The 481,625-nt window shown below is 33.8% G+C and overlaps 9 protein-coding genes across 22 annotated transcripts; 3 read left to right on the forward strand and 6 right to left on the reverse strand.

Moving 5' to 3' along the window:
• Positions 1–41,106: 41,106 nt before the first annotated feature.
• On the reverse strand, positions 41,107–50,549 carry LOC147068514 (uncharacterized). Its single transcript, XM_085953365.1, has 7 exons — positions 50,000–50,549; positions 48,068–48,268; positions 46,918–47,121; positions 45,909–46,106; positions 44,778–44,963; positions 43,840–44,025; positions 41,107–42,377 (listed from the first exon to the last, which is right to left on the reverse strand). The coding sequence occupies exons 1-7, from the start codon at positions 50,076–50,078 to the stop codon at positions 42,160–42,162; spliced, it is 1,272 nt and encodes a 423-aa protein (XP_085809491.1). The 5' UTR covers positions 50,079–50,549; the 3' UTR covers positions 41,107–42,159.
• Positions 50,550–52,376: 1,827 nt separating this feature from the next.
• On the reverse strand, positions 52,377–75,126 carry LOC147068515 (uncharacterized). 3 transcript variants are annotated; one of them, XM_085953352.1, is made up of 17 exons: positions 75,052–75,126; positions 73,787–74,186; positions 72,327–72,518; positions 71,549–71,743; positions 70,062–70,262; positions 67,459–67,647; positions 65,996–66,199; positions 63,624–63,824; positions 62,847–63,041; positions 62,056–62,259; positions 61,417–61,620; positions 59,723–59,923; positions 56,971–57,168; positions 56,032–56,232; positions 54,355–54,540; positions 53,539–53,610; positions 52,377–52,754 (listed from the first exon to the last, which is right to left on the reverse strand). In XM_085953352.1, exons 10-13 carry the CDS (start codon positions 62,215–62,217, stop codon positions 57,166–57,168), a joined length of 570 nt encoding a protein of 189 aa, XP_085809478.1. In that variant the 5' UTR covers positions 62,218–62,259; positions 62,847–63,041; positions 63,624–63,824; positions 65,996–66,199; positions 67,459–67,647; positions 70,062–70,262; positions 71,549–71,743; positions 72,327–72,518; positions 73,787–74,186; positions 75,052–75,126; the 3' UTR covers positions 52,377–52,754; positions 53,539–53,610; positions 54,355–54,540; positions 56,032–56,232; positions 56,971–57,165. The 3 variants fall into 3 exon arrangements, with proteins under 3 accessions (XP_085809478.1, XP_085809477.1, XP_085809479.1); XM_085953351.1 differs by having other exon boundaries at positions 61,417–61,647; XM_085953353.1 differs by lacking the exon at positions 52,377–52,754 and having other exon boundaries at positions 53,591–53,610; positions 73,787–74,167; positions 75,019–75,126.
• A 6,158-nt stretch (positions 75,127–81,284) lies between these two features.
• Positions 81,285–108,509, reverse strand: LOC147068516 (zonadhesin-like). 2 transcript variants are annotated; one of them, XM_085953363.1, is made up of 17 exons: positions 108,432–108,509; positions 107,925–107,960; positions 105,482–105,667; positions 101,265–101,459; positions 97,684–97,875; positions 96,945–97,139; positions 95,361–95,564; positions 94,191–94,388; positions 92,379–92,573; positions 90,900–91,094; positions 89,347–89,532; positions 86,560–86,754; positions 84,681–84,872; positions 84,115–84,315; positions 82,944–83,129; positions 82,143–82,211; positions 81,306–81,652 (listed from the first exon to the last, which is right to left on the reverse strand). In XM_085953363.1, the coding sequence occupies exons 1-16, from the start codon at positions 108,487–108,489 to the stop codon at positions 82,204–82,206; spliced, it is 2,622 nt and encodes an 873-aa protein (XP_085809489.1). In that variant the 5' UTR covers positions 108,490–108,509; the 3' UTR covers positions 81,306–81,652; positions 82,143–82,203. The 2 variants fall into 2 exon arrangements, with proteins under 2 accessions (XP_085809490.1, XP_085809489.1); XM_085953364.1 differs by lacking the exon at positions 84,681–84,872 and having other exon boundaries at positions 81,285–81,652.
• A 10,626-nt stretch (positions 108,510–119,135) lies between these two features.
• Positions 119,136–375,943, reverse strand: LOC147068517 (uncharacterized). 7 transcript variants are annotated; one of them, XM_085953356.1, is made up of 8 exons: positions 375,782–375,943; positions 373,067–373,315; positions 372,133–372,178; positions 176,495–176,876; positions 126,805–126,944; positions 123,047–123,654; positions 120,768–121,962; positions 119,136–119,834 (listed from the first exon to the last, which is right to left on the reverse strand). In XM_085953356.1, the coding sequence occupies exons 2-8, from the start codon at positions 373,148–373,150 to the stop codon at positions 119,608–119,610; spliced, it is 2,682 nt and encodes an 893-aa protein (XP_085809482.1). In that variant the 5' UTR covers positions 373,151–373,315; positions 375,782–375,943; the 3' UTR covers positions 119,136–119,607. The 7 variants fall into 7 exon arrangements, with proteins under 7 accessions (XP_085809482.1, XP_085809486.1, XP_085809488.1 ...); XM_085953360.1 differs by having other exon boundaries at positions 119,457–119,834; positions 375,788–375,943; XM_085953362.1 differs by having other exon boundaries at positions 119,457–119,834; positions 373,067–373,268.
• A 1,866-nt stretch (positions 375,944–377,809) lies between these two features.
• Positions 377,810–395,078, forward strand: nmd (no mitochondrial derivative). Its single transcript, XM_085953367.1, has 6 exons — positions 377,810–378,123; positions 382,803–382,899; positions 383,004–383,148; positions 390,857–391,153; positions 392,384–392,643; positions 394,392–395,078. The coding sequence occupies exons 1-6, from the start codon at positions 377,951–377,953 to the stop codon at positions 394,542–394,544; spliced, it is 1,125 nt and encodes a 374-aa protein (XP_085809493.1). The 5' UTR covers positions 377,810–377,950; the 3' UTR covers positions 394,545–395,078.
• Positions 395,079–402,349: 7,271 nt separating this feature from the next.
• On the forward strand, positions 402,350–426,782 carry Pten (phosphatase and tensin-like protein). 2 transcript variants are annotated; one of them, XM_085952258.1, is made up of 10 exons: positions 402,350–403,556; positions 407,667–407,839; positions 408,222–408,363; positions 408,731–408,829; positions 409,333–409,598; positions 410,788–411,001; positions 411,087–411,184; positions 412,136–412,307; positions 416,875–417,063; positions 423,464–426,782. In XM_085952258.1, the coding sequence occupies exons 1-9, from the start codon at positions 402,875–402,877 to the stop codon at positions 417,048–417,050; spliced, it is 2,022 nt and encodes a 673-aa protein (XP_085808384.1). In that variant the 5' UTR covers positions 402,350–402,874; the 3' UTR covers positions 417,051–417,063; positions 423,464–426,782. The 2 variants fall into 2 exon arrangements, with proteins under 2 accessions (XP_085808384.1, XP_085808385.1); XM_085952259.1 differs by lacking the exon at positions 416,875–417,063.
• Positions 426,783–434,322: 7,540 nt separating this feature from the next.
• Positions 434,323–447,363, reverse strand: Mettl14 (methyltransferase like 14). The gene is made up of 6 exons (XM_085953366.1): positions 447,021–447,363; positions 446,686–446,859; positions 443,908–444,108; positions 439,826–439,982; positions 438,382–438,691; positions 434,323–435,906 (listed from the first exon to the last, which is right to left on the reverse strand). The coding sequence occupies exons 1-6, from the start codon at positions 447,084–447,086 to the stop codon at positions 435,654–435,656; spliced, it is 1,161 nt and encodes a 386-aa protein (XP_085809492.1). The 5' UTR covers positions 447,087–447,363; the 3' UTR covers positions 434,323–435,653.
• Positions 447,364–447,627: 264 nt separating this feature from the next.
• Tab2 (TAK1-associated binding protein 2) lies at positions 447,628–472,395 on the forward strand. 4 transcript variants are annotated; one of them, XM_085951971.1, is made up of 5 exons: positions 447,628–447,782; positions 448,015–449,355; positions 454,491–454,703; positions 460,511–460,687; positions 472,246–472,395. In XM_085951971.1, the coding sequence occupies exons 2-5, from the start codon at positions 448,038–448,040 to the stop codon at positions 472,269–472,271; spliced, it is 1,734 nt and encodes a 577-aa protein (XP_085808097.1). In that variant the 5' UTR covers positions 447,628–447,782; positions 448,015–448,037; the 3' UTR covers positions 472,272–472,395. The 4 variants fall into 4 exon arrangements, with proteins under 4 accessions (XP_085808097.1, XP_085808098.1, XP_085808095.1 ...); XM_085951972.1 differs by having other exon boundaries at positions 460,529–460,687; XM_085951969.1 differs by lacking the exon at positions 472,246–472,395 and having other exon boundaries at positions 460,511–461,709.
• A 2,560-nt stretch (positions 472,396–474,955) lies between these two features.
• Positions 474,956–476,150, reverse strand: LOC147068522 (pre-mRNA-splicing factor Syf2). Its single transcript, XM_085951973.1, has one exon. It carries the CDS (start codon positions 475,992–475,994, stop codon positions 475,302–475,304), a length of 693 nt encoding a protein of 230 aa, XP_085808099.1. The 5' UTR covers positions 475,995–476,150; the 3' UTR covers positions 474,956–475,301.
• Between the last annotated feature and the right edge of the window lie 5,475 nt (positions 476,151–481,625).

The raw sequence follows: 481,625 nt of genomic DNA on the forward strand, positions 1-481,625 counted from the left end.
AGCACTTAATATTTTTTTATAAAACAACCAACTTTACTTCAACGAAAGCAAATAAGTATGACTGAAAAGGTGTGCAATATTTTGGTTGAATTGCCTTTAGCTTATGGTTGGATTTAAGCGGGGTTTAATTGTTTTTTTAAAACTAACTAACTAACCAAAAATATCTGTAAAATGTAGTCTTAGTTCAATGAAAACAAATACGTATGAATGACAAAGTTTAGTTATTGTGCACTATTTATGTCAGATCTTAAAAGCCTACCTTTCACCGTAACCGGAAAGGGATGGCAATACATCATTGTGATTTTTTAAAAACGTGTTGTTCGTGGAGCATTGCAAACAGTAATGTTCCATTTTTTTAGATTCAATAGGAATTGATTGAATTTCTATCAAAATCGTTGTACTTTTACCCGGGATTGGATTCCCAGTGAGCCGATCACAATATATTTACATTCTAATTTGAATTCTTCAAGCCTTAGAGTTTTTTCCACTGTAATTGGATATCACGGACTGTTGTAGTGTTTAATAAAGAATCAAAAAAAGAATGCCGCTGTCACTATTATCATATATTTGATAGACGACTCGATACATACGAGCATCACCAGAGTTTTAGATGAATATCATATGATATGATTTTATTTCTAATTTACTTACCTATCTATTTTCTTTTGTCTTTCGCTTGTAATCCGATGATTTTATTACGTATATTGAACTATTTTAATTTGACATGAATTTGATCTCAAAACTGTACAACCACCTCTTTCCGATACGACAGCTCATGGTGAACTGTGATACCCACATCTCCATAAGTAAATTTTTCAGACACGCTTTTATTCGTAGTATTTTTTTTCGACCATGTCCGATCCTAATAGGATCATATGGGCCTTCACAGAGTAGAGGTTTGTATTAACAGATTTTGTTTTTTTACGAGAAATGGATGTCAGCCACTTGCTCAACCTATTAGGTCCATACCCTTACTCCCACAAATTGAAAAACAATATGTGTACTTGCCAGACCCAGGATTCGAACCTGAGACCCACGGCGTGATAGTCCAACGCTTAAGCCGCGCGGCCACCGTGGGTGTCGTAGTATACCTAATAATAATATATTATTGTGTTGTTGATTTCAAGATAATAAAATCATAATATTTAGTTATATAGTTAGCTTTTTTTTATAACACCAACCTTCATATTTTACACTGAGACCGATTGTTAGTTAAATATTATTACTTTTTATTTATATCAGATAATATTCCATACTAAAAAAACCTAGTAAACATAATATTATATTCTCTGTTAGATTTACAATATTTCTATTGTGTTGTAGGGAACTATAATAGTCATTAACCAAACATACACCTTTTCTTATACTTAATGCATTTCTGTTGCACATAATGACCACGCTGTGGCATAATAACATGCTACAGTCGTATTTTTTGTAATCAATCATCTAACGTTTGTACTAATATTATAATTAGTTGACTAAGTATATAATATATTAATCTGTGTTTGACCCGGGAATAACTCAATTTAAAACTTTGTACATAAATATTTTTTTTTTTGCTTCAGCTTAATTAATCAAAAATTTAAAACCATTATATTAATATCAATTTATTTTAAGTATTTTATAATTGTCTAAATATGGTATACGCCCACGATGGCCAAGTGGTAACGTGCCGGCTTATAATTTTGTGGGCCCCGGATTCGAATCTCTAGTCTTGAAAATTCATATGATTTTCAATGAGTGTTTGGACCTAGAGTACGGACCTAATAGTTTGAACAAATAGCTAACCATTTCTCGTAAAACAATAAAACTGTACATAAAACCTCCACTGTATGGTATTTTTAGAATAAAATATAGTAATGTAATGAAATGTAAATGTGTTTTTTTTTTTAAATAAATTAGTCCTTTCATAAGCATTTATATTAATGTATTATTTTATAATTTATAATGTATGTTTTTGAGTCATAGTATGGACCTAATTGGTTGAACGAGTGGCTAACATCCATTCTTGTAAAAAAATCTATTAACACAAACCACTAATTTTTTGGAAGCCCATAATTACGATCTTGTTAGGATCGGACATTATCGGCATTAATGTGGCGTTTGACTAACTTCAGGAAACGTCTTCATTGCCACCAGTTTTCTCCGCTACTTTAACATCAGAAATGCTGTGTCTCTTTCAAGACTGCCAACTACCGCAGTGTTAATCTTTATATATTTCTTGTGTATCGAAAATGAATCTTTTGGGTAGTTGAAACAATCCTTGAGAAATGGCCTCTTTAATGGAATCGCACTACTTTCACATTGGAGGCAATGAGAGAGGATCATTGTACAGGGAAAATTGTTTGTTTTGTTTTTTTATAGATGTATACAAAATACTTAAAATGGTTATTTGCATGTATATACAAATAAAATATAATCACCACACTGCGGTGGTAAAGGGTGGTAAAGGGTGGAGGTAGGCTCTTAAGATCCGACATAAATAGTGCACATTAAACTTTGTTAGTCATACATTTTTTTTATTGAACTAAGACTACAACTTACAAATGGTGTTGATTAGTTTTTAAAAATCAATTAAATTCTGCCGAAACCAAACCATAATAGTTTTGGCATATTTTGGGCGATCAGACAAAATTGCGCACATTTATCATACATACTTACTTGTTTTCGTTGAATTAGAAATACATATTACACATATTGTTAGTTATTTTTTTAATTCATTGCCTAAACCAAATTATAATAGATAAAAAATATTATTCTATCTATAAAATATCCAAAATTATGTTTTATTTTATGGCATAGTTTTAAATATTTTATAGATAGACGAGTATTTTTTGACTATTATCTATCATGGTTTCGTTTTTGCAAAGTTTACTTGAATTTTAAAAACTAAACAACACCATTTGTAAATTGTATTCTTAGTTCATGAAAACAAATACGTACCACTGATTCATATAGTGTTCACTATTTGTAGCGGATCTTAACAGCCTACCTCAACCCTTTGCCACTGCCGCACTGTGTATAATATTAGTATGTGCCCATTTTGCCTAATAAGTACTAAAATTAAATATGTTGACAAGTGATATTCAAACCTTAAAACAATTTATATATAATGTACAAATGCACATTCATTAAAAACACATTGAACCATAAATAGATTGATTCACATGGCATCAATGTCTTACCATTATTATTGTTAGTATACATACCTTTTATAAAAAAAAACTGCTCGTTAACAGTAAATAAACTCAAGCTTCCCAATAAAAGTCGAAAGTACAGTAAAATATTTCACTATTTCACGTTATCATCTACAAATATGTTATATCCACAGTTTTATAGTTATAACTAACTAAATGCCATTGATTATTTTAACGGTCATGATTTACAAATACACTGATATAATTTTTAACACAATAATCAGACATCAAGAATTCACATATGGTAAAAATTTTGAATGTTTTATTTCGTTTTTATTTAGTGAGTAAACACGCTAACGTACCTACTGATAAATTTGATACGTATTTAATAACTATTCTTGATTATAAAACGACAAATCACGTTATTACATTTATAATATTTTTAAGTTAACACATGTTCTTCAAGTACACAGATTTTATTTTATGTTTATTGATTATATTTTTTTATACTAAAACTTAGTCACTATAGTGATATGAATATTAAGCAATATTAAAAACACGTACACAATTTTTTTATAGTAATAATATTTCACAATACGGTACGATATGTAACATGTAACAGTAAAATTCTTTTCGTTTTATAAAGTCAAATAAAACTTTGAAAAACTTTTCGGAAAAGTGATAAAAATCACACACGTGATATATCGGAGAAACTTCGCGCTGTAAAAGCCATCCTTCGAAAAACTTATCCCGTTTCAAAGATAGCGATGCGTGAGTTTGTCGGCGTGCGTAATACGAGATAGGGATGCTCGGGGGGTGAAATACTCGCGGCGACGTCCGTCTGTTTTGGCGTCCCGGCGCGCACTGTTCGGGCGCCGCCGCCGTCGCGGTGCATCGCGCCTCGGACGAAGGTTGCAAGTTCACGGCTCGACTGCACGCCGGAGAGGCGCGGAAACGCTATCCGATCCCGTTCGAATTCCGAAAACAATCCGGAAATAGGTAATACACCTTCTCTCACGGGGACAGTGGGTACCGAAAACAAAAACGGCGCCGGAATTTATTTACCCAGTTAATGAACTTTGGTGACATTTTGCGCCGTGTTTTTAGTAACTTAGCATTTTTAAATAGGTGAATTTTACGTGCTTAAAATTTAATTTTGTTAACGAATAAATTTCGTATTCTCGTTTTGTCATTTTTTATTACAATCGAAATACCAATATGGGATTCCATACATATCGCATGAAATTTTTAAAAAATGTAAATAATATCTTCTTCGTTATCCATGTTTAGTTAGACCAGTGTCTGCCAAACTGTGTGCCGTAAGAAGTCTCAGGGTGTGCCGCAAAGGAAAAGCCTCAAAACTCTCCATTCCAAATAATGCAAATTCCTTAAATTTTTTTTCAATTTTAAATAAAATCAACATCATTCAAACTCCTTTCTGCATCATTTACCAAGTATTTCCCATCAATTGCAGTGACGTCCCGTGGGGGTAGGCAGATTGAGCGTCGCTTGGGGGCGGCAGTTACTCGAAGGGCGGCAAATCGAAGAAAATCATTTGGAATATATTATAGAAATAGCTACCTAAACTTAGTAATAACGAAAATATCTTTCCATTAAAAAATTAACTCACTGGTTTTGTCGGGTTCGTGATATCTATTTCACTTCCGTTGCCCTTCGACGTCCTTGGTGACCAGAAACGACACGTGCAGATTTGCGAATAATTAGTCTGATATTTTGTTAGTAATGTATCCTTAGTCCTTATAACACATTTCTTAGATATTGGACTCATGCAAGGATGATAAAAAATGAGGCGGTATTTTGGCGTAGCCTAGGGGCGGCATTTTATCTAGGGACGTCACTGATCACTTGATTATCAAATTTATCAGTGGTTCATCAATCCATTCGCAAGATTCGGCGGTACACACCTGACACTAACAGAGGATGGAATTTTAATTGATCTAAAAAACGACTCTGTGCACAATGCCTCACTTTCTGAGCTAGAGTGTTATCAGTATTTTGGATATCGCTTTCGAGTAAATATCCTCGATTGGCTATAACAGCAATACTACTATAAATCTCTGTTGCCGTTTGGATTGTCATATCTTTGCGAATTTGGTTTTTCAGCGCTCGTGTAAATGAAGTCAAAAACAACGAGAGCGGTTACGTATTTGTTTATCTAATTTAGAGCCGCGTTTTAACAGAATTCTTTCTAAAAATCAATTGCATCCTTCTCACTAATAAAATTATTACCACCTATGTAGACATGTTGATAAAATATTATTATATATTAAAAAAATGTTACCAACACTAGGAATAAATTCCATTTACCAGTGTGCCGTGAAGTAAAATAGTCTGGCAGACACTGAGTTAGATGAATCATATTATGGACACCAAACATCACATCTAAAACTCCTTCTAACTCACCGGTTTTCTTATGTATTCACAAGTTATGACCTATCCCGTAGTTAAATATTATACAGAACAATAATAAAATTTATGTATATTTTTAATTATAACCATTAAATATTTTTTAGAGATCCTGGTTTCATCTTTCGATATTACTTATATTACTCGTATTTACCACAGGTGAAGCTGTATAGTGACTGAATATTGCTAAAACTTTATAAATGTAATACTACTAAACATTTCTCAATAAGACTTTAAATTCCTAATCCATCAAGTGCTCTTAGAGACAATAGTATTAATTTTCTAAATATTGTGTAAGTACTTGATAGTATTCTTTTCAAAGATACACTATTAATCTCTTCTCTCGAAGCCATGATATAATAGATTAAATAGAATAACATGCCATCCAATGCATTTCTACCACTAGGGCGCCTAATGTTCATTATGCCAAAGTATTCGCCCGTATAACTAGTTTAGTGGCATAACAGTTGGTGGAGAAATTGAATATCTGCATTTCTACCCTTTTTAACATTTCGGGCTCGTGACAAAGGCTATTTATTCACATGCTATTATCTTTCAAATTTGTTTTTTACTTCAATTTGCCACCCCTATATTCATATTATACATATCATAAAATGTAATAATTTCCTCTTCTCAAAATAAATGTGACCTAATTGATGATTGTACGCAAAAACATATATTTAATTACCAGACATATAGATGCCTACATCTCAGTGTTAATGACTGTAAAAATGATTAACAAGAATTGGGGCCGTGATGAAATCCTAATGTGTCTACGTATTACATCGAAAGTTTCGTGTTTAAATCTTTATCAACGGAAAATTTTATATTTTACTTAAGGGGGGACATGCTCAGCGTATGTCAAAATGGAGCTTCTATGCTATTTTTAACGCACGATCCTGGACATTCCTTAAACGTTGTAGATAATCTATTTACATAATTTTGAAGCCTTATTATCCTTTATATTTATTTTAAACATTTGATGACTGCATAAAGTATTTTTATTACATAAATAGTAGTCCCATTAATCATCGAATAATGTTTCACAAAAAGCTGAAAAGAGCTTAAAATATATTATTATTTTCTGTCACCTTACTTATCAATCTACCCTCGTAATAGTTTGGGCAAATGGCTAAACATCAATTTTACTCTTATCTAAAGAAACATCTTCGAAATGTGGCCAATATCCACATTAGCTTGTAGAGCAAATGAAATAAAATATGGTGCGTTGAAAACATTCTCAAATGTAATAAAACACTTAATTGTGTGCGTTATATTTTCTTTTATTTTCGTACTTATTTCCACAATTATATTTATAAAGCGACTAATATAATTATAATCGTAGAAAATTTTCAATTGTATTTATATAGACATACCTAATATATATATATATATAATGATATTATATAAATACATATAATATTAGGTGGGTTTATTTTTTATATTTAAAAAATAATGTTATTAAAAAAATAATATTTTTAAAAAAGTAGGTACGAGTATCATGTAAGAATAATATTTAATATTAATTGTTTCACTACGGACCTTTTAATTAATATTTAACTACCACATTTGAATAACATGCTAATTATATCTAATGGCCACTTGATTGGCAAAGCACCAGTTGCGTTGGACGCAGTGAATGGGTAACTAATAACTTTAAGCGTCAATTACATTGACCTTTTTTACGAGCTGATTATTGGCAAATTTATAATCCCTGTGTAATCATCGAACAAGCTAATAAGCAGGTTGTAAACACTCCACCGAGAAAAGTTGAAAGCCGGTCAACTTTATAAGCTACACGCCGGCTTGTGGGCGTATCGCGTCTGCGCAGTAGAGCGTGGTGGTGGAAAAACGAACTACTCATTTTGAAATTTACCTTTTTGACGTTTAATGGAAACATTATAATGGAGCGTAGCGACCTCCCGGCAAAAAAACGAACTACGTTCCGTCAAAATCGCTCGCTGGCTTGTGGCTTATCAGCGAATGGAAAATTTTGTGTGTAATCATGAAATCGCAGTAGCTGAACCGCCCGCTTTTAAATTTGCCAATAATCAGCTCATAAAAAAGCTCAATGTAATTGACGCTTTAAAGACTGATATCATAGATACCTATATCTTATTAGTTAACTCCATTAATTACCAATACGTTACCATTATTGCCAGAATAGACGATTTTACACCTCGTGAGTTTAGTATTTTTATTGATTATATTTTTTTCCGAACATGTTCTATTCAATAAGATCATGGGCCTTCACGGAGTGGAGGTTTGTATTAACAGATTTTATTTTTACGAGAAATGGATTTCAGCCTATTATTCTCCACCTCCAGTATTCGAACCCGAGACCCACGCGGCCATCATGTGTGTTTATAATTACTAATTACAAAACTTAAATCCATTAGAATTTAAATTCAAATTCCATCAAGTACCCTTGGTCGATAGTATTAATAATATAATTATTAAATGCTTGCTATATTTAATACAATGTCTTTTCATTTAGTACTTTGTAATAGTGAAAAAATAGTATCAATTATATTTAGATAAAAAGTGGAGGAAAATCATTACTTTAACTTAATACCTAAAATGTATAATTTATATCCTTGTATGTAAAATACTCAATATATCAAAAAACATATATAAAATTTTGCAAGGCTATCGCATAAAATTATTCCACAACCATGACCTCGGCGGTCTCTGCCCTTTGTTCAAAAACAGCTCTTCCTTTCGCGCGAGCATCGCTTTCAATTTTTGAATCCAATTATTTTCGTTTTCAATTACCAATTTAACAATCTGCCTTTGTTGCCGGTGTAAAAGCTCGCCGGCAGCGAGAGCTTTAAGCTCGGTGTGACATGTTACTTGTATGGCGATCTTTCCGTAATGAATCGTTCGCGTGGCTGGCGTCCATTCATCAACCATCGCTCAAAGAACCCTGCGTATATGATTACACGACTCTTATTACTGTTCGCGTACACATTTTTCATAGGATATCCATAAATTAAAAAGCTTCGAAATACGCGTGTAGGGTACCAGCGCAACGCGATACGCTCGCAAAGAACCAAGCTTTTTCTTCGTGATTTTAATAACACTGTTGATAAAATTAATTACGTAAAAAATTATAGCAATTTATCTTCGGCAATACTTAATTCGTTTTAGTGCCGTATTGTGATAGAACAAGTCTATTTCAAAGTAGTGACAACCGCCTGTTGGATAGGAGTAAATGATTATAACATTTTTTGTATTATTATTTTATATATTCTTTTCTTCTCTCTTGTGAGGGTAATATTTGTTATAATGTAAATCCCATCTTTAGATTTCTTACTTCCACAGTGTTTTGTTTTCTTAAATAAATAATAATATCTATATATCATAATTTACCTGTATGGTAACGCCAAGTAACGCACAACAATTTTTACCAAACTGAATTATTTTAAAATATTGCTTTTACATCATCATCGTTTTTCCGACTTATACGCAGAGAAAATGAGAATTCCGCCATTCTTGGTGGTATTGACCTGTATCCCCCTGATAACTATATTGAAAATCGGGATCTCACCTGCCATTGGTAATGCCGATTGGTAGGGCAATAACTCTGTTCAACCAAATCTCTTCGGATATTGACATATTCCACCTACGTGATGATGAGTATGGGTGAGCATTGTTTTATAAATTCTTAAAATAGGGTCTACTTAGCTCTTTCTGCGTACTTCCTTGTATCTATTTTATAATTTTTGTATTAACACTTTTCTACTGTTTAATAACTTTTTATGCATACTGATTTATTTCTTTTTTTATATAAGACTGTTTTAATAATATTTCTTTGTTTCTAAATGTCATGTTGTGAACGTATTAAATTGTAATTTTCTAATGTTCACTATATGTAAAAATAAATAAAATTTGAATTCGCATTTGAAAATTATTGTCGTCATTAGTAGGGTCGATACACTGTTAAATGCAGACCTCCCCTAGCTGCTATAACTTAGTCCCTAGCTCTTCGCTACTACAACATACGAGTACATTCGCTGTACTCAATGAGTTCGTCAATCAAGTGGGTTTTGGGCCGTCTCTATGGCATGGCAGATTTTTACATCGGCTGTCCACTCACCGAGCAACATGCACGAAGGTTTAATGATAAAATTTTACTATTTAAAAAAACACCCTGAAAATCGTAATATATTAATAATTTCTAATACAAAGTTAATATCAAAATTAATCAATAAAATTATTCCATTTATTTGTACTGCGTTACTGCTTTCAGACGCGATTAATAACGATAATAATTTTAATATTTACAGACAAAAACAAACGACATTTTAAAATACGATAAAAACCAATACCAGTGATTCCCAACGTGGCGCGTACAACCCACCGGACGACAATTTGAATGTTTTGGGGGACAGAAAGGTCATCTTGAAAATCATTTGAAGACGAAGCATAGCACAAGGATCGCTCTTATTTTTGTCCGAGTTGTATATGTAGAATTATATACATATTTACTTAAATTAAAAATAGTATTGCCTATGTGCATTTTTTATTTGAAGGAATTCATTTTTTTTCATAATTAGTTAAGTAACTATTAAATTTTGATTTTGATGGCATGGACATTTTTAAAGCGTTGAAGTCGGGCTTGGTAGAAATAAGGTTGGGAAACACTGACTAATACGTAACTTTAAATATGTTGACTAAAAAAATGATTTTTCACTGTATGAGTTGAATTTTACGCAGCCTAACACACACTTCGTTACATGAGCTCATTATATCCTTATCGTAACGTTACAGTCAGTTAAACTTTAAAGATTTAACTCTACCGACTCGAGCAGTTTTGGACACTGCAGTTTAGTTCCAATATGACCGACCGATTGTTGCCAAGTTGAACCGGGCAACTCGACAAATCTTGGTAACTGAACTTGGGCAGTTGTAGTGGTAAGTAGGTGGTTGTTGAATGTTGATGTGCGGGCGGGAATTTCCCGGAAAGGATTTTCAACATTTCGTTCTATCCGCTAGTGGTGAATTATTTAAAAAAAAAATAAACAGAAATATACTTGACTATTTTTTTTGAAAATATTGAAATGAATTCATTATTTTAATAAAATTAACACTTTTCACTCAAATGATCAATAAATTAATAATACCAATATGTTTTATTAGATTATTTTATTGTTTTCAAAATATATATTATTAAAATAATCTGCTAAGCAGATGAAATGGTAAAAGGCTGGACATATCACTCGGCAATTATGTAAAAGCATTATACAATAAATAACGAATAAGTCATCCAAATGGTCACAACCTTTCAATAAATCTTTTTCATACTTTACAAAATGTTCTCCATTATTATAAGGCACCATCTTATGTAATAAGCACGTATAATTCAATAAATGACTATTTTTCTGAGCGCAATACAAATGACAGTAACGTTATTTTCATTTGTCTTTTTCAGCAATCATCTACTTTTAAAAATATCTGCTCAGAATTTTTACCAAACTGAATTATTTTAAAATATTTCTTTTACATCATAATCGTTTTTTCCGACTTAAACGCGGTGAAAATGAGAATTCTGCCATTCTTGGTAGTATTGACCTCTATTCCCTTGATAAATACCTTAGAAATCGGGGGGCATTCATCGAGCATCTACTTAAAAAAAAAAAATATCTGCTCAGAAGACTCTAGCGTATTTCGGGCTTAATTTTTTGGAAAATGTAGAATTATATAATATATGATCTTGTAAAACGAAATGTTACCAATTAGATTTGAAGAGAAGTCGAAAATCTCTTCAATGTGTCCATTTCTGAATCAATTATTAAAATATACTGAAAAGGCTGGTTTGATTCATTGTTCAACTGTAAAGCATAATGGCGCCTGTCCACGTGCATGGATTTACGTGCATATTTTAAACTATCGTAACAATAACTGTTTACACGTAAAAGTGCTGATTTTCTCTCCAATCTCATTCTTCAAGAGTAAGCGAGACGCGATGTTGTCATTTTATGATACTATTTGACAGGTAGTGAAAATCGGTTAATCTCAAAATGAGTATGGTTCCTTTTTTTGCCGGGAGGTTCGCTACTAACGTTTTACTGCGCAGACGCAGATCGAAAAAATCCCTACTGTCGCATGAAAATTCAGAAGCTTCCAAACTTTTTTGATTGATGCATGCAAGCTTGCAACTGCAGGATAATACATGTTTACCCATAAATTTTCCTGTTATGGCCGCAATAATACTTATTGTTAACAGTAAATCCATGCACGTTTAAACGGGGTACCTATAATTGTTCACTGTTAAATTCCTTTATACTAATAAATTATAAAAACACATTTCCTTCAAAAGCAAGCAATTAAAATTCAAATGAGAATTAAGCGTGAGCCAAATTGAGGTGCATGTCGCGGGACGTCTCAGTAAGCTGCCGCTATAGGAAAAAAATGTGTTATGTCGTTTTTTTTGGTGTTTAAAATGTTATCAGACTGATACTCCCATCCCATAGCACATTTTGAACCTTTAAACGAACATTGCCAGTTGGCAAAATCTGCCGAAATCACTAAAACAACAATGAGGTCACCTCACATTGAACTGCACTGCATCGACACCTACATAATGTTTTGAACGTTTTTATCATATTCCACATGCCCACACTTTTCGAATATCATGTCAAAATCAGGTTTTTTGTTTTTAGCGGTTGGCACTATGTATTTTCGATGTATATTATCATTGGTCTGCAGGTTGAGTTCTGTTAAAAATATTATTTATGGATGTCATGCCGCAAGTATTTTAACGTACGCACACGTACAAACTGTTAAAATTAATTGAAGTTAGCATGAATAATTAATAATAATTCAAATTACTAATACATTATAGTAGGCACTTTTCATCGGTGTTACTCTGCAGTGAATTTGCGGAGATGGGACACGTTCAAAATATTTTGCAAAATGACGAAACCATAGACTAAATTTGCTGCGACGGCGTGACAGTAGGCGACATGCACCTCAATTTGATTCGCGCTTTAGTGTACGAATTTCAAACGTCATTGTCTTAGAACAATTTTTTTTTTTAGTTGCTTATGCTAACTCAATTAAAACCGTAATTATTATTCCTAATAAACTAATATGAACATTCCAATTACTTTTTATTATTTATTGGAAAATATAATTTAAATGTTTTGATATTACAGACCAAATACGGTTCGCAGACCATAGCTTGTGAGAGAGAATGGTCAAGAGACTTGTTTAGCCGGCCCTCTATTGTTGTGCTGCGCTAAACAATGGCAACGAAGGCACTTAGCAGACTACGTGCTCAGCACCGGTTCCTTTAAAACTATCTCCACTCCGCCCGCTAAATCCCCAAGATGTCCAGTTGGCTATTTGTGAGTTTACTGCTTTAGTTAGTGCTAGATATTTCAGTTAAACCTGGTATATTTATCACGAAACAATTGACATGTCTATTACTTAATATAAATGTATTATTATTAATTATTACAATCTTTGTATTATTATAAATAAAATAAACAGCACTTGATTAATTTTAAAATATTTGCTCATTAGTTATTATTTTCGCACTGAATATTGTGCACTATTGTAAGCCGATTATACCTAGTACATGTTAAAAGCATTTATAGCTACAAACATTATTTATCATATATATAATATTATAAGTAGTGCGTTGCACCCCAGGGGCAGCAGGTTATATGAAAGTATGGTGAAGCAGGCAGGTTATATAGAAAAGTATAGTGAGGCAGGCTGGTAATCAATTTGCGGCAAAATTAACGTTACCATTGTTAATTATATGGGTACGTTATAATCAAGGATTCCAATACTGGGATCTCGAGCTATTTTCAATACCTATGAATCCCGGGACTGATAAACATAATCGCGAAACATTCAGAATTGATTTTTTTTATCAATGTTTATGGAAAATAAAATAAATACAAAAATATAACAGAAAAAATACTTTTAATAACAAATAGACTACATTAGAAATAAACTGAGTTTGAATGAAGTTTGATTTATATCCATGTGTAAGTTGCCGATTTATTTTATTTTTCACATAAATTAATAAAAATGAGAAAGATTGGAAAAAACAATGCTTCGCACTATTAACTAAGTAATTCCACCATGATCTCATACGTTTTACGGCAGTTTCATATTTGGCTGACTAATTAGATTTATGAAGCGGAAAGGCCATAAGTACACCATGTTTTGCTTTACTATTTTAAATCTCGCTAACCCATTCATTAAGTCTATACTATCAGGAACAGCAATCTCGTATTAAATTCACATTATTATTTATATTACAATATTATTTACTCCATTAAACTTATGTATTTCCAAGATTGAACGTATACAATATTAACAATAAATATCTTTAATAGTATAAATTAACTAGATTTATTTTTGACCGATTTTATTAATGTTATTTGTAAATATAAAAATTTTATATTAACAATGGAAAAAATGCCCAATATGACCAAAGTAAATCCTCTGTGATGCCCTGCATTTTTTCAGTTGTCGGCTATTGTTGGCCTGCTTCATTCAGTTGAATGAGAAAGCCGATTCCTTGCCCCTCTTTTTATTCAATACCTCTATGGTTGCACCGCTTACTATGTTAACCACGTGGTGCGTATATCACATCAGCAACGAGAGATATGGCTTTCTCGCGTGACATCGTAAAGACGTTAAACCTTATAACTCGGATGAATTTCATAATGACCAAGTATTAATAAATCAACTAAGAAAAAATCTTTTTAAAAGTTTAACAGAGAAGGACTCACATTTTTCGCTTTCCTATCCTTTATGGTTTAAGTTACTAAGGTTCCCACCGCCATCCGTCATGTATATGTACAGCCGTGGATATGCACGGCCGCCTTCCATCATGCTATAAACGTGTCTAAAAGAAGTGATTTTAAGTGCTCATTCCGTCCCGAGACGGAGCCGCATGGGACTGATGTTACAACTATGCACCGTAGTGCTTAAAGAAGGAAGTTAAGAAAGAAGAAAAAAATGGACTGGATCTGCTGTCCGCTGACGTTAAGCGTCATTAAGCGTCATTAAGTGTCACGAGGTGAAATGGATGAGTCTATAGAGGAGTCGGGACTATCCTGCTCCCCATATTATGCTGCAAATTTCTCGAATGCCGCAAAGTTGGCCTTTATTTCTATCAGATCCGCGTGGCCAATCAGGCCCGTGTGAGGATGGACCCTGTCAAATAGCTTCGCTCGTTCACTAAGATACATCAAATTCCGCCAATTGAAAGATCCGCCCCTAACCAAACGTATTTTTGACGTCCTTATTCTTTTTTTTTAAATAATACTGAATATCCACAAGATTTATGAATATTGTATTCTCTCACATGCTCCAAGGCCAAACATAATATGAGCCTCCATATAGTGGAAGATATAACTAGCATACTGATTTTAAGAATACTCCATTACTATGGACCAATCATACATGTGATTTTTACCGGATGCGGGCTTGAATACGCACCTACGGTTTCAGATACGGGCAGATTAAGGCACGCCATTGCCAGGGTCTTGGATAAGTCTTAGGAGATCGTTCCTTCATAATTTTAGAAGAACATTTTTCTTTCGGTCACGGTGTTCGATCTAAAAAGTAAGAAGACGTAGGGGCGTGAGTTATGGAAGAAAACCGTGGCTAGTTTATTACAACGTTTTTGTTAAGTCGTATTCTTGTTCGGTGGTTGTTTATCCAATACAAATCTTGCAATCAATTTTTAACTAGCTTCCCGACTAGCTGGACATTTGAAACTTTTAGAATATATCAAAACACGACGCCAATGCATTCTTTTAATACTTTTAGCCATCTTTAAGTAGAATTGAATTCATTTTCAGTTAATTCTGTTTTGTATGAAAAGTTATTTCGTAAAAAATCCGTAAAAAGTAAAACAATATTATTGGTTGCTAGGGGTCTGGGGTCCTAGCAACTAAATTATTAATATATTATACGTGCGTTACTATGAAAATCAATATGAAATGTCAAAATGACATTTCAGTATTCTATATGTGTTTGTTTGTTTGTTTTTTATTTACTTCATATCAAGTACAAGTTTGAGCATAATAATTTAAAAACAGCATAAAATTAAATTTAAAAACGTTGTATATAAAAAGTTCTTTTTATCTTGTAATTTTTTTAAATTAATATTGTTGGTTCTATTTTTTTGTTTATTTTGGAAATTCGAAGAATACAAAAATTGTATTTTGGTTTCGATTCACCGTCAACTGGTGGTGAGTAGGTAAATATAGAGTATACCCAACCTCTTTGTATAATCATTATTATTTCATCCCTCAGTCATTATCATGTGATTGTCGCACCCTATTTGCTTACAGAACCTTGCGCCTACGATAATAACACAGTGACCGATGTCGTAATCGATAGCTATCCGTATTATTTCAACTCTTGCCGCCTGTCCATACTTTTGTGGGTTCTCGGTAAATATTTGACACGCCGTGATATTTAATATTTCACGATTAATCCACGAAATAAAATATTGTGCCTTTACTACTCGTATTGTTTCTAGAAATAATGCATTCGTTTTCTTTCATAAATATCATCAAAAAGCTACATTTTTGCGTGATGTATTATTTTTCAGACATTGAAAATGTACAATAGTATTTCTTCTTCAATGAGACTAATAATTTTGCCACCCTTATGAAATTCAACAGCCTGTATCGGTAGAAAAGTGGTGGCATTCGTGATTTATAATTTTCACGTGGAGGCAGCTTTTCCACTTCCTATTCAACCTTCAACGTGACCAAATACGTACTTTTTTCTCCAATAGACACTTTTAACTTAAGTTGATATAAATGAATTAAAAACATATTATTGTTGTTTTATTTAATAAAACGCAATTTTTTTGTAGTACTTATTCCACTTTAATAAATAAATTTGGACCGGTTTCGTCCCCCTCAGAGGGACATTTTAAACTGAATACAATTATTTATCGTTGTTTTTATTTTTAAAGTAACAACTGCCACTATGACGTTTAATAGTTTGTTTACGTAAGGAATTGCAAATGGCCGACAATAATAAATCCGCTGCCTAGGCAACGGAACAATTCTAAATTATAATATTATACTGTATAATCGCCACGATTGGAGTATCATACTGTGGCGTAATGGTGGTGCGTTCGGCTGATAAATGAACAATCGGTGGCTCGAATCCATTCGAGTGCGTTTATTTTTGTGTGAAAAAATAAATTATGTGTTACATGTCACACGCCAAAAATACACTCTTCAAAAAGAAAGATGTAAAATGTATGCCTTCAAGATAATATAGTGTTGAAGGTGCATACTAAAGATGCCATAGACCAGTGTTTCTGTTTCAGTGAAGTCACTTTTTCAGCATTAGTAGACCTTATATCAAAAAAAGAACAAGCTTTTGGGTGTCGAACCGCATCTCAGATTAAAATTAACAACCAGGGAACCAGATTATATTGATCTGTCTCAACATAAACAATGTCATCCTTCTCATTGATAATAATGAACGTTATTTATAATATCACTTTTATTTATATTTTATTATGAATGAATTTTATTTTTCGTTCATTATTAATTTGTTTATGTAGGGACTGAAAAAGGAATAAATAAATATATTTTGATTATTAAAGCATACGCAATTTTGTTTGTCAAGGGGTACTCAGTGTTACGAAAATTATTGAAGGGGTACACATATGTCAAAAGTTCGGGAAACACTGCCATATACAATGGGCATGGACGTCAAAACAAATATCTACCTCAGTTTATAAAGAAAGAAACGTGAAAGATAAGTCACTCTTAAATATATCTCCAAATTGCCTTTCAGTAAATATAAAATATAATATGTATGTTATAATTTATTTTTTTGTATTTTTCTACGAATAATTTATAATTTTAAGACAAGATCGATTTCACCTTGATGGATATTTTCAATTGATCCATGTTCAATGTGTACATTGCAGTTCTTTAGCCACATAACCAGAAGGGAATATGATAGTTTAGAAATGCTTATTGTCAGCGGAGACTTAACTAATAATAATTATAACTTGTAGTTTAACGAATTTCTAATTATAATATTATATTAACTATTCATTGTTACTTTTTTATGTTAACTTTTATTGTGTTGGTTGTTAAATAAAAATCAACACTAACAGTAAATCATTTAACGCGACAAAGTTTTAAAGATTTTTCTTAAAGAAAACATAATTATTTTCATGTCAGTCTGATCGCGAAACACTTGCAGGAAAAATCGTGCCCTGCATACTCGTTAACTGCATCTCGAGTGCACTTCTATGCAGCTGCCGGACGTAAAAGAAAACATTTCAATGAAAACACTATACCTACTTAGTTTACTGTGTCAACATTTAGATTTTATTATTTTCTTTCACACAATAATTTGCATATTATGAAACTACATATTATAATATTACTAGCTGACCAGGCAAACGTTGTTCTGCCATATAAATTATTTCTAGTGAATATTTTGGTTGTTAAATAAAAAGTAACGAATATATCGTAAGTGTGTGGGGATGGGATCTATGGCAGAAAGAGGAATAGAGCACTGTAGACGATGACCGCCGATAAAAACAAAACAACATCAACCATTCATTTTCTCAATTCAAAATGAGTAATGATGTTCATAATGAATGAATTACCTGTGACAGGATCTCGTTGTTTAATGTTTATGCAATATCCGTCTTGTCCCTTCAGGAAAATTAGCGGATATTGGAGAGCGTCGTATGAACGGTGTGTGTCAGCGATGAACTCCAGATTATTGTTTCTTCTTCGAATCACGATTTCTCGCGTCGATGTGCGGTCGCCAACCATGATTCCAGCAATGTCGTCAACAACAGTCGCATTGAATCGACGTACGTGCTCTCCAGCTGGTGTTTTATCAGGATCGATGACAATAGCGTGATTGTCACTTTGCAATTCGTGCATGTGTGCTTTGAAGAATTTCAATAATTCATTGTGCTCATTCAACAGGGCGTCCAGTTCGCCGACGATGCGCCTGGCATTAGGCTAATTGAGGCTATTGTAGCCGCAACGTGCATCCACATGATTGATGTCCTCACCGCCGCGCCCATGAAGTAGATTTGTAAAAATGTATGTGGTTCGTTTGGCATTGGCAGCAATGAGCCTACTTTGTGGTATACTTGGCCTTTGATTTTGAACGTAGAATGGAATTGTTGACCATTTGCCGCAGTATTGTGAACTATTTCTGTTGCTCCGGACGAAGTCATTTGGAAGCATGAATTGAATGTGCGAATGGACTTCAGGAACAGGTTTGAATCTGGAACCGTGCCAATGAGCAAGCTGTTCAATGGTTCTGATGGTATCTCAATTTCTGGTAGTTGCACTTTTCCTGATGCGCAACACATCCCGGCTGACTCATGTTTGAATTTGAGCGCATGACAATGGAGACATTCTTTGTCCATAGCACCAATCAGCACTTTCGGATGAGCGGAATATTCAATATCTGGCTCGTACTCGAATGCAAAACGAAGGAACGAAGCGGATGTAAATGTTCGATGTACTTGTTGGCGTTGTCGGTCATTTGCTCTGCGTGTGTTAACTACGAACCGGCGCGCTTGGCTCCGTTCCAATTGTGGTTGTTGATTTCGTTCAGCTCGTGCCTCTTGTGATTGAAATGCACGCAATTGCGACATGCTTACACGCACGTTTTTGTTATCTTGTTGGATTTGTTCGTCTGTTCTTTCTACTCTACTATTTCGCATGTTTGTTGCTTTATTCGTTCGACGGCCCAAATGGCCCCCCTTGCGTCTTGCTGGCATTGTGCACTGTAATACACGCACACAAAAATAGATAAACTAAAATAAATCGTACAAAATTTTGCACGCACTGCGTTGTGATATGCCGAATGAAATGTCAAAATGACGCTTCTCTTGAATTCTTCTCGGACGTAGCGCCATCTGTCATTCAACAATATAAATAATTTCGTTCTGTTTGAAATACGAACGACGGTTAAATTTGTTCATACAAAAATAATAAAATCGCGATTAAAAAATGGGAGGGTGGGGATAGGAAGGTGAAACTTTGGGGTTATAAGTATTTTTTGATGCCAAATAATAAAAAAATACAAAAAAAAATTGTCAAAAAAATAAAAGAAAATTTTTCTGGATAGAGATACCCTAATCACCTAGCGATATGAAATATACTTGTTGACCTATTCTCATACCTAACAAATATATATGAAAAAATTCATAAAAATCGGTCGAGCCATTTCGGAGGAGTTCGACCACAAACATCGTGACACGAGATTTTTATATATATAGAGATATTGCTTGAGATTTTTAAGGTTGACTGCTATCGTATTTGGTTTTTCGACTTTCACCTGGAATTTTCTCTCCCTCTTTCCTCAACATTTTGAACTCAGTGCAAAGGCCATTCTCAAAAGATAATTTAGTTTAAGTATATTGCTAAGTGTATGACTACACTACAGAAATCTTATTTTGTTACTCGAAATATTGAGCCTGGATCAGACAAGACCTGTTTCATTATCCCCAAATTCACTACAATATGGTAATCTTCATATAAAATAAGTTCCAATCGCAGATACGCCCAATTAAAGGTCTGATAGACTTAATTACTTAGCTTTTCTATTTTAATCAGTATAAAGAAACAATATGTGATTTACGCTCAACATTTCGTCACATGGGTAATATTGGGCATGGCCCCCACAAGGGGGGGCTTACAGGGCTCTGGCCTGGGGGCCCGGGCTTAGGAGGGGCCTGCCGTGATGGATCGACCAGATAAGTGAAATAAACGCACTTTAAAAACTCGCTCGAATAGTAAAAAAGTTGACTGCGGCGCTATTTTACTTCAAAGATATTAATATTTTAAAATATGTGGTTATGTGATACAATTTATGATTATTGTGTGTTAATACTCGATAACTCTATAAATCAAGTAGATGTTTTTAAAAATACGAAAATCACTAAATAATTTCATGGGAAGAAGCGAATCGCAGCTCTGCGATGAATGTCATGTTTTAGAGGACATTATACATTTAGCACTACAATGCCCTAAATATGAACTTCACAGAGTACAGCTGCGAATAGCGGATATCTATGAGAATGTCGATGAATTGAAGGGTGTCCTGGCGGTGGGTAAGACGGAAGAGCTAGGCAAAATTGTAAAGTTATTTAACAGAATAGGAGTGAGGACCTGATCGACGTATCCCCTTCTAGAAGAGAAAAGGCGATATGACAGCGAGTCGCAGTCAAAGCCTCAGTAAAATCACAAAAAAAAAAAAAAATACCTCGAACACTTATGCTTATGAATGCTTATAATAGTGTTAAATTGGCTTTAACATTAGCGATAGGTAGGGACGCCCGCCGAAGATTCTAGCCTGGGGGGCCGTTTCAGGATGTGGGGGTCATGATATTGGGCCAGGCCAGAACTTGATGACGAAACTGCCATAACTAGTTACGCAGTGGGAAGTGAAAACTATATGTAATAATTCTGATTTATCTCCATGCGCTTTTTCATATACTATATTGTGTATGCTCTTGGTAGATGTTGCCCATTACCTACATACCAAGTATCACATATATTTTTATATTGTCCTTTTTATTAAATTATTTATATTTATATTCATTCAATACGCCGTATTTAGAGATTTTACATTCTTAAAAATGAAACTAAATATATTTTAAAAAAACTTCAGAAATATATTAGGTAGGTGCCTAGTAGAAAATCATGGAATAATGGTTGGACTGAGTGGGATTTGAATTCAAAGCTTTCACTGTATATCACCGTATATTAATTGTGTGAATAAATTAATACTCCGTTATTCGATAAGAATACTCATCAGGATAGCAAAAATATTAATACAAATCCCATTTGGCCCAATTTTTGGAATAGGTAGGTAGGAATAGGTTTTTTCTGGGTACATATTCCAAAATTAAGTACTTACTACTTCTATAACATGAGGTAGTTCAATTTCCACTAAGTACTTCAAATAAACATAGTAATTTTATAGTGCTACATAACCTACTTAAAAACAACCAAAAACAATCTAGTCATGTTTGAGTTACAGCAGGTTGTGTTAGATTTTGGTTTGGTATTTGGTTACAAAAGACAACAATCACAAAAACGATATAGAGTATTATAAAATTACCAAAAATAGTTATTAGAAATAATTAAATAAATTTCATGAATTGATAGCGTAGAAGATAAATATAATTCATCCAAAAAGAGTCCCATATATACCTACTTATAATAGAGAGTCTGGCATTCTAAAATCGTGTGTAGGTATTTAGTATTGATTTTTTTACAATAACAATTAATTAAACTGTAATAATGCCCGTCGTGAAAAATAATAAAATATTCTAGACAGTCTTGTATTAGTTAAAAAATAATTCTATATTCACTAACTTTTCTATCAGGATATCAGCAATGTCCAGTGGGTAGTCACGCTCGCCCGGCCCTCTTTCTCTGGGCGTAGTCCAATTAACTTGTTATTTCACTTTCCCAACAATTTTCTACAGTTTTCTTTAACCTCTTCCGCGTTCTGTTCTCCTCGGATTTAACACGTAAACTTCTTTTAAAATCAAACCGAAGATATGAAAAATACAACCTCATCTATAAAAATGCTATTATTTTCATAGCAGCGTATATAAATTGAATGTTTGTTGATTTTTAAATAAATACCAAAAACAATGATAAACATAAATAAATATCAATATATATTTTAGAATAAATGCAATCACATTGGCAAATTGTGATGGAATTGACAATTAAATTGACATACACACCATTCACTAAGAATTTGAGGATCTCCACGAAATCTACTTTTAAACAGTGGTGGTTTTACGAGAGTTGTTCAAGAATCAAATACCTTTATTATTTAAAAAATCAAGAAAAAAATATTTTTATGAAAAAACCTATGAAATTTTAGGTAGGTACGTATCCCCACTATTTTACAACGTTTTTCTTAGCTCGTATTCTTATTTGTCAGGTGGTTCTTTGTCCGGTAAAAATCTTGCAATCGATTTTTAACTAACTTCCCGACTAGCTAGACATTTGAAACTTTTAGAATATATCAGAACACGATGCCAATGCATTTTTTTAAATACTTTTAGCCATCTTTAAGTAGAATTGAATTCATTTTCAGTTAATTCTGTTTTGTATGAAAAGTTATTTCGACACCATTATTGGTTGCTAGGGGCCTAGGGTCCTAGCAACTAAATTATTAATAATACATGCGTTACTATGGAAATCAATATGACATGTCAAAATGACATTTCAGTATTATTTCTATCTAAATACAAATTTTTTTGATCGTTTAAGCTAGTCAAGTCAAGTTTGTTTATATGATTCAATAGAAAATTTAGAAACGTTGTATTTAAAAAGATGTTTTTATCTTGTAATTATTTCGATCTAGTCCCCGTTACGATCGATGCACTTGGTGAGCTGTGGCACTAGGTCCTTGATTCCCTTGTCGTAGAACTCCGGCGCCGCCGTCCTCTCGTTCCTCAAATGTTCTCACCTCTTCCTACACGTTCTCGTGGGTCTCAAAGCGTTTTCCGACCAAATGTTGCTTTGATGAAGAAAAAGATGGAAATAACTCGGTGCCAGGTCGGGGGCTATGAGCAGGATGACAGAGGACATACCAGTTGAATGAGTCCAAAAGGTTCAAAAAGGCTTTTCACACGATTTTTTTTTGTGAGCTTCCGTCAGCATTTTGGGCACCCAACGAGCACACATTTGCATACTCCAATTTTCCCCTCAAAATCGTTTGTATGGTAGACTTACTGACATCTGGTATCAAAATTGAGAGCTCACGGATTGTCAGACGGCGATCTTCACGAACCTTATCAATCATTTTCTTCAACAAAACGTCACCAATTGAGGACCTCCTTCCTCTCCCCTCCTCATCATGAATACTTGTTCTACCACTCGAAATTTCCGTACACCGCTTCCTGACATTCCGCTGGTTCATCACATTACCATAATTGGATGTGAGACAACGATGGATTTCAACAGGGTGGACTCCCTCCAGGTTGAGAAACCGAATGACTGAACGCACCTCGCAGGCGGCGGGATTCGACAGTGGAGCGTCCATCTCAAACTGACGCAAAGGTCATATACTGAAGCAGCTACCGAGCCAGCTCACCACTCGTTCTGGAGAGGAAGTCTACGTTACATGCCAGTGCTGCCATCTTTTGAGAAATAACATCCACGTCGCCAAAAATGATTAAAGTTCTTTAATTCTTGGACATCCCTCGTATGTACATGGAAGTCTGTGGCGCTGACGGGTTGAGGGGGACCATTTTTGCCTATGTGATCAACCGCCATAACAATATGTATTATAATCTAATACAGCAATGGTTATGTTGACAGGATCTTGTATGCTTCGAGTATTTGTTTAAACTAAGATGTTGATAATAAAATTCAGTGGCCCATTCAGTGATATAGAAGCCCTCTACGATATAAAATGAACAATTTATTTTTTGTTCACTGTTAGTATGAACCTAATTAATTATTATTTTTTTTTAATTCTAATAAAGAGCTATATTTGAACCCCCACTTTAATGCAGGGATTTGTTATGCTTTGGGAAATACCTATTTTCAACTCAGTTCGTGAAAACTATGCATATTTTTTCAATATAATTTAATAACTTAGTAGCAGGTTCTTACTCTTCGGAGGCACCCTTTTAAATTATGTAATGTAATGTTGTGTTAGAGAACCGCGCCTCTGTACCGCCCCTATGCAACGCATGGCCTGCTTACGGGGGTAGGGGACGTGACTGCTAGTACATCAATTAATATATTAAATTGCTTATGTGTCTTCTGTTTCACGAGTTCAAAATACAATAATAAAATTTATCAAACGCGTTTAACCATGAATTAGATGCTTTATTTAGTGCTTAACACTTGGCCGAGGAACCTTCCCCAAAACAGCGGGATTGACACCGCAACCCTACCCAGGCTGATATAATGAAAAGCCAGCAGCATAAATATAATCGAAATGGAAATGTAACCTGAACACGACACGGTAATTGCTGTTAATACCTAGTCGCAGGCATGCTTGTTCGCGATCATGTACGACCATTATTTTCATTACGGCATAAATGGGACTCATTTATTGAAATGGTTCCATTAAACAAAATAATTATCACTGCTCGGTTGGCTTCATGGCGAGGCGGTTTTGGTGCGATTTCGCGTTTTATGGTGTTTTTATTATGTTAATAACGATAGTGCATTATTGTCGCCTTATCACTTCATCAGAGAAAATAATATATTATTGTGTACGGCATTTTAGGGTTGGTTAAATTTCCGATACAACTTTTTATAAACATCATTCTTTGAAACAGAAAATCGAATATTATCTTTAGCATGATCTTATGATCGTGTAGAGGTGTTTACAAACGACATGTTATTGTCAGTGACGTCTCGTAGGGTAGCTTGATTGAGCGTCGCTTGGGGGCGTCAGTTATTCGAAGGGCGGCAAATCGAGGAAAATCATTCGGTATACCTATAAATAGCTACATAAACTTAGTAATACTGGAAATATCTTTCCATTAAAAAAACAGCTCACTGCTTGAAAACAAAATGTATTAATTAACATACAACGTTTAAAAGGACTGTATTTTTGTCGGGTTTGCGATTTCTAGTTTACTTTCGTTGTCTTTGGAGGTTACGTCATTGATGACCAGCAATGATACGTGCAGATTTTCGAATTATAAGTAGGGACATACTTACATAATTTGAAATTTCATCCAAATATTATTGTATCCAGTCAACCGCGAGTTTTGAAAGTTGTCAGGTGTATTTTTAAATGTATCTGAAACCGTGAACTCGCAATATTGTCAATCGAAGCAGAGATGGCATTTAAATTATATTTAGTGCTATATATTTTGTTAGTAATATATATATACAATACATTTCTTAGATATTTTAGTTATGAAAGGATGATAAAAAATACTGTATAAAAAAAATGGGACTGTATTTTGGCGCTGCCTAGGGGCGGCAATTTGTTAAAGGGCGTCACTGGTTATTGTATAATATACGAACATATTATATTCGAACAAATTATGCTCATTTTTAGAGCATAGACAATAACGAGACGGAAACGATACAGTTGTCCAGAAACCTTCAATATATAGAGGTTACAATGCACTCGGCCTTTCTTTAAGATAATCAATGCAAAAGTATCATTATAAACATGTAGTAGGTACGTGTAAATCATTGATTCATATACTTTCGTATTATCCTGCCATGTAATATAACCAATATAATTGTGCTTTTTACAAAATACAAAACGATATAAATACCTATATAAGCTTCAATTTAAATTTATTTTACTTTAATTTAACATATTGTGGACATTACAAATTATAAGTTTAAGACGTTCACAACATGACATGAAACGTTAATATAAAGAAGAAAGAAAAAGAAAAGTAATAAAAGGGATAAAAATGAAAATATAAAAAGAGAACATAACGTAAACATACAAAAGCAGTGAAAATACAATTATACATAATATATAGAAGTTCAAAGAACTACACCGAGTTTGCTAAAGAGACCCTATTTTAAGAATTCATAAAATAGCGTCCACATAAACTCACCTCACGTAATTGGAATATATCAACACCCGAAGCAATTTGGTTGAACATAGTTATCGCATCACATCACACATCCAAATGTAACCATCTGAATATAATATATTAACGGGGGGTAACACCCCTGCCCTGTGTTCTAATCTTTCGGTATGCAGTAAAACTCAATATATTCATACTAGAAAAAAATACCGGGTGGCAGTTCCACCTGTCAACATTACTGTACTATTATTAGCAATATAGGTTAATAATATTTATAGCTAAAGAACGCGTCGATTTGAATACAGATATAGATTGGTGATTTGCGTGAGTATTCGTCTGAAGGAAATGCATATACGTGACAAATCGATTGAATGATGCGAGGGGTGCTTGAAAGGGGTGCAACGTGGGTGTTATATTTATGCTATCGCGCAACAAAGACGCAAACTATTTCTCATGCAAATGTGCATGCATCAAAGAGATCATCTTCTTGTTAGCTGTGCATACCTTTGGAAGAGTGAGAGAATGTGTTGCGCTGCGTTATATGACGATGCATTATGAAATATCAATATTTATTCATTTTAATTACTTTAATAATATTGTCTGATAAGCTAGTTAAATATATTTGTTTTATTTGTGAATGTTTTTGTCTCTTTTTAAGTTGATTAAGTAATATAAATGTATGTTTGTCGTATATTCTTTACTAGTTGAAAATGTCCTTCTGAAGCGGATGAAACCGGTCCAGTTAATATTTAACAAAAGTGCAAATATTAGTACCTACTATAAAATTGCGATGTATTTATATTAATAATAAATTTAAGTAAAAGATAAATAAAATCAATAAGATAACAATGAATAATTATCTCAAAAATATGTTCAGTATTGAAACAGATACAACATCATTTCGTATAAACTACTAAGATTGAAGATATTATTTTCTTTGTTTTTTTTATCCAAAAGTTCAACTATTTAATATTAATAGGTAATAATTACTTACATATATTGAAAACTAACCACGTTTCATAAATATTCAGCGCTGAGTTTGACACATTGAATTAAATATTACCGATCGAAATTTTAAATTAGTTTTCTCTCACCTGGCGTGGATATTATTATTATTACTATCCAGGTACATACTGCCTTGCTATTTTCATATATGAAATTAATTAAAAACTGACGGTGATTTTCACCGGCAACTTAAAATTCTTCATGCAAGAGCACTAGCATCGTATTTGAAATTTAATATCGTACCTACTTCGAATATCTGTGATAATAAATTAACAATTGCCCTGTCCTGCTCTGCTGTATAAAAAAAAACAAAAGATGTCCTGAATCCCGACCATTCCAAAATATGTTGCAAAATGTCATTAAAATAACTACGCGCTGGGATACCTGTCTGTTATCATGTCTTCCCAGATCATTGCAGGACCATTAACTACACTGGAATTATACTGTTTGCATAATATAATATCGTCTCTGTTCTGGCAGAACACACTAACTGGATAATACTAGTTTTGAGTAATTTGACTGTGAAAATGTTTGAAATGGTCTATCATAATATATGAGTTTATTAAGTAATCGTAAAAAGAATGTCTTTAAAATAAAGACTGTTTATTTATTAAGAAGGTTTCCAGACGGTAAAGTTTGAAATAAGGAACATTTTGGTATAACTAACTCAATATGTCATTTTTTCGAATTAGTGTCTTCTGCCAGAACAGTAACGATATTATAATCATATGGCAATGGCAAGTCAAAAAAAAATAAACAGAAAATAAAATCACAAAACTAGTAATATAATAAGTCACAGTGAAATCGGCAGTGCATCAATCCACGCCAGATGGGCTAGATGTATGGCTAAAATTCCTCTGGGGAAACCATACATAGGTAGTGCAGTACTCCATGATGTGTTTCGTGGTCTGAACCTCATCAGATTTTCAAGCTACACAAGTATGAATGCACACTCCAGATTCGGTTCAGACATATGCTATATTTGCGTGAAAGTCTGAAACCAGGAAACTTGTCCAGTGGATCTGCAATTAAATAGGAACCCGATGCTTACTGTCACATCGCCAGGCATTATCCAGTTCTCCCTCAGATTGAACTAGCCCCTCTCCTGCAATCCGTAAAGGATTCCTCGATCGACGACGCTGAGAAGAAAACTTAGGTTTTGTATATTTTTTAATATTTTTGTTTTATTTTCCTCAGTGTGGCCTATTTCATCGTATCTTTTGTGAAAACATTCTTAACTGGAGCTAGAAGATAGAAAATTATTCACTATGTAGTTCGTCTTAAGTGTATTTATGTAGGACCATACATTACAAATTATTTGTACACTAGTAGCTACTTCAGGTTACACTTGTAAATTGTTCATAAAACATTTCACCGTGGTCCCGTTCGCCGTGAGCTTTTTTATCTGAAAGAGATGACCGTATTACTATACGGTCTCCAATTTTTTAGATTCAATATGAAAATTAATTCAATTTTCATAGCTGATTTTGGCAAAATGAAAACCTAACCTAACCTAACAAATGATCCAGTATATCGGCGATTTTCAAAATTAGTTTGCTGCTCGCTTCCTGTAAAGTGTAAAATGACAAGAACCGTGTTTTATTTAGACATGAATTTTATATCAGTACTATACTATACGACCCAAAGAGGTTGGACGGTCTTTAATATAAGATACAACATTTCACGGTGAAGTGTGATACGGCGAACAGTATACGTACAAGTTTCTGGATACGGCTACTTTGAACAGTACCTACGTAACAATACGGGAATTGTAAAATGATTTCATCAAATACTGTAATATTGTGAATTCGTGATTCGAAATTAAATTTGAATTTCGGCAGCCATCTTAGAACATTTTTGTATGTGCGTATGTACCCAGTGACGTCCCGTGGGGGTAGGCAGATTGAGCGTCGCTTGGGGGTAGCAGTTACTCGAAGGGCGGCAAATCGAGAAGAATCATTTGGTATAATATAGAAATCATGGGCCCCACATCCTGAAGCCCCCCTACCTATCGCTAAGGATAAAGACAGTGTGACGCTCCACAGTAGCGATTTCTAATTGGAATACATGGTAAAATTAATGTGTATATTTAGTGATTTTTTTTATATTTTAATACATTTGAATTATGGAGTTGACGAGTATCGATACACATATAAAAATTGTGTGGTACAAACATATAATTTAAAATAATAACATTATTGAAGCTTTTTTTACTAGATATTAGAGAGAATTTGTGATGTGTATTTATTTATATCATTTATCTGGTCGACTCGCCACGCCGGGCCCTTCCTGAGCCAGGCCCCCAGGCTAGAGCCCTGTCAGCCCTCCTTTTGTGGGGACCATGATAGAAATAGCTACCTGAACTAATGATAATTACTGATGTAACGACGGAAATATCTTTCCATAAAAAAAAATCAGCTCACTGGTTGGAAACAAAATGTAATAGTTAACATATCAGGTTTAACAGGACTGTAATTTTTTGTCGGGTTTGCGATGTCTAGTTAACTTCCGTTTACCTTGTATGTCACGTCCTTGGTGACCAGAAATGAACCAGAAACACGTGCTGATTTGCAAATTATAGGTACATGCCTACTTATGTACCTAATAAATATATCTGAAACTGTGGACTCGTAATATTGTCTATTGAAACAGAGATGGCATTTAAATTAGATTCGGATGACATAGTTACTGATTTGCAAAAAAAAGGCCAGGAAAGTTTTATTTTAATTTTAATATGATTAAGAGTAAGATGTTGGAGTCATAGATAAAAAATACTGTATAAAAAATGGAGCGGCGTTTTGGCGCTGCCCAGTGGCGTCATTTTGTCTAGGGACGTCACTCTATGTACATTCTAGGTACAGTCCTACAAACTTATCTAAAGAACGGTCAAAAATGGAACTACGAACTACCATACGGATGCCATTTTGAAAACGTCATTCGAATGTCAGATTCTGTCCAGTTGCGAGTCTTGATTGGGTAGTTTTCGACAGTGGCTTCCCCATCCATTCTATAGATAAGTTTGTCAGTGACGTCCCGTGGGGGTAGGCAGATTGAGCGTCGCTTGGGGCCGGCAGCTACTCGAAGGGCGGCAAATCGAGGAGAATCATATGGAATATATAGATATAGCTACATAAACTTAGTAATAACGAAAATATCTTTCCATTAAAAAAATCAGCTCACTGGTTTTGTCGGATACGCGATATCTAGTTTACTTCCATTACCCTTCGACGTCATTGGTGACCAGAAACGACACGTGCAGATTTTCGAATAATTACAGCCTAATATTTTCTTAGTATTGTATTATTACAACACATTTCATAAATATTGGACTCGTGAAAGGACGGTAAAAATATTGTATAAAAAAATGGGACGGCATTTTATCTAGGGACGTCACTGAGTTTGTAGCTCTGTACCTATCGATCCTATAAAATAGTAAATACACCAAAATCCTTCACCTGCCACTATCAAGAAACGTGGTTAAAGAGATTCTCCGCGTCGATTTGTCTATTGTCTAAGACCTGACTAATTAACTTTGGCACAATTCAAGTCACGATTAGCATTTTCTCTGATAGAATCGGACTTTTTTAATTTTGTGGCTCGGCAAACATTTTTAACATTCATTAGCCACCACTCCTCGGCTCGGCCCCTCTCCCCACTTGTTTACATCTCTCACAAAAGACACCGAACGAATGTTTTATTAGCCGTAAACAACCCGAAAACTGAAAAGGAATATCGTGCTTTCGAACGGAAGCGTGAATCCGTTTCCCACGTGAAAAATGGCCAAAAAAATACTACACGATTCCCGCTAATGCATCCATATTACATCTTTATGCGCTGCAATATTATTTGGAATATGTACCTTCTCATTTTGTTTTCTTTTTTTATTTAGTTACTTTTTAACTTTGTCATATTATTATATTATATAAATATAGAGATATAGATTTACAAATTAAATATCTTTTTCCGTCGTGTCAAATTATAGCAAACTCGTTAAGGAGCTGACCGTAATAATAAATTCCGCATATCCGTTTTTCACTTAGTCAATAAACGCCAGATAATAGCTGACTCGATTATTTCAATAGAAAGAATATTATTTTGATTGTATAAATAGCGAATTCATCGGAAATGTCACTCGAATATACGTTTGTCTGTTATGCGTCAATCGCATTGAGCTACTTTACGAGCTGTTTGTTGGCGAATTTAAAAGCGGGCGATTCAACTACTGCGATTGTGATGATGACACACAAAACTTTCCATTCGCTGAGAAGCCACAAGCCAGCGACTATTTTGACAGAACGTAGTTCGTTTTTTTACCGGGAAGTTGCTACTGCGCTCTACTGCGCAGACGCAGTAGGCGCACACGCCGGCGTGTAAAGTTGACCGGCTTTCAACTTTTCTCGGTAGATTGTTTACAGTCTGCTTGTTAGCTTGTTCAATGATGACACTGGGCGACTTTACAGGCAGATTGTAAATTCGCCAGCAAGCAGCTCGTAACGTAGCTCAATGTAATTGACGCATTACTATCTCAATCTCCGTATCGTCCCGCACAACATCGCATTGTACCGAGATGCGGTCCTCGGATCCATATCATAAGTTTAGTATTGTAACATAACTACTATATACCGACCGTTACGCCGCAAATAAAACTCGCTCCCCCATCCATCGGCGCAACCACCAAATCTCAACTTCTCATCTCCCCTCCTGACGATTCTCTTATCTACACCTCCTGGTCATCCCCAAACACAGAGATCCAGGTAACAGTGCCACCTGTCAACATTCTTTGATGTGGCGATATACTTACTAGTATCACACTGTATGCATAAAAAAATATTATGAGAGTATCCTATCATTTTCACTACCCCATATCTCCTTGCTGTCTCCACTCTTCTTAGTCCTCAGTCGTTCGCTTCCGACTACTTTCAGCATCAATCCAGATCGAGCCATATCACCTACCCATCTCCACTCCAAGCTCTTTACATTCTACACTATGCCCAATATTTTTGGTTGCTCCCTTACCTATTTATTTCTGATTCGATTCATGTGCGTTATGTCCAACATACATCTCTCCATACCGCATTGTGTTAAGTTTTTTAATCTTTTTTAATTTTAGATCCATGTTTCTTATCCATAGTTTGGTTAAACATTCCACACCAGGCATTATTTTTAATTTTATTTACATACGTCTGAATGTACTTCTCGGAGTTTTGAACTCTGGAAAATATCACTAATACCTCTATATACCTATGTATATCGACTATAGAAAGGAAAAATGACGTAATCCACATAAATCAAATTTTACAGAAGGCACAAAAATGTTTTTGTTATGGTTTTCGATCAAGGTTAAATTACAAAATAGCCACAACCTTGAAGAGCATGCAGTGACGTCCCTTGACAAAATGCCGCCCCATTTTTATTATATAAGTACTTAGTATTTTTATTATCCTTTCATGACTCCAATATCTAATAAATGCGTTGTATGGATACATTACTAACAAAATATTATATGCCACTAAAACATACAAAATTAAATTTATATATAAAAAGCGAATAAATATAATATTTGGTCGATATTTCTGACACCATTTTGTACCATTTAGCAATACACAAGTTAATTATGTTCACACCATTTTTACTATGCTATTGTTGTACAATATGTAAACAAAATAATTTTAGGTATTTCTATATATACACCAAAAGATTCACCTCGATTTGCCGCCCTTTGAGTAATTGCCGCCCCTAAGCGTCGCTCAATCTGCCTACCCCCACGGGACGTCATTGAGAGCATGATAATTATTAATACTTTGGTGTTTATATTCCTAACCTGATATTAATTATTGAGTTGATTAAAGAAAATCCAACAAATATGATCGTTAAGTCACTTTTCCCACTTCACTTCCTTTTTTTTAAATACCAGTTAAATTTAAATAATAAATCGGCTTTTGCAGCTTAAATCCTTTGAATATTACGTGTATTTAGTCATGTACAAAAATATTATCCAATAAAACTTATTTTGATAATACTGAGGGTTACGTCTTTTTTCCTTTTTACAGTCGATATACATTTGCTCTCCGAAATATTACGTTGCATATTATATTATTTCTATTCAATTTTGGTTAACTAAAAATCTCATCGTATGGTACCTAGTTATAATCAGAGCGTTGGAGCGGATCCTTTTTTGAGTTGCCCCGCTCCGGGACCTAATACTTGCTCCAGCTCCGCTCCATGGTCTGCTCCGCTAGTAGCTAAGTAGTTTTAAAATAATCGTCATTTTCATTATTAATTCTATTAAACATTATTTGCCTCTTCAGTCAAAAAAGTGAGGTTATTTATCACTCGGCAGTGTTGCCATATTTCAAATAATTCCAGTGTTGCAAAGTGTCAAAATATATCTATTTTCATTAGATTTTATGACGAAAATTTCATATTAAAAAAAACAACCGGAGCAGTGGAGCACTACAAATTTTTGGTGCTCCGGCTCCGCGCCTGATCCGGGTAAAATCTCATTGCTCCAGTGCTCCGTGCTCCTGCTCCGAGCTCAGCTCCAACGCTAGAACTTGCGAGTGCCAGCTGTCCGGTCGACATGACGTCATATGACATCATTATGACGTACTACTGGAGTGATAATAGCATTCGAGAAAATAACGCTACTCAGACAGCGGCGCTATTCATTGTCACCATACACATATAGGTGTTTCATCGTAATAATATCTACGGTGAGCACTGTGCGCTGGGCGGCATGCCTCGAGCGTGTATTGGCTGACGTCACAATTACGTCATGTCGTCTGGTGCCACACGAGTCGATAGTTAGGAAATCGCGGTGCTGGTTATAATTATTGAGGTGGAGATATACTTACCTAATAATTGTAAATTTGATATTATCGAGATATTTTTGTAAAGTAAAATAACTAATTTTAACTTTTTTTTTTTTAACCTTCACAGTTATTTTGATTATAAGTACTGTGTAAGTTGTTTAATGAGTATTTTGTTTTTTTATGAAACACAGCACTTACAATCTTTGACGTCGGTACATACTTCAAAAGTTTTTTGCGCAGTATACCTACATTAAACTTATTTATAAATTGAGTTGTATTTAGCTTTTTTGTGTAGATATCGGAAAGGTGACGCTAGCAATTGGAACCATAGGTTCGGGAGCGCTAACTACCCTTAGGCATGCGATAGGCAAATTAAGATACAGCCCGCGATAGCCCGCGCGCTCGGCGGCTAGCGACTGCACTCATTCACGCCCTAACGCGCCATACGGAATAGTTGCCACTGCCCCGAGTTTTGATTGCTACTAAATGACTGGGCAATAACTGGGATCCGTTAAGGCCAAACTTAATGCCGTGCTGTGTTAAATCACGGGTTAAGCCTCGTGAAAGGAGTCCAGAATTACGAGCATTTTGACAAAGTGTTGGTCTCGCAAATAATCGTTTAGCATGTATTTTTTAACTGGCAATCATGTTTTGGTTGATTAATTTTTATATTTTTCTAATAACACAGCCTTTGAACGCGTAATCTTGCTATTGGGTCAATTTAATAATGAATAAAATTATTATTATTATCAATGGCAATGTAACCCAGGCCGCCTCCAAAATTACGTTCACAATCCCCTTTCCCTTTCTCTGAGATTAGGTATCCTTCCTGCTTTCTCGATAGTAAGTGCTTCGATAACGGATGTATTTTTGTCTATATTAAGTGCTTCAATGATGATAATATATTGTCCATACCAGTGGCGAAGGCGAAGGCGAATGAATATCACGTGACCATAAGTATAAGTGTGCAATAAACTCTTAAACCACAACAAAATATAATGATTTGCAACAACCCAGAATCTCTGGAGAATATAAGTTTTATTGGTTTAAAAATGACTACAGAAATTAACTTTGTAACTTTGTTTTTGCTCTCCTGGAAAATCGTCTTTTTGGACTTATACTCATAAGTCCACATATCATAGATATACCAATAGCGAAGGGTGGAGGTAGACTGTTAAAATCCGCCATAAATAGTGCGCACTACACTTTGTCAGTCAAACGTAGGTATTTGTTTTCATACATAATTTTGGAAACACTTCTGATAAGATAATAATATCTGTACCTCAGAGGCAGACGGATGCAAATCCAAAATTGTTCAGGAGAGCCAAAAAACAATTTTTATTTTAAATAAATACTCATAACTTCTAAGAAAATATACATAGAATGATCATTATTTTTTTTATTCTAATTCAATTAAAGTACTTCTGGAATATGTAAGAAAGGAATAAATATAATACAATTTTATATCTAAAAAAAATTAAATAAAAAACGTAGTGTGGATTTGCATCCTTCTGCCTCTAAAGATATTTTGTTAATGTGGATTTGTATCTTATTTACCTAGCCAAAATAAAACAATTTGTAAGTTAAAAAAAATATAGGTGTAAATATAACAAAGCAAAACACATTTTTTTTTTAATTTTTATTATGTCATCATCATCATCACCAGCCTGAATCTATTCACTGCTGGATGAAGGCCTCGCTAATCTCCAAGCTGATTCCACTTCTCTCGTTCCTGTGCGTTGCGTTGCCAAGTTTTTCCGCAGAACTTTAACATTTCATCGATCCAGCGGCCACTAGGTCTACCTTACGGATGTTTTTTACCTCTTGGATACCACTGGATGACTAAATTTGTCCAACGATTGTCCTTTCTTCGAGCCATGTTCCAGCCCATTTCCATTTGAAGTTTTTAGCAAACTCTATCACATCATTAATCCTTGTCTGTTCCCTTATCCACTCATTCCTTTTTTTGTCCTTTTGCGTTATGCCCAGCATGCACCTTTCCATACCACGTTGTGCTACTCTACGTTTCTGGATCTCTCTTTTACTTATGATCAATGTTTCACACGCATGTGGTTACGGGAAGTACACACTGGTTGAACACTTTGCACTTTAGGCATTTTCGAAGAAATTATTCAGGCGGCCAAAAGCACTCCAGCCTAGCTTTAATCTGCGAACAATTTCATCAAATATACATCCATCTACAGACACTTATTGTGCCAGATAGATGCTGAATGCCATTGATGAGGATCTCTTTTTGGCCCGCAAAGCAGTTGAACATGATTTTATTTTTTGATACATTTATTTTCAAGCCTACTTTGTTGCTTACTCCAGCGAGTTACTGCATTCTGCTTTGGAGGCCTTCTGAGTCTTGCAAACTACTATTTATTGTTATCGGCAAAGCGTCGATGACTCACGTATTCTCCATTTATGGGGACCCGTGTCATTCCAGTCAAGTTGTCTAAATAAGTCTTCAAATGTAGATGTAAATAGTTTAGGTGAGATTGTATCACCTTGTCGGATTCCTTTGCTGATAGGAAATGCGCGATGGTTTATGGAGATGTTGTTGCGCTACTGTATATATTATTGAAAATATTTATATAGCGCCCGGGGATTCCTTGATTTCTGAGTGCATCGAGTATTGAAAATTTCTTTATGGAATCGAACGCTTTCTCATAGTCTATAAAACCCATGGATAGCGGCAGCTTGTATTCCTGTTACCGCTCTGATTTCTCTGATGACTTGGATAATATGGTCCATAGTGCTGTATGCTCCTCTAAAGCTCGTTCTCCTGGCTGGTTCTCGTCTAGTACATATTGCAGACGGTTTGAGAGAATTTTATCTTAGTGGATTATTAGATTTTTATCCTTCTTCTTCTAAGGTAGGTATCGCATTTGCATCTTCATGCTATGCATATCTTGGACTAGGACTTTCATCTCTCTGCCACTAATAGATCAAGCCTTTAGCATGACGATTCTTAAACGAAAAAAACTCATCATCCCCAAAAACGGAGTTGCATCCGTCTGCCTCTGAGGTACAGATATTATAACCAATATAAAAAATCTTGAAAAAAGTAAGACACCCCGCAGGAATCGAACCTGTATCTCTCGGGTTTCGCGCTCACGCACATAGACCACTATGCTAAAGGTACTATAATACTTAATTACGACAAATTTTAACTAATGGCTAAAAGGAATTAATCATTTGTTTTCATTGAACTAAGACTACAATTTACATAATTATTATAGTGTTGATTAGGTTTTAAAATTCAATTAAACCCAGCCTAAATTAATCATAATAGTCAAAAAATCTATTTATATAATATCTAAAATAATGCCATTGTATGTACAAAATTTTAGATATTTTATAGATAGAAGAATATTTTTTAACCGATTATGGTTTGGTTGGGCATGGCTTAATGAATTTTAAAAAACTCTCCAGCACCATCTGTAATAATATCTATTCTTAATAAAACGAAAACAAATAAGTATCATTGAAAAAGTGTGCATCATTTTTGTCGGATCGCCATAGCATACATAAACTATTTTGGTTTGGTTTAGGCAGGGTTTAATTGAATTTTAAAAACTTACCAGCATTACATGTAAATTATATTCTTAGTTTAATGAAAACAGATAAGTATGACTGACAAAGTTTAGTATCCACTTTTTATGTCGAATCTTAACAACCTACCTCCACCCCTCGCCTCTGGTCCATACCTCCTCCCTTCTGTTCCACCCAGCTCGATTAATTATCAATCTAAATTAGCTTTACATTCTCTTATAGCATTAAAGTAGATACCTAGATTTTTTTTGTGATTTTATCGAGGCTTTGACTGCGACTCGCTGTCATATCGCCTCTTCTCTTCTACAAGGGGATCCGTCGATCAGGTCCTCACTCCTATTCTGTTAAATAACTTTACAAATTTGCCTAGCTCTTCCGTCTTACCCACCGCCAGGACACCCTTCAATTCATCGACATTCTCATAGATATCTGCAATTCGCAGCTGTACTCTGTGAATTTCATATTTGGGGCATTGCAGTGCTATATGTACAATGTCCTCTAAAACATGACATTCATCGCAGAGCTGCGATTCGCTTCTTCCCATGAGGACATCAAATCTTTTGCCCATGGTGTGCCCTGTTCTTAGCCGCAGTATTAACTTAAGCTCATTCCTCGTCAAAGAAGACTCTACAAACCAGGGCACCTCTCGTGGTGATGGTAGAATCGACTTACTCCATTTCACCTTTTCTAATGATGCCCTATGGTGAAAATCTATCCGCATACTATGTCACATTTTCTTTATAGCCTCATTTCAGTCCAGGTTTTCTGGTATCGACTGATATGGTACCCCTGAATGGCCGGCTTCCTTTGCCAGATCATCTGCCCTTTCATTTCCCTCAATGCCCATGTGCGATGGGATCCATTGAAGGCATAGATCTCCTCCTCTATTTTTCTTGGCGTCGATCTGGTCAAGGATGTGGTATGCTATGGTTTTACTGTTATGTGAGCGAGTTTCTGCGGCAAGATGTTGTAAAGCGCTTTTGGAGTCTGTTAAAATGACAGCGGATTGCGCCGAGAAATCATCGCTTAAAGTGTATTTAATTGCTTCGTTTATTGCGATGAGTTCCACCGTCATTATTGGTATTGCTGGGTTTAGCTTTCAGCTCTTGTTTGTACCTACTTCTGGTATGACAAGAGCTGCTCCTGCTCTATTCTGATCTTTGGATCCATCTGTATAAAGGTGGCTCCATCCTGCGTACCTCTCTGTCAGCATTTTTTCGACACGCTCTCTTGCTTTATCGGATACTATGCTCCGTTTTGGTTTGTCTATTCCTTTGACCTCTAGTTTGATAACAGAGCTGAGGTCGTAGGTACCAACTGGCCTCCTTAGCGAATACATACCTAGGCATTTTGTATTTAATACCTCCCAACTTTCTGTGGCTTTAAGGATTCCTACCAGTAGTGGGAGCTTTCTTTTCTCATAGTATGTATTGCTTTCAACGAGCTCATATAGGAGTTTCACCTTTGCCAATATGGGGTTATCTATTATAGATTTCCACTTCATCCATGTCTTGGTAGCCAGTGCCCATCTCCTGACATTCAGTGGAGGTACGCTGAGTTCCGCTTGTAGCACGTGAATGGGCGTTGTCCTGATAAATCCTCCACATATTCTTAATATACCTAGATATTGAGAAGTTATTTTTCTTTTATTAAATATATTAAAATATAATCGTATAATTCACCAATAGCTGCATCAAGGTTAACGGCAGTTTGTGTGGATGCCCCATTATTAAAGGATGTTTATACTTGTTTTGTGAAACATACTCCTTTCTTTAAATTTATAAAATTTCTGACGAACCGACTACTCATCTGCTTCATGTAAAACCGCCACTGATCAAAGAGGTATCCAACATTATAGTTTCAAAATCATAAATGTCGTACAACATTTTACCGTTATTTTAACTCTACAATAACCACTGATATCTAAAAACGACTCATACAAAGATTTGAAAGAGGATCACTGTATTGAATCTAGTATTAATAGTACCTACAGACTACTTTCATACATATTTCTCAGGTAGCTTGTGAAAAACAAATCACGTACCTACCTACATACTTTATTATACGCATTCACTTAGTACAATTTAATAGTATAAAGAATGTAAACTTATATGTCTAATATGATCTGGGCATACTTTCCACTAAACTAAAAGCACTCTTTACAAGACACTTGTAAAGCCAGTGCTCACCTACGCATCGGTAACCTGGACATTAACTCGAAACTGCGAAATGAACGAGCCCTGAACATCTTTGAAAGAAAAATTCTCCGCCGTATATATGGACCGATCAGGGATGGCACCAATTGGAGGAGAAGATATAATGCTGAGCTCTACGGGCTGTACGAAGATTGCAGCGCAGTTCAATCAATTAAGATTGGGAGACTGCGATGGCTAGGTCATGTGCACCGTATGAATGACAATGAACCGGCAAAGAGAGTGATGTCCAGCAATCCAATAGGGCGTAGAAGAAGAGGGAGGCCAAAGATTCGCTGGTTAGATGGAGCTGCCAGTGACTGCCGTATTCTGGGGGTATCAAATTGGAAAGCGGCCACACTGGATAGGGACAGGTGGAGGGAGCTGTTGGAGGAGGCCAAGACCCACACCGGGTTGTCGCGCCCCTGATGATGATGATGATACTTTCCACTAAGCAAAGGTCCATTCAAATCCTACTGACTGCTAATCTTCAGAATAATTTAACTCTGCTCGCTGTGAACCATCGAAGTTAATGGCTTCATCAAACCACACCCGGTTTTAATCGGGCGTATCACGGGACCCTACGTTTGGATGTGAAGTATCATTTTTTATGAATGGAAATGTCTCAGGAGCAGTTACCGAAGACTGACGTTGCCATGCACTCAAATGTGCTTTAACTGAATTTACATGACTATAAGTTAAGAGTACCTATGGGTGAGATGGCCACTTAGAAACTGGCTGTGAACTAACATCAATAAATAGCGGGGAAATTACTAGGTTTTAAATTTAAACGAAAGACGACATACTATCAGAGAGTCGTTATTTTTCGCCGGGTTTGTTTGAATTTCTAAAATAGTTTTGATTTCATAAAATAATTATGTGTAGGTTTTCTATATGCATAGCAGATTTAAATTATAGGAAAAATCTTTTATATTTTTTTAAGACTACAAAATCGTCTTTCTCTCACGGCAAAGAAAAATTTACATCATAAATATGAGTATTTGTGTTATAACCAATTCATTGATCTGACAAAAAAAAAACATTTCACTTGTTTCGAATCTTCTATATTTAAAATTTTGTCTTATTTTTTTCAAATACTGCCCTGCTACATGTTGCCCTGAAACTTTATATTTCTTAGCGAATTTCAGTCTCACAATTATTCATTCCTTCGGGTGATTTTCTCCTACTATGGCTAAAGAAAGTTTTAAGTACTTCAAAATATATTATTATGAGGATAAGATGAATGATACTCGAAAAAATATTAGCGGTCAACCGGTATACTACGATCAATTGCCCAGCCCTAGTCATTGGTGTACGAAACCATTTTCATTACCAAGTACCTATGTTTAAAAAATAAAATAAAAAACACACACGTAGGGGAGCAAGGGGGAATTGGAGCCTACTAAGGAAATTGTTGAAAAAAAGTAACAAAATGTTCTAATCGTTTATTATTAAGACTTGAAATGAGTCCTTTGGTTACATAGTAATAATATTACTGCAATTTCCACTCAAAAATTCTATAACTAAGGTACAAAAAAAACTTTTTCCCAAAAAACACATTTGGCTCCAATTACCCCACATGTAGGGTAATGAGAGCCAAAAATTTACCAAATATGTAATGGGAGCTTCATATTTTAATATGCTTACAAACACTTATACACATTATAACAGACATAGGTACAATAAAATGCTAAATATTTACTAATGTAATTCAACAAAAATGTGCTCTAGTACTAAAAATATCAAAAGAATCAATACGTCATGTTATGGAACTAAGCAAAAAACACAAATATAATCTTTCTGGTTTCGGAGGGCATTTTCCAACGAAGTCACCGTCCAACCAACCTTGAAAGTCGTCAGCTTTCTATTTCTGGGCATATGGAACAATTAAAATTTTGTCTACTAGTAAAAGAGGTGTGAAATTTATATAGGGGTAATGGGAGCCACCTAGGCTCCAATTACCCGAATGTCAACCACTTTGAAGGTTGATAAATAACGTAACCAAACCATTTTAAACCTTGATTCTGAAACTACTTAACAAAAATACATGTATCTGGCTATACAATGGACACAAAATATGATGAAATAAGTAAAATTTTAAGTACTTTCGTTGATGTTTATGTATTGTAAATTGATATAAGCACCTAGCCCAAAACACACTTCCACTCGCCACGTGCGTGCACGTGCCACTAAGCAGCCGACAGCGATCGACGGGCTTAGCCTACGATTGACGAAGATGTTTTGGTTATTTCCGAGTCATTTTAGTGTTAGATGGTACCTGTTTTGCTGTCGCTCCCATTACCCGCAAGCTCCCATTACCCGTTGCTCCCCTACTAATAATAATATGATCAATTTTGAATAATTAAATAGTCACATAATATAATATCAATTAAACTCGTAATAGTCTCAATTTAATAATTACAGCTAACAGAAATAAAAATACAATATTCTACACTTTTGAGAGTGATCAACAGAATATTTTCTTAAAACCGATAAATGAGTGGTAATATACTAGGATTGCTTCTTGGACATCTGTAAGCCGGAATGCACAACCCTCGGTGGTCTCTGGCGTATCCTCGCCGGCAGTAACATTGCTGGACACAACTTTTACTGAACACATTGCAAGGTTTTCCAAGATTTTTACATTTTGCAACACATGGTGACCCGCAGCCTAATATCTCATTATCGCCATAGCAGACAACTGAAAAATAACATATTATTTTTAATAAATCTGGGAATATACAAAACTTTATAAAATCTTACAGCCATGTTCTCAAACTTTCCTTATGAAAGTATTGAACAATATTTCATAAATATATCAGCCAAAAGCTGGGTTGGTGTGCTTTTGGCTGCCTGAATAATGTATTCTAAAAATTACCTCCCACTGTGCCTAAAGCGCAAAGTATTCAACCAGTGTGTGCTTCCCGTAATCATATATGTGTGTGAAACATGGAGACATGGTAAACATGGTAAGAGAGAGATCCAGAAACTTAGCACAGTACAGTATAGAGAGGTGCATGCTGGGCATAACGCGAAAGGACAAAAAGCTGAATGAGTGGATAAGGGAAACAGACGAGGGTTTGCAATGTAATAGAGTTCGTTAATGACCTCAAATGGAAATGGGCTGGACACATAGCTCGAAGAAGGGACAATCTCTGGATAAATCTAGTCATCTAGTGGTACCCAAGAGGTACAAAACGTCCGCAAGGTAGACTCAGAGGCCACTGGATCGATGAAATGGTTAAGTTCTGTGGAAGTACGTGGAGAAGCAATTCACAGTACCGATGGAAGTGTAATCAGCTTGGAGAGGCCTTCATCCAGCAGTGGACAGATTCAGGCTGATGATGATGATTATTATATGATTAACAAATAGGCACTGGTAAGGTAAATGCTTTTTTTATTGGTAGGATATCATTTTTTTTACCTAATAAATGTGGATGACAAAATATGAATGTCTATATTTTAATATTTTTGAAGTGTACTGTAAAAAATAAACTATACAACTTATTGTTTAACCAACCCTAAATTGCATGGTCTTGCCTTTCAGCAACAAACTGTATTATTCTTTATTTGTATGAATGATATATTTTTATTTAAAAACTTGCAGTTTTCTACAGTGGATAAATAATTGTCCTGACAAAATAGTTATTATTTTTATTCACAGATGCCACTGTTAATTTATAGTAATATTAAACATTAGAATAATTATTGATCGATTAGAAAAGTAATATGTACTTGCCTACCTACATTAAGGGTTAATACGTATTAAGTGTCAACAGTCAGCAGACCCGAATCAGAATAAAATTATTTAATTAAATTATTATAATCTTAAGAAAACGATATTCACATTAAATAAAATATATATTTCAAGCAATATTAATTTGTAGCCGAAAATGAAGATAGAGTACGATGATATTATGTTACTACCTCGAAGTCTGTGTAAAATTTGGGACACGCACTCAACATAATCCAAAGCATTCAAATTACCTGTAAGATAGGCTGGTCATGTCCAACGAATAAACTTAAATTGACCAAGCCGGAAAGTCTTTGATTCAAAACAACCAACCACTCCCGTGATGATGTAATGTGATTATTATTTGGTGAAAATTTATTACAATGCTTATAATTTATTATAATACTAGTAAATTAAAATAATTGCCTACCTGGGTTGACAGTCACTTCCGTACAATTTTTACTTTCTTCTTTAATCATATTGGCATCATCTCTTTCGCAATATTCGTTATTTTTCTCTCCATATAAAAATTGAGTTTCACAAAGTTTTTCATCATTCACAATATTTTTGGGTATTTCAGTCACAGAGGCACATCTCATCTTCACTTCTGGAATAACTAATTAAAAGACATCATTTTAATGCAAGTTTATAATTAGTGATCATAATACACAATGACATTAATTAATATGGAAGAAGCATCTGGAAAAAAAAATGACACTCACTTTTTTGTCGGGTCTGCCGAATGGTTCGGTTCGAACGGGTTCGCTCAAATGAACATTGGCACTAGAATCACTGTTCTAACGCCATTACAATATAGGCGATATTGCTATAAATTCCTGATGCGTGATATCGCATAATGGAAATTGCGTGACGTCTACCTGTACATGTGTGAAGGTCGGTATGCGTGAATTTACTTGCTAGGTACTGTATTGAGTGCGTTGTCCATTAATAATGTCATTGATAATACATCATAAAAAATATAACATGATGCCTAGCACTACTTCTTAAATGATTAAATAACAGTGGAGTGTAATCCATAGATGCTGTCGATACGGAGCATGTTTATCGCGCATTTGTATGGCAAATTTTATTTAATTATACCTATAACCCGTTTTACCCAATTTCCCAATTTTCAAGCGACGGTTGTGACATTTGTGGTGAACACCATGATAATACTCGTTTTATAAAATAATTTATCAAAGTGTCGTTATTAGGTAATAGCTAACATAATGTGGCCTTCCAATAAGAAAACGTTAACACTAGTCAGAAATCACAATTTTGCACCACAGTCTTGACGTAGATAGCAATAAATTAATTAATTAAAAATATTTATATTGATAAATTAAAATAATAATATGTATTTACAACCTGGTGGACAGTCTTCTGGTATGATGCAATTCTTTTTATCATCCCTGACAAACCCTTCGATGCAAAAGCAGCCTTCGATCGGATGATTGGGACAGATTTTCGTTGAATTAAGATTCCTGCATGTTAACGGACAACTTCCAAATCCATACTCTTCATTTGGTCTGCGGCACGGGCTAGACACGGAACCTATGATGCAACAAGAACTCGATGAAGGTTCAAGTCATTAGAATATATTACATTCCAGTGACAAATAACTTAGGTGTATTATCAATATTATCATACATAAAACCTTCCAATAAAATTTCAATAAACGGATACAAATACAGGATTTCTTTCACTGTTTATTGTAATATGTATTGTTTTCACTGATATCATTGTTTTAGTTGAATGGCTTATTTTTCTTTATGGTATGTTTGTTGAAATGCTATGCTTGAACTTGTGGAAATGTTCACTCATGATACAAAATAAAGTGAATTGACATACTCCACTGTGAGTGCCATATATTTATCTGACATTAATGGTATGATTTTACTTATGCGATCTGGTGTTTTTGCTTGTGCGACCATTGCACAGCATTTCAGGGCTTTAGAAACCAAAAGGGCAGTACCTAGTTTCATAAAATGTTTGCAAGTGAAGAAAATGTATAATTTCTATTTTAATATATATCTTCTAAGCAAATTCTAAAATGTTGTTTGTATACTAACATTTTAAAATAGTTTTTTTGTTAAAGTTATACCTACTTACTTGTAAAAAAAATCATTTTTATTGACTTGCCAATATTTTACGAGAATGGAAATTGTCGTTCTTGGGTCCAGAGTTCTTATTCAATGTGACTGCTTGAATTAAAATAAATATGTCTCAAAAATAAAAAAAAAATTACAAAATCAAAATGACTTTGATAAGCAGTTGCATTACAATGCATCTACGCTATGCCATCATTGAGTGCATTGGATTCAATTGAAGTTTAAATTTAAATCACTGCCATTTTAATGTACACATTCAATTCAGTTGCAATGATCGCATTAGTAAAATTGCATTTTGAAAAAATTCAAACATAGTCAAACAGTGCTTGTATGATAAGATGATAAGCTAATAAATATTTCATATTCAGTAAAGATTTATAAAACAAACCAGGAATAAAAGAGTTTTCGCAGTGGTGAGGTAAAATACATTTCCAATTGCTGTCCCGTACAAATCCCATTTTACAAAAACATCCGGGTACACACTTTTGGTAACACTCATCTGAGGTACCATAATTTTTACAGGTTAGTGGACAGGCCGTTCCACATTCTTTGTATTCCTCCAACGGGTCATCACAAGATGGCAGCTCTGCAATATTACAAGAAATTCAGTACAATAGTTTATTAAAAAAATACTAATTTTTGTTCCTATGGAGATCAAGTTTAATAGGTAGGTATCAAACCAAAGATGTTGAATCTTCTTCCAGATAGAACATTTCCAGATAGTACGATAACTGGGGGCGCATTTGATTGGACTGTAATTGGAATGGATTCCGGATGCTGGGGGAGAGCGGTTACACAGGGATTCAATCCAGGCACTAACTTTTGATGTGGAGATGGCTGGCACGCTAGAGCTGGTTCCGTGTTCACGCGCTCATCCACTGGTAAACGGATGATTTGGAATGTCACTCTCGTAGTTTCACTTGTGTTTTGGGATGAATGATGATGACAAGTTCAGGATGGACGAAACATTTGCTCAAACCATATTAGATTTAGCCCAACGAAGGTCGAACAGATGTGTTATGGATGAGTCACCCTGTGTTGTTAACGCGGCTTAGGTTGTACTCGATGAATGAGGGTGATGAACAGGTTTGAATCGACGGAGTTCGTAATGTAACTGGTTATTTATTTATTAACGTTCCTAGTATTAAGGTAAGTAGGTAGGAAATAGTTGGTGCGGGTTAGGGATCGGATTAGGATCATAATTGGCCCAACCAATAACTTAATGCACCGGATCATCACCATCAAGACCGGTTTCATCACTTCAATGAAATATTCTCAACTGACGAAACCAGTCTTGGTGGTTATTAAATTATATGAAATATTCGTGTCTTAATTTAATAGGCACCAACATAAGACAGATACTTTTTCAGATAACAGTGTATGAATAAAACTTTTACCTATTACTGGGCAATGCTCCCGTTTGATACAATTCTTTTGGGAGTCTCTTATGTATCCTTCAATACAATAGCATCCGGTGACGCACTGCCTTGTACAGACCCAGGAGTTGTTGGGCTTATCGCAAGTGTCCGGGCAAGCCGTTCCGCACACTTTCAATTCTTCATTTGGTCTTACGCAGTCACGCTTCGGATCGTAATGAGAAACTGAAAACACATAATGCAATTTCATATGTTCTTATTTGGTAGATAGTGATATTATAATATATATATGGGTTTATGTTTGAGGGTTGGTTTCGACTTTAATTAAAACCACGGATTCGGGGCATTTGGATATTAGGTATATAGCGGCTCTCGTGGTGTAGTGCGTAAGGTGCTGGCCTTTCATCCGGAAGGTTCAGACTCGATTCCGGTAAGGTCATAATATATTTATGTGATTTTCTCAAAGCATGGGTGTTTGAGATTGTTTCACTTCTATTACTAAACATGCTACTGTTCACTACACTACTGTCATTAGGCCTCTTGCCCTATTTAGTGTTATAAAGAATAAAGAATATATATTTTACTTTTCACATAATCTTACAAATAGCTGCCCTAAGAATTGATGTTTTTAGACATGTGCCTGAAAATGCCGAAAGATGAAACCCGCGTCACAAAAATGACCCAAATGGAATAGTACAAAACTTAAATCCATTAGAATTTCAATTCAAATTCCATCAAGTACCCTCGGTCGATAGTATTAATATTAGTACTTATAGTTTTTTTTTTAAAATAGTTGTCGTTTTAAATAGTGCCTAAATTATCGATTGTTTTCGTGTAGATCAGAAAATATGTAGGTATTATAACATTATATTCTTCTTCTTCTTCTTTCACTCTGTCACGACCCCGCATTGGGGCATAGGACTAACACCAGTTCGCGCCACTTCCCTCGGTCCATCGCCAACTCTTGCGCCTCCCGCCATGTGCTGCAGTGCCTCCCGCCATGTCAATCGACCTACGTGCTGCAGGCCTGACATAACATTATATACCGGGACAAAATGACAAACCGTATAGTAAACATGACGTAACGCCCAAGCTCCGGATTTTCAAGAGGTATTAAAGTGAATGCCTCCCGCTATCTTGTAATAAATCACCATCGGAAGAAATAATTTACCTTTGACTTCACAATGCATAGGAAGTACACATCGATGATCAGAATTTCTCACATATTCTGGCTTACAGAAGCATCCTGCAATACATTCTCTGTCGCAAGTTCTCGATATCCAATAGTTATCGCAGGTGTCCAGGCAAGGCAGACCGCACGATAAGTATATTTCATTCAAACCAAGGCATTTATGTGGTTCAGTTTTTATTTCTGAAATACAATTCTTATATTATTATGTGGCATTTATCTAGGAATTGAGGGTAACTTTGCCAGGGCTCAAAATGGGCCAGAACGCACCAGAGCGCCATCCGGTTCATAAAATCCCCAAAATTATCTCTCCGTCTCGTGGTAAAATTAATTTAACCGTCTGAGCTACATAGGCCATATACTTAACAAAAAAATCAATCAAATGTCAAATAATAATTGAGATTGTAATAAATGGTGAATATCATTTTTTCCGACCATGTCCGATCCTAATAATATCATAATATGGGCCTCCATACAGTGGAGGTTTGTATTAACAGATTTTGTATTAACGAGAAATGGATGTCAGCCACTTGCTCAACCTATGAGGTCCATACTCTGACTCATACACAAATTGAAAAACAATTTGTGAACTTACCCTACCCATGATTCGAACCTGGGACCCACGGCATTATAGGCCGATGCTTATCGAAATTAGATAACCATGTTAATATTTTTGTAAAATTATTGAGCGCTCCGGTTCGTAAAATGAACTTTGCCCTATTTTAAAATACAAAATTGTTTGTGAGATATTTTTTGCTTCATTCGAAAAATACACTACTTTTAGGTATGTCTTATTCATAGCTTAGGTGAAGAAATAGTAGTTATAATCATTTACCACCATAATGAGGTAATTTATCAATTTTGGTGAAAGGGCATTACTTTAAATTAAATAAAACAATATAATATTATTTAATTGGGTGGGTCACATTGTTACAGGGGATCTAGAGCTCTGCATAAGGTTTATGAAAGAATGACAGTAGGCACTCAGCCCCTGAACCACCCTAGGAGTAGAAGAATGGATAACATTAAGAAGAATACGGAGAAGCTTAGCGTGACCGATTTGAGAGAGATAAAGAGAGAAAAAAGAGATTCCTGGATACAGTTGGCCATGGACCTGAATGAACTGTGAATATTATATAGTGTTATGGAGGATTACATGATGAGGGGTTTGTTTTGACTTTAATTAAAACCACGGATACAAGGCAATTGATATTTTCCTTTTCACACAATATATTATTATGGGAAATAGATGTTTATGGAAGTAACAAAAACATGCGTGAAAGTTTATCTAATAATTGTCAAGATGTCATGAGCACTTTGTTTTTAGGGACAAAACACTATTTATTTACTTTATGCACTAATGTCCGGGTCAGAATTCAAAATATCGAAAAAGAATCGATTATAAAATATCGGCGGGTACATATTATATGTGCACTTTGACGCGAAAGATGGTTTATTTCGGTTTGAAACGTTCGTCGACGACTAATTGTCATCTTTTTCTTCAATTCATGCAGGGGTGACATAGCTGTACTTGTCCCGTCAAGCCAAAATTCAGGGAATCATTTGTTGTGTTGTGGTAGACAAGGATCTACCTACCGGTCCAGCATTTCTCAATCGTATCGCTTCATAATTACAAATATGATTAGGAGTTAAATATTTTTTTCCTCTTATTCTGTCGATTACAAGATTTTTAAAGGGGTATTTAGACATTTAATACGTTGTTTGTGTATTAATAGGTAGTAAGTACTCGTAAACTTGTAATTAATAATGTCTCTCCAGTGGATGAAACTAATACTCTGCATTTTTAAACTATGTAAAATTAAATTCAGTAAGTACTTTTAATAATCAATAAGTATTAACAATGACAAATTATAAAATATCATTAATTGTCATTAAAATTAAAATATTACTTACCAACACTCTGCAGTAGTATGAAAACAAACAACCATAAAAATTTTGAAGAGATTATCGATGCAAACATTTTAAAACTCATGTGTGAAATATGAATTTAATGCACCATGTTAGATAAAAATACGCACTAATAATTAAAACCTCATCAAATTTGTACTCCGAACACTTAACACAATATTAGCTTTGTATACATACAAATTACTTAGTTTATTTTTGTGAAGTAGCACAAAACAACAGTTTTATGTATTTATTGGATTCGTTGGATTGGAAAAGTATTATTATTTTGTCTAAATGTTGTATTTTTAGCAACTAATATTCCCAATATACAGAAGAATTTGATTTTCTTTTTTAATACAATATATTATAAATGTTGCTATAATTGTAATTTGCTTTACTACATGCATACAATTTGACTATTTAATAATACGTATAGATTAGTGTGATAATTTTCTTGTATCGTTATAAATTTGAAGCACCATTTTATTGGAATAACACTAAAAATATTGTATGCACATTTTACAGCCTATGTGCGTGTCTTTATGCATACTAGACTGTGTTAATCACTCCCATTAATTGTAATTTATTTATTTGCGCATTGGTGTTCACCTGAGTAAACATCAAACATTTTTTTGTATGAAAAAGCTGCATAATAATGTACATAAAATAAATGGATTTGATCATGAAGCATTTTAATGTGATGAACAAAAAAATTGTTTGTAGCGGTGACTTAAAATCAGGAATGCTCTTCATTATAAATGGATTTTTATCTGTCAAAACAGCCAATTATTATTTACCTATAATGATTATAGGTTGTTAGAATGGTGTCAGATACTTGTGGCAGTGCAAGCAACTCATTTAGGTGTTGGTATTGTTACTTTCAAATGACACTGTTCCAAAATGATTCCGCCATGGCTGCAATGCCAGAAGAATCCGTCTTTTCTCTACATTCTTATTTATTATTTAACTAGACATATTAATTTATTACAAAAACTTTTACCAACCGCAGTTTAACCGGATTCTGAGGTCCCAGAAGGTTGCTGAATACCATCCAAAACACTAAGGTTTAACACCGTGCTCATAGAGACACCTCCGCAAGTGAACATTGTACAGTTGGGACTCACCTGCGCTTTCACAATATAAAACCTAATTGACTGACCGCTCCTAATACCAATAGGCTGATAAATTTATCATGCATGGTAGGTACTAAAACCCTCAGCCTTCTCCAAAAACTTTTTCCATCATGGACAATTCGGCGCCGACAGTTTCAAGTTGCTTAGGTTGTCGTTACAAAATAATTTTATATTTGGAAGGGGGTGGCAATTTTGGGTTGGCACCCGAATGATAAATGAAGGACATCTTGTCTCCTAATTACGATAGCTACAAATGACTTAGCATCGCAGGGTCATTTAAAGAGAACCTCACACTTGTACCGTGAGATTTATTTCCCAATTTTCAGGGCATATATAAAGACAATTCATGATGAGTAGATAAGCAGCCAATAATAGAACACTTCGACATTATTTAGTTGTAGTAGTAAATATTTATAAATCCACTTACATAAACACAACAACTATCAAAAAGTGACAGCCATTCCTTATGTTAGGAAATCAGAAATGCCAACTTGACGATATTATTACCTGCACAATTTACCAACTTAAACATTCTTCATTCGTTAATTAAATGCCATAATAGAAATAAAGTTATGTTTGAGACTCCTATAAAATTATGGTCCAAACTCTCTGGCTCTAGCTCATTTCCATTTTAGATTTTAAGCAAACTCTATTACATAATGTCACTTATGGAACTTTACGGTTAACGGTAGAAAATTCGAGACAAAGTCAATTTGAGCAGATAGAGTAGTAGTTAATTATTGATAATAGGTAGGTACCTATTTCATTTACAGTTGTATATGACCAAACATATTATTTACTTTCATACTAATTTACACATTCAACATAAATATTAATGATACACGATTATGAAATTGAATTTTTTACTTATTGAAGGAGCTGAAGATTACAACACGCAAAAGGAACAAGAAGTACAGTGTCTGGTAGTGATGGTGAATCAAAATAACTTCTTCTGCAGAATATTTTATAAGTAATTTTTTCTGGTGTAAATATAAGTAAGTAGTATAATAGTGTTTAGCCTTGAACACGCAGAAAAGCGATTTATTTTAGTGCGCCCAAATTACACGGGGCAAATTTGAATATTTGTATAGTTTTTATTCCTAACTTCACTTACATCAAGCCTATTCCATCGCTTTCTCTCACTAGGCATCAAACTATGACTAATTTATTTTTAGTCAAACCTATCGAACTTTAGGCCAATATGGTAGGTATGTTTATGTAGTAGGTATATAAGTGAATAAAAAATATTTGAAAGAAACTTGCTTTATTTTTACAACACTAACATGATTTATAATTTAAAATAAATAAATTCTCAGTAAGTAGTTAGTATTTACAATAATATTTTAGGAATCATGGGCATCTATCTCATTGTAATATGTAATCATTTTTGGATGTTGCTCTTCTTGTAATATACATATTATTTACATGAGTTTACATAGTTTTACACATATAAGATACATCAATTTTTTAAATGTGAATTGCAATAACTAACTGATGAAAACATTTATCGATTAATTCATAAGAATGATCCATATTTTTATTTGCTTTCAATACATATTATTAATTCTATATTATCAATTATTATAATTTACACAAGGAAGACAAATTACACCAAGGAGGATGAAAACCTGAAACAAATATCGACACCGTTCAGGCAAAAGTCACCAACCCTAAAAACATAGTTTTGAGATATCGCAATTTGAAAGTTTGAAAATGCAGGAAAAATCAGATTTTAATGTTTTTAAGGTTTTATCTACATTAAATTATTTTCTCATGTCTTCTTAATAATTTCTTTAAAGTACTTTTACTTTTTGATGCTAATTAAAACATCTGGAACGTTTTAAAGGAGGCAAGGTAGCTCAAATTATGGTTTGGTGACTTTTGCTTGTTAATAATCTGAACAATGTTAGCCAAAAGAAGCATCAGTAAAACTCACCACCCATAGTATAGTCACTTTTGCTTGTATATTTATAACGAAGGATTTTTTTTGTTAGAGTCAATAATGTCTATTCACCTATAATGACTTTTGCTTGTTAAGATTTTATCGAAAGTCATTTAGTGAAAAACAAATAATTCGGATTTAAGCAAAATTTTACTAACTAATGTACCGAGGTGAGTTTTGCATCTTAAAGAACATAATTTTACGCTTCGGGTGACATACTCAACTCAAAACTGCCATTTTCAGGGTTGGTGACTTTTGCCTGAACGGTGACGATATGTAAGATGTTTTTATTTTGTATTTATCAATTTACTTCATTAGAAGCATATTATAAATGTTCTGTATTATAATTTTGCAATAATTAGTGTACAATATAATATTAATCATTTCTATATTATATTTATAGAGGGTTTGAAATATTATTCATATATTTTTTTTTAAATAATATATTACAGAAAAAAGTCATACAATACCTCAAAACTCAATGTAAATGAAACCATTCATGTGTTGGTATTTTTTCCAATTCACTTGCCTTATTTAGGGTCCTGGAAATGACAAAATTATTTATTATTGTTAAGTACATTGGTACCTACATATTACTTATAACTTGTAAATAAAAAAAACTAGTAAACTGCTTATTATTTTTATCCAACGATTCACAATTAATTGAGAATGTAACATTCTTTATTGAACGTAGATAATTTAAAAACACCTCAGTATACCCACTAGAAAAAATCTTTGAAAAGATTAACGCTAATGTGCTTCACCAATTGAGCCAATGGAGTCCTATCTAATTACGACGAAATTAACTAGTAGTATTTACATCTTGAAGCTCTCAACAAAAAACGGCTTTTGTGGCTTATGAATAATGGCAATTAAGAATTGTGAATTATTCATTGAATAAAAAAAATTGTCATATCACGTTATAACTAAAATTTGGAGAGATCCTGACATCGGTTAGTATTTAATGTAATTGCCAAAATTGACACAATTTGTTGAATACAATATTTCCGAAAAAAATGGTTTTTCATTGTCAAGATATTTCAACTGAGGAAACAGACTGGTATGTAATTTCAATTTCAATTTCAATTTCAATTTATTTATTTTTACATATTGTGGACATTACAAATTATAAGTTTAAGACGTTCACAACATGACATAAAAAAGAGATAGATAATATAATCCAACTATACAACATACAACAATTATTATGTAAATCAACATTCATCCTTCAACTTAATTCAATGAACAAGCCCAGTTGCGATCACCGTCTCTTCAAATTTACTTACTTCTGGGGCAGTTTTGTGGACGAATGCATTTGTTTCGGTCATCCCTGACATATCCTTTGCGACAGAAACATCCTGCTACACAGTTTTTGGTGCATCGTCGCGGATGAATCCAGTAATTTTTGCATGTGTCAGGACATGCAGTACCGCACCTTTGATACACTTCCCTGTATCCACATTTCTTATTTACTGGAAATATCAAAGGAATAACGAATAATCATTTTAATGCATAGACAAGTATAAGGACAATTCATACACAAGTATAAGAAACAATGGTACAGTTCGGTTATGAGGAATACAGCGGCAAACACATTTTGAAAATAGCCGATATACTGGATTATTTGTTAGTTTAACCTAACCTAACCTAAACTAACCCAAACTAACAAATAATCCAGTGTATCGGATATTTTCAAAATGTGTTTTCCGCTGTATTCCTCATAACCGAACTGTACCGAAATAATTAATGGAAATATACTATTGTTCCAGCAGAATTTATTGTTTGTTAATGAAAATTGTTAAAGCACTCAAGAAGTGACAGTTTAAAAGCGGATTCCACTATATTTATTTTGTTAAAGGGAGTCATGAAATTTTATTATAAAAACAAATTGATAGCATTTTTGAATTTCATAATCCTGCCAAATATTAACACATTGACTGCTGACTAGATAATTACTTTTTAATTACCACATTTAAATAGCATGCTAATTATATCGAATGGCCACCTAATCATTATGCGCTAGGCGTCTTTAGCATCCAATGTATTAATTCGGTAGTAATCATTGTCCAACTGAATGCTGTATTCGCAAGCTGATTAATTAAAAACTAATTAACGTAAAAATTTGAATCTGACACATATACATGTTCGTCCAGCCCGTTCACATGAAAATACTGCTACTTTATGCTAGAAGATCCCAGCAACTTAACTTCTCATACCTAGCGCTCGAAATGGAAAATTTCACGACGAGCGCTCGATGATTTTACGAAAATATTAACATAGTTATCTAATTCTATGTGTATTTTATAAAATTAAGTGTGTTCGAATTTTTATTATATGGCATATCTAGCTCAGACGGTCAATTTAATATTTCCACGAGACAATGCGGTAATCTTGAGGATTTTATGAACCGGAACGGCACTCCAGTCCATTTCGAACCCTGCTCATACAGTTCTTTATGGCAAATTTCGCATAAAGATCTTCACCTACACTCATATACTCACTACTCAGTTCACATAATAAATAAAACTAACACACCATGGACAGTGTTACAGATACACCGATTCGGTCTTGTAAGAGCAAGCAACCGATGATGATTTTTCAAGGGAAATCATCTTCAGTGATGTGACACATTTCCACCTCAACGGGTACGTTAATAAGTGAAACTGCCGTATTTGAGGTGAGGAAACGCACAATTGAATCAAGAGATGCCGTTACACGCTGCTGTTTGGTGCTGTTTTTGGGCTGGAGGCGTCATCGGACCGTACTTCTTCAAAAATGATGAAAGTGCAACCATTACGGTACGGTTATAGCGTCCGCATGATAACTGACTTTTTATGAAATCGCTCATATTCTACAAAATTTAATGATAGTTGGTGACATTTCTCAACATACTAAAGATATTCAAGATGACCATATAGCCTACCTACCTCAATTATTATATTATAACATAACATTATTTTTACCTGGACATTTTTTAGGCTTTATGCAATTTCCTACAGCGTCTCGTACATATCCTGTTCTGCAGAAGCATCCCTCCACACAATTGGCAGTGCAGGCCTGTGGAGGATTCCCGTAATTATCACAAGTGGCTGGGCAGGCTGTCCCACACTTCAGATACTTTTCATGTTCTTTGTAACATACTTTCGGTCCGATATGACGAATTACTATCAAAATAAAAAAATCCATTGTAAAACATAAAATAATATAATACATATGATTATGTTAAAGGTGTCTGTAGGTGTAACAAATAACTCTTATGGTTCAAATATATTATGATGCACATCGCTACTGTCACAAGATGTCACAGTAAACTGCCGCTACGGGAAAAATATGAGTAATGTCGTTTTTCTTGGTGTTTAAAATGTTGTCAGACTGATGCTCCCATCCTGTAGCACATTTTGAACCTTTAAATAAACATTGTCAGTTAGCAAAATCTGCCGAAATCACCAGAACAACAATGAGGTCACCTCATGTGTACCGCACTGCATCAACACCTGCATGACTCAGTGAACGTTTTTTATCATCATGCCAACACATTTTCGACTCATGTCATAATTGCGCGATTTTTATTTTGAGCGGTCGGCACTATGTATTTTCTACATGAATGTTGTCTATTATCTATGGTCTGCAGGTTGGGTTCTGTTCAAAATATAATCTATGGATGCAATATCGCAAGTAATTTTAACATATTATGCACACGTAGAAACTGTTAAAATTAATTGAAATTAGCATGAATAACGAATAATAATTTTAAATATTATTACATTAGATTTGGCAATCTCCATCTTTGAATTTATAGAAATGGTGATTGTTCAAAATATTCTGCGCAATGACGAAACCATAGACTAAATTTTTCGCGGTGACAGCATGACAGTACGCGACGTGCATTACAGTTTTCTCACCTTCACATTCTTCTGGCAAAATGCAATTGCTTTGACGATCTCTGACATAGCCGGGTTCACAGTCACATCCAGGAAAGCATGGGAGAATGCACGGTCGAATAGTGCCGTAATTGTCACATGTGTCTGGACACATTGATTTGCAGGGCCTGAATACTTCATTGGGTCTTGAACAGATGGTCGGTGCAGTTGGTGGTATCACTGAAATTGCAGCGTAAAAGTTTAATTTTATAGTAATAACACCACCGATAAACATTATTAGTAACGTCGGTATTATCAAGAATTAATTACCAAGCATTATGAATTATTGCCAAACAATAAATCTAAGAAGAATTACCAATGAACTATATAATATGTCAGGAAAATTCCAAATCAAAATAACATGTCATAATACTAATTGAATTGATTCAAATAAATTCTGAAAAAAATGTTTTGACACAAAGTCTAGGTTGGTAGGTTTTAGTTATCTCATGGAAAGTCTAATAAAGTTAGCTGCATTCGTTGTTATTTCTCTGGCAGATATCCTAGCTGATTTTAAAACTGTGTACTAGCAGATGCACTATAATACAGAATGTGGCTATATACTTATAATGAGTTATAATCAGTGGCGGCTCGTCCATATGCACTGCGGTACTGCAGCACCCCCAAGCAAATTGAGACAAATGTAATATTATAATATACATAAATTTATGTATATTGTATGAAAATATCAATATTATTAAGCGTGTAATCAGCTCGCCCACGCATCGATACACCCAATGTCCAATAATATTTTAATTTTGCCCAGTACCGATTTCAATAGAATATTCTCGAGTGGGCGAAGGAGCGGTACTCGCAAATGGAAGCCTAATCGGTACTGCGGGTCAGACAGTCCGATTTCAATATTTCTCCGTTTCTGCGTCGCGCGCCACAGCGAGGAAAGAAATATAGCTATAATGATTTATTCACATTGTTAAAATTTATTTCTGCATCAATTTATGCAAAGTTCTTTATTTGAATTATTAATATAGTTAATTATTTATATTTAATATTGATGTTAATAGTAAAATGTAATGCCGATAAATATTTATTTTTATTTTTAATCAACCACAGCACCCCCAAATATCTTATCCACGAGCTGCCACTGGTTATAATTACGAGGGTGGGTCAATAAGTCCTTAGAAAAGCCGACAGGTGGCGCGACTAGTACTGTAAGCGGTTTGTTTTCATGCAGCGGCACTACCGATTCAGTATGCTGCGAAGTTTCAATCAGATTGGTCGGGTTGTTGTGTGTTTCTCGTACATTTAAAAAAAAATTTGCTTATGGAAAATGGAAAAATGGAAAATGGAGAAAATTGAGTTTAGAGCTGTTATTAAACATTTTAATATAAAAGGGTTAACAGCAAAGGAAATAAAAAATGAGTTGGATTTAGTTCACGGCATATCTGCTCCTTCACTTGCAACTATTTATAACTGGTTAAATGAATTTAAACGTGGTCGTACATCAACAAAGGATGAACCACGCTCAGGACGTCCTGTAGAGGTGACTACACCAGAAATGATCAATAAAATCCACGATATGGTGTTAAGTGACCGAAGATTAAAGTTGAGTGAGATAATTGAGGTTACAGGGATCTCAAAAGGTAGCGTCATTTCTATTTTACATGACAAATTGGGCATGAAAAAAGTTTCTGCAAGATGGGTGCCGCGTTTGCTCACAGTCGACAATAAACGCAATAGGGTGGTGGCCTCTAAAGCCCTGTTGTCGCTCATGCAACGCAATCCGGATGAATTTTTTCGTCGCTTTGTGACTGTAGATGAAACATGGATACACCACTATACTCCCGAGATGAAAGAACAGTCAAAGCAGTGGATTGCGAAAGGCGAACCATGTCCAAAGAAGGCGAAAACCGTAAAATCAGCTGGTAAGGTTATGGCTACTGTATTTTGGGATGCACGTGGAATTATTTTCGTTGACTATTTGGAAAAAGGAAAAACAATAACAGGGGATTATTATGCATTTTTATTGGACCAGCTAAAAAACGAAATTGAAGAAAAACGGCCTCATTTAAACAGGAAAAAAATCCTCTTTCATCAGGACAATGCCCGTGTTCACACATGTTTACGATCAATGGCTAAAATTGAAGAATTGAAGTTCGAATTGGTCGACCACCCACCGTATTCGCCAGATTTAGCCCCCAGTGACTTTTTCCTTTTCCCAAACTTAAAAAAATGGCTAAGTGGACAACGTTTTTTTTCAAATGAAGAAGTCATCGATCGGACAAATGCTTATTTTGAGGACCTTCCGAAAACTTATTTTTCTGACGGTTTAAAAAAAATTGAGAAACGTCTAACCAAGTGTATTGAGCTCCAAGGAGATTATGTTGAGAAATAAAAAAAAAATACAAAAATAAAAACTGTTTTAATGCTTTTTTCTAAGGAATTATTGACCCACCCTCGTATATAATTCAATAATTGAAATTTCCACCATCTTGCGAGCCCATAATACGGTTCGTCCATTCCACATTGTAAATATAATCCATCGGTTTAAAGTGAGTCCAAGCTACATGGCACTCTTTAAAGATCGTGGTGATTGGCCGTACAATAAATGATTCGCTCTTCTCCAAATTTTGGAGCAGTAGTCCCTAGTAAAGTAAAGTCGTTTCCTATAGCCACAAAGTAAAGTTCACATTAAAAAGTTTAAAAACCTTAAATGCATTAACTCTTCTGACTAATGAGATACGAGTGGTTTTATAAAACCATATAAATTTCTTACCATCTTTACATTCTTCAGGCAAAATGCAATTTCCTTGACTATCTCTGACATATCCAGGTTCACAGTCACATCCAGGGAAGCATGGGAGAATGCACGGTCGAATAGTTCCATAATTTTCACATGTGTCGGGACACATTGATTTACAGGACCTGAATACTTCGTTTGGCCTTGAACAGATGGTCGGTGCAGTTGGCGGTATCGCTGAAATTGTAGTAGAAATATTAAACATCATTGTAATAATTACTACAGATAAACATGATATTAACACCCTGAAAATAAAATATTTTCAGCCCACTATTATTATCAAAAACTAATAACCTCCCTTAAAATATTAAATTATTTACAATCAAATTATTAATTGTGATATATGATTATAATATTCCACTTATATGTAATATTAAAACCAAAATTATAATTTACTTTACACTATACCAATTTTATTCTTCTCGACTTATGATATATTTTCATTCAGTTTTTTGCCGAGTATAGATCTAATAATTATTGCTCAATTAACAAACTTGCATGTGGAGTGGGGCAATATGTGTTATTAACTTATTTACAAACAAATTATTAATAGATATAATAAATATTATTCCATTTTTATGTATTAAAACCAATATTTTATTTTATTTTTCACATAATGTAGTTCCGAGCAGTTCTTCTTCTTTCTTTTTGCAGCTATATCCGGCCCTTAGTTGGAGCATATGGATGCCATACGGCGCTAGCCAGTCTTCTTGCATCATTTTAGGTCAAACCAGCATCTCGTAGCTCCGCCGTATACACTCTGTAGATTGTATTCAGCGGCCTTCCAGGACGCCGAAATCCGGTTGACTTGAAGAACAAGTAAGCCAGAGTGAGGTACTCTTCTGCCATCCACAGCACGTGGCCGAGCCAGGTCTAAGGTCGCCTCTTCACTCACAGCGCGATGAGAGGCTGTTTGGTGCGTTCTCACCGCACACCCAGTATTCGTTGCAAACATATGTTTTCGAAGCTCAGTATACGGTTGCTCTGAACAAAATGCTATCTCCCATGATGTGTACCCCCAGGTATTTGAAGCTATCGACACTCTCGATGTTTTGCCCATTGTTAATCAGAGGAAAATCTGGATCAGGACAGTGGTGCTATTGCACAAAACGTTGGTTTTCTTTGCATTGATTTTCAAACCAACGCGAGACAAGTTATCATGCAACCTGACGATTGTCTCTTGAATGCCCTTGATTGACTTGCCGAATAGGACAGCGTTATCAGGTCGTAATAGCTTCATAGTATGAAGTCAAAAAGGATGATGAAGAAAAATGGAACACGGCCACAACCCTGTCCGACTCCGGTTGTGACCCCGAACCATTCAGTGACAATGCCACAGTGGCCAGCTAGTATATTATTATTTCTATATTGTACCTATATATAATTCAATTGCAATTTCAATACATTGGTTTAAAGTGAGTCACAGCACCTATTTCAATGTTCATTAGTTTTTTTTTTTATCAGAGTATGGTGATTAGCCCTACGATGAACCATCTGCTTTTATCCCTAGTATCCTAGGTAAAGTCTTTGCCCACAATCACAGACAATGTTTTCAGATTAAAGAAGTTATAATATTGTAGAGTCTAAGAACTACTGCTTTAAATGAATGAACTCTACCAACTCTAATGAGAATTGAGTGCTTTTATAAAACCATATTATAAATTTCATACCGTTTTCACATTCTTCAGGCAAAATGCAATTTCCTTGATTATCTCTGACATATCCTGGTTCACAGTCACATCCAGGGAAGCATGGGAGAATGCACGGTCGAATAGTTCCATAATTTTCACATGTGTCGGGACACATTGATTTGCAGGGTCTGAATACCTCATTTGGTCTTGAACAAACGGCTGGTGCGGTCGGCACAGGAATCGCTGTACATGTACAAACACGCGCGTTAACTAAAATCAATAAATGTAAAAAATCTTAACACCACTGCACATTTATGTACTGAAATATGACTATATTCTAAAACAATTAGAGCGAGAGGTTTAAAAGTTATGAAATTACAATTTTTCTCCTGTAACTGTTTGTTCAGTAAATTAAGTTTTTCGAATATATCCAACAGATAAGAGATAATATGACATTTAGCACCGGCTATCTCTTTTCCAATCTGCGTGCGAAAGGAAGAAGGCATTAAGTCTAAAATGGCTACTTTCAGAAAGATTTATTTTTGGATCATTTTGTACGGAAACTCAAATGTTTCTGTGTGAAATTTAGTAATTATTCTCAGAAGTTGATTGGACTCATCTTTTTTCTCGTTTGTGCATATTTTGTATTATAGTTAATTTGACATATAAATTTCTTACCATCTTCACATTTTTCAGGCAAAATGCAATTTCCTTGGCTATCTCTGACATATCCAGGTTTACAGTCACATCCAGGGAAGCATGGGAGAATGCACGGTCGAATAGTTCCATAATTTTCACACGTGTCGGGACACATTGATTTGCAGGGCCTGAATACCTCATTTGGTCTTGAACAAACGGCTGGTGCGGTCGGCACAGGAATCGCTGAAATTTAATACACCTCTTATACTTGACTTAATTCGTTTCGAGAGATTTAGCATTTTTACTTTGTGGTTTAATAATAATATAAAAGATCTTTCCAGATGTGACCGTGTAGACACATCCTCAAAATTCCTTCGACTAAGCGGGCGATAAATGTTGACATTCTCAATCGAATGGGAAAGAACTGAGAAGTTCTGCATAGTACCAAAATCAGAAAACCACATCGCCTCGGCCACACTGTGAGTATACAGCAGAAAAGTACAGCATTCCGCTACCTGTCATCCAACGAAAGATCAATAGTAAACGTAGCAAAGTACGATGCCACATTTTGAGGCTTAAGAATCTCCGTGATTGATGATACAATAAGAAGAATAAGTAAATAATGAGAACTATATTATAAATATGTTTACATTCCTTCTACAAACACTCCTCAACATAACCACTAGGTACCACACTACCACAATCATCAACACGGTGAATGGATTTTTCCTTTTATTTTTTATATCTTTTCTGTGCTTGATCTATACATGAATGAGATATTGATTTCTAAAATAATAAGAAAAATCACATTTAGATGATAATCTTCATACCTGGACATTCTTCAGGGTCAATACAGTTTCCAGCGGCGTCTCTCACAAAACCACGTTTGCAGAAGCAACCCTCGCCACATTGCCCACGGCACGGCCGTTTTATATCTTCATAATTATCACACGTGTCCGGACAGGCTGTTCCACATTGCTGGTATTCTTCGCTAGGTTTTTTACATACTATTGGAGGAGGGACACCTAAACCAAGGAAATCATCAAAATATTATATTACTTTTGTTACAGTAAACCGCCCACTTCATTCAACAGGTTCAAGGTTTTCATGAAAAATATTCTAATTAGGTAATGTATATTTTGTACTCTAAATGAATTTTTTCATCAACACAGTTTTCAGCTTTCAACATCTTCGGCAATACATTAAAAAAGTATTCTTTTTTTTATTCTGTGCCATAGATAACTAAACTTATACACAGCATAATTTGTTTACTATGATTGTTCAGTGGCCTGAATAAATTTAATCATACATTGTAATCATTGTCATCATCAGCCTGGATCAAACCACTGCTAGATGAAGGCTTCTCGCAGCTGATTACATTCACGCTTGCGCTTTCAGATTTATATAAAAAAACTACTACTTCCATTAGTATTACAAACCTAAAATAACTTTTGTATACAGTGAAATATAATTATTTAAATGAATAATCACACATTGTTTTATTATCACCAATTTGATCATGATAAAAACATTTTGAAATTGCTAACAAGTGTTGTAATGCAAAAAATTATAATAAATCTGTCTACGATAGACACATTTTTTTTTACCTGGACAATTTGACGGAGGTATACACCATCCGTTCTTAGCTCTGACAAGACCTGCTTGACAGAAACATCCCGCAACACACATCAGCGGACAAAAGACTGGCGGATGTTTAAAATTGTCACAAGTAATAGGACACATTGTTCCGCAATCCTGCCATTCTTCGCCTGCTTTACATCTTCGTGGTGGAAAAGGAGTCGGCTCAACTGCAATCAGCATTTAGTTTAGCATCAGCTTTTTTATCATTTATTCCATAAGATTCAAATAAATATTTCTTACTTTAACCGCTTTCATTTAGTTTATATTATATACTCTCCCCATTGATATATTAATTTGTATATGTGTTACACCGAATGTGTGAAATTGCGTATTACATGAAATAGGCAGAATTTTGCCTTATTCATGAATTAGGCAATTTATCTGCCGAGTGCATGAATTCGGTAGGGTATGGAATTCTTAAACTGTCAACATGACAGTAGAAAAAGTAAATTTAATACGGATGGTTTTATTAGTTATAATTGGACATAATATAATATTATTATTATTAGGTAAGGTTAGGTTTTGTAATTCTGAATTCAACTGAATGTCCATTTTGAGGTTAGCTAACAACTGTCACCAAACTATCAAATCATACTATCACAAACAAACAATCGACCATTGAATGATACCCAAGCATGAATCAAATCGCGAAAATACCTTTTAATAAAATTCTTCCGTTATCATAATATGATTATAGTTCTAGATTTTTTTTGGGCATAGTAAATGGAAATGAACGTCATTGTAGTTATCGATTGGTATATGTTTATATAATCAATGACATTTGACACGGTTAGTTTGATTAGTTGCAAAAAACACCACCGGGGAGCGCCACTATCTATTTTGACCAATGCATGAGCATTTGACACATTTGGTTTAGTTGCAAAAAACACCGCCGGAGCGCCACTATCTAATTTGCCCAATGCATGAACTAGGCAGAAAAATTACTGCCGAATTTACGCACTCAGCAGATATTTTGCCTAATTCATGAATAAGGCAACGGGCTTGCATTTTTCATGAAATAGGCAAAATTTTGCCGATTTCATATAATATGCAATTTCACACATTCAGCGTAACATAATGCATAAAGCAACAATGATTTTTGATTACATTAACACTCAATCAAAATATTATGATAAATGTAGCTAAAGTCAGTGGTGGCTCGCGAGTCTAAAAATGTTGACGGTTTACATTATTTTCGGAATGTTTGAAAAAACCGATTGTGCGAAGCCGATACAGTCAGACAGCGAGATCGGCACCCTGGCATATTCTGCAGAGCACCTACTCCAATTCACTATCTCTCACTTGCAGTCGATTTTACTGGAGATTTGGATTGGAGATTCTAGAAGTGAATTAGTGGAGAAACCGCCAAAACAAAACTGTATTGTCTATAAAGCGCCGGCTAGACACTCATGCTTTACGACAAACTTACCTGCATAAACCGGTTTGTATCGGGAAGCCCGAGTGTATGGACGGGAAAACGGAACCACGCGCAAACCTAAAAGCGCTGTAAAAGTCTATACCGCGCAAGCAAGTCGCTGCCGTCTAGCCGGCGCATTAGAACATGATTCAAAATTAAGACTTCCTTCCCAAGTTTAATGATCAATTTATAATTTTTATACTACACTACGCCACCTCAATCACTTCTCGAACTTTAAACTATTTAGAGAATCGTCGACAATTTGATGCCGCTTGCCCTTCCTAAAAATATTTTATTTTTCATTGTTAGATATTTCTTAAAATCCTCCAAATTTACATATTAATTACACATAATAATAAGTGTTTCAATACCTAACAATTTTTTTTTTAATATTGAAATTAAACAAATAATAAACAGTTTCAGTAAACCGCTGTCAAATTTGCTACAAAATTTAATCTGGCTGTTGGTCGACATTTTTCTCCTTTTAAATCTATCATCAATGGATTAAGGGTACAGGATTTCGAAGATAATCAAATTACGAATTACAAGATGTATACAATTTAAAAAATAAATATTATTTTATTTTTCCTTTTCTCTAGATATGAAAAACTTTTATCTACAACCAATCACATATTATTTTAAGTGAAGAGTTGACCATAAATAATGATGACAATAAAAACAAAACTTAATAATATAAATTGAACACAAGAAAGGCTACTTTCTTCAGTTTTTTTATATTTATTATAATTAATAGAATTCACTTTTAGAATTACGAATTAAGAATTATGTGTGTTTGAATTAGCAGTAATTTACCATAGATATCTTTTTTTTTCCTAAAAAGAATTAAATATTTTCTTACTGCTCAGTTCAGTAGGAAAAGATAGAAATTTTCATGTTTACTACGATAATATTTATTCTTACCGCGACAGTCCTCGGGTAATATGCAGTCTCCTGTTATATCATCTCTTATAAATCCGTTCTTACAGACACATCCCATTATACATCGGTGATTGCAAGGCATCGGGACACCATAATTACTGCAATATTGTGGACAGCGCGACCCGCACTGAGTGAATTCTTCGTTTGGCCGTTTGCATGTCAGTCGTCCTACTGACCTCGAGATCACTACGAAAAAATTATAAATATCCAATATTTTTTAACAGAATAGATGTTGAAATTTTCATTCGACGGATATGACAAAAATTAATAATTAATAGCACCCTTTAATTCATACTCCATAAGTTGGATTTTTCTTTTTTATTGATTCTGTGGATCTAATGTTAAGATAAACTCGTTATACTCTGAAATCAATGATGTTTTCATAAATGGCCTATTTTACATACTTATGTGTCAGTGGCGAAGGTTTTATGACCCGACATAAATAGTGTACTTACACTAAGCTTTGTCAGTGAAACGTATTTGTTTTCACAAACCATTTCTTTTATTCAACGAATAATTCACAAGATTATAACATTCTATATTATATTGAACATACATAACTTGAAAACACAGAAAAATGGTTTTTGGAGGGCCCATTTTGAAGAAATATCCATAATTTTTTTTATTGATTTTTAATGTGGCGTGGTTAAGAAAATGTAGCAGGTGCGACTGACTTTCACATTTACTACACCTACCACTTATAACTTCTCATCGTTTCAACTGTGGAATATCACACTTTTTCAGGTACATTCCCCATACCCAGACACTCCACACTTTAGAAGTGATAAACACCTGCCCTAGAGATTTAACTTAGGGTTTTCACCTGAGTTATTGCGAGCAGTCGCATCCAAAAGTAGTTATCAAATACGCATGGCTTAGTGATCATAATTATTATTAAGATCGTTAGTGTCCGTTTATGTCGTCCACGCTGTCTTGCTTTTTAGATATGCCATATTAGAATATTAAAGCAAAGATTGGATGTCCCAGACATTTTTGTCAATTTAAGAGTACAACGGGTGTTTCAATGGGCATAATATGTCTTACGTGTCGTAGAATTCCGAGAAAAGTGAGGCCAACCCGTTGATAGACGTTCGACAGCCAAATCATCCATGTCACGATCCTCACTCATGAGGTCTTGACAAGCAATAAGAAGTACCTAATAGTCAATTTACCTAAATACTTAATTCGGTTTTGTACACACAGTAGCCTCTGGCACTGCGACCAAATGACAATATTAATTTGTATGTGTATGTGGATTAAATTATTGGTGTGTCAACTAAAATTATTCTTCTATAATTCAAATCACACTGTGTTCAAACTAAGATAGCTTTGCACTAAGAATTGACAGTTGACAACATTAAACTGATAATGCATAGAGTGCCACTATTACATATTATACAAAATGAAGTAATTATTTTAGTATTCATATTTGCAGAATTACTTACGTGGACAGTTCTCAGGCAATATGCAATTTCCTTCTTCATCTCTAACATATCCCGGCTTACAGAAACAACCAACGTTACATAATAGGTCACAACCATCATTTTTCCAATAATTCGAACAATTCCTTGGACAAGATGTTCCGCAAGTGGTAAATTCTTCATTTGGTTTAGGACATATCTGAGGAGGTTCCCCTGCAATGTGCAATCAATTTTAGAATAAGTTTAGTACAAATATGACCAAAGCGACAAGTATTCTGACAAAAAGATATCTGTCAACGCTATTCAAGAGTTTATGGCAGTGTTTTTCAGCATTTTTACTAAAGCAGCTCACTTGACCTTGTACCAAATTCACACGGCACATCAAATATCCACATAATGATAATTAGACATGGCACTTCTTATAAACAAAATGCGAAAATAGGTACAGGAACGAAACAATCACTGAAACATGAAAACGGCCAGTCTGCTGGTTGATTGTCGTACTAAAGTAATACCCCGTTTACATGTGCATGGATTTACTGCTGACAGTATGTATTATCCTGCAGTTGCAAGATTGCATGCATGAAACAAAAAAGTTTGGAAGCTTCTGAATTTTCATGTGACAGTTGGGATTTTTTCGATCTGCACAGTAAGTAGAAAAATAGTGGCGAACCTGCCGACAAAAAATTACAAACTACACCGCGGAGAGACTCATTTTGAGGTTAACCGATTTTTACGACCTGTCAAATAGTATCATAAAATGATAACATCTCTTACTCTTGAAGAATGAGATTGGAGAGACAGTCAGCACTTTTACGTGTAAACAGTTATTGTCGCAATAGTTTAAAATACACACTATTGCTGCCAATCAATTCATGCACGTCTACAGGCGCTATTTACGCTTCTAGAATGACAGTCGAAAGCTTATTTCCTTCTAAAAATGTTTTTCTCCGAATATGACCGATTACCAAGAAGGTATTGATTTAAGTCTTTCTTACTTACGCGATGAAGAAAGGTATGATCCTGAAGGTTTCATATTTTTTTTTCTACTATCTTGAGACATAATTATGGTAAAATCTAGTTCATTCTATTTTCAATTCTATTCATATTTGAAGACACCGAAATTTAGAAAAAAATAAATAAATATTTACTTTTGCAACCCACCCTAAACTAAGTTTCTGTTTTAATTTGAAAAATCATTTTCTTATATTGATTTTCATAAAACAGGCTTGTGAATGGTAGGTATGTATTGCACATTCCAATTGAAGACTGTTTTTGGAATCATTATTATCATGACAAAAAACAACACAAAATAAAAACTTGACACATAATTTAACTTTCTTTTGTTTGATTTTAAAAATATGTTTGCTCCTGTCAAACAATTTTATTTCAAATTAAGAAAATGTGAAAAATTTCGGGTGACGGGTGTGTTTTCTATTAAAACAGGCATTAGCAATAATTATATTAGGTACCTATCTAAAATTACAATTTGTTTAATATTTTTCTTTATAATAAAATCCATAATGGGTATAACAACAAAATCAATCAGTAATTTTTATTTACAATATAATTTATTCCCACATTTTGACAGTCAAGAGTTAAAAGCGCCTGTACACATGCATGGAATTACTGTCCGCAATAGTGCTTATTTTCACTATCATGACAATAACTGTTTCCACGTAAAGGTGCTGAATGTCTCTCCAAGCTCATTCTTCAAGAGTAAGCGAGGCGCGATGTTGTCATTTTATACTACTATCTGACAGGTCGTATTGAAAATCGGTTAAGCTCAAAATGAGTAGTTCATTTTTTTACCGGCATGTTCACTCAACTGCGCAGGCGCAGATCGAAAATAATCCTACTTGCGCGCTGAAATTTGGAACCTTCCAAACTTGCTTGATTTATGCACGCAATCTTGCCAACTGCTGGATAATACATGTTTCCCCATACATTTTCTTACTGTGCGCAGTAAATCTATGCATGTGTAAATGGGGTATAAGTGTAGACCTACAAACTTATCTGGAGAATGGCCAAAAATGGTACTACGAACTACCATAGGACGCCATATTGAAAAACGTCATCCGAATGTCAGATTTTGCCAGTTACGAGTCGTGATTGGGTAGTTTTCAACAGTGGCTCCTCCATCTCATTCTCCAGATAAGTTTGTAGGTCTGTAACTATTGTTTTTATTCCAATTAACAAATTTTAAGATAACACATCAGATGTGTTATTAGGAAATTTAGGCGTGATAAGTATCGCATCAGTTGCTTAATTGGTAAAGTATTGCCCAGAATGTATTGAATAATATATTTTTGTATAAAAATATAGTGACTAAAAAATAATTTTGCTATATCCCAACAACATACATGGTATATTATTTTCTGAACACATTTTATCACATATTTTAAATATAATTTTCTCAGGGGAACATTCAAACCTGTCAGCACCTCCACTGAAGACTTCCAAGATTTAAAAATGAAGCATTCTTTATTAAATTTACCGGTAAAAGGGAAAAGTGGGAATCGAACACACATCTTTCGCTTCAGCAAGCACAATAAGTTGTATCTTCACAACTCACTCATAACAAAGTACCTAAGTTTATAGGGCTTTTTAAGACAAAATTTGCTTACTCGGACAATACTCTGGAGGTATGCAATGGCCAGTAGCGCTTCTGACGAACCCTTCCTTGCAGAAGCATCCAACGACACAGTTGTCTGTACAGAATACTGGTGGACTGATATAATTGTCACAGGTCAGAGGACAAGCAGTTCCGCAGTCCTTAAATTCTTCATTTGGAAGAACACAAACATCTACTTCTGGAGGTTCTATCTCTGTAAAATAATGCAATTAATAGTGTCTAGTAAGTAAAATAAATTACCATATTCCTTCCAAGACTTTTTCATCTATCAATCTCTATATATATAAATATCTCGTGTCACGGTGTTAGTGGTCGCACTCCTCCGAAATGGCTTCACCGATTTTTATGATTTTTTTTATGTATATTTGTTAGGTATGAGAATAGGTCAATTCAATGTGCCTGTTGTTGACGACATTGCTGGAATCATGGTTGGCGACCGCACAATGACGCGAGAAATCGTGATTCGAAGAAGAAACAATAATCTGGAGTTTATCGCTGACACACACCGTTCATACGACGCTCTCCAATATCCGCTAATTTTCTGGAAGGGACAAGACGGATATTGCATAAACATTAAACAACGAGATCCTGTCACAGGTAATTCATTCATTATGAACATCATTACTCATTTTGAATTGAGAAAATGAATGGTTGGTGTTTTTTTGTTTTTATCGGCGGTCATCGTCTACAGTGCTCCATTCCTCTTTCTGTCATAGATCCCATCCCCACACACTTACGATACATTCGTTATTTTTTATTTAACAACCAAAATATTCACTAGAAATAATTTATATGGCAGAACAACGTTTGCCGGGTCAGCTAGTAGTATAATATAAAATAATGCAATAAAATATGTACATGATACTATTATTTTAACAATAATTATCATAACATTTAAGTTCATCGTCTCGATTTAGTTTATTATGCACTCGAGTAATTATAAAGTTGAGCTCTTTAGATGTCATATTTGAAGAAAGTATTACAACATCCACTATATACCAGTGGTGAAGGGTGGAGGTACACTGTTAAAATCCGACATAAATAATGCACACTACATTTTGTCAGTCATACTTATTTGTTTTCATCGAACTAAGACTACAATCTGTAGATAGTGTTTGTTAGTTTTTATAATTAAATTAAACCCTGGCTAATCCGATTCATAGTATATAATAGTCAAAAAATATTCATTCATCTATAAAATATCCAAAATTTTGCCATTAAACCATACATAATTTTAGATATTTTATAGGTAGAAGAATATTTTTTATTGATTACGGTTTGGCTCGGCAGGGCCTAATGAATTTAAAAAACAAACCAACACCATCTGTAATATGTATTCTCAATTCAACGAAAACAAATAAGTAAGACTGAAAAAGTGAACTGAAAACAGATCGTAACAGCCTACCTCCACTTTTCGCCACTGATACATATCCATATACTCATACAAATTATTATAAGTAATATATTATGTTAGCTTACGTGGGCAATCGATAGGTAGTACACATTGTCCATCTTGACTTCTGACATAACCTTTTTTGCAGAAACATCCAGTACCACATCTCCAGGGACACATCGGTGGATTTGAGTAATTAATGCAAGTAAGTTGACACTGCGGTACACATTCTTGAAATTCTTCATTTGGAAGTAGACAAGTTGTTCTTGGCAATGGAGTTCCTGTCAATAATATTATTACAGACTATAAGACATTTACAGACTAAAAGATAATTAAATGTTCAATTACGCAATTATATATTCAAACACACATCCTGGGATGTCAGCCGTATTTCGTTTCATAAGATATCCGTCATTATAGAGTGTTTTTTTATTCAGCAACACTCGCATTAAGTATAAAGTTTTATTTATTTTCACTTCATTGTGTACAATAAAATGTATTATTGATTAATTTAATTAAACAATAATACAATGCAGTTCCACCATGAATTGACAGTGAATTGACACAATATTGTTATAATAATAATAATAATAATTGTAATAATATGTCAAACTTCAAATTGCAATTACTCCATAATATGATTTAGAGACTTACCAAGTTTTGGTAGTTACGTAATTTATTAGAAAATATTGGGATGGATACTTAAGTCGGTGGCTTAATTACACTCGTTTGGCATAGAATAAATTTATTTGAACCCAACTCGGTCCAAGTTTTTATAGACTTCTTCTAATAAGTATGTTTACCTTTTCAAGCTATGTATTTACAATGAAGAATGCTTCATTCTTAAAATCCAGATTAACTTACGTGGACAATCTTCAGTTAGTACACATTCTCCATCATCATTTCTGACAAAACCTCTTTTGCAGAAACATCCTTCAACGCATGCCCATGTACATGTTGGTGGGCGTGCAAAATTTCTACAAGTGAGAGGACAAGCTGTTCCGCATGTCTGATATTCTTCATTTGAAAGAACACAAGTCGCTCTTGCAGCTACTCCTGTAAAATAGGTATTGTTACAGAATTCATAAGTACATATTTCTCTTGTGAGTCTGTATCTTAAGTTGTGATTATATTGAGATGCACGTCGCGTACTACTGTCGAACAAGATCTTCTTGTCAACGTGTTAAAATTGTGAACTAACAAACTCCTTCTATTTAGTTAATCGCACTTCAACTCCAGAGACTTCCGGTTATTGCCTAGATCTTCTTGTCGGACAGTATCAGGTGACGTCACAGTAAGCTACAGGAAAAATGTATGTAATGTCGTTTTTCTTGGTGTTTGCACATTTTGAACCTTTAAACGAACATTGTCAGTTAGCAAAATCTATCGAAATCACCGGAATAACAATGAGGTCACCTCACGTTGTACAACACTGCATCGACACCTGCATGACTCAATGAACGTATTTTTATCATTTTCTACTCCCTTACACGTTTTCGATTCATGTCAATATTGCATGTTTTTGTTTGTAGCGGTTGGCACTATGTATTTTCTATAAGAATGTTGTCTATTATCTATGGTCTGCAGGTTGCGTTCTATTCAAAATATCATCCATGGATATAATATCGCAAGTAATTTTACGTACGCACTCGTAGAAACTATTAAAATTAATTGAAATTAGCATGAATAATGAATAATAACTCAAAATATTAATACATTAGAGTTGGCACTCTCCATCATCGAATTTACAGAGGTGGTGATTGTTCCAAATATTCCACAAAATGACGAAACCATAGACTAAATTTGTCGCCGTGACAGTGTGACAGTACGCGACATGCATAGACAACATTAAACGCATGTCTCCAATGTTCATATTCAATCTATATAATAAATGTGTTGACACAAATTTCTATTTTTTACACACTTCAAATTTAGCATTCCAGTTAAGCAATCTGTTAATTATTATACAATAATCTGTTGAAAATCATCCCCATTCTATTACTTTTATTACGTTACAGTTGAGGAATCTAATCACGGAGCTTTCAAGTACTTATAAAAAACTGTCAATTCTATTTCAAAGCTGTGCTCACAGAAATCATCATAGTTGGGTATCATAAAAAACAAAATATTTAAATTATCGTGGACACAAACTAAAATATTATTATCTGTTGTAATAAAACTAAACACATATTCTAGACATCATGTTTTCATGTAAACTATACAATTTTTTTGTTTAATAATATTTGATATTACGCTCATCACTCCTAATTATCATCAATCATCAGTATATTAGCATTGTTACTTTTTGGTAAATATTTACTAACTTGGACAGTCCTCAGGTTTCACACATTCTCCATTAGCAGTATTTCTGACAAATCCTGCCTTGCAGAAACATCCAAAATTGCATTTCCTATCGCAACGTGTTGTCGGTGGTATGCCACAAGTGGGTGGGCAAGACGATCCGCAAAGTGAATATTCCTCATTTTCACGGAGACAAACTTCAGAAGGTATTTCTAAAAACAGAAGAGAAAAGATACAAGAAGTCAACATATCGCTTCTTAGTTCACAGTTTTAGTTGTTGATTTTTTTTTCAAATATTCACTATAAGATCAAATATATATTATACAGAACTTAAGGGGGGACATGCTCAGCGTAGGTCAAAATGGAGCTTTTATTCTATTTTCAAAGCATGATCCTGGACATTCCTTAAATGTTGTAGATAATCTATTTATATAATTTTGAAGCCTTATTATCCTTTATATTTATTTTAAACATTTGACCTAACCGAAAAAAAAAATCTTTTTTTTTAAACGGTAATGAACACGCGCGTCAATATCATTTTACTCCCTACTTCAATTAGAGTTTGTCAATTTATGGCTACGGCCGTATGTTGTAGCTTAACTACTGGGGAATGACAGAAGAAATGGCGTATTTCAAAAAAACACTACCTTATTCTTAGGTCAATAATTATTATAAAGCAATCATTATTCATAAGATATTTATCACACTTGAATGGTCAAAGACATAGCTTATAATAAGTATCTTTAGAATCATCTTCAAATGTGTTAATCCTGCCGATTTTTTGAATAATAAAATGCCGAATTCTTGTCAAATTTGGGATCACAGAGATTATCAATATAATTTTTTATCGTGAATATTTTACAAAAATTATCTCGTAATAAATTATGCTAATGGTTTTATAAATGCGTTTAAAAATTAATAAATGTAAAAAATCTTAACACCACTGCACAGTTATGTACCGAAATTTGACTATATTCTTAAACATTAGAGCGAAAGGTTTAAAAGAATACTATTTTATGTAACAAAAATACTTCATGCAGTCATCAAATGTTTAAAATAACTATAAAGGATAATAAGGCTTCAAAATTATATATATAGATTATCTACAATGTTTAAGGAGTGTCCAGGATCATGGTTTGAAAATACAATAAAAACTCAATTTTGACCTTCGACGAGCATAAATATACAATTATTATGAAAGGAATGTAATTTTTGGAAAATATCAAATAATTTCAATAATAATATTATAAAGTACAAGATATTGGTCAAGCTTTGTTTCATTACTTACATTTTACTGAGAGCAGTATTATAAATACTGCAACTCGATAAGAACTGTGCGCCATCTTGCTTTAGTTTGATATACAATGGTTTTTGACTTTTCATCCTATTTATATGAAAAATTAAAAATCACACCAAAAATATAGTGACCATAAATTTCGTTCCAAATAAAAAAATAATGAATTCTACTTGGGTGCTGAACAAGACATCAAACAATATTGTGAGGATTTCATCCACTTCCAATAATCAAGATATTCATTAAATTTAATACACAGTAAAGCACTGAACCGGGTACTCATCAGCGAGCCGTAACTTTGACGGTTGCAGATAGAGTAACCAGTGTGGACGCCAAATAATTAGTACGCGAGCCTATTAAATAATTATTTTGCATCTAGATTTGGTTACAGTATCTGGAATGGCTACAGTTACAGCTCACTAATGAGTACCCGGCTTTATAGAGATTCTCCCTGGATTATTTTTATAAAGCTTACCTACCTAGCCACAGGTGTGACAAATAATAATAATTATTATGTTAGACTCTTCCTCACTGTGCAGCAATGCTACAAGAGCGATCTACATACTGCAGAGTCTACATGTAATAATTGGAAAAACATATAAGATGCGATGCTGTAAAAGGGAAAGGCATGATTTTGTGCTCTTCCTATATTCCGAGACTAATCTCGATAGGGTGAAGAAAGTGAGGAAGTATCATAGGTGGTAAGCGGTATAAAATATTAAGGTGCCTAGATCTGATTTCTAAACATGTGCAGGAAGTTGATATGGCTAAGGTGTTTATGGTTTATGTATTCGTGACAGTATCTAAGGCTGCGCGCACACGGCAAAGCGAAGTTTCGGATTCATCCGCCAAACGACGTTTGCGTTTTATTTGCGAGCCGATTGCGTTTTAAATGCGTTAATATTTCGACAATGCTGTCCAAGAGAAAACACGGATTTCAAGGGGATTCATAAACGCCTTTTTTTGAAACTGCACCCTGCTGCGAGAGTATTTATCTTTCATTACAGTGGCGTACAAGGATAGCAGGAAAGCAGGTCTGTTCTATCGCCTTGTTTTGCTCGGTACCCCTCCTATTTTTCCTTGATTTCTGTCCAAACAATCGAACCTTATTTGTAATGTAGTTAATTCATAACTATTAAATAATATGTCATATCGCACCATCGCAACTAAACTGCCACAATCCAAAAAAACATCAAACAGAGAAAATCAGCTTTAAAGTTTTTACCTTTCGCATTTTTGTACTGTTTTTTTGAAATATGTTTAGATATTGAATGAAGTTTTGACTTGAATTTGATGACTTAGAGATATGAAATTTTTGTTACATATACTATGAATGATAGACAATGAAACGTAGTAATTAACTCAAAACATGTAAATTTGGACTTGTGGGGTTTAGTTGCGAGGGTGCGATATGATTGCTATATCTTTATTTGACAATAAACAATAAAATACTATCCATATTAATTAAAGATGTCATACAAAAATTTGAGATAAAAATTATATATTCTTAAATTGTATTATAATCTAATGTATCCCTAAAATGTGGCAATAAGAAAGACAAAAGTGCATTGCTATGGAATTGTAACAATGCAAGCAATTCTATTTCCAATAAAAAAATTCTCAGGTTATGTCAACATATTCTGTGGCAAACAATGTAACCAGAACTCAGGGACTTTGAAAGTGTGTTTGCTATAATTTTTTTTTATTACGCTACGAAGACTTAGCTGCGACTTATACCCCGTTTACACATGCATGAATTTACTGCTGATATACATGTACATAATATTATCGCGGGCATAATAAAAAAATGCAAACACATATTATCGTGCATATTGCAAGATTGCATGCATGGATCAAAAAAGTTCAGAAGCTTCTAAATTTTCATGCGACAATTGACTGTGCAATATCTGCGCCTGCGCAGTAGAACGGTAGTGGCGAACCTGCTGGGAAAAAAACGAACTACACCGTGCAGAGACTCATTTTGACGTTTACCAATTTTCACGACTTATCAAATAGCACCATACAATGACAACATCGTGTCTCGCTTACTCTTGAAGAATGAGATTGGAGAGACAGTCAGCACTTTTATATTGATAGTTTAAAATACGCACTACTGCTGTAAGTAAATCCATGCACGTGCGATAGGTGCTATTATGTTATTATGTGATATGTCCAGTGGCAGTTTTTTGTGAAATAGATAAGATGATCATTTCGTTAGAAAATACCAAAATGATACAAAATATGTATCTTTCATAAGTGTTTTAATAAAATACCGAAACTTAAGAATTCAATATGTAAAAAATTCCAGGCAAATGTTCACTCACGTTGGGGTCACCAAGCTGTGGTATAACTGGTGATAGGACTCTTGTGCCAAGCATCCCATATGTGTTATTTTTTTTGTGAGGGGTTGTGGCTGGTTATGGAATCAAGGCAGGAATCTCATCCATTTAATGGGTGAAGTCTCTCTGGAATAGTATAACTTTAATGGTTTGACTACCTCTGATAAAACCAAACAGAAATTTTTATTCTAAATATAAGATTAAATCAACATTTGAAACGCACAAGTCGTCAATTATTTTCTTTCTCATATTAACAAATAATTATTTTAACATATAAGTCAACAACTCAACAAGGAGCAGATAACATACTATTGAACTTTAATGACAAAAAAACACTAATTGTTATCATTTATTACATGACACGTGTTTTGTTTTCTTAAACCGACGCCAGATTTGACGGTAACAAATTCATACACTGTTTTGTCTATATGTATATGGATCCAGAACATGGACCAAGTGTGTAGTTTACAACCATTTCTCGTAAAAAAATCTGTACAGACTCCCTTCTCTATGATGTCTCCGCACTGACAGTAAATCGTCATTTGTATAATCTCCTTCATATAAAAAATGATGCTAATTATGTATTGATAGGTATGTTTTCGACTATTGCAAGGGTAACCTTGTACTCTAAGTTATATCATTGATCGGAGCCAACTTATCCACCCTATCTAGCAGTGTACTATATAAATATAAAACCCTTGTACATATCATTTACTATTTCATATATACTATTGACAATGTACCTAATGTCATCTAACTCAATTCAATTAGTCCAACTCAACTCACCTCTGATCTCCTGAGTTATATCACCTTTATAAACATTATACTCTGAAATTTGGAACATATCAAATAAAACAACTAAAGATTAACACCCACCGAGACTTGTAACAATGGCCCCCACATCTTGAAACGGGCCTCCAGGCCACGATGTTTGAGAGGGTCCCCAACCTATCGCTAAGGTTAAAGGCATTGTAATATTCTACAGAAGTATTCTCCAAATGGTATTCCGCGAAACCACTCGTGTATTTTTTGTATTTTTAAATAAATCCACTTAAATTTTTGATACTCGCCATCATTTTATGAAGCACAGATCACGACTTCCTTTTATGATAGCCAAGTAACATGCGATCCTTTGCCATATTGAATAAATAAGCATTTTTATTACTCAGAAAACACATTAAAAATAATTATAAAATAAAATTCTACTCTCGTGAAATAGCAAGTGACTTTTTATACTATTAGAGCAAATGTGTTGTCTGTTTATCTCACCTAACTGGTCGACCCACCATGCCGGGCCCCCAGGGTAGAGCCCTGTCAGACCCCACCTTGTGGGGGCCATGCTTATAACTGATTATCTTCTGTTGAACCACATGCAGGATCGTAGGCCATTGATAAGGATTTCCGTTGCCAAACACAAAACAAGATAACTTCCACCCAATACATGCCCATGCACTTTGGAACGGAAATGGTAATTTAATTAACCTTTTTTTGTTCATTATATCGTCCACATATATTTATTGATAATTTGCAATTTTGCCACTGAATCCCTTTTCCTCATTTAGGATATCGGAGCATAAAGCAAGCACCTTGACACACCATTTCCCTTGGTCCATCGTCATAGCTTCTACCTCCTGCCATGTAAGGACCTGCCGACTTGTTTGCACCATTGTAGGGTGGGAGAGGATCAGTTATGGTGACGGAATCCTTGCGGCTATGACACGACGATGCAAACTGTCGCACTGTCTGATGGCACCCGGAATACATATCCAAGCAGTGTGAAGCGCGTCTTAAAACGTTTCAAAACCCCCTAAAATGATTTACATAGTTTTGAGAAAACTGAGAAAAACTCATATCTATTAAATCTGTAAACTTTATGTATTTATTATTTGATTCATACAATCCAAAGAGTATTTTGTTTAAGGTGATTCATCAGTGAAACAGCAAATAATTTTCAACCATAGGCGCGACGAAATTTTACACTCGCTCCCATTCGGAGAGAGAATGTAGAGCTGGAAACACGTCATTTTGCTTCGTGATGGCGACGGCCGTAATAATTCTTAAATCGTGTAAAGATGACTTAAAACGTTACCCATTTACTTTAAAAAGAAAACATGTCAATGAATATATTATTATTGTTACTGATAAAACAATAAACAGAACATTAAATGGACACATGTTGGATTTATAAGACAAATTATATTTGGTTTGACATGCCTTATTTGCACCCGCGACCCGCAATCCGCGCATCACCTAGCGACGATCTTTTTAGACCGTGTCTCAACTGAGGTATGGCCTTAATATCTCTTACTCACTTTTAGCATATTTCACTAAGAAAATAAATTAAAAATCAAATAAATGATTTTCATTTTAGATATTTGAAACTTACATAGCATTTTAGGGGGTTCTGAAACTCAGATATTGCAATGAATGAAGAAATCACCAAAGGCGTCTCGTGGTTATTTTTATTGGAGAAAAAATAAATGTGGTTCGTAAAAGCTAAAAATATATTTATTCAAAAAATACTCAAATTAACTTAAATTATCAATAAAAATTATGTTCATAAAATAAAATTTATTGAATATACATGATTTAAAAGCACCTCGGATATATTCCTACCAGAAAAGACCTTTATTAAAATAAAAAAATAAAAAAAAAACGTCCGACGGGACTCGAACTTGTAACCACTGGATTCGCGCCAGCGGGATTAGCTTATTTATCCATTTCAGGGATATTTGAAGAGCACCCCCAACCATTTTTTTAAATATAATTAATAATGAAAAGGACGAATAATTTTTTAACATTTGTATACATATATACCTATTGACACTTTTTATACGGAGTGGAGTAGACCCTGGAGCGGAGCTGGCGCAAGTATTAGGTCCCAGAGCAGAGCAACTCAAAAAAGGGTCCGCTCCAACCCTCTGATAATATTGCTGTGGTGTCTTGGTAAAGCTTTTTTATCAGTTTTATTGAAGTTGAAATATTCACATTTGAAAATACAGTTCCTAGACACAGATATTTCTTTAATTTTTATAATTACAGTAAAACCTCGTTAATACGAATTCCATGGGACCAAAAATCGAAAAAAAATCGAAATATATTAAAATTTTGAAAAAAAAACAATTTTTCATTAATTTTTGTTTGGCATTGGTTCTCTAGTAAAACTTAGAAAAATCCAATAAACAATTAACAATTAAATGCCTACAGCCCTGAAACATGTGAATTATTATTTTACCTTGAAGTGGAGGTGGAGTGCAGTTGTGCCCTGATGACATAACGCTGTGTGTGTCAATGGGTCATAAAATGTCAGGATTATTTTTATTATTTTCATAAAATAAGTAATTTTTGATATTTTAAGAAAAGTGTGTCACAATTTTCAATGACTGGCTCGTGAAACAAATGTACTTTAATACGCTTTATTGAATATTTTTATATGCCAGGACTCTGAAATCATTTCGAATTACGAAATTCGACTTAAAGGTATGGCTTCATATGAAAATAATGTTCAAGGGACTTTTTTTTCGCGAAAATTTCGAATTATCAGTGTTCATTCTTACTAACGAGGTTTTACTGTAGTGTAAATAAATCTTTCATCAAATTCCATATAACTATAATTCATTTTGTTGAAGGTTGCTCAGATAAAATAATAATCCATCTACTGACATATTTTAAAAGTCTGTCATTGCATGATTTCAGAAGTATCCCAGAGTGACGGAATATGTACGCTATCTCTGTATTTTAATAAATTGTCATTTATGTTCCAATTCAATAAAATTAATGTTGCTTTATTAACTATATACATAATCCATCATTATCTTTACAGTTTTATTTGTCCCTGATCAATACAAAATAAATGATTAAAAATAAATAAAAAAGTAAATAAGGAATGTACCTAAATAAAAAATATTTTTAAGAAACAGGCTTTATTTATTTATACATGATTTACATTTTAACATAAATAATTTCTCAGTAATAAATATGTACAATATTTTTTTGAATTACAAGCATTACTTCTATTTACAATAATCATTTTTTGAAGTTACTCTCATTGTAATATATTTACATAATATGACGATAATTTACAAAATATACATGAAATTTGAAATGTAAATTACAAAAAAATAGTTAATGAATTCATCGACTAATTCAAAAAGAATGATCTGAATCTTTATTTGCTTTCAATACATAAATGTTACTTAATTATTATCAATTATAATTTACACATAGAAGAAAAATACATCAGGGAGGATGAAAACCTGAAACAGATGAGTAAAATTTATATAATTTCAAGAATAATATAAAAGTTTAATAAATCATTTCAACAATCATTAGTATATGAAGTTGTATAATAACAAAAACTGATCCACAATTTAATATTAATGGGATATTACGCTTTTGTGCATCAAGCGTAATTTTAATGTTCGTTTCCTACGTATTTTAAAATTGAACGTGTCGAGATTTATTTATATCACATTAAAATAATCGGTTTTTGTAAATTATTACATTTTTAAACATATCTTTAATAAACCATTTCTTTTATTCAACGAATAATTCACAAAATTTTGAGAATGTAACATTCCACACCTCAGAAATACCCACTAGAAAAAATCATATTTGAAAAAAAAACGATTCTCGACGGAATGATATTTTCTAGTGGGTATATATATATCTGCGATGTTTTCAAGTTACGTATGTTTAATAATATTTTGTTTTTTTTAATGAAATATTACAGAAACCATAGAATACCTCAAAACCCAATGTAAATTATACTGTTTATGTGCTCATTTTCCCAAATTTCCTGGCTTACTTAGGATCCTGAAAAAGACAAATATTTATTACTGTTCAATTATATTATTTTAATTACACCTTTACAAATTCTTAATAGAAAAAAAACCATTTATTGGTCTTAATATTGGCCTAAAATTATTTATTGTTTATATTATTCTCACATTAGTCCGGCGACATAACTTAAAAAGTCTAAGGAATTGTGCACTTTTGTTTAAAACCGTGAACTTTGACATGGTGGATACCCTAAGAATCATTTTTAATATATTGGGCCGCTTCAAAATTAACCAAGTAGCCCCTAAATTCCAAAATGGCAGTGTACATTTTTTTAGCTATCCCACTGGACTGCGTAGATTGTAGAATACCCGAATTGGTAAGTAGGTAAACACAACTGAATGAACTGAAATGAACTGAACCCAAAAAATGTTAGTTCAGCGGCCAATTAATTCAATTGAGACAACATAGGTGATACTAATAATTGTACATAATTTAATTAAAATCAACAATGCGATGGTCGAGTGGTAAGGTGTCTGCTTATAAAGTTGTGTGCCTCGGGTTCGAATCTTGGATTTGGCAAATTCACATATTGTATATTTGGACCCACAGCATGAACAGATTGAGCAAGTGGCTAAAATACCTTTCTCGGAAAACAAAAAAATCTGTTAAGAAACCTTTTTGTGAGGGGGTGGCCCTAATCCACATAGGATTGTAGAGCACATTTACAATTCCAATTCAAATCACTACCACCTCAAATTTACTTACTTCTGGGGCAGTATTTTGGACGAATGCATTTATTACGCCAATCCCTGACATATCCTTTACGACAGAAACATCCTTGTACACAGTTTTTGGTGCATCCTCGAGGATGGATCCAGTAATTTTTGCATGTGTCAGGACATGCGCTACCGCATTCTTTATAGACTTCTCTGGGTCCACATTTCTTATTTACTGGAAATAGAAGCAATATAAATTACAATTTTAATGCATATTAATAAATTAATTTAGTGGAAATAACCAATGGAAATATATTATTGTTCAATACAATATAACAAATATCAATGATTCATTCTATATTATTTAATAGTTTGTCATCAAAATGTTAATGATAATATTATTAATTAATTAATGGTTAATACACCCACGATGGCCGCGTGACTTAAGTGTTGGCCTATAGTGTCGCGGGTCCTAGATTCGAATCCTGGGTCTGACAAGTACGCATATTGTTTTTCAATTTGTGTGTCAGTCAGACTATGGACCCAATAGGTTGAGCAAGTGGCTTACATCCATTTCTCATAAAAACAAAAAATCTGTGGAGGCCCATAGACATGATCTAAATAATAATAAAATAATGAACTACATGTACACATGGTGACAAAATTGCTAGAATGCCCATCCCTGATGTTGTGGGTCGCGGGTTCAACATGCTAAAAATATATATACATATTTTTATTTCAAAGTGTCTTTGACCCAGCGCAATGACCCAATTTACGTTTTACTTTATAAGCTTATTCTGACCGTATACACTTCATGCTGTTTATATGAGGTTTTGCAGACACACTATCACTACATAGAACACCTGTGACTCATTACGGCAGTAGTTGGGTCCACAGCTAGTCGCTGCTACCAACCACATATCTCTGTGTGCATACATACACTACATCCTGCTTGGGCAGTCATCATGATGGCACAGAATGGTGAACAAGGAGGCTAAACATGTACATGCGACTTGTGGTATAATTTAGAAAACTTATTTCATTAGGGGTTTTTTCTACAACACTGACAATATTTTTACTGGACTGTAGCGACATCTGCAAATAGACGTAATTTAGTTTCTAATGGATTTAAATTTTGTACTATTCCATTTGAGTAATGCAATAGTTCGGTCAATAATTCGGTCGATAGTATTAATAGTATTAATACATAATTTTCTTACCTTCGCATTCATCAGGCAAAATGCAATTTCCTTGGCAATCTCTGACATATCCAGCTTTGCAGTCACATCCAGGTATGCATGGGAGAATGCACGGTCGAGGAGTACCATAATTGTCGCAAGTGTCAGGACACATTGATTTGCAGGGGCTGAATATCTCATTTGGTCTTCGACAAAATCCTATTACGTTTGGCACGGCAACCGCTAAAATCACAGTAAAAAAAAAACATAACCAGGTTCTCATTCAATAAAATATAATTAGAGAAATTATTTAGAGAAGTATTTAAGAAGTTCTATAATGTTATTTAATTTTAATTAGATTTAATTTAAATTAAATAAATGCTATTTAAATTCAAAATTGAAATGAAGTGAACCTTATAAATTATAAATTTTTTTCATTCATGAAGGAAGTATTTTGGTCTTAATTTATTGTTTTGTATAATATGATGATTGATGTGTTTATTTCCAAAAACCTCCACATTTATATATTATGATTTTTAAATGCATTCCAACAGTGACTGACAGACAAATGATATAAAGTCTGACAAAGTTCAAGCAATATTTCTTACGTGGACAGTTCTGTGGCAATATACAATCCCCTTTATCATCTCTGACATATCCATACTTGCAGAAACAGCCAACATTACATTTCAAATCGCACCTCCCAATTTCCTGGTAATTTCTACAAGTTCTTGGACAGGATGTCCCACAATCAGAAAATTCTTCATTTGGCCTTAAACAATACTGCACAGGAAAATCCGCTGTAATCATGAGGACTTGAATAAACTATTTGAACTATTTTCATCCTTACTAACCTAACCTAACCTAACCCCGGCCCTTATGCAACAATAACATCTCATTATACACTGGCGTCAATGCAGTGAAGTGAGGTATGACCTCTAATGCTATACATCCAATTCATGTCCCATATAATATCTACTTTGCATAATACCCCGTTTACACGTGCATGGATGTACTGTGCACAGTAAGAAAATGTATGGGGAAACATGTATTATCCTGCAGTTGGCAAAATTGCGTGCATAAATCAGACAAGATTTTTTTTTTTATTAAACCATGCCCTTGCTTTTTCGTACAAGGTAGTTGGGTGGGTTAGTTGCATTGATGTGGGGCTAATTAGGTTCCTCCATTTATATCTTTAATTTTCTTTATGGCCAGGATTAAATATTTTGTGTAATATTCTTGTGTAGTTCTATTGCTAAGTACTTCGTGAGGCTTTTGGAGGTCAATTTCATGATTATGCTGTCTACACCGAGTCTTGAAAGTCCATCGCTCCTTTTCTAGAATAGGGCAGTCGTTGATGACATGCCACACAGTTTGAGATGTGTTGCCGTCACATGGACAACAGTCATCATCCCTCAAATTTCATCATCAATCAAACATGATTGGAAGATTCCAAATTGTGATGATTTATTGCGCGCAAGTAAGATTATTTTCGATCTGCGCCTGCTCAGTAGAGCGATAGGGGCGAACATGCCGGTAAAAAAACGAACTACTCATTTTGAGCTCCGATTTTCAATACAACCTGTCAGATAGTACTATAAAATGACAACATCGCGCCTCGCTTACTCTTGAAGAATGAGATTGGAGAGACAGTCAGCACTTTTACGTGTGAACAGTTATTGTCATGACAGTTTAAAATAAGCACAATTGCCAACAGTAATTCCATGCATGTGTATAGGCGCTATAACAACATAAGTTCAATATCATATCTTGGTCATACAATCAACGTCTACAGATTCAACAGTTCATCGTTATGGTCAGTGCTTGTCAATCACTCCATTTTTTTTCTTGTGCCCCTTATTACAATCCTCTGCTTCTCTCACAATATTGTAATCACTTGCATTCATTTCTTATATCATTTTTGTCATTCGTTACAGCTAAATCTGTTTGCATGAAAGGTGTAAGCCGACAGAATCTCACCACTAATAATATAAGAAGACCAATAAATATCAATAGTTCAAGTCAATCTTCCAAGCTAACCCTATTTTATTTTGCTGTTTTGAGAAATCATAAAATACTATTTGAACCAAATATGTTGAAGAAAAACCTTCTTCTACACAGATGGAGAATTTGTATAGATATCAAACTGAATTTGAAAAAAGATATCTAAAGCCGCATTTAGACCAAGCGAGCGAATGTTTGCTCTTCCCCCACTCCAGCGAAATTCTTATGCTCACTCAACAAAACGCGATTAACGAAATTGATTAATTGAGCCGCTAGTAGTTTCGCTTTACCAGAATCGTTTACAGGAAGCTTTACACTCGCACTCTGAGATTTATTATTCAAGGCCAAAAGAAATTTTTTATACTCTGACCCATAATTATTCAAATGAACAATCACTAAACCAAAACAAAATAAATTTATTGATTGATAATGGTGACCTGAAATTTTAGGTTACTTTTACATATTATTAGCAATGTTTCTTACGTGGACATTCCTCGGGCAATATGCAGTTTCCTCCATTATCTCTGACATATCCGTGCTTACAGAAACAGCCAGAATTACATTTTAAGTCGCACTTTACATTATCATCCCAGAAATTCTTACAAGTTCTTGGACACGATGTTCCACAATCAGTATATTCTTCATTTGGCTTCGAACAGGTTTGCGGAGGAGGTGCCACTATAAAAAATTAAAACTTGAATAAGCCTGCAATCCACCAATTTAAAAAAAAATAATGTTCCATGTCTGCTTTGTTCCATTCTTCTTTTTTAGAAAGATATTCACAAAAAACATTTTGACTTTTTCTATATGTAAGTATTAGGTACACATTTTAGATTCTATAAAATTTTGTACAACATATTCATGCAGCATTTTTTAAATGAATTTGATATTAGTATTGCCGCTTCAATGACCTGTCAGTATGTAAGACAGAACGGGAGACCAACAAAAATCAGGTTTGAGGAATATAATATGTGATCTTTTAAAAAAGGAATATTCTCAATTTGCTAATGCGGCGTCTTACGTGGGCGAAGTCGATGCGAACGCAATTGCGACACGGTTTGAAGCGATATAAAGCAATACGATGCGAAGCGGCAACATTGTCCAACGTTGCTAGTACCTGTCACCAGTCAGCCGGTCGGCATCGCACATTCATCATGAACGGAAAAAAGGGCTTATTATTTGAAAACTCATATATATTAAATACAATTAATTTACTATTATGTTTTAAATGTTTTTTTCATGACAGCTGCGCAAGCGAGGGACATTTTTAACAACATCCTAAACAACGATATATAAATTAAATAATAAAAGCAATTACTTGTAGAACCACTTATTTCTGCAACTGTCTCCCATTCACGGTGAGATAATAGACGATTACTATATCTTTTGTTTCTTTTGCCCCACAATGCAGGACGTTCTTGAATGGAACTGATTAAAATTTCTACATCTGACATGATGAATGTATGGCAAACGTCACTTTCGCCGTGTCCACGTTGCACAAAAATATCAAACCAACTGATCGCGTCGCTGAAGCTCCGCCCCGCTTCGCAAGGCTCGCCGGGTATTATCTGCACATAGGCCACTACAGGAGGCCTTGAATGTTTGATATTTTAGTGCCGCGCCGCGTCACGTTGCATTCGCATCGACTTCGCCCACGTAAGACGCCCAGTGAGCATCTGATTGAAAATTCACACAATATGGTGGCAAATCGATCAACGGAATGCCTGCATTAAATTAGAACAACTCACTATGACCGCGAGGCTTTAGCCGGCTCGCACATCACAACTCGCCTTGTGTGCCTGACGGCCATAAATCAAATTTTCTGAGACCGCCGACGAATGTTGCATGCTACAACCTCGCACATCTGCCTAGCGGCAAACGTCAAACACGAAAAAGGAGAAGTCTCTCGTCTGCCATTTTTATTGCGTTGATTGTATGAACAAACGCCAAATGCGGTGACCAGCGATGAGCGAGCAATGACAGTGTAGACAGAGACAGAGACAGAAATGGCCGATGGCCGCAGGCTGTGCGCTTGCGCGGAGCCGACATTTTTCGAGATCGACTTGCAGGCTTTGGCCAATGCAACTCGAGGCATGTCGCAGGGTCGCAGAGTCACAGTTGCATCGGCCAATCTGCGAAGCTCCATTTGATAACATTTGTTCCTTGGTTTACGATGACGTCACATCGACGAATTCGTCGTAAGACGCATGCAGCGAGTTCTGATGTGCGAGCCCACTAAGGGTTGGCCTATAACGTTGTGGGTCCCAGGTTCGAATCCTGGGTCTGGCAAGTACACATATTGTTTTTCAATTTTGTGTATAAGTCAGAGTATGGACCTAATAGGTTTATGAAATGACTGACATCCATTTCTCGAAAAACAAAATCTGTTAATACAAACTTTCAGTCTGTGGCTCCATATGATCCTATTAGGATCGGACATGGTTGAGAAAATTTATATATTATCCAAAAGTAAAGACCAGATAGATCCACTTCAGAAAACTGGTGTTTATTTGATACAGTATGAAACAAGTTTCCGCAGTTTATTTGGGTCAGACAAGCAGAAGGTTAATTACTATATTCACCAGTACCTATAACTTGTCCGCTTAGTGAGGGCGCCACATGCTAACATCTGACATATCATTCAATACTTTTTATACTGTGATAAGCTTAGTTCTAAATTCGAACATCGGGCATTTTATGATGGTTTATGTATAGTTATAAAGAGCATTTACACCAGGGAACTCAGAAATAATGGGAACTGAAATACCTAACGGGTAAGCAGAAACAGTAAGTAAGGAAGAATACGGAATAAATTTAAACACGTGACAAGAATACATTGTACGTCGAATATTGGTGTTATTTTCGTAGGACACTCACACATTAAAAAACCCTGCATCAACATGTGGAGTATTGAACATAGCCTATCGGTATTCTATTTATTATCTGTTCTATGATTTACACCAATGGAACATAAGACAGATTCGCATCTTATATAAAAACTTTAAATCTAGACACGATGTGAAAAAAAAATATGTTTATCGCTAAGTGCCAATTGCGATTTTTGTGAGCTAGATGACTATTGAAAAATGTGTGAGATGAGAAAAATGCTAGATCTGTCAATCGACAGTAGGACAGTAGTTTTAACTTTTTGGGAAAAAATGCAAATTTAGCTCACATATCCAGGTAAACTGTTCCACATTCCTAGCAATCTTCAATCGATTGTTTACATACTACATAATAATTATAGGTGTTAGTTTGTATAGTGCTCACCATCACATTGTTCAGGTAAAATACAATTTCTTTGGCTATCTCTGACATATCCAGGTCTGCAGTCACATCCAGGGAAGCATGGGAGAATGCATGGTCGAACAGTTCCATAATTTTCACATGTGTCTGGACACATTGATTTACAGCGTCTGAATATCTCGTTTGGTCTTCGACAAATCCCTTGTGGTCCTATTTGGCGCGGGAACCGATGAAATCACAGAGGAAATATTAAATATAATACTTCTAACATATTATTATCATTATTAACATGATAGGGTACTGATTCAATAAAATATAATTAGAAAATTAATTAACGTTATTTCAGAAGTTCTATAACGTTATTTAAAATCAAAATAATTTATTTGCAGGAAGGTAACAATAATAATTTAATAAGTTTAATATGTTCACAAACAACTCACTAGTTTTAATGCCGAACTTTAACAATATGTCGTCTCTATAGAATTGGTTAGTAGAATGTCCGTTTTTGTCGAAATCAACCTTTTAATGCAGAATGATTTTTTGTATCTAAATGGACCAGAACCATCCATTTCTTTAAATTACTTTGTAATAAATACAGCTTTCATATGCTGTAAAAACAACAATTTAAATACCTCCATGTATTTAAATATAAGACAAACCAATCCTAAGCGACGATGTTTAATTGTTAACAATTCCAATTCAAAATTACATGATACAGTAATGACAAAAAATCAAAAAAAAATTCAAATTACGAAATACAGTATAAACAGTAAAAAAACTTTTTTGTTCCAATTTTGTAATATTGTTCGATAATAGATTTTACGAATTTTCACGAAAATTTCGATTTACGGCAAATTAGAATTAACAGTGTTCGTATTAACAAGGTTTCACTGTAATGAAAAAAACCAAATTGAAACACCTGTCATTAAGAGCATAATTCAATGAAACGGCAAGTAATTTTCAACATTAGGTGGGATGAAATTTCGCACTCGTTGCCAATCGGAGAACGGCAGATGAGTTAGCACGTCAATTTGTTTTGTGATGGCATTGGAGGAATATATTCCTATAATATCATGTACCTAAAGATGACTAAAAAATGTTACACATTTCGAAGAAGAAAACATGTCAATGAAAATATTATTATTAGATACTAATATAACAATAAACATAACATTAAATGGACACATGTTGAATTTTTATGACAAATTATGTTTTGTTCGGCACGCGTCTGCGTAGTCACGATCTTCTTAGACCATGCCTCAGCGTATAGGTTTAATGTTTTCTGTTCTCAAATTTGTGTTTAATTAATTTGAAATTATAGGTAGAAAATATGTATGAACCATCGGCAGAAATTGCAAGCAGTCCAATGTTTGATATTCAACGCAGGGTCACAATATCATACATGATTGCATACAAAGTGGAAAAACAATAAAAGTAGATGATGATGGAAATACTATATCTGCTTAATTATTCTCTAGCTTCCTCCCAAGATATCTTCAATTTGCCTGGATAGGGTCAATAAAATTATGACATGAAGATAATATTATCTTAATACATATATTTGCAATATTCCTTACGTGGGCAATCATCAGGCAGTATGCAGTTTCCTCTATCATCTCTGACATATCCAGGCTTGCAGAAACAGCCACTATTACATCTTAAATTGCATATTCCGCCAATATGCCAGAAATTCCTACAGGTTCTTGGACAGGATGTTCCACACTCCGTAAATTCTTCATTCGGCTTAGTACATATCTGATGAGGAGGTTGCACTGTAATTATAATACCTTCGATAAATCCACATTCACTTAAAAAATAACAATAATAAATCAACCTGCGTTATTATATTCTACCAATTTTTTTAAAATATCATTCAACTTTTATTACATGAAAATAGTTTCTTCTTCTTCTTCGACCATGTCCGATCCTAATAGAATCATATGGGCCTCCACAGAGTAGAGGTTTGTGTTAACAGATTTGATTTTTTTTTTACGAGAAATGGATGTCTGCCACTTGCTTAACCTATTAGGTCCATGCCCTGACTCACACACAAATTGAAAAACAATATGTGTACTTGCCAGACCCAGGATTCGAACCTGGGACCCACGGCGTGATAGTCCAACGCTTAAGCCGCGAGGCCACCGTGGGCGATAACTAGATAAATAGTTTAAGGTAGGTATTCATGAGATAAGATGCCCTGCAGAATCAGAAATTAAGAATTTGGAATATTCCTGTAACCTTAATCTGAACAATCTGTTAACTTTGTAGTGAAGATAATGTCATTATTATACCCTAACATTTAATTATACAATAAATATATTAATATCATAACAGGACAACATATAACTAAACATATTTTGGTACATCAGAAGTCCAAGTCAATCAGCACCCTATAAACCTTTTAGCGCCTGCTGCTTTTTGCCTTTTGCTGAATATATTTCAATATACCTACAAGCTATTTTTTATTAAAATTAAAGCATAATCTAAATATTAATAAAAAAATTATTTAAAAATTTGAATTTAATATACTAAAATATGGCCTTATTCTCAATTTCAAATGATTACGTTTACAATACTAAGCTTTTGGGTAGTAATATATTCTTTTATATAAGTATCATAACATTTAACGTATTGTATTGTACATTAACGTATGTATTTAATATGAGAAAAGGCAGTGCATTATAATAATGACAAACTCTTCATTCTCGACTCTCATACGGCACCTAGATAATAATTAATGTTACCAATGTACCTGATGTACCTAACACATTTTTGTTTTTAATTTGGACACAAATATTATCAGAACTGCAAAGTCTACAGGGAATTTAGGGAACCCAAAATGGGCCGATCATATTTAAGATGACAAATATTGATATAGTCATTGCCACTTAATGTTGAGAAGAATTTTAAATAATTCATTGCTCCAAATTTATTTAAATACATCAATTTCTCTAGAAAAAATGTGTTCAACATCAAATTCTTTTTTTTTATACCTGATCCGGCCATGGTATTATGTTTTAATAAGGTAAATACAATATATTTACACTATTTCTTACTTGAACATTCCTCGGGCAATATGCAGTTTCCTTTATGATCTCTGACATATCCATCCTTGCAGAAACAGCCTATATTACATTTGAAATCACACGCTTTGTCATCATCATCCCAATAATTCTTACAGGTTCTTGGACAGGATGTTCCACACTCCGTAAATTCTTCATTAGGCCTGGAACATATCTGAGGTGGTTTTTCTGCAATAATAGAAGTTTAAATGAATTCATATTACATAGTAGCACAGAGTAACAATCTAAAATGCTGACTATTCAAAAATATTCTGTACATATCAGTAGCGAAGGGTGGAGGTAGGCTGTTAAGATCCGCCATAAATAGTGCACAATAAACATTGTTAGTCATATGTATTTGTTTTTATTAAACAAGGGCTACAATTTATGGATGGTCTTAGTTAGTTTATAAAAATCAATCAAACCCTGTCTAAACCAAACCATAATAGTTTTGGTATACTTTAGACCAGTGTTCCTCAACCTTTTTACACCTGCGGACCGGTAAAAAAAGGAAAAAATTTTCGCAGACGACTAATACTGAAATAAAAATGGTTCTTTAAGTAATATTTTTTTAATCTTATATTGTGACAGATGGACATAACTATAACTAACTAATATACATATAACAGTCTGATACAATTAGAATTTAACAAAAACAATGGGTTTTTTTCAACAAACTAATGCGAAACCTGCTGTTGCATCTTTGCTAATATATTGGATATTCTTGGCTGCAGTGCTGTCTCTGACATACGAAGTGCTGCATTTATGTCCAGTCTATTCCTTTGTTTCGATTTTATTGACGACGACCCGGTACCATTTGATCCACGGACCGGGGGTTGGGGACCACTGCTTTAGGCAATACGACAAAATTGTGCACACTTTTTCATTCATACTTATTTGTTTTCGTTGGATCACAATCACTGCTAACCTTTTAATTAACACATTTAAATAAAACATTAATTATATCTAATGGCCAATGACTCCAAACACGCCAGTCGCGGTGTTAGCACTAAATGAGAATACATATTACACATATTGTTGGTTCATTTTTTTGAAATTCATTAAACCCTGCTTAAACCAAATTATAATATATGAAAAATATTCTATCTGTAAAATAAGTCATGTATGATTTAATTGTATAATTTTAGATATTTTATAGATAGATGAGTATTTTTTGACTATTGTTTAGTATGGCATGGTTTCGCAGGGTTTAATTGAATTTTAAAAACTAACCAACACTATCTGTAAATTGTAGTCTTATTTCAATGAAAACAAATATGTATGACTGACAAAATTTAGTGCCCACTATTTATGGCGGATCTTAACAGCCTATCTCCACCCTTCGCCTCTGGTACAGGGTTATCCATATGATGTAAATTTTCGATATTTTCCATTATTTTCTCCTAATTGCCATCCCTCTGTATTCTGGATGAACAAAACCCCAACAAACTGACAATATAAAATCTCTTCAGAAACCTTTCAATTATAGTAAGTTGGTTAATTACTCTTCCAAAAGTCTAAAATATATGAGAACAATAATTATTCAGCTCCCAATATAGTTTGTATGAGTGAGTTTGAATGATTTTGATCCTTGGGTTCATGCTCTGGATACGAAAACACATTTAAAAAACAGCATGTGAATTTGATTTCAACTTTGGTATGGAAATTGAGACTGTGATCCACAGATTTGAAGAAGGTTACTACTCCACTGTAGGCACTTAAAGTACCAGCAAATTTCTATTTATAAAAACGTATTATTATATGTGGACACGCACAATAATAGTTTTACTTGACAATTTCTCTTACTCGGACAATCCTTAGATGGTATACACTTTCCATCGCTTGCTCTGACAAGACCTGCTTTACAGAAACATCCCGGGACACACATTGCTTGGCAGGCAAGTGGTGGGTTTCGATAATTGTCACAAGTAATTGGACATAGAGTTCCACAGTTGTTCCATTTTTCGTCTGCGTTACAAGTTTGCGGTAGTGGTGTCGGCGCAACTGCAATCAATATTTAATTTGCTTTCAGCTTTTTACACACTGAGTACTCATTAAGAGCCAAGGGGATGTATGAAAGCCGAAAATGAAGCATTTGGGGTACCTTTGCAAGCTTTACCTAAATAATCTGAAGGCTTGTAGTAAAGATATATTATTAACATTATTATACCTTCTCTTTCTCATCTTTAAAATTAATATTAAAAGACTACATACATATACCATAAAAGACTATTACGTTTTTGTTTATTTTTAGAATTTAAATGATCATATAAGATGTCACAATATATCTTTTTATATCAATATAAGATACAATTTTGTCATATTTGAGTTTTTAATGCAATCAGAAATTATGTAGTGTGTCAATGCTGCCATATACTACGGCCGTCAAGTGAGCCCCACAATCCAATTGGACATTAGTATCATTTATACATATCAATTAACCAAATCAACAACTATTCAAAATACTAGCGTATCATGAAACCATGGCCCCCACATGGGGGGGCTGACAGGGCTCTAGCCTGGGGGCCCGGGCTTAAGAGGGGCCCAGCGAGACGAGTCGACCAGATAAGTGAGACAAACACACATCACAAATTTGCCTTAATAGAAAAAAAGTCACCTGGCGCTATTTTCCTTCAAGAATGTTATTATTTTAAATTTTAATTGTGTACCAATACTTGACAACTCCATAATTCAAATTTAATGGATGTATTAAAATATACAAAAAAAAACACTATATACACATTAATTTTACAGCGTACACCATTTAGAAAACGCCACTATAGAGCGTCACACTGTCTTTATCCTTAGCGAAGATCCTAGCCTGGGGACCTTCTTCAAGATGTGGGGGGCATGCATGGAACTTTGTATGAAGATTCCAAAATAATTTGAATTACAGCAAATTTAGAATTATCAGTGTTTGAATTAAAAATATTTTTTTTGAAAAATACAGTTTTCTACAATAATAGTTGTACTTACAAATACATTCCTCGGGTAGTATGCAATCGTCTGTTTCATCGTCTCGTACAAATCCTTTCTTACAGACACATCCCATTAAACATCGGTATGGGCAAGGCCGCATTATACCATAATTACTGCAGTAATCTGGACAGCGTGATGCGCATTGAGTGAACTCTTCGTTCGGTCGTGTGCATGTCATCTGTCCTGCTGGTACTGGGATCACTGTTAACAATCATAAATCTATAATACCACTTGACTGTATGTGTCGGCATGGATTGAGCTGCCAGAGGAATGCCGGGAGACACAGTATTATTCTACCATCAATGACGTGATCTGTCGATTTTTGATTTCGTCAGGAGTTCCGTCAAGGCTAGAACCTCTTGACCGAAAACCGTTTATAGCTACACTCGAGTTAATAAACACAATGAACATAAAATACGGCTGCCATATTACCTGAATAAGAAAACCAGAATGGCAACTGAGCAATGTTCATATTTCTGGAGTTTACCAACTTAACTATGCTTCACGCGCTTGCTAAATAATTTCAAATGTCATAACAGAAATTAAGTAGAAGGCTCCTTCTATTTATAGTCCAAATTCTTTATGTATGTCAGATTTAATCAATCGTTTTGTCAACTAGAATGGCATTGAACCAACAATTGACATCAAAATTATTTAAGCATAGCCTAATACCCCGTTTACACGTGCATGGATTTACTGTTGACAGTAAGAAAATGTATGGGTGAACATGTATTATCGTGCTGTTGGCAAGATTGCGTGCATGAATCAAACAAGTTTTGAAGCTTCTGAATTTGAATGCGCAAGTAAGATAGAAGTAAGTAAGGAAGTAAGTAATTAAGTAAGTAGAACGATAATGGCGAACCTGCCGGTAAAAAAACGAACCAATCATTTTGAGGTTAACCAATTTTCAAAACGTCCTGTCAAATAATAAATAGTACTATAAAATGACAACATCGTGTCTCACTTACTCTTGAAGAATGAGATTGAAGAGACAATCAGCACTTTTACATGTAAACAGTTATCGTCACGATAGTTTAAAATAAACAGTATTGCCGACAGTAAATCCATGCACGTGTACAGACTCTATAATTTTATTTCTTATATTCAGAGTTGTAATGATAAGGTTGGCAACCTAGGTGAATTACATAAGTGCTGAATGAATGGGGGCGCCATGTTGGGCACCCATTTTGTTTACAATCTGTCATGTTGCACATTCATTTGGCGCATTGTTATAATTACTTATGATGAAGGTTTATGTTGTGACTATAACACGTGCATGCACTGTTGCTAATAACTGAGGTTCTCTTCCAGATGTGATCTATTGGAATTCAATCTTCTATCTTGCATTGAATATAAAATATTGTCTATTTTTATGATTATCCTGTAAATTTATTATGTAGCATAAGTACATAACATTTGAATCTATAAAATTATTAGTGAATATTATCGTTGTATTCAATTTAATGAATATTATAGACAAAGTTTACCTGGCGCACCAAAAAGTCGTAACAACGGTTCCACTTATGTTATCAATAAAGTAATAATTATTGTTAGGTGTATCATGTTTGTAAAATTTCTTACGTGGACATTTCTCCGGCAAAATACAATTCCCTTTATCGTCTCTGACAAATCCTTTCTTGCAAAAACAACCGGTATTACATAAAAGATTACAAGCTTCGAGTTTCCAGTAATTTGTACAATTCCTTGGACATGATGTTCCACAAGTGGTAAATTCTTCATTCGGTTTCGTGCACTCAATAGGCTTCGGAGTTGGGACTGCAACCAAATGACAGTAACATTATGTATACCTATGTGGAATAACACTCACGATGGCCGCATGGCTTAAGCGCCGGTCTATAGTGTCGAGAGTCCCAGGTTCGAATCCCGGGTCTGGCAAGTACACATATTGTTTTTCAATTTGTATATGAGTCAGAGTAAGGACTTAATAGGTTGAGCAAGTGGCTGACATCCATTTCTCGTAAAAATAAAATTTGTTAATACAAACCTCCACTCTGTGGAGGCCCATATGATCCTATTAATTCAATTTCTCTAGAAAAAATGTGTTGAACTTATTAGGTCTTTTTGTGTTTAACTTAATTTATTATTTAATTCATTTAGTGCTAACACCGCCCGCGACTTGCACGGTTTGGAACAGTTGACCATTCGATATAGTTAATGTGTTATTTAAATGTGGTAATTAAAATGTAACTAAAACTTCATCAGTGATTGTGTTAATATAACTGTGGTATGTGAATGTGAATATATTTATATACATATTTCTAAGCTATATGTATCTATTTTCCATATTTATTATACTTACATGGACAGTCCACGGGCAATACGCAGTTTCCATCATTATCTCTGATATATCCATCCTTGCAGAAACAGCCTATGTTACATTTGTAATCACACGCTAAGTCACCATCCCAGTAATTCTCACAAGTTCTTGGACAGGAAGTTCCACAGTCCGTAAATTCTTCATTCGGATTCAAACACAGAGGCGGTGGTTCGCCTGCAATAATAGAAGAGTAAACACATTTACATTCACTTAATAAATTTTGTTACCAATCGAGCTGAAGTTTCATGGTGTAAATTCGACTACGATTAACAATCTGACATGTTGACTTCAAAAAAAATCAGTATATTTTTACCAAGGTGATCCATATTTTTGATATTATTCCTTTTTCCTTATTTCTATCCATCTGAATAGATGTCGGACGAAAGCCCAACAACAGATGCTCATAAAAAAAACTCGCTTAGATATCCCCTACAAAGGATTGTAATAATGGCCCAAACAACTTGTAAGAGCCATAGTTTTTCTTCCTAAAGCAGGGGTGACGAACCTGCGGCCTTTTAGGGTCTCAAGTGCGGTCTTTTGACTGAATCCAAATTTTACAAAATAAATCTTTTTATTTTTATTATATCCGTTTAAATATATGTTATATATGTATATTATAATGTATGTATACATTTTAAACTTTTATAGGGTAAACCCGTAAATAAATAAATGAATAAATTTCATTGTTTTCCTTCATTTACAAAATAATGTACACTCATCCCTTGATTTACGCGGTTCACTTTGATGCGGTTAAGAAAAAACAAAAAAAAAATGTATTTTTTTCTTAAAAAAATCTTTGGAACCTATTTACCGCGTAAATTGCGTTGCGAACATGCATTTTTATGTATGTTTGATGCATGGCCTTATTTGATTTAAGAATGCGGCCTTCCGACAGGAAAAGGTTTGTCACCATTGTTCTAATTAACTCAGCCCCCCAATACTGTTCATACGATTTTGACATATCGCGAATGGAGAACTACAAGGTTTTAAGTGTTTGTCCTTGACGAAACAAAAGTAACAATGTGGCAGCTTAGAATACCACTTCATTGTTGAGTTTGTTTTTTCAAGGACGAACACTTAGAACCTTGTAGTATTAGGCTCGCAATATTCATCCATCCTCTGGATACAAATACGCATTAGAAAAACAGCTTTTAAAATTAATTTCAATGTTGCCATGGGAGATGAGACTGTGGCCCACAGAGACTCCAGTACTTTATCAGCAGATTTTTAATTTCCAGTACAGGTACACATAATCATTGGCTTCACAATTTATTTTACTTGAACAATCCTTAGAACGTATAAACCTTCCACATTTTATCAGTGCACATATTTTTTTCAACTAGAGTTTTATGAGGTTTTTCTGTCGATACAGTGTATTTTGGGAAGTATGTACTATAACCAAACGAAACCCCTAGCACGAAAACGTTTCAAATTCCACATCACTAATCTAACCACAAATTCAAGAACAATAAAAAATAACCAGCCCTGCAAAAGTTGACAACCCCCAATAATTATTTTTAAATAATATAATTATCGCGAAACGCATTTGTCAGGGTGAGGCGATGCACATTCATTTCTATGTGCTTCTAAGCCGAGAATTTCTTAGAAGGGTCCTCCAGCCTGTAGGCACCGAGCTAAATTTACAGTAAGGGTTTCGGAGCTTCAACAAGTAACCCGCCCCGCAAGCCCCTCTCCCGCAATTTACGAGGGGGTAGATGAAAATAATTGATCAGTCTTGAATTCACCCTGGAGGTAGAAAGATAATCGCAGAGCTGAAGGGTTCTTTGCTCGTTGTGGTGTCCGTTGCCCACGCAGCGGATGCATCATCACAAAGTAAACTCCACCCGTTTCGATTTCTCAAATCAGTCTGGTATTCCCATGTTAATAAATATTCGTATAACCCCTGCCACGCAATATCGTAATAAATAAAAGTTGTCCGGTGAAACAACAAGTGAATACTGTGAAATGTGACAAATATAAACCTACCCTTGAAATGCCAGGGCTGTGCGAAGTGAAAGTTCTCGGCAGACCGTTTTAAAAATCAATGTTTATGCTAATGTATATTACCAATGCTTGTCTATGTTTTAGTGTAAATAAATCCGGTTCTGCGCGGGGCTTTCAAATAAAAACCTGTGTTAATCCTTTTATACTATTTGTGCCCATTATACAACATTTTTCACTTCCCAAACATAAATAATGCTCAATGAAGGACTCCACCAACATACACATGAGTCCTTAAGGTAATTAGTACATATATCATAAATTTACATTTTGTGACGTTCGCATAATATAATATCACTGCCATAAAAATTTTAATCAAACTACACCTCGGGAGTTTAGGATCACAGGGCCCTATCTAAAATAACATAGTTATGAGATAAACACAAATAAAGATTTTGCTACTATGTTATTTATTAAATATAGCACACTTTACCCAACTACATCTTGTTAACAGATATGTGTACAACATAGAGCTTTATGTCACCAATAAATATGATTACGGCATTATCGAAACCAAAGTTAACTCAAAAAATGCAATAGTTAGGCCCCTGTGATCCTAAAAATCAAGTCTAATATATAACCTAAAACAAACATAACCTAAACAGATCTACCAATGTTTAATTGAAACATTAATTGTTTATGTAGTATGTGAAATAAGTATAAGTAGTATATGAAAATAACAAACTTTACATGAATAATTATTTATTAAATACCAAAATATATCCCGACTGAGAATGGTATCCCTCATAATGCTATATGTATCGCAACATGGGCGAAGACCACCCTTGGCATGGCCATGATTATATTTATAATAGGACCGGTTTCATCCTTAGAATTTTGCCAATTCAAACGTCTTAAGGACAAAGGGTCTTGTTATAAATATAACAATTGTAGAAATAAATAATATGAAAAATACAAATTATTACTACATTCCCACTCAGTTATTACTATCACGGATATAGCGAGATCTCAGATGTAACAAGGAAACATTCGTTGACTATTTAGTTTATGATTTTCTGCATACATTTATTCACTTTTATAACGAGCTACTTAAAGGTTATACCGAGCTAATATATCGTTAAAAATTTTCTTAAAAGTGTTAATGTGTCGATCGATCGTTTAAAAACATTTCGACCCTAAGCAATAAAATCCGACCGGATGAGATTACGTTTATGACACTAGTTAAGTAAGTACCTAGCTAATTGGTATTTTCACCGACAATATTGAACAAGTATACATGCATATGGTTGAAATTGCATGTAAAAAATCCAAGGTTTGTGAAGTCAGTATGTAGGTACCTACCAGCGTTCATTACAATAGACAACTTCTTTTGTAGTTTATGAAAGCCATGCTTGTTTCGGGGAAAAATTCTAATTGTGTATTTTTTTTGAATTGCAACTTTTTGTGTTACGTAACCGCTCATTTAAAAATACCTATTCTCTGATAAAACGAGTAACGCTTATAACGAGCAAATTCAGTCGGTCCCATCTTCCTCGTAATAACCAAGTTCGACTGTATTGTAGTTAAGTGTTTATTATGAAAAACTAATTGAAATTTCTTACTTGGACAGTCCTCAGGCATAATGCAATTTCGTTCATTGTCTCTGACAAATCCCTTCTTACAGAAACAACCAATGTTACATAAAAGATTGCAAGCGTCCAGTTTCCAGTAATTCGTACAATTCCTTGGACATGATGATCCACAAGTGGTAAATTCTTCATTTGGTCTCGTGCACTCAGTAATCTCGGAATCAGGAACTACAACCGAACAATTTGGTTAAATTAACTGTTTTACGACTTCGGATTAGGGACTGTAACCAAATAACATAACATTATATAAACGTATGAGGATCAACTGAACTTATTATTTTATAAATCAAATACAAGTGAAATTTGGTTTAAGTGAGATAATAATTATATTATTATGTATATAATATAATGATTTTGCATCTAATTATGTTATATAAAGTGAAGTAATATAACATGTTTACAAAATTTCATACTTCCACAGTCCTCAGGAAATATGCAATCAATTGACATAATATTAGGTAAATGTACCGTGGGCATCTGCGGCACATTTACGTATGCGTTTGCATGTGTTTTTGTAACTTTCTTTTTAGACCAAACTTAACCTAACCTAACTTAACCTAACCTAACCTAACCTAACCTAACCTAACCTAACCTAACCTAATGTCACGAACACGATTAGTGTGCTCCTGAGAGGACACTCCCATAAGGAGTGGTACCATCCAATCGCTCGATCTGATCAAAATAGTCAATGTACCACCGGTTATAAAGTAATAGGCTTACGACCCCCGACAAAGCCAAGCCATATATGATGTATGAGGAAGTCCTACAGTTGCCCCAGCAGGTCCCACTGCTCCCCAGGGTGAACTGTAGATGAGATAAGTCGGTCACAAGGACCATGAGGAGTGATGGTAAGAATGTAAATAACGACGGAGTAATAATAAAGTATTAATTAAAATCCAATTAATAAGATAACTACGCTCGTAGTACAAAGATTATGTGTCCTAATTAAGATGGTAGTAATAGGTATTTCATGTTAGTAATAGATATTTTGCCATGTAAATAAATAGTTGATAGGTATATAAATGTTAAAATACGATAGCATAATACTGTATTGGACTTCGAGTAAATGTAATAACGTAATTAAAATGAAAATGAAGCTTGTATTGTATAACTGCGATGATTAGGTATTGTCAGCGTGTGTAATTGTAAACCGACATTAGTATATAAATCTGTAGCCATAATTAGAGTATAATGTTAACATAATTAGACCCGCGAAATTAAGCTAGATAATAATTAATCAATATTTTAATTAAATTAATTAGACGAGAATCGATCTAGACCTGGGCTCCATACATAGCATCTACATAGCATCTAAAACATTCACGAGGTACTGAATACCTCTGACTTCTAATTTTCATCACTTCCATATTAATATCATACGCGTAATCCACGCATCTCGCGCGCGATTGCCCCGCGGTTTTTATCGCGGGTCGTATGTAACATATGACCGGCTCCTGGAGCTGCGTTCGCCAGTCGGTAACCGGACAGTTGTCTCCCTCGCACAACTGGATCAATTCCCTATCCCGACCGCGACTGCAGCCTCCTCGCTCATGTGTGGAGCCCCGTCTCTGTTACGCAATCTGTGACAGCCGCGAGATCTCCATACAAACACATTATTAATGATAGCTAGAGCTGCGCGTGTCCGATCAACGTAAAATTTGAAATGCCGTACGCGTCTACGGACCGCGGAGATTTCAGTTATTCCATAGTACGCGTAACCATAAAGGTTCGCGAGATATAGAGCTCAGGACAAGATTAATTTTAGCGCCTTAAATATAAGTTAATTAGATATAACATTTATATGTATGCATAGAGAATAAGGCGCGCTCGACGGGATACCGCGACGACGAATTTATACCAGCAGCCCGCGCCCACCGAATACAGTTGATTTCAGCTCTCTCGGGGCTTGCGGTTTCGCGGGGCAATCGATTTAGTCCAAATCTCATAGTGAAAATGATATGTGGATTTTTGACCCGTGGAACGCTCGTCCTAGGGGATGAAATCTCCCGATTCAAATAAAAACCCAGGATTTTTGAATCCTGTATCCAGTTTTTCACTGCCTCCGGGACCGAGTCCACGCAGGACGTCGGTCTGACATTTCCATACAAATTCATATATTTGTGCAAGTCGCACAGGAGTTTGGGACCACCCAACTCCCCCTTTCCTCCTGCGGGTAAAATACCTAAAGTTGGACTCTGTCGTTTCGGCGCGAGAAATCATTTATAAATACCTAACCCCGACTTAGAAAAAATTTCGCGAATAATTTTCGAACATAAATACCTATCTGGTACTTTAGTATTTACGAACGAGAAGTATAGTTTCGTACAGTGGTTCCTCAACGGAGGCCCTAAATCTTTCCGACTTTTAACTGCTGCTCATCGGGTCGCATGAACCTGACTGTCAATCTAAGTTTAATATATGAACTTTTTCTCCGAATTAATATTTCTTTGTTATGAGTGTTAATGTACTTTATCATTTGACGGATGACCGTATACTGTGCTTCGAACATTTATGTGAATAATATTAACTTTTTGAACACTAATAATTATAATATGATGAACCATTGTGAACTTTTGTGAACTTTTGTGAACTTGAACAATATATGGACCATCTACCGACTATGAGTTTTATTCTGATTACCAACCATCTGAAGACCTTGGCCTGTGACTCCTCTTGGCATTGACAACCTCTGCTTCCAAACCCTTGGAACTAGCCGTGGCAGTAGAGGGCCCCGTCACTAACCTACCCAACCTAATATAACTTAATATAATCTTAGTGTGTGATAATGATGCATGTATGAAAATTTCAAATTTTATATTTACAATTATTGGATCGAAAAGCATCTGTAATTAATATAATTGTCAACATGGAATAAACTGTTTTCGTAAAAAAAAAATCATAAAAGCTCATGCGGGCATCAGCTCCATTAATAACATAAACGTAATATTATTATCATCTATCATCTCATTTACAGAACAACAATGTTACAAAAAAGTTGAACTCAAGCAAAATTCAAAAAAAATTCTTCAGTCCCTGAAGAGGTTTGTATTAACGACCCAAACAACTCATAAAAGCAGAAGTTTTTCTTCCTATAGTCTTAAATATGTCAGAACTCAATTACTGTTTACACGAGTAATAATTTTCACTCATTTCATCCATGCTCTGGATACAAAAACATGCATTTAAAAAACAACTTTTTAATTTGAATTCAATTGTGATGTAAGTAATGAGACCGTGACCCACATATTTCAAGGCACTTTTGTCCACTAATTAATCGCACTTACAGTACTGCCAGTTTTTTGATTTCCAGCAAAAGTTCACGTACACAAAATTTTGCTTGACAATTTCTCTTACTTGAACAATCCTTAGAAGGTATACAAGGTATACAATGTATACACCTCTCATATTTATTTTTTTTCGTCCATGTCTGATCCTAATGAGATCATTTGGGTCTCATATGGTCATCTTTATAGCACCGACATGAAAAAATTACGCATTGTTCGTGGAGCATATCAAACAACAATGTTCCAATTTTATTAGATCATAATCTAACCTAACCTAACCTAACCTAACAAATAATCCAGTATATCGACTATTTTCAAAATTTGTTTACCGGTGGCTTCCTGTAATAAACTGACAAGTTTCTGACTGTTTCATTTAGACATGAATTTTATCTCAGTACATGACTCAAAGAGGTTGGATGCTCTTTAATATACGACCATATCGCACCGTGAGTGTAAAACCAAGACATGTGCAAAAGACATATACTTAGAGATATTAGGGTTTAAAATCTTCGTTTTGTTAGGACAAATAGAGTTTCTAAAAAAAAACCATAATATTTGGTTTGTATCTACATTATATTGCATGTTATTTCAGTTAGGTAATTCACTTTTACATTATCAAGTTCACGACTTTTGCAGTTGTTTCGCATTTAATCTCGAAATTGAAAAATTTGCACATATCTTAATTTTAGACTCACGGTGCGATATATTTCCGGTACAACATTTTACGGTGAAGTGTGATACGGCGAACTGCATATGTACATGTATTCTGAAAAATTACTCATTTCCTGATTAATAAAATCATATTATTATTTGGTACATAATGTATAATATGAGAAAGTGGGCAGGTAGGTATGCAATGTAAAAAAAATCACCAATTGACTACAATAATAAAATATCTTCACTTACGTGGGCAATCCTCAGGCCTTATACACTCTCCATTAGCATTTCTGACAAAACCTCTCTTGCAGAAACATCCTTGATTGCATTTTTTGTCACACATCGGTGGATCCAAGTTGTCACAAGTGAGAGGGCAGGATGTTCCACATAGTGAATATTCCTCATTTTCAAGTAAACAAACGTCAGCTGGACTATCTAAAATCAGAAGATTCACTCATTTATATAACACTTCTTTTTCACCCATACAAAGCATACCGCACCATATGGATATCAAAGTATTTTAATACATACAAAGCTTCATGTGTATACCCCTATTCAGTGATGAGGAACAATTATTATTGTTGGTGAAAAACTTTGATTTTGTGTCTATAGCGTTGATGACATTGAGCTACTTTACAACCTGCTAGTCGGCGAGTTTAAAATCGGGCGAGTCAGCTAGTGCGATTGTGATGATGACACACAAAACTTTCCAATCGCGCAGAAGCCAATAAGCTGGCGAGTTGAAACCGTCATTTTTGGTACTATTTGACAGGACGTATTGAGTAGTTCGTTTTTTTACCGGCACGTTCGCTACTATTGCTCTACTGCGCAGACGCAGATCGGCCCACACGCCGGCGTGTAGCGAGTAAAGTAGCCTGGCTTTCAACTTTTCTCGGTAGATTGTTTACAATCTGCTTGTTAGCTGGTTCGATGATTACACTGGGCGAGTTTAAAGCAGATTGTAAATTCGCTGGCTTGTAGCTTGTAAAGTAGCTCAATGTCATCGACGCTTATGACAATGACAGTTCTAGAGTTGGAAACACTGCTTTACAGTTTTTTCAATCCTACATTCGTTTTTTCCTTACATCGATTGTTTCTTCTCTCGACACTGTTTGAAAAATATACACGTAACAACTATAATCTTGTGATCTCCAAATCCTAACAAATGCATATTGTTCAATAATAAACCTCAATAATTACAAACATCGATGATCTATTAAAAAGTCAGTTGCGGTTTATCTCACAGGTGCGTGAGGTGCCTGATTCAAAAATTTGGCAAAACGTGGGCAAAGCAATAATCACAAGTGACCGTATTTATTGATGTATCAGAATCAAAAGACATGCTTTCATAAAAGAACACCTCATTGTTTTGGTCATCAGTGTCACACATGGAATTGGCTTTGATGAATGCCAACCTTGATAGAGGAGTGTAGTGGCTGGCTCCAATGAACCTGCCGGTAAATTCCTATAAATCCTAATTATCGCCAATATCTTGTAAATTCATTATTTTTCGTAACTCCACCATAAATATTTAAATATCCTCCATGATGTCAAAACATTAATATCTAAATTCCATCGACAGATACAACGAAATGTAAAGTTTCGCTTGCTATTCCAAATTATAAATTAATCCTCATGACAACATATAAATAAAAAGTGTTATTACTAGTGAATAAAGGTGCTTTTAAACGATCAGTTTTGCTATCCAATCAGTCTACGTTTCCGTCGAGCTGTCCGTTAAACTGACGTGTGAATGCAAAACTGAAGCGCCCGACTGAAACATAAACGGAGACGAGACAGGATGGATTTTCTATCAGTTTTCGTGTCCATTTTTAGAGTTGCCAGTTAAATTGACATGTAAATTAGTATGTTACCATATTTTTAATACTACTTTTCTAATTTGGAGTGAAATATTATAATTTCTTTAAAAATAGGTACTGCATTACACCAACCAATATGTTTAGAAAGTAATTATAAAAATAATATTCATTTTTAATGGACACCGCCGATTCTGAACTGACCTGGCAACTGAAACCTCGACTGAATGGACAACTAATCGTCTAAATACACCGCTGTTTCAAAATTGAACGAACAACAGAACTAACGTTTAAAGAGAATTTAACATAGGTATCTAAATATTTGTTTACAACAAACCTCCATACAAAAATAACTTTACACTCACAACTTTCGCCAAAGCAAATACATATTACAATAAATATTATGAACCTAATGACATTATTAATGGACGACGCACTCAATACAGTAGCTAGTAAGTAAATTCGCATGTATAGGTAGACGTCAAGCAATTTCCATTATGCGATATCACGCATCGGGAATTTATAGCAATATGACCTGTATTGTAATGGCGTTAGAGCAGTGTTTCTAATGTCAATGTTCATTCGAGCGAAGCTGTTCGAACCGAACCATTCGGCAGACCCAACAAAAAGCATCAGGAATTTATAGCAATATCGCCTTTATTGTAATAGCGTTAGAACAGATTATGCCATTCGGCAGACCCGACAATAAAGTGAGTGTCATTTTCTTTTCCAGATAATTCGTCCATATTAATGTCATTGTATGAACCCATCAATAACTATAATATCTATAGTGGTGACATATCCATACGAGACGGCACTTAAAAAAAGTATATACTTAAGTAATATTGATTTTAAAAAATTTGAATCATTCTTACCGACAACTAAGTCATCTGCTTCTGCTAATCCCACATCTAGAAACAATAATCATTTATTAGACAACAATGTAAAAAAACAATACAATTGACGCTTCTATTTCCAAAACAAACATATTATAGTGTTAACTGTATAATTAAAATGATGTAAATAAATACTGATATATCTAATTTTATTTTGATTACGTTGCTATAAGGGCGGGAAAAGACATTAACATTAAAACCAACAATTGATGCTTGAAAAACAAAATCCTCATTTGCCACAAATATTGAATCGTGTATTTGAAAATAAACACCTCAATCCAATTTCATTTTATTTACATCGAAATGTTGTTTACTGTAAAAAATGAAAATATCTACAAAGAAGAGACATGACACAATTACAGGCAAAATTATTAATCACTTGAGTGTCAAGATTTTTTTTAATATACCTAATTAAATTACTGTTAAATAATAATGTTTCAATAATAGCATTACAAGATATTTATGAAACTGTCTTTTATTACTCACAGTTAACTGAGAACAGTATCGCCAATACTGCAACTCGATAAGAGTGATGCATCATCATGCTTGATTTCGGTTTACAATGGTTTATGATTTTGTTCATCGTATTTATATGAAAAATCAATAATCAGACCAACAATGTGACCATCAATTTTATTTAAAATCAAAATAAAAATCAATTCTTACTTCTTCAGTGCTAGACCGCCATTCTGAGAATTTCCATTAAATATTTGACATATTTATGAAACATGCTCTGCTCTTGGTATCATCTCCTCTACAAACGTTGGCAATCATCAAAGTGATCTCCGCTTTTTAGACCGCTGACCGAAACAATGAGGTTATGCTCTAATGAATCAATGTTTTTAGGTTCTTCAGTCATGACATTCGCTTTCTGCAAGGACCTCTTTTCTTGAAGCCCTCCCCTGTATGATGAGTTTTAGGAGGTGCTATTTTTCACTATACATCAAACGTCCAAAATACATGCAGCTAGAAATGTTATAACAGTAGAACCTCAATTATCCGGATATCTTTTTGATAATCAGTTTCGTATAATCAATAGAAAAAGATATATTTTAATATAAGTATATAGATATTTTGCAATTATTATCCAGAATATCTTCATCCCCAATTAGTCCAGATAATTGAGGATTTACTGTAAACAGTTATAAAAAGGTCATCCAGGGGGGTGGATTTGTATGAAGTTTAGATGGTCTTACGTGTGATAGGATGGTTACATGCAAATTGTACGTAAAAAATTTGACCGTGGCACAGTTCGACGTAAGCTTTCTTATCGGAAAGAGATGACCGTATACTATACGGTCTCCAATTTTATCAGATTCAATATGAACATTGATTCAATTTCCATAGCTGAGTTTGGCAAAATTCATGAATTCAAAAATGAAAACCTATCCTAACAAATAATCCAGTATATCGGCTATTTTCAAAATTTGTTTGCTGTTGGCTTCCTCTAAAGTGTAAACCGACAAGAACCGTGTAGACATGAATTTTATGTCAGTACTATACGACCCAAAGAGGTTGGACGATCTTTAGTAAACGGCCATATATTTCCGATACAACATTTCACGGTGAAGTGTGATACAGCGAACTGCATAATTTAGTTTGTAGTTTCCGGACATGAAGGAGGGGCTATGTAAATATAGGTCCGTAAAAAGATTATCAGCCACTTCCTTTGAAGATAATATAACATACTCTTCAAGATGTAACCCTGTTAAAGTAAACAAACTACAGTGGGTCTAGATTTTTTTTTCTCTGCCTCTGGAAGGCACAAAAACTACTGGAGTAGGTATTTGTTATTTCCTGGAATATATATGATTGTAGCCAAAATGCAACACACATAACCATCGGTCACAGTCATCCATCTGGCCAGTCACTGAACGGTAAACATACGGGCTGCCACTGATGACTATGTCTCCCTTTTAAGTCTTAGGACCTACAAAAAATGAAGACGAAAATAAATATAAATTGTTAAATCATATTTTATTCTAATGTCACCCGATAATATGGCAATAATATCAACAATTTATTGGTATGGAATCACAGCTGAGTCAATTGTATCAATGCAAGCAATTCTATTTCAAATAACAATAATTTCTCTGGTCATGTCAACAAAGTAGGTAACCAAAGCTCAGGGACTTTGAAAGTATGTTTGCTTACAAATAAAATATACTACAATGCCCTAATTAACTAAAATAAAAATGATGTCATATCATGGCATAATATTATTATTAATTATTATGAAAAGAGTAAGCTAATCTAGCTCTCTTGTGCCTAGTAGCTTACTAGACTGTCATAGAATGTTTATCTTAACTTGCTTTTGTTTATATTAGTAAGATATTCGCTCAATCCATTACGGTCCACTAGAGGTGAGTTAGAAACACTGTCATCAGTTTGTGTACTCAAGTCTCGGCATGCACATAAACTTGTTCCATGAAACATGAAACTCACCTTTCAATACTATTGACATTAAATGCGCATGAGCAAGATAGCATAATACACATATGTCGAGCCGTGATACACTCAACTGTCATTGGCGTCATTGCTCTCTCTTTCGCCGCAGTTGTAAAGTTGGTATAGTGAAGGACAGAAATGGTGACAAGTTCGTTTTATAGTAGTTTTATACCTATATCAAATGCCTATATCAAGTTAGTTTTAGTTCCAGTTGAGTATGAGACTGATGAGTATTTACGTGTTTATCTGGTTTCGTCACGTTGAGATTCTCGATTTAGTGTTATAATTGGAACTTATTAACTGAATTCAAATTTTATGCGTGATTGTGTAAGTGGATAATAATTAATCACACAAACAATTTGTGTAAAAATGGCTTCTAAAAAGTACCGACACAGCTTTGCACGCTAAACGCTCTACAATATAATATCCCAAATACTAGTAAGAATTTTGGAATAAGTTTCGACACTAAGTATTTTTTTATACTGGTAGTAAGTATACTTAGTCTTCAAAATCGACCAGTTTTGCCACCTCTACGGTCCACACTCTGGATACAAAAATATACATTAATGTGAATTACAGGGTAGTATTCTGTATACTCCACAGCACTATCGAAATAGTAGAAGAAACAATGACATTGATCCGTTGATAAATTTCCTGACAGAAAGATCATATCCATTTAACAACTTATTATAACGAAGCTGAATGATTTAATAACTTCTGTTGAAGAAAGCATATTCAGATTTTTTGTCTGTTTTCAAGATTGAGTAAACATTTATTCAGACATCATCAATTATTTTTTTTCTCATTTGATCAAACAATCGTTTTAACATAAGTCAAACAACCCGACAAGGAGTTGATGACGCACCTTTGAACTATTAATAATATAAAAAAACAATACTTTGGGATGTCTCATAAACACTATGCTGTATTGTAAATCACTTTTCATGAAGTTACTTAGCAATCATGTCAGATTATGAACTGAAACAATTATCATAGTAAAATTGTTTAAATTAAAAATCTATTTTAGGATATTTTATTGATTTTTTGTTGCAGTTTGTTACTCCACCGTTTTTGCCCATCTGGGATATAAATACATATACTGAAAGTGTGCATAACGTAGTGCACACCAAACTTTGTCAGTCATACTTAATTGTTTTTATTGAAAGTACAAATTGCAGATGGTGTTGGTTGTCTTTTAAAATTCATGTTACCCCCTGCCTAAACCAAACCATAATAGATTAAAAAATATTCTTCTATCTATTATTACCAAACGAAACCCCTAGCACGAGAACGTTTCAAATTCCAAATCAGTAATCTAACCACAAATTTAAGGACAACGTTAAACGACCAGCCCTGCAAAAGTTGGGAACCCCCCGATAAATATTATAAAATAAAATATACTCCGCAAACGAAATGCGCTCTCTCAGCGTGTCTTCGAACCCAGAAACAACTACCTGACCCCCCTTTTCTTGGAAAGGATATCTGGCTTTAAAGATTCCGGGCCAAAAGTTACCTTAATATTTTCGAAAGTTTGTCAAGTAATTTCCTCTTACCTTAAAGATGTGGGTGCCATGGTCACCGATTCCCAGAGCACTGCAGCAATGTACTAGACTACATGTGAATCAAGAGTACAGGTATAAGTCACAAGTCACTGTTCTCATAATAGTTTTATATTTGTTTTCTTTGACTTATACCTCATCTTAGACATATCGGTACTTAACTCATTTTCGGAACTTTTTTGACATATATCCAGTGGCGGCTCGTCCACATGCACTGCAGAACTGCAGCACCCCCAAGCAAATTAAGAAAAATGTAATATTATAATATAATAAATTTATGTATATTATATGAAAATATCAATATTATTTAAGCATGCATTAAGCTCGCCGGCACACCGATACATCCAATAATTATCATACACTGCGATACTAACATCAGAAAGTGACGCATTGCATGATTTTGTGCAGTACCATTTTCAATATAATATGCTCGAGTGGGCGAAGGAGGGGCACGGGGAGCGGGGCTTGCAGCTAGGAGCTTGGTCTAGTACTGCCACTCTGGCAATATTTTGTGTTGCATGCGGGTACAGCGGCTCTGAGCGCGACGCGACAGCTTTCGAGAGCAACGAAAAGGTGATAGACCTTTTTTCAAGGAAAAAAGACAGAAGAATCAATTTTATAATGAAATAAAAATACATACAATGTTTAATTTTAATAATTTTGATTTTAATAGTAAAAAAAAAAATATTTTTCATCAACCGCGGCACCCCCAGATATAATATCCACGATCCGCCACTGCATATATCTGTAGCACTTATCCTGTTGGTCACGGGTATAAAGGTCTTATACTGAAAAGTCTCAATACTTTGTTGATGTATTAAAATGTCAATTTACCTTTCTTTGAACGTTTCTTTATTATACAAAGGACAGTCAGAAAATAAAAACATTTTTTTACAAATATAATGATCTTTATTTTTGTAGTTGTTTTTTTTAATATGTACAAATTTACCACTTTTAAATAACAGCATACAATAATCGTTATTATTATAAAAATGTCTTTGTATGTAGTAGCACACTGTGCGGTATCTTTTACCTGACTAGAGCGTATCTAAAAATGTTTTTTTTATGAATATTTTGATTTATATACGAAATTAAATTTACAATATTATTTATAAACTATTTAACATGGCAAAAGGCACCCTGAATATAAATTTATATAACCCGCTGTAAACTCAGCTCAAAATGTATTTTAAGTAACAGAACAAATACTTATCTCAAAATAATAATAACTCAAATACAAAAAAAAATATTAATCGTTCCATACAAATTTTTGTGACCATCGCACATAAGGGATAAGAAGTAAAAACCTAAGCTCAGTAAAAACTATAATAGGTACTCTAATATTAAAGAACTGCAAGTTAAAGAATAATTATAGAAAATAAATTGTTAGTTGATTATTAATATTATATAAGTATTTATCTTATGACCTCATGGTATATTTTAATTTTAAATTAATAATCTTATGTTATGTATTCTACAATATAGGTTACTATAATGTTATGAAACTTAACATATTTGGCTATCAACATTAATTCTTCAAGTAATAGTAGTAATATTTATTAATGACATTGTATATAACAAAATATATTATATCTATTATTATTATATATATATATATGTATAGACTGTGGGGTTACTGCCAAAAATTGGTAAGTCGATAATTTAGGTACAGTGGAAACACTCATAACGAGCATAATTCGTTCCAGAATCTCGTTAAGAAAAAGAAATTTTCCCATATAAATTAATGTAAAACGTGATAATGCGTTCCTGCTGAAAAAAATACTCAATTTTTTTTATTTGTAATGTTTATTCAAAGAAAATTACTTATTATTATTTATGAATTTATGACAATAACTAATTCTTTTTTACTAGAAAGCTGTCTAGAGACATTTGTTTATGCGTGACGACGTGACCGACGAAATTTCATGAAAATGTGACACAGCATTATCGTTGAATAAATTTGTAGCGCGCATAGCCACCGCTTTACTACGGTGATGCTTCTCAATATATGACGCAATAATTACTAAGAGTGCTAAACACAGACTGACGCACTGGCACGGAATGTCCCGGCGCTGAAGCCAGTGACGTGAAGAGGGGAAATGTGTCTATATATAAATATATATGCCAGAAAAAAATTCAAGGTCATTCGATACATAGAACATGCACATAAAGCACAAAAAAAATACCATTATGCCTGATTAAATAGGACATCTCAAACTATCCAATTTCAATTACTCCATAACATGATTTCGAGACTTACAAACTTTTGGTAATAACCCCATGATATATATGCCTTCATGATCCTAAATATTAGCACACAAGATAAATAAAAGCTGCAACATAATAAATATTATTTACATTTTGGCAGAACATTTTTTTTATCGATATATATATATTATTTTGTTTAAAAAATTACATTCTAATGAATAACAATATAAATGTCTGGTGGAATGTTAAAAACAACAATCCATTTAAATAACATGTTATAATACAAATATATTTTATTACTGTTTGTTATTTATTAATAGCATATGTTTGGTGTGGAAGGAGCCAGAGAAGAAGTAGGCAAACAATACAAATCCAAAGAAATAATAATCAATAATCATGCATTAAACAAATGGGTATAATAAACAATATATATTTATATTGGTGTATCAACACAGTTTTCAAATGAACACTTTGTAAAAGTATTTAACATAAAAAAAAATGATTTATATAATCAATGTAAAATGAAATCATTTTTTACATTCCTATTAGGTGTCCTTACAATTTTCAAGGAATAATAAATAGATAAATGAGATGTAGATTTCCAAAAACTGATAAGTCCACATATTATGTAGGTATACATAGTAAAAATCTAACAAAAAAGTATAAATCATGTACTTTCACACGATATGTAATAATCTTTTAAAACCTGCTAAAAACATGAAAAAAATATTCAAAAGTTTAATGACTAAGGACCTGATGCATAGAATTAATCCCTAATCAGCCATTATTCAAGTAACTAGTGATTAGTGTACAATGCGAATTGTGAAAAGAATGAAATAAAACTGACAGTTGTTACATAATTAAGTAGTTTAACCATAAATCAAATAAATATGGTTTTTAATGTTGTTTACTTGTTTCCAATGAACAATATTAATTTGGGTACCTATTATCTAAGCAAACACGAAAGACTAACAGTATTAAATATAACCTATTCTATTCTTTAAACTGTCGACATGTGGACATGACGTCATAATAAATACGATTTAATTGCCATGTTGTTAAAAACGAAAAACAAATTTAAAAAATATGAAGACACTGTAAAATGTTCATATTACCATTTTTATAAAAATATTTTAATAAACATCAAGTTTTGAGTTATTAGTTACATTTATGTAACGTTGACATTCTATGCATCTTAGTCGTAAAGAAACCGATTAATTAAAATGACACAAATAAATGCCGATAAATATATCAAATAGGTTTTGCTTATATTTATCGCAATAAAGGATTTATCAGCTAATAAAAATGGTTATATAATACAAATTTAAAATACAATACTATAGAAAAAGATTATATCATATTAAAATTATACAGGAACGCAAAAACATTTATTAAAACAATTATTGATCTGTGGACTAATCAGTATTTATAAAGAGACACATCAAATAACATTATGGATGATTAAAATGATCAGTAGAATAATCATTATGTTGTTGATACTATAAATGACCATTGACATCAAAATCAGAATTAGATAATGAATGTTTATTTATTGTGTCAATGGGTTAATTGGATTAATCAGTAATAGTCCCCACCTCTACACATGCATGGATTTTTTTGCAGCAATAGTGTGTATTTTAAACAATCGCGATAATAACAGTTTACACATGAAAATGCTGACTGACTCGCCAACTCATTCTTCAAGATTAAACAAGACGTGATGTTGTCATTTTATAGTAATATTTGACAGGTCGTAAAAATCGGTTAACCTCAAAATGAGGGCGCGGTGTAGTTGGTTTTTTTCCGGCAGGTTCGCCACAATCGTTCTACCATGCAGGCATCGTATAAATCACAACTGTTGCGTGAAAATTCAGAAGCTTCCGAACTTTTTTGATTCATGCATGCAATCTTGCATCTTGCTTGATAATACATGACGTTTACACATGCATTTTTTTGTTATGGCTGCGATAATTCGTACTGTCAGTAGTAAATCTATACACGCGTAAACGGAGTACAAGTTTACATATTATTAACATTATTATTAATTGGCGAGAGGTTAGTAAAAGTATCAGGTATTAAATTGTATTTATTTGGCACTCAATATTTTATTATTTAACCTTTAAAACCATTTTCATAAAAAAATATGTGAATATGTAATTAATTATTAAATCAATTTTTAATTAAGTAGTACCTACGTAGATACGTATTTCAAAATTTTCGAGATGCATAGTCTTTGTGAGTGACCAGTAATACCAAATCATTTGATCAAACGTCGAATTAGTTGAAACCATTCCAAAAATTTACCTGTATTGCGAAAAATATTAAACTTGGCAAAATATATCATAATTTTCAAATCCCCTCAATCGGATTGGATTTACATTACTTCACCAAAACGTTTCTGCCAGAATACAAACATTAAACATTAACATAAGATTAAAGTGCATTTAAATTAATTTATCAGCCAAACCCAGTTTGGCGGAATAATTTCACACCATTCAAAATCATTATAAATGTTTACCGTGCAACTTAAATAATAAAATAATTATTATAATGTGCAATATGTTTGAATGAAAACACTTAAGCGCGTGCCTTTTGATACCCATGCAAGCAATTTAGAAATTCACATCTCTATACAAATTAAAATGACAGATCGTTTCAAAATAGTTTCACAATATAAAACAAATGAATGTAGATATTTACAAAACTATTCAACATAATAATAGATCACTGTGAAGTTATCAATTATGTATTGTAGTTTTAACATTATATTATCTAACGAAAACGATACGTAAACAAGTGCATATCGCTATCCTGGAACCAGACTGTAATATCTCGAAATAATGCAGTTTTGAGTAAATATAAATTTTATTATCACTTTTCTATGCTCTATCCATGTATGTCATATCTAATATATCTAATTTAAATCATATGTATAATCTGGGAGTAGACTGGGGTAAAATATTTACTACAGTTTAGTCGTGGCTTGAAACTTATTACTTTTAACTTAAGCTACAATTCTAGGCATCTATCAGACGTCAGTTTCACCAGTGTGGCTTCTAGGCTAATTGTCTTTATTTTACCAAATTATCACTTCCAAATACTCAAATATACTCATTGTTTAATGAATTAGTTTAGTGAGGTTGAATCTTTGATTTAAATTATCCCAAAACCATAACTTTTCACTTACTACATTCTGGTTCCAAGACAGCGATAAGTCAATGAGAAAAATTACTAGGTGAGTCAACGCTTCCGATTAAATAAATTATACACAGTTTTCATACATGTTATCGATAACTAAATCTTCTTTAGGCTTTCCTGAAAATTAACAATAAACGTGACATACTCAATATGTAAAAACTTAATGTCCAATTCATGTACTAAATTGTGACCGGTTATCATATTACCTCAAGATTGATAACTTCACTGTGCATATTAAATTAAAGAGTAAATAGGTATCTACTTAATGAAGGCATTAACATGTAATTATATTTTGAAACTTCAGTTTTAAATTAAGAGTGAAAATAGAGACACGTCCCGTTCAAATGATATCGTAGACTACACACCTTTTAACCACGACTACAACATTTTCCAAGTTCCAATGAGTGAGACAGATAACAAGGATGACATCTCATCAGCCCAGTTCTAACTTGTAGCATAAGTTTGATTTATTAGTTTTGAGTACATAAGTTTGTAGATTGAATTCAAAAATATCATTCATTGCTAGAGATTGCAATATCTAATGAAAATACTAATACCAGTAAAAGAAAATGAATAGATTTATTAATTTTTTTACATAACAATATTGTCAAAAATTCTGTACTTTAAAATACAGTATGTACCCCAGCTTTGTTATATATGTTACACCGAGTGTGCGAAATTGACTATTACATGAAATGGCCAAAATTTTGGCTAATTCATGTAACAGTCAAGCCTGTTGCCTTTCATGAATTAGGTAAATTTTCTGCTGGGTACATGATTTCGCCAGGGTATGGAATTCTTGAACTGTCAACATGACAGAAGAAAAAGTAAATTTAATACGGATGGTTTTATTAGTTATAATTGGACATAATATAATATTATTTTTATTAGGTTAGGTTAGGTTAGGTTAGGTTTGGTTTTGTAATTCTGAATTAAAGTATTCAACTGAATGTCCATTTTGAGGTTAGCTATCAAGTGTCAACAAACTATCACAAACATTCAATCGACCAAGCACGAATCAAATCACGAAAATACTTTTCAATAAAATTCTTCCGTTATCATATTATAGTTCTTGATTTTTTTTTTGCGCATAGTAAATAGATATGAACGTCATTAAAGTTATTAATTGGTATATTTTTACATTATAATCAATGATATTTAACACATTTGTTTAGTTTGATTAGTTGCAAAAAATACCACCGGAACGCGATCATCTATTTTGACCATAGATAATATATGTACATTTTGACCAATGCAAGAGCATTTTGATACATTTAGTTTAGTTGCAAAAAATACCACCGTAGCGCTACTATCTAATTTGTCCAAGACATGAACTAGACAGAAAAATTACTGCCGAATTCACGCACTCTCCAGATATTTTGTCTAATTCATGAATAAGGTAACGGGCTTGCATTTTTCATGATTTAGGCAAAATTTTGCCCATTTCATGTAATATTCAATTTCGCACATTCGGCGTAACATATACGCAACTTTGTTTCTAAATGTGAACTTTATAATATAAATATGTACATAATGGCATGCAAGCATCATGCAAGAAATTAAATAAATATTGTTTATAATATACAAAATGTTGACTTCTTACTATTTTTTCACAGCAATAAGCGAGAAGTAGTAAAATGAAATGATAATCCCTCGGGAAATATTTGTTTTTGTAAAAATTCTTGCAGTCAAAAAGGGCCATACACAATATATGATAAATATATAGTTAAGAGTGCCAAATACTTTCGGGTTTAGTTAGGGGTCATCCATCCACAAGTGACGTCACATGATTTTGAGTTTTTTTCACCCCCTCGCACAATTATTATATTTTTTCACAAAATCTTTTACCTCCCTCTCTCAATTACTTCCACTTAATTAATAAATAAATTTGTTGAAAATTACCAATTTACAACACAAAATATTTTATTGTCAAAAAAATGAGTTTATATTTCATCTATTTCGTGAATTAACATTTTCTAAGATTCTCCCCAATCCACAGTGTCACATTATATTAGACCCCTCCCCATATCTAGGACATGGCGTCATATATGGATGACCCCTTATTTATTTTAGTTATAAGTTAATAGAAAAGGTTTGAAGGAAGATAAATGTGTTATTGTTTTATTCACTTACTTATGCATTATTAGTAGGTTAGGTTAGGTTAGTGCAAATAACTACTATTGCCATTTCTACTTTATACAATTTGGCCATGACTACTTATCGTAAAGGTATACTTAACACTGAGCTAGTTATATTTCTATTTGTTGGCAACACTGACAAGATGGGCGAATTCGAAGGGCGCATTGCATTGGCAACAGCGTGCTGTATTCGTTTCCAGACCTCGGACGGGCGGTGCTCCGTCCGCATGTTTCGCTGGAACTGAGAGAAGAAACGGAAAGCGTCTCAAAGTAATCGGACACTTCCGAACCACAACTGCTGGGGCTCCTGACGGTGCATCCATCCAAGCTTGAAGGATCTGAAATTACATTTTAATTTTAATCTATCGCATTGATTTTTATTATATATTACGAAATAATTAGTTTTACAACTACTTCTGACAATAGCAATTTTATGATATCATCACCATGTTTCTCACTTGCCAGAAGAAAAAAAATGCGAAAAATTTACTTATAATGTTATATTTAACTTGTGTTCAGGTCTTCAACAAAGAATTACAATATTAATACCATCGACCGATGGTACTTGATGGAATTTGAATTTAAATTCTAATGGATTTAAGTTTTGTACTATTGTTATGTACAAGTTATGTACAAAATGTACAAATGGAATAGTAGAAAACTCAAATCCATTAGAATTTAAAGAATTAGAATTTTATATTGTATTTTTGTATCAGTTGAGAATATCCTAGTAAAGCTGACAACACTGGTTGTGATGATTATAAAATTATGTGGAATAAGTATATTATGTTAGAAATAACAAACACTTAATCATCTGTTATATTTATTTTATATTTTTCATAACACATTTCCACAATTCATTTTATAATAAGACCAGTTTCATTCTCAGAACATTCTCAATATTGGACTCAAGAGTGAAAACAATAATAATTATTATTGATTCCAAAAACATATTGAATTTAAAATTCATAGGTCCATTGTAGCACCATTGAAATGGGTTAGGGAAATATTATTATGGATACATAATATTATTATATAAACAATTAATAAAACAAGCCACGAGACCTAATAACAGCAGTGTAATGTAACAGTTATGTAGTAATAGAAGTGGAACAAACATACACCCAGGCATTGAGACATATTATGATCTCACCGGAAATCAAACCCAAAAAAGCCAGTGCTTTACACACTGGACTGGGGGTCACCGTAATAGTACCTAATAAATTCAATGTCATACTTTAAAAAATATATTTAAAATATTTTTTTTTTACCTCTGGTTAGTCTCTTCACGCCATTCGCATCGCAAGAATTAGATTTATTAAGTGCGTGAGTTTGATCGAATTGAAACGAAATTCGTTGCATCGGATCTGAAGAATTCGACATTATTGAAATAGGAGAATAATCCATTGTCTTCCTATTCACTCTGTTGGAGTTGGCATGTTTGGCACACATTACAATCGTGGGTTTCGATGAATCGTATTCAATAAAATCGCATTTGTGGTGTTTCAACGATCCAGTTGATACTCCGGAATCATTGGAACTGGAAGAATCTCTGTTCTGTTCAGATTTAGTTGGCACGCTGGAAGATCGACGAATTTTCACTGATTCCTTCAATTTTAGAAGCGGTGACTTTTCTGGCTTGACCGGCTTATCAGCATCATTTTGGTGTATTGTTACAGTTTTGAACTTCAAGCACCTGATGATGGGTTTTTTCACACAGTGAACGCATTTATCATTTACGCACACATTTTTGTGATTCTTTCTCAGAGGATTTAAATCCAGTGACAAATCTTTTTCACTGTTACTCTTAGTCATATCGATAAGTTCCTCGGCTCTCTTCAGAAATTCGGTAGAGCTTGACTTTCTTCTGGATAATGAAGAACTCTCCGTACTGTGCGATATGCTGTCAATATTTTCACTCGCTGAATCCGGTGAAGTATTATAAGATACAGGATTCGATTCAAAGCTGGCAGGTTGCATGAACATGTAATTCTGTTGATCTTGCAGCTCATTTCCACAATTCAAAATATTCTCTCGAGATTTCTTGATGCTGGCAGCAATTGACAATGGTTCATTGCCATCTGTGCAATTTTCTAATTCATCAATCACTTCCTGACTGAATCCGGCACTTCTTAAAATTTGTGCGGAACTTTCAAACTCTTCCAGTGTCGCTGATAAGTCGATAGTCGCTTTGCTCAATATTGTCTTGGAAATAGAGTCAGTTGACGGCTCGATATTAACATAATTTGTATGAGCTAAAAGTGTCATATTGGATTTATTTAAAGATTCGATCTTTACACTGTCATCTTTAGATTTTTTTTCAGGAATTGGTTTAGTATTTATTTCAATATTTGGCGGGCAATCGCAGAGTTTGACATTTTCTTTTAAAACACATCTTCTGAGTTTCTTTGGTATATCATAGTGCGGTTCGGGAGTTTTTGTTGCAACAACGAATATTGGATGCTCCTAGAAAAAGAACAATTGTTATTATTACAAGACTTCCAAATCAAAAAAAAACATACATTTTTAACAGAACATATCGTCAATGCAACTGTAATAATGCGAATAAACCACTTTTGGCAATTCACGGAGACAGAACACTTTGTGACATGGGCTTATTTCCACGTAATTCCATATTGCTTTATGTTGTGAACTTCGTAAATCCAAAACAACTCATCTTTCAAGGGACAGTAAAAACTGTCAAATAGAGTGAAAATTTTGAGTAAAATAAAAAGAAGAGCAAACTCATTTACAAGATTTGCAAATTTTTCCATTACAAGGACGTGAATTAAAACGATTTTGTGGATTGATTTTTGAAATGATTGGATGTGTCATGGATGCAAAAATAATAGTTAAATAATCAACGAAACTAGTGTATTCAATAAAAACTTCATTTTTGACAGATAGAACAAACGATATAAATTTTGCATTACTGATAACGACTTACAACAAGCTTGATATTTAAAAAAATGTGATTTCCCATTTTCAATGTCAAGAAGAGAATGCTATGGGAATTAATACATTTTTTAATGGTCATTTATCATTTAATTGTCAATCGCCCAACCCATCCGGGCCATAGTTTAGTTTAGAACAATAAATTACAACATGTAATGTATGGCACATGCAGGATTCGAACCCACAAAAGATGCACTAACTACTCCAGCATTGGGAATCAAGAATATCAGAATGGCGAAATCACTAATCATCGCTAAAATGATTTTTTAGGAACAAAATTCTTATAAACTCGTACAATAATTATTGATAGGTTATAGTGTTTTATTTTCTGAGTGAAGTTAAACAAAAAAACAGTCTTATTTAAATTGGGCCAAATGCAGTCATATTTAAGAGCCAAAGTGGCCGCAATGCTTAGCTTTAAGCAACCGAAATCAGTAACCTAGTGGAAGTGACGAAAATAAGCAACGTATTTATTTTAATTATCCTTATTATAACATCTTTGTTAAGGTTTACTTAATGTTGACATCTTTGCATTTGACCATTACACCCTAAGAATGCATTGATTCATTTCAGTTATTAAAATTATAATACTTACATGAATAAGTGGCATTGGAGGCTTTGGTACATCGTAATTATCATATGGTCCCGAAAATGATCGTTTGGTATTTCGACACGGACACAGATAGAGGGTCTTGGGTGGAATATTTGGAGCTGCTGCACAGATCGGAGACAAAGAACTGCCGCTTTTTGAGTTTCGTATCCCGTCAATGAGACAGGAACTCCTGGGAATGGAATATTCTGATGTGCCTCCGCTGGACCGTGAATAAAGCGAAGCTCTGTCGGAATCGGACCTCCTCTCCATAACTGAATCCATTGTCCAAGGAGCACCAAGCATACTGGTGGCGCCCGGTGTAGTTGCTGTACTGCTCAGGTGACTCATACAACTGACGCATCTGTCCAAGGTTATGTGTTTACTTGATCCTCTGTGTTCTCGAGCGGATTGGTTCAAATTTGGTCCATCAACTACTGACACGGAATCATTAAATCCGATGCTGCTTGCAACTTCTGATTGCTGGCAACTAGTGTCCATGTTCCAATTGGTTATCGATGCATTATTTTCAGCTTCACCGATATCGAATATGCTTTTTGAGGTAGTGTTGGCATCAGACATTCGAGGAATATTCATTGATTTCCGGTCAAGCCCTGAAACGATAAAATAAAACATTTTAGTATCAACAGGTTCTTTTTTCATTAGATCTTGGCCGCCTAACGAAGAAGTTTCTTAACAGATTTTTCCTCTATAAATGTATGTTAGAATTGCCGAACCTATTGAATCCATGCTCTCAGACCAAACACAAATTAAAAAACAATATGTGAATTTGTCAATTCCGGGAGATGTTACTACTCGTCCATCGCAGGTGTCATCAATAGATTGCTCTCATAACAATGATGTTAAAAAAACAAATCTTCTATGAAGGTGAAGCCTAATTATATGAAAATGAAGCTGTTAAAATGGTTTCTAAAGATGATTAAATTAGCTGAAAATCATTTTGCATTGAAGATTCATACTTTATGCTGAGACATATGATTAAAACACCTAACATTGTTGTTACAACCCTAAGAAATTAAAGTAACTTAAACAATAAATAATTGTAAAGGCAGCACTGCACATTGTGTAAAGTCCCGTTTACATGATTCACTTTTGACGATCATCGCGGAGGAATCATCCCCAGTGACCAGTGTAAACGCACATTCATCAACGAATCATCGAAAGTGATCATCCGTAATCAAAAGTGAATGAAGTTCAACTGGTACTACTTTCTAGTGATCACTAAGGATGATATCAAAAGTCCTTCGCATGCGCACTGCGCCCCTGAGTACTGTCATCATCTTCCCCATGATATTACGGTATACTAGTATATTAGTATATTAGTCTATGGTTTTATCCACCTATGACTCTTTTTCCTATTCCTCTTTCTCTCAATAAAATTTCTGCATTCATATAACAAACAATCACAAATTGTTTGAATTCCAACCTGCAGCGAAATTTCAATTGACACCATTTTGGATGAATTGTGTATTTTACTTTCAGTGACACGTGTAAACAAAAAATTAACGCCTACATTCAATTCACTGCGGATGATCATCCGCTCGTCTAAATGAGCCTTAAAGGATAGAAATGGGTTGATGGGTTAATGTAGAATAATGTAAGACAGAATGAGGAGGATTTTTAGTTCCCTATATGGCCGCTACAATGTCAATTAGATCCTATAGTAATTATTCAGATGAATAATTGGAAATATTGAAGAGAAGAAATAGAAGATGGGTTTATAGTCCAAGATAACTCAAATATATTTATTTTAAAACTACAATTACAAGCAATGCTAATATATTTCCCTATCAGTATTGTCCCAACTCTTTGAACAAGTATATTAATAACATTTTATTGACACATTTATATCTGTAGTATATTAATTAAAATGTCAGTATATTTCACTGTGAACCAAATTCAATTAACTAAAATTAATTGTTAAGCTTAGAATACAGAAAATTCGATGGCAATACTTTTTCTCTCACAATAAGTGATATGACAATCATAATTAAAACGGTCATTAATCATCTTATTATTATGCATTGTCATTTTTTTTAATAATGCTGTTGCCCTTCTTAAAAGGGCCAATGTTACACTATCATAGTCAAGATCAAATTTCACATTCAACAATATGCCTTATCTTTTGTATCTCTTGACATAAGATAAGATTTTACAAGGGTAATTAATATTTAATTTTCTTTGGTCATCTTTTATAAATGGAATTAGACACAAAATCTCAATCAATAAAATATGTAAATGATTTCTTATAGGTATACCTGCAAATTTAAAAATAGTGCATTTTTAATATAGTAAACCTTCAGCTCTATTCCAACCAGTTAACTCCATTAAGTTAACATTTCCTTACATTTATCACAATTTTTTTGCTGTACAAAACACGTTTTGTAATAATTTACATTTGAGATAACTCGGATAACTTCTGGATCAATTATGTGTTCTGTACAAGGCGGTTATCTAAATTGCAAGTTAACCTAACCTAACACCTGCTGTGCGTGCCGCAATGCCACTGACATTTCTTATAAAGTCAACTTAATAATCGTATTAGAATATAATAACACGTTTATAATATACTTAATGTCACATTTGCTTTGTATAATATATTACATTGAACATATTTGCAATTTGATGAAAATATTTTGCATACCTGGGTATGTAAAAAAATTACTATAACTTGAGGTGCGGTGGTGCTAGTGTTTCGTTGTGAATATTAATATTCCAAATCGCCACAACTCAATTTATAAGTATTGTCCTCTTTTTCGCTATATCTAGTTGGCGCAGCTAACAGAGTGTTAAGAAATATTATTTTTGACAGTTCATACTTCAAAATAGTTAACTCTTAGAATCCGTAATAGCATTTTTATCACTATTCTTATAGATGATTTTGAGTTAAATGTTATGTTGGAATAGAGCTGCTAAATTTGTAAGGGCTATATTTCACATTCAAATGGATTATTCTAAGATATATATTGACATCTCATACTATAATCGTTTTCACATTGTAAGTATTATTCAAACTTATTATCATCATTGACGTTTACCTCAACTTTCTTACTGTTTATTGTTAGGTTAGGTTAAGTTACATTAGCTGGGATTTATAATACGATGTAGATATGATCAGTGACGCCCCGTGGGGGTAGGCAGATTGAGCGTCGCTTGGGGGCGGCAGTTACTCGAAGGGCGGAAAATCGAGGAGAATCATTAGGTATAAATAGCTACCTAAAAATAACGGAAATATCTTTCCATTAAAAAAATCAGCTCTCTGGTTGGAAACAAAATGTATTAATTAACATACAAGGTTTAACAGGACTGTTTTTTTGTTGGGTTTTGCGATGTATAGTTTACTTCCATTTTCCTTGAAGGTCACGTCCTTGATGACCAGCAATGGCATGTGCAGATTTTAGATTTATAGGTAGGTACATACTTAGCTAATTTAAAATGTCTCCAAATATTTTTGCCAGTCACTCGCGAGATTTCAAAGTTGTCAGGTGTATTTTTAAATGTAGGTATCTGATACCGTGGAAACTCGCAATATTGTCTATTGAAGTAGAGATGGCATTTAAATTAGATTTAGTGGTATATAGTTTGTTAGTAACAACGCATTTCTTAGATATTGGAGTCATGATAAGATGATAAAAATACTATATAAAAATGGGGCGGCATTCTATCTAGGGACGTCTCTGGATATGATCCATTGGATCGATTTGTCAGTATTCATTTAACTGCCCACTCCTTTATTCATTTACCTATAGGTGGAGGTGCTGCTTCATTCAAGGCCTCCACTAGCTTCTCTCCTTTTTCAGTGAGAAAAACCCAAGTTCCAGTGAGTCGGCCGCATCGCTTTCCTGCCTCCAAACACACTTTCCCATCAACGAGGCCATATCGTCTGAAAATAATAATAAACATACAAAGTTAATTCAATTGCGTTTGCTTGATTTAGAGAGGATGGGATGAAAGGGTATTTCAAACAATAAGTCAGTGGTTTTGAACCATTGATCAATGAGGAAAATATGTAATATTGTCTATGACGACATATAATAAGGAACAATTTTTTTAAAATAGGTTTCATGTTTTACATAAACATTGGTATGAGTACCTAACTAAAATATCTTATAGGTACTAGCTACTAACTATATGAAAAATGAAAAATATGGGTACATAATATATTCACAATATGGTTTTCAACCAGTGATAAGATTACTAATACCTGTGGTAGTAAAAATATTAATTTTAATTCAATGCAATTGGGACAATCATATACCTACTCATAAACTATAAACAATATTTTCTAATGCAGTATTTTCGAAATTAAGCATAATATTTAAATTTTCATTCATAAGTAATATTTGCCTGCAGTGCTATTGATATTGTATAATGTAGTCCTTAGCGCAATGATATCAAACCCGTAACCAGTATGACGTCTTCAAGATACCCACATGAATATTTACAAATTACCAAAAGGGCTCCACCCCTGGCCACCTCCGGCAGCCTAATCCCCCCGACCCGCCACCAGAGCACCTACCCAACCTTTGCTACACAACCCACATTTTTTTTACATTCTATCTTTCCTTGAGGAATTTATCAGTAAAATATTCAGATCAATTGGATCGTTAACAAAAAGTTAGTTTATTAAGAATGTTGTATGGAGACCGCATATTTGGGGTACCTACCGCCTCCAATTTTTAATAGAGTGTATTGTGATTGCATTAGCACCTGTGTACCGAATTTCAAGTATCTGGGTATAACGGAAGATGACGAAAATTTACCGTAAAAACGTGACAAAAAACGGTGCAAATGTTAGCTTATCTTTTTATATTACAGAGTAGACAAAAATGATTCAAAACAACCATAATATATTAAGTATACCTATATCTTTCCTTTTCACGTGTAGAGTTTATTACTATTTACTGACATAGATTACATACTTATAGTATTTTCAAAAGTGACCTCGCATTGTGTCTTAAACGTTAAGTGTTCAACGATGTGTGCTACAAACGTTCACGTATGCGAGTGAAACATGGACTCTTAAAGAGAAATCCAAAAATTCCGATTAGCGCAACGTGGCACGGAAAGATGCATCTTGAGCATAACACAGAAAGATCTCAAAAGAAACCAATGGATAAGGTTAAGCAGACAAGGGTACGCGATGTGAAACTGATAACAATCGGACAAATGCCGTCATAGAACGGTATCCAGGTGGCACTAAACGCACTAAAATCCGCTGTATAGACGAATTCATAAAGTTCGGTGGATGTAGGGACCGAGAAGAGTGAATGGAGCTAGGGGAGGCCTTCATCCAGCAGTGAATGGATCCCGGGTGATGATGATGTATATTATATTAGTACCTAATGAATTTCCATTCTTTTAATTTTTTTTTCGACCATGTCCGATCCGAATAAGATCATATTATGGGTCTCCACAGAGTGGAGGTTTGTATTAACAGATTTAGTTTTTACGAAAAATGGATGTCAGCCACTTACTTTCTCAACCTATTAGGTCCATACTCTGACTCATACACAAATTGAAAAACAATTTGTAAACTTGCCAGACCCAGGATTCGAACCTAGGACCCACGACGCTATAGGCCGACGCTTAAACCACGCGGCCATCGTGGTTTAAGCACTTATAAAAAAATGAGATTTATTTAGAGATTTAAAAAAAACTTTTATAAAACAACGAGAAAAAGTTCTCCTTCACTGCCTGAGCATAACTGCATAGTAATATTACTATGTATTTAATTAAACCTTAGAAATAAAATTGAAAACGGCTGAGAATTTTTCATGTAGGTAAGTAGGTGCCTGCGTATTCCTTTTTAGTCCTTTTTAACTTAACAAAAATCGCTTTATAAACGTAAATGGGTAAGGGCAGATAACGAAATATCGTATTTACGACGTTGAAAAACGTATTTTTCAGAATTCCCTCCGAATAATCCGGATACGATAATTTCATTCGGGTGCTATAATGAAATTTATAAAAGGTGGCAACATTTTCAGGTAGGCGCCAAACTGAAAACGTGGCTTAAATACCAACGATTTGAAAGGATAAAGCATTTTTCACACAAAAACGACCTAAAAATACAGCGAAGTGGCCCCGTTATTATCGACAACGTAAGAAACTAGAATGGCGTAAGGTAAAAGGACTTAATAATAACTATTATTTTTTAGTGGTTTTCGGAGTACCTACTTAATACTATCATTATGAAACGCTATGTAAGGTCCCTTTCAATGTTTGATAAGAGTTAGCGAATAATATTACCACTACGAACAATAGACGAAGAACGGAATTATGTTTTAATTCCAGGATATTTTGAACCATTTCTTTGTTTAATATCTATGGTTGCAGTATTATATTTAAGGCTATACTTCAGCTGAGGCATGGTCTAAAAATATCGTGACTAAGCGATGCGCGGATTGTGCAAATGACGCGAGCCGAACGAAATATAATTTGTCATAAAAATTCAACATGCGTCCTTTTAATCTTATGTTTATTATTATATTCGTAATAATAATAGTTTTTAGTCATCTTTACACGATTTAAGAATATATTCCTCCGACGTAAAACAAATTGACGTGCTCACATCTCGACTGTCAGTCTCCGATTGGCGACGACTGCGAAATTTCGTTCCACATACTGTTGAAAAAAATATTTGCCGTTTCACTTATGTACGCTCCTAACAATGGATTAAAATATTAATGTACAAGGTAACTTGTTTTATTCACTGTAAAACCGAATTTTCAAAAATCTAAAAAAGAAGGTCCCGACAAAACCGCCCGGATATTACCGCCCAGACAGTAGGTACCACCCAGATTTTATCGCTCAAAATTCCCGCCAAAACAATTTAGAAATGAGACATTTTTTATTTTTACCAACAGCTGAAACGGACTAAATCTCAAATTACACTGATTATCGTAAGTATCTAAATTTCTATCGATACGCAATTCGAAAAACCAAAAAATCACGCGTTTTCTATATGTTTGTATTTTTGCGGGCGGTTTTGTCTAGCTAGGCGGATTTGTCCGGGCGGTATTGACGAGCACTGGCACGGGCGCATTTTGGTTTGGCGGTAATGTCCGGACGGTTTTGTTGGGGTGCCCTAAAAGAAGACTGGAATTCATATTATCAAAATGTGTAGCGAAATAAAGATGTTGAAACTTATTCCAGACAGTCTTCTGTGATGTACCTATAAAAATCACTAAGGACAATTCACAAAAGTGCCACTTGTGCGGCTACATAAATCTACATAAATAAGGTCTCTTCAATGAATTTGTAAATAAATACATAGGTACATACTTAATTATTGTTTTGTAATGTCACAGTGACAAAATATCAATTTATCGTTCTTTTAAATACTACTTTAGTAATTATTTGTACCAATTAAATTCAATATAAAATATATTGTTGAGATGAAATTACTTTGCAATGCCAAATTTAATACAATACATAATGACATATGTATAATATGTAGAACTGTAAGTATTTATTTATGAATATTTTTCTACATTTTTATTATATACGTATATAATTAAATTTGTTAGATAAATACACATAATATGGAAACTTTTTTGACCAAAAATAATACTATGAAAAGAAGAATTGAATGCACGGGAAACAATATTAAAAGTCAATTAATATTTCGGATTAAACAAAGCAAGTTCTTTGCAATTCAGCTCCATGAATCTACCGATATTACAAATAATTGCGCATATTTAATAGTTTTTGTTGGATATCAGTGTGATTTACAACATTTATGACGATTTGCTTTTCTGTCGGCCGTGCTATTCAAAAGTTTGGGAAGCACTGAATTTTAAACCGTCAGAAAGTGCTATATTTTTATAGTCCTTTTCTTGACTGTGTTCACTTTTAGACCGAGATAGACAGGTTTGACTTTAGACGGCTAACTTATTGTAACAATTACAATACCTCAATACATAAATATGATAAACTACCGTCGATCGCCGTCTATAGCCGCATTTTGTATAGAATAGACACAAAGGTGAACAATCTAAAAAGGTATATATGCATTAGTATATAGACTAGGTATTTATCCATTTTTAAATTATCTTTTAAACTGCTCAGTGACATTTAGCTCTACGGGTTGACCAACTTAATAATTTTGATAACGTTCTTAATTTAAATGATAATTCGCACCGGTAAGTACTTTGGTGTATTAACTCCAAAAGTATAGTTTTGAGATATCAACGTTTGAAATTACAAATCATTTATTATTATGTAATATTGCGGTAAGTTTAAGAAATTCGTATGAGCTTAATACTTTAGTTACTAGCGTACTTACTAGGTACAGCATATTAATGAATTAATGCATTACCATAGTACATATATCTCAATAATATAGTCGAGCAGTCAGGTTCTTAAAATATTTTCAAAATACTTTAGTGAAGTAACTCAATTACAACGCATTTCACATTTTGTTTGAGTTACGTTAAAGCAATAAATACAAAATACAATTAAAACTACAAAATGATATTTTTTTTACATAATACACCAAAGTACTCATGGTGCGAATTAATTTAAAATAGGTCGATTCCAATGAGTTTGCACCACAACAGTATAAACTTAGCCCACTCACTGTAGGTAGGTACTTCCTTGGACTAAGTACATAATAATTCTGTATAGGAATATTATTTTAATTAATATGTTTCGTTTCACTGTTTTCATTGTTTTTTTCTTTATTTATAGTTCATGACGTAATTTTATAATTTATAATGTAAATAAATGAAAAATAATTCATATTATTTTTATATTTTTTTTTAAATTATTGCAATTTGTTTGATTATTTTCGAATTGATTTTCCGTTTACGAGCGCTCTACCCTATATAGTCAGTCGGCGGAAAAACACAAATGATTTTCATTTGAAGCTGGATTTCGAACCGATTTACTTTTAGTGCCTGCCTCATAAAACACTTTCCTTAAAAAAACCATAAAGTATAAAATCATCATTAGGATACTGGCAACGTTTCATAAAGGAAATGCTTATTTTTATTCGCGAGGGTAGTTTTCTCGGCACGTACTTCAGTCATTTGCTTTCTATAATAATATTATAGTATACAAATAATTCAACTCAAATATTGTAAACGGTACTATAAACTAAATAGTTATAACAACGTCTGTTTAATTAAATTTATGTTGGACAGCTTATATTATTATATTATGTACACGTTATTCTACATTTCATAAATTCTTCTTCTTGTGCCGTCCCCTATGGGAGGAAGGTCGGCCAACATCAGGGAAACCTTTGCTCTATCATTTACTAACAGAATATTTCGGTGAAGCTACAATCTTCTTGTTCTACAAGGTTTTTAAGCCATGAAATAAGGCGTCGTCTTCTGATACGTTTATCGTTGTTTTTTTCTTTGGATGGCAAATTGGGAAACGTTGTACGTTTGTCCTCTCATAATGTGGCCGAGGTACTGTAGTTTTATGGTTTTGATACTACTCAGAACTTCGCGATCATTTCCCATTCATTTGAGGACATCAAAATGGATGCGTCTATACAGCATATCTCGAAAACCGCAGCTCTCCATGACATCTCCTGGATCAACGTATATGTCTATGTCTATGACTCCATGCCAGATGCCATAGAAAAGATTGAAAGGATATAACAGCCATCCACACTTGGTCTCAGAATAACAAAATTGCGTACATAACCATAAAAATAGGTAATATTATCGACTAAGTAAATTTCGACTAGTCTCAGAAACATACATACATACCTAGATATTAGAAAATAGACATAGACCTTAGACAAAATTTTGTAGATGAGTTTTACCGATACAAATTATCTACTAAGCACTTTGAGTCGTGATTTCAAGTTACTATATTAATATTGGTCACCGTATTATGTAATATTAAATCAAATCAAGATCATGCGGATCTTTCCAAATTTTAGTTTTAACGAAAGCACTGATTGAATGGACAATCGAATTTATAAAACAATTAATACATTCCTTCCAACAAGTTAACAATACAACCTTGATAGAGCGGGTCTCACGTACATATTTGTAGTTTTAAAAAAAACCTAGTTTTGTACATGAGAAGTAGCTGATTTCCGGAAAACCCAGAAGCAAATTGCAAGATAGGATTTTAAAAATGAGAAAAAAGTCTAAGACATTAAAGTACAGTCTTACAAACTTATCTGAAGAACGGTAAAAACCGAACTACTAACTACCATATGGACGCCATATTGGAAAAGTCATTCGAATATCAGATTCTGTCTAGTTGCGAGTCTTGATTAGGTAATTTTCGACTGTGGCTCCCCATCCATTCTTCAGATAAGTGTGTAGGTCTGTAGGTAGGCACGGGTATGTACAGAGTATTAATTTGACTTATAGGTCTACTACTAAAACATTTAAATATTAACGTGGACACGTTAGCAGAATATGTCAAAGATATTAAGTAACGCAAACTCCATTTAGTAAATCTTGTTTCAAAATCAATACATTACTAACCACTCCATGTTAGCTGATGGTAAATTAACAACATAACTTATTTGGATTACTAATGGGTAGGTACTATCAAACGATAGGTATACGATGGAAATTTCAATCAAAAATTAATTTAATTGGTTTATTTTTAAATTACCACAAATTGATTAGGTAACTGTTTGATCTGAAATCTATTTGTCAAACGTATTTATATAATCACATTACGGGCGTGGAGAATATGTCAAATGTGATACCTATCTGAACTGAACTAATCCTTTGGCAATCGTTCAAAGTTCGTAGATGATCTCTCGCAGCATCTATTTTGAGACTAAGCACCTTACACTATCGAGATTCGTTTCTAGTGATGAGTGTGGTACCTAGTTTTAAAATGTGACACCTCCCTGACCTGGACAAACCCTTTGGTAAGTTATGGTTATTTGGTCGAGCGAGTCATCTTATCTTGTTAATCTATCTTCGTGTACCGTTTGAAGTATTCTCTGTTATTGTTGAACTCGAAATAAATACTATAACAGGAAGTGCTTCTATTTTATAAAGACTATAACTTCATATAACTGGCGTCCAACTTCGCCCCAGTATTGTCATTGTTGTAAATAAGAACCTTCTTAATAATATATATTTTTCATAATATATCTACCTAATATGAATTCTTAGTCATTTATTGAAAACCTTTCAAAAACGACAGAATGGGTGGATAATGACGTTATTGGTCACACTCAAAGATTTTTATCAATAAAATCGTAATAATACGATCTTTTCGAGAAATTTTATAATAAAGTTTTAATTGAATATTCTTTTTGAATTCTTACATAACTTTCAACAATGGCGGTACGCGCGTAATACGAAAACAGACGTCATAATTTTATTTAAAGAAAGAAAAAACGTTATCAGAATTCTCTACCTAAATTAATGTAGGTACTGCTTGGTACTTCATAAATTTAATACATTACAATTATTTCTGCATGATTTGTAAAATAACAATCACGCATTAATTTTTTTGTTCACCTACTTCAAGCCGTGTGAATTATGTTTGTCAATAAAAACTGCATAATAAACAAAAGATCACGTAGCTAAATCTCAAGGTAGTAACAGAAGAAATATTTGACAAAAATATTCATTGACTTTGAACGAAAATTTAGTAAAAAATATATATAAGTACTTACTTTTATAAAAATGTAAAATACAAAATACCTACGTATATAATTTGAAAAATATTATTCATGTTTTTATGAGATAAATGATTACTGATTATGTACACAGATACGAACGATCCCTTGCAAGGATATAATTACAGCGATGTTCATACGATAATAACCAGGGAACTCAGAAATAATTGGAACTGAAATACATAACGGGTAAGGCGAAAGCAGGTAACCGACTCGAGTAAGGAAGAATCCGGGTTAAACTTACACACGTGTCAAGAATACGTTTTACGTCGAATACTCTTGGTTTATGCATTTACGCTCATTTAATGTTGGTGTATTGCACGTGCATAATGCGTGCTTCATTTTCTTAGGACACTCACACATTCAAAACCCTGCATCAATATGCTGCATATTGAATATAGCCTATCGGTATTCTATTTATTATCTGTTCTGTGATAATAACAAATATAGATAATAAAAAAGTAGGTACTGATACCGAGAAGAATGGGTGGAGAACTCACATTTATGCTGGCGGCGTTCTTCACGAGTATCACCTTGATTGAGGGTTGTGTGGACATCAGGACATAATTATAACACAGAAACTTCGATTCAAAACCTCCGCGCAGAGGATATATTTAATTACACTAAATTATACAAGCGTGGGTTGTTATAACATTAGGGTGGACATCGATTAGTTTACATTATTAATTACACTTAAAGGAGTCTTAGATTTAGCTACCACACAGTCATTATATGGGAACACGTGTTTGAACACATTAGCCAAACTGGCGCGAACGTTTTATCGAGGACGCGACGCGTGGTTTTGAGGTGGTTGTAGGGATTATTATCGGGCCGCTTACACAAAAGGAATTCACTGATTTATAATAATGAAACGAGCGCGACTTTACAGTTTACATCGTAAAAACTCCGGGCCACACCGAAGTGCAACCCCGGATGTCAGCTTCCACTTTGGCGGGAGAATGAGTACTGCCTGCAATTATCTACGACGGATCTATGGGTGATGAGACAGGAGGGAGGGGCAAAGGGATGAAACAAAAATTACGGTAAATTTTTGTTTGTCTCTCGGCAAGTTACCATTTCCTAGTAGCTGGGCTTAGGTACTCGCCCTTTTTGCCGCTGTTGAAATGTGCCGTGACGATGTTATTTCGTAAATCAGGGGTGGTGAACCCTAATTCGAAGGCGTTTGATTAGGTTGTGGATGTGTGATTTGAAACTGCGGACCAGGGGTTTTTTCGTCTGGTGACAGTACCTACATATTTATTTGCAATGCTAGGGCTGGAGAAGATAATCTCAATGATATCGCACGTACTACGAAACCCTGGAACCAGCGAAGCTATTCTATACACAAGGCAGCTATCGGTGGCTGTCGATGGTCGTTTATCATGTATATATAATAATATGTATTGAAGCGGGTAATTGTTACAATACGTTAACCGTCTAAACCAGGGGTAGTCAACCTGGTCCCTACCGCACACTAGTGGGCGTTCCAGCTTCCATGGTGGGTGTTAGGGGATTTAAAAACATTTACTTAATATGTTTTCATAAAATTCCTCAGCATATTGCATCAGTCTCGGGGATCTCATTAATAATTTAATTGATTAAATATAATTTCATCAGACTACATGCTTCTATGTATGCAAAGTATAAATAAAAAGATAGATTTAACTACTTACAGTAAGTTGTTTTTATAAAGATTTATTATTATATTATTATATGATTTAACTTGCTCCAACTCTAAGTACCGTTACTTCCCTAATTTATAAATCACCATTATTGTGGAACCGGTGGGCGGTTAGAAAATTTTACTACTAACAGAGATACAACAGTGGGCGATAGGTATAAAAAGGTTGACTACCCCTGATCGAAACTGTCAAAAAGCCCCTCTCTTGGCTGTGGTAACTTTTAGAGCGAGATAGACAGACTTTCACGGTGAAAGATAGAATCTCAAGAACTCAATTGTAATTTTTAAACTTTTACCATATAAAATTCTAAAAAACCTTTTTTTTCCGATGAAAAACTGCTTGGCACGTCAAGCAATTTTGGAACGCGTACCTAAAAAGGTTCGCCAACCCTGCTATAGTAATTAAATAACAATAGGTACTTATTTATTATTTAGTTTTTTTTTTTTAAATCATTGCAAAATTCGTCATAAGTAGGTCATTTATTATTAAAAATAAAAAACGTGGGAAAAGTACAAAATCAAATAAAATAATTTACATACTTACAGCGTAGTGATACCAGATGGAAATCTCCCACAGGAGACTACCTCAAGGGGCGGACCGAACCATCATATTTCCCAAAATACCACAGCCTACGTCCACTCTTCGCGGTGATCGCAACCCTCGGCCGAGCGGAACCCGTCTCCTTGAAATTCAAATTCGTCAAATTCCCGCCAAAACAGACGCGGTCTATCAAAAACCTCATCAAAAAATCAAAAATCTATCAATCCGTCGGTAAAACAGGGAGCTTCCCGACCGACGGATAAAACAGGACGCCGCGAATCTGGCAGTTGGATCTGGATGGGCGCGAAAGCTCTCTCTTGCCTGATACGTCGACCAGCCAGCATCTCTCTTACATCAACCGCCGAACCAACAGCATCGACCGCAAAATCTCTTCTCGCCTTCGCTCGCCTCGGACGCGAAGCCAAGCCAGCATTCCGTTTGCAGCCGGCCAAAAAGACCACATCTGACATCGGCAGATCGCCACTGACTCGCCTCGGATGCCAAGAATCAATCAGCAGTCCAGCCGCGACATCACGTTGCAGCCCGCCAATTACCAACCGACCGCCAACGACGACAATAACCTGTATCGTATCTGTAACGACTACCCTGCAATATGATGAAATAAACCAGCCTTGACCAAATACCCCGTGCGTTTCTGTCCCCCACCCCCGCTTTGACCTTGACGTTATCACGGCCTGCCATCTCCGCTTCAGAGCGCGCAGAAGGCCGGTGATAAGTTGGCGCCCAACGTGGGGCTTGTGGGCAGGATTGTGTCCACCGGAGCCAGCATCGACCCTGAGATACGCCAGCAGAGTGAGTACAACTGTGAACTTCCTCAAGCAGTGACATTTGCGAGTACTCACTCTACCGGGGGAGAAACACACGGCCGGTATTTACAGTGACAAATTGACCTTTTTTCGCGCGTGCAATCGCGACATCGAGACACGCGGCGATACGTTCCTCGCAGCGGAAATGACGCACGAGATCGCGCGGAACGTACTCCCGCAAGTTCATTCGATGTGGGAAGCATAGCCAGACAATGCTGGGGGGCCGCGCAAAAAACCGCGTGGTCCCGAAACCTGGAATTCAGCACACCAGTGGCGCCTGACAGAAGCAACAGCATGGACATCGGCTCCATCGCAAGACGTGACAGCAGCATCGCTATGTTCCTCCGACCAGCTGTATCATCCCTCGACCCTGGCCCACGGAGGAATACATAAGATGTCATGGCCAACGGCGTCGCGACGCTACACGGAGATGCCCCGGCTACCGACGCCGACGCTCTTCGTGACCGACGTCACCCAGCACAGCGAGGTGCCAGCCAATGGCGCTCGTACGTCCAACCCAGGCGAAACATCTGCCACCAGCGCGGATGTCTCGCCTAGCATAACCACCAGCCTTATCAAGCCTAGTGAGCCTTACGACGCTCCTCGCAAAGACTCAAGGTCAAGCTTCAGTACCAAACCCCATAACCAGCCGCTTACCATTTGGCACCGGCGTTATCACGGAGTGCCCCGGCGCGACGCCCGGCACCTTCGTGATATACCTTACGGCAGACCGAGGTTGGTCGCCTGGTCTCTGGTTGCCCAACCGGCGGTGACCAGCAGATACATCAGACACCGCCTCAATCGCCGACGGCCCAAGGCTACATCGGATCTGCAACCTGAGGGACCAAGAAGACTGAAGCGGAAGCCAAGATTCCAGGGACACAGCAAGACCCCCAGCATTAATCGACAAACATCCGACGCCAGCGAGGATGTCACGCCCGCCTTAAAACTACGACACCTATGGCCAACCGCTTCGACGCCTTGGACGTGCGAGAAGACGACGCTCAAGAACTCAAGGTCCCACTTCCAACACCAGACCCCATCACCAGACGTCTATTCTTGGAACCGGCGCTATCACGGATTGTCCCTGACTGACATGTCTGACACCTCCGCGAAAACCTCACGAGGAAGCTGAGATTGGTGCCCTGGTCTCTAGTCACACAATGGCGGCGACTAGCAGGCGCAACAGGTCCCACCTCACTCTTCGACGGCCCAAGGATGCGATGAGCTGGTCGATTCGAGGGAACCACCATGTGGAAGTGGAAACCTCAGCAGTTTTGACACGAAAGAGCCTCAAGCACGCCAAGACCATCGGACGCGTCGAAGCCGCACAGAGGTGAACTGGCCCCCAAGGACAAGCGACGGTAGGCTGATGGAAAAGACGACGGTTCGGTCGTTTCCCGGAGAGGTCGTTTGATACCAGATGGAAATCTCCCACAGGAGACTACCTCAAAGGGCGGACCGAACCATCATATTTCCCAAAATACCACAGCCTACGTCCACTCTTCGCGGTGATCGCAACCCTCGGCCGAGCGGAACCCGTCTCCTTGAAATTCAAATTCGTCAAATTCCCGCCAAAACAGACGCGGTCTATCAAAAACGGCCGCTCGCGCCGCCACTAGTCAATCCGTCGGTAAAACAGGGAGCTTCCCGACCGACGGATAAAACAGGACGCCGCGAATCTGGCAGTTGGATCTGGATGGGCGCGAAAGCTCTCTCTTGCCTGATACGTCGACCAGCCAGCATCTCTCTTACATCAACCGCCGAACCAACAGCATCGACCGCAAAATCTCTTCTCGCCTTCGCTCGCCTCGGACGCGAAGCCAAGCCAGCATTCCGTTTGCAGCCGGCCAAAAAGACCACATCTGACATCGGCAGATCGCCACGCCGCAAGCACTGACTCGCCTCGGATGCCAAGAAGCAATCAGCAGTCCAGCCGCGACACCACGTTGCAGCCCGCCAATTACCAACCGACCGCCAACGACGACAATAACCTGTATCGTATCTGTAACGACTACCCTGCAATACGATGAAATAAACCAGCCTTGACCAAATACCCCGTGCGTTTCTGTCCCCCACCCCCGCTTTGACCTTGACGTTATCACGGCCTGCCATCTCCGCTTCAGAGCGCGCAGAAGGCCGGTGATAGTAGGTACCTATTAATTGTTGATGGAATCATAAATTCATTTAAAATAAATATTTTACTTAATATAATTCAAAATATTTAGTGCAGGCGCACTTTTTTCGATTTATGGTTTTAGATCATTTATTCAAGTGATGACGGTGGTGGTAGTACAATATGTATACCGTCTACCATTTCGATGTTTATTTAAGTCAGGTGATAATTTAATTCGGTAGGCGTACAATCGTAATAATGCTCTGCTTTATTAAAAAAATATGCAAAAAATGGTAATGTAGGTGTCCAATCCAACAGACCTTTTGTGTACGTACATACCCCTTAAATTAAACCGAAGCGTAAAGCTTTAGGTACGAACGGCCGTTTAACCGTGAAACTTAGGAACAATGAACCTGACTTTCTTCTTTGGCAGAGATTCCAAATTACTTAAAATAATAATATCACCCTTATATAATTATTTAATATTCAATCAAAAAAATGTACAGAAAAAATACCCACTTGTATTCATAATTCGTTACTATAATCATTCAATGACATCAAAAAATTGGAAAAACTATTACTTGTGAGTTTTTCATTACAACACTTGATGGCAGTTTCAGAACGTTTCGGTGTGGTTGAATTATTGGTATATATATTACCAATGTACCAACTCTGTTCATTCACTATGGTAGATAAAAGAGCGGCCTGCTTTGACGTTTTGATTTAAATAGTTGCCCATTGTTCGAAATTCGAAAATGTCTACGTTTGTCCATCTAAATATTATAAATAATAATGGTATCATGTACTTATAAAAATTTACCCATGTAACACGTTAGTTATCTCAGTGAAGCCCTGACAAACAAATCTCCGAGTACAATAGTGTGATTCTTGCTAGAAATGAATTCGCAATACGAAATCACTATTACTACTACTTTACCATGTTCGATCCTCGGAGGATCATAATATGGGCCTACACAGTGTGGAGGTTGTATTAAAAGATTTTGTTTTTACGAGGAATGGATGTTAGCCACTTAATCAACCAAACTCTGACTCAAACACAAATTGAAAAACAATATGTGTACTTGCCAGACCCAGGATTCGAACCTGGGACCCACGACGTTATATGCCGATGCTCGGCCATCGTCGGCGTACGTAATTACTTGCATATAATTCAATAATTTTTAGCCCAATTGCGCGTGCATGAATTTACTGGCTCAAATAGTGTGTCACTTCAACTATCGCGATAATACCACACAAATTCCTACGGTCTCGTGAAAATTCAGAAGCTGCTTAACTTTCTTGATTAATGAATACAATCTTGCACCTTGCACGATAATTATACGTGTTTACACAATATGTTTTTTCTTGATATGGCCGCGACATACGTAGGCAGCAGTAAATCCATACACGTGTAAACGGGGTATTAGTATATTATTTTTGTCAGCTTCACTTTTATAATGTAGGCTCTGCTCTATCAGTCTCTATCTGATGGATAAAAATCAACTACGTTTTTAAGAGAAAATGTTTTGTGACAAGGTGTCATTCCATTTTCCATTTAAATCTTTTGCCCATCCAATGTTCATCTTATTTCAAAGCCTAGGTAACATAAATAAGTAAATAAAATTGTATTTAACATAAATAATGCCGCTGTCGAGCTGTCGTCAGTTTCTTCACGAATAAATTAAATTTTAAGTAATACTACGTAGCAGCCTATATTCTTATCATAAATTTATATTTCTGAGTGACAGTTACATTAGGAAGAACTTTCATAAAAAAATGACGATCGCTGAGATTTATTTAAATCCACTGCTAACATGAGTTATTTCTTTTATTTGATCGGAAAGACGTTTCTTTTATAGTTAGGTACCTATCTACATAAGACAAAACCATTTTTTTTTCATTTTTTTTCTTGCGGCCCTTAACTCATAACATAGCGTATTAAAATGAATCTCGTAATCAACGTTTAAGAACGGCCATGAAGAATCAAATTGGAAAAATAAACATTGTATTGAAGTAAAATTTTGGTTATCAGTTACCTTCTTAATCTATATTATTCCAACCATATCCGATCCTCATAAGATCATAATCATATGGGCCTCCACAGAGTGGAGGTTTGTATTAACAGATTTAGTTTTTACGAGAAATGGATATGAGCCACTTTGCTACAGAGGTCCATACTCTGACTCTTACACAAATTGAAAAACAATGTGTACTTATATACCAGACCCAGGATTCGAACCTGGGACCCACGACGCTATAGGCCGACACTTAAGTCACTGTCAAACTTACTGTGGTATTACTTAATTAAAATTAAATTAAAACAATCAATGCTACAACTGCAATATGTCTTTATTTTCATGATGTGAACGAGGTACTGTGGTATTCTGGTTTTTATGCTGTGCAGAACTTCTCGATTCTTTCCCATTGGTTTGACGAAATCAACATTGGTCATCCTGTCAGTCCAAGAAATTTTAAAGATACCTCAATACAGCCACATCTCGAATGCCTCATCTCTCCGTGATGGTTAAACTGCCATACCTTCGTGTTATAGAAAACTGTTAAAAGGATATAAACCAGAGGATTGGAGCGGACCATTTTTTGAGTTGCTCCGCTCTGGGACCTAATACTTGCTCCTTTTTTATTATACATACCTACCTTTATTATTATCTACCTGTACAAATAATGTTGATTTTTTTTAAGTAGTTTAGAAATGGTAAGGTTAATTATTCGTCATTTTCATTATTAATTTATTCTATTAAACAAAATCGACAGCAAATCGTCTTTCATTATCTGTCTCTTCTATCAAAAAAGTGAGGTTATTTATTACTCAGCAGTGTTGCCGTATTTCAATTAATCAGTGTTGCAAAGCGTAAAATACATATAATATATTTTACGAAAATTTAATAATAAAAAACATCCGGAGCAGTGAACCACTACAAATTTTCGGTGCTCCGGGTAAAAAAAAAACATTGCTCCTCTGCTCCATGCTCCTGCTCCGAGCTCCGCTCCAATGCTCTGGATAACTATAACAGTGAGCCACACACAGTAGGTATATAGTTGAAAGGACACGGATAATATCGGACAATAACGAATGCAATAATATTAGAAGATATATAAATAATAAGTGTCTGAGTTTCAGTGGAAGTTTTGAGAAATTTGGTCTCAGTACGCGAGTAAGGTGAGGTAACTAATGCAAAATTTAGCAAGCCGGGTCTGGTTAATTCGCAAACAATTATGTATGGCTGCATTCGAGAGAGTACAGACACCTTGCCCGTGAATTATGGCCTATTAGGGACAGAATGGAAACACGTTCGGCTCGAGGATAAACAATGCGGGTTCCCCCTATAACCTTAACAATTTGCCTCAGTGAGAATACCTCTGGCCAAACGTGAAACCTGTGGGCTATTCAGATGTGAAAATAATATGGAATGCGAGATTTATGAATTCAAAGAATGCAAAGAAGAGCAGAATGATTAATGTGTATGACCCAAAGAATATGGCCACATAAATCTTAATTTAGAACAGAAAACGAATGAAAATTTAAAGTACTACAATGAAAAACGGAATCAGTATTTTACAAAAAAACGTGAAAGTAAACAGTTGAACCTATAGAACAGCTGATGTTCCACACGTAATAATAATAACGAGCCAAATGAAGTTTTCTATCGGCAAAATTTGGAACTAACAGCACCACTATTCAAATATAATCACAAAATAATGTATTGTTGTTTTTATTTAATAAAACGCATTTTTTTTAATGTACTTATTCCACTTTTAAAATGAACAACAATACAATGCAGTTCCACCATGAATTGACAGTTAACAAAATAAAGGAAACAAAATAATGTGCCAAACCTAACGTTTGCATTTTACTTAAGAATATCCTTTTGAGTTTGCATTAAAGTTGCATAAATTGAATAAAGATTTAAATATATAATTAACTATTGAACGTACATAATATGCATATATGTACAATAATTAGAATGTTACATTCTTAAATCTTGTGAATTATTCGTTGAATAAAAAAATAGTTAAGAACTTATATTAAAAATTATTAGTAAGTTGAAGTCAGTTACAAAAAAAATCTGTTAGTAAGTAATTAAAAATTAAAGTAATACCTACTTTGATTCAAAATACAAAAACCGATCGCCAATAAGTAGCTCAATTTGAAAAGCGCTTCAGATAGTATTAAAAAAGCCAATAGTTAAAATTTGTCGTAATTAAGTATGACTCCTTAAGGGGGGACATGCTCGTCGAAGGTCAAAATTGAGTTTTTATTGTATTTTCAAACCATGATCCTGGACACTCCTTAAACGTTGTAGATAATCTATTTATATAATTTTGAAGCCTTATTATCCTTTATAGTTATTTTAAACATTTGATGACTGCATAAAGTATTTTTGTTACATAAAATAGTATTCTTTTAAACCTCTCGCTCTAATGTTTTAGAATATAGTCATATTTCGGTACATAACTGTGCAGTGGTGTAAAGTTTTTTTACATTTATTAATTTTTAAACGCATTTATAAAACCATTAGTATAATTTATTACGAGATTATTTTTGTAAAATATTCACGATAAAAATTTATATTGATAATCTCTGTGATCCCAAATTTGACAAGAATTAGGCATTTTATTATTCAAAAAATCGGCAAGATTAACACATTTGAAGATAATTCTAAAGATACTTATTATAAGCTATGTTTTTGACCATTCAAGTGTGATAAACATCTTATGAATAACGATTGCTTTATAATAATTATTGACCTAAGAATAAGGTAGTGTTTTTTTGAAATACGCCATTTCTTTTGTCGTTCCCCAGTGGTTAAGCTACAACATACGGCCGTAGCCATAAATTGACAAACTATAATTAAAGTAGGGAGTAAAATTATGTTAACGCGCGTGTTTGAACATGTACCTAATCGATTTATTTTTTATTTTTTTTTAAACGGTACATGTTCAAACACGCGCGTCAATATCATTTTACTCCCTACTTCAATTATAGTTTGTCAATTTATGGCTACGGCCGTATGTTGTAGCTTAACCACTGGGGAATGACAAAAGAAATGGCGTATTTCAAAAAAACACTACCTTATTCTTAGGTCAATAATTATTATAAAGCAATCATTATTCATAAGATGTTTATCACACTTGAATGGTCAAAGACATAGCTTATAATAAGTATCTTTAGAATCATCTTCAAATGTGTTAATCTTGCCGATTTTTTGAATAATAAAATGCCTAATTCTTGTGAAATTTGGGATCACAGAGATTATCAATATAAATTTTTATCGTGAATATTTTACAAAAATTATCTGATAATAAATTATACTAGTGGTTTTATAAATGCGTTTAAAAATTAATAAATGTAAAAAAACTTAACACCACTGCACAGTTATGTACCGAAATATGACTATATTCTAAAACATTAGAGCGAGAGGTTTAAAATAATACTATTTTATGTAACAAAAATACTTTATGCAGTCATCAAATGTTTAAAATAACTATAAAGGATAATAAAGCTTCAAAATTATATAAATAGATTATCTACAACGTTTAAGGAGTGTCCAGGATCATGGTTTGAAAATACAATAAAAACTCAATTTTGACCTTCGACGAGCATGTCCCCCCTTAAGCATTGTGGACAATATTATATGCGTGGGCGCAATACCCGAGACATTCAGGTTCGATTCCTGCGGGGTCTTACTTTTTTCAAAAAGATTTTTTCTACTGATAATAATATCTTTTCTCAGGAGTGTTATCAGAATTATGTGGGTATATTTAAATATATAGGTAGGTATATGAGTAAAGTTCGTAATAATTACATTTTTACTATATATGTTTATATATCTCGATTCTTGGCTGTTACATCATCGCCCCGTAGATTTCCAATTCAATATACTTAGTGTCCTACAAAAAATGCCATTTACATTTGAGGTTATTTTTATCATATTACCATCTAACCAACGCAAAGTTTCATTGTTGGGCTTGGCCAAGTAGACGATTGACCCAAAACCCGTGACCTGACTATTTTTTGACACGTTAAATCTACCCCAGCGAAACTATGATCCGCGAATAACAAGCTAGTACTAACTGTCTATGAAAAAAAATATTTATTGTGTTAATTTTAATTGCTAGTCGTAGAGAAGAGGTTAAAACGTTCGGTTACATACCGATAGGTAGGGAATTGGTCCAGTTTACGTGTTTTTTTTTGTTGTCAATCAAGTGAATTAGAAATGACTTACATATTTATATGATTAGACTATTTTGAACGTTATCATCAGCGTCCCCATTGAGAGAGTGCCTTAATAAGAAAGGTCACATAAGATAAGACTAAGGAGAAATGGGAATCAGTGGAATACGCTTATGGAGGAGGCCAAATCACACCCTAGGATGTAGCGCAGAGGAAGAAGACGATCTTCATCGTCTCAAAAGTGCGTCAGCAAGTATTATTTCGTGACAAAGATAAAACTATTTTTTTGGCACGGTAGTTGTAGTTGGTGAAAAAAATATTATAAAACTAATAAAAATCATTTTTCAAATAAATATTGTTCTCGTGTAAAGTTGCAAATTGGAACTAAGACCGTTAGGCTTTTTGTTTGAATCCATGGCAAATACAAGGAGACAATATACTCATAGTTTGTACGAATGCCAATAACTCTAATCCTTCTAATACATTTACATATAGATATTACAGGGGCGGCTCCACCTTGAGGGCTCGTAGGGACCATCCCCAAATCTCTATCATGTCAAAAATACACGTCCGATATTTTTATTATTATTTATATATTATATTTTATAAATAATATGCATACTTCATTACATAAATAAATATAATGAACTATAATTTATTTTATCCATCTAAACTCGTCGCTATTTTATAGAGATATTAATTATTAATATATAAATAAATAAAGCAATGATTGTGAATTATGTAATAACATAATTATTACAAGGCAATACCCACCATTCCGCGGTGGCACCTATGTACAAATTAAGACCGGGATGACTCGGTCCCTTCCCATCGTCGCGTTACAAATCTCGTTCTACAAAAGATGCGAATGCATTAGCTTTTATATACACATTCCGGGGAGCGATTCAAATAACTCCGAGGTGAGTAAAAAAAAAGCTCGCTGTATGTCGTTGTTCAAAACCGATAATGGTAATTTTATAATAATTATTATTATTAATTAAGTTAATATTTTTGACCCACGATGGCCGCGCGGCTTAAGCATCGGCCTATAGAGTCGTGGGTGTCACGAGCGAATCCCGGGTTTGGCAAGTACACATATTGTCTTTCGATTTGTGTAGAGTCGGAGTATGGACCTAATAGGTTGAGCAAGTGGATGACATCCATATATCGTAAAAACAAAATCAACGCTATGGAGGCCCATATAATCTTATTAGGATCGGACATAGGACAAATTACTCAATTCCCATTAATAAATCATATTATTATAAGTAGTTTGGTACATAATGTATACCTAATAATTATGAGGAAGTAGGTAGGTATTAAATTTAATAATTAATGGCTAAACCCCATCACCTCTAGAAAGTCGTCGAGCCGCCACTGGATATATTACACTCTGTCTTGGGGTGAAAATGTCAATGTACAACATTGAGATACAAGAAGTATCGACAATTAATTTAATATAAATATACATACCAATGAAAGATTAAAGTTACTTCCGGGGAAAATGTTATAATATTTAGGAAAGCTTGAATATATAATATATGTCAAAACAATATTTACATATCAATAAATATAAGGTATTCAAACACTAATTAGTATAATGGATATATTATATATTATATTATTATATTATTATATTATATATTATTAATGGACTAAAACGTAGTCAAGAGTCATATTTCAAGTGTTACATTTACTGACAAAGATTTTGTTATAGGTAGTAGGTACCTGTTAAGATATATTAAGCGTAGGGTGTTCAACCAATGTGTGATGCCCGTTCTCACGTATGGCTGCGAGACGTGGACCCTCAACACGAGAGATGTCCAAAGGCTAAGAGTCGCACAGCGAGGCATGGAGAAGTGTATGTTGGGCATCACGCGAAAGGACCGTAAGAGAAACGAATGGGTTAAGAAGCAGACAGGAGTACGCGATGTAATAGACGTTGCCAAACAGCTGAAATGGAGATGGGCGGGACAAATTGCTCGCCGAAAGGACGGCCGCTGGACAAATGCCGTCATCCAGTGGTACCCAAGGAGCACGAAACGGCCACAGGGTCGCCATTAAAAGCCGCTGGATTGACGAACTGATAAAGTTCGGCGGAAATACGTGGCAGCGAACGACGCAGGAGCGAGAGAGTTGGAAGAAGCTTGGGGAGGCCTTCATACATCAGTGGATTGACCCCGGCTGATGATGATGATGATTAAGATATATAGCTATTATTATTACGATATAACGTTATAGGTTACTTGCCACGGCGTTATTTCAGGAGCTTTAGAATTTTCAAAAGGATTGCAAACTTTTTATGCAATTTTCGAAGCGAGATTACCCAAGAAAAATGATCACTTCCATCATCCGTGTAAAGTTCGCACACACGAGATAAGTTTTCTTATTTAAGCCGATAAATAATACATGAAAAAGTTTATTTTTTTAAGAATTCCGGAAACACGCCGAAGCTGACAGAATAATATTAATGTATCAAGAAATTTATTGATAAATATAATCCGTAAAAATAATACAATATCCCAGACGTTTCGTTACAGTTACGCAACCAACGTTGGCTTCAATGCTTCAATAAGAAAGAGGTGGAAGCTTAGACTATAGATACAATACACAGAACCATCTTCTGTACTTAATTAACTAAAAATATTTACCACTGACTTTATGTTTAACACAAAAAAATAGCAATTTTAGCAACACGGTTATCGAGGCTTAGTCAAGCAATAAGCTAAGATTTGGCGGCTACACCGTAGCAAACCATCTCCCACATATGTAAACCTTTTATCTTACTCTAGCGCGTGTCGCAGAGCTTATAAGGGTGCCGAATACTTTCTCACTCGCACTTATGCATCGTTTTTGTTCGTGCCTTGGGTGGAAGTCTTCATAAATAAACAAAACATCAAAAGTATGCACTTGTTTGATCAAGAAAATGGCACAATATCGATATACTGTACTAAATTCAGAGAAAATCGTGCCTATACTAGTGTTCGCATTCGTAGAATAACGAACCACGCATTATAGACGTGCAATAGTGTGTGTAATACACCAATATTAAATGAGCGTCAATGCATAAACCGAGAGCAGTTGTCAGTATTCGACGTATGACGTATTCTTGACACGTGTTCAAATTTATTCCGTATTCTTCCTTACTCGATATCGGTTGCCTGCTACTCCTTACGCGTTAGGTATGTCAGTTCCCATTATTTCTGAGTTCCCTGCTTGATGCTGTGCCACATCACATGAATCGAGCAAGTAGAAGTTTCCATTTTGGTCCGTTCAGTTTTGAATCGGCGGTGTATATTTACGTATTTTTATCTAATAAAAAAATAATATTCTTTTTATAATAACTTTCTAAACATATTCGTTGGTATTGTATAATGCAGTACTTACCTATATTTGAAGAATTCATAGTATTTCAAACGAAATTAGAAAAGTAGTATGAAAAATACGGCAACACTAATTTACACGACAATTTAACTGGCAACTCTAAAAAGGGATACGACAACTGATGGAAAACCAGTCCTGTATCGTCTCCATTTCTTTTGCAGTCGGCCGCTTCAGTTTTGCATTTACACGTCAGTTTAACTGACAGCTCGACTGAAATTACAGCAAAACTGATCGTTTAAAAGCACCTAATGTGTTTTAGACACAGAACAGATTAATAAATAGAAATGTAAAAGCCATCGCCGTGGACCAATATTTTGAAGCAGGGTATTTTATGGCGGTCAAGCCGTAAAACCCAAATATAACAAAGCATGCCGACGGCACTCAATATTGGATGCACGTTACATGTACGTAACAAATTTTAGTGCATATTATTATTGTCATACAGACGTAACTATTGAAAATAACATATTCTAACACGTGTTTAAGATTATCCCGTATTTCCCGTATTTTCCTTACTCGAGATCTGTTGCCTGTTATACCACACCCAGTAGGGTAAAACCAGTTCCCATCAATTTTGTGTTCCCTGTTTAGACTTATTCGGTTAAAAAGGTCTTAATCATTTCAAAACACATAAAAAGTCGATCAAAATCTCGTGTTTCATTCCGAAATTTAAAATTCTACCCACGATTACAATCCCTAGTGATAGTCCATATTTTATTTCTGTCGAAAAGTTTGTATTAGACAATTTAACTAAAAAGCTGTCATTCGTGTTGAGCTCTATGTTTATTAATATGTATATTTCCTAGTTATCCCATGAGAAAATCTGTGTATAAAATATCAACTTACGTGTTCAACGTAAGCAAATATTATTAAAATAAAACAAAATACGAGTATAAAGTACACAGTGGCAAAAAAGTTTCACTGTCACGACTGAATAAAAAATGACAAGTCTATAATGAAAAGTTTATCGGGAACGTATTGATAAATTAATTACGTTCTGTCATCAGTCAATTACAGCGTTCTTCAATACAACGAGTAGGTATGTACACATAATATTTTTTTATATTTCTCGTGTAGATTATAAATTATATCTATTATCATAAATGCCAAGTCACTTTATAAATAAATACCCGGCTAACAAATACAAAGATCGTTCAAAATTAATAATAATTACCTATGAATAACAATTATATTTTCTACGATATGACAACTAGGAGCAGCGTTGCCAACTTGGCGTTTTTCTTTGCAAAATACCCACGCATCTGGCGAATAGCGTTAAATCTAGCGTTTTTTGATACAGCTTCAAATTTCCCACGAAAAAGCTTATATTATATTATATTGCTCCAGATTTGTTTTGAAATCATCGTGCTCGAATAACGACCCTTGTAATCAATTCGGGGGCCCCGAGTTCAATTCTCGGTAAGGTCACAATATGTTTATGTAATTTTCTCAAAGCCTGTGTGTTTGTTATTGTTTATCTTCTATTACTAAATACACTACTGTCATTGAGTCTCATTGCATGTTATAGTGTTAAGAATAATATATAGGTATTTGTATACGTTATCTTTGATATTATCTAAATGTTACATACGATAATTACTAAGCAATAAGGAAATTTAAATCTGAAAGAGAAAATCTAGCATTTTCTATGTCATCTAGCATATTTTATAACCCCCATCTGGCATATTCTTGTTGGCAACACTGACTAGGAATAAGAAAGACTAGGACTAGGCAATCATAAAAATAAATAATGTACCTATCAGATCATTAATTAGAATAATTAGATAATACTAACAATGCATTTTGCACGCTATTACAATATTCACTACGTATTTTTCGTGGTTCGCTGATGTGGGGTGTCTATTTTCAAAAACCAATAAGTCCACATTTCAATAGTAAATTGTTTTTTTATTTTAACCAACTGATTGGGTTTATTTAAAACAGCGATAAAGGAAACAATTCCTTTGTCGCTGAATTTCATGTTATTGCAATAAATACAAGCAAAGACGTATCAACGATATTTTATTTTCATCATTTTAAATAACCGGGTTTTGTTAATCGTTAATCACACATAAAATTTGCCGCGGTGGCCATATGTCCCAAACCATTTTCAAATGTTAACGCCATGACGAATGGATTTATTGATTTTTTTTTTATTATTAATAGTTAATTTTTTGTGTTCCTTTTTTACAATAATTTCAAGTTCCATCTGGTTTTTAAAAAAAAAATAACCTTTATTTTTATAATATGACATGGAGGAACGGACGCTATACAAGATTACCACAGAGTGTTGAAACCTTCTAGATATGATTATAATATATAGACGTAACCTTAAAATTTGCGACTGAGAAATGACCCAGATTAAATACATTAAGTCCAGGGAATTCGGAAATAATGGGAACTGAAATACCCAACGGGTAAGCAGATGCAGGCAACCGATCTCGAGTAAGGAAGAATACGGAATAAATGTGTCACGAATACGTTATACGTCGAATATTGAAAACTGCTCTCGGTTTATGCATTTACCCTCAATTAATATTGGTGTATTACACACTCACACATTTAAAACCCTGCATCAACATGTGGCGTATTGAACATAACCTATCGGTATTCTATTTAATATCTGTTCTTGCTGTTCTGTGATTAAGTCCCTTAGCCATATTATGTGGCAGGAGGAAGACGCGACATTACCCCGTGGTTGGTAGGAGTGCAGTTATATCAAAATATTCCTGATAGTAGACGATACAATGAAGATTACCTTGATCGTGGTAGACTAGATCTCCGATAGGGGCACGTAGGACAATTTTTTTTAAGATTTAGTTTTGCGGTACCTATATTATTGCAACATCTAAATTGTCAACAATCAAAAAATTACAATTAATTTTCCATCAGATTAGTTTACGTATATTTTACGTTTTAAAATAATATGCGAGCTGTAAAATTATACTTACGTTTGTTTTCACCGGTTATCAAAGTGAATAAACATAAAACTGACTAAATAATAAAATAATAATATTCACCTTGATAAGAGCACTAATGTTGCTATTTATATGTAATAATAAGCAAGATAATATTTTTACGATACTGCTAGCATGTAACGTTTTTATTATATTAATACGATGCTTCTCAAAATGTAGTACGCGTAGCCCTAGGGATGGGCCATTGTTTTCTAATGGATACACACTGCTAATACATTGATTCCACCGTTCCGCGGTTATTATACATTCTGCGTTCCGAGAGATTTTGCAAAAGCTTGCAAAAAACATACAATAATAAGAAAAATAATCATTAAAAGAAAAAATATTAAGGATTTAAAAATAACGTTGCCTTCGCCTACACTAGTAGTATGCACTGTTTTTTTAGTTGTACCTAAATAAAAATAGGCAAGAATATGCACTTGTTATATTTTACAAAGTAGGGACGATTAAATTATTATTTATTTTATTAACCTCGTACTGATACTGGGTGTAGGTACTATGACTTTAGGAGCAACGAGGAGATAAGAGAGCGCACCAAGCAGGCTCTCATCACGCTGAGAGTGAAGAGGCGATACTGGACCTGGCTCGGCCACGTGCTGCGGATGCCAGAAGAGAATTTCAACCTGGCTTGCCTGTTCTTCAAGCCAACCGGATTCCGTCGCTGGATGGGATGCTACGATGGGAGCTACGGGATACTGGTTTGACATGTAACGATGTAAGAAGACTGGCGAACGACAGGGATTCTTGGAGGCGCCTTGTGGTGTACATATGCTCCAAATAAGGGGCGGATATGACCGAAGAAGATACCTACTAAACAATATACCCTGGCTTATCGATTATGTGTCTTTTTTTACAAAATCATCAGGGGTTTCTTCAAACAAACGATTGGGAAACACTGACAATCATCAATAATAATATAAATAATATATTACGTGGTGTAGATATGCAAAAATCAAATCTGCTACAAAGTTCATTTTGTTTTAATCTATCCATCAAACCGCAATCATGTATCAACAATGTGTCGACTTTATTAGCGGCTGTTCTAGTTGGTGTAACACCCGACTAGATTCGATATGAATGGATATTTTATGACGGTATCACTTAGGTATCCAATTATAAGTTGTAACGTAACAACAACAACATTATAAATCAACAAAATTTACAATATATCTGTCATAATTCATAATATGACAGTGGGTACAACTTCATTGGGTATTCAAGCCACGGACGTGCACAATTCGAAGTTATCTGACGTGCTCGGCAAATTTGCATGCCAAAAAAGCGACTATGTCAAGCACGTAACTCGTAAAGTGCCGATTATGACGCTATAAAAGAGTATACTAGCGAAAACCATTCTTTTCATTTCATTTATTTAGAGCACTATCATAATTAAACTACCAAACGTTCAACCAGAATATGATAATGGGTGGAAAAAATAATTAAAACGTAGAATCAAATTAAGTACATTAATAGTATTTAACATACATAATTTTGAAAACACTTCTGATAAAATATATTATAACTTATAACCTAGAGGCGGCAGGTTATATGAAAGTATGGTGAAGCAGGTTGGCTATACAAAAACGTATAGTGAGGCAGGCTGGTAATCAATTTGCGGCAAAATTAACATTGTTAAGGCTATACCTCAGCTGAGGCATGGTCTAATGCGGCTCGCGGGTGCAAATGACGCAAGCCGAACGAAATATAATTTGTCATAAAAGTTCAACATGCGTCCTTTTTATGTTATGTTTATTATTATATTCGTAATAATAATAGTATATTCATTGACATGTTTTCTTTTTTAAGCACATACGTAAAGTTTTTTAGTCATCTTTAAACGATTTAAGAATATTTTCATCCGATGCCATGGCAAAACGAATTGACGTGCAGACGCCTCGACTATCGCTCTCCGAATGGCAACGCGGCCGTAATTTCGTTCCACATACAGTTGAAAATTATTTGCCGTTTCACTTATGTACGCTCCTAACATTATTAATTATATGGATACGTTATAATGACCAAAGTAAATCCTCCGTGATGCCCTGCATTTTTTTTATCGCGTCACTATTTCTCGTAAGTTGTCGGCTATTGTTGGCCTGCTTAATTCAGTTGTATGACAAAGCCGATTCCTTGTCCCACTTTTTATTCAATACCTCTATGCTTATAACCAATAGAAAAAATCTTTTTGAAAAAAGTAAGACACCCCGCAGGAATCGAACCTGCATCTCTCACGTATCGCACCCACGCACATAGTCCACTATGCTAAAGGAGCCATACTTAATTGCGACAAATTTTAACTATTGGCCTTTAAATACTCACTGAAACGCTTCCCAAATTGAACTTCTAATTGGCGATCAGCTTTTGTATTTTAAATCAAAGTAGGTATTACTTTAATTACTAACCGACGTCACGGATCACTCCAAGATTTTTTGTTTGTAAAAAATTTACTTGAACTTGCTAAAAAATTTTAATTAACTACTTATTTTTTTTATTCAACGAATAATTCAGATTTAAGAATGTAACAAAGTATTTACTTGAATGTTTACGTGAATGTAAAACATAAATAATATTCAGATTTATAAAAATAATTTGACAAACAACCCTCTGGCATCGGCCGAATACATGGAAGAGGAATCGTGGGAGAGAAGGGGTGGATTTTTTTTTTTTAAATTTGTTGGAATTTGTTGGATGTAGGTACTATCAACGTTGGATCAATAGTAGTTATAGAATAATTGGAAATATTTACCACGAATGTTTTCTTTTTCCAAATATGTTAATTCACCGCCACAATTCTACAGGTATATTTGAGGGATTTTGTTTTAATATTATTTAACCTTTGTTAATTTCAGTCAATATAATATATATGTGTTTTGGAAGCGTAAAACTTACACACAAAATTTAATATAGAATGAATTAATAAGTAATGAAAAAATGTCATTAAATTCGTTTTCGAAAAACATAAACGTTTATGCTTTTGTAATACCGAACATGCCGGTATTTTTTTATTTTTGAAACCGGTATTTCGGTATCGATTAATAATAATCAAATACCGGTATTGCAATCCCTAAATTGCATATATATAACACACGTGATTCACATATCTACAAGAATTTATAACTACAATCGAATATGTCTCGTTTGAAAAAAATCGGCATTATACCACTCTGTTTTTATTGATTTTTCCAAACATGGTCAGTGTTGATGTTAATAGATTCGTGTTTAAAATTTGACGTTGAACGACTCAATCATCGATTTAATAACTATAATTTCGTATAATGTAATACAAACAAAACGACTAGCATTTTTCTTTTGATACCAAACCATATTCGGTGAGTTATATAGCATATTTTTATAGTTGGTTCAGCAAAATGATAGACAACTTGCGAAACGTTATCACGAAAATATATGAAACATCCGTCAAAAGCTGTGTTGGTTATTTTGATACTGTTTTTGTGTCAGTAAAGACAGAGGGAGAAAATTTTCCACGAATACGTCATGTTATACGCCGTAGAACAGAAATCTCTCATTCCGATATAAGTTTCGTACATTCTCATGGTGCCTTATCTAATCGTTTGATAGTATTATTTTGTTTGAAAATGTGAAAGAATGCCCAATCTTGTAATGTAGTACAAATACTTTAAAGGCTAAAAACCGTTTTGGTTCTATTTGATGTGACCGTTGTTTGTTTTCGGCACTGTCTGTCTGTCGCGAGAAAAAATTTCCCCAATGTTTACTCTTCGGTTTAGTCAACATCTTTTGATACCTGTAACAACAGGTGACCAAGTGTTTGTTTACCGCCAAATAACACAGACCAATTAAAGGTGTTATTGTTATATTTTGTGAGACAATTAACAAACCTCATAATATCAGGAAAATATTCCACATTATGATCTTCTTTTGGTGTCGTTTTCTCTCAATGGTTGGCGTTGAAACATTGAGCATTGTCATTGGACATAGAGTCAATTACGAAGATAGCCAAGAAAATCTTCGAAAATATGTATCTAATTCATAAAATTTGAAAAAATTTGAAAAAATCTCTTTCTACTTCAGCGGGTCTATTCTATACACAAGGCTGCTTTCGGCCGCTATAACGGCTAACTAGGGTAGGTTTGTATCCAAGTATTAGCACTTATTGTAACAATTACAATAAGTTGGTTGTAATAATTGTTGCAATAAGTGCTATATTTTAACAGCATTTGGCTGTCATAAAATTTAGAGCGAGATAGACAGTTTTAACTGTTTAGAGACGGCTAACTTATTGTAAAAAAATATTATAATACCTCAATCATGGCCCCCACAAAGGGGGGCTGACAGGGCTCTAGCCTGGGGGCCCGGGCTCAGGAAGGACCCGGCATGGCGAGTCGACCAGATAAGTGATTTAAACACACATCACAAATTCTCTCGAACAGTAAGAAAAAGTCGCCTGCGACGCTATTTATCTTCGATATTATTATTATTTAAAATTATGTGGTTGTACGATACAATTTTTAATTGTGTATCGATACTCGACAACTCCATAATTCAAATAGATGAATTTAAATAGACAAAAAACACTAAATATACACATTAATTTAACCGCGTACACCATTTGGAAAACGATACTGTAGAGCGTTACACTGCCTTTATCTTTAGCGATAGGTAGGGGGCCGTCAAATATCCTAGCCTGAGGGCCCGCTTCAGGATGTGGGGGCTATGACCTCAATACATAATGATATCTAATAAATAGTATCACTTCAATCAATTTAGCGGTCAATAGTGTTTGTGTATAGAATAGACCCGCTGTTATATAAATGCGAAATCCATAATATTATGCTTTGGTTAAAAGGCTCAGACGTTTGTTTGTATCTATTTGTGTTGCTGTAATGATCCACTTCAAAATTAAACACAATGAAGGGGTATAAGATAGATATAACCAGTGAAATATCAAAATTGAATTTACATGAATACAATTTAGTATGGGTAGGTATTTTTACCGTGATTAATACATGGATTCAAGCAATGGCACATTTAGTGCCGTAGGAGCCCCACGCAATGGCTGATTTTGAGCGATAAAAAACGAACAAACAAATTTTAATTTTCCCTAAATAAATACATTCGTTCAAACGGTTTTTTTTTGTATAAGCAACAACAATGTACAAGCTTTAATCAAAATCTTTAATGTAAGTATAATATTATATTATATACTTCCATTGATAAAGCAGACTGCAGCAAGCGTCGCCTTTTTTATTGAAATAATATATATATATATAATAATATATATAATAAACATTAATATTTGCGTAAGTATACATACATTAATAATTTACTCCTTGTTGGAGGCCCCCTTTAAAATCTTATTTCATTGCGTCATTTGCGTTAATTATATAAAATCTGTCACTGGATTCAAGATCTAAGATAAATTAACGTAGTTGCAATGACGAGAAAGGAAGGAATACGAATAAAACAATTTTTAAAGTAGATTCCATTGAGTGGCCAATTTATGTGCCTGCGGTGTGTTTAGCATAAGGAAATACTGTTGGGTAAGTGGCTTGACAAACCGCCCTTTGGTTCCGGACGAATACGGGTTGGAATCGAGAGAAGCAGGGGAGAAATCGAAGGAGAGGGGTGGAATATTTTGGTAGGGGGTTGTTTTGGGATGAACACTGTTTTGGTGAACTGATTTATTGACACAGTAGAATTTATAAGATAAGTACTTTGTGAAGATCGCGTCTTCTTGGTTCGACAAGGAAGTCGGAACTAATCTCAAAACATTATTTAAAGTTTAAATGAGGGTGAATGGACTACCTAATATTTAGTTCCGTCCAAACCAATCCGCCCCGCACCACATTCGGTCTTAATCGAGCATATCACGAGTCCCTACGTTTGATGCGAAGCTTCAGCAATTGTTTACGCCTGCGAATGACTCAGGAGCAGATACCCAAGACTGAGGTCGCTGAGTTTACAGAGACTTAATTTAATAAAAGTGCCCCATTGGAGAGGAGAAAAACAAAATTTGTTCTCCTCATTTCATGATACCAATTAATTAACATATAATACAAAAATCAAAGCTAAAATAGTACTGACATACTAAACTATGTGAAGGAGATCTTCACGCCCGCAATAAGACTACGCATTTTTTAAGCTACAATGTTGGCCTTTCTGGCAACCAAGTCCGATGGTACGAAAAGCCCAACAGCTGGCTGTGCATGTGTGCGTGCGTGCGTGCGTGTGTGTGTGTGTGTGTGTGTGTGTGTGTGGCTCAGTGGCGAAGGGTGACTTTTGGAAAGAGGTAGGCTGTGGAGATCATAGAAAAAGAGCACACTTGTCAGGTATACATACGGAAAATAAGACGATAATACGATATTACTACTGATAAAGGGTGCACACTAATGTCAACATCACACTAAATCGATGAAATGTCAATAGCTCACTGACGATATACAATTGAGCGATGAATATAAATTATGTATTTTCCCATGTTTGTGGCTGTGTCTAGTTTGTTTTTAAGACTCGAGAAACTACGTGGAAAAGAGCGAACTCACCCATCCCATTAGTAATAATTTGTTAATATTTTGAGGTCACCATGAAAAAATCGGTAAACTCGAAGGGCAACGCGAGATGAAAACGTTTGAAAACACTATCATAATATACAAATTTCAGTAAGTAATAATTAAGTGGTTCACAATAATTATTAATCAAGTCTAATTTTCATAAAATTAGATTTTTTTTGTTTCAGTGGCTAGATAAAACAGATTTCTATATTGTGTGTTAATATCACAATTGTAGCTCTACAATTTTCCGTATAAATAGCAATACTAGAATCGATAAGACATCAAAATGAATGTAAATCATGTCCATTTTGACAGTTCCTTCAGCAGTATAAAGAGGTATTTGCTAATATTAATAAAGCCTGAATATACTTTATGTTTCGACTATTTATTTTAATTGATCCATGTGCAATCAAAATATGGTAAGTATACACAGTGAAAACATTCCTGAATTTTACAAAAGGAGTTTTAACTTTAGGTCCAAATATCTCAGGATTCATTTTGATAGACTTGATCCATAATTATTGTGAACCATCCAAACGTACATACATTTTTTAATAATTGGATAATTTAAAACCTTTATAAAATTGTCATTTTGAAAATTCCCTGTCGTTTCAGAATATAGAACGTATTTTTTTTATTGTAACGTATACCCACGAAATACATAATAATATAATTTCGCACACAATTGGGACGAATCATATAAATCGGTTCGGAGAAATTACTAGACACTGCTCGACTATTCAGCGCACAATAGTGAATAGACTCGACTAAACCAAACTCACGCAATGTAACCAAATAATAGAATAGAGTTAGTCTTTCATGTTATTATAATGTTTGCTTGAATGATAGCATTTCCAGAAGTTTTAATGAGAATTGTATACACACAATAATAATAGTAATATGTCTTCCACGAAATTCGCCGTTCTTTATGGAAAAGTGAGATCACAAATATATCGCAGAATGCATAAAAGCGACGAACCACAAAGGCCGCCGGTTTTTCCGTGAAACTGACATGCATGATGTGTCCATTCGGGTATCATGTTTGCCGCTCTTTTTATGAGTTTGTATTCAATTACCTAATTATTAGTGGGTGTTTCATGGATCAATTTTTACAGATTATATATATATGTAAACCATTGCTAGTGAAACTTAATGCATTAATTGTGCAGAAAAAAAACATTTGCAAGGAATTATAATCATAATAATATAATAATATAATAATTTAAATATCGAATTATGTATATTAATTTTGTACAATATACTTACAAACAATAGCTCAATATAAAATGAAAGGTACACGGATAAAACAAGAAATGTCAAAAAACCAAAAGTTGTCGTAAGTACAGCCCTACAAACTTATTTGTGGAATGGCCAAAAATAGAACTACAAATACCATAGGACGCCATTTTGAAAATGTCAGATTTTGTCCAGTCTTGATTGGGTAGTTTTCGACAGTGGCTCCACCATCCATTCTTCATGTAAGTTTGTAGGTCTGTAATTAACAATTTAAATTTTGAACACACTATTCCTAGTTTTTGTCTTTGTGGAAAAAGAACTTTTTTTATATCTTTCACAATACTTGTATTGCAGTTTTCATATGTATGGAACATTTTAATAGACAAAAATTAAAACCTCGACTCACTTCGAAAATACACAAATGTACAAAATACCAACTGCCAACCGGTAAAAATATAACATAAAAGTTGATGTTTGACATTCCTTGTTACATATTTTCATTACACGGCATGGGACCTTCCCATTTTTATGCCTGTACAAGTATTGTCAAATCGTTATTTTCGGAGGACTATGATATCGTCTCTGTTCTGGCAGAACACACTAACTGGAGAATACTAGTTTTGAGTAATTTGACTATAAAGTTGTTAAAATGTTTGAAATAATGGTCTTTCATTTGAGTTTATTGAATAATCGTAAAAAGGATGACTTTAAAATAAAGACTGTTTATTTATTAAGAAGGTTTCCAGACGGTAAAGTTTGAAATAAGGAAGATTTTGGTACTAACTCAATATGTCATTTTTTCTAATTAGTGTTTTCTGCCAGAACAGTGACGATATTTTGTTTGTACTTTTTCATTCATTTAGATAAAATACAAATGTAAATGTTACCATATTTTTCAATTTTGTGTAACATTTCTTGTTTTACCAGTGTACCCTTCAAATTAGTAAGTTTAACAATTAAGTAATATTTTTGAACTAACTTAGTTTATAGAAAGAAAACACAGAGCAGATCAAACAGAAACCATAAAAAGGCTATGACATAATATAATATAATATAATATAATGTTCAGATATTGAACACGCGTTTCGTTTATATGGCTAACTTTAATAAGTACTGTAACTATCGAAAATAATACATTCTTTTAACACGTGTTTAAGTGTATCCCATGTTTCTCCACACCCAATAATTTGTATCTCCTTACAGCCATACCCAGAAGGTAGTAAGTAAGCAATCCATGTCCCTAATTTATTCTTGTTTTTTTTTATATACACCTACGGTTTAATAAAAATGGGATCGTTGACAACGATTCGCAATACAACAAAACTTTAATTAAATACTCATTAGAATTTCAATCCACCATTAACGAAAATTTATTATTTCATTGCACCGTTTCAAACTCCTTACTTGATTTATATTATTATAATCAATATTTTATCAAGTTTAAAAAATCTAACAAATTAAATAATAATATAAGTCGAAAAAAACAATCATATAAAATATTACAATACTTGGGTACCATTATATTTATATCACTAGAGCTATTTTCATTGGATGTAGATACGTACTTATCTTATCGTTGAATCAATATTATAGTAATGTTTGTTTTACGTATAAATAGGAGAATATGAGATAATTTTTCTCAAGTACAGGTAGGTACCTACACACAAATCCATATCGCAATGATTTTGACAAAAAATATCAACTAGCCTAAATAGCATTGGCAATTTTACACGAGAGCAATTTGATTTCATCTTAATATATTTTCTTACTAACTAGCAGTGGCGAAGGGTGACTTTTGGAAAGAGGTACGCTGTGGAGATCAAAGAAAAAAAGCACACTTGTCACGTATACTCACGGGAAATAAGACGATACTACGATATTACTACTGATGAATAGGCACACACTAAAATGTCAACATCACCTAACGGAATAACTCTGGCTAACGTACTTTTTGATGACATTCTTATAAATAATCCAACACCATCAATAACCCATTTTGGCCAAAGAAACCGCCATTTTTCTCTGCACACGTTGCACTATAAATTCATACTGTCGTTGAAAACAATCTATTTTAAAATTAATTGTGATGTAAATTAAGAACCTTATCAAAATTATTAGGTTGGTCGGCATGTAGAACCAAACGTCATTAGCCAGAACAAAAACAAGTTTAAAAATAGATAAATACCTAGTCAATGTAGGTAGGTACTAAACATACATACCTTTTTAGATTGTACACCAATTTCGTGAACCCTAAGCTACCCGTACATGAACTACTACCGAACATTCGAATATTTTATTTGACCATCAGTAATTAATTGCATATTGGCAGTACCTACCATAGATAATATGCGACATATAGATAATATAAATTTTCTCATTTATAATCAGATTTTTCATCCACTTTTTACTATTAACTAGTCTACTTTAAATTGATCATGGTAAAATTACTGTCAAAATGATTTTGAAAAAATATTCATTTCATATTTTGACAGTGCTGCTGGATGACATTAATTATTACTTAATGCAAAATATCAGTAAAGTTGAAAAAACTAAATGAAAAATAAATGAGTAGCCTTTAAAACATTTAGGTATGTATATCGTTATAATCCTACAATTTATTTTACATAATTAGTAAATTAACGTTAAAAGTGGTATTTTTTTAAATATTAGTGTGAGGCCTCAGTGCCAGCGTTCGGCGCAGCGTTGAGCGTTTTGCGCAACTCAAACGTATAACCGTATAAATGTATACTTAACCAAAAAAAGACATTGTCTACGAACATTTTCACACACGGTTATACGTTTGAGTTGCGCCAAACGCTCAACGCTGCGCCGAACGCTGCCACTCAGGACGTACACTTAATATCAGTATTAATAACTGTCATAATATACCTATGTAACCTGGTAATGCCAATTGGGAGGGCGATAACTATGTTCAACGAAATTGCTTCGGGTGTTGATATATTCCACCTACGTGAGATGAGTATTTATAGGTGGACGTTGTTTTATAAATTCTTAAAATAGGGTCTGCTTAACTCATCCGGTGTACTTCCTTGTACCTATCTAATTAATATTTTTGCATGTACATATTTCTACTGTTTAATAACATACTATGTATCTCTTTTTTATGTAACACTTACTGTTTTAAATATACTTCTTTGTTTCTATATGTCATGTTGTGAACGTCTTAAACTTATAATTTGTAATGTCCACAATATGTTAAAAATAAATTGAAATTGAAATCACTATTATTGTTGCAGTATTACTGTCAGTAATATTGACTGTGTAGGTTAGACTCTTGTTAGATTGTTCGAAAAATCGGGATCGCAAATTATGTAAGATATTATTGTCATATTGTTTAATTTCGTATGGTCATCAGAGTGACTATTATTTCCTGTGTAGATTGTTCTATTTGAAGACGGAGCGTTAAAAATACTCTCTTCTATACTTTAGAAACCCAATAGTTGGACATGGTGCCGCCGACCCTGGACTGTAGGGTCTGCTTTAAATAAAAATAATAAATTCGCTGCCTAGGCAACGGAATAATTCTAAACTATAATATTATACTGTATAATCGTCACGATTGCAGTATCATACTGTGGCGTAAAGGTAGTGCGTTCAGCTGATAACCAAACAATCGGTGGTTCGAATCCAATCGAGTGCGTTTTTTTTCGTGTGAAAAAATAAATTATGTGTTACATTATCACACGCCAAAAATATATTCTGATCTGATTTCCCAAACGCGCCAAAAGAAGTATAACTTAAATAATCTATTTGCCTACGTAAGCATAGAAACTGTTCCATATTTGAATAAAATAATTCCTTATTTACGATTAAATACCTATTGATGAAATTAAATTACTGTTAGGAAACTAACAACGGAATTGGTTAATCCAATGTTGCCACCCATAGCCGATGATTACCACCTGTGGAAAATAAATAAATACCTACGGTTTATTATTTTATCCTGACGTCAATCTGTATGCGGGCACGCGCATCCAGTCTCGCGGTAAACAAAGCAAACATGGTGAAAAAATGATTAGATTAATTGAAGGTTGTTGACTTTTCGCCGTATTGCGGGTTATTTATGTGTCTATGAAGGTATCACAGACTAAAGGTACAACATGGCCTCCATAGACTATATTTTTTTCCATTGTACACCAATGAAATTATTGAATTTGTGTATTTTTAAAGGATATTAATAAACAATTATATTGCTACTAGTGCATATGATTTAAATTAAGTAATATCAATTCGAAGACAGCATAGTCTAATATTATGAATTAGGTACTAATATCATAAACCAACACAAAATCAGCTTTCTACTAAGAAACAATTTATGGTATGATCAATGTAGAATATGTAGATACTATTATACTATTATGTACTTCCAAAATTATACTAGAAAAATAAATTCCGAAACATTTTTTTTGACCATGTCCGATCTAATAAGATCATATTGTGGGCCTCCCTCCACAGAGTGAAGGTTTATATTCACAGATTTGTTTTTACGAGAAATGAATGTTAGCCACTTGCCCAACATAGGTCCATACTCTGACTCAAACAGAAATTGAAAATCAATATGTGTATTTGCCAGACCCATGATTCGAACCTGGGACCCACGTCGTTATAGGCCGATGGTTAAGCCGCTCGGCCATCGTGGGTGTCAACCCGAAACATTACTATAATAGTACTACCCAATAGTGTAAACCTTAAACTATATGATTTACGATATCAGCAAATCAAAATTATTGTTCATTATTATAATATGTGAATCCCTTTCGCTCAACAATCCAGCAGGAATGTTAACCGTCAGTTTGTTGTGAAGGTTACTAACATATTTTGTTGTTGCAAGAAATGGCTGCTAACCATTCCCTCAATTTATTGTATCCATGACCTGGATTCAGCACCTATATTCATAGACAGCTGGATTCAAACGCGCTACCCACGGAATTGGAAGTTGACATTAGTTGACAGTTGACGAATTTGTCGAAAGTTGACAGTTGTCACTACACCATCGAAGGTGCGTATTATTATAATGTATTTTTTTAACTAAAGACCTAATCTTGGGATCAGAACGAAAATTATAAGCCCAACGAAAACAAATAAGTATGACTGACAAAGTTTAATGTGCACTGTTTATGTCGAATCTACACAGCCTACCTCCACCCATCGCTACTGGTGTGTATAGTGCCTAAATATGCCGAAAGGTATAACCTGGTTTGCAAATGGAAAAGTACGAAACTTAAATAAATAATAGGAATCTAATATAACGACGTATTGTAAAATGAAATTACCCACGATGAAAATACACCCACGACGTATGAGTCAGAATATGGACCCAATAGGTTGAGCACGTGGCTAACATCCATTTCTCGTAAAAACAAAATCTGTTAATACAAACCTCCACTGTATGGAGGCCCATATTATGATCTTATAAGGATCGGACATGGTTGGAAAAAATGATATTAACCATTTATTATAATCTTAATTATCATTTGACAAATCTCTGAAAAGTCATTGGTTAATAATAAGTGATAACTTTTGACGACTTGAATATAAAGGGATGTTTAGTTACCTGCTTTATAGCGGAGAGTAAAAGTAATTTTTCATAACACAGCGGGAAACGGAAGGAAGATGTTACCGTAAAATTCACATTTCCGAGGCAATAAAGATAATACCTACATACTTATCTACCTGATAGACATGCTCCTTTGCAAATAATGGGCACCGTTAATGATTTACGTGTCCTTTTATAAATAACAACTTAGTCGGAGGAGGTATTTTTAGTATTTTCGGTCCACGGCGTAATTACGTTAAAGAGTAGTGAATTTATACTTAGCCCTTTCCTTCAATACCTACGGGACACGAAAAGGTACTGTCTATTTTACGGAATCATTCAAGTCGAAAAAGAAAATCCGACGAAGGTAGGAGATATCTACTTAGAAAAAAGTTACAGAATACACATCCACTTAGTTTCCTAACAAAGTGAAATTTCAAAAATAGAATAAAGGTTACGTGTTCATGGAGTTATGTGATAACAGCTAAACCATATAATATTGTCTATGTCTAGGCCAATATTACGACATGCTACAATTATTGCCAACTAAATTATTGCGTGACGTACATTACAATGTTAAATTAATTTAGATTACTACGTTAGTGTTATTACGTCAGTCACAACAAGACTCACAAGTTACACACAATCTTACAATTATTATTATTGTCTATTATAAACGTAAATTGCCAACTGTATGAGAAATAAGAGGAAAATCTGTGAGAGATTTTTTTACTGTTTTGTACGATATTTTTATAGATTCATAGTATCTTTAATAGTTTATTCATTATACTACATACATTATATTGTATCAGTGGCGAAGGGTGGAGGCAGGCTGCTAAGATCCGTCATAAATAGTGCACACTAAACTTTGTCAGTTATACGTATTTGTTTTCATTGAAATAAGACTACAATTTACAGATGGTGTTGGTTAGTTTTTTAAAATTCAATTAAACCCTGCGAAAACTAAGCCATAATAGATAATAGTCAAAAAATACTCGTATATCTATAAAGTATCTAAAATTATGCAATTAAATCAATCATACATAATTTAACATATTTTATTGATAGAATAATAATAAATATCAAAGTATTATAGTTTGATTTAGGCAGGGTTAAATTTAACGTTAAAAACTAACCAGCATCAACTGCAGATTGTATAATTAGTTCAATAAAAAGAAAAACGTTATGACTAACAAAGTGTAATGTGCACTATTTATGGCGGATCTTAACAACCTTCCTCCACCCTTCGCTACTGTTATGTATCTACAATCTATCTGTGTTAGATAATAGATGGCAAATATTAATTTTCATGTTCCCACCAATATCACTCGTAGCTCCACGGTCTTCAAGATACCTCATCGCAGGACAGATGTTATGTTTCATGATGCTGTGTATCGTGCAATTAGCTTAATTGATGGCACCATAAAGGTTGATTTGTTTTTTATTAAGGGGGGACATGCTCGTCGAAGGTCAAAATTGAGTTTTTATTGTATTTTCAAACCATGATCCTGGACACTCCTTAAACGTTGTAGATAATCTATTTATATAATTTTGAAGCCTTATTATCCTTTATAGTTATTTTAAACATTTGATGACTGCATAAAGTATTTTTGTTTCATAAAATAGTATTCTTTTAAACCTCTCGCTCTAATGTTTTAGAATATAGTCATATTTCGGTACATAATTGTGCAGTGGTGTTAAGATTTTTTACATTTATTAATTTTTAAACGCATTTATAAAACCATTATTATAATTTATGTCGACATTATTATAGTGAAATATTTACGATAAAAAATTATATTGATAATCTCTTAGATCCCAAATTTGACAAGAATTAGGCATTTTATTATTCAAAAAATGGGCAAGATTAACACATTTGAAGATAATTCTAAAGATACTAATTATAAGCTATGTCTTTGACCATTCAAGTGTGATATACATCCTACGAATAATGATTGCTTTATAATTATTGACCTAAGAATAAGGTAGTGTTTTTTTGTGTGTTTTGGCGTGTGTTGGCGTGTTTTTTCGCCATTTCTTTTGGCATTCCCCAGTGGTTAAGCTACAACATACGGCTGTAGCCATAAATTGACAAACTATAATTGAAGTAGGAAGTAAAATGATGTTAACGCGCGTGTTTGAACATGTGCCTAGCCGTTTTTTTAACGTTTAAGGAATTTCCAGAATCATGCTTTGAAAATGCAATAAAAGCTCCATTTTGAGACCTACGCTGAGCATGTCCGCCCTTAATGAATTAATTATTTTACATTAAATTTATCCTGAGTATCTGCATCTTCTTAATGTATTTATGTGAGAAAAGTTTGAACAGAGAATATTCTTGAAATAGTGTTTTTATTAGTAAGTACTTGATATCATTTAACTGTTTGTATATGTACATGTAATGTAGTATCAGTTGACAATGTGCATCCAGGCGAATGAAACCGTATTTAATCAATCAATAAATAATAATATTACATTTTATGTATAAAATCAGGAAAAATATAGATCGATTGAAAATGAGGAAAGTTTTATTAATGTGCCGATTGCATTAACTGGTAGTATAATATTACGTAGTACCTAGTGGTCCTAACTCCTAGTGTAACGAAATTAACATCATGAAAAAATAGAGATGTGTCGTCTTCCGATATTCTATGCCAGTGACGACGAACCTTTGGCACGCGAATGTTTTATGTCGAAAAGAAAAAAATAAATACCTACTTATAATAGTGGTCCTAACTCCTAGTGTAACGAAATTAACATCATGAAAAAATAGAGATGTGTCGTCTTCCGATATTCTATGCCAGTGACGACGAACCTTTGGCACGCGAATGTTTTATGTCGAAAAGAAAAAAATAAATACCTACTTATAATAATTTAAAAAATATTTTTTTTACAAAAAAGTGACAAGTACTTACAAATAAATATATATTAATATGTAAGTACTTACCCACTTATATAATATTAAAAAATAACGACGATATAACCATGCGTATTTTCTTCGGTTTTTAATAATATTTTTACCAATAATATTCACCTGATGCGCAAACGGAGACGACGAAATTCAAGCATAAATCAATGGCAGATCACATTGTATAAAAATAGCAGGCAGATATTCTTCAAGAATACGCAATTTAAATTTATTTATTACGTTTATATTATTTTTTGCATAGGTCGGTCCTAAGCTTTTATGCGTCACCCACAATATTGTCGCACTGACCTCAACTGGCGGCGGGGGAAACCGCGCCGCGAACCTTTGATTTTAATCGATTTACAATGCTCGAGACTAGGGAATCCAATCCCGAGCCAAAATTCTGATCCTGGGATTTCGGGATTACAATTTGACAATCCTGGGATCCCGGGATTGGCATTTTTTGTCCATTGTTAATATAATTTTTTTATATTTACAAATAACATTTATAAAATCGGTCATAAATAAATCTAGTATAATTTATACTATTTAAGTTAATTATTAATTGTTAGTGTTGTATACGTTCAATCTTGGAAATACACAAGTTTAATGGAGTAAATAATATTTTAATATAAATAATAATGTGAATTTAATATGAGATTGCTGTTTCTGATAGTAAAGACATAATGGATGGATTAGCGAGATTTAAAATAGTAAAGCAAATAATCATGGCGTACTTATGGCCTTTCCGCTTCATAAATCTAATAATTAGTCAGCCAAATATGAAACTGCCGTAAAATGTATGATATTATCATGGTAGAATTACTTTGTTAAAAGTGCGAAGCATTGTTTTTTTCCAATCTTTCTCATTTTTAATAATTCATGTGAAAAAATAAAATGAATTCGCAACCTACACATGGGTATAAATCAAACTTCATTCAAACTCAGTTTATTTCTAATGTAGTTATTTTTTATTAAAATTATTTTTTCTGTTTTACTTTCGCTTTTATTTTATTTTCCATAAAAATTGATAAAAAAATCAATCCCGAAATCCCGGGATTATGTTTATCAATCCCGGGATTCATAGGTATCGAAAATAGCTCGGGATCCCGGGATTGGAATCCCTACTTGAGACCACTGTAGCGAGAGAATGCCTCATCTGATCGAAACAATTCACGTCAATTTGTGCGTAAAGAACCAAACTGTAATACATTAACACTCAAAAATTCAATTATATGTTTTGAGCTTTTTTAATTTTAATATTCTAATACTTAACTATTATTTTGTATTTTTTTTCCCTATGAAAAACTGATCGGCAGTCAAATACAATATTAAATTTGGGAAATTTTGGCACGCGTACGTAAAAAGTGTCGCCAACTCTGTTGAACGTGAATATGGGCACTCGGATTAGCTAAAATTGAATAGCCAATATTATACTATCAACAATTAATTATTCGTAGCATTTCTGTATATAAACAATATATCTAATTATTTACTTTATCAGAATTTATATGGTGGCACACATTGAAAATTAATTATATATTTTTGTAACATTATTCAATAATATATTCCATAGATATTAAGACGATACATCAGTGAAACGGCAAGTGATTTTCAACTATAGGCGCGACGAAATTTTGGACTCGCTGGCATTCGGAGAGAGAACGTCGAGCTGGGTACACGTCAATTTGTTTCGTGATGGCGACGGGGGCATTAATTCTTAAATCATATCATGTAAAGATGACTAAAAACGTTACCCATTTACTTGAAAAAGAAAACATGTCAATGAATATATTATTATTGTTACTAATAGAAGAATAAACAGAACATTAAATGGGCGCATGTTGGATTTATATAAAAAATTATATATCGTTCGGCATGCGTCATTTGCACCCATGACCCGCAATCCGCGCATCGCCTAGCCACGATCTTTTTAGACCGTGCCTCAACTGAGGAATAGCCTTATGCCGGGTCCACACTGGCAACATGTCGCGCGACAACCTCGTTAAATTTTACGATAATTATCTATAGTTATGTTATGGTTCATGAATTATGACGAAGCCAGCGCTCGGAATGGACAGGAACGCACCGGAGCGCCGTTGTGGTTCGTGGAATTCCAAAATATACCGTTCCGGCTCGTGGATTCATTTAAAATTGCGTTGCGGTTCGTTAGATTGAGATAATTATATATGAATGTATCTTTTAAAGTTTTTCTCAAAATTAAAAATTAACGAAGTTATGTTATGCCGGGCGTGCAAGGGTTAAAAATAAAAATAATGACATCCCTAAATTTCTTTCAACCTTCTTATTTTGTGTCGATATGTCCATGCCTAAATGCATTGTCTAAATAACAAGAAACAACCAGCTGCAAGCGTAAATTACTTTATTACCCAAAAAAATGTGCCTTGCTGACACTATTTGAAAACTCTTAAAAAATAAAGTATACATTGTTTAATAATTTCTAAAGGATGAAACATTTCAAGTCTCAATACAATCTTGCCTTTGACTATTACGCATTGTTAATTTACTTGCCTACTAATTTATTATATTATTTTATTCGGAGTGACAAAAAATATTACTTCGCCATTTATTTTCGGGTGAATGAATTGTGTTTTCGGTGGATAAATTAATACAAAAAAGTTTGATAATTTGACTCGTGCAATTACGCTATAATATTCCTATTAGTTGCCTTTTAAAATATTTTGTATTATTTAAGATATAAATACGTTTCTAAACAAAATTGTTATTAGTTTTGTGTTTTTTTTGCTGCATTCTAGTAAGTTTTGTGTTTTAATTTTAACTGTGTGTTTAACTTGATTTTTTAATAAAAAAATGTTCTAAAAGTTGGTCAAAATGTCATCAGGCGAAACGTGTTAACCGAAACTATTGAAAAATATTTTGTCGCAGGTAACGTAACGCTGGCCACATACCTGCACAATTTGATCATTTAAAAAATGATATTGAGTGGTTATTTATAAAAATAATGAAGGTATAATAAAGTAGTAGGTAATTCGTGTAAATCTGCTAAAACCACATTACATTAGGAATTCACTCCAATAACCATTGACGTGGCAAATGGTATTCATCTCAACAATTGACTTGTGTTAAAAAAAGTTTATGACGTGTCGTAAACCCCTATTTTTACGATCTTTAAAACATTTGTTTTGTAATTTACATTATTGTTGAATTGCGACTATAGTACAATAAATCTTGTGATATAACTACTACATTAATTCATTTATTTGCCATAGGTCATGATGAGTATACTTTTTTGTTGCTTCTGGTAAGTTTTGTGTTTTAATTTTAACTTTGTGTTGAACATATTTTTTAACAACAATTTGTTCTCTTAGATTTGATAGTGGATACTATCCATGGTTTTATCCGATTGATTTCTCAAGACGTATGCTTACATACTGTATTCTGAAAGTTAAAAGAGAACTAGGTATTTAGGCTACGTACTTTTTCCAACTTATATCTACCCAGTACAAATGAGAACTCTGCCATTATTGGTACTTAGTATTGATTTTATTATATATTATTTTATAACTTTCTTGATAATCTAAGTTGTTTGTTCTGTCAAGGTGCAATAATTGCTAATGATAATTGGGCAGGAAATAACCATGTTCAACCAAATCGCTTCGGATAATCGTATATTCCACCTGCGTGAGAACGAGTTTATGTGAACGTTGTTTTATAAATTCTTGGTATAGGTAGGCACTTACTGTTTTTTCTAATACTATTTCTTTATTTTTTAAACACTAAATACTATTTCTTGATGTTTGATATTCTGTGCTCGTATTTAAATGAAATTTGTAAAATTTTCTATAAGTACGTAAATAAATTTTTAATTTGAATCTATAAGGTACTTATGTGGATATGTTGTTTGTTATGACTAATTAATTACAAACTTATCTATCCCAAATGAGACAGTAATATTAAGTTATAATCAGTGACGAGTGGTGGTAAAGGTGTCATGCACTGGTTATAGTGGTAGATAAAGTAAGAATAAAGAATAATACAATTTTTGACGGTATACTTTGTTAAAACAAGATTATTTCGCCTGCGGCGCTGACAATCCTTACCAACCTGCCCAATATAGATCTACATAAGAAGTTTAAAGTTTATTGTTGCATTTTTATATCAAAAGTACGTACGTACGTAAAGAAAGGATTAGCATAAGTACTTAGTTTCGGAAAATTATACAGCGTTCCTGTTCGTGAATTTTTCCATTTCGAGCACTGGACGAAGCCATTGTGTTGAGTGTTCGAATCACGTTTCCGATATACCTACAACAATGCCTATTTATTTAATCACTATTAGGATTATAAACAGAGGTAAGTAGTGATACCAGCCATAACAAACGATGTAACGAAAACAGGTTACATGTGCGTTAACCCAATAAAAGCAAATAAATCAACATCAAAAACTACTCACAGCTCAACACAAGCCATGCCTAAACGGTTGTTTAATAGGAAATCGAATTCCGAGAAACGATTTCGACTCGGGCAGCATTTTTATGATTCCCCATATCAGCGGTTCTAAACGGACGCGCGAACGCCCCCGCGAGGGACGAATCCGGAATCTGTGGGGCGTAAGGGCGTTTTAACATCGTTGAACCACATAAAGGCGCGTTAAACGACCTATGGGTGGATTGTTCATAGAAGGAAATAAAAAATAATAGAGTATGGTACACGGCGTACATATTTAAGATTATACGTAGGTACACAAGACTGCAACTGTCTTTCAAATATGTTCAGATTGTTTGCAACATTAGACGATGCCGGTTTACGGAGTTTTTATTAATACATTATCGATCGAGATCGAGATTTTCGATTTGAATACGTCGATGGAACTTTTGTGGAACAGACACCTAAAAAATCTTACTTAATCCACTGTCATTAACTCAAAGAAATAAAATGAAGTTGTAGTCGACAATATTTACTAATTATCAGTAGCGAAGGGTGAAGGCAGGCTGTTAAGATCAGCCATAAATAGTGCATACTAAACATTCTCAGTCATACGCAATGACATTTTTAATGGACAACGCACTCAATACAGTGGCTAGAAGTAAATTCGCGCATAGCGATAGACGTCACGCAATTTCCATTATGCGATATCACGCATCGGGAATTTATAGCAATATGACCTTTATTGTAATGGCGTTAGAATAGTGTTTCTAGTGTCAATGTTCATTTGAACGAACCCGTTCGAACCGAACCATTCGGCAGACCCGACAAAAAGCATCGGGAATTTATAGCAATATCACCTTTATTGTAATGGTGTTAGAGCAGATTATGCCATTCGGCAGACCCGACAAAAAAAGTGAGTGTCATTTTTTTTCCAGATGCTTCGTCCATATATTAATGTCATTGGTCATACGTATTCGTTTTCGTTGAAATAAGACTACAATTTACAGGCGGTGTTGGTAAGTTTTTAAAATTCAAATAACCCTGCGAAACCAAGTCAAAAATGCTTGTCTATCAAAAAATATGTATCTAAAATTATGAAATTAAGCCATACATAACTTTGGACATTTTAAAGATAGCATATTATTTCGTATGTATTATAGTTTGGTTAGGCAGGGCTTAATGAATGAAAATGAAGCAACAATATGTGCAATAATATGTATTTTTAGTCCAACGAAAACAAATAAGTATGAATGAAAAAGTGTGCACAATTTTGTCGTATCGCCCAAAGTAGGTATACCAAAACTATTATGGGTTGGTTGAGGCATGGTTTAATTGAATTAAAAAAAAAATACCAAATCATCGTTAAATTGTAGTCTTAGTTAAAAAATAAATAAACCAAAAAAAACGAATGACTAATGGATGTAACAAAGTTTAATATTCACTAATTATGACGGATCTTAACAGCCTACCTCCACCCTTCGCTACTGGTATCTATAACACTGACTAAAAAATAATATTTAAAAATTATAATTTCAATTAATTTAGCCGATTGATTAGTTTACGTTGTATTAAATAAATGTTTACAAAATTTGCACAAAATTGTGGTTTTACTAATTGATTTTCAAATGCAAATGACACGTTAATTACAAAAATAATTAAAAGGGCCCTAAGCATTGAATTAATAAAATAAATATATTACAAACCGATTGCAATAAAAATAATAATATGATAATGAAATTGATTAGTTTGTCTACGTAAAACAATTCGATATCAATTGTAATAATATCATTTTTTTACAATTTCACTATATGTACTGATGACTGACTATATGAATTGACGTCGGTATCTAAGAAAATGCAGCACATGGAAGACGGCGAGCTATATACATGCGGGTGTTTTCGGGAAAAGCCTTCAGGACAATGAGGAGTTAAAGCTTCAACGGACTGCCATGCTAGGTGTCATCGCTATCCAGGAAAGGCTTTGACCATCGAGCTTTTAATCTGTTACTTGAGAAGGTTGCTATCCGCCCTGAATTTTGGAACCAAAGTTTCTCAAATACGTTTCCAACATGCACAATATATTTTTGTATTCCAATCAAATCACCGTTAACCCTGAACAGCTATTAAGTTTTTGTACCGAAGTGATAAAAAGTGCAATCTGTTATGTACGTGCTGCATGCAGGCTGCATCAAATGGACTAAGTTTAGTGACACCAGCAACACCAACGCTGGCCAAAAACGCCAATTTTATTGTCAGAGAGTTGGTCAAGATTAAACGAGGCGAACGGCAAAAAACGTACAACTGTGTAAGTACGTGATAAATACGCCACGAACGTTTTTCTTTTTACCAAAAAATAACTCTTTTTTACTTCTAGTATGCTTCCTCTCACAACGATTGGAAGTATTTTCCAATTCGATAATATAACATGGCAAACAACGAAATAAATAATAATTCAATTCTTTTTATGAAAACATTCAAAGTCTTATTATAGTTTCGTATTTTTTATGCCTACCATAAACATGATTTTAAGTAACTTATTTAATTCATTTGTTTAAATAACAGCCTTGATAAGTTAGATCATTTTTGAGGTTATGATGACTTTTTCGAATCTAGAAATTCGAGAATAGGGAATAATTTGATTCTTGACAATTTGAAATTAGTTTTCTGGATTTTCGAAATTCTCGAGAATCCTTGAGAATAATTTATTACGGTCTTCAAAGATAAACATATTAAATTCTCCTCTGACTACAAATAGTCGTCAGTCATTTTCCATAAATTCATATATTGTACTTATATATTTTTTTTATCCAGGGAAAATTTTTATATCTTGTATGTAACATTGCATACAGCTGCGCCATGGGGTAACGGTAACCGGACAAAACAGAACATGATAAAACAGAACATGACAAAACAGAACAATATGACGAAACAGAAAGGTGACAAAACAGAACAGTGATAAATATAACTACCAATGACCTTTCAAGAAAAATATAACGTTTTATATTGAAATTATCGTATCTCTATTATGTTGATAGGTTTTTAATAGCACAGATTTTCACAACGCCGTAAAAAACCCAAATTATATAATTTCTGTATTCCTAATCGCTGGAAAGCCTCAATTAAACGGGACTCAATTGGGTGCTGACGGCAAGTTGTCACTTACTAGTCAGTAACAATTATACTCCACTTAGTGTATTCAATAAGTACATATATAATTGTTATAAAATAATCACGAATTCTCGATGTAAGAAATACAAAAATCTCGAAATTTCAAAAAAATATTCTCGAGAAACGAGATTTCTTAAAAACTCTAGTTAATAATCTCTAGTTTCTTAATCACTCCCGCGTATTCGATACCTAGTATATTCCAACCAAGAAGTTAAATAATTGAAAACGCAACAACGCTAAAAAAAAGATTTTCGATAAAAGGTATAGAAAGTATTAGACAAACCTTAAATCGGCGATCTCCCATAGCGCCATAATCTTGGGCGGTACTCCAGAAGTTACACAGAGACGACCAGCATGTACGTGCACCCTCACAGGACCGCAGGGGACTTTGCACTTGGGCGGCGTCTGGCTGAGCAGGGCAGGGAAGTGCCTCCCTTCGCCCAAGTTCTTCACCACTTTCACCCGCCATTGAATAAGGACTTCCCGCGCGTGGAAGGCAAGGACTGCTGTCAGGTCCTGGCATAAAACTGCCAGGGTGTTTGACTCCTTATCGAGGGTGAAGCCTGATTCGAAGCCCAGGAAGTGTTTCAGAGAGAGAGATGCCTTTGTTTGGGCGTTCTTCTGACGGTCTTTGTGGTCTCGATATAATTGTAGGTGAAGTGTATCTGAAAACAAAGAAAATACAACCTTATAAAATTTATGAAATACCTAGTTAATAAGAGAAACGGGGATTTACTGAATTCGGGCAAAATAATTGGTGCATATAAACAAAATAAATATGAAGAATGGAAATGGAACCATACCATAGAACTTTGAGAACCCAATAAGTAATTATTTTTGAAACGAAACCGAAATTCCAAATCTTGAAAATCCTGAACTTGAACCTCTTAAAATGTTAAGGTTCCAATTTTTCCGCGGTCATCGAGCCAATTTTCGAAAAGAAAATAATATATATTACTTATATATTACAAAACCACGATGGCCGCGCGGCTTAAGCGTCGTGGGTCCCAGTTTCGAATCCTGGGTCTGGCAAGTACACATATTATTTTTTAATTTGTGTATGAGTCAGAGTATGGACCTATAGGTTGAGCAAGTGGCTGACATCCATTTCTCGTAAAAAACAAAATCTGTTAATACAATCCTCCACTCTGTGGAGCTTAATGTGTTCAAATTGTGGTGTCCATATGCTCCACCTAGTAACATTAAACCTATTTTTAGTTTTTAATTTGAAACAAAACATTAATCCATAATAGGTATACCTATCTATAACTAGATAGTTTGGTAAGTAGATCGAACCCCCTGCAATTTTAGAACCTTGAAAAAATGGAGATTAACAGCTCTGGTAAATTCTTATTAATTAAATCCATTGTAAACACATAAAAAAATATTTATTAAAACTGTCTATATGACGAAATATATTATGCAGGTAGGTAGTACCTATAATTTGAAAAACGCAGGTGAAGCCTTCCAGGAAAATGCAAAACCGCCATCAAATTTATTACAATCGTAAGCATAAAGAATGTTATATTTTACACGTATTTTACAGTTTATGAGATTCGTAGAAAACCATTTGGCAAAACAATTTTTCGCGAGACACATCGTCTATGCACTGGTATTGCTCTATTAGGCTATTATAATAGCAAGCTATGAAAGCATTGTCAGATAAGCCGATGTTTAACGGTTGTCAGTTTTTTAGAATCCTTATATTGGAACCAAAGGCAACGGTATTAATAATACGTCAAACCTTCACACAAATTAAAAGGCATAAAAACGTTTTTATTGTGGTTTTCGGTCAAAGTCAAAATATACAATAGACATGAACCTCAAGTGCATGATGATAATTAATTTGGTGTTTTATTTTCCCGGTCTGATATTAATTATTGGGGTATTTAAAGAAAAACCAATATAAATTATGGTTACGTCTTTTTACCCACTTCACTTCCGTCTTTTTACAAAAAAAAATATAAGCTAAATACAAAATAATAATTCGACATTTGCAGCCAACATCCTTTGGATACAACGTTATTATCCAATACAAAATTTATTTTGATAAAAGTGAGGGTTAACTCCTTTTACCTTTCTAACGCCAATATGGTGGGGTATGAATTGAAATTACCTACATCAATTTAATCGTAATCAAACGCTATCCTATCCATCAATATTACTTATAGACACAATATTATCGAAGGAAACATAGCTATATTCAAACCATAGACAATTTTCCATTTGATCTAAAACACTGACAGCGCTGTCAATCAAAATATAAAAAACCCTTTGCCGTTGAATACGGCGGATGCATTCGTATTCTTAGATAAAAATGGCCTGTCTAAATTCGCCCGTTTAAAGACGGGTGTGCCGGTCACTGTCAATTCTATTTTTCTGTTCCCTTTTTTATCTTTCCGTTTCAATTCCATTATTATTTGGCGTCTGGACTATAGATAGCCTGCGATAGGCGATTTGCATAAACAAGCCGGGCTATAATATTATATTATCCACCGGCCATTGGAACAGATTATTTAGCCGATATTTAAATTTACGCGCAGTTATACCAACAACATAACAAATAAATCAAAAAATGTGCAAGGATAACGTTTTAATGGGTGGAATCGACCTATTTTACCTACCTTTTGTAGATATATTGTATTTTCAGTGATATATTATTGAAATCTACTGGGAATGTTTATACGAAATTTATGTTATATTGCCTTATATTATATTCAATCGGTGATATTCTGGCCGATATAAGTATTATTTTATGTAACACACAACACACACATCGCGTTATACGAGTTATTGTGGCCTACGAATAAATGTCATAAACAAGAAAAAAATCGTAACATACCTATCTAGGCTATGCTTTCATATAAACATAGTTAAATGCTAGCACACGTTCATTACAAATTTTCAAGATTTTTTTTTCCGACCATGTCCGATCCTAATAGGATCATATGGGCCTCCACATAGTAGAGGTTTTTATTAACAGATTTTGTTTTTTACGAGAAATGGATGTCAGCCACTTGCTCAACATATTAGGTCCATAACCTGACTCGCACACAAATTGAAAAACAATATGTGTACTTGCCAGACCCAGGATTCGAACCTGGGACCCACAGCGTGATAGCCCAACGCTTAAGCCTCGCGGCCTCCGTGGATGTCAAGAAGATGGAAGATTAATGTGCTTCAAATAAAGATGTTGAATTGTTTACCAGATACAGCCTTCTGCAGATTCCCTATAAAAAAAACGTTGAATCAAGTTTCATTTTGGCCCAAATGCCAATTTTGTATACAACAATAATTAATATAGGTACTTACTTACAACGAACAGAGTACCCACCAGCGTTGCCAACGTAGCGGTTTTCTTGCCAGGTCTAACATTTAAACATGACGTATTCGCATTTGGTTTATGGCGTTAAAACTAGCGTTGTTCGATATCGAAAGTAAATGTTCTCTCGGAAGTGTCCAAGTAGAAAACGAGTGAAAACACCATAAGTTTTTTTTAAATTACGATCTGACGCTTGTATATCGTAAAGGCGCCGCGCACCAAGCTAAAGTGTAGACCGGGGGTTCCCAATCGCATTTTCATCGGAACCACATTTTTTTCCAATGAAACTTACATACCTAGGTACCTAATACATAATAATATACTTATAGGTATTTAATTTATGACGAGTTGCTCGCAGAACCAAATAATAGGTTTTATTGAGCATTAGCTAGGGAATGCAATGCCAGTATTTCAAACCCAGTATCCCAGTATTTTTCGATACCGAAATACCGGTTTTAAAAATCAGACAACACCGATATACTTATTCGATTATTGACAGTGGAAACAAAATGTATTAATCAACATAAAAAGTTCAACAGGACTGTGATTTTTTATCGGATTACGCAACGTCTGGTTTACTTCCGTGGCCATTCATCGACCTTGGTGACGAGAAATGAAACATGCTATAAAATAATAATATTTTGAATAGATTTAAGAGAGAACGGTATTAAAACCGGTGTTCAATAGAAAATACCGAAATACCGGTATTAATATTTTCATTCGTTATTGATATCCCTAGCGTTAGCGGTCGGCGAATTATTTCTCCGCAGGTGTAGAAAAGTTAGGAAACACTGGCCTAGTCAATACCGCGAAAATTTTCAATATGTAGGTACCAACCATAACGCACTAACTAACTACTCTCCCAATGGCTTTGGATTGGAAACAATTAAGTGTGAAATTCTCATAATAATCTGGATTGTTTCAATCATAAAATTGAAAATAATGAACCCACAAAAGGGAATATTATTATCATAGATGACTTCATGGTGGAAACTATGGCAGAAATATCAATTGGCATTATAAGAAAGTATTACTTACAAGAGAAAAGCTACGCGACAAAATATTTCGGAATGGAAAAACTTTCATTGATGTTGGAAGAATTGATTTAATATTATTTGTGGTTGTATGAATAAATAATATTACGTATGATAATTTTACTACTAGGACCTTGAATAAATGAGAACGTCTTTGACCAGAACATAATGTATCATTTCTAGCCTAGTAGTAGCTACATATCTATTGTTTAAACGCGTTTTAGACACCAATGCCATACCTATGTGAATACGTAATGTTTAATTACAGACCTTCGCATAGAAAAAAGATGGCTAAAAACAAGTACCTAGGAATTAATGGTAGGCACGTTGAATACGTTTTGCTGAATGAACGGAAACATTTACCAGAGAAAACGATCAATAAGAAATGCGTCATTTCGAAAACTACACTGAAACAATTAACAAGACTGTCAAAAAATCGTCGTAGATATTTCAAAGTCCACCAGCAGAACAGTCATACATTTCTTCTTCGACATCGCCACCATGTCGTACTTCCAAGAATTCCCCATGTCGCTCACCATCATGCTATGTCTACATTTGGGCATTTTTCGTTCGCTACATGAACCTAACCTAACCTGACGCCCACGATGGCCGAGCGGCGTAAGCATCGGCCTATAACGTTGTGGATCCAAGGTTCAAATCCTGGGTCTGGCAAGTAACATATTGTTTTTCAATTTGTGTATGAGTCAGAGTATGGACCTAAAAGGTTGAGCAAGTGGCCAACATCCAATTCTCGTAAAAACAAAATCTGTTAATACAAAACCTCCACTCTGTGAAGGCCCATATGATTTTATTAGGATCGGACATGGTCACATAATATAAATATGAACGCATCGCAGTGCATGCGTAGCCTGCGCATTGCCTGCCTCAAAGCGGTTTCAAATCGTTTTTCGTGATGAAAGTGCCAGCACACGCAGCTCCATCACCGGTAGTAGTCAGCGTTGCGAACCAAATAATTCCGCGAAAAATCCATAATAGTTTATTGTACTTACTATAATTTTACCCCAAATAAACCAAAAATACTATCATTTTGAAGTAAGTAAATAGGTACCTACCTACTTATAGTTTTTTTTTCAAAATATATATCTACTATAATTTAATAAAGTCGGTATATATCGGTATTATCGGTATATATAATTATACCTATCTGCATTAAAATATGATAACACCACCTCTTGTGAAAAATTGAAATTTATTTGACGTCCATACATCGTAACACAATTTCCACCGTCCTAAAGGATGCTCAAAACAACCAGAATTAAAAAATTGAAGTGAAAGGATGAAGTGATAAAATGTAGATATAAGTAGGTTATCTCCGCGGAATACCTATGTAGAGGCCTTCCCCGATTCTGAGGCAACCGTTAATCTATGCTTACATAATTGATATTTTCGTAACAGTCCAATTCATAATGACGTCAACTTCAGTCTTTGGTAGCTATGTAGGCATTTTAATGTAAAACTTTTTTGCTTTTACATCCTGATATTATTTATGTAAAAATTTGTTCATCAAAATAATGAGCAAACGAATTAAAAGAGCCCAAAAAAATAAATCATGCTTAAATATGTCATAATTTGAGTTATTTATGTGAAAAAATCATTATTGATAGTTGAAAATATGGCATTCGATTGTTCAGTTTATTTAGCGGCTTGGCTTTAAAATTATAATATGCTGCATACTAGCACACTCTTCTATGCAAACAAGATCATTAAAAGTTTAAACCATTCCACGAAGCCAAACGGTTTTTGCAGTCGGCATGATGTCACAGATTTTCAAAATGCAAATAAAAAATAAAAAAAAGTTTGAATATGTATGGCAAAAAATTTAATAAATTGAACGCGATCAGATTTATACAAGGCACTACGGTGGCTGTATGAATATTCTAAATTTAATCATGGGTGGCCAATCCGCGGCCCACTGGGTGTCAACTTGTGGCCCGTGGAGCAATGAGAAAATAAAAATAATATCAAATGCTGCCGCTAGATGTGCTAATTTCGCAAATTGAGATTCGATATTGGCTCAAGATTTTAAAAAGCACCGTGTGCTTTTTGCTGCATTTGCAACGCCATTCTCCGTAGACGTGAATTTATTACCGGGAAATTTACAAATGGAACATTGTGAAATATGTTGCGATGAACATTCCATCAGGTTGGTTTGGAAGAGTTTTACAAAACATATTTGGACAAGGAGAAATATCCTGCATTTTACAAACATGCTCTAATGATGTCTTCGCTATTTGGAAACACTTACACGTGTGAACAGCTTTTTAGTCAGATGAAGCATATCAAATCGCGAGTGAGAACACGAATCACTGATGTGCATTTGGAAAACTTTTTGCGTGTAGGAACAACCTCACTCGATATCGATATTGATGCACTTAGTTCTGCCACACAAAATCAAACTTCTCACTAAAATTTAATATTGTGACAAATTCACATTCTTTTTAACAATAATTGTAAGTTTATCTTTGACTTAAAAAAAAATCTTTTTACTGTTTTCAGATACATTATTAATTAATACAGATGAAATTGTAAATTATCAAAAATAATTCTCAAATTGCAAGGTTTGTATTTTTCCGCTAGGTTCTCTGTTGGCATATGTGATCCCCCTTAATATAATATATATTTCTTTTTTGTTTTATATAATAAAAAAAATCGGTTGTGCGGCCCGGTAGGAAATCTCATTTTTAGAATCCGGCCCAGCTGCTGAAAAGATTGGCCACCCATGTTCTAAATAGTTATAATTTAAATAGTAGATAACGCTTGGCAAGAGGTGAGTGGTCAATAACATAATATTATCAATATAATCATATAACACACTAAAGTATAAATTCTTCGTGGTCAAAATATAATTTCTATTGCATAGCACAAATCTTCTTGATTAAAAATTGAATGAAGAATTTTTGATGCAATATCTACATCCTCCACCCCAACATAAATAATAAAGAAAATAGTGGTTTGAGATTTTTGAGATACTTAATTATTGCAATTAAAGTTTTAAATAATTTTATTAACCAAAATAAATTCTCATACCAAATTTATTTTAAATCAGTTAATGTTGTGCCATTGCAAATATCTAATTAAAATTTTAGAGAGAAATCTAAAAGTAGTTAATTTTTAAGTTCTCGGTAATTATCATTAACCCCATACTTGTGGTGTAATAAAGAATTAATCCGTGAAATTCGAAACGCTGCAATGCAATTTAACGCTGCAATGAAACTGTGTTAAATTTTCTAATTTTTAGCTGCAACATTGCGCCAAATAATAAAATTGCACTGCAAATAAATTAATAGGTAACAAACAGAAACGCTAATCTTTAATAATTGAATCACTTATAATTAAAAGAATAGTCACAAAATTTTAAATTTCGAATTATATATATTCTAAAAAATTATGTTCAATAAATATCTAAGTACCATTCTACATTAAAACATCTTCAGCCAAAAATATTATCTTTGAATTGAAACCAAGCCAAAAAAACTGTTGATTTAAAAAATAACACAAGTCCTGGACTCGACCATTCATTGGAAGTCCTGTAGAATATACATTTTGTTTGCGGGATGGCAGAATTCCAGTAACAATGCCTACTTCTAAGGCCTATCCTCAAGGTTATGTATCAATAAACAAGAAAAAAATTAATGATATAAAAAGCTTGATAAAATATATTGATTGATCCAACATTACTTAATTTTTCAATGAAATAATCAACTGGAAAACGACAGAAAGACACGAAATCGAAGTTTTAGATTAAATGGGTTAATAAATTTATTAAGAATGATAATAAAAGTAGTTTTTCGAAATATGTAGGTAAAATTAACGTTATTATTTTAGTATATTTTTTGCTTGATAATTAAACATCTAGGTAGATAGGTATGTCCAGTATTTTTAAACAGCTCTCTAGTTGATTATTTTTTAAATAAAGATTTTTTATACAATCTAATGTGTTTCATTTATAGTATTAGCTCACATATTTACATTTTTTTAGTGAAATAAACCGTTTTCTTTGATTACCTCGGAATATGCTTTTTTGGACTTAAGTATCTTATAATAATCAGTGGTCCAATTATTGTCTATGTCCTGTAACAACTCTTGGTAGAAAATCATAATTGGACAAAAGGGTGCTCAAATTCATTTCGTCAAAAAACACAAGTTACGATGTTATTAATTTAACTAATGATATGTGGGCACAAGGGTATATAAACAAGACCATTTTTCAGTTAAGTCCTAACAAAACACGTCATTTAAAACTTCCATTTTAAAGCATGTATGAATTATTCGCATGATATAACACAAGACAGCCCTAGTGGCAAAGGCTTTCCAGCAATGGATGAGGCGAGTTTTCTGGAAATTTTAGCCAACCAGGCGAGTAAACACCATTTATCACAACTTGAAACTACGCATACTCATTTTACGTATGTATTCACTCACAGTTACGTCCTGCTTCATCTAAGGATTCTGTTCGATGCCATCTATTTGTCCGGAGGAACCACTGAAACGTTTCGTAAATCTCGGGGAACCAAACCAATACTAGGCTAATACATATTAACGTCCAAAGGGGTTGATTTATAATACTCACTCGAAAAGCAGTGGCATTGCTTAAACACATATTTTAAATTTTTATATTGTATAAAACTACTTATTTTACTATTACAGCACTTATGTCATGTGTGTTATCTAACGTATTTGTCAAACCGCCATGGCGGGCCCCCAGGTTATAACCCTGTCAGCCCCCACAAAAAAATTGAAAAACAATATGTGTACTTGCCAGACCCAGGATTCGAACCTGGGACCCACGGCTTTATAGTCCAACGCTTATGCCGAGCGGCCACCGTGGGTGTTAAAAGGTTATTAAACAAATTATTTTACACCATTAACTTATTACCATTGCATTAAAGATCTCGCTAGTGTCTTGGAGTGTAAATTCAATACTTACTGTCAAAAAAAGAAAATAATAAAGTAGGTAGGTACATACTTACATTAAATTTGGTTGCGACAAGGAATCATTTAATATGTAGGTACTTAGGGACCGAAATTTCGAAATTGTTATTCCTCAAAAATATAAAATCTATCCTGATCATTTTTAGACTACTAATTAAACTGATCCGAATTTATTATTAAAAAAACACATTTGGAGATAAATTATGAAATAATAATATTATTGCAAAGTTTTCAAACCGCCACCGGAATTACAGCATGAAACGGATTCTACCAGCGTGTAGTCCTCGCAGTATCACCAGTTTTTCCGAGAGGCTTCAAACTTTCCAAAAAGTTATGATTGGCCTCATTTCAAAAAATGATTATGGGCAAAATGTATTACATTAAAATAATTAATCCCCGTTGCCAAGTACGTACGTACTTATATTTAATTGGTACCTATTGCTCATAGCCATAAGTATGTGGGTACAAACCTAGATAAAGTTTCATATTATATACCCACCCGGATTACGTAAAATTAATTCCCTGATTTTAAAATGCATGTCTTCGAATAAATTTAGGTGACATAACTAGATCTAAATATTACAGAAATTTACTGCTGAGTAAGGTACCTACGCCAGCTTGGCTATGCCTGCCTGACTATCTTCTACCTACACGGACAAATTCACAATCTTATTAAAACAAAAACTAATAATTATGACATTTTAATACATTTATTTAGTATACAAACAGTATGTACCTAATGTAAAACAATCTAATACATTTCAGATTCTCAAATATCTGGGAGTATTGCAGGAAGTAATACATCTATGGTAGGAGTTTAAGATTTTTTTTTTCGACTGCTGAAAATGTCAGTCAGGATGAAACTGGTCAAGTATTCAAACACAGGTGCATATGTTACGCCGAATGTGCGAAATTGACTATTACATGAAATGGGCAAAATTTTGCCTAAATCATGAAAAATGCAAGCCCGTTGCCTTATTCATGAATTAGGCAGTAATTTTTCTGCCTAGTTCATGCATTAGACAAATAAGATAGTAGCGCTACGGTGGTGTTTTTTGCAACTAAACTAAATGTGTCAAATGCTCATGCATTGGTCAACATTTACGTATATTATCTATGGTCAAAATAGATGGTCGCGCTTCGGTGGTGTTTTTTGCAACATCAAACTAACCAAACGTGTCAAATGTCATTGATTATATAAAAATATACCAATCAATAACTGCAATGACGTTCATATCCATTTACTATGCGCAAAAAAATCTAGACCTATAATAATGATAACGGAAGAATTTTATTAAAAGGTATTTTCGCGATTTGATTCGTGCTTGGGTATCAATCGTGCAGTGGCGCACCCAGGATTTAATATTGGGGGGGGGGTCCAAGGAGGAGAATGTAAATTAGTCCTATAGGCTCTTTTTCTTCTTCACAGCCTAATTTCTCGTTTATCGGTCTTCTGTCTATTGCACTCGGTGTACCTACACCATGGTCCCCACATCCTGAAGCGGGCCCTCAGGCTAGGATATTTGGGGCGCGTAGTGAAAAACTACATTAACGTTTTTCAAATTGTATTTTAGTTCAAATTAAGGGTACTTATACAGTGAATTATTGGCGATTTTTAATACATCTGCTTTAATAATGGAGCTGTCGAGTGTTGACACATGATAATCAAAAAATATATTGCAAAATTATATAAATAATTGAAAATGTTCATGGACATGAAGTATAATAGCGCTGCAGGCGACTTTTTTTTACTATTAAAGCTAATTTATGATGTGTGTTTATCTCACTTATCTGGTCAACCCGACAAGCCGGGCCCCCCACAGCCCGGGCCCCCAGACTAGAGCCCTGTCAGCCCTCCCCAGCCATGACCTACACCACTCCGGAATTCTGGTGGACACCGAGAATTTTTTGACAGTTCCATTATGGATTGGGTTTCTAAAAAAACCTGACATTAGTGTTTCGAAATTTTTGTGTTTGAAATTAAAATCTAAGAAATTTTTCTAAAAAGGGTGCTGTAGAATTATTACAAATCATTATTTTGCCGTGTTTTTATTTGTCTAAGCCCAAATGTATAGTTTATTGGCTTTCAATTTCAATGTTTAAAACCATTCTGATAATTTTCATTTTTGGGGGGTGCCAGGGCCCCTTGCCCCCCCCCCCCTCCATGGGTGCGCCACTGCAATCGTGCAATGGTCGATTGTATGTTTGTGATAGTTTGTTGACACTTATTAGCTAACCTCAAAATGGACATTCAGTTGAATTCAGAATTACAAAACCTAACCTAACCTAAGCTAATAATAATAATATTATATTATGTCCAATCATTATAACTAATCAAACCATCCGTATTAAATTTACTTTTTCTACTGTCATGTTGACAGTTTGAGAATTCTTTACCCTGGCGAATTCACATACTCGGCAGATAATTTACCTAATTCATGAATAAGGCAACGGGCTTGACTATTAGATACATGAATTAGCCAAAATTTTGCCTATTTCATGTAATAGTCAATTTCGCACATTCGGCATTACATATACATTAATGTTGTGAAAATGGTACATAAATACAAACAATAAATTACGACTTGTATATATTGAAGTGACTTTGTATATAAGTACTTGCGTACATAAAAAGAGATTTATTTATTTTAATGAAAATAGTCACACCACCACCTGCGACCTGCATTCCTAAATTCTTCATTTACGAAAATATTTTTTTATTTCACAAATAATTCACTAGTTAACATTCTTTATTCAACTTATAATTCGGAAACATACCTATTTCAAAAAAAAATGAAATAAACATATGAAGCGACAGTTTTTATTTAATCTATGGGTGTGACGAAACAAAATTTGAGAAAACACTTCAGCTATATTAGTAAAGCACATTGACATGAATCCGATGGATACGGGTTCGTTTCACGCTCGGCAGCATGCATATTTTTTCGAAATGGTTAAAAAGAGGTAATGTTTATAGATTAAATTCTTCATTTTGGCATGCCGATGTCTTTATTTTAAGACATCCTACACAATATCACTATTTTCCTTTCGATAATTCGTCAAATGATTATTTTCCGACTGCCCTTCAACAAAGCATGCTTACTTTTCACTCTTAAAGCTCGTAGGTCACTTCTGCTCGTGAGACATTTTTTGCCTGCTATTGCGAGGGATGGTTTCCAATCCTGGTGTCCTAATGAATTTGAATTTACATGTGCCTGTCAATTATCTAGCCATGATCTATTCTGTGTCTGAACCGTTTCCTAGTGTCGAGCCTATCACGCAACATTAGCGAGGGATTCAAGACTAGTCAATGCGCTCCCCAAAGACATTTTCAGTGACGTGCTATGTTGTAGTACTCTTTCACTAGGTTGCTCCGCCTGATTCGCCTTCCCTGGAGGCCACCCAAAACTACCAGTCTCTCCAGGTTGTCCGGTCCGCGCCTGACAATGTGTCCAAAAACTCCAGAATTCTTCTCAGACTTATCGTCGAGAGCCGTTCCTTTATCTCCAGTCTCTGGATGATTGACTGGTTCGTCCTGTGCTTCGTCCAAGAAATACGAAGCATTCGGCGCCAACACTACATCTCAAAGGCATCAATTGCCTTCCGTTCCCTTGCCTTCAGGGTCCACGACTCGACTCCGTATAGTATCGAGAACACTAATGTTTGCACAAGCATCATTTTTTGTTGTGATAAAATAATATATAATATTATATAGGTAAGTACCTAATTAATTTATTTCAGAATTGAAATGAAAAAAAATACATATTATTGTATACTTGTATTTAATTTGCATAATTTAATCATGGTTAGGGCCGGGTTCATCAGATTAAAAAGACAAAGTTGACAGCTATTTATACAAACAGTTTTTTTTTAATCGTGAAAACGTGTCTAATATTTTTAGTATTTTGGTAAGCAGTATTGTACAATGTATTATATAAAACAAACAACCTCCCAACCCTAATTCCATGACATAAAGTGAGTTATATACTTTTATTAGTAAGTAACTATTATTTTTTATTCAACGAATAATTCACGAGATTTAAGAATGTAACAATCTAATTATTGAACATACATAATTTTGAAAACATTCTGAGAAAATGTATTATAACCAATAGAAAAAATCTTTTTGAAAAAAGTAAGACACTCCGCAGGAAACGAACCTGCATCTCTCAGGTATCCCCCGCCCACACACATATAACCACTATGCTAAATACTTCATTTCGACAAATTTAATACAGACTATTTTAATACTCACTGAATTAAAAATTATTAACAAGTTCAAGTAAGTTATAAACAAAAAATCTTGGGAGTGATCCGTGACGTCGGTTAGTAATTAAAGTAATACCTACTACTTTGATTTAAAATACAAAAGCCTATCGCCAAATAGTAACTTAATTTGGGAAGCGCTTCAGCGAGTATTAAAAGGCCAATAGTTAAAATTTGTCGCAATTAACTATGACTCCTTTAACATATTGCTTCTATTCTATGTGCATGGGCGCGATACCCGAAAGATGCAGGTTCGTTTCCTGTGAGGTGTCTTACTTTTTTTCAAAAACATTTTTTCTATTGGTTATAATATATTTATTTTCTCAGAAGTGTTTCCAAAATTATGTATGAGACACATATATGTATTCATTTTATGAGGGCAGAATTTGTTACTTATATGATTTGTAACTGTAAACGGGCTAATAATGGGTACTTATAGACAACAAATAAAAATAACAAGCATGCAAAATAATATGTCTTCTTTTTTTAATATAATATCTCGCATATTCCCATATCAAACTTCATACGAAGCGTTTAAAAGATAATATTGTCAGAATCTATAAATATTATAGCGGGGAACCGTCGTCAAAACCGATATAAGACATATACATCATTTTGTTTGAAACTTTTCCATATGGGGATAAAAAAAAATATGCACGGATATAAAGAAAACCGCAAGCCATAAATAAATTATTATATTATAGATTCTTCCGTGCTCAAGTTTCACCGGAATTTTCGTTAGTTTGGGTTTAGCGAGGAGCAATTTAATTTTTCATGCGTACAATGTACCTACCTACAAAATAAATGTAATCAACGTGTTTTTTGTTGTTGTTTTTTACTTCGTTAGGTACACAATTCTGATTCGGATCTCGAAAATTTACTATCGCCTTTTATATATTTTCGTAATGTGTTTCATAAATTGTGTCAGTACGGAGAGAAGAAAAGGCTCGGTAGTGGACAGTAGTGATGGGAACTGGGAACAAGTGACATTTTTTTTACCACAACCAATTAAAATTCACAGAATCAAATTAATTTCTTTACTTGAGATAGAAACCAACATCAGTTTTAGCAATATATTTAATTATAAGACACCTAGATAAATCATTCTACACACATAACAAATATGCATAAAGATAGCTAATTGTCTTGATATATCTGCCAACTGAAATATTAGAAAATTAGCATAAAATGGACCAGTATTATTTCTTAAATAAGAATAATACTTGATGCAATTCTGCACCTTTAGAACAAACTTCCTGAACGGGTACAGTACATGCGGTTCTCTTAGTGCAGTGCGTAAGGCGCTGACCTTTCATCTGGGAGCTCCGGGTTCGATCCGGAGAGGACACAATAATTTATATTTATGTGATTTTCTCAAAGTCTGGGTTTGTGATTGTTTCACTTATATGACTACATAAAAATAATACACTACTGTCATTAGACCTATCTAGGCCTGTTGTGGTGATAAAAAGAAGTAAAAGAAAGAAAAAAATTAAAACAAAATTTTAATTATTATTATCAAAAAAAAAGTAGGTAGGTACATAATATATGAATAGGTATATGAATCAATACATGAATAATATCAATAATCGGTATTATAAAGATGTATTGAACTCAACTGAGTCTCAATTTAGTGAATTTTGCCAGTTATTTAGTAACTTAGTCTTGGGTTATCAGTGGATTCAAGATTTTTTTTAATTCATATAAAATCACATTATTCAATGAGAAAATGTTGTTAAATACGACTATATTAGATAAAAATAATTATTTACAAAATTTACTGTCTAACTAAGCTATATGTCATCTCCCTCCATTTTCGAAAGTAGAAACACGCTGTCACTTTGTTTCTTTGTATGGTTTTTCGTCTGGATTCGGGACTTGGAGGTGGACAAATAACACACCGGAATTGTGGTGGAAACGACGAGATTTATTTACGTTAATATATTCTAATGGTTACATTTTTTATAATTTCTTTTATACGTAGCGCAAGTTAACAATGTTTACTGTCTGGCAGTCGACCGCGTTCTGTCCGCCATTTTATGTTTCGCCTTCTACGGAGAGCGCTGTCGAAAACGGCGACAATGGCGACGTTGCAGATATTTTTAAACGGCCGCAATTTACAGCATTGCCGGCTTTATTATTATTTATTTTCGTAATCAACCCGTACTATTTGTCGGTTTGGTACCGATTTGGGCTTCTCCAGATTCACAGAGACATTCTCAAATGGGGACCATTTGAGAATGTAACATATACCACACTCAAAAGAGATTTACACAATGTACCTACATAATTAAATCAAGAGTAATGTTGAATACGGTTTCATTTATTTTTATTATAAATAGTTATTTCAAGACATTTTACGTTGAATGTTCTAAAATGAAGTATGCCAGGGTAAAAATAATATAGTCTAGGTTCAATCCATAATCACGAAAAATCTATATAGGTACCTGTGTTGAATGCTATATTCAAATTTACAATCGGATAATTATATCTAAATCACATCAGTAGTGAATATTGTTGTTTCGTGTGTTCCAGCCGCAGAGCAGTTTTCTCAAATTCACGTCTCCATAAAACCATTATCGGCGATTCTCTTCACCATTCCGCCCCTGCGCGATAATATTATATCAAAGCAGTGTCTGATAATATCTTGTTTTTTTCTGAATGTGACGTCGCGACCATTTGTACTGAAGCCACTCCCGTTCCGTGTCATTTTATTTGTCCATTTGTAGGATATCTCACATAAATAAGGACAAGAAAAAACATCCATTTTTACGCCGAAACTATGGCGGATTGTACGAGCGTGTTCATTTATTTTATTGCTTTTGTAGAATTAACAATGCGATCTCGGGATGTTCACGATTGTTGGTCTGGGAAACGGAACGTATCTGGAACTTGCTGGAATCAAATTTTTAACACTATTTCTAAAATCGAGATGTATACAGTTACAAGTATACTCAGAAGTTACGCGATAGGTGGGTCGAATTCGCGTAAGTCAGGGTGGGGTCCAACTTTGCATATTAATTTTGTTTAATTGGAACTGACATTTTGGAACTGACAAAAACACTAGTTTAGAAGAAAATTATTTTGAAATTACAGTTTTTTGTACATATTAATATGTATGTAAAAAATATTAAATAAATAAATGAGTTACATAAAAAAATTATTTCGATGTCGATGGTTTCATAAAATGTAATAAATCATCTGAAGATACAACGCCTTCTTTTTTTAATGCATAATTTCTTCGTAGAGTATACGCTTTATAACTTTGCACTTTTTTGCACTTTCTACTACACTGATACGTTTCTTTGCCTGATTAACTCGCATAAAATTAGATCAAATGATATTCACTTCTAAATATATGACATATGTAGTAATAAGAAAATAGATAATATATGCCAAAATATATTACAAAATTATCATCCCTGAGCCGGAGTGCAAAGTTATGAAGTGGCAACTTTAGGAAGCTAATATTTTTTTATTCCTTGCTTTGTAGCTATAACGCGTTCTTCGTTGTGGTCGCTGTTTTCTAAAATTTGTAAGCCCTTTTCAATTGAGCTGAGACCTTCCACCAAGCTTGCAATTGCCATGTGTTTTTCTGGTTGAACTGGGTCTGAAGTGTCGGATAAATAATCGCGTAACTCCGAATTCGTTCAAGCCTGGGTATTAATGTACAATATACATAGATAGACAATCATAATATCACGTCAAGCAATTCGCCTGGAACACGAAATTCAGAAATTCGTTCCATGGATGCAAAAAATTGTTTATCTTAAATTCAGTTAGGTAGCCCCGCTCCGTAGAGGGCCGAAGTGAAATATTAGGGCTTGCTTTACCTTGTTAATACTTTAGCGGAAAGATGATCAAAATAAATCACAATATGTAAGCACGGTTATTTATTCAACATAATTTAAAAATGATCATGACCACCAGCTAAGTAAATTTAATTAACATATTAAATTTCGTATTAATATGTTAATTAATTAATTAATAATATTAAACAGTGAATTTCTTAGAATATGTATACTATTTGTGATGAATAACTTTTGTCTTTAAACTTGTTAGAATTACCTGTAAGAATGTATCAATAATAATTGATGTTTTATTGAAGTGTGGATACTTAAGTACAATGAACATAATATTATTATTTTGTTTGTCTTTGACCTAAAATAGATTTTATTTACCATCTACAATATTTTATACAACTATCATAGGCAAGCAAAACTGCTATACTTAAATTAGATACACATTTTCAAACATTTCCAGTTCGTGGTAATTCCTAATAATTATAATCAACACATCCTTTTGAAATGGATATAAGCAGGGCGGCACGCAACAGTGAATAGTTTCCATATGAATAATGCACGATAACAAAACACGGTGCAATTCGGTTTATTAACAATTTCATTATTGGTGTTGCACACTTTAGGGCAGTGTTTCGCAACCGCCGGTCCGCAGATATTTTCTGCGGGTCCGTAAATTATCATCCGCATTTTCAACTACGTTTTCATATAAGAAAATTTCGGCCATGTCAGTAATAACAACGAAACCGAGTAGGTAACTGAATGGGTTTCAATGCAGCGTTTCGTCTTTCCGAAACAACACTGATACCACGGGTTCTTCTCTTCACAAACTTCTAAAAACTTCTAAAAAAAGATGTAGCAGTAGATCTCGCATATCTTTTAGAAATTAGTAAGATCATTAATTTATTAACAGTGTATTTACTGATCGGTTTCTGATTAATGATTTTAAAAAGTAATAAACAAAATGATATTTAAATAATAGTTTCTTTTATTTCGTTAACTGTCAATTCGTGGTGGAACTGCATTGTATTGATATTTTAATTTTATTTCTGTCGCCTTGTATTTTGATTAATAAATATTGTTTTTAAAAAATATATATATTCAGTTGAAAATGTCCCCCTGAGACGGACGAAACCGGTCCTAATCTATTGATTAAAAGTGGAATAAGTACTACAAAAAAAAATTGCGTTTTATTAAATTAAAACAACAATAAATAATAGTTATTATTTATGTGTAATATTTCTACTATTTTCACCAGTCCGCAGGTATAAAAATGTTGGGAAACACTGCTCTAGCGTACGCCATTCACAAACAAAAGTACTTCCTCGGACAATAATTACACCACAACGCTGGAGGAATCTTCTTGTCCATTACAAGTCCGAAAGAGTGTGGAAACAAGGCGGATAGAGAAGGAAAATCATGTGTAATTTTCTTTCGTATGACATTGCTCAGATTACCTAGCTAGATAGTAAATACATTACAAGGACGTCTTACTTACTCAGCGTAATGATACTTAAGATAACTATGTTTACTTGTTAAAATCCTCTCTTAACTTTTTCGATTTTCCTAAGCTCCGTTCACATTGTTTCGTAATCGGACAGCATGTGTGTGCGGGAATGGGACGATTTGGCACCGCGAACTGGCCTCCGGTAATTGGCCGCCGGCCCAATTGGACGCCGACCCAATTCGACGCCGACCCAATTGGCCTACGGGAGGATTGGACGCCTCACAGTTGAATTAAATGCGCAAAGGAATAGACGTACGTAACGATTTGTTGGAGTAAATAAGCAAGTCAGTTAATATGCTTCTATCTTCTCAGTAGTTGTACCTTATACATTTCGCGCTTGACACATTTTTAATATAGATTGAGAATAATTATTATGCCTTATGATGTTTATTAAAAGAAAATAATTCTTCCCTCGCTAAAACTTAAAGATGTGCATAATCAATTAATTTATTGTCTATACATGGGTACTTATTTATATTTACAACAAATATTGTACCGGCGTCCAATTACCGGAGGCCAATCGCCGGAGGCCAGTTCGCGGTGCCAAATCGTCCTAGACCCTGTGTGTGCTGTGAAAATATCCTAGTAACATATTAGCATGTAGGAAAATTATTTTAAGTGCGTTGTCTTCTTTTGATTAAAATCTTTAAAAGAGAGAAAATTTATAAATTTGACACATACGAAATATGTAACATATAACATATTATTTTGTATCGATCCATGTCCGTTCTAGTATTGATTGTTCATAGAAAATGTTTGGAATCCACATGTGAGTTTGATTTTAATATACAGTTCCAGTTAATGTCATTTAATTGAGTGTTTATCGGTTTATCTCGTAGGTAGACTTTGAAATTGTACTTGAAAGAAGGATATTGTGGCAACTTCTCGGTGTGTTCATCAAGTCTACCAGTATCACTGATTTTGGAAGCGTTTATTGACAAAGATATGCGTTAGGGTTAGAACAAGACGAAATAAACTGGGGGAAACGCGTAGAATTCACTATTGTGAAACCATTATATCGGAGGTCAGCCAAATAGTGCAGTGTGTCTGAATCAATAGTTGGTTGACAAAAAATGGGTGCTCGTAAATATCTAGTCGTACCAAAATAGATTCAAATTATGGTCCCCATATCCTGAAACGGGCCTCCAGACCAGGATTTTTGGCGCACACTATACTTATCGCCAAGATTAAGAGCAGTGTGACACGTTTTCCAAATGGTGTTCCGCCACGGGGTAAAATTAAGGGTACTTCGTGCATTTTTCTCGATTTCTTGTATTTTTTAATAAAACCACTTGAATTATTGTCAAGTACCTTCCTCCCGACACACAATTGATACAATAATGCATCGACAAGCACTTACTTTCTTATATAATATTCTTGAAGTAAAATAACTCCGCAGGCGACTTTTTTTTACTGTTAGAGCAAATTTCTGATGCGTGTTTATGTCACTTATCCGGTTGACTCTCCACAACGGGTACCCAGGCTAGAGCCCTATCAGCCCCCAATGTATCTGATCTGTGTAGTCTGCAATTATACACAAACAACACATCATTTTTTTTATCTCAGTACCCAGGCTAGAGCCCTATCAGCCCCCAATGTATCTGATCTGTGTAGTCTGCAATTATACACAAACAACACATCATTTTTTTTATCTCAATGACATACGGCCATCTCTTTCCACTACGACAGCTTACGGTTTACTGTGATACGGCGAAATGTAATACGTACAATATTTTACATATAACCGTGTTAATTGAATAGATCCCCGAGTCTCTATAATCCGAGACTGTCAATTTTTTATAATAACATAATAGGAATACTGTAAGTACTATGCAGTATGATTATAAAAAAAGGGATTATTTTTCAAAATCAGGAAATAAAATAAGTTTAATAATACTTTTCAATTGTCGGTATATTATATCATTATATGAATACTCCCATGCCAATTAGCTAAGATTGTAATTCTAATGAGTGTCATGTTCATAGAAACTTAAGCCCGTTTCAGACGGGACACCGGTGTCGCGCTCGCTATAATATAGGAGGCCTTTGTATTCGAATAAAGGTGCCTTTGTATTATGTTTATGAACGCCCCAGAGCTAATGAGTCAACACATAATTTCGCGTTATTAATTAGAACATAAAACAGGCTTCGGTAATAAAAACAAGTGTATCGGCGGCTTGTGTAGCGGCCGACGAAAAAGTGTACCGGACACGCGTTGACTCATTAGCTCTGGTGCGTTCATAAACATAATACAAATGACCCTTTATTCGAATACAAAGGCCTCCTTATTATATACGAGCGCGACACCGGTGTCCCGTCTGAAACAGGCTTTATAGTATTAATACGGACAGAAAATGACCGCATATGGCCGGACAATATCTCGTCTTTAATCTCGCTCTTGAGATTGGGGCAATTAATTTTGTTGAATATTTTACACGAGATTTTCGCAACTAGTATGCCAAATAACGAAGAAAAAGATTGGACATAAAGGAGAAAAAAGAAAGCAGATAGAATCTTGAATAGTCCTTGAATTTGTATTCATTCAGTGGGTTGTCAAAGCTTGTTGGAAAAAATAACTTGGGCGAAAGTCCCTGCAGAAACGAAAGCAATTTCCGTCCATTCCTCAATCTGAATTGCGTACACAAAACAAACAAAGGTACTCCGAAGTCGCCCTGCGAAGGCGACTCCTTATCTACTACGTAGACGTAAAATAACGATTCAAGTCTGGCAAGATAAATAAATCCGACTACATTTTCCATACAATGCGACTAAATTGAAAAAACGGCGCGATAAATAATTTTCCTCCGATAAAAAAGAAGCGGTAAAGTTTAATATATTTTTTTCAAAATTCGAATAAAGTTTCAATGTGCCGTTTTATGACAGCGCAATGTTCAAGCAATTGATATCTGAATTCTAAACTACTATCGCCTGTACATTGTGCATGGATTTACTTGCAGCAATAGTGTGTATTTTAAACTATCGCGATTATTTCAATTCATTTTTTTAACATATTGTGGACATTACAAATTATAAGTTTAAGACGTTCACAACATGACATGAAACATTATTATAAAGAAGAAGAACAAAGTAATAAAAGCGATAAAAATGAAATATAAAAGAGAACATAATATAAACATACAAAAGCAGTGAAAATACAATACATGTAGGTATAGATAATCAAAGAAGTACACCGAGTTTACTAAGAAAACCCTATTTTAAGAATTTATAAAATAGCGTCGACCTAAACTCAATCTCACGCCAGTGGAATATATCAACACCCGAAGCAATTTGGTTAAACATAGTTATCGCCCTCCCAATTGGCATTACCAGTGGCAGGTTGGTTCTGCTTCTGCACATTGGAAGAATAAACAACTAATGCTCTATATTTCTAAGATAGTTATCAAGGACACACAGGTCAACACTGTCCAGAATGGCAGAGTTCTCATTTATACCTCGTATCAGTCGAAAAAAATACGTAGCTAAATAAAGATCTCTTCTAAATTGCAGACTGCAGTATGTAAGCATAACTAAGAGAAAGTCAGTTGGATAAAGCCACGGATAGTATCCATACAACATCAAATAAAGGAGTCTCAAGAATTTCTTCTGAACCCTCTCGACCATACGGCAAGCGAGACGCGATGTTGTCATTTCATAGCAATGACATTATAATGGACGACGCACTCAATACAGTAGCTAGCAAGTAAATTCGCGCATTCGCATGTATAGGTAGACGTCACGCAATTTCCATTATGCGATAACACGCATCGGGAATTTATAGCAATATGACCTTTATTGTAATGGCGTTAGAGCAGTGTTTCTAATGTCAATGTTCATTTGAGCGAATCCGTTCGAACCAAACCATTCGGCAGACCCAACAAAAAGCATCGGGAATTTATAGCAATATCACCTTTATTGTAATGGCGTTAGAACAGATTATGCCATTCGGCAGACCCGACAATAAAGTGGGTGTCATTTTCTTCTCCAGATGATTCGTCCATATTAATGTCATTGTTTCATAGTATCTACTATTTGAGAGGTCGTGAAAAACGGTTAACATCAAAGTGAGACGCAGTGTAGTTCATTATTTTTACCGGCAGTTTCGCCACTGTCGTTCTCGCATGAAAATTCAGAACGAACTTTTTTGATTCATGCATGCAATCTTGCAACTGGCATGATAATACATGTTTACACGTGAATTTTCTTACTATGACCGCGATAATACGCAGTACTGTCAGCAATAAATCCATGCACGTGTAAACGGGGTACCTATTCGTTTGTAAATAAATACTATATAATCAGGAGCACTCTCTTCTTAGTTCGCAATCTGTGTGGCGCACAAGGGCGCTTCGTGGATTTGCACCAGCTACATCTTGATTCAGCGCTCCTAGTGAGTGATAGATATAATCACCTAGTACGTAGTCAAACAAACGTGAACGCGAGTCATAAATAATAGTAGATAATATTTTGTTTGTAAAATAATATAATAATTAGGTACACTACATTTAAAAAAAAAATACCCATTAGGTAAGTAATGTGCCATTATAATAAGGATATATTATTATATCAATCTACAAGAGGTGTTACTTTTTTATTCTAGCGTATTAGACTTTTTTTAAACAAACAATACTTAATGTGATAAATACCTATGTCAGTCTGAATGAAAATATAATTTGAATTATTTAAGTGCACGCGTTAATAGATCTAGTCAATCTAGTGTCACTTACCTATCTAGGTAACTAGCAATCGCCCATGGCTTCGTCCGCGTTAAATTCAAAAAGAAAAAGGAGATAAATATACTGTTTCGTATTATTAATTATTTGCCCGCGCCTCATCTCACATAGTTGCAAATGCGTTACTTTACAAATATCTGGATAAACGTTTAACCTAAACTAGTATCAACAGTGTATTCATCAATATTAGTCAAGTAGTTTTTTAGTAATAATCGAACAAACGGAGAGACAAACAATTTTATTATTAGTGTAGGTCAGTCGTTCTTAACCTTGTTGGAGGTACTGACCCCCACCACTTTCATATGCGCATTCACCGAACCCTTCTTAATTGGAAAAATTAAATATGACATTTTTCAAATCCAAAACATAGGTATATATTTTACTGGTGCACAAAATGAACCGTGCATCAACATCACTGTGTTCAAAGAACAAAACCATTAAAACATGATTTTCACACAACAAAAAGATAATAATGAATATTTACTGCAAATCAGTGTGACTTCTGCTGTTGCCTTTCAGAGACCAGTTCAGAAATGACCTCCGCCGAACCCCTGAGACTGACTTACCGAACCCAGGTTAAGAACCACTGGTGTAGGTAGATAGGTAATAGGTATATCGGCTTCCTGATAAACAAGTGACCCCGCTTCGGGATGTGGGGGCCATGACCTAGGTACAGATTGAGGACCATCTTTTCTCACACCGTGCGCATGAAAAAGATGGGGTATATTGTTTTTAACTGACCGGCTGACAAGTCTTGTCAGTTGAACGACAGTTTCCAAATTGGCAGAACGGTTAGCTGCGCTAATAAATAACTTACAAAATAAAGTGTTCCGTTAAAATTTCCGGGTTTGCGAAGTGTTCCATTGTACAAAAAGTTTGGGAAACCCTGCACTACACAATGTGAGTCTCTTGTTTCACTAACCATGATTATATCAACTGTCTTTTCTTGGACAAGCCTAATGGGATTGCCTATGAAACTTTCGCGAATATTAGTTTTCAACGTACCAAATGTTCTAGATTTGAAACACACTATACCCGCGTTAATATATCTGGATCCGTGAGGTCAAGTGGGTTAATCGAAAAAACCATTTTTTAAGTCGAAGCAAAAAACGAAATTCTGTTACTGTTTATCACCATTCATTTATTTAGCAATGGATACTGGCACGCGGCTTGTTCGGGCATTACACGGTACGCATTTCAATTGAAATCACGTGGATTTGAAGTGATAGTTTTGTTTTTTCTTTCGACTGAAAAAGTGGCTTTCTTTCGATTAACCTACTTGACCTCACATATCCAGATATATTAGCGCGTTTACACATACTATGTAACATTATCTACGTAGTTCGTTTGGTACGCTGCAAATAGTATTCATGTAGGTGTCATACTCAAAACATAATTATATATTATGGTCTGGCCTAATTAGTAATATAAAAAATTGAATAGTATGTTATGAGATGGTATGACACCTCGATAAAAACAAAACGAATCGTTCTATAATGATTAATGAAGAACCTATTTGAAATTTAAACTGTTTTTTTTTATAAGATGTAGGCATAATGCCGGGTCCACACTGGCAACATGTCGCGCGACAACCTCGTTAAATTTTACGATAAGTATGATAATTATCGTAAAATTTAACGAGGTTGTCGCGCGACATGTTGCCAGTGTGGACCCGGCATAAGAAGTATCTAACGAAAAGACTACTTACTTACAAAACTAAAATAACTTTTGATATTTGTGTGACAACCGACATGATAGTTATCAACCCAAGGCCCACTATATAGTGAGGCCGTGACACAAAACTGTAAATTTCGATCGTAGTTCATGCTATTTATTACTCATACTTTTAGAGTGTAGTATGATAAACTGTTTGTAGAAAATGATAACTGTTTAAATAAATGGTAGCACATTATTTTATTTTATTTTATCGAAATCTATAATTAAAATTCTTCATTTACTGCGAACAATACAAATATAGAACCTTCCAAATAAACCCGCCCCGCACCATACTCGGTCTTAATCGAGCATATCACGAGGCCCTACGTTTGGTGTGAAGTATCAGCATTTTTTTACACCTGCGAATGTCTCAGGAGTCAATACCCAAGACAAGACTGAGGTCGCCACTCGCCATGCTCCAAAGTGTGCTTTGACTGAGCTTACAGAGACTTTCTAATGACAATTTCCCATTGCAGAGAGGAGCACGGTGAGCACACAAAAATAAATGATTCCATTTTCAAAAAATATTGTACAACAAAACAAACTTAATACAATACGGACATACAAAACTATGTGAAAAGATCTTCACGTCCTCAATAAGACGCCACAATGTATGTAAACGAAACAAAATTGGCCTTTGTGGCGACCTAGCCGGACGGCCTCACGGACCCATAAGTTGGTTGGTCTGACTTGAGCATCTTTTCCCTTTCGGACTACATTATCGGACTTTCTTTGGTTTAAGTAAATGTTATAATATGAATCGAAAACAATCGATAACTATCACGACCATCGTAACTCGAAATTCAGTACCGCGACTTATCTATTGTCGCCGTTATATCGACCGATAAAACAACCTGTAAAATAGTATTATTAATTTATTATATTATACGAAGAAAGGAATAGAAAGAACATGTGGTGAAACCAAAACCCAATTACGATTATTTAATCCTTTTTGAATAATGTAATTCTACCAAATTAATGGCTAAATCAATTAATGTATTTTACTAGACTGTCAGAATTGCTTATTGATAAAGTAGATAGGTGATTGTTTATACTCGTACACTTAAAATCAATTACACTACATCGGTATATCTTTAAATCTAACACAAATAATCATTAAAATTTTAATGGTAAATAAACTCTTTTCAATAAAATATAAAACTACATAATATCGTAATAAAATAATAATGGGTTGATTTATAAAATAATTGTTGGTATATCAGTTTTAGGTACAGTATTGTTTGATGAAATTGCCAATTAATTGGTTTTGATTGATACAATGTTACTTAATTTTACAATCGTACAAACGTATAGAATAAATAGTACATACAATATATACATACATACAGCGACATCCCAATATAAAAAGAATTCGGCATTGATAAAACAAAATAATAAAATAGCAAAAACATTCCATTAGAGGCGTCAATTTTTTTGTAGCATTCGATACAAAGATATATGGAAGGAGGGTATTACAACAATTCAGGAAAGAAAAACAATGGAGAATGATTGCTTTTGGATTCAATTTGAAAAGGAAACAACATATCTAGAAATGTGAGAGAAGATAGTAAGACGGATTCTACGCTTTATCCAAAAATTGGGGAAATATTTTGGAAAATAACAACGTATTGTTATAATAAATTAAGTTACAAAATTATGTTGTAACAATGTAACCAAAATGTTTTCCCACTGCTCTCAATTTTGGCAATGAATACGGTGTTTGTTTCCTTGTAAGTAATTCAATACATTAACGACATAATAACGTAAAACGAACGAAATGATTTTAATTCAAATGATTCGTCTTTATAATATTCTTCTTCTTGATCGTACCCTCATGGCTGAGGAGTATGACCACCTTTGACCGACAAAGACTTTTCATCCCTCTCAAGTTTCCGTTTCTCTCAGGGCAGAAAGAATAGTGCCCCCAGTCAGCTCCAGCGCTTTGCCTTCCGTGGAGGCCACCCAAAACCACCAGTCTCTTTAGGTTATCCGATCCGCGCCGGACAATATGTCCAAAAAACTGCAGAATGCCTCTCAGACACATTTGTCGAGAGCCCTTCCATTCATTATCCGCAGTCTCTGGATGATGGACTGGTTCGTCCTGTGCTCTGTCCAAGAAATACGAAGCATTCAGCGCCAAGACGATATTATCTCGAAGGCATCAATTGCCTTCCGCTCCTTTGCCGTCAGGGTCCATGACTCGACAACGTATACAAATATGGAGAACACTACATACACTTAATAATATTCACTGAGTGACGCGGTGTACGCGTCGGTTTATATTTAAATGTCGTGGGACCTAAGTTCGAATCCTGAGTCTGGGAAATCCACAAATATTTATTTTTCAGTGTGTGTTTGGATCAGAGTATGGACCTAATAGGTTGAGCAAGTGGCTAACATTAATTTATTGTAAAAACAAGCATCTGTTAATACAAACCTCCACTTTGTGTACAATAAACGATCAAATAATTATTGTTAGAGACAATCCACCGTAGTTTGGACCAGTGGCGTGCGAACTATTCTATATAGTACAATGTAACAACATTACGTAATTATTTTTAGGGTATCGCAAAGCTACCACCCTAAATATCACGCACCGTATTGTATCAGCTGCTCGCCATGTTTAAATTAGTTACAGAGTAGAATATATATTATATATCAAAATTAGGCATGTGTATTTTACAAACAGCATACTTCAATAAAATATTACCGCACGCCACTGGTTGCGACATTAGTTCTAATAATCTAATAGTTGAGAATTTGGCTCGTAAACGTGATTTTATATTAAATACGAATACATTCTTAAATAACATACTTACATAATTTTGAAAAACACTTTCTGAGAAAATATATTATAACCAATAGAAAAAATCTTTTTGATAAAAGTAAGCCACCCCGGCAGGGAATCGAGCCCTGCATCTCCCAGGTTTACGTCCCATCCGCGCATTACCTCTATGCTACGCAGTGACATACTAATTGCGACAAATTTTAACTATTGGCCACTTTTAATACCCACTTATCAGCGCTCTTCTAAACAAGCTACTTTGGCAATCGATTTTTGTTTATTAAATCAAAGTAGATACATACATATTACTTTAATTACTAACCGACGTCGTGGATGTCTCCAATATTTTGTATGATGTAACTTACTTGAACTTGCTAATAATTTATAATTAACTATTTCTTTTATTCAACGAATAATTCACAAGATTTAAGAATGTACCATTCTAATTAATTATTGAACATACATAATTTTGAAAAACTTTCTGAGAAAATATTAATTAAATGTTATTCTTAAATAGTTCACGATAATGTATTTATTACTCAAAGTTAAAATAGTATACCGGGTCCACATTGGCAACATGTCGCGCGACAACCTCGTTAAATTTTACGATAATTATCATACTTTAACGAGGATGTCGCGCGACATGTTGCCAGTGTGGACCCGGCAATACATTCATTCACGCATTCATAACGAAGGAACATAACTACGTTTTCATCAACCCACGGCAATATATTAAATTTAAAATGTGTATTTGAATATGTTATTATTCGTAATTTCATTAAATGGAGAAATTAATGTTCTTTCTAAATGTTCATAAAAGGTACATAAAATAAACCACCAAAATTATCCTGTTCACATATCTGTATAATGAAATGATTGTTTTGGATTCAAAATCGATAAAAACTTGATATAAAATTCGTAGAATATTTGCCGATTTTTTTTATAAGAATTACAAGAAATATGTTAAAACTATTTATCTAGCCCGATCTCACAGCCATTCATAGAAAATGATTCATGTAAGTATTGAATAAGAAATTATATTGAATGTATACATACCTGATATTATCCACCCACGGATCAGGATTCTATTATGGAAATAAACAACTGAGTGATCAGTAAAAAAGGTAGAAGCTCTTCGGCAATAGTTTTTTTATTCAGTCATTCGCCACTCGATTACATTATTTAAAATATTGTTAGCAGATTTCAACCATGATAAATTATGCTTCGTACAGAAATATATATATATATATACCTATATATAGGTACATATATATACAAATGATAGAAAACGCGAACGAAAATGAAGGATAATTAATCTTAAACAAATGAGTTATCAAGTTATCATACACGTTACTCATAGCATTTCATTTTAGAATCGTACAATAACAATTACATTAATAAAGAATTTCTTTTATTAAACTAAAATTTGGAGTGATCAAACGCATCTATTCTATACACAAGACTGCTTTCGGTCTATACGGCATCGAAGTATCGAAATATTAAGGCCATACCTTAGTTGAGACACGGTCTAAAAAGATCGTCGCTAGGCGATGCGCGGATTGCGGGTCGAGGGTGCAAATGAGGCATGTCAAACCAAATATAATTTGTCTTATAAATCCAACATGTGTGTATTGTTTTATCAGTAACAATAATAATATATTCATTGACATGTTTTCTTTTTAAAGTAAATGGGTAACGTTTTAAGTCATCTTTACACGATTTAAGAATTATTACGGCCGTCGCCATCACGAAGCAAAATGACGTGTTTCCAGCTCTACATTCTCTCTCCGAATGGGAGCGAGTGCAAAATTTCGTCGCGACTATGGTTGAAAATTATTTGCCGTTTCACTGATGAATCACCTTAAGAGCGTACATAAGTGAAACAGCAAATAATTGTCAACAGTATGTGTGATTGTGGGACGTAATTTCGGCCGCGTTGCCAGTCGGAGAGCGATTGTCGACCTGTGAGCACGTCAATTTGTTTTGTTATGGCGTCGGAGGAATATATTCTTAAATCGTGTAAAGATGAATAAAAAACGTTCCGCATGTATGTAACTTTACGTATGTAGGTACTTAAAAAACAAAACATGTCAATGAATATACTATTATTATTAGTAATATAACAATAAACATAACATTAAATGGACGCATGTTGGATTTTTATGACAAATTATATTTCGTTCGGCTCGCGTCATTTGCACAATCCGCGCATCGCCTAGTCACGATTTTTTTAGACCATGCCTCAGCTGATGTATAGCCTTAACACTTATTGTAACAATTACAATACGTTAGCCGTCTGAACTGTCAAAACTGTCTATCTCACTCTAAAATTTATCACAGCCAAGAGAGGTGCTGTTAATAGCACTTATTGTAACAATTACAACTAACTTACCTATTGTAATTATTACAATAAGTGCTAATACTTGGATACTTTACTACCCTAGATAACGGCCGAAAGCAGTCTTATGTATATAATAGATGCGCTGACGTCGGTTAGAAATTAATTAGGGCACATTGATTTAAAATACAAAAACCGATAGCCAGCATTAACGCAATTTTATAAGCAGTTCATGTAAAAACTACAAGTACTACTAGTTAAATTTGTCGTAATTAAATATGACGCCCGTAGCTTAATTAGTACAGCAAATCGGCGCGAATCCAGTGGTTACACAATTTGAAATCCGTCGGACGTTATATTTTTTCAAAGTTTTTTTTTCAAAAATATACTATACAGTTAAATTACGTTATAAATAGATTTTTAATCAACAGCTATTTTGATGTATGAACATGAACACCATTGCCAAATCAAGACTTAATATTATAATTCGAAGAGTACGCGATGTAATAGACGTTGCCAAACAGCTGAAATGGAGATGGGCGGGGCACATTGCTCGCCGAAAGGACGGCCGCTGGACAAATGCCGTCATCCAATGGTACCCAAGGGGTACGAAACGGCCACAGGGTCGCCCTAAAAGCCGCTGGATTGTCGAACTGGTAAAGTTCGGCGGAAATACGTGGCAGCGAACGACACAGGACCGAGAGAGTTGGAGAAAGCTTGGGGAGGCCTTCATCCAGCAGTGGATTGACCCCGGCTGATGATGATGAATAATAGATCGACTGTAGAAAGGAAAATGAAGTAATCCGCACAAATCAAATTTTACAGGAGGCACAAAAACATTTTTGTTATGGTTTTCGGTCAAAGTTAAAATACAAAATATACATAATCGTGAAGTGCATGATAGTTAATAATTTGGTTTTATATTCACATTCTGATATTGACTATATAGTTAATTAAAGAAAACCAACAAAAATGATGGTCCAGACTCAAGTCGTTTGTCCCACTTCACTTCCATTTTTTAATTTGCTAAATTTACATAATAAATCGGCATTTGCAGCTTACATCCTTTGGACACAAGTCTATTTAGTCGTGTACAACGTTATTATCCAATAAAACCTATTTTGAAAAAACCGAGGGTTATGTCGTTTTTCCTTACTACAGTCGATATAAATATTATAGGGTCGTCCATATATGGCATCACATACTCAGGGTGAAGGCCCTTATATAACAAAACAAAAACAAATAACACAGAATATATTATGTAAGTACGTATTCTCATAGTACCTATTATTTAATAAAAAAAAGACAATAATAATTGTCAATTCCTGAAATTTTAGTGGAATATTTGTAGAATAGTTACGTGTATAGGAAAACATAACATCGAGAATAATATATGTAAAATTCAAGGTAACAAAACGCTACATCTTAAAGATCTGTTAAATTACTGTGGCATTAAGGAGTCATTCAGAATGATACAAGCATATTAAATTACTTACTGCTGGAAAGATTAAGCTTTGCCTTGGCACCTTGTTATATTTTAATTAACTTTAAAACTCTTAAGTACTTGACATTTAATTAAGTCCTTTGAAAAATGTGGAATGATGTTCAAGACAAAACTCGTTAAATTTTCAGAAAAATGGCAGGCGACTTCCAGAATATCGATGCAAGAAGAATAAAAATTAAACAACTTTTTCTAGGCTCGCGTCTTCCATTGTCTGAAAATATCTTCCCGGTTGACTGATCTCTGTATCATCAATCGAGCGTTTTTGGTGGCATTTTTTTTATTTATCCAATTTTGCCGATCGTAAAAGTATCATAAAACAGACAAAATCGCGCTGCGAGAGGCTGCTCCAACGCTGGAGCCGCTATAAAATAGAATTATTCGCCGTCGCAGTTTTTGCCTGTTCATAATATAAAAACAAGTTCTTAACAATTCCCATAAAAAAGACTCCGGCGAAATAAATTTAAAACTTTTACATTTGTTTCTCATTTAAAATACATTATAAGGTTTATTGCCACGAATGAGATTGTTTCTATCAAGACCTTGGTCGATTTTAAGATATTATGACCTAATATAATATAGTATAATAATATATTAATCTTGATATTTTTACAAAACTACCACACATATTTAATATGTAGGTACCTATTGTTTTATGACTGTACTACAACTATGCTGCATATCTTTACTGCATCTGATGAAATGGCAATGGCAATTCGCTGGACATGTCGCTTGGCGAGTGCTCACATTTGAAATATTTTACAAAAGTGTTTTTTGAAACAGCTTTCTTAAGTTATTTATTACTTATATAAACAAAGTTATACATCATTCATTTTATTCATCAACAGTTCTACTAGGTAAATTGTGATTTATAAAGTACCTAATATATGAAGTATTTATGTTGTTTCAAAAAATTCCCCGCTAAAAAAATCAAATGTGAGATAAAATAGTTCTGCATTCAGCTGACGAAATGCCGTCATACATTGGTGGTACCCAAGGGTCACTAAACGAATAATAAAACCAACTGAATGGACGAACACATAACGTTCGGTAGATTACGTGGCAGCGAAAAACTAAGTAGGTACCGAGAAGAGTGGAGGGAGCTATGGGGAGGCCTTATCCAGCAATGTATCGACCACGGCTGATGATGATAATGACACCCATTAGTATGGGGTAATTCATAGTAAAAAAGCTCTACAATCGAATGAATAAAAAATAAATAAACAAGATTTCAAAAATAAAACTATGACGACAAAACAGACTCAACTAAAAACCCAAACAACAGAAATTTAATACTATTATTATATTTACTAATTTATGTACCTACAATAGAAATCTTTACTCGCTGAACCAATATATTTGGTTACGGAATATGTTAATTAAATAAAGTTTTAAAACAATGATAAGCCTACTGTAAATGCGTCGTCGTCGTAGACGAGGGCTTTTCTTTGTTCAATGCAACAACGTCGACTAAATACCTATTATGATAGAAGTTGTGAGTTGTGACCAATGTGATTCAATCAATTCACAATTCAAACTAAAACAAACAATTTAATGGTTATTTCCCGTTTTTAAACATATAGATACAAGATAATATTTTTACAAAGAATTTTCAATAAATTATTAACTAGTGTAAACGATACAATGTACTAAACTTATCTATCAATATATTATACTATTTCTATCGGGAAAAAAACACAATAGTTCTGTAAAGTAGTTATTTTTAAAAATGTCTGACATTCTTGTATAATTAATAATATATAGCAAACCAGAATTGATTGGATAGTTTAATATAAATTCGTAGTAAAATGTACTACTTACCATAAATGCAGTCATTTAAAGTGACCTATGATTACTATTAAGCTGCATTATCATAGTAGACATTAATGCACTCTGGTGCATCACAATCTTATCGTCTTGTTCATCAGCATAATAATTGAGACCATCGTTGCGGGTCAATAGTTCAAAATCCAAGATGGCGAGGATAGGATTATCATCGTGTCGTCGTGTGAGGAGACGTTAACAGCCTCACCAATTTACATAAATAATAATCAAATCTAATAACGCCGAGACAAAGTGCAATCGGCTTGCATGACAACACATCCTATTAATATGAAAATGCACGCTAATTAAAAACGACATGCTAGGTTATAGTACTGAGAATCATTATTAACAGAATTACCTCTTTCTTTTGTATGTATTAATCTTCATTACCGGGGCGAAAGATTAGAGCCAAGATAATTTTCTTTAATAATTCTTATTTAGGGCAAACACTGGGTAAATCTTATAATTACTATAATATGCCTTCAATAGGTAGAATATATTATATAAACCGTTTTTTTACGAATAATACAAGTTAGTTAGATGACTCATTAAAAACCACAACTTATGAATGAAATCAAACTACGCGAAATATGCCAAAATACTATTATAACTTTCAAGAATTTAAGCCGAAAAATGTTCACTTTCGAAAGGTATACTTTTTACACCTTTATACTATAATCAGCACGGAAAAGATGGCAACCTCATCGCAACACTGCTGGGGTGGGTAAAAGATTTTGTGACGAAACTTGACGACAGGGCAAAATATCGAAAATCGTGAGACGTCATATGGACGACCCCTACCTAGGTAAAAATGTAAATATGTATGTATATATCAGTGGCGAAGACTCCATACTAGGCGATTATTTGAAGCCTACCTTCTTAAGAAAAATATTTTTTAAATGCATTATATTGACTTATTTATATAATCACTTGATTATATTATACTCTATAAAATAATTTATTTTGCCAACGAGAGATGCCGTATGTGTAGTAATGTATTACACAGATAATTACAAAAGAATCTGCAAAGGTTTTAAAAAATATACCACAGCGCGCCATCAGTCTTGACGTGAATAAAGGTCGGATAATGTTTCAAATAATTCTCATTTTATTTCATATGGACTACGTCACGTAACCCCGCCCAGTCTATCGAATTGTATGAACTAAGGTAAGCTCCGTTCGCAGAGCCTAAACCGAAAATAAAATAATTTCTATGGTGTTTAATCGAATATTAATAAAAATAGACTATTTAAAAAAAAGAATTTTTATCTAATGATTTTTTTATAAATGTTTTGAAAAAAATACGTAATTTAAACTGATCGCCTAATTTTATGTCGTCAGTGAGTTTTTGAAGTTTCATTAAATTAGTGTTCATTAGTGTGTACCTATTCATTAGTAGTAATATCGTATATATTTCTCGTAACTATACCTGACAAGTGTGTTCTTTTTATCAGATCTCCACAGCCTACCTCTATCCAAAAGTCACCCTTCGCCACTGATATATATATATATATATTATATTATTGTCAAGCAGAAGTTATCCATGTGACGAAACAGGATTCCAATAGATCGCATGTAAATTTGCTTCCTTTGAAATTACATACAAAAAAAAAATATTTGTCGGTATTGTGAAAACCTGTTTTCATGCAGGTATTGATAGTTTATCTTTATATTATCGGATAGGTCAGTGTCTGCCAAACTTTTTTACATGACGGTACACTGAGGAAGGAGAATTTGTTTCGTGGTAAACCACATAAAAATGTCTTCCTTAATTTTAGTATAGATAATAAAATAATATAAATTAATACAAATATACTTCTATCTATAAAATATTTACTCCTACATAGAACTTCTCGCTCCTTCCCCATTCGACTGAGAACTTGAACATGTGTCACCCGGTCAGTCCAAGGAATTTTGAGGATGCGTCTATATAGCCACATCTCGAAAGTTTCAAATTACGCAATTTTTTTTGTGCGTATTCCACTTTTTTATTTAATAGATTTGGACCGGTTTCGTCCGCCTCAAAGTCCTCTGCACGACAAAAAAAATGGCGTCACACCAGTAACCTCACACGGAACATAGTTTGACAGACACTGGATAGGTAAATACATTATTAATTCTTTATTTTGCACTGGCAGAAATACAATATTATGAGGTAAGTACGTGAATAAGGTTATGCAATAAATCTAATTGTCTGTGTTTCGAACATCACCATAACTTCATAATATTGAAGCAATCTTTAATCTTTATAAATAGAACAATGACAATGATTTGAAATTGGCATTACATTATTAAAATCAGCATTCCAAAGAATTTTTCGCCGAATGTTTACATCACAGTTTTAATGGTCCAAAACCGGTTTTTAAGAAACACATTTCAAATACCACTAACAACACTCATTTGCCAAAAACTAAAAATATATGCCGATTTCAATAATTTTAATGGCTCTCTACACAGGTTTTTCTCTTAATTAATACTAGTCATGATAATATCTCGAATACATTTTAAATTTGACGTTAAAAATATTATTAAAACACTTTCGTAGTGTGCGATTAATATCCTGATTTCTAAAATCTATAAAATTCTCATAGCCATCTACTAACTCCCCAATATAACTTTTACAACAGTTTTATACAAAGTCACTTATAATTCGTTAAAAATATTAATAGTAATATTAAATAGTAAATTCATTTGAATCAACTGGGGTGGTTCAAGGATTCAAACAATTCTGAAGCTTGTTTGGAAAAAATATTCATAATCTATGGAAGTGGTTCATAACTTTCTTTGCATCATTTTTTATATCATATGGGCATAGCCCCCACAAGGGGGGGGGGCTGACAGGGCTCCAGCCTGGGGGCCCGGGCTCAGGAAGGGCCTGGCGTGGTGAGTCGACCAGATAAGTGAGATAAACACACAGCTTCATAGGTAATTCAACTGGATGTACCTACATATTAAAAATACAAAAAAGCTACAAATACACATTAATTTTACCGCGTACACCATTTGGAAAACGAAACTGCATCGCGTCCCTTACCCTTAGCGATGGGTAGGGCTCGCCAAACATCATAGCCTAGGTTCCCGCTTCAGGATGTGGGGGCCATGCATATGGGACTCCATAGTGTGGACTGTGGAGGTTGTATCAACATATTTTTGTTTTTACAAGAAATATAAGTTAACCACCGGTTCAACCTATTAGGTCCATCTGGGTCCAAACACACATTAAAAAACAATAGGTATTTATGTGAATTTTGCCAGACATGGGATTCGAACCCGGGACTCTTGACATTATAAGCCAACGCTATCATGGGCCGTCATCATATTATTTACTAGGATAAATATTTCGAATTAATAACTTATTTAAAATAATCTATCTGTAGGTTTTAAACACGTACTGTGGCGAGAAGATAACATGGTTTTTTAAAGAGTTTAATTTATGTATATAGTTAAAGTATTCTTATTTGGCTGTTCACTATAGTATATTCAATATTATACAATAATAATAGAAAATTAGTATGTAAAATGTAATAAACTTTTAGTTTGTGATATCTATTGTCTACATATCAATCACAATGTCAAAGAAACATAAAAGTGCGGCCACACCGGCAACAAGTCGCGCGACAACTCGTTAAATTTTACGATAATTATCATAATTGCTTAAGAAATTTTACGATAATTATCATGCTTATCGTAAAATTTAACGAGTTGTCGCGCGACTTGTTTTCGGTGTGGACCCGGCATAAGAACTAACATATAGGTATCACATTTTGACAAGGGTGCGGTATTTAATAGACGTTTGTATTTTATTTGTTGTAGGCAAATTACTATAAAGGCCGAAAAGCTAAGCGTGATCGCAATGTAAAGATCATTCCGTTATTTGTTACTTAACATAATATCAGTGGCGTACGCGATAAATAAAAGAACGCAACTACTAGAAAAATAACTACTTAGTTCAATTGATTTGGTTAGGTACTGTTTACGATTATATGTGATTGCTCATCTAAATAATGATGGCGGATTGTATTAAAAATATTGTTGGGCTTACAGTACTAATGTAATAATGAATCTACATCTCAGTGTGGCCGTATCAAATAAAACTCAGAGCAGAAGTGAGAATCTTACAAAGGAATATGCAACGTAAAATTAAAATCCGCCCAATTGAGGGGAAACATACACATGCGTGTACGCCTTCAATGTCTTGACTTAATATTATATAAAATCATCATGGTTTAAGCTTAAGCTGTAGAACAGTAGTAGAAGTTTTAATGTAATTCAATTATACTAGTATTCATTTTACAGTGGCGAAGGGTGACTTTTGAAAACAGGTAGGCTGTGGAGAAAGCACACTTGGTATATGTATTTACGGGAAATTAGAAGATAATCCGACATAACTACTGATGAATAGGTAGGTACACAAAAACCGATGAAATTTCAAAAGCTCACTGATGATATAAAATTAAGCAATTAATTTGAATTATGTATTTTCTTAAATATAAACGCAAGATACACTCAAAATATATTGAAAATATCCGTTGTTGTGAATCTGTTCCATAACAATTTATAATTTAACCCGTAAACTAGACATTTTAAAATACTTCTATATTTAAAACACAGACTTAGATACAATATCAGATTTCAACTTACATAATTGGCTGAATAAACTAACTGACAAATAAAAATTACGAGATAAATTATTTTTTATTTTTAACAACATCCAATATTTATATGTGATTGAATCCCTAGAAATTATTTTTTTAAATTATTTTGAATAAATGTGCACTTGCGTAAAATGTAAGCACTCCTTAAATAGCCTACCAATTTATATGGGCCGCCACAGACAGTTTTCGATTCACGCGAACGTAATCCATACAATATGTGAAGCGAAACGAGATGTCGCTTATTTTTTTAAACCTTCGACACATGCCATAAATGGTGTTTATTGAAATAGTGGAAAAGATCGTAAAATTATTATGACAATTATACGATAGATATCGTTGGGCATATTGAATATATTATTATGTGATTATATTATTTAATATGTCAATATAAAATTAAAAAATATTTTTCTTAAGAAGGTAGGTTTTAAATAATCGCCTAGTATGGAGTCTTCGCCACTGTCATTTTATCATCAAATATCTATTCATCAGTGGCGAATGGTGGAGGTAAGCTGTTACGATCTAACATAAATAGTGCACACAAAACTTTGTCAGTCATACGTATTTGTTTTCATTGAACTAATACTACAAATTACAAAAAAATATTGTTAGTTTTTAAAATTAAATTAAACCCTGCGTAAACCAAGCCTTAATTTATAATAGTCAATAAATATTCGTCTATCCATAAAATATATAAAAGTATTGCATTAAATCATACATAATTTAAGATATTTCATAGGTAGAAGAATATGTTTATCTATTTTTTTGGAATTATTAATAACCGTGTCCTTGCTTTTTCGTACAAGGTGGTTGTTAGTAATTTTGAACAATCACAAACACCCAGGCTTTGAGAAAATCACATAAATATTGTTACCGGGAATCGAGCCCAGAACTATCGGGTGGAAACCCAGCACCTTACGCACTGCACCACGAGAGCCGCCTTATGTTTATCTATTATGGTTTGGTTTAGGCATGGTTTAATTGAATTTTAAAAACTAACCAGCACTATTTGCAATTTCTATTCCGAGTTCAATGAAAACAAATAAGTATGACTGACAAAGTTTAGTGTACACAATTTATGTCGGATCTCAACAGAATACCTTCACCCCTCGCCACTGTTATCCATTCATTGCTGGACGAACACCTCATCTGTGTACCATTATGTCGGATCTCAACAGAATACCTTCACCCCTCGCCACTGTTATCCATTCATTGCTGGACGAACACCTCATCTGTGTACCATTGCGCATTCCGTCTAGTATAATAATGTTTTGACACAGTGAACATTTCAATCCATGATCCTTGCACTCCTTGTCAACGTAGGAAAAACACGCCACTGCTGTGAGGTGCATTACGATTCGTTGTGATTTTGTTGTGTTTGTTTATTGTACGGAGCCGCAGTGTGAAGGTAAAATTTGCATAATGACGGGGTAAGTGAGTTCATTATTTCGAGGCGTTGGTGTGTGAACGACGCGTGTGGCAAAGAGTGGAAGGGGACAGTGGGGAACCTTTGACATGTCGGTATCGGATTCAAAACGTGTTGAAGTGATTATACGGTGCATTTTGGCTATTCAATAAAACGCTGCAATACAAAACAAATTATACTGCTGCATGGCATACATACATATTATTATTATATAACAATATGTACTATATTATTATGCATGTAGGTGCACTGAAGATATTGTAGAAATATGAAACTTATTATAGGTAATTTGTTTGTTAATTTTATATTATTTTAGAACTACATAATATGTATGTCCACATCTTTTTATAATCGCTCCAATATAATGCAGATTATAAAATCCGATAAGTACCTATATAAAATCTGGAAAAGGTGAAAAAATATATGGTATTTATGGCATATTTGGAAAAAATTTATAAATATTTACAATAATTTTACTTTTCGCGCAAAACCAAAATAATACCTAGTAGGTAGAGTATAATATGTTACATAATTTTGCAGTCCGGTTCTAGGATGAAAATGAAATGTAATGATAATGTAATATATTCTAAAAATGTTTTATTTACATAATATGTAGGTATATTATTATCTAATTATTTATTTATTATTATAGTACATAGGTATATTAATACAAGTGAATATCATTTTTGATCTAATTTTATGCGAGGTTATCAGGTAAAGAGGCGTATCAGTGTAGTAAAAATTTCAAAAAAAGTGGAAAGGAAAGGTTTTTTGACAGAATCCCTTTTGTCAAAAATTTAATCAAATTAACTAACAATGCAGATTTGTAGATGGCGTTGGGGAGCATATTTCTATAGTCACAATTTTTTGATAAAATATCACATGTCCGGAATATAAGGCCATCAAAAAACATTGATTCTGAGAAAACACCACTTGTTAACAAACAGTTTGCTGATAAAATCCCACCTGTCAACGCTTTCTGGGATTGTGTAGAAAAATTAAAAATAATAATACCAAACGATAGGTAATAATAATAATAATAATAATAATAATACTAAACAGATAATAAAACTGGATGAAACAATATGCCCGTGAGAAAGTTTTTTCTTTCCAGAAAAATCGATTAATTTGACAAATGGGATCCTGTCAAAAAGCCCTTCAATAAAACGTGTACTCTACAATGCTATGATTACAGTACAATTGGAATTTACTACCTACTGCTCCAACGCATATATTCTATACACAAGACTGCTATCGGCGGTTACTGAGGGTAGTTTATCATACTTATGTATAGAAGTATTATAATTATTGTCAGAATTAATAAGAACTGAAATATCTAACGGGTGTGGAATAACAAGCACCGATCTCAAGTGTGAAAAATATGGGATTTAATAAACACGTGTCAAGAATACACCATTCCAACTTCTAAGCTTGTCCTTTGTTCTGGCAACTGCTCTCGGTTTATGCACTGACGCTCATTAAATATTTGTATATTTGAAGGTTGCAACTCAAACTATTGCACATCTATAATGCGTTTAATTTTCGTAGGACACGCACACATTCAAAGCGTAGTGTATTGGGGTATAGCCTATCTGAATTATATGTATTAATCTGTTCCTTTGCGGTATTGTCGCTATTTTCCCGATATTAAAATAATAATCAATTCGTCGATCGAGGCCCCGTGGCCATTTGTGCCTCTTCAATTAATCAGTACGAATATAACGATACATTGTGTCAAGAGGCCATTTTAATCAGCATAAAGCACATTGCTCCTTCAGCAATTCGGCGACAGTAATCAGTTTTGTTCACAATCACTTGTTTTCCATAAAACCATGAACCGTATTTTGATTTTCTTCATTTATGTGTGAATCGTTTTATTTATGACTTCCACAGCTATTTACACGGAACTGTAATAACGAGATGTCAGCAATTCTTCATTTAATTCGTTTTGCTCTTCGGAAATGTGCAAAATTTACATGAAACGTGTATTTTATCGTCAGCTAGGTGAAGTACCCAGGCTTGTTATCTCTATACGAGAGCTCAAATAACGCGTTTTGGATTTGTTTACCCAATTCACGAGAATAGATAAAGTCTCGGCGAACAGAATATGGCCAAAGGTTGTTTGCCAATTCTTTTAAGTAGACGTTCTTGAGTAGACACAACCCTGTCATTTTATTATGCTATGCAAACATGAATAACAATCCAAAAAGAATATAACAACATTATGTTAACAAAAATACCGACGTATGGTGTACTGATGTACCTGTCATGATACGTTGCTATGAAGACAACATTATGATTAATTGCTTTGTACAATAAAACAAATTTGTGCATATAATAGAGCTTAAATCCCGGATCTCGTTTGATTTCTTGATCCTGAAATACCGGGATTTGAAATGTCAGAATTAGCGGAGATCGTATGTGTTTACCGACATGACAATAATGTCGAACATACATAACTTGAAAACACTTACTAGAAAAAATCATATTTAAAAAAAATACGATGCTCGACGGGATTTGAGCCTCATATCTAATTACGACAATTTAAACTAGTAGGTCATACACTAATTAATACATGAAAGAAATGCTTATCAAATTGTTTTATTATTGACAATCGGTTTTTGTGTATTAAATCATCATCATCATCAGCCTGAATCTATCCACTGCTGGATGAAGGCCTCTCCAAGCTGATTCTACTTCTCTCGGTCCTGTGCATTGCGTTGCCACGTACTTCTGCAGAACTTTATCATTTCATCTATCCAGCGGCCTCTAGGTCTACCTTGCGGACGTTTTGTACCTCTTGGATACCACTGGATGACTAAATTTGTCCAACGATTGTCTCTTCTTAATTACTAACCGACGCCCGGCTCTCGTCAAATATTTTAGTTATAACGTCTACTTGAACTTGCTAACATTTTTTTTTCAAGAATGATTTTTCTAGTGGTGTTGATTTTGAGGTGTTTTCAAGTTATGTATGTTCAATATACGGAATGTTGCATTCTTAAAATTTTGTAAATTATCCTCTACTACCCCCCCCCCCCTTCGACCGAATTCATTCGTCACATAATATCAAATACTATTTAAATTTTATTACGACCAAAACCCATAGGTACTAACTGTCAAAATGTATAATTAATAAAATTAGTCGATATTGGTTGATTTTTAGCAACTACCCACCTCTTAGCAAAGAAAACAATGATGTAAGTACTTTTATAATAATATGTTTTCTGCAATCCCGGAATTCAAAAATTTACCTAGGATTGCAATCCTTATTTGGTAATATTGATACTGCTGTTATAGCCCCGCAATAAGTGCTTATATTTATATTATTCTTATCAAATGTTAATAAGCAGTGTAATTAATGTCTCTCAATGCATTTGATAACGATTTGATTCATTGCTTGTCTGAAAATTCCATACATAATATCAATGCTTGTTCTATAAATTTATAATATATCTACAATTAAAATAGCTTCATAAGTCTTTATTCAGTTTAAATCCAACCTTAGAGAAAAGCATACTGTACAAGTTGTCTAAAATGTAATCTGCTTTATATGTTATATTAATTAGCTTCAAATAAAATCAGTTTAAATATAAAATGTGTTTATATGAAAATGATCCCGCCGTTCCATAACACTGGAAAGTTTTTACAATATCAATTTACGTCAAAATAAAAAATGAGATACGACGTGGTAGATCATCAGGCGATACCAGTGTAACACTGACTATTTATCACTTTATATAAAATGCATTTTTTAATTAAATATATCTGCAATCATTATATTAAAGAAATTAATTAAAAAGCAAGCACAATATAAACTGATAATACATCGTGCCACTTAAAAATCAGTTTCGCAATTATTTTTCACCGTTAGAAGATACCTAGCCACCTTGCGAAAACATCATAGTTCTTGATGTTTCTTTGGGTAATGGCGCCATTATATAAAAAAAGTGATTTTGGACTAGTTCGTGAGGAATGATAGCGGTGCACGACTCAACTGACGCTAAGACGAATCTCTGATTCTTTATTGCCAAACAAGCAACAGACAATAAACAACACTGAGCAATCAGCTATTCTAAAACATCACAAAATATTAGATTATTTAGTTAAGCTTCAATTACATTGAGCTTCTTTACGAGCTGTTTGTTGGCGACTGCGTTGTACACTATGCGACTTTACAGGCAGATTATAAATTCGCCAACAAACAGCTCGTAAAGAAGCTCAATGTAATTGACGCTTAAGTGATAATAATGATCATTTACGAACAAGACTTTTGGTTGGGCCAAATATGCAAGCCCTCATTCCACTCTTCCCACCTACTTCCAGATCCCTTATTTATTATTGTCACAAGACAAGACGACGAGCAATTACGGGTCATCAAGCGACCGTGATTGAATAACAGGCAGTTACCTCCAGACAACCCGTGCGTGTAAACCACCGCTAAATCATAGTTTATTGATTAATTTAATTAAGCAGACTGCTTCAAAAGTTAGCTCAAGTGATATCCAGAAAGCTGACGTGTTGCAAAGCTTGTTATAGCTTTGCCGTCGCTAGCTACAGCGTAACTCATACAAAACGTATCTGCTCGACCTCCCGCTTGTATTCGGTCCTATCTGCTTAGGTTCGGCAGCACCAACATATCCGAAGTTGACCGGCATGTATACCAACCTAAATTTTCGCCGTATTATGAATTTGAGATAGCCATCGATAACTGTTTTGTTTATAGAATTATTTACGTGTTAATTTGGACTAATGAAAATAACGGGAAAGTGCTAAAGTGATAACCGTTAAGAATAGGCTGGGACTCAATGAACTGAGCGTATAGCCAACACCCATCATTATTGACTATACATCATGTGGGGATTTTGGCCGCCTCTAAGATATATCACCAGTTTTCAGGTATGCCTATCCTATACTGTAGTGTGATGCTCCGTATTTAAAATAAAGTGTGTTAGTCTCTATTAGTATTAACGCAGTGAAACGATCTCCACATGGGAAATTTAATGAATAAATACCTGTTGTTAAATTACATCTTCTTATATTTTGCACAAAATAATGAATGCCGTGTTAAAGTTTATCATTCATCAAAAACTAACACATGTACGGCGTGATCATTAAATTTGAGTTACAAGTGATACTAAACTTCGATTACACGACAAACCCACTCAGTAGAGAACGTATTCTTCTGTCTGACAATGGAAACTTAAAACAAAACAGACCACAATGGTGAGAAAATATAGTGCAATATTAATTGTTTCTGATCAAACATGGCAGTAATATAACAAAATATTGTGTAAACTTAATAGACCATTTGAATACCACCTTCTTTACAAAACCATCCATCAATTTTATCACGGATATTGATACATTAGGTTAGGCACAACACTGGAAGAAGTTCACGATAAAAAGTAACGGCCGATTCTTTCTATACGTTTATATTTCACGCTCGACAAATTTGTTTTCGTTTACAAAACAGTGGATTTTTTCTGTATTGGGTTTTATTTCTATATAAAATTCCGATTTCTTTCAATTCCACAAGACTTATGTTTGTAACTTACCTTATTCAATTCGGGATATACCTAAATGTTACGAACGATTGAGAAAGTATTAACTGTTTTGTTTTATATTTTATATACGGCATAGGGATCCACGACACATTATGCATGAGTATCAAATTTACAAAATAAGGTTTAAATCTTAGAGAAGCTTTATGGCGACAATTGTACCTTTAACCGGTTACATGTCAATTGTACGTAAAACATTTCACCGTGGCACAGTTCGACGTGAGCTTTCTTATCGGAAAGAGACTGCAGATAAAGGAACGGCTCTCAACATATGTCTGAGACGAAATCTGCAGTTTTTGGACGGACAAAATGGCGCGGACCGGACAACCAGGAGAGACTGGTGGTTTTGGGTGGCCTCCAGGGAAGGCGAAGCAGAGGAAGAGCGTCTGCGCGCTGCAACGACCAAGTGAAAGATCACCATTCATTCTGCCCTGCGAGAAGCGGAAGATCAAGAAGGATGGAAAGTCTTGGTCGCTCAAAGGATGACAAAATTTTAAAGTGGTCACGATCCTCAGCCATGAGTGTACGACCAAGAAGAGATGAACATTTATTCAATTTTCATAGTTGAATTTGGCAAAATTTATGAATTCAAGAATTAAAACCTATCCAGACCTAACAAATAATCCAGTAGGTACATCTGCTATTTTTAAAATTTGTTTGCTGCTGTCGTCCTGTGTGAACTGACAAGAACCGTGTTGTATTTAGACGTGAAGTTTATGTCAGTACTATACGACCCAAAGAGTTTGGATGGTCTTTAATATACGGCCATATATTTCCGATAAACAATTCACGGAGAAGTGTAATACGGCGAATTGCATACGTACAAGTTTCCGGATACGCCTTTAACCGTCTCACCCTATGGGACCGATGTTCATATGGGAAGCAAGTCTTCAAAGAAATCCTTTGATATACTGACAACCAGTATGGTAGGGCGCAGCCATTGTAGATGAAGATTCGACGTATACCTACACTTTAGCGATCCCCCTTATCGTGTGAAATGGAGTACCTCTGTTGAGTACGTCATGTATCAATGACGTTCCCCATAGACTACTTTCGTATAGACTGAATGAGAAAATCAAGGTCGGGATACCTAAATCGAGCTGATTGGAATATTTAGAATGAGTAAAACATCAATGAGATTCCGCGTGGTGCCCATAATATTATGTTCCTCCTAATAAGCAGACATGGATAATAAAGAAAGCTGTAGATAGTTACTATAGCATCATATTTTCACAAATAAAAGTAGATACAGGCGGCCCTCGACTTTAGCACGTAATTGGTTCCTGAAAATGTGTTCGAATTTTGAATGTTCGAAAGTAGAGGGATAAAAAAAAATACTTGAAAATATTTATTTATAAATGGGTATAATAAAGTTAACGAGGCGTATTAGCAATCAGGTGTTTTCTTTATAAACTTGTCAAGAGATAGTTGAATACCACCCTTTTACGTATTTGAGAAGGTGACGGAGAGCGACTGCATAGAAGCGCACAGTTTTTTGCATTATCAACAAAAATCTAAATTTAAAGAATAATGTACGAAATAGCGAATTGTACGAAAGTAGAACGTTCGAAAATCGAGGGCCGTCTGCATATTATGTAATAGGATCTTTATCAATATACAATAATTAAAGTCAGTAAACAAATAGCGGCCTATAATATAAATATCCAATTAAATGGTAATTGATATTAATTAATTACCTAATGTAATGCCACACCGGCAACAAGTCGCGCGACAACTCGTTAAATTTTACGATAATTATCATAATTGCTTAAGAAATTTTACGATAATTATCATGCTTATCGTAAAATTTAACGAGTTGTCGCGCGACTTGTTTTCGGTGTGGCCGCACTTTAATACTTACATATTATTATTATGTACTATAAACTAAATATAATATAATCTCTGTAATAATTACCTTTTCAAAAAAGTAATATATTCAGCCGTGCAGACAGGTAATATTTTCACAGCTGTGTTTATTTAAACTGAATCCATACTTGAATTTAGCTTCTACCTGTCTACCAAGTTATAATATTATGGCTGTGTGCTGTGCTGCATTACGACTTCCGTTGTCTACCACGTAAGTGCATACATAATATCGTATGATTTTGTATAGGTAATTTATTATAGCTTAAATATTAAACCATATTATACGGCCCTCATGCTATGGTTATCGTTTTAATTTGCTGTCATTGGCAGATATCTATGACGTAAAAGATTATTTTGAAATGTAAAAACTGTGCATAAAAATATTGATAGCGTTCACTATATGGAAGAATATAATACATAGTGACTTATTTATATTATACGATGTAACATATTTTTGGATTTGTTTGTATAGCTCCGCAAATAAATCGAAATTGGAAACAGATATGGTTTTCCGTTTCATTATAATATGACATAATAAATGTAAGTAAGTATTATATTTATGTAATACAAGTAGGTACCTATTTCATTCATAATTTCATATATGTAAAGAATATTAAATGTAATAACAATAACTTACCTATACCTGATATAAATTTAACATACTTACATAATTTGAAAACATTTAGAAAAAAAACGACACCTGACGGGACTTGAACCTGTAACCGCTAGATTCGCGCCAGGGTGCTTTTCCAATTAATCTATGGGCATCCATATTGAAGCGACTAGTTCCAAAAGCCCCTAAAACGATTTCAGGTAGTTCTGAGAAAAACGATTTTAGGTAGTTTTAAGAAAAATGAAAAAACTCTGTCTTTATCTAAAAAATCTGTGAACTCTATGTATTTATTTTTAATTTGTTACATTCTAAAGAGTATTTTGGCTTTCCATTTTAGGGGTATTTGAAAAGCACGCCCAACCATTATAGCGGGTTTTGAAATTTACCCATATTTTTGATCATACGTATCGACGGTTTTTGGCATTTTTTAGAGTTCAATTTTTGTCCATTATATAGGTAACAAACGTAACCATCTAAATACATATCTACCTAACTCAAAAAATTTCAAAAACCATTTTAGGGGCTTTTGAAACTAGGCGCTTCATATCTTACTTAATTACGATGATTTTAACTACTTAGTAGTTTTTCATAAATGATTTTTTCTAGTGGGTGTATGCATAAGTGTCTTCAAAGTATGTATATTCAATAATATTGTAGAAAAATACATTCACTCAATTATTGTGAATTATTAGTTCAATAAAAGTTCTGGTTTATTTATAATATACATATAATAAAAGGTGAATTACCATTTAGGTTCCAAAACATAGCATAATATGGACATCCAGAGTGGAAGTTATCTAAACAGATTTTTTTACAAACAATAATAATCGGCATGTAGACATTCATTCAACACATCGGGTTAGTTAGATTAAAGAAATGTGGATTCAACGCTTTAGGCGAAAATTCTGCCACTACACCACCGAGGGTACATAGATAATAATTACGTATTGTTTGAGCTAAATTCCTGTATTCAAACATCCTTACTTTCACAGCCGTACAACAATAACATTCATAAGACGTGACACCGAACCGACTGAGTGCAATGTTATAATCCGTGTCTTAAGGCCCGTTTCAGACGGGACACCGGTGTCGCTCTCGATATAATATAGGAGGCCTTTGTATGCGAATAAAGGGGGCTTTGTATTATGTTTATGGACGCCAAGAGCTAATCAGTCATCGCATGATTTCGCATTATAAATTAGAACATAAAACTGGCTGCGGTAATAAAAACAAGTGTATCGGCGGCTTGAGAATGTGGCGGCCGACGGAAAAGTGTACCGGACACGCGTTTACTCATTAGCTCTGCGGCGTTCATAAACATAATACAAAGGCCCCTTTATTCAAATAAAAAAGCCTCCTATATTATATAGAGCGCGACACCGGTGTTCCGTCTGAAACGGGCCTAAAAGTCGTCTTATACGCCACCAACGCGTAAGGTATGCACTCCAACCAGGAAAGCGAATTAACGGGATGATTTAAAATTCAGTACACAATATAAGCTACAAGACCAGACCTGTGAAATTTGTGTACAAAACTTCAAAATCAAGGTTTGTGCCCGTGCTCCCACACATCCACAATTGCGTCATACCCACCCTTTCATACAGTCCAATTAAATTACAACCACGTAGTACTTATTAATAAAACATTAAGAAATAATCAATAGGTACTTAATAATTAAATTTTCATAATTTTCATGGTATTAAACAAGATTAATAAGAAATACTAAAAAAAATAGGTATCATGTAAGAATATTAATTGTTTAACTAATAACTTTTAAGCAGAGCGTTGGAGCGGAGCCGGAGCAGGAGCACGGATCAGTGGACCAATGTGGTTTTACCGGGAGATGGAGCGGAGCCGAGCACCAACAATTTGTAGAGCTCCACATTATTAATTTGTCGTCCTAAAATGAATTCTAAGTGAGAAGAGGCAGATAATGAAGACGATTTGCTGTCGAAATTTTGTTTAATACTTTGGACGCGGAAGACGCACACGGTGCGTAATGACCAGGCGGCCAATCGATGTAATTAACGTGCATTTTAAAGGGGGCAATTAAAATCTCATTATCTATCCAGCAGCGAAAGCGTTAATAGAATTAATAATGAAAATGACGAATAATGATAAACCTTATTTTAAAACTACTTATTTTTAAATTTTTAGCCGAAGCGGAGCAGACCCTAGAACGGAGCTGGAGCACGTATTAGATCCCGGAGCGGAGCAACTCAAAAAAGGGTCCGCTCCAACCCTCTGCTTTTAAAGACTGATATCATAGATATACCTCATTAGTTAACTCCATTAATTCCCAATACGTTACCATTGGACGAATGGACAGAATGGAAGATTTTACTCCTCTTGATTGTAGTATTTTTATTGTTTATAATTCCTAATGATCTATTATTAGGTTTTGACGATTTATTATACGCTTATCGAGTGTATTATTATTGATAAGGTGTGGGGTGTTCTACAAACACTTCAAATATTCATAATTTTTTTGTTTGTTATATATTTTTATTATGATCCTTGACTCAATAGGAATAAGTTAATGGTATTCGTTGTCAGTGTGTACTTGCCTTTTGATGAGTGTATACAGATCCTGAAGATGCCGAAAGGCGAAAGACGGATCGCAAAAAACGACTCAAATGGAATAAATAGTACAAAACTTATGAAATCCATTAGAATTTAAATTCAAATTCCATCAAGTACCTTCGGATGCGGTGCGCGGATTGTGCAAATGACGTGAGGCGAACGAAATATAATTTGTCAGAAAAATTCAACATGCGTCCTTTTTATGTTATGTTTATCATTATATTCGTAATAATAGTAGTATATTCATTGACATGTTTTCTTGTTTAAGTACCTACATACGTAAATTTTTTTAGTCATCTTTATACGATATAAGAATATTTTCATCCGACGCCATGACAAAACGAATCGACGTGCGGACACCTCGACTATCGTTCTCCGAATGGCAACGCGGCCGAAATTTCGTTCCACATACAGTTGAAAATTATTTGCCGTTTCACTTATGTACGCTCTTAATATAATACCTAATATGCCATCCATGGACTGAAACCGTATGCGGTTTCGAACCGTGTGCCATGCTAAGCTTATCTTTTCTGTTCATGGAAATATATTTTCACAAATTATATTATAGGTATCTGATCGTATCCGTTTACACCATATAGTTACACTTACAAATAATTTAGTGAAAATATATTTTCATGAACAAAAATCATATTTTTAGTATGGCATACGGATCTAAACCGCATACGGTTTCAGTCCATGGATGGCCTCAAGGCATAAAGCCCATTGACGCAGCGAGTGCGGCGCTCGCGCAAAATTTCTAGAAGTGGCGCGTAAATCATCGAAAATACAACGTAATCAAATACGCCAGCGCACACTGGACTTGACGATGCCTTGTGCCCCGCCTGCCGCATGAGTCACCGTTTTTCGCTTCTCGGCGATACGATTTAATGAAAATACAAAGAAGTCCATTCATTGAACACGGCTACCAAAATCACGCTGCTCGAGGCGTCGTCGATCGACGGGCGAGAAGCAATTATTTAATAACAGAGAAGTCTTTGTTTAATTTTATTCCGTGTCCTATATTTCGCTGGTTGAATAATGTCGTCGTAAATATTAATTACAAGTCCCGAAATAATATAATATTTTTATTGCTTTGTTATGAGAGACGCTGTAATAATAATTATTTTGTGCTGCTTGGGCCGCTTATTACATAGGTGAAGGGTAATGCGCGGCAAGAGACGTGTGATTATGGTTATGAATAAACGCTTCATACGCCGACTTCGCCAGCTCGACGCGTTCTATGGGCACTATCGCTTAGACATAGTTCGCAATGCTACTACCAGTCTGGGAAATTATTAATTTTTTTCGTACTTAAGTAGTATTCTAACAACATTGCATTATTACATTTCCTTCTGTGGTAATAAAGAATAAGAAGTAGACTGTGAATAATAAGTTCTAACAATATTACCAAATAGGTACAGCGATCAAGCTTGAGATTATATCATCACACTCACAGTATTATAATATCGCTCATAGATCGTTAAGATTTTTTCTCATGGATACAAATTATAAGTATAGCATTGCCTTCATCTTTCAGCAATCATCACGATAAATCATTATTACAGAGTACTATTTAACTATGGTAAAATTACGACTTATATAATAGTAATAGACATCAAAAATATATTACTCAGTTAATCGACTGCCATTTTCAAAATTACATTTTAACCAAATGAATCTCAGTTCGACCTTCCTCGCGGTAATGCCTAGCAATTAGGTAAGTATATAATATATTATATATAATAATTAGGTTTATATATACGTAAATACTGTGTGTAATATTGTGTACTTAAAGATTGGGTGAATACAAGTGAACAAGTGATCCGAGTTGAGTAAATCGATGAGATTGCGTATTCCACATAACACTTGTCAATATTCTGTAAATGAGGTCTTGTTCTCAAATAATCTATTATTCACTGTTCCAAGAAAAAACTTATAAAAGTTTTTAGCGGTTGAAATAAGACAAACTAGGCTAAAATATTCACATTATATTTGCTGTTATGAAAATCACTCACTCAAGAGTCCCTGAAATGTAACTCAGTGTTTGGCTTTTCATGGAAAGCATAATACGAACGGTTACATGTATAAATTGTACGTAAAACATTTCATCGTGAGCTTTCTTATCGGAAAGAGATGACCGTATAATGTTACTTGTTCTGTATTTCTTATTTAATTACATACCTATTTTCTACAGTCTTTCTCTTGTATTTCGATAGTTTTTATTACGTACTAGCTGAAGTACCCGGCTTCGCACAGGGTCGCTTCGTGGTTATATTTATCTTAGATATTTGAAAAATAATAAGAGGAAATTATTTTTTTAATATTAAAATATCTGTGTAATACAATATGGCAATATGAAAATAATTCTAATAGGAGTAAAGGTCAAACATAGGAACACTAAATTAAAATCGAATCCAAAATATGAAAACGTTATTAATGTTATTAATATGTAGTAAAAAAAAAAATCAAAATTGGATGGAACAAACAAACAACAAACTTTGTATGTTATATAATAATAATTTAGAAACCTTCGCAGGTGTGCGCACACAACTGACGAAAGTTTCATGGCAATCGGATGAATGGTATAGGAACGCATACGAATAGTAGAAGAAGATGATTTTCTAATTCTGAAATCTTCGTGGGCATGCGCATGACAACTCACCAAAGTTTCATTGCAATCGGATTAATGGTATAGGAACGCATACGAATAGAAGAAGAAGAAGATGGTTGTACTAATTCAAAAACCTTTGCGGGCGTGCGCACAACAACTGGTCAAAATTTCATCACAATCGGATGAATGGCATAAGAACGCATACAAATAGAAGAAGAAAAAGATGGTTGTACTAATTCAGAAACCTTTGCGGGCGTGCGCACAACAACTGGTCAAAATTTCATCACAATCGGATGAATGGCATAAGAACGCATTCGAATAGAAGAATAAGATGATGGTTGTACTAATTCAGAAACCTTCGCAGGCGTGCGCACAACAACTCACCAAAGTTTCATTGCAATCGGATGAATGGTATAGGAACGCATATGAATAGAAGAAGAAGAAGATGTTTGTACTAATTTAGAAACCTTCGCGGGCTTGCGCACAACAACTGGTCAAAATTTCATCGCAATTGGATGAATGGTATAAGAACTCATACGAATAGAAGAAGATAGAATAGAAGAAAAAGAAGAAGAAAATGGTTGTATCAATTCAGAAACCTTTGCGGGCGTGAACACAACACTTAATCATATTTTCATTGCATTCGGATGAATGGTATAGGAACGCATACGAATAGAAGAAGAAGAAGATGGTTGTACTAATTCAGAACTCTTTGCGGGCGTGCTCACAACAACTGGTCAAAATTTCATCGCAATCGGATGAATGGTATAAGAACGCATACAAATAGAAGAAGATAGAATAGAAGAAAAAGAAAATAGTTGTAACAATTCGGAAACCTTTGCGGCGTGAGCACAACACTTGATCAAAATTTCATTGCAATCGGATGAATGGTATAGGAACGCATACGAATAGAAGATAGAATAGAAGAAGAAGATGGTTGTACTAATTCAGAAACCTTCGCGGGTGTTGGCACAATTACTGATGAAAATTTTATTGCAATCGGATGAATAGAATAGAAACGAATACGAATAGAAGAATATAGAATAAAAGAAGAAGAAGATAGTTGTACTAATTCAAAAACCATTGCGGGTGTTACCACAACAACTGACGAAGGTTTCATCGCAATCGGATGAATGGTATAGGGACCATACGAATAAAAGAAGATAAAATGAAGAAGAAGAAGAAGAAGAAGAAGATGGTTGTGCTAATTCAGAAACCTTCGCGGGTGTTGGCACAATTACTGACGAAAATTTTATTGCAATCGGATGAATGGAATAGGAGCGCATACGAATAGAAGAATATAGAATAGAAGAAAAAGAAGAAGAAGAAGATAGTTGTATTAATTCAAAAACCATTGCGGGTGTTACCACAACAACTGACGAAGGTTTCATTGCAATCGGATGAATGGTATAGGTACCATACGAATAAAAGAAGATAGAATGAAGAAGAAGAAGAGGATGATGATTTTTCTAATTCAGAAACCTTCATGGGTGTGCATACAACCACTTACCAAAATTTCATTGCAATCAGATGAATGGTATAGGAACCATATGAATAAAAGAAAATATAATGAAGAAGAAGAAGAAGGTGATGATTTTTCTAATTCAGAAACCTTCATGGGTGTGCATACAACCACTTACCAAAATTTCATTGCAATCGGATGAATGGTATAGGAACGCATAAGGGACAGACACACAGACAGACAGACATACAGACAGACAGACATTCATTTTTATATATTAGAATAGCCTATACTCTTCCCGCAAGTGCAAGCAATAAGTTTACAAAGTTTTATCGCAATCGGATGAACGGTATGGCTGCGCATTAAATACGAACAAACAAACACACAAACACACAAATATTAATTTATATATATTAGAAAAAAAAATATAATGAAGAAGAAGAAGAAGGTGATAATTTTTCTAATTCAGAAACCTTCATGGGTGTGCATACAACCACTTACCAAAATTTCATTGCAATCAGATGAATGGTATAGGAACCATACGAATAAAAGAAAATATAATGAAGAAGAAGAAGAAGGTGATGATTTTTCTAATTCAGAAACCTTCATGGGTGTGCATACAACCACTTACCAAAATTTCATTGCAATCGGATGAATGGTATAGGAACGCATAAGGGACAGACACACAGACAGACAGACATTCATTTTTATATATTAGAATAGCCTATACTCTTCCCGCAAGTGCAAGCAATAAGTTTACAAAGTTTTATCGCAATCGGATGAACGGTATGGCTGCGCATTAAATACGAACAAACAAACACACAAATATTAATTTTTATATATTAGATTATGTACATAATATATATATTACGTAGTGTTTTATTAGGTACAAGTCGGTTTACGTTTACAGGAAGCCAAGCGGGAACCGCGCCAATTTTCATAGCCGATTTTGGAAAAATTCATGAATTCAAGAATGAAAACCTAACCTAATTTATAATCCAGTATATCGGCTATTTTCAAATTTTGTTTGCTGCTGGCTTCCTGTACTAATTTATTGTAAACCGATAAGAACCGTGTTTTATTTAGACATGAATTTTATATCAGAACTATTATAGTTGTATAATACAATGACATTATTAATGGACAACGCACTCAGTACAGTAGCTAGCAAGTAAATTCGCGCATAGCTACATTCGCACATGTATAGGTAGACGTCACGCAATTTCCATTATGCAATACCACGCATCGGGAATTTATAGCAATATCACCTATATTGTTATGGAGTTAGAACAGTGTTTCTAGTGTCAACGTTCATTTGAGCGAACCCGTTCGAACCGAACCATTCGGCAGACCCGACAAAAAGCATCGGGAATTTATAGCAATACCACCTTTATTGTTATGGAGTTAGAACAGTGTTTCTAGTGTCAATGTTCATTTGAGCGAACCCGTTCGAACCGAACCATTCGGCAGACCCGACAAAAAGCATCGGGAATTTATAGCAATATCACCTTTATTGTTATGGAGTTAGAACAGTGTTTCTAGTGTCAATGTTCATTTGAGCGAACCCGTTCGAACCAAACCATTCGGCAGACCCGACAAAAAGCATCGGGAATTTATAGCAATATCACATTTATTGTAAATGGCGTTAGAATAGATTACGCCATTCGGCAGACCCGACAAAAAGTGAGTGTCATTTTTTCCCCAGATGATTCGTCCATATTAATGTCATTGGAACTATACGACAAAAAAGAGGATGAACGGTCTTTAATATACCATTATATATATTTCCGATACAACATTTCACAGTGAAGTGTGATACGGCGAACTGCATACGCACAAGTTTCTGGACACTGTAAATCTAAAATAAACTCCAAAACTATTCTTAACTTATTGTTTTTTATTATAACTGACTAATTATTATTTGTGACTCAAATCTTCAAGACCTCAGTAAGTATCCGGTAGATAACATGGGCAAATTCTGTTTGACAGGCAGGATTGACAAAAGAAGGGGAGGTCACGCGTGATATTTAATATCACGCGTAAACTTCCCAAATCAAGAAACTGCAATAAGAGGAAGAAGATGGTTTTCAACCTACATTAATTAAAGAGGACATGGAGGAAAAATGGATTGCTTTACAATTCAATATATTCCCACTTTTGTTACGTCTGTATTTTTGTCGGCTTAGTATAAATTTTCCGACTTCCAGATTGCTTTTTACGTTCTCATAGTTTAGTTTGCACAAAAATATTCAAATGCCTCCGTAAAGAAAAAGAGTTCACTTATTGAAACGGTTTCATACAATTTCAAAGAGAAGACATTCATTTATTCAGTAGGTAGCAAAAAAGAAATCATCAACCAAACAAAGGCAAACTTCGAGATGTGGGTACCCAATATCTTTCTCCGCCATAAAATATTTCACTTTAAATCAAAATAAATAGGTATCTACATATTAATAATGTACTATGCAAATTCCATTTCGTCAAAGATATCAGTTATGGCATGAACATTGACAGTGTCTTGCAAAAATTAATGATAATTCTAAATGGAGGTGGATATTCAATGTTGACGTTTCCAAGAAGCAAATTTGAAATTAAAATATTCAAAATAGTATTTGGCAGTGACAAAGCAAACGCAAATCAGTTTATATGAAGCAATCAAAACTTTCATTGTCGAGAAAAGGACAACAATACACCAAATATTACATTTCGGTACAGAGAAAATTAATATTTAGCGCAACTTCTCAAAATGTCATTGCAACGTCCACGATACCCACAAACCACTTTATACTTGAACAGTGTATTTCGTACCAATGCATATGATTATTGTATCATGTTATATGTATATTTTAATTGATCTGCGTACGAGATGGTGTATGTTTTGAAATAAGTACCTACGTCAAATTTTCATACAACTAATTAAGACTTACTGAATTCAAATTAATTTTAAACCAATATATTTACTACAGCCAACTAAATTGATAAATTCTTACACGTTATAGATCCACCACAATATACGTACATATTATGAACTGTTTATACAATTTCCTTTATCGTTTAATTAGATTCCAAGATAATAGATTTAATGTTTTATAATATTATATTATTTCAACAGGTATACATACACAACGCGTGCGTGCTACCTGTGCTTCTGTATGGCTGTGAGACATGGCATCTTACTGAGCTTAAAGGGTCTCGGCATTTAAGCTTTGAGAATCGATGTCTCCGCCGAATCTTAGGGGTACATTGGTACGATCGCGTTACAAACACCCGAGTTCGTGAGCAAACACAGCAGCCTTCGGTGATTGAGGTAATCACGAAGAGACGTTTTACGTGACTGGGACATGTGTTCCGGATGCCGATAAAGAGTGCGACGTCGTGGCCGCCCCCCCCCCCCCCACCCTTCAGCGTTGCTACAAAAGAGATCTACGCGCTGCAGGTCTGGAATGACGGAGGCGCAAGATTTCGCGATGGATCGGCGCGAACTTGTGAATGTTGGGTCGTGACAGGGGGAACGAAGAAGAAGATAACTATTTTTCAAGCACACAACGCCCACTGCTAAGAGGTTCATGTTCTTCTGGGAGAGCTTTAAAGTTAAGAGCGTACAAAAGTGAAACAGCAAATAATTTTCAACTGTATGTGGAACGAAATTTTGGCTGCGTTGCCATTCGGAGAGCGATAGTCGTCTACGCGGAAACATCCGACGGCGACAGACCAAGGACAGTGAGGAGTGTAAGGAGCTAGGTGATTAATGTAGTTATTAGATTAGATCCCGATTACGATCAAGTTAAAAGTTACATAATTAGGTAAGTAATATTTTGGAGAGGAATTTGTGGATCACAATAGAAGTCAATGCTAAGAGCGTACATAAGTGAAACGGCAAATAATTTTCAACAGTATGTGGGACGTAATTTCGGCCGCGTTGCCAGTCGGAGAGCGATAGTCGACCTGTGAGCACGTCAATTTGTTTTGTGATGGCGTCGGGAAATATATGCTTACATCGTGTAAAGATGACTAAAAAACGTTCCGCATGTACTTGAAAAAGAAAACATGTCAATGAATATACTATTATTATTATGAATATAATAAATAAACATAACATAAAAAGCACGCATGTTGAATTTTTATGACAAATCATATTTCGTTCGGCTCGCGTCATTTGCACAATCCGCGCATCGCCTAGTCACGATCTTTTTAGACCATGTCTCAGCTGAGGTATATAGCCTTAAAGCACTGTTACGCAAATTAAATACATATTTAATAGAAGACAAAACAAAGCGAAAAAATATATATTGTTAACCGTAATGCATACATATAAAGTCAAATTATCATTGAAAATATATATTGTATAATATTATTATTAGGATAATGCTCGATTTAATCTATATTAACTTGCCAATATTTCCAAACTTAGGTACCTTTACTAAACCACTGCATTTGAGAGCCACTTTCTTACACAGTAGGGTGGCCAACACGAACAAGCATTAACATGGATAGATTACATTATGATTCGTGTTTAATTTCTGTTCCAAGTCTATACCAACTATACAGGCGCTTGCATCGCGTGACAGGAACGACCTGCCAACTACCCATTTATTTTACCAACCATGGCTGCATTAATTGTCTTTTTTTCTTTCACCACAAATCTTTTCATAGAGTTCATTAAAATTCATGATTAATTGTGAAATTTCTCTATGCACACATGCAAATAGTATAAGCATAGCTATTATACTAGGTACTAGTATGCTCATATATTATACTATAAATGTAGAGTATAGCGTAGTGTTATCTAAATATTTTTAAAGCGAGTATGTAGCTATTATATTATTTATACCAAGAGAAAGTTCTTAATAATTACAAACAATTATTGTAGGCAGCACCTACATAGTGTTATTTTTAACACATTTTGTTTTTAAACTTTTTCTGGGAATAAATTCGTCATAACTTTGGTAACTTAATAAAACCATGTATATTTTTTTTCGTTACTACTGTTAACCCACCACCACTGGCGGAAGTTTTCCATAATTTTAAAAATACAATATCAAAAAACCATTTTTTATATAAACTATGTACCTACTTAATTTAATTTTACTGGTTTCGTCAACTAAAATATTTTGATCTGATTACATGCTTTATTCGGTGACTTCAGAGATAATGGGAAGCTTTTCTAAATAAGAGTTTTTTTTCAAACGATTAGTACCTGTTGAAAACATTTCTTATATATGTATATTAAATATATAAATATCTCTGGATAATTGACGGATTCGTCACATTGCCAGCATCCATGGACCGCGTGCCATTGATTCCAATGTAATATTCCACTCCGAAATCATGCTAATTTTTGATAATGTAATATGGAATGGTGTCTAGTGTGTAGGTATGTATTCCGAACGTTAAATATCTCGGGGTTATGAAACACTTTAAAAACTTTAATCTATAATTCTAAGCAGTCATAGTTACCAACTCAAAGATTCGCCTAGCGCTGTGCCATCAGTTATTTTAGATAACCATCTTGCACATAGAATACATCCGTAGCACAATGTTGTTATCTCGGATCAAGAAAAATAATGAAAAGGTGTTATGGTGTTACGCGGTTGGAATAGATCTGCTGACGCGTAAATAACCTTTATTTACTTCGATGATAGCGTGTTTTTTATTGCAAGATGTTCGGAGTTAGTTGGTTTAGACTGTTTAGAGTTTAGAACCAAATTATTTCCATGGTTTATTAAGGCTATACTTTAGCCGGGGCACGGTCTAAAACGATCGTGACTACGCGATAATTTGTCATAAAAATTCAACATAAGTCCATTTAATCTTATGTTTATTGTTCTATTAGTAATAATAATAATATATTCATTGACATGTATTCTTTTTCAAGTAAATGGATAACGTTTTTAGTCATCTTTACACGATTTAAGAATTAATTCCCCCGACGCCATCACAAAACAAATTGACGAGTTCGCAGCTCGACTATCGCTCTCCGATTGGAATACAGTTGAAAATTATTTGCCGTTTCACTGAAGTATGCTCTTAATGAACTTTAATGTACACACCAACAGCCAAATATCATACTGATTTCTATTGACACGAACTAGTAAAGTTTAAAGCTAATACTCAATATTATATTCATATAACAAGTCCTGTTGGTCCTTTAAAGGCGTGTCAGAAGTCAGAATAGAAGCCCTACCTATATTATTCGGATGAACATGTTTTTATTACCATTTTGTTAAACACGGAAGCATAAGCAAAAAAGAATATATTTTAACAATAATGATAAATTTAATATAGGTACACAATTATCTGTCAAACTTGTGCCAGGATATAATTTAAATTATACCTAAAGAAATAAATTAGTCCTAATAATGGTGAAAGAAAACACACCCTTAAGGCTAATTAAAATGTTAATATAAAAAGGGTAAGGCAGAAAAAACAACGCATTTTATTGATTGCAGCGGCACCCTATTATTTGGAAACGAAGGGACAGCTTGTACCTACACATTAAGTCAACTCTCCTTTGTATCTAACTGCAAGCAATTACAATATTAAAACCTTTCCCCAGGAGAAGTATTATTTTAGCCCTTGAAATAATAATTATTAGGACCATTTTGAAAGTAACTGTAATAAAATTTAATTTGTCAAAGGAATAGTATTTTTAATAGCGTTTTGAAACAATTATCAGAATGAATAAGGGAATGAGGATAATCAACTGGCTGCATATTATATGACAAAACATGAGCGTCATGAGCGAGTTTGTTCGAAAATATTAGATAACTTAAAAAAATATATAGTATGTATTTTATAAGCTGGCGTTAACGTCACGTCGTTCGCGGATGGATAGCATTGTGCCATCGCGTTCGACTGTGTGAGGTCTTGAGAGGGTCAATTGGAGGGAACGAGATGGACTGCAGTGCTGAATGCTGAAGCGGGGGGGGAAACAGCATGCCAGCTTATAGAAGACAGACTCTACAATATTTATTCATATCTACAATTTAAAATTATTTAATTGTTCCTAATTAGACAAGCACAATTTTTCATTTTTATTTTAAATAATAATTATAGCCTAGATTTATATTAATCAAGTAAAGTTTAAATAATTTCATTTTCCCAAAAATGACCAAATGAGAGTTACATCGTTGTAGTATTGAGGTAACAATATTTATTTAAAAGCTCTGCCGTATTGAAGTGGTGTATTTGCACACAGCAATAGTTTTATAGCAACTTTTGTAAGTTACATGTCACGATTTGAAATAAATCTCTTATACGAGGTTGAATTCAAGTTATATCACCACTGTAGCACTTAGCATCTCAAGTAAGAGTTCACAAACGTCGTATATCAGTGACAAAACTGTGTAATTTATTCAAAACCTATTTTATTATGCGACAAAGCCTAGAGGCGATCCAACAGCTCACTTGAATATCAATTCGAATTCAAGTGGTGTCATCCATCCAGTATTTTTCTTACACTGATAAAGTAAACGTTTGGAAAATCTCCAGACTTTTGAAACAACAATATGTTGGGATATTGCCTGGTTCTAGAATAGCTACAGGCGTACGGGCGGGATATGTTTCATAATTTTAGCCAACGTCATAACATAGCTGTTGAAAGTTTTCTAGGGGAATCTCCTTGCAAACAGTGCAAAACACAGAAGCAAAAAAGTTTGCACGGCCAATTTCCGGGGCAGACGGCGGAAACCGACGAACGCAAATGTCTCGTTTTAACTTTTGCGATGTAGAGAATATTGCACAACAGAGAAATCCAAGTTGCACTAATATTATATTCCAGTTTTTCTATTAAATTTAGAAGACAGATAAAAAATGTCGACGCCAAATGGCATCCAACTGTCATTTCGCACTAGATTAGTAAAAACGCTTTGGGTGGATTGGATGGAGTGGCATTACTGTAATAAGAAAATACAATATAATGTTTGAGGCTTTCACGGTTATTTATCGTAGGAGATTTTTGCACTATCAGCACAATCCAATATTCGAGCCGGTATCTCTGGTCGTAACGATTGACATATTACTCTGAGCAACGTTTGCTCTTAGCTAATCGGACTCCTTATAGCAACGTTAACATTCTTATAGCAACGTTAACATTCATACACCTACACTACATTTCATCATAAGACATATAATCATCTCTTGATAATGGCCTCTGCAACGAGCCCGAAACGTCGAGGAAAGACACACGGTGGAAACCCAAAAATCTACTACGAGAAAATAATACAATGTTCGCTCCCAAACGACGCATATCGGCCTCTAAGTGGTGGAGGTTATATTATTTACAGGCATGCCCACACGTAAGGGTTGGGTTTTCGGGTTCGTACCCCCCTCCCGCCAGATAACCGAAAAAATACAAATTGTTTAGGTAAATAGAATATTACTTCTTCTTAGCCTTCGTCATCAGGATCTCGTGACTGAGGATTGTGACCCGTATGATTTCCAACGGGCTGACTCCACTAGGTACTAAATGCAAGTAAACTGGGTGAAGTTGTGGAGTTGTTACGTCTATAATGTTATGTGCGATGGGTAGACGTATCAAGGTTTACGTAGAAAGCACAATAGACAATCGGCCTCTGGCTGCGCCTGAAGAATGTCAAGAGGGATAAGAAAGGCTGAGTGTGACCGACTGGAGGGGAGATAGCTCAGAATAGAGATTTCTGAAGGATGGCAGTGCAATCGACCATGAGTCGGATTGGTTTTTAGCGCTAGATTCGATATATTATCTATATTCTATAGTGTGACTGTCTGAGGGTGACCCCTTTCAAGTTTCAACTCTTGAATACGTACCTTACTTATTTAAACATGGTCTACACAAAAAAAACGTAAAAATCGTACAGATAACTAAAATCGTGATTATATTATGATCTTTGGTTAAAAGTGATATTTTTCGAAAGGAGATTAAACTTTCAATTTATCTTCTAATTGATTCAAGTTTTGCACTTTCCATATGTGATACCCGGGTTTCGTCGTTTGACTACGCAGACTCACCAATGGCAAGTGCCACATTATAATATACTTAATTACTTTCTTTTTATATTGATATATTATACTAACTACTTAACACATTATTAATAAGTCAATAATATTAACATAAAATATTTACTTTAATATAGGTAGCATCTATTAGCTCTCGGCATAATATGTAATATGTTGTCGAGATCACTTATCTACGGAAATATGATAATTTTTTTGCTCACATATTTTTTGTAGAAAAATTTCTGCAGATGCGTTTATGATCTGCACACTATATAATAATTACAAGATAAAAAGAACTTTTTACATACCACGTTTTTAATTTTTCTGTTGAATCATATAAACTTGACAATTCTATGTATTGATAAATACTTTTTTTTGTACTTGATAGAAATACTGAATAAATATTATAGAATACTGAAATGTCATTTTGACATTTCATATTGATTTCCATAGTAACGCACGTATATATTAATAATTTAGTTGCTAGGACCCCCTTAGCAACCAATAATAAGGTAATAAGGCCAACAATAAAAAAATTTGTACTGGACAAACAAGAATACGAGCTAATAAGAACGTGGGAAAAATTACACGAAACGTTGCTGTAGTGAGTAGTCCTATCTCGAAGTTACCAATTTCGCACTTACCATAAATTTACCAAAGACATATCAATTAGCAATACATTCGCTAGGCATGCGAAACTGATGGTATGGTCGTTATTAAAAAAATCGCCCAGAAGTCATCCCATACCATCTATTTTATTTCGATATTGATTAATTCACAAAAGACAATGTATAATTTACTATTCCTCTTTCGTGCCGGTTAATTATTATTGGTCCAATGATCCTTTCACCTTGGCTAGACAATGTTCATTAGCAGTTTATCGGTTTTAAATACTGTGAAACGTGTGGCTGCATGTAAAGGCCGCAGGCACACAATGTAAATGTACAACCTCATTTACATTTGGAACTTTACTCTTGCAACATATTATTGTATTACATATATTATATATAGGTACTTTCAACAGAGATTCGCTAACTTCAAGTAATGCCAAAATCCTTACGATATTGCGTTGAAGTTCATACACACGAAAGCCCCGAACTCAGAACTGTCTATGTAATTCCACTATTGTACTTACCAGTGGCAACGATTATTTAACGCTGGCCTTAGTAAATATTTGTATTACCTATATATGACTAGTAATTAGTAGTTGTCACAAATCATACGAATTGATGTACTATACATACCTAGATATTATTGAAACATAATTAAAGATGTCAATAATCTAACAAGTCGTTTGTACCACGTATCCGAAATTTTGTATGTATGCAGTATGGCAGTTTACCATGAGATTCTGTATCGCAAATATATGGCCGTATAGTATTCAGATCAGTCAAAATAAAACACTTGAAAATACGTAATAAAACCACTGGAATACAAGGGAAAAACAGAATAAATGGATGTTAAGTAAATTATAAATACAATCATATATTATCTTATATTTTTATATGATTTTCTGGTAGATGCTCGTAAGAATCCAGTCGTACCTACCTATCAAATATATGACAATAGTAAGGTATAACATTATTATCAGATATTTGATATCTATCGATATCAAATTAATGTCCTTATTGAATCTAACAAAATTGGAATGTTATTCAATTCAACCGCGTATTTTTTTTATCTCAATGATGTACGGCAGTCTCATTCGGGTAAGACAGCTGATGAACTGTGCTAAGGCGAAATGTAATATACGTGTAACCGTGTCTTTAATATTTAAACAGCTTTCGGAACCCGAATAATTTCAAAATAACAAAATTCCATCTCCAAGAATGGAAGAAGTATTTCGAAGAGGATTGTAATGTCATAAATGATACATATTATAAAATTCATGAATCCATCGGCCATTAATGTCGGTGTATAGAATTTGCAATGGTCGTTACGATTTTAATAATAAAGAACGGTCATTTTATGATTTTTTTTAAACAGTGCAATATACATTATAATTTGAAAAATATACATTCAGGAAGTTTAATATACCTACAATATAATTAGTTACTTTTCCTACCGTGTTGACAGATATAGTTTTATAAATCAATGATAAGTATTCCTTATTTATAATAGAATATTATATTATGGCAATAGTAAAACACATAGGATTATTTAACTACAAACCGTCAACAGTTAATCCGTAACGATATAATCTAGATATTATTTTATTAAATTTGGTATGCATAAAGTTCGTGCTCTCTACTTATAATCTTTACTTAGGAATCTGTGCATCGCATAACTTCAACTATCATGATCAAATTATGCCGGGTACAAACAAGCCTCCAACAGTTGTTTGAACCTACAACTAGATAATAAATAATAATTATGTTTTGTTATTGTGGAAGATTATATATTTTACAATCTTGAAGAATGTTTATGTTGGGTCCTCTCTCATGATTGTTTCAAGAAGATGGAAAATTGATAATTGAAAAATAAACACGACATATAGTAGACTAGTAGGTATGGCACAATTTATATAGTATAATATAGTTATTCGATGGGCAATAAATATAATAGATATGATAACACAATAATATTATAAGTCTCCACGATGGCCGCGCGGCTTAAGCGTTGGCCTTTGGCGTCGTGGGTCCCAGGTTCGAATCCCGGGTCTGGCAAGTACACATATTGTTTTTAAATTTGTGTATGAGCCAGAGTATGGACCTAATAAGTTGAGCAAGTGGCTAACATCGATTTCTCGTAAAAAAAACAAAAAATCTGTTAATACAAACCTTCACTCCGTGGAGGCCCATATGATCCTATTAGGATGGGACATATAATTATTTCGAAAATATTATTATTTTTATAATTTTTAAAAATTCCGTAATCTTCAATGTTTAAAATATACTAACAAAATAATGCAAGAGACTTGACTTCAAATTAAATAATATGGGTATATTTTTTAATCTTCTTTTCTTCTTTCTTTCGACCATGTCCGATCCTAATACGATCATATGGGCCTCCACAGAGTAGAGGTTTGTATTGACAGATTTTGTTTTTTACGAGAAATGGATGTCAGCCACTTGCTCAACCTATTAGGTCCATTCCCTGACACACACAAATTGAAAAACAATATGTGTACTTTCCAGACCCAGGATTCGATCCAGGGACCCACGGCGTTATAGTCCAACGCTTAAGCCGCGTGGCCACCGTGGGCGCATATATGAGAAGACGATGTATTATTAATATTAAGCCTTTCAAAACTAACGCTCTTAACAACGTTGATTATTTTTATGATTTTTAAAAAATCTATAATTTTCAAAACTTGACTTCAGATAAAATAATATATATTTTTAAATAAGGACAGTTAATGTACCTACGTAATGCCGACAACTGATTTGTAGATATATCAGGATAAATTGTCCGGTGTTCGAACTTAGAACTAAGTTCATCACAGTATACACAGTATAAAATAAAACGTATTGAAAATCGTATGTCAATTTTTGTATGTGTCGCCCTCACTAAGCGGACAAACTGGTGGATTTATAACATAATTTAATAAAATACTAGTAGGTTTAGTAGGTATGTTGTTTTAAAATAATCGTTGAATTTTTAAGAGTTTTTTTCGTGGATTATTTTTCGACTCATATAATAATATAGTCAAGAGGCTATATAAATTATTAAACTTCGCAAGGCAATAACAAATGATAATATCGAAGAAGTTTCCAAGAAAATTTATTTTAAACGTTAATTTTGGGTCACAAGTAAGCTGATAAAATTCTCAACAGCTACAAAATTTGCATAAACCGGTATTTAAGCTCGGTTTAATTTAATGGATACTAATGCCTTTTGGCAACCAGATGAGTTTTTACAGCAGCCCGCTGAGATTGAATCGTTACTGTTAATGCTGCTAGCATCTAACTAAATTGAGGTAGAAAATAATATTATCCCTTATTTTAGGATGTTATAAGAATTATTTTGGTTCGCTTTGGAACGACAACATAGGTACGGTACCAAATATAATAGTACCAAGATAATCATGTCAGCTAACAATTTGCTACGTTGGTCTATTTAACACACTAAGTCCCATTGGCGAATGGTGCCTGTTGAAGGGAGCTAGACTGTGGTGGGCACCTACCCGTAGAACATTCATATTTATTTTTCGACCATGTCCGATCCTAATAACATCATAATATGGGCCTCCACATGGTGGAGCTTTGTATTAACAGATTTTGTTTTAACGAGATATGAATGTCAGCCACTTGCTCAACCTATTACATCCACAACAACATCATACACAAATTGAAAAACAATATGTGTACTTTGCCAGACTCAGGATTCGAACCTGGGACCCAAGACGCTATACGCGCGGCCTTCGTGGTCCATCTTCTTCATAAAATATTATATATCTTACTTTTTTTTTTATTAAAAATATCTGTCACTAAAAAATAAAACGTGTAGCTTTGGATAACGCTACTGCAGCGCGTCACACTGACTTTACCCTTAGCGATAGGTACGGGGGCCCGCTTCAAGATGTGGGGGCCATGATGTACATACTATGTAATAAATTTAAATATATTATGTACCTATAAAATGTATATTATTTTTTAAAATATCTACTTTCTACACATCAATTCTGCATTAGTTATATAGGTACATACAAAGCAAATTGAAGTCATAGAAATTGTAAAAAAATAATTTTGAGGAGCATCCCTTATCTAAAAAGTCACGACACGCCACTGGTAGGTACCTATTTAGAGGCTAGAATTGTAAAAAGAACATGTAATAATGTTGGTAAAAAGATCTATATAAAAGAATGTAAGGAGCAGAAATTCTTATCTTATTTTTTTATTAGTAGGTATAGAAATCTAATTATAACAACCGCATTGCAGGTAAATAATTTTACGAATGTGGATAAATTATTATTTACCAGCGCCATGACAGTAAAATAATTGAATCTCACTGACGACTTAACTTTCACGAGTAACATTCGCAAAAATAATTATCTCAGAGCCTTATTTCCAGGACGTCTGATTAGTTAACACACCGAAATACGAAGGCAGAGAAGTGTTGCCATCTTTTGTAACACGATTATACGAGTACCTACTAGAAGTTTTACAAAAACTGTTCAACAATTAAATAATATTTCCACAAAAAAAATAGTAAGGACCTATACCTTATATTAATTCATAGGTACATATTATGTTTCTATGTAGGTACCTATATTATATTTCACCACCGGCCGCGAGGCATAAACGTCGGCCTATAGCGTCGTGGGTCCCAGGTTCGAATCCTGGGTCTGGCAAGTACACATATTATTTTTCAATTTGTGTATGAGTCAGAGTATGGACAGAATAGGTTGAGCAAGTGGCTGACATCCACTTCTCGAAAAAACAAAATCTGTTAATTCAAACCTCCACTGTATGGAGTCCCATATTATGATCTTATTAGGATCGGACATGGTCGGAAAAAAAATGTTCTGAATACATAATATAATATATACATCTAGTGAACATTACAAATTATTAATTTAAGACGTTCACAACATGACATTTAGAAATAAATTAATATTAAAACAGTATTATATAAAAGTTATTAAACAGTAGAAATGTGTAAATACAAAAACAAATATAAATTAGATACAAGTAGGTACACCGAATGAGCTAAGCAGACCCTATTACCGAGGAGATGAGAGGCCTTCATCCAGCAGTGGATTGACCCATCTGGTACGAGCCCAGCTCCGACGATAGATGGCATAAGAAAACCATCTGCACAGTAGAGATGGGAACACTGGTCGATTTTGAAGACTAATTATACTTACTACCAGTATAAAAAATACTTAGTATAGAAACTTGTTCCAAAATACTTACTAGTATTTGGAATACTATATAGAGCGTTTGGCGTGCGTATGTGACAAAATTTTCATACTCAACTGAAACTAAAACCACATTGGTATTTGAAATACGTATCGGCTCAGGAAACTCAGACTGTGTATCGGCTTCAATAGAATCGCTAAAAATAAGCTGAGCTCCGCTTGTCGAATAGTCCCATTTATTATAAAATTTTAAACACATTTTAAATTTATGAGTTGATTTTCTGTTAGGTTACAATATTCTTGTTAACAAAAATGAATAACAGTGATTTTTTTTTAAATTTTAAACATGTTTTGAGTGGTCATATAACAAGCCTATGCCTATGCGTCATCTCACCACTGTGCTGCGACACAAAATGTATGACCTATTATTCAAACATTCGAACGCAACAGACTAATAAATTGAAATATACCTATATTCAAGTGCTATTTCGTTGTTGAAAGTCTACCACCTAGCGAGTGCACAGAACAGCGACTCGCGATGACATCACCACAGGTTTTTTGGAATAAGTTTATTGGAAAACACATACTGAGTATGGGTAGTTTCATCCGAAACTTGAGTACACAAACTGATGACAGTATTTCCAACTCATCTCTACTGCACAGTCATATTGGCAAGCTTTTTTAGCTTTTCCAAGGTGCCAATCAAATAGCATGCAACGGATTACTTTCTCTATATGCTTCGAGCAGCCAGTTTTCTTCATGTGTCACAAATATCAATATATTCTGATATTACTATTCAGGAAAATGCAAAAGTATACTAAACTTGTGTAAGTACTAGGTACTATATTATGTATTTATAGTACGCGGACCAAAACTATAGAAGAAATACTCAAATTATAGTAGGCCGGCAACGCAAAGTTTTTTTTGGAAATTTAATTAAAACTTTACACGTAATACTTTAATTTATTCTATTTATAATCCAAATTTCAATTCTTAACTAACCTATGCTCAGTGACGTCCCGTGGGGGTAGGCAGATTGAGCGTCGCTTGGGGGCGGCAGTTACCCAAAGGGCGGCAAATCGAGGAGAATCATTAGGTATATATAGAAATAGCTACATAAACTTAGTAATAACGGAAATATCTTTCCATTAGAAAAATCAGCTCACTGGTTGGAAACAAAATGTATTAATTAGGTACTATAAAAGTTTTAACTAATGATTTTTTTTTTTTTGACGGGTTCGCGATGTCTAGTTTACTTCCATTGTCTTTGGATGTCACGTTCTTGGTGAACAACAATGACTCGTGCATACCTAATTTAAAATTTATCCAACTATATTTACCAGTCACTCGTGAGTTTTGGAAGTTGTCAAGTGTATTATTAAATGTACCTATCTGACTCACAATATAGTCTATTGAATAAATTAGATTTAGTGGTATGTATCTTGTTAGTAATGTATCCATACAACACATTTCTTAGATATTGGAGTCATGAAAGGATGATAAAAAGTACTGTATAAAAAATGTGGCGGCATTTTGTCTAGGGACGTCACTGCCTATGCTATTCAAAATCCGGACTATGATAACATTTCGTGTAGGTATCTTTCTCGTGAAAAGAGTTAAATATGTACTTTACCAAATAACTATGTACATTAAAATTTAGTATGAATACATTTTAAATTCCGTTATATATTGGTAAATTTTTGAATGTTCTCAGCAAGTAAACTGAACAATAATGAATACTTATACCTTCTGTAGGTAATATGTGAGAGAAAAAAACTATGATTTATCTTTTCAGTTTCTACAGCACGCTTAGCCTACGATAATTATTTAAGTACTGTGGGAAAATAGCAAGTGTCAACTTTAGCTAGCGTCTACCCATCGACGTACGAAAGTATAGCGGTTCAAAGAGTCTGTCTTTTAATCTACTTGAGAGTATCAGCGTCGTCAAAAGAGCTCAGAAACTTCTAATAACCTAGGCATGCACTTTGTCTAATATCAAAGTTGCAAAGTGCACTAAACGGGTGCAGGAGTTGATTTTCGTAGCGCAGTGATTTTCAACGGTTTTGTTTATTTGGCAGAACCAATGACATTATTAATGGACAACGCACTCAGTACAGTAGCTATAAAGTAAATTAGCGCATAGCGACATTCGCACATGTATAGGTAGACGTCACGCAATTTCCATTATGCGATATCACGCATCGGGAATTTATAGCAATATCACCTTTATTGTAATGGCGTTAGAACAGTGTATGTCAATGTTAATTTGAGCGAACCCGTTCGAACCGAACCATTCGGCAGACCGACAAAAAGCATCGGGAATTTATAGCAATATCACCTTTATTGTAATGGCGTTAGAGCAGATTATGCCATTCGGCAGACCCGACAAAAAAGAGTGTCATTTTTTTCCAGATGCTTCGTCCATATTAATGTCATTGGGCAGAAACCTTCAAGCCTTTTGTAAAATCTCGCGGAACCACTACCTAGCTAAAATTTCACAAACACAGTATCTACTTCCAAAAAATATATTAGTAGAATATTTTCCTTAATTTGCCGCCTCGAAGCAACGCATGGCCAGCATATTTCTACATTACCCAAAACTAATTGACTTAAAAAAACATAAAAGGTTTGATGTACCTACCTACCTAACTGTAACGTGGCCGTGCAGATTTTAAAAGGTTTGATAGAGATATAAACAAAAGGAACAGTGCGTAGTAGGCGGCGACATTCAATACTAACAATAATGATACCGTCATGCTATAAATTATAATATTATGTTGCTACAAAAAAATCTGTCAAACGTCGAATTCTCGCTACTTCAAAATAAAGCCATGGCGCAATATCTAACCAAGGTATGCTGTTTTACAATAAGCCACATTAAACCTTTTGTTTACCTTATTACCAAAAAGCTTTCAAGCTGTACGTTTTTTCGGAACCTTTTGCAAATTCTCGCGTAACCTCACCTCTGACACGGCTCGCGAAACACCCCCCCCCCCCCCCGCCCGTTGGAAATCAATGCGGTGCTTCATAAACTTAGATTTAAGAGCAGTCTTTGTCAAGTCGAAATCCATGGGTCTACTGTTTCTCCTTAGTTTAAGACGGTACTTCAGTGAAACGGCAAATAATTTTCAACTATAGGTGCGAAGAAATTTTGAACTGGCTGACAATCGGAGAGCTGTGAACACGTCAATTTATTTTGTCATGGCGGCGGGGGAATTAATTCTTAAATCGTGTAAAGATGACTAAAAAACGTTACCCATTACTTGAAAAAGAAAACATGTCGATGAATATATTATTATTATTAGTAATAGAACAATACGCATAACATTAAATGGACGCATGTTGACTTTGTATGACAAATTATGTTTTGTTCTGCACGCGTCATTTGGAAAATCTTCGCGTCGCGTAGTCACGATCGTTTTAGACCGTGCCCCAGCTGAAGTATAGCCTTAATAATATGATCTAACCATTTCTACTACACTTCAATGGAGAAACATACCGCTGTCATATATAGGGCTAAAATAATCAGTGAATTCAGTTTTTTTATATATTTTACATTTGATACAATTTATTATCATCAATCGTTTTACCAAGAAACCTACTTGCGTCGTTAATACGTCGTGAAATATACCTACGGATGCACACAGCACGATGCAAAGGTAAATAGACAATCTATAATTCTATACAATTGATTAATAATAATCAATCTAATATATTGATTGTTTTTCATGTTTACTTTCATAAACAAGTCACTGATAAAATTAAGATTACCTTCCAATTCTAATATTATAAAAAAATATATATACTAAATGTCTCACATTCCTACGTTATCTCATATTTGCTATTGTTGGTGATTGATAAATAATTGACAATATCTATATACACATCAGTTATTTTTAAATGAGATAAACTTTAATCATAATGGATAGATACAGATTTCGTAGCTATTGTTTAATTAGGACAATATTAGTGTTAATTATTAATTTTATATGAGTCTCAAAAAACATTCGTATGTATAATACACGCATGTCCAACTACCGGTCGGCTGTGATCCTGCGATCTACTGTCCAGTACCCAGTGACGTCCCGTGGGGGTAGGCAGATTGAGCGTCGCTTGGGGGCGGCAGTTACTTGAAGGGCGGCAAACCGGGAGAATCATTTGGTATATAAAGAAATAACTACATAAACTGAATACTTAATGACGAAAATATCTTTCCTTTCAAAAATTCAGCTCACCGGTTCGAAAAAAATATATCAATTAGCACAAAAGGTTTAACAGGACTTAAATTTCAGGTTCGCGATGTCTAGTTTACTTCCGTTGCCCTTCGACGTCCTTGGTGACCAAAAACGACTCGACCACGGGTGATAAAAAATATTGTATAAAAAATGGGGCGACATTATGGGGCTGCCCAGGGGCGGCATTGTGTCTAGGGACGTCACTGCCAGTACCAAGTATGGTAGTGATATATTATCAACTCCCCACCACCAACTATAATAAACGTATTTATTTGGCTAAGGACACTGAAGGTTAACAAATTAAATGACAAATAAATAGGTACGCAATTTCCCATTCGTCGTGAAAGTTATACATGTTTGTCTTCTTTTGGCTAATCATTGCACATATTATCAAACTAGTGTCTTGTGCAAAGAGCTTATTGTGCAACGGTAAGGGAAAAAATAATGCCTCAGTTTAAAGTACTGGATCTCCATATTCTCTTTCTCTCACTCCTGCGGCATGCTGAAAGTGCTAGTTATACAATATGAATAGTTACCCGGTTTAAAACATAACAAAATACATAATTATATACCTACGTGTTTTACATATTCACGGCTCGATCCCTATGTGCAACTAAATTCATCCCGCGATCGACACATTGTACACGTCTGGTATAACATCTTATTATTTTTTATCATTATTTAAAGTTTTACCTACAGTATGTAGTAGTTAATATGCCATCTTTTCAACATTTGGATACAATATAATATCCATCCATTTATAAAATGTCTAAAAACGCTTATTTAAAATAACGAGTATAATATTGTGTATTTTCAAGCAAACCTCCAAAAAATATATAACAAACAAAAACGTGAATTCGTATTGCCGAGTCCAATATAACCACTGCAATCAAATTAATCGACTTATTTTTGGACATATTGATTGGTCTTTTCAAAAACATTTGATTTGGTTGTTTATGATTCAAGCCACGTGGGTGAACAATGAACAGCCATAAATTAGAGTGAATAACAAAACAAACCCGCGAAAAAATATCGCAGTCATAAAGCTCCGGGTGAAAGTCTCGATAAAACCGCGAATATCACAATGCGTCCGTGTATGGAGCACGAACACAACACTCAATCTATGATGGAGTACTTATGGAAATTGTAAATAACAAAATAAGAATGTGTGGTGAGGTGATACAACAATGCCACCTACGGTCGGTATGGTAATGAATTGCTCTTTTTAACCTTGACCATAAACAGGGATGGCAAGCAATTTATTGTAAAATATTATATTACATTATTCGTTGGGATAATAATACTACGTCACATTAAGCAATCAATATTCACAACTTGAAAGAGAATTAAGGCGCAGATTTGGGGAATAGACCAGGCATTATAATGCCTATTATAATGACCATTAACTACCCAGGGATGATACGATAGTGATGTTTCCGGAAAATATCATATGTAAGTATGTATTATTTTTTCTAGATGCGTCGCTTTGTTTATAACTGAATATAATACAGTCAACGCACACTTGAGTGCATGGTGACCTCAGTCTTGGGTAACTGCTTCGGAGACATTCCCAGTCATTTTAAAAATGGTGAGGCTTTATATCAGTCATATCTAAACGTAGGATCCCGAAATATACCAGAATAAGATCGGATGTGGTTCCGGGTAGCGCATCTATTCTACACACAAGACTACTATCGGTGGTTATCGAGGGTAGTTCTTCATATTTTTGTATTGAGGTATTATAATAATTGTTACAATAAGTAAGCCGTCCAACCAGTCAGAACTGTCTATCTCGCTCTAAAAGATAGCAAAATCAAGAGAGTGACACACTCCCACCCACATTAGCCTATTACTAGTGCCTACACTGAAACATGTTACCTAATCTCAAAAATCGTCGGCTTAACAAAACATGCAACCAAGCTCCTTGATAACCCGTCAATATATTCTAGTTAATAAATAATCGTTTAGTAAATAACATAATAACCTGTATGCAAACAGTATGAAAGATGCAGTATGTATGTTGTACCGGATGAATGCGATGTGGACTGAAAGATTTACTGTACAAGTAAACGATAGTATATAAGTAATATTAAGATTATGCAAATGTATTAAATGCAGGAGTGTTTTGATGGGGTCATTAATTTCAATGTAACGTAATGTTTTGTGTGTATTGCCATACTAGAGAGCCGGCCTAAACAGTGTTGTTACCTTTTCCTGGAATTACAAGATAATCACTATTCAAAAAGATAGCCAACTATAATCGTTGTAAAAATAATGTATTGAAGAGGCAACCCTGCACCAAATTCCGTGTGGTGTTGAGAAAAGGTAATCGCCAATTTCCATTCGCGATTCACCACGTTCTCATAGTCAAGCAAAAATGGACTCTGTGGTTTCTTCCACCAGCGTCTGCGGACCGTGGCCGGTCGGTACCTCGGTAAGGTCAATGCCGTGGCGATATATCCGTTACACCAACATGTTACCTGGAGTATGTGAATATGTTGCCATATCTTCAATAAAATTAATTCACCTTCAAATGTCAAAAAAGATCAGTGAAGAATGCCAATAAGTTTAGTACTTATGTTGTCTATTATTTATTTAAGATATACCCGTAGCATAGTTTTTCGATATCATAGTATTATGGTTTGTTGTGTTTGTAATATCAGACAGACATAAAAATAACAGATTTGACAATTCAAATGTTCCTAAAACACCGAATTCAATGTGCATTATTAATTTAAACAAATGTAAACAAATCACACATAAGAGCAGCATAATCCGAAAGGAAATACAAAATGATATTACGCTTGTCATATTTCTGTCACCTGAGGAAACTCTTTGAAAACCAGAATACTTTAACATAATGAAAGAAAGACGACAATTGTATATATTAATGTGACTGGGACTATATATTAATACTATTGTTATGGAACGGCGGGATCATTTTCATATACCCAAAGACATTTTATATTTAAACTGATTTTATTTGAAGCTAATTAATATAACATAATATAAAGCAGATTACATTTTAGACAACTTCGATGCGTTATTCTCTAAGGTTGGATTTAAACTGAATAAAGAATTGTAGAGCTATTTTGATTAACACAGTCACTGCTGAACAGTTGATTACCACAACTCGGTCAGTGCTCACGACATGCCTGGCGTGTAGCAATTAGCATGATCATTAAATGTAGAAATTAACTGGTCAGCAGTGAATGTATATGTATGTAATGGCCACACGCCAGGCGTGTTTTGAGCATTGACTCTGTTAAGCATATTATAAAACAAACATTGACGTCCACAGACAACAATATCGTTGGAAGCAAGTTTGAAACAATAAGCGATAAATCAAATCATTATCAAACGCATTGCTAGGCATTCATTCCACTGCTTATTAAGGCTGTACTTCAGCTGAGGTATCGTCTAAAAATCGTGACTAGGCGATGCGCGGATTGTGCAAATGACGCGAGCCGAACGAAATATAATTTGTCATAAAAATTCAACATGCGTCCTTTTAATGTTATGTTTATTATATTCGTAATAATAATAGTATATTCATTGACATCTTTTCTTTTTCAAGTACCTATATGCGGAACGTTTTTTAGTAATCTTTACACGATTTAAGAATATATTCCTCCGACGTCATCACAAAACAAATTGACGTGCAAACAGGCCTACTATCGCTCTCCGACTGGCAACGCGGCCGAAATTACGTCCCACATACTGTTGAAAATTATTTGCCATTTCACTTATGTACGCTCTTAACATTTGATAAGAATATAAGCTCAGATTGCGGGGTTATAACACTATTATAAATTACTTAAAACTAATATTTTCAAATATACAGGAAAAAATATGGAAAATCAAAATATTGTGTCTGGTAACACTACGGCTAAAAAGAGTTGTAGGTATGCAAAAAGAAAAATAGCAATCGAGTTGCCGCCACGTGGACATGCTTCAGTTCAAAAGGAATTCCAGCATCGGATTTAGCCGGTGCAAATGCTGATTGCAGTCGCATTGCTTCATGAATCACACCATGCATGGAGCCAAACTACAAAAACTGTTTACTGGATTGTACTCTGTAGGTAAAATAACAAACTAAATAAATATGTCATGTGTTTGAATTTAGAACAATAATAATATTAAGTATCTATATTTAGGTATTCATATTTTTCATATCATTCTATTGGTATAGGCACATACGCCGATCATAGACTACATAGGCGATATTATATGCGCTGCATGTCTGGCATGGACGCAGACGCGATAGTTGGCGATGGACCGAGGGAAGTGGCGCAAACTTGTGCTTGCCCTAAGCCAGGGGTCGGCAAACTCTTGGACCAAAAAAGCCAAATATGAGTATCACAATGGTTAAAAAAAATTTCGGGGGCCATACATGTATTTTTATAAATATGATTTATTTAAGTGAATTTTATTGTTTATTTATTAAGCGAAGGCGATTTTGCGAATAAAACTAACGCAAATATAAATTTTTTATTGTTGAAATTATAAATATAATTTTTACAGAAAATGAGTAACATATAAGTTTCACACACAGTGACGTCCCTAGACAAAATGCCGCCCCTAGGCAGCGTCAAAATGCCGCCCCATTTTTTTTATCATCCTTTCATTACTCCAATATCTAAGAAATGTGTTGTATGAAGCATGGCCCCCTCATCCTGAAGCGGGCCCTATGTTAGGATTTTTGCCCCCCCCCTACCTATCGCGAATGATAAAAGCAGTGTGACGCTCTACAGTAATGTTTTCCAAATGGTGTACGCGTTAAAATTGATGTGTATATTTAGTGTTTTTTTGTATATTTTAATACATACACTTGAATTGTGGAGTTTTTGAGTATCGCTACACAATTATAAATTGTATTGTGTAACCATATAATTTTAAATAATAATTATCATTATTGAAGGAAAATAACGCCGCAGGCGAATTTTTTGCTATTAGAGCAAAATTGTGATAAGTGTTTATCTCACTTATCGAGCCCGAGCCCCAGGTTAGAGCCCTGTCAGCCCCCCCCTTGTGGGGGCCATGGTTTGGATACATTACTAATAAAATATACACCTACCACTAAGCTGAAACATACAAAATTAAATTTAGATATCAATAAATAAATAAGCGAATAAATATAATATTAAATAGACACTTACCCAAATCACCAGAGTCTGAGATGCCATTTGGTTAATATGTCTGACACATTTGGTTTGTATCATTTAGTAATACCTACGCAGATGTATTATTTTCACACCATTTTTTCTATGCTATTATTGTACCCTACAACATGTAAACAAAATAATTTTCCTCATTATTTTTTTAATATAAACCTAAATTTAATCATAAATACACTATTAATTAATGGTCTCAACATTCAACCGTTGATGATTGAAATAAACTACAAATCCACACTATTATCAGCAAAAAATATGTTTACAAAAAAAACGACTTAAAAGAAGGTATTGCACAGTATTGTATTCACAGCACGATAAATATGATATAATCTAGGTAGATACCTACTAGTGTACATTTTTATTACAATTAGATGGTACTTAACGTAAATACCTACTCCTATATGCACGAATACTAATTGATTATGTCAAATGTCAATAAGGATTAATAATCATTATGAATAGGTACATCCGGCAACTTTTAAATCTCGCGAATGACTGGCAAAAATATTTGGATAAATTAAAAAATACGGTATGTACCTATCTACCTATAAATCTCTACCATAAATTCTCCTTGTTTCGTTACCAACGTTGATATAATACCTATATAATATTATTTTCTTTTAATAACTATGACGCGACATAATAATTAGTTTTTGCGCAGTATACCTACCACTGTTATGAAAGGAACTCTTTAATCTGAGTAAATGACATTATATTATTATGACTGATTTATTATTCGTTTGTGATGTTTTACATTTATAAAAATATTCATAATGTGTATAGGCGCCAAGTTTATTAGCATTTGTATACGAAACCGAGCAGTCAAAAATAAAATAAAAAAATCTCTAGTGGAGCGTGGTGACATCATACTAAAATGGCTGCGAGTACCGACTGGGTAATAATAAAAAAAGCATCCGGAACAAAACATCTCCAAAGCTCTGGTTATAATATAACTAAGTTTAGGTAGCTATTTCTATATAATACCAAATGATTCTCCTCGATTTGCCGCCCTTCGAGTATCTGCCGCCCCCAAGCGACGCTCAATCTGCCTACCCCCACGGACGTCACTGTAATCACACAGTCCTTGAAACCAATGTGTGTGAACAAATGACCTTCCTTGCATTTCTTTAGGAAGATTTCTTTGGGGGAATATGAGTTCGGAAAGCTATACCATGTATTAAAAATCGTAGTATCTAACTTATTACTTATTTAGATCATTTAGAGCGCTCCGCTGTGTTGTGAAATTAAATTGCATTTTTCTCTTTCAAAATCCTCTATTTTGGTGGCAAGACCTACAAGTTTGGAGCTCCATAACTCTTTGCTTGTTAAATCCACCAAAAAAATGTATTTCTAAAGTGCTGGTGTCAATATGAAATGGAGAAAAATTAAAGTTGTCGACTTTTGGAATGGGCGGATTTAAAACAACAACAATCATACTTTTTTGTAAAATTGGGAATTGGGAATTTGGCAAAGAGCCGCACGCCAACACCCAAAGAGCCGCATGCGGCTCGCGAGCCGTGGTTTGCCGAGCCCTGCCCTAAGCCACAATGCTGGGGCGTGACAGGGTGAAAGAAAGAAAAAATAAGACTGGCACATATTGATGATTTTCATAGACACTACTAAAATTAAGGTAAAAACCTGATACAACTTTCACTCATCAGAATTAGATGAACATTGGGCCTCTACAGAGTGGAGGTTATATTATTATTATTAAAAAACATTTTACAACAATTTGTTAGCAATTCTCCCAACCCCTTGGGGTCAGCGATACTGCGGCCCGAACACACATTTATTATCAGGAATTTCGTATATCTTGAGATTCGTTTCGACTTCGCACAGATAGTGGACACCCGAAGAGGATTGTCATTATGGTCCACATCAGATCTGGTATAAGAGTGTTGCTATTTATTGCACACGATTAATTTAAAAACACGCATAATTTTTAAAATCTCAAAAATGTTCGTCACACCAGTAGTGATGCGGCCCGCGTTACTTTACAAATACATGTATTTGGCCCGAAGAAAAAAAAGGTTGAGTATCATTGCCTTGGGTCCTTGCTTTGAATCAAATACACATTGAGGAAACAACATTATATTGTGATGTTGGCACCCACGGCTTCATTAATGTACATGACATGGTGAGATAATTCAATGCAACAATATTGTTGAAAAATGTTGTTCAAAACTATAAAAGATGTTCATACGTTTTGATATTTTTTTGGGTTTTCACCCAATAATCTCAACTGCCATGCACTCACTATACGCAAGGATAATGAATTGCTGTTTTGGCCTAGTTAATTTAACACTAACAGAAAACTTTTTTCTGTGCGGGCATTATACCTATTATTATAAGCACAGAAATAAGTAATTTAATTCAAAGTCTGTGATAAAATAAACGTTGCTGTTTTTGCCTGCAAAAGTAAATAATATTTAAGTTACATAATATCATATTATCAAGTTGGTACGAATAGCCAATTGAACAGTTTTATCGTAAGATAATAATATTATTATAATATGCCAGACAAGGTACTTATTAACAACTAATATTGAAAGTGAAAATGAACGTACCTATAATAACTACTTACATCATTTTATGATCGTAATCTCAATGTACTCGTATTATACGCACGTACGCAAGATTTTAGGATCCTTTCAAATTTTAGTTATAACGTACTTGCACTTGCTAATAATTTATTTTATTTTTATTCAACGATAAATTCAGAAGATTTGAGAAGAACATACATAATTTGAAAACGGACGTTTTTGAAAATTTGTTGAAGCACACTAGCGCGCAAATCCAGTGGATACCGATTCGAGTTTTTTCTAGTATGTTTTCAATCGATGTATGCTCAATAAAGAATGTTAAACTCTTAAATCTCATGAATTATTAGTAAAATGTAATATTATATTATTTTGTACAAAATGACAAAGATTGAATGTGTTACTTTACTCTAGTCGGACAAATAAGAGAGGCGGAACAGAACCCCTAATATTAATTTTAATAAGGTTCAATTAGCATTTTTGCTTGCGTAATAGATCAACTGGAATTCCTACAATCACTTGGTTAAACACAACTGGTATAATTTAATAATATACCTAGGCAAGCATACGACTTTTTATACAGTAATACAATCTACCTGTGCAGCTAATGGCGGATAGTAACTTTTAAATGGAATAATAATCAAAGGCCAAGGTTTTATTTCTTTGTATTTGTATAAAAATATTGTTGCGTAAGTTCATAGTGTTGCCGTTAATTTCTTCGGACAATGCGCTGATAACCATTTGAACACACAAAACGGTAAACATCCAACGGTCGACGAGAACGAAGATGGCCATCGCATTAGATGCTTTCAGATTAAAAAAAAAACAATATTTTGATTACGTACCAACATCAGCTATTTATCTTCCATAAAAAATGTAAAGTATGTTAACATCAGTGAAACAGTCACTCGCGGTATTTAATTATTGGAAAAAGTGTAAAATGCATTTAAAGGCAACTTCAATCCACATGCTTTTACTTCACTACCTGTCACGTCTCCAGGTCGATTTAGACCAGGGGAGGGCAAACTGCGGCCCGCGGGCCGCATGTGGCCCGCCGGGTATTTTTTTGCGGCCCGCCAACATTAATTGTACTTCTGATTACGAATAACTTTTTTTATATATATTTTTTAAAAATATTGACAATACTCGTAGATTAAAATTTTAAGAATTTGTTGTTTCGTTAATGTATTATCTCAGTACGTCTTCCTTGCGTCTCGTCTCACACTATGTAAACACTATTTTCTATGTTGAACATCGTGACACATTTAAATACTTTTAACTCTGCGTTGCAAGGAAAAAAAATATATGCCCACGATATGGTGAAGAGTTTGAATGGATTTCAATAAAAACTCAAGTTGTTCCTTCGACAAATATCGAATAAGAACGTGGACCACTTTCCAACTTTGAAGTTGCTGAATATACCAGAATATAAATTTGAAGAATATGGTAAAATTATTAAAGCTCTGAATGACGATTTTTTACAAAGATTTGGTGACTTCCGAAAAATTGAGACAAGTTTAGCAACAGTACGCGATCCATTTTCAATAGATATTGATAGTGTACTGACAGAGCTACAACTTGAGATTATTGGTCTGCAGTGTGACACTGATTTAAGAGAATTGCATCGTCGCGAAGATATATCCAAATTTTACATTGCCCTTAATTCAGACAAATTCGAACAACTTAAAGATTATGCAAGAAAAATGTTCGTTGTTTTTGGATCAACCTATATATGTGAACAAACATTTTTGATCATGAACCTCAATAAAAATTCTTTACGATCAAATATCTCCGATGCCCATTTACAAGCAGTTTTGAAAATATCAACCACAAAATTAACACCTGAATTTGAAAAAATGTACAACACTTTCATTCTTCTCATTATTTTTTTTGTAATGTTTATTTTTCGTGATAATAAATAGTGTATATCTAAAAATGGTATTTTACTTGCGGCCCGCCGCTCATTTTGAATTCTTGAATTTGGCCCTCCATCCAAAAAGTTTGCCCGCCCCTGATTTAGACAGTAGCGTAACAAACAAGAATCACCCTTCAAAGGTGTGCTTGTAGCATTCCAGGACGAACTTCTCTAGATCCTGGTTATAAATGGTTTACAATAAAATGTACACGATCCCAACTTTGACTTATATTACTAACACAAGCGACAAGAAATTTTCTCACAAATTTACTACAATTGCATCAAATGAAGTATTTTCTTTCTTTAATAATGTAAGTCTAAATCAGCGATACTCAACCTGCGGCCCTTTAAGCTTTTATGTGCGGCCCGAAACACATTTAGGTATTATCAGGAATTTCGTATATCTTGAGATTCGTTTCGACTTTGACGCACAGATAGTGACACCCGAAGAGGATTGTCATTATGGTCCACTTCAGATCTGGTATAAGAGTGTTGCTATTGCACACGATTAATTTAAAAAACACGCATAATTTTTATAATCTCAAAAATGTTTTGTAAAAATGGGGGGAGTTTCATGATTTTTTTCGTCACACCAGTAGTGATGCGGCCCGCGTTACTTTACAAATATATATGTATTTGGCCCGAAGAAAAAAAAGGTTGATTATCATTGGTCTAAATTCATGGAGGAAAGAATTTGGATTATTTATGATAAAACACAATATGTAAAACATATTCCACATAATTTAATAGTCATCAGGACCGATTTCGTCAGCTTCAACAGGGCATTGTTAACTGATAAAAAATATAAAATCATATAAGTACATACAGCTAACACATAAATTAAAAGCTGTAATATTGCATATTTTGTCTCAGCTGTACGTAGCTTTGTCCCATTAAAACAGACGAAATCTGCCCTAATAGTTAGTAAATTATGTGAAATAATTACTACATATCGACTGCTTAAACCGGCTTACTCCATTTGGGCAAATTGTTCAGGAAAGAAAAATATACAATAATTTAACTATCGAGCGGAATTTAACAATAATTCCAAAAATACTGTTAGATCTTTTTTACAAAGAAGTTGCACTATGAATTAATTTTTAATACACTATTTTAGCTTCCCTTTTATATACAAAGATTATTTATATAAAGAGCAAAATTGTTCCATTCAAGATATTGGAAATTTGGCACCTGCAGTTGGTTGTTTTGGGTGAAAAACGAAAACGCATTTATTTATAGGTTAAGGAGTTTGAAATTTTGTGTGAGCATAGAAAACATGCTTTATCACAAAATGCTATCACAATCTCATTTTTGGGCAAGTGTAGTTAGTTGGCTGGTTTGAAGATTAAGCAGTCGATATTGTGCTTTATTTTAATTATAGAATTGTACGGAACAAATATTTTGAGTAGCTCTTCCTTTTTATCTGTAATTTTTGGAGACTCCCAGATGATGCTATTAGCATCCTACGATCTAAAAGTATGTGTTGGATTCCATTAAACAAGCTAATAAAATTAGGCAGCAAAACCACAATGTTATAGTTATACTGTATACAGTCCATAATAATGCTACTGCAACAATGTATCAAAAACGATTGATCTTTATTAAACTGAGGATAAAATAATATTATCGTACAGTTAATAGTTGTAAGTCCTACAAAAATAGTAGGTACTCGTACATTTAACCATTTAAGAAAACGACTATAATCTTATTAAAACACATTAGCATTTTTCTATCTAGTATCTCAATGAAAGCAGTCACATAACATAACCATTACAATAGGTAATAGGTATCACTGAGTTAACTGCTTTCTTGTCGTATAGGTACCTATTCAGAAGTTTTGTTATAAAACCTACTGTATCATAATATTATATTATTATTTATTTAGCATAATTAAAACCTTGTACATACGTTCAATAAGAATGTTATTTTGATATTAACCAATGTAAATAAACATAAATTTGGTTTCACTATTGCTGTAGAAGAAACACTACCGAAGATAATGCAGATAGGCACAACAAAATAATAATTATATAGTAAGAAAAATACTATAAGTATAGCGAACTATCTTTGAATCAAATACTCCTCTTGCGGTAAATTTAAATAAATACGCCTGTTCCAGCGTAATGTCAGAACAATTACAGAATATTGTATTTTCTTAATAAATGATGAACAATATTACTGAGGTATGGTTATTTTCCCGGAGGCAGATTATGTGGATAATATTTCCACCGGTTGTAATTTGGAAAATTTCACTACTATACTTAAGTAGGTACTTGAATCAAAATTAATGGTGAAACGCACTTGACCAGTGAACTTGAAATGATATTTTGGTAAGTAAACTGACAATGGGCAGTGGCCGGTGTTCAATATAGATGAGGATTTTGATAAATGGCAGGCAGTTGTGTTGCCGAGCAGGTTTTTTTTAACATAATTTCAATTACTATTATTAACGGTTATTGCCATAACGGGTTGGTATCTCTGAATATTCATGTTATCTTTTAAAAGTGGGCCATTATCAAGAACGCCAACGATAAGGATTTTTAACGAATGTGTGTGTATTCCGAACAGCAGTTCCGTAGCTTTTAGAAAGGCTATCATAAATTTAAATACTGCAAATTCAAACAAGATGGTATAAAATTAAAGCCATTTTCTACTCATTTAAATTTGTAAAATATACTTATTGAAATTATTGTGGTCACAATTCTGTCAAATTCACACATCATGACGTTTTAATTGTCCTATTTTGGAACATCTTTGATTTTATCAGTTTAGATTGATGTTTCTCTTTTTCTGCGGATTTCAGATATCAAAATCATCATCATCATCAGGGGCGCGACAACCCGGTGTGGGTCCTGGCCTACTCCAACAGCTCCCTCCACCTGTCCCTATCCAGTGTGGCCGCTTTCCAATTGGGTACCACCAGAATACGGCAGTCACTGGCAGCTCTATCCAACCAGCGAATCTTTGGCCTGCCTCTTCTTCTACATTGGATTGCTGGACATCACTCTCTTCGCCGGTTCAAAAGATGTCAAAATCACATATCAAAAATTAATGTTGACCAAGAAAATCACAGGTTTCATACATCCCTTTTAATATGGTAAACAACTTATGTATTTATATACAAAAGTTTATTAGTTCAGAACGGCTCACATACCTATATATAATTATCTATAAGTAAGCTTACCATATTGTATGTCTCCAAACCGGGACACCTTTTTCATACCAGGGGTGTTAGATTTTTAAGTCATTTTCTTATTTTGCTTTCCTCTCAAAAACAGTTTTCAGTCCAGATTATACGTCAAAACGTTTTTTTTTCAAACGAACTACTAGAAATATGTAATTAACAGTTTTTAAAAACACCAGTTTGTCTATGGTGTATGGACTGTATAGGATAATTTAGTTATGTTAATTTTTGTGTGCAAATATTAATATTAAATTGTATCAACAGTTCGGGCAAAAATTTTAGTGCGTTGAACGGTTGAACTTCGCTTTATAGCCCGAAAGAATTTAAAATCACCACTGTAAGCTTTGAAAATGTTCAAATTACTATAACACGGCAAATGGCGATGCAATGAAAAGGTAAAATCTTTCTTGGCTCTCGGCTATACCATTAATGACGTCTCGTTAGCGATTAAAAAAATAATAGACCACTAAATACGCCTAAAACAGTTCTCATTTCTGGCAAGCTGTTTATATTATCGATGGGATACATTTTTTTTTAAATTACTACACCACTTAAATTTAATAATTCCATAATGTTCTGTTTAACATGAAAAACATGCCTGCTTATTGGGCCTCATGAATAATTGATAAAGCGAGTCACTTTAAAATCTAAATTCTAAACGGTGAGGATACAACACTAAAAAAAACGAAGAAACCAAATTGAAGCCGTAGAAATTGTTCAAATCATGATTATCCTATGAATTCTTGCCGTAATTTAGTATCGCATAACCTTAAACTTGTAATCTATATAAGTATACATCTAGTTATGCAGCCACAATGTTCAACGTTCAACTGGTGGCGATTGCCATCATCAAAATATTATATTCTTGGAAAAATGCACTTAATTAGTTTATGTAGCTTGATAATATAATAATTAATTATCGTTTATATGTTGCAGACTTTTCAACTGACGATGTCCGCCTAAGCCAGTGATTCTCAACATTTTGTTATTTGGAAGATCCCATCAAATATTTTTTTAGTTTTTCTAGACTACTCTGACTGTCCAATACGTTAATATTCACAGTTGCCAACTTGGCGTTCTTCTTGCCAGATCTAACACTTTTAATATTCATCTAGTTTGCAAAATTCGCATCTAGCGTATGGCGTCAAATCTACCGTTCTTTGACACCCAGCGGGTCTATTCTGTACACAAGGCGACTATCGACCGCTAAAGTGATAGTATTTATTACAAATTTGTATTGAGGTATTATAATTGTTACAATAAGTTAGCCGTCTAAACAGTCAAAACTGTCTATCTCGCTCTAAATTTTATCACAGCCAAGAGAGGTGCTGTTAAAAATATAGGCACTTATTGCAACAATTACAACCAACTTATTGTAATTGTTACAATAAGTGATAATACTTTGATACAACGCTACAATAAGTTTGATAATATTTATCATTTTATCACTTTAGCGGTCGATAAGTATAGAATAGGGCCCACAGGGAGCTTAAAACTTATCCTAAAAAAGATAGAATATTACACCCGATTTGGTTTAAAATTAACATACATATTTGTAATATTTAACAGTTAACTGATGACCACATTTCGGAACTGCATTCTTAGTTGCATGACTAAAACTTTAGGTGTTAAATAATAAATTCTTCTAGAATATATTTTGATCTGGCCACACACTAATATTATGCTACAGCAATGTTACAAATTAGACCATTTTTTATGCTAGTACTAGACATTTTTCTGCCATCCAGAATATTTTCTTTTTCCTCATCTGACAAAGTTTTTGTGAATGATAGTTGGCAACAGTGTACATATTCAGTCAACCAATGCACGTTTTAATCGAATACAAAAAAGGCGGACAATTGCAGATTTATCGCAATCTTTTGCAAATTCTCACGGAAAGCTGATTGGTCATCACTGATGCACGCTGACAAAACCGGAACCTGATCAATGATCATTATTAAATTATGCTATTTTATATGAATTCTATTTTAATAATTTATTTACTCATAAAATGTGGCAACAAGTAAAAAGATGCAATGTAATAATTATAGGTTATAATGATAAGCATTTCTTTTTCATTTTCTCTGAATCATTAAAAAATATAATGAATAAGAAGTGTTGCCATGAATCATTATTTTTCCCCTGATGGATTACGATTCGCATGCAAATTAGTTTAAAAACGGCAATACAATACTTTTATAGTTTGCCTCTTTATAGGTGTTACAAAGATAAAATACGTAGTGAAGATGCTTTGGTATTCTGGGCACGTCCTGTTACCTGTAGGTCTTGAGAGGTGCCATGATAAACAAACTGGTGTCAAACTAAAAGAGTTGAAACTCGAGGGAGAGAATTAGAAAAATCGACGAAAGTATATCGAAGCTTTCTATTTCACAGTTCATTGTGATTAAAAGCTTTTAATGGATTTCATCTGGTTTGAATTTGGAATGTTCGGAACTAAAAATGATGATTCATTCATGTCATAATAATATGTTTTAATTAATTGTTGTTAATTCATTGTAATTCGACAGATAGAAACTGAAAATGAATTGTAATAAAATAAAAAACAAATTAATTTCATCAACAGGATGTATTCTCATACTAAATTATTAAAATGGAAATCTTACATTGCATAAAGACGCTCGCAAAATAATTAGCTCTATGATTCGCATAAGCATATTACATTCATATGCGTCTAATTTCCATTAGGTACCATTAAATTTAATGCTTTCCTACTTCCTTCGAATAATAATATAATATTTTATTGTAGTATAGTAATATATTCTAAGTAATATATAAAGAAAGATAATCTGCATCAAGATATGTTAAAGGAAACCACCTACTCTCCGTGAATCCAGGATGCATCGAAGGATCAATTTAATTCATTTCCATATCCTACTACATTTATTATATTAGACACAAGATACAAAAAATGTTACAAGTCAAAAGTAATTTTATAAAATAGGCACAATTCCTATTGTAGATGTAGACTTTTCATAACGACTCCACGATGTAAATGATGTAATACCTATATCCTAAAAATATTGTTGTTACATATATTATATATATATTTATGTATTACTACATATACATATACTAGAGAGCAAAAAAGTGCAAAGTTATGAAACGTATACCTACTCTACTTGGATTTCAATTTTTAGAACTTTCAAAACTGAAGATTTGAGAGATGAATCCAGTCCTTGATAAAAAATAAATCTTGGTATTTGCGTCACCATAACTGATAAGTAAATCGGAGTCGAATGAAAATAATTAAGGCTATACCTCAGTTGAGGCATGGTCTAAAAAATCGTGGCTAAGCGATGCGCGGATTACGGGTCGCGGGTGCAAATGACGTATGCCGAACGAAATATAATAATTTGTCGTATAAATCCAACATGCGTCCATTTAATGTTCTGTTTATTGTTCTATTAGTAACAATAATAATATATTCATTGACATGTTTTCTTTTTCAAGTAAATGGGTAACGTTTTTAGTCATCTTTACACGGTTTAAGAATAAATACCCCCGTCGCCATCACGAAAAAAATTTACGTATTCACACCTCGACGTTCGCTTTCCGATTGCCAGCGAGTCCAAAATTTCGTCGCGCCTATAGTTGAAAATTATTAAATTTGCCGTTTCACTTAAGTATCAGAAGCTGATTTTGTCAAATTAATGAGATTATATTTTTATGTAGACTGTTGCAAATATTATTAGTGTGAAATAATAAAGTATTGGGTTGAATGTTGACATACAGGCAACGTGTGGAAGTAAAAAAGGCATCGTAGTGAAGAAAATTCCAAGTTTGCTCTTTTACTCAGGCTATAGGCTAGTATAAAAAAGACGTACAAAAGCATAGAGTAGCCGGTTAGCAGTTAGCCATACAAAGGAAGGTCAATAGAAGAACGGTCTCATTGATATTCTTCTAATACATATGTACGTACTGAACCTCAGTGCTTCTCACAGTTTGGAAATATTCATATTTTTTTTTTTACAGGACAGGAACGAGACCCAACATATACTAGGTATATAGTTGTGTGTCAAAGAAGAAAAGGGAAGAATTGGAATGATTGAAGAATAAATTTAAAAATGCCAAATTAACCTAAATAAATTATTACGTGCATGTGTAGATACGAGAAAGGGGACGAGTCGAATGAATGCCGATGAATTATTAAATTACACACAACATACAAGTTTATACAAATTTGTCTAAAACTCTCCTAAAACGCTGTGATTTTTACTTTTAAATGGCGTCACCCGATTTTTTGGTATTTTTATATTGAAATTAATAAACCAATCTCGATTTCGCGAGAATTAAACATTCTTGAATCCGAATTCTCGAATCTCTAGAATCGAAAAAAGTCGTGAAATCACAAGCCTAAGGTATTTCCTGTTTATAAAATTTAGTTACAAAATGACGATACTCGAAGAAAACGATATGAAGATCAGCCCACTTTTATTTCAAACAATCTCAACACTAACCATAATTAACCTTATTTATGTTTTTTTTTGTATATAACTAAATCCTTGATAATCTTCCCACATCTTTGCCAAGTTGGTCATTTTTTTCATTGTATTTTAATCAAATGACAAAAGCAAAAGTAACGTGACCCCATATCGGTAACTTAGCAGTCCTTCCTTTCATTGACATTTTTATCTTCTAACAGTTTAAAGATTTTTTGGACACCTACCCACACACTCTACAAAATGGAATAAGTATGTTAACAAAGGCATTTTTTTTAAGAAGAACGACATTTTTGTCTATTTTGTCGGTTACATGCAAATTATACGTAAAACCGTCAAGAACCGTGTTTAACAGTGACAAAACAGAACAGCCAGGAGAAAAATGAAACATTAATTTTTGTGGAGTCTATTTAGATTAGGTTAGGTTAGTTTAGGTCATTATTTCGTTACTACTACTAGTCGTTTTTCGTTTTCGTTACTAGTCACCCAACCATTTTGAACATATTATATTGATTAAGATTAGATATCCTAAGCTTGCCGGCAACACCGAGTTAATTCACGTTTATTTGAGGCTTTCTAGCGATTAGGAATGCAGAAATTATGTATATAATTTGATTTATTATGGCGTATTGAAAATCTGTGTTATTAAACATCTATCAACATAATAGAGATAAGACAATTTCAATATTAAATTTATATTTTTCCTGAAAGGTCATAGTTGTATTTATCGTTGTTCTGTTTTGTCACTATTCTGTTTTGTCATTTTTTGTTTTTTCATGTTCTGTTTTGTCATGTTCTGTTTTGTCACTGTTCTGTTTTCCCTGAAATGCAGATAAAAATGAAATCACATAAGAATAGTGCACAAAACTTATTATATATGTAAGTATATTTGAATTGTGAATTGAGCATCTCTGCGAAACACAAGGAGACGATTTGCATCCCAGGATAGGGGAGAAGACACCACAGCAGCTTGTGGGCACTTCTGCAGGGAAGTATAGGAGTTGAGGCGTGAATGATTATGGATATTGGACGTGCCTTCGACGAAATTATACGAGTGACTCAGTCTCGCGTGATGTTCGATGAATTGTACTGTGAACCGACTGTTCATATTATAATAAATAGTACGCAAAGGTACTGTATGAGTTTATATTACATTCATAAATATGTGTAAGGAAATGAGTTGCAAAAAGTTACGAAATTTTGCAATCGATTGCAATGATTAATAAAAAAACACGTGTTACTTCGTCACATACAAATTTAACTTAATATTAGACTGAAGCAATACTCAAAGTAAATAAATATCAAATAATCGTGACATTGAACATGTAATAGGTATTAAATAAATAATGGCCACGCTGGCCGAGCGGCATACGCGTCGGCTTGTAATGTTGTGGGTGTAATGTGTTAATGCGAATCCTGGATCTGGCAAGTACACGTAATATTGTTTTTCAATTGGTGTATGAGTCAGAGTATGGACCTAATAGGTTTCCATATTTCGTAAAAACAAAAAAAAAATCTGTTAATACAAAACTCCACTCTGTGGAGGCCCATATTATGATCTTATTAGGATCGGACGTAATCAAAGAAGAAGAAAATTTTACAAATTGTTTAAAATAATTATACATACTTAATTTAGAATAACCAACGACAAATAAAAATAAATTAGAAGATAGAAAAAATACGTACCGAATGGCAATATTCCAAAAAATGTAGAGATGTTCAATAAATAATGTTGCATTCTTAAATCTTAATATGTATTAAGTATTCATTGAATTAAAAAATAGTCAAATTAAATACATATTATACAAATAAGTGCGATAAGTACGTTTACTCTCTAGTATTTGTAGGTCTACGATATAGATTATTAAATTTATAAGCAGACAAGTCGATGTTATGGGATCGACGTAATCAACCTGTTAAAATATCAATTTGTAATTGGCGTGAACGCCGACATAAATAATATGGATATCCGAATGACACAAAATGCCCATAGGTCTAAAATTCTCTGGATCGACAAATTATGAAGTCATCTCCGCGGAAACATCCGACGGCGACAGGCCAAGGACAGTGAGGAGTGTAAGGAGCTAGGTGATTAATGTAGTTATTAGATTAGATCCCGATTACGATCAAGTTAAAAGTTACATAATTAGATAAGTAATATTTTGGAGAGAAATATGTGTTTCACAATACAAGTCAATGTTAAGAGCGTACATAAGTGAAACGGCAAATAATTTTCAACAGTATGTGGGACGTACTTTCAGCCGCGTTGCCAGTCGGAGAGTGATAGACGACCTGTGAGCACGTCAATTTGTTTTGTGATGGCGTCGGAAGAATATATTCTTAAATCTTGTAAAGATGACTAAAAAACGTTCCGCATGTACTTGAAAAAGAAAACATAGCAATGAATATAATATTATTATTAGTAATATTACAATAAACATAACATTAAATGAACGCATGTTGGATTTTTATGACAAATTATATTTCGTTCGGCTCGTGTCATTTGCACAATCCGCGCATCGCCTAGTCACGATCTTTTTAGACCATGCCTCAACTGAGGTATAGCCTTAATCAATAATGTTGCATTCTAAAATACACAATAAGTACTTATTATGTAGGCACGGTACATTATATTATTTACTTGTACACTAGGTATAATAATTTTTATATTAATAATCAATCATGATAGATTCCTACAACGTCCTTCGTTTCTTTTTAAACGGTTTTTATTCAAATTCGTTGATTCGACAAATATTAACATTCCAAATGGATAACGAAATAATATGCTAATATAAATACTACGAAGATGAAAAAATCGGAAGGGGTAAATAAATGTGTTTGTGGTTTCATATACATGGACTACGGAATAAATTATAATTTAAACGTGAACAATAAAAAATATTATTAAGGCTTCATTTTATTTGTTTTTGTTTTATTTTCAGACATCTTTCCATGATAGGACTTCACGTTTAGATATAGAAATGCATAAAATATTTTATTAGCTACGATTGTCTATTACAAATTATTTACTACTTACTTGCAAAGATAATAATAATAATATTATGTCATATTTACTGATGATAAAATGCTGAACAAACTTGCGTACAATTCATAACAATATCTTTTGTTTGACCGAATAATTATTATATATTTTTATATCAGTTAGTATATTAGTGATTTAACTAAAAGTTTAAGTGACCTTTCTATAAGGCGGAAATAAAAATTAACTTGTGCCAAAATCACGGAAACTCTGTTAATCCATTTACTGATGTAAGTTTAGTTTAATAATTTAAATAAGCTGAATATTCAATAATAATCGTCGTAAAAATAAACTAAGTTATATTATGTATATATTATTATTATTAGTGGGGTTACACACCTGTGCTGTGACAGAAGAAGGTTGCTTATCTTTTCGTATTTTAGAGTAGATATCTCTTTCATGAATATTAACAACAATTACAATGTAAATGAAACTATGACATTTAAAAAGTTTCATATACCTTTGATGCTTTGATGAATAGATGTCAGTGGCGAATGTTTCCTGTTGAAGGTAGGCAGGCTGTGATAGATAACTGGAAACAAGTCATAGGAGAGCCATATTTATAGTAAGTACTTGAATTTGAATTGTGTTCTTCTTCAATATCATAGTTTACCTTTTTTATAACAAAAGAACACGAAAACAGACAAAAATAGATATTTAAACAAAGTAATGCCCAACCGCCTCAAATTTAAGCTATAAAATGGTGCCATCATGAATGTCGGACGCTCAGACCACGAGACTACGGTACAAATCCAGCACGCCGAATTGAGTGCATACACATAAAAAAACTAAGGCTTGTTAGGCTTTATTCAAAATGCCTGTCACGTGATAGTATGACGCTGAAGTTGACATTGCGTGTATGTGTTGTTTGCGTGAAATATACTAAAGTACACGAAGCCTCTGTATGATTGTATTGGTTTCAGATACGTATACCAATAGTACTGGCCCAGTAGGAGTTGATATATCTCTGTCAAACCGACAGACACTTTATAATACAAACAATTATTAATGTTGTTGTCAAATTTATTTTAGCCAACTTGCCAATTTGGCAAGTTATTATTACAATACGTTAATAAACAATTAAAAATATTTTTATTACACCTAGTATGGAGTCTTCGCCACTGCAAAATATAGGTAAGTATATGACTAAATTTAATTAAATATATACGTAATATAAAAACCGGTTGGTTGGTGAAGAGATTTAAATTGTAATTATAATCAGGCCCAGTTCCATAAGCTCAAAGCACTGTAATACTATAACTAATGCTTACAAAGCAAAAATGCGTAGGGTATCTAGGGTCGGCGTAAAAAGTTATGATCCACGCTATTGCAAAGGCTATTAACTTACTCGGAATCGTATAAGGAAATCTAACTAAGAACCGCCGCGCAAAATGAAATTTGCCAAAACACTATAATATTGTTAACATTACATTTCGGAAAATGCTGACGACAGCAACACTTCACACGTCCCACTGTTCCAAGTTCTTGGCGACATCGTCAAAAAAAGTCTTGTGCCACAAATTACGCTCAACCTTACAACAAAAAAGATATATTATGTTTCCCACCTCACCCTACCTTCAGTAATTTTATTCTTTCCACAGTATTTTCTTCAGTAAACGGATATAGTTTTTTTTTTCACCCTCTTGTGACATAACAGTATGTACAGCCAAGTATATTGTGGTTAGATTAAGTATGTTGAGCTGTCCATTTAAAAAAAACTGCTCCTAAAATACTTTAAAATACTGCTATTGACTTTTTTCTAATCCAGGAATGGTCAAATTAATCCAAAGCCGTGATCAGTACTACCATAATCTAGCCAAATCAGAAAATTGTTACATAGAGAATTGTTAGATAAACAGAAATTAAATATTTTAAATGAGGAATGCTATCCAAACTTCTAGTAATATGGGTAGAAAGTGTAAATCCTCGTTGGAAGACAATAGTAATTAAATAAACAACACATAATACTCATTATTTAGTTTAATCTTTTCTGTCTCTGTATAGATTTTTTAACATGGAAGTAGGTATGCAGTTAATAACAAGTTAAAAACATACACAATAATAAAATTGAATCTATTGTTTATTCGATAGTAAATTTTCAAATAATGTATGAAGTTAAGACGATATAATGATCAATTTAACCAAATTTAGCTAAATATAATATAATATTATTATAATACAGCTTGTATTCAAAAGATACCATTGCACTATATTAAAATGTATTACTCATCACAATATTCAGGACACAAACATACACTAGGTTGTATAGATAGATAAATACCTATTTTCAGAACTAGATAATATATATATATATATATATATATTTTCAGAACTAGGATAATATATAAAATATGTAATAACAAATTAATCAAGGGATAAAATGTCAGAAAATAGGAAGAAACCCATTGCGCATTGAATTAATAGTTACGATTATGACCACAGATACTAATGGTACATTTTAAATTTGAATACATCAAATTAAATTACGTTATCCATCAATGAGGAATTTTCTGTGTAAATGTGGCTATATCATAATACTTCCCCACATTGGCCAAGCGCCTTATGCGTCGGCTAACAATATCGTGGGTCCTAGTTTCGAATTCTAGGTCTGGCAAATACACCTACGTACCTATTGTTTTTCAATTTGTGTTTAGAGTCAGAGTATGGACCTCATAGGTTGAGCAAGTGGCTAACATCAATTTCTCGTAAAAACATAATTCTGTTAATAAGAACCTCCACTCTGTGGAGGCCCATAATATGATCATTGGGTCTATTCTATACTTATCGAACACTAAATTGATAAATAGTATCAAACTTAGGGTAGGTTTGTATCAAAATATTAGCACTTATTGTAACAATTACACGAAGCCGGTTTTTATTGTTGCAATAAGTGCGATATTTTAACAGCAGCAAGATAGGTGCTGTTAAAATATAGCACTTATTGCAACAATAAAAACCGGCTTCGTGTAATTGTTACAATAAGTGCTAATATTTTGATACAAACCTACCCTAAGTTTGATAATATTTTTCACTTTATCACTTTAGCGGTCGATAAGCATAGAATAGACCCACATATTAGGATTGGACTAAGTGAAGGTTAGTCATTACTCGTACCGAATAAATCGTGTATCTATTAGTTACACTATTTTTTTATTCAACGAATAATTCACAAGATTATTCTTAAAACTTGTGAATTATTCGTTAAATAAAAAAATAGTCAATTAAAAGTTATTAGCAAGTTCAAGTTACAACAAAAAATCTTGGAGTGATCCGTGACGTTGGTTAGTAATTTATTAAAGTAATACCTAATTTTATTTAAAACACAAAAGCTGATCGCCAATAGTAGCTCAATTTGGAAAGCGCTTCAGAAGAGTATTAGAAGCCATTAGTTAAAATGTATCGCAATTAAATATGACTCCTTTAGCATAGTGGTATATGTGCATGGGCGCGATACCCGAGAGATTCAGGTTCGATTCCTGAGGGGTGTCTTACTTTTTTTAAAAAAGATTTTTTTTATTGGTTATAATAGCTATATACCAAAATGTTTTCAAAAATATGGATATACATAATATACTTATATATTTTTTTATTAAACAATACTATTATTTTTCTCTGGATCCAAACATTCATTGAAAAACAAGATACGAATTTACAACGACTTCATAAACGAATACTTTATCATTTATCAGGTACATAACATAACAACAAAAAAATATATAAAAATGGTGTAAGTACTTTACTGCATTTTTGTACGATTGTGATAATGATAGTAGGTACCTGATAAGATTATCTATAATAACGTATAGGTGCAATTGATACATAATGGTGATATATCATTGATAACAAGGAAGAGGTTATTTTTTAGTTAATATTATTAGGATAATAATTTAGGTACAATGTTGAATGATATTCTCATTATTAAATTGGTTACACTGCCCTGGCCACTTGAACGATGTCCAATAAAATGATAAGGCTCGGAGGAGTGTTCATTGTATCGAGAATTGTCAGTTGTACCAACCACTCTCATAAATAATTCAAAAGCGAGTGAATGGTGACAACATTGTCTGTGAACACCGGTTAAGTAGTCATGTAAAAGCTACCGAACCATCCCACTTGAAGCGTTTCTGGTAAGCGAGGGCAGGATGGTGTCGAACCGTCCATTCGTAGTGCTTTTTTATGGATCGAGAAAACACCAAGAGATCACACCACTGAGAAGAGTTGCCAGTTGCATACATAATAAGAATTTTTACTATAAATAGGACGAGTAGATAGGTATTTATAAAATAAAATAAAATAATATACAGTAGGTACCTACTTTAGTACCTAGTCTTATAACTTTGCACTTTTTTGCACTCTTTACTATACTGATATGCCTCTTTGCCTAATTACCTCGCATAAAATTAGATCAAATGATATTTACTTGTATGTATTAATATTATTTATGTAGTAATAAACCAGAGAGGCCAGAGATTAACACTTTGGAGGAGGCCTTCACCCGAAGAGGGGTTCTTACAAACCAAACAAACTAATTACATATCATTGTTTAATTTATAAACATTATCTACTAGTATTATATACAAAAATAAAAAATCTTAATATATATATTATATATATGTATTATACAAAAAGATAATAATTAATATTATTTAAACTAGAAAATAAGTAGATAATACAACCATAGATAGTTAGTAGGCGGATCTATTAATTTTGTAAATTTTTTCAAATCTTATTTTTCACATCGTTGTCAATATGTCGAGTACGCTGGGTGTGCATCTGAAGTCTTTCAAACTCTTTCAGGTGTTCCCCAAGGATCAAATCTTGGACCAATTATGTTCCTCATATTTGTCAATGATATAGTTAAAGCCATGGATGGAGTAGAATTTTTACTTTTTGCGGATGATTTGAAATTATATGCACCAATTCGCAATGAGTTGGACTGTTGCATGTTACAGAGAAATCTCTGTTCAATTGAAAGTTGGTCAAAAAAGAATAAATTAGAATTTAATACTGACAAATGCTTTTGTATTACTTTTCTAGGTCAAGAACTCCGATTAAATACAATTATATTATGTCAAAAAATTCTTTAAAACGTCAATCTGAGGCGAAAGATCTTGGGATAATTTTTGATTCTTCATTATCCTTTCACTCGCATATAACTTCCACGGCTCTACGTGCGAGTAAGCTTCTAGGATTCATCATGCGACAATCCAAACCATTCAAGAATCCTAATGTATTACGTACACTCTACGTCTCATTAGTGCGTAGCATTCTTGAATATGGGTCGATTATCTGGTGTCCTTATGAGGTTTCCTATAAGCTTATTTTAGAACGCGTCCAGAAGAAATTTCTTCGATGTCTTTATTTTAAAACATTTAACTATTTTCCTTTCGATAATTCGTCAGATGATTATTTTCCGACTGCCTTTCTACAAGGCATGCTTACTTTTCACTCTCTTGAATCTCGTCGGTCTCTTCTGCTGTTGAAACACTTTTGCCTGTTATCGCGAGGGATGGTTTCCAATCCTGGTGTCCTAATGAATTTGAATTTCCATGCGCCTGTCAATTACCTACGTGGTCGCAGTCATGATTTATTCTGGATTGGAACCGTTTCCTCGTGTCAAGCCTATCAGGCACCATTAGCGAGGGGTGCAAGACTAGTAAATGCGCTCCCTAAAGACATAGACATTTTCAATGATGTACTTTGCATTTTATTTTTGAAACTGTATTTTTCTGTATAAAATTGTATATTTTCCGTTCTCAAAAATTATATTTTTCTGTATTAAATTATATTTTTCTGTATTAAATTATACTTAAGTATGTTTTGATTATTTTTTTTTTTTGTTATTATTATTGTTATTATATATATATTTCTGTTTCTATATTCTCTTCTCTCTTGTGAGGGTAATGTTTGACTTATAATGTAAATCTCATGTTGTGTACGTCTTGAATTTAGATTTGTTATGTCCACAATGTTTTGTATTCCAAAATAAATAAATAAATAAATAAATAAATAAATAAATAAATAAATAAATAAATAAATAAGGTGCATTGGGGTAATTCCGAATATGGGTATATTCCGAAAGTTCAAAAATTCTACCAATCGAAGCGATATTTTCCTATTGGCAACATTTAGTCTAGACACCATGTTCATTTTGCTCGCCTCGACAGTCGTCGCTAGTCGCTAGTGTCAACAATGCGTGCATACCATCAAGTTTTTTCGGAGAAGTGTTTTTCGCGCCATTTTTGCTGATTCGTAATTACCCCAACTTACATATCTTGGAATTCTGGTAAATTATTTGAATAAGTGATTGCTTTTACGATAGATTGTCGTTTTTTAGGAATTGTGAGAGGAACACAATGTCCTAGCTCTGTTTTTAATTTTTTTTCGGAAATACCCCTTTGGGGTTATTTCGATATATATTCATTCCGCAATAGCCCACTTAACTTTTTCATAGTAATTGGCAGTGCTTCTCAATCTGTAAAGATACTAAAATTATATCTAATTTAGATGTACATAATATACTTCATTAAATTAATATTAAAGTAAGTAAATTTAGCGTCGTCCTAATAAGAAGCTATCGCACGTCCTATTATATATAATCTTGGGTAAGTGCGGTAACACCAGCCTTCACTTAACAGCATAACTAGTGTATCCGACATCATGAGCGAATATAGCGATTCTGATATTATAGATTATCTTGATTTTGAAGTATTGATGGATGAATACTCTGAAGATGATTTAAAAATATACATGGAAGAACCAAGGTCACAAAAAAAGACAAAAGATGTGAAATATGGTGAAAGTTTAACTGACGAAAAGATGCTCACCAAGAACGATTCAAATTCTCTCTGTACTAAGAGTAAAGGTGTTGGCAAAAAAAGTAAAGGTAAAGAAAATCAAGCGGATAAAACAGACAAAAAAAACGAAGAGAAAAGACACATTGAAAGAGATGACAAAGACAACGTTGATGTTTTTATAAATGGAAAAAAAATATCACAACTAGAGAAGACTCAGAAGAAAAGGGCAAAGATGAACAACTGCTACTAAAACTGAAAAATAAAGATATAGTATACAAAACTCAAGAAAAAGACCCTCAAGAAGAAGGAAAATTACAAATTAAATGATTCAGTGCTTGTCATATATTCAATCAGAAAAAAATGGAGGTACTATATAGGGTTCATAGCAGAAATAATAAAACATGAGGAAACATACTTCTCTATCAACTTTTTAAAAACTATGAGACCACAGCAGTAGCTAACCTTTATTACGACCAAAAGAAAAGATAGTGACACAGTTCCAGAGTCATTATAGTGAAGAAGATAGATATACAAAAAAAAGTGCTGATGAAAAAGAATATTACTTATGTAATGATAAAGATAGAATTTATTTTGACTGATTGCGTACCAAACCAATAGATCATTATTATGTATATGTGAGGCTTTCAGACCGTGTCTTAATTAATTCTGTTATATTTTTTTAACAGTGTAGCCCGCATTTTAGTTTTAGGTTTGCTAGCAGGAATAAATTATAAGTTTATGCCATAAAAGTAGATGAAAATGATTATAAAGACAAGTTCCGACTTTGATTTACCATTTTTAATGTTGACTAATTTAATTGTATGGGTATGAAGAAAGTTTATTTTGCTATGCAAAAAGCAGAAAGTAAACAAAAGACATCTTTATAAAAAATATTGTTCTATCAAGGTAGGCAAATGAGAATGTAGACTCAAATAAAAATTGATTTTTAAAATTATCACTTTCTTTGATTTTCCTCGTCTTTATTTTATTGATTTAAGGTGGTAGGTACTTGTGTCATATTGAGATATTTTTTCTCATTATTTGTCACCGGTGGGAACAAAACTGGTAGTGACAACCGGGAATAAACCTGCTCTGCTCCATCCCGTTCCACAATCCCTATAATCCTAAGTACTTAACTGAAATGTTGAGAACCACTATCTTTTTTTTGGGGTAATTCCGAACTAATAGTATCAAAAGTTAGGGATTATGGAAACTATTAACAAAATTGATGATATTTTGTGTTAGGAGTAATTACGGTCGAAAAAGAAAGGTAAACCTTTGGTCAAAGTGCAATAAAATCAACTTTTGAATAATTTCGGAATTACCCCAAGATAGTTCGTAATTTCCCCAATGCCAAAAAAAAATGACTCAATATTTCAAATTCTCAATTCAAAGAACCCAACTATATATTCAAGAATCTAATATATATATATCATACATCTTTTCTTTAAGTACACAGGGGTAAAACAATAATGGCAGTAAATATAAAACACTTTGAATAATTAACCGAAATATATAACCTCTAGTCATCTCATAGAAATTTCTGTCGGAATTACCCCAATGCACCTTAATAGATATATTCATAGGTTATATATATATTCATTAGATATAGTCATTTAACTGTCATTTACTTTTGTTTGTAAGAAATAAAAAGGCTTTTTTTATTTTTATTTATTTATGTAGTAATAGACAGATAATATATGTAAAAAAAATATTTTAAAAATATATTACATCATTTTCATTCTAGAGCCGGAGTGCAAAGTTATGAAGCATAATATATTCTTAATAGTGAACAGAATCAGTTTCGTAAAAAAAAATGATTAAATACAATAAAAGTGTTCAGAATCGAAAAAATACACACCTATCATGTTCCAGAATGTTTGTGTTTTTGATTGACGATATGACACAGAAATTATAAAACACAATAAGAGCAAGGCAAAATGTATAAGTAAGTCAACAACAGGAATTTGTAAACGTTGATTAAGGGCCCGCTGAAGAGCCCGCCGTTCAAATATAATTTAGTATAAAAAGGACCTCGGCGTCGTAACTACGTCAATTTAAATCGATCTTTTCGCAAAAATCACTAATCATCGGAGATTTTATTTCAAGAAATATTATTATTATTACTGATAATTTCTGCCGCGCGGAGAATTATTATTATTTTATGAACACCTGCGACATGAAGCCGATCAGAAAACAGGGCTGTCAAAATAATATTAAGCATTCATATTTTTTAAATGTTAATTTCATCATGGTTTTTAATCAAACCTGTGCAAGTACGTACTGATAACTTGGGTGGATTTTGTAGCAAACATACTATTGATATATATACGGGTATATTATTATTATAACCCAATTCAAATTGAACATAGGTTGATACTCAAATACTATTATCGTATGTTTATGATTTCGAGAAAATAATACGATGGTATAATTAATCCATATCAATTATTTGAAAACATTACATTCGCACTTTGCACAAAATTACAAACACATTCGAAGTTTGCCGCACACGTACAGACCACGTGATATTTGTTTACGCAAAATCGTCGCTTTTCAAAATGGCGAATTTGATTACCAGATTTTACTGCGATGAATCAGTATGTTCCTTTTTGTCTTTTTTTATTCGTAGGTTTGTTTACTATGTACACCGAGAAATTTCCATTTATAAACTCGGAAACGATTTTTACAGAAGAGTTTTGGAATATAATGCAACCAAAACTGGAAAAAATTCTATCATGGGTGTTGACTTTCTGAATTAGCTAACCCCAGGTCCATGCCACTACGCGAACCACAGTGGATATTAAGCCATTTCCACACTGGCAACAAGTTGCTGGCAACCTCATTAAATTTTACGATACTTACCATAATTGCTTAAGAAATTTTACAATAATTATCGTAAAATCTAACGAGGTTGCCAGCAAATTAACTTGTTGCCAGTGTGGACCCGGCATTAGATGCACAAAACTTAAATAATATATATTATAAATAAAAATTTAAAATTATAAATATATATTATGATTTATGTCTTCGACAGCCCTGATGAAATAAATGTGAAATATGAGTCGGATCAGTCACAGAGCAAATTTATTAACACAAACAACTTTGACACGACCTTTTTATATTAACTAGTAGACCAGATATTATGGACCACATGTTAAAAAATCATATTTTCAATTCTCAAGGCCATTTCTGTAGAACGTCCTCTTAAGTACATATTGATCACACAAATTTAACATATTAGAGGAATCGATTCAATTGGGATATTACATTATAATATAAACTCAAATCTAAATAATGAAGAATTTAAAATCAAATCATGTGTAAAGATATCTATTGCAGACGGTTTTTGGAACCCTGGGGCTAAAATTTTTGCGGGATAGAATAAAGTTGAGCACGATAGAAATACCAAACGCATTATTATAAAAACAGATTTACCCACAGGCGGTAAGTGTTTTAAGACTGTAAAACAATCTGCGATCTTTCAACGATGTCGAATCTAAATTTTAGAACATACACACATAACTGAACTATATAATATTATAATTATATCATTTGAGTTAATCGCCATTTTGACCGTGATTAAAAGCAATCAATAGGAAGACAAATTTGATATATTATCTTGCTGTCATTTACAAGCATTAATTAAGCTTTCAAATTTCGAACATCTACCAATTTCCAATAATTTAAATATATATATATATATATAATATATTTAAATAAACTTAATACGTCATATTGCTTTCTGAGATTAATAAAATTCATCGGCAATAAGTAGGTACGTTACAGTGACGAAGGGTGGAGGTAGGCTGTTAAGTTCTGACATAAACAGTGCATACTAAGCTTTGTCAGTTACACGTGTTTGTTTTCATTGAACTGAGACCACAACTAACATAATGGTGTTGGTTAATTTTTTTTAAATTCAATTACTTAAACCTTGTGAATACCAAACCATTTGACAATGGTCAAAAATACTCATCTATCCACAAAATATGTACTTTATTAAATATTTTATAAATATAATAATATTTTTATATATTATGGCTTGGTTTAAGCAGGGCTTAAATTTTTTTTTAAAAAACTGACCAACAGCATGTGTAATTCAACGAAAACAAAATACAACGTATGAATGAAAAAGTATACACAATTTTATCGGATCACCCAAAGTATACCAAAGTTACTATGGTTTGGTTTAGGCAGGGTTTAATTGTTGTTTTTTTTTAAATTAACCAACTCCATCTGTGAATTGTGATATTGGTTCAATAAAAACAAACACGTATGACTGACAAGGTTTAATGTGCACTATTTATGTCGGATCTTAACAGCCTACCTCTGGTACGTTATGCCTGGTCCACACCGGCAACAAGTCGCGCGACAACTCGTTAAATTTTACGATAATTATCATATTTGCTTAAGAAATTTTACGATAATTATCATGCTTATCGTAAAATTTAGCGAGTTGTCGCGCGACTTGTTTTCGGTGGGGACCCGGCATTAGGTAGGTACAAATAAACACTAGTAAGTAGGTATCAGATATTATTTTGATTCTCACACTATATTTAAAAAGGAAATAAAAAATTAAACACTTCGGTGACCCTGTGAGATAATTGAAAGATAAAAAGACCACGGCACATACATAATTTGGATTGAGACATTAAAGGGAGGCTATCAGTTGGCTCATTAAATAAATAAATAAAAACAACACGATTATCTTAGATTGTGGTCCCATTACTTTTAAGAGGGTTCAACTTAATATGTAGAAAGGAAAGTTTAGTAGAAATTACAGTCCATTTATAAGTAGTTAATTGAGATGAACACAGATAGTGTTAATTAGATTTAAATTATTTCATGAAGTTGGACAAAGTAATGCCGGAACTCCGACTTCTGAAATGTAATCTTTCTTATTAAGGGCCCGCTGAAGAGCCCGCCGTTCAAATATAATTCAGTATAAAAAGGACCTCGGCGTCGTAACTACGTCAATTTAAATCGATCTTTTCGCAAAAATCACTAATCATCGGAGATTTTATTTCAAGAAATATTATTATTATTACTGATAATTTCTGCCGCGCGGAGAATTATTATTATTTTATGAACACCTGCGAGATGAAGCCGATCAGAAAACAGGGCTGTCAAAATAATATTAAGCATTCATATTTTTTAAATGTTAATTTCATCATGGTTTTTAATCAAACCTGTGCAAGTACGTACTGATAACTTGGGTGGATTTTGTAGCAAACATACTATTGATATATATACGGGTATATTATTATTATAACCCAATTCAAATTGAACATAGGTTGATACTCAAATACTATTATAGTATGTTTATGATTTCGAGAAAATAATACGATGGTATAATTAATCCATATCAATTATTTGAAAACATTACATTCGCACTTTGCACAAAATTACAAACACATTCGAAGTTTGCCGCACACGTACAGACCACGTGATATTTGTTTACGCAAAATCGTCGCTTTTCAAAATGGCGAATTTGAATAACCAGATTTTACTGCGATGAATCAGTATGTTCCTTTTTGTCTTTTTTTATTCGTAGGTTTGTTTACTATGTACACCGAGAAATTTCCATTTATAAACTCGGAAACGATTTTTACAGAAGAGTTTTGGAATATAATGCAACCAAAACTGGAAAAAATTCTATCATGGGTGTTGACTTCCTGAATTAGCTAACCCCAGGATGCCACTACGTGAACCACAGTGGATATTAAGCCATTTCCACACTGGCAACAAGTTGCCGGCAACCTCATTAAATTTTACGATACTTACCATAATTGCTTAAGAAATTTTACAATAATTATCGTAAAATCTAACGAGGTTGCCAGCAAATTAACTTGTTGCCAGTGTGGACCCGGCATTAGATGCACAAAACTTAAATAATATATATTATAAATAAAAATTTAAAATTATAAATATATATTATGATTTATGTCTTCGACAGCCCTGATGAAATAAATGTGAAATATGAGTCGGATCAGTCACAGAGCAAATTTATTAACACAAACAACTTTGACACGACCTTTTTATATTAACTAGTAGACCAGATATTATGGACCACATGTTAAAAAATCATATTTTCAATTCTCAAGGCCAATTCTGTAGAACGTCCTCTTAAGTAGTTAAGGTTATTATTATCTCACGCTAGGGGTTATTAACCTGCTCCACTATACGGGGGGTGGGGGATGCAAACGGGATAGTGGGGATATGTAAGGCGTTTCTTAAATTTATCGCAATAAAATGGTTAAAAGATAAAACACAAATATACACAAAAATGTGTGTATTGTGATTTTCAAATACATCTTGACAGTGTCTATTTACATGACATACTACAGTCGAACTTGGTTATTACGAGGAAGATAGGACCGACTGAATTTGCTCGTTACAAGCATTACTCGTTATGTCGTTCTATAACATTTTTAGCGCCACTTTCTATCTAAGCATAGAACATAAAAAATCTGAAAACCATCGTAAAAATCCCCGAAACAAGCATGGCATTCATAAACTACAAAATAAGTTGTTTATTGTAAAGCAGTGCTGAGCCGCCGGTGTTGGTAGGTACCTACTGACTTCACAAAGCTTGGATTCTTTAAATGCAATTTCAACCATATGCGTGGATACTTTTTCAATGTTGTCGGCGAAAACACCAATTAGGTACCTACTTAGACACTTAACTAGTGTCATAAACGTAATCCGATCCCGGCGGCATCGGTATAGCTTTGCGGTCAGATTTTATTGTTTAGGGTCGAAAATGTTGTTTTTAAACGATCGACATATTAACAGTTTTGCTCGGTATACCCGAGAAGTAGCTCGTTATAAAAGTAAAGTGAATAAATGTATGGAGAAAACCATAAACTAAACTCATTACATCCGAGATCTCGCTATTTCCGTGATCGTAATAACCAAGTACGACTGTATTATGGAACCTTAAAACCAGAGCCCACCTGCTATTTATAATTTAAAATTATTACCTAATTAATGAATAAATATTGTGTTATATATTATTACATTTTATTATTACCTTAATATTAATCTTAATATGTATGCACAACTAATAAGGAAATATCTTATTCACCAAACATAGAACTAACTTTTTAGACACCGACAAAAATTAATTGAAACACTTTCGTAGTTTCCAAGGATATAGTAGTACTTAACAACATGGTTCAAAGCAATTAGTTAAAATGTATTGCATTGCAGTCATAATAATAATATTATTATTATATGCATATATTATAATGATTCTACACTATTATAGTAATACATAAAAAGAAACCGCTAAAATCTGCAACGTTTTACTGAAAAAAAAATCTGTCGTACTCAATTTTCAAATATTTTGGTACACAGGTGTAAATGGAGTAGTAATACATACAATTAAAAATTTGGAGGCGGTCCGGTACTCCAAACAATGTTCTTCCTTCAGGAACAGATGCCTCGTGGATGATAAACATAAAAAAAAACATGACGATGTACTTTTCGAGATAAAATTTTTGAATTAATGTGTATCATTATTTTTGCGCGTTTCGAAGAGAGGGCCGGAGTGTTTGTAGCCCGCGTCTTAGTAGATCACCCTGATATAAGACGAAGCCTTTGATTGGGGTTTTTTTTCCGACCAAGTCCGATACTATTATGATCACATGGGCCTCCACAGAGTAGAGGTTTGTATTAACAGATTTTCTTTTTTACGAGAAATGGATGTCAGCCACTTGCTCAACCTATTAGGTCCATACCCTGACTCACACACAAATTGAAAAACAATATAATGTACTTGCCAGACCCAGGATTCGAACCTGGGACCCACGGCGTAATAGTCCAACGCTTAAGCCGCGCGGCCACCGTGGATGGTTGGGGTTAGGGCGTCCGAAAATGGCCAGGGGAACGGACCTCATGAGTAAGTTATAAAATATTGATACGTCAAAGTAATTCGCTATATGTAAATACTTTTCTATTTTTTTCTAATATCTAGTAATTTCAATGTGTATAATAATGTTGTTGTAAAATGTAAATAATGTATATTCAATAGAAATATTAATTATATTCAAACTTCAAATGCAATTAGGTACAATAAGAAAGAATAAAGCAAAAAAATATATAGGTATTGATTTAAAAATTTTGTTTGCATATTATCTATCGCTGATGATAATTATAAATGTAATATAATTAAGTACGAGTATATAGGTATATACCGTAGTTACTTGCAAAAAAATGCAGCTATCGATGAAGTATGGCGGAACAATTTTTTTTATGATTTTTTCTATCTATAAACCGAAGCTAAATTAAAATTAACAGTCAGTTTCTTTAATGTTAATTTTTTTAATATTCTCATGTCAGACGTAAGATCGCATGACGTTCAGAATGAAAAGCGCAGCGTCATCGTTGTGGCCGGGGTCACATTATCGAAGCCTCGTACAAAGTGCATTTAAAAAAGGAAATGAGAGGTTGGGGGCTCACAGGACGATTACTTTGCTAAATTAATGACAATGTTATAGTAGGCGAGGGGAGTTTTTCCTCGATAGAGCCCAGAGCACGTGTGTCATAAAAATTGCAACGATAGAGACACTCAAAGTGTTCCTATTAGCCCACTTTAAAAAATCCACAATTAATATCGATTGTATTACTTAATAATATTCATTGCCGTGTAATGTATACAGTATTCTAATAAATCGAAAGTTAGCTATACCAACAATGTCTTCATATTGGACGTGTTCATTACATCTCGACTATGGAAAGGAAAAGGGGCTTAATCCACACAAATCAAATTTTACAGGAGGCACAAAAACGTTTTTGTTATGGTTTTCGGTCAGTTAAAATACAAAATAGACATAATCTTGAAGTGCATGACAATTAAAAATTTTGTTTTTATATCCTGATGATATAATAACTATTGAGTTAATTAAAACAAAAATTATGGTTAAATCGATTTTTCCACGTTATTTCCCTTTTTTTTTAAATTGCTAGCTAAATTTAGATAATAAATCAGCATTTCCAGCTAACATCCTTTGGACACAACGTGTATTTAGTCGTGTACAACGTTATTATGCAATAAAACCCATTTTGGAAAAAACTGATGGTTACACCCCTTTTCCTTTCTATACAGTCGAGTATCTAAAAACTAGCTTATGTGCTCTTCAGCTAAGACAAAACTGATCATAAGTTAAGATTAATAAACAACGAATAATTCTCAAGATTTTAAGTATGTACCATTCTAATTATTGAACATAAATAATTTTGACAATACATCAATTCAATACATATTACACATATTCTTGGTTCATTTTTTTAAAATTCATTAAGCCCTGTCTCAACCAAACCGTAATCGATAAAAAATATTCTTCTATTTATAAAATATCTAAAATTATGTACGGTTTACTGGCATTATTTAAGATATTTTACAGATAAACGCATTTTACTATTATCTACCTATGGCTTGGATTAGGCAGGGTTTAATTTTTATTGAATTAAAAAAACTAACAAACACTATCTACACATTGTAGTCTTAATTCAATGATAAGTACGTTTGACTGACAAAAATTTACTGTGCACACTTATAACAGCCTACCTCCACCCTTTGATACTGGTACGTATATTTAAATAGCTGGACATACAATCAAATATGCTAAAATACACTATGCAATACCTATCATCATCATCATCATCACCATCAGCCTGAATCTATCCACTGCTGGATTAAGGCCTCTTCAAGCTGCTTCCACTTCTCTCGGTCCTGTTCATTGCGTTGCCACGTACTTCCGCAGAACTTTATCATTTCATCGATCCAGCGGCCTCTAGGTCTACCTTGCGGACGTTTTGTACTTCTTGGATACCACTGGATGACTAGATTTGTCTCTTCTTCGAGCTATGTGTCCAGCCCATTTCCATTTAAGGCTTTTAATAAACTCTATTACATCGCAAACCCTTGTCTGCTTCCTTATCCACTCATTCCTCTTTTTGTCCTTTCGCGTTATGCCCAGCATGCACCTCTCCATACCACGTTGTGCTATGAATGATACTTATAAGTAGTAATATACAATACATTGGTGTGTATTTTGAACACTGAATATATTTTTTAGAGTTCACAGTTTGTTAATTACTGAATATCGGTACCTAACAATCCATTAGTCTTAATTCGTTCCATTAGGGTTCAAAAAAACGTACATTGCCCGTCGATTCCATTTTCGTGCTTTCGACCAATAATTCTTTAATCGCCCACATTTTAATTTGTTTTTGCAGCTCTCCTCCCCTAACGATTGCGTCGCGTTTATGATCGATTAATTAAAACGCAGCTGTTTATTGCCAAAATCAATAAAATACGACAAATTGATCCACCTAGAATCTAGAAGTAGATTTTAAAAGAAACTTAATTTGACATGGTAATGAATAACCTCAAACCTAGAATGAATCTGTTTTTATTATCTTGATTCACGATGCTCCCTGCGCATCTATTCTATATCGAAGTAGCTGGGTATACACGTCATAGATTTAACATGACGTCTTCTTTATTTGAAATTATAAGTAAGTATATATTGTAATAATATTCTATAAAATAAGTATTTGAAGTTGGAATGAACTATGAGGGAACGGATTAAATTAAATTAAAAAAGTAAGATACACAATATTCTGTTCTAAAATTGAAATATGTAGGTACCAAGGCCTGAACAAAAACGATGCATGAGTGCGAGTGAGAAAGTATTCGGCACCCTTACAATCTTTGCGACACGCGCTAGAGTAAGATAACAGGTCTACTAGCTACAAGCCAGTTTCCAAAAGTATCGCCATCAAATCGGGGCGAAACGCTTCACATAGCGTCGATAACTTGCGAGTTCGTGTTGCTAAAATTGATATTTTTGTGTTAAACATAAAGTCAATGGTAAATATTTTTGGTTAATTAAGTAGAAAAGATGGTTCTGTGTGTTGTCTTAAAATGTGGTAGCCGTACTGATAAGCAAGAAGATGGTATTACGTTTCATAACTAAGTTGATACATGTTCGTGATAATTTATTTGTATTTTATTATTTATTTTAATATCAGTGACCTAGTGTTTCTTTAAAATAACTTAAATTATGGATATCTTTATCTAATGGTTGGATTTTGACCGCTTAAAAATACTATATAACGTAAAAAAATAGAAAATTATATTTTAATTCTGAGCGTCTAGTGCGAGCACTTTGGGCGAGCACTAGCGAAATGGTCTATGGTCTCGAACATTTGTAGACGAATGCGTTCGCTCGCTCACAAACCAAACGCAAGGCTCGCGGCTTCATTTAGCAATGCAACGGGTGGCGTCTAGATGTATCTATAGTCTAAGGTAGGTACATAATTAAAATTGAAAACATACTTTTCAAATAATGAAGGATTATGTATATTGTACATAGGTATATATTAAATATGATAATTAACTGTGTTTAAAACAATCGTGATTTCGATGAAAATGATCAACGCTTCTATTCTATACACAATGTGGCTATCGATGGTAGGTAGTTCATATTTATGTATCGAGGTAGTTAATTGTTACAATAAGTTAACTGTCTGAACTATCAAAATGTGCTATGTTTGCGCTGATCATTTTATTTAATATGTATGTACAGTACAATATACTTACATAATCCTTCATTGTGTGAAGTGTTTTTTCAATTTTACGATTTCAATTTTAGAACAGAATATTGTGTATCTGTCTTACTGTTTTAATTTAATGTAATCCGTTTTGTCATAGTTTATTTTCAACTTCAAATACATATTTTGTAGAATATTATTTCAATATCTATTCTTACTTATAATACTGAAATAAAGAATACATTTTGAATCTATCTTTACGCCTACCTACCTACTTCAAATTTAATCATAATTCGACAAGTTCATATTGGTCATCTCTTTTAAAGGTTTATTTCAAATTTAGAACAGAGTTCTGCTTCATACTTTAAAAGTCCCTTGATCTTGCTCACACTGATTATCTCGTTTCAAATTTTGTTTTTCTTTCTCGAGATTTATTTTCCTTCGTCCGAAAACGGCAGAAGAATGTTTGTTAATGAGATGGCGAAATAACAAAGCGGCTGCTATAATGCAAAATGTGAATGATAAATGAACTTTCAAACGTTAAATTCCGGACAAGTCGCGCTTTCTTCTCGCCTCGCCTGCCTTTCGCTTCTTTGGCGTCTGCCACTCGCCCTGTCTCGGTTCAAAAGGTTGAAGGGTCAGATACATGGGTACTTCTTCATATTGCATTACTTGCGTAGCCATCGGATGCAAGCGATTGCATGCACGCCGATTCAATAATAACAATAATAAATTGCGGACAACGACACGCACAATTTCGAGGTGGAAGAAGGGTCACCACGCGGTACTTGATAGTTTGAGACAAGATTTTATCTGACACTTCTCTCATATATCATCAAATCATAATAAAATAGTTATATTCAACAAGACGTTATCTGATTATGCACGAACGAAAAGAAGTTTTCTGCCCTGTGGATAGTCAATACAAAGTATTTTTTGACTGCATAATTTATAATTGATTAATTGTCATTCTACACACATATTGTAAACATCACTAAATATTTAAAACTTTTTTCAAGAAACAGTAAAGTGTCGAATTTTCTTTTTCAAATAAGTTCGAAATTTAAAAAAATAAAATAACAAACCCTCTATCATAAATCGCAATGATTTCTGGTATTTAGGATGTATTTGTAAATATTTTTTTGAAATCATTGGAAATAATATCATGATAATAACTTGTTTAAATATTACGTTTTGTAATACTAATACAGCATGTATGTACATAACAGTGACGTGCGGTCCATAGCTGCATAGCACCCCCAGAAAGATAGATTATAATATGTAATGATAATAATATATGTGCGTTCCGCAATTGTACGGTAAATTTTACTCGTCCTTCTTCTAAAAGTTCTATATTACATATCTATATATATAAGTATACATATAGGTATTCCTCGACATTTTCATGTATGTTGAAATTATTAAAGTTATAAATATTATGAACATAACGTAAATAAATGTAAAACTTCGAAGACCTAACACTCCACAATACCATATAGGTACAATACTACATCCAAGATTACATTAGTTACAAAATTCTAAGCAGGTAGGTATATAATACAAATGCTTACTTATAGATACTATACTAAAACTGATAGTCAACATTATAAAGCAATTCGATAAGCATTTCATAGAACAACTAGGTACTAGTTAAAATCGTTATAATTAAGTAGGATATCTTTAGCTTAACTCATTCGATGCTGACTAGTTAATTACCACAAACCGTTCACTGCTAAAGACACGCCTGGCGTGAAGCAATTAGCATGTTAATTAAATGTGGCAATTAACTCGTCAGCAGTGAAAGTATTAGATCTAATGGCCACGCGCCTAGCGCGTCTTTGGCGGTGAAAGACTTAATTGTAAAAGCACACTAGCGTGAATCCAGCGGATACAGGTTCAAGTTTCGTCGGGTGTCTTTTTCTCTACAAAAAGATTTTTTCTAGTATGTATATGTGTATATGCATGAGATGTTTTCAAATTATGTATTTTCATAATAATTATATAATGTAACATTCTCATCTTGTGTCTTATTCATTGAATAAAAGAAGTTTATTAATAATACAAATATGTATGTAGTATGTTTTCAACAGTATTTCTACAAGCAAAAGTCACCGCATCCACTGGTAGGTACGTAAATATAATATTATGTTAATAATGTAATACTTTCCCCGAACAATAATATGAAAACAAAGTATGTATGTTTCAGGAATATAATATTGTGCAAATTCTTTTGTTAGACAAAACTTTTGTATGTGAACTTTCATGGAATCTGGTAGAATTTTCTCAAGGATGCTAATCTACCGACTACATACCGAAGTTAAATGTACATAACATACGTCGTATAATTATTCTTCTATGGCCCATTTTCTTCTGCCTCAAACAGGGTAACATGAATGAATGATTTGAGCGAGATTGTAAGTGGCCTGTGTGCATTGCGCACTTCCCGCCTGGATTTGAATATAAATTGAAATGCGCATACGGGGACTTGATTATTCGGTATGATAACATACAATTTGCCTATACCGCTTGGGGGAGTATATTCCATATTATTGCCGATACATAAGTGTTTTAATCGCAGCCTAAACCAGTCAGGAAGTCAACTATAATAATACGCATAGATCAGATCATAAACCGAATCGATATAATCATAAATCATTTTACTACGCTTATAGAGCGAAACGAATTCATGTGTTCAGTAAATTGGTATGTAGGGAAATAGTTTCATTTATTTTCCAATTTGTCACAATATATAAACTGGTCAGTGGCGAAAGGTGGAGGTAGGCTGTTACGATCCGCCATAAATAGTACACGCTAAGCTTGGTCAGTCATAATATGTATTTATTTTCATTGAACTTTAAAAATCAATTAAATCATGCCTGAACAAAAACATAATAGTGTTGGTATTACTTTGGGCGATACGACAAAATCGTACACACTTTTTCATTCATTACCAGTTTCAGTAGCGAAAGGTGGAGGTAAGCTGTTAAGATCTGACATAAATAGTGCACATTAAACTTTGTTAGTCATACGTATTTATGTTTATTGAACTAAGACTACAATAATTTACAGATGGTGTTAGTTGGTTTTTAAAATTCAATCAAACCCTGTGAAACCAAGCCATAATAGATAGATATAGTCAAAAATTACTCGTCTATCTATAAAATATGTAAAATTATACCATTAAATCATTCATAATTAGAATAATATGGAAAGAATAATATTTTATCTATTATACTTTGGTTTAGGCAGGGTTTAATGAATTTAAAAAATTAACCAACAAGATGTGTAATAATAAATGTTTAGTTCAATAAAAATAAATACGTATGACTAACAAAGTTTAATGTACACTATTTATGTCAGATCTTAACAGCCTACCTCCACGCTTCGCTACTGAAACTGGTAAATTATGTAGGTTCTCTCTCAACCATGTTTTGGTAACTAAGAATTAATATTGTGGACATTGTTTTTGGGGTTTAATCCTTTCTATGCCGCAATTAGTTAATTGATAGTAATTAACATAAGAATTGGTGTAATTAGGGCGTCCAAAGACGCTTTGGGCACTTAACCGGTTAAATAATCTTCAGACAATCCACTATAATCTTGTTTAAACATTAGTTATTGTTATTATCTATTCCTATTCCAATAACTGATCTACTTATACATCGTAAATTTATAATGTGCATGGTTACATTATTGAATAAAGTGTTATCCAAACCGGTCTAGACCACACCAGCGTTGTTAATAATTATTATTATATAAATAATATACATATTGACATAATAATACTATGTGTTGCGATATTCCCAAGTATTTGTCATCCATGATCAATCATTTCGCTTCGGTAAGCAAGTGCCAAGATAACACCACGCCATTGACCAAAAATCGAAAACGAATGCGCATTGACAAAAAGTTCATGATCTCTGACTTGACGATTGTAATTTTATTTTAAGACATTTTTGTTTACTGCTATAAACAACAAATAAATTATCCAATAATAATACAAGTAATTATTGAAATAAAAATTAAGAGTGCATTCGATGGCAATCGAGAGCCAATGTTGTTATCTTTTTTCTCACAATTACTTATCTCTGAAAAACTATGGTACATAATTATATCTCATATTGAATTCTACAAATCCATAGGTAGTATGTTTGACATATTATTTAGTGTAAATTTCACAATACACACAACATTGCTATTGGGGGGGAGTTCCACCGACGTCCACATTTGTCCCCGCCTACTACTCATGGCTTATCGTCGCTTCAACTGGGGATTTCCGCACTCATTCCCTATACTCAGATGCTCCGAATTTTGAATATAGCTATATACACCTAGCAGTGGCGAAGGGTGGAGGTAGGCTGTTAAGATCCGCCATAAATAGTGCACACTAAACTTTATCAGTCATACGTATTTGTTTTCATTGAAATAAGACTACAGTTTACAGATGGTGTTGATTAGATTTTAATATTCAATGAAACCTTGCTAAAACCAAGCCATACAGATAATAGTCAAAAAATACACGTATTTCTATAAAATATCTAGAATTATGCAATTAAATCATACATAACTTTGGATATTTTATAGATAGAAGAATATTTTTATCGATTACGGTTTGGTATAGGCAGGGCTTAATGAATTAATGAATTTTTTTTTAAATAAACCGACAATATGTGTAATAAGTATTTTTAATACAACGAAAACAAATATGGATGACTGAAAAAGTGTGCACATTTTTTTCGTATCGCCGAAAGTATACCAAAACTATTGTGGTTTGGTTTAGGCAGGGCTTAATCTATTTTTAAAAACTAAATAACACCGTCTATAAATTGTAGTCTTAGTTCAATAAAAACAAATACGTATGACTAACAAAGTTTAATGTGCACTATTTATGGCGGATCTTAACAGCCTACCTCCACCCTTCGCCACTGACACCTAGTCTACTCATGTACCTATAACTAACGGTGTTCACTTACGAGTTATTGTGAACTGTCGCACGGCTTAAGGCTATACTTCAGCGGATCTTAACAGCCTACCTCCACCCTTCGCCACTGACACCTAGTCTACTCATGTACCTATAACTAACGGTGTTCACTTACGAGTTATTGTGAACTGTCGCACGGCTTAAGGCTATACTTCAGTTGAGGTCTAAAACGATCGTGGCTAGGCGATGCGCGGATTGTGCAAATGACGCGTGCCGAACGAAATATTATTTGTCATAAAAATCCAACATGCGTCCATTTACTGTTATGTTTATTGTTATACTACTAATAATAATAGTATATTCATTGACATGTTTTCTTTTTTAAGTACATACATAAAGTTTTTTAGTCATCTTTACACGATTTAAGAATATTTTTATCCGTCGCCATGACAAAACAAATCGACGTGCACACACCTCGACGGTCAGTCTCCGATTGGCGACTAGTGAGAAATTTCGTCGCACCTACTGTTGAAAATTATTTGCCGCTTCACTGAAGTGCGCTTTTAAACAGTCATAATAATTATTTGGATCATTCAGAGGGCTGTTCAACAGCCAAATCATCCTGGTCACGATAATCACTCAATCATGAGATCCTGGCGAAGAATAAGAAGTAACATTTGATTTACCTAAATTATTTGTATTTTTCTGTTTCTGGAGAGGGTCCGGACCCCCCCCCTCAACTCTCTTGTGCGCGCGCTTGATTTCTACTATACCATTACATCAATTAATTAGTATGATTTACTATTTTATAGGTATGTCACATAGAATCAAATTACAATTATATAACTATAGTAGGGCTGCCGACGCTGCCAGTAACAATCCTTATTATAAATTACATTAAAAATTGTTTTGGAATCCATAGCGGCTGAAAAATAAAAAGCGTTTTCCCGAAAATACTCTTTTTTATATACGACACATTATCTCTCAAATACAGATATAAATCTCACTACCATATTATAATAAATAATATCTCTGATTATCAATATCGTGTGTATAAAATACATCTCATGCATTATAATTATTTATAATCATGCCAAGAATACTAGATCAAATAAACACCAAGATTAATGATTACTGGAAGCATAACAGAGATGATGCAATAATATTAATACATAAGTACTATAATATTCATACGTATATATATATAATAATAATGATGCCACACTGTTATCAGATGAGGTATTCGCCCTCACCTACGTATGCATATTTAAGTACATATTAGCGCGCACCGTCCTGCGGAAGTAAAAACCCTTGCCTCTAGGTACTTAATCCACGAGTGATTGGTTCAAATCCCGGAACTGCTTCAATTTTAGACAGGTATTTTGTTCAATAAATATATTGTCCTTATGCCGGGTCTACACTGGCAACATGTCGCGCGACAACCTCGTTCAATTTTAAGATAATTATCATAATTGCTTAAGAAATTTTACGATAATTATCATACTTAATATAATATTTTAATTAAAATTATAAAATGTGTTACCCGGCATTAGATTCAGGATAAGATCCAAATGAGTTGAGCGAATGGCTAACAAAGAACCCTCTTATTCGTACGTTAGTTGATATACTTAGCTGTGTATTTATAATATATTTTATACTCAGTCTTAACTCAGTTTGTCAAAACATATTATAATATAATAAAAAAAATCTATCTGCACTTCTATATTATACACTAATTTGTACAAACATCTTGTACATAATTAAGCCCGTGTTTAATTGAAGTGTTCTTGAAGATTTTTTGTCATTGCTACACCTTTGCCAATTATTTCCTTATTTATTTTACTTAATTAACCTAATTAAATACGATTATTAAAGCAACAAATTATCAAATCAACAATAAAATAATAATTATGTAGTGTACATAGTTTTAGTAGTGTGACGTGTAAGTTGATTTTCTTATGTTTTGTGCCTGATTGTATAATGTAAATATTGCAGAATAGAAACAATATGTTAGTTGAAACAGTTGGTCAACTTGTTTAAACAGTTCTATTTATTACTTAATCAAACACTCTTTTGATACCTACTGAATGATATGCTCTTATATGTTTTGTAGGAAGCGACTACAATACTTATTATAATAATTATCTTCATATAAGATATCCTGCATCAGGGTCAGTCTTACCAAATCTGGGACCCGATTGAAACATGTCGGCGGATTGTAATCGACATTTTCTTTCAAAATTTCCAAAAAATACTAAGTACTTACATTAAATTTAATGTAAAAAAGTATTGGTTGACAACGAACGGCAAAATAAAATTCCTACCATTAATTCCAAAAATTACCAAAAATTATTAATTCAAGTCAAGGCCTGAACAAAAACTAACCATAGGGGCGAGTGAGAAAGCATTCTACACGCGTGTAAACTCCGCAATATCCGCTAGACATATTATGAATAATTAATTTAGTGAAACTAGAAGTGTAGCCAGTAAATATTGATTAGGTTTGATTTATATGTACTTAGGGAAAAACTAGGAATATGCGAAATATTAAGTTACTGGTCAATATTTGTATTAATTTTGGTAGAAAATATGGTTAACTAGGTTGTGTTTAAGTTTGGTAGGTAAGTAGTCGTAGGTACTGAGAAGCAAGATTATGGCTTAACGTTCCATAGGTAAGTTAATAATATACAATTGAGGTTCTAATGCACGTCATACGCAAAAAAACGGCTTCATTTCGCTGCAAAATACCTTCTCTATTTAGTATTATTGCTCTCAGTGGCATTAACTGGGTAGTTGGTAAGTTTTTAAAAATTCTCTCAGGAAAAAAGATAAAACGTTTTTAGGCCAACATATAAAAAACACCCAACTTCCTTGCTAGTTTTGTCACAAGTATGGATTCATCGACACTGAATAATACTGATAGAAATTTTATGAATACAATACAAACTCAACGGTGATTGATAACATAAATATATGGCTTCTCTATCGTCAAAACTCATTCACTCCACCTGTATGGGAAAATGAATTTATGCAGTTACGTGATTTTGAGAACACAATGAAAATGAACTTCGCCCCCCGTATCAAATCATTAAATTATCATCAGTGTTTATCGCATGCTCATAACGTCATAATGCAACTAATGAATCGCTGCATATACCGCTAAGCTATTTAATTGTAATTTATTCCCCTGCTACATAGCGCACTGCATTTTTTTTAATCAGTCCTCTACAAACAAAATGGGGGGGGGGGGGATTAATTACTCCCGGTTCAATTTTACCGCAGTGGATATGCTGGCGCCCGATTGGAGATGCTTAATTTTCTTTTGTTACCGAAGTGAGGCAATACGGCCTATCTATATTTAAATATCACATATTATAATATGCGGATTGCCAAGGGTGAAACAAATGAGAGACTCACCTTTAAACTGATTCGAATCATAAAAAATATTCATCATCGATCGGAAACATCATCGTGCAAAGATATCTCTATGTAACAGTACCTACTCACTACTACTTAACTGGCGTCATAACTAGGGAATCCAATCCGAGCCAAAATTCTGATCCCGGGATTTCGGGATTACAATTTGACAATCCCGGAATTGGCATTTTTCTCCATTGTTAATATAAATTTTTATATTTACAAATACCATTGATAAAATCGGTTAAAAATAAATCTAGTATAATTTATACTATTTAAGACATTTGTATACGTTCAATCTTGTGAAATACATGAGTTTAATGGAGTAAATAATATTGTAATATAAATAATAATGCGAATTTAATATAAGATTGCTGTTTCTGATAGTAAAGACTTAATGAATGGGTTAGCGAGATTTAAGATGGTAAAGCAAATCATGGTGTACTTATGGCCTTTCCGCTTCATAAATCTAATTAGTCAGCCAAATATGAAACTCTCGTAAAACGTATGAGATCATAGTGGAATTACTTTGTTAATAGTACGAAGCATTGTTTTTTTTTCAATCTTTCTAATTTTTATTAATTTATGTGAAAAAATAAAATGAATCGGCAACTTACACATACGTATAAATCAAACTTCATTCGAACTCAGTTTATTTCTAATGTAGTTATTTGTTATTAAAAGTATTTTTTCTATTATATTTTCGTTTTCATTTTATTTTACATAAAAATTGATAAAAAAAAATCAATCCCGAAAGTTTCGGGATTAGGTTTATCAATCCCGGGATTCATAGGTATCGAAAATAGCTCGGGATCCCGGGATTGGAATCCCTAGTCATGACTAAGACGTGATAATGTGTGGACTTATAAAGTCGTAGATATCGTGTTCGAATACTGGGTCGCGAATTAAGTCTAGCTAGATGCTAGAATAGCAAATTCTCGCACCTACGTCGATATAGCTTTTGGCAACCGTATTTCGACATCACCCATGCAGACTACAGCTCCAAACCCTGCTTCTTATCGGAAATCAGTACATCGCATTTCTCATACGTCTCCGAAATATGTAATGTAATGCCAAATCATACTCACACGCAACAGACCAAAATGAAATTTTTTATTCTTTTACATTACCGATCCAGCCAAGAGCGAAAATCGTAATTTACATTTTTTAAATATTAATTGAAAACCAAAGATATTTTTGACAATACATGAATAAAAATAGTGTAGGGTAAGGTTTCGGATTTATTGCAATCATAAGCAAAATATTAATCTCAAATCTTTTGCTGCCTGCTTCTTGAAAAGAAGTGTAGAAATTTAAAAGTAGATAGACAATGTCTCCACAAGAATAAGCATTCATGCTGAGGTTAAAAAAATTGGCACGCTATCAAAGCCTAAAAGCATTAACGGTTCGCAAACACCTCTATAACATAAATTTACTCTAATTTCATTACGAACAAAAGCTCTTACATTTTAGTAATAAAACATGTCTTTTTTAGTTATTTTAAACATTTATATATTCGCCGCATACGAACTTTTACGTCACACAAACTTATAAAAAAACTACTCCCCCACCTTATTCACCCCAAATTTGTTTCGTTCCGTGGAAAAATAAGTTTACCATGGTCCATTTTTCGCGACCTCGCATAAATATTAAAAATAAAATAAGAGACAATTTTAGTTTAGCCCCATTTTGTAATTAACAAACATAAAAATATACATTTGTCAAGAGTTAGAAAGCGAAAAAATACAAAGGCTTCAATTTGAGACAATTTATATTATTTAAAGTGTTTTTATTAGTCAAGTATGTATCTAAAATATTATAAAGATTTTTTTTAATTAAATATAAGCTTACACTCAACTTGCAAATAAACGTTATAAGTTAATGTGAATTCGTTAAAGGATCCCATTATATTATTTATGACTATGTTTAATATTAAATTTTCTTGTATGTAGCAGACTAACTAAGCTAACTTGAAATCCTTTTTATTTCTTCTTATTATGCCATCTCCTAGCGGAGGTCGGCCACCATCAAGGCGATCTTAGCTTTGTCATTTGCTACCCGGAACAGTTCAGTGGAGCTGCACTCGTACCCATCATGGAGGTTCTTAAGCCACGAAATGCGGCATTGTCATCTGTTATGCTTCCTATTGATCTTTCATTGAATTACAAGTTGGGAAATGCTGTATTTTTGCCCTCTCATAATGTAGCTGAGGTACTGTAGTTTCCTGGTTTCGATACTACGCTGAACTTCTCGGTCTTCCCCATTCGATTGAGAACTTCAACATTTCTCACTCGGTCAGTCCAAAGAATTTTGAGGATGCGTCTATACAGCCACATCTCGAAAGCTTCAACTCTCCGTGACATCTCTTGGTTTGGTTAATGTTAAAAATTAAATGAGATTTGTATGAAAATAACATTCCGATATTGAGTCCAATGGCGGTTTTATTTGTCTGCTGAAAACTTTTGGTTTGAATCTAGGCTATTGAATAAAATAAACCGAGAAGAAAACTATACTAAATTTAGGTATTTACCTATATTATTAATAAATAAAAATACACGATTGTATTTAATAGCATATGTGCATTTCTTCTTATAAGGTACCTACCTATCGCTTATCTCTCCCAACAGGCACACTTCACCACTGAAAAACAGACACTGCACGGATACCATAAAAGTTGTGTAATTAAAGCACATTTAATTTGAAAACCACGATAGTTCTGTCGTAGATTATTAAGATATACGTTCGGGACAGGGGTTACCCTGGAAACGAGATAAAGGATTTCATTGATTATAATATAGGGGGCTTAATATATTGGCGATTCACGGTAGACTACACAAAAAATGGTTTACCGAACTTCCGGCAGTAAATAAATAAAACCATTCACCCTTATTACGATAGTTCTCACTTCATCGATATCTACCCACCCCCGCAGCTGTTCAAAATTATCACTATCTGGTAAAACTTGGGGATGTTTAATCAAACGTAACCTGGAAGTATATTATTAATGGTGCGGAACAGTTAATAGAAATGCCATTATGGCATTCGTATATATTATATAGTTTTTATTTTGTATTTGAAAGACAGCTGCCATATATTATATCCATTCAGACAGATAAGTTAAGGAAAGTATGTTTTATCGTAACATACTATTAATTATAATATTATATCACTGGTATTAAAAATGGCCATGATTCTTGGTTAATTGGGAGTTTGAAATGTCTTTTCACTATAACAGTGGTGGGGAACCTATGGCACGCGTTTGGAGAGAAAGAAATACCTATAAATGACCTAGGTATCACATTGTATAAAAAATTGCAGGCAAATACTTAAAAAATAAGCATTACGTTTAATGAAAATATATAATTGGATAGATCGGTCTTTAGAATTGATGCGTCACATATAATATTATCGCACTACCCTCATCAGGCGGCGGGGAACCCCACGCCGCGAACCTCTAATTTTTATCGATTTACAATTCTTAGCCTGTAGCGTGAGAATGCGTCCATCTGATCGGAGCAATTTTGGTGTCAATTTGTGCATAAAGAATTAAACTAATTAATACATTAACAAACAATTTCATTTCTACCCACAAAAAATGACTGCACCAAATAAGAAACAGAAACTTGGTGAAGCCATTAAATAGTAGTAATTCTGGCTGACAGCTAAAGTTAAAATAATTGTTGGACCGAAATGTATGGCGTAATTGAAAAAAATGATAACGCTATATGTGTGCTATGTTCTGTGAGTGGTATCTTAGAACATCGTCATTTTTTTAATAGGATTTTTAAAAACTTTTACTCCCCATAACTGCTTGGCACGTCAGACGGTTGAAAAATAATATTTGGGAAATTTTGGCACGCGTACCTACGTAAAAAGGTTCGCCAATCCTGCACTAAGAGAATAAGTGTCGACAACTCGACAGGAGTCAACCTAGTACGAATATAATATATACGTTTACATGTAAATTGTACGTGAAACATTTCACCGTCTCACAGTTCGCCGTGAGCTTTCCAATCGGAAAGAGATGACCGTAATTTACACCAGTGGCGAAGACGCCATACTAGGCGATTAATTAAAGCCTACCTTAAGAATATTTTTCTTAAATTGCATATTGACATTTTTATATAATCACTTCATTATTTTTTTTCATATGGACTTAGACACACAACCTTCGCCAGTCTGTCGAATTGTATGAAATAAGGTAAGCTCCTATCGCAGAGCCTAAAACATTCGCGCATAATATTGTTGTCATGACTGCACTCCACAAAAAATCTATGGCTTTTAATCGAATATTATCAAATATAGATTGATTTTAAAAATAAAAAGAGGTTTTATCTAATATTTTTGATGGGTACCTACAAATGTTTTGAAAAATACGTAATTTAAACACATCGCTAAATTTTATGTCCTCAGTGAGTTTTTGAAGTTTCATTGAATTAGTGTGTCGTTGTCATTAGTGTGTACCTACCTAATATCGTATTATCTTCTTATTTCTCGTGAGTATACTTGACATGAGTGCTCCTTTTATCAGATCTCCACAGCCTACCTCTTTCCAAAAGTCACCCTTTACCACTGCACTACACGGTTTCCAATTTTATTAGATTCAATATGAACATTAATTCAATTTGCATAGCTGATTTTGGCAAAATTCATGAATTCAAGAATGAAAATCTAACCTAGCCTAACCTAACAAATAATCCAGTGTTACACCCCCGAATGGTCCCCATTTGGGGATGTCTCTGTATATCTGGAGAGGCCCGAGTCGGTATCAAATCCAACAAATAGTAAGGGCTGATTATGAAAATAAATAATAATAGAGCCGGCAATGCCGTAGATTACGACCGTTGAAAAATATTTGCAACGTCGCCGTTTTTCGACAACGCTCTCGTTGAAAGCGAAACACAAGATGGCGGGTAATACGCTGCAAACAGCCAAACAGTAAACACGCACATTTCGTCCTCCGTAAAATAAATTATTAAAAATGTAACTATTATATAATATTAACTTAAATAAACCTCGCCGCTTCCATCACAATTCCGGTGTGTTAATTGTCCACCTCCACATCCCGAATCCAGACAAAAACCACACAAAGAATAAAAGTGACAGCGTGCTGCCACTTTCTAAAATGGAGGGAGATGACACCAGTATATCGGCTATTGTATTGTCATGCAAATGCAAAAATTGTCTGCGAGTAACATTGCAATAATTAATATCTTCGATGATACGAATATCTATAATTTAATTAAATGGCCTCGACAATACAGCTCTGAATAAACAGTATAAAAAATAATTAATGCCCACTCTATGTTTTTAAATGCTAATTTGTGTGGTTTATTTTACGTGCATAATGATAGAGCATCAATCTTCATTTTGATTTTGATACAGCCGGTAACAGTACAGTTGATTTTTATACGAAACAATAGTAGTGTAGGTACCTGCCATTGTTTTTATATTAATATATTCTTCTATGAAACCGCAAGTTTATTTGAGCCAGATATAATACAGGAAATGGTCCAATCCAATCGTCACACAAACATCAACATAATGACCAGAAAATACGTTTTTATTGTATTATTTTATTTCAATATAACCATACTATCACAATAATTTACATTATGGAGAATCAGTAACATCAGTAACATCAGTAACATCGGTAATACAAGTAGAAATGTTTACGAACTTTTGTCATTTTTTTTCACTCAATATATTGAGAATTAATAACATGACATAGGTATAATATCAACTATCAAGTTCCTATCTATATCACATGTCGTTTTTAAATGTATGTTTGGAGTGTTTGGACCCAAAGTATGGATATAATAAGTTGAGCAATTGGCTAACATCCGTTTCTTGTAAAACAAATCTGTTAATACAACCTCCATTCTGTGGACACCCATATTATGATCTTCTTAGAATCGAACATGGTTTAAAAATAAATCTAATTTAATACCCCGTTTACACGTGCATGGATTTACTGCTGACGGTACGTATTATCGCGGCCATATCAAGTGCAAGTTGCAAGATTGCATGCATGAATCCAAAAAGTTCGGAAGCTTCTGAATTTTCACGCGACAGTAGAACGATAGTGGCAAACCTGCCGGAAAAAACGAACTACACCACGCAGACTCATTCAGAGGTTAACCGATTTTCACGACATGTCAAATAGTTCCATAAAATGACAACATCGCGTCTCGCTTACTCTCGAATAATGAAATTGGCGAGACATTCAATACTTTTACGTGTAAATAGTTATGCATTCATACAGGTGCTATTAGTATTGATAAATTTATTCTGACATGATATCGAGTATACTTTTATTCGATATGACCATGGCCCCCACAAGGAAGGGGCTGACAGGGCTCTAGCCTGGGGGCCCGGCTCAGGAGGGGCCCGGCGTGGTGAGTAGACCAGATAAGTGAGATAAACACACATCACAAATTTGCTCTGATATGCTATTTTCTTTCAGTAATGTTTTTACTTAAAATCATGTGGTTGTACGATACAAATTTAAATTGTGTATACACGTTTGGAAAACGCTACTGTAGACAAACAGCCTTTATCCTTAGCGATAGGTAGGGGGGGCCGCCAAATATCATAGCCTGGGGGCCCGCTTCAGGATGCGGGGGCTATGGATATGACATCCCTAAATGTATACCAGGAAGACACTATTCATATTGATCTAATTGGTAAACATTATCACTCACTAAACATTATTTTTTTATTATGAGACATAGAATTAATTCCGTGGAAAAAAAAACAAAATACTTATATGCTCGAAAGGGAAGGGAAAAATCGACATGCAATTTATGTATACAATATAAATTCACTAGAAACAAGGAAAATATTTGCATATTATCAAATATAGCGCAATTCTTTCCGTGAAAACGGCCCAAGTTGCTTATTTCAACTTTTTATGATCCGTAAAACCTTCCTGGGTGGAGCGAAAATTCTCAGTAGATATTAACAGGCTTACATAAGAAACGTTGAAAAGGCAGTATAAATCTTTGTGTTATTTTTTCAAAAATGTATTCAAGATAAAAACAAAAATAGTGAAGTATTTTTTTCTGCAAACACCGAATTTATAAATCTTAAATATTCAAATATTTTCTTTTGATAATGCGATGACGGCGGAACCATCTAATCTAAATAGCCGACCATTTTTCAAGGAAATCTAAAATACATACTTACTTACTCAATTAAATGCCTATCATGTTGTGAAGTCACATAATATGTGAAATACCTATATCATGTTATTAAGTACAAGGTCGTGGAATTAGCTGTTTATCATGATTTAACTGTCAAAACCACTAAGGTAATTTAAAAAAATATATACCTATTTTAGTATTATAAAACTCTATTAAATTCAATTATGCTATTACTGCACGTTCATAAAATAAACACTATGAATTATAATTTATAATACTGCCCAACAATAAATTATTATAACCTACCCAAAATGTTTCAACAAAATAGGTAAGTATTTTTTATATAAATAAATAAGCGTGTTTCAACCGAAGTAACAAACAAGACTGTCTCTATAGTGATCAAATTTAACATCAGCTAAGTACCAATGCCTCAGTGTTCTAAAATCGAATTCATTTTAATATTTTAGAAACTATCGCATTTTGAAACTATGTATTTATATAGGTATCTTTAGTATAAAATAATTACAAGATAAAAAAAACTTTTTATATACAACGTTTTTAAATTTTCTGTTGAATTATTATGCTCAATATGCTCAAACTTGTAGGTACTTGATATGAAGTAAATAAAAAACAAACACACAAATATAGAATACTGAAATGTCATTTTGACATTTCATTTTGATTTTCATAGTATTTATGTACATAGTATTATTTCATATTAATAATTTAGTTGCTAGAACCACCCTCTTAGCAACCAATAATAGTCTTTTACTTTTTACGGATTTTTCTGAAATAACTTTCCATACAAAACAGAATTAACTGAAAATTAATTCAATTCTGTTTATAGATGGCTAAAACTATTAAAAGAATGCATTGGCATCGTGTTCTGATATATTCTAAAAGTTTCAAATGTCTAGCTAGTCGGGAAGTTAGTTAAAAATCGATTGCAAGATTTGTAGTGGACAAACAACCACCGGACAAACAAGAATACGAGCTAATAAAAACGTTGTAAAATGGTTACATGTCAATTGTACGTATGCAGTTCACTGTGAGCCGTTATACCAAAAAGTAATAGCCTCATAGCATTGAGATCTTGGAGCATTAAAAGATCAGACGCATGTATGCAAACAGTAATGTTTAATTTTATTAGATTCAATAAGATTAATATTGATTGGTAGCAGATATTTGATAGGTTATAACTTAATTTTTCGAACATCTACTTGTTAACCTACTTTTAAATCAATATATATAAATATATAAGTATACGATATGAATATATTTCTTATTTACTAGTCTATCAATAAAATATGTATCTAAAATTATGCAATTAAATCATACATAACTTTGGATATTTTATAGATATAATAATATGTTTTATCTATTATAGTTTGGTTTATGCAGAGATTAATAAATTTAAAAATGAAAGAACAATAAGTGAAATATTACTTATGTATAAGGTAAAATCATTCTACAGTGGCACCATAGGCGATTCGCGCGTGTATTGAATTGCTTGCGACAATGCCTGTTTCAATGCTAGCAAACAAAACCACTACAACTGCAAACCGCATTTGCCGTACCCATGGTGCCACTGTAAAACGATAAACTGTAAACCTATTGTTAATCTAACGAAAACAAATAAGTATGAATGAAAAATTAATTATCCACAATTTTGTCGTATCGCCCAAAATATACCAAAAGTATTACGGTTTCGTTTAGGTAGGGCTTAATTGATTTTTAAAAACTAACCATCATCTGTAAATTGTGTCTTAGTTCCATAGAAACAAATACGTATTAAGTACTAACAAAGTTTAATGTGCACTATTTATGTCGGATCTTAACAGCCTACATCCACCCTTCGCCATTGGTACCTACGTACCCTTAAAATTAATAAGTATTAAATGCGAGTGTCTAATAATTGCAATTACGTGTAGCAAGGCTTTCATGATAGGTACTTGTTATCATAGTCATAAACGACATCACACAATGGTTTATAATAATATGTAACATGGAGTAAAATATACGAATGGCCAACATCTGGCGGTTCATTCTACCGCAGAATATGAATAAAAATGGTCGGCGATAGTAATTTTATTCCCCGTTGATGGTGGCGGCAAACAATTGGGATGCGAGCTAACTGCGGAAGCGGAGCGCCATTTCGGCCAACGCGCGCAATAAACGATGAGTTCTGGCAAGCCAGGCGTGACGGTAACTGGCCACGTCGCACTATTATTCTCATTTTAGTGATTCTACTCTCGGCGGCAAACGGTGCATATAACATCGTGTCAGTGATAGCAAACTAGCTCTTCTCAAAATAACCGATTATTTAATTTATGAAATATCGACGGATTATCAACTGAGGCTAATTTAGCTGTACAAATGTTTATTATGTCTATACACCGTTGTTACATTCCATTTATACCAGATTAATGATCATATATATATTTTTTTTTTTAAATACATATTATTCTTTATAGGTAGGTAGATACATAATATTACATTTTAGCTTCAACCATGTGGAATTATAATATTCATACTCGACTGATATATTCTCTCAAAAACATTTGGATACACAAAAACGCTCTGATGTTTGGGTGAGCTGTAAACGTCTCAAAATTAAGTGATAATTTACGTTTTACAAGAAGCCTTCGTCTTTGACCATCATAAAGCGGACATTGACGGATAATGTGATTTATATCGTCATTGTTCCTTCCGCAATGACATTTAGGATCATTTGTTATACCTGCCTGAGCTAGGGATGCTGAGAGATTTAGTTATCAGCTCGGCATTAGTCAATTACTGTAATGCGTATGTAAAGTTTTTACCGAAATCGAGTTAATATCACACCTGCATTTTACCTTTTTGTTGAAACACTGTATGTCCAAATTAGAGAATTTATTATCTCATTCAAATATATAACACGGCCATTTCGTCTTCCATTACTAATCGATTTAAATTCAATTTTCTCAAAACTTATTATATTATAAATATAACTGGATATTCAACACCTGTGTTGATCTACTAATATTAACGGTCACTTACGTTATCCACAAAATAGCAGCAGTAGATAGGATCATGAACATACCTGCAAAATAAAAAAAGAAAAATCAATAAGCATATTATATTACACATATTTATTATTATTTACCCTATTATTAATATATTTTGAAAAAATGTTGTGTTTAAGTTCTTTCAAATATCTTTACATTTATTGTTCATAACGTTGAGTTGCTAAGCAAGTAAACTAATATTATGTATTAAAGGATTGGTGTTGTGGTAGTGGCATTAGTGCACACATATTATAAGTCCAGTTTTTAGGAAAGTTGGGATATTATACAGTATAACTTTTATACTGTAAAACTCTACGTCCAAATATAGTATTTGAAAATAAATTGTCTCATTCAAATAAATACATAATCGATAAATTATTCGTTTCATCTTAAGGGCGGAACATGTACCGTTTAAAAAAAAGATTTTTTTCGGTTAGGTACATGTTCAAACACGCGCGTTAACATGGTCTTACTCCCTACATCAATTTTAGTTTGTCAATTTAAGGCTACGGCCGTATGTTCTAGCTTAACCACTGGGGAAGGCCAAAAGAAATGGCGTATTTCAAAAAAACACTACCTTATTCTTAGGTCAATAATTATTATAAAGCAATCATTATTCGTAGGATGTTTATCACACTTGAATGGTCAAAGACATAGCTTATAATTAGTATCTTAAGAATTATCTTCAAATGTGTTAATCTTGCCGATTTTTTGAATAATAAAATTCCTAATTCTTGTCAAATTTGGGATCACAGAGATTATCAATATATTTTTTTATCGTAAATATTTTACTAAAATTATCTCATCATAAATTATACTAATGGTTTTATAAATGCGTTTAAAAATTAATAAATGTGAAAAATCTTAACACCACTGCACAGTTATGTACTGAAATATGACTATATTCTAAAACATTAGAGCGAGAGGTTTAAAAGAATACTATTTTATGTCATAAAAATACTTTATGCAGTCATCAAATGTTTAAAATAAATATAAAGGATAATAAGGCTTCAAAATTATATAAATAGATTATCTACAGCGTTTAAGGTATGTCCAGGATCATGCTTTGAAAATAGAACAAAAGCTCCATTTTGACATACGCTGAGCATGTCCCCCCTTAAATTTTCAATCGATTCGAATCTTTCAATTTCGTTGTTCTAGTATAAAACTGACCATACAGTGTCTGTTAAGTTTTGCTAGTTTTTATTAAAATTAAGGTAGGTACCTACCTAATGTCATTATTACCATCGATGACCGACTGATCTTAGTTGTTCGTTAGAGAGATCAGTTGTTTCATATTTTATATCGATTGGTCAAAGATACATCTACGAATGTAAAGAAACATTGTTATACATTTAAAATATTATGTATTCTATATTCAAGCTGTGATTTCATTTATGTGTACACGAAAGACGGGGTGGGGTGGTTATAGTTCCATAGATCGTGTTAACACGTTATTAGGTATATCAATAGATAGGTTCGTTGAAATATTTGTGATTGATTGATACTTAACTACTTATTATATCATACAGAACAGATAATATCAATGATAACTCCCTACGAATTTTACTAGAAACCAAGTAGGTCATCGTGTGTTTTATTATCGATTTTTTGATGATTATCATCTTTGACCATTTTCAATATCTTATTTTTTTTACTAATGGGAAGAGCTTCAAAATTGTGATGTAATTTAGACAGGGGTGGAAAATATTTTGTGACGAAATGTGAATATGGGAGAGTGTAGATTAAACCAAAAAACCTGAGACGTCTTATAAAAAAACGCTGGGAATAAGGTTGTTTTGACGTTCATTTGGAAGACCGTTTGTTTTCTAAAACAATATTTTCAGATTTTTTAATTAAGACACTGCTCCTGGGCAGTATTTCCTACGAAAAGCATTTTCCATTCGCTTAAAGTGTATCAAAGAATTATTACAATACAACCCCGCTTTATAATTACTTCTTTAGAAAACCACCAGAAATTATATTGAAAATTGAAAACAATGCCGCGGGCGCGTTGGAAATTATGCAAACATTGTTAAATGAAAACCTTGATACATTTTTGCTTAAAAAATTATATGTTTTATGTAAGCCTGCGGCAGGGAAATACATATAGGTTCGGGATTTATCGAGGATTAATATGTAATACATACAAAATATAATTTTTCAGTGGTGGTTTAATACCTACACCCTACACCACTATTCAGTAGAACATTATAGATTAAGGCACTCGAAAAAACGCATTAAAATATTCCACAGACAATTTATAATATAACACAGAAAACATATAGCAGAAAACGGGAGGCCAATGATCTTTATGTCCCTTTTATCAAATAAACAGGAAATATCAACACAGTTTTAACTTTAATGTAGGCGTACATTTCACAAGTCAAAGAATGCTTTGAATTAAATATTTATATTATTATTAATAATTGTCAGCTAAGCTTTGCAACTAAGCTTTGCAACTAATCTAACAATGAATGAATGAATGATTTCAGAGTCCGAGCGTCTGACATTCAAAATTATAATTAAATTAAATACCTACATACAGTGGCGTAACAAGGGTTGCGCGATCGGGGCAGTCGGTAGGGGTGCAAAAGTGGAGTTTCGTTGAACATACAATAAAAAGTTAACGGAAAATTTCATACTAAAATGACCAAAATTATGAAAGAAAGAACCTTCATAATATTATGATTATGATAACAAGTAATATTTTATGGCAAAAAATCGCCTGCGGCGGAAATCTTTTTGGTGATTTATTATTTTAAAAAAAGTTTGTGGGTATTATTTATTTCAGTTTGGTAACCAGACACCATCGAATACATTATATCGAAGTATGAATAACGCACACTCTAGTGCACGCCAATGAAGGTCTTGGAAAGTTGCTCCTGGGACACTTTCGGCACACATTTGAAGAGCGGTTAAAGTTCGTTACGCCACCACGCCTGCATAACGGGTATGAAGACGTGGCGAGTGGTGGAGGGAAAAGCATGGTTGGTAGTAAGTGTGCATAGGATACATACAAGTTTTGTATTACGTAAAGAGCGCATTTTTTTGTAACTGCCCCGGACGCTAAAATACCTTGCTACGCCCACTGTCTACATACTAAAGGTGTCCCAAAATTCACGTAAGATTTTAATTATTTTGCGCCATTTATGCGGTTAAGTGTTGTCAATGGAAATAAAGAAGGTGTGACAGCTGGCAGTTCAGGGTTATTAAAAATGGACAACAAGTGGATACTGATTTTTCGAACAAAATCATCTTCAGCGATGAGGCTTATTTTCATCTTGATGGCTACGTCAATAGACAAAATTGTAGCATTTGTGGTTCAGAAAATCCACGAGTTATCGTTGAGAAACAAATGCATCCACAACGAAATTGAGCGCTGTATCAACTAAAATCAGCCACATTTATGCAAAACGGTCATGGAAAATTTCGACAAGAGTGCGGATGTGCCAGCAAAGCCGTGGAGGCCATTTAGCCGATATGCTACTCCAAATATAACCCCTATTACTATATACTTTATGAATCAATAAAAAAAATACATTTTTAATTAAAAACCTGTGTCTTTATTACTTCGTGTGTGAATTTTGGGACAGCTTTATATGCAATGATACTTGATATCAGTGGCGAAGGGTGGAGGTAGGCTGTTAAAATTCGCTATAAATAGTGCACACTAATCTTTTTTAGTCATATGTATTTGTTTTTATTGAACTAAGACTACAATTTACAGATGGTGTTAGTTAGTTTTTAAAAATAAATTAAACCATGCCTAAACGAAACCATAATAATTTTGGTCTAATTTGGGCAATACGACAAAATTGTGCACACTTTTTCATTCATAGTTATTCGTTTTCGTTGGATTAAAAATACATATTACACATATTGTTGGTTATTTTTTTTAATTCATTAAGCCCTGACTAAACCAAACTAAAATAAATAAAAAATATTATTCTATTTATAAAATATTCACAGTTATGTATGATTTAATTGCATAATTTTAGATATTTTGTAGATAGACATGTATTTTTTGACTATTATCTATTATGGCTTGGTTTCTCAGGGTTTAATTGAATTTTAAAAACTAACCAACACTATCTGTAAATTGTAGTCTTATTTCAATGAAAACAAATATGTATGTCTGAAAAAGTTTAATGTGCACTGTTTATGGCGGATCTTAACAGCCTACCTCCACCCTTCGCCACTGCTTGATATTAAGATCACTTTTACGTGAAAACTGTGTAGTATAAAATAAAATGCTAAACTATACATTTTTTATACTTCTCTAATTGATGGTTAGCAGATTCCTAAGACGTGTTGCGAGCTATGAAAATAGTCTGTGTCTACGGTTCAAAAAAAAGGCGTTTTAATTGGATGATTATTTTTTTATTATAAAAAGTTGCCAGCAAGCCGATCGCATATTATTCTGGTCTCTTGGTAAAAAGGTAAGCAGAAAAAAACAAGGTAAAAAGTAGACAAACGAAGCCAATTTGCTACACAGACATGCCTAAAGAAATAAAATACGTCAATGCAGAAAATTTCAACTTAACCCTTCTACGAGCAGATTTGTTCATTTCGGTGGAATAAGCTGAAGCTAAGGATATAATATTAAATTATTCAATCAATATCATCAACTGTTTTTCATCTAAGTGTAAGATAGTTAATTAAAATGTAGTTAGGTAAGTGTCTACTGCCCCTGGCAATATTATAAAATCGGCTTACATCTTAACAGAACAAAAAATGTAAGTATGAACCCGACTATATTCAGGCCGTAGCACTACATTGCGAATTATTACGATGGTAGTGCTTATTGATTATCTTCGAATGCCATGTGGTCACCTGTTCGCAATAAATGAAGAGGCAACATTCATTACTTCGCTCTTCGTGAGGCGGCGTTTTGTTATCAAGCATCAGTGCGCTGCATAAAGATTTTCTGATTTTTTTTAAATCGCTTGTGGCGCTCCACGGTTCCATGGCGCACAGTTTGAATACCACTGCTCTAATCATGGACCATAACATTAATGGGAACTGGCTTACCCTACTGGATGTGGTATAACAGGCAACGGATCTCGAGTGTGGAGAAATATGCAATACTTTTGTATGATAATAATATGCATTAAAGTTTCTTACGTAAGCCGGCTCTCACATCAAAACTTGTCTCGTGTGCCGAATAGACCTTCCGAGAACTGAGATCCAGTGTGATCTGGTGAAGACCGCACACATCTACCTAACGACAGTCGCGCGTAGCCTTCGAAACGTATAGATATTTGAATGCGGTGATCGGCGAGCCGGTATAGGAATGACCAATTCGTAGGTGTTTGCGTATGACTTCGACTCTTCGACTCGGAGCCCAAGAAGGACGCAACTTGTCGATTGCAACAGCCAGATGTTTTTTCAAACGAAACAGTCGCATTCGACCAATCTGCAGAGCTTCATTTGGCAACGTGTGTTTTGTTGTTTGTGTTGTATAACGAGACGTCACATCGACGTATTCGACACGTTTTAGGTGAGACGAGTTTTGATGTGAGTGACGGCTAAATGTAACGTGAAAACAATATTGAGTGCCGTCGGCATATATGCTTTATTATATTTGCGTTTCATTGCTGACTGCCATAAAATACCCTGCTTCAAAATGTTGGTCCACAGCGATGGCTTTTACATTTAGTCTAATCAATGAGAGTTCGAATGAATCGAAATGCCCTCAATCGATACTCAGTGAACTCAGTTTAAAAAAAATGATATTAATTCATAATTAAAATGAGCAGGTGTAATAATAACAGTTGGCTTGATTTGATTCCGGAATCTCCCGTTAGAAATTGTACATAATTTTCTACGAATGTACTTATCACAATAAATTAATTAAATATGCACTTTCAAGTCTGTAATAGCTACCTAAACAGAAATCGCTAACAATAAATCATTTTTAGATCTAATCAATTGATTACACTCAGTAATAAAGCGTTCACGACAATTACAAGTAGGTACAAGTTACAAATAATTATTAATGACAACAGTGATACTTAATTATTATAGAACTAAATATACTCGAACTATACATGTGGGTCTATTCTATGCTTATCGACCGCTAAAGTGATAAAGTGATAAATATTATCAAACTTAGGGTAGGTTTGTATAAAAATATTAACACTTATTGTAACAATTACACGAAGTTGGTTTTTATTGTTGCAATAAGTGCTATATTTTAACAGCACCTATCTTGCTGCTGTTAAAATATCGCACTTATTGCAACAATAAAAACCAGCTTCGTGTAATTGTTACAATAAGTGCTAATATTTTGATATAAACCGACCCTAAGTTTGATACTATTTATCAATTTAGTGTTTGATAAGTATAGAATAGACCCTCAGGGATGGCGAATATTATTTGATCGGCGTGCCAAAATAAGCAGATTTTTTTTAATTCGTAGCGCGTGCCATTCCTTTTTAGGTGTAGGTACATGATAAATAATCAAAATCATATTTATTGAATATATTAAAAAAACGGTGTGTGTACTTATGTACGCGCGTTAGAAGTTATACTTCTTTGGCGTAACAAAACAAAAACAAAACTTGTGATAAACTAGATTCTTTGACTAGCTTTTAATTATCTTGTTAAATTACACACTCAAGAAAAAGGACCGCTTATTGGAACGCCGTTGGTTTATTTCTATACACTTTAACTTATATTACTAAATTATATAATGGTTTCTCGTTGCTTTTATTTTTAAAGTACCAACTGTCTCTCTGACGTTTAATCGTTTGTTTACGTAAGGAATTTCAAATGGCCGACAATAATAAATTCGCTGCCTAGGCAACTGAACAATTCTAAACTATAATATTATACTGTATAATCGTCACGATTACAGTACCATACCGTGGAGTAAAGGTAGTGCGTTCGACTGATAACCGAACAATTCGAATCCAATCGAGTGCGTTTTTTTCGTGTGAAAAAATAAATTATGTGTTACTTGTCACACGCCAAAAATACACTCTGATCTGATTTCCCAAACGAGCCAAAAGAAGTATAACTTCAAAAACAATTAGGTACTTAGGTACATTGGTAACGTTATTGATTATTGAATAGGTATATAAAAAATGATTCAAATAAAATGAAAGAAAATAAGGAAATATAAAAACATTTAATAACACATTAATTTTTGTTTGAGGTTTTTTGTTCAATGTTCTTTGCGGGACTCTTTATATCAGGCTGATATGTCGTTGATTGCAAATTAATCCATGCTGCTGAATCTTGCTTTGTCAAACTATTTCTAGTCATTGAATGAATGTACCTACATGATTCAATATAGAAAAAATGGTCAACAGCGAGATTGTTAGTTTTATAACAGATATAAAAGTAGGTATCAGGCATGGTTTTACATGTTTTTAATAGTATGTTTTCATTCGACATTCCGATTCATCTTCAATAAATTTTCGCATGTGTATAAATTCGTCAGTCCAAATAGGATAATATTGGAAATTAATAATTTCCATTTAAAAAAATTCTAATTGCATCCAATCAAGAGCGTATGAAAAGAAATTTTCCATATTGAATACATAGGTACTGTTCGGTTAAAGCGGATACAGCGGAAAACGCATTTTGAAAATAGCCGATAAACTGGATTATTTGTTAGTTTGGGTTAGTTTAGGTTAGGTTGGGTTAGGTTAGGTTAGGTTAACCTAACAAATAATCCAGTTTATCGGCTATTTTCAAAATGCGTTTTCCGCTGTACCAATACATATTATCTAGAATTTAATTTTAGGCGTGCCATCGAAAACTCTTAACGTGCCAAGTATTTGCCATCGCTGAACTATAATATACTGTGGGTCTAATATACTAATAAAACTAACATAACTGAAGTTATAATATAGGCATGACCTCACCATAAACAATATTGCAAATGCTTGGAGGCTTTACAAGTTGCACAAACAATCAAAAGCGACTGGCGAGTATTGAGGCTTTCAAGTCAGCCAACGAGTAATAAATTAATAATTATGTAATGACACTAAACAAATTGGAATCCTTTTACGATATATGTAATATATTACATTTTACAATACACTGCAAACGTTAAATGTTCGGAAAATCGTTTGAGCCGGCGCGATGCTATTTTCTAAAAGTCGGAAAAGGAAATGTCATACTCGTGACACCTTTGATTTGGGTCTTCGTAATTGAGAAAATTGCTTTCAAGATCGAAAGGAAAATCCCCGAGGTTTGTTATTCATTATACCTTATATATAGGTACTTAGTGACTACAATAATATGATATCATTAACAATAAAATTAATGATGTAGGTTCTCGTCAATCGTTGGTGGAATACTAACTTAATGTTATATTATAATATTATAGTAATTCATATTATGCATTATTATTATTATTATTATAGGTTCTCAAAAAATCACATAAATAATGTTTATGATCAGAATCCGTTACGCCACCTTTACACATAAGTTTTAAAAACCCGACTAACCTGAAACGTTTGGTAGTCTATCTATCACATAACAAATTAATCAATAGAATTCCGATAGACCTATACTTAATACCCAAATAAACAATATTTTGACACAGGGTTTTGAATGTGTGATTGATCTACGAAACCGAACCACACATTATAGACATAAATTCTTGATAATTATTATTAGGAGCGTGTCACGTAAAATAAAATAATCATTATTTTTTACCACTACCAAGGAAAATGTATTGCGTTTCCACGATAAATTAAATCATCCAAACGGTCAGAATGGCTTTTTAAACCTTCCAATAATTATTTTTCGTGCTTTGCAAAACGTTCCCCATTATACGGAATCACTACAACATATTATAATATCTATGCAAGTATGATTTAGTTAAGAGCATAAATCAGTGAAACGGCAAATAATTTCCAACAATAAGTGGAACGAAATTTCGCATCCGTTGCCAATCGGAGAGAGGTAGTCGAGATGTCAATTTGTTTTGTGATTGCGTCAGAGGAATATATTCTTAAATCGTGCAAAGATGACTAAAAAACGTCACGCATGTACTCGAAAATGAAAACATGTCAATGAATATATTATTATTATTACAAATATAACACTAAATTGACGCGTGTTGAATTTTTATGACAAATTATGTTTTGTTCCGCACGCGTCGTTTGCACAATCTGCGCGACGCATAGTATAGCATTAATAACTATGTTTTCAGTGCGTAATGCGAGTGACAGCTACGCTATTTTCATTTCTTTTGCTCATCTGTCATATAAATGGCATCAACATGATTTTAAAATTGGAACTGCGCAGAATACCCCGCGTATTACAGGCTTCAGTTTTTTGAAAATGTAAAATTAAAATAATGCATGGAATTTTTTTTATACTTACGTAAATATAACGGATTTCGACTCAGAATTGACGAGAAACAACATAAATATGGATTAAATTGCAATGAAAGTTTTTCACAATCGTAATAATTCTGCCACATCTCATTTGCGAACAATTTGAATAATGCAAAATTTCCGACTCACCAAATCCAACAATGGAGGTGTGAAAACCGTGATATATCTAGTGGGACAAGTGATTCTGCCTGATAAAACAATTATGCTTAAATGCAGAGTAAATCCTGTTTAATTGATCACCAAGGAATGTCGAGGACAATACAAAATGGAACCATTAAATTTGTAAACATTTACCTAATTGATACGATAAATCCACAGAGACTGGGTCATTGAGGGGAGAGATGGCGGTTCGCGTCCCTTTTTAGATGGACGCGAATAAGGGCGGCCAAATACTCCAATTATGTGATTACTTACTCTACCGCCAAACTGCCTGACACTTCGGCGGGGGTGCCAACATTACAACATTTTGTTATATGGAATACTGGTACCATAAGTAATAAAAAAAACTCATACAATTATTATTCTTATTCGATAGAAAACATAAATGTGTAGGTACCCGAATAATAAGCTAACGCATCCTCGTACAATGCTAAAATCTACACATTCATTACGAGTAAATTCTTCCCCATAGAAATAACTTCTTTCTTTCTTCTTTCGACCATGTCCGATCTTAATATGATCATAACATAATATAGGCCTCCACAGAGTGGAGGTTTATATTGACAGATTTTGTTGTTAAGAGAAATGGATGTTAGCCACTTTCTCAACCTATTAAGTCCGTACTCTGACTTATACACAAATTGAAAAACAATATTGTGTACTTGTGTACCAGACCCAGTATTCGAGCCTAGGACCCACTACACTATAGGCCGACGCTTAAGCCAAGCGGTCGTCATAAAAAATAACTAGAGTAGTTTAAACTGGAAGGTTGGCATACTTTCGCTACCTATCATGCAGCATCCCGAGAGATATCAACCTCTGCATTTTATCATCCAAGGGAAGATCTCCAATAAGCGGGGCCCTGGCAGAAGAATGTCCTGGCTCAAGAAACTCAAAGACTGGTTTGAGCTCAGCACTCCATTCCTATTTATAAGACACGGAAAAGATAGTTTAAATGAGTCCAATAAGGTATAAACCACATAAATAAAATGTCCTGAGCAGTAAGTGTTCCTTTCGGAATAAGATTCGAAACAGTCCTTTCAATTTTCATTTTACTGTAATATGTAAAAAAAAAAAAAACTTTTTAACCATATTACTTTTCCAATTTTCAAAACTATAGTAGGTTATGATAGTATGAAAAGTACGAGGGTGGGTCAATAATTCCTTAGAAAAAAGCATTAAAACAGTTTTTATTTTTGTATTTTTTTTTTTATTTCTCAACATAATCTCCTTGGAGCTCAATACACTTGGTTAGACGTTTCTCAATTTTTTTAAACCGTCAGAAAAATAAGTTTTCGGAAGGTCCTCAAAATAAGCATTTGTCCGATCGATGACTTCTTCATTTGAAAAAAAACGTTGTCCACTTAGCCATTTTTTTAAGTTTGGGAAAAGGAAAAAGTCACTGGGGGCTAAATCTGGCGAATACGGTGGGTGGTCGACCAATTCGAACTTCAATTCTTCAATTTTAGCCATTGATCGTAAACATGTGTGAACACGGGCATTGTCCTGATGAAAGAGGATTTTTTTCCTGTTTAAATGAGGCCGTTTTTCTTCAATTTCGTTTTTTAGCTGGTCCAATAAAGATGCATAATAATCCCCTGTTATTGTTTTTCCTTTTTCCAAATAGTCAACGAAAATAATTCCACGTGCATCCCAAAATACAGTAGCCATAACCTTACCAGCTGATTTTACGGTTTTCGCCTTCTTTGGACATGGTTCGCCTTTCGCAATCCACTGCTTTGACTGTTCTTTCGTCTCGGGAGTATAGTGGTGTATCCATGTTTCATCTACAGTCACAAAGCGAAAAAATTCATCCGGATTGCATTGCATGAGCGACAACAGGGCTTTAGAGGCCACCACCCTATTGCGTTTATTGTCGACTGTGAGCAAACGCGGCACCCATCTTGCAGAAACTTTTTTCATGCCCAATTTGTCATGTAAAATAGAAATGACGCTACCTTCTGAGATCCCTGTAACCTCAATTATCTCACTCAACTTTAATCTTCGGTCACTTAACACCATATCGTGGATTTTATTGATCATTTCTGGTGTAGTCACCTCTACAGGACGTCCTGAGCGTGGTTCATCCTTTGTTGATGTACGACCACGTTTAAATTCATTTAACCAGTTATAAATAGTTGCAAGTGAAGGAGCAGATATGCCGTGAACTAAATCCAACTCATTTTTTATTTCCTTTGCTGTTAACCCTTTTATATTAAAATGTTTAATAACAGCTCTAAACTCAATTTTCTCCATTTTTGTAAACAAGCAATTTTTTTTTAGATGTACGAAAATAAAAAACAACAACCCGACCAATCTGATTGAAACTTCGCAGCATACTGAATCGGTAGTGCCGCTGCATGAAAACAAACCGCTTACAGTACTAGTCGCGCCACCTGTCGGCTTTTCTAAGGACTTATTGACCCACCCTCGTATATCCGGAAATGCACAATGATTCTTGTATTTTTTACAAAGTTTTTCTTAGCTCGTATTCTTATTTATTTTGTCCGTTACAAATCTTGCAATCGATTTTTAACTAACTTCCCGACCAGCTAGAATAGCTAGACATTTGAAACTTTTAGAATATATCAGAACACGATGCCAATGAATTTTTTTAATACTTTTAGCCATTTAAGTAGAATTGAATTCATTTTCAGTTAATTCTGTTTTGTATGAAAAGTTATTTCGACGCCATTATTGGTTGCTAAGCGGATGGTCCTAGCAACTAAATTATTAATATATTATACGTGCGTTACTATGGAAATCAAAATGACATTTCAGTATTATTTCTATCAAGTACAATTTTTTTTGATCGTTTAAGCTAGCAAGTCAAGTTTATATGATTCAACAGAAAATGTAAAAACGTTGTATATAAAAAGTTCTTTTTATCTCGTAATTATTGGTGTACTTTACTTACATACTTACGTATGATTGGTAAGTCAAATATTTTTACGGAAAAAATTGACCACGTACCCCCCCCCCCCCCTTGCCCTTTCAAATCGTTTACAGGGGTAGTTGAATAATAGTTTGGGAAAAACCGAAAATTATACTGCATACCAAATAATATGGTAATATTATGTAGACACTGACATTATAATGATAAATAATCGACATTCTATTGGCTGTTAACTCATTACAAAATCATCATCGATCTGTCAGAATCCATCATTGTTGAATGAAGACCTCCCTTATCTCATCATTCCTCTCTTCTCAGTTCCTAGTTATTCGCTGCCACTCCCACACGTATGTTTCGGAGGATATTGGTACCAAGTCATGTACCTACTACTTTTTAAAAAAGTAGGTATCCAATTTTAATAACAACAAATAAAATAATGGCAATACAATATACTAGAAATCTACATAACTAACTAGTACTCATTCATCAATGATCAAACTCTAAGTCAGCTCAAAATCGTTTAGTCAAAGATTTTATCTAATTTTGCAACTATATTGGTGGAATGTGTCAATAAACATAATAGCCTTATGCCGCGTAATAAATAAAATGATAATACTAAATTAAAATGTACCTAAATCACTTTCGGTAGAAAAGTACGTCAGAAACATAAGTATTTAAAGTTTACCCGTGTCCCTATTATGTCTTATTATATTATGATTGTTTAGTAATGTAGATCATTCATTATTTTAGATTCATAGGTTATGTTAAACTGGAATGTGTAAGGAGGTAATTTTAACTGACGAAAATACCTTTGTATTGCAAATTTGTTTTCCTGCCGCCCGTTTGACAGGTGTATTGTGCGTTCCTTACCCTAACTAAAACCAATACGTGTGCCAAATTTCACAAACAACTAAGACAGGCCCTACTTAACTCGAGACAAAGGGTATTTAAACTATGCTCGTGAGAGATGGAGGTGCGCTGGACCGGTTGCCCGATGTCAAAAAGGACTCTAAACATCGAAAACGTTTCAAGAAAACCAAAAACCGGTCCCCAGTCTATAGCGAGTCCGTGGGGATTTTAAATTATTGTCGTTTGACCTTTTTTCAGTCGTCTGCACACGGAAAAGCATCCCGTTTTACTATTCCAACAACTCCGGTGAAACTATGTCGAATTCCTCTTTAGTTTCAATCTCGTTATCAGACAATTTAATTTGGTTGGATATCCAACTGAATTCCAGCGAATCAGATTGCTTAAGCTGATTCAATAGGTACTTTAAGCCAGACTCTAAATATAACATACAATATTATAATATATTGCGGTAATTGAAAGATTATTAACTATTAATTGAAATACAATATATTGAATAGTCTATGTGTCGTATGCATGAGATTCCCAAAAACCTTATAGGCTATATACTGCACGTTTGTATGCATGAGTACAAACGTAATTAGCTGTTAAGTGACGTCACGAATGTGACATCTCATGTGTCATGGTGTTCGTATTATGGCAATCTTATAAACTTTCATTCCCCGATAAATAATTCAAAATTTTGAAATTGTAAATGTGTCTGAAAGTGTGCGAACGGTACCATATAAATTTAATAATTATAAATGAATAATTATTATGAACTTTAAATAATTTATCAGTTATTTTATCACATTTATGTTATAATTCTACTGTACGAAAGGTTACAGTATTACCAGTAAACATTTCCATATGGCAATAGGTACATACAGTTTTTTTCGGTAAAGCTTGACGTGAAAGTGACAGATTGAAGCAACCATTTTGAATTTCGCGTGACGTCAGATTGCTTACGTCACAAACAGTGTTATACGTTATATGATGGAACATCGGTTAACTAGCTTATAAAGAATTGGGGAATCTCATACATACGGCCCTATGAAAATTCATGTAAATCGTTGACGTATCATTTCCCTATATGGGTTTTATTACGTATGTAATTTTAAAGACCAATAACAATAATAATAACCAATTTTATTAATCATCATGATAAAATGAATTTATTTGCGTTCAAAGTCTATGGTTAGCCAATGCCATATTTTTATATTGTGAGAATCTAATTAATCATTGTTAAATTATAACTTATAACTTATAACACTACTATTTTATTTCAGACTGGCATTTAAGAGTTTTTCATATAAAATAGACTATAGTAGGTACAATATCCGAATTCGACCTTTATACAATAGTAACATTTTGGCACCTATACCTATGCTAAAGAAGCTTAAAGTAAATCGCAGGAAAAATATATACATGCTCAAACAGTTGAAATACTCGATGGTATTCCTGGAACGATTTTAGTTTGATTAATTTGGTGAACAGAGCAAAATTAATATAGAATATAATAATATGTATGTGATGGTCCCAATGATGGGCGGACACAAAAAGTACAATAAATCAAATTAAATTAGATCAAAAATTAGGTGCAGCTGTCAGTGGCGGTAGGCTGTAAGATCCGACATAAATAGGGCACACTAAACGTGGTCAGTCAGACGTCTTTATTTTCAATGAACTAAAATTATGTTAAGATAGTGTTTGGTATTTTTTTAAATCCAGTTAAACCCTGCCTAATCCAAGCCATAGTAGATAAAGTAAAAAATTATTCCTTTTTCTATAAAATATCTAAAATTATGCCATTAAACTAAAGTATAGGTACATACTTTTAGATATTTTATAGATATAAGAATTATCGATTCGGCTATGTTTAGGCGGGGCTTAATGAATTTAAAAAAGAAAACTAATCAACACCAACTGTAAAATATATTTTTAATTCAACGAAAACAAATAAGTATGATTGAAAAAGTATTCACTATTTTTGTCGGATTGCCCATAGCATACCAAAACTATTACAGCTGATTATAATTGTATTTTAAAAAATGATCAGCACCATCTGCAAATAATTGTATTCTTAGTTCAATGAAAACAAATAAGTATGAAAGACAAAGTTTAGTGTGTACTTTTTATTTCGAACCTTAGCACATTCACTGCTGACCAGTTAATTACTAGTTAATTACCACATTTAATTATCATGCCAATAGTATCTAATGGCCACACGCCAGTCGCGTTGTCAGCGCTAAATGAGTTAACAGCCTACCTCTACCCCTCGCCACCGACAGCTATAATGAATATACTTGGAGAGTTATTGAAAATGGTTAAAAAAAAAGCAGTACTTAATCATAAGAAAAATAGAGAAAAAAAATCAGAAAAACATAAAAAGTACCTAAATACTCACTTATTATAATTTAAATAAAGAAAAATCGCATTTTCAAAAATATAATAAAAAAGCAGTCGTACAGATAGTCATAGATTTTGGAGCAACATAATTTGAAAGAGGCAAGAGAACATAATAATATTCTGTTCATGGGTTGTTCTGTCGAATCCGTGAACTAGTCCAAAACGTGAATAATTGCGATTCAATTTCATATCGAGAACCCATACAACGAATGAATCGTAGTATGGGCTCTTACCCAAACATTTCATGATAGCCTTTTTCTCATTTTCACTTATCGTGACCACGTATCAAATTTCCGCCAGATTCTTATTCATATATCTAGTCTTCTTTTAGTAGACAAGATTTTCTTCAACTTTTAAATAAGTACCTACTGCAATTTCCATCTGAGATTGCAATTTTTAAAAATTTCAAACATAATATTATTCTATGTTGCACATTTAATATTAATTTCATTAGATTTTCACAAAAAATGTTCCAAATTCAAATTATGTACACCAAAAATAATTAAGTACTAACATAATAAATTAATGATTATAATTTCAATGTAAAGTTTTGCATGATTTTGTTATTTGATTAGTTCAAATGAAAACTTGTATACTCATTGTAGTTAGTAGTACCTGGGTAATTGTTATTCGTACCTTGTGCGTCAGAGGCAGTAAATTTTCACAATAAAGAAATTTAATAATCATGAAAAAGTACAATAAGAAACATTTACCGTTGTGTACAATGTACAGTGTTGCTGTGATGAATATTGTCATGTAGATTTGATATTAAATAATATAAGAGAACGAATATCTCCGTTATAAATGAAATAAACGTGTCGGACTGGCTCTCTTATTTCATATGTCTCAAAACGTAGTTCTTTCGCCACAACTTCAGAACAGAAAACAACAATTTGAAAAGCTCATGGATCATCATCAACGAAAATACTAGGGATGTTGCCTAAATTAAACGATGATCCAACAAGTATATGACACGAAGGTAGAGCATCCAAGCCGGTTAACCGAGTAACCAAGAGTTTCCAAACTAACCGAACACCGGATAATTTTATACGGTTAACCAACCGAATTTTTAGTAGGGATTTATACGAATAAAAAATAGAATAAAGTACGTGAAAAGACACATCAACGTCTGCCCTATAATTAACTGATAATCCTAACTGCTGAGAGATAGTCTAGTGTAGTGGGAACGAATAGAACTTTGTGGAATACAAATGGAATTTCCTAAAATCCCACCTACATCCAAAGTATTTTTTTTAATTTCGACGGTTTAAACTGTTTAACCGGTTAGTTTTCGTAAAAAAAAAAAACCGCTAATCGGATAGTATTTCCCCCTGGTTAATTAGATGCCCTACGCCAAGGTTTTTAACATCCTTCAGCGATGCAGACGGCGTAATGCACGAATCGCCAGAAACATGTCCTTCATTACTCAATTTCGCGATATTTTTTAATCCGGAACATACAAAGTACAACTTAATTGCTCCCATAGAAAAAATATTAATTATTTGTTGTACCTACATAGTGCACGTGTGAAAAAAATATGCTTAGTTCATTCAGTTTAGCACAGCCTTGGTAAGTATAATATAATATTTCGAGTCGTGACATTAGAACGGTATTGCTTGTGTCTGGTGATGACGACATTATAGAATAGGTTTCGCGCACAACGTATTAATTAACCTCTAACTAATATATTGACAGTCAATGGGTAGGTATATCTCAAAAAGATTGAACTACTATCATCAGAGGGAAATACGAATTTGTAATATTACAACATTTGAAAGTGATTCAAATAGGTACGTTTCTAGTGTGCTTGAATCTACGTAGGTATTCTTTATAAATAAAAAAAAGAAAATTGCAGCCCATCGTTGACACCTTCTTTTAGTTAGATTATTGAAGTTATACTTCTTTAGGCGCGTTTGGAAAATCAGATCAGAGTGTATTTTTGGCGTGTGACATGTAACACATTATTTATTTTTTCACACAAAAATAAACGCACTCGATTGGATTCGAACCACCACGCCACACCATGGTACGATACTCCAATCGTGACGATTATACAGTATAATATTATAGTTTAGAATTGTTCCGTTGCCTAGGCAGCGAATTTATTATTGTCGGCTATTTTCAATTCCTACGTAAACAAACTATTAAAGTGGCAGTTGTTACTTTAAAAATAAAAACAATGATAAATAATTATATAAGTAATTTAGTAATATAAGTTAAAGTGTATAGAAATAAACCGACGGAGTTCCAATAAGCGGCCCTTTTTCTTGAGTGTGTAATTTAACAAGACAATTAAGAGCTAATCAAAGAATCTAGTTTATCACAAGTTTTGTTTTTGTTTTGTTACGCCAAAGAAGTATAACTGCTAACGCGCGTACATCGATTTTTTTATGTACTTAATGTTTAATCATATTTTTGTGATTGTTTATTTATTAAATAATGATAGTTCAGAGCATAAAAACAGTATACTAGTAGAGTCTGTATTCTATAAACTGGCGTACACGTCACACGGAAAGCATTGTGCCATCGCGTTCAACTGTTGCAAGTTTTCAATGAGAGGGAACGAGATTGATGGTGAAGCGGGGGGGGGGGGAAGCACACGCCAGCTTATAGAAGACAGACTCTAGGTTTAGGCATCTACCACTAATGCAACGTTTTTTTTTATATCGGTGCAACCTTTTGTTATTTGGGTACAGTTCGGTTATGAGGAATACAGCGGAAAACACATTTTGAAAATACCCGCTATACTGGATTATTTGTTAGTTTGGGTTAGTTTAGGTTAGGTTGGGTTAGGTTAGGTTCTGGCAAAAAATATCTCAAAGCAAAAGTGTGATATTGCTATAAATACATATGTAATGCAATACGAATAATATGCTTTACAGCTTCACCTGTACGGAAGGTTTTTCTTCAACACCACTGTACATTATATTGTATTTACAATATTAATGTACCTATATTTTCTTGTGGAGGACGAAAAGTGCACGGGAGTTTCGCGAATAATTGAAGGGAGTAAAGAAGGGCGCCCCAGGGGTTTTTTCTCCCAAAAGCTGACCACGCTGTCTGGAGTCTAGACGTTTTAGGTCGACGGAAAATGCAGAAGATCGCCGTAGCATCAACACTTTTGGTGTTTATAACATTACTGCATCACTGGGTATTTATTTAACATTCTAATTGCTCCCACCTGTGATGGCAATTTGGAAACACTCGAATATCTACTAGTATGTGAATATTTAAAACATATAAAAACGACATTTCTATTGAGAAATAATAGAAATCGCATGTGCTATTTTGTACCTAATATTATAACAAACAGGTTCACTGTTCCTGGCTGTGCAAGTGTGCACATTGAAATAATATGATGGTGGTTGAGAAACATTTTTTCAGTCGTGTGTTCGTGTACCTATTACTTAATCAGCAGCACCCCTTCCATAAGTGCATTGCACGGGGGCGGCCGGTTTTTAAGAGTGGCAAAATATCACTTTATTTACATTTAGCTTTACTTATCGGAATGTTGGTGATCGCCGTGCTTTACAAAGATTTATCTTCACGTCCATTCGTAGTAACCACAGAGAAAAATGGTTTCAGCTATTCATTTTCATTTTCCTGTATTACGAACGTAACATACGACTCTCAGATACTGAGGGATGGCCTCAGTAAGTTTGGGACGCAGTGGGTGTGGTGGGTCTGCATTCAGCCAACTTGGAGTCGTATGGAGGTAAGGCTGTATTCTGTGAGGACCAAATATTTGTGTGCTACCTGTGCTACTGTATGGCTGTGAGACGTGATTAAGCTTTAATGGTCTCGGCTTTTGAGCTTTGAGAATCGATGTGCACAGCAGCCCTCGGTGATTGAAGTATTCACGAAGAGACGCTTTACGTGGCTGGGACATGGGTTCCGGATGCCGCCAGAGAGCGCGATACTTCGTACCCCTGTGGCACAGCCTCAAGGATTCTGTTGCCGTTGCCGGCCCTCCCTTGCGGTGCTACAAAAGTGATCTACGCGTTGCAGGTCTTGCATGAGAGGAGACGCGAGAGTTGGCGATGGACCGAGGGAAGTGGCTTATGCCCCAATGCTTGGGCGTGACAGGGTGAAAGAAGTAGGAAGACATGAATACCTAGCATAATTATTGGTCTTATATCGTCTCTGTTCTGGCAGAACACACTAAACTGGAGAATACTAGTTTTGAGTAATTTGACTTTGAAGTTGTTGAAATGTTTGAAATGGTCTATCATGTGAGTTTATTAAGTAATCGTAAAAAGGATGACTTTAAAATAAAGACTGTCTATTTATTAAGAAGGTTTCCAGACGGTAAAGTTTGAAATAAGGAACATTTTGGTATAACTAACTCAATGTGTCCTTTTTTCGAATTAGTGTATTTTGCCAGAACAATGACGATATGGTCTAATATGTATGTGCATTTTAATCATAGAGTGCGAGTTTTAGGTGATTTCGCACGGAGGCGGCCGAGTGTCTTAGGGTGGGCCTGTACCTAATATAAAACTGTATGATCAAAGGTGAGTATGTAATATATCATTTAAATAGAAGGAATGCAAGGTTTAGTTGCATATTGGAAGCTGGCAAGCGAGAAAATCAGAACCAGTCACGCGCTTCAAATGCAAAATAATAAAACAATATAGGTATCGTATGCCGTATGCTAAGTTATGAACAGTAAACAGAGATTGTGCAAGCAAAGGGAAAATGAGAACGGTCGCACCACTTAGCAGACAGAATAAGGTCACAAAAAACTTCGTATAAATTATTATTTCAGGTTATTAAAAAAACTGTAGCAGGGAGTATATACTAAATGCATGTTTTTAATGCCGTGCCAATGTCACCTTAGCCAAGCTTGTTAGCCAAGCATACTTATTATCAGTTGTCAGCTAGTGCTACTAACTACCTACACATACTTTATTCTGAACCTCCCTAAATCTCTGCATACAAAATTATACAATCTTCCCAATATTAACCACCTTCCAGACATTCCTATTTGGTTAGTCAACATATAGTACCTATTAATCTATATTCATCCCAACCGAATCGGGTGTTGCATCCGATTTTCTTAATTAATTCTTGATTCCTCAATAAAACGCAAAAATCAAATGTTGCAATTAGTTATTAATGCAATTAAACGAAAAATGTGGGAAAAAATACGAATCGAATGAAAAAAAACATCTATTACGTATCCACATCTCCTTAGTAGAGCATCGATGGTGCATTTGGTAGCGCGCTTGGCTGTCAACCGATAGCATGATACAACAAAAGTAATATTCTTTTGTTTAATAATACAACAGGGCATGATGTCCAATGACAGTATGTAGTACACATAGCATTAGAAGTGAAACAATCACAAATACCCAAACTTTTGAGAAAAATCACATAAATATATTGTGACCTCACCGGGTCGAGCCCGGAGCCCCCGGATGAAATAGCAGCGCTATACGAACTGGACTACGAGGGCCGTAATGGTAACATTACAAATTACATTATAAACAGTGGCAGCTCGTGGATAAGAAATCTGGGGGTGCTGAGGTTGATAAAAAATAAAAAAATGTTTATTTGGATTATATTTTACTATTAACATAAAAATTAAATATAAATTATTAATTATATTAATAAGTAATAAAAATAGAAAAACTTTGCATAAATTGCTTGCAGAAATAAATTTTAACAATGTTAATAAATCATTAAAGCTATATTTCTTTCCTCCGCTGTCGCGCGCGTGCTCACGTACGAACGCAGAAACGGCGATACACTGTCGGGCCTGCAGTACCAATCAAGCTCCCAGCTGCGTGCCCTGTTCCCCGCACCCCTCCTGCGCCATTCGAGCATATTCGTTTTAAAACGGTACTGCTGATAATTATTGGATATATCGGTGCGCGGGCGAGCTTAATTCACGCTTAAATAATATTGATATTTTCATATAATATACATAAATTTATGTATATTATAATATTCCATTTTTCTCAATTTTCTTGGGGGTGCTGCAGTACCGCAGTGCATATAGACGAGCCGCCACGGATTATAACAAAACATAAGAAAGAGTTTTGCCCAACAGATTTTTCTGTGTTAGATCAGAAGCAAAAAAGTAACAAAGCAGAAATACAAATCGCCATACATAATAAGAGAAGGTGTAAGTTATTTGTAATCTCGTTTGTTATACCCATTTATATTGAGGGCACACAATATTGTAATGCAAGTGCAAAAAAACTTCATGGCATGGCCGGATAATGAAATGTAAAATTATTGAAAATACCGTTTCGCACAGTTTAAAATTAATGTGAATCGCGATTACAAAAACCGGTACCCAGTGGAACACTGCTGGTTGACATGGAAAATTCAGTATATGTCCGATAAATAGACTATCTCGTTTCAATACGCTCATCAATATGTAAATACAAGTGCGAACGTATGAAGCAAATATGCATTATGCATTTAAAAGTTTTGTCCGTTAATAGTTTCGATAAATATTAGTACTTATTTTGCACTAACTAGTCAAGCGACATGTCAATGTAAGCAAAAATTATACATAAAATAACGACCATAGACAAAATGATGATATAATTTGTTTAAACAATTTGTTATAGCAAGTGTTTAACAAGTAGCTATATACGAATAAAAAAACTCAATACAAGCGTTCGCTTCATCATCATATTCAAACCTAAAAAAATAACTGAAAATTACACGCGCCAGATTGAATTTGCACTTGTACAATCGTACCTAGTCGGCGAGGAAAGAATTTGAGAAGGCAAATTCGCCGAATGTCCTTTACACACTATAGTCTAGTTCATGGTTTCCCAAACTCTGGGTCGCGACCCACCAGTGGGTCGCGAACGAATATTGAGTGGGCCCTCGCCACTGTATACATGAATTTAAAAAAATAGAAAGTGATAAATTTGATATTTCATTCAGCTATTTATAATTCTTAAAAATTGAAATAAACTTAAGTTACGGAAAATATTGTGATAAAATAATAATAATTTGAATTGCCAATGCACTACAGATGGCTTGATTCGTTGCGTTGGATTTGTAACCCATTTCAAGACGACTTACCAACTAGTATGTCAACAAAAGCAAGTGAAGAACTCATTGATTTATCAGAAGATACGTCACTGAAAAATAGTTTCAATCGTAAACAGTTAACGAAATTCTGGCTCTCAGTTGCTGATAATTATCCTTGCCTGTTCGATGAAGCTATGAAAATCTTCCTCCTCTTTACTACCTCATATCTATGTGAGGTCGGATTTTCGGCTATGGTTAACATTAAAACTAAATACCGAAATAAATTGGATATATCAAACTCACTGCGATTAAAAGTAACTAAAGTTGAAGTTGATGCTAAAACTGTAATGAAGAAAAATAAGAAACAAATACATCCTTCCCATTGAAATAACTTTGTATAAAAACCTTGCAGGTGTAGGTATTTAAGTAATATTTTTTTTTATTTAAGTTGTGTTTCTTATTTCAACAGTCTTTCATTCATATTGGTAACACTTATAAAAAATATTTTTTTTATTTCAATTAGAACAAATAAGACAGCATTAAGTAGTTCCACGACTCGACACTAGGGAATTTGAGCATTACCAATATTTATACCCTCTTTTCTCTCAGACAGCTAAGAGGTGGGTCCCAAGATTGGAAATTTTTGTTAGATGGGTCGGGGCCCAGTCAACTTTGGGAACCACTGGTCTAGTTTACACACTATTTACAATTTTACATACATACATGTACCGGATAGGTGGTACTTAATTATATCATAAAGCAATTTCTTTCGTCAAGAGACTTTACATAATATTATAATACTACAGTGGCATAAATTTTCGCATTTTTTTTCAACTTATATCTTTCAACATTATTTCATTTTCTATAACGAAGTCCTTCGGATCAATGGATTTCTTTCCAAGCCTACTTTTTAAATACATTGTCATGTAGTTGTGGGCATCAAACAGAAAAAAAGTCAGAAAAAAGTCAGTAGGTATGTACATAGCCCTCACAAGAAGGGGGCTGACAGGCCCTAGGGGACCTGAGCTCAAGGAAGGGGCAGCGTGGTAGGTAGGCCATATAAATGAAACACAAACACATCACAAATTTGCTCCAATATTTTAAAAAAAATCGGCTCTATTTTACTACGTCATGACTATTAAAATATGTGGTTATGTGATGCATTTTTATCATTGTGTGTAAATTTCTTAACTTTCTTCTTTAAGCATTACGGTCCATGGTTGCAGCATCAGTCCCGTGCAGCTCCGTCTCAGGACGGAATGAGCACTTAAAATCACTTCTTTCAGACACGTTTGAAGCGTCATAGAAAGTGGCCGTGCATATCCACGGCTGTGCATATAATATGACGGGTGGTGGTGGGAACTCGTAACTCCATAATTTATATGAATTTATTTTAAAAAAAAAAATACACTGAATAGTGAATACCCTCAATTAATTTTACCTCAAACACTATTCGGAAAACGTTACTAGTAGTACCTATAAAGTGTAAAGTAAAGCGTTACACTGCCTTTAACCTTGACGACATATAAAGGGGACCCGCCAAAGATCTTAGCCTGGGGGCCCGCTTTGGGATGTGGGAACCATGGGTATCTCCATTATCATGTATCTATGTCCTGTCTGGAAAGACGGTACGGAATTGTGCAGTCATCATACTAATTCAATATAATTACTTATAAAGAATCATTTAAGCATGCCTTATATACAGTGACGTCCCTAGACAAAATGCCGCCCCTAGGCAGCGCTAAAATGGCACCCCATTTTCCATGACTCCAATATCTAAGAAATGTGTTGTATGGATACAATTCTAACAAAATATATAGGTCTAATTTAAATGCCATCTCTACTTCAAAAGACAATATTGCGAGTCCCCGGTTTTCAGATACAATTCAATATACACCTGACAACTCTCGAGTGACTGGCAGAAATATTTGGATAAATTAATTAGGTACCTACTCTCCAACAAGAAGATTTAGGCAAAAGCCGGAAGACGCTGTTTTCGACTAAATGGGAGGAGCTTGTTAGTTTATAATGGAATTGCGGTTTAAAATGAGAGGACCTTGTAATTCGCAGTTTTAACACGTAGCCTAGAAGATGTTGTTCGAGTATAAGTACGAGTATGTACCTACCTATAATTCAAATATAATTCTCAAATCTGCACGTGTCATTGTTCGTCATCAAGGATGTGACGTCCAAAGACAACGGAAGTAAACTAGACATCGCAAACCCAACAAAAAAATACACTCCGGTTAAACATTCCATATCAATTCATACATTTTGTTTCCAATCAGTTAACTGTATTTTTTAATGGAGAGATATTTCGGTAATTACTAAGTTAGGTACCTATTTCTATATATATCAAATGATTCTTCTCGATTTGCCGCCCTTCGACTAACTGCCGCCTCCAAGCGATGCTCAATCTGCTTACCCCCACGGGACGTCACTGCTTATATAGGAATCTTAAAACCAGATGAAGAGCTCTCAAAAGATAATATTATATTTCTAACTCGGGTGACGTTTGGTATATTTGCAAGTTGTTAATAAATTATAACCAATCGGTATTAAGTATCCATTTAACATTAATTGATAACACAAGTATTGTAGTCTCGAGTCTTGCACTTGCTACTCAGTAGTCTTATTTTCAGGACAGATCTAAAATGAGAGCAAATAGTTACGAAGCATGGCGCCTGCTCGCAAACGAAGCATCACGATCTTCCGAATGAATTACTCGTTTCTGTGCCCAACAGAGAGCTAAAATCGAAACAGCTAGCCGGTGTAATAAAACATACATAATTCGAGGTGTAATGTGCCATTATTATTAGCGAACCTGCAAAACACTAAAATAGCATCATGACAAAACATACATAACACTAAAATAAAAACACATAAAGCGCAAATCAAATTGAAGTGTATGCCGCCTAAATGCAATGTTTTATCGTTTACTAAAGCCTCACGAGTATTGTTTTTCCAGTACTCGATGCATGGCAGAGTTCTCTCGCGAATATCATCTGTAAGAGATCTTGGAATTACGTTTGACGGTAAACTGACGTTTAGTGGTCATATAGATACCATTTGTAAAAAGGCGCTAAAGATGTTGGGCTTTGTCTTGCGTACTTCCCGGGTCTTTTCGGATGTTACGGTACTAAAAATTCTCTATAACTCCTTAGTTAGAAGCAGACTTGAGAGTGGGTCTATCGTTTGGGCCCCGCATCAGTTGAAGTACGGCCTTATGGTGGAGAGAGTCCAAAAGAATTTTTTAAGACTCCTTTACTTTCGGCTGTATGGATATTATCCGTGGCTCTATCTGACTGATTTTCTTTTAGGGATGCTTACATACTGTAGCTTAAAATTTAGAAGGGACCTTTATTTAGCTATATATTTTTTCAGACTTATACGCGGCGTAAATGTGAACTCTGCCATTCTTGGTGGTGTTGGCATGTGTGTCTCTGATAATTACCCTAGGAATCGAGGGCATCCGTTGTTTGTTCTCCCACGGTGCAGAACTAACCTGCCATTAGTAATGCCATTTGGGAGGGCAGTAACCATGTTTAATGAAATCGCTTCGGATATTGATATATTCCACTTACGTGAGAGTGAATTTAGGTGGACGTTGTTTTATAAGTTTTTAAGATAGGGTCTATCAAAGTTCACTCTGTGTGCTTGAAATCTACTTTTATTTTGTTACTTATTTTATTTATTTTCTTAGTTTAATACTACTTATTCTCTGTATTTTTATTTTTAAAAATTATTAACACTTATTTTATGTCATGTCGTGAACGCTTTGAATTTATAATTTGTTATGTTCATTATATGTAAAATAAATAAATTTGATTTGATTTGATCTATGGTTCGTCATTTTGCAGAATATTTTGAACGATCACCATCTCTGTCAATTCACTGAAGAATGACACCGATGAAGAGTGCCACAAACATTCTTAGAGAAAATACAAAGGGCCAACCGCTAAAAACAAAAAAACGTGATTTTGACATGACAGTCGAAAATGGTAGGCATGTAGAAGATGATAAAAACGTTCATTGAGTCATGCAGGTGTCGATGCAATGCAGTTCAACGTGAGGTGACCTCATTATTGGTCTGGTGATTTCGGCCAACTAAGAATGTTAGTTTAAACGTTCAAAATGTGCTACAGGATGGGAGCATCAGTCTGATAACATTTTAAACACCAAGAAAAACGACATTACACACTTTTTTCCCGTAGCGGCAGCTTACTGTGACGTCACGTGATAGTCAGCGACATGCACCATAATATAATTCGCGCCGTTATAAACTATGCATGTGCAGTATTGCCACTATTATTCTTACAAATATGCAGAATACTAAACATGTGTCCAATGACAGTGATGACAACAGAACAAGTTTTTTTTTAAATAGCCCATAAAATATGCATGTATACTGTATGTAGCGGTGTCATTCTTATTAGCGAATCTGCAGGAAACTAAATGTCTGCCCGATAAAGACGTGATGATGACAAAACAAAACGTCAAAAAAGTGGCCCACTGATATTGCTGTGTGGCTACTCGCCGCTAGGCTACGGTGAAGAATTCCAAAACCGGATTTCGACTGTACCCAGTCAAGTGTAAATATATTTTCACAATACGAAATTTACATGGCATAATATTGTAGTTGCTACAGGCCCATTGATAAAAAATACTGCATACATTTATAGTGTTTATACAAACATTCGTCGCTTTGTAAATTGCTATCGGTAAAATAATTTATTTACATAATTATTTGCTACAAAAACAAAGAAACGTCTACCAAAAATAGTTATCTTAAATGTGAACAAAATAGGCAGACAAACTGTTTGCTTAAAAAATGGCTGGTGTCAATATAATGTTTATTAATTCATGTATTTTCTGTATAATATAAAAAATGTCTATAAACAGTAAAATTACTAATATAACCTCGATGATACAAAGCGAAGCATAATAATTATTATTATGAACCGAATATCCATGGACTGAAAGATTATTTTAACAATCTGGCTCTCATAATAATTTCAGTCACTTGAACAAAGCAACGTCCCGTGGGGGTAGACAGGCCATGCGATGCTCAGGGGCGGCAAATGCGAATATTACAACCTTTGAGCAGTGGCAGGTTTCAAAAAACCCACGCAATCTATCCTATTTGTAATAGGTAGATAAGTAATGGCGGTATATCGCAGACAGAATTTTTACAAGGGGGCCTCCAAACCTGTCAGTTCCTCAGACCTCGTGTACTTTGTCAGCCATTTTTTACTAGGTGGTCACTTGTAGGCCAGCTATTTTTGGAATAAAATATATCCCTTAAAAATATGAAATAGGAACAGAATGATAAATATTTGTGAAAACTTACCAAATCATATTATGTAGGTTTCGCGGACATGCTCCTATCATGAGCGGATGTGTATGTATTTTTTTGTTGCAGAATATTAATAGGTAATACAATAGGTAGATAAAGACTAAAAATGAAAGGAGGCGGCATTTAAAGTCTACCCAAGGGCGGCACTTTGCCTGGGGATGTCACTGGATACATACGTCATTTTTAATACTTCGATAATGATTTTCATAATGAGTTTGTTACAATGAAGATTTATGCGTACTCAACTTATGTATAGGGTAAGTAAGTAAGCTAATTATTATAGTATACGGTTGTTAATGTGTAGGTAAGTAATTAGCAAAGAACGCTAAGCAGATCACGTTATATCTACATAATTTAGCGGTTTTTGCAAAATTGAGATACCTAATTAATTGGCTTTTAAATAAGTAGTCATTTTTTAAAACGTACGCAATATTGCATGTAATTCAAAGCTATATCAAATGTATGTATATTATCTATTCATTTATACAGTTTATTGGCTGTTAAAATATACCTAATTTAAATAATTTTAGTAGCACTAATGTCTTGTAATTCAGAACTATTTTATTAAATAGGTATGCATTTCACTTAATTTATTGATCGAACGCAATAACCAAGTCCATTTTTAAACCTGTCAATATCAGTAGTTGTAAAGTTTTGACACCGAGATTAAAATTAACTGTTGTATAATAATATGTTCGCATATGCATTGGTTATTTACTTATTTTGCACCCAACTTTTTTGTATTCTACGTAAAAAATACTTGACAATTCAGGCAAAAACATTATCCATGTAGGTAGTAGGTACCTATATGCTGATATAGCTGTCAGTTTATAAAATTAATTAGCGATGTGATAGGTAATTGCCTACTATAGTAATCCCTTTCGAACAGGCGCGCGCACAAATAAATAGGGGTAAATTTCAAATAAATATCCATAAAAAAATATTTTTTACTTTTAAGGCGGCGGGATTAACAAAATCTATCAGTTACCACTGACATGTATTATATTTACGCCACCTACTACTCCGGGTACATTCCCCATACCGACACTCCGCGCTTGTAGTCTAGCGATAATCACCTGGTCTGAAAGTATAACTAACTATACTAATTTCCGTTTGAGTCATCCAAATTATAAAAAGACATAAGTAACACATTAGGATATTAAAACAGGATGCCCCAGATAGTTACAAGTTACAATCATAGGTGCGACGAGTCTTGCGTGTCGTAGAAAGCTGAGACGAGTGGGTCCAATGGGAAGGCTGTTTGATAGTCAAATCAGGACCTCAGTCGTGTGGTCCTAACAAAGAGGAAGAAATAATATCCCCTCCAACTAAATAATTTGTATTTTTTCTATTTCTGGGTGGGTCGGGATCCGAAAACTAAATGCGAGCGCACCAGCTCTCGTGTTTCAATATAATATTTAGACACAATAATATTATAAATCCGTGCCACACATTATGGACAGGCTGAAGTGAATACAATACATTACCATGTTAAAGGCACCAACATACAGTTTATTAGCTACAACAGTCGTAAAAAGCGATGAAGTCAGAATTACGATTAAATACAGATAGTGGAAGTTGCATTAGCCTTCGGCAATATTATATTAATATGTAGATATATACCTGCTACAAAGTTTTTTTTCTCTCTTCAACTCTATGATAATATCATATTATATCCATAGGAAAGAATTTTGAAATGTCACTGCGACACACCTCTACAGTTTTAGAATGCAGTGGAAACGTATTACAAATTCTTTATTGACAAGTCACTTCTAACAGTATCTATTGACAAAATAATATTATAATTATAACTTATCCGCTCTCCCAATCAAGACACTGATTAAAATTAAAATATAATAACATTTACTCCATATTAGATGAGATATCTTCAAACATTTATACATAAACATGCTGACATTTCTGCAATTACAAAAATATAAAGTGACGTCCCTGGATAAAGTGTTGCCCTTAAGCAAACTTAGAATACCACCCCCATTCATTTTTAATTTCAATTGTCTGCAAATTCGTTATGTACCTACATCATTTCCTATTTTATTACAGTCGAACTTGGTTATTACGAGGAAGATGGGACCGACTGAATTTGCTCGTTATAAGTGGTACTCGTTATATCAGAGAATAGGTATTTTTAAATGAGCGGTCACATAACAAAAAAAGTAGAAAATAAATAATCTGAAAACCATCGTAAAAATCCCCGAAACAAGCAAGGCCTTCTTAAACTACCTACAAAAGAAGTTGTTTTATTGTTAATGAACGCTGGTAGGTAGGTACCTACGGACTTCACAAACCTTGGGTTTTTCAACCATGTGCGTGGATACTTTTTCATTATTGTTGGCGAAAACAACAATTAAGACACTTAACTAGTGTCATAAACGTAATCCGTCCCCGGCGGCACCCTGTCCGATCGGATTTTTTGCATACGGTCGAAATGTTTTTAAACGATCGACACATTAACAGTATTTTAGCTCGGTATGTCATGTATGTCGTGTATGTAAGTTGCTCGTTATAACAGTGAATAAATGTATGGAGAAAATCATAAACCAAATGTCAACGAATGTTTCCTCATTACATCCGATATCTCGCTATGTCCGAGATCGTAATAACCGAGTTCGACTTTATTTTCACACAGCAGATACACCAAAAATCTTTAATTTTACTTACACACTATTACAGTATTTCCATTAAATCTACTCTCAATCAGTTGTTGTTTTAGTTAAGCGGAGGTCTGTGGCTCCGAAAGGTTTGGAGACACTATACTATACTAAAAATTACCTCGTTTTCAATCGATCTATGCTTCGGGTTTGGGCATACTGTTATAATAATATGTTTAAAGTTTAAACTCTTTCATACATGCATTCATGCATACCGATACTTATTCATATTGTATATTTTCCATTAAGTAATTCTGCGTTCCTGCGTGCTAAATACTGGAATCAGGTAAAATTAAATTAACGCATTACGTACGCCAGCAATATTAAATAATAATTACTAAATACCAAGATCGTGATGCAAGTTGTAAGCTGTAAGTTAGCTGCAAGGTCCGCTGCAAAACTTTTTCCTCGTACAAATCCTACAACAGCACATTGTAACTTTGTAACCATCGACTTACTAATGGACGTAAGATATTATGCAGAATAAAATTTGCTCTCGCAAACGACCTGCGTCTGATTATAAAAATTGTTTCTTTCATTTACCATACGCTCGTTTTTTGGGCCTTAAGTAATTATTTACACAGCGTAGTAAGATTATTTAAAGATAATTAATTATGTACGATTCCAATGATATACGAGGGTGGGTCAATAAGTCCTTAGAAAAGCCGACAGGTGGCGCGACTAGTACTGTAAGCGGTTTGTTTTCATGCAGCGGCACTACCGATTCAATATGCTGCGAAGTTTCAATCAGATTGGTCGGGTTGTTGTGTGTTTCTTGTACATTTAAAAAAAAAATTTGCTTGTGGAAAATGGAAAAATGGAAAATGGAGAAAATTGAGTTTAGAGCTGTTATTAAACATTCTAATATAAAAGGGTTAACATCAAAGGAAATAAAAAATGAGTTGGATTTAGTTCACGGCATATCTGCTCCTTCACTTGCAACTATTTATAACTGGTTAAATGAATTTTAACGTGGTCGTACATCAACAAAGGATGAACCACGCTCAGGACGTCCTTTAGAGGTGACTACACCAGAAATGATCAATAAAATCCACGATATGGTGTTAAGTGACCGAAGATTAAAGTTGAGTGAGATAATTGAGGTTACAGGGATCTCAAAAGGTAGCGTCATTTCTATTTTACATGACAAATTGGGCATGAAAAATATTTCTGCAAGATGGGTGCCGCGTTTGCTCACAGTCGACAATAAACGCAGTAGGGTGGTGGCCTCTAAAGCCCTGTTGTCGCTCATGCAACGCAATCCGGATGAATTTTTTCGTCGCTTTGTGACTGTAGATGAAACATGGATACACCACTATACTCCCGAGACGAAAGAACAGTCAAAGCAATGGATTGCGAAGGCAAACCATGTCCAAAGAAGGCGAAAACCGTAAAATCAGCTGGTAAGGTTATGGCTACTGTATTTTGGGATGCACGTGAAATTATTTTCGTTGACTATTTGGAAAAAGGAAAAACAATAACAGGGAATTATTATGCATCTTTATTGGACCAGCTAAAAAACAAAATTGAAGAAAAACGGCCTCATTTAAACAGGAAAAAAATCCTCTTTCATCAGGACAATGCCCGTGTTCACACAAGTTTACGGTCAATGGCTAAAATTGAAGAATTGAAGTTCAAATTGGTCGACCACCCACCGTATTCGCCAGATTTAGCCCCCAGTGACTTTTTCCTTTTCCCAAACTTAAAAAAATGGCTAAGTGGACAACGTTTTTTTTCAAATGAAGAAGTCATCGATCGGACAAATGCTTATTTTGAGGACCTTCCGAAAACTTATTTTTCTGACGGTTTAAAAAAAATTGAGAAACGTCTAACCAAGTGTATTGAGCTCCAAGGAGATTATGTTGAGAAATAAAAAAAAAATACAAAAATAAAAACTGTTTTAATGCTTTTTTCTAAGGAATTATTGACCCACCCTCGTACGTGAAAATTGAAACGTGTTTTTACTCCACTTTTGAGAAAGTTGTAGAGATGTTTGCGAAGCAGTAACAACGCTATATAGGTAGCACATATTATTTTTAAATAAAGTACTTACGTAAGTTTTTAGTGCACCACTACCAAAATCAATTTTAGAAACCACCGGCCACCACTGCTTCCCACTTTCCAACCTCCCATGCATGATTAAAACAAACTTTATTGATCTTTAAATAGGTACTTTATAGATGAAATTATTACAATAATACAAAATGAATATGATGTGAATGGGAAGTGAACTCTGCCTATATCGCAATAAGTTGCCTCGAAATTCCTTGGATTAATAGGGTGACCAACGCTAAATGTGTCCATCAGATGGATGAGAAAGGAGCAAGAACCGAGAAGGACAAGGAAGATGCTTACGAATAAGAATGTCTGCGGTTGTTTCGACAGTAACTAGACTAGAATAGCACAAGGAGAAGAATACATTGCAATACGAGTGATTATTGCGGTACCGCGTCTTTCATCCATTCTGCTAACTTTTTCACTTTTATATTGGGTTATTTCAGTGTGAAAGAGTGTCCTTATATAGTAAGTCAGTGATTGTAACACAAACATCCACTCATTAAATAATCCACCTGCATAACACTTGCTTTCCGTTCGCAAATTAACTAGAAACCGGTTCTGCTTTCATAATCTGATCACACGCTTTAAGCAGCACTGGTATTTGTTCGAATTAAAATACTTCAATGGCTAAAAGGTAATCAATTATTGTGAAAATACATTTTTGATCATATTTCATGTTCATTAGATTATTTTTTATTAAAATAATACACCAGATTTCAGAATGCCGCATTCTTAATTTCAGATAATATCGTTGAGGCATTCTATTCCAGTGATGGACATTCTTTTAAAGCGCCACGTTTTTTCCACAAAATGGCTAAAATAGTAGGTACCTATAGGTACCAATATATAATAAGTATAGGTATAAAATCGTCCATTTCTGCCAGTTTACCACGTTTGATTAGTTTAGGATGAATATAACACTTAATACAAATTACTCATAGTATTTTCTTGTTTAAATTACAAACTGTCACACAATGACAGTTCAATTACGGGTTTGGTATTTTTTTTTAAATTCATATTATAAGTGAATTATTTTAGAGGTGAACAAAAAAGGGTTATGCAATATAATTAAATTGACCAAGAAATGGGCAGTCAGATGCTAGGAGAAATGATAACCGCTGGACAAATCTGGTCATCCAATTGTATTGAAGAGTGGAAAGAGTGGTAGATCTAGACTCAGAGGACCAACTGGGAGAGTTCGTGGCAACGCGTTTGCACAGAACCGAAAGGAGTGGAGTCAGTTTGGATAAACCCCCATGGAAAGATAAGGAGACTGATAAAGGCTGGTGATATTATTTTTTGAAGGACGTATGTAATAATATAAGAAAATATTTTCACTACTTATTGCAAGTGTGAAAGATGTTAATTGCATATACATACATATTATTATTTCAATTTAAAAAAAACCCGAACCACTTAATACCATCAATTAATATAAAATAATATGTAGATGAGTATGTGTGTGTGGTCAGAGTGTGTGGTTCTTTTTGTTTTCCTCAAATTTGGCGGCGTCATTTGTACTTTTCCTTTGAAATAAATAGTACAGAAAAACGTTTATTTATATACCTACCTACTTTGATTGGAAGGCCGTCACTTTAAGGAACTAAAATTCGCACAGTACTCTGACAACTCTCCCACTGCGACACTAGCGCCACTGCCGTCCTCCTTGTTAGTTGTCGCAATCAAGTATCACTATCATGTGCATATTAAAGCATGATATAACTATTCCAACATTACAATGTGGTTAGACAGGAATACTCATGTTTTTTACACATGTGACCGACCTTTAAAAAACACCAGAATGACATCAATGAAACAAGACAATGGAAATTATCGTAACCACGAAATAATGCGGTTTTATGCAAATGAGTATCAAAAATCTATCAAAACAAGTAACCGTATCGCTTACATGCAAATATGGTAAAGAATGATTTGATTTTGACGGATTGTGTGAACCGAAGACAAATCTGACAAATAATGTTAATATAATAAGTATCCGCTGATCAGGGAACACTGAAACAACTTGTTCTGTGGCACTGATGAAGACGAAAGCAAGCCGTTGGCGTCAATTTTGTACAGATTTTTAATAGTAATTTTTATATTAATAATAGGTATAAAACTTACAAATTGCTGCATGACTAATATAATATAGTAAATGAACTATTGATTTTTTTAATACTTACCTCCAAAAGAAAGCTACTTTACTATGACAATGTATTGAGATTCAGATTCTACTATTATAATATGATGAATATACCAGCAACATTGCTTAGTAGTTTTAGTACCTGTCGTATTTGAAGATGACGTTTCGTTATCATTGTTATCAACTTATCAATCATGAGTTGTGACCATTAGCGACTGCCACCAGTAATAGGTAGGTACCAATCACAACAATCCAATTAAAAAGTTTGGTTATGTTATAGGTATAGCAATTATGACGTGCGTCAAAAAAATATTTCATACCAATTAAAACGTGAAAAAGATAGGTACGAGGGTGGGTCAATAATTCCTTAGAAAAAAGCATTAAAACAGTTTTTATTTTTGTATTTTTTTTTATTTCTCAACATAATCTCCTTGGAGCTCAATACACTTGGTTAGACATTTCTCAATTTTTTTTAAACCGTCAGAAAAATAAGTTTTCGGAAGGTCCTCAAAATAAGCATTTGTCCGATCGATGACTTCTTCATTTGAAAAAAAACGTTGTCCACTTAGCCATTTTTTTAAGTTTGGGAAAAGGAAAAAGTCACTGGGGGCTAAATCTGGCGAATACGGTGGGTGGTCGACCAATTCGAACTTCAATTCTTCAATTTTAGCCATTGATCGTAAACATGTGTGAACACGGGCATTGTCCTGATGAAAGAGGATTTTTTTCCTGTTTAAATGAGGCCGTTTTTCTTCAATTTTGTTTTTTAGCTGGTCCAATAAAGATGCATAATAATCCCCTGTTATTGTTTTTCCTTTTTCCAAATAGTCAACGAAAATAATTCCACGTGCATCCCAAAATACAGTAGCGATAACCTTACCAGCTGATTTTACGGTTTTCGCCTTTTTTGGACATGGTTCGCCTTTCGCAATCCACTGCTTTGACTGTTCTTTCGTCTCGGGAGTATATTGGTGTATCCATGTTTCATCTACAGTCACAAAGCGACGAAAAAATTCATCCGGATTGCGTTGCATGAGCGACAACAGGGCTTTAGAGGCCACCACCCTATTGCGTTTATTGTCGACTGTGAGCAAACGCGGCACCCATCTTGCAGACATTTTTTTCATGCCCAATTTGTCATGTAAAATAGAAATGACGCTACCTTTTGAGATCCCTGTAACCTCAATTATCTCACTCAACTTTAATCTTCGGTCACTTAACACCATATCATGGATTTTATTGATAATTTCTGGTGTAGTCACCTCTACAGGACGTCCTGAGCGTGGTTCATCCTTTGTTGATGTATGACCACGTTTAAATTCATTTAACCAGTTATAAATAGTTGCAAGTGAAGGAGCAGATATGCCGTGAACTAAATCCAACTCATTTTTTATTTCCTTTGCTGTTAACCCTTTTATATTAAAATGTTTAATAACAGCTCTAAACTCAATTTTCTCCATTTTCCATTTTTCCATTTTCCACAAGCAAATTTTTTTTTTAAATGTACGAGAAACACACAACAACCCGACCAATCTGATTGAAACTTCGCAGCATACTGAATCGGTAGTGCCGCTGCATGAAAACAAACCGCTTACAGTACTAGTCGCGCCACCTGTCGGCTTTTCTAAGGACTTATTGACCCACCCTCGTATATGACATTTCCATTAAATTACAGTAATACCTATCCCGTTTACACATGCATGTATTAACTGTTGACAGCACGTATTATCGCGGCCATGGCCCCCACATCCTGAAGCGGTCACCCAGGCTAGGATGTTTGGCGGGTCCCCCTACCTATCTTTAAGGGTAAAGGCAGTGTGACGCGCCACAGTAGCGTTTTCCATAATGTACGCGGTAAAATTAAGGTGTATTTTTACCTTTTTTTTGTATTTTTAATATGTACCTACATCTATTTGAATTATGGAGTTGTCGAGTATCGGCACACAGTAAAAATTGCATCCTACAATCAAATATTTTAATTATTAATAATCATTGAATCTTTTTTTACTATTAGACTATTATTTATTATGACTTTTTTTACTATTAGAGCAAATTTGAGGTCTGTGTTTATCTCGGTATCTGTCGCTTATCGGTCGACTCGTCACGCCGGGCCCCAGGCTAGAGCCCAATCAGCCCCCCCCTGTGGGGGCCATGATCGCAGCCCTACAAATAAATGCACGTGTAAACACGTTATATCGTAAAAATTGCAAGATTGCATGGATGAATCAAAAATGTTCAAAAGCTTCTGAATTTCCACGCCATAATTGGTACCTACTTGCGAGACGGTGCGCATGCGTAGTAGAACGATAATGGTGAACCTGCCGGAAAAAAGACGATCTACACCACAGAGCATTTTAACGTTTATCATTTTTCACAACCTATCAAATAGCACCATACAATGACAACAACGCGTCTCGCTTACGCTTGAAGATTAAGATTGACGCGACAGTCGGCACTTTTGCAAATAAACAATTATGATCACGATAGCTTAATTTACACACTATTGGTGTCAGTAAATCCATGCACGTGTACAGGCGCTATGAATCTACAAAAATATTGGTTTAATTAACAAGGTGCATTAAATACTTAACTAATGTTCAATCAAAACGGACGCCAATACTTTGCAATAAATTTAGAGTTTTCTGCTATGTACCTAGTACCAATGGCGTGCGGAGTCTTCAGAAATCGGGCATGTTCTTCAAAAGCATAAATACTTGTTTGCCGTGCGAATTTTTCCATATTTTTAACTACATTCATTTCTACTTGATACTAGATGACAGGTTTTCAAAACAAATGATTGTAGTGTTGTTGGTGTTTAGTTCCAAATTAAATTATACGTTAACGACGCAGTCTTAAAATAATGGGAAAATGTTCAAAAAAACATGGAAATCCATAGGAAGCAGTACTTGGCTACAAGCATTTCATTAAATTCTTTTCTAATAGGTATTATGGATATTTATAATATCATATAAATTTCTTGGAATAAATAATGCATGCGCATTAGCCACAGCATCTATGGACCACACGCCACTGGACTACATGCAGGGAACTCAGAAATAATGGGAACTAAAATACCTAACGGGTGTGGAGAAGCAGGCAAACGATCTCCGAACGACGCAGAAGCAGAAACTTAAACACGTCTCAAGAATACGTCATACGTTGAATACTGACAACTGCTCTCAGTTTATTTATGCAATGACGCTAATTTAATATTGGTGTATGGGAGGTTGCAACACACACTATTGCACGTCTTTAAAGCGTGGCTCATTTTCGTAGGGATTGGGATCTTTGACTATAGATACATCATTGGGATATAGCCTATGGGGATTCTGTTCTGTGACTACACACATACCTATTAAATTTAGTAGGAAACTCCAATGCTCTGATATTATAAATGGAACCGATAAAGAATATATAATTTTCATAGTTTAATTTTTTTAATATTTGAATATAAATATAACGACTAGGTAAATGTGTAACCTTAATCCGTATGTATATCACAATCTTCAATTTAATAGGTATTAGGTAGGTAGGTAACTGCTATTTTAGATTGAAAATGTACAATTTAAATAAAAATAACCCCCATTCATTCGGTTGGTATTAACTACACATTAGGTACTTACTGATTAATCTGCGGAAGTAGCTATCGCATTTTATCTACATACATTTTGACTACAAACAAGGATGTAAGAGGTAGGCACTACGCAACAGTAAAGTCAACGGCAGTCATTAAATTAATAATGGAGGTAACAAACTAACTACAAGATGACCGCATGCACCTGACGTTAAATCCTGCCACGGCAGATGTCCCAATACTTCACTAGTACTTACGTCCGATTAATCGATACCGGCAGATGTGATTTTAGTGAATAATTTGCAGGTACAAGTTGTAAGGACTTGATATAAATCAGATATTGCGAATTTTAAATGAAAAACCAAACCGGTCCGCGTCGATCCTTTCCAGCTGCCTGATTTTTAAAGGTGTGTCCTGTCCTGGTTTTGGAAGTAACGTTGCATACCAAACTATCGAAAAGTGGTTTCTGTGTTCGTATTTTAAAAAGTTTATTTCCGCTGCAAATTACAGCCTACAAACTTATCTGTGGAATAGGGATCCGAATCCCGGGATCCCGAGCTGTTTTCGATACCTATGAATCCCGGGATTGATAAACATAATCCCGAAACTTTCGGGATTGATTTTTTATCAATTTTTATGGAAAATAAAATAAAAACGAAAATATAACAGAAAAAATACTTTTAATAACAAATAACTACATTAGAAATAAACTGAGTTTGAATGAAGTTTGATTTATACCCACCCATGTGTAAGTTTCCGATTCATTTTATTTTTTTACATAAATTAATAAAAATGAGAAAGATTGGAAAAAACAATGCTTCGCACTATTAACAAAGTAATTCCACCATGATCTCATACGTTTTACGGCAGTTTCATATTTGGCTGACTAATTAGATTTATGAAGCGGAAAGGCCATAAGTACACTATGATTTTAAATCTCGCTAACCCATTCATTAAGTCTTCACTATCAGAAACAGCAATCTCATATTAAATTCACATTATTATTTATATTACAATATTATTTACTCCATTAAACTTATGTATTTCCAAGATTGAACGTATACAATATTAATAATAAATGTCTTAAATAGTATAAATTACACTAGATTTATTTTTGACCTATTTTATCAATGTTATTTGTAAATCCCGGGTAATTGTGGATACCGAGGATTTGCAAATGCAAATCCCGGGATTGTCAGATTGTAATCCCGAAATCCCGGGATCAGAATTTAGGCTCGGGATTGGATTACCTACTGTGGAATGGCCAAAAAGTGGAACTACAAACTACCATAGAACGCCATTTCGAAAATTTCATTCGATTATCAGATTTTGTCCAGTTACGAGTCTTGATTGGGTAGTTTTCGACAGTGGCTCCCCCATCCCATTCTTCAGATAAGTTTGTAGGTATGTACGTTGAACTGCAAAGCGATATCACCCAGTTGACATCTAAATTTTCGAATTCAGAACAATTTAATAAATAAAATTACGTCATACTTGTTGACAGAAATTGAGAAGTATAATATAAAGAGCTTCCTATTTTCGACTACCTATGTATTTGGAAGCGAAGATGTTGAGTACCTATACAAAATAATACGAGTAATATAGTGACACCGACTACGATTAAAATCATATTAAAATCGACATACATATAGTAAACTTTACTATTACAAATTCAAGACATTCACAACATGTCATGAAAAAACAAATAGGTACATAAATTATTTAAAAGGTATCTATCTATTAAAAATCAAAGATATTAGTGCAGTATTATAAAAACATGCTTACATGGAAGTACGCCGAATGAGCTAAGTCGAACCTATTAGAATCTATAAAACAACGTCCACCTAAACTCATCCCTCACGTAAGTGGAATATATCAATATCCCAGACGATTTGATTGAACACAGTTGTTACCCGCCCAATTGGAATTACCTATGACAGGTTAGGTAAGGTGAGGTTTCTAAGATAATTATCAGGGACACACACTACCAAGTACACCATGGCCCCCACATAATGAAGTGAAGCCCCCAGACTAGGATCTTTGTCGGGCCCCCTTACATATCGCTATGGTTAAAGGCAATATGATGCCCTACCCTACAGTAGCGTTTTCTAAATGGTGTTCACGGTAAAATTATGGGTTTTTAGTATATTTTTAGTACTTAAATCTACTTGAATAATATGGAGTTGTCGAGTATCGACACACAATTAAAAATTTCATCGCATCATCACATACTTAAAAATATTAACATTATTGAATTTGTGATGTGTGTTTATCTCACTTATCTGGTCGACTCACCAGTCTAGTCCAGGCCAGTCCTTGTGGTGGCCATGAAGTACACTGTACTACTGAATACAGATGTGTTGAAAAAAATATTAGTTAATCAAATTCATTGAAAAGGAAGTCAGAGTCGATCGATTTCTGACGACAACGCCTTAACAGTCCTCGAATCTTTTGTTCTTCTTTTCAATCCATTTTAATAAACATACCAACTATTAATTTTATGAACGTGCACTAAATAAAGTAACAATCCCTCTCTGTCAAAGATGTAAGAGGAAATTACATAAGAGATTAGAGATTTCTCTTCGTGTTATCCATAATTATTCAATTATGCTATTATTCAGTAGTAAGCTGTTGATATTGCAAATATATTTATGGAATTATAAACAATGCTGGCTGTCGAATTTAATACCTATTTGTGTGTCCTAGTTACAAACAATGCTAAATGATAAACTATAGGTATTTTCCAAGCGTTTTCTTTATGCGTTAGTTGTAATGCTTTACTCAAAATCCTTGACAGAAAATAATATTTTAATTTAATGGCCTAGCCATTATCAATTCATTATTACTTACAACAAAACATGAAATTACATAACTACCTGCAGAGATATCACGGAAGCGTTACTAGAGCATGAAAAATATATTACGAAATTAAGTATCAATAAGTAAAATCACTGACTTATCCAGGGACGCATTCACCATTGGGCTTAAAGGGGCCATATCCATGGGCGGCCAAATGTTTCAGATATACCTTGCAACTGAATCGCTAAGACGAAAGATATAGGTATTTAGCGAAACATGTAATGGATTAAGTATCAAATCGATTAAATTCACCTGCCCTAGTGTAATTTAATAAAGCCTGAAATATTAAAAATAGTCCAAGGGCCCTTCAAGAGTAAATTAGACCCAATAACTTATCAGTGCTAGCCTACAGACTAAAATTTTCCAGCATTCCACCTACTCGTTGGGATTTATATTAAAATCATACGCACGTAATCAGGCCCGCATCCATCCGTGCGAAATACGCATTGTGTGAAGGTGGTCAAAAACATTATTTTCTATCTATTATTTTTAATTAAATCATGCAATGGTTGGTGACCGTCGCCATTCACAAATATATCTTCTTAGTCTACCAACAACCTGTCCAAAATCTATAACGAACTACACCGAATACAAAACACCTGTATTAACTTCACCATTGCGTATTACTTATTACTAAAATAAGTGAGATAGATAGTTTTTGCACCCTTTCATACCAACCCACAAAGTTATTTTATTTTGTAACTATATTTCTTGGTTCTTGTCGGTTTACAGGAAGCCAAGGGCAAACAAATTTCGAAAATAACCGATATACTGGATTATTTGTTAGATTGGGTTAGGCCGGTTAGGGTTATGTTAGATTAGGTTTTCATTTTTGAATTTTGCCTAAATCGGGCATGAAAATTAGAGCGGTTCCCGCCTGGCATCATGTAAACCGATTTGTACCTATTTATTTTTGTTTTTTATTATTGTCACTTTTTTAACGATAGGGACCGGCGCGATTTTGCAAGGGGTGGCCGAGTTCCTTGAGGCGGACCTGGACCTACTGATACACAATGCAATAACGGTGCCAAAAGAAAATAAAACACGTGAAACATTCCCACCTACCTGGCTTCTTATATCTAATAGTAAGTAAATTATTAAGTGTCTTTTTTTAAATGAGGTTGGGTTGGCCTTCACCTACTCATAAAGAAATATTTCGACATTTTTTAACATTAGATTTCTCACAATACGGAAAGTATATGCATTACATGATATATTATAAATATATTATAACCCATAGAAATGAAACACAATGTATATACATTTTAGGTATTTATAAGTCAACGAGACTTTATCGAATAGTTATATTGAGCCTTGAGAAAGAAGCAAAAAGATACTGAATAACCAGAGAGAATAGAATCATATTGCTTTTAAAAAAAGTTTAAAATTAGAAAATGGAAATTTAAACAAGAACGACTTCACAATAAACAAATAGAACCACACCAACACAGTTTAAGTGTCGGCATGTTGTATTCGAGTGGCACCCCATAGAATGGAGTTCAGTTAACAAGATGAATTGCTCGTGATTACTGATTAGGGCAGCAGCTGAACTTATTCAAAAGACCCGACACCTAAATCAATGAGAGTTCACACGCTTTGTTTAACTGTTTAACACTTATAAATTGTGCCACTTAAAATGGTTAAGTGCAAGGATATTTTAAATTTAGAATAAAGGTAATTCCACGAAACCCGTCAATATGGCAACACTATCTGAGAAATTGTTTCCCCACATAACCATTATACCTAGTCGTATTATAAATCAATAAACTATTTACTATGTATACCAATTATTTTAAACAAAAAAACTAATAAATAACTGCATTTTATTGTCTTACCGATATTACCAATAGGTAATAAATAATTATATTTAAGTATCGTGATTTGATTAGAATGATTATGTTGATTTATATATTTGTTCACAGTTAAGTATATAAGAATTGGGTACTGTTCGGTTATACCGGAGGCAACGGAAAACGCATTTTGAAAATAGCCGATAAACTGGATTATTTGTTAGGTTAACCTAACCAAACCTAACCTAACCTAACCTAACCCAACCTAACCGAACCTAAACTAACCCAAACTAACAAATAATCCAGTTTATCGACTATTTTCAAAATGCGTTTTCCGCTGCCTCCGGTATAACCGAACAGTACCAAGAATTGTTCAATTTTGTCTATAAGCATAGAATAAATTATCGACATTTAATTACTTCGGGACAGCCATAAAAATAGATATTGGTTATTTATTGACGAACTACCAGTGCACTATCTCCATTGGCTTTCTTATTTTTGTTAAAATCTATCAATCGTACATTAGTAAGTATCGGTAAATAATAATTTTAGATATTATTACGAATGAATAAAATTGAATTAAATATTATTCTGGATCGCTGGATACTTAAGGCTATACCTCAGCTGAGGCATGGTCTAAAAAGATCGTGACTAGGCGATGCCCGATTGTGCAAATGACGCGAGCCGAACAAAATATAATTTGTCATAAAACTTCAACATGCGTCCTTTTAATGTTATGTTTATTATTCTATTCGTAATAATAATAGTATATTCATTGACATGTTTTCTTTTTCAAGTACATGCGGAACGTTTTTTAGTCATCTTTACACGATTTAAGAATATATTCCTCCGACGCCATCACAAATCAAATTGACGTGCGAACAGGTCGACTATCGCTCTCCGACTGGCAATGCGGGCGAAATTTTGTTCCACATACTGTTGAAAATTATTTGCGGTTTCACTTATGTACGCTCTTAAGGGGAGTGTAATAGTTACTATGTACTTACTAGTGTTATAATTAAATAATGTGAAGGAAGCGATTTATAATTTAGAAACTATGTTAGTATTATTTATAAAACTATCATCATCACAATAGCGAATGTCTTGTGGGAAACAAATTAAAAATATTTTAATTTCCTAGAAAAATCTTTAGCGAACTATTTATCGAACTGCATTTACTTAATTAATAAAAAATATTCTATAATAGTATAATTAATAATATCTTAACTTGAAATCATCGAATGATCAAGTTACCTGTTTATTATTTTTTTATATTTTTCAATCCGTATCGATTGAATTAATAAAACACGTTTAAGGGTAAATTTACACTAAAATGTATTTAATTGTAATTTTCGTAATTTCTATGCCCCTAGTACCCAGGCTGCCGTAATGTCATAAAAGTCATAAATAGTAATTAATATCTTTCAATAAGTGCATTGAAAATGATACAAATATGGGTGGTAATTAATTGATAGCTTTGACAATGAGTTAATAAATTACAAATAAATTTGATAGTATGGAAATGAAATAATGTTTTATTTAATTACCTACATATTTTTTAAATATCTATTACTTTGTGGAACTAAAATCGATAAAAATGTCAACGATAAAATAAATTAACCGATAATACATAGGTATTTTGTTAACAAATTATCGATAACACAACGTTTTTAACTTACGTTATATTGACTTACGTACATAGGTCGACAGTGGACTATAGAGATAAAATAATAATAATATAACTACACCTCGCAGACTCATTTTGAGTTTAACCGATTTTCACGATCTGTTAAATAGTACCATAAAATGACAACATCGCGTCTCGCTTACTATTGAAGAATGAGATTGGCGAGACAGTCTTCACTTTTACATGTAAATAGATAGTTTAAAATACACATTATTGGTACAAGTAAAGCCATGCACGTGTACATGCGCTATTATGTTACAATAAAAGAAAAAAATATGATATACTGTTGTTTTCTTATATTGTTTGGTTTCGCGTATAATGTGGAAAAGAGAACAATTCAGAACATATTTTAATAACCAAGTAGTTAGTTACCTACGTGACATTATTTATATATTCTATATATATTTTATATATATATAAGACATTCTTTATAAGTCGGTATCTACTTCTGAACTTGAAACTGTGAAACATTTCAATCATATATTATATTAAAAATATATATGTACTTACATAATATTATGTATAAGAAGCATTTTTATGTATTTATAGGAATGTAGATCTCAGTGGCGAAGGCTCCATACTAAGCGATTATTTAAAGCCTACCTTCTAAGAAAACTATATCTTCAAGTATTTATTTCAAATTGCAATAAAAAAATATATAGAAAATTTTAAAATATTAAGAGTCATCTATTGTGTGAATTTGAATGTAGACTATGTAAATTAGCCGAGTTTAGAATCAAACAAAAAATTACAAGCGAGTGACGACATCTGTTGTTTTTCTTTGAATGACGATTGTCGATTATTGACTTCATAATCGAAAATGGTTTTCTATACCTTATATGACTCATGTCTTCGAGCAAGTCTACAAATTTTATCACGTCTTGGAAGCGTTCGAGTGACCGCCTTCCAACTCTTTTTGCAAAGTTTATTGTCTATGCCTGCCGCTTTAAATAATAATAAATAAATAAGATGATTTAAAAAAATAATGTCTATTGGGTTCAATCAGATATAATTATTAATTGATTTTAAAAATAACAAATAATTGTATCTCGTGATAATTATTTAGATTAGTTCAGTCATAGACAAACATAATTTATATCGTTTTAATTCAGTCAGATTGTTGTTCAAAACATGGTGGTATAGTTTTATTTTGTGAGACAATTCTGTGATTTATTGTATTCTGAATGTGGATAGATTATCTTTTTTTGTACCCTAAGTCATTCGTCAGTGCTTCAAATACAAATTATTTGTAAAAATGTCTAGTTTTCCAACTGAAATTGGTCATTGCTGTAGTACAGATCAAATTTTAAAAATATCATTTTCAAGTTTGACGTTTAACCAAAAATCAGAAATTATCAAAGCTGGAAGATCAACCGTTCATTTAAATTTGCATACAGCAAAAAAAACTTATGTTAGACATTTCCACAACAATTTATATGACAAATATTCGTTTTTGACTGGCAGTTGTCAATTAAATAAACTATATTGTTGGCCATGTATGCTATTTGCCACAGATAAGTCTGCGTGGAATTATTCTGGTATAAGTGATTTAAATAATTTGACAAATTCAGTGGTAAAACATGTGACTACAGAAAAACATTTACATTCAATCGTAAATCTGGAATCTTTTGGTAAAAGTAGAATCGAATTTGCCGTTGATAAACAACAAAAGGCAATTGCTAGAGTACACAATGAGAAAGTCGACAGAAATCTTAATATAATGCGTAGATTGATAGATACAACAATTTTTTTGGGTAAACAAGAATTATCTTTTCGAGCACACGATGAAAGTGAATCATCAAATAATCGTGGAAATTTCATAGAATCTCTTCAATTTTTATCATCTTACGATTCTGTAATTGAAGGACATTTTAATTCATTAAAATCTTCGTGCGCCTTTTCTGGATTATCAGGTGAGATTCAGAATGATTTAATTTCGTCAATATCATCCGTAATTATTTCAGAAATTAAGGCTGAAATTGCAGAAGCTAGTTTTGTTTCTATAATGATAGATGAAACACCAGATATTAGTCGCCGTGAACAGTTAACAACCATTTTGCGATACGTTTCAAATAATTCTGTAGAAGAACGATTTTTAGGTTATGTAGACGTAAGTTCAGAGAGAACTGCCATTGTTTTGAGTTCACATGTATTCTCCATATTAGAAAAGTTTAATTGTAGTGAAAAATTGGTAGCGCAAAGTTATGATGGGGCTGCAGTAATGTCTTCAGAATTAAACGGAGTTCAATCAAAAGTTCGAGAAAAATGTTCTATGGCCATATTTGTACCGTGCCATGCTCATATTTTAAATTTAGTTTTATCTAGATCCGTTGAAAATGTTGCGGAATGTAAAAAATTTTTTGGACACATTAATAAATTAGTGAGTTTTTTTAATACATCTACAAAGAGAAGTGCATTGCTCAATGAAATAATGGATCGCCGTCTTCCAAGTGTTGCATCGACCAGGTGGCACTACCACTCTCGTATACTTAATGTAATACATGACAATAGATCTGATTTCATAACGACATTCGAGACAATACAGAATAATTCTTCTAAATGGGATGAAGATTCTTTAACCTTTGCAGATGCTTATGATAGTAAATTTAAAGAATTTGAATTTAACTTTTACTTAGGAATATTCTCCGAAATCTATGCCCGAACGGATATTTTATTTAAAATTATTCAAAGTAGAACTGTAAACATTTCTTATTCCATTAAAAAAATTAACGAATTTAAAAAATGGTTAGAGACCGACTTCCAAAATAGTTTTAGTAATTTATATAATAAATATAAAAACCTCTGTGAACCACCAAAAAAACGTCGCAGAAATGAATTAAATGATGAGCAATATTTTAAAATCATTTTTAAGGAGGTTTGCGATAACATTTTAATGCAAATGAACGATAGATTTGTTTCATTTGAAAAATTAAATTTTTTAGAATTACTTGAACCGACGCTATTTAAATCGTTTAAACGAAAATTTCCAGATAAACTATTTGAATCCCTGAAAAACAGTTATTCTGGTATTTTTGATTCAAGTCAATTGAAAAACGAACTTAAAGTCATTTATTCTTTACCAGAATTTCAAGATTCAAATTTAAGAGAGTTGTTCGAATATTTTAAAAACAAAAAATGTCTAGTGGAAGCTTTCTCACAGACTTATAAACTAGTCAAATTATTTTTAACGCTACCGACCACGACAGCGACGGCAGAAAGGAGTTTTTCTACTCTAAAACGTGTCCACACATATTGTCGAAATACTCAAAATCAAACTAGATTATCGAATCTTTCAATTATAGCTATTGAAAAAGAATTATTAATTAAATTAAAACGTGGGCAAACATTTTATGATGATGTTTTAAAAAAAATTCTGCAGAAAAACAGACGAATTGACTTAGAGTACAAATGATCATATAGTAAGCCTTTATATTAATTACCTACTGAAATATCTTGAAGTGTTTTGAATGGCAAAATGACAACAACGGCTTTTTTCAAAGCCACCAATGATATATTTTTGGGCGTATGTTACGTGTATGAATGTTTATGAAAATACATAATTTAAACTCATCGCTCAATTTTATAACGTCGGTGAGCTATTGAAATTTCAACGATTCAGTGTGGCGTTGTCATTAGTGTGCACATATTATTATTCATCAGTACTAATATCGTAAGTATTATCTTCTTAGTATACCTTACAAGTGTGCTATTTTTCTCTGATCTCTACAGCTTACCTCTTCCCAAAAGTCACCCTTCGCCACTGGTAGATCTAATATAGAAGAGACAGTTTCGATATCGTCCACCGTCAGTAAGGAACGTAAAAGCATTGTAGTGTCACTTAGAATAGTGACAATCCAAACCACAATGCCAAAATCTCCAATTCAAGCGGACGCGGGTTCAGTTCAGAACCCTTTGAAATATTGACACTTATTACTCGTAGTGTGACTAGGATTTAAAAAAAAAACTGCATGCCACATAGACAAGAGCAGCAAAACTGATTATTTGTATACAAAGCATTATATATCCAACCAAATTGTATTAATAATTATAGGTAATATAATACGTCCCTAATTCTACGCGGCCACACAATTCCGCTAAACTTGATGAATTCATCGATCCAGCAATTTTTCGGCCACGTGGGCGTAGTGAAATCAATCAATACTTAATACAAATTGTATAATAATAATTATATTAAATTCAACTATTAATTGTCATGACTGATTGACTAATTTGTGGATTTTAATATATTTTTCAAATGAATCTTTACTGACACCATCAAACAGTATTAAAAAGTGTCATTGACAAAAATGTACCGGACAGGATAAAAAAAAAACCTAGTTGTTGTTACTGTCAGATTGTCTTAAAATATATTTGGAATGGAAATTTATTTGCAACAACAAATTTAATAATGTAGATACAAAACGCTAGCATGTTGATTTTCATGCAATTCTGGTGTAATGTTCTAGTTTACATTAGAAATTTTAATCTTTTGAGGAGTCGAAAAACAATGGAATTGACGCGAAAAATGCTATATCTAGCAATAAAACCACAAAGTTGGTGACGCTGCTACCAATTAATTAATGATCAGTAAAAGTCTTGTATTGGTGGCATTTACTTTTAACCGAGTACAGTTGTGAACAGTACTGCCCCCATAAGCAAAAACACAGCTAATGGGAAAAAATGAAAAATTAAAGTAAGTATGAAAGTGCGGCCACACCGGCAACAAGTCGCGCGACAACTCGTTAAATTTTACGATAATTGTCATAATTGCTTAAGAAATTTTACGATAATTATCATGCTTATCGTAAAATTTAACGAGTTGTCGCGTGACTTGTTTTCGGTGTGGACCAGGCATGAGGTGACATACTAGATAAAATTCTGAACATAATTACATAAAAAATAAACAGAAAATCATTTATTTTAATATACAAATCATCATAATGTGTTCATTACTTTTACAAAAATGTTAGGCTTTTCGAAGCAACAAAACAGTAAGTAATGATTCATAAGCAAAAACACAGCACATCTATCGATTTGCTGCGTTTTCTGCTTAAAAACGCTGGCTTACTGTTTTTTTGTTTATGATTCTAGAATTTTTACACAAATATAATACAGCATGTAACTGGTAATAGTGAGATAACCTCAAATTAATCATTTACTAACTTCATATCGCCCTACATTTTTAACGATATTTTAAGACTCAAGGGTGATAAAGTTCCGAATTGGGCTAAGAATCGTGAAAAAAGATTCTCAATCTTGTTTTGGAGAGTATGCAATTGAATAAACTTGAAATGCTGCAAAATCCAATGAAATTATAATGACAAGTAAAATGTTAATATCCAGTTAATTACTTTTTAATTACCACATTTAAATAACATATTAATTATATCTAATGGCCAACTACTGAAAACGCGCCAGTCCCGTTGTTAACACTAAATGAGTTAATTTAAACTTAATCCATCATAAAACACATTTCTAACTATCTGGTCTTATAAAATTAATGATATTTGTACTTATGTCTCTGAACATTTGATATTTAAAAATAATGCAAACGGAAATTCCTCAATATTTCCTTATTCCAATGCGAGCCGCATGGCTGCTTCTAAGTTCACATCTGTCAACTGGCTTCGATATTTGTTTTTTATAGTGCATTACACTGAATAATCTTTCACAGTATACAGTAGTAGGAAAAATTGATAATATGAGTTAACTCATTTAGTGCTGACACTGCAACTGGCGCGTTGTCGCGACTGGCCATTATATGTAATTAACATTATATTTAAATGTGGTAATTAAATATTAATTAACAGGTCAGCAGTGATTGTGTTAATAGAGTAATTGTTGCTAACTCTTTGAATTAACTTTATTCTTAGAAACGGACTATTCCACATATGATCTCATCAGAAAAACACATGCATAATTCAAAAATAAGGGAAAGTAATACCTACAAATCGGATGACGTTGTGGGAGTCTTCCAACCAAAACTGACGAATTTTTGTGTATTTAAAAATATATATTGTCATTCCAATATTATTTAATAAATAAAATACCATTACATTAAAAAATATGTATTTAATTTTTCAAAAATATCCATTACAATTTAAATTATAAGCAAAAACACATATTTACTGTTTTTTGCCTTATGAAACTAACATTATTCCATTCAAAATCATAAATAAAAAGACAATAGTGAAGTTTTATAATCAATATTTTTGTAATTTTGCCATTTTTATGTAATCAAAATATCACTTTTTAAATAATCTATTATAAATCGAAACATTTATTAAAATTGATTAACTTTTAATGAAGCAGCAATGAAAAACAATATGATAACCTCTCTTTTCTCAAAATTGACTTTTTCCCATTAGCTGTGTTTTTGCTTATGGGGGCAGAGTAGGTATAATAGAATATTAATAAATCCCCCCTATTCAACGCTTGCCTTCTGACGATGCTGCTTTACGGTAGCGAATCATGACGACACCTCACAAAGGCTCAGAGCAACCCTACACTGATCTTCAAGAACAGATGTTTGCGACGGATAATGGTTACGCTACAGAACAGATTAATAAATATAAATGTAAAAGCCATCGCCATGGAGCAAAGTTCTGAAGCAGGGTAGTTTATGGCCTGACCGCCATAAAACCCAAGTAAAAACCGCGTCGACTGTTCCCAAAGATTGAAAGCACGTTTCATTAACGTGACAAACTAAAGTGCATAACTATTGAAACTAGTATATTCTTTAACATATTATTGTGTTTAAGTTTATTAGAAGAGTATGGATTCATCGTTGTGGACGTTGTGGTTAACTGATGTATGTAACTATAAGAAAAGAAAGATTGGTAAACAATTAATTATAAGATTCATGAGCTATCGATGTACACAAGGACATACCTAATATCGGTCTTTATGTCTTCATTCTTCGTCAAAATAAACTAAGTACTATATTATAATTATACAGTCAGGCTAATACTAAAATTATCGTACCTGTTCATAAAACAATATTCTACAAACGGTGATAAGAAATTAGAACCTTCAACCTTCATATTGTATTTAAGGAGCACTAGAGTCATCATGTTCCTGTGGGCATATTATGTTTGTATTACAATAATGTTAAATATTAAATATCATGGATGCAAAAGATAATTAATGCAGGTCGAAGAAAAAATAGAAAGCGGACTTTGCTCAGAGCAATGCTATTTACCTCTACCGTCTACTTATACTTGAAGATATTATCAAAATAACAATAAGTAGGTATGTAGGACAGTTGGTTGACACTCTTCGCTAAGGACGCTACTGGTTTCTAAATTTGAATAAGTAATGACTCCCGCGTTGAATATTCAACTGTCATTTTTAATATTTTTAGATTATTTAATAAAGATCGTTTTAATGCACCGTTCTTCATATCACAACAAACTAATTTTATTATGACATTAATTCAATTTTGACATTGATACGTAGGTACCAATGTACCTACCTAATGAATGAGTAATGACATTAATGGAAACCTGGTCAATGACATCTTATTATTGCTTAATTTATCGAAATAATATCAATACGTAGTATCACATAATATAAGTGCTTCCCAAACTTTTTCATAGCACAGCCCCCAAAATCTGAAAAAAATAATTCCCGGCCCCCCTCCGCCGAAAAATAAATAAAAATAATAATAATAATCAAGCAATATTATATTTGATTAATAATACCTACGTTTAAATTGCATGCAACACATATATGTACATAATAATATCATCTATATACAACAGACGATTACAAAGTTACAATGAACTCTTGACATAATAGTTAATTTTTGGCAGCAGTACAAAAATTATACTATGCAAATTAAATTTCTATAATTTGAATGTCTGGCATAGAGGAATTACTAAAACGGAAATTCCAGAATAGAAATTTATCCAGAAAAGTATCATTGGCACGCGCTTCCTAACTGTGATATCAAATGGTTATTTTTTACTCCTTTTCCTGTTTTAGTCATGTTATAAAACATGTGCAGTAAAATAAAAAATAAATGATTCATTATTATCTTATTACGCATTTATTTCTACGCAAGAAATACCGTGACTGTAATTTTATCAACGGAAATAATATGGACTATTGGGAAATGCTTGTATTAAATTGATGATCAATTTCAATGTTCAAATTTTGAAAATGGAACAAAAATCACGTCTAGTGTGGCCGTTTCCGCTTTAACCAAAGAAATCGCCAAAGTTTCTAATAATTGCGATAACCTCTATATCACGAAGTCAAACCAATAACACATTGTGCTCCAGGCTGCTTAGAACAAAGTTAGTTCATATTTGTATAATGTACTATATCGATAGCTACGTTATGTACATATCTACTTACATAATTTACCTACTTATTGGGAACTCAACAATCAAGATAATATTATTATTATTATTTATTATCATGGCAGTACTGTATTTCAATGTATTGTACGTAGGTACATTTTGTAATAAATATTATACAACTATTAATGGCATGGCCCCCACATCATGAAGCGGGTCCCCAGGCTAGGCTCTTTGGCGCCCCCCTACCTATCGCTAATGATTAAGTCACTGTTATGCTCTACAGTAGCGTTTTCCAAATGGTATACACGGTAAAATTAATGCGTATATTTAGTGTTTTTTTGTATCTTTTAATACATCCATTTGAATTGTGGAGTTGTCGAGTATCGATACACAATTAAAAATTGTATCGTACAAGCACATACATAATTTTAAATAATAACATTATTGAAGGAAAATAGCGCCCCCTCAGGCGACTTTTTTTTTACTATGAGAACAAATTCGTGATGTGTGTTTATCCCATTTATCTGGTCGACTCGCCACGCCGGGCCCCCAGGCTAGAGCCCTGTCAGCCCCCCCTTGCGGGGGCCATGATTAATGGTGGCATACTTAACATTATATTAATTTATATTTTATCACTGAGTATCCAAGGAAAGATCAACGGTTTACGTGGCGGACCCCATTTCGTGGAAAGAATCCATACGATTAGAAATCAATCAAAATCGTGAAGATCGCGCCCCTATGGTGGTCTAACTCCGATATGTAATGTCACAAGAAGTTAATGCGTAGTCTTCCCCAGGTAATGAATATCTCATCGTATTTGTTGCCAGCCAAAAAAAATATTATATCATAGATACGTAATACCTACTATACTTTAAAATACTACTATACTTTTAAATTTATAAGTAAGTACCTACAGTTACAGTTCTTATGCATTTGGCTCATAATGTGACAGATGAAATAAAAATGATATAAATGTGACAGTGAATATTATTGGCACCACAGAACAGATAATAAATAGAATACCGATAGGCAATATTCAATACGCCGCATGGTGAAGCAGGCTTTTGAATGTGAGTGTCCTACGAAAATGAAGCACGCATTATGCACGTGCAATAGTGTGTGTAATACACCAACATTAAATGAGCGTAAATGCATAAACCGAGAGCAGTTTTTAGTATTCGACGTAAAAAGTATTCTTAACACGTGTGAAAGTTTAACCCGGATTCATCCTTACTCGAGTCGGTTACCTGCTATCGCCTTACCCGTTGTGTATTTCAGTTCCCATTATTTCTGAGTTCCCTGATTGGCACTGATCAGAAAGAGGTGTAGATATCAATGTCGATGGGTGGAGGTAGGCTGTTAAGATTCAACATAAATAGTGCACACTATACTTTGTCAGTCGTACCTACTTATGTTTTCATTGAACTAGGAATACAATTTGTAGATGGTGCTGGTTGGTTTTTTTAAATTAAATTAAACCCTGCCTCAACCAAACGATAATAGTTTAGGTATGCTATGGGCGATCCGACGAAAATAGTGCACACTTTTTCAGACATAATTATTTGTTTTCGTTGTATTAAGAAATTATATATTACAGACGGTGTTGATTAGTATTTATTCATTAAGCCCTGCGTAAACCAAGCAGCAATCGATAAAAAAATATTATTCTATCTATAAAATATCTAAAATTATGTATGGTTTAATGGCATAATGTTAGATATTTTATGGATAAGCGAATATATGTTTACTGTTATCTACTATGGCTTGGATTATGCAGGGTTTAATTGTATTTTGAATACTAACAAACACTATCTACACATTGAAGTCTTAGTTCAATGAAAAATACGCTTGACTGATAAAGTTTAGTGTGTAGTATTTATGTCAGATCTTAACAGCTTACCTCCACTCTTCGATACTGGTAGATAATAATATGATGTGAGATGTGAATCACAGAGAAATACGAGCAAACGCGGTAACCTTTACCATGCCAACGACCAGTGGCGTCCCTAGATAAAATGCCGCCCCTAGGCAGCGCCAAAATGCCGCCTCATTTTTTTATACATTATTTTTATCATCCATGCATGAGTCCAATATCTAAGAAATGTGTTGTATGGATACATTACTAACAAAATATCAGACTAATTATTTGCAAATCTGCACATGTCGTTTCTGGTCACCAAGGACGTCGAAGGGCAACGGAAGTAAACTAGATATCGCGAACCCGACAAAACCAGTGAGCTGATTTTTTTTTAATGGAAAGATATTTTCGTCATTACTAAGTTTAGGTAGCTATTTCTATATATTACAAATGATTTTCCTCGATTTGCCGCCCTTCGAGTAACTGCCGCCCCCAAGCGAAGCTCAATCTGCCTACCCCCACGGGACGTCACTGCCAACGACGCGGTCATCGGACGGTTCATCCCTTATATGAAATAAATGTACACTGATCAGCATTGTCGATTCTTGGGATTGACTGAAATTCCCTGGCTAACTAATTAGTACCTAGTATTTCTGTAAAAACACACTCCATCTGTTCATGTAACTTAATCTCCGATTATCCCTGTGTTCAACGACTAATTTGACACATGTGTTCGTGGATATTTAAGTGTCAATGTAAGATTATACGAGTAGGTATTTAATAAACATGACCAAAAGAGTATAAAAAATTTACCTAATCTAAAAAAAATCTTTCTAAAACAGACGAAACTAATAATTCTAAGAATTCGCGAATTTCCGGTGCGCCACACGTTTTAAATGAGACATTATTTTAATTTGCTTCTTATTTTAAGAATACGTGCTGTTTTCACGCGAATTATTTAAAATAAACTGTGTCTATCGTAGAATAAACTGTGTCTATCGTAGAATAGATTAATATGTTGTGGTCCTCTTTATATAATCAGAAGAGTTTCCATAAGTTAACTTAATTTTGATATAATTTTATTGTGAGTTTTAAGGGATTCATTCATGAGGGTAGAAGTGAATCGTAAATACAGCACTGCGTCTCCCAGCTAACGTACATCATAAATACACAAAGGACATTATGACATGCTGAATTACCTCCGTGAAACGGTATCTATGGGTACAGCCATAGTATATCAATGGGTACAGCACTTGAAAGTTATAGGAAACTTATTGTTTGAAAATAATGTGGGATGTTTGTTGCTGAAGGCTAGTTCGACAGTTCTCTCTAGTATTATTAATTATTATTATACCTAAATCACTGTTTTTGAAGAATCGTACAGATAAATATTTATCTTCAAGGAACAATAAAATATTAAAAAAAAAAAAAACACTACCTACCTACTCTCTCCTGCAAACTTTTCTACATAAACTTATTGGTGTAAATATCGGCCATAACTAAACGCTCAGTAGGTAGGTACAATAGTGGCTTTCTTGAAGATTCTTCTGGCAGTGTGGCGACTCATTTAGGTGTTGGTATCGTTCTTTCGAACTTTCAAATGACACCAACACCGTTCCAAAGTGATTTCGTCGTGGCCACAATGCCAGAATAATCTGTCCTTCCTCTACCTACTTTATAATTTATAATAAGTCCTTACCTTCCTTAATTATTATAAGGGTTACCTTGTGGATGCGACAGGTCGCAATAACTCGTAGGTGAAGACGCGTAGATATAGCTACGGGCTATGTTTACATACCTGTAGATACTCAAAATTCAGAGTGCCTGGGTATGGGGAATGTACCCGAAAAAGTGCGGTTGTAGGGGGTCCTCGATTGAAGCGACGAAAAGCTATGCCTACCTATGCACCTGCTAGATTTTGTTAACCCTGCCGCCTTAAAAAAATCACTAACAAATTATGGTTGATATTTATTCGAAATGGACAACCCCCCCCCCCCCCCCATTTTATTTTGTTGTGTGCGCGCCTGGTAGAATATGAACTAATCACAGAAGAGATTAATAAATAGAATTCATATAGGCTATAACCCCAATACACTACATTTTGAAGCAGGGTTTTGAACGTGTGAGTGTCCTACGAAAATGAAATACACATTATAGAGATGTACAATAGTGTGTGTTACAACCTTAGAATACGCCCGTATTGAATGAGCGTCAGTGCATAAACCGGGAGCAGTTGTCGGACGAAGGACAAGCTTAGAATGATGTATTTTTGACATGTGTTTAAGTTTATCCCATATTCTTCCACACTCGAAATCGGTTACCTGTTACTCCACACCCGTTAAGTATTTTAGTTCATTTTTCTGTGTTGCCTGGACAGTGACGTCCCCAGACAAGATGCCGCCCCTAGGCAGCGAAAAAAGACCGCCCTATTTTTTTTACAGTATTTTTCATTATCCTTTCATGACTGTAATATCTCAGAAATGTGTTATATACATTACCGACAAAATATATACTACTAAATCTAATTTAAATGCTATCCCAGCTTCAATAGAAATATTGTGAGTCCTAGGTTTCAGATACATTTAAAAATACGCCTGGCAACTTCCAAAATTCATGACTGGCAAAAATATTTGGAAAAATTTTAAATTAGGCACGTATGTACCTACCTATAATTAAAAAATCTGCACGTATCGTTGCTGGTCATCAAGGACGTGACCTACAACGACAACGGAAGTAAACTAGTCATCGATAACCCGACAAAAATACAGTCCTGTTAAACCTTGTAGGTATGTTAATTACTTAATACATTTTGTTTCCTACCATTGAGCTGATTTTTTAAAGATATTTCTTTAATTACTAAGTTTAGGCAGCTATTTATATAAATATACCTAATGATTATCCTCCATTTGCCGCCCCCAAGCGACGCTCAGTCTGCCTACCCCCACGGGACGTCACTGTGCCTGGAACTAATCATGGAGATCATTGTACTAAGTACAGACATACAAACTTATCTAAAGAATGGATGGGGGAGCCACTGTCGAAAACTACCCAATCAAGACTCGCTACTGGACAGAATCAGACATTCGAAAGACGTTTTCAAAATGGCGTTCACATGGTAGTTCGTAGTTCCATTTTTGACCGTTATTTAGATAAGTTTGTAGGTCTGTATTGAGGCGATAACTGAGAAGAACCTGTACTCGACAGGAGCGTCATAATAATATCGTCGCTGTAGGATTATTTGGTTTGTCGAATAGACCAAATGTCAAATTTTCAGGACAAGAAAGAAATTTCATTATCCTATATTTAAATACATGGAGGTATTTAAATTGTTGTTTTTACAGCATATGAATGCTGTATTCATTACAATGTAATTCAAAGGAAATGATGGTTCTGGTCTATTTCTAAATCATTCTGCATTAAAAGGTCGATTTCGACAAAAACGGATATTCGACAAACCAATCCTATAGCGACGATATGTTGAAGAGAGTTATGTAATTAAACGTTACTGGTCACTATTTGATACAAATGGCCCCTAATACTGCCCTTCTAAGGAAGAAGGCAGTAACTGACTCTCACACTTTCGAGATAAATGACATAATGTGTTTTTTTTAGTACTGTGAATTAATAAAAAACGGTGATAATTTGTATTAATAGGATGTTAAAATACAAATAAAGTAATAATAAACAAGCAGTAACTGCAATAAATAGGTGCAATTACTGGCTTTTAGCTAAGAAATTTGTATTATTTTAGCAGATAATAATTTTTTCACTAAGGATTTTAACGGTATGTTAATGATTATGATTTTAAAGTGAACAGAATATATAGCTTTTAAAATTACCTAACGGATGGCATTCATAACTCAATTTCACAAATTTTGCGAGTTACAGCCTTCTTCCTTGGAAGGGCAGAATACGAGTTTATACATTGAGTAAGTATGTATTAAATATCTCTATATACCTACTTAAAACTACATCGAACAATAATGGTGATGGATTACAAAGTCTTTGTTAAGAAATTCCATGCCGACATTTTCATTCGCGTTGTTATTTTTTCAACATCACGACCAATTATCTTGTGTGGCACTTTCCGCCGTGTCGTGAGAAAGGTATACCATCGTACCCAGTACCTTTTGCCTACTGCTGGCCGATTATTAGTAGGTAACTTCTTTCGTTCCATTGTTGGATTCTGTATAATTACAATTACATCATAGTATGTCACGAAACAAACTCAGACTCGTGCAAGCAGATTTGAGTCTTAGAAAAGGGAAATTAGTTAGCGGTGAGAAAAATTTAGCTGCAATTACCCAACTGACACTAATTAGGTTGTATAGTCAATGAACATTGGATGTGTATATTAATATTATATTTATTTTTGACTGACTTACAACTAGGATACATGATCGGATACACAGATCATGATACACGATATAATAAGTATGTGTAATGGAGGCCTGTGACCGCAAAACAAATGGCAAGGAGTCAAACTGGACATGTAGTTGTCCCTTAAATACCTAAGACTGCATGACATTATTTAATGAAATAAAAATTAATTGAAATGATTTTTTGAAACACCATAATCACTGTAAATTCTTAGCGCGGTCGCACATTCAAAATCTTCTCGACTGCGATATGGTCATAACTCAAAAAGTCCGGCAATGTTGCAACTTTCTTCCGTGGTACACAGGCAGGATCACAGAACAGATTAATGAATAGAATTACCATAGCCTATATTCCAATACACTACATTTTGACGCAGGGTTTTGAATGAGTGAGTGTCCTACGAATATAAACCACGCATTATAGATGTGCAATAGTGTGTGTTACAACCTTCAATACACCAATATTAAATGAGCATCAATGCATAAACCAAGAGCAGTTGTCGGTATTCTAGCCTGCTTCTTCATAGCCGTTAGGTATTTCAGTTACCATTATTTCTGAGTTCCCTCGAAGCATGCCTGGATAGCGATGTCACACGGCTAGCTAAACTCGCCCGAAACGAATGACTATCCGCGAAAATAACATCTGCCCTTGCCACATTTGGCCATTATATGTCGAATAAAATTTGTTACATGCGACAAGCAGATTTTTTTTTTCTAACAAAATGTCATACCGACGCTATGTGTGGCAGTAGGTAGGTACATTAAATTACATATATTTTATGAATGTCAACAAAAACATAATATCCTGTTGCAGTCGAAACGAGTTTGTATGTGCGACAGGGCTTACATGAATTATTTGCGTCAGACGCGTTTCACTGATCATTTCTCGCTTATTGGAGAGTCTCAGGGCCGGATTTTCCATATGACGGGGCTAAGATAAGTTAAAATAGTGCTGTTAACACATTCCAAAATCGTCGCATGGTTAAAAATAATATACTTACATACAATATTTTGACAGCCAATCAAATTATATATTGCGGAAGCCTTTTTAGAGCCCGCGCGAAGTTATCAGTCCAAGACCCCTTAAGTGTTAATACGGCCCTGATATTCATAAATCAATCATGGTGACATCAGTTAGGTACCTACTACCTAGATTTCAACCTAATCGGAGGAAAATTTATAAGATTGGTTCATTTCACTAATTGATATAGATAGAATATTATAATATAATTACAGAACATAGTTCTGTGTTCCTTGATATAAAAAGAGCAAGTTCATAAAACAGCAGTGAAGATGCTGTGGATTGTTAAACAATATTTGTTTTTAATAAGATACTTTTAGTGGGAATTAAGGTGACGCATCAGTGAAACGCCAAATAATGTTCAATTGTACGCGCGACGAAAATTTGTACTTGCTTCGCATTCATTGAGAAAACGTGGAGTCGGACGCACGTCACTTTGCTGCGTGATGGCGACGGGCCAATTAATTCTAAAATCGTGTAAAGATGACTAAAAACTTTACCCATTTACTTTAAAAAGCAAACATGTCAATGAATATATTATTATTGATACTAATAGAATAATAAACAGAACATAAAATGGACGTATGTTGGATTTATATGAGAAATAATATTTCGTTTGACAGGCGTCATTTTCACCCGCGACCCGCAATCCGCACATCGCCTAGCAACGATCTTTTTAGACCGTGCCTCAACTAATGCATGGCCTTAAGGATTTGTTGTCACAGCTGTTGCAAAGATGGTGATCTGACACAAGTGCCCCTTTTCTTTTTGTATCCACAATGATTTATGAGAGTTTTTGGAAGAACCTAGGCGTGAATTGCTGTTAATTGCCCCAAGGAATTATTCAAAATGTAGGTATTAGATATTATTTTAAAATGCCAAACACCCTGAACAAACAAAAGTTTATGATAATACACAAAAAATATACCTAAGTTTAAAATATCCCACACTGCCTAAAGACACTGTAGTAGGTACCTTTTATTTTATAATATTTTGAGTGTCTCGTCCTTAAACACAGCCATGAATTCGATATTTGTAATTTAGAAATAATAACTTTTAATACAACATGATATTACGATATTATAACAGTACCTAACGTAACATTATTATAATTTACATCAGTGCCATACAATATACATACTACCTAGATGGGTGCAGATGCAAAACATGGTCGTTTTTCGTATTTTTCTTATGTTTACCTACGAATATTAACGATATCAAATAAAAGGAAAATATGCAATTAGTATTACAATAATTGATTCTTGTTGGTTTACACTTTACATGAAGCCAGCGGTAAACACATTCTGAAAACAGCCTACTGAATTATATGTTAGGTTAGGTTTTCATTCATGAATTCATTAAGTACCTACCTACTACCTAGATGGATGCAGAACGTGATCGTTTTTCGTATTTTCAGATGTTTAGGAATATTAACGAAATCAAATAAAAGGAGAATAATTACAATAATTGGTTCTTGTCGGTGTACACTTTACAGGAAGCCATCAATCAGCAAAAAAAAATTGAAAATAGCCGATACACTGAATTATATGTTAGGTTAAGTTAGGTTAGGTTTTCATTCTTAAATGTTGCCAAAATCGGCTATGAAAATTAACGCGGTTCCCGCCTGGCTTCCTGTAAGTAAACAGTGTAAACCGATTTGTACCCAATAAATTATTATATTTCTATATTTAAAAAAAAATAACTTCCTAAGGCGGACATTAGTTGTCTGTACAAGTTTTTTATGTATACCTCTAACAATTGTAACGTTCGGCATTCATTGATTGGCAAAAGAGAAAAACGGAAGTTTGCAGCAAATATTTGGCCTTCAAGGAAGAAACACTTTTGAATGGCTTGAATGAAGCACTTACCTGAGATTATATTTTTTTTTGTATACCTACCTACCAAAGAGGATATTATTTTATTTACTCACCTGATCGATTCGTTTTTTCTACTTTTCCTTATTCACCTTGACTTTTTTAAACATCGAACAAAGCGCATTAATGGCGTAACGGATCACAAAACTATCAATACACTTGAATAATGAAGATACAACCAATAGTCGCAGGAAATTATCACACTGGGAACGATAACAAGATAATATTATAGGCATAATAATAATAATTGTGTTTTTAGCTATGGTTTTAGGTATCATTATCAGAATTATTATCATGGTTGAACACGTCTAGCGGAAATCGTTGGAACTAAAAATCGCCCGGCAGTTTTACGTTCCTACATAATATCGTCTCTGTTCTGGCAGAACACACTAACTGGAGAATACTAGTTTTGAGTAATTTGACTTTGAAGTTGTTAAAATGTTTGAAATGGTCTATCGTGTGAGTTTATTAAGTAATCGTAAAAAGGATGACTTTAAAATAAAGACTGTTTATTTATTAAGGTGATTAATAAGTGAAACGGCAAATAATTTTCAACCATAGGCGCGACGAAATTTTTCACTCGCTCCCATTCGGAGAGAGAATGTAGAGCTGGAAACACGTCATTTTGCTTCGTGATGGCGACGGCCGTAGTAATTCTTAAATCGTGTAAAGATGACTTAAAACGTTACCTATTTACTTTAAAAAGAAAACATGTCAATGAATATATTTTTATTGTTACTAATAAAACAATAAACAGAACATTAAATGGACACATGCTGGATTTATAAGACGAATTATATGTGGTTTGACATGCCTCATTTGCACCCGCGACCCGCAATCCGCGCATCGCCTAGCGATTTTGGACCGTGTCTCAACAGAGGTATGATAGCCATAAGAACTTTTCCAGACGGTAAAGTTTGAAATAAGGAACATTTTGGTAAGTATAACTCAATGTCATTTTTTCGAATTAGTGTCTTCTGCCAGAATATTTCGTCCTATAATACTATATAGCGCTATCGTACTCGTAGCCATAACATATCTAATGCCGGGTCCACACTGGCAACATGTCGCGCGACATGTTGTCAGTGTGGACCCGGCATAATATTGGTAGTAAATAATTCTTTCTTATTTTCTGAAGGCGTACAATGTGTCAACGATATAGGTAGCTGATATCTATAATCATAATCTCTTAGCAAAATCTTGAAAATATAGTAATCACAACAAATTTAATTATAATGTGTAACACAACACATGAAACTTGTATGTACAAATAGTTTTTCAGTTTTTTTCTTTTGCTTTCTTTTTGCTTCCACCACCTCCTTATTACTCAACACCCCCAATTGCTCTCGAGGATACTACCGCCATTTGGGGGCCATTTACCGCCCACTTTGGGAAACACTGCTAGACATAGAGTTTATAAACACATTATAATTTATTGTAATCTTGCTAAGAAACTTCTTAGTAGTGCAGTCTATATCCACTTCTAAACTATAGAAATACATAGTAAAATTAATAGCAGGTGACGGTTGGTTTTTTACCATTACAGTTGGTTCCTCTTGTTACAGGGAGAATTAATAACTATTCTAATGTAAAATATCAGTTTTGCACTTCATTTAGGAAACACAACAGATATTATAGGCATTGGGGTTTCTTCGTTCTATATTGAATGTTTCAACTTATTTCATAAACGTACAAAACGTTTCTTATCGTCAAACTGTGTATGTAATTTCTTATCAACACCGGCATGGAAACAAGCAAGATTACCTACTTTCAAAACAATGGCTTAGCAGTTAGTAGGTAAAGACGTTGTGTTTGTATCAAGGGATTGATATATCTACCACTTATAGGTGCATACCTACATAATCCTTACTTAAATTTATAATGAGAAATATAAATAAAACCTTTAGATAGGCAAGCCAATACCTAGGTACCTATTGAGAGAATAGTTTATCTTTTTATTTTTAAAAATCCTGCATGAATAAAATTGTCAACTAGGAATAAGTGGAAAACTGACACCATTGTGAAAAAAATGTATAAAACCAAACAATAGCAAATAAAATCTTTGTATTCAGCTTACACGAATTTACCAGGTGATCTGAAGAACCCCCAACGCATGGGGTAAATGCACAGGAACACAATGACTCAGGTAAGTGATTCAATATTGTGTCAATAGGTAGCTAGAACTACCTTAACATATTGCACCATTATTTTTTTAAATTCAAACAAAAAGAATAAAACACAAACAATATTTAATAATGTGATTCAATTATACATATTATTTAAATTTGGCATGTGACCTGTAAAGCAATAGTATTAGAAAGCAGAGCTTGTTTAAACAGCTACCGATTTGAAGGAACAAAAATGAGGAATTCAATTGAATTACAAACTGTAATATATTTTATAACACGTATGTATCTATTACTTAAATAATTATTGTTTACGAACGTTTAGGAAAATACATTCTAAGGAATACGAATAATATAAATTTTGATGGTAGATTACGTAAAGATTGCACATTTTTCGCCTGCGGTGCTAATACTTTGTGGGACTTTGTAGAGGTGTTAATCATAATTTTCTATGTATATGCCTATCTGTTATATATATTTGGGATATCAATACAGAAACTGCAATGCATTTAGATATCTTATACGACTAAAATAATATGGATCGGCAATTTGAGTCTCCTTATAGTCGACTCTTTGTTTAGGTATGTCGCTGCCTCCAACTTTACTGCTTAGCACTGTCATTTTATAATTTACCACCCTGGACATTAATGTGCGTCAGCCAAGTAGGGGTTCAGCAAGATTTTAAAAATGTCTCAAGGGCTCCGCCAAACAAAAAAGGTTGGGAAAAGAAATAACAATATTATGCATTTTATTTGTCCATGAGATCTGGTCTTACCTGCAACTGGTGAAAGCTTCCGCATAACACACCATCTTGATTTCCACTGAAAACAAAAACATTTTTAATTCATCACTCGGTTATAAAAAAAGTGTGTATCACATGCATTAATTTTGGTATAAAAACTATCAACAATATGGACGAATCACCTGGAATAGAAAATGACACTCACTTTATTGTCGGGTCTGCCGAATGGCATAATCTGTTCTAACGCCATTACAATAAAGGTGATATTGCTATAAATTCCTGATGCATTTTGTTGGGTCTGCCGAATGTTCGGTTCGAACGGGTTCGCTCAAATGAACATTGACATTAGAAACACTGCTCTAACGCCATTACAAAAAAGGTCATATTGCTATAAATTCCCTATGCGTGATAGGTATAGCATAATGGAAATTGCGTGATGTCTACCTATACATGAGAATGCGCGAATTTACTTGCAAGCTACTGTATTGAGTGCGTCGTCCATTAATAATGTCATTGACAAAACCCATGAAAAATAATTGTTGTGAAATCTATAGGATACGATATCTTGACATTTAAAATATAAACCGCTTTCCACCCAACTGGTTCATAATTAGATTCGTCACCCCCCATCACCTGTCTATCATCTACCAAAAGGTAGGTAAGTATATTTTTTATTAATATTAAAGTATTATTAAGATGAAACAGCCAATAAAGTCATATAATAAACAAACAAAACATCATTACACAACATTTATTTTATGAAAATTCTGATTCGATTAATAATCTTTAATTTATTTTAATTCCTGAAATCGCAGAAAATGATACCTTCTTATTGTTAATATAAAGGAGGTCCAAAAAATTGGACACCTACCGACAAGAAGCTGGGAAGTCAAATAATTATGTAATGTTAGTATTTTGCCTGAAAAGAATAAATTTAATTGCGATTTTTAAAAACACGTGTGTATACCTTTTTGCCATCTCTGAATTTGACCAGCCCCTCGATTATGGAGTCCTGGCAATGGGTAGAATTTGTTCCTTTATTCTTCTCCATGTTTGCAGATCAGAAAAGCGTACTCCTCATTAATTTGTTTGGGGCACCACTGTTATAGCACGTAACACTTTCATTTGTTTTAATCTTGATGGTCACTTCACAAAAGCAATACGTCTGTCTTAATTGAAAAGAATTAAAATTATCGCGTGATACTCGTAAACATACCTATAACAACGTCAATTTTTATGACATTCTACATCTGCGAATTATAATATTATACCTTCATAGATTTCCAACCAAATCAGATGTTATAGGCACTATTATTATATGGACCAAAAGACCTATTGTGTATTATTTGCGTGGATACACCTGGTGAACAGTGGCGTACATAATTAAATATTTGTATTACGTATAAAAAAAACACACGTGAGACAGTGGTAACTATTTAAAAATGCCTAACAATGCGACAGCAATACGTACACCACTGAATATTTATTTAAAAAATCATTTATTAAATAGGCACACTCTCGGTTATAACTAGGGAATCCAATCCCGGGATCCCGAGCTATTTTCGATACCTATGAATCCCGGGATTGATAAACATAATCCCGGGATTTCGGGATTGATTTTTTTATCAATTTTTATGGAAAATATAACAGAAAAAATACTTTTAATACAAAATAACTACATTAGAAATAAACTGAGTTTGAACGAAGTTTGATGTGTAGGTCGCCGATTCATTTTATTTTTTCACATAGATTATTAAAAATGAGAAAGATTGGTAAAAAAACAATGCTTCGAACTTTTAACAAAGTAATTCCACCATGATATCATACGTTTTACTGCAGTTTCATATTTGGCTGACTAATTAGATTTATGAAGCGGAAAGTACATAAGTACGCCATGATTATTTGCTTTACTATTTTAAATCTCGCTGATCTATTCATTATGTCTTTACTATCAGAAATAGCAATCTCATATTAAATTCACATTATTATTTATATTACAATATTATTTACTCCATTAAACTTGTGTATTTACAAGATTTAACGTATACAATATTAACAATAAATGTCTTAAATAGTATAAATTATACTAGATTTATTTTTGACCGATTTTATCAATGTTATTTGTAAATATAAAAATTTTATATTAACAATGGAAAAAAATCCCAATCCCGGTACCAGTCCCGGGATCCCGGGATTGTCAAATTGTACTCCCGAAATCCCGGGATCAGAATTTTGGCTCGGGATTGGATTCCCTAGTTATAACTACAACTACACGTACCTAGTTAGATAATGTATATGGAATTTTTGATAATTAGAAAGAAAATACCTACATAAAATTTTACAACCATACCTAGGTAGGTATAGATAGATAGGCACCGGCTAAATTATATTAAAATATAATACTGTTAGAAGGTAATATAATAACTATTCCCGATTTATAAAAAATAACTATAGATACTTGATTGAAAGAACGTCACTGCTTCTTGGTGACTTGAGTTTGGTGTTTTACAGAATAGGGGACGGACAAAATAGAGTGAATAGAGACCTACTAAATGTGCAACGTAAAATGAGCTACCCGTCAAATAAATATGTCATTATTGGTATCCAATCCAATGACGTAAATTTAATGTAAAATTATCCATAGATACGATTAAAATCTTCTAAATACTACATACCTACTATGAAATGTGCAACGTAAAATGAGCTACCCGTCAAATAAATATGTCACTGTCATTATTGGTATCCAATCCAATGACGTAAATTTAATGTAAAATTATCCATAGATACGATTAAAATCTTCTAAATACTACATACCTACTATGAGTTTCGTTAATATTGGAGGAGAAAATTAGAAGAATACATAAAGGAATACCTATCGCTCCATCTTATTTTAGAGTTACCCACGTGTGAATCAATGAAATTAACTGGTAAATTTTCAGGGAGGCACTAATACCCGCTGGATCAGAAACAAAACTTTAGATGTACCTACGTGGTAAAGAATAACTAGGAACCGACAGAAATGTAAGGAACTAGGGAGGCCTTCGTCCATCAGTGAATGCTTATAATATGCCTATAAAGTATAAATCATTACGCCATGCATGTTTCTAGATGGCTTCGTTTAAAATTTATTTTTGTGGGATTTGGCGGGAAACTTTCAAATTAAAGTTTCAATAGAATAAATTCTCTAATTAATAATTATGGGCAAATAATTACCGTGAACCTATAAACAATATATTATAGTATATTGTTTATAAAGTAAAGTGAAAAGGGGTCATTTATTTAGGTGGAAAATACGTACTATACACACAATATTTTTATAATATTAATTGAATATTGCTCATGTTGATTTAGGCTATTTAACGTGAATACTAATATTAGTAATATTATACTATGCCACTGTTCATTTATTTACACTTTTATTACTCAACGTTTAATAGGTGTTCACAAATTAGTAATAAAATAATATTAGAGTTGGTTGCAAATGCTAAAACTATTAAATACTTAAATAAATGTTGCTTTGATGATAATTATTATCATTAATATAATATAGTTTCAAAAGGTTTGTTGACAATTGTTATTGATAACAATAAAATTATTAATACTACATAAGTACCTAGATACTTATCCAAAGTTTCGTGAACTTAACTAAAACACTTTAAAACAACGCTGCAATGAAACTCACGCTCACAAGTTCTAATTTAAAGTCACAAAACACACTTTAATTGTTATTGATAACTGAATTTAAAGAATGACATTCATTATTTACTCGATATATTCGAAAAACGCCGGAAACAAATTCACCATTAAACAACACCTCCAACCGACAGCAACACTGACAGTGAATAACTGAATTCACCTTTTTGTCACTCGACTATAGTACATTTTCCAAAAACTTATAGTATTTCAGCAAAAGTTATAGTACGCATTGTCATGGTTTTAATGTTAATCTATTTTGGAAATTCTTCGGGTAAAATAGTTTTAAGAAATTCTATTCCGGAAATAGATTAAAGATTTATTATTAACTCTTCTGGCCAAAAAAAAATGTTACACTCAAATTTCAAAAAATTCCGTTTGCAATCAAAGTCAGCAGCTTTTTAAAAAACCCTTTCGCATAATTTATACGCGAATTTGCATTTTTTATTGGACAGAGAAAAATACCTTATGGATTTGTCATGACAATTTAAAAATTATGTATAGTATTTCATAGAAATAATATATTACTTACCTTCTATACCCACCTATCGAAATTAATTAGGGTACTTTTCCCATACTACCTACACCTTTTCTTATAGTACATTCCACGACACCGTTTTTATAACTACTTACCTACTTTGAAATGATCTTCTTTCTATTGAGAAAAACATAATATATAATGAATGCTTTATCATTTAATAGTATTCGCATTGCATACCCGTAAAATAAATAAATATTTGCCACCCTGCCAATATATTTTTATGTACTCAGTTACTTACTATACCGTATTTTTTTACATTCCAAAGTTAATACCATTTTACCGATATATTATAGTTATTACCCCCACCATAGACTAATTCACCACCACGATTAAAGTGACCCCAAGTACGCTGATAACGCTATTCTATTCTACAACTCAATCGAGGGCATTCAACAAATGCGGCATACCCACCTATTCGATGTTTTACATAAGAAAGCATGCAGCCTATCATCATATTGAGAGTGAAGAAGCGACATTGAACATAGCTCGGCCACGTGCTACGAATAGTTCAAGAGTATTATTTTTATATCGTACACGCGGACCAATTTATAGTACAAATACTATAACTTGAGGACCGTTGGCAACACTGCTATTAAAACAAATTTTATTCGAAAAACTCTCAGTGCTGCCATTTTACGACTGAATCAAAATTCCGTAAATCGGGGTAAGATAAATCCACTTATAATAGAATAATAATCCATGAATTTTCCTCACATTCAATGAATGTAATATTTTTAACTTAATATGTATCATGAAACTAATTGACTGGTGAAAATATACCATTACATTTAAAGTTTTTTTTATTTATAATGTTATATAGATGAGTGTGAATGAGAGACTGATTACCTAATATAATTTATGATGTTTTTCTTTTTAATATACCTACCGAATATACACTAGGTCACATAATTACAATTCCAACCTATCTAGCTTATTTTTATTCAGACTTACAAAGATTCACCTCGCGAGCAATTTATTGTTGGCGAGCTATAGGTAGCTAGCAAAGAGATTGGTAGCTAGGTACTTTGCTTTGGCTTAACTGTCAGTATTTTTCTCATTTTGTTGATCAACAAAATATTTCTTTATAATAATATGTAAATCTAAAGAATACTTATGTATATATATTAATTATTTGTCGATTCATTTCATCTTTGTTACCTATGTTAAGACAATTTATTAATCACTAGCTTTGAGACAGGTCCTCAAGTAAATGGATCTTCACGAGCTAACGTATGATTAATTACCTGCTGTAATTGAAGTTTGAAGTAAACACGCGTTATCTACAAAAACATATTTGTAATTTTATATTACAAACGTGTTTTAATAATTGAGCATCGTTTTAAGTTTGTGACTTTTTTACTTGTCCCTGGACACACCGCATTTTATTCAATATTTTATTTGGTTTCCATTTTAGAGGTTTAATTCATCTCTATAATTTTTATTGATTTATCACCAAGGTTTTTCTTTATTACTGGCAATAACAATTCGGATTGTCATATTGCGAAGTCCGCATTAATTTCCCGATTTACATCAATTTTATTATTACACCAAGCGTCGCGTCTAGGTTATGAAATTACTGTGACATTTATATAAACTGTCATATACTCCAAATACACCATGATGAGCCAGGGGTCTGCATTTAGTCGTTACGAAGCTTTACAATTAGTAATTAGGTTATCCATAATATCGGCTGCTACATATTTTACCATAAAATGGGTTGTGAATCAAATGGATCCCACCAGCAAAAGCAAGAACAAAGCCAAGGAAAAGGCTCACGAGCGATTACGGAGGTATGTACCATGAATATCTATACATTCCTAATTATTACACTGTTGCCCCTCTTCTTAGTTCTTATGCTTTTCTGCTAAACTTTACTATTTCATCCATTCAGCATGCCCTTAGTCTAGCCTATAGTATTATATTAGTTTTAATAGTAACTAGCAAGTCTTACAAATGTCCATAAGTATCGAATTAAATTCAAAACCTCACATGCCTTAATTTATATCAAGATAAAAAAAAACTATTTTCTATCAATATAATGAATGATACAAACATTGGTGAGAGGATGTCTATCAAAATCTTGTCATCACAGGATGTTCACAGTTAAGTACTAGTACATTGCATCTCCCACGCTATTGACGGAACCTCCCTTAAAGCCTGTCCACATTCAGGCTTTTTTTCATTCACTGGTTGAACGCACCGCAGTGCATGGATAGCCTGCGCATTACCTGCTTCAAAATGGCCGTTTTTAGTGATGCTAGTGCTAGTACACTTAGATTTATCATCCATAGAAATCTTTTCAACATCACTTCAATGCTACCAACCGAATGATTCCGTGAATACTGTATAATAGTATATCCGTGTATGGCGTTAATATTTTGATAAGTCTACATCGATTCTCAGGGCAGCTATTTGTAAGTTTGGTATTCTGTGGTAAATCAGGAATGTTTTTAGATTTTAGTATGTTGAGAATTTACAAGCATTTTACTAAAATTTCAAATCATCCAAAAACATTTACTTAAGACCACACCTCAGTTGAGACACGGTCTAAAAAGATCGTCGCTAGGCGATGCGCGGATTGCGGGTCGCGGGTGCAAATGAGGCATGTCAAACCAAATATAATTTGTCTTATAAATCCAACATGTGTCCATTTAATGTTCTGTTTATTGTTTTATCAGTAACAATAATAATATATTCATTGACATGTTTTCTTTTTAAAGTAAATGGGTAACGTTTTAAGCCATCTTTACACGATTTAAGAATTATTACGGCCGTCGCCATCACGAAGCAAAATAACGTGTTTCCAGCTCGATATTCTCACTCCGAATGGGAGCGAGTGCAAAATTTCGTCGCGCCTATGGTTGAAAATTATTTGCCGTTTCACTGATGTATCACCTTAATCTGATTTAACACAGAATATCACCTTAACCTTTTAACAGCCCAGCTGAAAGTACTAGGTATACTCCCCAGGGCCCAGGAATTAATTATATTATAAAAAAATTAAAAGAATAGTGAAAAGTCCAATATAATGCACTTACATATATGAGACCTCAATTGAAGTTCGGCGAAAAAGTTTTTCATACACAATTTCGTGAAAATGTCTGAAAATTTTCAGGTATGGTAGGGTTGTCACAACACTGCACTTACAAGAATTAGTTGAATTTTTTTTTTTTTTTTTAATATAAGTATTTTGAAAAATAAATTTTATAGTATTTTTGTAAAATGTCACCATAAATACTTATAGCACTAAGAAGTATACTAAACACATTAAAATCACTAAAAACTTTCTTGTGTATGGAAAATTTCGAAGCACGGTTCAAAACACAGAGCAATGTCGCACTGCTTGCACAAATACCTAGTTTCTTTCCGTCTTTTCTGATTTTTTGTATTGGCACATACATAACATCTTCTTGCCGCATTAATTTTATTGTTAGTAGGTGGTATTTTACCCAAAAAATGTCTTTCTGTTAGCCTAGAGGGTAAGGGTGCTTTTCGCTTCAAAAGAGTTTTTGGTTCTAACTTATGTTTTTCGATCAGTTGTCCGATGACTTTCAATTGAAATTCACCCAGCGGTTGTTTTTTTCCAGTTTTTTGTTGGAACAATACATGGGCATTCAGCAGAGATAAATCTATCAAATGGAAAAAAAGTTTTTTGTACCATTTGACAGTTTTTCTTGTCGAATTTACAGAAGAAATTATCATATCACTACGATCCACAGCACCCATGTTTTTATTGTAATCAACAATGCATTCCGGCTTGGAAATCGGAATTTTAGTCTTATAGTCTACTTTTCCAGTAGGTTTGAAAGTATTGTTGTGAATTGCGTTTCATTGTCACAAAAATGCAACATTCGATGCATCAGTTCGAAACGATTCCTGGACATGGTTTCGGAATAACATGGTGAAAATAACAATCTGTGGATAGACCAGTGTTCAGATATTTTATTCCGTGAATTCCTTGACATTAGCATACACAGCCCCAAAAATGTGTACATATCATCAATTGTGCAGTCTACCCATCGCCGTAGACGATCACTCAAAACTGTGATATTTTTTGTGGCAAATACAAATTGTCTGTTGGTCTCTCGGACTAACATTTCAATAAAAGAAATATCGATGAAACATTTGAAATAGTCCATTTCGAGTGCATCCAAAGTCAAATTATCAGCTTTGCATCCCGAAACGTTAGCATCGAAGGAAAATGCGCGTGGCTCAAACATATCCGATTTCCACTCAAATGTCGGTCTTTCAGTGGATTCCGGTGTGATAATTTCACTTTCATCGACTTCCAAAGTTTCCTCAAGTTCGACATCCGAATCATCACTTCCATCGTCTTCAGATTCAACTGTTTCGATAAGGTTATCGATTTCACCAACTTCGTCGATCTCATCCATTTTGAATAATAAAATTTGTAAAACTAAACTCGTAAATAAAACACTTTGTATACGCAAATCGAATCCGAAATACAAATAAAAAATAGTCACAACACTTAGTCCTTTGTCAATTTCTATCTAAAAACATCGAAAATCTTTCTTTTCATTCAAGTTTAGTAGGTAAAATCTAAAACAAAACTCGTAAATATAACACTTTTTTATACGCAAATTGTATATGAAATATAAATAAAAACACTTGGTCACTCAATAGAAATTAAATTTCAATGTAAAAACATTGAAAACATTCCAATTATAACGCAAATCTGAATAAGAAAGCATTCCGAATTAGCATCCCGACTAAATGATATTCCGGCGACAACTGACTCATCACTATCGAATCATACCAACTGCCTATTGTACAAGATATCCCAGTGTGCAGGGGAATTTTGAGCTAACCCTGATTTGGCCTCTCGGGAAATTCCCTTATTCTCTCGATGTATGCGCCGTACAAATGTTTTTTGCTTGCAAGGTCTGATCAGAAATGTAGTTACACGTTTTAAAATTAAATAAATAAATATTTGACTCATACAAGCGTGTAGAACGGCTCGGCGTATATCGTACGGTACGGGCGCCTGAATAGCCGCCGTGTATGACGTAAACGTTACGTTACGGGCAGCTATCAGGTTAATAACCTTACAAATAGCTGCCCTGAGAATTGATGGTTTTAGACTTATCAACATATCAGTGGCGAAGGGTGACTTAGAAAGAGGTAGGCTGTGGAGATCTGATAAAAAGAGCACACTTGTCAGGTATACTTATGAGAATAGTGCGATATTTACTAGTAATGAATAGGTACCCACTAATAAATGACAACGACACACTAATTCAATGAAACTTCAAAAACTCATTGACGACATAAAAATGAGCGATGTGTTTAAATTACGTATTTTAAAAACATTTATACCCATCAAAAATCATTAGATAAAATTTATTTTTATTTTTAAAAACAATTATACTTATTTATTAATATTCGATTAAACGTTGTTGAAATTATTTTTTTAATTATCTAATTAGGTATTAATGATTTTGGACAAAGTGCGCAGTCGTGACAACAATATTATGCGCGAATGTTTTAGGCTCTGCGATAGGAGCTTACCTTATTTCATACAAATCAACAGACTTGCTGAGGTTACGAGACATAAAGTCCATACGAAAAAAATTCAGAATTATTTCACACATAATCCAAAATTTATTTACGTCAAGATAGATGGCGCGCTGTGGCGGTATATTTTTTAATACCTTTGCAGATTGTTCTGAAAAACTGTGTAATACTGTAATACATTCCTACATATACGACATCTCTCGTTGGCAAAATAAATTATTTTTATAGAACATAAAATAATGAAATAATTAAGTATATAAATATGTCAATATGCAATTAAAAAATATTTTTCTTAAGAAGGTAGGCTTCAAATAATCGCCTAGTATAGAGTCTTCGCCACTGCAACATATTCATGCCATACATGGATATTATACTATAAGTTTACACCCAACCCAATAAGCCAAAAATATTACAATTTTGAAGGATTCAAAACGAATGTTCTGTCTAAGTCCCATAGTGTTTTCAAAATACTATAATTTTTACATCTTTGTATTGAAATCAGCATTGACGTACAAGTGTCGACAGTTGATGCGGTGCGTTATATGCTTCTCACCTAAAGCATCCGCATTCAATGTTAAATCCAGATTTAAAAAGTTGAAATGAAGTGGAAGATGGAAGTGATCAAATAATGTAGACATACCTACTATAGTTGACCTTCCACGATAACTCCTCTACTGATGTGAATCTGTTTCATAGTATAGAATCTATTAGCGGTAGCATTCATGAATCGATATTGGGAATCCATCCCCTACCCCATCCCGATGTATTGTATGTAATTAAAACTGAACACTACCTAAATTGCAATAATGGTGATTCTTATATATTTTTGTCGGATGTCCATAACCTTTTCGGGAAAAAGTGGGTAATGTTTTATCCTGTCAATCATTCCATCACAATATTCCTTATTAATCAACTGTACACATTATTGTTATAGACTCGGGCATAATGGAAAATCATCAGTGCAAGTCGACAACTTAACCGATTACGAAATGATGATCGCTGCCCATTTAGTTGTCCCCGATGACATAACAGTAAGTACATAATACAAAAATTAATCTTTACATACTCGACAATTGAAATTATTTATGTTTCAAACAACCTACAAAGCTTAAAATATCAATTTATTTATTTCCAGGTTAGTTGGGCAGACATAGCGGGACTAGACGATCTGATTCAGGAACTCAAAGAGACTGTGATTCTTCCAATTCAAAGAAGAGAACTATTTGCCGATTCTCTTTTAACACAACCACCAAAAGGCGTCTTATTACATGGACCCCCAGGTCAATAATTTTGCTAACCTATTAATATATAACATGCGTCGATGCGGGAGGAATTTTGGTCAATCACACCATAGGAATTTCATTGAGGTTTTGAAGGGAAAGCATTAAGCATTCCTATATTTATTTCCTTAATCAGCTTACTTGAAAATTATTTTCAAACTAACCATGACGAAGCCCACCTGATTTGCATTGCATCAGTCACTGCCTGCCGCAGGAGAGAGAGAAAGAGAAGATGTGAATCAACGCGCTTTAAACTGAGGTGTAGTTTCCCCTTGCTGTCGCGCAGTAGCAGAATAGTTTGCTGATGAGTGCAATGATCACCTAAAAGAATACCAAAACTAGTCATTTTCATAGCAAATTTCTTTGTGATGGTGAAAGACAAGTATTGTTGCTTTTATTTGTACCGCCTCAGTGTCCTCCATAGTGTTAACCTGATAGCTGCCCGTAACGTAACGTTTACGTCATGCACTGCGGCGATTCAGGCGCCCATACCGTACGATATACGCCGAGCCGTTCTACGCGCTTGTATGAGTCAAATATTTATTTATTTAATTTTATAACGTGTAACTACATTTCTGATCAGACCTTGCAAGCAAAAAACATTTGTACGGCGCATACATCGCAAGAATAAGGGAATTTCCCGAGAGGCCAAATCAGGGTTAGCTCAAAATTCCCCTGCACACTGGGATATCTTGTACAATAGGCAGTTGGTATGATTCGATAGTGATGCGTCAGTTGTCGCCGGAATATCATTTAGTCGGGATGCTAATTCGGAATGCTTTCTTATTCAGATTTGCGTTATAATTGGAATGTTTTCAATGTTTTTACATTGAAATTTAATTTCTATTGAGTGACCAAGTGTTTTTATTTATATTTCATATACAATTTGCGTATAAAATAGTGTTATATTTACGAGTTTTGTTTTAGATTTTACCTACTAAACTTGAATGAAAAGAAAGATTTTCGATGTTTTTAGATAGAAATTGACAAAGGACTAAGTGTTGTGACTATTTTTTATTTGTATTTCGGATTCGATTTGCGTATACAAAGTGTTTTATTTACGAGTTTAGTTTTACAAATTTTATTATTCAAAATGGATGAGATCGACGAAGTTGGTGAAATCGATAACCTTATCGAAACAGTTGAATCTGAAGACGATGGAAGTGATGATTCGGATGTCGAACTTGAGGAAACTTTGGAAGTCGATGAAAGTGAAATTATCACACCGGAATCCACTGAAAGACCGACATTTGATTGGAAATCGGATATGTTTGAGCCACGCGCATTTTCCTTCAATGCTAACGTTTCGGGATGCAAAGCTGATAACTTGACTTCGGATGCACTCGAAATGGACTATTTCAAATGTTTCATCGATATTTCTTTTGTTGAAATGTTAGTCCGAGAGACCAACAGACAATTTGTATTTGCCACAAAAAATAACACAGTTTTGAGTGATCGTCTACAGCGATGGGTAGACTGCACAATTGATGATATGTACACATTTTTGGGGCTGTGTATGCTAATGTCAAGGAATTCACGGAATAAAATATCTGAACACTGGTCTATCCACAGATTGTTATTTTCACCATGTTATTCCGAAACCATGTCCAGGAATCGTTTCGAACTGATGCATCGAATGTTGCATTTTTGTGACAATGAAACGCAGGTTCCCGGAGATCGACTATATAAAATTAGACAAGTCCTGAAGGAACTGAAAATTTCTTTCAAGCAGTACATGTGTCCATATCAGAACATATGTATTGATGAGAGTCTTCTCCTTTTCAAAGGCAGACTTTTATTCCGCCAATTCATCAGGACGAAGGCTAGTCGTTTCGGAATAAAAATTTTTGTAATGGCTGATTGCAAAACTGGTTTTGTCTTAGATGTAATCATTTATACCGGAAAACAAACTGAAATTGAGAAAAATAATTACATCGGTATATCGGGCAACGTGGTGGTAACGATGCTTGGACCATACTTGGAACTAGGGCATACATTGTACATTGACAACTGGTACAGCAGCCCAACGTTATTCAAGTATCTTTATGATCACCGGACGAATGCCTGTGGAACCGTAAGGAGAAACAGAATTGGGATGCCCAAATTTACTAAGAAATTGAAAAAAGGGGAAACCGATACATTCCATACTGACGAAATTATGGCTTTGGCGTGGAAGGATAAAAAGGATGTTACAATGTTGTCCACAATTCACAACAATACTTTCAAACCTACTGGAAAAGTAGACTATAAGACTAAAATTCCGATTTCCAAGCCGGAATGCATTGTTGATTACAATAAAAACATGGGTGCTGTGGATCGTAGTGATATGATAATTTCTTCTGTAAATTCGACAAGAAAAACTGTCAAATGGTACAAAAAACTTTTTTTCCATTTGATAGATTTATCTCTGCTGAATGCCCATGTATTGTTCCAACAAAAAACTGGAAAAAAACAACCGCTGGGTGAATTTCAATTGAAAGTCATCGGACAACTGATCGAAAAACATAAGTTAGAACCAAAAACTCTTTTGAAGCGAAAAGCACCCTTACCCTCTAGGCTAACAGAAAGACATTTTTTGGGTAAAATACGCCCTACTAACAATAAAATTAATGCGGCAAGAAGATGTTACGTATGTGCCAATACAAAAAATCAGAAAAGACGGAAAGAAACTAGGTATTTGTGCAAGCAGTGCGACATTGCTCTGTGTTTTGAACCGTGCTTCGAAATTTTCCATACACAAGAAAGTTTTTAGTGATTTTAATGTGTTTAGTATACTTCTTAGTGCTATAAGTATTTATGGTGACATTTTACAAAAATACTATAAAATTTATTTTTCAAAATACTTATATTAAAAAAAAAAAAAAAATTCAACTAATTCTTGTAAGTGCAGTGTTGTGACAACCCTACCATACCTGAAAATTTTCAGACATTTTCACGAAATTGTGTATGAAAAACTTTTTCGCCGAACTTCAATTGAGGTCTCATATATGTAAGTATATTATATATTATAAATACATATATTAAACTTTTCACTATTCTTTTAATTTTTTTATAATATAATTAATTCCTGGGCCCTGGGGAGTATACCTAGTACTTTCAGCTGGGCTGTTAAAAGGTTAATAATGATAATTAAACTTTTTTATCATCCAATCAAGAATGCAAATGAAATTTGGTGAAAGAAGTTATCAACACGTATACATTATGTTATTTATTATGGATAACATTAACCTTTTAACAGCCCAGCTGAAAGTACTAGGTATACTCCCCAGGGCCCAGGAATTAATTATATTATAAAAAAATTAAAAGAATAGTGAAAAGTTTAATATAATGCACTTACATATATGAGACCTCAATTGAAGTTCGGCGAAAAAGTTTTTCATACACAATTTCGTGAAAATGTCTGAAAATTTTCAGGTATGGTAGGGTTGTCACAACACTGCACTTACAAGAATTAGTTGAATTTTTTTTTTTTTTTTAATATAAGTATTTTGAAAAATAAATTTTATAGTATTTTTGTAAAATGTCACCATAAATACTTATAGCACTAAGAAGTAAACTAAACACATTAAAATCACTAAAAACTTTCTTGTGTATGGAAAATTTCGAAGCACGGTTCAAAACACAGAGCAATGTCGCACTGCTTGCACAAATACCTAGTTTCTTTCCGTCTTTTCTGATTTTTTGTATTGGCACATACGTAACATCTTCTTGCCGCATTAATTTTATTGTTAGTAGGTGGTATTTTACCCAAAAAATGTCTTTCTGTTAGCCTAGAGGGTAAGGGTGCTTTTCGCTTCAAAAGAGTTTTTGGTTCTAACTTATGTTTTTCGATCAGTTGTCCGATGACTTTCAATTGAAATTCACCCAGCGGTTGTTTTTTTCCAGTTTTTTGTTGGAACAATACATGGGCATTCAGCAGAGATAAATCTATCAAATGGAAAAAAAGTTTTTTGTACCATTTGACAGTTTTTCTTGTCGAATTTACAGAAGAAATTATCATATCACTACGATCCACAGCACCCATGTTTTTATTGTAATCAACAATGCATTCCGGCTTTGAAATCGGAATTTTAGTCTTATAGTCTACTTTTCCAGTAGGTTTGAAAGTATTGTTGTGAATTGTGGACAACATTGTAACATCCTTTTTATCCTTCCACGCCAAAGCCATAATTTCGTCAGTATGGAATGTATCGGTTTCCCCTTTTTTCAATTTCTTAGTAAATTTGGGCATCCCAATTCTGTTTCTCCTTACGGTTCCACAGGCATTCGTCCGGTGATCATAAAGATACTTGAATAACGTTGGGCTGCTGTACCAGTTGTCAATGTACAATGTATGCCCTAGTTCCAAGTATGGTCCAAGCATCGTTACCACCACGTTGCCCGATATACCGATGTAATTATTTTTCTCAATTTCAGTTTGTTTTCCGGTATAAATGATTACATCTAAGACAAAACCAGTTTTGCAATCAGCCATTACAAAAATTTTTATTCCGAAACGACTAGCCTTCGTCCTGATGAATTGGCGGAATAAAAGTCTGCCTTTGAAAAGGAGAAGACTCTCATCAATACATATGTTCTGATATGGACACATGTACTGCTTGAAAGAAATTTTCAGTTCCTTCAGGACTTGTCTAATTTTATATAGTCGATCTCCGGGAACCTGCGTTTCATTGTCACAAAAATGCAACATTCGATGCATCAGTTCGAAACGATTCCTGGACATGGTTTCGGAATAACATGGTGAAAATAACAATCTGTGGATAGACCAGTGTTCAGATATTTTATTCCGTGAATTCCTTGACATTAGCATACACAGCCCCAAAAATGTGTACATATCATCAATTGTGCAGTCTACCCATCGCTGTAGACGATCACTCAAAACTGTGTTATTTTTTGTGGCAAATACAAATTGTCTGTTGGTCTCTCGGACTAACATTTCAACAAAAGAAATATCGATGAAACATTTGAAATAGTCCATTTCGAGTGCATCCGAAGTCAAGTTATCAGCTTTGCATCCCGAAACGTTAGCATTGAAGGAAAATGCGCGTGGCTCAAACATATCCGATTTCCAATCAAATGTCGGTCTTTCAGTGGATTCCGGTGTGATAATTTCACTTTCATCGACTTCCAAAGTTTCCTCAAGTTCGACATCCGAATCATCACTTCCATCGTCTTCAGATTCAACTGTTTCGATAAGGTTATCGATTTCACCAACTTCGTCGATCTCATCCATTTTGAATAATAAAATTTGTAAAACTAAACTCGTAAATAAAACACTTTGTATACGCAAATCGAATCCGAAATACAAATAAAAAATAGTCACAACACTTAGTCCTTTGTCAATTTCTATCTAAAAACATCGAAAATCTTTCTTTTCATTCAAGTTTAGTAGGTAAAATCTAAAACAAAACTCGTAAATATAACACTATTTTATACGCAAATTGTATATGAAATATAAATAAAAACACTTGGTCACTCAATAGAAATTAAATTTCAATGTAAAAACATTGAAAACATTCCAATTATAACGCAAATCTGAATAAGAAAGCATTCCGAATTAGCATCCCGACTAAATGATATTCCGGCGACAACTGACGCATCACTATCGAATCATACCAACTGCCTATTGTACAAGATATCCCAGTGTGCAGGGGAATTTTGAGCTAACCCTGATTTGGCCTCTCGGGAAATTCCCTTATTCTTGCGATGTATGCGCCGTACAAATGTTTTTTGCTTGCAAGGTCTGATCAGAAATGTAGTTACACGTTTTAAAATTAAATAAATAAATATTTGACTCATACAAGCGCGTAGAACGGCTCGGCGTATATCGTACGGTATGGGCGCCTGAATCGCCGCAGTGCATGACGTAAACGTTACGTTACGGGCAGCTATCAGGTTAAGACTAAGCAGAGCCTAATGTGGGTCTATGCAAATTTGAGGTCAAACTAACAGATTTTTTTTATAAGACATGGATGTTAGGCATTTGCCCAAACTGTTGGGTCTTTGTTCTTAATCATGCACATGTCGAAAAAACAATGTATGAATTTTCCCAGAACCATCTGCTACTAATTCACAATGGATATTAAATAATACAAACATAATATTTTTTTAAATAATAATATTGATAAATTAAAAAAAGACATGACGTCATATTTTGTGGCTTTGGTTTTTCTCACATATGGAATATTATCACCTGCCACATTAAAACATTGTATGATGCAACATATTATGACACCATTGTGAAATTTACCTTTACATCCCGTATTATTTTTTGTTTATTGGCGGTGTGGATCTTGGCCTGATCCTCTCACGAGGAGGTTTTCTAACATTGTTTTTTTACGAGAAATGGATGTTAGCCACTTAGCGAGCCTAATATTACAAGGTTCTAAATGTTCGTCCTTGAAAAAACAGACTCAACAATGAAGTAGTATTCTAAGCTGCCTCATTGTTACTTTTGTTTCGTCAAGGACAAACACTTAGAACCTTGTAGTTCTCGACTCGCGACTTGCTCAACCTAATTAGCAAACAAAATAACCAGTCAGTCGCTTAAAAAGTTTATTGGGTCCTTTAAGTATACTAATACAAAAGAATGTCATTATATAAGACATCATGACAATTTTGTCTTATCTACAAAATAACTAACTTACAGGAGAGTCAAAAAAGTGAATGAAACATTGACTTTATATGAAACCTGATAATGGTTTTTTTATTAATCGCACGAGTTTAGGAAAGTATTGTAGCTTAAATCTTATTTTTCGATCAATCTCCATCCTATTGTACATAATATAGAGATAGCAAATTTTGTTATAATTTGTGAGTGCTCTGATTAGATAATTCTTTCCATAATGGGACATGCATCAGATTCTTTAAGCACCTACGGCTAATTGCAATAGTTGCGCCATATTGGCTAGTAATCCATGGAAAATATAAATTTATGATGGACATTATTATCGGAATGCTCTCACTATGTAATTTTAATCTACATAATTGAATATTAATCAGGACCGGTTTCGTTATAATAGAAGGACATTCTGAAATGAGGCAAGAATATATTTTTACAGCACAGCTATGTATATAAAAATTTTATCACATGTAAAAATGTATATTTTCTATTAGTTGATAATATTTTTCATAATTCAGTAAAAAATAATCACAGTTTTCACATGACACACAGAAGCATTATGAAAGTTTAGTTAGGTACTTTACTAGACGGTTGAGGATATTATTTAATAATTTTATAAAAAAAATACACACATTTCCATGAATAATAGGTACAAGTCGGTTATGGGGAAGCCAGGCGGGAACCGCGCTAATTGTCATGTCCGATTTTGGCAAAATTCAGCAATTCAAGAATGAAAACCTGACCTAACCTAACCAAAACTAACCCAACCTAACAAATAATCCAGTATATCGGCTATTTTCAAAATGTGTTTGCCGCTGGCTTACCCATAACCGACATGTACCAAATAATAATGTTGGGCGGCCAGATATGGTTTTCCTCAGATTTGAACAATTATTTTTTTAAGGGGTCATCCTCTAACCAAATAAGTCAGTGAATTACCGTTCTAAGTAGGTATATTGTGTTTGACTTTTTTTTCAATCCAGAATTATCGATTTACATAATTTTAGTGATTTAAGGTGAAATTTACTGGTAGGAATATATTTGTATATAGGTATAATCATGATGTTTGTTTTTATATATTTCCAGGAGTCGGTAAAACCCTAATTGCCAAAGCCACAGCTAAAGAAGCAAAAACACATTTTATAAACTTGGACATGTCAATTCTCACCGACAAGTGGTATGGAGAATCCCCGAAGCTTGCCGCGGCTGTCTTCAGTCTGGCAGTGAAGCTGCAGCCATGTATTGTATTCATCGATGAAATTGATTCGTTTTTACGGTCCAGAAACCAGAATGACCACGAAGCAACGGCAATGATGAAAGCACAATTTCTGTATTTATGGGACGGACTCAGCACAGACCCTAATTGCACTGTCATCATTATGGGTATGTGAATTCACTTATCCGTATCATTTAAATGTCCCTTTCAAACTAACCTAACTGTAGTCTTACCGCTCTGTTTAACATTGGATTTAAAGTCAGTTATTTATTTGTTTATAATAAAATTTACATGATTTTTGATTTTACATGAAAAATGGTATATTATATCTGGACCAGCAGCTGTATTCCAAGAAAACACATGTAACTATAAAATTAATAAAACAAAATATGATAAAAATGTAATGACGTATTCCAAGAGTTAAATTTCACAAAATTTTTAACAGTTACTTTTCTTAACCGCTGTGCTGATTGGATATAGCGAGGACAATAATTATTACTTAAGTTTCGGCGATATAGAAAATCAATACCCACATTGTGATACTAGCACCGCCATGCCGCACCTCAAGTTATTGCTGTTGTCTTACACGACCACAAGCTGTCAAATCTCATTTATTATGTGTAATATGTGTGTAAGTGACACGTTGTTTTAGAAATGAAATATTCATGTTCACTTATTATTTTTTATTAGATAAAATATATGTACATGGTTTTATGTATTAAGTAGTAATAGGTCTTCAAAAAAAATTGGTTGTTTTTATTATCCTCATAAAATAAGCAAGTTATAATGATTTAATATAGTCTGTAACAATAGTCCACAGGTAACTTTTACTGCGAAGCAATAAACTAACATTGTGTCAAAGCTGGAGTTCTGAAATGCAGCAGATTTTTTCTTATAGTAAATACAATTTTTTCGATTTATGGAATGTTGCATTGTTGTTTGGGTCAAAAAACATTTCGTAATACGAAATTCGAGTTATTCATATGGTTTTATATGAAAATATGCATTGTTGGGATTATATTTCAGTGAAAATTTTGACAAATTTCGAATCAAGCTTGTTCATATTAACGAGGTTTTACTGTATACATACATAGGAATATGTAAAGGATGGAAAAATACAAAAGTATCAAAAAAAGTAAAAATGCAGGTTACCGACTTCTAAAAATTCCGAGACTTCTAGAAATTCCGAAAAAAAAAATCCGAAACTAAATATTTATTATTATATAAATGAAAATATTTGAGATATTATGAATCCTTGGCATTACAGAATGTATGGAAATGTTTGATTTATAAAAATCACTATGATTGTGCCACAAATTTTATTATGTCAAGGTAGGACCAAGAAATACAAGCTCGGGGATTGTAAGCTTAAAAGTACATGTTAATGTTTTGTGCAGGCGCTACAAACAGACCCTCTGACTTGGACAAAGCTATCCAACGACGAATGCCAGCGACATTCCGCATCAATCTTCCGGACATTACACAACGGGAGCACATCCTCAATCTAATTATCTCCAATGAACCCGTTTCGGACGATGTTAACTTGAACACGATTGCCAAGCTTGCAGAAGGCATGTCGGGTTCAGATCTTCACGAATTGTGTCGGAACGCCTCCGTCTACAGAGTGAGAGACTTTATGAAGAAACCTAGTAATCAAGTAAGTATTTTGGAATTTGTCATGTTGGTAGTAATGTTCAATGCACCTGTCCTAACTCAACCAAACCACCGAATTTGAACTTGCCTCTCCTGTGCTATATTGCACTCATACATATTTTTTTTATTTAATTCAATTCAATTCATTTATTTTACATATTGTGGACATTACAAATTATAAGTTTAAGACGTTCACAACATGACATTTAGAAACAACGAAATATTATTAAAACAATATTAGGTACATAATAAAAGAGATGATTCTACAGTATAAATGTGTATATACAAAAAATTATATAGGTACAAGGAAGTACACCGGATGAGTTAAGCAGACCCCATTTTAAGAATTTATTCATCCTCACGTAGATGGAATATATCAACATCCGAAGCGATTTGGTTGAATAGAGTTATTGCCCTCCCAATTGGCATCACTAATGGCAGGTTAGTTCTGCTCCTCGGAAGAACAAACAACCAAATGAATAAGGTGGAGTCAAACCAGTGGTGATGGGTGACTTTTGGAAAGAGGTAGGCTGTGGAGATCAGAGAAAAAAGGCACGCTTGTCAGTTATACTTCCGGGAATTAAGATAGTCAAATGTAAAATTTGAAAATTCTACTTGCGATCTGTTACACAACAATTTACAATTTCGTTCGTAAAACTAGACATTTTAAAATATTTGTATTGTACAAACTTTCTTATTGTGTCGATAGATATCTCGGTTGTAACACCATTAGCAAGGCGATCTTTATTGTTCAAATCTCAAAATAATAATACAGTCAAACTTGGTTATTACGAGGAAGATGGGACCGACTGAATTTGCTCGGTATAAGCGGTACTCGTTATATCGGAGAATAGGTATTTTTAAATGAGCGGTCACAACAAAAATAGTCGAAAATAAAAAATCTGAAAATCATCGTAAAAATCCCCAAAACAAGCATGGCCTTCATAAACTACAAAAAAAGTTGTTTCTTGTAATGAACGCTGCTTGGTACCTACGGACTTCACAAACGTAAGATTTTTCAACCATGTGCGTGGATACTTTTTCATTATTGTCGGAGAAAACAACAGTTAGACGCTTAACTTGTGTCATAACGTAATCCGTCCCCAGCGGCATCCTGTCCGATCGGATTTTATTGCTTAGGGTCGAAATGTTTTTAAACGATCGACACATTAACAGTATTTTAGCTCGGTATATCCGATAAGTAGCTCGTTATAACAGTGAATAAAATAAAAAAAAAATCATAAACCAAATGTCAATGAATGTTGTCTCATTACCATGGCCCCCACATCCTGAAGCGGACCCCCAGGCTAGGATCTTTGAAAAGCCCCCTACCTATCGCTAAAGATAAAGGCAGTGTGACGCTCTACAGTAGTATTTTCCAAATGGTGTACGCGGTAAAATTAATGTGTACCTATATTTAGTGTTTTTTGTATATTTGAATTCATCTATTTGAATTATGGAGTTGTTGAGTATAGATACACAATCAAACATTGTTACATTACAACCACATAATTAAAAAAAAATACTAATATTGAAGGTAAATAGCGCAGGCGACTTTTTTTTACTTTTCGAGAGAATTTTTGATGTGTGTTTAAATCGGGGAGATATAAGCATGCCGAATGATTTCTCACTTGCACTTATGGTTCATTTTGTTCATGCCTTGGGTTGAAATGCATTCTGAATTGATAGATTACATGTACACATTTCCATTATGTGATTTGTATTTTACATACTTTCATTATTTAATTGCAGACTGACAGTACTTCACTTTTGCCAGAAAATACGGAATCAACTGCAGAATGCCATGAAGTCCTCCGTCCCATAACAATGGATGATCTATTAACATCATTTAAAAAGTTTAAGGAATCAAATAATTTCACTTCAAACACATGGCACTTACAATAAACACATTGAAAAATGGTGTGGATAGATAAATACGGCCGTTGATTATTCTTATTTTAGATAGCTTAGGGTAGTGTTTACTTTTCAATAACGCGGAATGCCCACTGTGTACATGACAAGATTCAAGTTCCAGTTTCGCCACTGACTTAGATTATAAAAAAAATAAAGATAGAAAATTAATAAAACCAATCAACACTTGCTTCAATCAAATTAACACTTTGTTCTTGTAAATATATACATATGGAATAATACTGTTTCATTAAGGGAATGGGATCTGATATAATGTGACATTTCTCGACAATCGGAATGGGAGAGTTTATAAATGTGACGTTATTTAGATAGTAAGGTAAAAGATTTTGTGAGGAAGTTTGATGATGGGGGAGCGGGTCAAAGATATTGAAAATTGTGTGACGTCATTTAATGAATGACACCTTTGGAAGTAGACAAATCAGAAAGTATTCTTACTTCGCTTATGCCCGACTTCATGCATCTTTTGATTACATTCTTGGCTTTTCTTGTAGATAAAAATACTGTTAACGGCCCACGTGCTCGTCGTAGGTCAAAATTGAGTTTTTATTTTATTTTCAAACCATGATCCTGGACACTCCTTAAACGTTGTAGATAATCTATTTATATAATTTTGAAGCCTTATTATCCTTTATAGTTATTTTAAACATTTGATGACTGCATAAAGTATTTTTGTTTCATAAAATAGTATTCTTTTAAACCTCTCGCTCTAATGTTTTAGAATATAGTCATATTTCGGTACATAACTGTGCAATGGTGTTAAGATTTTTTACATTTATTAATTTTTAAACGCATTTATAAAACCATTATTATAATTTATTAAGAGATAATTTTTGTAAAATATTCACGATAAAAAATTATATTGATAATATCTGTGATCCCAAATTTGACAAGAATTAGCCATTTTATTATTCAAAAAATCGGCAAGATTAACACATTTGAAGATGATTCTAAAGATACTTGTTATAAGCTATGTCTTTGACCATTCAAGTGTGATAAACATATTATGAATAATGATTGCTTTATAATAATTATTGACCTAAGAATAAGGTAGTGTTTTTTTGAAATACGCCATTTCTTTTGTCATTCCCCAGTAGTTAAGCTACAACATACGGACGTAGCCATAAATTGACAAACTATAATTGAAGTAGGAAGTAAAATGATATTGACGCGCGTATTTGAACATGTACAGTTTAAAAAAAAATTAAAAAAAATTTGGTTAGGTACATGTTCAAACACGCGCGTTAACATAATTTTACTCCCTACTTTAATTATAGTTTGTCAATTTATGGCTACGGCTGTATGTTGTAGCTTAACCACTGGGGAATGCCAAAAGAAATGGCGTATTTCAAAAAAACACTACCTTATTCTTAGGTCAATAATTATTATAAAGCAATCATTATTCATAAGATGTTTATCACACTTGAATGGTCAAAGACATAGCTTATAACAAGTATCTTTAGAATCATCTTCAAATGTGTTAATCTTGCCGATTTTTTGAATAATAAAATGCCTAATTCTTGTCAAATTTGGGATCATAGAGATTATCAATATATTTTTTATCGTAATTATTTTACTAAAATTATCTCGTAATAAATTATACTAATGGTTTTATAAATGCGTTTAAAAATTAATAAATGTAAAAAATTTTAACACCACTGCACAGTTATGTACCGAAATATGACTATATTCTAAAACATTAGAGCGAGAGGTTTAAAAGAATACTATTTTATGAAACAAAAATACTTTATTCAGTCATCAAATGTTTGAAATAAATATAAAGGATAATTAGGCTTCTAAATTATATAAATAGATTATCTACAACGTTTAAGGAGTGTCCAGGATCATGGTTTAAAAATACAATAAAAACTCAATTTTGACCTTCGACGAGCATGTCCCCCCTTAAGAAAAAAATTTTAAACTTAAATTGTTATGTAATTACAAAATTTTTAAAGTCTTGTTTGTTAGGATAGAGATTTTTTGCTATGCAGTGCTAAGTAGGGTTGTGACATTTTCAAAAGCAGTATTTGAACATTAAAATCTTATATTAATTGAAATTCTAGTGTACACATAATATACCAAATTCCTGGACTGTCTGAACAGAAGGCTGGTTGGTACTAATGTGATATAGTAACGCTGTCTTTTAGTGGCCGTTGAAGCAAAAAATTGAAAGAAAACACTACACACGGCTTGCAAAAGTAATGAATGCCATACTTAATTTGCACTTACCATTGTTTTTCTGCTTTATTTAGGTTTCCATACTTTAATTTGTTTGTTGCTTATTTTTTCCAATCAAGGGAAGGCTCGCTCACCTAAGAATCGTGTTGTAAAATATATAAATAATTCTAATTCTACAGAACTATTTTAAAGTATGACATGAAAGAAACACCAAATGAAAAATTGAAATACGGCTTATGCATACTAAATACGACCTTTGCGGCTGTATTCCTCTAGCCAAATAATTGCATATATCCATTTAAAACCTAATGTGGAAATTCGAATCAGTCAGTTGAGAAGACAATTTGTTCTTTCTAAAACTCATGGTCGAAAATGCTTGTTCACAAATGTAATTATTTTGTAATTCCAAAATATCTTTTTAATTGTTTTGGAACATCGTTGACGTCTACATTAAAAGGGTTTAAAGACATTTGTAATACTTTACTTTTGTTTTATGAAAATATATAAATTTGTTTAATAAGACAAATAACAGTGCCTATTTGTGTTTACCATCCAACTGCAGACCCACATTGGCAACATGTAAAATGATGTAGATTTTCTACAAAAAAAAATATTGTTGAAATAATTTAATATCTGGGCCGTATGCTATGTTGGCATGCTCAATGATGTATGGGTCACCAGAAATGCACGTTTTGGCCGCCAGATGCCGATCACTGATTTAGAATGTCTATACTGAAAAGATTGTACATAATATTTTTTTATTTAGTATTCGTTTGAGACAAAAGTTGAATTGTCGCGAACTAGGGAATCCTTGAACAAATGTAAATTATCATTTTTGTTCCTAAATGACATCACAGAGTGTAGATTATATTAGCAGACCTTTTTTTTTTTAAAGAGGTATGGTTAATCATTAGCCCTCGCCATGTTTCAACCACACATTGCAAAAACATGCGAATTTTTGCCAATGCGAAATTTCAACCAGTGATATGTGGTTTCAGAGATGGATGCTTTGCCACGGTGAGTGTTAATAATATCAGGTAACAACCGTGCACTGAGAAAACATAGTTTTGTAAGTAGACAATACATGAATTTGGTATTAATTATCAATTAAAAGATGAATATTTGAAATGTAAAACACTTTAAAAGATATAGATAGTTATCTCATAGATATTGAAAAAAGCATAGCTAACAAATATTTTTGTTATTGACAAATGATGGCGTCCCCCGAGAAGGGGTCTATATGCAAAAGCAAAATTGTTCAGGAGAGGAAAAGAATGTTTTATTTGATCATGCGGGCTTTTGGAGTATATCTGTGATAATAATTATTATGTTCATGAAAGCACTCTTTATCAATGACAAATTTAAAATTTTTTTTATTTTGGATAATAAAATAATCATATAGACTCCTCTTCGACGGTAAGCATTTTAGTATTGCTAATATCTCAAAAACTGTGGCAGATAAAATAATAAAACTTTCCAATAACGTGAGCAATACTATATAGACTCGTTTTAGTCAATAAAATTTTGACATGCTGTATTATATAGACCCCTTTTCGGGGGACACCTTCAAATAATGATTATAATATTATGATGTTATGTTACCTATATGCACAATATTCATTGTTTTGGTCAACTTGCATTAATTGTATTTATATTTGTTATTGCTAACTAAATTATCTATGGTGTATGTTTTATTTTAACACTTTGGCGTGAGTAAAATATGGCCCAATGATTTATCAATATTGTAGAACTTCCATTGTCAAGATCTTGACAAATGAGACCTCCGAGCAAAAATTTATTTGTATGCATTACAGGAAACAGAAAAGAAATAATTTTCCCTTTGTTGGTCCTCGCAAAGAGACATGTCTGATGAAGCTAATTTTTTTTGCCTAATATTGTACCATGACCTTTCTGAATCAATGTAAAAAAAACGACAATCCACATTTTAATTCAGATAAAAGATACACAGTACAATCTCAATTATCCGGATTTCTTTTTGATCATCAGTTACGTATGATTATAATAAAAATGTATAATTTAAAATATTATAATCAGTGAAGTGAATCTATTCTGAAAGTTAAATAGATGTTTTAATATGTTTTCGATCATCCGGATTACCTTCATCCCCAATTAGTCCAGTTACTCGAGGTTCAACTGTATATAATTTATAGTTTAATTTCAGGGTCTCGCTTCATTCAAATTATACTATTAATTATTATTTAGGAATGTAAATAGTAAATTTAGTTTTTATGTAATGAAAAAAATTTTTTGGTGCAAAATATCCCTATCTTTTCATTTATTTTGCACCAAATTTGAAATTGAATAAATATGAAGACTACAAATTCAACCGGTAACTTGGTGAACAAACAATAAAGTAAAGCAGTAAATGGTCACATACTATCTACAGGTAGTGAATTATCCCAAAATAACTGTCAATCGGGTTTTTAAATTTATGTAGTAAATGTCACACATGCAGGTAAATTAATAAACAAAAATTTTCTGGGCATTATATTATTTTGGCTGCTTTTTGAAATCGGGAAGATTTACAAATTATAAATCGCATTAAGTCATTTTAAAATTGTTAAAATTCACATTTTTAAATATTAAACAAATTACCATTGGCACAATTAGTATGTTTTATCTATATTTGAAAATTCTTTTAATGCTATATAATTTGTAGGATGTACATGCACGGAATGGCATGTGATCACGACTCTACCACACGAACCTGGGGAATATTTATTAACAAAGTTCTATATATCAGTCTATAAGCTACATAATAATATGGAGCATCCATTCCCAAATTACCATATAATCAAGGGGTTGAACGGATGGCTTAAGGGTACCTAAATACTGAAGGCCGATATGCTCCGATGTATTAATGTCTACATGTTTGACTCAATGTATTTTTAGAACTTAATTATACAGTAATAATTGAAAGACATCAATATTGTTAACAAGTAACCGTCCATAGAAATCTTTTATTTCGCAATGCTTCAAAGATAATATTTGTTATTGCTTTTGTCACTTGCTTGAATTTTTTAAAACTGTGATTGCTGAAGAATCATCAGAACGCAGAGGAATTTAAAAGTAGTCTGCGCAGGAATCCTATAGAGTGAGGATATAATATAATAATTATTTTACATTGTCATTACCGACTACCACACAATTGTTTACTTCACCCAGTGGCGGTTTATTCCACAGGCATAAGAGACGCTCACTCGAAAATTTGTTGCATGTTCCTCGAGATCCCCTAACTATATTTTTCTGTATTATGTATTAAGTAACTATTGTACTTCACCCCTTGATGACCAAGCAGTAACATGTCGTATGTTCCAGGTTTGAATCCCGGGTCTCAAAATTCACACGCTTTTTTTTTCATGTGTGTTTGGTCAGAGTATGGACTTAATAGGTTGAGCAAGTGGCTGACATTCATTTCTCGTAACTGTTAATATAACCTCCACTCTGTGGAGGCCCATATGAACCTATTAGGGCTGAATATGGTGACGTATGTAATGTAACTATCGTACTGCTCATTTAGGGTGTCCAGTCATAGTCAGCGGAATTACAGAAACCGAAAAATAAATTGCATTTGCGCTGCATCACGCAACACAGATTGGTATAGAAAACGCCACACTATAATGGAATAGTATTTCTAAGACACAATGCTGTTACGTCTTGTTTGCCTTTCTTTCATACTGCTCCGTGAATGCAAAGACATTGTGGGTGTGTGGCTACTCTGCAACTTTCTGGTATTTCTGCTGCTAGTGGAAGGCAACATCCAAAAGTGGGTAAGACGCTGCCGATAAATTGCATTCTGCACTGCTCACTGTGGCCAGATCCTTATATATGTATTTATCATGGAGCCTCGGAAGTGGCTTAAACCGCCACTGATGTGTTTTTTAAAGGTTAGATTTAACAGTGCTGTCCCTATTGTAAGTTATTGCACCGTTTAGGGTAAATTAAATGTTGAACAAATTGTGTTGTTTTATTAAATATTAAATTTGTATTTCAAACTTTTAATAAGCTCTAATTAAATGTTGAAGAATATGTTTGAAAAAATCTAAAATCCTGGAACGTAAGATTCTTTAGTGTGTAGTGGTTATAATGTGATATATTTTTGTTGCATTTTGATGTACAATAAACTATTATAGCGAGGAAGTTATTTCATTATTCAAGTATCTATAACCAAAATTGAATATATATTATATTCATTAAAATTTTACAATTTATGGGTCATACATCATCCATAATATGGATAATAATATAATTGTTACTATGTATAAGCATTCACTGAAGCCGCCCCTTTATGCTTTATCTGAGGATCAACAATAAAACAATGTGTAACCTTATGTCTACCTCCTATGGTGATCACTTCAAATATGGCTAGGGACAGAAAGTACCTACTACATATTTTTTTATGAAATTTATTATTGCAACTATTGATACAATTCTTGTGATCAAAATAATTAATAGTGTCCATACTTTCATTCGATACTGCACAAAGTATCGATGTTCTTTTTTAGAAATCACAACCCTGAATAAGGTGATAAAATCTGATCATTGTATATTGTCATGTCAAATGTGCAGTGACATTTACCCGAAATATAAACGGTATTAAAACAAATCAAGTAATAAAAAACATATTTGAAAATACCAAGGTTAATGATTTTCTACGGCCAAGAAATTATTAATGTATTCTGTAGGTCAGTCAATTTGTGACATTTTCGTAATTCAAATTTGACACCGCTTGACAGTACATCATACCCATAGATAATAAGCATACCTATGTAAACATAGGCTATCATGCAGTGTGGTAGTCTATGATCAGTGATGCCATTCGTACTATAAATATAGTACAATACTATAATTTTGATTTCGCGAAAAATGTAAAATACTATAATTAGGATTCAAGACGAAAAATGTTCCTGTACTATATATTTTTCAGAAATACTATAATTTTTACGCCTTTGTACTATAATCAGCATAGAAAGATATGGCAACACTGTCTATGATACGGTATACTCAAATAATATTTTTAAAAAAAATTGAATAAGTAGGTAATTTGATATCTTTGGAAAATTAATGAAAAAAAAAATGTACCTAGAGTCATCGATTTTGATCAACCAGAAGAAATTAAGCTGTATAGGTAGGTACATACCTATGACCAACATGATGCTGCCAAGATTATTTGAAATAGGTAGGTAAAACATAATATATTATATAATTAACTTAATAAAATAGTTGGCCATTTGATTAACCTAGGTAAAATAGTAAATTTAATAGGCGATATTTTTACCACTTTGTTTCACGGACGATGGTAAATTATAAATCAGGGAAAATAATTTTAACGTCTAGCATTATTTTAGTTAATATTTAGCATAGAATATCTATGGTATTCATCGCCACCTAGAGTTGTGTGAAGTAACTGTGCTAAACAAAGAGATTTCTTTCTCTTTCTGTCTTCTACGCTGAACCATGATAAGTGTATACTTATGTTTCTCTCTTGCTTAGTAAATCCAATGGAGAAAGAATGAGACAGATATGTAAAATTTAAACATTGGTATCATCTTGTGCAGCTGTTTCTGTCCGGCTATGTCCTACTGCAAGCGCAGGATGGACGCCATTAATGCAAGATAGATCCTTTTCATTGTGCTGGTATTAAGCACTTTACCACTTTTATAATCAATTTGATGTAGTAATGTTTAGATATTTAATAAATGATGGTTTAAAAGTTCGCTATTTTGCCAAATTAATGGGAGTGCCGGTGAGTAGTTCTTCCGGAGGAGTTGACTTTTCCATTGCATGGAAGTCTCCCAGAACGTGTGGTGTGACAGTTTCACTTTTGTGATATTTCGTCAGTATGTTAAATAAAATTAATATTATGTTTTGTATCAAATTTTACTTTCGATAATCTCGTGAAACAAATGAATTCATCTTAATAGTGCGTATATAAGTCGAATATATCGAATGAACTTGTAAATGTGTGTTAAGCAGTTTTTCTTTACAATGGGTTCTCTCGTAATTACCGCAGGACAAAGAATGTACTTTTTCTCCTGCTTTCGTGCCGTTCCCGATGTGATGTGAGCGCGGTGTCGCGATCGACCGCCTTACGCGTTTGCAGTTTTATGGGTGTTTGCCTGAGTTGTCACCGCAGGAAGCGAAGGAGTTCAGAGAAGCACAGAGTCGATCAATCGGGTCAGTCGGTGGCCCCCTTACATGTTTGTGCAGGCGAATGTGACAAAGCTCTATTGGACCAGACCGCATTTGACATACCTAGAAACCTGGAAGACAAGAATTCCGTCGATAGGGCCTCGGTAGGGGCTTCTTGTGACTCTGAGACTTCGAGTCGCTCCTCCAAACATCCACGTCCCCCGCCATCGAGACCCTACCCTTCCCAGCAGACCTTCCTCGATCACCTGCATCGGCTGGAAGAGAAGCAGTTGTGTATTTACAAGTTGGATCCCGGCGTGTTCAACGGGCCTAGGAAACGGACCAAATCTAGTTTTAACAATGACACTTTTGACCCTTTAAACCGAGTGTACAATCATGATTGCTCCGACTCTAAACAGGCGTTGACTATATCTAATGGACAAAATATTATATCCATATCTAGGAGTGCGAACAAAAGTAAAAGAGACAATATTTTTAATAACAAATGTGATGGGTTTTCATCAGATCTCATAAATGCGAAAACCAGCGGCAGGGACAGTGCGACGATGGCCAATGCAATATCAATTCCTTTTAAAGTTATAGTGAGTAGAAATAGAAGACGATATACTCAAGATGGCTTCAACCTTGACCTAACCTGTATCCTTTTTCTGTGTATTTATTTTCTGTTTACATATTGCGTGCTTTATTCCAGTCACAACCTACGCTTCAAGAATTCAGATTAAATTTTAAAATATAGGTTGAAGGCCAGTGCTACCTGTATCACTTGTATCTAAATCAGTTAATTTTTAGACATTAATACTTGCTATTTATTTGTACTTACATCCAATACAATGTATTGAACTATCACTGCTTTAGTAATTTTTAAGTGTCAGTTTTGTAAGTGTCAGTCAAGTCAGCTTAACATTTTAATCTTGCCAATATGCTTACACCTGGAATGAATATAACATATTTATCGCAGAACGGTTAGGTAATAAATTAAGTAAGAAGTTATTGAATATTTTAGGAAAAGTTGTAACGCATTTCAGTTACCCTTCCCTGTATATAAACTGTAAAAATTCCAAAATGTTCCATCTATGCTTTACCTAAATATAATAAAAACAAATTATGCACAGCGCTTATATGGGTAATCTGTGTGTACTTATGTACGTGCGTTAGAAGTTATACTTCTTTGGCGTAACAAAACAAAACTTGTGATAAACTAGGTTCTTTGACTAGCTCTTAATTATCTTGTTAATTTACACTCAAGAAAAATGACCGCTTATTGGAACGCTGTTAGTTTATTTCTATACACTTCAACTTATATTACTAAATTATATAATGGTTTCTCGTTGTTTTTATTTTTAAAGTACCAACTGTCACTCTGACGTTTAATTGTTTGTTTACGTAAGGAATTGCAAATGGCTGACAATAATAAATTCTCTGCCTAGGCAACGGAACAATTCTAAACTATATTATTATCCTATATAATAGTCACGATTGGAGTATCATACTGTGGCGTAATGGTAGTGCGCTCGGCTGACACCCGAACAATCGGTGGTTCGAATCCAATCAAGTGCGTTTTTTTTCGTGTGAAAAAAAAAATTATGTGTTACATGTCACACGCCAAAAATACACTGATCTGATTTCCCAAACGTGCCAAAAGAAGTGTAACCTCAAAAATGCAACGAGATATACACATACAGTTCAAACAATCACAGAAATGATACACCATCACATCAGTATGACAACGATGTAATTATTAATATAAAATTTAATCAAAATCTCTCAAATTACATTATGCGAAACGTTAAGTGAAGGCTGACAATTTACTACCTATTTATAGATTTTGTCTGAGGGAAACCAACCTGGAACTCTTGGTATGAGAAGTCAGTGCCTTACGCATTGCTCTACAACGGCCACCTGACTTCCACTAACTACTTGTAGATTTAGCTGTACAAGTCGGTTATGGGGAAGCCAGCGGAAAATAGTGGATTATTTGTTAGGTTGGGTTAGTTTAGGTTAGGTTTTCATTCATGAATTTTGCCAAAATCGGCTACGGCAATTAGCACGGTTCCTGCCTGGCTTCCCCACAACCGACTTTTACCGATTTAGCTTATTATTAAAAACACTCAACCTAAGTACATATCGTGGGTATTCTGCGAATAAGCATTAAGTCAAAAATACTAGTTTTGAGATAATCGAGTATGAAAGTTTGGACGGTCTTAACTTGTTTTATACATATAAAAGGCAAATTCCTTTCTGCGATATTGCTTTGAGTATGACTTAGTGCAGTTTCGCACGCAGAATTTTGTGAATATATCCTGAGAATGAGAGAAGCAAATGCACTAAGTCCCTTAAGTGCCTTTTCTCTGAATCGATGTATGTCTTTTTGACTTATAACATAAATTATCTTCGCCAGTTTTATAGATATGACTGTGTGTGTTTTTGTATACTATAGAGCGTACTCTTAATAAGATTACCTCATCATTAAGTCAAAACAGCAAAATTTTGACATAGTGCTTTTTCGCAGAATACCCACGATATTCTTGTTGTCAAATAATGTATTTTGTGACACATTGAGATGCTCCTTTCTAGTTCAAATTCACAAAATGCCCTGTAGTTAGAGTGTTAGTATAATTGAGATGTTGAGGATTTTTTTCTATGCTGATAGTTGTAGGCGTAAAATTATAATATTTTTTAAAAAAATTTAGTACAGGAACATTTTTCGGCTTGAATCCTTTAAAATTATGGTATTTTGGCATATTTGGTGTAAAATTATAGAATTTATATTTTTTGCAGAATCAAAATTATAGTACGGTTGACAACACTGCCAGAGACATCCATTAAATTGATATCAAAGTTAAATATGCGATTGTAAATTTTACACAACTGTTTCAGCATTCTGTAAATAACTTCTCAAATTATCCTTTATTAGTATTCCTTGAATGGATATTGATATTTCTTCATGTTTATTAATGTTTTTGGTGTTTGGATTGGTTTGCAAATCAAATCACGACATCAAATTATATTAAGATTATTACGAAAATTATTTTATATATTATGTCCATGGGATCTAATGGTTATTTTCTTTTCGTACAAAGCAGCGGTTACATGCTTGCGTCATGTTTCATGCTTAAGAGCATACTTCAGTGAAACGACAAATAATTTTCAACTATAGGTGCGACAAAATTTCGGATTCGCTGCCAATCACAGATCAAAGTCGAGCTGTGAACACGTCAATTTGTTTTGTGATGGCATCGGGGAATTAATTCTTAAATCGTGTAAAGATGACTAAAAAACGTTACCTATTTACTTGAAAAAGAAAACATGTCAATGAATATATTATTACTAATAGAACAATAAAAATAACATTAAATGGACGATGAATTTTTATGACAAATTATGTTTTGTTCTGCACGCGTCGTTTGCACAATCTTCGCGTCGCGTGGTCACGATCGTTTTAGACCGTACCCCAGCTGAAGTATAGCCTTAAATAGGTATGTGGTGATGTGAATTAATATTGCTCCTAACTAATTTTTTAAATTTTGTCTTGTATTCGTTTAATCTGCAGCACCTCAATTATTTTGATGATATCCGCACATGTGTGATACACTGATCAAAGCTTTAATTTTTACCCATTGAACATTTGGGAAAGGTGACGCCTTCATTTAGTAATGTATGTTTTGTTGAGCTCTGTTTTGTTTGATTTATCGGCCAAAACTATAATACAATGTGTTTATAGGGCGATATTGTAATGTAAAGTTTGCATGGGTTACTGCTAGGGATTGCAATACCGGTATTTCAAAACCGGTATTTCAGTATTTATCAATACCGAAATACTAGTTTTAAAAATCCAAAATACCGGAACTTTCGGTATTAAGAAAGCACACTCGTTTACGTTTTTGAAATTGAATTATAAGTTATGTGCTGCTAAAATGCAAATATATTGAGTGAATCCAACAGAGGTGAAAAAATAATTAAACAAATTTCATCAAATATATTTATGTAAGTAATTGTCGCGATGAATTATCATAATATTATTTCGAAATAGAAAACATCCATGACAAAAATGTGACAAAATTATTCTATAATTATTATTGATGACTGTAGCGTTGAATTTGAGAAGCTTTTCCTTTTTGAGGGCTTTTATTTGTTAAAATTATCAATATATTCAAAATTATTTGTGAAAAATCACTAGTTGTACAATTATCGCACCCAGAGTGTAATACCAAGGCATCTGCAAATTTTTCAATTTCGAGATTAAATGCAAAACAACTGCAAAAGTCGTGAACTTAATAATGTAAAAGTGAAGTAACTGAAAGAACATGCAATATAATGTAGATATAAACCAAATATTATGGTTTTTTTTAGAAACTATTTCTCCTAACAAAACGAAGACTTCAAACCCTAATATATCCAAAATTTGTCTTTTGCAGATGCCTTGGTTTTACACTCACGGTGCGTTATGATCAATGCATATTTTTAAATGTCAACATAATAAATGTAGGTATTTGCTATAAAATAATATTTTTAAAAGATTTTAATAGCTATTACTTCTTACTTACTAAGCACCTACTTCTTTTTTTTTTATTTTAATGTTTAAGAAATACCGGTATCCAATAAGAAATACCGAAAAACCGGTATTGACATTTCTTTCGGTATTGCAATCCCAAGTTAGTGCATATTGTAAAAATTTTTTGATGCGTTTTAGTTGTGTAATAATTATTATTGTTCACTTGCAAGTATTTCCTTAACACATATATGCAGATATAACCGACAGTCTGATTGCGATGGGGTTTCCAGCTGTCAATCTAGAAGGAGTGTATCGGAATCATATCGATGATGTCTTCAAATTTCTTGAAGACAAACACAAGGACCATTATAAAATTTACAACCTCTGCTCGGAAAGATCGTATAACTCTAGTAGATTTCATGAAAGGGTGAGTTTTTATAGTTCCCACAATAATGTGTTACGATTTGAAGATCAAATTTCAATAGACTGTTAAATTACATTTTGTTTGACACTCATCTCGTATATTGCGTCTCCTTTGTTATGAAACATTGGCAGTTGTATAAAATAATATGATAGTGTTAATAATTGCGTATAAATGTGGTTTAAATATTATTCAGTTACATCAGCTACTTGTTGAATGCTGAACCAAATTTATTTGAACTCATTATGCAGATGTGCATGCTGTTGAAGCTAAACGTATCACTTGCATAAAGTAATAAAGAATGGTCTTACGCTACACCAATCCACATGACTACTAGATTAGGCCTCTGATAAACTTTGTGTTGAAAATCAAACTGTTTAATTTCCAGGTATCTGTGTACGCTTTTGATGATCACAATCCCCCCAAAATTGAGCTTATTCAAACTTTTTGTAAAGATGTCCACGAATGGTTAACGACAGATCAAAGAAATGTTGCAGCCGTCCATTGTAAGGCGGGGAAGGGCAGAACGGGTAAATATGATATACTTAGCATCATTTTGTAAAGCTTCAACAATGTAAAATTTACACGCTTTATATCAGACTGCTGCAGTATTTGTGATTTGAGTGATTTGGATCTAACTCAAGTGCACTCTCTCAACACCTTCCAACAATAAGACAAAAAATCATTAAAAAACATACTTCACAAAACAAAACAAAATCATGAAACTGTTAACGGAAACTTGAAACGGTAAGAAGTCATAGCGGAACTGGCAAAGCATCAATCCACCTCAAGTTGGGCTTGGTGTATGGCTGAAGGTCCTCTAGAAAAAAACACCTTCCAGTCATATCATGTAATTATGTAATAAATATGAATTTAAAGGATTGCATTTTCTTTTAGGAACAATGATATGCTGTTATATGTTGCACAGTGGACAATTTACAACGGCTGCGGAAGCTTTAAAATATTATGGGCAGGAAAGAACTCATGATAGTAAAGGTACATAATCATTCTGTATTCCTACTTGACGATTGAAATGTTTGTTCCATGAAGAATGTGATAACATGATGGTTCGACCAAGTGAAGACCGCTACAGATTTCTCAATGCCTTCAGCTTTGCGGACAACAGTGAAGGACACAAAGAAGACGAATTCTATGAAATATTTGTGTGAGCAAAAGAAAAAAGGCGATAAGACTTAAAAATTGAAAATTTCTAAATTCCACACAAACGTTGGAGTTCCCATACAAAATGGTCCAAAAATCAATGTTCCCTTGGCTATACTCAGAAGTACAGATTTATTGATGACAAATGGTGTGCATTGCCCCCTTTAATTGTTTTAAATTCTTTCTCTTGATCTGTAATGCTCCATTAGAGTGCAGAGTGAAGATGAATCATTTTGTGGTAGTATGATTTGGAAGGTGATGTTACTGTTGACGGTATTCATATCTGAATTAAATAATCCGGATGTTGTTTATTTGAAATATTGAATATGTTTGAACAGGCGTAACGATACCTTCGCAGCGTCGATACGTAGAATATTATGCAGCGCTTCTGGAAATGCTGTCGAGGGCCGGTCCCGCCGTCAGCCTTAGTACCGTCAATGACATGAGAAACAACGCAGTCGGGGGGAGCGAGGCGGCTAATCCCAACGTCTACGTCCCTCCCGCTCTACTTATTATGGAATTGAGAATGCAGCCACCGCCAACACTCAACGGGGGCCAGGGCATGTTAGAGTTCTGCGTCTCGGCTAATCATTCTTCACAAAAAGTAAGATCACCTCACTGCTATATTGTTCGAATGATACATCTTAGAGTAGCTTTTTTCGTTTGGTATGGTGTGCAGAGATTTTATGCGATGGCTTTACATCTGTCTACGAAAAGAACTCCAATATGACACTTTATACTGTTGAATAGTATTTCACAAACTTACAACATACTTGTACTTTTGACCATGTCCGATTCTAATAGGATCGATTGGTTTATTATATATTTTATAGGTTAGTTTTTACGATAAATGGATGTTAGCCACTTGCTCAACCTATTAGGTCCATTCTCTGACTCCAAACACAAATTGAAAAACAATGTATTTTTGCCAAACCCAATATTCGAACCTGGGTCCCACGACATTAGCCGCTCGACCATCGTGGGCATTGTACTTTAGAAATATAAATTTTCCCGGCATTCCCCACTTTTGACAAAAATAATTAGGAATGTGTGGGTATCATGTCTTGACTGATGTTGAGTGTGTATTATCAAATGCTCGCTTTGGCTCCGTTTGTATTGCATAACATTTAAAGCTGAAACAAATCAACCAACCGTTTCGGAAACACTGCTGTTGTATGGCATTACAGTAAAACCTTGTTAATACGGATTCCATGGGACCGAAAATCGAAAAAAAAATCGAATTACGAAATATGTAATGTATGGGGGAAAATATTAAAATTTAGAATTTTTTTTTTTTGATATTCATTAATTTTGTTTACGATCATAGATGTGCCTACGAAATTTTCGATTCCGTGTGTGTTAATGGGTCATAAAACGTCAGGATTATTTATATTACCTTCTTGAAATAAGTAATTTATGATGTTTTAAGAAAAATCTGTCACAATTTTCAATAACTGGCTCATGAAATAGTGTACTTTATCACGATTTATTGAATATTTAATATATTTAATAATTATGCCAGGAAATCATTTTGAATTACGAAATTCGAATTAAAGGTATGGTTTTATATATAAATATTGTTCAAGGGCCTTTTTTTTGCGAAAATTTCGAATTAGCGCGAATTTCGAATTATCCGTGTTCTTATTAACGAGGTTTTACTGTAATAATTGCTCACTGTGATAGCGAATAATTATATTAACCTTATGGTACGATAGGTTTCATATTTCAATTAGTAGAGTTGTAATTTGAAACAACATAATGGATTGATTGAGCGGTATTGTGTTGTTTTTCAGGTGTCATTGGGCAGCCACGAGACACGCAAGGGCTCTCCGTTGGTGCTGAGGCCGGTGGATCGATGCACGCCTCTCATAGGCGACATCAAGGTGGAAGTCTTTTACAAGCCCAAGATGACGATCGGCAAGGACAAGGTCTTTCACTTCTGGTTCAACACCTTCTTCGTCACTAATGAGGTCAATGCTGTCCGTGAGGACACCAAGGATAGCAACGGTGAGGAATTTATCTGCTGCAGTACTCCGTATGACCTGACAGATCCATGGTTTTTCAGTAATCATGAATCTTTTTCTATTTTTAGGGGTCAATGTGGAAGTCTACAGACTGACCTTGGATAAGTGGCAGCTGGATGATGCACACAAAGACAAACAGAACAAATTGTACAGTTCAGATTTTAAGGTAATGTTGTTTTTTATTTATATTTTCTATATCATTGCAGGCATTTGCAGAAAACTTTTTAAAAATTGAATTAATGCTATGCGATACGATAGTTCTATAAAAAAACGACTAAAAAAACTAAGGGTTTTGAATTAATGATGCCACCCTCGTAGTCCAGTGTGTAGGCACTAGCTTCATCCGGGGTCCCCGTGTTTGATTCTTTTTGAGGTCACAATATATTTACAGTTGAACTCGGTTATTACGATCATGTATATAGCGAGATCTCGAATGTAACGAGGATACATTCGTTGGCATTTTAGTTAAGGATTTTCTCCATATTCACTTTTATAACGAGCTACTTTTATTTTAATGTGAAATTTTAACAAACTATTAATGTGTCGATCGTTTAAAAACATTTCCACCTTAAGCAATAAAACCTGACCGGACAGGATGCCGCCGGGATCGGCTTACGTTTATGATACTAGTTAAGTGTCTAAGTACCTACCAAATTGGTGTTTTCGCCGACAATATTGAAAATGTATCCACGCATATGGTTGAAATTGCATGTATAAAATCCAAGGTTTGTGAAGTTAGTAGCTACCTACCAGCGTTCATTACAATATACAACTTCTTTTGTAGTTTATGAATGCCATTATTGTTTCAGGGAAAAAGTCCAATTGTGTATTTTTGTTTGAATTGCGACTTTTTGTGTTATGTGACTGCTCATTTAAAAATACCTATTCTCTGATATAGCGAGTAACGCTTATGACGAGCAAATTCATATGTATGTATACTATATATTTTAAATATTAATGTAGAAAGCTCTTTTCTTTATATGTGTAATGCAATAGTGAAACGAGTTAAATAGTTCTTGAACATTAATTAGTAAAATTAAAAAATCCCTCTGGGATTAATCATTTGAAGGTATCGTTTCATATGCCAGTGTTGTCACCGTGATGATGTGTGTTGCAGGTGACCTTGGTGCTGCAGCGCGTTCCGCAGAACTCTGCATGGCGGGCGCAGGAAGCAGCGGGGCGCAAGCTGCACGACTCGGACTCCCCCTCCCCCTCGCCTTCCAGCAGCGCCGGGGAGGAGGAGGAGGAGAGCGCCGACTCGGCCGAGCAGGAGGAGGGATGGGACTCTGGTGAGACGCTCTCTCCCTCTCCTTCGCGACCTCGCTTCCGCCGCCGGACTTCTCTCTTCCCTCCCTCCCTCTCCCTGCAGCCCTTCGGGAGGAGGCTATCCATCCCCGATCGCCTCCCGGGGAAACCTTCCAAACGATGATCCTGCCTCACTCATCTCTCCCCTTTGCCGCGTCCGGTGGGACGCCCTCGGCTCTGTCGGTCGATGGGCACACGCCCGTTTCGGGTCGGCTCCGTCCGTCAGATATTCCGCAACGTCCCGGGTGTGACCGATGACGTTTGACTGAATTTTTTCCATGTGTAATAATTATAAATGTAAATGTAGCAATGTAGTTTTAATGCTGCAACCGGATGTCTACTCGCCCCAGTTGTCTTTCAGACATCAACAGAAAAATGGCAAATTATGCATCCAAATGTTATTTTTATTACTATGTATTCTAAAATATCTTACTAACCATGTAATGTGGATGCCTTCATAGTTTCTGCAAAAAGTAGCAGAATTTTTGAATTCTTAGAACTTTATATTAGGCATGAGGCAAGATGTCCGTTACTCTTATTCTCACTCTCACTATAGAGAGACGTTGAGTAGATATGTAATAGATAACCAATCCATGTATATAAACTGTTCAATGAAATCCCATGGAATTTTAAAGTTATGAGAAGCTGACATTGTTTTCTCCAGCAATGAAGTCTCCCTTTCAACCTTATCAGACAGTTCTGCATGTTGTAATGTCAAAATTTTCTGTGATGCATATTTGGCATTTTTCACCCAGTTGATGTTACTGAAATCTATGCAACATTTCTATTCTATTGTGTTCGTCAATTTGTGAGACGAGACGGGTGATATATCGCGGAGACGACATTGCATGTCATGTGTGCACCGATACCGATTCGTTGAACAATAAGTATCTGTTATTAGAAACCAAAGTACCCTTGTGCATATTGTTAAATCAAGATTAATAAAAAAAAATCACTACATGTGGTAAAGAGGCAAAAATACTGGAACCTTTGTATTATACTGACGGAATAGTGTCAGCAATTATAAAATGTCCATCTTTCAGGCGTATATTACTCAAGATAAAAATACCCAAACTGATCTCGTGGTGTGAAATATAATATTTTTATTTTCTAGTGTTTGCTGTAGTGTATTTTTTTTAAAGAGTAATATTCGAAGGATTTTTCTATTTCCGTGCCGCATATTGAATGAAACCTAAGTTAAGACACTCGGTCCCACTTTTAATAGTGAAACTGATTAGATAACTTTGTTACAGAAACCATAGGGCTGTTGTGTATTGACACACTTTGATTACTACCTGACCTTTGTAATAGTCTGGCTAAATTTTATGATTCTTCCAAACTTCCATTTCCCTCTTATAAAATTTTATTGCAACACTCTTTGATTAGAATAATACAGCCACTAAAATGTGTTTATAAATCTTATAACCAATTATGTACAAACTAACAAAGTTACAAATTTTTATTTTTACCATCGACTGTCAGCTGTCCAATGGTACCAAATCAATTGCTCAGTAACATTGATAGAACATCCGATTCTATTTTGAACTGACAACTGTTTTTTCTTTCTTTTTGTAGTTATTATAATATGAAATAGCAGTACCTAAGTAATGCATAATTATTAATGTAATACACACCCGAGTGATTCTTTTTGTCGGAGGGAGAATTCTTTTGTCGGTTGCACTTTATTAAATGTTCTTTTCGTTTCCATGATATATATTTATACAGTGATGAATGACAGTCGATGGTGGGGCCACTTTTTCATTTCGGTTAAAATTTACTTTATGTTCACTCGACATAGAGATTTTTTTTTGTACATAGTAACTTTATAAATCCATATGAATCATAGAATTTCATATAAGATATTTCTCTTATCTTTAACTATTATTGTTTTTATAATTTGATTTATAAAATGATGTACATATTATATTATAAGATTCTTATACTAAAATGTGTATCTGTGTCAGTTTAAATATTCAATAAGAATATGTGCTACGTAATAGCAAAACGCTAACAGATATACATGAAAATATCTGCTTCCCCTCGACACATTATTTTTATTAAACATTCTTATGTCTTATCATCAATTATATGCAATTATTATAAATGGCTATATATATAAACACTGATTGTACTTCAATTTGAAGTATTGAAAATTTTCTTTTTATACCAGTCTAACTTAAAACAGGCATAATTCAAACGAGGAATGCTTACATGTTTCTTCCATGTCATATTGACCATTATTCCAACAATACAATATAAATTTTTAATATTTAAATATATGTTATTGAAATAGTAAAACTTCTTTTATTTATCATTTTTTATCGAGCGACGCAGGTGTCAAAGTTCTGTAATTATGGTAAAATATTTTTATACCCTTCATACATTCATAAAATATTCAATATCATTTGAAGTGAATAGCATTACATAAATGTAGACTTACATCAGAAAGTATACTATGAGAATATATTAATATATTGTGGAAAATTGAACTGATGAAAGTCTGCAGTGAGAGATTCTCAAACTTTCATTCGCTGTTGGGTAAAGTTCATATATTATATTATATCTACGGACAAAATGACATTCATGAGAAATTTGTGAAAATTCTAAATAGCCCCCCGCCCCTTCTGAATTCGTTGATGCTAACCAACCAACCTATAATACAATATATTAAATTGTTTTCAAATACTAACATTTTCCACTTATAATCCATTCTCAAAAATATACTACGTAATATACGCAATGGTAATAAGTAAATATGTATTTAAATTGGTCGGTCTGATTTATGAATATAAAGACCATTGACTGGTTTAGTAAATGAGCCTTGTCAGAATCAAAGGATGTAAATTATTCTTTTTGACCATACAATGCTAACATATCCCTCAGATTTAAAGCATCAGTAATATACTGTATCGAGGAGTTCGGTGAATAAATGACTAATTTTATATCCTATGTCAAGGATATAAATAACATCACAGTTATGCGTAATATGAGGCGGAGTCAAATTATCTGCATTTATGACAAAAACAATCTATAGGAAATGACAAGAATAATTACATATATAGCCTGCAAATGTTCTGTTTGATGTTTACAGCTGCATTTTGACTGGGATGAGTAAAGCGTTTGATAATACAGAACTTATCATATTAACATTGAAATGAATAATTAATTACGTACAAGGTTTTAAGTGTTCATACAAAATGGCTTCCAATTCGTAGTTTTACAGTCAGTACAGTACAGTCCATTGTACGTATTCATTATAAAATATTTTTTATCAATTTGGATAAAAGGAAATCTTTCATCTTTTCAAGGGATTCAGCATTTATATTATAATGGCAATCCATAATATATCACTCGGCATTCACTACATTTAAAATTATTTGTATATGACAAGCAATGCTTTGTTACATAATTATATATATCACAAAATTCAGCCGCTTTCAGATTTTTCAATATTATTTTCAGAAATTTGAGGGAATAAGATAATATTTATCAAATGACAATGTAATATAGTACTATACTTGCTGATTTCCTTCCCATCTAACCTATCTGCTTATTAACGTTCTTACAATCAAAAAACATTACGTACCTGAGTTAAAAATACATTGCTGAGACAAATCTGCTTCGGCAGCTATTCACATTGATTTGTTGGAAAAGTTGCATTTATTTACAATAATATTATATACCTAAATAGAACTTACGGTAATTTTCAATGAAACATCTTGAATTTTTAGGCGGTTTTTACAAGGCATTGTACAGCGAGTAAGTAGATGTTGACAACACAGTTATGAAATTATTTTTATATGAGGACCACCATTTAAATTAATTTGAAATAAAAATATATAATTTAGTGAAGAGTTGATCCCGTATCCGCCGCTGTGCCATAAAATTTCATCTCACTTATATGGTCGTTGCTGATTTTGAAGAACATATGTAACTACAATTCAGCCCTTTAGATTCAAAGAAACCGCAAACACAAGTAAATTTATATTCCACTTCACATTAATAAAATGGTGTTTTCAGGTGATACATATTAACCTATCTTTTATTTGTTGAATTATCACTGTCTTCACGTACATAATGTGTTATTTTATACACCATACGTGAAAAATTTTGATCTGTTTCTTTGATCCTAAAGGGCCGAATTGACGTTGATATTTTTACACATTCTCATGCTAATTTAATGCTAATTTTTTTGGAAATCGTGATTGATTTTGAATACAGAAATTCTCAAAGAAATTTTACAATTCAATAAGGAATCAAACCTGGATATTCTAGTATAGAATTAAAATAATGATTAATTCTAAATAGGCTTGAATTTTATTACACATTCAAAAAATTTTACAAAATTACAGAAAAAAATATTCATTGAATGACATTATAGAATAATTCTTTACTATGAAATAAGCGATGGAATCGGAGGCAAAATTTGGCACAACGACAGATATGCGTCCGTTTGCGATCAGCGGAAAGAATATCGCAGATCTACAGCACTGTAAATTGGGGTATATGTGTGTATGTGTGCTGAGGCTGTTGTGTTGTGACATGTGACAGCAGTGGAAGGCGCGGCGACCGGCGGGAGAGGGAGAGGGAGGGGGCGAGAGGGAATGCTGCTCGGCGAATACCGCCTGCTGTCGGAGCCCGACCTGCAGTTGGGCGCGGACGTCGATGCCGACGGGGAACAGGAGAACGCGCCCCTCGCCGACTCTGACAGGACGCTCCGAGCTTGACTGATCCATCACAGTAAAGTGTCGTCCGCCCTTTTTGCCCGTTTGTGTGTGATTCTCCTCTCGCTTTTGCGGTTCACCTTCGTCTGGCCGGCTGCACTCCGCGACTCATCCGCCTCATGTTTATTATTACCTCGACACCTCGAAAGTTAAAATTTTACATATGCCATTATCTGTGGTCGATGAACATCTCAAGCCTAATCTGGACCTACATACATCTGACCGCAAAACAACTGTATAGTAACTGTTCATAAATATTTGTATGAAAGCATTTAAAATGTTTTTTTATATTCCGCTCTTGATGGAAAATATTTGCAAATGCACTGATAAACTAGCAAGTCTGGACATGTTTGTGGGATAACGTTGAACAATGTTTAACACTTTCACTGAAAATGGTAACGCATGGTCCCATGAAATGTTGTTTTGCTTGAAGCGTGCAATTTTTATGATGTGGACTGTCCCAAACTACATTTAATTTGATAACAATTTTTGCAGGTGTGGACACACTGTGTTGAGTTTCCAACAAATGTTTTAACAATTGTATAAATTGTTTGTAATAGATGTGTCTAAGTTTTTAGTAGGATTTATTGTTCATCGGCCATCAACGATAACATGCCGATTGCACTGTAATTTGCATACCTTTTTCTTCCATCGTCAGAACTACCGCTTAACGGTGGCAAGATATGACCGGTTTACAGCGGTGAAAGCGACCCGGCTAGGGTGGACCGTGCGCTGTTAAAATTAAAAGACTTCTTTGTCTGAAGCCAAATGATAATGTTTTATGTTAACAATATGAATACAGGTTTGGGGTGTTCCTTTTATTTATATTATTTCACACGCTATCTCCGCTTTTTCTTGACTTCAAGATTAGTTTTAATTTTTGATTATATTTTTTTTATTTGTGACTGAAAGGAAAGAAGCTATTAACGTCTGATGGAGAGACGTTCAAAACGATTGATTGAAATGTACAAACAGACACACCAGAAATATTTTTCGCAAATCTCTATATACAGTGGAACTCCGATCTTCCGTTCTCGTAAAAATCGTTTTCCCGCACGGATCGTTCATATTCGAAAGACCCGCCAAATACCCATAAGAACAATATTAAATAATCTCGCATTAACCGTACCCCGATTTATCGTTTAAATAGTATGGTCCCGTCACAAATATTATCCCGATTGACTTTTGAATATTTTTCATTTCGCTTTCGTAGAATTGTTTATGATGCAGACTTTTCAGTCGCGTCGCTTTGTTTGCACAGGTCGGTCGGCGCTCTGGCTTGCCTCGCATCTGAAATAATTGAAATTATAACTGAAAATAATTCAAGACGCCGAAAAAAATCCAGGAGAAAAATGAGTTTTTTTAAATTTTATTTTTATATCCCGCATTTATCGTTTTTTTAGGGTCCTTTGAAAACCGTAGAATCGGGGTTTCACTGTAGATATCTTAAATGAAGAATGTCACATACTGCATGTGATAATCATGACAATTATAGGTACTAATGGAAAATATCTTTGTTTCAGTGTTTGAATATTAAAAAATTAATACTGTCCACTGAGGTTACTTCATGGCAATCAAATTGAAATTCTAATTGATAAAAGTTTCCTACTACATGTATATTCAATAGAAATCCGCTATTTAATAAGGTGTATTAATAGTGTACATTGAAAAAATTTCCAAAGCTTACAGCAATAATTGTGTGCCTGTAAATAATATCATTGACCTTTTTTGCTTGGTTAATGTAATACATAATCAATAACAGACTCGAGCCAGGTTTATACATTATAGAGATTTCAATCACGGATGGAATCAATGACAGGAATTTTAAAAAGTATAAATTACATAGCACGACAAAAAAATAACATATAAGAAATCTCGCATTTTGTAGCGTTCTCTTGATTAATGATTTAATTTGTGTTGTTTTGTAACAATGCATATTATTTTCGATTCAGTAATTCCATGTAAGTTATTATTATGAATGGTATTTTCCTAAGATTTCAGAGCTTTTTGTTTATAAACCAACTGATTTTTTTTTCTTTCTGTCTTTTTATGTCACAAATCATATAAAAAGTAATCTCAAAATCCTTTGATTCCAACACTTTCAATACTGGTATTCAGGATGAAAAAATCAAATAGAATTCAATTATCCCAGGACCCTGAATCACATTCCATACGTGCATGGAGTGAAAATGATGAAAACATCGATCACTATAACCGATTCCTATGAAATAGTACAAAACTCTTGTCAATTGGAATTATCTTACATTTGACTTTTGATTGGATTGGACATAATTCTCCCTACATACAACTGATTCAAGATTTCAATAATCTGATGTCAAAAATGAAAATTGGTAGAAATTTTCAATGTGTTAACTTTTTTTATCTATATACTTTTAAGTGACATTTTTATTATTACAACATAATATTGTGTTTTGTCTGCATTGCAGATACGATTATTAACAATATTTTACCTGTATAATCAACAGCTATTCATTTGTAATATTTTATAGTCAGGATACTAAACAATTATGAGATGTAATCTTGTATTCGATTTACTATGGAACACATTCCGGTTAATGGGATGCATTCCATACATAGAATATTATACTCTGTTAGGTTATTTCTGAGCAATTATATTATTATTTCAATACTAATAGTTAATGTTAAAAGTGTAAAAATCTCTATTTTCTCAAGACAGCTAGCTACCTACTTACATATTTTTTACAATTCTTATCTCATCGTATTGCCAGGTGTTCAGTCAACTAACTATAATGTACACTTTTGTCTATGGTTGTGGTGTGAATATGTTATATAATTTATTATTGAGTTGCCATTTCCTTCGCTGGCAATATTTATCAATGATTCCCAAAATGCTAGTATTCCATGTCGACTGTCGCTGGAGTTTAAATTTGTAAAATGAAGAGAAAAATGTGTAACGTAACTCTTTCTAATGTTATCGACTGCAGTTTGGGAAATCTTATGATATATTAATAGCGAAACATCATCCGCTTTTTGTTTTTTTTTCTTTTATTAATGCTTGTAACCATTGCCTTTTGTCATTCCACATGTTTTGATTTTTTTTTTCATTCACCGAGCACTCTTTTCTTTTGATTTTGTATTTATTTTTAGGACAAATCTTCATATTATAATTATTCACAACTTGAAATTTTTTTTTTATATCATATATTCTGAGATCTGGTCAGTGAACAAATTTACTTTTATAACTCGCTGATTGATTTAAAATTTTTATGAAGTAGTTTATTGAATATTATTTTCACAGCTCACAAACTTTGGGAAGGGTCTAATTTTATTAATTCTTTCATTATTAATTTCAATGTGTAACCAACTCGAAATTATCTATTTGTAAAATTATCCATAAAAATAATTGTTAAAATATCATAATAATAATATATGTAGATATTAACATCACTGACAGTCATTTCGATAATTTGTGTTATTTTTTATCTAAAATATAATTTAGAGTTGCCTTACTTTTTGAATATAATTTTTTTCATAAATGATTTAATCCACCGTTAGATATGAGCTCGAGTACAATATAGAATAAATGTGTGGCGCTCTGTGACTCATATCTATCGGTGACTTCGCGTTCATCATCATTTTCTGCTTTCTTGGGCTGACAAAGCAGTCATCGATCCATAAAATATCTTCCATTTCATTTTCAAATTAATCATTGTATTTTTTCTAAAATAGATTTTAAATGTAGGATTTGAATACGAATATAGCCACCGAAAATGGACTCAATGTTACATTGTCTGCCCACCAAAGATTCACATTTTTAGAAACAGCAATATCATCAGCACTAAATTGAATCAATGACAATACATCACATTATTGAAGAATGTATGATTGAATTATTTTTAAAATTTTGTATGACGTGTATACATACAGTATTAGTGTGTTGTTACAATTGGCTAAACGAGGTCTTGCAAATGTTTGCTAATAACATACATTCACAATTTTCACTTATGATACATTGGCCAACTCATTTTGTTTTGTAGTATTATAATTTTCGAGAATCTTCATCATTTATTAATACATTGAATTATCCATTTCTCAAAAAAGATCATTACAGAATCAAATCAATCATTTTTATGGTTCTAATATAATCTAAAAATACAGTGAGTTATCAATCCCTAGAGCTAATTATCATTAGCGACAAAAACAGTTATTATAGAAAGCCATTTACTATTAACAGAATGTAATACATATCCAACTAAAATACTTACGAATGACAATTTAAGGCAGAAACATACATTAGGCACAGTACCTATCTACATACTATTAAGTATGTAATATTTTTTATGACTTGACAGTTTGTGCAATTCTAAAAACAGACTACTGTTAGTAAAACGAAACCAAAACCTGTTTCATTTTACTATGTTTAATTTCCAATATTTCAATACATCAGAAATATTCAAAATTTAATTGAAGTTACGGATAGAAATTAATTATCTAATATATTTGAACACATTGAATTCAATGCATAACAATCATTGAATAAATGTTTGCAGTGCCTAAGACCAAGGTTACACCACGTGAATGTATAAGGTTTTTGTTTTCCATTTAAATAACGTCTCGGTAAAGAAGAACATTGTCGGTTCAAAAGAACTCAAAAGGTAAAAGAACACTCTGACATGTTCCGTTCAAAAATGTAAATTTAAAAAAATTGTATGAACATATTCTGTGGAAATTTTCATCTAAAAAAATGCTTAAAAACTTAATGACTTAATAGACACCGATTAATTGCAGTGATACAAATAAATGCCTATATTTCACATAATATTTTGGCCATACTATTCTAATTTGATAATATAATATGATAAGAGTTTTTGGCATTAAAACCAATTCCTGTTTACGATTGTACCACAAATATAAAATTGTAGAGGTATATGAAAATGGACACGTCACATATTAAAATGCGATATTGAAGAAAACTTATAATCACAATTACAATTCTCCACAATGAACTTAGTTGTTAGAGTATTTGTCTCTGAAGTTGTAAGTGCCGGTTTAATCTTGCGTCTTGCAAAAATTACATGTTGTTTTTGCAATGTGCGTTTGATCCAAAGCACGTAGTGATAGGTGTGGCAAATGGCTAACATTTATGTATTGACCACTTTTCTCTACAAATAACATTTAATAATATGAATGGAATGTCCATTAAAATTTTGAATAATTCTAGATTATATAGCTAAGTAAATGCATTATTTAAGTCGGTGTTTCTTTTTGTCCATGCCTGAATAATGAATGCAACAGCAATAAAGAAATAAAATAACTTTTCTGTGAACTGGCAAATATAACGTAATGTTGTCAGTCATTGTGTTAGAAACTGTAAAATAATAGTCGCTCATGATAATTTGGCTCCCTTGTGAGGGTTTTTGGTATTTGGGCTATCACTGTGATCTTCCTTTTTCTATCCTTGTTTCAGATTCGTTGCAGAGGTCATTCTCGAGAGACAATGTAGTTATGAGATAAACTGTTGCAGATGTCAGAAGTATTTTGGCCAGACACAAACGATTAAACATTGTGTGATTGAACATGAGCGGACAGATTGGTTAAAACATCTCACAATGACTCAACGATTGCCAAACATACATGGACAAAGACGAAAAGATTGGGTCGGAACAGGGGATACCTTTCACCCCATTGAATTACATCATATTGTTACCCTGTCAATATTAATTTCGATAATGGGTTATATTTAAAAATGTCATGGTTTCCATCTATTTCAACATAATTCAATATCCAATTTGGCATCTTTTGGTTGTAACAATCACAGTAACCTTTTTATGCAATGTTTGATGTGAGCTAAACTGAATACTTTGCGATACACTTGGAGCGGTGTTCGCATTCATGCACCAAAATTCATTCCGAATTAGATTGACATATAGCTGGAATATACATACTGCCTCATAGTGACCAAGAGAATTTAGCGCAGTATAACATAATAGATATTATGTATATCAACATTTGTCAATACAAAGTAACATTTTACAAGCACATTTTAAACGGTTTTATATTTTGTATTTGTAGTGTTCTTGAGCTGTATTTTGATAAAGACACCAATTTATTAAATGACAGTGTCGTAAAATCATTGTTTAACTACATTATTGGCTGATTTATGGATGTTACAAACAGTAAAGCTACGTTTATGTATAAGATGTTACATAAATCAAAAGATGGATGGCATGTTCCGATATAGCTATGGCAGATAGACTACAGTACAGTTTACTATGTCATGTCTTGAGAATTGCCTCTGCAATGAACCCAAAATGTTGGAGAAGAACACACGGTGACAGCCCAAATACAATAACAACTGACTTTAAATGTTCATTGAAGCTTTTTCGTCATTTGTTTGATGGATTACAGCTAATTTGTGGTGGCTTGTTTTGCAGGAGAATCTACATACCTGTGATATGTGCGAGGCCCGTCCCGGCCGTGTTGTGCCATCCGGCAATCGAGGAGTCGTATGGGGTGCGGTACCGTGGGCCGCGCCCGCCGCTCGTTTCGGTCGCGGATCGTTTCGTTTGCCTGTCATCTTTGCTGCCCCGCAGACGAGAGCCGTGCAGTTCGAGTGTTCCGATTTGTAAATTTTCCTCTATAGAACTTAGTTTGTTTTATTACCGGAGCAAGATTCTGAAGTTTATGTGTTAATGACTGCTATAACAATTTGTATTTTCTCAAAGTTTAATTTAAGGAATCTTAATGGTATCAAGTGTACTATATAATTAGGTTAAATAGATTATTATCGAACGCTAGTGAGCTTATTGTTTTGTCGCTTTTTTAATATTTCGATCACACCCTTGATCTCAGAGATTATGTAATATTTTATTGGATTTTCACATATTGAATCATATCGATCAGTTTGAATGTGTTGTGTGTGCATATTTGATTCACAATAAATATCGTATGACAGGATTACATTTTTAAGTTTCAATATTATTTTGAAAATTCTCCCCGTTGGGACCTTCATCGACAGGCGTATTGAAAGATGAAATGTTTATTATGTTGGCTCATTGTTTGAATCTGTACCTGTCGGATTGCTCGTCGTCCGTCCCGTCTCTGAATTATTGAAAACACTTAAAATGTTTTCGTCTTTAGACACGGAAAAGAATGGAGGCCAAATAATCACTTTTTTGATGCACCCCCTTACCTGAAATAATGTTAATTATTTCAATAATTTACCATTACAAATCATTTCCTAACATGATGCTTCTTTCATTAAATATGAAATTATTTTTAATAATCATGCATTAATAGTGTGTGAATGTCTATGGGAAATATATGTGTTAATATTTAATTTTTCCTTGTTCAGTAATTGTTGTGATTGTAATGTGGTTTAATTATTTGCTGTTTATTTTCGTACTAGCAGGAAGGTGGATTATATTTTCCTGGATTATAATGATCCTGATTTGTATTCTTTAACTTCATAAATTAAGCTTATTTTTATACTTATTTTCTTAATATGTAATAATATTATATCTGAGAGGTATTACGGCGAGCCGTATGGAAATGAAAATATTGATTATGATTACTATATGTTTTTTCTATTAAAATCCCATCACCTCAAAGTATAAATTATCTAATAAATTCTGTTTGTCAGTGCTATGTGTAATGTAATTATTGACAAATGGTAATTTTTTTAAATCTTTAATATAACACTAATGTCTACACATTTGATAAATATTTGTGTGCATATGTGTGTGTTCAAAGTATATAAATATTATACGGATGTAAATACATATTATACAAACTATTGTTTAATCTTTTTTACAGTTGATCTAAGGCACTGATTTTACTAATGTGGATTACATATTATTTATTTTTTAAGTTATTTCTGATAATTACCACACACACACATGTGCGCAATATTTTAAATTATTAAACGATTAAAGATTAAACCTAAAGCAAATTTAATATTTCAATAATGATCAACTGCTTCAACTTAAGAAATTTTACTTAAGGCGATGTGATCTGTTTCCATTTTGTTTACCATATTCAATCAATCGATCTTGGCAATTCTAAATTTACTTTTAAAATAACATTCAATCGCAGTGTCTGCGACCAATTAGTTTTAGCCATTAAATGCATTGTTTTTTTCATAAGTTAATCCTGCCTGTAGAATCTATATAACAGACAACTCACTGCGTCTCGTATTTGCACATGAAAAGAGCGAGTGAGTATTTTCTTAATTAAGTTGTAAAATAATAATTTTTAATTAATTGGACTATAAATAAAATGTGTATCAGAAATATACCTGAAAATTCCATCGATAAATTGTAATCAACGCTTCAAATATGACAAAAAATACTAATTAAAAAAATTGATAATACGGCCGCACTCCAGTAAATGTCACTCATTTGAGTTTTTATAAAGACCTTCAGTATTTCCGTAAGTAAAATTTCTCACAACACGTATATATCCTAAAACGATAATAGTTATCGAGTGCTGTTTGACCTAGGGAGTACAAATCAATGGGAACGAGTTATTTGATCTCAACAATTTTAGTTATTTTCTTGCCAATGCTATATGATTTTGTAAAATTACTGAAAATAATATGCCATTCTTTTTTTCCCAATATTTATCAAGTTTCCAGAACAGTGTCATCAATTTCCACTTTTATGTTGTACTTAATACATTTATGAAAAGTTGTCTCCTCTTTCTTACTTTGCTATTTAAGTAAATTTTTTGTTTTTTTTTTGTTATCCAATGACATATAAGATGTTGAAATAGGTAAAATGCTAACCTGCATTTTAAGTGAATGTTCAACAATTAGGTTATCGTCACATATTATATAAATATATATATATATAATTTATCAATAAATTATATGCAAATCTTTTTTATCAATACAGAATTGGTATATTGAATCGGTTCATGTGTATAATATATTGTAAGGTGAACCGCCGCGTGAAGTCTAAAGTCTAGTTACTCAGTGCTGTAGACTGTGCTATGACTGGCTGTGATGTAGTCAGCGATGTCGCCAGCGTAAAATATGATGTCTCGAAATAACGGATTGAAAAAATCACTATGGACGTGTAGTGTTATGAACAAAAGTGCTATTTGTGAATTAATTTCTATCTACAGATTTCTTTATAAGTATGCATTGAAAGTGTCACACGATTACAGGCGTGACTTCCATCCTCAAATCGACAAATCATTCTTTCCATCGGAAGTCGCAGTCGGCTTATGATTTATGTTCCGTCTCATACGTCGGTGTGAGATTGTTTTCTATGATTTCTCATAGCAACGATGTGATCGATAATGTAACAATTATGTACCTAAAATATTTCACAGTAACAATTTTATTTTTGTTAAATGAGACCATGGATTTGGTTAGATCGGTTCAGAATATTTAAATACTAATTGGTGTTAGATTAATATTAAATAATTGTGACGGATTGTGTATTTTAAAGATTCGGACGGTTCACACCTCTACTTGCCGATCGCCTGTTTAACTTAGTTTTACTGTAGAGATTGATTGAGAATGTCTCCACACATCTTGAAGCAAACACTTTTTTTACACATATTTTTGTACACATTGTTAGTGGACATGCTGAAACAATCGTCACTTTCTTAAATTAATGATACACAAATAGCGAAAGGAAACATAAGCATGTTTGTGATATAAAAAAATACCTAATGCATTATTATCATAAAATACAAATAATACTAAACAGTGGTGAAATAAATACTGCATTAGGATTTATATAGTAAAAAGATATTTTATTTCTCCTGAACGATTCCATCCCATTAGTTCCTCTCCATTTTATTTACATTACATTACTCGATTTTAACATTATAAAGAGTCCATCGTTAGCGAGCTACACGTTCGAGACAGACTGCTTGACTTTCCTGTGTCGCAGTATCCAGTATTTTGGCCACAAAGATTTATAACCTTTAAAAAATTATGTGTGTATTCGGTTTGGCGAAATGACAGACAAGGAAGAGGTCACTACATAAATGATTAATAAGGAAAATCGACATTGGCGGGGTTGGGAGCTGAGCCATGTGTAAAACTGGTTCACGGTCATAATATTGTCATCGGGTCATATACAGTAGAATCTCAATTATTTGGAGTTAACAATGATCAACAGATTTCATTGTGAAATTTTCAAATGGATACAAAAATATTTCAGGAATTTTGTCGATTATCCGGACTACACTCTTCTCAAATTAGTCTGGATAATCGATATTTTACTGTACATACAATGGATCTACCATGAATCCAAAATGATTATCCTGTTGATATAAACTGTTCGCTGATGCTGAATGACCTCTCAATGACAATAATAATAATTAATACACATTTTATTTGATTTTTGTGTTGTCATCGTGTTCTTTCCTAGACGTTTTGGGCTCATTGGAGAGGCCTAGGCGAAGGGTACTAGGTGTATGAATGCAAACACTGTTCGCTATGAATTATGAGGGCTAGGGAAGGAGTTAAAAAGGTTATTTTGGACAGATTGAAAAAGATTACGTACCTAATTTAACATAATATTATCAATGACTTTCTTATTGTTAAGTTACTTACGTTAATATCTGGACTTCATGAACCTATAAACTGGGATTAATAATTTTTATAATTATTGTTAAATAATAATGTTTGAGACCAGTTGAAAATGTCCATCTGAGGCAGACGAACCCAGTACAACTATTTAATATAAATAAGTGGATTCAGTCGAAAAAATTGTTTTATTGAAATTATTAATACAATTATTATTTCCACCATGAATTGACAGTTAAACACGATTAAAGAAATATAAACTGGAAATCATCAAATGGAGTTTGAGAAGTTTACGTAGATTGTGTTATATAATCATTTATTTTAAAGAAAAATGTGGTTACTTATATCTTCGATATTCATGTTTCCACTATTTCACTGATGAAATCCAGACCAAGATGCCCCAGTACATAAACAGATGAACATTGTATACAAATCTTCGAAAGTTATGTCTGATAGAAATGTTTTCATATTTTTTTCTGGCGTGTGCAATCCCATGATTCCTTTCATTATCAATAATATTATCATGCAATTAACCCATTGGAGACAAGGTAAATTTTGCAAGATCATTTAAAAAGGAACTGATTACGAAAATTGACATAACTCATTTATTCTTCAAAGAAATCCTTTAAATATTTTAAAGTGTATTGAATTCTCATATTTTAAGTTAATTTTTTTATATCAGTGGAATCAAGAAAATATGTCAAATAATAGTGTTGTTTTTTTATACAAAATGACAAAGGTAAAAAGTGTATGATTGAAGTAAATGATAAAAAAAGATATACTAAAATTCGACCTAAATAATATTATGTATAATACTCGAAAGATACTATTTAGAAGTTTTCAAACACCTCATACCTACCAAACTGATCATTGTTTTGACAAATTTAAATGAAAATAGATTTTAACAATTCTTAAAAAATACTGATGGCTCAGTTCCATAGTACGATAGTCAAAAATTTCAAGTTATGTTAGCCATTATATTTGTATATTGCAGTGGCGAAGGGTGACTTTTGGGAAGAGGTAAGCTGTAGAGATCAGAGAAAAATAGCACACTTGTAAGCATTGGCGGCCTTAGGCCCGAAAAACTGGTAGGTCAATTTTGAATTTAGTATTTTAATTTGCCTTTTCGTTGTATACTTAAAAGACGTATTGCAAATTGACTTTTTATACATTATATAATAAGTGCTAGAAATTGTTATAGATAGGTACCTACTTACCCTTCAAAAAATGTCCATTTTTCATAACGCCAACCCATCGTAACCGAAATTGCACACAACGCGTTATAATTTTTTGTAAATTAAGTCCACTTTTCTTTCTTTACTTTTTGAAAAATCATCAATCACACGATTATAAAAATTGTCTATTTTTCCCACATATTTTTTTTCAATACTGAGCATTGCAAGAGCGGTCAGTCTATCTTGGCCCATCGTATTGCGTAGAAAGGTTTTTATTCTTTTGAGAGTGGAAAAACATCTTTCACTTTCAACTGTTGTCATTGGTATGACGCAAATAAATTGGAGAACTTTGATCGACTCGGAAAATGTTTCGTTGAAATTATTGCTGAGTAAAAAATGTAGAAGAGAAACTGCACTATTAGCGCCATGCAAATCATCTCGTTGATAAAACACCAATAATTCATTTTTTAACTTGGTTATGTTTATTTCTTCTAACTGTTTTACCAAATTTACTTGACTTGTGGGAAAATTATTTTTAAAATCAGTGTAATTTTCTTTATTGAACAAATCGGATATAATGAGATGATCGTTGGATGTGAATCGTGCTTCCATTTCCACTATAATTGTATCACAGACTTCAATTGCTACTGCGTTGCTATTGTCATCTATCCGTCGCTTTTTATGATCACCCGTTGCACAGCTGGAATTCGGATTAGTGCTAGCTTCATTTCTGATTTCGGAAATATATTTTTTTAAATTATCGATGTATGTTTTTATCTTAATAGCGTCTAAGTTTCTTTTTTGCATTTGTTTAAATAAAATTTGACAATGAGGCATTATTTTGTGAAAAAAAGTCAACCAATAAATAAAAGTTTTTTTTTCCAAATTATTTATTAAGTTTTGGGCTTGACTTAGGGTATTGGTGTCATTTTCTCTGTCCAGTATTGAATTTAAACACTGTAAAATGTCTTCTCGGTACAAAAAAACTGTCTCCACACATTTAGCATTGAAGCACCATCTAGTTGGAGCTGCTTTCGGTAGACGCACTTTGACGAATTCATCTAATATTTTCGTTCTTTTTGGTGATCTCGAAAAAAAGACGGAAAATGATTGGACTGTGGCAAAAAAAACTTTCAGACCAGTGGTTATGGTGGATGCTTTTTGCAGAACTAAATTAAATTGATGAGCATAACAGTGGATGTACTGTGCTAGTGGAAAAGTTTCGCGGACTCTCGTCTGAACTCCTCCAGTTTTTCCACTCATTATAGCTGCTCCGTCGTAGCTTTGCGCTATTAGCTGTCGGGGAAGAACTTCCAAGATTCTCAGCTCTTTTAAAATTTCTTCTGTTAATCCTATTGCCGTGCACACCTCTGGATTTACAAACTTCCAAAATCTTTCACATACTATATTGTCTTTTAAATATCTCACAACAAAAACCATTTGCGTTTTTGTGGAGCTATCTGTCGTTTCGTCAACTTGAATAGCTACGTAATTAGATTTTTTTATGTCACATCTAATTTCTTCTTGAGTGACTTTTAATATTGAATCTAGCAATTCGTTTTGGATAGTCTTCGAAATTCCTTTGAATGAAGTTGACCTTTCTAAATGCTCCTTCATAACAATATCTATTTCCTGCATGAAATTTATTAATCCACGAAATATACCAGGATTATCAGACTCTTTAGACTCATCATGGCCTCGTAAGGCCAGCTCAAACGATCCGCAAAATTGAATACACTTTAATATTTTTGTTAAAATTAAACGATTTTTATCGACAGTTTCATTGTGATCAGCAATCGATCTGCGGTACGCACTATCTAACTGAATTCGGATATCTGTTGTTCCTAATAAAACAAAACTCATAGAATTATTTATGTGTGCTGTTGACTTGCTATGCTTTTTTATTTTTTCTTTGAGATGTTTTAGATCACCAACACCAAATTCTGTCCATTGCTTTTCATTTTTGCAATCAAAAATTAAACAATGACAACAAAAAAATAAATTCCTTCGATCGCAACCACATATCCATTCGCAAAAATGATAGCTTTTCTTGTTGAAATATCTGTTAACATCTTTGCTTTTCTCTTTTGTTGTTTGAACTATTTTCATATCCGGCATGTACCTGCCTAATATCTTCGCTTGTAGACGTTTATCATAGTTAAATGTCTCATTCTTTATTTCGTTTAAAATATAATCCACTGAATTAGACATTTTGTGTCAGTTCAAACAAATAAACCGTCGTAAATTCCACAAAACTTCACAAAAATGTAATAAATCACTAAAAACCAAACTTTGTGTGTATATTCGTATAATAACTGCACCAAAAACTATTTACATACGTTTAAAACAACTAAATACATACGTCAAAACTTGTCAACTGTCAGAAAAAATACATCATACAATAATCTCCGGCGTGGCAGTAGCAAGCGACCCTAGTCGACTTTATCATTCTGTTTCACATAATTAGCTGAAAATATTTTTTGTTTCACACTCGGACAATGGCCGAGAGGCATATAATCCACGCATCCTTGGATCTTAAAGCGTCGAATATTGTTTTATATCTTTCTTTGTCTAATGTATGAAAAATGAGAGAGAAAATTTTATAAAAATTCTCAGTTTGGGTCAAAAATTGAATCGCCGTACGTTGGCGGGCTGGCGGCGAATTTTCGCCCATCGAGAATACAAAACAAAAACATAGCGTACGCCTTATAATTTCAAATCCACCGATTATTATTAATATTATTATATGACATTATACATATTATTAATATTATTATGTCGATTGTAAGGTATATATTTTGGGAGGACAATGACCGAATGACCTAATGGGAGAGCCGCGTATGCTTGTAAGGTATACTTACAGGAAATAAGAAGATAATACTTACGATATTAGTACTGATGAATAATAATATGTGCACACTAATGACAACGCCACACTGAATCGTTGAAATTTCAATAGCTCACCGACAGTATAAAATTGAGCGATGAGTTTAAATTATGTATTTTCATAAACATTCATTCACGTAACATACGCCCAAAAATATATCATTGGTGGCTTTGAAAAAAGCCGTTGTTGTCATTTTGCCATTCAAAACACTTCAAGATATTTCAGTAGGTAATTAATATAAAGGCTTACTATATGATCATTTGTAGTCAATTCGTCTGTTTTTCTGCAGAAATTTTTTTAAAACATAAAATGTTTGCCCACGTTTTAATTTAATTAATAATTCTTTTTCAATAGCTATAATTGAAAGATTCGATAATCTAGTTTGATTTTGAGTATTTCGACAATATGTGTGGACACGTTTTAGAGTAGAAAAACTCCTTTCTGCCGCCGCTGTCGTGGTCGGTAGCGTTAAAAATAATTTGACTAGTTTATAAGTCTGTGAGAAAGCTTCCACTAGACATTTTTTGTTTTTAAAATATTCGAGCAACTCTCTTAAATTTGAATCTTGAAATTCTGGTAAAGAATAAATGACTTTAAGTTCGTTTTTCAATTGACTTGAATCAAAAATACCAGAATAACTGTTTTTTAGGGATTCAAATAGTTTATCTGGAAATTTTCGTTTAAACGATTTAAATAGCGTCGGTTCAAGTAATTCTAAAAAATTTAATTTTTCAAATGAAACAAATCTATCGTTCATTTGGATTAAAATGTTATCGCAAACCTCCTTAAAAATGATTTTAAAATATTGCGAATCATTTAATTCATTTCTGCGACGTTTTTTTGGTGGTTCACAGAGGTTTTTATATTTACTATATAAATTACTAAAACTATTTTGGAAGTCGGTCTCTAACCATTTTTTAAATTCGTTAATTTTTTTAATGGAATAAGAAATGTTTACAGTTCTACTTTGAATAATTTTAAATAAAATATCCGTTCGGGCATAGATTTCGGAGAATATTCCTAAGTAAAAGTTAAATTCAAATTCTTTAAATTTACTATCATAAGCATCTGCAAAGGTTAAAGAATCTTCATCCCATTTAGAAGAATTATTCTGTATTGTCTCGAATGTCGTTATGAAATCAGATCTATTGTCATGTATTACATTAAGTATACGAGAGTGGTAGTGCCACCTGGTCGATGCAACACTTGGAAGACGGCGATCCATTATTTCATTGAGCAATGCACTTCTCTTTGTAGATGTATTAAAAAAACTCACTAATTTATTAATGTGTCCAAAAAATTTTTTACATTCCGCAACATTTTCAACGGATCTAGATAAAACTAAATTTAAAATATGAGCATGGCACGGTACAAATATGGCCATAGAACATTTTTCTCGAACTTTTGATTGAACTCCGTTTAATTCTGAAGACATTACTGCAGCCCCATCATAACTTTGCGCTACCAATTTTTCACTACAATTAAACTTTTCTAATATGGAGAATACATGTGAACTCAAAACAATGGCAGTTCTCTCTGAACTGACGTCTACATAACCTAAAAATCGTTCTTCTACAGAATTATTTGAAAAGTATCGCAAAATGGTTGTTAACTGTTCACGGCGACTAATATCTGGTGTTTCTTTCATCTATCATTATAGAAACAAAACTAGCTTCTGCAATTTCAGCCTTAACGGCCCACGTGCTCGTCGTAGGTCAAAATTGAGTTTTTATTGTATTTTCAAACCATGATCCTGGACACTCCTTAAACGTTGTAGATAATCAATTTATATAATTTTGAAGCCTTATTATCCTATATAGTTATTTTAAACATTTGATGACTGCATAAAGTATTTTTGTTACATAAAATAGTATTTTTTTAAACCTCTCGCTCTAATGTTTTAGAATATAGTCATATTTCGGTACATAACTGTGCAGTGGTGTTAAGATTTTTTACGTTTATTAATTTTTAAACGCATTTATGAAACTATTAGTATAATTTATTATGAGATAATTTTTGTAAAATATTCACGATAAAAAATTATATTGATAATCTCTGTGATCCCAAATTTTACAAGAATTAGGCATTTTATTATTCAAAAAATCGGCAAGATTAACACATTTGAAGATGATTTTAAAGATACTTTATTATATATAGATTATTTATTATAATCTATATTAATAAATAATAAATATAATCTATATAATATATATATAGATTATTTATTGCAATTTGAAATAAATACTTGAAGATATAGTTTTCTTAGAAGGTAGGCTTTAAATAATCGCTTAGTATGGAGCCTTCGCCACTGGTATATTGCTCTTCAGTTCCACAAAACTACAAGTCAGAAAAAATTACTACTTGTCTTCATAGGGCCAATGTTTTTGACACTTTTTTCTGTCAGTGTAGGTGAATCAAAACTTTAATCAGCCATTACTCAAAACTACTAATTCCTAGTTGTAGCACTATGGAACTGAGCCATCGTATAATGTATTACATTGGTCACCATGTCCTGCGTCCTGTAACACCGGTGCCAAATTGGCTTGATTGTCTCCGACGGGTGAAGACTTTTGGATTGTATATCTTTTTTAGTATACATTAGGATCATAATTTGTTAAATTAAGCTCCTAGTGTATGTACTCTGTAATTAAAATCTATACAATTTTGGGAAAGTAAAAAAGTTGATTCCTGAATGTTTGATGTCATTTTTATTTTTATGATAAATTATTACAATAATTCTAATGAAGAATTTTCAACAGTACATATTAATTAAATAAATTCATAAAATAGTTATAATTATTACACATAATAACCATAACCCTACCCTGCATTTTGCGTCAATAAGGAGATTGGTACATACACCTCGTAATTCTGAACACATTTTTACCGCGACCATAACGATAAATAGTTAATGGTACTAATTTTGTCAAGTTGTTTTTATTACAACAGTAACAAGGTTTCAAAATTACTAGGTGTAACAGTCATGTATGAAGACTAAATAGAAATTCTAATATATTTTTACAATATCTGTACTTTATTATGGTAGCGATTAGTTATGACGTCAAATGAAAACACAGGAGGATGTTTTATGTACAATGTTAGAATTTAGATGTTATTTTTCATTGTACTTGACTTTCAACAGATAATAAAAATGGACAACCTTGAAATGACATGTGGCGAGCAACGATCGCACATGAAAACGAGAGTGAATAGTGCATTAAGAGACTAGTCGATTGTCGTATTTTTGAATGCAACCAGTGGCTCGCTGAGACAATAATCTAGGGGTTCTATCTTTGCCTTGCTTGTCGCCTTAGTCGTTAATTTGTTTTTTGAAATTTATTTTAACTTATCTTTTTCATTCACGTCGTTCATTCAACACCGAAATAATATATTAACAAAACCACCTTGTGCGGAAGAGTAAAGTCATGATTCGTAATAAATTGATTTAAGAAAAAAATTATATGTTGATTTCTTTCCCATATATGTTATTGGTTACAACCAAAGCTGTTATAACCCCCAATTTTAAAGGTTCTGTTCTACTGAAAAATCAAATGAGGATCGGTGCCATCAAGTCAAAAATCAGTACCCCAGTACCTATTACATAGTTATAATATATCTCAAAAAGTAGATGTTTTCACTATTTCTCAAGATATCATTACCAGATGGAGCATATGGAACCACAATCTGTACGCAATATAATTTTGTCAATAGTGACAGTACATCTATTAATTACTAATTTTTCCGCTCCAGCATAATACGTGACTAATCCACATTGACCAAATATTGGGAATGGAACCTCCAGCATCTCATAATTTTATAGGGGTTCCAGTTCAGTTTCTTAAAATTTGGAACCAAGAGTTCCAGTTCCAAAAAAATTTAGGGATTCTCAGGATTCGGTACCATCTTAACTAACCGCTACAAATTAAGACACCTTTTGAGATGCAATTATTTTCAAAGTCTATAGCAGGTTTCACTGGCATTGAAGATTATGAAGCTGGTGATAAAAAAGAATTAAATCAGTTGGATGCTCCACGGGCTCTGCCTCTGGATCGGAAACTTCCACGTCCGCGAGGTCTTCCGCCACACTTGCTGGTGGCCGGAGGGCTTTTGGGTCTCAAAGCTTCAATTCTGTCCGTACATCCGGTCGTCTCCCTTCCTTCTAAGAAATATGACGAGTACAGTTCTGGATTGAAATTGGAATTTGTTAAATCGTGGCCAATGGTCACCCAACCCGGCCTAATCGTAGAATCTCGCCCGAATATGTGTAACCTAAAAAGAAATATAATATTAATTTACAGTTTTATTATATTTCTGTACGAAAGAAAAATTAAAGTAGGCTTTTCAACTATAATTCAATGCATTTTACCACGTTTTCATTAGCTCGTATTCTTGTTTGTCCAGTATGAGGTTTTTCTTGTGTCCAGTACATATTTTTTCTTGTTTGTCCTAGCTAGACATTTGAAACTTTTAGAATACATCAGAACACGACGACAATGCATTCTTTTAATACTTTTAGCCATTTTTAAGCAGAATTGAATTCATTTTCAGTAAATTCTGTTTTGTATGGAAAGTTATTATTGTTGGTTGCTAAGGGGGTCCTAGCAACTAAATTATTAATACGAGGGTGGGTCAATAAGTCCTTAGAAAAGCCGACAGGTGGCGCGACTAGTACTGCAAGCGGTTTGTTTTCATGCAGCGGCACTACCGATTCAGTATGCTGCGAAGTTTCAATCAGATTGGTCGGGTTGTTGTGTGTTTCTCGTACATTTAAAAAAAAAATTTGCTTGTGGAAAATGGAAAATGGAGAAAATTGAGTTTAGAGTTGTTATTAAACATTTTAATATAAAAGGGTTAACAGCAAAGGAAATAAAAAATGAGTTGGATTTAGTTCACGGCATATCTGCTCCTTCACTTGCAACTATTTATAACTGGTTACATGAATTTAAACGTGGTCGTACATCAACAAAGGATGAACCACGCTCAGGACGTCCTGTAGAGGTGACTACACCAGAAATGATCAATAAAATCCACGATATGGTGTTAAGTGACCGAAGATTAAAGTTGAGTGAGATAATTGAGGTTACAGGGATCTCAAAAGGTAGCGTCATTTCTATTTTACATGACAAATTGGGCATGAAAAATATTTCTGCAAGATGGGTGCCGCGTTTGCTCACAGTCGACAATAAACGCAATAGGGTGGTGGCCTCTAAAGCCCTGTTGTCGCTCATGCAACGCAATCCGGATGAATTTTTTCGTCGCTTTGTGACTGTAGATGAAACATGGATACACCACTATACTCCCGAGACGAAAGAACAGTCAAAGCAGTGGATTGCGAAGGCAAACCATGTCCAAAGAAGGCGAAAACCGTAAAATCAGCTGGTAAGGTTATGGCTACTGTATTTTGGGATGCGCGTGAAATTATTTTCGTTGACTATTTGGAAAAAGGAAAAACAATAACAGGGGATTATTATGCATCTTTATTGGACCAGCTAAAAAACAAAATTGAAGAAAAACGGCCTCATTTAAACAGGAAAAAAATCCTCTTTCATCAGGACAATGCCCGTGTTCACACATGTTTACGATCAATGGCTAAAATTGAAGAATTGAAGTTCGAATTGGTCGACCACCCACCGTATTCGCCAGATTTAGCCCCCAGTGACTTTTTCCTTTTCCCAAACTTAAAAAAATGGCTAAGTGGACAACGTTTTTTTTCAAATGAAGAAGTCATCGATCGGACAAATGCTTATTTTGAGGACCTTCCGAAAACTTATTTTTCTGACGGTTTAAAAAAAATTGAGAAACGTCTAACCAAGTCTATTGAGCTCCAAGGAAATTATGTTGAGAAATAAAAAAAAAATACAAAAATAAAACCTGTTTTAATGCTTTTTTCTAAGGAATTATTGACCCACCCTCGTATATACGTGCGTTACTATGAGTGTTAATTTTCTTTGTAAATATCGAATAAATAATCTAAAAACATTTTATATATACCAAAATAAACAATGCCAGCCGTGAAGACTCGATAGCAAATGATTATTTTTAAGATGTACCTACTGTTTACCCTGACTTGCAAATAGATAAAGCACAGTGACATCTATCTAATTACAATGGAATCTGAATAACTACAGGCATAACTGACGAGTTAAATTATATGTTAGAGCGCAGTGCAGTCACAAAATATATCTGTGCCGTATGGAAAAACAAGGCATCTAGTGGACAGCATGACCAGAAAAACGTAACGAGAGAAAATTGCATGAAAATAATTCTGCTGTAAGTGTTTGGTTTGGAACAAGGGGTTATTTTCAAAATTTTCGAGAATTCCAATTTCTTGAGATATTCTTACTAGGTAAAACCGCTCACCGCAACCGGAAATTTAAAAATTTGCTGCTAAAATTTTTTTTTTTTGAAAAGCTACGTTACATCTCTTTTGTTTTTAAAAAAGAGCTAAAAAAAGATGTTGACTTTGATGCAGAATTTCTTAAATTTCTTGATAAAATTTTTTCTGACCGAATAACCTAAAAATGAAAAATTTTCGGCAGGAGAGATCATTTCATAATAATGTCGATTTCTCAAGAACTTAAAAACGAATCTCGATTTCTCGATGTTGTAATTATTTAAGTTGACAAAAGACAGGTAAATAAATATGCCTAGTAGAAATCATTATGTATTTAAATATATGTGTATATCTTAGAATACATAAAATATTTTATATCGACACCAATCTTTATAAACATTCGAAAATACCTTCTTCTGCCTAAACAAAAGTGCTCCATGATATGAAATATCTCAATTGGTTTTTCTGGACTGCCATATTCAGCGTCTTCCGAGATAATCAGGTCAATGTCGACGTTGGCATGTATAAAATCGCCATCGGTGGACCTCCTCACGGTTCCTTTGATTCCCATAAGGCAGTGTTCTTTGGTGCGCTGAAAGACAGCGTTGTGTTCCAAATTTTTCGAGTGGCCAGGGTTGTTGATATTTGTACGTATCCAGCAGATGTCTTCACACCTCCTGAAGCCCCATTTCTTCAAACAATCCCGACCCATGTCCACGCCTGCAAATTTGTAATGTTATCTTTGGAATAGATTCACAATATGCAGGAAGATGAAGTGATATTAACATTTACGTCCGGTAATTTGTACAAAAACATTCGGGTGAAACTAACTAGCCAACTGACAAATATAGATTCAGCCGAATGGCATTTCATCGATCAGCATATCGCCAAAGTGGTATTTTGTAAGAATTTAATTACATTTATTTGAAAAAAATGTTCCTATCAGCAGCGAAAGGTGGAAGTAGGATATTAATATCCAACATAAATAGTACACACTAAACATTGTCAATCAAACGTATGTATTTGTTGTCATTGAATTAAGACTACAATGTGTAGATGGCGTTTTTTACTTTTTAAATTCAATTAAACTCTGCCTAATCCAAGCCGCAGTCAAAAAATATTCATTTATTAATCAAAAAATGTCTTTAACTTTGTCATTAAAACAAACATAATTGTAGATATTTTATAGATAGAAGAATATTTTTCATCGATTATGGTTTGTTTCATGAATTTTATAAAACTAACCAACACCATCTGTAATATTTTGCATTCTTAATTCAACGAAAATAAATAAGTATAACTGAAAAAGTGTGCACTATTTTTATCCGATCGTCCATAGTATACCTAAACTATTATGGTTTGGTTAGGCAGGGTTTAATTAAATTTTAAAAACTAACCAGCACCATCTGCAAATTCTATTCTTAGTTCAATGAAAACAAATAATACGACTGACAAAGTTTAGTATTGCACGATTTATGTTGAATCTTAACAGCCTACCTCCACCCTTCGCCACGTTCCTATTTTACCTACCGTATAAATTCCAGTTCAATCAATAATTATTAACGTTTTTTGAAATTGATTTATCTACATTATTAATTCCTAACTGGTTCCGTGAGCATTTGAAAATGCTCATGGAAAAAACAAAGCACAACAAGTAGCGCTTTAGTAATTGAATATGAAACAAATATATGATTTACTGGTTTACTTGACTTATTAATAAAACAATGAAGCATTTCAAGGTTAATTCCTCGAAATGTTTAATTTTGTGAATTGCTGAATTTACCGTAATCTACATTATGAATCAGAAGCCATGCCCGGACAATGTATAAGAGAGAATGATTGTGAATGACTGGCCTTCAGAGCTGCCGCACCAGAGAAAGACGAAGCTCCTGGGCTGAGCCACCTGTGGAATGTCAAGGGCGAGGACGTCATTCCAGCTCCACTCCCCACCCACCGGAGGCTCCACTAGGATCACATCAAACTTATTGCCCATCTGCTTCAGATCCATAGTCTGGAATTAGAGTACATCGGGATAAATCAATTGTAATAACTAAACGATTTTTTTACTTAGAGAAACTATTAACATAATTGGAAATATAGACAATCGATAATAATACAATCTTGGTGTGCTGAAACTATATGAGGCGTCTAATTACAAAAAGCAACAAGTCCACAATTCAATATTTTCGGGAAACAACGTTTTTATGTTTCTAGCTTCAATTATTTGTTTAAACGTGAGATTTTTTTTCCTGTTGTATTCTATGTCAAAATTAGAACCAAATGGCAATTTGTTTCAGCCAATTAACTCTTAAATGTAATAAATATAGGCAAAATAAAATTGGACTTAGCGCTACTTGTACTTCACTTTTTAATTTATCCCACATAAGGCACATATTTCCGTGGCACTGTCATAAGTTTACCAGATGCTACACTATGGGAGACGCCCTTTTCAATATTGAACGTTCCCTTATTGGTTGACATCACGCGCGAAATCAACCAAGCTTTAAATAATATGAAAAACGGACTTGGCACTTTTTGTAATAAATCGAGACTTAAAATATTTTTTTTCGTAGGGTTATGTCGCGTTTTGGAATTTATAGATCAATACATATTGTGTAAAATTATACATAGAATACGTGCGTATTTTTTTCTCGATTTTGACCAAATGTGGACTTATCACTTTTTGGAATTAGAACCTCATATTTACTATTTCAGTACAAAGTTACTAGTTTTTAGTTTTTATTTGTTTGGTAGCTCTAGTTCATAAGTCGACATATTTAAATAAATATTCCCTATGCGCTTGTAATGATTATTATTTTCTTCAATATTACAATAATAGGTTCTAAAATCTGTTGACGTCTACAATTATTGTCGTTATCATGGCCCCCAGAATGGGTGGACTGACAGGGCTTTAGCCAGGGGGACCGTGCTTAGTGGGAGCCCGGTGTGGGGGTTCGACCAGTAAAGTGAGATTAACAGACACCACAAATTTGCCCTTATAGTAAAAAAAGTCATAAATATTAACGTTTTATAATATGCGGCTGTGCGATGCAATTTAATGAAATATAATTTTTAATTAACTATTTCTTTTAGTCAACGAATAATTCACAAGATTTAAGAATGTACCATTCTAGTAAGTAGGTACATACTTTGATTTAATAATCCAAAATCGATTGCCAAAGTAGCTTGATTTCGAAGAGCGCTGATGAGCCGGTATTAAAAAGGCCAATAGTCAAAATTTGTCGCAATAACTACGTCGCCTTGTAGCATAGAGGATAATGCGCGGACGGGGAGTAAACCCAAGAGATGCTGGTTCGATTCCAGCCGGGTGGCTTACTTTTTTCAAAAAGATTTTTCTATTGGTTATAATATCGTCTATATATCGGCAGAACACACTAACTGGAGAATACTAGTTTTGAGTAATTTGACTTTGAAGTTGTTAAAATGTTTGAAATGGTCCATCATGTGAGTTTAATAAGTAATCGTAAAAAGGATGACTTTAAAATAAAGACTGTTTATTTATTAAGAAGGTTTCCAGACGGTAAAGTTTGAAATAAGGAACATTTTTGTATAACTAACTCAATATGTAATTTTTTCGAATTAGTGTCTTCTGCCAGAACAGTGACGATATATTCTCTCAGAAGTGTTTTTCAAAATTATGTATGAAATATAATTGATAAATTAAATGGCAATTCACCTGTAGAATTTTATTTTATAATGTATGTTTCCTGAAAAATAAAAATGGCTATTTATCAAATATAGCGAATGGTCACGCATTCTAGCATAAAAAGGGGCTGCGATCAGTGCTTTCTAATATGATGTCGAGTGCCCACAATTCAATAATTCAAGTGGATTCATTGAAAAATATAAAAAATCGCTAAAAGTACATGGAACCCCTTAATTATTATACTTCGCAAAACCATGGTGTTCCTCTGAATACCATTTTGGGGAACTCTAGGTACTATAGAACATCAAACTTGTCTTTAAACTTGCCGATAGATAGGGGGCCCGCTTTAGGATGTGGGGGCCATTGTCCCTATACATTGGTGACTTGGTATGTGTAGAAATAATACACTTTATTTACATTTAAATCAATCATAAATTGTTTCTAGACACCTAACAACCGTATGCATGCAGTCTCGAACCGCGCTCAATGCAGTTAGTGGTTTATCGGCTGAATAAGAAAACTATAAAAAATGTATAAGTCACGAGCTGCGTACATCTGTGCGCACGAAACAATGGAACATGGCGGCCGTTCACGTCCTGTCAGTTTGACAAAAATGACAGGCGCATAATAATTATATACCTACATAAAGAGTCTTCATCACAAGTTTTTTTGTTGGTTAGAATCGTCGTTACCATAATATATGTAATATAATTATAATTGACAGCCTCATTCATTTTGTAGATTCGGCAGAGCATTTGCGAACTTTATAAACAGTAATTGTGCCGTTTACAAAACACATACACAGCATGAATTTTAATCCATAGTCTAGATCAGTGGTTCTCACGTGAAATTTAACTATGGCCGCACAATTGACATTGGCAGTTCTATGGAAATGTCTGGTGGCCGCACCAAATTTCACTTTTGTCGTGACTGAAAAAATTGATCAATTTATTTATAGACAAGTCCATTTAATAAAAGACTTTTGAACATTTCAGTACATATCTATTTATTTAAAAACAATGCAAATGGAAATTCCTCAATACTCATTTTTTCCAATGCGAGCTGCATGGCTGCTTCCAAGTTTACATCTGTCAACTGGCTTCGATATTTGTTTTTTTATGAAGTACATCACACTGAATGATCTTTTACATTATACAATAGTTCGACAACATTAATAAAGCAATTGTTACCAATTCATTGAATAGACTCGATTCTTGGTCAGCGTATAACTTCAACCAAAATTTTTCAACTGTGGTATTATTAAAATGGTTTTTAAGTACTTGGTCATGACTCATTTCCAATAACGCATATTTAACGTTAGCTCAGTTAATTAAATTAAATACTGGAAATGATGTTGGTGGCCGCAGCAAAATCCTCTGGTGACTGCACATGAGAACCAAAGATACAATGCTCCCGTGTTTCGCTTATTCACTAAAGATGTCATAAAAAATACAGTATTTCCCATGGATAAGATGGATTTACGTAACTTTAAGATAACATACATATGACCCTAGTTACTGCCTTATTTAAGATATATTATGCAATTGGAACCAGTCTGCATTGTTTCAAAATATCACCTAAACTATAACAAGCAAGACGAAAATCTAAAACACACTGGTGACATTAAGACTGTCATAGGCTGGTTGGTATAAATGATAATATATAGATCCCTTTTCATTTCCCGTATTGACAGAAGACCATAGATCGGAAGACGGCATTGTACCAAAGCAATTTGCGTCATCTCATAACAGAATTGAAGTTAGCTGCGAGACGAAAGTGTGGCCACTCGATTACTAAATAAATATTTATTGGGAATACTTTATTCTTTTGTGCATTAGAAGTATAAAATAAATTATTGAAAATTTATAATAATTATTCATTTATAATTAATAAATTTATATGGCACCGTTTGCACATTTTCACACCTATTCACAATTTCAAAATTTTAAATTAATTATCGGGGCATCGAAATTTAAAAGTTGGTCACATTAGTCACGCCATGACGCGTATGACGTCACTAACCAATGGACTCGATTTAGGTTCATGCATGCAAATTTGCATTAATTAGCTTGAATGTAGTTTGCCGTTCTATGCATGCTCCTCAAAGTCTTCAGATTTTTCCTATTATAATAAAACATTTGATTCCCAATATGTAATGCATCAATATTTTACATCTTAATATTTGAAGATTTCCAAAAAAAAAAAAGAAATATCTTCATATTTATCTTAAAAAAAGTAAATAACACAGTTAATTAGAAGCAAAGCATACCTTTAGATCACATTTCAAATACATGGGAGGCACCGCAGTTTGCGAAATGAGGTCATCTTTCAATTTGATCAACTCTCTTAGCTTAGGATATTCCTCAAATCTATCGGCAAGTCCCACATCCCGAATGAAATTTTGTGGACGCTGTCCAGTATCTACGAAGTGTTGACAGTAGTCGTTATGGGGATTTGACGATTGAGTGCCCTGAAAGTTTATAATATAGAATAATAATTTAGTAATCACACTGAATTTGCTTTTCAGTCAATAGCCATTCCTAGAAAGTTTCCAAATTCGGCCACGTTAATAAAACAGCATGAAATACTTCCATGTCTCAGACAATATCAAATCTTGTTCTCTTATCTGCTTGTTATTCCTAAAGTCATACAAACCGCACACCCAGTATCGATCGCAAACATCTGTTCTCAAAGCTCAGTATACGGTTGCTCTGAGCCTTCGTAAGGTGCCATGATCACTACCGTAAAATAACACCGTCAGAATACAAGCGCCGAATAGGTGGCATTTGGTTTTAGCTGAGTGCTGTCGACTTTTTAGATGGGCAATAATTATATTATAAATTTTGATTTGAATTCACAATAGTATTATATTTAAATAGGAAATTTAAAGTGGCATATTTCTAGGGTTTCTTTTATTTTCCCACATTAATTACTTAGTCCTTGGAAATTTATGCTTGAATTAAATAATATTAATAACATCTACTTACTAAATGTATTATTCATTATTTAAAATCACCAAAATTTTAAAAACATGAAGGATTCGAATTTTGTGTATATCCTACTCTGTTTTCAATTTGGGAATCCATTTATTCTTGTACAGTACACCTCAGTAATCCGCCGCTCTATTATCTGACAACTACTATAATCTGCTGTTATTTTTACTAGTTGAAAGCACAAAATCAAGCTCTATAATTCGCCGGTATTTGATTGCCAAATTCAGTAGTCCGCCGTGTACAAGTATACAACGCAGATGAGACGTGTTTATTTTGGAAACTTCTTCGTAAAACGTACGTTCATCGTAAAGAAAGTAATGTACCAGGGAGGAAAGTGCCCAAGGATTGATCCATGCTCCAATGCAACCGGGACACACAAAATTAAGCTTTTGGTCATAGGGAAAGCCAGGAATCCTAAGCCATTTGAGTATATCTGCCTCACTGAACAACTGGTTGTGTCAAGTGATTTACTGTTTAATATTATTTAGTGAATGAACTTAGTTTATAAATATGTATAATTTAGTAAATACTTTTCAAACTTTACAAATTTCTCAAAAAACTATTTTTACGAAATATCTGTTTTAATTTTTACCATATTTTGTATGCATACACTATAATCTGCCGCTTTCACTAATTGGACATTGGTATATAAATGCCGAAGAATGCTTAAGTATACGAAAATTTTTCTTCATCCTAAAAATATTATAATGTTGATAGGTAACGTAATATGTCGAGAAAATGACAGATACGGAATATAATAAAAAATGGCTATAATTTTTAGGTTAGGTCCTGTCTGGGCCGTTTTCACTTTTGACAGATCGTCAGAAGTGGTTTGACGTTTCATACCAAACCACTTCTGACTGTGAGAGAATGGTGTGTTTTTCACTGGAACAGTGAACCAAACGTCAAATCACAAACTGTATCCGGTTTACTTTTTACGCATGCGCATTGCGCCATTTCGGATGGTTGGAAACATCAGTGGAACGCACCTAATGAAAGACGATTTGCTGTCGGCAGTTTTGTAATAGAATTATAATGAGAATGATGACTATTTTAAACTAGTACTTAACCCATAGCTTACGGGCCGCACAAAATTGTGTTTTTGCTAATTACTTTTCAAATGCAAATTAACACGTTAATTACAAAATTAATTAAAAGGGCCCGTAAGCATTGTGTTAAGTACTAATGTTTTTATTTTTTAACATTATTTGTAATATCTATTAAAACTTTTGGTAAATATGCCGCAGATGCCCGCATGAGATTTTATAACTTTCTTTTTACACCAAACCAAACCTAACCTAATATAATCTTAGGGTTCAAATAGACTATATGACGATCGGGCACATATATGCTAAGAGCGTTTTATTGTCTATGATCAAATTTATGCCATTCCGACATATTATACATACATATTGTATGAGAGCTATGACATCGTATTTACACTCTGTGACACAGGACGCCAACATAAGAAACAGGTTTTTCGACATATATATGACCGATCGTCATAGAGTGTATTTGAAGCACTAGTGTGTGAATAATGCATCGAAATGTATGAAAATTTCAAATTGTAAATTAACAATAATTATTGGATCGAAAAGCATGTGCGCCGACAGAAAAAGTTATCTATTACCATTGTCTACATAGGACAAACTGTTTTCGTAAAAAAAAAAATTATAAAAGCTCATGCGGGCATCTGCGGCATACCTAATTACCAAACATTTTACCTGGAGCGGAGCTAAAGCAAGTATAAGGTCCCGGAACGGAGCAACTCAAAAAAGGGTCCGTTCCAACCTTCTGGTTATTAGTGTTTTTACAAAATTACACTAAGCATATTAATACTTTGGACGCGGAAGACGCACACGGTGCGTAATGACCAGGCGGCCGATCGATGTAATTAACGTGCATTTTAAAGGGGGCAATTAAAATCTCATTCCTATTCAGCAGCGAAAGCGTTAAATTAGTTAATTATTATAACAATCAAATGATTTCAAATATTGCATGTTCCAATATTAAAAACGAACATGCAAAAATTATCTTTAGAAATAAATACTTACTTTGAGGAATGTTGATGAATCTGTGTATACCAAAGCATTCGTTTGTTCGTTGGCCATTTTTGAGGACCCGAAAGAGTTGTCGTTATACATGTCATCCGAGGCATGTTTCTTATTCGGTAGGTCAGATTTTGTACCGAGGGCTTGACCCAATTCACAGACGCTAGATACTCCTAGCTGCAAGCATAAACAAATTAAACAAAAATATTTACTGTTACATTTATTAAAAATAAGACATGACCTCAACTCGGTAAATCAGAACGAAAGGAAGTATACTGAAAAAAATTGCAATAAACAATGGGAAAACAAGTCTTTAAATATTTTTTAAAAAAACTAACCGTTTGTGCCAACAGTTTCTTTCGTTTCTTTGATCTCTCTCTTAATTCTTTCAACATGTCACCCATGGTAAACAGAAAATAAATGCTTCAGAATCTACGGATACTTAGTATAATAAATGCAGCTATACAATTCTAAACTTTCATAATCATTTTATAACACCCCACAATGGAAGGAAATAATACAATTGAAGCTGCCTGCAGGCAGATAAGACGAATGATAAAACCAAAAACTGTGTATAAAAGGTTATGAACGCGAAAGTCCAAAACATAGATAATATACGTCAATATACATAAAAGAAAGATTATCTATGACGTATAGCAAAAGATCAGACCATAGACTAATGATCAGACTTTTTGGAATTTCATTGCCATTAAATAAAATAAAAATGTTGCTGTTTGATATGAATTATGAATTTATGTTTGAAAATCTGAAATAGAATTCGATATGATGCAACTAAAACCAAATAATATATATAATTTTTAATGAATGCATTAATAATTAATGCTATTACCAAAGCAAGTTTTGTTTGTATCAAAATAATTTTTGTGATTATCATATGACCACTCTGATCATATATTGTGTAGCCATAATCGTTTAAATTAAAATGTCAATATTTTATAATATGGCGGAGATAGGTTGACATATTATATGCAAATTTATTTTTGGTTTTTACGAAAAGTACATTTGTTTATTCTTGAAGATATGTAATGTGAATTATAATAGTTGTTAGTGATTTATCAAAAAATATTTTTTAAAAATCAGTGAGTACCTGTTGTCTACTTCTTTAACACTTGTTTTAGTGTTTTGCGTTATGGTCATAATAATAATATAGGTAATATATTCGCTCGAAAATGCCTCTTGTTGATTGTCATTATTATCTTTAACAGATTAAAATGATTCGGAGCCGGAATAGCGACCGCCTGCACTTTGCGCTTTCGATTTCACGGGTATATTTTCGTTTGAGCGAAATCTAATATTATTTTCCCTATCCAGGTGGAAAGCGAGGATGGGCGGCCATGTCTACACCTTCTGGAGGCGCCACGAGTGCCCCCCAATGCGCCTGCACTAACATCTCGATTATGCAATTATTTCATGAGCTGAAACAGCAATTTCCCGGAGTCCCCGATCATGTCGTCTCCAGCACGATATCCTCTCACTGCCATGACAGGTCCGCTTGCCAGTCGAGGCTGGAATGCGAAGCCAAGAACTACATCAGCCACCTGTACCCGTCGTCTTCCTTGTCGTCTTCGAGAAAGGAAGACAGCAGAGACTTTCTGCAACCGCAGCAATGCCCGAACCAAGTGTTGATGTTGAAAGAAGTGCAAAAAGCACAGAGCATCATAATCTCTACTCTTCAACCGCAGAATGCTGTACAAGAAAATATTCAATATTCTTCTCGTAAGACAAAGGAATATATTGCCATCGATAATGACCTGAATCAGAATACGCTGAGTTCCGAAAACGTCAGCGTTTTGAATAGCCTTCTTTCTGAAAATCCGATCGCTAAAAGCGAGACCACTTCCCCGGCAGTTAGCGGCAAAAAAGAATGTGAAAACGTAGACAGTTTAAAAAAAACTGAACTTTTGAAAGAGAGTGTTGAAAGTTGTGTTACTTGTGTTGCGGAAAATAAAAGTTTCAAAATCATAAAAAGCAACAAAATCAAAAGTGAACTGAACAGACAATTAGATAATCAAAATAACAAAATTTACGAACACCGTCAACAGGAAGACAAAAATAAAACATCAGAAAGGACTAGAGAAGAAGACACCAGACTCAAAAGGCCCACCACCCTAGATTTCTCCGGTCCCGGGGGTCATTTTCAAAGTCAGGCGAAGAACCGCTCTCAAAATGATAACGCGGCCAATGGCTGCAAGGAAAAAAATTCCGAGGACCAACGCAAATCTGACGATTTTGCTGCTGAAAACCGTAACTCCTCCGGAGACGTTCACGGAAGACCGGATGACTCTCCATACCCGCTGAATGTATCCGTGAACCTCAACTGCCGGATGGACATGGTGCCCCCAGATTCCAGATCGCGGCCCGTCCAGTTTTTCGAACCCTGGAGAGAAGACTTCTCCGGTCCCGGATCGTACACCTCAGTAAATCTCACCGTGTGCACGCCCACCTCGTCAGAGAAGAGGAATCCGCGCTCACATTTCAACGCTAACTCAGGAGAAGGGCGGCCCAGGGGCTTCGAGGGCCACGTCCAGATCACCGTCAGCCCCGCCTCTTCTCACTCAGGGCCTCAAAACATCTCCGTCACGCCCACGCATCATTCTCATCCGTATTCCGCTGCTCCACAAGTCATGACAGACAACATCACATCAGCGTTGGGTAAGAATTTTCTTCCACAAGCTCGCTCCCTGATATTGCAAATAACAATCACCGCGATGTGGGGATATCGTCTGATATTTTTTTATAACCCCTTAACTGTCATTGTATGGAATTTCGCTATAACGGAATTCAAAAATTGCAAATATGAAATAAAAGTTCAATTTATTGATATTAGTAAAATTATGCGGTAGGCAAGTTGACAGCCATTAGACATACATTTTGATACATGGAATTTAAATGATGCAGAGCATATAAATATTTTAAATTGTAATGTTATTATATCTACCCCAAATTTACATAGCATATAATATTATATGAATATGAATACCTTCAAAACAAAACGCCACTGGTCTTTACACATTGCAAACATAATTATTATTATTATTTAATTCTCAATCCTTCCTACATTGTTAAATCCTTTCTCACAAGTCTGAAAACATTATTAAGTAGTTGAATTTACTGTGAATCTAAGTATATAAGAACATACCTCGAAATTAGTCAAAAATTACATATTGATAGATGATTCAGATTCACAGAATATTGAAGCTCATAATATTCGATATTCGACTTAGACATAATCGCAGCATTGCAACACTCATTATCACCGAGTTAAAAATATAATAGTTTTTGTCAAATACATTGAATATTTTTTTCTCATTCACTATAATTTGCCTGGTTATGCAAAACTGTACAAGTAAAAAGAAACTGTTTGAAACAAAAAGGTACTTCATATAATCGGGTGTAATAAATAATTTTATAACCCCAGATAACCTCTTCTATATAGTTATTTTCAATTATGATGACGTTTGACATAATTTTGTATGCATTTTCCGTTATGATTCTGACATTTACGTACAGCTAATATGTCTGAAAAATTCTGATAATGACAGTTGTCAAAGGAATTAATCTTTGGCTCCTGATTTTATTTTGCTATCATATTATTTGATAAATAATTTTTGCGCATTAGTTAATTGATATACTTTTTATTAAGTCGGACAGTCAGTCGGACTTGACCCTTAGAATCACACAAAATTCATTATCGATCAGTGACCCCGAGTTACAGGAAATGAGTGTTTGTGATGATAACTTAAGTGATTTTGATGGTGAATTTATTGAAGAAACCAGCTTAAATGATGTTATGGACGATCTAACGTCATGTTGGTTAGCAAAGTGGCAGGAAACGACCAAATACAATCGTCAAACATTCCCATCCACCACTGTTAAAACAACCATCGCAATACCAGTAGGCCGACAGCCAAGCACAAAACTAGGTACTTTTCATTTTATGAACATCCAGTATCTGTTCTCAAAGCTCAGTATATGGTTGCTCTGAGCCTTCGTAATTCGTAATTTGCCATGAATTGCTACTGTAAAGCAGCACCGTCGGAATACAAGCGTCGAATAGGCGGCATTTGGTTTTGACCGAGTACAATCGTTAGTCTCAGACACTCTGCATCGAGTTGAGTGTTGCTCTTGCCATTCCCATTCGGATAACTAGCTCTCTCTGCAAAATGCCATCTCCCGTAATGTGTACCCCCAGGTATTTAAAGCTGTCGACGATCTCGATGTTTTGCCCGTTGCTAATTTGAGGGAATTCCGGATCAGGACAGGTGCTATTGCACAAAACATTGGCTTTCTTCACGTTGATTTTCAAAACCAATGCGAGACGAGTTGTCATGCAACCTGTCGATTATCTCTTGAATGCTCTTGATTGAGTTGTCAAATAGGACAGCGTATTCTAGGTCGCATAGCTTCACCATGGTGGTAACAGATATGTCTCGGTCAGGTGTTATTGACTTTCATAGTATGAAGTTAAAGAGGATGATGAAGAGAAACGGAGCAAGGACACAACCCTGTCTGACTCCGGTCATGAAATCTGAACCATTCCGTGACAGTGTCACTATTCTCATGCATGATTATGGCAATGATTTTGGGAGGGACCCCGTATGCTCCCAGTATCGTCCAGAGAGAGGGGCAGTACGGACTGTCGAAAGCCTTCTCATAAACCACAAAGCAGCACACCGACGGAGTGTTCAGCTCATGGCTCCGCTGGAGAAGATATCAAAGATTCTAGATTTGGTCAGCACACAGCCAGTCCAGGTAGAAACCCGGCCTGGTTTTTCCTGAGGACATGCATTATCGGGTTCCTTTTTCTCATCAAGAGGATGTTTGCCAAAATCCTTCCCAGAACGCTGAGTAGTGTAATGCCTCGGTAATTGTCGCAGCTAAGAGGGTCACCTTTTTTGTGAAGTGTGATGATTTCACCGTTCACCCAGTCCCTGGGATAGCGCTCTTCTTCTCACACCTTTGTTATCAGATGAAACATGCGGTGCTGGATTACGCTCAACCTGTACTTGAAGAATTCGGGATGTATGTCGTCTCCCTCTGGTGACTTTCCATTTTTTTGCCTTTTCACAGTCGATTTTATCTCTGTATCGAGGATGGTATGAGCCAATGACACAATCACACTCTTTTTTAGGCTCCAGTTCGCCTCAATGAGGTTGGGTTCAGATGCGTGCCGCTCGTAGATACGATCTACACTATCTTGTACAGCAGTTTCGAAGTCGTATATAATATTATACCCACATTGAAATTTAAAATTGATTTATAGAATGGACTTTCTTTGGTACAGAAATATGTAAAACTGAATAAGCACCATTATCGTATTGTGGAAATAATATGTAATCCTTTCCATATTCATTCGGACTTGTAAAAATATGCTTGTGTAAATAGCTACTTTAAAATACCCACACATAATTATTCTAAAAATGTTTATCAACAATGTGTTTTCCTTGTAATTCTTTTAATGTCAGGGTTACAATTTTCAATTTCAATTTATTTTTTAACATATTGTGGACAATTTTAATACAGTATCACCAGTATAAGAACACTGAATGATAATATGGTATGCACGCGGTTGTAGTACCCTCACTCAGCAGACATCTTATACTGGTCTACAGATCTACAGTGATAAATATACGCTTTCATTCACACAAATAAGATTGGCATGCGCGTGAGTCTAGTACAGACCAACATATTTCTATCTGTCCGCAAACAAATGGACATTATTTAAAAGATATATTAAAACTGTTTATCAACATGCCCACGTTTTTTTTCAATTCCATCACGAGTGCAATTGCGCTGACAAACATGAGTGAACGGAAGAAAGTGTCAATAAGTTTGCAGTAAATTAATTAAATAAACTTTTTACTACGTCATTGGAAGTTGCGATACATTATCTCGTGGAATATTGTTTTGATTAAAGTACCCAACTTTTTACAACATAGACTGTCCAAACTACATTTATTTTAATTGCAATGTTTACATTTGTTGAGCTTCACTGTCGTGCATTTGCATAGCGGTAAAAGTGTATAAACAGTTGTATAATTTGTATGCAGGCAGATGTATGTCATTATGTACTAGGCCAGGGTTGGCGAACATTTTTACGTACACGTGCCAAAATTTCTCAAATAATATTTTTCGACTGTCTGACGTGCTGAGCAGTTTTTCAGAAAAAAATGGTTTTTAGGAATTCTATTAAAACATTAGGATGTTATAGAATCTAGTTAGATCAGAGGGCGGCAAACTGCGGCCCGCCGGGTATTTTTTTGCGGCCCGATATCATTAATTGTACTTCTGATAACGAATAACTTTTTTATATATTTTTTAAAAAAATATTGACAATAGATTAAATTTTGTTTAGCAATAGTATGCGATCCATTTTCAATAGATATTGATAGAGTACCGACAGAGATACAACTTGAGATTATTGATCTGCAGTGTGACACTGATTTAAGAGAATTGCATCGTCGTGAAGAAATCTCTAAATTTTACAATGCCCTCAATTCAGACAAATTCAACCAACTTAAAGATTATGCAAGAAAAATGTTCATTATTTTTGGATTAATCTATATATGTGAACAAACATTTTCGATCATGAACCTCAATAAAAATTCTTTACGATCAAATATCTCTGATGCCCATTTACAAGCAGTTTTGAGAATTTCAACTACAAAATTAACACCTGAATTTGAAAAAAATGTTCAAAAATGTACAACAGTTTCATTCTTCTCATTATTTTTTTATAGTGTTTATTTTTCGTGATATTAAATAGTGTATATCTAAAAATGGTATTTTACTTGCGGCCCGCCACTCATTTTGAATTGTTGAATTTGGCCCTCCAGCCAAAAAGTTTGCCCTCCCCTGAGTTAGATAGTACTCATAAAACATATTGAACATATTATAGCTTTATCACTTTTTTAATTACGCTATACATTACGGTCCACCGAAAACTGAAACTGAATTTTGAAACCAAGTTATTATTTCTTATTTTGTACAGCCATTTTTGTGTGTAGAAATGATTACTGTATTACTTAGTTTGATTCTTTACGCACAAATTGACATCAAAATTGCAATCTCTCGCTACAGTGGTCTCAAGCATTGTAAATCGATCAAAATCATAGGTTCGCGGCGCAGCTTCCCCCGCCGTCTGATGAGGCTAGTGCGATAATATTATATGTGACGCATAAAGCCTGAAGACAGACCTATCCATTTATATACAGTATAACCCCTATTTTACGTTTTTTTAAGGGACTGAAAAAAAAAAACCTAATTGGAGGGAAAATGTAAAAGGGGGTATTGAAAAAAAGAACATTTAAATTTTATGTTTCTAAAAAAATAACGTTTTATTAAAAAACAACATTCAATTAAAATTTTTATTGAAAAATCGTTCGAATGTCACGACCCAATCATTGTCAAGCGCGCGTAACTCGCATATTTTGAATATTTCCGACGTAAATCGCGGGAAAGAAAAACGTAAATGCGGGTATTAAATGTACTGAAATACATCGGGACTAAAAAAAATACACGCAATTGCCGGGAAAACGTGAATTCCGTTTACGTAGGTTATACTGTATTTAAATTAAACGTAATGCTTATTCTTCAAGAGTCTTTACCTGCTATTTTTTATACAATGCAAACTGTGATCTGTCATTTATTGTTATTATAGGTATTTTTTTTCTCTAAAGCATTTGCGTGCCATGAAAAATTATCTCCCGTGCCATATGTTCACCACCAATGTAACTAGGCTATACATTTGTTTTGAGTGCAATAATAATAGTTGTGATTATCCGCAGACGAGCTGGTGAGGCGGCAAAAGGAACGTCTGTTGCGGCTAGAGAGTGCTCTGGCAGGGGAGAGGGCGCGACTTGCGAGCATGCAACGCGAAGTGAGCGCCCTGCGAGCGCCCTCCCCCGCCCCCACCCACTTGCTCCGCCCTGCCGTCCTCCGCCTGCGACACCTCTGCCAGAGGCTAGCCCGTCAGCTGGATAGGGCTGCTGCCACTGCAGGTACCCACTTTTTCATGTTTTCATTATAAAGTTTCCACGCTTGCATTTCAATGGGTTGTATATCAGACGGATTTTATATGTATTGTGAAAGTCATACTGAAAATAGGTTCTAAGGCTAATCGGCTGTACCAAATATAAAAACTGCATAAGAAATCTTTGACAAAATTACTTTTATTAAATTTTTAGATAGACGAGACAGTTTAACACCTGAGTTTCTATGTTGGCTATAAACCGACGACGGTTGAAATGTTGTCAGTTTTGACTACCGTGAAGTTAACTCCACAGCAGTAATATAAAGTCTGATTGGCTGCACACCACCCAGTAGCGAAGGGTGGAGGTAGGTTACTAAAACCCCGCCATAAATAGTGCACATTAAACTTTGTTAGTCATACGTACATAATTGTTTTTATTGAACTACTAAGACTTCAATTTACAGATGGTGTTGGTTAGTTTTTAAAAACCAATTAAACCCTGTCTAAGTCAAACCATAAAAGTTTTGTTATATTTTGGGTGATATATTACACAATATATTGTTTTATTTTTTTAAATTCATTAAACCCTTCCTAAACCAAACTATATTAGATACAAAATATTATTCTATCCATAAAATATTCAAAGTTATGTATGATTTAATTGCATAGTTTTAGATATTTTATAGGTATACCAGTATTTTGTGACTATTATCTAATTATGACTTGGTTTTCGCAGGGTTTAATTGAATTTTAAAAACTAACCAACACCATCTGTAAATTGTAGTTTTATTTCAATGAAAACATATACGTATGACTGATAAAGTTTAATGTGTACTATTTATAGCGGATCTTAACAGCCTACCTCCACCCTTCGCCACTGACACCACCTCATACCAACGAGCCGGCCAATAAATGCCAAACATTTAAATAATCGCACAAAACTTATTTTATATTAGCTTGTCGTATCTGATGTAATGATTTATGTCAATGCTATAAATTTAGCTACCCAGCTTAGTATTTGGCGAAAGAATGTGTATCACACAGATGGCCATATATTTAACAATCTTATTTTTGTGTGTTTTTGAACATTGTGCCTGTTTTGCATAAACTGTGTCGAGTGCTCGGTTCTACAAAATTAATAAAAAAAAAAATGCTCAAGTCCTGGAAAGTGCGAGATTTTACTTGATTAATTCTATATTTTTGATAACTTTGTATGAACTGTTTCATCACAATTTTTCTGGTTCAATTCTGGTTCACAGGGACTGGGATGAATTTCAGACATTTGTATTTATTGCAGAATTAATACAAATTAATTGATTCTGACGTTCTAAACCAATTTACACATACATAATCAATGCACCACAACTCTTTTTCTATGTAATCTAGTTAAATTTTCAAACGCATGTTACTTAATACACTGATGCACACAAGTTGTTGACTCAGAATTGTCGATGAAGAAAAAGTAGTTTGCGCATGCAACTAAATCAGTAGTAATGGACCATGCCATCCTTGTCATTTTCAGATTAAGTTGTTTCCATTAGCATCTGCAGTCATTGGCATGAACATAATATGGAATTTTTTATTCAGGGAATGAAAAATTCCCTTGCAATGATATATATATATTTTTTTAGTGGTTCCATGTTCGATCCTAAGAAGATCAAAATTGGTTTCCAAAGAGTGGATGTTGTAATAATAGATTTTATTTTTACCAGAAATTCATGTTGGCCACTTGCTCAACCTATTAATTCCATTCTCTGGTTACAAACACACATTGATAAACAACATGTGAATTAAGCATGCTCGACCATCGTGGGTGTACAGTTATCTTACACCATTATTATTATCTCTATTTGATGAAATTTTTTGGAATAACTGCTTTTTAATCTGATGATGTTTAGTTTGTGATAAAATTGATATTGACATTTTGGATCTATGGAATAAATCGCATCCGTGTGAGACACCGGGAGAGTAATTTTGTTGAATTTTTTGAGTTCAGGTTAAGTTGAGTTTGGATCGATTCTCTGTCTGTCGACTGCTGAAAGTATCAACTGCAATAGAGTTTTTGATGGGTATTTTGCCGCTCTACATAACTTTACTCTGGCTATCGCTAAACTTTTGTCAATCAATAAAATTAAAATGAAAATTGAGGTGCTGAGGATTGAATTAATACAAGTGCAACGGTGACCAAGTTGAGTAAACCAGCTTAGCTAAGTTAGATTTGCTATTGTAAATTCTATGTAACTGTATTTAACATTCTGTGAATGATTTCTCATTCTCAAATGATCCTTTATTACTATTTTATGAAAAAATATTGATTTTATATTGACAAGTCAAGCCAAAACATTTAATAACAAAGGCGTCTAATAACAAAAACTAATTTGTCCACATTTTTTTTAAATGTAACAAAAAATATGTCCATATTCTATGTGTAGTTTCGTGCAATATGTATTGGTGTATAACTTCTAAAATGTCCCAAAAACACACGAAAAAGAAACCCAACGATTTACAGATACCGATTATTAATAAATGACCAATTTTATTTTTCATGAATTTATTACGAAAAGGGAAATACAAGTATGCATATTGCACGAGTTTAAAAGAAAATGTAATGGCCGTTAAAACAAACCAGTTAACGCTTGACGCACAAAAATGTAGTTTACCACCAATATTGAATTGTGGACATATCTGTTTTTGTTATTAACCCGGCCGGCGCCGATGTCACACACCTTGTACAAATCGGCCAAATTCGCAATGCGCATGTGTATAAATCGATGCCACCGCGTCCATATTTATCATACGGGACTGATTTTTTCACGTAAATTTGGCCTGATTTGTCCTTCTCCTGCCACCTATGACATATTTTAAAAGCATTGGTTCTAAATATAAAATAATCACCAAAGTTTCGAACCAATTCGTACGGCCAAGTTTTGCCGGTCGACAGAAATCAGTTTGAACTGCGCGCCGCGTCTGCGCAGTATACGACAGACTTTCAACCGAGCGGGCCATTGCGCGGGATTGTATTTATCGCATACAAGTTGAATATTTACCGCAATCGTTGATAAATACTTTTTTTGCTGTCTGGTGTACTTATCACATTAAAACTGGCATGATTAACTATTGAACGTATGATTTTATTTTATCGCGATTTTTAAAATACTTTTTGTACTGTCTACCGTGTCCCATTTTAGTGAATGTGAAAATTAATACTGATATCAATAACTATGGTGTGTGAGTTTAATGGTTTCTGTGATTTGGCGTTTCTTAATACTGTAGTTAAACATTTTAAAAACATTTCATAGTTTTATAGTGCGTAAATATGGAGGAAGAAAATGTGCGTACTAATGAGGAATTGGACTCAGATTATGACATGTCGGAAGAGGAATTGGAACAACATGAGACTGATCATGATGTTGACGATACGGACTCTGACGAGCCAATTGAATTTTTGCGGTCATGGAGAACTGGTCCGTATATTCCAATAGTTCACGAATTCAATGATTGTCGATCTGGCGTGACATCGAACGACTTGGACGAATCCTCTCCCGAATGTCTTTTCTTTGAACATTTTTTGAATAAAAATATAATGTCGGAAATAGTGAACCAAACGAATACATTTTTTAACCATTCGTACAGTGCGGGAGACCTCGGACCGAAATCGCGGTCACACAATTGGACAGACACGTCAGTGCCGGAGTTGTATACATTTTTTGCCGTATCAATGCTGATGACTCGAAATAAGCACACGTCGATAGAGGAACATTGGAGTACCGATCCTTACCTGCATGCAGACATTTTTGGGAAAATAATGGCTAGAAATCGATACCAGCTTATTTTACAAATGCTTCATTTTTCTGATCCTAGTGTGACCGCCTCAAATGATAGACTAGCTAAAATTAGATTACTGTTAGAACACACAAGAACAATTTTTAGGGAAACGATGATACCGTATCAGAATCTTTGCATAGATGAGAGCATAATCGTGTTTAAGGGTAGATTAATTTTTAAACAATTCATTCCTTCCAAAAGACATCGATTTGGAATAAAAATGTTTGTGATGTGTGACGTAATGACAGGATATATTATTGACTTTATAATTTATTGTGGGGAAGGGACTGACATACAAGACAATGAAAATCTCGGTATTTCCGGTGCGGTAGTGACAACGCTAATGAAAGACTATATCGGGAAAGGTCACACCTTATGGTGTGATAACTGGTATTCGAGTCCGGCGCTCTTTAAATACCTTCACTCTCACAAAACGAATGCTTGCGGTACAGTGAGAAAAAATCGTAAAGATATGCCAGAGTTCAGCAAACTGAAAAAGGGAGATACCGAGGCTAAGTACAATAGTCCACTTTTGGCTCTGAAATGGCACGATAGGAGGGATGTTCACATGCTATCCACCCTCCACGATGCATCATTTGGACCAACGGGAAAAGTGAACTATAGAACTGGCGAAAACATTGAAAAACCAAAATGTGTTATAGATTATAACAAAAATATGGGTACGGTAGATAAGTCCGACATGATGCTTAGCAACTTGTCGTGTATGAGAAAATCGATCAAGTGGTATAAAAAGGTCGCATTCCACATGATCGACTTATATTTATTAAATGCTTTTTATTTATATAAATTTATTAAATCTGACAAAAAAACATTGGGCGATTTTCAACTCTGTGTAATAAAACAACTAGTGGACAAATATTGTGTGAGAATTTCAAATGCACCCCTGCCTAAGCCGACAGCGTCAACTAGCGATAATCCCGTACGATTATTGCCCAAAAGTGCAACGGGACATTTGCCAGAATACATTTTACCGACACAAAATACCGATAAGCCTAGAAGAAGATGTTTCGTATGCGGGAATTCTAAAAAAAATCCGAAAAAAACAAAACTCTCTCGCTATATGTGCCCAACGTGTGATGTTGCGTTATGTCTGTCACCTTGCTTTAAAATATATCACACATCTAAAGAATTTTAAAATAGGTTTATTATTGTATTTGTTTTTTTTTTTAAATATGTGAGTTCGTGTTAATTTATCAATAATATTCAATAAGTGAAGTGTTTGTGTAGTTTAAATATATTAAAAGGGTCCCCTTTATATTTGTTTACGACTCAACCCGAAGACATTAATATGTGATTTATCGATATGCACTTGAAAATTAGTAACGCTCGATTCGTGGGAACGTATGCACAAGTGTCGAAATATTACACACCGCGCAGAGCTCTAACTAGTTGCTACAAAATGGCGACTTGCGGTAAGTTCTTTCAAATTTGGATAGCATTCGTTTGTTCGAGTGTTTCTGATATTATAACTGATTTATTACGGTTTTTTAGTGTGTCGAAATTATCTTAATGGCTTTGGGTTCTCGACTGGAGCTGTGACATATTTTTTATTGCTTTTTTTAGTATAGAACAAAGACGATAATGAAATTCATGCGTAGTTATGGTGCGTCATACGATTTTTGAGGCAGGTGCCGGGTTAAGGTTCCTTATACATATAAGGTTCCAATGAAAATAATATTGATATTTTATCCACCATGGGATATAATAATGTTAGGAATAAAATGTTTATATCTTTTCATACAAAGCAGTTACACGTTTCAATCCTATTACACCTATTATATGTGGTGATGTGAAAACTGCCCCTAAGTCATTTTTTGTCACTTGTATTCATTTAATCGTCAGTATGTATATTATTAGATTCCCCTTAAACATAAAATTGAGTAGAAATTTGTATGTGTATTTTAATTGCTTTATATCGCGCTATTGCATGAAGAATGTAACCCTGACTGACTGCTAACTATTCATGTGTGCGTTTTCATTTTTTGATAGCTTCTTTTGGTGAAACAGATGAGGAGTTTTACGACAATATCTATACCGGACAGCGGCCCAGCGTGGGGCGCGCCTCCGCCCGGGGGAGCTCTTCGTGGCAATGTCATATCTGCACATTCCGGAACCACGCCCTCCTCAACAAGTGCGAGGAGTGCAACATGCCGCGGATCATCCTAGGTAGGGAAGAAGCCCCCCTCTCCTTAATGCCGTGTGAATCTAACAAACCGAGTGTCGCAGCCTCCCTTTGTCTCTCCAATAACAAGATGCCGTTTAATATCTCCGGCGACCCGCCGGCGCCCGAGCGTCCCATCATTTCCGCCGAAAATCAAATGCTCAATTCGGACTCCCAAGTGCATGCTAGTTAGCGGCTTTCTCCGTTGTTTTTATTACTCAGCGTCGTGACTGATTATCTAACTAACAATATGTTAGACCGGATTGATTGTCTGCTTTATTTAAACCTATCTATGGCCTGACGCATGTCATGCAGTGATAATATTGTAACATCGAAATATCGTCCTAACCATGCCAAAGTCACCAATGTGCAAAATGTCACTTTTGAGATAATCAAGTTTAAACATGTTTGGGAATTCATAACCTTGTCCTAGGATTATTATGAGCCTTACAATTTTGATTTATATAATAATATTACTTATTTAGGGTCTTATTGTCTATTATATAATGTCATTGGCACATTGAAAAATAACGTTGTTTATTTTTTTTACACGAATGTGCCACATTAGTGCCTTTGGTTAATTTGTATTCCGTATTTAGGTGCTCAGTTTAGTGAAAAGTGATGTCATTATTTCGCCCATTTCTAGAGCCAGTAGCACTTCTAAACTTTGTCATATTAAAATTTGGTCTATTTCTAGCTTATCTATTCACTTAAGTCAAATTGGCCAAAAGAGCACTTTCGTGCCTTTGGCTCGATTGGGGCGATATATTGTAGACCATTTTTATAAATATAAATGTGTTAGAAATATGAATTGTATAAGTTTATGACAATCATTGATGAATTCGTTATATTTAAAATGAAGCTGCAGATCACGAATATAATACTTTAACTCCACCTTTCTAAATGTGTGCTCTTATTACAAAATTGAACCGCGTTATGCATTTGTAGATGTCCTGAGATATTTTTGCAAAATTTAAAAAAATAAAATGTAGTTTTATCGATTCTTATATATGTATGAAATCTGCCCAATAAATAAATAAATTAAAACTCTGTGAAAAGAAAGTTTTTGAAGTGAAACTTTTATACAGTAAAGTGGATCTGGCTGATAAGTAACTAAAAACTATCTCGAAAAACATGAAGTATTCAGCTCCAAACCATCAACTACAACTAATCAATTATTATCGAAATAATTGGATAAAGGTAGACAAGGTAGATGACTCAGCCGGTCGACTGGCTAAATCGATCGCCCCTATGGAAATTTCAAACAGAAGCCGCCGGTGAACACTTAAATTAAATAAATTCTAAACATAAGCAAGGATACATAAATATAACCTATTTTGGCTATTATGCATGTATACAAATATGTCATGAAGACTAGGTAACTGATAGATAACTTTGTGAGTGTGCAGGAACCTTAGCGAATCTGATGGTGAGATAGTTTACAGTGATGACGAATATTTGCCAGTTGCACAATATATTAACGATGACGATTTTTATGATTTTTAAAATAGAGAGAGAAATAATCAATCATAAAGTTTCATTTCTGTTACTTGTTTATCACACACACGCACACCCATTTAGTCACTTTATCTACATTTGCATAACACTGTCCAATATTCTCAGGAAGTTACAGTATTGGTGTTATTCTTTACTATTCGCTTTTAAACTATGTATATCAGTGGTGAGCGGTCCATAGATGCTGTGGATGCGGAGCGTACCCAGAAATATTAATAAAATAATATGTCATAACATTGTTTGAAATACAGCATAATATACATATTTTATTCATTCGATTATCAATTTCATTTGACTAATCTTTGTTATAATAAAATTACATATTTTTTAAAAAGATTGATCAGAGCTGTCACTTTGTCGCATACACAGTATCAATCCACCTACCACCTGGCCGACATCTCGGCGATGACTAAAATCTGAATAATAATTCGATATTCCGCGCAGCATTGCCAGTTTAGCGTTTTCGATAGGCATCTAGCTTGCAAAAAACGCATCTGGCTTGTGGCGTTTTTAATAGCATTTTTTGATGCCTCCAACAGCTTTAAATGTGCTGAGAATACGTTAGATATTTAGTTTATTTATTTTCATGCACATCAAATTTATGACTATTAGATACCTACTTAATGTAGGTAGGTCGGTACCTATTTTAGTAGCATGAGAAATAAAACAACATAATTTATTATGTTAAAACAATAGGAGCATTCATGGCCTTATAGTGAAATGGTATCATATCATTTAATGTGTGTTTAGGTATGTGACATCAGTTTGACAATTATCGAAATCACATGGAAGGAAACTTTAACGCCGTTGACACAATATAGGGATTTGTTGTCAATTTAAAAATTTCTTTTAAAATGTGTGGTTTTCGATTTTTGCACTTTTTTAGATACGCTAACGGAAAGAAAGGTATTGACTTGGTTCTTGGTGGAACAAAATCTAGTGTTTTTCCTGCCAAATAGCTTGTTTTCGTACCCTGTCTGGCATGTTTTTTTCAACGACAATTGGCAACACTGATTCCGCGCTGTACAAGCTATAATATTTCTTATTGACCGCTGTAACTTGATCGAAAAAATGACAGCTTCTGTTGGAAGAAGTCGACAAAATACCGTGTAGTCCTATTGTTTTTGATTCAAAATTGTGGAACGGCAGTTTCCATTGAATCTGTTTACGGGAAAATATTCTTAAGAGTGTCTTATCATGAAGACTAATATTTATTACTTTGGGACTTTCTTGAATGAATGATATTTTGTTCGCTAACGACTATAATATTATATTTGTAATTGCGTCTTAAAGCCGGTACTCTGTAGTTTGATTATTATTTCTTTGGTGATTTCTTTTTCAAATGATCCATAATATTATTATTAAAGAACGACTTTTAACATGATAATGTTTTAAATTTTAATGTTATTGGATATTATATCCATCCCGAATTTACATATTATATGAATATCTTCAAAATGTCATTAATTTTAATGTGACTAATTAATATTACTTACTGAGAATGTATGGAAGTAATATTTTTTATTTTATTTTCGAAAGCATCCTTATAATCAAAAGTCACCGCACGCCACTGATCTATATCTAATCTTCTGTATAGATTTTTACACAAAATGGGTGAGTATCAAATGAAGCGGAGGAATAAATTCCTTAAATTTCATTTTAGATTCGTCAATGATAGTAAAATCTGACTTATAATTGTTGGGTGAATGAAAAATTCTTAATATTAGTGGGAAGTTAAGTATGTATAATAAATATTACAATTTTTTACAATAGAGGTAAAAATAAATTTTATACTTGTTCTTATTGGCATGACTTTTCAAAACTATCAAATAATGTCTTCCACTATTATTGGAGTTTGTAAGCTTTGGGTGAAAACGTGCAATAAAATATATTTTTATATATTATACTTACCAACGATAGGTTAATAATTAGTAGGGTTCGTTTGCTGCGTCTACGGCATTACGTTAGGCAGGGTCTTTTAATGAGTGAAAATTTTCGAGTGTTTTAAAAGAAAATTAATTTTGCAATAATAATATTAGTCTCAATATTTGAAGTCTCGTATTTAATAATAAAGACTTTCTCTCTTTTTTTATTTATAACACTTGCTTATAGTACGTTTACATTTGACACTTATATCGTCATATTTATGTATGACACCATATTCACTAAGTGTAAACAGTAATTATATTTGTACCAGCCACTTATTTCGCGTGTGTCGACACTCACCTGTCACTTATTCAATCTACTTATATACGCAAATGTAAACACCGCGTATATGACAAGTTCGAACTTGCAGCGACATATCACCGAAGTTGAACCACCGTCTACTTTTATGTCAAGTACCTGACACATTATTCGTAGTTTGACAGGTAGTGAAGTGCATAGGTATATGTATTTCTAAACAACGGACAAATAATTATTATCATACATCGTGAATGTATGCCCAACGCTTACGTAAATAAATGTACTGTAGCGATCTGTCAAAAATCATAGACAGTGAGAAATAAATCGGATGTGCCGTGTTCTATGGATTTTGTGCGAAAATAAAATATCGCTTGTTCTCGGCACATACGATTAATTCTGATGCAGTCTGTGAAGAAAAAAATACGCTTCAAATGGTATTAATTCATTTTGGCCCACAACTGCACTCGTATTACGATAATATATTGAATATGCAATGACGTTTCACTTCTTACCAGTTGCTAGATATCGCAATGTTACTGTTAATCGTTCTTCTACACTTATGGCATTTCTAAATTGTGTGTCTTGTTTTTTGGCAAAAGGTCCAATCTTGCAAACTAAAGTTCACAAATTGAGGTGGATCTTCGATTTTAAACTCTGACATAAAACGGAAAGCACCTAGTTCTTCTCGTCGCTGAATCCATTCCCGCTTCCATTTAGCCGTTTTTTCCTCATTTTTGTTGCCAAAAGACTCGCTGCTATTTTCTTTTTTTTTGACATTCCCATATTGACAACTGACAACTGATATAACGTTTTTGAGAAGTATACGAAATAAGTGTCCGAATAAGTTACAATGCCATATGTAAACACCGCATATATTTATTCCAAATGTTGCATTGAATAAAGTGTAGAGACTTTATTTCAACGAGAAGTATACGAGAATTTTATGTCAGATCCATGCAGGTGTAAACAGTAAGTGAAATTTTATGTTAGACACATAAAATAAGTATAACGGTATAAGTGTCAGATGTAAACGTACCATTATATTAGTTTTTTTCCCTTTTAACAACAACCACATTTTGTAATAATCTAAGATAATTCAGTGGTAGAGCTGTTATTGTTTCATGGGTTCTGACCGGACACGTGACAACATCAGCATTCTCAACATCATTTTTAGCTTTAAATTTTTGTGGTGAATCTTAAAGAAAGTAGGTTTTATTTATCATACTAATGAAAGAATTGTCTTAGTCGACTTATGAAATATTTTTTTATTTCCAACAATTATTTGATTAGACATGATTCGTAACTATCGATGATATTGAACCAAAATATGTGCCTTATATATGTTCAAATAAAATAAATTATGTAATATTGATATGTCCAAAGTTTCAGTTTTCCTTGCGCGTTCTATTGACTAATCCAGACTAAAATACATCGGTTCGTGAACAAATGAACATTGTTCACATACAGATGTTTTTGTTCAGTAGTAGGCTTAATCACTTGTACTATGTAGGCGTTTTATTAATGGGGTTTCACTCTTGTGGATAAGCAAAATCATTCCATATGAATGTACACTTCATATTGCAGCTGCATCTTACGCGTGCATAGACTACACAAGCAAAATATAAATTTTACTAAATTCTAAATTTATTCAAATAAGTTGTGTGTAATATTATGTTTACTGTAGTACTAGTGTTGTTGGTTGAAAGAATTGTGTGATGATTTTCTATTCACTGACAACTCTCTAAGGTTGAAAGTAAAGTTTTTAGGGTACAAATAGTACATCAGGCGAAAACTTTGGATATGTAAAGTTATATTCCTTAAGAAGATCATATTATGGGATATTTGTTTTTACAAGAATTGGATATTATTCACTTGCTCAACTTAGGTCCATACTCTGACTCCAAAGACACATTGAAAAATAATGTGTATTTGCCAGACCCAGGATTTGAACCTGGGACCCGCGACATTGTAAGCCGACGTATAAGCCGCTCGGCCATTGTGGGGGGGTTATCTTTCTTAGGTAACATAATCTAAAAAATAAAAAAACCAATCACATAGAAATCATAGTTTCTTACCTAGAAAAATGTTCAAATACATAAAATACCATAGTTTTTTCTTATAATAATATGATAGCGTTGTAAAATAGTCGATAGAACATTCCAAAAATAAGGTAGGTCTCGGTAATCCAACCTACATAGATCTTTCTTGGAAGATATGAGGAATATTTACACCACTAGTTACATTTATAAAGTACCAATATAAATTCTACTATTATCATTTGAATAGTTTTATTCTACTGTCTTATTTTGGTTGGATTCTCCGATTCTGTACATTATAATTAATATCAACTGCAGAAAGGAAAATGAGCGTAATCCACACAAATCAAATTTTACTGTAGGCACAAACACGTTTTTGTTTTGGTTTTCGGTCAAAGTTCAAATACAAAATAGACATAATCTTGAAGTGCATAATAATTAATAATATGGTTTTTATATCCTTAATCTGATATTAATTATTGAGTTAATTAAAAAAAACCAACAAAAATGATAGTTAAGTCTTTTTTCCCACGACACTTCCTTCCTTTTTTTAAAAGTTGGTGGCTAAATCGGCATTTGCACCTTACATCCTTTAGACACAACGTGTATTTAGTCGTGTACAATGTTATTATCCAATAAAACCTATTTTGAAAAAACTGAAGGTTACAGCCTTTTTCCTTTCTACAGTCGATATGTTTCTTATTATTTATATAATAATATAGTACCTACCCATATCTCATTTAAATATGAATTATAATATTATTGAATCACTGTCATAGATTAGTTATTGTTTTTTATATGTATATTTTGAAATGAGATTAATTTGGTTTTATGAACTAAGTATAAACGGTTTGGATGGATGGTAACGTATTCTAAATTTTCTCTATCGTGCCTTTATTATGAATTTGAATAGGATAGGTATTGTACAGTCACCTTAAGTGTTTTATTTTAATTTAATATTAATACATACTGTTTGAGAATGATTTTATATTATACAAAATAAATCAATGTTTTTTTGATGTGATGTTTTCTTTATCCCTACTAACTCCTTACACCTCTGCTTTTTTTTTTTAAATAAATAACTCAGTGTTTTAAAAAAGTATTTTATGAGATAAAAATAAAAATGCAGTATTTATTACTTCAAAGGAAGAGAGTAAGTTGACACAGACTGTCCAACAAGAAGATTTAGGCATAAGCCAAAGGCGCTGTCGTTGACTAAATGGGAGGAGCTTTTTAGTTCACAGTTTTAACACGTAGCCAAGAAGTTCTTGTTGGACAGTACTATATAACAGTGTTCTTCAACCGGTGTGCCTCCAATTTTCTTAAGTTTCACCTATAAAGAGCATAATAACACAACATCAAACTTAACCAGATATTCATATCGCTAGGCACGGTCATTATTTGGCCGCTCATCTACGTGTATCAGGTTCCCGCCCAGATGCACCGTGTCCCAGTCGAGCGCACTGTGTTTATAGGGCATCATGTTTAATTATTATGTCGGTGTTTGGTGTGTTAGGCGTTTATGTAGGTCGAAAAACACTGCTATATAATTGAAAAATATTGCTAATAGATTGACTTTATTACATTTTTGAAACATACTACATAAATATTATGTAAAATTTTAAAAGTTGAATATTATGTAAAAACCAGGGCTTCGAACCGATATTTTTTTTAGTTTCGGTTCAAGTAAAAAAATATATATCCTTCCGGTTCGAAGCCCTGGTAAAAATTCATACATATCACTGTTTAAAAAAAACGGATAATGCTGCAGTTATATTGCACAATCGCAACTAAACCGCCACAAGTCCAAATATACGTGTTTTGAGTTAATTACTACGTTTCATTGTCTATCGTTCATAGTATATTTACAGAAAATTTCATATCTCTAAGTCATCAAATTCAAATCCAAACTTCATTCAATATCTAAACATATTTCAAAAACACTACAAAAATGTGAAAGGTAAAAATTTCAAAGCTGATTTTCTCTGTTTGACGATTTTTGGATTGTGGCAGTTTAGTTGCGATGGTGCGATATATGAGTTTTTAGCCAAAAGGCCTGTTTGAAAGACTAGTTTAATTCATTTGAGAAATCATTTGGCAGGTAAGTATAAATCTGAACAAAACTTTTTGACTGACAGGCAAAATGTGTTAAATATATTGTTTAATAGCTGTAGTAGAACGATTTCAATAAATAATAACTATACCATACCACATACTATGTCATGCCAGGTCAGTTAAGTAGTTTTCGTTGAACTTAACATGAATGCTAAAATTAACAAATATTTCAGTGCGTGGGGATGACAGGATTAGAGTTCAACTAACTTGCGGACCCAATAGTAAGCCTTCTATTCTATTATAACAAATGGTTTGAAAATTTTTGGGGTGGTTTTTTTTGTAATCCTCCTAAATTGTACAGACATTTTTAAGCTATGTTCCAGCAAACCAAACCAATCAAACCGGACGGTCAGAAACAATCAGATTTTTGCCGGAACGCGATTCCGACAACTAATTAGTGTTGCCAGTATTTAAAATTAATTCAATAATTTATTTGTCTAAAACAGCAATACATTTATTGAAATGTCAACTTGTTATGAAATTCCAACCTCCCATAGCTCGTCGTCTACAATAACACTAATTTAATTGTCGTATTCATTTGTTTAATATGTATAAAATATAAATAATGCTTCATGAATTCATTTATGAGATTTATAATAGGACAAAGGTTTTTAAAAATTATTTTTGCCCAAAGCTTTTCCTAATCGCCCACTTGTTGGATTGTTTTCATGTCGACATGTGACTTAGACGACAATTGAATATAAATTGATATAATCGATAGGTAGTATTAAAAAGTAGTTAGAAAATATAAAACATGATCATTCCCGGTTGATTTAACATATATTATAGTATAAAATAAATTGTTGGCCTGACATGATAATATGACGAACTCTTTGAATAGAGAATATGCCTGGAATTATGGGATAATAAGACCAAAAGCGATTTCTTGTTCGCATATGGTTCCTTACGAATAATAGGTATTGATCACTAAAGCCGCGTTGATAGGATCCGAGTACATTCGGACCGAGCGCACTCGTACAAGACAGCTTCATACTAACTACTCCTATACGAGCAATGACATATATTAAATGGACAACTCACTTCATACCGGCGCGCACGAGAAATTGTGCATGAAAGTCATTCACAGATGTATAGGTAGATGTCACGTGACCATATGACGTATCCATTTGCATTATGCGATACAAGCTTCGAGAATTTATAGTAATATAACCTTTATTGTAATGGCGTATTAGTGTCATGACTCATTGCGTTAGAAACAGATTCTCGGTTACTTACGACTTCTCGGAGATTAGACGCAAGTGAGCCCAGCACATCACAGGCGACTGTCCAATGGTTTCTGTCATTCAATTGCATTGAATAAACATTATCTTAAAATGGCATTTTATAAATAATAAATAATACTAACACATGAAAAGTGATATCCCATCTTTCTTGGAGTGTTTAGTAGATTTTTTTTACAATTTTTAACTAGGCACATTGGCATTTTGTAACACAATAATAACGGTGGAGTCGAAACCTGACAGTCAGAAATTTTGTATGGGCAGACCCAGCGGTGTCGCCAGACCGCTTGCAAGCAGAATGTTCATTTGAGCGTAGGATACCGATATTAAAATATGAATTTCGCCATCCGGCAGACCCGACACAAAGTGAGTGTCATTTTATTTTCTAGATGCTTCGTCCATATTAATGTCATTGTATACGAGCTACTCGGACCGCGTTCTACCTTTTCCGAGCTAGCTAGTATAGGAGTTATCAGTATGAAGCTGTTTCCGAGTGTACTCGGATCGTGTCAACGCGGCTTAAGCTATAATACACCCAATTCAACTGAACTCTTACTGTGTAAAAATGTCTAAAATATTAATACGAACATTTCACGATATATAAATTCTTATCATCTCGATTTTTTTGAATCCTAAAAATATAATGTTCATAGGCAACGCAATGTGTCGAGAAAATGAAAATGACATACGGAATATAATAATGACTCATTTTTAGGTTAGGTCCAGTCTGGACAGTAATCACTTTGACAGATTGTCAGAAGTGGTTTGACGTTTCAGACCAAACCACTTCTGACGGTCAGAGAATGGTTTGATGCTTGCGGGAACAGAGAAACAAGTATCTAATTTTGTATGTACCCATCAATTTTATTGTACATAAAATAAATAATATGCAGAGAATATTAATTATTGTTTTGATTGCAAAAAGACATTCAAAACAAGGCCTGCTACGTAATTACTAATAGGCCAGTTTTTGTGGCCCCCTTGTCTTCGTTCCTTTTAAACATGACCACAACTAATTTTGAAAGAAACCTTCCTTCCCCGTTATTAATTTTGTTCTGTTGCGAAAGGAAGAAGGTGTTAAGTCTATAATTGCTACTTTTTAGAAGAGCTAAAAGAAGATTGATTTGTAGACCTTTTAATGTTTCTGTGTGGAATTTAGTAATTCAAAGTTGTTGATTTGCCTCATCCCTTTTCTCATTTTTTTGTGAATATGTGTTATGGTTCATTTGACACATTTAACTCATTCTTTGATTTTTAAGACTTATTCCCTTTTTCCTATGCCCACAATTTTTTTTTTATGTTGGAAAAATTTTTAAAATTCATGATTCAATTTCTCTTGTCATTAAAACTCAATGTTTTTTCCCTCCAGTGGTATGCGGCTTATTTTTTCCTCATAAATTTCTTGAACCAGACATGCTACAAATACAAGAAGTTCCATTTCACCGATTAAACTGTTAATTATTCATGTAAACTTATTTGTTTCTGCATTTTTGAAAATGTAAAATGCAGTTAATTTTACATTTTTATTAGCTCGTATTCTTATTTGTCCGGTGGTTGCTTGTCCAGTACAAATCTTGCAATCGATTTTTAACTAACTTCCTGACTAGCTAGACATTTTAAACTTTTAGAATATATCAGAACACGATGCCAATGCATTCTTTTAATACTTTCAGCCATCTTTAAGCAGAATTGAATTCATTTTCAATTAATTCTGTTTTGTATGGAAAGTTATTTCAGAAAAATCCGTAAAAAGTAAAAGACTATTATTGGTTGCTAAGGGGGTGGTCCTAGCAATTAAATTATTAATATATACGTGCGTTACTATGGAAATCAAAATGAAATGTCAAAATGACATTTAAGTATTCTATATTTGTTTGTTTTTTATTTGCTTCATATCAAGTACAAGTTTGAGCATATTGAGCATAATAATTCAACAGAAAATTCAAAAACGTATATAAAAAGTTCCTTTATCTTGTAATTTTATTAATAAATTTATATATATTTTTAAGTATTTTTAAGGCTTGTGGTAATAATTTACTTTTGTAACTTATTGAATTTTGATGAGTTCTATCGTGCGTGGTATTACCATACGGTAGCTCTGCCATATTCTATACATATTTACGTAATATTCACAATAATATAGAACATGAATATCTAGCCGTGATCTCAATCAACATAATATTAGAAGAAATATAGTTAAGTAAAATTTTCCATGTGATTGGGTAATAAAATGATTACAACCTAGTAATTTATGAAATATTTCTGAAGATGCACCGCAACTAGAGCACCTATGGACCACACGCCACTGATGTGGCATATTATATTAGCATAAACCAAAATGATAAAACTAAGCCATTTCAAATTGAATTGACATTGTGAATAAAAATATCCTGTACATTTGTAAATACAAAATACAATTATGAATAATAACGCTTTCATGTTTATTAATGATTTAAAAACTTTGTTTTTCAGAAGTGACACGTTCTTGGATATTATGAGGTGAAATATAAAGAACCGAAACTGTGTTATATTCTTATTTGGTATAAAACCGCATTTGGGTGCTTATGTTAACATTATCATGTAAATATTGTTTGAAAATACATCATATTTTGATAACAAATGTTTTCCTCTATTACTAAATAATTTGAAAGGGGCACCACATCAACATTACATTAGTGCCAAAGTATATTACGTTGTTTGTATGACACAAAAATACTAAACACATATCTTATGGAAAGTATGTATACCTTCAAAAAATACCTACAGAATTGAAGAGTACAAAAGGGAAGATTTCTGGCAAATTATATTGTTTTTACAATGCATATTTCTTCCCTGTACCCGATTGAGAAGAACATAATATATTGGGCAAATTATCAAATGGAACAAAAAAAGAAACCAGAACTAAAACAAAATATTAGGAAAGATACTCTCTGATTTATTTAATAAATTAAGATTACAATAATAAACATTATTTTACAATAAATCATATTCATCATGCTAATCTTCATTCATAACATTAGTCTATTTCGATATCCATTGAAAACCATCATAATAGTGAAAACTGAATACAATTAGTCTGGATAGAGCAATGACATTATTAATGGACGACGCACTCAATACAGTAGCTAGCAAGTAAATTCGCATGTATAGGTAGACGTCACGCAATTTCCATTATGCAATATCACGCATCGGGAATTTATAGCAATATGACCTTTGTTGTAATGGCGTTAGAACAGTGTTTCTAGTATCAATGTTCGTTTGAGCGAACCCGTTCAAACCGAACCATTCGGCAGACCCGACATGAAGCATCAAGAATTTATAGCAATATCACCTTTATTGTAATGGCGTTAGAACAGATTATGCCATTTGGCAGACCGGACAATAAAGTGAGTGTCATTTTTTTTTCCCCAGATGATTCGGGATAGAGTAAGTATTAGAAAGACTTGTTTGTTGTAATATTCGTTTCATATTTTTTCATATTGCGACATCACTTCAATTTTTTGTTATTACGGATTACAATATCTGGCAAACAGATTTTTAAAAAATCCTAATATTGTGGAAAACAATGGACATTTTATCGTAGTATATTCTTGGGTTTTCACCGTGTCTCCTTCTTCCTTCTTTACTCGACGTTTCTCTTCTTAATGGCCTCTGCAACGAGCCCGAAACGTCGAGTAAAGAAGGAAGAAGGAGACACGGTGAAAACTCAAGAATATACTACGATAAAAAACAACCGTGAAAGCCTCAAACATTATAAATGGACATTTTCTGTAAGTATTCGAATTGATTGTAGTAATAAGAATTTTAAAGAAGAAAATTATACATTATATTAAGAAGTAATTTTTAGAATAATCGACATCTTATCAAAAGATAATACAGTGGGTGTTATTTTGTCATTTACATTAGCTAACAAAGTAGTTTATATATTTTTTATTATGTATGTTTCATAACATTCCACAAGTTCCTTATGGAAACTAAATTTGTCATTAGTTTAATTAAACTAAACAAACCTTTTGTCAACTTTAGACCAGGGGTTCACAAAGTGTGTCCCGCAGGCCAATTATGTTAAATGTGTATTATTTTTTATTCTTCATATCGAATATTAAAAATTACACTTAGAATTAAGTGAGCATTAATAAATAAAACTTAAGATCAAAATTAACAGACAACCATATCGCATCTGTTTTGCGTATTCACACCACATAATTTGAGCCTAGATTGCATGATTTAATTTCAAACAAACAATTGCATAAATCACGTGGTGAAACAATTTAAATATTATTTTTTAGTATATTAATAAGTGTAATAATATTAATAATGTATATTTAGTTAAAAATATAAGTTTACACATTGAAATATTTTTTTGCCTTGTTTTTTAAAAACAGGAAATATTTTTGATTTCAAAAATGTCCCTTCGACGAAAAAGTTTGTGAACCCCTGTTTTAGACCTTAAGCCTCCCACGATGGAAAAATCCAACCTCTGGCAAAAATCAAATGATTTTAGAATGTTATATGATCCAGAGCAAGAACCAATGAATTGGACATTTGTCAACTATTCCTCATAAAAAGGGACTGCCAATAATATGACCACACTGGGGTGGCCCGTATCTGCTACTTGACAGAGAAAATGATTAATAATCCTGCGAGCCTATCAAACAATATTAATCATAAATGGTAAACATTTACTGATGAGGAAATAAGAAATAGATTTGTATGAGTCTGACATAAATGTATAATAATATTACTATACAATTTAGCCAGTTTACCCAAGGAATAAATGACATCCAAGGCCTGAATAAAAACGAACCATAAGTGCGAGTAAGTATTCGGCAAGCTTATCTTCACACTATGCGTTATAGTAAGATAGAATTTCTACGGCTGAATTACATATTTTTTGTAAAGGTAGCCGGTAAATATGGATTTGACTGATTACATTCATTTAAAAACTGCGAACTCGTGTTGCTTAAATTTATTGTTTTTGTGTTAAATATAAAGTTAGTGGTAATTATTTTTAGTTATTTTAATAGAACATAAAATCATGGTTAACTATGTTGTGTTTAAGGTAGCCGTACTGAGAAGCAACACGGTGGTATAACGTTTCATAGTTAAGTTGATAATAATAAAATCGAGGTTCTACTGTGCAATATGCGCTCTCTATATATCAATACTCTGAGATGACATCACACATTTTTTTTAACAAAATATTTACCCTCCTCGTCTCAATTATGTCACATGTTTAGCTCCTCCCGTCACCTTGTTTAAAAATGATAGTTTTCAGCATGAAATTTTAGAATATTTTAGTCTTAATTAAAAAAATATAGTTTAAAATGAGGAATATAGGTAGGTAGTTTATATTATGTTGGTTTTATGATGTCATATTTTCTCAAATCCCCATCATCACATTATATCAAAACCCCCTTCCCTTTATTAGGATGTGTCGTCATATTATACAAATGTACATAAATAAATATGTTACTTCATTTTGCATAAATAGTAAAAATATGTTACTTCATCTCAATACAAGATTTTTAAATAGCAGTACCACGTTCTAAGTTCTGTTTAATCTCCACTGTATGCTCGCCATAATATCTTTCAAGTTTCTTGTTGAATTTGGCATTTCTTTCATTGATATAATCAATATCGGAGTCGTCGTTGTGAGTTCTTCTCCGTGAGAATTTCTGTCTTCTGGATATTTGCTGTTCTATATCTTCCACCATATTATCGACGGCATCTTTTTTATCTTCGTGTAAGCCCTGCAGAATAACATTAGGTCCACCGTAGAAGGCATCCCCGTATTTCAACTTTTCTTTTTCATATTTTTCCAGATTACGAGCAGGCATTTTCTTTACTAATCTGCCGTATTGTCTTATAGTGGCTTGTTCGTAGGTGGAAAATCCTTCGTCAGGGTTTTTCTTCTTCTTTTTTCGTTCGATTCTTTCTGCTTCTGTAGCAGATACGTTTAACAATTTGCTTTGATCATAATTTTCTCCTCTGGTTTTCGCCTCGTCTCTGGATTGTTGGTCAAGGAGTAGCCATTCCGCTTGACGTTTCAAGGACTCGTGATTCGCTGGTAATTTATTCCGTGCATCTTCAGCGACGACTTCTTGGTGATTATGAGTTCGAGCCTCATGCCTAGCAGAATGTAATGATCGCAATCTTTGAAGTCTCTCGGCTTGCTTTTCTGCGAATGATTTTTCAGGTAACGCAGCAGGAGGATCCATTGTGATGGGTGGTATAATTACGTAAAGAAAATATTTACTAGATATTTACATTTGGTCACAGATGGACAAATGACAGCTATAATCGTAGCGAATAGCGAACCCATAGACTAATATAGAACCATACCATAGTCCACAAAATGACAGGTTAATCAATATGGCGATATTGGCGTTAATTTTATGGCTAGTAGGTACATAGATTTAGAGTCTGTCAATGTCCATTATGAATTATTTTAAATATTTACAAAATCAATTGAATTGGAATCAAAAAAATATAAATTTAATATAAGAATAACACGAAATTAACCATAATAGATATAAAGGTTTAATATTTTGAATATTAATCCATTATTCGTTATTGACGCTGAAGTCCCTTGAGATGTTGATCGTATTTTTTGCCTTGTGTTCTTCTGTGCTGGCCCCTTTTCACCCCTTTTTCTTCTCGATTATTTATCTCTCTGGTTGCTTATCTTGTTTAGCAGGCTGGCAGGACTGATGCTTCTATCGTTAGCGTCATTAGTCTTTGGTTATTCATTAGTTGATTGTTTTTTTCCTTTGTCAGAAGCGGGAGTTCTTGGGTATCACGTGGGATACTCACAACAATCGGAAATATCTATCAACAGAGAAGTGCACATCACTTCGTCACCACCTGCAATTGCAGATCCAAAAAGGCAGTTGGTCGCTCAGGCAGGCCCAACGCCTCCTCGGGCGACTCAACTTTGCAACCTTCGTCACTCCACAGGGAAGGTTGCATTGCCGACGTCTACAACGTACGAGCGCTCAATTATCAAGGAGCCACCCTCACAAAACAACATCGATTCCACCACAAGCTCTAGAGGACATCATGTGGTGGATTCGAGCGGTCGGCTCCTCAGGAAAGATTCACAGGGCAACCTACAATCACTTCCTCACCACAGACGCAGCCGATTCAGGCTGGGGAGCGCAGTTAGACGAGTACCACCTATCAGGTACATGGACAAAACGCCAATCCACGTGGCACTCCACCCGAAAAGAGCTGTATGCAGTACTCTCAGCCATACAGCTCCGGGAGCAACGTCGCGGAGGGACTAGCGATGGAGACCGACACGAATGAGTCGGAATTACTATTGGACGATCCAGTAGGTGAACTGAGGGCATCAGTAATGTCACTGGATAAGGCCCACGCCCATCCAACCGAGGTTTTCCCAGAGATAACCGAGGTGGTGCGAGGGGCACTTACCCTAGACGCAGGTGACCGGGTCTCCCTCACCACGTTCAAAGAGGGACGCCTCCACCATTTCCAGGAAATCTGGTAGGCCAAGGGTGCACCACCACCATTATTAAAAATAATAACGGGAACCCGTATTCCGTTTATAAAGATACCCCCTCTAATAATGCCTTCCGTACAATTCCAGAAGGATTTCCAAACGCGACAATCGCCGGAGATCACTTCACAAATCGCGGAACTGAAGAAATCGGGAGTGTTGGAATCGGCAGAACCATCTCCGAGCTTCCTCTCAACCCTGTTCCTAGTAAGGAAGCAAGAAGGCAGTCAACGACCCGTCTTAAACCTAAAACGCCTAAACGTTTTCCTACAACCAAGGCCGTTCAAACTGTTCCACCATATCAAGGTCCCAACATTCCTGCAAAGGGAAGACTGGTTCGTAAAAATAGACCTAAGCCAAGCGTACCTACATGTACCTATAGCTATACAACATCGCCGATTTCTTCGGCTAGTTTACCAAGGAGAACTCCTTCAATTCACGTGCCTTCCGTACGGACTGTCGGCAGCACCAAACTGTTTGCCTCATTAACAAACTGGGTGGTCGAACACCTCCGGGGAAAAGGTATGAGAATCGTCACTTACTTAGACGACTTTCTGATGGCAAATCAGTCCAGAGAGATTCTTCTGTCGCAACTGACTTATATGATAGATTTCATGCAGGGGCACAAAGTCCGCAACCCTACTAAGTCTTTGCCGACAGATCCTGAAAATCGCCAACCAGGCCAGTATATCATTGACTGCACAATACCTTCCAGGAAAATACAACTGCGTGGTAGACCATCTCTCACGCAGCAAAATTATCCCAGAATGGCACCTAGTTATGGCGGCTACAGCTCCCCTATTTCAAAGATGGGGACTCCCAGACGTAGACCTGGGGCCCTATGTTAGAACTTGCGAGTCCAAGCCGCCCGGTCGACATGACGTCATATGACATCATTGTGACGTACTACCGGAGTGATAATAGCATTCGAGAAATTAACGCTACTCAAACACTGGCGTTGTCCATTGTCCCCATACACAAATAGGTGTTTCAGCATAATAATATCTATGGTGAGCCGTGTGCGTTGGGCGGCTTGCCTCGACCGTGTATTGGCTTACGTCACAATTACGTCATGTCGTCGGTGACACACGAGTCGATAGTTAGGAAATCGCGGTGAGCCGCATTATTGATGACTACTTTTCATTAGAAAGATTTAATACGAAACATATTTTAAATACTTACATATTACTAATATTATTGTTTTAACGCGTTTTTTAAATTAACATACATACTTATTTATTTCACACACAATTAGTTAGGAATATACTTTCTAGAAATTGAAAAAAGGATATTAATTGGATTTTGTAGAAAGTATATTTATATGAAATGAATGAACATAAATAACACATTGCACAGAATAATTATGAAAAATATTAAATATAATTACAAAAATCCCATTCAACTTATACATCACATAATATATAATGCCGGCGCTCCATTGGCACGCAAGTCAGACGATTTACAGTCTTCTGACTTTTTTTTCGCGTGGAGCACCCCAGGTCTGCGGACTTTTTAATCCGCAGACCAGGCTCGTTGGATTTCAAACATGTTTGATATTTTACCTCCGAGTTGCCAGACTTCGTCCGTCGATCGCAATGCAAATTCGATTTGACATTAATACGAAACCATTCGGACCACAAAAAATCTGTAATTGTTTTAAACATTTTCATTGATTTATTTGTTAATTTACACATGATAAAATGAGAGATTTACCAATTATTTTTTTATTTGTATTTATGAAATTCATAAAAGAAAACGTAAATCTTGTGTTGTTTTCACTGCTATATTATTTTACGCAAGTCTACATATAAATAACACAAAATTATAGGGTTATCAGAAGACATTACGATAATCGCAATTTTTTACTTTTGACAGCTCGACTTTTTTATTCGTTCATTGATCAGTAGCAGGGCATAGACAAATCGGACGATTTAAGCCTCCCCCAAACCAAAGCGAATATTCGCAGCGAATTCGCAACGCCCTCGCTATCGCTGTCGCTACCGCTTGGATTTGATGCGAATTTCGCGTTTGGCCCCACACCAAAGCGTCAGCGACGCAGCCATAGACTAAATAATTTTATTTACGCGCCAGATTTAAAATTGTAAATATTATTAATATTTTACGCCAATTATTCTATAATTTTTATGAATTAAATATAAAAAATACACGTACACTATAGCGCTTTCAGAATTGCTACAACTTTTACCCACTTTGCGTAAAGTGTATTTTAATTATCTGAAACAAGGTGGCAGCATTGGATGCAGCCATAGACTAAATACATATACGAATGTCAAAGTGACAGTTGTGTGTTGACAAAATGTACACGTCTTCTGAATGCTTATTACACGCTGAAGATATAATGAGATGGCGTGCGACAAATTACATCGACATTTAATATAACCTTACTTTATGACAGGGCAAGATTGCCATGGCTCATAGGTAAGATAGATTTACTCAGTTTCATAACTGCACATATTATAAATAAGCATTTACCATGAAGGGTTAACAGGATTTGAAGGTAATATGCTATTGAAATAACATGTCTCCGTTATTTGAATTGTAGGTTTTGACTATTTTGCGTTTCTACGCAGAGGGAGCGTACCAAAAACGGGTAGGCCAAGTCTTCTGCGCAATGAGCCAGGCATCAGTAAGCAGATGCATAGGAAACGTGTCCGATGCTATAATAGCAGTGCTTAGTAATATTTACATACAGTCGCCATACAGCGCTGACAGTCTTTAGTGTTGTGTTGATACCCTCTGATCAATTTATACAATATTACAATGTACATGTCATGTAACTAGAGTAACTGCGCATAGACACAACAAGTAAATTACCTACTCAATAAGAATTTAACGGGAATATTATTTTGTGTCGGTAAAAATATTTTTTAATTTCAGACTTCAAGAAAGGGCAGGTTTCCCGAAAATCATTGGGTGCATTAACTGCACCCATGTGCGAATATACCCGTCATACTTGGAGACTTTCAAAAATGAGCGCAGAAAATTTTCTGTAAATGTGAAATTCGTAATAAATATCATAACATGACATTTATTTTTATGCAGGTATCTGACATGTCTGACATGGACATTCTGGCAGTGAGTGCCAGATTTCCTTTGAGTGTTTATGACCAATTCATATTTAGTGGATCGTTGGTAAAAACTGAAATGAAACATCTACAGAACGACAAGAATTGGGAATTTTGTTTTATTAGGGAAGTATGTTAAACTTTACTTTACTATGGCAGTACCAGTAACAAATATTTTTGTTTGGTTTATATTCATCCGTATTTTGTACAGGTACTTCAAAGGAATCAAAATTTTGCATAGGTATGAATATGATATTTAATGAAACAGTTTTTTAATTATTTAAATCCTGATTTCTAATATTTTTACAACTTTCAGTCGAAAACATATTCAAATTAACAGACTGTGTATATTGAAATCATTCTAGTGCCACCATAGGCCAGCCAGACTCACTACACGGCTGCCCGCTGTTTGACCAGGGATGTGATTGAGTGTTTTTGGATAATGGACCACACCAGATCGCATAGCTACAGCAACAAGTGCAAGACCAACCGTGGCTATACATACAGTATACATGTATATATTAAATATAATTTATGTATATTTATTTATGGCTTATACACTGAAACAAAATATGTCACTTAACTGTACTTGAATTTTTTGCAGGATCATTCAATAAAAAATACTTGGTTTAGGTTAAGAAAGTTTTAATAATCATTTTTGCACAGAATACAAGAAAAATATTTATATAATTATTAGAATTACAATGAGCTTTAAAAGTAACACGATATTGTAATAAAATGGACAAATATGAAAAAAAATAACAATAAATTGTATATAGATAGGTGACAGGGTTCAGATGATTCTGGCAGTGCAGGCGACTCATTTAGGTGTCAGTATTGTTACTTTCAAATGACAATAACACCGTTCCAATGTGATTCGGTCGTGCCAGAAGACTCTGTCCTTCCTCTATTTAGTAACCGGGCGTTTTACAACTTTAAATGAAAATTAAGTGGGTATATAGATAGTATATTTTTTCTAGTATAATATTATTTAATTAGGTGACTTTTTATTTCTTTATTACTTGAAATGGTGTTTATATGGTAGATGGATTATAATGGTTTTGAAATATAGTTATTTTTGTTAATGAGTCATTTACCTTGACAGCTGTTTCGGCACATAAACTCATTTTCGGAACATTCAACAATAATTTGTGATTATAAAAGAGCTACAGGTCACGTAGCAAATTAAATACGCTTAGTTAAATAATAAATACATACCAAATATTTTACAAAATACACCACAT

Source organism: Rhyacophila brunnea, unplaced genomic scaffold (genome assembly GCF_057557595.1).
Source record: "Rhyacophila brunnea isolate RB1 unplaced genomic scaffold, BYU_Rbru_1.0 scaffold_3, whole genome shotgun sequence".
Lineage (NCBI taxonomy): Eukaryota > Metazoa > Arthropoda > Insecta > Trichoptera > Rhyacophilidae > Rhyacophila > Rhyacophila brunnea.

What these genes read in the sequence shown, in the direction of transcription:
- LOC147068517 (XM_085953356.1), bottom strand. Translation starts at nt 373,150, where the DNA reads ATGGAGAAGAATAAAGGAACAAATTCTACCCATTGCCAGGACTCCATA. An exon ending in AGCAGCACCTCCACCTATAG is followed by an intron (nt 123,655 to 126,804) that starts GTAAATGAATAA and finishes TTATCGTTTCAG; the next exon opens with GGCTTGACCGGAAATCAATG. An exon ending in CGTGAAGAGACTAACCAGAG is followed by an intron (nt 119,835 to 120,767) that starts GTAAAAAAAAAA and finishes ATGTAATTTCAG; the next exon opens with ATCCTTCAAGCTTGGATGGA.
- LOC147068514 (XM_085953365.1), bottom strand. Translation starts at nt 50,078, where the DNA reads ATGAGTTTTAAAATGTTTGCATCGATAATCTCTTCAAAATTTTTATGG. An exon ending in CATACTACTGCAGAGTGTTG is followed by an intron (nt 48,269 to 49,999) that starts GTAAGTAATATT and finishes ATTGTATTTCAG; the next exon opens with AAATAAAAACTGAACCACAT. An exon ending in ACCAGAAGACTGTCCACCAG is followed by an intron (nt 44,026 to 44,777) that starts GTTGTAAATACA and finishes TCTTTTAATTAG; the next exon opens with TTATTCCAGAAGTGAAGATG.
- LOC147068522 (XM_085951973.1), bottom strand. Translation starts at nt 475,994, where the DNA reads ATGGATCCTCCTGCTGCGTTACCTGAAAAATCATTCGCAGAAAAGCAA.
- LOC147068516 (XM_085953363.1), bottom strand. Translation starts at nt 108,489, where the DNA reads ATGATGATGCATCACTCTTATCGAGTTGCAGTATTGGCGATACTGTTC. An exon ending in AGCAGATGACTTAGTTGTCG is followed by an intron (nt 105,668 to 107,924) that starts GTAAGAATGATT and finishes TTCTGATTTTAG; the next exon opens with ATAGTCCAGCTGACGTTTGT. An exon ending in ACCATCTAAGGATTGTCCGA is followed by an intron (nt 92,574 to 94,190) that starts GTAAGAGAAATT and finishes CTATTATTGCAG; the next exon opens with AAAAACCACCTCAGATATGT.
- LOC147068515 (XM_085953351.1), bottom strand. Translation starts at nt 62,217, where the DNA reads ATGAGGTATTCAGGCCCTGCAAATCAATGTGTCCCGACACGTGTGAAA. An exon ending in GCCTGAAAAATGTGAAGATG is followed by an intron (nt 61,648 to 62,055) that starts GTAAGAAATTTA and finishes TATTGATTTTAG; the next exon opens with TTAACGCGCGTGTTTGTACA. An exon ending in GCCTGAAGAATGTGAAAACG is followed by an intron (nt 59,924 to 61,416) that starts GTATGAAATTTA and finishes CTACAATTTCAG; the next exon opens with CGATACCGCCAACTGCACCG.
- Pten (XM_085952258.1), top strand. Translation starts at nt 402,875, where the DNA reads ATGGGTGTTTGCCTGAGTTGTCACCGCAGGAAGCGAAGGAGTTCAGAG. An exon ending in AAGAACTCATGATAGTAAAG is followed by an intron (nt 408,830 to 409,332) that starts GTACATAATCAT and finishes ATGTTTGAACAG; the next exon opens with GCGTAACGATACCTTCGCAG. An exon ending in TGTACAGTTCAGATTTTAAG is followed by an intron (nt 411,185 to 412,135) that starts GTAATGTTGTTT and finishes TGTGTGTTGCAG; the next exon opens with GTGACCTTGGTGCTGCAGCG.
- nmd (XM_085953367.1), top strand. Translation starts at nt 377,951, where the DNA reads ATGATGAGCCAGGGGTCTGCATTTAGTCGTTACGAAGCTTTACAATTA. An exon ending in TTGTCCCCGATGACATAACA is followed by an intron (nt 382,900 to 383,003) that starts GTAAGTACATAA and finishes ATTTATTTCCAG; the next exon opens with GTTAGTTGGGCAGACATAGC. An exon ending in TGAAGAAACCTAGTAATCAA is followed by an intron (nt 392,644 to 394,391) that starts GTAAGTATTTTG and finishes ATTTAATTGCAG; the next exon opens with ACTGACAGTACTTCACTTTT.
- Mettl14 (XM_085953366.1), bottom strand. Translation starts at nt 447,086, where the DNA reads ATGGGTGACATGTTGAAAGAATTAAGAGAGAGATCAAAGAAACGAAAG. An exon ending in ATTCATCAACATTCCTCAAA is followed by an intron (nt 444,109 to 446,685) that starts GTAAGTATTTAT and finishes ATAAACTTTCAG; the next exon opens with GGCACTCAATCGTCAAATCC. An exon ending in CTGGTGCGGCAGCTCTGAAG is followed by an intron (nt 438,692 to 439,825) that starts GCCAGTCATTCA and finishes ACAAATTTGCAG; the next exon opens with GCGTGGACATGGGTCGGGAT.
- Tab2 (XM_085951969.1), top strand. Translation starts at nt 448,038, where the DNA reads ATGTCTACACCTTCTGGAGGCGCCACGAGTGCCCCCCAATGCGCCTGC. An exon ending in CAACATCACATCAGCGTTGG is followed by an intron (nt 449,356 to 454,490) that starts GTAAGAATTTTC and finishes GATTATCCGCAG; the next exon opens with ACGAGCTGGTGAGGCGGCAA. An exon ending in TAGGGCTGCTGCCACTGCAG is followed by an intron (nt 454,704 to 460,510) that starts GTACCCACTTTT and finishes ATTTTTTGATAG; the next exon opens with CTTCTTTTGGTGAAACAGAT.